At 43.4% G+C, this 488,495-nt stretch overlaps 2 protein-coding genes across 3 annotated transcripts; both read right to left on the reverse strand.

Moving 5' to 3' along the window:
• Positions 1–3,855: 3,855 nt before the first annotated feature.
• On the reverse strand, positions 3,856–159,287 carry LOC138644799 (aldehyde oxidase 1-like). The gene is made up of 34 exons (XM_069733617.1): positions 159,213–159,287; positions 151,861–151,957; positions 144,779–144,887; positions 143,500–143,626; positions 141,609–141,670; positions 137,452–137,511; positions 133,573–133,653; positions 131,742–131,886; positions 128,988–129,080; positions 128,230–128,381; positions 127,376–127,469; positions 123,909–124,021; positions 108,371–108,555; positions 108,125–108,287; positions 105,054–105,158; positions 102,688–102,857; positions 101,608–101,734; positions 99,367–99,489; positions 98,638–98,734; positions 92,566–92,690; positions 88,840–88,973; positions 87,372–87,459; positions 85,492–85,578; positions 82,857–83,048; positions 60,995–61,222; positions 58,999–59,094; positions 58,667–58,795; positions 58,493–58,571; positions 55,516–55,564; positions 53,311–53,425; positions 52,767–52,832; positions 23,598–23,786; positions 16,491–16,658; positions 3,856–5,620 (listed from the first exon to the last, which is right to left on the reverse strand). The coding sequence occupies exons 1-34, from the start codon at positions 159,238–159,240 to the stop codon at positions 5,570–5,572; spliced, it is 3,927 nt and encodes a 1,308-aa protein (XP_069589718.1). The 5' UTR covers positions 159,241–159,287; the 3' UTR covers positions 3,856–5,569.
• Positions 159,288–203,436: 44,149 nt separating this feature from the next.
• On the reverse strand, positions 203,437–455,778 carry LOC138644800 (aldehyde oxidase 1-like). Of its 2 annotated transcripts, XM_069733618.1 has the most exons (35): positions 455,655–455,778; positions 433,708–433,765; positions 427,800–427,896; positions 410,510–410,618; positions 404,792–404,918; positions 403,230–403,291; positions 403,102–403,152; positions 402,662–402,739; positions 399,564–399,705; positions 398,550–398,642; positions 388,993–389,144; positions 378,073–378,166; positions 371,923–372,026; positions 370,247–370,431; positions 320,927–321,089; positions 314,657–314,743; positions 311,135–311,304; positions 299,297–299,414; positions 298,720–298,842; positions 296,387–296,483; positions 295,905–296,029; positions 294,323–294,456; positions 293,867–293,954; positions 274,518–274,604; positions 264,643–264,834; positions 258,749–258,976; positions 247,214–247,309; positions 245,942–246,070; positions 240,226–240,300; positions 230,621–230,673; positions 219,923–220,037; positions 218,604–218,669; positions 212,342–212,530; positions 207,668–207,835; positions 203,437–205,170 (listed from the first exon to the last, which is right to left on the reverse strand). In XM_069733618.1, exons 1-35 carry the CDS (start codon positions 455,706–455,708, stop codon positions 205,114–205,116), a joined length of 3,966 nt encoding a protein of 1,321 aa, XP_069589719.1. In that variant the 5' UTR covers positions 455,709–455,778; the 3' UTR covers positions 203,437–205,113. The 2 variants fall into 2 exon arrangements, with proteins under 2 accessions (XP_069589719.1, XP_069589720.1); XM_069733619.1 differs by lacking the exons at positions 427,800–427,896; positions 433,708–433,765; positions 455,655–455,778 and adding an exon at positions 427,437–427,553 and having other exon boundaries at positions 204,969–205,170.
• Between the last annotated feature and the right edge of the window lie 32,717 nt (positions 455,779–488,495).

Raw genomic sequence — 488,495 nt, forward strand, 5'->3', positions numbered from 1 at the left:
AACAACCATTGGAATACCACCCCGTCGTTACGAACAAGACCAGTTTATTTGGCTGCGGATAATTTGAGAAATGGAGGAGTGTCAACGGTTACTGCAGAAACTATTGCATGTGGAATGGCAAGCCAAAGGAGAGGGGGAGTGTAAGAAGGAGAACCACGCCACGGGTAACTGTCCTATGCCGGGTCCGGAACTGTCGGGACTGTCCTCTGTTGTCTGGGGAAAGACACTTTGTAAATATTTTTCCCAGCAATATGCGCTCCTGAAGGATGATGATGAAAATCAATATTCTGATTCAAGGATGATTTTTATTTAAAACTAAAATACAACCGGTTTCAACTTCTTAGTGTCTTCCTCAGGTATAATGTCATGCATATAAACAGATCTATGTGAACACATTTTATAGTATACTGTATATCCCTGCATGTCAATTTGAGTGGGGGCTGAAAGATCTGTTTTTCAGACACACCCAGATACTCAGATATGCAGGATTTTGCACTCTGGGGAATCTAACAAAATTCATATACCAAATAAATTTTATACACGAGTTTTTTTTTTCTCACAAAAAAAAATTAAAATATTTCACACACAAAAATTTTTTACACAAATTTTTCACTCAAAAGTATTTTTCCTTTCTAAAAACACTATAAATCTAATTATATTATATATACAATTTCTTTTAAAATGTTATTAAATATGCTTAAGTATGATTTTATACTAAAATGTAAAATCCTACAAACATATACATTATGACAAAATTTAAAACTCTTCCTTTTTTCATATTGTGACTATTTCCAAATGCCAAATAGAATTGTTCGATATTTCATTCATGTGAAAACAAAATAGCAAACAAAAAAACACTAATATGCGATTTTATAACTGTCAATTTATTTGTTTTGTACATCATCTACTATCTATAATATCATTTAATCCATCTGGGTATAATGTACCCAGACGGAAGATCCAATATAACTCTTTCCCTATTCCCTATATAACTGTCCCTATATAACTGTTCCCTATTAGTACAATTCTCAGGTGTTTGCTCCAACAGGGTCACGGAAATATTGAATGTTTTATTATGCTTCAAACATAAATGCCGGGATAAGCTCTGTTTTAAAACGCCATTTTCAGTATTGTGTCTGTGGCCATTCATAAGGGATCGTAAGGACTGAATAGTCCAACCCACGTATTGGAGGCCACGGGCACAGATAATAACATATATCACAAAATCACTATCACACGTTAATTTCTGTGTGATCGCTATGGACTCACCCGTATTATACGACGAGATGTAATGAGTCATATGGATGATAATCTTGCAGGTACAACATTTTCGGGAACCACATTGATAGATACCCGGTTTTAAAGCATCCGTTTTGTTTATCCTAATTTTTTCTTTATACTGTACATTCCCTTTCCCCATCTTTGGTCATTCTGAGATTACTAGAGGCAATTATACCCTTCAATGTTTGGCCCCTACGAAAAGTAATATTGGGTTTATCTGGTAAAAGTTTTTCAAAAATGTTTCCTTTTTCAACAAGTACCAATATTTATTTAAAATGTTTCTTGTCTCCGTATTACTACGATTACAAGCGGTGAGAAAATTTGACTGCCACCCATCTTTTTTCTATCCTTATTCTTATTTTTGTTTTTATTATCTGCTCAGGTTTTCCTCTTTCCTTAGTTATCCCCTCTTCCATTTTCTTATTTTTATTCTCTCTAGATGAGCACTCCTGCTGAGTTCTTTCTAGATTGGTTCTATATGTTGCCATAATCGCTTTGGATATTTCTTATCTGTAAACTTATCAATCCAAATTTTCGATTGTTCCATATAATCTTCCTTATTTGTATTATTTCTCCACATTTGACGGAACTGGCTATAAGGAATGTGTAGGGGATGTGACATTTATTTTGTTTTATGTCTTTAAAATTCTTATGTAATGTGGTACTGCTATACTAGCCAGTGTATTATCAAAACCCCTGTATATGAGTACTGCTACACCTAAAGTGTATTACTCTGTATATGTACATGTCTGATTGTCTACATGTTTTGCAGATTTACTGTTTGATAGGGAAAGTAAGTACCCCGGGCCGGTCATTAGGTATAGTGTTAGGGGAGCAGTACCCCAAGTTGGCTACTACTACTAGATGGGGGCATTATAGATATAGCTATTAAGTATAGTTTAGCATAGCAAATAGTTAACTGTAGAAGGGGAACGGTGGGATAAGTCAATGAGTTCTTCCCGGTTTAGTTCAGTTGGGACAGGGGGCGTGTGTAACACAGGGCTGGCTAGCCCAGGGCAACACCGTGCCCCACAATGTTTATCAGAAGAGTGGGCCCAGCAGTTAGTATCCAGGGGGCCAGAGTACAGAACGAAGCACAGCGACATCAGAGATAGCGGTGCAGTATAAGTGGGACTGCAGTGCTACGGGAAGAAGGCTAAGCAGAACAGGAGCAAGTTATCCAAGATGTGGCAGATTTTTGCGTGGGCCGCTATTCTAAGGACCGGGGCGAAACGGCAGAGAATACCCCCACGAGAAGCAGGAATTCTAGGCATTGAGGACACTGAGGGATCGGAGGAAACGAACCGTCCCGTTACAGGCTTAGCGGCAGAGAGAAGAGGCAAGGGAGAAAGCGTTGCCAATTGTTATGATTAACTGTGCCCTGGATAATGCTGTGTTAAGTAAAGAAGTTAAAGTTAAAGTGAAACCGGACTGTGACTCTTTAATTACGGAGCCGTCTGTAGAGAATACACTCTCGTGCCGGGAAATCCCAGACAACACAGAGAAGCAACATCAGGGTACTCAGAGAAGAAAACATGATCTTGTGCTGGGAGGGGGCCAGGGGGTGATATAGGGATTACTGTCGGCCATGACAGCAGCCCTGGCCCCGGCCTCCTATAAATGTTTTGCTTGTTTTGCTTCCATTTTTGATGGTGTGCGCCCTGATAATCGAGGAAACTATTGGTGTCAGTTTTCTTGAAGTACGTTTTAGTGCTAATTTTTTTATTTTTATGGGATATTTCTAGATCAACAAAATTTGTTTTTTCTTTATTAACCTCTGCGGAAAAAGTGATTCCCGCCTACAGAAGGCCTTGATCGTGCTGCGGCCTTGTTTGCTCCGGCTGCCTATGTTCAAGGACTAGGGGATCAGCGGAAGGTACCGGAGACCGACTGCTGCCGCCAGAAGAGGGACCGCCATTACCAGCTGAATCTCCTTGGACCAACACCGCGACAGCTGGTGATGGCGCTACCAACCCCCAAGTGGAACCTGCATTCTGAAGAACTTCTGACACGATAAGTGCACCACCGAACTACTGTCACTTTGTTTATTTACCCTGCATATTTTCCGCAATTGGACTGCTGTTCCCCTGTTTAACCCTTCATCTCCCTGCGAGGAGTTAACCCCGTGTTAAAATTAAAATTGTTAAATCTGTTAACCCTTGCTCTGCCTTCTGTCTGTCACTGCATCCCGCAACATGCTTACATTATCATTCACATTCTCTTAAAAAAGGCCAAGAAAGCAAAAATGCTGCTGGGGTATGTAAACTTTTGAGCACAACTGTAACTTCATTATCTCCTTTCAACCACATTTTCAGTTAAAATGCTGCAAGTTTATAATATATGTCTGAAGATTACCGCTATGGCTGCAGGTAAGAATATTTATTTCAGCATTTTTTTTTGTACTGACAGATTCCCTTTAACTTACCCCCAACTGTCACTATGTCCCCACATAATATATGTACTATATATGATACACATATATATTTTTTTTATATTAGAAGATCACATTTCCTGTACATATATTTTTGGGATTCGTGCAGATGGGGCATGACGACTTCACAAAGAGACCAGGAATAAAGTCCAAACTTATCTTTATTGGGTCCAGTTAGTAGAGTTCAGCAATGTTATACAGAGATATTTGCAGCAAATTAAACATCTTCCCACCTGCGAAATAACGAAACATAAACGCAGGTTTCCTCATTTCTACATAAACATTCAGTGGGTGGGACTTCAGACATTTAGTTTTCTCTTTGATGCATACATTTTAACAAAAATTAACTCCTTAAGGGCTGCAGATACACATTTTTACAGCTGTCATTCAGAGGCTTTAATCATCTGCACTGTTTTTTTGTAGCACACTCCTCTCTATGAATTTGGCGCACAATTCAGCAAGACAGGATTGCAAAGGGTCAATTGATTTATCGGGGTCAATATGTGTAAAGAAATTTCTTATGAACTAGAGAATTTCTTCATAGGTCTAGGTAGGTCAAAATTGCCACTGTTAATATTTTAGAGGGGTTTTCTGATCTAGAATTACAAGTCTGCAGTCACTTTGCGTGACTGCAGATTTGTGTATCCTCCCAGTGCCCTCCCCATCACCTCCATCATTGCCTTCTCCACCACCTCAATCAATGACCTCTTCACCACCTCCATCATTGTCCTCCATCATTGCCCTCTCCATCATTGGCTTCTCCACCACCTCAATCACTGTCCTCTCCATCACCTCCATCATTGCCCTCTCCATCACCTCCATCGTTACCCTCTCCACCACCTCTATCATTGTTCTCGCCACCCTCTCCAATCATTGTCCTCTCCATCACCTCCATCATTGCCTTCTCCCCCACCACCTCCATTATTGCCTTTTCCACCCCCATCATTGCACTTTCCACCACCTCTATCATTGCATTCTCTCCCACCACTCCCATCATTGCCCTCTCCACCCCAATCATTTCCCTCCCAATCAACTCCATCATTACCCATTCCACCACCTCCATCATTGCCTCCTCCCCCACCACTCCATCATTGCCCTTTCCAATACCACAATCATTCTTTTCCACCACCACCATCATTGCCTCCTCCCCACCACCTCCATTATTGCCCTTTCCGCCACCATCATTGCCTTCTCCCCCACCACCCCATAATTGCCCTTTCCACCACCTCCATTATTGCTTTTCCCCCCACCACCCCATCATTGCTCTCTCCATAACCCCCACCATTGTCCGCTCTACATGCTCACACACACACATCTTCACCACCCACACACATATACACACACCTCACGTTCCCCGGAGCCGCAGCATCTTCATTGCCGGCAGCTTTCTATCTCACACAGATGCGCGCTGAATGTTGACATCATCCAGCCACGCTGCTGTGTCAGCCACGAAGCAGGACGGATCTCTGCAGCTTTTTTATTAAGTTTGCAAAAATTTCTACATTTCTGGGTTTTTTCAGTCAAGATGGGGTGCAGAGTGTACATTAATGAGAAAAAAAAGAACTTATTTGAATCTACCAAATGGCTACAATGAAAATTGAAAAATTTAAAGGGGTCTGAATACTTTCCGTACCCACTGTAAACTGCATGTTTTCATGTATACAGTACATATCCGGTTACAGGTATTATCAGCATTTCAAAAAGCAAAGTCATTGACGAACAATTTATAGAATATTGCACGCTGAAAAATTATCAAATTACATTTTGTAAAGATAGGCAAGTAAAGGAAAAGATTTTGGGCTCCTGTGCACTGAAGAGACAATCCCTTTGGGTAAGTACTTCACATCATTATGTATATCACACATCAATGGACCATGGGATGCAAGATGCAAGGTCGTCTTTTGGAATCTAAAAAAAGAAGAACACACTAATTACTTTGACGCTAGTCAATCCAAAATATCCAAAACTTAAATGTGTTGTCCAGGTTTGGCATGAACGTCTGCTGTCTTTGTATGTAACTGTAGACTTGTGAATCCTTACAGCATACAAAACATGTGCTGTCAGGACATACTAGAAGTGGGTGTTTATGTGACCACAAGCATGTGACATGCATCCTTCCAGTCACATTCTGACTAGGCATGTGAGGCCTCTCTCAATACAAATTAATTAAGAGAGGCCGTGCAGGTCTAGTCGGAATGTGACCAGAAGCATGCCCATAGCAATACTCCCAGCATTGGAGAATCCTGACATTGTGCATATTGCAGGTCTCCTTTATCATTACTAGTGTTCACAGATTGTGTATGTGGATGTTAAGGCACTAATTTGATTGTGCTGCGCTATATGATTATATATATATATATACAGTGGGGCAAAAAAGTATTTAGTCAGTCAGCAATAGTGCAAGTTCCACCACTTAAAAAGATGAGAGGCGTCTGTAATTTACATCATAGGTAGACCTCAACTATGGGAGACAAACTGAGAAAAAAAAAATCCAGAAAATCACATTGTCTGTTTTTTTAACATTTTATTTGCATATTATGGTGGAAAATAAGTATTTGGTCAGAAACAAACAATCAAGATTTCTGGCTCTCACAGACCTGTAACTTCTTCTTTAAGAGTCTCCTCTTTCCTCCACTCATTACCTGTAGTAAAGGCACCTGTTTAAACTTGTTATCAGTATAAAAAGACACCTGTGCACACCCTCAAACAGTCTGACTCCAAACTCCATTATGCTGAAGACCAAAGAGCTGTCAAAGGACACCAGAAACAAAATTGTAGCCCTGCACCAGGCTGGGAAGACTGAAACTGCAATAGCCAACCAGCTTGGAGTGAAGAAATCAACAGTGGGAGCAATAATTAGAAAATGGAAGACATACAAGACCACTGATAATCTCCCTCGATCTGAGGCTCCATGCAAAATCCCACCCCGTGGGGTCAGAATGATCACAAGAAAGGTGAGCAAAAATCCCAGAACCACGCGGGGGGACCTAGTGAATGAACTGCAGAGAGCTGGGACCAATGTAACAAGGCCTACCATAAGTAACACACTACGCCACCATGGACTCAGATCCTGCAGTGCCAGACGTATCCCACTGCTTAAGCCAGTACATGTCCGGGCCCGTCTGAAGTTTGCTAGAGAGCATTTGGATGATCCAGAGGAGTTTTGGGAGAATGTTCTATGGTCTGATGAAACCAAACTGGAACTGTTTGGTAGAAACACAACTTGTCGTGTTTGGAGGAAAAAGAATACTGAGTTGCATCCATCAAACACCATACCTACTGTAAAGCATGGTGGTGGAAACATCATGCTTTGGGGCTGTTTCTCTGCAAAGGGGCCAGGACGACTGATCCGGGTACATGAAAGAATGAATGGGGCCATGTATCGTGAGATTTTGAGTGCAAACCTCCTTTCATCAGCAAGGGCATTGAAGATGAAACGTGGCTTGGTCTTTCAACATGACAATGGTCCAAAGCACACCGCCAGGGCAATGAAGGAGTGGCTTCGTAAGAAGCATTTCAAGGTCCTGGAGTGGCCTAGCCAGTCTCCAGATCTCAACCCTATAGAAAACCTTTGGAGGGAGTTGAAAGTCCGTGTTGCCAAGCGAAAAGCCAAAAACATCACTTCTCTAGAGGAGATCTGCATGGAGGAATGGGCCAACATACCAACAACAGTGTGTCGCAACCTTGTGAAGACTTACAGAAAACGTTTGACCTCTGTCATTGCCAACAAAGGATATATTACAAAGTATTGAGATGAAATTTTGTTTCTGACCAAATACTTATTTTCCACCATAATATGCAAATAAATTGTTAAAAAAACAGACAATGTGATTTTCTGGATTTTTTTTTCTCAGTTTGTCTCCCATAGTTGAGGTCTACCTATGATGTAAATTACAGACGCCTCTCATCTTTTTAAGTGGTGGAACTTGCACTATTGCTGACTGACTAAATACTTTTTTGCCCCACTGTATATTTATATATACATACATACATACATACACATATATACACACACACACACACACATCCCACAAAAGTTAAAGGGAACCTGTCACCCCCAAAATCGCGGGTGAGGTAAGCCCACCGGCATCAGGGGCTTACCTACAGCATTCTGTAATGCTGTTGATAAGCCCCCGATGTATCCTAAAAGATGAGAAACACCAAGGTTACTTACCGGTAGCCGGATTTTCCGGGACCCATGACGGCACACCTGAGAGGGGATCCGCCCAATCAGGACAGGAAACCCTACTGAAAATAAAAGGGCGTCGCTTCAGTAGGTTTTCAGAGCATGAGAGCCCCCCTGGTTAGTATACATGGCAATCCATCACCACATCATATTAACTAAAAAAGCACCCAAAGCAATAGTGCACACCGAAAAAGTGATAAAGGGGGGAATATACGGGTGCCATCATGGGTTCCGGAAAAAACGGCTACCGGTAAGTAACCCTGGTGTTTTCCCTTCCTACATGACGGCACACCTGAGAGACTTTTGTAGAATGAAACCTTAGGGAGGGACCACCGCTTGTAGTACCCTTCAACCAAATGTTAGGTCAGCAGAGGAAGAACGATCTAGCCGGTAGTGCTTGAAAAAAGTTGAGGGTGAGGACCAGGTAGCGGCCTTGCAAATTTGATCAATTGATACCTTGGCCTTCTCTGCCCAGGAGGTAGCCACGGCTCTGGTGGAGTGAGCCTTGATGCCTTCAGGAACCGGAGTGCCACCTGAAGAGTAGGATAAACTAATGGCCTCCCTGATCCATCTAGCAATAGTACTTTTAGCTACCCCACACCCTCTTCTGCTATCCTGAAAGGCTACGAATAGGGTTTGGTCTTTCCTCCACTGACTAGTTATAGATATGTATTGTAACATAGATCTTCTTTACATCTAACATGTGGAACTTTTGTTCCCCTGGATTTCTAGGATTGCTACAGAATGATGGTAAAGTAATCCCTTGTCTCCTATGGAACTTTTGAACCACCTTGGGGAGATATGCCGGGTCTGGTCTTAGAACGATCCTGTCATCAAAAACCTGAGTATAAGGAGGGCAAATTGACAGGGCCTGTAAATCACTTACCCTATGTGCCGATATTAAGGCTACTAGTAGAACTGTTTTAAGGGTAAGTAACTTAGGTGATAACTCCTGCAAGGGCTCAAAAGGGTCTTTAGTTAGGGCTTCTAAGACTAAATTTAGATCCCAAGGAGGGATTTTTGGGATAACGACCGGTCGAGATCTATTACAAGATTTTATGAATCGCGAAACCCATCTATTTGAGGCAAGATTACAGTTACCGTATATAGTGCCCCCAAGGCTGAAACCTGAACTTTAAGGGTGCTGGTTGCTAACCCAAGATATAATCCTGCTTGCAGAAATTCTAGGATAGGACCCACTGGAGCCACCTCCCCTAATGGTTCACCCAGGAAGTTAAGAAATTTTTTCCATGTCCTACCATAGATCCTATGGGTTTTCTGCTTTTCAATAAGGTGGAGATTAAACCTGGTGAGAATCCTTGGCGAATTAGTAATGCCCTCTCAAATTCCAGGCTGCCAGATGGAAGCCCTTCACCTGAGAGTAAGTCACTGGGCCCTGGGTTAGTAGGTCCGGAACCTCTGGCAGAATCCATGGGTCCGTTACCGACCTCTGCCTTAGAAGGGAGAACCATAGTCTCCTTGGCCAGAATGGAGCTATGAGGATAATTTTCGCTTGATCCTCTCTGATCTTCCAGATCACAGCTGGAATCATCACTATCGGGGGGAATGCGTAGGCCAGAGAGAACTTCCAGGGTATCAGCAGGGCATCTACTGCGAAAGGATGTTCTGTTGGATTTAAGGAGCCTAGTAGGGTCATCGCCTTTCTCAGAGTCATTGCTGGTTGATGAAATGCTGTACTGGCCAGGTTTATTATCTTGGCTACTTTGTTTTCTGGAAGGAGGCAGAGCTGACGCTCGGAATCCAGCATTAACCCCAGGAAGGACTGTAGTTTTACTGCTAGTAATCTTGACTTGGGGATATTTATTATCCAACCTAGCTCCATTAGAGTTGATGTTACCACTGATACTTGATGAGTGCAATGGGACTCTGACCTCCCTATTACAAGGAAATCGTCCAGATATGGGACAATTACTACATCCCGGGACCGGAGGTATGACATTACTTCCACCATTACTTTGGTGAAAACTCTGGGGGCTGTAGACAGGCCGAATGGAAGGGCTGTATATTGGTAATGCTTTACCTGATTCTGAATATAGAGAGCTACTCTCAAGTATTTTCGATATTCCTGATGTATTGGTATATGGTAGTACGCATCTTTTAAATTACTGCCATGAAGAAGTGTTGGAAGAGAAGTTTTATGTTTGTGTTTATAGGCTCCATCTTGAAGGTGTAGTTCTCTATCGATTGGTTGAGCTTCCTTTGATTTATTATAGTTCTCCAAGAGCTGTCCGGTTTTTGGATTAAAAAGAGGGGGGAGTAAAATCCACCTCTTTCTTCCCGAGTCAGGACTTTCTGAAGAACCTTTTTGTGAATGAGTCCTAAGACCTCGGTTTCCAGGGCAGATTGCTCCTGCTGGGACTTTCTTCGGGGAGTTATTATAAAGTTTTGCCTGGGTGGACGGATGAATTTTATTTTTAGGCAGTCTTTGATAATATTCACGACCCAGGTACTGGGGGAGATATTTATCCAGGCCAGAAAGAGGGAGAGTCTTCCTCCCACTTCTGGCGTAATGTCATTGGGGGGATTTTTTTGCCGATGTAGAGGGCCCTTTAAACATGTTGCTCGATCCTCTCTTATCCTTAAAGTCCCAATTTTTTCTCTCCCCTGGGGGGCAACCTCTGTTATATCTTCTCCTCCGAAAAAAAGGTTTTTTGGAATCTTTAGGGATATTGGGAAAAACTTTCTTTTTATCTCCTGCATGTTCCAGGATTTCTTCTAGTTTTTCCCAAAAAGTAGTTGACCGTCACATGGAATGGAGCACAGCTTATGTTTAGATGGCAAATCCCCCGGACAACCCTTGAGCCAAAGGGCTCTTGTCGCATTGGACAAGCTCGCTGCTCTGGCTGTTAGTCTTGCGGAGTCTGCAGAAGAGTCTGCCAAGAAAGCTGCTGCTCCTTGCACTAAGGATATATTTGCAAGGATGTCGCCTCTGGGTACCTTGTCCCTTAGCTGATCTTCTATCTGCTGTAGCTAGACCATTAGAGCACGGGCCGTACATGTCCCAGCAATTGCTGGCTTCAGGCCCTTCGTTGAGGCTTCCCAGATATGTCTCAGAAACCCATCTGCTTTTTTATCAAGCGGGTCTTTAAGAACACCCGAGTCTTCTAATGGAAGGGACGATCTTTTTAAATATTTGGCTACTGCCCCGTCAATTTTAGGGATCTTCTCCCAGGATTCAGAGTCTTTATCCTCAAAAGGATATCTCCTTTTGGATGAAGAAGGTAAAGAACCCATTTTTTTCCACTCTTTTTCAATTAATGCTTTGATTTTCGCAAATTTCCGGAAACGTGCATTTCCTTTTCTCTTCTAAGCCACCAAACATGACATCTTCTAGTGACCTAGGTGTCTTCTCTTCCTTAAGACCCATACCATATCTAACTGCTTTAACTAATTTGTCTACGTCCTCAGTTGGAAAACATGGACGACCTCCTGAATCACTGTCCGAGGAGGAATCTGAAGACTGGATAGAGGCTGAGGAGGTAGAGGGAGATCGGGATGATTCATGACTCTCCTGTCTCTGAGAGGCATCTGACTCTGTAGACTCCTTACGGCTTTTCCTTCTTGGTTTATTAAGGGTCATTTTTAAGGAGTTTTTTTTATTTCTGCCTGTATTATGGCTTTAAGGCTAGTGGCGAAATTAGGGGTCTCTTCTTGTATGGTTTTATTAATGCAGTCAGCACAGAGATCCTTCTGCCACTGAACTGCAAGCGGGACTTTACCAAGGGCACACTCTCGGTTCCTTGTTTTGCCGCTAGACTTCCTGGACCCCTAGTGATCAAACAGAAAAAATGGACCCTGTTACCATAAGGGTGACATTCACGTAGATCACTCACCACCGCCGACAATCACGGGTACCGGTTTTGGAGGCTGGACAGATGCACGTGAAGTGTCCCTCTTGGACACCGACGAATCTTGCCGGACAAGATGACCGATGCTCCTACCACTTGAGCGGCTGCTCCTGGTATGCTGGTGGCTCGGCAAGGCATCTGGCGAGAGCTCCTGCTGCTGCTCTTGCTGCCCCACTTCCATAATGAAGTTTCTGGGCACGAGTGCGTCTTCTGTGGTTATCACCCCTTTTATGGGGGATCCACTGCACTCCCCACCTCCTCCGGTGCCCAATAGTGGCCCCTCCCCTGCTCTGCCACACCACCGGAGTCTCTATCCACCGGCCGGCGTTTTCTTCATGGGCGCCGCCATCTTGGATCCGGCACCCGCCTATAACGACACACGGGCACGCCCATTCCCAGCATGCCTTGCGCATGACGTCAGACGGGCGACCCGGAAGCGGCCGCCGCACGGCAGAGACAGGAGGGCGGCGTGGCAGCCACGGAAGGAACCCGGCCAGGACTGTGCTGCACCAACGCCTGCTCAGTTGCAGAGCCCTGGAGGACCCGCGGACGGCGCCTCCAGACCCCGAGCTCCAACGCACAGATGCTGCCTGTTCTTCCACGCCGGGACAGGAGCTGGGTAAGTGGAACCGCCGTGTTCAGCGCAAGGGTCCCTGTCAGGACAGGAAACCCAACTGCAGCGACAGAGGTATCGCCCTTTTATTTTCAGTAGGGTTTCCTGTCCTGACTGGGTGGATCCCCTCTCTCAGGTGTGCCGTCATGGGGGAAGGGAAAAACTTGTTGCATCATTCCCAAGAAGACTCATTGCTGTACTAGCTCAATACTGAGCAAAGGGTCTGAATACTTATGACCATGTGATATTTCGGTTTTTTCGTTTTTAATAAATTTGCAAAAATTTCTACATTTCTGGGGGGTTTTTTCAGTCAAGATGGGGTGCAGAGTGTACATTAATGAGAAAACAAATGAACTTTTTTGAATTTACCAAATGGCTGCAATGAAACATAGCGAAAAATTTAAAGGGGTCTGAATATTTTCCGTACCCACTGTATTACACACTGTCAGCATTCCACAGCCTAAGTACACACATATAATGTTAAAAAGCCCAGACAACCCTTTTAAGGCTGGAACTGAATATAACTGTTGCAATTACTTTTTTTAAACTTTTTCTTTATGCAGCGATGAGATATCTCTCACCATATTATGCATGCTAACTCCTCCCCATCGCTTTCATTTTTTCCTACTATTCTACCAAGAGTCAATTTTTTTTCTATTTTTGAAATACATAGCCATATGAGGGTTTGTATTTTTTGCAGGTGGAGTTGTAGTTTTGATTTACATAATTCATTTCACCTAACAAGAAAAAAAATACAAAATGTTGAACTATAATTCTGCCATTATTTTTTGAGTTTCATTTTTATGGCATTAACTGTACTGCAAGAATTACCTGGTGTTAGGGCTAGCGGAACGCACCGAGTAAATATAGAGGTTTTATTATAATAGATGCATTCGCAGCCCGGGGTCCACCGTGCAGGAGAACCTGCTGCTAGTAAACGGTGGAACTATATGGCGGTATGAGCTAACTCTGTTACTTCACAGAGTAGCCGTGAACTCAAAGCACTGCGCCCTGTTTGACTTCACAGTGGCACAGGCTAACTACCCAACTGAGAGCAGTCAGTGGTCATGCATGCACACAAAAACTCCTCGCCAGAGGTGCCAGCATTCTAGGGGCTTAATTCAGCCAGGTCCCTGAATACATTCACACAATATCTCCTCGCCGAAGGTGCCAGCATTCTAGGGGCTTATTTCAGCCGGGTCCCTGAACACAAACTCACATGACCACACTGGCGCAAAGCACATAACATAGAACGATACTAGCGCATGGCCGTGCAGCCATGCGAGCCTTAAATAGTTGCAGCATGTACAGGACCTTCCTAGAAGGATCAATGAGAGGCTGCCACAGCGCGTGAGCACCTACAGGACCTTCCTGAAGGACCAATGGCTTTAGCTGCAGTATCTGATCATGTGACCCTGGATCTCCACTGAGAGATCTTACTCTGGGCTTGCTCAGAACGAGAAAAGCAGGACTTAGTCCCAGAAGCATCTGCTTGCCGCTGCCCAGCACTGACTTCAATGGCAGAAGCAGGAAAAGCAGCAGTAACTCTTTGTACAGAGTCAGACAGATCGAGACGCTGGGACTGACGTCTCCACTGAGCAGGCTCCACTGCGGCAGGAGAAGAATGGGAGACCGCAGCGGAGGTGGCCCGAGATTCCCCCTGTGCAGAGGCGGGAACTCAACCCCTAACACCTGGCAATGTGATCCTTTGGCGAAATACAATAACAGCAATACCATATTTATATTGTTCTTTTATATTGAAATGGTAAACAAGGGGCAAACTTTGTAAAAAAAAGAAAAAAAAAAAAGTGGTTTTAGTTTGTGTTGCACGTAACTTTTTTTTTTATACTTTCAGCAATAATGCTGTGTAGGCACTTGTTTTCTGCAAAGTGTGTTGTTTAAAACTTTTATATTTTTAAAAACATTTTTTTTCTTTGTACTTGTTAGTCCTTAAAGGACTTGAATCGTCAATCATTCGATCGCTTGTACTATATAGTGCAATACTTACATAGTAAGGTTGCCGTCACACTAGCAGTATTTGGTCAGTATTTTACATCAGTATTTGTAAGCCAAAACCAGGAGTGGAACAATTAGGCCGGTGTCACACACAGCGTAAAACAATACGGTCCGTATATTACGGCCGTAATACGCTGAAAAGTCCCGAAAAAAGTGGTCCGTAGCTCCTCCGTAGGCAGGGTGTGTCAGCGTTTTTTGCGCATGGCATCCTCCGTATGTAATCCGTATGGCATCCGTACTGCGTGGTTTTCTCGCAGGCTAGCAAAACCAACATACCGCTATAGAAGTGATCCATGTGTCCCAAAAAGAAAAGAAAATATATATATACTGTCTATATATATATATATATATATATATATATATATATATATATATGTCAGTAGACACATATATTAGAGAGAAAAGCCGGTAATTCAGTGCGGTGTACAGTAAAATCACACTGACAGCTTACAGTAGAATAGGTAGAATAAATGTGTACACACAGAATAGGTATATATATATATATATATATATATGTCAGTGAGACACATATATGTATATATATTAATATTTATTCCAGCGCTATACAGCTTGAAAGCCGGTAATTCAATTACCGGCTTTTTCTTTCTCCTTCCTAAAACCCGACATGATTTGAGACATGGTTTACATACAGTAAACCATGTCTTCTCTCCATTTTTTTTGCAGATTCCACACTACTAATGTCAGTAGTGTGTATCTGCAAAATTTGGCCGTTCTAGCTCTTAAAATAAAGGGTTAAATGGCGGAAAAAATTGGCGTGGGCTCCCGCGCAATTTTCTCCGCCAGAGTAGTAAAGCCAGTGACTGAGGGCAGATATTAATAGCCTGGAGAGGGTCCACGGTTATTGGCCCCCCCTGGCTAAAAATATCTGCCCCCAGCCACCCCAGAAAAGGCACATCTGGAAGATGCGCCTATTCTGGCACTTGGCCACTCTCTTCCCATTCCCGTGTAGCGGTGGGATATGGGGTAATGAAGGGTTAATGCCACCTTGCTATTGTAAGGTGACATTAAGCCTAATTAATAATGGAGAGGCGTCAATTATGACACCTATCCATTATTAATCCAATTGTAGTGAAGGGTTAAATAAAACACAAACACATTATTTAAAATTATTTTAATGAAATAAAAACAATGGTTGTTGCAGTATTTTATTCAACGCCCAACCCAGTCACTGAAGACCCTCGTTCTGTGAGTAAAAAAACATAATAAACCAACAATATACTTACCCTCCGCAGATCTGTAACGTCCAACGATGTAAATCCTTCTGAAGGGGTTAAAACATTTTGCAGCAAGGAGCTGTGCTAATGCAGGCTGCTCCTCAACCCCAGGGAATGAGGCTAAAAATAGATCAATGATCTATATTTAGCTTCATTTGCGGTGAGGCGCCCTCTGCTGGCTGTTCATAGATCGTGGGAAATTATCTAGAAAGCCAGGGAGCTTTCTAGGTAATTTTGTACGGCCGTAGAAAGCCGTATAATACTGATCAGTAAAATACGGCAAATAGGAGCAGGGGCATAGAGAATAATTGTGCCGTACTTTTTGCGAGTTTTACGGACGTAGATTCTGCGCTCTTACGTCCGTAAAACTCGCAAGTGTGACGCCGGCCTTAGAGGAAAAGGAGGATAACAGAAACATATGCACCACTTCTGCATTTATCACGCACTCCTGGTTTTGGCTTACAAATACCGATGTAAAATACTGACCAAATACTGCTAGTGTGACGGCAGCCGAAATGTGACAATCTCCTATTACTCATGAGTACAAACATGGCAGTGAGGGGGTCATCAGTAGCCCGCCACCTGCCATGACAACTGCCAAAACCACCTAAATACCATTGTCAGAGATTGACAATGGCATTCAAGTGGTGAAATAGCAGCGATGGCAGCTCTGCTCTTATCAATGCTTTTAGATGCAGGCACCTTCACTGTATGAAGAAGGCTTAGCTCATTAGCCAGATGAATATATCTGCACAGAGGGGGTTAATAATGTTCTTGTACCTTATTATGTAATAGTCAAACTATAGCAGTTTTTCTGTACATAGCATGTATAAAGAGTAGAATGGTATAAAGAAATTACCATCTCAGTGAATTTGTCTCCACATGCCATACGTATCTTCTCTGGGGATGCCGGGCTGTTCAGTTTAAAAATATTAGGCAAGCCCCTTTCCTTTCGAGCAGATGACACAGCGTCCTTTATTGCAAAGTATACAACTGATCCCAAAAAGAGCGCTGCCTCACCAATACCCTAGGGAAACAAATAAAAGTGAAGTAAAAGCAGTTGAAAATGTTACTATATCTAAAAAAGGTGTAAATCCATTCCAGATAAGTAAACGGGAACATTACACACATAACATATCAAATTATGGCCATTAAAAAGAAAATGAGTGCTCCATACACCATTATTTCAGGGTTATAGGTGCTAAAGAAGGTATTGAATATATGCAATATGTCACGGTTCCACTCCTCAGGGTGTCTGGGATGCAGTTTCTGACAGCTCGGCCGTCCAATCCGGTACAGGGGCGTGCAGAAGCTGTCAGTGTGTTGATTGACAGCTCGACTATCCAGTCTCAGACTGGGAGTCATCGGCTGTCTCCAAGTGTTCATTATCCTGGGTAATTGCCATGCTACTAAACTGAGCTGTTTCTCCCAGACCTCTGCCAGACGTACATTTAGCTAGTGAAGTTTGTGCTTCCTGTGCCTTGAGTTCTGTATGCTTGATCTTTTGTTGCCTGACGTTTGGCTTCGTTCTGACCATCCGTCTGTTTAATCCTTTCTGCTCTGATCGGTTATCCTGCTGGTATTCTGACCTTGGAATGTTACCTGACCACACTTTTGTCTCTTCCCTCTGTTTATGACATAACCTCCTGGCTTCTGACTTTGGATTCCTTGACCATTCTGACTCATGGCTTGGCCATCATGGCCGTGAGAAGTGACTAGCGTCACACAATACATATAACACAGATTGACACACACAATGCATGTTTGAGGAACTACCCATTTGTTTGCTCATTACTCTCTGTTCAATGTATTTTAGTTGTCAGAGATGATCATCTTGGATCTTGGATGGACCAACCTCCGGGGTTTGTCAGACATTTTATAGAGATGAAGATGGAATTTAGAATATTAGAAACCACAAAAAGGTAAATAAAGATTGAAGAGACGGCACTCGGTATCAGTGGCGTATCTAGGGGGGGGCAGCCGGGGCATGTGCCCCGGGCGCAGCTGGCAGGGGGGCGCAGTTGGGCCGCCAAATGTCTCCCCTGGCAGCTGCATTCTGCCGCCCCTGCACTCGGAGTCAGCTGTTCTCTGTGTCGGACTGTCAAGCTGACATCCGGCACAGAGACGCTGCAGCGCGCGGCTCCCAGTGTTCAATTGTACTCGTATCTTACGGACATGAGTACAATTGAACATCTGACTGCAGGGCCTGTCTAGAATGGAGCTGAGGTAAGATGTCACCGGAAGGGGCGGGGCCTCCTTCAGTCCAGTGAAGACAGATAGCAGGAACCAGGAAGCTGCTGGAGTCGTGTGAGGAGGACTGAGGGTCTGCAGCATGCAGCCATGTGAGGAGATTACCGAGGTGTGTGGGGAATGGAGGGATAATGATGAGGGGCTGTGTAGTGGATGATGAGAAGCTGTGGGGAATGGAGGGATAATGATGAGGGGCTGTGTAGTGGATGATGAGAAGCTGTGGGGATTGGAGGGATAATGATGAGGGGCTGTGTAGTGGATGATGAGACGCTGTGGGGAATGGAGGGATAATGATGAGGGGCTGTGTAGTGGATGATGAGAAGCTGTGGGGATTGGAGGGATAATGATGAGGGGCTGTGTAGTGGATGATGAGAAGCTGTGGGGATTGGAGGGATAATGATGAGGGGCTGTGTAGTGGATGATGAGAAGCTGTGGGGATTGGAGGGATAATGATGAGGGGCTGTGTAGTGAATGATGAGAAGCTGTGGGGATTGGAGGGATAATGATGAGGGGCTGTGTAGTGGATGATGAGAAGCTGTGGGGAATGGAGGGATAATGATGAGGGGCTGTGTAGTGGATGATGAGAAGCTGTGGGGAATGGAGGGATAATGATGAGGGGCTGTGTAGTGGATGATGAGACGCTGTGGGGATTGGAGGGATAATGATGAGGGGCTGTGTAGTGGATGATGAGAAGCTGTGGGGATTGGAGGGATAATGATGAGGGGCTGTGTAGTGGATGATGAGAAGCTGTGGGGATTGGAGGGATAATGATGAGGGGCTGTGTAGTGGATGATGAGAAGCTGTGGGGATTGGAGGGATAATGATGAGGGGCTGTGTAGTGGATGATGAGAAGCTGTGGGGATTGGAGGGATAATGATGAGGGGCTGTGTAGTGGATGATGAGACGCTGTGGGGATTGGAGGGATAATGATGAGGGGCTGTGTAGTGGATGATGAGACGCTGTGGGGATTGGAGGGATAATGATGAGGGGCTGTGTAGTGGATGATGAGAAGCTGTGGGGATTGGAGGGATAATGATGAGGGGCTGTGTAGTGGATGATGAGACGCTGTGGGGAATGGAGGGATAATGATGAGGGGCTGTGTAGTGGATGATGAGACGCTGTGGGGATTGGAGGGATAATGATGAGGGGCTGTGTAGTGGATGATGAGACGCTGTGGGGATTGGAGGGATAATGATGAGGGGCTGTGTAGTGGATGATGAGACGCTGTGGGGAATGGAGGGATAATGATGAGGGGCTGTGTAGTGGATGATGAGACGCTGTGGGGAATGGAGGGATAATGATGAGGGGCTGTGTAGTGGATGATGAGACGCTGTGGGGAATGGAGGGATAATGATGAGGGGCTGTGTAGTGGATGATGAGAGGCTGTGGGGAATGGAGGGATAATGATGAGGGGCTGTGTAGTGGATGATGAGAAGCTGTGGGGATTGGAGGGATAATGATGAGGGGCTGTGTAGTGGATGATGAGACGCTGTGGGGAATGGAGGGATAATGATGAGGGGCTGTGTAGTGGATGATGAGAAGCTGTGGGGATTGGAGGGATAATGATGAGGGGCTGTGTAGTGGATGATGAGAAGCTGTGGGGATTGGAGGGATAATGATGAGGGGCTGTGTAGTGGATGATGAGAAGCTGTGGGGATTGGAGGGATAATGATGAGGGGCTGTGTAGTGGATGATGAGAGGCTGTGGGGAATGGAGGGATAATGATGAGGGGCTGTGTAGTGGATGATGAGAAGCTGTGGGGATTGGAGGGATAATGATGAGGGGCTGTGTAGTGGATGATGAGAGGCTGTGGGGAATGGAGGGATAATGATGAGGGGCTGTGTAGTGGATGATGAGACGCTGTGGGGATTGGAGGGATAATGATGAGGGGCTGTGTAGTGGATGATGAGACGCTGTGGGGATTGGAGGGATAATGATGAGGGGCTGTGTAGTGGATGATGAGAAGCTGTGGGGATTGGAGGGATAATGATGAGGGGCTGTGTAGTGGATGATGAGACGCTGTGGGGATTGGAGGGATAATGATGAGGGGCTGTGTAGTGGATGATGAGACGCTGTGGGGAATGGAGGGATAATGATGAGGGGCTGTGTAGTGGATGATGAGACGCTGTGGGGAATGGAGGGATAATGATGAGGGGCTGTGTAGTGGATGATGAGACGCTGTGGGGAATGGAGGGATAATGATGAGGGGCTGTGTAGTGGATGATGAGAAGCTGTGGGGAATGGAGGGATAATGATGAGGGGCTGTGTAGTGGATGATGAGAGGCTGTGGGGAATGGAGGGATAATGATGAGGGGCTGTGTAGTGGATGATGAGAAGCTGTGGGGATTGGAGGGATAATGATGAGGGGCTGTGTAGTGGATGATGAGAAGCTGTGGGGAATGGAGGGATAATGATGAGGGGCTGTGTAGTGGATGATGAGAGGCTGTGGGGAATGGAGGGATAATGATGAGGGGCTGTGTATTGGATGATGAGAAGCTGTGGGGATTGGAGGGATAATGATGAGGGGCTGTGTAGTGGATGATGAGAGGCTGTGGGGAATGGAGGGATAATGATGAGGGGCTGTGTAGTGGATGATGAGAGGCTGTGGGGAATGGAGGGATAATGATGAGGGGCTGTGTAGTGGATGATGAGAAGCTGTGGGGATTGGAGGGATAATGATGAGGGGCTGTGTAGTGGATGATGAGAAGCTGTGGGGATTGGAGGGATAATGATGAGGGGCTGTGTAGTGGCTGATGAGACGCTGTGGGGAATGGAGGGATAATGATGAGGGGCTGTGTAGTGGATGATGAGACGCTGTGGGGATTGGAGGGATAATGATGAGGGGCTGTGTAGTGGATGATGAGAAGCTGTGGGGATTGGAGGGATAATGATGAGGGGCTGTGTAGTGGATGATGAGAAGCTGTGGGGATTGGAGGGATAATGATGAGGGGCTGTGTAGTGGATGATGAGAGGCTGTGGGGAATGGAGGGATAATGATGAGGGGCTGTGTAGTGGATGATGAGAGGCTGTGGGGAATGGAGGGATAATGATGAGGGGCTGTGTAGTGGATGATGAGAGGCTGTGGGGAATGGAGGGATAATGATGAGGGGCTGTGTAGTGGATGATGAGAAGCTGTGGGGATTGGAGGGATAATGATGAGGGGCTGTGTAGTGGATGATGAGACGCTGTGGGGAATGGAGGGATAATGATGAGGGGCTGTGTAGTGGATGATGAGAAGCTGTGGGGATTGGAGGGATAATGATGAGGGGCTGTGTAGTGGATGATGAGAAGCTGTGGGGATTGGAGGGATAATGATGAGGGGCTATGTAGTGGATGATGAGACGCTGTGGGGAATGGAGGGATAATGATGAGGGGCTGTGTAGTGGATGATGAGAAGCTGTGGGGATTGGAGGGATAATGATGAGGGGCTGTGTAGTGGATGATGAGAAGCTGTGGGGATTGGAGGGATAATGATGAGGGGCTGTGTAGTGGATGATGAGAGGCTGTGGGGAATGGAGGGATAATGATGAGGGGCTGTGTAGTGGATGATGAGAAGCTGTGGGGATTGGAGGGATAATGATGAGGGGCTGTGTAGTGGATGATGAGAGGCTGTGGGGAATGGAGGGATAATGATGAGGGGCTGTGTAGTGGATGATGAGACGCTGTGGGGATTGGAGGGATAATGATGAGGGGCTGTGTAGTGGATGATGAGACGCTGTGGGGATTGGAGGGATAATGATGAGGGGCTGTGTAGTGGATGATGAGAAGCTGTGGGGATTGGAGGGATAATGATGAGGGGCTGTGTAGTGGATGATGAGACGCTGTGGGGATTGGAGGGATAATGATGAGGGGCTGTGTAGTGGATGATGAGACGCTGTGGGGAATGGAGGGATAATGATGAGGGGCTGTGTAGTGGATGATGAGACGCTGTGGGGAATGGAGGGATAATGATGAGGGGCTGTGTAGTGGATGATGAGACGCTGTGGGGAATGGAGGGATAATGATGAGGGGCTGTGTAGTGGATGATGAGACGCTGTGGGGAATGGAGGGATAATGATGAGGGGCTGTGTAGTGGATGATGAGAGGCTGTGGGGAATGGAGGGATAATGATGAGGGGCTGTGTAGTGGATGATGAGAAGCTGTGTGGGGAATGATGATGGGCTGTGAAGTGGATGATGAGGGGCTGTGTGGGGAATGGAGCATGATGAGGGGCAGTGTGGAAAAAGAAGGAATGATGAGGGGCTGTGTGGGAGAAGGGGGGTGATGAGGGGCTTTGGGGGAGAAGGGGGGTGATGAGGGGCTGTACGGGGGTGATGGGCTGTGTGGGGAATGGGGGATGAGAGGCTGTGTGGGTGATAATGAGGGCCTGTGGGGAATGGGGGGATGATGAGGGGCTCTGTGGAGAAGCGGGGTGATGAGGGCCTTTTTGGGGAATGATGAGGGCCTGTGGGGAATGGGAGGATGATGAGGGACTGTGTAGGGGTGATGAGGGGGAGATGGGGTTGATGAGGGGCTGTGTGGGGGATCAGGAGATGGGGGTGATGAGGGGCTGTGTGGGTAATTGGGGGATTTATTGTGTGGGGTTGAATTGGAGTGGAGATGGGAGATTTGAGGACACAAAATGAACAGCAAAGGGGGTGATGGGGCACAGAATAGAAACTGAGTAGTGGGTTCGTAGCATGGGGGCAGTGTAAGGGCACAGCCAGGAGAGGACAGTATACCAAGGAGGGGGAGTGTGATGAGAGAGTACAGTATAAATACTGGGCCCTATATGGGGGACACAGTGTGAGAGGACAGTGTGAAGAGGGGACCGGTATGGAAAGGAGAGGTCAGTGTGAAGAGCATGTACCATAAGAGGGACAGTGTGGGGGTCATATTTTGTGAAGACAATATAGTGAGGGGCAATTTTTCATTCAGGAGCATTATAATGACACTTGTATCTTTAAGGGCATCGTGAAGATGAAGAAAAGAAGAACGACTCCAGAGACGACATCATCTATAAGGTACCTGGATGTAAATGTTAATTGTGATACTGACTAACTCTCATGTTTTTATTTATGTTAGGAGCATTAAAGGGGATGTCCAGGTTTGTAATGAGTCTGCAGTCATTCTTCGTGACTGCAGACTTCTGAGTTCTCACAGTGCTCATTGCACGCTGTCAGGATTCTCTCGTGCTGGCAATTTACATACATGTGGTCACGTGCTGACTAGACATGTGTGGCCTCCGTCAATGAAAATGAACTGAGCGAGGCCGGGCACGTCTAGTCGGAATGTGTTCAGAATTATACAAATCACATGCTTGTACTGACATGACCGTCCACCAGCAAGGGAGAATCCTAAAAGTGTCCAGTGCATTCGTTGTGAGAATTCAGAAGTCTGCGATGTCAGGATTCAGGTCAGCAGGTTCCAGTAGTCGTCACATGGACACCTCACTCATATGTGACTTTCACACTTATGGTCTGGTGACAACGAGCTTTTCTTCTGCTTCTCAGTTTTTCACTGAACATTGAGAGCATTAGGGAGAGGAGCTTGTGGGTACATGACTAAGTGCGCAAATCGCATATGTGCTGGGGGGGGGGGGAGGGGGGGGGGGGCGCCAAAATGAATTCTTGCCCCGGGTGCCAGAAACCCTAGATACGCCTCTGCTCGGTATTGTAACGATGCAATATACATTTGTTGTACGTATTTTTGAGTCTTCACTTTAAATGCTTCTTACCTTGGATGAATATATAGCATAAGAGTTTTGTGAAAAAGGAAGCAGTGTTACATTAAACTCCTTTGGAATGTCATAAACTGATGGGATCTTGTAAGATCCTGCCCCATTTGTTAGCAATGCACCCGCTGGAGAGTAGTGTAGCTCTTCTGTTGTATAAAGCCCAATTCCTTGGACAAAAGCACCTTCGATCTAAGGATATACACAGAGAAAAAGCAATTGTCATCCTTATACAATCCATATGGCATGTGTTTTTATACAAATGGAGGATCTCATGTTAAAGTATTGCAATGTATCCATAAAATTTGGATGCTGTACGGTTGATTTGCATGGGACCCAATTTTTTTTACTTGAATATCTGAGTCTGATCTGACATATGGAAAAAAGTAATGCATGCTTCGATTTTTTTTTTTTTTTTTTTTTTTAAGTGCAGATTTGGTCTGTGAAAAAAATCTGCTCATTGAGCAGCATAATTGAATAACATTGGTCCTAATGCTGTCTGAGCAATGTAAGTTTTTTTCACAGACTGCGCTCGGATCAAAGATATGGCCTTGTGAACTTGGCCTCATGACAATGCACCTTACCAGTTCTTAGGCTGGTTTCACATTTGCGGACAAGGGCTTTGCGGAGGACTGCGTAGTTCCTCCGTGAAGCCCCTCCCACTGCCGCACCTCTTCCTTCAGCTCCGCCTACGTTGGCATGCGTCCTGCGTACTCCATCTTTAACATTGGGTACGCAGGCCATGCGGATGCCTCCACATGCATCGTTTTCACGCTGCGCCAAACGCAACATGTTGCATTTTGTTGCGGTCGGGGCAGCGTGAAAACGACGCATGCGGAGGCATCCCCATACATCCGCATGGCCTGCGCACCCAATGTTAAAGATAGGGTATGCAGGACACATGCGGATGTAGACTGAGCTGAAGGAAGAGGCATGGCAGGGGCAGGGCCTAACGGAGGAACTACGCAGTTCTCCGCAAAGCCCTCGTCTGCAGATGTTAAACCAGCCTTATCTATGATATTTTGTCCATAAACCATACTTATGTACAATTATTATATATACGTTATCTAAAAGCCACATTCACTTGTAAATTAATGTAAGTTGCATGAAACTGTGAATATAACTAGAGATGAGCGAATTTGATTGGGTCAGGGCTTATTCGGCAAGCTATAGCGCTTACCGAATAAGCTGCAGAGGGAATCCGGATACCTGGATCAGCTGTTCAGCTCTGCAGCTGCGTGTGTCACGGCTGTGTCACAGTCACAGCACATGCACGGAGAGCCAAACAAACAGGCTCTCCATGCGCGACACTTGCAGCTGCGGAGCTGAACGGCTGATCAGCCGGAGCGATCCAGGAAGCTGGGTTCCCTCTGCAGCTTATTTGGTAAGCGCTATAGCTCGCTGAATAAGAGGGAACCCGAACAAATTTGCCAACTCTAAATATAACATACATAAGGTGTAATTGTTGGATCTCAAAGTGATAGAAATGTCCAAATAGCAACAAAGCCATTTAACCCAGAATAATTAGCAGCACGTGGTATAAAGAAAAACTTTAATCAGAAAATTACTTGTTCTTTAAATCAAGTTTTTAAATTACATGTGTGTTTTTTAGAAAATGGTAATTTTCTTTAGAATTTGTATATAAAAAAAAAATAGTAATCTTGCAATTTTCATATTGGCCACTTGGGCTTTTTTTTTTTTTTTTAGACCTTTAACCCCTTTCTGACATGTGACGTACTATCCCGTCGAGGTGGGGTGGGCCCGTATGACCACCGACGGGATAGTACATCATAGCGATCAGCCACGCTCACGGGGGGAGTGCGGCCGAGTGTCAGCTGACTATCGCAGCTGACATCCGGCACTATGTGCCAGGAGCGGACACGGACCGCCCCCGGCACATTAACCTCCGCCACACTGCGATCAAACATGATCGCAGTGTTCCGGCGGTATAGAGAAGCATCGCGCAGGGAGGGGGCTCCCTGCGGGCTTCCCTGAGACCCCCGGAACAATGCGATGTGATCATGTTGCTCCGAGGGTCTCCTACCTTGTACCTTCCTCCCTGCAGCAGGCCAGGATCCAAAATGGCTGCGGGGCTGCATACAGGTCCTGCAGGGAGGTGGCTTCACAGCGCCTGCTCAGAGCACCCGCCGAGAAGCCTCTATGAGTACACGTCAGATCGCTGATCTGACACAGTGCACAGCAAAGTGTCAGATCAGCGATCTTACACTATAACATGGTGCCCCCCTTGGAGCAATGTTATAGTGTAAGAAAAAAAATATTCACATGTGTAAAAAAAAAAAAAAAAAAAAATTCCGAAAAAAAAAAAAATATATTGTTCCTATAAATACATTTCTTTATCTAAATAAAAAATAAAAAAATAAAAGTACACATATTTAGTATCGCCGCGTCCGTAACGACCCAACCTATAAAACTGTCCTGCTAGTTATACCCTTCAGTGAACACCATAAAAAAAAAATGAGGCAAAAAACAATGCTTTATTATCATACCGCCAAACAAAAGTAACATAGTAACATAGTAACATAGTTAGTAAGGCCGAAAAAAGACATTTGTCCATCCAGTTCAGCCTATATTCCATCATAATAAATACCCAGATCTACGTCCTTCTACAGAACCTAATAATTGTATGATACAATATTGTTCTGCTCCAGGAAGACATCCAGGCCTTTCTTGAACCCCTCGACTGAGTTCGCCATCACCACCTCCTCAGGCAAGCAATTCCAGATTCTCACTGCCCTAACAGTAAAGAATCCTCTTCTATGTTGGTGGAAAAACCTTCTCTCCTCCAGACGCAAAGAATGCCCCCTTGTGCCCGTCACCTTCCTTGGTATAAACAGATCCTCAGCGAGATATTTGTATTGTCCCCTTATATACTTATACATGGTTATTAGATCGCCCCTCAGTCGTCTTTTTTCTAGACTAAATAATCCTAATTTCGCTAATCTATCTGGGTATTGTAGTTCTCCCATCCCCTTTATTAATTTTGTTGCCCTCCTTTGTACTCTCTCTAGTTCCATTATATCCTTCCTGAGCACCGGTGCCCAAAACTGGACACAGTACTCCATGTGCGGTCTAACTAGGGATTTGTACAGAGGCAGTATAATGCTCTCATCATGTGTATCCAGACCTCTTTTAATGCACCCCATGATCCTGTTTGCCTTGGCAGCTGCTGCCTGGCACTGGCTGCTCCAGGTAAGTTTATCATTAACTAGGATCCCCAAGTCCTTCTCCCTGTCAGATTTACCCAGTGGTTTCCCGTTCAGTGTGTAATGGTGATATTGATTCCCTCTTCCCATGTGTATAACCTTACATTTATCATTGTTAAACCTCATCTGCCACCTTTCAGCCCAAGTTTCCAACTTATCCAGATCCATCTGTAGCAGAATACTATCTTCTCTTGTATTAACTGCTTTACATAGTTTTGTATCATCTGCAAATATCGATATTTTACTGTGTAAACCTTCTACCAGATCATTAATGAATATGTTGAAGAGAACAGGTCCCAATACTGACCCCTGCGGTACCCCACTGGTCACAGCGACCCAGTTAGAGACTATACCATTTATAACCACCCTCTGCTTTCTATCACTAAGCCAGTTACTAACCCATTTACACACATTTTCCCCCAGACCAAGCATTCTCATTTTGTGTACCAACCTCTTGTGCGGCACGGTATCAAACGCTTTGGAAAAATCGAGATATACCACGTCCAATGACTCACCGTGGTCCAGCCTATAGCTTACCTCTTCATAAAAACTGATTAGATTGGTTTGACAGGAGCGATTTCTCATAAACCCATGCTGATATGGAGTTAAACAGTTATTCTCATTGAGATAATCCAGAATAACATCCCTCAGAAACCCTTCAAATATTTTACCAACAATAGAGGTTAGACTTACTGGCCTATAATTTCCAGGTTCACTTTTAGAGCCCTTTTTGAATATTGGCACCACATTTGCTATGCGCCAGTCCTGCGGAACAGACCCTGTCGCTATAGAGTCACTAAAAATAAGAAATAATGGTTTGTCTATTACATTACTTAGTTCTCTTAGTACTCGTGGGTGTATGCCATCCGGACCCGGAGATTTATCTATTTTAATCTTATTTAGCCGGTTTCGCACCTCTTCTTGGGTTAGATTGGTGACCCTTAATATAGGGTTTTCATTGTTTCTTGGGATTTCACCTAGCATTTCATTTTCCACCGTGAATACCGTGGAGAAGAAGGTGTTTGATATGTTAGCTTTTTCCTCGTCATCTACAACCATTCTTTCCTCACTATTTTTTAAGGGGCCTACATTTTCAGTTTTTATTCTTTTACTATTGATATAGTTGAAGAACAGTTTGGGATTAGTTTTACTCTCCTTAGCAATGTGCTTCTCTGTTTCCTTTTTGGCAGCTTTAATTAGTTTTTTAGATAAAGTATTTTTCTCCCTATAGTTTTTTAGAGCTTCAATGGTGCCATCCTGCTTTAGTAGTGCAAATGCTTTCTTTTTACTGTTAATTGCCTGTCTTACTTCTTTGTTTAGCCACATTGGGTTTTTCCTATTTCTAGTCCTTTTATTCCCACAAGGTATAAACCGCTTACACTGCCTATTTAGGATGTTCTTAAACATTTCCCATTTATTATCTGTATTCTTATTTCTGAGGATATTGTCCCAGTCTACCAGATTAAGGGCATCTCTAAGCTGGTCAAACTTTGCCTTCCTAAAGTTCAATGTTTTTGTGACTCCCTGACAAGTCCCCCTAGTGAAAGACAGGTGAAACTGCGAAAGTGGAATAACACGCGATCAAAAAGACGGATATAAATAACCATGGTACCGCTGAAAATGTCATCTTGTCCCGCAAAAAACGAGCTGCCGTACAGCATCATCAGCGAAAAAATAAAAAAGTTATAGTCCTCAGAATAAAGCGATGCAAGAATAATTATTTTTTCTATAAAAGAGTTCTTATCGTATAAAAGCGCCAAAACATAAAAAAAATATAAATGAGGTATCGCTGGAATCAAACTGACCCGAAGAATAAAACTGCTTTATCCATTTTACCAAACGCGGAACGGTATAAACACCCCCCCCCTCCCCAAAAGAAATTCATGAATAGCTGTTTTTTGGTCATTCTGCCTCACAAATATCAGAATAAAAAGCGATCAAAAATGTCACGTGCCCGAAAATGTTACCAATAAAAACGTCAACTCGTCCCACAAAAAACAAAATTTGGAAAAATTATAGCTCTCAAAATGTGGTAACGCAAAAAATATTTTTTGCAATAAAAAGCGTCTTTTAGTGTGTGACGGCTGCCAATCATGAAAATCCGCTAAAAAAACCCACTATAAAAGTAAATCAAACCCCCCTTCATCACTCCCTTAGTTAGGGAAAAATTTAAAAAATATATTTATTTCCATTTTCCCATTAGGGTTAGAGCTAGGGTTAGGGCTAAGGCTACAGTTAGGGTTGGGGATAGGGCTAGGGTTGGGGCTAAGGTTAGGGTTAGGATTACATTTACGGTTGGGAATAGGGTTGGGATTAGGGTTAGGGGTGTGTCAGGGTTAGGAGTGTGGTTAGGGTTATCGTTGGGATTTTGGGGTGTGTTTGGATTAGGGTTTCAGTTATAATTGGGGGGTTTACACTGTTTAGGCACATCAGGGGCTCTCCAAACACGACATGGCGTCAGATCTCAATTCCAGCCAATTTTGCTTTGAAAAAGTAAAACAGTGTTCCTTCCCTTCCGAGCTCTCCCGTGCACCCAAACAGGGGTTTACCCCAACATATGGGGTATCAGCGTACTCAGGACAAATTGAACAGCTTTTGGGGGCCAATTTCTCCTGTTACCCTTGGGAAAATACAAAACTGGGGGCTAAAAAATATTTTTTGTGGAAAAAAAAAGATTTTTTATTTTCACGGTTCTGCGTTATAAACTGTAGTGAAACACTTCACTTAGGGGTTCAAAATTGTCACAACACACCTATATAAGTTCCTTGGGGGGTCTAGTTTCCAATATGGGGTCACCTGTGGGGGGGTTTCTACTGTTTAGGTACATTAGGGATTCTGCAAACGCAATGTGACGCCTGCAGACCAATCCATCTAAGTCTGCATTCCAAATGGCGCTCCTTCCCTTCCGAGCTCTGCCATGCGCTCAAACGGTGGTTCCCCCCACATATGGGGTATCAGCGTACCCAGGACAAATTGGACAACAACTTTTGGGGTCCAATTTCAACTGTTACCCTTGGGAAAATACAAAACTGGGGGCTAAAAAATAATTTTTGTGGAAAAAAAAAAGATTTTTTATTTTCACGGTTCTGCGTTATAAACTGTAGTGAAACACTTGGGGGTTCAAAGTTCTCACAACACATCTAGATAAGTTCCTTGGGGGGTCTAGTTTCCAATATGGGGTCACTTGTGGGGGGTTTCAATGTTTAGGCACATCAGTGGCTCTCTAAACGCAACATGGCGTCCCATCTCAACTCAAGTCAATTTTGCATTGAAAAGTCAAATGGCGCTCCTTCCCTTCCGAACTCTGCCATGCGCCCAAACAGTGGTTTACCCCCACATATGGGGTATCAGCATACTCAGGACAAATTGTACAACAACATTTTTTCCTATTTCTTCTCTTACCCTTGGGAAAATAAAAAATTGTGGGCGCAATTATCATTTTTGTGAAAAAATATGATTTTTTATTTTTACGGCTCTGCATTATAAACTTCTGTGAAGCACTTGGTGGGACAAAGTGCTCACCACACATCTAGATAAGTTCCTTAGGGGGTCTACTTTCCAAAATGGTGTCACTTGTGGGGAGTTTCATTTTTTAGGCACATCAGTGGCTCTCCAAACGCAACATTGTTCTCATCTCAATTCCTGTCAATTTTGCATTGAAAAGTCAAACGGCGCTCCTTCCCTTCCGAGCTCTGCCATGCGCCCAAACAGTGGTTTACCCTCACATATGGGGTATCAGCGTACTCAGGACAAATTGTACAACAACTTTTGGGGTCCATTTTCTCCTGTTACCCTTGGTAAAATAAAACAAATTGGAGCTGAAGTAAATTTTTTTGTGAAAAAAATTTAAATGTTCATTTGTATTTAAACATTCCAAAAATTCCTGTGAAACACCTGAAGGGTTAATAAACTTCTTGAATGTGGTTTTGAGAACCTTGAGGGGTGCAGTTTTTAGAATGGTGTCACACTTGGTTATTTTCTATCATATAGACCCCTCAAAATGACTTCAAATAAGATGTGGTCCCTAAAAAAAAAATGGTGTTGTAAAAATGAGAAATTGCTGGTCAACTTTTAACCCTTAACTCCCTAACAACAAAAAAAATTTTGTTCCAAAATTGTGCTGATGTAAAGTAGACATGTGGGAAATGTTACTTATTAAGCATTTTGTGTGACATATCTCTGTGATTTAATTGCATAAAAATTCAAAGTTGAAAAATTGCGAAATTTTCAAAATTTTCGCCAAATTTCCGTTTTTTTTCACAAATAAATGCAGATAATATCAAAGAAATGTTACCAGTGACATGAAGTACAATATGTCACAAGAAAACAATGTCAGAATCACCGGGATCCGTTGAAGCGTTCCAGAGTTATAACCTCATAAAGGGACAGTGGTCAGAATTGTAAAAATTGGCCCGGTCATTAACGTGCAAACCACCCTTGGGGGTAAAGGGGTTAAGGAAGAGTTTTCAGCAGGCAGGAATCGAATAATAGAAACACCTCTATACACAGCTGATATCAAACGATCCACATTTCATATTAGGCGACGTCACAGCTGCCCATGCCCCTCCTTTCTTTACATTGAATGTTGCACACAATCATTCAATGCTTCAATGCAATTGAAAGGGCCAGGGTCTGACCATTGTATACAGGTCTATATACAGGTGTTGTTTCCTGAAACATCAGGAAATAAATTAGAGCCTAAAAAGTCCCCACTGACCAGTGTGAAACTTTTAAGATTTCTAAATGTTACTTTTGATACAAACACTGACAAACATTTAAATCAGATTTCATGTGTAAAATGTTTTTTTTTTTAATACGGAAGTTTATTTTCTAATGACTTTAAATTAGAAGGTCATGTAATTCTTTGTCAAATATACCAATTATTTCAATATAATATGTTTTGACTCCAATAAAGAGAATCTATCATTAGGTTTTTGCCATATAATTTGAGAGCAGCATAATGTAGGGGCAGAGACCCTGATTCCCTTTTTTAGGCTGCAGTACAAAATCATCTCTCCCCATATTAAAAATAATGTGATCATCTGTTACTCACACTCCCCAGGTCCAGCACTGTGTCTCCAAGTCTGCTCAGGTGATACAGACTGCAGCAGTAATTCCATGTCTACCACGCTGCAGCCAATCACTGAGAACCGTGGCTCTGCTGATGTAGACTGCATAAGCTGTTAAGCACAGTGATTGATTGCTTTGGAAAGTTTTTTTAATGTATTTCCCTGACAATATTTTTTCAGTCTGAAAAATTCAAGGAAAAACTCTGTGTATGGGTGTGACCTGGACATGGCACCGAAAGGACACACTCACTGATAGCTGTTTCCTCAGACCTGAGTTCTTAGGGGAAGTAAAAGCACATTGGAGCCTCCCACATGCCATCTGCTATGGGAAAGAAAGGCAGGAGACCAAAGGTTAATTTGAGGTCCTCCACCTCCGTCAGCACATCTGGTTGGTAGCTTTTATTATCAGAGGGCTCCTCTTCCTGCTAGTCAGCAGGCGCCATTACCACTTCACCTCAGCGTGGAACAAGAAGCAGTCTTAACCCTAATGATGATAGACAGCTCAAGTTCTCTTCTCTCTTAATGTCTGCCTCACAAGATAACAGCTCCACATATCTCCAGGTATTCTCACCTGTAGCGCTGCGGTGTCCTCGCTGTGTGGTGAGAAGGCAGTGACCCGACATCAGTTCAAAATAAAGTCTCATTTAATGTACAGCGTACTCACAAGCAGAAAGTAAAACAGATCCTCCGGATCGCAGCCGGGAAAACAAAGACAGTCCATGACCAGTTACCATGGGCAACTGCACCACCGTGTACGCTGGGGAGCCAGGCCTTTGGCTCCGCTTGGCCCTGTGTTGCCTCACACAGGAAGAGCTCTGCAAAAAAAACCTGCTCGGTCTGCTTCCAAGACCAACACTGACACACCCAAACCCTTCCTGCAAGGTTTTTTTCTCTCCCCTTGGAATCTGTAGCCATGGGCCACTCATAAGATCCGGCCTGGAGGAAAAGGAAGATGTCACACAGGTTGTGGCCATCATAGTGCTTACAAACAGACACTGGATCTTCACAGCAAATAAACAGTCTGTTTAACCCCTTCATGATGGAGCCCTTTTTCGTTTTTGCCTTTTCGCTCCCCTCCTTCCCAGATCCATAACATTTTTATTTTTCCGTCAATATGGCCATGTGAGAGCTTGTTTTTTGCGGGATGAGTTGTACTTTTCAACTACATCATTGGTTTTACCATGTCTTGTAATAGAAAACGGGGAAAAAATTCCAAGTGAGGTGAAATTGCAAAAAAAGTGCAATCCCACACTCATTTTTTGTTTAGCTTTTTTGCTAGGTTCACTAAATGCTAAAAGTGACCTGCCATTGTGATTATTCAGGTCATTATGAGTTCATAGACACCAAACATGTCTAGGTTATTTTTTATCTAAGTGGTAAAAAAAATTTCCAAAGTTTGCTAAAAAAAAAAAAAAGAACTGCGCAATTTTTCGATACCTGTAGCATTTCCATTTTTCGTGACCTGGAGATGAGCAAGGGCTTATTTTTTGCGCACCAAGCTGACATTTTTAATGATACCATCTTGGTGCAGATACATTCTTTTGATTGCCCGTTATTGCATTTTAATGCAATGTTGCAGCGACCCAAAAAACGTAATTCTGGCTTTTAAAATTTTTTTTCTCATTACGCCGTTTAGCGATCAGGTTAATTCATTTTTTTTATTGATAGATCAGGCGATTCTGAACACGGCGATACCAAATATGTGTATGTTTGATTTTTTTTTTATTGTTTTATTTTGAATGGGGCGAAAGGGGGGTGATTTAAACTTTTAGATTTTTTTTATTTTTTTCATATTTTTTTTTTTTAATTTTTATTTACTTTTATCATGCTTCAATAACTTCCATGGGAGGCTAGAAGCTGGCACAACTTGATTGGCTCTGCTACATAGAGGCGATGGTCAGATCGCTCCTATGTAGCTGAATTCCTGCATTGCTATGAGCGCAGACCACAGGGTGGCGCTCACAGCAATCCGGCATCAACAACCATAGAGGCTTCTGGTTGTCATGCCGACACAATGCTGATCCCCGATCACGTGACGGGGGTCAGCGATGCGCGCATTTCCGGCCCGATGGCCGGAAGCACTAGTTAAATGCCGCTGCCAGCGTTTGATAGCGGCATTTAACCAGTTAATAGCGGCAGATGGATCGCGATTCCACCCATCGCTATTGCGGGCACATGTCAGCTGTACAAAACAGTTGACATGTCCCGGCTTTGAAGTGGGCTCAGCGCCAGAGCCCACATCAAAGGCGGAGGCACGACATGTGCAGTGGGGTTAATATGGTTGATGTCCAAGAAAATCGCAATCACCGTAATAATGTCTGGGTAAGGGGTATACCCCAAAGCATCAATGCACAAGCGATTATGCGAACACTGCGGACATTATTCACTAATATCCTTTGTGATCCTATTGATAAGGAGCTAGAGATCGACACTAGTGCACTAGGTCCTTGTGGCCCAGATCCTGAGCATCCAAGGGACATTATATGTTGCATACATTTTTTCAATATATAAATGATTATTATGAGGAAAGCAAGGGAGTTGGACCCTGTTGATTTAATACACCGTAAAACGTATATAATTGCTCACAGATATATCTCGAATAACACATGCTCAAAGAAGGGTGATTTAATCACTCCTTGGTGCCATCTGGGAAAATGGCCTGATGTACAGTACTACTGGGGGTACCCATTTCAGTTGAAGGTCTGGAAAAATGGAACATTGTCTATTTTGAAAATTCCAAGAGACATAAGACCATTCTGTGATGACCTGAACATCCCCAGAATCCATATATCTTGAATGTCCACCTGCTCTACCATTGCTACAGAGAGTTCTAGCACTTCGCAGAAGGCGCTCAATAGATCAGGAACTTGATGGTGATGCATTTAGAGGGGAGAGGAACTCTCCAATTATATGAGCTACTGAAATTAATGTGGTCTCTCCTGATGAGAGAGACAGTTTGTAGATAATTACTTTTTTCTTTTAGCATATAATTAGATATAGCTAAATAAAGTTTTAAGTGCCACTCTTCTACTATACAGCATGTCTCAGTTCATATAATATCTTAGAACAGCATTGAAATTGAGTTAACATTATATTATTCTAAAATCAGGCAGTATTACCTTATATATTCCACGATTTCCTCCAGTGGCAGACAGACAGAAAAAGACCCCTGTGCAAGAACAATATATGGGCCCTTTGCAGCCCAACATCTCCTAAAAATGCAAAACTGCACCTGCTTTTGAGGTATAAATGGGCCCCTTACCTCTTGGCCCCCTAATACGAACCCTAGGTCTGAAAGTTTGACTCAAGCCTATAAAGAGATGTCCTCAATTATGGACTTACATTAGGTTCAGCTTTTTTCGCAGTTTCCTAGTGTTCAATTTATTCATTTATAATCTTAGATGAGACGCTGAGAGGTAGATTTTACTATCTAACGTCTAAACTTCCTCCTTGCTTGTAATCTCTTTATCCATTTTTCCTTTCCCCTTCCCCCCCTCCTTTTTTGTTTCTGCATATAACATGGTATAACTCAAAACCTGCACATTAAATCTCAGAGGACTTAAAGTGAACCTGTCAGCAGGATTGTGCACAGTACCCTACAGACAGTGTCAGGTCAGCATTGTTATACTGATTAAAATTATACCTTGGTTGATGAAATCCGTCTTGTGGTTGTTGTTTAATCTTTATTTTCAGTTTTCAGTTAATGATATGGTCGTGCTCCAGGGCGGCCTGTGGGGGTCTTCCCGTGGTGCTCTGATTAGCTATTCTGTTATGATCTGGTGGTTTAGGAGCAACATGGGACGAGCTCTGAAGGAAGTGGTACCTGTACTGACCGCAGTCCCTAAGCTCAACACAACACTAGAAGTAGCCGTGGGATGCTCCTGACACTCCCTAGGTACCTCGTCACAGCCTAAGATCTAACTACCCCTAAAGAAAGAAACAGGAAAACTATCTTGCCTCAGAGAAAATCCCCAAAGGATAGATAGCCCCCCACAAGTAATGACTGTGAGTGAGAGGGAAAAGACATACACAGAATGAAACCAGGATGAGCACAGGAGGCCAGACTAGCTAGATAGATAGGACAGGATGGAATACTGTGCGGTCAGTAAAAAACACTACAAAAAATCCACACAGAGTTTACAAAAATCTCCACACCTGACTAAAGGTGTGGAGGGTAAATCTGCTTCCCAGAGCTTCCAGCTTCACTGAATTAATTCATACTGACAAGCTGGACAAACATAGAAAGCACAGAACGGATAAGTCCACAACCTGTGGACAGAAAAGAGCAAGCAAGGACTTAACTTTGCTGAACTGGTCAGGATAACAGGGAAATCCAAAGAGATGTGAATCCAACCAGGAACCATTGACAAGTGGCCCAAGCTGAAGGAAAGAGCCAGGCTAAATAGCCGAGCAGAATAGACAATCAGTGGAAGCAGCTGCGGACTGCTAAATCCAAGGAGCAGCCATTCCACTTGAAACCACCGGAGGGAGCCCAAGAGCAGAACTCACAAAAGTGCCACTTACAACCACCGGAGGGAGCCCAAGAGCGGAATTCACAACAGTACCCCCCCTTGAGGAGGGGTCACCGAACCCTCCCCAGAGCCCCCAGGCCGATCAGGACGAGCCAAGTGAAAAGCACGAACCAAATCGGCGGCATGGACATCGGAGGCAACAACCCAAGAACTATCCTCCTGGCCATAACCCTTCCACTTGACAAGATACTGAAGCCTCCGCCTCGAAAAACGAGAATCCAAAATTTTCTCAACCTCATATTCCAACTCTCCCTCAACCAACACCGGGGCAGGAGGATCAACCGAGGGAACAACGGGCACCACATATCTCCGCAACAAAGATCTATAGAAAACATTATGAATGGCAAAAGAGGCTGGAAGAGCCAAACGAAAAGACGCCGGATTGATAATTTCAGAAATCTTATAAGGACCAATAAACCGAGGCTTAAACTTAGGGGAAGAAACCTTCATAGGAACATGACGAGAAGACAACCAAACCAAATCCCCCACATGAAGCCGGGGACCAACACACCGACGGCGGTTAGCAAAACGTTGAGCCCTTTCCTGAGACAACGTCAAATTGTCCACCACATGAGTCCAAATCTGCTGCAGCCTGTCCACCACAGAATCCACACCAGGACAATCAGAAGGCTCAACCTGCCTAGAAGAAAAACGAGGATGAAAACCGAAATTACAAAAGAAAGGTGAAACCAAAGTAGCTGAACTAGCCCGATTATTAAGGGCAAACTCGGCCAACGGCAAGAAAGCCACCCAATCATCCTGATCAGCAGACACAAAGCATCTCAAATAGGTCTCCAAGGTCTGATTAGTTCGCTCAGTTTGGCCATTAGTCTGAGGATGAAACGCCGAAGAAAAAGACAAATCAATGCCCATCCTAGCACAAAAGGCCCGCCAAAACCTAGAGACAAACTGAGAACCTCTGTCAGACACAATATTCTCCGGAATGCCATGCAAACGAACCACATGCTGAAAAAAACAATGGAACCAAATATGAGGAGGAAGGCAACTTAGGCAAAGGTACAAGATGGACCATTTTGGAGAACCGGTCACAAACAACCCAGATAACAGACATCTTCTGGGAAACAGGAAGATCCGAAATAAAATCCATGGAAATATGCGTCCAGGGCCTCTCAGGGACCGGCAAAGGCAAAAGCAACCCACTTGCGCGGGAACAGCAAGGCTTGGCCCGGGGGCAGGTCCCACAGGACTGCACAAAAGCACGCACATCGCGCGACAAGGAAGGCCACCAAAAGGACCTAGCAACCAAATCTCTGGTACCAAAAATCCCAGGATGACCAGCCAACACTGAACAATGAACCTCAGAAATCACCTTACTTGTCCAACCATCAGGAACAAATAGCTTCCCCACTGGACAGCGGTCAGGCCTATCAGCCTGAAATTCCCGAAGCACCCGCCGCAAATCAGGGGAGATGGCAGAAAGAATCACCCCTTCCTTAAGAATGCCAACCGGCTCAAGGACTCCAGGAGAATCAGGCGAAAAACTCCTAGAGAGGGCATCAGCCTTAACATTCTTAGATCCCGGAAGATACGAGACCACAAAATCAAAACGGGAGAAAAACAGGGACCATAGAGCCTGTCTAGGATTCAGCCGCTTGGCCGACTCGAGGTAAATCAGATTCTTATGATCAGTCAAGACCACAACGCGGTGCTTAGCTCCCTCAAGCCAATGTCGCCACTCCTCAAACGCCCACTTCATAGCCAACAACTCCCGATTGCCGACATCATAATTGCGTTCCGCAGGCAAAAACTTTCTGGAAAAAAAAGCACACGGTTTCATCAAAGAACCATCAGAATCCCTCTGAGACAAAACGGCCCCTGCCCCAATCTCAGAAGCGTCAACCTCAACCTGAAAAGGAAGAGAAACATCCGGCTGACGCAACACAGGGGCAGAAGTAAATCGGCGTTTAAGCTCCCGAAAGGCCTCAACAGCCGCAGAGGACCAATTCGTCACATCAGCACCTTTCTTCGTCAAATCAGTAAGGGGCTTAACCACACTGGAAAAGTTGGCAATGAAACGGCGATAGAAATTAGCAAAACCCAAAAATTTTTGAAGGCTCTTCACAGATGTGGTTTGAATCCAGTCATGAATAGCTTGGACCTTAACAGGATCCATTTCCATAGACGAGGGAGAAAAAATAAAACCCAAAAAAGAGACCTTCTGATCTCCGAATAGGCACTTAGACGCCTTCACAAATAAAGCATTATCACGAAGGATCTGGAATACCATCCTGACCTGCTTCACATGAGACTCCCAATCATCGGAAAAAATCAAAATATCATCCAAATATACAACCATGAATTTATCAAGATAATTGCGGAAAATATCATGCATGAAGGATTGGAACACAGATGGAGCATTAGAGAGCCCGAATGGCATCACAAGGTATTCAAAATGGCCTTCGGGCGTATTAAATGCAGTTTTCCATTCGTCACCCTGTTTAATACGAACAAGATTATATGCCCCTCGGAGGTCAATCTTAGTAAACCAACTAGCCCCCTTAATCTGAGCAAACAAATCAGAAAGCAAAGGCAAGGGGTATTGGAATTTGACCGTGATCTTATTAAGAAGACGATAATCTATACAGGGTCTCAAGGAGCCATCCTTCTTAGCAACAAAAAAGAAACCCGCTCCCAATGGTGACGAAGACGGCCGAATATGCCCCTTCTCCAAAGATTCCTTAACATAGCTCCGCATGGCGGCATGCTCTGGCACAGACAGATTGAAAAGTCGGCCCTTAGGGTACTTACAACCAGGAATCAAGTTAATAGCACAGTCACAGTCCCTATGTGGAGGAAGGGAACTGGACTTGGGCTCATCAAATACCTCCTGGAAATCCGACAAAAACTCAGGGACCTCAGAAGAGGGGGAAGAGGAAATTGACATCAAAGGAACGTCACTATGTACCCCTTGACAACCCCAATTAGTCACAGACATAGTTTTCCAATCCAGCACCGGATTATGTTCCTGTAACCATGGAAAACCCAGTACAACAACATCATGCAGGTTATGCAACACCAGAAAACGGCAATTTTCCTGATGTGCTGGAGCCATGTACATGGTCATCTGCGTCCAGTACTGAGGTTTATCCTTGGCCAATGGTGTAGCATCAATGCCCCTCAAAGGAATAGGGCTCTGCAAAGGCTGCAAGGAAAAACCACAGCGCCTGGCGAATTCTAAGTCCATTAAGTTCAGGGCAGCGCCTGAATCCACAAATGCCCTGACAGAAAAGGACGACAATGAGCAAATCAGGGTCACAGATAAAAGAAATTTAGGCTGTACAGTACTAATGGTAACAGACCTAGCGACCCTCCTAGTACGTTTAGGGCAATCAGAAATAACATGAGCAGAATCACCACAGTAAAAACACAGCCCATTCTGATGTCTGAATTCCTGCCGTTCTGTTCTAGTCAAAATCCTATCACATTGCATAGGTTCAGGACTCTGCTCAGAGGACACTGCCATATGGTGCATAGCTTTGCGCTCGCGCAGACGCCGATCAATCTGAATGGCTAGAGACATAGATTCGCTCAAACCAGTAGGCGTAGGGAAGCCCACCATAACATCTTTAAGGGCTTCAGAAAGACCTTTTCTGAAAATAGCAGCCAGAGCATCCTCATTCCATTTAGTGAGCACAGACCATTTCCTAAATTTCTGGCAGTATAATTCTGCCGCTTCCTGACCTTGACACAGGGCCAACAGGGTTTTTTCTGCATGATCCACAGAATTAGGTTCGTCATACAATAATCCGAGTGCTTGAAAAAATGTGTCTACATTCAGCAATGCCGGATCACCTGATTCAAGGGAGAATGCCCAGTCCTGAGGGTCACCACACAGCAAGGATATGATGATTTTAACTTGCTGAATGGGATCACCAGAAGAACGGGGTTTGAAAGCAAAAAACAATTTGCAGTTATTTTTAAAGTTCAAAAACTTGGATCTGTCCCCAAAAAACAAATCAGGAGTAGGAATTCTAGGCTCCAAAGCCGGAGTCTGGACAACATAATCTTGGAAACTCTGTACTCTTGTAGCAAGTTGATCCACACGAGAAAACAAACTCTGAACATCCATGCCAGAGCATAAATCCTGAACCACCCAGAGATCAAGAGGAAAAAAAAAAAAGACAGAACAGAGCACAGAAAAAAAAAATGGCTCAGAATTTTTTCCTTCTTTTGAGATGCATTTAATTCATTTTTGGCCACTTGTACTGTTATGATCTGGTGGTTTAGCAGCAACATGGGACGAGCTCTGAAGGAAGTGGTACCTGTACTGACCGCAGTCCCCAAGCTCAACACAACACTAGAAGTAGCCGTGGGATGCTCCTGACACTCCCTAGGCACTTCGTCACAGCCTAAGATCTAACTACCCCTAAAGAAAGAAACAGGAAAACTATCTTGCCTCAGAGAAAATCCCCAAAGGATAGATAGCCCCCCACAAGTAATGACTGTGAGTGGAGAGGGAAAAGACATACACAGAATGAAACCAGGATGAGCACAGGAGGCCAGACTAGCTAGATAGATAGGACAGGATGGAATACTGTGCGGTCAGTAAAAAACACTACAAAAAATCCACACAGAGTTTACAAAAATCTCCACACCTGACTAAAGGTGTGGAGGGTAAATCTGCTTCCCAGAGCTTCCAGCTTCACTGAATTAATTCATACTGACAAGCTGGACAAACATAGAAAGCACAGAACGGATAAGTCCACAACCTGTGGACAGAAAAGAGCAAGCAAGGACTTAACTTTGCTGAACTGGTCAGGATAACAGGGAAATCCAAAGAGATGTGAATCCAACCAGGAACCATTGACAAGTGGCCCAAGCTGAAGGAAAGAGCCAGGCTAAATAGCCGAGCAAAATAGACAATCAGTGGAAGCAGCTGCGGACTGCTAAATCCAAGGAGCAGCCATTCCACTTAAAACCACCGGAGGGAGCCCAAGAGCAGAACTAACAAAAGTGCCACTTACAACCACCGGAGGGAGCCCAAGAGCGGAATTCACAACACTATTCATAATGAAGACAGCTGACTGGTCATCAATCCCTCACTGACCTGCCCCCTAGTTTGCATAATGATGAACGTCTTTTGAAACTTTAATCACTTAAAGTGAACCTGACAGGATTGTGCACAGTAAACTACAGACAGTGTCAGGTCGGTGCTGTTATACTGATTACAATGATGCCTGGGTTGATGAAATCCGTCTTGTGGTTGTTGTGTAATCTTTATTTTTAGTTTTGAGTTATTGATATGCTCGTGCTCCGGGGCGGCCTGTGGGGGTCTGCATGTGAAACTCTGATTAGCTATTCATAATGGAAGACTGCTGACAGGTCACTGATCCCTCACTGACCTGCCCCCTAGTTTACATAATGGATATTATATTTACAGTACATACTGAAAAAAAACCCTGCTTACTCGCGTCTGCGCTGCAGCATAATTGCATGTGTAATGTGCATATAATTATTATGGTTGAGGTTCTCCTGATATTAAAAAAAAATCCATTTGAAAATGGCACCAGCCGCGCCTGTGCAAGTAGCAGCTATCAGTGTATATAGAGGTGATCCAATAGTTGCTACTGTGCATGCGGAGACGGTGCCATCTTGCTAGAGAAAAAAAATTCCTGTTTCAAGATGGCACTGCCCGTGCATGTGCTGCAGAATTTTTTTTAATCTTCTCTAGCAAGATGACACATGACTGCATGCGCAGTAGCAGCTATTGGAGCACCTCTACATACACCGATAGCTGTTACTGCACAGGTGCGAGGAGCACCATTTTCATTTTTTTTTTTATATATCAGGAGAACCTCTACCATAATAATTATATGCACATTACACATGTGACTATGTTTCAGCGCAGGCGCCACGGCATGCAGAAGTGTTTTTTTTTTCAGCATGTATATACAAGGTGGGCCATTTATAAAGTTGCATCCAAAATGACCGACTTCAAAATGGCCGCCATGGTCACCATCCATCTTGAAAAGTTTTCCCCCTCCCATATACTAATGTGCAGGGCTGGACTGACCATTTGGCAATGCTGGCAAATGCCAGAAGGGCCTGCTTGGTTGTGGGCTGCCTTGTCTGTAATGTTGTTAGCAGAATCAGTGTTCTCAACACACCCATACTGCTAAGAATTGTGAAGGAGCACAAAGTCGCTGACTCCGTCACTTACCCCAGCAGCCACGGGGATCATTAGTATATTGGCCTTGTAGTAAATCTTACTTTCCTCCATCCAGGGAAATATTAGTAATATATTCTATCTGGTGCTTGGGGACAGGGACAACATGGGCCTGTGTGATTTCAAATGCCAGGGCTGAATTTCAGCCCCAGTCCGTTCCTGCTAATTTGCCACAAACAGGAAGTTGATATCCCCAACCATTCCCATTTTATTTAGGTATATCCATATACATGGCCCACCCAGATGTATCCATATAAATGGCCCACCCAGTATAATATTCATTATGTAAACTAGGGGGGGCAGGTGTTGTGAATTCTGTGGCAGAGCTCCCTCCTGTGGTCACAAGTGGTACTTCGGCTGATTCTCTCTGTGAGCTTCCGTTGGTGGAGGAAAGTGGTACTGCGGCTTCTGAGTTTCCTTCCTCAGGTGATGTGGTGAAGTCGTTAGGTGCTGCTCTATTTAACTCCACCTAGTGCTTGCTGGTAGCTCTGGGACGCAGAGGGTGTACCTCCGTGCCGTTAGTTCAGTACGGAGGGTCTTTTTGCCCCCTTTGCGTGGTTTTTGTAGGGTTTTGTGTTGACCGCAAAGTTACCTTTTCTATCCTCGCTCTGTTCAGAAAGTCGGGCCTCACTTTGCTAAATCTATTTCATCTCTACGTTTGTCTTTTCATCTTAACTCACAGTCATTATTTGTGGGGGCTGCCTTTTCCTTTGGGGTATTTCTCTGAGGCAAGGTAGGCTTATTTTCTATCTTCAGGCTAGCTAGTTTCTCAGGCTGTGCCGAGTTGCATAGGGAGCGTTAGGCGCAATCCACGGCTGCCTCTAGTGTGGTTGGAGAGGATTAGGGATTGCGGTCAGCAGAGTTCCCACGTCTCAGAGCTCGTTCTATGTTTTTTGGATTATTGTCAGGTCACTGTATGTGCTCTGACCTCTATGTCCATTGTGGTACTGAATTACCTTTCATAACAGTACTGGAGGCCCAAAGTACTAATGATTCTCAATAGAGGGAAAAAAGAAGTTCTGAGACCATTTTTTTTTTTCTCTGCACTGTGTTTTGCCTTTTTTTTCCCCTAGACATTTGGGTGGTTCAGGACACAGGTGTAGCGATGGACATTAAAGGTCTGTCTTCATGTGTGGATCAGCTCTCGGCAAGAGTACAAAATATTCAAGACTTTGTGGTTCAGAATTCTATGTTAGAACCAAGAATTCCTATTCCTGATTTGTTTTTTGGAGATAGAACTAAATTTCTGAGTTTCAAAAATAATTGTAAACTATTTCTGGCTTTGAAACCTCGCTCCTCTGGTGACCCAGTTCAACAAGTTAGGATCATTATTTCTTTTTTACGTGGCGACCCTCAGGACTGGGCATTTTCTCTTGCGTCAGGAGATCTTGCATTAAGTAATATCGATGCGTTTTTCCTGGCGCTCGGATTGCTGTACGATGAACCTAATTCAGTGGATCAGGCAGAGAAAAATTTGCTGGCTCTGTGTCAGGGTCAGGATGAGATAGAGGTATATTGTCAGAAATTTAGAAAGTGGTCCGTACTCACTCAATGGAATGAAGGTGCGCTCGCAGCTATTTTCAGAAAAGGTCTCTCTGAAGCCCTTAAGGATGTCATGGTGGGATTTCCTATGCCTGCTGGTCTGAATGAGTCTATGTCTTTGGCCATTCAGATCGGTCGACGCTTGCGGGAGCGTAAATCTGTGCACCATTTGGCGGTATTACCTGAGCTTAAACCTGAGCCTATGCAGTGCGATAGGACTTTGACCAGAGTTGAACGGCAAGAACACAGACGTCTGAATGGGCTGTGTTTCTACTGTGGTGATTCCACTCATGCTATCTCTGATTGTCCTAAGCGGTTCGCTAGATCTGCCACCATTGGTACAGTACAGTCAAAATTTCTTTTGTCCGTTACCTTGATCTGCTCTTTGTCATCGTATTCTGTCATGGCATTTGTGGATTCAGGCGCTGCCCTGAATTTGATGGACTTGGAGTATGCTAGGCGTTGTGGGTTTTTCTTGGAGCCCTTGCAGTGTCCTATTCCATTAAGAGGAATTGATGCTACGCCTTTGGCCAAGAATAAGCCTCAGTACTGGACCCAGCTGACCATGTGCATGGCTCCTGCACATCAGGAGGTTATTCGCTTTCTGGTGTTGCATAATCTGCATGATGTGGTCGTGTTGGGGTTGCCATGGCTGCAAGTCCATAATCCAGTATTAGATTGGAAATCCATGTCTGTGTCCAGCTGGGGTTGTCAGGGGGTACATGGTGATGTCCCATTTCTGACTATTTCGTCATCCACCCCTTCTGAGGTTCTAGAGTTCTTGTCTGATTACCGGGATGTATTTGATGAGCCCAAGTCCGATACCCTACCTCCGCATAGGGATTGTGATTGTGCTATCGATTTGATTCCTGGTAGTAAATTCCCAAAAGGTCGACTGTTTAATTTATCTGTACCTGAGCACGCCGCTATGCGGAGTTATGTGAAGGAGTCCTTGGAGAAGGGGCATATTCGCCCGTCATCGTCGCCATTAGGAGCAGGGTTCTTTTTTTGTAGCCAAGAAGGATGGTTCACTGAGACCTTGTATAGATTACCGCCTTCTAAATAAGATCACGGTTAAATTTCAGTACCCCTTGCCGTTGTTATCTGATTTGTTTGCTCGGATTAAGGGGGCTAGTTGGTTCACCAAGATAGATCTTCGTGGTGCGTATAATCTTGTGCGTATTAAGCGAGGCGATGAATGGAAAACTGCATTTAATACGCCCGAGGGCCATTTTGAGTATCTAGTAATGCCATTCGGACTTGCCAATGCTCCATCAGTGTTTCAGTCCTTTATGCATGACATCTTCCGAGAGTACCTGGATATATTCCTGATTGTGTACTTGGATGACATTTTGATCTTCTCGGATGATTGGGAGTCTCATGTGAAGCAGGTCAGAACGGTGTTTCAGGTCCTGCGTGCTAATTCTTTGTTTGTGAAGGGATCAAAGTGTCTCTTTGGTGTTCAGAAGGTTTCATTTTTGGGGTTCATCTTTTCCCCTTCTACTATCGAGATGGACCCTGTTAAGGTCCAAGCCATCCATGATTGGACTCAGCCGACATCTCTGAAAAGTCTGCAAAAGTTCTTGGGCTTTGCTAATTTTTATCGTCGCTTCATCTGCAATTTTTCTAGTATTGCTAAACCATTGACCGATTTGACCAAGAAGGGTGCTGATGTGGTCAATTGGTCTTCTGCTGCTGTGGAAGCTTTTCAAGAGTTGAAGCGTCGTTTTTCTTCTGCCCCTGTGTTGTGTCAACCAGATGTTTCGCTTCCGTTCCAGGTCGAGGTTGATGCTTCTGAGATTGGAGCAGGGGCTGTTTTGTCGCAGAGAAGTTCTGATTGCTCGGTGATGAAACCATGCGCCTTCTTTTCCAGGAAGTTTTCGCCTGCTGAGCGAAATTATGATGTGGGCAATCGAGAGCTGCTGGCCATGAAGTGGGCATTCGAGGAGTGGCGTCATTGGCTCGAAGGAGCTAAGCATCGCGTGGTGGTCTTGACTGATCATAAGAACTTGACTTATCTCGAGTCTGCCAAGCGCTTGAATCCTAGACAGGCTCGTTGGTCGCTGTTTTTTGCCCGTTTTGACTTTGTGATTTCGTACCTTCCGGGCTCTAAAAATGTGAAGGCGGATGCTCTGTCTAGGAGTTTTGTGCCCGACTCGCCGGGTTTGTCTGAGCCGGCGGGTATCCTCAAAGAGGGAGTAATTGTGTCTGCCATCTCCCCTGATTTGCGGCGGGTGCTGCAAAAATTTCAGGCTAATAAACCTGATCGTTGCCCAGAGGAGAAACTGTTTGTCCCTGATAGGTGGACGAATAAAGTTATCTCTGAGGTTCATTGTTCGGTGTTGGCTGGTCATCCTGGAATCTTTGGTACCAGAGAGTTAGTGGCTAGATCCTTTTGGTGGCCATCTCTGTCGCGGGATGTGCGTACTTTTGTGCAGTCCTGTGGGATTTGTGCTCGGGCTAAGCCCTGCTGTTCTCGTGCCAGTGGGTTGCTTTTGCCCTTGCCGGTCCCGAAGAGGCCTTGGACACATATCTCTATGGATTTTATTTCGGATCTCCCCGTCTCTCAAAAGATGTCAGTCATTTGGGTGGTCTGTGATCGCTTCTCTAAGATGGTCCATTTGGTACCCTTGTCTAAATTGCCTTCCTCCTCTGATTTGGTGCCATTGTTCTTCCAGCATGTGGTTCGTTTACATGGCATTCCAGAGAATATAGTTTCTGACAGAGGTTCCCAGTTTGTTTCGAGGTTTTGGCGAGCCTTTTGTGGTAGGATGGGCATTGACTTGTCTTTTTCCTCGGCTTTCCATCCTCAGACTAATGGCCAGACCGAACGAACCAATCAGACCTTGGAAACATATCTGAGATGCTTTGTTTCTGCTGATCAGGATGACTGGGTGTCCTTTTTGCCTTTGGCTGAGTTCGCCCTTAATAATCGGGCTAGCTCGGCTACCTTGGTTTCGCCGTTTTTCTGCAACTCTGGGTTCCATCCTCGTTTCTCTTCAGGGCAGGTTGAGTCTTCGGACTGTCCTGGTGTGGATACTGTGGTGGACAGGTTGCAGCAGATTTGGACTCTTGTAGTGGACAATTTGACCTTGTCCCAGGAGAAGGCTCAACGTTTCGCTAATCGCAGACGCTGTGTGGGTCCCCGACTTCGTGTTGGGGATTTGGTTTGGTTATCTTCTCGTCATATTCCTATGAAGGTTTCCTCTCCTAAGTTTAAACCTCGTTTCATTGGTCCGTATAGGATTTCTGAGGTTCTTCTGTGTCTTTTCATCTGACCCTTCCAGATTCCTTTTCCATACATAACGTATTCCATAGGTCATTGTTGCGGAGATACGTGGCACCTATGGTTCCATCTGTTGATCCTCCTGCCCCGGTTTTGGTGGAGGGGGAGTTGGAGTATATTGTGGAGAAGATTTTGGATTCTCGTGTTTCAAGACGGAAACTCCAGTATCTGGTTAAGTGGAAGGGTTATGCTCAGGAAGATAATTCCTGGGTCTTTGCCTCTTATGTCCATGCTCCTGATCTTGTTCGTGCCTTTCATATGGCTCATCCTGGTTGTCCTGGGGGCTCTGGTGAGGGTTCGGTGACCCCTCCTCAAGGGGGGGTACTGTTGTGAATTCTGTGGCAGAGCTCCCTCCTGTGGTCACAAGTGGTACTTCGGCTGATTCTCTCTGTGAGCTTCCGTTGGTGGAGGAAAGTGGTACTGCGGCTTCTGAGTTTCCTTCCTCAGGTGATGTGGTGAAGTCGTTAGGTGCTGCTCTATTTAACTCCACCTAGTGCTTTGATCCTGGCCTCCAGTCAATGTTCTAGTATTGGACCTGTTTCCTCCTGGATCATTCCTGTGGCCTGCTGCTCTGCATAGCTAAGTTTTGCTTTGCTTTTTTGTTTGCTGTATTTTTCTGTCCAGCTTGTCTATTTGTGTTTTTCTGCTTGCTGGTAGCTCTGGGACGCAGAGGGTGTACCTCCGTGCCGTTAGTTCGGTACGGAGGGTCTTTTTGCCCCCTTTGCGTGGTTTTTGTAGGGTTTTGTGTTGACCGCAAAGTTACCTTTTCTATCCTCGCTCTGTTCAGAAAGTCGGGCCTCACTTTGCTAAATCTATTTCATCTCTACGTTTGTCTTTTCATCTTAACTCAGTCATTATATGTGGGGGCTGCCTTTTCCTTTGGGGTATTTCTCTGAGGCAAGGTAGGCTTATTTTCTATCTTCAGGCTAGCTAGTTTCTCAGGCTGTGCCGAGTTGCATAGGGAGCGTTAGGCGCAATCCACGGCTGCCTCTAGTGTGGTTGGAGAGGATTAGGGATTGCGGTCAGCAGAGTTCCCACGTCTCAGAGCTCGTTCTATGTTTTTTGGATTATTGTCAGGTCACTGTATGTGCTCTGACCTCTATGTCCATTGTGGTACTGAATTACCTTTCATAACAGGCAGGTTAGTGAAGGATCAATGACCTGTCAGCAGTCCTCATTATCAATAGCTAATCAGATCACCACATGAAGACCCCCACAGGCCGCCCCGGAGCACAGGCATATCATTAACTCAAAACTGAAAGTAAAGATTAAACAACACAAGATGGATTTCATCACCCAAGGTATCGGAGTCACACTACCATATAATATGGATTAGTGCTATGCGATAAAAAAAACGCATAGCACTCGGACCAGTATTCCTCTATGGGGCAGCTCACATCATCATTTTTCTTCTCGTCCGTTTTCAGTGTGCGAGTGAAATCGCAGCATGCTACGTTGTCACCGACACTCGGCTGGGTCTCGGCTCATTCACACCCATATAAGCCTATGGGTGCGAGTGAGACAACGCACATCACTCGGATATCATCCGAGTGATGTGCGTTATACGCTGACCCCGGCAATGGAGGAGATGGAGAATTTGTGCTCCGATCTGCTCTGTGCGAGAGGCCAGGAGCACAGACGCATGGCACTCGGCTCCTGCTCTCAGCAGAACAGGAGCCGAGGGTCATTAGCATCTCGCATCGGATGCAATACGCTAGTGTGACTCCGGCCTAATCAGTTTAACGGCGCCGACCTGACACTGTAGGTTATTGCGCAAAATCCTACTAACAGGTTCCCTTTAAGTAGATCCTTGTACTAAACTTCCATCTTGTATCTACAAAGAAACACAAAGGGACACCTGCAAATACCCTCTACCCTTTTCTGGGGCTTAGGAAAAAGAAATGGGTAGTCAAATTTCAGAGGAGGATTGGCAAAAAGCATTCATGTTCTCCCACAAATTAAAGGGAACCTGTCACCTGAATTTGGGGGGACCGGTTTTCGGTCATATGGGCGGAGTTTTCGGGTGTTTGATTCACCCTTTCCTTACCCGCTGGCTGCATGCTGGCCGCACTATTGGATTGAAGTTCATTGCAGCTGGGACTATGTTACACATATGGTGGGAATGCCCATTGGTTTGTGGGTTATAGAATTCAATTTTCTCACTGTACAATCAATAGTCTCACTGGTGACAGTCACACTCTCCCCCCAAATAGGTCTACTCTCCATTACTCAAGATTCAGTGTCAAAGGCAAAGAAAGATTTCCTTAGGCACTTTCTAACAGCTATGTCTATTATTCCACATCACTGGAAATCCACAATAACTCCGACTTTGGGTGAATGGCTTTAAGATGTTAACAATATTTTACAATGGATAAATATGATTGCACGTGATAACAATCGCCTCGTGGCTTTTCATCACCAATATATATGTAGATTATTCAGTAAGGGGAATGACCTGGCAATCTAGTTGTCAGAAAGTATTGCTTAAAATAGAATACTGTGGCATATGTGGTCTCCTCTGAAATGCTGGTTTCATTAAGTCGTGGTTTTGTGTTTTTTTCCTTTCATTTTCCCATTCTTTCTTTTTCCACCATCCTTTCTCCTTTACAATTTAGATTGTGAGCCCCATCGGGGACAGCGATGATAATGTGTGCAAACTGTAAAGCGCTGCGGAATATGTTAGCGCTATATAAAAATAAAGATTATTATTATTATAAGATTATTATTACATTTCTCTAGCACACACACAATTATTTGGTTCATGTAAGAGCTTATATTAGTACCTCATCAAAATCCAGGCCAAAGAGGAAAAAAGTAAGTGGCACTCCGTGATGCAGTAAAACAATCCTTTCTTTCAATACATGTAGTATATGGATGCAGGGGAGCAGGTGCAGCGAAGGATGACAGCCGTTTTGTGGACCCGTTGAAGCGTCTGATTGACGCAAAACGTCCATCATCCTCCGCTGCACCTGCTCCCCTGCATCCATATACTACATGTCTTGAATAAAGAAAGGATTGTTTTACTGCATCACGGAGTGCCACCAATTTTTCCCTCTTTGGCCTCGACTTTATATGACGCGGATTGTTTCAGGTGTTGCACCTGGATTTTGTAAGCCGTACACTGCTGGTCCACCGAGTAAGCTTGAAAAGGTATGTCATAAGTTGTTTGGTGCTGGTTTTCCTTATTTTCCACATTAATACCTCATCAAGCTGGTTATACTTTTATTCTGATACTAGATGGTGGCCCGATTCTAACGCATCGCGTATTCTAGAATATGCATGTCCACATAGTATATTGCCCAGTCATGTAGTATATTGCCCAGCCACGTAGTATATTGCCCAGTCACGTAGTATATTGCCCAGCCACGTAGTATATTCCCCAGTCACGTAGTATATTGCCCAGCCCACGTAGTATATTGCCCAGCCCACGTAGTATATTGCCCAACCACGTAGTATATTGCCCAGCCACGTAGTATATTGCCCAGCCACGTAGTATATTGCCCAGTCACGTAGTATATTCCCCAGTCACGTAGTATATTGCCCAGCCCACGTAGTATATTGCCCAGCCCACGTAGTATATTGCCCAGCCCACGTAGTATATTGCCCAACCACGTAGTATATTGCCCAGCCACGTAGTATATTGCCCAGTCACGTAGTATATTGCCCAGCCACTTAGTATATTGCCCAGTCACGTACTATATTGCCCAACAACGTAGTATATTGCCCAGCCACATAGTATATTGCCCAGCCACGTAGTATATAGCACAGACACGTAGTATATTGCCCAGCCACGTAGTATATTGCCCAGCCCTAGCAACCAGGCAACCCCCACATGTACTTATGCTGGCTAACAGATGTAAATCATTCAGCTGCGGCAAGAAAAACTAAATCTCCGAGCACTAAAAAATACTCGGAGCATGCTCGAGAAATCTCGATTAACGAGTATATTCGCTCATCACTAATATTTAACAATAACTTATTAATAACCATGAACTTTCTATTGTTATTACTACACATATTTGGAATGTTTGGGTTTCCTATTAATGTTGTTAAAACCCAACAAAAATATTAAAAATATTTAAAGTAAAAAAAAAAAAGTCTCTGTGTGAATAAACTCTAAAATCACATAAAACCGCAGCACAGACAAGCCCAGAGGGGGTTGTCTTATAACAGCAACATTTTAAAGGCATTTTTTTTTGTCTGAATCGTTTCTAATCCCTTGCTTAATAAATCTGTGTGGTATGAGGAATCCAGCTCTGTTGAGTTAAACTGCTGGATATTATTTGTCCTTTCTTCTGATAGTAATTAAAACCAGAACAAACACCAAGAGATGGACGCAGCACAACCTGTTATCATTCTAGAAGTATGCAAATAGCCTATTTAGGGTGGCTTTTTGTCACATGACTTTGATCCTAACAAGAAACTCCATTTGGAGACATTGGATATTTGCTCCTCATCAGTGCAAAGCTGGGAAACTGATTTGGCTAGGTGAGAGACCTCTGACTAGGAGCCCAAGTGGTAAAGTTTATTTGCGGAGAGCGTCAAGTTGGCGTAAGGAGACTTATTGGCCATGTAATAATCCACTGTGAAATAAGCTACATTTTGGAAGTAGCAATCCTAAAAGTCAATAAATGCCCTTTATACACATGCATGTGTTTTGTAAAAGAATCATTAAAGTTCATGTGTAAAAAATGTATGTGCTCAAGACAGCCTGAAAAGAAAAGTTAAATGGGTATTCTGAAACTTAGAAGTTATTCCATATCCATGGGGGTCCAATCGCAGGTACTTCCACCTATGTGAAAGGTGATGGATCATGCCCACCTCTGCTCCATTAATTCTTAAGGGGTCCATTGGAGATAGCCGAGTGTTGTGTTCTACTGGTCTTTGGCACTACCATAAGAATGAATGAAGTGCCAGTGCGCATGATCAATCACTGCTCCATTCATGCGGGGCTCCCAAGTTTTGGGATCGGTGGGGGTCCCAGCAGTCGGATTCCTAGAGATTGTGAAATTATTCCTCCTCTACTGAATTCTGGATAACTTCCAATTTAAAAATACCTCTTTAAATATGTGCAAAGCTCATAGTTTGCCATTTATGCTTTTGTTTAAAAGCAAACAACTTGAATGTAGTCCTACCTAGAGAAATGTATGGAACATAAAATATATGTATAGAATGCAATAAGAAAAAATGCTTCTGCATAAAATGGAAGATATTAGGACGACTAGTAAAGGGGTAATGCACCGCCATGGCTGTCTCTAAGAAATAAAGCAATAATATACAAGAGCCATTCTAATTAGCAGGAAAATAAATGTTCACTGATAATATACAGTACCTGTCCCACATCCACGGCTGGATTAATGCTACAACCAGTGTCCATGATGATATCTGCCCTAATGTTCTGTCAATACAAGAACAGTTTGGAAAAAAATGAATATAAATTAATTTTTATCAGATGAATTTTTTATCAAATGTAGCAAAACTTTTACAAGTAGTTTTATATGTTGTAGCCCCCGACACATGCTGGAGGTTGGGAGGACTTGAATGTGAGTGTACACACTGGCCGATGGGCACAGTGAGAGGTTCATAGGTCCGTACCCCGCTTTGCACGCTGTCATGCAGGAGCTCAGCATTTCTTCCTGCAGAGCTGCACAATCTTTTGAGCCATCAGTGGGGGTCTCAAGGAGAAGACCTTCACAGATCTAAAGGATGTTTAAAGGACTAACACATATAACATTTTTTTTTAAAAGCTAGCCTTTGGATACCAATGAGGAATTTCTGAAGATAAAGTGAGATGACATATATTGCTGGAACATAGCAGAGGTGAAACTCAAACAGAAGTAACACATTTGCCATTGGAAAAAGTTTTCATCCGTTACCTTATAATCTCCTGTTAGACAATCAACTTCTACCTCTGAACAGGCCGCCCCAAACACACAGTATTGGAATGGATGGCCTTCTCCTTTCTCCCAGTCCATGTGGGTGTCGTAACCTCTGCATGTGAGAAGGATAAAATATCACACAATTCAATAAAGTGCGCAGACAAAAATACAATTGCTTTATTTCACTATTTGCAAAGAAATTTGTGATCGCTCGTTCCCATTGCTGATACCAGTGCTGCCCTGGAAATAACAGCTCCAACCTTTCCGTTCACTATTTTATGATCTTGGGAGGATGCACGCAGGGCCAGCTCGAGGTTTTCATGGGCCCTGGGCGAAAGAGTCCCAGTGGGCCCCTTTAACGCATACCACAATTCATAATGCACCGATACAGAAGAGAAATATAGGTATAGTACAATGCCAAAGATTTAACTTACTTCTTACATTACATGAGTGATATCTATTGTACATTCTAAATTAGCTCAGAAACCGGACAGTATAGTCCTCTATACAGAATAATGAGCCCCATATATTGCTCCAAACAGAATAATGAGCCCCATATATTGCCCCATACAGTATAATGGCCCCATATAGTGCTCCATACAGTATAATTGGCACCACATAGTCCTCTATACAGAAAAATGAGCCCCATATAGTGCTCCAAACAGAATAATGAGCCTCATATAACGCTCCATACAGTATAATGGGCACCACAGAGTGCTCCATACAGAATGAGCCGCATATATTGCTCCATACGGAATTGACCCCATATAATGGTCCATACAGTATAGTAAGCCACATATAATTCTCCATACAGTATATGATGGGCCCCATCTATTGCTCCATATATAATGCTCCATACAGTATATGATCGGCCCCATACAGTATACTGAGTCCCATATATTGCTCCATACAGAATGGGCCCATATAATACTCCTTACAGAATGGGTCCCATATAATGCTCCAATAATAATTGGCCCCATAAGATGCTCCATGTATAATGTGCCCCATATAATGCTCCATATATAATTGGCCATATAAAATGCTCCATATATAATTAGTCCCATAAGATGCTTCATTTATTAGTGGCCCCTTATACTGCTCCATATGTAATTGGCCCCATATACTACTCCATATTGAATTGGCCCCATAAGATGCTCCATATTAAATTGTCCCCATATAATGCTCCCTATAGAATTGGCCCCATAAGATGCTCCCTATATTATTGGCCCCATAAGATACTCCATATAGAATTAGCCCCATATAATGCTCCATATATGGGCCCCTTCTGATGGTCCCCATATATTGCTCCAAATATTAAAAAATGAAATACTCACCTCTTGTTGCTTGACGCTGCTCTGCCCTGGACTCCTCACCGTCGGCGTCTTCCTGCTCTGTGCTGCGACTGCTCAGGCAGAGGGTGCGCACTGGTGATGTCATCGCGCCCTCTGACCTGAACGTCACAGTCAGAGAACGTCACAGTCAGAGGATGGAAGACGCTGCAGTGCTGGAACTGGGTGAGGCAAGTATCGCAAGTGGTGGGGCCCAGAGCAGGCGGGAGGTCCACTTGTGGGGGCCGGCACTATAGCGTGCCAGAGTCCCCGACGGCGAGTGGGCCCCCTGCCTGCTCAGGGCCCCGACACTTGCCTGGGTGTGCCGGGTGCTGACGCCGCCCTGGCTGCACGTAGCAAAGACCAACCCATTATGTAAGAGACATAAGAGGTTATGATCTTTTATGTATCAGCAGAAAGAAATGAAAGGGTTATTCTTGTCTTGTTAAATGTGTAAAATTGAAAAGTGCTTGTAAAAATAAGCAACTTTGCACTTTACCTCTTATTAAAAATCCTCTCCATTCACAAGGGTGATTTCTATAGTGTACAGCTCATTAGCTAGTTTACTGGCTACCTCTGCAGTGTATCAGAGGCGGCAGATATCCTAGGCAACAAGTGTCTACTTGCAAGTTCTTTGCTTTAGATCCTGCAAGCCCTGAAGCTGTCCAGATTACTTCATTGGAAAAGCTTCATTCCCCCTTCTCTCCTCCACAGAGATAAAGCTCCTTTTGTTTAAAGCATGGTAGAGCGCACAGTGCAGAAAAGGGGTGCAATCTCGCCGCCGGCCCAAAATGTCAATCTTCAACAGCCTGGAAGCTGGGAGGCAAGAGTGCGGTTGTCCCCTGAAGAACGATCATGAAACAATGTGTCCTACCTGAAAAATCCTGTGGCTGAAAGGCTTATTCTCTCTTGAAAAGCTTCTTCTACCTGTAAAAAGGAAATCATTACCATGAACAAAAGTTTCAGATGACAGTGAATATTAATGCAGTACGATATAATAGATTTTCTTTAACACTGTTCCCCTTGTGAGATGAGATATATAATAATAATGTATACTGTATGGGAGATATACTGTACAATCGGTCAAACAAGGTAATCAATCGATAAGTCTGTATTCACTACTTGTGGCTGCACATTTATGAACCCCCCACTGTGGCGATTCGTGGGTTTTCAGACCCAGGACCAGTATGTATGAGAGAGGCCGAGATCACCCATGCTAGAAACACTGCCAAGTCTCGCATGTTAATACCCGGCCCTGCCGCCTGCACTCAGGAGCGGAGCATGCGGCTCCATGTATTGCTATGCAGCCGCACGCTCCGCTCCTGAGTGACGGCGGCAGTCCCGGGTATTAACATGCGAGACTTGGCAGTGTTTCTCGCATGTGTGATCCCGGCCTTATACTTACTCCCAGGCACTGGGCGTGGTCTCTCTCCATACCTTCTAGTCTGTCATGCCCTCTGGGCAACCGCGCCACTAGACAGGGCGAGGCCACACCCCCTATAAGTGTATGGAGTGAGGCCACGCCCACTGGCGGTGAGAATGTATAACTCATACATACCCTCCTGTCCTGGGTCAGAAACCCGGTGAGTCCACGCAGAGCACAGTGCGGGCACTGGGGAATTCGTAAGTTTGCAGTCACACAGAGTGACTGCAGACTTATCGATTCAGGCCTGACAACCCCTTTACAGGAGTTTGTCCTCCATTAAGAAAACATGCCTGCTTTCTGCCAGAAACATGTATTATATCTGCTATTGCAGCCCAGCAACATTAAAGTGATTTTTTTTTTTAAATGGATGACCTATTAAAGCAAGTACACCAGAATTGTGACATAAATCGCTTTGGAAAGTCAACATTTTTGTGCAACCCAGAGTTGCTGAGTGACTTATTTTGCATTTATTCCAGCTTCACCCAGTTCCATCAACTCCGACTGGAGTAAGATTCGTGACAAGGCACACAGAGGCATATGCCAATTTTCAGATGTGCCTGACATATTAAGAGTCGTGTGTCTGACTTCAGTAAACCCCTTATTAAGTCTGGCGTGAACAACACTGGTCTTCATGAACCAGGACCCTGTTGTTTTGCTTGCTGACTGACAATCTGCTGCCACCCCAGCCAGTATGACCATGCATCACACTCTCCTAATGTTTGTTCTTGCTTACATCATTTAACGGAATGTAATTCAGATAATATTCCTGGAGAAACTATATATTTACAGTACAGACCAAACGTTTGGACACACCTTCTCATTTAAAGATTTCTCTGTATTTTCAGGACTATGAAAATTGTACATTCACACTGAAGGCATCAAAACTATGAATTAACACATGTGGAATTATATACTTAACAAAAAAGTGTGAAACAACTGAAATTATGTCTTATATTCTAGGTTCTTCAAAGTAGCCACCTTTTGCTTTGATGACTGCTTTGCACACTCTTGGCATTCTCTTAAAAATCTTTAAATGAGAAGGTGTGTCCAAACTTTTGGTCTGTACTGTATATACAGTGTGTCCGTAAAGTCATGGTGCACTTTTATCATATCAGACCTGTTCATGAGGACAGATAACGAGAACCAATCAAACAACACAAACTCATTTAAGCTGTTGCTGAGCCCCCAGTCAGATAGACCCCTGATAAACTGAACTCTGATTATTACACTGCCAGGTCTGTGACATCATGCAACCACAAGCTTATGCTACCGTTTGGATGTGTGTAGGGCAACAAATGGAGCCCACATCAAACTGCACTGAATAGGTATGAAACTGGGAGTGTTTTTCTTTTATTTGGAGTAGATTTCACATTTCTATCGTATTTTGTTGCTTTCCAGTGACTGGGCAAAAGTGCACTATGACTTTATGGACACACTGTATATATATACACATATATATATTATTATTATTATTTATTATTATTATTATTTATTTATATAGCACCATTGATTCCATATATATTATACAGCTCTGGCAAAAATTAAGAGACCACCACATCAAAACCTTGTCATGGGCAGCCCAATCTCCAGACCTGAACCCCATTGAAAACCTCTGGAATGTAATCAAGAAAATGATGAATAGTCACAAGCCATCAAACAAAGAAGAACTGCTTACATTTTTGCGCCAGAAGCAGTGTGAAAGACTGGTGGAAAGCATGCCAAGACGCATGAAAGCTGTGATTAAAAATCATGGTTATTCCACAAAATATTGATTTCTGAACTCTTCCTGAGTTAAAACATTAGTATTGTTGTTTCTAAATGATTATGAACTTGTTTTCTTTGCATTATTTGAGGTCTGAAAGCACTGGCGTTTGTTTTGTTTTTTTATTTTGACCATTTTTCTTTTCAGAAAAAAAATACTAAATTTATTACTTGGAAATTCTGAGACGTTGTCAGAAGTTTATAGACTAAAAAACAATTTACATTTTACTCAAAAATATACCTATGAAGAGAAAAATAAGACAAACTGAAAATTTTGCAGTGGTCTCTTAATTTTTGCCTGAGCTGTATATACGCAAAAGTACATAGGAACATGTACAATAGTAGAGATAGATGGATGGATGGATGGATGGATGGATGGATGGATGGATGGATAGATAGATGGATTGGGCCACTGCAATGATTTGTGAGAAGCAAAAGGAAGTCAGAGGTGCAATCTGGTGGCATCTCAGCCAGCAAAGTATATACCAACAACTCACTTGAGAAATTAAAGAAATATTTCCGGTGAGTCAGACATCTTTAGGTAGACATAAGAACCAAGACAGAGAAACAAAAAGTGGAAGAAAAGCACAGATATAATGTGCTACATAGGATTGCGCATTTGTGTTACATAATCAGCATCATACCAAAGTGACGTGAAATCAACCTACCCAACTTTTCCAATTGCCTTTAGGGTTTTTGCTGACAATCGGTTCAAGCCGTTTGCGAAGTTTCTCACAAGCATCCTGTGTAGAAAGGCAATGAAATAATTTCGGTGATAACAGCAACTACTGGTATATCTGGGAGTGTGCCGATGTATATCATGTGAGATATAGCATACCTTCACTGCCATGCCATTTACATCCGCTCCAACTGTGGCAGCTGTGGCAATTGTATTGGGCACAGAGCCAGTGTTTGTTTCACAAATGTGGATGTAGGACATGGGTATCCCCAACTCTCGGCTGGCAATCTATAGTTTAAATTAAGAGAATATATGAGATTGATGAACCCTTCTTATAGTTTTATAATAATACACTAATGTTCCTTTTTTTAACATTTAGTAAAAGGGTCGTGCCAAATGTCATTCAAGAATATATTACTGCTGACTTCTCTAAAAATGACATGGTAACATAATAGCGACTTGCAAAACAGACAATCCGCAATGTGATTTACCTGAATAATTTTGGTATGAATCCCTTGTCCCATTTCAGTTCCTCCATGTGACACCAGCACTGAGCCATCACAATATATATGAACGAGTGCAGCAGCCTACATGAACATTGGCAGAAAAAGGATCTTATGTTATACTGTTCACTAGTGACCATACACAATGTATTACCTATAAACTAACATTTATAAGCAATAGAATAAGCTTAAAGGGGTTGTCCACTACTCAGACAACCCCATCTCAATCCTCATGTTTCCCCCTTGTAAAATATTAACACCTATACTCACCTTCGTGTCAGCGCAGATCCAGTGGTGTCGACATTGTCTCACCCGGGGATTTCATAACATTGTTGTGTCACGCTATCTCTGGGACCAATCAGCACTGGCTTCACTCTTCCTGCCTTCAGATGTATCACATACATCCGAAGGAAATGAAATACTTCTTCTGGTTGTACAGTATGTGATTTGCTCAAATATGAGGAGAGTGATGTCAGCCCTGATTGGCCACAGAGACATCGTGACATAATGTTATGCAATCCCCGGGAGAGACAGCTCTGATACTGCTGGAATGGTGACGGCCTCGGAGGTGAGTATAGGTGTTATTTTACAAGGAGGAAACATGAGGTTTGAGAATGAAGACTGGGGCAATACGGCGACTCTGGGCACGATACAGTCATGTGGTAAACATTGCTATGTGCTGTGCAATACAAATAAATGGAGTTACATTGCAACCCCCTTAGTAGCGCGGACATGAAAAGCAAGTTGGATTTTTTGAGGCTCGCTTGTCAATGTTCCCATTCATTTGCATTGTGCTGCAAATAAGGATCTTCGGCTGCATGATTGTGTCGCATCCAGAGTCACCATGAAACCCAAGAATACAGTGGTAGTATGACTGCAAAAAATAATCTACCTACATTTAGTTAAACTAATTTGAGTAAACAAAGCTGAACCCCATGAAAAGGATTCTTTATTTTAATAATAATTAAAATTGTTAGGAATAAATAGACGACATGAATAAACATACACAAACAATAACTGAGGTTAAAGGCTAAGAGTTGTGTTCTAAAGTCCATATTGTAACCCTATTTTTTCCCCTACATGTCCGCAGCAGTAAGCACCCTAATATAAGCAATATGGCGCTCCTGCTCAAAATAGACTGACCCTATTGGTCCCTATACAACCCTATTTCCAGATTGAGCACCCACCATATATCAAAAAATACCTTTTGAATGATAAATAAATACCCCAATAATGTTACTAAGCCAGGTGCATATAATCTGTGCAAATCATCCGGAGCAATATCTCAATATATATCCAACAGATACAACAGCTTTAACCATGTTCAATTTAAGAGTGAGAAAAAGGACTGATATTAATACTTGTATCACAATATGGCCATACCGGCTCTTCATCGGGCAAGAACCAAGTCTCTATGTGTCCCCCCCTTCTCCATTCTAGGGGTTCATCAGGGGATAGGGGTAAGGTATAGAGGTGCTTGCAAAGTGCACCATAACCTGCAGTAAGGGAATGGAACGCTGTGAGATGTTGCTCCTGTTTTTCATGATTTGCTCACATTATATTTACTGTACCCTGTGTAGAAACATTATTGGGATATTTATTTATCGTTCAAGGTGTATATTTTTATATATGGTGGGTGCTAAATAAAGAAATAGGGTTGTATAGGGACCGATAGGGTCAGTCCGCAATGATCGGGGGCTCTATGTCTCTTATATTAGGGAGCCACCCTCCACGGACAGGTATTGGTAAAAATAGAGTTGGCTATAGGGACTTTAGAACACATCTTACTCTTTAACCTTAGTCATTGTTTATGTATGATTATTCATGTGGTTTATTTATTCCTATCAATTTTAACAATTATTAAAATAATATTTTTTTCAGCTTTGATTACTTGATAAGGACCCCTTAGCTTATTCTTTTTGATGTTCTTCTTCAACTAATTTGAGCATTAAAATAAATCTGTAGCTACATTTATAATGTTTACTTGATTTTGAAGAGCCACAATGAAGGCAACAGGAAATTTTAGGGGGATCAGTGCTATGCCTCTTTTCTTCCAGGTGTTCTCTTTATTAAACTGTTTCACGGCTTCCATCCTGGCTTGGTATGCAGAGCTCTTCATACAATCGGCCCAACATCTTCTCAGATTAGTTGTATCAAACTCCTGCTTGTAGGGAGTCATAATGATGTTTCTGTACATGTTGATCTCTCTGACCTAGGGCAAGTAACGGCACAAAAAAATATAATAAAACAAATACAATATTGCTCCTATAGAAATTAGAACTGCAAAATTTACGCAACTGAAAGTGGCCTTCCCAGGGTGTAGTTAATCTACACTCTTCAACATTGCAATTGCAACATCATGAAGAAGATGAGGAATTATAGGTATCACAGAATTGATATGTTAATGATATATAAATCATGAACAAAAGGTTGCAAAGATTTCGGCTTATTTAAAATTTCAGTATTGAGTATGAGCGCCATGATTTTAAAAAAAGTGACCAGGTGACAGGTCCCCCTTAATGCAAAACTTTGATGTTGAGGCACATTCATAGTTGTAAATCTGCCAACAATGTAATGGTTTCCAGAGAGATTGTTATACACATGAGTATAGTACATTTTCCGGAATCCAAGTTGGCTGTTGTCTGTAATCTACAAATGGGTCAAATTCATCTTTGGAACAATACAAAGAATTCATGTTAAAAAATAGACCCCAACATTTCTCAAACATCTCTCCAATCCTTCAGAATGATGAAAGAAAAACCAGGAGCACATATGAAACAAAGAGTAGAGAAAGACTTGTGAAACAAGTGAGAATATGTGTTACACCAAGTGTGACGCCCCAGGGTCCTCGTCGTCACAGTGGCATTGCTTTCCTCCAGGGGAGAGTGATGCTACGTTCGGAGGCAAGGAAAGATAACTGCATCCAGGTACCACAAGCAAGCAACACATTCATACTCCAGGCCACCAGGGGGAGCTTTTGATCCTATTTACTAGGTGACTCCCCATATATATATCTGGCAGTCTATAGGGCGAGTTAGTCAGTTCCGGATGCAGTCAGTTCCAGACAGCCGTCTGAGGAGGATAGAGGGTTCACAGAGCTGTGCATGCCATAAGAGCTGCAGCTCCCAGAAAGAGACATTGCAGAAAGCAGAATACGTTGCAGTGAGCGTGCAGGAAAGCAAAGCACAGGAGAGGATACCAGAAGGGGACCAGCCCCGAGCAGGCTGCCTCCTTCTGAGGCGCAGATAACTGGTAGCCGGACCACCGAGGTAGTAAGGACCTCTACGCCTTACTTCAGAGATCAGCAGGACAGCTAATTGCACGTTACCTGTCCGCACCTACACCCAGGAGGCACTGTGACACCCCACAGAGCCGGGTTATCTAAGAGACCCTATAAACAGGCTCAAGTCACCAGTCATATGGGTTTTGTCCTATCCTATACAGGGGACAGAGAGAGAGAGAAACACCACATCTGTGAGGACCTTACGAGAGGCTTATGTTGTGAGTTCTGCTCTTGGGCTCCCTCCGGTGGTTGCTGATGGTAGTGCAGTTGTTCCTGGGCAGCAGTCTTGGACAGGTGTTTCTGCTAATTGCAATTCGGACTGGGGTATTTAGCTGTGCAGGACTCATTAGTCCTTGCCAGTAGTCAATGTTCCTTTGGAAGTGTTGGTCCTCTGCCTGGCCTCTCCTGCTTGCTGCCAATTCTGCAAAGATAAGTGTTTGCTTCTTTTTTTTAGACACACTGCTGTGTGTTTATTTTCTGTGCTGATCTTGTTTCTATTTTGTTCCTGCTAGACTGTGCCTGATGTTTTTCTCAGTCTAGTTGGATTCGCTAGAGTCGCAGATATACTCTCCACATCTTTAGTTAGGTGGTGGAGTTTTTGTATTTTTCTGCTGTGGATATTTTGTAGTGTTTTATGCTGACCGCATAGTATCCTGTACTATCCTTTCCTATCTAGGTAGAAGTGGCCTCCTTTGCTTATCCCTGTTTTCTGTCTGCGTGTGTCTTTTCCTCTCCTACTCACAGTCATTATTTGTGGGGGGCTACCTATCCTTTGGGGGTCTACTCTGAGGCAAGAGAGTTTTCCTATTTCCATCTTTAGGGATATTTAGTTTTCCGGCTGTGTCGAGGTGTTTAGGTCTGGTTAGGCACACCCCACGGCTACTTCTAGTAGCGGTGATAGGATCAGGGTTTGTGGTCAGTAAAGTTACCACTGCTAAAGCGAAGGTCTTTTCATGCTGCTCCAAGGCCACCTGATCATAACAGTACTACTGGCCAACAATTAGTTAAATGCATCTCAGAAGAAGGGAGGAAAGATCTTGAGCCATTTTTTTTTCTCCAGTCTGTTTTGTCTTCTCCTCCCTCTTTATCTCTGGGTGGCTGAAGAGCCTTGTGCTAGCATGAATGTTCAGGAATTAGCTTCTCGTATAGACCAGCTGGCTGCTAGAGTACAGGATATTTCTGATTACATTGTTCAGACTCCTACTTTAGAACCGAAGATACCTACTTCTGATTTGTTTTTTGGTGACAGGTCCAAATTTTTGAGTTTTAAAAACAACTGTAAACTGTTTTTTGCATTGAAACCTCGATCCTCCGGTGATTCCATTCAACAAGTTAAAATCATCATTTCCCTGCTGCGCGGTGATCCACAGGATTGGGCATTTTCCCTGGAATCTGGGGATCCTGCTTTGCTTAATGTAGACTCCTTCTTTCAGGCGTTAGTATTACTGTATGATGAACCTAATTCGGTGGATCAAGCTGAGAAGACCTTGTTGGCCCTGTCTCAGGGTCAAGAGGCGGCAGAATTGTATTGTCAGAAATTCAGAAAATGGTCTGTATTGACTAAATGGAATAATGATGCTTTGGCGGCAATTTTCAGAAAGGGTCTTTCTGAATCCGTTAAAGATGTTATGGTGGGGTTTCCCACACCCTCCAATCTGAGTGATTCTATGTCTCTGGCCATTCAGATTGATCGGCGCTTGCGGGAGCGCAGAACTGTGCGCGCTATGACGTTATCCTCAGAGCAAATTCCTGAGCCTATGCAGTGTGATAGGATTCTGTCTAAAACAGAACGACAAGGTTTCAGACGTCTCAATAGGTTGTGTTATTATTGTGGCGACACTTCCCATGTCATTTCTGTCTGCCCTAAGCAGACCAAAAGGATCGCCAGTTCATTTACCATCAGTACTGTACAAGCTAAATTTCTGTTATCTGTGTCCTTGATCTGTTCATTGTCATCATTTTCTGTCATGGCGTTTGTGGATTCAGGCGCTGCCTTGAACTTAATGGACTTTGACTTTGCCAGGCGTTGTGGTTTTTCCTTGCAGCCTTTGCAGAACCCTATTCCTTTAAGGGGCATTGATGCTAAACCCTTGGCTAAAAATAAGCCCCAGTTTTGGACACAGGTGACCATGCGCATGGCGCCAGCCCATCAGGAAGATTGTCGATTTCTGGTGTTGCATAATTTGCATGATTGGGAGTCTCATGTGCAGCAGGTCAGGATGGTATTTCAGATCCTTCGTGACAATGCCTTGTTTGTGAAGGGGTCTAAGTGTCTTTTTGGGGTGCAGAAGGTTTCCTTTTTGGGCTTTATTTTTTCTCCCTCGTCTATAGAGATGGATCCGGTTAAGGTTCAGGCCATTCATGATTGGATTCAGCCCACATCCGTGAAGAGCCTTCAGAAATTTTTGGGTTTTGCTAATTTTTATCGCCGTTTAATTGCTAATTTTTCCAGCGTGGTTAAACCCTTGACTGATTTGACGAAGAAGGGCGCTGATGTGGCGAATTGGTCCCCTGAGGCTGTCTCTGCCTTTCAGGAACTTAAGCATTGTTTTACTTCTGCTCCTGTGTTGCGTCAACCGGATGTTTCTCTTCCGTTTCAGGTTGAGGTTGACGCTTCTGAGATTGGGGCAGGGGCTGTTTTGTCTCAGAGGGATCCTGTTGGTTCCTTAATGAAACCGTGTGCCTTCTTTTCCCGTAAGTTTTCGCCTGCTGAACGCAATTATGATGTCGGCAATCGGGAGTTGTTGGCTATGAAGTGGGCGTTTGAGGAGTGGCGACATTGGCTTGAGGGAGCTAAGCACCGTATTGTGGTCTTGACCGATCATAAGAATCCGATTTACCTCGAGTCTGCCAAACGGTTGAATCCTAGACAGGCTCAATGGTCCTTGTTTTTTTTCTCGTTTTGATTTCGTGGTCTCGTATCTTCTGGGTTCGAAGAATATTAAGGCTGATGCCCTCTCTAGGAGTTTTTTGCCTGATTCTCCTGAGGTCTTGGAACCAGTCGGTATTTTGAAGGAAGGGGTGGTCCTTTCTGCCGTTTCTCCTGATTTACGACGGCTTCTTCAGAAATTTCAGGCTGACAAACCTGATCGTTGTCCTGTGGGGAAGCTGTTTGTTCCTGACAGATGGACTAGTAGAGTGATTTCTGAGGTTCACTGTTCTGTGTTGGCTGGTCATCCTGGCATTTTTGGTACCAGAGACTTGGTTGGTAGGTCATTTTGGTGGCCTTCTTTATCGGGTGACGTGCGGTCTTTTGTGCAGTCCTGTGGGACTTGTGCGTGGGCCAAGCCTTGTTGCTCCGTTGCTAGTGGGTTGCTTTTGCCATTGCCGGTCCCTGAGAGGCCCTGGACGCATATTTCTATGGATTTTATTTCCGATCTTCCTGTTTCCCAGAGGATGTCGGTTATCTGGGTTGTTTGTGACCAATTCTCTAAGATGGTTCATTTGGTGCCTTTGCCTAAATTGCCTTCTTCTTCTGATTTGGTTCCGTTGTTTTTTCAACATGTGGTCCGTTTGCATGGTATTCCTGAGAATATTGTGTCCGACAGAGGTTCCCAGTTTGTTTCTAGGTTTTGGCGGGCCTTTTGTGCTAGGCTGGGCATTGATTTGTCTTTTTCTTCTGCATTTCATCCTCAGACAAATGGCCAGACTGAGCGTACTAATCAGACTTTGGAGACTTATTTGAGATGCTTTGTGTCTGCTGATCAGGATGATTGGGTGGCTTTTTTGCCATTGGCTGAGTTTGCCCTTAATAATCGGGCTAGTTCGGCTACTTTGGTTTCGCCTTTTTTTTTGTAATTTTGGTTTTCATCCTCGTTTTTCTTCTGGGCAGGTTGAGTCTTCCGACTTTCCTGGTGTGGATTCTGTGGTTGACAGGTTGCAGCAGATTTGGGGTCAGGTGGTGGACAATTTGGTATTGTCTTAGGAGGAGGCTCAACGTTTTGCTAACCGATGTCGCTGTGTTGGTTCCCGACTTCTGGCTGGGGATCTGGTTTGGTTATCTTCCCGTCATGTTCCTATGAAGGTTTCTTCTCCTAAGTTTAAGCCTCGGTTTATTGGTCCTTATAGGATTTCTGAGATTATTAATCCGGTGTCTTTTCGTCTGGCGCTTCCGGCCTCTTTTGCTATCCATAATGTCTTCCATAGTTCTTTGTTGCGGAAATATGTGGAACCCATTGTTCCCTCTGTTGATCCTCTGGCCCCTGTGTTGGTCGATGGGGAGTTGGAATATGTGGTTGAGAAGATTTTGGATTCTCGTTTTTCGAGGCGGAAGCTTCAGTACCTTGTCAAATGGAAGGGTTATGGCCAGGAGGATAATTCTTGGGTTTCGGCCTCTGATGTCCATGCCGCTGATTTGGTTCGTGCCTTTCATCTTGCTCGTCCTGACCGGCCTGGGGGTTCTGGTGAGGGTTCGGTGACCCCTCCTCAAGGGGGGGTACTGTTGTGAGTTCTGCTTTTGGGCTCCCTCGGGTGGTTGTTGATGGTAGTGCAGTTGTTCCTGGGCAGCAGTCTTGGACAGGTGTTTCTGCTAATTGCAATTTGGACTGGGGTATTTAGCTTTGCAGGACTCATTAGTCCTTGCCAGTAGTCAATGTTCCTTTGGAAGTGTTGGTCCTCTGCCTGGCCTCTCCTGCTTGCTGCCAATTCTGCAAAGATAAGTGTTTGCTTCTTTTTTTTAGACACACTGCTGTGTGTTTATTTTCTGTGCTGATCTTGTTTCTATTTTGTTCCTGCTAGACTGTGCCTGATGTTTTTCTCAGTCTAGTTGGATTCGCTGGAGTCGCAGATATACTCTCCACATCTTTAGTTAGGTGGTGGAGTTTTTGTATTTTTCTGCTGTGGATATTTTGTAGTGTTTTATGCTGACCGCATAGTATCCTCTACTATCCTTTCCTATCTAGGTAGAAGTGGCCTCCTTTGCTTATCCCTGTTTTCTGTCTGCGTGTGTCTTTTCCTCTCCTACTCACAGTCATTATTTGTGGGGGGCTACCTATCCTTTGGGGGTCTACTCTGAGGCAAGAGAGTTTTCCTATTTCCATCTTTAGGGATATTTAGTTTTCCGGCTGTGTCGAGGTGTTTAGGTCTGGTTAGGCACACCCCACGGCTACTTCTAGTAGCGGTGATAGGATCAGGGTTTGTGGTCAGTAAAGTTACCACTGCTCCAGCGAAGGTCTTTTCATGCTGCTCCAAGGCCACCTGATCATAACAGTACTACTGGCCAACAATGAGTTAAATGCATCTCAGAAGAAGGGAGGAAAGATCTTGAGCCATTTTTTTTTCTCCAGTCTGTTTTGTCTTCTCCTCCCTCTTTATATCTGGGTGGCTGAAGAGCCTTGTGCTAGCATGAATGTTCAGGAATTAGCTTCTCGTATAGACCAGCTGGCTGCTAGAGTACAGGATATTTCTGATTACATTGTTCAGACTCCTACTTTAGAACCGAAGATACCTACTCCTGATTTGTTTTTTGGTGACAGGTCCAAATTTTTGAGTTTTAAAAACAACTGTAAACTGTTTTTTGCATTGAAACCTCGATCCTCCGGTGATTCCATTCAACAAGTTAAAATCATCATTTCCCTGCTGCGCGGTGATCCACAGGATTGGGCATTTTCCCTGGAATCTGGGGATCCTGCTTTGCTTAATGTAGACTCCTTCTTTCAGGCGTTAGTATTACTGTATGATGAATCTAATTCGGTGGATCAAGATGAGAAGACCTTGTTGGCCCTGTCTCAGGGTCAAGAGGCGGCAGAATTGTACTGCCATCCCGCTCAGGTGACCCCCACTTTCCACACTTATAGAAACATACAGGCCATTAACACCCAGAAACTTATGAAGAACTTGCAGTCCTCATTGGCCCCAATCTTCTCCATCTCATGTCCTGATTCTGCTCTGAAGCATTACAATGAAACCCTGCAAAGTGCTCTGGATGAAGCTGCTCCTCCTATACATAAAACAACTCGGCACAGACGGCAACAACCGTGGCACACGCTGCAAACACGTTTCCTGCAGCGGTGCTCCAGGTGCGCAGAACGTCTGTGGAGAAAATCTAATCTACCCGAAGATTTCATCCATTATAAGTTCATGCTAAAGACATACAATTCTGCCCTTCACCTCTCCAAACAAACCTACTTCAACACCCTCATCACCTCCCTGTCCAATAACCCTAAACGTCTCTTTGACACGTTCCAGTCCCTACTCAACCCAAGAGAGCAGGCCCCAACCACGGATCTCCGTGCTGACGATCTGGCCAATTACTTCAAAGAAAAAATTGACCACATTCGACAGGAAATCATCTCCCAATCTCTTCATACCATGCACTGTCCTCCCTCCCCCACTGCATCTAGTTCACTCTCTGACTTTGAAGCAGTTACAGAAGAAGAAGTAAGCAGGCTCCTTGCATCTTCTCGCCCGACCACTTGCATCAGTGACCCCATTCCGTCACATCTCCTCCAGTCCCTTTCCCCGGCTGTCACCTCTCACCTAACAAAAATATTCAACCTTTCCCTCACTTCCGGTATTTTTCCCTCCTCATTTAAGCATGCAATCATACATCCATTACTTAAAAGCCATCCCTCGATCAAAACTGTGTCGCTAATTATAGACCTGTCTCTAATCTTCCCTTCATCTCTAAACTCCTCGAACGCCTGGTCCACTCCCGTCTTACCCGCTATCTCTCAGATAACTCTCTTCTCGACCCTCTTCAATCTGGCTTCCGCTCTTTACACTCTACTGAAACCGCCTTCACTAAAGTCTCTAATGACCTACTAACAGCTAAATCTAATGGTCACTACTCCATGCTAATTCTCTTGGATCTCTCTGCAGCATTCGATACTGTGGATCATCAGCTCCTCCTCACTATGCTCCGCTCCATCGGCCTCAAGGACACCGTTCTCTCCTGGTTCTCCTCCTATCTCTCTGACCGATCCTTCACTGTATGTTTTGCTGGTTCCTCCTCTCACCTTCCCCTTACTGTTGGGGTTCCTCAAGGATCAGTCCTAGGCCCCCTCCTCTTCTCGTTGTATACTGCCCCTATTGGACAAACAATCAGTAGATTTGGTTTCCAGTACCATCTCTATAATGACGACACCCAATTATACACCTCTTCTCCTGTTGTCACGCCGACCTTTTTAGAAAACACCAGGGATTGTCTTACCGCTGTCTCTAACATCATGTCCTCCCTCTATCTGAAACTAAACCTGTCAAAAACTGAACTCCTCATGTTCTTTCCCTCTACTAACCTACCTTTGCCTGACATTGCCATCTCCGTGTGCGGTTCCACCATTACTCCAAAGCAACATGCCCGCTGCCTTGGGGTCATCCTTGATTCTGACCTTTCATTCACCCCCCACATCCGATCACTGGCTCGCTCTTCTTACCTGCATCTCAAAAACATTTCTAGAATTCGCCCTTTTCTTACTTTTGACTCTGCAAAAACTCTTACTGTTTCACTTATTCATTCTCGTCTGGACTATTGTAACTCTCTACTAATCGGCCTCCCTCTTACCAAACTTTCCCCGCTCCAATCTGTCCTGAATGCTGCTGCCAGGATCATATTCCTCACCAACCGTTACACCGATGCCTCTACCCTGTGCCAGTCATTACACTGGCTACCCATCCACTCCAGAATCCAGTACAAAACTACTACCCTCATCCACAAAGCACTCCATGGCTCGGCACCACCCTACATCTCCTCTCTGGTCTCAGTCTACCACTCTACCCGTGCCCTCCGCTCCGCTAATGACCTCAGGTTAGCATCCTCAATAATCAGAACCTCCCACTCCCGTCTCCAAGACTTTACACGTGCTGCGCCGATTCTTTGGAATGCACTACCTAGGTTAATACGATTAATCCCCAATCCCCACAGTTTTAAGCGTACCCTAAAAACTCATTTGTTCAGACTGGCCTACCGCCTCAATGTATTAACCTAACGATCCCTGTGTGGCCTATTTAAAAAAAAAAAAAAAAAACTACTGTTTTTATTGATTTATTTTTTTAAAATAGGCAATCAGGTTCCTCGCATCATGTTCTCATTCACTTTATGCAGTTAATAGCCCTCTGTGTCTGTACTGTTACATACTTAGGCAGTTAACTGGTTCATGCAGCTTTACATGAACACCCGAGCCTTACACTATGGCCGGTCCGAAAAACTAAAGCAATTGTTACCATCCACCTCTCGTGTCTCCCCTTTTCCTCATAGTTTGTAAGCTTGCGAGCAGGGCCCTCATTCCTCCTGGTATCTGTTTTGAACTGTATTTCTGTTATGCTGTAACGTCTATTGTCTGTACAAGTCCCCTCTATAATTTGTAAAGCGCTGCGGAATATGTTGGCGCTATATAAATAAAAATTATTATTATTATTATTGTCAGAAATTCAGAAAATGGTCTGTATTGACTAAATGGAATAATGATGCTTTGGCGGCAATTTTCAGAAAGGGTCTTTCTGAATCCGTTAAAGATGTTATGGTGGGGTTTCCCACACCCTCCAATCTGAGTGATTCTATGTCTCTGGCCATTCAGATTGATCGGCGCTTGCAGGAGCGCAGAACTGTGCGCGCTATGACGTTATCCTCAGAGCAAATTCCTGAGCCTATGCAGTGTGATAGGATTCTGTCTAAAACAGAACGACAAGGTTTCAGACGTCTCAATAGGTTGTGTTATTATTGTGGCGACACTTCCCATGTCATTTCTGTCTGCCCTAAGCAGACCAAAAGGATCGCCAGTTCATTTACCATCAGTACTGTACAACCTACATTTCTGTTATCTTTGTCCTTGATCTGTTCATTGTCATCATTTTCTGTCATGGCGTTTGTGGATTCAGGCGCTGCCTTGAACTTAATGGACTTTGACTTTGCCAGGCGTTGTGGTTTTCCCTTGCAGCCTTTGCAGAACCCTATTCCTTTAAGGGGCATTGATGCTAAACCCTTGGCTAAAAATAAGCCCCAGTTTTGGACACAGGTGACCATGCGCATGGCGCCAGCCCATCAGGAAGATTGTCGATTTCTGGTGTTGCATAATTTGCATGATTGGGAGTCTCATGTGCAGCAGGTCAGGATGGTATTTCAGATCCTTCGTGACAATGCCTTGTTTGTGAAGGGGTCTAAGTGTCTTTTTGGGGTGCAGAAGGTTTCCTTTTTGGGCTTTATTTTTTCTCCCTCGTCTATAGAGATGGATCCGGTTAAGGTTCAGGCCATTCATGATTGGATTCAGCCCACATCCGTGAAGAGCCTTCAGAAATTTTTGGGTTTTGCTAATTTTTATCGCCGTTTAATTGCTAATTTTTCCAGCGTGGTTAAACCCTTGACTGATTTGACGAAGAAGGGCGCTGATGTGGCGAATTGGTCCCCTGCGGCTGTCTCTGCCTTTCAGGCACTTAAGCATCGTTTTACTTCTGCTCCTGTGTTGCGTCAACCTGATGTTTCTCTTCCGTTTCAGGTTGAGGTTGACGCTTCTGAGATTGGGGCAGGGGCTGTTTTGTCTCAGAGGGATCCTGTTGGTTCCTTAATGAAACCGTGTGCCTTCTTTTCCCGTAAGTTTTCGCCTGCTGAACGCAATTATGATGTCGGCAATCGGGAGTTGTTGGCTATGAAGTGGGCGTTTGAGGAGTGGCGACATTGGCTTGAGGGAGCTAAGCACCGTATTGTGGTCTTGACCGATCATAAGAATCTGATTTACCTCGAGTCTGCCAAACGGTTGAATCCTAGACAGGCTCAATGGTCCTTGTTTTTTTCTCGTTTTGATTTCGTGGTCTCGTATTTTCCGGGTTCTAAGAATATTAAGGCTGATGCCCTCTCTAGGAGTTTTTTGCCTGATTCTCCTGAGGTCTTGGAACCAGTCGGTATTTTGAAGGAAGGGGTGGTCCTTTCTGCCGTTTCTCCTGATTTACGACGGCTTCTTCAGAAATTTCAGGCTGACAAACCTGATCGTTGTCCTGTGGGGAAGCTGTTTGTTCCTGACAGATGGACTAGTAGAGTGATTTCTGAGGTTCACTGTTCTGTGTTGGCTGGTCATCCTGGCATTTTTGGTACCAGAGACTTGGTTGGTAGGTCATTTTGGTGGCCTTCTTTATCGTGTGACATGCGGTCTTTTGTGCAGTCCTGTGGGACTTGTGCGCGGGCCAAGCCTTGTTGCTCCGGTGCTAGTGGGTTGCTTTTGCCATTGCCGGTCCCTGAGAGGCCCTGGACGCATATTTCTATGGATTTTATTTCCGATCTTCCTGTTTCCCAGAGGATGTCGGTTATCTGGGTTGTTTGTGACCGATTCTCTAAGATGGTTCATTTGGTGCCTTTGCCTAAATTGCCTTCTTCTTCTGATTTGGTTCCGTTGTTTTTTCAGCATGTGGTCCGTTTGCATGGTATTCCTGAGAATATTGTGTCCGACAGAGGTTCCCAGTTTGTTTCTAGGTTTTGGCGGGCCTTTTGTGCTAGGCTGGGCATTGATTTGTCTTTTTCTTCTGCATTTCATCCTCAGACAAATGGCCAGACCGAGCGTACTAATCAGACTTTGGAGACTTATTTGAGATGCTTTGTGTCTGCTGATCAGGATGATTGGGTGGCTTTTTTGCCATTGGCCGAGTTTGCCCTTAATAATCGGGCTAGTTCGGCTACTTTGGTTTCGCCTTTTTTTTGTAATTTTGGTTTTCATCCTCGTTTTTCTTCTGGGCAGGTTGAGTCTTCTGACTTTCCTGGTGTGGATTCTGTGGTTGACAGGTTGCAGCAGATTTGGGCTCAGGTGGTGGACAATTTGGTATTGTCTCAGGAGGAGGCTCAACGTTTTGCTAACCGACGTCGCTGTGTTGGTTCCCGACTTCTGGTTGGGGATCTGGTTTGGTTATCTTCCCGTCATGTTCCTATGAAGGTTTCTTCTCCTAAGTTTAAGCCTCGGTTTATTGGTCCTTATAGGATTTCTGAGATTATTAATCCGGTGTCTTTTCGTCTGGCGCTTCTGGCCTCTTTTGCTATCCATAATGTCTTCCATAGATCTTTGTTGCGGAAATATGTGGAGCCCATTGTTCCCTCTGTTGATCCTCCGGCCCCTGTGTTGGTCGATGGGGAGTTGGAATATGTGGTTGAGAAGATTTTGGATTCTCGTTTTTCGAGGCGGAAGCTTCAGTACCTTGTCAAATGGAAGGGTTATGGCCAGGAGGATAATTCTTGGGTTTTGGCCTCTGATGTCCATGCCGCTGATTTGGTTCGTGCCTTTCATCTTGCTCGTCCTGACCGGCCTGGGGGTTCTGGTGAGGGTTCAGTGACCCCTCCTCAAGGGGGGGTACTGTTGTGAGTTCTGCTTTTGGGCTCCCTCGGGTGGTTGTTGATGGTAGTGCAGTTGTTCCTGGGCAGCAGTCTTGGACAGGTGTTTCTGCTAATTGCAATTCGGACTGGGGTATTTAGCTTTGCAGGACTCATTAGTCCTTGCCAGTAGTCAATGTTCCTTTGGAAGTGTTGGTCCTCTGCCTGGCCTCTCCTGCTTGCTGCCAATTCTGCAAAGATAAGTGTTTGCTTCTTTTTTTTAGACACACTGCTGTGTGTTTATTTTCTGTGCTGATCTTGTTTCTATTTTGTTCCTGCTAGACTGTGCCTGATGTTTTTCTCAGTCTAGTTGGATTCGCTAGCGTCGCAGATATACTCTCCACATCTTTAGTTAGGTGGTGGAGTTTTTGTATTTTTCTGCTGTGGATATTTTGTAGTGTTTTATGCTGACCGCATAGTATCCTGTACTATACTTTCCTATCTAGGTAGAAGTGGCCTCCTTTGCTTATCCCTGTTTTCTGTCTGCGTGTGTCTTTTCCTCTCCTACTCACAGTCATTATTTGTGGGGGGCTACCTATCCTTTGGGGGTCTACTCTGAGGCAAGAGAGTTTTCCTATTTCCATCTTTAGGGATATTTAGTTCTCCGGCTGTGTCGAGGTGTCTAGGTCTGGTTAGGCTCACCCCACGGCTACTTCTAGTTGCGGTGATAGGATCAGGGTTTGCGGTCAGTAAAGTTACCACTGCTCCAGCGAAGGTCTTTTCATGCTGCTCCAAGGCCACCTGATCATAACAGGCTTAGCAGTAAGGGACTATACCACTACAGTGCAAGGGAAGGCTATTGATTTCCACCTGGACAAGGGGACTCTGGACTTGCCTCCAAACCGGCCGGACCCTACCTGCCCTGTGATCTGGTGCCCTGGAGTGTGGCTGCTGAAACCAACAGTAAACAAGGTAAAGAGACTGCCATCCTGTGTCCTCGTTCTTCACTGCACCTCTCACCATTCTACTATCTACACACTGGGAGGCCCTGGGGATATACTTCACCTGTGGGAAGATATACCATCTGGCTGCCATAACATCACCCCAGCGGACCCCTTAAAGAAGCGTTGGTCACCCTGACCGAATACCACAGGTGGCGTCACAAACATAAACTTTATTCCTTTTAAAGACCTTTCCCTTTTACATGGGCGCCCAGGGTCACGGATGGGGTCGCAGCCACTGTGACATCCCCCTGTGAACCGCAGGACCCGGTACCGAGTAACCCCTAGCCCATGGGGCAACTCACTTACATTCCTGAAAGTACACCCCTTTTGGTCTGATGACAGCTTTATACACCCTTAGTATTCTTTCAAGCAGTTTCATCAGGTAGTCACCTGGAATTACATTTTGACAAATCTTGATGGAGATCATAGAGGTGCTGAGAACTTGTTTGTTGCTGTGCTTTCACTCTGCAGTCCAATTCATTCCCAACCATCTCAATTGGGTTGAGGATGGGTGATTGTGGAGGCTATGTCTTCTGCTTTTAAGTACTCCATCCACCTCCCTCTTGATAACATAGTCCATAAATAGCCTGTATGTTTTAGTGTGTTGTCTTATTTCAACACAAATTTTGTTCCCACTAAGAGCAAATCAGATGAGATGGCACGTCATTGCAGAATGCTGTGGTGGCCATCCTGGGTAAGTATACCATGAATTTGGAATAAATTATCTACAGTTTCACCAGCAAAGCACCATCACACATGTAGAAACCATCCACTCACCTTTTCTGCATCCTCCAAAAACAATTTTGACTTATGAAATCTCAGGCCAAATGTTCACTGATCTAATGTTCAGTCCCTGTATTGTTTGGTCCAAACAAGTCTTCCCTCTTTGATGTCCTCAGTGGTGGTTTTGTTGCAGTAATTCAACCATAAAATTCAATTTCTCACAGTCTCTTCTGAACATTTGATATTGAGATCTGTATGCTACTTGATATCTGTGTATCATTAATGAGGGATGTTATCTGAGGTGCTGTGAATTTGCAGTTTCTGAGGCTGGTAACTCATATGAACTGATCCTCTGCAGCAGAAGTAATTCTTTGTGTTTCCTTTTTTAGGCATACCTGTTCACTTTAAGACATTCCAGGTCATTTTGAAGCTGCTAAAGAGAATGTCAAGGGGGATGTAAAGCTGTAATTAAGAGTAAAATGGTAACACAATGCCTCAGTGGTTAGAGTCTGCAGCCTTGCAGTGCTCGGTTTCTTGGGTTCAAATCCCACCAAGGACAACATCTGCAAGAAGTTTTCATATTTTCCTCATGTTTTTGTGATTTTCCTCTGGGTGCTCCGTTTTGTCCCACACTCCAAAGACATACTAATAGGGAATTTAGATTGTGATCTAAGTGCTGCGGAGCACTTGGAGCAAAATTCTTATGGCTACAAAATTTCAAAAGTTGAAAATGAAAGTAACACTGGGGTTCCTAGCTCTAAGACCGGGGATAGTGCACATACAGTACCTTGGTCTTTTGGCTGGGTGCCCTGGATCTTTGATATAGCTTCACTTTGGTATAGCACCAGTCTCTACAAAACATCAGTACCAAAGCACAGTTGGTGCACTGCCTCATTGCATTGTGCCATCTGTGCCAGCCTGCTTTGTGTGCAGCGCAGTAGAAAATTGCTCATTTGAATTAAGTGACTATAAATTGTATTTTATTTGGAGGGGGGAGATTGAACAAAGTTGGTATTAGTTTTAGAGAAGGCATTGAGGGGCATTAATACTTTGAAAAGGTGGAACTCTCTAGGCATAATTTGTTTTAAGGGGACATTCAGGGGCATTATTACTGGGTGAGGAGGCATAGTACTTGCCTTGCCCTGGCAACCAACACTACACCACCGCTATAAGGGAAATGACTATTTGAAACTGAATTGTCTATGACAATATTTGCTGCACAAAACACAATGATCCATCCATTACATTATTTATTTTCTCATTCTAATGCTTCCTTCAAATAAACTAGGCGATCTCTAGGGACAGATGGAAATGGCGTGTATTGATTTTACTTTACATTCTCCAACCTTAAAGTGTAGCCATCATTTCAGAAAATATTTTTATATCAGATGACAGAAAGAACAGTATAATGTTACAATAGATCTAGTGGAATTGGCTGGATATAACTAAATCATAGGGCACCAAACATTAAGGTTCTGAGTATTTGGCAGATACAGACATTTGATATCTTTGGTTTGGCTGATAGCGCTGTGATTCCCTTGCCTGATTTTGGAGGAGAGCAGAATTGTTGGCATCTTGAATATCCTATCCAGACTTTCTCCTTTGCGGGTCCGGTGCCATCTGCAGCCCTTCTATCATACTTGCTATATGTAATGCATACTTACAACGTGTTAAGCTTAAGTCACACTAAACGACTTACCAACGATCACGACCAGCGATACGACCTGGCCATGATCGTTGGTAAGTCGTTGTGTGGTCGCTGGGGAGCTGTCACACAGACAGCTCTCTCCAGCGACCAACGATCAGGGGAATGACTTCGGCATCGTCGAAACTGTCTTCAACGATGTCGAAGTCCCCCTGCAGCACCCAGGTAACCAGGGTAAACTTCGGGTTACTAAGTGCAGGGCCGCGCTTAGTAACCCGATATTTACCCTGGTTATCATTGTAAAAGTAAAAAAAAAAACACCACATACTCACATTCTGATGTCTGTCACGTCCCCCGCCGGCAGTAACTGACTGTGTCAGCGCCGGCAGTAACAGCGGTGACGTCACCGCTGTGCTCTGCTTTAGGGCCGGCGCTGACACAGTGCAGGGAAGCTCTCGGCCGGAGCGCGTGCATTAGCATTAGTTTTAACCCTGTGGACGCCGGGGGACGTGACAGACATCAGAATGTGAGTATGTACTGTTTTTTTTTTTTTAACTTTTACAATGGTAACCAGGGTAAATATCGGGTTACTAAGTGCGGCCCTGCGCTTAGTAACCCAATATTTACCCTGGTTACAAGTGAACACATTGCTGGATCGGCGTCACACACGCCGATCCAGCGATGACAGCGGGTGATCAGCAACCAAAAAATGGTCCTGATTATTCCCTAACGACCAACGATCTCCCAGCAGGGGCCTGATCTTTGGTCGCTGTCATACATAACGAGATCGTTAGCGGGATCGTTGCTACACCACCAAAAGCGTGACGTTGCAACGATATCGTTAACGATATCGTTATGTGTGACTCCCCCTTAAAGGTGAGAATTTTACCTTACAGTAAGCTAATTGTTATTTTGGTAACTGCGCTATTGTGCCCCTCTCTTTACCCTTTCTAGAATTCAAAGACAATAAAGGTACCGTCACACATAACGATATCGTTAACGATATCGTTGCTTTTTGTGACGTAGCAACGATATCGTTAAGGAAATCGTTATGTGTGACAGCGACCAACGATCAGGCCGCTGCTGGGAAATCGTTGGTCGCTGAGGAAAGTCCAGCACTTTATTTCGTCGCTGGATCTCCCGCTGACATCGCTGAATCGGCGTGTGTGACGCCGATCCAGCGATGTCTTCACTGGTAACCAGGGTAAACATCGGGTTACTAAGCGCAGGGCCGCGCTTAGTAACCCGATGTTTACTCTGGTTACCAGCGTAAACGTTAAAAAAACAAACACTATATACTTACCTCCAGCTGTCTGTCCCCGGCGCTGTGCTTCTCTGCACTCCTCCTGCATCCTGTGTCAGCGCCGGCCAGCCGGAAAGCACAGCGGTGACGTCACCGCTCTGCTTTCCGGCTGACCGGCGCTGACAGTGCAGAGGAAAGCAGAGCGCCGGAGGACAGACAGCGGAAGGTAAGTATGTAGTGTTTGTTTTTTTAACGTTTACGCTGGTAACCATGGTAAACATCGGGTTACTAAGCGCGGCCCTGCGCTTAGTAAACCGATGTTTACCCTGGTTACCGGGGACCTCGGGATCGTTGGTCGCTGGAGAGCTGTCTGTGTGACAGCTCTCCAGCGACCAAACAGCGACACTGCAGCGATCGGGATCGTTGTCGGTATCGCTGCAGCGTCGCTGAGTGTGAAGGTACCTTAAGATATATTCTTTCCTTAGGGTACCGTTACACTATACGATTTACCAACGATCACGACCAGCGATACGACCTGGCCGTGATCGTTGGTAAGTCGTTGTGTGGTCGCTGGAGAGCTGTCACACAGACAGCTCTCCAGCGACCAACGATGCCGAGGTCCCCGGGTAACCAGGGTAAACATTGGGTTACTAAGCGCAGGGCCGCACTTAGTAACCCGATGTTTACCCTGGTTACCAGCGTAAAAAAAAACAAACACTACATACTTACATTCCGGTGTTTGTCCCTTGCCGTCTGCTTCCCGCACTGACTGACTGCCGGCCGTAAAGTGAAAGCATAGCACAGCAGTGACGTCACCGCTGTGCTCTGCTTTCACTTTACGGCCGGCAGTCAGTCAGTGCGGGAAAGCAGACGGCAAGGGACCTGACGGACACTGGAATGTAAGTATGTAGTGTTTTTTTTTTTTTTACATTTACGATGGTAACCAGGATAAACATCGGGTTACTAAGCGCGGCCCTGCGCTTAGTAACCCGATGTTTACCCTGGTTACAAGCGAACGCATCGCTGGATCGGTGTCACACACAACGATCCAGCGATGACAGTGGGAGATCCAGCGACGAAAGAAAGTTCCAAACGATCTGCTACGACGTACGATTCTCAGCAGGGTCCCTGATCACTGCTGCATGTCAGACACAGCGATATCGTATGGATATCGCTGGAACGTCACGGATCGTACCGTCGTAGCGACAAAAGTGCCACTCTGAGACGGTACCCTTAAAGAAGACCGAGATAAGATAGGAAAGGAGACAACTGATGTCTCCTCTTCTGATATAGATTTATCTGATTCAGAGAGGCGATCTCTAGGATCAACAAGAGCTAGGGCTGCTTCTTTTGGTGGCACACGGATAAAAAATAATGCTAAATAGAACAGACAAGACATGCGAGGATACATGTCCACACAAAACAATACAAAACCAACAAGAGAACTATCACCACCTGGATCCTTTTCCTCATTGCCCTCTTCATTTTTTTTTTTAGCAAGGAAGAGAACAATAGGTCCTTACCATCTGAGAGAAAAAGTGAGGGACTACAAAGGGCAAAAATAAATGACAATAGGATTTTAACCTCTCTTCCCATTCTCTCAGACAGATCAGTACTATGTAGAGGTACAGAACTTAAGTTAAGAAGCACAAAAACGCCCCCAAATATGAATTTACATCTTTACCAGGCTGGTTACAGAAGAACTTAAGACACGAGACACGCTCGGGTGAACTCCGAGTATTTGTAACTGCTCGGAGATTTCGTTTTTGTTGATGCAGCTGCATGATTTACCACATGTAATCAAGCTGTCTAGCAGCCTTAAATCATGCAGCTGTGGTGACTAAAACTAAATCTCCGAACACTAACAAATACTCGGAGACCACCTGAGGGTGCTCGGGAAAACCCGAGCAACGAGTATACTCGCTCAGTCATGACTAGTTATCATCCCTCCAGACTGAGAAGGGGGATCCACAAAGGACAATACCTCTGAATGTGGAGGCATTGTTCCTCTATGTCTAAATTCCATCATGAAGCCTGTGACTTGAGAAATAGGTTTCTAGATAGGGGATAACCTTTGAAGGTGCTAAATGAAGCCTTTAAAACATCAATGTATAGGCATAAATCCTCACTCCAATAAAACGATAAAATGGCAGATGGATCAGAATCTCTAAAAAGAATAATCGGTACATTTGATGACTCAGATATTGGGGACCAGGTCAGTAATGTTGGGGTCTGTTTTGAAAATGCTCCAATATTTTTGGATAATGTCTCTAACTTCTCCTACTGGGTCATCAAATGTACCGATTATAGTTACATAGTACATAACAGACCCCAACATAGGTGACCTGGTCCCCGTATCCCTGATATCACGTACAAGAAAGGAAGATCCATCTGCCCCCAAATGTGAATAGAACCTATTTACCCATAACAAGGTCTCCTACTTGGTTGGATAATAGGGAAGTAGGCACATTGAAATGTGGAAAGTGCAAATTTTGTAGACACATTCTTAAAGCAAAAACATTCCGCAGGTCAGCCACTGGAAAAACCTATCAATGCAGACACTTTGATAATTGTGGAACTAGGGTAGTAATATATTCCAATGTACTTGCCTAAAAAATTACATTGAGAAAGCCAAAAGCAAATTTCAGAGAAAGGTGGGGGGAGCACATAGGTGATATAACCAATGCAAAAGGTGCCATTTGCATTCTGTCTAGGGTGCCAACCTCCGCGACAAGGAAGGAAAAGAGTAGGAATAAAATAGGGTATCAGTAGTCCCTCTATATCGTTTTGACCTATCGGTTTGGGAGATGACCTGTAGGCTTCTATATTTTACTTCTTTTGTATGTAGTTTTTAATGAGTATAATAAAAGTAATATTAAAATTAATCTTCTCTAAAAGTGTTTAGTCAGTGAATACAGGATTGTCAGTCATTACTGGAAAGAGACAGCAATGATCCAGAAGGAGAGCACAATGTGCAGACTGATAGTTCTGCAGCGCCATGTGAGAGGACAGTGAGCCTTGGAGCTGCACTACAACTACAGGCCAATCAGGGTCCCTGAGGTTGCCCACCTCCTCATCTGCCTCGCATCCCTAAGCAACTGAATCCTGAAGAACCAGGCGGGAACCTTGTGTGACTGCAGAATTGTCACATCAAGTCAAGGAGTGAGTAGCTTGCTGGGACTTGTGGTTCCACTGGGGAGAAATATAAGTTATCTATAAGGGAGCGTTGCTGGGACTTGTGGTTGAATGCAGTAGGAGTTATAACAGGACCAGCTGTGGGGGGATCTTTATCCTAAAGCATTAAGTGCACCAATTAACTCTTCAAGCGCGCCATCACCTGCGGCAACCGGGTCCCAACAGTGAACTTTGTTGTTTTCATGCTACAGCCATTTATAGTTTAAGCAGTATTAGTTAGGAGTGTCCTTATTGCGATTTAAAGGGGAAGCCTCATCCCTAACACTCAGGTTAACACAAATTATATTGGTACTTTTAGATTGTGTAATACTATTTGTTTTATTGTTACTTGCTATTCCCATCACTATATTCGCCATTTATCCGCTTTGTAAATAAATCTGTTAATTGTTCCAACCTCATCTCTTGTGAGTCTATGCACACTGTGGGCAGGGGTTTCCTGAGTCGACCCCTGGCAGAAGGGGAAGACTCCTGCATTGCACTACAGCTCCCAGCAAGATTTGAGTGGAGGCACTGCGCCATATTGAGGTGAGAACTACCAGATACCCTGTCCACGGAGGCGGCTTAAAGGGGTGTTACATGTGCAAAAATGTTGAAACGTTTGGTGTTTTAATGCCAGTTTCTTCAAGCGTCACCAACATGGGTAGAGCAGGGATGGGACGAGGGCATGGCAGGGAAGTGACGCCACAGCTCGTCTGATGAACTGTAAGTTCCCTAGGCCAGAAACCTTAGGGAAGGTAACAGCTTGTCACATCAGGGACTGGAGTAAGCTTTCTGGCATGGCACACGGAGGCATACTCCACTCATTAGATACTCCTGATACATTAAAGGGAATTCATCAGCAGGTTCTTGCAATGTGATCTGAGGACAGCATGATGTAAGGGATAAGACATAGATTTCAGTGATGTGGCACTTATTAAGCTGTTTGCTGTTGTTTTCATACAATGAATGTTTTATCACTAACAGATTATCATTGCAGGACTAGCTCCCATGTGCCAACTAGTCCGCCCTCACCATACTCTGATAAGCAGCTCAGTGTCAATATACAATGTGCACAGAAAGCTGTGGTGTGGGCAGGGTCAGCTGTCTGAGCTCTGCTGAATGCTACATCTAAAACATCTGATCATGTCACACCTGCTGCACCCAGTAAACTAAGTAATACATTGTTAGAATAAGGGTCTCTTTCTCTACATTAAAGCAAAAAACCTGGTGACAGATTCCCTTTAAGACGCGTTCATCTCTTAATGATTCAGGCGCCTCCGACAGCAACACACTATGCCATCAAGACCGGCAAGATGTATTGGGGTCATAAATTATACATATATAATGTATTGTTAATACATTATATTAACACATATATAATGCACACAGCTATATACATAAACAATATACAGTATATAGTCAGTGTAAATGTATATAAAACAGCTAGGGACACACAAATTACACAGCCATTTGCTATTTTTACTACTGTTTTGTTGATTCACTGAAAAAAATAGGGAACACGATTGAATCAGATATATAAAAACATTACTTACCCAATGAGGAGGTAAATTGCACTTAGCTGCTACTTCATCCATCCACACTTCTGTAATCAATGCACACTGAGGAAAGCCGAAGCCTCGAAATGATATGTTTGATGGAAGATTGGTTTTACAAACTCGTCCCTGACATCTCAGATCAGGAATGTGGTAAGAAGCATCTATTTGCAGCACAGAAATCTCCATTATCTATGACAAATAGCAGAATATATAAGGCTGTGTTCACACTGGTGCCCTGCTTTTCTGTTGCATTATAGGAATAGAAAAATGAAATTCCCAGAATAAATGTCTCTGTCCTATAGACAGACCCCACTGACTTTAAGGCCTCATTCAAACGTCCATTGTTTTCACGTTCAAGAAAAACAGACCAAGTTCCATTAGTGTTTTTGATCCACGTTTCATCCGAGTTTTATCAAGGTCATCAGTTTTTCTTGGATGAGAAAATAAAATGCTTCTTTAGATATGTGTGTAAAACAGTCCATGAAAAGCAGACTGCATTCGGATGGCATCTGAGTGCTTTCTGATTTCTTCACGGACCCATAGACTTCCATTACTGACTTTGATCTGATACTCAGATCAATATCAGACTTGTCACCTCGATTTTGCATGAATCACTCAGTCCGGCAAAAAAAAAAAAAATCGGATATGTGAACTGCCCCTTTGCCTAACACAGATAAGAGTTCTGTCCTTGAAATACACAAATAGAACCTTGTACATGAAAAATGAACATCTGAATGACGCCTAACAAGGTTCGCTCGGAATCCATTGTCATTTTAACACAGAAAAAAAAAAAAAAGGAAGATGGAAGAATCTGTCAACAGAGCCTCTTGACAGGGTCTCCAACCCAAGTGTGAACCTATTCTTGGATTACATTATTATATAGACACTTTGCATTATAAGATTTAGGATTGAGAATTTTATATAAAGGTTCTGATATAAAAAAAAGAAAAGTATCATAATTGCTGGGTCATTTTCCTTTGGTCTGACGGCAGCATTGTGCTTCCTTCTGCAAGGTTAGATGGAAATGTCCATTGTCTGTCATGGCCAGGCAATCACCAAACTTTCCCCTTACCAGAATGTGTGAAAAATCAGGGTTCTACTTCCCACTGACATGAACATACTAAAATTATAATCATAAAGTAAAGTTTAGATTGTAGTGTAGTCAGATGATGAACGTATTATTTCACCTTTAATGGCTATGGTGACACATTTGTTATAGACTCAGTAGGGATAAGTTTCAAATCACAATGATCTTTAATTGTAACCTGAAGCTATGATTAAAGGTCATTGGGATCTAAAAAGGTGTCAAGTAGGAGCCTAAATACCTCCTATATCTCTGTTACATGTATCCACATTATGGATGTAATTTTGGTATTTACTTAAAAAGTTTTGTACCGGATCATGCTGTGTTTCAGTAACTTGTTGTGCTGATGAACTCTTATAATGAATTGGTGGAGAAGGGTTGATCTTGATGGACCGAGGTCTTTTTCCAACCTATGTAACTATGTAATTATATATGAAGCATAATGCCTTGTCCCTTCTGGAATCATCTTTGGAAATCGGCTTTAATGCTTCCGCTCCCAGACTCCCGGACTTTCCAATCATGTGAGAAGTGTGGGAAGACTGTATATGACTTACATAAAAAGAGTCAAAGGACAGCATCCAAACTTGTGTGAATATGTATATTATTCTGCCAAATTCATGCAACGTTTCAACAATACAAGTCTTTGTCACGAATGATGCTTGACGAAGACTTATAGTGTCGAAACGTTGCATGAATTTGGCAGAATAAAAGAAAATGTATTTACTTCACTCAAGTTTGGATGCTGTCCTTTGACTCTTTTTATGGTTGATGTTTCCAAGTGAGCTCCTTGGATCTTTGAACATGCATCTATCTGGGGGTATGAAGACCCGGTGTCACACCTCTGTTGTCAGATGACCTGGGACCAGAGGCTCCTTCCCTGTCCCTAACATTAGGAGGCGCTCTAGCTCACCTTGTTCCCCAGGTTACTTCTGAAGGTGTAGATGCCGGTGCCACGTACCTTGCTTTAGCTCCTGAATCCACCCTCCATCTGAACCATCCGCCAACCCAGGGAAGAGGGGAGTAGTTGTGCACCGTAGTACACCAACCAGACAACATGGTAACATGAACAGGGGAACAGAAAATACCAGGCATACAAATATTCACTCACATTTAACAGAGGAATGCACTGGGGAGTTGAGGATGGGGAAAAAGCAAAGAGGAGGGAAGGGAATTATCCCATTATTAAACCAAGCAACAGTCACAGATAAACGCACCAACCACCTTCTCAAATAACCACTAACAACTTCCCTCCAAGCCATGCAGCATAAGCTAGCTCTGACTATGTATGCCAGTCAGGACCAAGATTATATAGGGGATGGGAGTGGCTAACAGTGCATAGCTGAGAACCTTAGCTCCCAACATGGTCGATTAACCCCTGCACTGCCAAACGATATTTACATCATTTAAAAAGAAGCGCAGGAGTAGGAACAATCAGACGCTGCGGTCTTCCGGCTCCTCTCTGTCGCAGTAATCCCCTGACACCTGGTCTTCTGGATGTCCCTGATGAGTGCTGGGGGGGGGCAAAATTCTACATTGTATATGACTTACAAACACAGATTCTGTCCCAGAATATCCACCATTACTGTACATATCGATATCCGCTGCTATGATTCTACCATCTTTCATATAGCCGATCTAAAAATACACAAAGTATAGACTTCAGTTATTTCTATATTCCTTTTACCAGTACCAGAAATTATTATTAATCATAAATACTCATTGCACATAGCTGAAAGTTACTTCCACAATTTTCTTTTGCAAATCGGGGGAAAAAAAGCTTTCAAGAAACTGTAGATATTAAATGGATTGCTGATTGGTGGGTGTCTGACTGGTGGGACCTACACAAATCAGCAGATTGGGAAATTTTTAATCTCTAGCAGGAAAATATTTATCCCTGTTACAAAATGGCGTCGTGGGTCGGATGCCAAGCTGCCTCACCAATGTTTCTCTATGAGGCTGCCAGAGAAAGCAAAGCTCAGCGTTCGGAAACCCAATAGGGACCAAATGAAGCAGCTACTGAGCTCAACAGGGATAAAAGTTCCCCTTTCCTCCAATCGGTGTCAGTCCCAGTATTAGGACTCCCACCAATCAACAAGTTATCACCAGAGGACATCCCCTTTAGCGATACTTTTTTTTTAAAGGTGTGACTTTTAAAAATGAAGCAGGCTGATTAAATCTAGTATCTGATTGGTTGCTTTGGGCTACACTGACACTTTTTAGAAGATTTTTTTTTTTTTTTAGAGTAATTGTTTTCATAGTTTTCTTGTTTCAGCTTCCGGATTAACGTGTGCTGAGCAAAAAAGAAATAAAGATAAAGAAATAAACCAAAAAGTATGAGGCAACTGCTTCCTAACAAGGAAAAAAAAATTGAATTGCCAGCTATGGCATTGATATTAAAGAGGTATCCCATTGGAGACGTTCATGGCATATCCACAGGGTATCTCGTACTTCTAATGAAATTCTGAAAATTGCCGAGGCAGTGGACGTTTTTGCATAGCAATACATGAGCTGATTTTGATTGCAGAGATTTATTTTTTATGGACAGTATACATGATGACGCACTACATTTCTGTTGCAAATCAGCTGGAAAACAGACATCTGTTTCCACATGGAAAATCTCTGCAGATGGGGGAGATTGGGTAAAATATAATTCACTTGTTTGTGCTATTTTATGATGCGGAATATCTGTTCTAAAATCTGTAGAAAATCTACCCCTGAAGCATCTAACATAATACACATTTATATGTGACTAACAAAAGGAATAATTATGTAATATGTACCTCTTCATACACACTGTTTTTGTCATCACATTTGAGAGCAGCATAATATAGGGGCAGAGACCCTGATTCCAGCGATGTGTCACTTACAGTACTGCAAGTTGTATTTTTGATAAAAAAACACTGTTTTATCTAAAGACTGACTTCTGTATAACCCCGCCCACACTACTATTTGACAGCACTCTGTGTACACTGTGCATAGGCGCAGAAAGTTGTCAATCAGTGGAGGGGACGGGGTTGTACACAGCTCATGATTATGAAGGACTACACATAAACGGGATTACTAGTTCTCTAGTGATAACCTCTCAAAACTATTGCAAGCAGCCTAGTAAGGGACACATCGTTGGAATCAGGGTCACTGCTCCTACATTAGGCTGCACTCAGATTAGGTGGCAAATACCTTGTGACAGATTCCCTTTAATATTGAAAACTGTATATAGGAAATCCACATTAACCAACATTAGATCCCACCAATCTAATATTGATGACATATCCAATGGATAGTACAAAAAAATCCAATGGATAGGTCTTCAGTGTTGCAATCCTGGAAAACCCCTTTAATTAGGGACTTTTTCATGTGAAAACATTTAATTTCTATGTTTGCACAGTGATGACATAAAATGGAGGCGATATACTTTTATTAAAACTTACTCTGTATCTCCCAAGGTAGGGGTGTCTGCCACCCTTTATCAGCATGTCTTCGTCTCGTTCCAAGACACAGCGAATAGGACGTTTGGTTCTGCGCGACAACAAGAAATCACTGGATTAACACAAGTCGCACCTACAGTAAGGTAAGTATCTCTCTGTACACGTCTATAGCTATGATTATCAAGTTCAGGAAAGTTTCACTTCACCCACAATCTTCCTGCTTGGAACAAATTAAAACAGGCCGAGAAGCTGCACGGACATCACAGAGCCGCCAAATACCCTTAGACATTATTTTCACTTCCATTTCTTTCCTGTGATATCGCCACCCAGCAGCCAGAAGTAGTGTCATTATATTTAACTGGATTTATGGTAAAAATGAAGGTTAGACATTTTCTAATAATGCTCTTCTTGTGATTTCCAGATTTAGTCCAAAATATAGGAAAGCTCGCCATAAATTATATAGGTGATACTGTGCTATATAATGACAGTATCACTTATGTATTGTATATACAACAGCCAGTATACAGTACATTAGGCAGGTCAAACTGCAAACAGTGTATATACAATATATAGGTGATAATGTGATTGCAGTGTATAGTCGCATTATATATATATACAGCAGTATCACCTATATAATGTATATAGACTGCTGTACATACAGTGATTATATACAGCAGTATCACATATATTGTAAATACAGCAGTCTATACACATTATACAGGTCAAACTGCAAATGCTGTACTCCATAAAAAAGCTTCCATCTTGGTTCTCACCTGAGATGGAGGAGGATGAGGAGGGTCCACTGTCCAGCCAGCGTCGGAGGTGCTGAGGAATTGGAGCAGATGCCGGCCGGGGATTGGTGTGGAGAGCGCTGTTCTCTGACGCAGGCTCTGGCCAGCATCTGACAGATTGAGGCTCAGGAGTCTGTGCGCGTGGTGGCGGCCTTTTCAAACTTCTGCACAGGCCCTGGTGCGTGCGCTCTCCTGTTTGCCAGCACTGACTAAGGCCGCAGCCGTGCGTTCGCAAGCACGAACCAGGTCCGTGTTCACATGGGTCGCCGCGGCCTTGATCAGTGTGTGTGCCGAGAGAGCATGCGCACCAGGGCCTGTGCAGGGGATTTAAAGGGCCGGTGGCTCATTTTGTAGCTCAGAGCGCTCAGGGGCCCGCCCAGTCTTTGCCCTCCCCTAAGCACTCCAGACCCTGTCGCAGCTGCGACCCCTGCGACCTCGGTAGTTACGCCCCTGCGCATTACATTAGCTGAAGCTGATAATGAATTAAGGCTTCCAAGAGATGTCAAAAGCAATAGGAAAGGATTTTGATTGTATGTCAAAAGTAAAAGACAAGTCAAAGATGCTATAGGATTTTTACAGGATGACCATGGTGAATTGGTAAAAAATAATGTTGAGATGGGTGAAGTTTTATGGTACGTCCGCTTTTATGCGATAGATAATGTAGTGCTAAAATAACTTACTTTTGAGCTGCCACAGCGCTAATGGCTGCTAAATAAGCCGTCTTTACAATTTTGCCACCGAATGCCCCCCCTATTCTCTTCACATGGCAGTTTACGCGGTTAAAAGGTATTCCAAGGGATCTTGCAACTAGGCCCTTTTTAGGAAAAAGTATTAAAATTAGACAAAAAAACGGTATTACGATTAGAAATAATGTGTTTTACTTTCCTCTTTAACCTATTGTATGGTTATATAGAACTTTGAAATGTATCAAAACATTTATTGGAACATATTTTTAATTGCGAATAATTCCTTATGAATGTTGATCATGTTGCGGTATAAATGCTATGCCTCCATGTCATTAACCCTTTACAATCCTTTTTTCCCCCCGGATTTTTCAAAACACATGAACTGCAGTGATACAGAAAGAGTCCACCCTGCTGGCTCAAGTCGGTACTAATCAGAACGAATGCACCAAAAAGATGTGTCAGACGTCATCCGACACTGGAATTGAACAGGAAAATCCAAACTGGTGTTTTGCATGGAAGTGCGGGAATAAGATGCGTCAAATTCATTAAGAGGCACTCGCCACTTAAGGAATTGGGTTCACCTTATCAGTCGTGTGCATCTTCGTGTGCCTCGCCAGGAATATTACTCCAGTCAGGAACTGAAAAAAACATTTCTGGGATAAGAAACGGTGGCACTTTGGAAGAATATGGCGGGTGGGTATAGCCATGGCTTGATTCCTTCCCAGCTTCCCCCATTTTGGCGGAGAGGCTGGAGACTGGCTTGAAAATGTCAAGATTTGCTACATTTTTGTGCAACTTATGTTCTGCTTAAGTTTTTTGTTATAATAATAATAATAATTTTATTTATATAGCGCCAACATATTCCGCAGCGCTTTACAAATTATAGAGGGGACTTGTACAGACAATAGACATTACAGCATAACAGAAATACAGTTCAAAACAGATATCAGGAGGAGTGAGGGCCCTGCTCGCAAGCTTACAAACTATGGGGAAAAGGGGAGACACGAGAGGTGGATGGTAACAATTGCTTTAGTTATTCGGACCAGCTATAGTGTAAGGCTCAGGTGTTCATGTAAAGCTGCATGAACCAGTTACCTGCCTAAGTATGTAGCAGTACAGACACAGAGGGCTAATACTGCATAAAGTGTATGAGAACATGATGCGAGGAACCTTTTTTTTTTTTTGTTATAAATAGGCCACACAGGGATCGTTAGGTTAATGCATTGAGGCGGTAGGCCAGTCTGAACAAATGAGTTTTTAGGGCACGCTTAAAACTGTGGGGATTGGGGATTAATCGTATTAACCTAGGTAGTGCATTCCAAAGAATCGGCGCAGCACGTGTAAAGTCTTGGAGACGGGAGTGGGAGGTTCTGATTATTGAGGATGCTAACCTGAGGTCATTAGCGGAGCGGAGGGCACGGGTAGGGTGGTAGACTGATACCAGGGAGGAGATGTAGGGTGGTGCTGAGCCATGGAGTGCTTTGTGGATGAGGGTAGTAGTTTTGTACTGGATTCTGGAGTGGATGGGTAGCCAGTGTAATGACTGGCACAGGGTAGAGGCATCGGTGTAACGGTTGGTGAGGAATATGATCCTGGCTGCAGCATTCAGGACAGATTGGAGCGGGGAGAGTTTTGCAAGAGGGAGACCGATTAGTAGAGAGTTACAATAGTCCAGACGAGAATGAATAAGTGAAACAGTAAGAGTTTTTGCAGAGTCGAAATTAAGAAAAGGGCGAATTCTAGAAATGTTTTTGAGATGCAGGTAAGAAGAGCGAGCCAGTGATCGGATGTAGGGGGTGAATGAAAGGTCAGAATCAAGGATGACCCCAAGGCAGCGGGCATGTTGCTTTGGAGTAATGGTGGAACCGCACACGGAGATGGCAATGTCAGGCAAAGGTAGGTTAGTAGAGGGAGAGAACACGAGGAGTTCAGTTTTTGACAGGTTTAGTTTCAGATAGAGGGAGGACATGATGTTAGAGACAGCGGTAAGACAATCACTGGTGTTTTCTAAAAAGGTCGGTGTGATATCGGGAGCAGAAGTGTTACTTTTTAAACTGTTGGGAAACTGGCATAAGCAATTTGTTCAGTTGGGGTTTTTAAGAGATGTGGCACCTTCACCCATCAGCTGCTACACCTGCCAGTAACGGACAAAACCTAAGATAAAAAAATGAGCAAATGCCCTGTAATAAATAAGTAATTAAATAGTAATACTACACGTAAATAACATAGGGTACATAGTTAGCACTGTTTTGATCAAAAAAGTCCATAAGTGCGATGTGTCGGTACATATTCACACTGTGGCCACCTAAAAGGGAAAACCTAAGATGAAAACGAAATGAGCAAATACCCTGTACTAAGTAAACTAATAAATGCATAAATAGTACTGTACATGTAAATATTCATTTTGTTTTTATCTAGAGAGGCCGTACTGGGCCCACGGCACCTAAGGGGAGGCCGACATGACAGGGTTACGTGGGACCTGGTGAGCTGAGCCCGAGTGTCAGTGGAATTGGGTCGGTAAGGGGTTAAGCGGTTGGCGAGGAAGGGGTTAATGGCCAGGGTTTGAACTGGGCAAGAGGTGGGATTAAGGAGCGAAGGGGAGGGGGAGCATAAAAAGGAGCACGCACCTCACGCAGGCATCCATTTTAGGTGCCTGCCAGACGAGAGTGAAATCTCCCACCCACCCTCCCTTTTTTATGCGAGGTTAATGGCGCGAATTTGGTCCGGGAAGGGTTAGGTTATTTTGTTATGGGTACACATAATTACTTGTATATGGTGTTGTTAATATAATACCGATGGTGTAATGTCACGGCAGTTTGGCGGGGGTGGAGGTCCTCGAAGTCGGTGGAAATGGTAAATGGCGGTTCACTGGGGGGGGGGGATCTTGAGAGGTCCTGGACTCCCCATGAGCGAACTTAACGAGGCGTGGTTTGATTATCACGTTGGAGGGGTATTCAAGGGCCCCTGGAGTGGGTTCTGGTTCGGTGGACCAGGTTTGGTTGTTATCTATCCCTGAGCTGGCGCTTCACGGCTGGGGGTAAGACTCAACCTGGGCTGAACATGGTGGAGTTTGGTTACGGAGGTTTATAACTTTGGGGCTTCGAGGACCATCCCTCCTAATTTTGGTTGTTAAAGAATTTTGTGTTATACTTTATGTTAATAAAATGGCTGCTGTGGCCAATTAAGTCCAAACATATGTCTCAGCCTGTTTATAGGGGAGTGGAAGAAGTTAATTTTATAGGCGTTTAAGTGCAAAGGGGGGGGGGGTCCCGTCTTAAGGGGAAGGGGTAGTTTTTATTCAGGTCACGGAACTCACGTATACCATTTTGTCATGGGTTTTGTCTGTTAGGTGGCCGCCAGTGTCAATAAACTCCTACATATTGCACCAACGCCAACATGTTCCAGCTCATTCTTCGGTTTTAGTGTATGGAGTGGAGCAGCACAGCTCTGTCCAAGGTTTTGTGGCTGCTGCCGGATATTTCAGATCAGCTCCTATAGAAGAGAATAGCAGCCGCTAAACAGTGGGTAGAGCTGTGCTAGTCTGGCTCTGTTCACTGCTTACATCTAGCCATTTCGTGATGACAGCTGATCTGTGGGAATGCTGAATGTCAGACCCCCACCGATCTGTATATTAATCACCTATTCTCTGCATAGGTCATCAATATAAAAGTATTGGATTACCCCTATAAATCATGAGAGTGAAGTCCTCTGTTGACTTGCCTGCATGTATGTAGGATCCTGAGATGCTGCGTAGATTTCTATTTCCTGTCCTTCTTTGGTGGGGATAACTCGGATGCTCTGGGTCTCCATGTAAAAATGTTCCTGTCCACCGATATATATCTCTCCTATTCGAAAAGTAAAACAATATGAAATTAGGTTAGTATTTTGTGTTTAAATATTTTTACTCTCTCTATATATACATATGTGTGTGGATTATTGTCATGTTTTTGGTTTCTGTTACTAATGCGTTTGTGCTACGTTTTATTCTGGCAAACATGCACTTGACCTGATCTGCACTTAGAAATGTTGTTTGCTCAAAAGGAGAAAACAAAATGTTACATTTTCATTAGTCTGTGATAAGGGTCACCAATAAATTTGAGGGGGTTTTACCACAAACAAATGTTAATTTGAATCAATAGATCTTGGAATAATAATTTCCACAATTGGATGTGTTTATATAAAATGTTCCTGTGCCGAGATAATCTTATAAATGTGCCACTGCTGTGTACTGTGTAATGGCTGTGTCTGACCGTACAGGAACATGGTCTGATCATTCTAACAGCAGGGCACCTGTGCTCATTGTCTTGGGGGTTCTTGTTGCCCCTCCTGCAACCGTAATCGTTTGGATTGGCTGTTCATTTCTGAACAGTCTATTAAAGTAATTTCAGTGTTTCAGGCACCTAAATTGGCATTTTCAGCCAATGAAATTGCCATAACAGCACTGATCATAGGCAGGGGCCTAGCAAGTAGCAACGCCAGCATCACCAGGCCCAGCAATGATTGGTGCAATTGGACGATGACATTGACCACACCAATCACAGTGCAGAGACGCGGTCTGAACTCACAATGACCACTCTCCACTTCCTCAATCTGGATTCAGTCATTGTGTCATTTTGTAGCGTTGTGTTCGGTTTAGTGCCGCAGACGTTTTCAAGCCTGTGCCATCACTTCTGCTGGTGTTACAGCTGTTCCTAAAAGAAGAAAGAAGATATTCCTGATCCATTTCTGATCCCTGATTTTTCCTAATCTATCCAAATTCCCCTCCACTCTTTTTCCCTCTCCTTAACCCCTACCACACCCCCTTCTGCCAACAAGTGCTAATTAGTACTTGATCGCTCGTTTCTGGCAGTTTTTTCTTGTTCATGCGTCCTGAAGCTGCCGAGTGCTGATCAGTGACGCAAATCACTGATTGGCACCCGTGCTTGCTTTTTTCCTAGAACTTTTTCCCGATATTTTTTCTCCGCTTGTTTGCACCACCTCTGTGCGTGCATATTGTATCCGCCAAGCGCTTCTCCCCTCACTTTGCACCACCCCATGTGTACATCCTGCAGCTGCCGAGCACTGATCAGTGACACAAATCACTGATCGGCACCAGTGCTTGCTTTTTTTAGGACTTTTCTTCCCTTTCTATCTTCTCCCCTCTCTTTGCACCATCCCATGTGTACATCCTGCAGCTGCCGAGCACTGATCAGTGACACAAATCACTGATCGGCACCAGTGCTTGCTTTTTTTAGGACTTTTCTTCCCTTTCTATCTTCTCCCCTCTCTTTGCACCATCCCATGTGTACATCCTGCAGCTGCCGAGCACTGATCAGTGACACAAATCACTGATCGGCACCAGTGCTTGCTTTTTTTAGGACTTTTCTTCCCTTTCTATCTTCTCCCCTCTCTTTGCACCATCCCATGTGTACATCCTGCAGCTGCCGAGCACTGATCAGTGACACAAATCACTGATCGGCACCAGTGCTTGCTTTTTTCTGGGACTTTTTTCCCTGACTATCCCCTCTTTGCGTCACTAAATGCGTGCATCTTACAGCCGCCGAGCCGATGATCAGATGCACATCACTGATAGCTTTTTTTGTGTCTATTTTTTATCCCCTTTTTGCATTACATCCATGCGTGGGTCCTATAGCCATTGAGCGCTGGTTAGTGATGCACATCACCAATCGACATCCTTTTTTGAAAAAAAGAATTGAATAAAAAAGAATTTAGATTTGCTGATATGACTAGAATAGGGACATTAAAAATATACCGTAGTATTCAGCGTCTACTACAGTAATTTTTACTAAATTGAGTCAGGGATAGTGTCAGATAGTAAAGAGTAAAAAAAGAAGCAAAAAAATATATGAGATTAGTTAGTAGGACTAGATTAGAGACAAATAAAAAGATACCATAGTAATCAGAATCTTCTACAGTATCATTTACTGAATATAATCAGGGTTAGTGTCAAATTCCAGAGTGGAAATAAAGCATCACATCCGTGCGTGCGTCCTACAGCTGTCAAGCACTTATCACTGACACACATCACTGATCGGCATCCAATTGTTGTTGTTTTTTGTGTGAAAAAAACAGTAAAAAATAATAATTTAGATTAGTTGATAGGACTAGATTAGGGACAGTGAAAACATATTCTAGTAAACAGTGTATACTACTGTATCTTTTACTGAATATAGTCAGGGTTAGCGTCAGATAGCAATGTAGAAAAAAAGAATCACATCAGTGGGTCCTTGGAACATCTCTGCCGGCATCACTGCATGGCTTTCCATATCCCTTCTTACTCACCACTCCGGGCCATGTTGTGAGTTCTGTCCTCTGCTCCATGCTCTGGGCCTCATGTCCTTGCTTGCTGCATACTTCCTGGCTGTATGCTTAGGGCGGCGACCTCCGCAATTTCTGTTTCTTATTGAGACTGTGTGCACCTTCCTAAGGTGTCCCCAGCCAATTGTCAAGAGGCATCAGGTACTTAAGGCATCTCCACCCCTAGGGGGATGCCTGAGCAATACACTTTCTCAGTTAGTGTCTTGCTGCTGAATTGCCAGGTCGGGTCCTTACTCTGCCACCCTGGGGGTTTCTTACTCAGGCCCGTCTCTGTGTTCTTGTGTCTCGTTTCTGCCTCCCAGGGGGCTGTGTACACTGGTCTGTACCTGTATCCTGTGTCTCTCATTTCTGCCTCCCAGGGAGATGCATACCCTGGTCTGAATCCTTGTTCCTGTACCTTATTTCATACCTGACCCTGTCTGAACTAAGTCCTATACCTGCGTCCGTTTGTATCCCTGTCTGTAGCCTTTCCTATCCTGCTGTGTTTCCTTGCGTTTACTCATTCTGCTCTTTGCTACGCACCCTGTGGCTCTGCTCTTTGCTCCGTATCCTGTGGGTCTGCTCTTTGCTCTGCAACCAGCGGTGCTACTCTTTACTCTGCTCTGCTCCGCATTATGCTATTCTGCTTTGCACCCCATCCTGCAGTTCTGCTCTGTTCCGCATCCCGCAGTTCTGCTCTGCTCCAGCTCCGCTCTCTGCGGTTCCTGCCCCTTTAGTCGGTACTGGCTCCTACCAATTCCTGTCCCTCCAGTCTGAACTGGTTCCTATCTGTTCCCTACTCGTACCTGCCTATGTTTCTGCCCTACCCGTTACAGTCCCGATTCCTCCAGTCTGTGCCGTGCCCACCTGCCTGCCAGAGTGCCAGCTGTTCCCGCCCGCCTGCCAAGAGTGCCAGCCATACCTACCTGCCAAGAGTGCCAGCCGTGCCCGCCTACATGCCAAGAGTGTCAGCCATGTCCGCCTGTCTGCCAAGAGTGTCAGCTGTGCCCGCCAGAGTACCATTCGGGCCCGTCTGTACTTGTCCGCACCTGGTATTAGTGTTCAGTCCCTCAGTGGGATCAGCTGCCACAGCCAGACATCGCCCTGGAGTGGTACCTGGTAGTTACCTGCCGCACAAGCCTTACATCACCATCAGAGGCTCCAGTGAACACCAAGGTAGTTGCTTAGTCACGCTCCTTCCAGGGAAGTCTGGTTTGAGGCACAGTGGGGCCACAATCCCTCGCTCGCGCCACCCAGTCAGGGCACGAGCGTGACAGTCCTACATTCGTCGAGTGCTGATCGGTGATGCACATCACTGTTCATTATACGGTTGTTGGTGTTTTTTTTTCTTTTTTGTTTTTCTTTTAAATAATAAAACAAATAATTTAAATTAATTGATAGGACTAGATTAGGGACAGTAGAATATACTGTAGTAATCAGCATCTACTACAATATTTTTTTACTGATTATAAAATATAACAAATTTGGCACTCGGTACTTGAAAAGCAGAGGTTCCTTTTATTATGCACCCAAATAAATGTTATAAACGTTTTCGGTCCGGCATGGGACCTTCATCAGATCAATTCTAAACATGAGCTGGATTTGAAAGCGCAAGGGGTAGGAATTCCCACGGCTTTGCTCCATCGCTGCTCCACGGACTGCGGTTCTCAGCGCTGTTCCATTGTAACGTCTTTGCCTCTACCCCTTACACTTTATGTGTCACGCGGTACCAAGCAGCTGTTCAGCTTATACCTTCTATAGCAGACTCAGTGCCCTGATGCACCTTTGCATATAAGGTCGTTTCTTCATATCCAGCTCATGTTTAGAATTGATCTGATGAAGGATCCCATGCCGGACCGAAAATGTTTATAACATTTTTACCTGACTTGGGCACCAACAGCACCACAATCCTCGAGTGCCGTGTTTCTCTAAACCTTTTTACTGATTATAGTCAGGGTTGGTGTCAGATAGTTGCGGGTGATCAGTAATTTTTCTTTTACTGATGTCTGTTTAGTAAATTTGTTTGACAAAATTTTTAGATTCTTTTTATTTTTATCTTTTTCTTTCTAGATTTTTTCTTTTTTTCTTCAAAATAAATTTTTTTTACAGCAAACACTCACATACACACAGTTGGTATGCACACACATACCACATACATGAAAAAAATGTCCCGCTCGTCCCAATCACGGAATTCAGCAGAGGAGGCTGTTGTGAATTCTGTTATCGAACTCCCTCCTGTGGTCATGAATGGTACTTCGGCTGGTTCTGTCCATGGACTCCCTCTGGTGGCTGTAAGTGGAGCTGCTGCTTCTGAGGTTCCTTCCACAGGTGACGTAGTTTATTCTTTGGCTGGCTGCTCTATTTAACTCCACTCAGATCGTTACTCCATGCCAGCTGTCAATGTTCTTATACTGGTTCAGTTCGCTCTTGGATCTTTCTGGTGACCTGTCTACTCCAGCAGAAGCTAAGTCCCTGCTAGTTAATTATTTGTTCATTGTTTCCTTGTCCAGCTTGCTTTCATGATTTTGTCTTGCTAGCTGGAAGCTCTGGGATGCAGAGTGGCACCTCCGCACCGTGAGTCGGTGCGGAGGTCTTTTTGCACACTCTGCGTGGTCTTTTTGTAGTTTTTTGTGCTGACCGCAAAGATACCTTTCCTATCCTCAGTCTGTTTAGTAAGTCTGGCCTCCCTTTGCTGAAACCTGTTTCATTTCTGTGTTTGTGACTTCATCTTAACTCACAGTCAATATATGTGGGGGGCTGCCTTTTCCTTTGGGGAATTTCTCTGAGGCAAGGTAGGCTTTATTTTCTATCTCTAGGGCTAGTTAGCTCTTAGGCTGTGAAGAGGCGTCTAGGGAGAGTTAGGTACGCTCCATGGCTATTTCTAGTTGTGTGATAGGATTAGGGGTTGCGGTCAGCAGAGCTCCCACTTCCCAGAGCTTGTCCTGTGTGAGTTTAACCATCAGGTCGTTCCGGGTGCTCCTAACCACCAGGTCCATAACAGGAGGCATATACCTTCTTTGCCTCCGACACTAATAGTGAGGGAGAAGATGCCACCTTCCTTTACTTTTCATCCCCCTCCTCTAGTGATACCAAACTGCCATGCAGATGCCTCAGGACAGAAAATGAACCAGCACCCACCTTTAGTGACCCGTATGGACCTCACTCCCTGAAGATTATGAGCCACAGATTCCTGTGAGACTATGCGGATCTTACTGTGAGGTTTTCATATACTGGTTTCCCCACTCTTTTTATGCATCTTTTATTCATATCCTGTTTTTATATTTGTCTTTTTACAGGTAAAACCTTTTGCAGATATTATATATGGTGAGTGTGATTTTTTTTTAGTTGCCGGTATATTATCACAGACACATGTAGGCAAGATACAGTGAATTTTGTTGGTTTATATATGTTATATAAAAGATAAAATCACAACTCAAAATATGTAACATTGTTACAAATGTGGAGTAATATTATTAACATAATTGATTAACATACCTTCAAGTATGTGGTCTGCGGTTTTGAAAGCCTCGTCAACATCACCATGGTGTAATTTCTTATCCGGTTCAAAAAAGGAGTCATGTTTTATTGCATCCTTTAATAAAAAGCAGAGGCAGACGAGATGAGATAGTGAATACTCTGTCTTAGACCAAACTCAGATATCTGTTTTTTTTCTTACATGTGAAAAAGTAACCATTTTTTTTAGTGTGTTGGATTGATCTTGGTCTGTGTGTCAGTTTTAACAACCCGTGTGTCATTCATTTTACTCATATTAATACAAAAATTATAGAAGGTTTTCAAAATTTCTTCTAACTGCTCAGTGAAGTACAGGCGGCATATTGACGACATCTTTGTAGCACCCAAGTGTTATCTATTTGTATTCACTTAAATGAGCACCGTAAGCTGAATCTCAATCTAGATACTAAATTACATATAATTTTTAAAGGGAATTTGTTACCTTTTTTGTCCTTAAATAAGTTGTCACTCTGTGAAAATGTCTCCAATTCTTATAAAACTTTGCTAAGCAACTAGTTATTTGCCAAAGAGTGGCACTGCCTAGTGGATAATCTACAATGTTTTACCTGATCATTTGATCATGGAGAGTAAACAAAATATTGTAGGACTAAGAACTGTCGGAATAAGGTGAGCAAGTTCTCTATATGCTGCATATTTTAATAGACATTCAGATATTTTCAAACTAAAATATAATATAATAAACATTTTTACCTCAATAGTGAAAATCACTGGTGTAATATCTTCATAGATGATTTTCACCTTTTTGGCGGCTTGTTTTGCATGCTCTGGTTTGTCAGCCACGACAGCACAGATAATGTAGCCGACACACAGCACCTTTACAAATAAAAATAGAACAGAATTTTGCTTTTCTGCTTTACCTGTCTGCTTTTACCTGTTTGCTATATATCAAGCAGACAGGTAAAATATAATTTAATAAAAAAACTTGTAAATCGGACTCTTGCTGTGAATACTGGTTATTTTTCTGCTCCCCTGGATCTACGTCTTGAATTTTCCTTTGTTTAAAATTTTAAAGAAGCCCTCCACCTCCCATCAAAGTTTTTATCTTCATAATATATTGCAATCATCACATTATAAAGCACTGTGTGCTCACAATTGCTCATTTTGCCTTTCTACCCAGCTACTTCTTCTCTTTTCTCTGCTATATGCAGAAACAGGAAGTCTCTTTTCCCTGCATGAATCATTCCCGTCTCCATCTCCTGACCCAGCTGCTCCCTCTTCCCCCTATCAGGGACTTTTGCAGTGACTTATGACTCACGCAGGGAAAATTGACCTCCTGTTTCTACATAGAGCTTAGAAGGATTTAGCTAATCAGTTTTTAATCATGTGATGTAATAGACCTAATGGGAAAGAGAAGAATTAGATATGACCTGTTGAAGCACAATGTAAGCGCGAAACGATCGTCGTCTGTATTTGCTCCATCGTTTTATCCGCTTGCTGTTGGTATTATGATGCTACAATAAAGGATTTTGTTGCACGGGACGGTATGTGCCTGTCCGCTTTCTTTTCAATGGATATACAGATTCTCTTTCTTTGGAAGTGGTACCCGTAATCCCTGGTGTGTGTACAGCTTCATTAACCCGAGGTCATACAGCTGTGCCTTCATCCTGCCTCTCTCCCATGGTAAGTGATGTGTGTGTGCTGGGGGGTTATACACAGCTCAGCATTCAGAAAATGGGTAGATTTGTAGCAGATAAAACAGTGACTATAGCAAAACTTCAGCAAGCAATCCAGTAAGTGACACATTGCTGGAATCAGGATCTCATGCTGCTCCCAGATAACATAGTATTTACCTGGTGACCGATTCTCTTTGAACTACTATTATAACTTCTCTTGTGAATCCCATTTTAATTTGAAAAATAAATTAAATTTATTTGCTTGTTCACACTATGTTCAGGTCCCCTTCTTTAGTGTTAAAGTTGCAAGATAACAACCCTGTACATTTGGTCTATATGACGGAGGAATGCCGAATGTTCAGTACAGAAGACACCAATCTCAGATACTCTTTTTTATTGCTTTTTGTTGACATAGATACTCTTTTAAATGTTATTCTTGGGCCTTCTGGCCCAAGTTTAGCGTCTGTTCCACAATACATTGCTTGAAAGGGTTATCCAGGACTATTACATTTTTTACTATGGGTTGAAGAACTAACAGGCAGGTAAACCGCTCCTGCCAGCAATTCAGCAGCTTCAGCTAATTTTGCAGCGGCTTCTCATCCACTCTGCTCTGTTGATGAGGCATGACTGTCGGCATCATGCTGATTGGTGGGAAACCGGCTGTCATTCAGCATCCCATCGACAGAACATCCTGAAAGTAGAAGAGCTGCTCTGTTGATGTGAAGCAGCTGAATCACCTGCAGGAGCGGTCAGTGACTGCTCTGAGCCGATGCCGGGTTGAACAGACATGTAGCTGCCTCTGTTAGCAACTACCTGCCTCTTAGTTTTTAGGCCCTTGTTAAAAAATAAAATGGTCCTGTATAAGCCCTTTAATAGTGTTTGTTGTATTTTGCACACTGCAAGAGAGTGTGACGAGTGTATTGATTACATGTTATAACTGACAAATGACTATCAACATGACGAAGTTGATCCATTCATTTACAGTGGTTTTCTTGATTTAACTGGGAATGAGATAACATATTTTTGTCTTTTTCGGAATTTTATATAATTATGCCAATTCACTTAAATGGAACAGAGATGCAAAACCCAGTAATAAATGGAGCTGTAGCTATCATGATCGCCCACTCCTCCATTTATGCAAAACTTTTCAGAGCCCTGATTCTCAGGATCACTGGAGACCCTAGCAGTCAGACCCCCAGTGATTGGAACGTTATCGCCCGTCCCAGGAACAGGGGATATCTTCCAGTCTTGAGCCCAGCTCCTTAAGAATATGGTGATATCTGATTCATGTTCTGGCAGATTACACTCCATGACGTACCGTATTGTCTGCCAATAACTGGTCAGGCCAATCATAATAAGAAAAGTTATTTGTTCCAGGAACATCTTTGGCAGTAATAATGTCGCACACTCCTGGCATGCTCAGCGCTTCTGTTACATCTAGGGATCTGTGACAGACAAATAGAAATGTATAGGATGAAACAGTGAAAAATGCATACAATAATGCTGTCCAACAACTCCTCAAAACTTGTCCAGCTAGTTGCATGCACTGTCTCACTAACCTAACTGACCTATACACATTGTGCATGACTAATGTCTTACTGGTGTGGGTAAACCACTGTGATCTCGCTAATTGTGTAAATGAAGTGGCAATGTGTTAAGCGAATGGCCTCTTTGTCAAGTCAAGTTGGGTCTGCGGGATATTTTTTGTCTCATTACGGACACTGCGATTCAATCTTCACTGACCAAACATTAATGACTTATCCTATCAATATGACATCAATAATAGAGGCATTTTAATATTGTGGCTGGGCCAACAGGCGTAAAAATTAGTGAGTTCACACCCTAATTTGCAACTTTTTGGGTTTTTCTTACTCACATGCCATCTTTTTTAAAAGTTGGTGGTACTTACTGATCTATGAGTGACCCAACAAAGTTACAATATTTTCTGCCTATAAATTCTGTAACTTTATGTAGGACAAATCTAGATTGTATTTTATAGCACAAGCACAGTAAGTAATGTGCTTCATTTGCCTCATAATAAATCAGGCACATGTACCATCAGGAAGATCGGTGGAAAGTTATGCCAGCCTTCATATATCTCCTCTAATGTGGATAGTGAGAAAATGCCTTCACAGTGACATATGAGAAATAACTGCCCGTGAGAAAGGCATCTCAATGCTTACAGTCCCAAACTATGCTTCAGTTAGAAAAACAGGGAAAAGTTTCCTAACCACAGCTAGTTAATCTGTATAAGAATTCCGATTTTCTTATCTATAATGCAAGTTTTGTTTTTAATGGACCAGCTGGTCATAATATCAAGACCAATTATATACATTATTAGAAAGAAAAAAATGAAATAGAAGAACAGTCTGACCTTATGACCATTAGGCATACTCACATGATTTTCGCATGAGCTTTTGAGCTTGTGACCAAAGCCAGAAACAGCTCTCCCTCTATGATAGGCATGTCATCACAGTACACTGCTTCCCCAGACACTTGCATCATGGCTGCATGGTGCATCACCGGACGTCCAACGGCATCCTGGGTGGGCTGATGAGTTGTAATGTCCTAGGAATTATATAAGCAAATGTTGTTCAGTCATTCTACTGAAATGAGGAAGAAAAACCTTTTACACCATACTCAAAATAATCCCCAGATTTACAATTACCATGTTCAAAATATCTGCAAATCAAATCAGTACTATACCTGCTAAAATCATTTAGAATGCTAAAGTGATTTAGCAAAAACTCTGTTGTAAGTAAATAAGTAATAATACGTGTAAATTACATAGTGTACTTAGTTTACATTGTTTTGATGAAAAAAGCAGAAAAGCCATCCCACCGCAACAAGGTTTCCCCAATCAGGATGGTCCTATCCATAATGTAAAACCTCTCCTTGCACCATCAGGCCTCACTAGATGGGGGCAGAGCAGGATCCTGGCCTGACTGTTTGGACATCTTCCCGTTGAAAGCTATATACAATAATAGCTATTATAGCTTTCCAAGGGCAGGTGTCTAGACAATCTGGCCTGGGTCCTGCTCTGTAACCGTCTATTGAGGCCTGATGGTGCAAGGAGAGGTTTTACATTCGAGATTAGAGATAGAACCATCCTGATGGGGTACACCTTGTCGCGGTGGGATGGATTTTCTGTTTTTTTTAATCAAAAAATGTAAACTAAGTACCCTATATATTTACGTGTACTATTACTATTTAGTTACCGTATCTACTTCCTGCAGGGTATTTTTTCATTATTTTTTATCTTAGGTTATGTTTGTTAATGGCCACAACATGAAAGGGCATATACACATTGCACTTATATCAGCATGTGTTCCAGTTCATTTGCTTGGTTTTGCAACATTGAAATTGCAACAACAACAAGGAAAAGTCAGGGGATTATTGAAATCACAAGATGAATAGATATGTTAGCGATATGCAAATGAGGAAAAAATGGAAACAAAATTTTTTAACAATCTCGATTTATTCAGCATCAATTATGACCCATAAATACAAGCTACTATAAATGAGTTTATTAATGATTTTCTGAGGAATATTCTGCCACACTGATTGCACTTGGGCACAAAAATCATCAAGATCCACTGCTGCTTTGCAATTGTCGACCAATGATGTCCCAGATGTGCTCAAATGGAGAACTGTCCAGAGACGCTGCCAGCCATAGTAGCACATTTAGGCCATGCAGATTGCTGAATGTAGCGCAAGCCACATGTGGCTTGGCACTGTCATGTTGAAAAATGGCTCCTGGGACATTTTGGAAAAATGGCCATACTACTGGTTTCATGACCAAATCAATATAATTCATAGTTGTTGGTGTACTCGGAATGGAGACTATAGTGCCCTGGCTACCCTATATTATGTCACTCTACACCGTCATCCTGAGAGTAGGACAGGTGTGAAGGCCTCTTGATCATGTTTCACATATGGTCTCCAGACCAATCTTTGGCTGTCATTCCAAGACAAATGTGGGACTCATTGCTGGAGAACATATATCTCTATTCCAGCCTTCATTGCTCCATTTCAGCCTTTGGCCTCTTTGTGAAGACCACATGGGTAATGCCATAAAGAGACTGTCATGAATAAACATCACACCAGTCCTACTCTCGAGATTATGGTGTGATGGGATATGAGTGGTAACTTGACGCCTCTGGTCTTCATTTCAGGTAAATTAACAACTCGGTGTTAAATTACATTCTTGTCTCCCATAGAGAACATCTAGGGCATCATTGCTAGGAATTTGGAAAGGAAGCTGCCAGCAGTGGATCTTGATGATTTGCGTACCCAACTGCATTCAGTGTAACAGAACATTCCTCAACATCCATTAATAACCTCATTGATAGCAGCCAAGGTGTGTAAGTGCGTATATTGTTGCCAAGTGACGCTCACACTCGATACTGAATAATTCGTGTTTTGAAAATGTCTAAAATTTTTCAGCATTTGCATATCATTAATATATCTATCCATCTTGTGATTTCCAGAATTCCACTATTTTTGCTTCTTGGAGTATTGAAGTTTCAATGTTGAGGAGTGTGTATGAAGACTACAGATTGCAGTGGCCTAAAATAGTCATAATGTAAACCTAACAGCATAAAATATATATTTATATAAATATATTACTACAATGCTTAGCTAGAATTTAGGCTAGCGCAGTTGCAAATATATATCATGTTGTCGAGGTTAAGTTAAATAGTGCATTCTTTTGTTCCTAATTAGCATAGCATGCCTTATCAGCTGTTATAGCGAAAAACTCACCTGATATTTCTGCATACTCTTTAGTGTCGTATTCTGCATTACAGGACTTTTTACACTGTTTCTCTGGGCTATGTCTACAGGACAGATGTGCCCATTCACACTGTACTAAAGGTAAATGTACAACAAAAACATTATAATTTGAGGAAAAATGTAAATGATTTACCCCAATAGATAACATATGTTCTTCTACTTTAGATCTGTAGCCAGAAAGGGATCCAGTCTGAGGACTGCTACCTACAAGGTGATAAAGCTTTTAGAGCTTTTTATAATGCAGGTGCAGCTGTGATTAGCAGATTTTCGAGGGTCATGCTTCTGATAGTCCCAGCAAACAGCGGATTTTTGGAAATAAATATACAGAAATCACCGCGCTACACTGAGAAAAATTAAAATGAGACATACGCGAGGAAAAAAATTGTACACAAATCTAACCATCAATTCTCTGTCTTCACACGGACAGAACACCACCATCATTAGTACAAGTGAGTATCCTATAGCCCTGGTTGGTCATATTTGTGTACAATTTTTCCCTCACGTATATCACATTTTCATTTTCCCTCAATTTAGCGCGGTGATTTCTGTATATTTATTTCCAATTATCACTATTTACAGGGACCTACACAGAACCTGTTCTAATCGCCAGCTGCTTCTGAGTTTTTTCCCCCCTTCCTCCCCGCGTGAGAAGTGCCAGCGGATTTTGCTAGAGTTGTCCCTTTAATAGTCCCAGTCCCCAAGTACATGTGCTGCTGACTCTGTGCAGTTCTCCAATCTGGCACATAAGGAAGAATGAGGTGCCCGAGTGTGGGATTCTATGGCGCTTGTGTAACCTAATAGGGCATATGGGTGAGGGTTGTCTTCATGATATTACCCTTTTAATGAGATTGAGACCTGTATAAATACATATGCAGTAAGTGCCCCAAATAATAGATGCTGGCAAACAGAATTGTATTATTCAAAACGTATTACTGTAGAATTGAATGCAAGCAAATTTGGAGCCGTGTCTCACAAGCTACGCTGTAATCACTTGAAAGGCATAAAAATGAGTGCAACAATTATGACTTCTAAATAAATTGGTAAATACAAGGAAGAAGCACTATGAGCTTTATATTATTGGTCCAATTAATTAATGTGGCACATTTATGAGCTTTGGCATACTACAATGGGATATAGGAAATTCTAGTAAATATATATTAACCTCTTTTTGACATTTGGGGATAATAGTACGCCGATGTCGGACTTCCCCTGTTTAGTGCAGGCTCCAGTGCTGAACCTGCACCTTTCCGAGCACATGTCAGCTGATATATACAGCTGACATGTGCCCACAACAGCCGCGGGTGGAATCGTAATACACCCGCGGCTGTTAAGTAGTTAAATGCCACTGTCAATCTCTGACAGAAGCCTTTAACTTGCGCTTACCGGAAGCGCATCACTAAATCCACCCATTGGTGCCCCTGTCACATGATCGCGGGTCACCGATAGGTTGGCATTGCAACCAGAGGTCTCCAGCAGACCTCTTTGGTTGTTATAGCCAGATTGCAATGAGCGTTGCCCGGTGGTCAGTGCTCATAGCAAGTGAGCATTTCTGTTACACACAGGCGATCTGATCATCGCCTGTGTGTAGCAGAGCAGATCAAAGTACTGCAGCTTCTAGTCTCCCATGGAGACTATTGAAACATAGAAAAAGTAAAAAAAAAATATTTTTAAAAATATATAAATAAAAAACAATAAAAAATCAAATATACACATATTTGGTATCGCTATGTTCAGAATTATCAATATAAAGAAAGAATTAACCAAATCGTTAAACAGTTTAACGAAAAAAAAGTCAAAACACCAGTATTATTTTTTTTGGTAGATCAAAAGATCGTTTCAGCACCAAAACGGTATCATTAAAACGTCAGTTCGGCACGCAAAAAATAAGCCTTCACCGAACCGGAGATCATGAAAAATGGAGACGCTATGGGTATCGGAAAATGGTGCAATATTTTTTTGTTAACAAACGTTGAATTTTTTTTTCACCACTTAAATAAAAAAGAACCTAGACATGTTTGGTGTCTATGAACTCGTAATGACCTGGAGAATCATATTGACAGGTCAGTTTTAGCATTTAGTGAACATGGTAAAAAAAAAACCTAAACAGCTGTGGGACTGCACTTTTTTTTGCAATTTCACCGCACTTGGAATTTTTTTTCCCATTTTCCAGTACACAATATGTTAAAACCAATAGTGTCGTTCAAAGGTACAACTTGTTCCACAAAAAACAAGCCCTCACATTGCTATTTTGACAGAAAATAAAAAAGTTATGGCTCTGGGAAACACGGGAGCAAAAAACGAAAATGCAAAAACAAAAATACCTTTGGTCGTTAAGGGGTTAATAGCGTCGATACAATCAATTTGCATGTCCCAGTCCATCAGCAATGACAGTGGTCTGTGGCTGCTGGACATGATTTGGAGAGCCATATCTTACCTGCTGTCCTCCCTCCTGGCTTTTCTTTTGAATAGTCAGTGTGGCGTGACGTCATCCTTGCGGCATGATGCATATGTGACATTGCGACAGGCTGCCTTATAAAAACATGAATGCTGTCAGGTAAGAGGTGGTTCTCCAGCTCCCATCATATAGCTATAAACCACTGTGGTGGTCCATGGAATAGAACATGCAAATTTATTTCCACCAAATAATTTATATGTACCAGTACATATAATTCTGAGCTCCTGCAGCACTGCTCCTTGGTATCAGAAAAGTTCCCGTAAAGTTACTAAATATTTCATGTAGGTTTTACCTGTGGGATTTTCTAAATTATTGATAAAATGAGTACCGTTATTTGTTTAGTTGACCATTCTTCAGATACAGTATATGGTTATGGATCCGGACCCGTCGAAGCACCTGTGTGTGCGAAACGGCCGTCGTCCGAGCTCCTATACCGCACCCTCGTACATACCTGATGTCATGACGGATGTAATTTATATTTTTTCTCCAATAAAGACCACAATCTTCACAGCCAATTTGGGGTGAGTGCCGCATATTTTCTTCTTCTCTACTACGTACAGTATATGGTTAACACAACATAACCCACCTCTGAGTTCAGGGCTTGTAACACTTCTAGGTAGAATTTGAAAAGAAAACTAACAGTCAAAGTTCTTCTGTATTCTACCTTCCCTCCCGGAGCTGAGGGGGTAAGGGAAATCTCATCCACAATAAATCTGCATGCTTCACCCAGTGTCTCCTCATTCCACTGCCTGGTTAGATGAAAGGGTTAAATGAGACTATATGAACATATTAATTATATGACAATGCGCCACGTAATAATATTGCTGCAAACCTTCCAATGACGGCTTCTCTCGCCTTGTTTGCTTGAACCGTGCTGGTGCCAGTACCACCAAAGTAAATATTCATGTCTTCAATGATGTCTGAATGATCTCGGAATAGCACTCTCATTCCTGACACCAGTATAGCCATAGAGTTCACCTTTCTCTGTGCCTGTCTGAAGCCAGAAACAACTTCCCACTGTGGACGGAGGGCAATAATGTTAAAACTAGCTGTTTTCAGCCAGCTAACGCTCGGCACGTTCATTGCTATCTAATTAACACTGCTGGTGATTAAGCCTTGTGTGGTAATGTGTGGGGACGGAGCCTCGTGTGGTAATGTGTGTGGACTGAGCCTTGTGTGGTAATGTGTGGGGACGGAGCCTAGTGTGCTAATGTGGGGGGACGGAGCCTTGTTTGGTAATGTGTGGGGACGGAGCCTCGTGTGGTAATGTGTGTGGACTGAGCCTCGTGTGGTAATGTGTGGGGACGGAGCCTCGTGTGGTAATGTGTGTGGACTGAGCCTCGTGTGGTAATGTGTGGGGACAGAGCCTCGTGTGCTAATGTGGGGGGACGGATGTTATGGCTGGCAATTAGGCAACACAGCGTGCAATAATCAGCGCACATACAGAGATCTGGCAATAACCAAAAACAATAGGACGAGCTCTGAGACGTGGAATCTCTGTAGACTGCAGTACCTGATCTATCCTCACACAACTATAAGCAGCAGTGGATTGCGCCTATCACTACCTATGCAACTCGGCACTGCCTGAGGAGCTGACTAGCCTGAAGATAGAAATACAAGCCTGACTTACCTCAGAGAAATACCCCAAAGGAATAGGCAGCCCCCCACATATAATGACTGTTAGCAAGATGAAAAGACAAACGTAGGAATGAAATAGATTCAGCAAAGTGAGGCCCGATATTCTAGACAGAGCGAGGATAGCAAAGAGAACTATGCAGTCTACAAAAAACCCTAAAACGAAAGCCACGCAAAGGGGCAAAAAGACCCACCGTGCCGAACTAACAGCACGGCGGTGCACCCCTTTGCTTCTCAGAGCTTCCAGCAAAAGTTAATAGCAAGCTGGACAGAAAAAACAGAAAACAAACTAGAAGCACTTATCTAGCAGAGCAGCAGGCCCAAGGAAAGATGCAGTAGCTCAGATCCAACACTGGAACATTGACAAGGAGCAAGGAAGACAGACTCAGGTGGAGCTAAATAGCAAGGCAGCCAACGAGCTCACCAAAACACCTGAGGGAGGAAGCCCAGAGACTGCAATACCACTTGTGACCACAGAAGTGAATTCAGCCACAGAATTCACAACAGTACCCCCCCCTTGAGGAGGGGTCACCGAACCCTCACCAGAACCCCCAGGCCGACCAGGATGAGCCACATGAAAGGCACGAACAAGATCTGGGGCATGGACATCAGAGGCAAAAACCCAGGAATTATCTTCCTGAGCATAACCCTTCCATTTGACCAGATACTGGAGTTTCCGTCTAGAGACACGAGAATCCAAAATCTTCTCCACAATATACTCCAATTCCCCCTCCACCAAAACAGGGGCAGGAGGCTCCACAGATGGAACCATAGGTGCCACGTATCTCCTCAACAACGACCTATGGAATACATTATGTATGGAAAAGGAGTCTGGGAGGGTCAGACGAAAAGACACCGGATTGAGAATCTCAGAAATCCTATACGGACCAATAAAACGAGGTTTAAATTTAGGAGAGGAAACCTTCATAGGAATATGACGAGAAGATAACCAAACCAGATCCCCAACACGAAGTCGGGGTCCCACACGGCGTCTGCGATTAGCGAAAAGCTGAGCCTTCTCCTGGGACAAGGTCAAATTGTCCACTACCTGAGTCCAGATCTGCTGCAACCTGTCCACCACAGAATCCACACCAGGACAGTCCGAAGACTCAACCTGTCCTGAAGAGAAACGAGGATGGAACCCAGAATTGCAGAAAAATGGAGAGACCAAGGTAGCCGAGCTGGCCCGATTATTAAGGGCGAACTCAGCCAACGGCAAAAATGACACCCAATCATCCTGGTCAGCGGAAACAAAACATCTCAGATATGTTTCCAAGGTCTGATTGGTTCGTTCGGTCTGACCATTAGTCTGAGGATGGAAGGCCGAGGAGAAAGATAGGTCAATGCCCATCCTACCACAAAAGGCTCGCCAGAACCTCGAGACAAACTGGGAACCTCTGTCAGAAACAATATTCTCAGGAATGCCATGTAAACGAACCACATGCTGGAAGAACAAAGGCACCAAATCAGAGGAGGAAGGCAATTTAACCAAGGGCACCAGATGGACCATTTTAGAAAAGCGATCACAGACCACCCAAATGACCGACATCTTTTGAGAAACGGGAAGGTCAGAAATGAAATCCATCGAAATATGTGTCCAAGGCCTCTTCGGGACCGGCAAGGGCAAAAGCAACCCACTGGCACGTGAACAGCAGGGCTTAGCCCTAGCACAAATTCCACAGGACTGCACAAAAGCACGCACATCCCGCGACAGAGACGGCCACCAAAAGGATCTAGCAACCAACTCGCTGGTACCAAAGATTCCTGGATGACCGGCCAGCACCGAACAATGAAGTTCAGAGATAACTTTACTAGTCCACCTATCAGGGACGAACAGTTTCTCGGCCGGACAACGATCAGGTTTATTAGCCTGAAATTTCTGCAACACTCTCCGCAAATCAGGAGAGATGGCAGACACAATGACTCCTTCCTTGAGGATACTCGCCGGCTCAGATAACCCCGGAGAGTCGGGCACAAAACTCCTAGACAGAGCATCCGCCTTCACATTTTTAGAGCCCGGAAGGTATGAAATCACAAAATCAAAACGAGCAAAAAATAACGACCAACGGGCCTGTCTAGGATTCAAGCGCTTGGCAGACTCAAGATAAGTAAGGTTCTTATGATCAGTCAAAACCACCACGCGATGCTTAGCACCCTCAAGCCAATGACGCCACTCCTCGAATGCCCACTTCATGGCCAGCAACTCTCGGTTGCCCACATCATAATTACGCTCAGCAGCAGAAAATTTCCTGGAAAAGAAAGCACATGGTTTGAACACTGAGCAACCAGAACCTCTCTGTGACAAAACCGCCCCTGCACCAATCTCAGAAGCATCAACCTCGACCTGGAACGGAAGAGAAACATCAGGTTGACACAACACAGGGGCACAGCAAAAACGACGCTTCAACTCCTGAAAAGCTTCCACGGCAGCAGAAGACCAATTAACCAAATCAGCACCCTTCTTGGTCAAATCGGTCAATGGTCTGGCAATGCTAGAAAAATTACAGATGAAGCGACGATAAAAATTAGCAAAGCCCAGGAATTTCTGCAGACTTTTTAGAGATGTCGGCTGGGTCCAATCCTGGATGGCCTGAACCTTAACCGGATCCATCTCGATAGTAGAAGGGGAAAAGATGAACCCCAAAAATGAAACTTTCTGCACACCGAAGAGACACTTTGATCCCTTCACGAACAAGGAATTAGCACGCAGTACCTGGAAAACCATTCTGACTTGCTTCACATGAGACTCCCAATCATCTGAGAAGATCAAAATGTCATCCAAGTAAACAATCAAGAATTTATCCAGATACTCACGGAAAATGTCATGCATAAAAGACTGAAAAACAGATGGAGCATTGGCAAGTCCGAACGGCATCACCAGATACTCAAAATGACCCTCGGGCGTATTAAATGCCGTTTTCCATTCATCTCCCTGCCTGATTCTCACCAGATTATACGCACCACGAAGATCAATCTTAGTAAACCAACTAGCCCCCTTAATCCGAGCAAACAAGTCAGAAATCAATGGCAAGGGATACTGAAACTTAACAGTGATCTTATTAAGAAGGCGGTAATCAATACACGGTCTTAGCGAACCATCCTTCTTGGCTACAAAAAAGAACCCTGCTCCCAATGGTGACGACGATGGGCGAATATGTCCCTTCTCCAGGGACTCCTTCACATAACTGCGCATAGCGGTGTGTTCAGGTACGGACAAATTAAATAAACGACCCTTAGGGAATTTACTACCAGGAATCAAATCGATAGCACAATCACAATTCCTATGCGGAGGTAGGGCATCAGACTTGGACTCTTCAAATACATCCTGAAAGTCCGACAAGAACTCTGGGATGTCAGAAGGAATGGATGACGAAATAGACAAAAATGGAACATCACCATGTACTCCCTGACAACCCCAGCTGGTTACCGACATAGAGTTCCAATCCAATACTGGATTATGGGTTTGTAGCCATGGCAACCCCAACACGACCACATCATGCAAATTATGCAGTACCAGAAAGCGAATAACTTCCTGATGTGCAGGAGCCATGCACATGGTCAGCTGGGCCCAGTACTGAGGCTTATTCTTGGCCAAAGGTGTAGCATCAATTCCTCTCAACGGAATAGGACACCGCAAAGGCTCCAAGAAAAATCCACAACGTTTAGCATAATCCAAATCCATCAGATTCAGGGCAGCGCCTGAATCCACAAACGCCATGACAGAATACGATGACAAAGAGCACATTAAGGTAATGGACAAAAGGAATTTTGACTGTACAGTACCAATAACGGCAGAGCTATCGAACCGCCTAGTGCGTTTAGGACAATTAGAAATAGCATGAGTAGAATCACCACAATAGAAACACAGTCTGTTCAGACGTCTGTGTTCTTGCCGTTCTACTTTAGTCATAGTCCTGTCGCACTGCATAGGCTCAGGTTTACTCTCAGACAATACCGCCAGATGGTGCACAGATTTACGCTCGCGCAAGCGACGACCGATCTGAATGGCCAAGGACATAGACTCATTCAAACCAGCAGGCATAGGAAATCCCACCATTACATCCTTAAGAGCTTCAGAGAGACCCTTTCTGAACAAAGCCGCTAGTGCAGATTCATTCCACAGAGTGAGTACTGACCACTTCCTAAATTTCTGACAATATACTTCTACATCATCCTGACCCTGGCATAAAGCCAGCAGATTTTTCTCAGCCTGATCCACTGAATTAGGCTCATCGTAAAGCAATCCCAGCGCCTGGAAAAATGCATCAACATTACTCAATGCAGAATCTCCTGGTGCAAGAGAAAACGCCCAGTCCTGTGGGTCGCCGCGCAAAAAAGAAATAATAATCAAAACCTGTTGAATAGGATTACCAGAAGAATGAGGTTTCAAGGCCAAAAATAGCTTACAATTATTTCTGAAGCTCAGGAACTTAGTTCTGTCACCAAAAAACAAATCAGGAATCGGAATTCTTGGTTCTAGCATCGATTTCTGATCAATAGTATCTTGAATCTTTTGTACATTTACAACGAGATTATCCATTGAGGAGCACAGAGCCTGAATATCCATGTCCACAGCTGTGTCCTGAAGCACTCTAATGTCTAGGGGAAAAAAAAGACTGAAGACAGAGCTAAGAAAAAAAAATGATGTCAGGATTTCTTTTTTCCCTCTATTGGGAATCATTGTGCGGCTCCTTGTACTGTTATGGCTGGCAATCAGGCAACACAGCGTGCAATAATCAGCGCACATACAGAGATCTGGCAATAACCAAAAACAATAGGACGAGCTCTGAGACGTGGAATCTCTGTAGACTGCAGTACCTGATCTATCCTCACACAACTATAAGCAGCAGTGGATTGCGCCTATCACTACCTATGCAACTCGGCACTGCCTGAGGAGCTGACTAGCCTGAAGATAGAAATACAAGCCTGACTTACCTCAGAGAAATACCCCAAAGGAATAGGCAGCCCCCCACATATAATGACTGTTAGCAAGATGAAAAGACAAACGTAGGAATGAAATAGATTCAGCAAAGTGAGGCCCGATATTCTAGACAGAGCGAGGATAGCAAAGAGAACTATGCAGTCTACAAAAAACCCTAAAACGAAAGCCACGCAAAGGGGCAAAAAGACCCACCGTGCCGAACTAACAGCACGGCGGTGCACCCCTTTGCTTCTCAGAGCTTCCAGCAAAAGTTAATAGCAAGCTGGACAGAAAAAACAGAAAACAAACTAGAAGCACTTATCTAGCAGAGCAGCAGGCCCAAGGAAAGATGCAGTAGCTCAGATCCAACACTGGAACATTGACAAGGAGCAAGGAAGACAGACTCAGGTGGAGCTAAATAGCAAGGCAGCCAACGAGCTCACCAAAACACCTGAGGGAGGAAGCCCAGAGACTGCAATACCACTTGTGACCACAGAAGTGAATTCAGCCACAGAATTCACAACAGACGGAGCCTCGTGTGGTAATGTGGGGGGACGGAGCCTCGTGTGGTAATGTGTGGGGACGGAGCCTCGCGTGGTAATGTGTGGGGACGGAGCCTCGTGTGATAATGTGTGTGGACGGAGCCTCGTGTGGTAATGGGGGGACGGGATTATGTGTGGTGATGTGGTGGAAGGCGGAGCTACTATGCAGGGGGCGGGATTAGCAAGTAATCACGATGCCTCTTATATATATAGATAAGCCCTTGGAAATTACATGTAGGAGCCAATGTAAAATATCACATCTTTCACAGGTTCCACAATAAAAAACTCCAGCCAATGTCATACCATAGCAAGACTGACATTATGGGATGTTTTGTCATTCACTAGAATATGACACTACAAACCTCAGCAATGCTCATAGATTCTCCAGGACACAAAGTCACAAATGATATATAGTTGTACTTGAAAAGTAGCGAAATTACTTTAAACACCTGGATAACCCCTTGACGTAACTGTACGTAGACACTCTGGTCTGCATGTGCGGAGAGAGCTCAGTAGATGAGCCCACATCACACGCAGCAGAGGGCAGTTGTGTTATCCAGATGGAATCTGGCTGTAACAGCAGCAAGCAGAGCTAGCTCCAGTCACTGCTGTTTAACCGTTTAGATAATGCTATATGTCATTGACAGCAGTATTTAAACAAAGTGATCGCTGGTGTGAACATGCAGGGATATTTTAAAAAAATCTATAAAATAATAATTCTTATCACCCCCTATGGAACGTTCAGTTTATATCTACAAAAGCGCTCCAAAGTTTTACTTCAGATAACCTTTATCCATCAATATTATTAGCTCAACTAACCTACCGCCTTTCTCCAAAAATAAGACAGGGTCTTATAATATTTTTTATACCAAAAGATAGGTTAGGTTTTTTTTAGCTGATCTTATTTTTTTTCCATGAACAACAATCCATATTTATTCTTGAACAAAAAGAATCAACATTTATTCAAATATGTCATCACATTCTCGAACATCAACATAAGGCCGGGGGTCACAATAGCGTATCACATCTGATGCGAGAGCATTGGATGCAATATGGTAATGACACTTGGCTCCTGCTCTGTTCCTCTTGCATGAGAGAATTACAGCACAGCTGCGGAGGACACGGAGAAATTAATTTCTCCATATCCTGTTTCCGGTGTCAGCGGGATCCGAGTGCAGTGCGATGTTTCACACGCACCTATAGACTTGTATGGGTGAGTGCAATCCGAATTTTTCATGGAATCGCAGAATGCTGTGTTTGTGTCCTGTCCAATAGCAATCCGTTCAGAGCAGGAAAAAAAATGTCATTGAGAACAGAAGCATTGGATTAAATTGGTACAAATCCAATCCAATTTTTAATCGGATTACATTTGTCCGATTTAATTGCAAATGGGAGCGAGTCCTAACTCATCAAACCCTGAATTCCATTATGACTTTTTTAACATTTTACACCTGCTGATGAAGAACGATGGAGTTAGAATGATCACTGATAGATCATTCTGTCCCCATCAATATCATGCTATTGACAGCACATCTCCTGTTTACATTGTTTACTCAGCAATGGTCCTGATTCATTAAAACTGGCGTCGTGCAGGCCAGTCTTAATAAATGGGGCCAATAGAGTAAGATGCACTTACCGTAATTCGTTAAAAGGCGTGCACAACTTAATAAATTAGGAATCTTATAAGTGCCATGCACCTCTGGCACAAATCTGCATATATATTGTGACAAAATCACTGGTAAAGTGCTGGAGGGAAGATATGTTTCCCTGTGCTTAATGGCGTCAGTGATGTAAAACCCAGAGATTTTCATTAAGCACATTAAGTGCTGTGAGGTGGAAGGTTGTCCACCTTATTTCCACCCCAGGGTCTGGTCTGGGGCTTAAGTAGCTGGCCTCCAGAGGCAGTATGTGTTCAGTGTCTGGAGAGGAACACTCCACAGAAGAGGTTGTTTTTTGCCAAGAGGACCATGTTTGTATTACTATACCTTGGTTTATGCTGCCTATAATAAACCACAGGAGGTTCTTAAAGAGACAGTGATACTGTGACTACCTCCGTGTACGCTGAATGAGCCACAACATGTATATAAACACACTGACTGCGCATACATACATATGTACACACACAGGTATAAACACACACTTCATATACATACTAGCCTGCCTCCTCTTCCGCTCTAGACTACTGCAGTGAAGAGACCTTTTGTGGCATCATGGTCACATGACGATAATGTCACCAAAGGTCCTTAAGCAGGCTTAACCTTGGAATAAAAACACTGGGGGCCCTGATAAATAGGCTGACTTGCTCTCCCTTCCCTCTAACACTGGTTTTGCATACCGACCTTTCCCCTGTTCAGTTCCTCTAGACTCCTGCCCTTGAGAGATCTTTGGTGACATCATGGTCACATAACTGTGAAGTCACCAGAGATCCTTAAGCAGTCTTAACCTCGGACGTGCGAGGGGTGTGGTGGGTGCCTGGACTGCTAATGCCAGTTAGGAAAGGTATGTGACTCTGTTAAGTATGGGGTTTATGCCAATCACTTTTGTTGAACATTTGGGTCATAAATATATGTTGCACATATGCTATATACCCCTTTTGGGATTATTGTTGTTCAATTTATCTATACTAGGCATGTTTTGCCCCTGCACATACTCTCACATATAGAGTGTTTGTTACCCTCCATTGTAATGCCTGCTCTGGCCTTATGCTAATTGGTTGATTGCTGATTGTGACCATTTGGCTCCTGATGCTAGCAGTCACTCCATTTCATACATATTTAGTCTGGCTGGGATAGCACGCGTGCGGGTTCATGTGTGCAACAGATATTAAGTGCAACAGTTTAAAGTGCTTGGCAGACAATAGCAGTTGAACAGGGCAGGAGACAGGTAAGGCGCATAAGTTTTTCAAACAATCATGCTTCTTGGTCAGTCATACTACATTATGCATTGATCATATCCATCTGCTTCTTATTTGTTTTTACTTCTGCTTTCTCACAACTCGCCCGCCCTTTAACACATTCTGGTCACTCTCTCTATATCCACCCCTCCCTTCTCCCCTCTCCCATGTATAACTCTGAGGCTCTACTGACATTGCTTACCCACTCCAAACCACCCACTACCGCCATGCAGCACTCAAAACATTCATACAAATCATCCCACCACCTGCTCTTTCTGTTTTTTCTCCTTCTACTAGTTGCAGGTGACATCTCCCCAAACCCTGGACCTCCCTCCACCAGCATACATTACTCTCCTCCAGCTACATATAGAAACCCTATTAATCTTATTAACATTCAGTGCATGCCTTCTCAAATCGCTTTCCACTATGCTCTCTGGAATGCACGGTCTGTGTGTAACAAACTAACTTACATTCACGATCTTTTCCTCTCTAATTCCCTTAACCTTCTGGCTATTACAGAAACCTGGATCCAGCATTCAGACACCACCGTAGCTGCCGCACTCTCGTTTGGTGGGCTGAAATTTTCACATACCACCAGACCTGAGAACAGACAGGGTGGAGGTGTTGGTTTCCTCCTTTCATCACAATGTGCTTTCCAGGTCATCCCCCCGATTCCCTCACCCACATTTCCTTCCTTTGAAGTCCACGCCGTCAGACTCTATAAGCCCTTCTCTTTGCAAGTGGCGGTTGTTTATCACCCTCCAGGTTCCTCCCGCCTGTTTTTAGACCACTTTGCCACCTGGCTTACTCACTTTCTATCCTGTGACATCCCCACCCTCATCATGGGAGACTTTAACATCCCCATCAATGATCCCCTCTCCCAATTTGTCTCTCATCTTCTTTCTCTAACTTCTTCATTCGGCCTCTCACAGTTTCCTAATTCTCCTACGCATGAGGACGGGAATACTCTGGACCTGGTTTTCACCCGTCCCGGCTTGCTGCATAACTTTACTAACTCCCCTCTCTCGCTCTCGGACCACAACCTTCTTTCCTTCTCTGTCAAGAATTGTCTCCTCACCCGGGACACCCCCACTTACCACACTTATCGGAATACACGTATGATTAATACCCAGCAGCTTGTGGACAATCTCCACACATCTCTAGCCCCCATCTCCTCCCTCTCCTGTCCAGACTTAGCATTGTCACACTTCAATAATACACTGAAGAATGCCCTAGATGAAGCAGCACCTTCTACACGCTGAAAGACCCGACACAGACAACGGCAGCCCTGGCACACTATGCAAACACGCTTTCTTCAGCATTGCTCAAGGTGTGCAGAGCGGCAGCGGAGAAAATCTCTCTTAGCAGAAGACTTCATCCACTATAAGTTCATGCTCAAAACCTATAACTCTGCCCTTCATCTGGCCAAACAATCCTACTTCACCACCCTCATCACCTCACTATCCAACAACCCAAAACAACTTTTTGAAACCTTAAACTCCCTCCTGAAACCTAAAGTACAGGACCCATCACCAACCTCAGCGGTGAGGATCTGGCCACTTATTTCTTAGAAAAAAATCAACCACATCCATCAGAATATCTCAGCGCCTGGATCAACTTCCCTGCCGCACCTCAAGCTCACTAGACATCTTTGAGCCTGTTTCAGAAGAAGTTTCCAAGCTTCTGCTCGGCCTACAACCTGCAACAGTGACCCCATTCCTTTACATATCCTGCAGTCTCTCTCACCAGTGGTCACCACTCACTTGACTAAAATATTTAACCTCTCTCTTTCTTCAGGTATCTTTCCCTCCTCATTTAAACATGCCGTCATCCCGTCTAATCCGCTATCTCTCGGATAACTCTCTTCTTGACCCCTTACAATCTGGATTCCGCTCTTTACACTCCACTGAAACTGCCCTCACTAAAGTCTCTAATGATCTAATAACAGCTAAATTCAAAGGTTATTGCTCTCTGCTGATTCTCCTGGATCTCTCTGCCGCATTTGACACTGTGGATCACCAGCTCCTCCTCACTATGCTCCTCTCCATAGGCCTCAAGGACACAGCCCTCTCCTGGTTCTCCTACTACCTCTCTGACCGCTCATTCACTGTATCTTTTGGCAGCTCCTCTTCCTCTCCTTGTCCCCTTACTATCGGGGTTCCGCAAGGCTCGGTCCTAGGCCCCCTCCTCTTCTCTCTTTACACGGCCCCTATTGGACAAACAATCAGCAGATTTGGGTTCCAGTACCATCTCTATGCTGATGACACCCAATTATACACTTCTTCCCCCGACATCACCCCTACCCTAATTCAAAATACCAAGAATTGTCTGTCTGCTGTCTCTAACATCATGTCCTCCCTCTACCTGAAACTAAATCTCTCCAAAACAGAACTTCTCGTGTTTCTCCCTTCTACTAACCTCACTGTACCCAACATCGAAATTACCCTGGAGGGTTCAACCATAACTCCCAAGCAGCATGCCCGCTGTCTTGGGGTCATATTCGACACCGAACTTTCCTTTACTCCCTATATCCGATCACTCACTCGCTCTTGTCACCTGCATCTTAAAAACATCTCCAGAATCCGACCTTTTCTCATCGTTGAAACTGCTAAGACTCTTACTGTCGCTCTCATTCATTCCCGTCTGGACTACTGCAACTCTCTTCTGATCGGTCTCCCTCTTACCAAACTTTCTCCTCTCCAATCCATCCTGAATGCTGCAGCCAGAGTCATATTTCTGTCCAGCCGCTTCACCGATGCCTCCATCTTGTGCCAGTCATTACACTGGCTACCCATTCGCTACAGGGTCCAGTATAAACTCATCTTTCTCACCCACAAAGCTCTCCACAGTTCTGCACCACCTTATATCTCATCTCTGTCTATCACCCTACATGTGCCCTCCGTTCTACAAATGACCTAAGACTAACAGCCCCTGTAATCCGAACCTCACACCTCCGTCTCCAAGATTTCTCTCGTGCTGCGCCAGCTCTCTGGAATGCACTTCTCCAGGAGATCAGACTGATACCTAGCCCCGACTTATTCAAGCGCGCTTTGAAAACCCATCTCTTCAAACAAGCCTACCACATCAACTACTCAGTGAACTAACTTTGTCCTGTTCCCTCCTTCCAAATATTATCTGCATGTGAATCTGCACCCTACTATTCTTCCGTCTCCACACCCTCCATGCACACGACAACTGCACTTGATACTTGACTATTGCACTTAAACACACGGGCTGATGACCGGATCATGCAGCTTTGTATGAAAATCCCTATTTATTATAATTGCCAGACCTGAAATAACAATCACTTTTCACCTATTGTGTCCCCCCATTTCCTTGTAGATTGTAAGCTTGCGAGCAGGGACCTCACCCCTAATGTCACTGTTTAAATTGTCTTAACTCGTATCGAATTTATTGTTTGTACATGTCCCCGCTTAATTGTAAAGTGCTGCGGAATATGTTGGCGCTATATAAATAAAAATTATTATTATCACTCTTGTTACTGCCTTGAGTCATATACACATACTGTGTGTTTTGTGTTCAATCCAGGTGTCCCACCTATTGTTGTTTGTGTTTGGTGCTCACTAGTGTTGAGCATTTCGATACCGCAAGTATCGGGTATCGGCCGATACTTGCGGTATCGGAATTCCGATACCGAGTTCCGATACTTTTGTGGTATCGGGAATCGGTATCGGATCCATATTAACGTCATTCTCAGGCCCTAAACTCCTCATTCTAGGAATTTAGGACCTGAGAATGACGTCACGGCTTGTGATTGGTCGCGTGGCGGTCACATGAGTGGCACGCAACCAATCAGAAGCCGTGACGTCATGGAAGGCCCTAAACGCGCTCATTTTAAGCAAAGAAGGCTGCCGGTTACCAGCGGTGATGTCCAGGGGCCTCCGGAGAGGTAAGTATATCAATATTTTTTATTTTAATTCTTTATTTTACACATTAATATGGATCCCAGGGCCTGAAGGAGAGTTTCCTCTCCTTCAGACCCTGGTAACCATCAGGATACCTTCCGATACTTGGTGTCCCATTGACTTGTATTGGTATCAGGTATCAGGTATCGGTATCGGCGATATCCGATACTTTTCGGGTATCGGCCGATACTATCCGATACCGATACTTTCAAGTATCGGACGGTATCGCTCAACACTAGTGCTCACTGGTTTTTATTTATACATGTTTTTAATATGATTAAAATTAAGCATTTATTTTACTTTGTGGCTTTATTATTATTTTTTGGTGTTATATATATATATTGGATTCTTAACATAATAGGTATACCTGATTATGGCTTACAGCCAATAATACCAATAATAAAAATAACCCAAAAGTCATTATCTCAGTAAATTAGAATACTTTATAACACCAGCAGGAAAATGATTTTAAAATCCGAAATGTTGGCCTACTGAAATGTATGTTCAGTAAATGCACTCAGTTCTTGGTCGGGTCTCCTTTGGCATCAATTACTGCATCAATGCGGTATGGCATGGAGGCGATCAGCCTGCAGCACTGCTGAGGTGTTATGGAAGCCCAGGTTGCTTTGATAGCAGCCTTCAGCTCCTCTGCATTTGGATCCCCCCCAAGGGCCGTGGGGTACTCGGTACCGGGTCCTTCGGTTCACAGGGGGATGTCACGGTGGCTGACTCAGACTGTGGCCCTGGGACGTCCGTATAAAAGAGAAAGGTCTTTGAAGGGATAAAGTTTATGTTCGTGATGCCACCTGTGGTATTCGGTCAGGGTGACCGACGCTGCTTTAAGGGGTCCGCTGGGGTGATGTTATGGCAGCTAGATGGTATACCTTCCCACAGGTGAAGTAGGTCCCCAGGGTTTCCCAGTATGTAGATGGTGGTATGGTGAGAGGCGCAGAGAAGAACGAGGACACAAGGTTGCAGTCTCTTTACTGAAGACTTCAACATCCACAGTCCAGGGCACCAGATCACAGGGCAGGCGGAGTCCAGCTGGTTTGGAGGCAAGTCCAGAGTTCCCTTGTTCAGGTAGCCTTCCCTTGCGCTGCGGTGGTGTAGTCCCTTACTGCCTATGGCTTCACATAAGGGTCTCACAGATGCGATGTTTCGCTCTCTCTGTCCACCGTATAGGATAGGACAAAACCCGTATGACTGGTGACTTGAGCCTATTTATAGGGTCTCTTAGATAACCCGGCTCTGTAGGTGTCACCGTGCCTTCTGGGTGTAGGTGCGGACAGGTAACCTGCAATTAGCTGTCCTGCCGGTTTCTGAAATAAGGGGTAGAGGTCCTTACTCCCACGGTGTTCCGGCTACCGGGATTTTGCGCCTCAGAATGAGGCAGCCTGAGCGGGGCTGGTCCCCTTCTCGTATCCTCTCCTTTGCTTCGACTTCCTTCACGCTCGCTGCAATACAATTCTGCCTTTCAATGTCTCTTTCTGGGAGCTGCAGCTCTGAGGGCATGCACAGCTCCTTTAACCTTCTGCCTCCTCAGACTACTGTCTGGAACTGACTCCTACAGAACTCCTGTCAGGAGCTCTGTCAGGAACTAAATCCTGTCTGGAACTGACTAACTTTGCCTACAGACTACCACTCTGGAGAGTGACCTAGTAAATAGGAGCAGGAGCTCCCCCTGGTGGCCTGGATTGTGAAATGTTGCATGTTTGTGATACCTGGATGCAGTTATCCTTTCTTGCCTCCAAACGTAGCATCACTCTCCCCGAGAGGAAAGCAATACCACTGTGACGACCAGGACCCTGGGGCGCCACACTTTGTCAGGTTTGGTGTCTCTCATCTTCCTCTTGACAATACCCCATAGATTCTTTAAGGGGTTAAGGTCAGACGAGTTTGCTGGCCTATCAAGAACAGTGATACTGTTGTTTATAAACCAGGTATTGGTACTTTTGGCAGTGTGGACAGGTGCCAAGTCCTGCTGGAAAATGAAATTTCCATCTCCAAACAGCTTGTCGCAGGGGGGGAGCATTAATTTGAATGGGAACAAAATATTTTCTGCAATCCACCTGGAATCCAATTTTTAGCTGGATCAAAAGATGTAGGGCCCATCAAAGCTTTTAATGCCAATATTCTGGCATTTTAATCTTTGAAAAGTCACATAATTTTGATGCACTGGCGGCTGCGCTAATATTAAATGACTTTTGGCATTTTCATGCCATTTTCATCCCAATTCTGACATAGGGACAGAGCTGGGATGGAACGGGGACATTGTGACTTCTACCTGAAAAATTCACGATGAGCGGCATTTGATAATAAAAACTGATCTGCTACAAATGGGACAAAACAATAATATAAACGGAAACCAAAGTGTACATCTGTTTTTGGTTTGTTTGTTACTGATCCAGTTATTTTAATACTAAACAGAACTATATTAAAAAATCAAAATGTACCTTTTGAGTAAAAGGAATGAACACAGACACCAGGACTTCTTTTGGCAGGAGACAGGATGAGGATCCCTTACATCTGAAGAAGTCATCATTGCAAATGATCTGTCGAGTTTTTCCTATGACCAATCAATGCCATTATTTACAGAATACAAAATATGGGGAAAAAAAGTAAAATTGACTTAATTGGCATCAATCATCTATCGTATCAAGTGGAAACAACATTGGTGGCATGTAATAACAAAAATACTACAAAATTGAATCTCTGATGGTGCCAAAAAAGCTGGCATTCATGACATGCACTAGATGTAGATGTATTTTTTAAAATTTTTGCATCTCACAAATTGGTGCAACATAATGGTGTCAAGTAGGCATAATTGAACTGATGATTTTTAAGTATTTGAATAGAGTTGGGAAGGACACATGTATTCTTTATACTTGTGCAGTGTCTTGCAAAAGTATTCATCCCCTTGGCTTTTTACCTATTTTGTTATATTACATCCTGTGTTTAAATATTTTTGTAATCCTATTTGCGTGTGATGCATCAGCACTAAATAGTCTAAGTTGGTGAAGTGAGAAAAATATACGCAAAAATTTAATTTATGGAATCAAATAACTAAAAATTGGCATGTGCATATGAAATGAACCCTTTTGTTATGAAGCCCCTAAAGATTTCTGGTGCAAGCAATTATCTTCATAAGTCACATGCTTAGTGAAAGGACGTCCACCTGTGTGCAATCTAAGTGTCACATTGTCTGTTAGTATATACACTTTACCTTTTCTGAAGGGCCTCATAAGCTGCAACATCATTAAGAAAGAGGCACCACTAAACAAACACCATAAACACCAAGGAGATCTCCAAACATGTCAGGGACAAAGTCAGGGTTGGGTTATAAAAAAAATCCCAGTCTCTGATGATCTCCCGGAGCACCATCAAATCCATTATCATCAAAATGGAAAGAACATGGTACCACAACAAACCTGTCAAGAGAGGGCTGCCCACCAAAACTCTCACCCCAGGCAAGGAGGGCATTACTCAGAGAGGCAGCACAGAGACCAAAGGTAACCCTGAAGGAGCTACACAGTTCCCAAGCAGAGACGGGAGAATCTGTCCATATGACCACAATAAGCCATACACTCCATAGAGGTGGCCTTTATGGAAGAGAGGGCAGAAAAAAGTCTTTACGCACACACAAAATTTGTAAGGCTCGTTTTGAGTTTGACAAAAGCCACGTGAGAGACTTTTCAAATGTATGGAGGAAGGTGCTGTGGTCAAATGAAACCAAAATTTAACTTTTTGGCCACCAAGGTAAACGCTATGTCTAGCGCCAAACCAACACAGCTCATCACTGTAAGAACACCACCCCCACAGTGAAACATGGTATTGGCAGTATCATGCTGTGGGGATGCTTTTCAACAGCAGGGACAGGTAAAATGATCATAGTTGTGGGGAAGATGGATGGAGCGAAACACAGGGATATTCTTGAGCAAAAGCTGTTTCAGTCTGTCAGTGATTTGTGACTTGGACGGAGGTTCACCTTCCAACAAGACAATGACCCAAAGCTTACTGCTAAAGGAACACTCAAGTGGTTTCAGGGGAATCATCTAAATGTTTTGGAGTGGCCTAGTCAAAGCCCAGACCTTAATCCAGTTGAGAATCTGTGGTTAGATCTGAAGATTGCTGTTCAGCAGAGGAACCATCTAAGGCCTCTTTCACACGTCCGTTTCTCCGGTACGTGTGGTGACAGTTTTCACATGTACCGGAGACACGTACACTCTAATGCTATAGTTATATGGTAAATAAAGACATAGCCAGAATAAAAGTCCTTTAGTTGAAAAAATTACAGACTCCTACTTCCCCGACTCCCTCGATCTCCTGTAATAAATATAAAATAATAAACCAACAATATACCATACCTGTCCGTCGTTGTGTCCCACGCTGTAATCCATGTCTGGGAGCTAAATAGTTTTCAACCTGGACAGTGTCAAGATGCGACCATCCCGGCTGAAAACCACTGGTGAATGAGCTGCTGAGAGCGCAGCATCATTCACCAGCGGTGACATCATCTCCCGCATTTTCCCACGGTCCTGAGGTCACCGCAGTTCAGCCCAGTCTCGATGATGTCACCGCTGGTGACCCCTCTATTCTTTATAACCAACCTTGCAGAAGCTGACAGCTGAGGGTTGCAGCCCCCAGCTGTGAGCTTTGTCTGGTTGGTTCAAGGAAATAGGGGGGAACCCACATCGGGTTTTTCATTAATTTATTTCCTTAGATCGCAGCTGGCGGCTGTGGAATACCCTGATCATCCGCACCTACTGTCACTGTTATTAGCGGCAGCAGGTGCCGGATGATGGGGGTAATAGTCCCAAAAGCCCCCACCTGCTGTCTTAATAAAATGCTCATCATTTTCCCCTGCTCACCGACAGAGCAGGGGAGAATGATGAGAGCTGGCTTCAGCACCTGCCACCGGGGAACAGCGCTTACTGTTGCGCTTCTTCCCCGGTGGCTGTCCGTGTGGTACTGATGCGGCACACGGTTGCCACACGTGTGCCACACATAGTACACACACGGACACGGTTTTCTCCTGTATCGGATATAAACAGATGTGTGAAACCGGCCTAAATTGCAAAAATCCCTGTGGCAAGATGTGGAATGCTCATACAGACTTATCCAAAGTGACTTGCAGCTGTAAGGGTATGTGCACACGCTGCGGATCTTGCTGCGGATTTTGCTGTGGATTTTGCTGCGGGTCCGCAGCGGTTTCCCATGCATTTACAGTATAATGTAAACCTATGGGAAACGAAATCCGCAGTGCACAAGCTGCGGAAAAAAATGCGCGGAAACGCAGCGGTTTACATTCCGCAGCATGTCAATTCTTTTGTGCGGATTCCGCTGCGGGTTTACACCTGCTCCAATAGAAAACTGCAGGTGTAAACCCGCAGTAGAATCCGCAATAGAAACCGTGATAAATCCGCAGGAAAAACCGCAGCGGTTTTGCACTGCGGATTTATCAAATCCGCTGCGGAAAAATCCACAGTCCTCACAGATACGTGTGCACATACCGTTATTGCCACAAAAGGAGGCTCTACAAAGTACTGACTTTACAGGGTGAATAGTTATTCACACTGAAGTTTTCAGTTATTTTGTCTTATGTTTTGTTTGCTTCACAATAAAAAGAAAGCCAAATGTTCACAGTTCTAGGCATGTTCTTTACGTGAAATGATGGAAAACTTTAAAAAAAAAACAGTGAATTTCCATGTTTTTAGGTAGCAAAATATTAAAAATGCCAAGGGGACTAATACTTTCCCAAGCCACTGTATACTTTATAGATGGAATCTGATTGGACAAAGATATAAAATCTTGTAACTTTTTGTTTTTATTTACAGTATATGAAGAATCTACAGATTCTAATTTGTATTGAGTCACCATATTACTTTTTAGAATTCTTCCATAAATATTTTCTAACAGTTACCTTTTGACAGAACACTCAGTGAAGTATTTCCACAGGCTAGTATGGGGTTCAGATCAGAATTCGGGTTCCGGCTAATTATGTGTCCACCTAATGACTGCAAGAAAGTTTTGTAGAATGAGTTAAAGTTAATCCTTGTCTAATGAGTTAAAATTAGTTCTTGTTATTAAATTTTTTATAAAGTGGTAATATTTAAAGATGAAGTGTTCTACTCGTGGAAAAGAAATAATAAATTGAGATACCTGCACTATTTTTCTTACTGGCCTTAAAATTGGAGTCTGTCAGCAGGTTTTTGCCTTGTTATTTGAGAGCACCATAATGTAGGAGCAGAGACCCTGATTCCAGTGATGTGTCACATACTGGACTGTGTTTTGCTGTTTCAATACAATCAATGTTTTATCAGCAGGAGATTATGATTACAGGACAACTGGCCTTGTGAATATCAGTCCAACCACGCCCGCAGCCCTGATTCATAGTTCTCAGTCACTATGCAATGTGCACAGAAAGCTGTGGTATGGGCGAGGTTATATACAGCGCAACAACTGAGCTCTGCTAGATCTACAGCAGAGAAAACTGTGACTCCATCATAACTGCTGAACCCAGTAAAGTACGTGACACATCACTGGAATCAGGGTCTCTGTCCCTGCATCATGCTGCAGTCAGATTATGTAGCAAAAGCCTGCTGACAGAATTTCTTTATGGTTGCTGATATATTGTATTCAGACATTTCATCTGTCTAACTTGATATTTTAGTAACCATATGTATTATGTAGCTTCTTTTGGGTAACATTTCTAGACTTTACCTTTTCATTGCATTATCTGTATAGCAATAGTTTGATAACAACATTTTAACATACCGCCACATTTCTGATCTGTTGTCCTGCCAGGGATTTCAGCTGTTGTAAAAGAACACGAAAAGTCTTAGTCTTCTCATATGGGAGTTGAGACACTGCTTCCTCCAAAGTCTCCTTCAACATGGACAGAGTACACGCAGCACCTATAGATAGTCCTAGGGTACAAAATATTAAGGATTGTTGTTTACGGTACTTGTGTTATAGCAGACATAGGATAATTACATAGGATACAATTCTTATGTTTTAGAGATATGTAATGATCAAGTGGATCCTATGGCTAAAACTAAAAGCATCTGCCGGAGGGCCTAGAAGTCAAGCTGTAAGATGGCTACAAAAATGTCTCATTAAACACTTCTTTCCACTCTTAGCCTCAGAGATGATACAAATGTTTTTTACCATTTTATTATCAGAAAATAAGTATCTGTTACATTTTAGCATTGTTTTATAATGTCATATCTCGCTACTTGCATTAAGATGCCAAGACTAGAACACTTCTGAAAACATCATTGTTATGATTGGAGGCGGCAGATAGGGACAAGTGGTGAAATTTCCTCCGGAGCTTTTTATCTCACGGAACATCGGATTGAATAGACTAAAATCTGACCTGCCCAATGCTTCCTACCCCTAAAGGCAAATGTTGGGGAACATTGGGCAGGCATCATAGACGTCAGTTTATTGGTCAAGCCAGACAAAATAAACAGACCGGTCAACTCATAAATAAAAATATATCGATACCTATTAAATTAACTTCTGGCACATACCGTCCTTTGTGTATTTCACAATATTTAGATCTGGAATTCTTCCTATTGAAATTATAACTGGGTAGAAAACTCCTTTTGACTTTATCTCCGGCCCTGGAGGAAATAATAAGTGGTTTTATGTCAGAGTTTGAGCTTTTTCAAATAAGCATGTGCACCCAAACGTACTAAAAAAAAGAGGCAATGCATAGCGGTTCTTTTTAGGCATAATCAGTTTCCAGTTGGAGCGCCCCCAGACACAGGGCCACGAGTTCTCGGTACCGGTCCCTTCTCCTTCGGTTCTGCAGTTGTCATGGTGGCTGGACCCGGTCGTGACCCTGCTAAGGGGCGTCCAATGAAGGTGGTAGTACAGTCTGTCAGGGGTTCGTGACGCCACCTGTGGTGTTCGGTCAGGGTGACCGACGCTGCTGTGGGGTCCGCTGGGGTGATGGAATGGCAGCTGGATGGTATACCTTCCCACAGGTGAAGTATGTCCCCAGGGCTTCCCAGTAAGGTGGATGGAGATGGTGTGAGGTGCAGTCAATAACGAGGACACAGGGTTGCAGTCTCTTTACCTCTTTACTGAAGACTTCAATATACTCAGTCCAGAGCACGTTCAACCGGGCTATCAGAGACCGGCCGGTCCGATGGGTACATCCAGAGTTTCCCTCGCAGATGGAAATCGTTGCCTACCAATAGCGCCTGTGTGTTGTAGTCCTACCCTGCTGAGCATTCGGAATAGTCCTCACAACTGCTGCTCTCGTTCGTTCGTTCTCTACAGCTTTCTCTCTCTCTCGTTCTTTGGTTCCAGATGTTGCTAGTTTCTAACGTCCCCCAGATATGTTATGGCTAGGACGCCACCCGTATGACGGGAAGGCTTGGAGGTCTTCCGGGACCCTAGAGACGCCCCTCTCTCAATGTTGCCCCCTATGTCTTCATAGGCGTAGAAGGTAGACAGCCAACCTATGATTAACTGTCCAGCGGAGTTTGAAGTAAGGCCTGAAGTCAGTTACTCCTACGGTGATCCGGCCACCGACTACGCGCCTCAGTAAGATGTTGCCTTCCTCTCTCGGCACGACTTTTACTGGCTCTCCTTTGTGCTGATCTCGTTTACACTGTTCCACAATATCCTTCCCTTCGTGTCTCTTTCTTAGGATACCGCCGCAAGGTGTGCAGGCGCGGTTCCGTTACGTTACGTTCTGTTCTGTTCGCTAGGCACCTGCCAGGTTCCCACGCCTGACAGGGACCCCCCTGTGCCTTCTCCCTGCAACACCCCCTGCCACAGGATGTTGCCTGGTTCCAACCCAGTCAGCTTCTGACTAACTTCCTCCCCAGCCCCTAGTTTTACCAGTGTGAGGAGTGGCCCAATAAATAAAGCCTTTTTCTCCCCCTAGTGGCCGGAGTGTGAAGTGTAATGTGTTCTGGTGATACCTTGTCAGGATAACTCTTCAGTGCCATCAGACGTACCGCCACTCCCCTTAGTGGCAGAGTGCTATACTGCAACGACCAGGTCTCTGGAGCGCTGCACATTCATATGGTTTTACACTAAATACATATTTTTAAAACAGTTTTTATTAATTTATTTTTAAGCAACAAGAAATGGTACACAGAGTTAAGGCAATTCGCACCAGCAGCAAAGACGATGATAGAAATAAAAAGTCATCAGTCACTTATCAATCCGCAGCATAGAGCGAAATCTAAAAAGAAACATTTTCTTGTTCTATCGCAAACCTTACAGTATCTGCTCAGGTCAGATCTCTCAGACACCCACAAACATATTAGAGGCTATAGCGGCTTGAGCTTTGAACCATGGATGCCACATTTCAAGAAAGTCATCTAGAGCTCCCCTGGATGGAAATGTTGGCCAATACATAGGAAAGAGCGCATCGATCAACTGATTCCAAAGGCTTATGCTGCATTTACACTGACAACCATCAGCTGTTATATACAACAAGATGTAACACTTGGGATACCAGCGTACAGTGGTCATTCTTGGGTGCAACTGATATATGAGGTACGCAGTTACATTGAAACAAATACTATTATAATATCTCTCCACGCACAACGCGTTTCAGGCCTTTCGGGGCCCCGTAAGTGACAGAGATAGACCAGTGGTGCCCACAATAGCACAACCCCACAAGGTGAACATCTACACTCTATGACTTGTCCCTTATCTCCTTGATGTATTCCCCTGATGTGCGCCCATCTTGTTTTTCTCTTTCACATGCCTCTTCTATGACGGCCATTTAATGATCGCTGGTTGATTACATGTCAGCGGACTGGTGATAATTTAATAGTTTGCTTACACATGCCAACCACGCTTCCATGGGCACAGAAGGAGTGTTAATACAATTGTTCTATGTGTATGGTATGTCATGTTATCGGCAGCACATGTCCTGTTTCATCAGGATGATGTGCTGCCGAGAACGATCAATTTTAAATAAGCCTAAAAATCATTTAGCTTTTGTCGAGTGATTGGTTGCCTGCTTGGACAGGCTGATAATAATCCGGTAAGACAATTATTAGCCAGTGTAAATGCCCCTTATAGAAGAATAGATAAAACACCGAAATAACAGACAATATACAAATAGTGGAGATTGGCTTTCTAAACTTGCTCTGATACCCAGCAGTGCGTCTATTGATGTAGGGATACAGGAGCATATACAGATGGATGAGATAGAGAAGGAGAGAATGGGGTGATGACAATGCTCAGCTCAAGCTCCTCAGATAAAAAAACAACTATTACAATCCATGAGATTTTTAGGTCGTTGTTCTCACCTATGCTGGTGTTTCCGACCATAAGAGGAGCCTCTGGATACTTGACTTTTAAATCTAAAAGTTCTTCCAGGTTAAAAACTGTAATCCATTTCACCTTTTCTCCTTGAAAGACTAATGACCGTGGGCTGTTATTTTGTATCATCAACTAGGTAGAGAAAAAAGATGGTTCAAAACCAAGGTGTGATACATAAAGGCACACGGATGTCGTAGTGAGCACCTCCATACCTGGAACCCCCCGCCATGGGTCAGAGCACTGCTAACAATCAGTGGATCTCACGGTAGTGAACCAGGTCAATGCATTACAGGCAATCATTTGATAACCATGTAGCTGGCTACATCTTCGTCTGGTAAGACGTAGTCAGTGTCTGTGATTGCTCAAGTAATTTAACGAGCTTACAGTATATATTTTTTAACTCCTTCTCAACTTTAGATGCACTGGTATGTCCAATGTTGGGACCACCCCCATTCCTGCCATAAAAGTGCTCCTGTTTACTATATATTGCAATACACTAGTATCACAGTATGTAGTATAAGCCATCAAAAAATCCCACGTTCAAGTTCCCTAAGGGGACTAAAAAAAATCAATTAAAAGTTTTAAAAAATATAAAACAAAATAAATAAAGAAAGCTAAAAATTCAAGGAATCCTCATTTTTCCTCAATTAAAAATAATGAGCTAAAAGAAAAATAAAGCATATTTGGTATAGCTGAGTCAGGAAAATTCAAGTTTATTAAAATATAAAATTAATTAATCCAATCACTAAACAGTGGAAAAAAAAAAGAAAAATGCCCGAATCGCTGCAACAATGCAAGCAAATGCAGCAAGAAGAGAAAATAGTTGTATATATCCCAAAATGGTGTCAGTAAAAATATGAGTTTGCCACACAACAAACACCTATGTGATCTGCGCCCTTCTTGGATTGTGTCTTTTTGCTAACTGGAGTATTATCTGCTGTTTACAGTTGTAGACACCGTTTGTTTCGGCTTCTAAGAGAGAGCTCTTTTTTTCTAAGTGGCTAGTAACATTTACTGACATATTGTCTTTCATGGCACTTTATTTATTTATATCCATGGCTTTATGGACTTCTGAGATCACTACGTACAATATTCCAATGTTGAAACATATTTAATCTTAGTCCTTTATCTTTGGATATTTATTTATTGCATTTTTTCAGCCAAGTTTGATTATTATATGAGCTATTTTGTTAAGTCATTATCAACTCTATTAGGGTCCTTTTTCCGGCAACAATTATTTTCTGCACATTTTTAATCCTTTTTAATCATGTATTTAATAAATATTTGGTTTACTTTCAAAATAGTCTCCTCGTTTCCATAAGTTTATATTGGATTTATTTTGGAACTCTTATACATTTTGACCAGTTTATAGTTTGAAGAAAAAAATATACAAGTTTGGTATGGCTAAAATCCAACTGACCGGAAGGATCTTATTACGCACTTTGTCACTCTTGCCCACTTATGAATGCTGTGAAAAAAAACCCAAACCCAAAAAAACTATTGTGGAACTGTGTTTTTTTTTTTGCACAATTTGACTGAGAACAGAATTTTTTTTTACCCATATTCCAGTACATCAAATTTTAATATAACTGGTGTCATTCAAAACTACAACTTATCTACAAAATAAAGTATTCAGTTGGTAATGTCATGAGAAAATAAAAAAAAAGTTATGGCTTTTGGAATAAGGGGAGGAAAAAACGAAAGAGCAAAAATATAAAATCATCAGGTCTGGAAGGGGTTAAAGAACGCATTTAACAAATTGCAAAAATATCTTCAAATTGTAATAAAAAAAACTGAGAAAGTTTAAGTGTTACTTACAGTAAGTTCAGGAGGAAATATTAATTCCTGTGTTGGGTCCACTGGTAACAAGTCTTCGTTATTTAAAAATAGTGTCGTTATCTACAGAAATACTGTAATCAGACACCTCTCAACAACACATTATTCATAATGTTCAGGCAGAGCCTAAATAATGACAATATTAGGTATAGTTGTACAACCCCGATATCCCCCCCAAAAAAGTTGGAACGCTGCGTAAAATGAAATAAAAAATGCAATGATTTGTAAATCTTTTATAGCCACATTTTATTCACAATGGAACATAGAACACAGATCAGAAGGAGAAAGTTAGAGATTTTTCCATTTCATGTGAAAAAAATTAACTCATTTAGAATTTGATGGTCATGATCAGTATTGGATGCTTGTGACCTCCGGGCTCTCCGGCGACACTGCATTAAAAATAGGCACAATTCAGTTGTCAATATTTCTACATGGGGTCAGGAGTATTTCCATAAATCATTGTCTGTGAATACAGTTTGCCGTATAATCCACAAATGCAAGGTACAGCTCTATTAGGCAAAGAAGATGCCATATGTCAGCACAATCCAGAGATGCTGCTGTTTTCTCTGGGCCAATGCTCATGTAAAATGGACTGAGACCGACTGCAAAACTGTTCTGTAGTTGGATGAATCTAAATTTGAAACTCTTAGTGGAAATAATGAATACCATGTCCTGTGGACTGAATAGATGGACCATCCAGCCTGTTATCAGTGCACAGGTCAAAAGTTGCATCTCTGATGGTATGAGGTTGCATTATTGCCTATGGCAGGAGTCCCCAACCTGGAGCTTGGGAGCATTAGCACCAGGTCTACCAAAAAACCTATAAAGAGTAGATCTACAGATGGTTGTCATTAGCCCTGCACAAAAGATCTGAATGTGCATATTCCAGCCTTGGGGGTTTGGAGATAATTTAAGTATGGTAAGTTGGAGACCAGATGATGATAACTGTCAGAAGAGGTTCTTGAACCTTGATGCAACAGTGTAGTGGGAGTGACTGATGAGAGAAAACTGAATGGAGGTATTGTGGTAACCTCTGGATTTTGGTATACTACCTCAGTATGATTTAGGTGGAAAAGCTTTGGTTGCAATGGGGATCTGTGTGTTGTTACTGTGAGGAAGAAAGAGCTCGATGTGGCTCACAACTTTCTCTTAGACCTACATGTGGCTCACGACTAGAGATGAGCAAATTTTATCGGGACAGGGCTTATTCGGCAAGCTATAGAATAAGCTGCAAAGGGAACCCAGCTTCCTGGATCGCGCAGCTTGATCCGCTGTTCGGCTCCACAGTTGCATGTGTCGCGGCTGTGTGTGACAGGCACAACACACAGGCTCTCCATGCAAGTGTCGTGAATGTCACACAGCCGTGACACATGCAGCTGCGGCGCCAAACAGCGCATCAGCCGGCACGATCCAGGAAGCCGGGTTCCCTCTGCAGCTTATTCGGTAAGCGCTATAGCTTGCCGAATAAGCCCTGACCCAATCAAATTCGCTCATCTCTACTCACGACCCTCTCTCAAAGCCGAATGTGGCTCTTAAGGTCAGAAAGGTTAGGGACCACTGGCCCATGGCCTAGGCAACCTAAAAAAGCACTCTCAATGCTGAACATTATATAAAGGTTTTAGAATATCATATGCTTCCATTCAGACATCTATTTCAGGGATGGCCTTGCATATTTGCAAAACATGGATTTGCAGAAGAAGAGTTAGGTAATGAACTGACCACCTGCAGCCCAGATCTTAACACAAATAGAGGACATTTGGGGCATTAAGAAACTAAAAATCCAGGACTGCTGAGCAGAGAGAATCCTACATCAGACAAGAATGGGGCAACATTCCGCTCCCAAAACTCCAGAAATTTGTCTCACTTCCCTGACATTTACAGAGTGTTGTCAAAAGAACAGGGGAGGCTATACAATGGTAGACAAGGCCATGTCTCAACTTTTTTCGGATGTGTTGACACCATCAATTTGTAAATGAGATGATTTTTTTCAAATGAAATGGAAGTGGAGCGCCCCAGAGATCTGGTCCTTGCAGTATGACACTCTGCCACTAAGGGGAGTGATGGTACATCTGATGGCACTAAAGGAGTTCTCCTGACCAGGTATCATCAGAACACTTTACACTTCACACTCCGGCCACTAGGGGGAGCAAAAGGCTTTATTTATTGGGCCACTCCTCACACTGGTAAAACTAGGGGTTGGGGAGGAAGTTAGTGAGAAGCTGACTGGGTTGGATTCAGGCAACATCCCGTGGCAGGGGGTGTTGCAGGGAGAAGACACAGGGGGGTCCCTGTCAGGCGTGGGAACCTGGCAGGTGCCTAGCGAACAGAACAGAATGTAACGGAACCGCACCTGCACTTCCTTGCGGCGGTATCCTAAGAAAGAGACACGAAGGGAAGGATATTGTGGAACAGTGTAAACGAGATCAGCACAAAGGAGTAACAGTAGGAGTCGTGCCGTGAGACCGAGGCAACTTCCTACTGAGGCGCGTAGCCGGTGGCTGGAACACCGCGGGAGTAACTGACTCTAGGCCTTACTTTGAACTCCGCACGACATTTAATTATAGGTTGGCTGTCTACCTTAAATTTCCTAAGAAGACATAGGGGGCAACATTGAGAGAGGGGCATCTCTAGGGTCCCGGAAGACCTCCAGGCCTTCCCGTCATATGGGTGCGTCCTAGCCAAAACATACTGGGGGACGAGAAACTAGCAACATCTGGAACTAAAGAGAGAGAGAGCTGTAGAGAACGACGAACGAGAGCAGCAGTTGTGAGGACTATTCAGAATGCTCAGCAGGGTAGGACTACAGCACACAGGCGCTAGTGGTAGGCAACGATTTCCATCTGCGAAGGAAACTCTGGATGTGCCCATCGGACCGGCCGGTCTCTGAGAGCCCTGTTAAACGTACTCTGGATTGAGGATCCTGAAGTCTTCAGTAAAGAAGTAAAGAGACTGCAACCTTGTGTCCTCGTTATTGCCTGCACCTCACACCATCACCATCCATCTTACTGGGAAGCCCTGGGGACATACTTCACCTGTGGGAAGTTATACCATCCAGCTGCCATTCCATCACCCCAGCGGACCCCACAGCAGCGTCGGTCACCCTGACCGAACACCACAGGTGGCATCACGAACTCCTGACTGTACTATCACTGTTATTGGACGCCCCTTAGCAGGGTCGCGGACCGGGTCTAGCCACCGTGACAGCCTCAGAACCGAACCAGAGGGGCCCGGTACCGAGAACTCGTGGCCCTGTGTCTGGGGGCGATCCAGAAGCGTAACTTTTCATATCTGATTTGTGTTCTATGTTCTGTTGTGAATAGGCTAGAAGAGATTTCCAAATCATTGCATTCTTGATTTTTTTACATGTTACAGAGCATCCCAACTTCTTTGTTTGTGCATTATCTGAAGATCTTGGTGGTATTTGTTCAACACAAGAAAAAGACAGTAAACTTGTTATCATAGTTAGATTGGTAATATAATAGTTTACTACTATCTGTGGTCATGTTATTGCTATCTCTAGGGGGTCTAACCTGGAATGTTTCTCCTTGTGGACAGTGGCAAGCTGGCATAAGGCTTCTCTCGGAATTGGCAATCTCCATAAGGAGAAACATTATCCTGAACATGCACTGTCAAACGCCTAGTTAAATCAGACATCCTTCTCTGCATTGATGAAGGGAAAACACCCCAAAACTATTAGTCTGGTTTGGCGTCATGTGGCTAGGCTTGTTTAAGGGTTGTCATTGACTTTTACATTTGTTACATCCAATAGGTTGTTCTAGAGTTCATGTCCTTCTCTGAAGAGGCTATCTGCTCTCTATGGTCAGATACTTTCAGTTACTGTGTCGCTGTTGAAGTACTTACATTATCCCTTTGGTCATGGTCTGGTTGACCATTCTGTTCAAGTTTACAACAGTTTGGTTCCTGGATAGACAACAAGAGGTTAAAAATCAAGATGATTGGCTGTGATACATATTGACTCTCTTAGCCACATTATTTCAATTATTTTAAGTCTTGTTTTAGTAAGTGTCCAAGACACCACCAATTCAAAGTAGAAACGTATGCCTTCCTGTACGACACCATCCTGCTTGGGGAAGGATTGCATGCTGAAGTATAGCTTTTTTTTAAATTGTAAAATGTAGAACATTTGGTATCTGAAGCCTCGATATGTCACTGTATGTAGTTCACTGTAGAATTATCAAAGCATTTTAAGTCTAATGTGGTCCAAATTATAAGAAATGTAAGTTTCAGTTAAACAAAATAGGTTCTAAAGCAAGATGAATCAATGCACATATCTAGAAGTACACACAGCCAAAAGAATGGTTAGCCTTCAGGAAAATACTGCTATTTGTCATCTTTAGGAGGGTACCTTTAATCCTCTCCATGTCATTTATAGTACTTTGTTTCCTCACTATTTCTGTTTGGCAATGATAACTATGTGTATGTTGAGAAGTCAACTGAATGTATTTGTACACGCTATTAAGAAAAATCCTGTAATCCAATTTTGTAGCAGACACCAATGAAGCAAAGAAGAGTGCTCATAAATGTCGTTGACCTGTTTCCAACATCTTCTAGTGATAAGGGTTAGCTCTACACCTTGAATATCCGATTAAAGACTCATTGCAAGAAACTGACTTCAGGGTCATCTGTCCATTCCAAATCAGAGAGTAAATCACTTCGGTCACTTGCTATTTGAAACTGCCTTCCACTTTGAAAATTCTCAATGCTTTTAATATTTCCTCACTTTGTCCTTTTTTCTCAATAAATTCTCTTCTATTGAGAAGTCATATACTGTTTCCACCACTGATCCTGACAGCACGAGATTTAACAAATTCTGGGCTCTAAGAAGGTTCAGAGTTTCATAGTTTTTAAGGTTGAAAGTAGGTATAAGTCCATCCAATCCAACCTATACCCTAACATGTCCAGAAGAAGGCAAATCCTATGAAGCTAATTGCCCCATATTAAGTGTAAAACTCTTTCCCGACTCCACATATCAATCAGGCTAGTTCCTTGGATCAACACCCCATCACAGATAATAACCTGTAATCAGCATCGGACTGGAGCACCTTGGGCCCACTAGAGAAAATCATTCTTGGGGCCCACTACCTAGCTACATAGAAATAGATACAAGTCCACCAATTGTGCGGTAAAACACGCTAATATCAGGGCATAACATAAGGTATTACACGTCTTAATGATATAGCAGGGGTTGGTGCTCACATTTTGGTGCAAACTCAATGACAAATGTCCCCTGGTGTTTATTAACCACTAAGCCAATGTGTTACAGCACCAGTGTGGTTGATGAGATTTCATGACATCTCATCTATATGCTTAGAAAATAAGCAGCGGGAATTGACTGATGCAGATTTGACATGAACAATGTGTCAATTCATGCTGCGGATATTCACCACCGATTTCATCCTTTCCAATACAAAGGATTAGGTCAGTGGTAAAAGTGCATTACTGTGAAGTAGTAAGTGCAGCAATATCTGCACAATATCTGTGTGGATATTTCCGCCTTTAATTTGCTGTGGGGTGATAAAGGGGGAGGGGGTGCAGTCAGGTGTGATAAAGGGGGAGGGAGCCCAATCACGGATGATACAGGGAGAGGGGGTGCAGTCAGGGGTTAGGGAGAGAAGTCTCAGTAAGGGGTGATACAGGGAGAAGGGGCTCAGTCAGGGGTGATACAGGGGGAGGGGGTGCAGTCAGTGGTCACACAGGGAGAGGGGGCCCAGTCAGGGGTGATACAGGAGGAGGTGGCACAGTCAGGGCTGAAACAGGGGAGGTGGCTCAGTCAGGGTGATACAAGGGGAGGTGGCGCAGTCAGGAGTTAGGACTGATACAGGGGGAGGAGGCTCAGTCAGGGGTGATACAGGGGGAGGGGATTCAGTCAGTAAGGGGTGATACAGGGAGAGGGGCTCAGTCAGGGGTGATACGGGGGGAGGGGTGCAGCTTGGGGTGATATGGGGGAAAGGGCTCTGTCAGGGGTGATACAGGAGAAGGGGTGCAGTCAGGGGTGATATAGTGGGAGAGGCTCTGTCAGGGGTGATATAGGGAGAGGGGGCTCAGTCAGGCGTGATATAGGGGAAAAGGGTGCAGTCAGTCAGGGGTGAAAGGAGAGATGAGGTAATGGGACCCTCATTCATCCCTAAGTAACTAACCCTCTCCCTCTCGATCACCCCAGACTAAAGGTCCCCCATATGCACTTACACACTTTTAGGCTGGCAGAAGGGCCATCCTTCAACCATTGCAGCTGTAGCAGGGAGTCGTCTATCTCCCTCTACTGCTTAGGAGAGGAGCACGCGATATGGGTGAATGAGCAGTGCTGTACAGCCGGGAGAAGAGGACACAAACAAAGCTAACACTGATTGGCTGCGCTGCTGCCAATCAGTGTTAGCTTTATCAAGAGCTGCACCGCTCTCCCTGCTTGTTCAATGCAGGGAAGAGCGGTGACATAAAAATCCATCTGGGATTAACAGCGCTCTTGTTGCTTATAAATAGTGCGCCACAGACTGCAGAAGGCGAATGTGTCAGCTGCGTTATCAAAGATAAAGCCGTGTGCACTACTACTAGTGGGGCCCAGGTAGGTTCCCACACCATGTGATACTAAAAGAAAGAACCTGGCACTCAACTTAATGCTCGTGAGATTTTAATCGTAGTAGCCAAAAAACGTTTCGGTCCTATATCTGGACCTTCATCAGTTACGTACTATGATGAAAAAAGTGAATGACTGTAGTGTCATATAAGGCACAGCATGGTCTGCGTCTGGTATTTGCGGGGATTCCGTGTCTGGATACAAGCACAGCACCTATCAGCGTGAATAAGTCCAGTCTGTGTGCCTAAACCTATCTGCGCAAATACCAGATCCAGACCATGCTGTGCCTTATATGACACTACAGTCATTCACTGATAACGCAGCTGACACGCTCGCCTGCTGCAGACTGCGGCTCACTATTTGTAAGTAAAAGAGCGCTCTTGTGTTCTGATGAATTATATCACCGCTTCGTCCAATAAGACAACCGGGGAAAGCACATTGCTGAAACACGTGACTTTTGTTCGCCAATCCCACCCCTGTAATATTATATTTTTCAAGAAAGGCATCCAGGTCCTCCTTGAAATTTTCTAGTGAATCAACCATTATATCATGTGGCAGAGAGTTCCATAATCTCACTGCTCTTACAGTAAAGAATCTACGTCAGTGATTATGATTAAACCTTTTTTCCTCTAGATGTAGACGATGTCACCGTCGCAGCTCTAGGTGTAAAATTAGAAAGATCTTTGTACTTTCCCTTCATTTATTTGTACGTTATTCCAAGGCGCTGTCTGCACCCTCAACTCTGCTGCAAAAAGGTGTCTACCAGACTACTTGTTTCTGCTATTCCAGGGTACTGTCCATACACTTGATTCTGTTGCGTTTAGCACTTCCAGCTCCACATGCTCCATGTGCTATCCTGCATATCCAGCTCTAATAGACCTTGTTGTTCCCTGTCTCGTCCTTCCAGTCCCGCTACGCTGCATGAATTCCTTCAATCCATGCTGCACACCCTGACCTATGAATCCACCTCATCAGATGAGCCTGTAACAATTTTGTCTGAGGTCAGAAATTTGTATTTTCTTGCAAATTTTGCTTATAATCACTGTATTTTTTATGTTAGTATCTTTATAAAATTTCTAGAGTAACAACAGATTTTTGGTCCCTCTATTCCCTTCAACAGACTGCACATGGATACCATTTTAACGCCATGTGTGTACTGTCCGTTTTTTGTGTGCGCGTGTATTTTTTTGTGTGGACTCACTTGAACTGTTTTTGTTTGTGAACCATCAGTCTTCAGAAATACAGATGTGAAGGACCATAGACTATAATTTCTCTGTGTGCTATCCATTGAGAAAACTGGATGGCACACATACCTAAATAACAGATGTGTGAATGAGGCTTTAGATGATTGTCCGGGCCCCTAAAATGGTCTCTCAGATTTTGCTAATGTGTCTTTTAGATTTGCTTTGATAGAAACACAGATTACCTTGCACAAGGTCTTGCATCCATCAAGTATTGCTCTGTATCCCGTACAGCGGCAGAGATTTCCTAGATAGAATAACAAGATTGATCTTAAAATGCAAATGAAGAGATTATACTGATAGTAGTGAAAAATGCACATTTAGTTTTCTTTATGTAGAATTTTACTTAATTGTCTTCACATATCTACACTGTCAGAATAGAAGTGTTTTTGTGTCCAGTTGAAAGCGAAGCGCAGTTCTACTGCTGTCATTGATGGAAGACAGTAGCGTAGCTAAAGGGGGGACAGAGGGGTCCATCGCCCCGGGCCCCGTGCTCTGAGGGAGCACACCCGAAGCTACACTACTGTAGCTATATTGGCGTGCTCAGCGCGCCGATACAGTTACAATCTGCGGCAGAGCAGGGAGGATCGATCTCCCCGCACTGCCGCCCAGCCGCTATGGGGCCCCTGAGCAGGCAGGTGGGTAGGCCTGGTGCCAGCAGTGGGCTCCCCACCCATCATCACAGGTTCAGCTGTATCGGCTGGATGCCAATACAGCTGACCGCATTGATGGGAGGAGCGTTTACGCTCCCTCTCCCATCATCCCCCTGTCAACGTCTGACGTCACCGACGCGGACACTGACAGGGGTTATGATGACGTCACTGCTCGACTCAGAGCAGCGGAGGAACGATGAACATGAGAGGTGAGTATTTATTTGTTTTTTTATGGGGGGATTCCTTATACTACAGAGTCTGCCTATGGGGGGCTGACTTATGCTATAGAGTCTGCCTATGGGGGCTGCCTTATGCTATAGAGTTTGCCTATGGGGACTGCCTTATGCTATAGAGTCTGCCTTTGGAGTGCTGTCTTATACTACAGAGTCTGCCTATGGGGGCTGCCTTATACTACAGAGTCTGCCTATGGGGGCTGCCTTATGCTATAGAGTCTGCATATGGGGGAGGATTATACAATATAGAGTAGACCTATGGGGAGTGCAGTATACTATATGGAGGCCTATGGGGAGTGCAGTATACTATATGGAGACCTATGGGGAGTCAGTAATGGGTCAGTATACTGTGTGGGTGGTACTATACAGTGAGGGGGCATTATACTGTGTATAAGAGAGCATCATACTATGTATAGGGGAGCTGTAAGGGGGAGACTCGGGACATTATTAAATGTAAAGTGGGCACTTATTCTTATAGGGGAACTCAGGTTACTGTGACTATCAAAGGAGCTTTACTTTCTAGGGGGGGGGCAAAATGTGGGCATTGCTTTCTAGTGCACTTGCATCCAGCATTACTATATTCTAGAGGGTTGTTTTACACTTTAGAGGGCACAGAGAACCACACAGCAGGTGCAGTAATAGGGACACATACGGCAGCAGCGGCTCAGTATTGGGGTATCAGCAGGAGTTTGTGCAGGTTGGGAATAGATGGTGATAGCTGAAAACATGAGGCGTGAAACGTGTCTTTGTTGTTTTCTCTGCAGCCGAGTCGTGGCTGGAAGAAGTTGTTGTGTCGGTCTGGGCCAGGTGGAAAAGACGTGAAAAGTGCTGACTCCATCAGAAAGATTGTCAGTGGTAAGTCATTATCTGTAGCTGTGCTGTTATCACTTATATGTTCTGTAGGTCTGGTATCTACCACTGACCATATGGCGGTAATATCAATATGGTCTTTATATAGAGATTATTTCCGTAACATCGCTGTCATCTGCTGAGGTTATTATGTTTCGTCACCCAGTTGTAATGAAGGTTACCTGGTTAGGGGCCCACTCAGAAGCTTCGCCCCCCTGAACCAAAACCCTAGCTACGCCTCTGATGGAAGATACAATGTAATTGTTGTTTCATCAGGAGAAAAGAATCAGTTCTGTGATTGAAGGTTTATCTATACGGTCAATAGTGTCTACAGAACTTACCTCCCAGAGCTTCATATATCTGTTCCATAGTTGGTTCTGGATGATTTCTCAGCAGTGAATACACAGACATCACCATTCCAGGACTACAGAAACCGCACTGAGAGCCATGAGCTTTTGCTATTCTTTCCTGTAAATGTGAACATGTTATACGAAAACAAAAATTTCCTGTGGTCACCTGGAAACTGATAATCTGCTGCTTTGAAAGGGTTTTTTACAGTTAAAGCAGTCAAACTGTGGAATGCCCGACCACAAGAGATAGTTAATAATGGCAGATATATAAGCATTTAGAAAAGGGCTGGATGCTTTCCTCACAACAAATGGCATTGTGGATTATGGATAGTGAAAAAGGATGTGTAACTGGTGGAGGAAGGTTGAACTTAACGAATCTATGTCTTTTTTCAACCTATGTAACAATGTACCAATCCAGATTTTTTTATTTCACTATTATTTAGCACGCTGTAATCACTTTTTGACTGACAGCTCGCTCTGCAGCGTATATGCAGTGTACGTGAAGATCAGGGAGTAAGTCAAGGAGCGGGGGAGTGATTACAGGGGGCTCACTATGTAGTGAGCAGTAACTGTTACATCCCCCAGTGCTACCGATGACTGGAAGTGAGCAGCTGCAGAGAGGAGAACATTTTAATTTCTACCTTTAGCCGCTTTTCCAGTAAGCCAGCTGAACATGTTAAAAATTCTATTTACATGTAGATTACCACTATATTCACAAATTAAAAGGAATCTGTCACCTGTTTTTTGCTAACCCTTCTGAGACCAGCATAATGTAGGATCAGAGACCCTGATTCCAGTGTTGTGCCACTTACTGGGCTGCTTACTGAAGTTTTGTTAAGATCACTGTTTGCTCCGTTGCAGATCTTTTGAATGCTGAGCTGTGTGTAACCCTGCCAACACCACTGCTTGGCAGCTTTCTGTGTACACTGTGCATAGGCAGAATGCTGCTAATCAGTAGTGGGGGCCAGATTGAACAGAGCAAAAGGACGAGATGGCAGGAGACAACTAGTACTCTAGTGAATAATCTGCTGTTCATAAAACATCAATTTTTACTGAAACTGCAACAAGTAGCCCAGTAAGTGGCACATCACTGAAATCAGGATCTCTGACCCTATAGCATGCTGCTCATAGAATAATTGGTAAAAATCTCACAGATTCCCTTTCAGAAATTTTTTTTTTCGAGCCAACAGGTTTCATTTAAATAAATGTTGCACTTGATTATAAACTTGAATATTTATACACAGAAATTAATCAAACTAAAAGATGTTACCTGTACTGGGTGCAACCTGCTTGTTGTGCCTCCAATCCCCTCCACTGTGGTAATTGCTGCACCGTATAGAGAGCAGATGGGCAATAAACAGGCATTGGCTGAATAGTGACTAGATGTTGTTAAGGTTGTTAAACGTCTCAACAGGCCCACACTATACACGAAACATCCATAGGCCCACACTATATACGAAACATCTACAGGCCCACACTATATAAGAAACATCTATAGACCCACACTATATACGAAACATCTACAGGCCCACACTATATAAGAAACATCTATAGGCCCACACTATATAAGAAACATCTATAGACCCACACTATATAAGAAACATCTACAGGCCCACACTATATAAGAAACATAAATAGGCCCACAGCATATAAGAAACATCTATAGACCCACACTATATAAGAAACATCTATAGACCCACACTATATAAGAAACATAAATAGGCCCACACTATATAAGAAACATCTATAGGCCCACACTATATAAGAAACATAAATAGGCCCACACTATATAAGAAACATAAATAGGCCCACACTATATAAGAAACATCTATAGGACCACACTATATAAGAAACATCTATAGACCCACACTATATGAGAAACATCTATAGGCCCACACTATATAGGAAACATCTATAGGCCCACAGTATATAAGAAACATCTATAGACCCACACTATATGAGAAACATCTATAGACCCACACTATATAAGAAACATCTATAGGCCCACACTATATAAGAAACATCTATAGGACCACACTATATAAGAAACATCTATAGACCCACACTATATGAGAAACATCTATAGGCCCACACTATATAGGAAACATCTATAGGCCCACAGTATATAAGAAACATCTATAGACCCACACTATATGAGAAACATCTATAGACCCACACTATATAAGAAACATCTATAGGCCCACACTATATAAGAAACATCTATAGACCCACACTATATAAGAAACATCTATATGCCCACACAAACATCTATAGGACCACACTATATAAGAAACATCTATAGGCCCACACTATATAAGAAACATCTATAGACCCACACTATATAAGAAACATCTATAGACCCACACTATATACGAAACATCTACAGACCCACACTATATACGAAACATCTACATGCCCACACTATATAAGAAACATATATAGACCCACACTATATAAGAAACATCTATAGACCCACACTATATAAGAAACATCTATATGCCCACACAAACATCTATAGGACCACACTATATAAGAAACATCTATAGGCCCACACTATATAAGAAACATCTATAGACCCACACTATATAAGAAACATCTATAGGCCCACACTATATACGAAACATCTAACAGACCCACACTATATACGAAACATCTACAGGCCCACACTATATAAGAAACATCTATAGATCCACACTATATAAGAAACATCTACAGGCCCACACTGTATACGAAACATCTATAGGCCCACACTATATAAGAAACATCTATAGACCCACACTATATAAGAAACATCTATAGGCCCACACTATATAGGAAACATCTATAGACCCACACTATATAAGAAACATCTACAGGCCCACACTATATACGAAACATCTATAGGCCCACACTATATAAGAAACATCTATAGACCCACACTATATAAGAAACATCTATAGACCCACACTATATAAGAAACATCTATAGGACCACACTATATAAGAAACATCTATAGGCCCACAGTATATAAGAAACATCTATAGACCCACACTATATAAGAAACATCTATAGGCCCACACTATATAAGAAACATCTATAGACCCACACTACATAAGAAACATCTATAGGACCACACTATATAAGAAACATCTATAGGCCCACACTATGTACGAAACATCTATAGACCCACACTATATAAGAAACATCTATAGGACCACACTATATACGAAACATCTATAGGCCCACACTATGTAAGAAACATCTATAGACCCACACTATATAAGAAACATCCATAGACCCACACTATATAAGAAACATCTATAGACCCACACTATATAAGAAACATCCATAGACCCACACTATATAAGAAACATCTATAGGTCCACACTATATAAGAAACATCTATATGCCCACACTATATAAGAAACATCTATAGGCCCACATTACATAAGAAACATCTATAGGCCCACACTATATATGAAACATCTATAGGCCCACACTATATAACAAACATTTATAGACCCACACTATATAAGAAACATAAACAGGCCCACACTATATAAGAAACATCTATAGGCCCACACTACATAAGAAACATCTATAGACCCACACTATATAAGAAACATCTATAGACCCACACTATATAACAAACATTTATAGACCCACACTATATAAGAAACATCTATAGGCCCACACTATATTATTATTATTATTTTATTATTATTATACATTTTTATAGCGCCATTTATTCCATGGCGCTTTACATTTGAATGCGGGGCAAATATAGACAAATACATTAAACATGAGCAGATAACAAGGCACACGAGTACATAAGGAGGGAGGACCCTGCCCGCAAGGGCTCACAGTCTGCAGGGGGTGGGTGAGGATACACTAGGAGAGGGAAGAGCTGGCTGTGCGGCTGTTCAGTAGGTTGAGAAGAAACATAAGAAACATCTATAGACCCACACTATATAACAAACATCTATAGACCCACACTACATAAGAAACATTTATAGACCCACACTATATAACAAACATCTATAGGACCACACTACATAAGAAACATCTATAGACCCACACTATATAACAAACATCTATAGACCCACACTATATACGAAACATCTATAGGCCCACACTATATAAGAAATATCTATAGACCAACACTATATAAGAAACATCTATAGACCCACACTATATAAGAAACATCTATAGACCCACACTATATAAGAAACATCTATAGGCCCACACTATATAAGAAACATCTACAGGCCCACACTATATAAGAAACATCTATAGACCCACACTATATAAGAAACATCTATAGACCCACACTATATAAGAAACATCTATAGACCAACACTATATAAGAAACATCTATAGGCCCACACTATATAAGAAACATCTATAGACCCACACTGTATAAGAAACATCTATAGACCCACACTATATAAGAAACATCTATAGACCTACACTATATAAGAAACATCTATAGACCCACACTATATAAGAAACATCTATAGACCAACACTATATAAGAAACATCTATAGACCCACACTATATAAGAAACATCTATAGACCAACACTATATAAGAAACATCTATAGGCCCACACTATATAAGAAACATCTATAGACCCACACTATATAAGAAACATCTATAGACCTACACTATATAAGAAACATCTATAGACCCACACTATATAAGAAACATCTATAGACCAACACTATATAAGAAACATCTATAGACCCACACTATATAAGAAACATCTATAGGCCCACACTATATAAGAAACATCTATAGGCCCACACTATATAAGAAACATCTATAGACCTACACTATATAAGAAACATCTATAGATCCACACTATATAAGAAACATCTATAGACCCACACTATATAAGAAACATCTATAGACCCACACTATATAAGAAACATCTATAGACCCACACTATATAAGAAACATCTATAGGCCCACACTATATAAGAAACATCTATAGACCCACACTATATAACAAACATTTATAGACCCACACTATTTAAGAACCATCTATAGGCCCACACTATATTATTATTATTATTTTATTATTATTATACATTTTTATAGCGCCATTTATTCCATGGCGCTTTACATTTGAATGCGGGGCAAATATAGACAAATACATTAAACATGAGCAGATAACAAGGCACACGAGTACATAAGGAGGGAGGACCCTGCCCGCGAGGGCTCACAGTCTGCAGGGGGTGGGTGAGGATACACTAGGAGAGGGAAGAGCTGGCTGTGCGGCTGTTCAGTAGGTTGAGAAGAAACATAAGAAACATCTATAGACCCACACTATATAACAAACATCTATAGACCCACACTACATAAGAAACATTTATAGACCCCCACTATATAAGAAACATCTATAGGACCACACTACATAAGAAACATTTATAGACCCACACTATATAACAAACATCTATAGGCCCACACTATATAAGAAACATCTATAGACCCACACTATATAAGAAACATCTATAGACCAACACTATATAAGAAACATCTATAGGCCCACACTATATAAGAAACATCTATAGACCCACACTGTATAAGAAACATCTATAGACCCACACTATATAAGAAACATCTATAGACCTACACTATATAAGAAACATCTATAGACCCACACTATATAAGAAACATCTATAGACCAACACTATATAAGAAACATCTATAGACCCACACTATATAAGAAACATCTATAGGCCCACACTATATAAGAAACATCTATAGGCCCACACTATATAAGAAACATCTATAGACCTACACTATATAAGAAACATCTATAGATCCACACTATATAAGAAACATCTATAGACCCACACTATATAAGAAACATCTATAGACCCACACTATATAAGAAACATCTATAGACCCACACTATATAAGAAACATCTATAGGCCCACACTATATAAGAAACATCTATAGACCCACACTATATAACAAACATTTATAGACCCACACTATTTAAGAACCATCTATAGGCCCACACTATATTATTATTATTATTTTATTATTATTATACATTTTTATAGCGCCATTTATTCCATGGCGCTTTACATTTGAATGCGGGGCAAATATAGACAAATACATTAAACATGAGCAGATAACAAGGCACACGAGTACATAAGGAGGGAGGACCCTGCCCGCGAGGGCTCACAGTCTGCAGGGGGTGGGTGAGGATACACTAGGAGAGGGAAGAGCTGGCTGTGCGGCTGTTCAGTAGGTTGAGAAGAAACATAAGAAACATCTATAGACCCACACTATATAACAAACATCTATAGACCCACACTATATAACAAACATCTATAGACCCACACTACATAAGAAACATTTATAGACCCACACTATATAAGAAACATCTATAGGACCACACTACATAAGAAACATTTATAGACCCACACTATATAACAAACATCTATAGGCCCACACTATATAAGAAACATCTATAGACCCACACTATATAACAAACATCTATAGGACCACACTACATAAGAAACATCTATAGACCCACACTATGTACGAAACATCTATAGGCCCACACTATATAAGAAACATCTATAGACCCACACTATATAAGAAACATCTATAGACCCACACTATATAAGAAACATCTATAGACCCACACTATATAAGAAACATCTATAGACCCACACTATATAAGAAACATCTATAGACCCACACTATATAAGAAACATCTATAGACCCACACTATATAAGAAACATCTATACGACCACACTATATAAGAAACATCTATAGGCCCACACTATATAACAAACATCTATAGGCCCACACTAAATAAGAAACATCTATAGGCCCACACTATATAAGAAACATCTATAGGCCCACACTATATAAGAAACATCTATAGACCCACACTATATAAGAAACATCTATAGACCCACACTATATAAGAAACATCTATAGACCCACACTATATAAGAAACATCTATAGGACCACACTATATAAGAAACATCTATAGGCCCACACTATATAACAAACATCTATAGGCCCACACTATATAAGAAACATCTATAGGCCCACACTATATAAGAAACATCTATAGGCCCACACTATATAAGAAACATCTATAGACCCACACTATATAAGAAACATCTATAGGCCCACACTATATAAGAAACATCTATAGGCCCACACTATATAAGAAACATCTATAGACCCACACTATATAAGAAACATCTATAGACCCACACTATATAAGAAACATCTATAGGACCACACTATATAAGAAACATCTATAGGCCCACACTATATAACAAACATCTATAGGCCCACACTATATAAGAAACATCTATAGGCCCACACTATATAAGAAACATCTATAGACCCACACTATATAAGAAACATCTATAGGCCCACACTATATAACAAACATCTATAGGCCCACACTATATAAGAAACATCTATAGGCCCACACTATATAACAAACATCTATAGGCCCACACTATATAAGAAACATCTATAGGCCCACACTATATAAGAAACATCTATAGACCCACACTATATAAGAAACATCTATAGGCCCACACTATATAAGAAACATCTATAGACCAACACTATATAAGAAACATCTATAGACCCACACTATATAAGAAACATCTATAGGCCCACACTATATAAGAAACATCTATAGGCCCACACTATATAAGAAACATCTATAGGCCCACACTATATAAGAAACATCTATAGGCCCACACTATATAAGAAACATCTATAGACCCACACTATATAAGAAACATCTATAGGCCCACACTATATAAGAAACATCTATAGACCCACACTATATACGAAACATCTATAGACCCACACTATATAAGAAACATCTATAGACCCACACTATATAAGAAACATCTATAGACCCACACTATATAAGAAACATCTATAGACCCACACTATATAAGAAACATCTATAGACCCACACTATATAAGAAACATCTATAGACCCACACTGTATAAGAAACATCTATAGACCCACACTATATAAGAAACATCTATAGGCCCACACTATATAAGAAACATCTATAGGCCCACACTATATAAGAAACATCTATAGGCCCACACTATTTAGCAAACATGTGGCGCCATGTTTTTCTTATATTACCGTACTTCCTAGATCTCTGTATCTCTTTATCATCATCTGATCCTTGATCTTGCAGCCCCATGTAAGAAGCTGTTTTTCTGTGTAGCATAAGTGTATTGTTTCAGACTACGATCACTATATGTCTCTAACTTACTATAGGTAGGAGAGAGAATATGCCACAGCTGTAGATGGAGCACGGTGTATAATTCATTAATTACTAAATTGGATACTGAATCTTCTTGGAAACAGGATGGATGTGAGATACCATCACAGTGCAGGATCCGCAGCCGCCTTCTCCACACCCATATTTCGTACCTGTCAAGTTCACTGGCAAAAAAATGTCAAGGAATAACTTGCACTTTGTAGTTTTGCACAGAAAATAATTCTTTTATTTTATCCCAGAAGGTAGTCTTCAGTTACAATGTAATAATGCAATTATACAGTGGAGTGTCAAATACAGGCATCTAGAATGCGATAATACTTGGTAGTTTGGGCAGTAAAAGTGATAGTGCAGTTTTTATTTGCAGAATTTCCACAGCTCATTCAAGTCTATGGGGAAAATTTGTTAATAAACTGCATATTTAGTGCCACAGAAATGAACAATTTTCTCTCAGTCTGACTGTGGAAAAATAAATAGAAAACACAGCATGCACGACTTTCGTCTAAGTTTCAGATGAGACTCACCCTTTCAAGTCTACAGGTGCGGAAAATAAATCAGATGCCACACGGAGCATCCGAACGACATCCGATTTTTACGGATACATTTCTATGATAAACCTAGGCAACTGTATTTCATCAGGTATATTTTTTACATTTTAGTCTAGATGTATGAAAACGGATTGCAGACGGACGTCACACAGACATAAAAAACAGACACATGGGTGGTACATTGATGAAAATTAGGAAAAAAATTGTCTGAGTTTTCGGGATGAAATTTGGACAATTTCTCATACGTTTGTCTTCAGACCCCCTTAGGGTGCAACTTGTAACTCTGGGCCTCTTATATGTGAATTTCTGCTACCGGTCCCGCCATGTACTTTATAAATTAACTCCTTAATGTCCGATGACATACGTTTTCACCATACAGTAGGTGGCTAAGGAAAGTATGATGCTGGCTCAGGATCTGAGCTTGCTGCTTACCAGACAGATGCTGTAACTTTAACCTTTTAAATGCTGCTGTCAATCTGTGACAGTACCATTTATATGACATCATTACTAGCGCATGTGCACAAATTGGCTCCCCAAAAATGCAATCACAGGAAACTAACCAGTGTCCATAGCATTGTGCTACTCTCCTCTGAAGCTCAGGCCATAGGCTGAACTTTATCGGAGAGCTGTGATTTCATGATATACTACAGCATTATGATATTGCAATATAAAGTATAAGTAATTGATTAAGTTCCCGGGGATGGGGGGGGGGGGACTAAATAATAAAGTAAAAAGAACAAAAAAGAAAACAGTGAAATTTACACACATGGTCAAAATTATATATATACACACGGTATATATATAAACGTCAAGTCACATAAAAGAAGGTTTTGTACAGCTCAACTGAATAAAAAAGCTATGGGTCTCAGAAAATGGCAACAAATCCCAATTATATTTATTTATACAAATTTCAATTTTTTATTTTCACCACTACAATAATAAAAAAAAACCTGCGCAGCTTTGGCCATAACTGTGAGCTGTAGAATTATGTTACCAGGTTATTTTTATCACACAGTGAACACCATTAAAACTAAGCCTAAAAAAAATGGCTGAATTTAATTTTTATATTTCATTTGTTTTTTTCCAATCATACCGCACTTGGAATTTTGTTCCCGTTTTCCAGTACATTGTATGATAAAATTAAATAGTGTAGTTCAAAACTACAGCTCGTTCCACAAAAACCAATCCCCTCACACGGCTATTTCGCCAGAAAACAAAAAGTTATGGATCAAGGGGAGGAAACAACAAATGCATAGAAAAAAAATTGGTGGGTTAATGACCTGCATAACCAAAGAAAACTAATAACTCTAAAAATATCTTTTATTAATCAAGTCTAAAAAAGGGGATAGAAAAAAACCCCATAGTACACCACGTGAAAAAAAACCCCATAAATTAAATTATGCTGATCCGTGTCACTTATAACAACATGGGCTAATATACAACCTAATTCACCCTAGTAAACCCTCACTGAACCCTTCCTGACAGCGGAGGTTGGCACCCTCTTGAACGCAAATGGCGCCCCCACTCAACGGCGGCTCACCCTAATATCCCTAGAATCCCCTAGAATAATGCACACCAATAAATCTACATGTGGTGTATTCAAATATGCCAATTAGATACACTGATAATTAGAATTAGGGGAAACTTCAAACAATGTTTTTGGGACCAGAACCACCATTGTGAAATCAATTAAAGCATGCCAGGAGAGTCCATAAATAAACACCTAAACAAACCCTATACAATGCCTATTTACCACATCCCTACCTAGTTGCGGAGGTTGGCACCCTACCACAAGACGCAAATGGTGCCCCCGCTCAACGAAGGCTAACCCTCAGTTTCCCTATAATATGCCTCCTAAAAAATAGGTAACAAGCAAAAGGAGACAAAAAACTTGGGAGAAAAAATAGTAGGCCAACCCCAAGAGCCACAAAATGTCCTGTATAACAGTTATGAGCATGAGTTATGATGCCAAAACCACCCTGGACCAGGCGTCATCTTATATCGATGATGTTCTGTCTGAACACTACAATACCATATGCCTCCTGAAAAACTCATATCATGGGAGGGAAACGCGTTGAGGATGATGCAGATTGAGCAGTAACAGGAGTTTTCTGAGCAGGTTTGAGCTAAGTGCATTTTATAGCCATCTGATTGAGCATTTTTTGTGATTATGGTACAATGAGTGTATGGGCTATAAACTGGGGTATCAAGACTTCACTGTTTATTCATAGACTATGCTTTAAAGCCCTGTGAGTCTTCTCACCACTGTCTTTGCTCTATTTAACAAGCAATAATGTTGCTGTGGCTGACGTTATGCCAATCTAGCAATTTTTTACCAAGTGGTGTCTTGAATTTCTTTATTTAATATCTTGGTGCTGATCTGTGTTGGGACAGCACAATAAAGCTATAATCTACCTAGACTGTTTTTTTTTTGTTTTTTTGTTTTATTTTTTTATTAATAATGTTCATTCTAAATGCCTGTTGACATGAGGTTTTGGCATCATAACTCATGCTCATAACTGTTATACAGGACATTTGGTGGCTCTTGGGGTTGGCCTACTATTTTTTCTCCCCAGTTTTTTGTCTCCTTTTGTTTGTTACCTATTTTTTCGGAGGCATATTATAGGGAAACTCAGGGTTAGCCTTCGTTGAGTGGGGGCACCATTTGCATCTTGTGGTAGGGTGCCAACCTCCGCAGCTAGGTAGGGACGTGGTAAATAGGGATTGTATAGGGTTTGTTTAGGTGTTTATTTATGGACCCTCCTGGCATGCTTTAATTGATTTCACAACGGTGGTTCTGGTCCCAAAAACATTGTTTGAAGTTTCCCCTAATTCTAATTATCAGTGTATCTATTTGGCATATTTGAATACACCACATGTAGATTTATTGGTGTGCATTATTCTAGGGGATTATAGTGATATTAGGGTGAGCCGCCGTTGAGTGGGGGCGCCATTTGCGTTCAAGAGGGTGCCAACCTCCGCTGTCAGGAAGGGTTCAGTGAGGGTTTACTGGGGCTAATTAGGTTGTATATTAGCCCATGTTGTTATAAGTGACATGGATCAGCAGCATTTTCTTTATGTTTGTTTTTTTTCACATGGTGTACTATGGGGTTTTTTTCTATCCCCTTTTTTAGACTTGATAAATAAAAGATATTTTTTAGAGGTATTAGTTTTCTTTGTTTATGAGCCATAATTATAACTAATCCTATTTGCATCAATTACATTACAACTTAATGACCTGCATAACCATATGCATCTGGAGGCTTGTGATTAGAGACATGTGTTGTATGTGCCATTCAATTGTAATTGAGTAAAGCAGTAAATTAGCACCACTATGAGAAGTTTTATGAACCATAAATGCATTTTTTTCTCCATATTAGTAATTGCCAGACGGTCATATTTTTGGTCAGTGCGCTGTCCGTGTGCTCAGCAGACCGCAGACAGCGCATTGATCCAGTAATAACCCTCTTGCCAGTGTACAACAATGATAGCTTGTGTGAAAAGAAACCTCTGCATGCGCCACGAGGCCCACGACTAATGCATATCAATACCAGGCGGCTCCTGCCCTCATCGACAATGCAGATGAGCACATGGAGCCAGTTATTTCTCCAATTCTTTATTTACGTGTTCTATCTATGTTCATCACAAATATAACACATACCCATTATACAGAGGGTGAAATAAGTATTTAACATGTTAACAATTTTTTTAAGTAAATATACTGTATATACAAGTATATAAGATGCTATTGACACGACCGACGTTCCCCGTGTCGGGAGGTGAATCATACGTAATCCCAATTACTGCTACGTGCGCGCGCCGGAGACTGAGTCAGATCTTACCGACCCCTTACCTGCTCACACCGCGGAGCAAGTCCACGCTCCAGCAAAACCGCATAGAGAACTGATATTAGAACTGACCCCAGTATCCAGGAACTGCGGGCGGGAGTACCCGACATGTGCAATAAAGACGATCTGCTCTCATCGAGGAACCAGACCTCCATCTACCCAGGACCACTCTGAGACATCACGTGCCGCTGTTGTCGGTGCCATCGTTGGAGACCGAGGAGCTACAATCAAGAAGCCGACAGACTGATAAGTTTATCCTTCTATTCCTTTTGCGAACATTCTCCATATACCTGTTTTCCCTGTTGCCCCTTTTCAGTACCCTATCCTCTTAAAACCATTCCCTCCCTGCGTGGAGTTATATTAATAAATTTTTTCACCCTTGATCTGCCTCCGGTCCGTGACGACACCCCGACTCCTGCATTATTACCTTTGCATAGTCGGCATGATGTCATTCAAAAGCATGGAGGCGGCAGACCAAGCGGCAGGGGGGCCCTAGGTCCAGCATATCCCTGGGGGCAATGATAAATAACCTCCTGAAGTTTACAGGGAGCAATACTATGCTGTGGAGCTGGACTGAACAGGTCAGGGGAATGATGAGAATGCACCCCATGACTCCGGCGTTAAATGCGGAGGTGGCCATGATGTCTCTGGATTGGGGAGCCCGAGACTCTGTGAAGCTTTGACCCCCTCAGGCCTGGGACACCTTTGATAAAGTACTGTAGATTCTGGAGGAGACTGACGGGGACCCCACGGACATAGGAGAGTTACGCATGCATCTGTTTTGTCGGGTTCAAAGAGAGGGGGAGACGGTAACCCAGAAAATAAATGTCCTACAGGAGATCCACAGTCTTGCTGAAGCTGACAGCTGAGAGTTGCAGCCCCCAGCTTGCCTGGTTGGTTATCTAAAATACAGGGGAACCCATGCCGGGTTTTTTTTTAAATTATTTATTTACAGCGCAGGACCTGGTTAATGAATACACCCATCAGCTGCTCCTGCTCTCGTTGTTATTAGTGGCAGCAGGTGTCGGATGATGGGAGCTGTAGTCCCTCCCGCTAACACCAGTGACTGGAGGTAAACTGTATACAGTAGGGAAAACGTAGTCAGCCACCCATTGTGCAAGTTCTCCCACTTAAAAAGATGATAGAGGCCTGTAATTGACATCATAGGTAGACCACAACTATGAGAGTCAAAATGAGAAAACAAATCCAGAAAATCACCTTGTCTGATTTGGTAAGATTTATTTTACAAATTATGGTGGAAAATAAGTATTTGGTCACCTAAAAACATGCAAGATTTCTGGCTCTCACAGACCTGTAACTTCTTCTTTAAGAGGCTCCTCTGTCCTCCACTCATTACCTGTAGTAATGGCACCTGTTTGAACTTGTTATCAGTATAAAAGACACCTTCCACAACCACAGTACTACTACTATTACTACTACTGCTACTATAACTATTTCTATTACTACTGCTATTACTACTACTATTATTATTACTACTACTTCTATTACTACTATTAATACTACTATTACTATTACTACTTCTATTACTACCTCTACTACTACTTCTATTACTACTGCTATTACTACTGTTACTATTAGTACTTCTATTTCAATTGCTACTACTACTTCCATTACTACTGCTATTACTACTACTGCTACTATTACTACCGCTTTTACTACTACTACTTCTATTACTACTGTTGCTACTACTACTACTACTATTAGTACTACTATTACTAGTACTACTACTTCTATTACTACTGCTATTACTATTACCACTACCATTAATACTACTACTATTACTACTACTTTTACTGCTGCTATTACTACTACTACTTCTATTACTACTGCTACTTCTATTACTACTGCTGTTACTACTACTAGTTCTATTACTAATCCTACTACTACTGTTAGTACTACTACTACTTCTATTACTGCCGCTACTATTATTGTTACTATTACTACTTTTATTTCTACGGCTACTACTACTACTTCTATTACTACTACTTCTATTACTATTGTTGTTACAACTACTACTTCTATTACTACTGCTACTACTACTACTATTAGTACTACTGCTACTTCCATTACTACTTCTATTACGACTACTACTATTACTTCCACTTTTACTACTACTACTTCTATTACTACTGCTGCTTCTATTACTACTAGTACTACTACTACTTCTATTACTACTGCCATTACTACTTCTGCTACTACCATTACTGCTACTACTACTATTTCTATTACTACTGCTATTACTACTACTACTACTACTATTACTACTACTTCTATTACTGGTGCTATTGCTACTTCTATTACTACTGCTACTACTACTACTACTTCTATTACTACTCCTTCTATTGCTACTGCTGTTACTACTACTACTATTACTACTACTTCTATTACTACTGCTACTACTACTACTAGTACTACTATTATTTCTATTACTACTGCTACTACTACTACTTCTATTTCTACTACTACTTCTATTACCACTGCTGTTACAACTACTACTATTACTACTACTATTAGTACTATTACTACTTCTATTACTACTGCTATTACTACTACTATTACTATATTACTACTTCTATTGCTAGTGCTACTATTATTATTACTACTACTACTTGGAATAAATTTATAAATCAATGAACATATTTAACTTAAACAACAATAAAACAGAAGAGGATTGTACTGTAACTGTATAGTGGATTGTATTATTACTATGTGCCAGCACCGTGGCTTCTGCCAGGAGGAAGTCAGCTGAAAGTAATATTGTGAAATGTAATAAAATGTAATCACATTATGGAGTCATGTGCTTTGTGAGGTTTTGGTATCTCTGCTTTTAAAGTCTTTGCTTTATATTGCATGTGTAGTCAATGGGGTCCATTGAGATGTCGATGTCATGTGAAGGGATCTGTCCTTGGTTTTGATGATGTTTTTTTGTCTAGAACAGAGGAGCGGAAACCTCAATGCAGATATGGAATCTTCACACACTACATTCCAGCCATATAAAAGGATACATTTTCTTCTCAGGTATGGTAGCAACATTTGCTCTGGATCTGCTTTCTGTTCAATTATCTGTAGAGAAAAAAAAGACTTGAAAAGTTGGTAAATTAGAAAAAGTACGGTAACTCCAAAGGTAACAATAGATATAAATAACTCAATATATGGAGCAACTGAGAAGAAAGCAGCAATCCAGAAATCCCAAAAAGAAAGGGAATTATTTAACTGTTACAATACAGAGACTTTGGGGAAGTGAAGTTTACAGTGCAGCCCTCCTTTCTATTTTATCTAGAATCGCTCTTGGGTAAGAAGTTGTAATAGATTAGTGAAGGAAAACGTGGATTACTTGGAAATGCATAGAAAATAAACTGCATCACTACCACTTATATTTGTCCGAATTCTTGATTGGATCCATAACAGCAGCGCAGGAGACCAGTTTTCTTTCAATAACTTGCTATAACATTGGATTTTCCAACCCGAAGTATTGCAGCAGCTGGGATTTCATTCATCAATGTCCGTTTAGTGTTGTGTCTCACACAACTTAACCAGGTGAGCAAAACTGCACGTGACCAATATTGTTATTCAGATAAAACCTTATTGCGCTATCTTAGTTACCTCTCTAAAAGGGAATAATAAATCCTAATAATTTTATTTATATAGCAGCAACATATTCCGCAACAAAATCCGTAGATAAAAACTTGAAGCTGTATTGCATAGGATTAAAAAAATCCATACGATAAAGGAAAGTAAAACACACCCTGACGTGGTTCTGGCGTTGATATCATCCTTAGTCATGGGAAAACGTATTTAAAAGAAAGACTTCCAATCATATGGAACATACGTCATAATTAGTTCAATAAAGAGTGCATATTAATCATCATTATTATGAAATATATAAACATAGTGTTATGATAGTGTCGCAACTCACTCGGGAAAATAGGTAACACACTAAAAACTGCAATTGACCCTGCCTGTACCTGTACTGACTAGATATCCTAACCCCGCAGTCCCTAGTGGTTCCTGCATGAGCAGAGATAGCCCTAACCACAGATTAGATTATGGCAACTCTGACTGCTGCCTTAGGGCTCATACTCACATGCTAGAAACTCGGATGAGTCTCGCGCGTCAATACCCGGCACTCGGATTGGAGCGTGTGGTCGCATAGCAATACATGCAGCCGCACGCTTCGCTCCTGAGTGCCGGGTGCAGTGTCGGGTATTGCCGTGTGAGACTCATCCGAGTTTCTCGCAAGTGAGTAGGAGCCCTTAAAGACAGTCAAGCTCTCCACCTTCCTCCTAAAAATAGGAGGAAGAGCTGAGTGCAAAGTATCCACAGTAGTTGGGAAAGTGTGCTGAAATAGAAAAAGATTCCAGAGTGAGTAAAACAAAGCACAAAATACAAACTAAAGCATTAAGAACATACTGTTAGAGAATATGCCACCTACATCCTAATAAGAAATAGAAGATAAGTGCAGGGTAAACAACATTAAACAACAGAAAGATAAACCCTATCTGCTTTTTCACTGGCTGGACATTCAAATGAGCCTATCACCAGCAAGTTGAAAGTATATAAAGCCGCATACGAAAGGTGATAGGACACACAAATGAGTAAATAAAAATACCTGCTGCCCTAAAAAGACTTGAGACTATCAGTGTTATCATTATGTATGTCCAAAAGGTGTATAGCTGCACCCAAATACAATCTGTTTTTGTTGTTGACATTCTATAGATGTTCAGCTATCCTTGTCTTTTCTTTTCGACTTGTACAACCTAGGAATTTCATACTATAACTGTTACAATCAGTGCAATAGATATGATGTGTATTGCAGGTAATGAAATAATATATACTCTAATGGTCATCAATTTTTTTAGTTTTTTTATCACATCGACACATATTAAAGGGGTTGCCCACTACTAAGACAAGTACTTCTCAGTCTGAATGTTTGCCCCCATGAAAATAAAAACAGCTATATTCATCTCCCTTGCTGGTAATGTTCCCGTGGTGTCAGCACTTATATTCCCAGGGCTCTTGGGAGGTTATTATCACAAGTGAGCCCAGCACCCAATCAGTGGTGGTATCACTATCCTCATCTTCGGATGTATAAGTAATCAGAGAAAGTGAGCGACCTGCCACAGCTCTGACTTCCTCTTGATTACCGTATTTTTCGGACTATAAGACGCACCAGACCATAAGATGCACCCCAAATTTACAAAAGGAAAATAGGGAAAAAAATTAATGTGTCAAATGGGGGTCTGTCTTACAGTCTGAATTCAGCTTATCGGGGGGATCAGCAGTGCTGGAGGAGCTTGGTCACAGGGAGTGTTCGGTGGTCCGGCAATAAGACTCCCATCCCAGACTGGTGTGGCAGGTTCGATGGTGCTCATGGTGCGGGTATTCCACCGACATTTTCTGAAAACCCGGAGCCCCTGCACATCCATTGCTGTGATGCGGTGGCCTCATGGAAATCCCATCCCAGGGTGGTACGGTAGGTTCGGCAGTTTTCTGTGGTGCGAAGGGCTCCACCAGCATTTTGTGAAAGCCCGGAGCCCCCTGCACCACCATTACTGCGATGCAGTGGCCTCCAGAAAAATGGCTGCCGAGGGCGGCACATGCTTAGATTGAGATCACGGCAACGAGAGCTCGTTCCGAAATCTCATTGCCAAGATCTCAATCTGAGCATGCGCTTCCTCTGAGCATCTGAGCATACGCCGCCCCTGGTGGCCATTTTCCTGGAGGCCAACACATCGCAGTAATGGATGGGCAGGAGGCTCTGGGCTTTCACAAAATGTGGTGGAGCCCCCCACACCACAGAGCACCGCCGAACCTGCCACACCAGCCTGGGAAGGGAGTGTGATCATCGCCCTGCAGCGTCAGACTGCCACAGAATTGCCCGACTCCTGCTCCTGCCATGCTACTTGCAAGTATATTCCAACTATAAGACACACTCCCATTTTCCCCAAAAAATTTTTTGGGAAAAAAGTGTGTCTTATTGTTAAGGACCGGCGGAACGCACCAAGTATAGATGATATGAAACTAGGTGCGTTCGCAGTCCGAGGTCCACCGTGCAGGTAAAAGACCCTGCTGCTAGTAAGACGGACTATATGGCGGTACTAAGTATACACACATGGGTTAACTTCACCCTGCGTGAAGGAAGCGATCCTGTTGCGTCACAGGACCGCAGTACCGCACATAGAGCGCGAGCAAGATGTCAGCGAACTCAACCCCTACACAGGATTGAAGTCCGATTAGACACTTGCTGGCACAACACCGCAACTAGGTGTGTAAGGAAACATATAAAATAGAATCTATAGGCACGAGAGTGCGTGCGGTGCCGCACTGGCGGACGCCACTAACCACCCAGGCTTGGGTAAGGAAAGCGCAGAGGAAGCGCACGGCGCCGTACTGGCGGGCACAGCAACAGGACGCTGTGATGTGTGTTACGTGCAGATGGCTAGTCGGGCGCTAGATAGCTACCATCATCCGCGAGCAGTCAACAACTCTAGGGAGGGATACTTAGGAGCTTTCATCCATCGACATACATCCATCTACACACACACATAATATCAAGACAATACTAGCGCATGGCCGTGCGGTCATGCGCAGTTTATATAGCTGCAGCACAGGAAACAGCTACAGAAGTTTTGCCCTTTCAGGACCTGCCAAAAGGACCAATGGGATGTGCTGCAGTACCTGAGCATGTGACCCTCGATCTCCAACGGGAGATCTTGCCCTCGGCATGCTCAGTGTGTGCAAATAAGGACTTAAGGTACCGTCACACTAAGCGACGCTGCAGCGATACCGACAACGATCCGGATCGCTGCAGCGTCGCTGTTTGGTCGCTGGAGAGCTGTCACACAGACAGCTCTCCAGCGACCAACGATCCCGAGGTCCCCGGTAACCAGGGTAAACATCGGGTTACTAAGCGCAGGGCCGCGCTTAGTAACCCGATGTTTACCCTGGTTACCAGCGTAAAAGTAAAAAAAACAAACGTTACATACTTACCTACCGCTGTCTGTCCCCGGCTCTGTGGTTCTCTGCTCTGGCTGTGAGCGCCGGGCAGCCGGAAAGCAGAGCAGTGACGTCACCGCTCTGCTTTCCGGCCGCTGTGCTTACACAGGGCAGAGAAGCACAGCGCCGGGGACAGACAGCGGTAGGTAAGTATGTAGCGTTTGTTTTTTTTACTTTAACGATGGTAACCAGGGTAAACATCGGGTTACTAAGCGCGGCCCTGCGCTTAGTAACCCGATGTTTACCCTGGTTACCAGCGAAGACATCGCTGAATCGGTGTCACACACACCGATTCAGCGATGTCTGCGGGGAGTCCAGCGACGAAACAAAGTTCTGGACTTTCTTCCCTGACCAGCGACAGCACAGCAGGGGCCTGATCGCTGCTGCCTGTCACACTGGACGATATCGCTAGCCAGGACGCTGCAACGTCACGGATCGCTAGCGATATCGTCTAGTGTGACGGTACCTTTAGTCCCAGAGAAGCCCGCTCGCCGCAGATCAGTGCAGGGTACAACAGGAGAGCCAGAATAGGCAGCAGTAACCCTTTGCACAGAATCAGTCCCAGCAAGACGCTGGGAGCGACGCCTCCGCTGAGCAGAGCCCACTGCGGCCGAAGCAGAATGGGAGACCGCAGCAGACACGGATCGAGATTCCCCCTGTGCAGCAGAGGAAACTCGACTCCTAACACTTATAGTCTGAAAAATATGGTACTTATTCCTCGGAAGGTGTGGACAGTGACGCCAGCACTAAGTATTGACATAAAACTTGTTGCTGTCTTAAATATTCTGGATCCGTATATTGTTATGGCATCAAATGTGTAATACTGACTCATGAGCAATTCAAATTCATAAGATCAGCTGTGGGCATCACAGAGGCTTTCCCATGTCTCAGACAATACATTACATTACATGAGTGGGGAGAGGCAGAGCCGTTTTTTTTAATTACTGAAGCTGGTGGGTTGTGGTGCTCTGTTCTGTGCCATTGTACTTCAGAGTTTCTTAGGTAAAGCCAAGTTTCACACAATGACCTTGTTTTACAGAATGTGGGTGCTGCCGGCTCTATTCTTCTATTATTTAATACATGTGTGTAGTACATGTTAGACAGGCACCTGAAACAGAAAGGACACTTAAAGAGAACCTTTCACCAAATTTTTCATGGTGAACTGGATATACTGTACAATGTAATAGCGGTTACAGAGAAGAATAAAACATTTTTTTATCATTTCACCTCTTCATTGTGGAGATATTAGGAATTAAAGTAATTGGGACCTAAACAGTTATTTTTTAAGTCCAAATGGGCATTACTAGAGAGATTTCACTGGGGGCGTGTACTTCCCCATTTACCAGTATGTTCAGTGATGGCAAGTAGGAGGTACCGTTATGTCCAATGTCGAGAAGAAGTTAATAATGCCCCTTATTGTAGTCCCCTACATTAATAATGTATTAAGCCAAAATTGGGGACACTGCAACTGTAACTGTGCATAAAAGATGGACACTGTGTTAGTGTGTTACATTCTGCAGAGACTAGTCCTGGCTGGAAGAAATCAGAGTGGTCTGAGCTGGATGAAGAAGAAAATTAATTAGTTCAATTGGAGACATCAGCAGTGAGTCACTGTATACACATATACTATTTACATAATGTCAAAGGTGATAACAGTATCGCCTGTACACTGACACTATATACAGAGCTACTGTGTACAATGTCACTGGTGATCACAGTATTACACTTACACTACACTGTATACTATGTACAGAGCTCCTGTGTTAAACTACCACTGGTGAGAATATTAGTGTTAGTACTGTCATTCTTTATGTTAATGATCAGTACCGGTACTATATAGAGGAGGAGATAACATACAGGTATATACTATATACAGGAGGAGATGACATACAGGTATATACTATATAAAAGAGGATATGACACATAGGTATATAGAGGAGGAGATGACATACAGCATGCATATACTATATACAGAGGAGATGACATACAGGTATATACTATATACAGGAGATGACATACAGGTATATACTATATATAGGAGGAGATGACATACAGGTATATACTATATACAGGAGATGACATACAGGTATATACTATATATAGGAGGAGATGACATACAGGTATATACTATATACAGAAGAGATGACATACAGGTACATACTATAAACAGGAGGAGATGAAACATAGGTATATACAATATACAGGAGGTGATGACATACAGCAGGTATATACTATTTGCAGGGGAGATGACATACAGGTATACATATATACAGGGGAGATGACATACAGGTATATACTATATACAGGAGATGACATACAGGTGTATACTATATATAAGGGAGATGACAAACATGTATATACTGAAGGGAAAATGAGAGGTGTGACGTGAAAATGAGAGGTGTGACGTGAAAATGAAAAGGTGTGAGTGCAAAATGACAGAAGTGAGGGAAAATAGTGGAGTGATCGGAAAATTACAGATGTGAGGTCGAAATGACAAATGTTAGGCTGCTGTCACACTAGCAGTATTTGGTCAGTATTTTACATCAGTATTTGTAAACCAAAACCAGGAGTGGAACAAATAGAGGAAAAGTATAATAGAAACATATGCACCACTTCTGCATTTATCACCCACTCCTGGTTTTGGCTTACAAATACTGATGTAAAATACTGACCAAATACTGCTAGTGTGACGGCAGCCTTAAGTGGGAATGAGAGGAGGGAGAGGGGAATGAGAGGAGTGGGGGGGGGAAATAAGAGGAGTGAGGAGAAAATAAGAGATGTGAGGGGGAAAATGATAATAATAATTTTTATTTATATAGCGCCAACAAATTCCGCAGCACTTTACAATTAAGCGGGGACATGTACAGACAATAAATTCAGTACAAGTTAAGACAATTTAAACAGTGACATTAGGAGTGAGGTTCCTGCTCGCAAGCTTACAATCTACAAGGAAATGGGGGGACACAATAGGTGAAAAGTACTTGTTATTTCAGGTCTGGCAATTATAATAAATAGGGATTTTCATATAAAGCTGCATGATCCGGTCATGAGCCCGTGTGTTTAAGTGCAATAGTCAAGTATCAAGTGCAGTTATCGTGTGCATGGAGGGTGTGGAGACAGTAGAATAGTAGGGTGCAGATTCACATGCAGATATTTGGAAGGAGGGAACAGGACAAAGTTAGTTTACTGAGCAGTTGATGTGGTAGGCTTGTTTGAAGAGATGGGTTTTTAAAGTGCGCTTGAATAGGTCGGGGCTAGGTATCAGTCTGATCGTCTGGGAAAGTGCATTCCAGAGAGCTGGCGCAGCACGAGAGAAGTCTTGGAGACGGAGGTGTGAGGTTCGGATTACAGGGGATGTTAGTCTTAGGTCATTTGTAGAACAGAGGGCACGTGTAGGGCGATAGACAGAGATGAGAGAGGAGATATAAGGTGGTGCAGAACTGTGGAGAGCTTTGTGGGTGAGAGAGATGAGTTTCTACTGGACCCTGTAGCGAATGGGTAGCCAGTGTAATGACTGGCACAAGATGGAGGCATCGGTGAAGCGGCTGGACAGAAATATGACTCTGGCTGCTGCATTCAAGATGGATTGGAGAGGAGACAGTTTGGAAAAAGGGAGACCGATCAGAAGAGAGTTGCAGTAGTCCAGACGGGAATGAATAAGAGCGACAGTAAGAGTCTTAGCAGTTTCAACGGTGAGAAAAGGTCGGATTCTGGAAAAAGAAAGATGTGAGGGGGAAAATCAGAGGCGTGATGGGAAAATAAGAGAAGTGAGGTGCTATAACTAACCACAGATATTTACTATGCCAAGGCAACGCTGGGCTCTTCAGCTAGTATATATATATATATATATATATATATATATATATATATATATATAAAAGGAGAAACAGGAGAATTTAGGTATAATAAATAAAAAGTATATTTTATTGAAAGTTCAAATAAGACATATATAAAAACAAATCACCACCAAAAAAGAGACGTCCCCGCGCGGGAGGAAGGCAAAAAGACGCACTGCTGTCCGCCAGAGATCAGGAGTGGCGGCAGGCATGCGCACCGCCACTATATTGCCCACGAGGTATTTTAGTAACACAATTTGATACCATTCAGTGACATATAGATAACATTTACAGGGAAATACATAATCCAAAGATTAATATGGAACTAAACAAATGGTGTCACAATTATAAGCAGATAAGCACAAGAACAACTATACAGTTTAAAGTTGCAACGCATCAATATTGCAATATGCGTCAGTCCCATACATCGTTGCACAAGTGTTCATAACAATGACATAATCCACAAACAGAGTGGATGATCGGACGAAGGATGAGTCTGTCGTTCAAATACTCATTGCGGATGGAAAAAGGACCACAATACATGTCCCGCTGCGAAAAGTAAAAAAAAAGTAAAATAATTAAGAATGAATAAAAACCTAAACAAAAGCTAACACCCAGGCAAAGGGTGTATGGAGGTGACAAAAACACTGTAATAAACACAGAAACGCATTATATATACAAACAGAGGTTCAATATTCAAAGTGGATCATAGGAAGGATGAAAATGACAATGACTCGTTTAAACCCCTAGGGTTTCATAGGGCTTCATATTGTCCAACATCACAATCCATTTTGCTTCCCCTTGGGCCTGAGCTTTTTTGCAATCACCCCCTCTAATCCCTAAATGAATAACATAAATCCCTCTCACTTTAAAAGAGGAGGGTTCACTGTCATGATTTTGTTTAAAATGACTTGGGATTATTATAAGAAGGGAATCAGAATTCTTTAAATATTCATCTCACATATACATATAACCTCAAGAAAGTTAACTTTTTGGACGCTAGTTTTGAGGTTGACCATGCTGGTCACATTCAGACGGATGTATATCGCAAACCGACGTCTGTTAATGCGCTGATTCATGCGTCCTCTGCTCACTATCCATCCACAATTAGGGCCGTCCCGGTCGGACAGTTCCTAATGATGAGGCGGATTTGTTCATCAGATGCTAAATTTGAAACACAGGCCTCTGATTTAAAATCCTGTTTTGCTGCACGCGGTTATTCCAACCGATGCATTAGGCGGGGATATCAGAGAGGTAGCTACTCCACGCGGTGATCTCCTCAAACCATCTAGAGCTCGACCACGTATTGCCAAAGATGGACCCATAAGATTTATTTCCACATTTAACCATGAATGGGAGGATATGAGGCAGATCCTTAAAATACATTGGTCTATTTTGAATGCTGAGCCCTCCCCGGGAATAACCCTTGGTGACTACCCTTCCATGACTGCAAGGAGGTCTAAAAATCTTAAAGATCTCCTGGTCAGCAATCACTATATTCCCACCCTCAATTACCCTTTTGGCTCTAGAGGCCCAACATCTGGTTCTATAGCATGTGGTGGCTGTCTTGCCTGCACAAATGTCCTGTGCTGCACCACGTTTTTCTCCTCCGATGGCAAATAATAATTTGACATTAGACATCGAATATCGTGCAGTAGCATGAATGTTATCTATTATGCCACATGTGGCTGCTCTAAAATCTACATAGGCCTAACATCGAGAGAATTGAGAGTACGCGTGCGGGAGCATGTGCAGGACATTTGTGCAGCCAAGACAGTGACTGACATCTCCCTTCTTAAAACAATCCCACGCCATTTTAAACAATATCATGACAGTGAACCCTCCTCTTTTAAAGTGAGAGGGATTGATGGTATTCATTTAGGGATTAGAGGGGGTGATTACAAAAAAACTTTGGCCCAAGTGGAAGCGAAATGGATTGTGATATTGGACACTATGACCATTAGGGGTTTAAAAGAGTCATTGTCATTTTCATCCTTTCTTTGATCCCTTTTCAATATTGAACCTCTGTTTGTATATATAATGTTTCTGTGTTCATTATAGTGTTTTTGTCACCTCCCTACACCCTTTGCCAGGGTGTTAGCTGTTGTTTATGTTTTTATTCATTTTTATTTCTTTTACTTTTTTAACTTTTCACAGCGGGACATGTATTGTGGTCCTTTTCCATCCGCAATGGGTATTTGAACGACAGACTCATCCATCCTCCGATCATCCACTCTGTTTGTGGATTATGTCATTGTTATGAACACTTGTGCAACGATGTATGGGACTAACGCATATTGCAATATTGATGTATTGCAACTTTAAACTGTATAGTTGTTCTTGTGCTTATCTACTTATAATTGTGACACCATTTGTTTAGTTCCATATTAATCTCTGGATTATGTATTTCCCTGTAAATGTTATCTATATGTCACTCAAATGGTATCAAATTGTGTTACTAAAATACCTAGTTAGCAATATAGTGGCTGTGCGCATGCCTGCCACCACTCCTGATCTCTGGCGGACAGCGGTGCATCTTTTTGCCTTGCTCCCGCACACGGTGACATTTCCCCTCCCTGTGCGCAGTAATGCATGACGCTCTGGTGTACCTGTCAGGACCTGAGATGAGCGGTGCGCACGAGCTGCTTTAACCACTATTATTGGTCCTCTATACACCATGTGCTCTACCACATGACCATAAAAGGTCCTTGCTGCCACATTTTACACTCCCCTTGAGAAAGTGGTGCATTGGACACACAAAACGCACGTCGGGGTCATCTTACACCTGGCCCAGGGTCCTCCAACTTCTGCCCTTGGTAAGTTTTTGTCCCTCTCTGTGTTCCAATTTGGACTAAGATATTTGATATCTTTTTTAAGAGGGGCTTGCTTGCTATCCATATATCCTGTTGCACTGGCACTTTACAAAATATATTTTTCTATGCACAATCGGGCAGTTGCAATTGTTGGTCCCCTGGTCTTTCTGTTTTCTTCCTGTAAATGGTGTCATTATATACATTTTTTGGTGGTGATTTGTGTTTATATATGTATTATTTGAAATTTCAATAAAATATTCATTTCTACTTATTATACCTAAATGTTTCTGTTTCTCCTTTCATATATATATTTTGGAGTGGGCACCTATTTTGCCTTTTCTTGGATGGGCTACTTATAGATCTATTTGATGACATTAATATGTCACTGAGGTTTTTGTGTTTACCATATGTATGTATATATATATATATATATATATATATATATATATGTGTGTGTGTGTGTGTGTCAGTGAGACGTATATATATATATATATATATATATATGTATATATTTCATACAGAGCTAGATAGCAGAAAAGCCGGTAATTCATTTGTCGGCTTTTGCTAAATCATTACTGAGCCCGACAAGATATGAGACATGGCTTACATGTAGTAAACCATTGCAGAACAGTTAGATTTTTATATACCCCTCCCTAATAATGTCAGTAGTGTGTGCGTGTAAAATTTGGGAGCTGTAGGTGTTAAATTAAAGGATTCATTCACGGAAAAAAATGGGTTGGGCTCCTACGCAATTTCCCCCGCAGAGAGGGAAAGCCAGTGACTGAAGGCAGATATTAATAGCCGAGAGAGGGACCATGGTTATTGCCCCCCCTGGCTAAAAACATCTGCCCCGGCCCGGACACCCCAGAAAAGTCGCATCTGTAAGATGTGCCTATTCTGGCACTTAGCCTCTCTCTTCCCACTGCCCTGTAGCATTGGCATATGGGGTAATAAGGGGTTAATGTCACCTTGCTATTGTAAGATGACATTAAGCCTGGTTAATAATAGAGAGGTGTCAATAAGACACCTATCCATTATCAATCCAATAGTATGATTAAGAATAAAGTCTTTTAATTAAATAATTAAGCACACAGGTTTAAACATCTTTATTGTACGCTCAATCCAAAGCAAAGTCCTCGTTCTTCTGAAAAAAAAAGCAAAATAAAAAAACAACAATATCCCATACCTGTCCACTGTACCGTCAAGTCCCACGCTGTAAATCCATCTGAAGGGGTTATACCTGTCTGCTGTACCGTCAAGTCCCACGCTGTAAATCCATCTCAAGGGGTTAAACAGTTTGCAACCTGGAGCGGTGCTAATGTTACCAGCAGGGCTGTAAACCAGGGAGGAATTAATGAAAATCTGCATGTGCAGCCTCCCCACCTGACCGGACATGAACTCTGTAGTGTGGGAATTTCTGAACATTTTCTCACGCTGTCAGTACACCGCGGGTCAGGCGGGGAGTCTGCACATGCTCAGTGACATCAGCAGTAGTTACCGAGGCTGCGGAGTATCCCCGCCTGACGCGCTGAACTTGACGGCGTGAGAAAAGATTCAGAAACTTTCTCATGCTACAGATGCACCTTTCCTGGGGTGGCTGGGGGTAGATTTTTTTTAGCTGGTGGGGAAATAACCATGGTCCCTCTCTAAGCTAATAATATCTGCCCTCAGTCACTGGCTTTCTCTCTCTGGTGGAGAAAATTGTGCGGGAGCCCACGCCAGTTTTTTTCTGTGAATCCTTTAATTTAACACCTACAGCTCCCAAGTTTTACACACACACACTACTAACATCATTAGTGAAGGACATATAAAAATCTAACTGTTCTGCAATGGTTTACTGTATGTAAACCATGTCTCATATCCTGTCGGGTTTTGAAATGATTTTACAGAACTCGACAATTGAATTATCTGCTTTTCTGCTAACTAACTCTCTATGAAATATAAATATAGATATATACTGTATATGGCATACAGTACAGAGCAAAAGTTTGGACACACCTTCTCATTTAAAGATTTTTCTGTATTTTCATGACTATGAAAATTGTAAATTCACACTGAAGGCATCAAAACTATGAATTAACACATGTGGAGTTATATACTTAACAAAAAAGTGTGAAACAACTGAAAATATGTCTTATATTCTAGGTTCTCCAAAGTAGCCACCTTTTGCTTTGATGACTGCTTTGCATACTCTTGGCATTCTCTTGATGAGCTTCAAGAGGTAGTCACCGGAATTGGTCTTCCAACAATCTTGAAGGAGTTCCCAGAGATGCTTAGCACTTGTTGGCCCTTTTGCCTTCACTCTGCGGTCCAGCTCACCCCAAACCATCTCGATTGGGTTCAGGTCTGGTGTCAGTGGAGGCCAGGTCATCTGGCGTAGCACCCCATCACTCTCCTTCTTGGTCAAATAGCCCTTACATAGCCTGGAGGTGTGTTTGCGGTAATTGTCCTGTTAATAATAATAATCTTTATTTTTATATAGCGCTAACATATTCCGCAGCGCTTTACAGTTTGCACACATTATCATCACTGTCCCCGATGGGGCTCACAATCTAAATTCCCTATCAGTATGTCTTTGGAATGTGGGAGGAAACCGGAGTGCCCGGAGGAAACCCACGCAAACACGGAGAGAACATACAAACTCTTTGCAGATGTTGTCCAAGGTGGGATTAGAACCCAGGACCCCAGCGCTGCAAGGCTGCAATGCTAACCACTGAGCCACCGTGCTGCCCTGTTGAAAAATAAATGATGATCCAACTAAACGCAAACTGGATGGAATAGCATGCTGCTGCAAGATGCTTTGGTAGCCATGCTGGTTAAGTATGCCTTCAATTTTGAATAAATCCCCAACAGTGTCACCCCCACACCATCACAACTCCTCCTCCATGCTTCATGGTGGGAACCAGTCATGTAGAGTTAATCCGTTCACCTTTTCTGCGTCGCACAAAGACACTGTGGTTGGAACCAAAGATCTCAAATTTGGACTCATCAGACCAAAGCACAGATTTCCACTGGTCTAATGTCCGTTCCTTGTGTTCTTTAGCCCAAACAAGTCTCTTCTGCTTGTTGCCTGTCCTTAGCAGTGGTTTCCTAGCAGCTATTTTACCATGAAGGCCTGCTGCACAAAGTCTCCTCTTAGGCTGCCGTCACACTAGCAGTATTTGGTCAGTATTTTACATCAGTATTTGTAAGCCAAAACCAGGAGTGGGTGATAAATGCAGAAGTGGTGAATATTTTTCCATTATACTTTTCCTCTATTTGTTCCACTCCTGGTTTTGGCTTACAAATACTGATGTAAAATACTGACCAAATACTGCTAGTGTGACGGCAGCCTTAACAGTTGATGTAGAGATGTGTCTGCTGCTAGACCTCTGTGTGGCATTGACCTAGTCTCTAATCTGAGCTGCTGTTAACCTGCGATTTCTGAGGCTGGTGACTCGGATAAACTTATCCTCAGAAGCAGAGGTGACTTTTGGTCTTCCTTTTCTAGGGCGGTCCTCATGTGAGCCAGTTTCTTTGTAGCACTTGATAGTTTTTTGCAACTGCACTTGGGGACACTTACAAAATATTCCCAGTTTTTCAGACTTATTGACCTTCATTTCTTAAAGTAATGATGGCCACTAGAGTTGAGCGACCTTGACCTTTTTAGAGTCGAGCCGGGTTTTGCGAAACCCGACTATGTCCAAAGTCGGGTCGAGTGAAATCGGCCGATTATGACGTAAAGTCGGGATCGACCGAAACACGAAACCCAATGCAAGTCAATGGGGCAGCATAGTCGGCAGTGAGTGGGGGCCAGGAAAACACCTAGAGTGGCCATTTTAATGTCAAAACCATCCATTCTTCTTAATGAAGCTTGTCAAGCGTAATTTACCTTATAATAATTGGAAGGCATTTGAAATTGGGGGTCATTTGGCTAAAGTTGTGGGGGGTAGGGCTGGTTCAAGTAATTAGTGGGCCCAGGAAATCTGGACCACGTCACGGCAGTGGAGCAGGGAGAGGTAAGTATTTCAACTTTGCAAGTGCTGTGAACCTGAGCAAGCAGGGGGGGCCCACTCGTTGGCATTGGCACTGGCACAGGGCCCCTCAAAGTACAGCGGTGTGTTTGCACGGCGGGGGCGCCTCCCACCGGCAGCAACACTTTTGCGTACTATGAGAGGCCCTGTGCCAGTGACGTCGCCAACTAGTATTCCTCCCCCCACCTGATGAAGGAACCTGCACTTTCATCTGCACCTTCCTCTTTGTCCCCGTGTAAGGTGGTATGGTATGCGGGAAGAGCAACCTGACTTTCAGCAGGGTCACAATGTTGTTGTGTAGCGTGCACGGGGAATGTTGCGTTATGGGTCAATGTACCAGCAGACTCATCTATCACTGGCTGGGCAATGGGCACGATGAAGTGGAAACACAGATATAGGCCCAAAGAAGAAAGTGGGCTAAATGCAGTTCAAAATTGGTAACACAGGAATAACCAGGGGGCATTGCAGTGGAGGACAACTGGAATGAGAGGCTGACACAGAGAGTAGGGCCAAATCAGTAAGTAGTCGAAATGCAGTTCAAAATTGGCAACCGTAGTAAACAGGCGGCACAGCTTTGTTCAGTGGAGGAGAACAGCAAGGAGTGGCAGACACCGATAGTAGGCCCCAAACCAACTAGTACGCCAAATGCAGTTGTTCCATTTAACCACAATTTAATGAGAGCCTGAAGATAGAAGCTCAGGAAAGGCAACCTGGGGAACACCTTGGAGTGTAACACACCATCTCTCTCCACCCCATACCCATTTTGTATGGCCTAATGCAGTGTACTTTTCTACAACTACTAAACGAGAGTCGGAAGACCGAAGCAATGGCAAGGAAACCTGGGGAACACCTTAGAGTGTAACACACCCTCTCTCTACACCCCATACCCAATTTGAAGGCCTAATGCAGTGTAGTTTCCAAGAACTACTAAACGAGAGCCGGAAGATCGAAGCTCAGGAAAGGCAACCTGGGGAACACCTTGGAGTGTAACACACCCTCTCGCTACACCCCATACCCAATTTGAAGGCCTAATGCAGCGTAGTTTCCAACAACTACTAAACGAGAGCCGGAAGATCGAAGCTCAGGAAAGGCAACCTGGGGAACACCTTGGAGTGGAACACACCATCTCTCTACACCCCATACCCAATTTGAAGGCCTAATGCAGAGTAGTTTCCAAGAACTACTAAACGAGAGCCGGAAGATCGAAGCTCAGGAAAGGCAACCTGGGGAACACCTTGGAGTGTAACACAACGTCTCTCTACACGACGGAAGGGCTGATTCTTAGGAAGGAAGGCTGTTGGAAATAAGCATTGCGCGTCCGAGGGTGATTATATTCTTATTAGGTATATACTCACCCTCGGACGCGCCCTGCTTCTTTATTTGGAATGAATGTTTATTTGCAATGTGGTGTTGACTTTCTCTATTATTTTGGTAATTAATGATTTTATTATTTTCATTATTTTGCATCTTCTCGGCAATAATATAAAGAAGACGCGACAGGACAACACTCGGTGGATGCCATATGTGTGTTTTCAATTTAAAAAAACTTTCAGTTAACTACTTGCAGGAGAAAGTAATTGTAGCTGGTGGCCATTTTTAGTACTGTACCAGATTAGAGTTGTGTGTTTGTTTTTAATGTTAAAATGTCTGCATTTGATATCTCACCAGTATTTTCTTTTTTATAAGCAAAATACTTATTTTTATATTTTCTGATGTTGGTTCCAGGGGTACACGGCCAGCAGTGCCCTGGTCAGTGTAGTAGTAGTTGAAAGAATGGACCGCAGACAGGCATCGAAGGCCTAAAATAATAACACATGGCTGTAGGCAATTTTAAATTGGTTCCAGGGGTACACGGACAGCAGTGGTGTGGTCAGTGGAGGCCTAGTGGAAGGAGTGACCGCAGACAGGCATCGAAGGCCTAAAATAATAACACATGGCTGTAGGCAATTTTAAATTGGTTCCAGGGGTACACGGACAGCAGTGGTGTGGTCAGTGGAGGCCTAGTGGAAGGAGTGACCGCAGACAGGCATCGAAGGCCTAAAATAATAACACATGGCTGTAGGCAATTTTAAATTGGTTCCAGGGGTACACGGGCAGCAGTGACCTGGTCAGTGTAGTAGTAGTTGAAAGAATGGACCGCAGACAGGCATCGAAGGCCTAAAATAAAAAAATTGGGCTGGCTGTAGGCAATTTTAAATTGGTTCCAGGGGTACACGGGCAGCAGTGACCTGGTCAGTGTAGTAGTAGTTGAAAGAATGGACCGCAGACAGGCATCGAAGGCCTAAAATAAAAAAATTGGGCTGGCTGTAGGCAATTTTAAATTGGTTCCAGGGGTACACGGGCAGCAGTGACCTGGTCAGTGTAGTAGTAGTTGAAAGAATGGACCGCAGACAGGCATCGAAGGCCTAAAATAAAAAAATTGGGCTGGCTGTAGGCAATTTTAAATTGGTTCCAGGGGTACACGGGCAGCAGTGACCTGGTCAGTGTAGTAGTAGTTGAAAGAATGGACCGCAGACAGGCATCGAAGGCCTAAAATAAAAAAATTGGGCTGGCTGTAGGCAATTTTAAATTGGTTCCAGGGGTACACGGGCAGCAGTGACCTGGTCAGTGTAGTAGTAGTTGAAAGAATGGACCGCAGACAGGCATCGAAGGCCTAAAATAAAAAAATTGGGCTGGCTGTAGGCAATTTTAAATTGGTTCCAGGGGTACACGGGCAGCAGTGGTGTGGTCAGTGGAGGCCTAGTGGAAGGAGTGACCGCAGACAGGCATCGAAGGCCTAAAATAATAACACATGGCTGTAGGCACTTTTAAATTGGTTCCAGGGGTACACGGGCAGCAGTGGTCTGGTCAGTGGAAGTCTAGTGGAAGGAGTGACCGCAGACAGGCTTCGAAGGCCTAACATAACAAAATTGGGCTGGCTGTAGGCACTTTAAATTGGTTCCAGGGGTACATGGGCAGCAGTGTATGGTCAGTGGAAGTCTAGTGGAAGGAGTGACGGCAGACAGTCTTCGAAGGCCTAACATAACAAAATTGGGCTGACTGTAGGCACTTTTAAATTGGTTCCAGGGTAACACGGCCAGCAGTGGCCTGGTCAGTGTAGTAGTTGTAGAAAGAAGGGACCGCAGACAGGCTTCGAAGGCCTAACATAACAAAAATGTCAAAACAATGGTATTGTCAGTGCCAGGCATTGAAGGATGTCAGCGGCTAGACTACACATTGGTGAAGCTGTGAGAGATAATTTTGCTAGTGGTAGAGCACTGTTTGAGCTGGGGGGGGGAACTGTCTTGTGGCCGGCGGTACAGGCACAGGGCCCCTCATATTACAACGGTGTGTCTGACGTTGGGTGCGCACCACCACCGCCAGAGACACTTTATTGTACTATGAGGGACCCAGTGGCAGTGCCGTCGACCAAAAGCGGCCACACCCACCTCTTCAGACAAACAGCACTCTCAAGGGTCCAAGCGCAAAGTGGCGATAGCACGGCCCCGTGTGGGGAGTTTGGCCATTTCGTGAGGTGGAAACATGTCGTATGCTGGACAATCAGGTGAAGAAAATTACGAGATTGGAAAAGTCATTCAGAATAGTCCACAGGCAAGACCTTTTCATAGGAAAGCTAGGTGTCAGCCGGGCAGGGTGGGGCAAAAGATTTTGAAATCCAGTTGTGGTTCATTTTAATGAAGGTTAGATCATCTACATTTTGGGTAGCCAGACGAGTCCTTTTTTCTGTTAGTATTGAACCTGCAGCACTGAATACTCTTTCTGATAGGACACTAGCTGCCGGGCAAGCAAGCTCCTGCAATGCATATTCTGCCAATTCTGGCCAGGTGTCTAATTTGGATGCCCAGTAATCAAATGGGAATGACGGTTGAGGGAGAACGTCGATAAGGGATGAAAAATAGTTTGTAACCATACTGGACAAATGTTGTCTCCTGTCACTTTGAATTGATGCTGCAGTACCTGTCCTGTCTGCGGTCATAGAAAAATCACTCCACAACCTGGTCAGAAAACCCCTCTGTCCAACGCCACTTCTGATTTCTGCCCCTCTAACACCTCTGGTCTGCTGGCCCCTGGAGCTCGTGTGAGAACGATCACGGGCGCTGTGTGCAGGGAATGCCAGAAGCAAACGGTCAACAAGAGTTGATTGTTTTGTTGCTAATATTAGTTCCAAGTTCTCATGTGGCATAATATTTTGCAATTTGCCTTTATAGCGAGGATCAAGGAGGCAGGCCAACCAGTAATCGTCATCGTTCATCATTTTTGTAATGCGTGTGTCCCTTTTGAGGATACGCAAGGCATAATCCGCCATGTGGGCCAAAGTTCCCGTTGTCAAATCTGCGGTTGTGCTTGGTTGAGGGGCAGTTGCAGGCAAATCTACGTCACTTGTGTCCCTCAAAAAACCAGAACCCGGCCTTGCCACGCCACCAATTTCCCGTGCCCCCGGGAAAGCTTCCTCATTAAAAATATACTCATCCCCATCATCCTCCTCATCCTCCACCTCCTCTTCGCCCGGTACCTCGTCATGTACACTGCCCTGACCAGACAATCGCTGACTGTCATCAAGGCTTTCCTCTTCCTCTGGTGCAGACGCCTGATCCTTTATGTGCGTCAAACTTTGCATCAGCAGACGCATTAGGGGGATGCTCATGCTTATTATGGCGTTGTCTGCACTAACCAGCCGTGTGCATTCCTCAAAACACTGAAGGACTTGACACATGTCTTGAATCTTCGACCACTGCACACCTGACAACTCCATGTCTGCCATCCTACTGCCTGCCCGTGTATGTGTATCCTCCCACAAAAACATAACAGCCCGCCTCTGTTCGCACAGTCTCTGAAGCATGTGCAGTGTTGAGTTCCACCTTGTTGCAACGTCTATGATTAGGCGATGCTGGGGAAGGTTCAAAGAACGCTGATAGGTCTGCATACGGCTGGAGTGTACAGGCGAACGGCGGATATGTGCGCAAAGTCCACGCACTTTGAGGAGCAGGTCGGATAACCCCGGATAACTTTTCAGGAAGCACTGCACCACCAGGTTTAAGGTGTGAGCCAGGCAAGGAATGTGTTTCAGTTGGGAAAGGGAGATGGCAGCCATGAAATTCCTTCCGTTATCACTCACTACCTTGCCTGCCTCAAGATCTACAGTGCCCAGCCACGACTGCGTTTCTTGCTGCAAGAACTCGGACAGAACTTCCGCGGTGTGTCTATTGTCGCCCAAACACTTCATAGCCAATACAGCCTGCTGACGTATGCCAGTAGCTGCCCCATAATGGGAGACCTGGTGTGCAACAGTGGCAGGTGCGGATGGAGTGTTTGTGCGACTGCGGTCTGTGGACGAGCTCTTGCTTCTGCAGGAGGACGAGGAGGAGGAGGAGGAGGGGGTGCGAACGGCTACAGACAACTGTTTACTAGACCGTGGGCTAGGCAGAACTGTCCCAAACTTGCTGTCCCCTGTGGACCCTGAATCCACCACATTTACCCAGTGTGCCGTGATGGACACGTAACGTCCCTGGCCATGCCTACTGGTCCATGCATCTGTTGTCAGGTGCACCTTTGTGCTCACAGATTGCCTGAGTGCATGGACGATGCGCTCTTTAACATGCTGGTGGAGGGCTGGGATGGCTTTTCTGGAAAAAAAGTGTCGACTGGGTAGCTCGTAGCGTGGTACAGCGTAGTCCATCAGGTCTTTGAAAGCTTCGCTTTCAACTAACCGGTAGGGCATCATCTCTAACGAGATTAGTCTAGCTATGTGGGCGTTCAAACCCTGTGTACGCGGATGCGAGGCTAAGTATTTCCTTTTTCTAACCATAGTCTCATGTAGGGTGAGCTGGACTGGAGAGCTGGAGATCGTGGAACTAGCGGGGGTGCCGGTGGACATGGCAGACTGAGAGACGGTGGGAGATGGTATTGTTGCCGCCGGTGCCCTAGATGCAGTGTTTCCTACTACGAAACTGGTGATTCCCTGACCCTGACTGCTTTGGCCTGGCAAAGATACCTGCACAGATACAGCAGGTGGTGCGCTAAATGGTGGTCCTACACTGCCGGAAGGGATGTTGCGTTGATGACTAGCTTCATTGGCCGAGGGTGCAACAACCTTAAGGGACGTTTGGTAGTTAGTCCAAGCTTTCAAATGCATGGTGGTTAAATGTCTATGCATGCAACTAGTATTGAGACTTTTCAGATTCTGACCTCTGCTTAAGGAAGTAGAACATTTTTGACAGATGACTTTGCGCTGATCAATTGGATGTTGTTTAAAAAAATGCCAGACTGCACTCTTTCTAGCATCGGATACCTTTTCAGGCATTGCAGACTGAGCTTTAACCGGATGGCCACGCTGTCCTCCACCAGGTTTTGGCTTTGCCACGCGTTTTGGGCAAGATACGGGCCCGGCAGATGGAACCTGTGGCGATGTTGATGCCTGCTGCGGCCCCTCCTCCTCCTCTGCTTCAGAACTGCTGCCGCCTGCACCCTGTTCCCCCAATGGCTGCCAATCGGGGTCAAGAACTGGGTCATCTAATAACTCTTCTTGTACCTCCTGCGCAACTTCGTCTGTGTCACCGTGTCGTTCGGTGGTATAGCGTTCGTGATGGGGCAACATAGTCTCATCAGGGTCTGATTCTTGATCAGCACCCTGCGAGGGCAATGTTGTGGTCTGAGTCAAAGGACCAGCATAGTAGTCTGGCTGTGGCTGTGCGTCAGTGCACTCCATGTCAGATTCAATTTGTAATGGGCATGGACTGTTAACTGCTTCACTTTCTAAGCCAGGGACGGTATGTGTAAAGAGCTCCATGGAGTAACCCGTTGTGTCGCCTGCTGCATTCTTCTCTGTTGTTGTTTTTGCTGAAGAGGACAAGGAAGTGACTTGTCCCTGACCGTGAACATCCACTAACGACGCGCTGCTTTTACTTTTACCAGTTTCACGAGATGAGGCAAAAGAGCTAGAGGCTGAGTCAGCAAGATAAGCCAAAACTTGCTCTTGCTGCTCCGGCTTTAAAAGCGGTTTTCCTAATCCCAGAAAAGGGAGCGTTCGAGGCCTTGTGTAGCCGGACGACGAACCTGGCTCCACAGCTCCAGACTTAGGTGCAATATTTTTTCCCCCACGACCACCTGATGCTCCACCACTACCACTACCCTCATTACCAGCTGACAATGAACGCCCCCGGCCACGACCTCTTCCACTAGACTTCCTCATTGTTTTAAAAACGTAACCAAACTAACGTTATTTGTTGCAGTCACACAACTTACACGGTGAGCTATAACTTCTGTATGATTTAGCTACCCCTTTACAGGTTGGTGAGACCACAGCGAAAATCAGGCCCAATGTTACACACTCTTTTTTTGGTGGCTGCAAATTAGAGAGATGCCCCACACGCAGGACTGTCACTGAAGCACAAATGTTAATATTAATGTCACACTATTATTTTTTTTTTATTTTTATTTTTTTCAGGAACACTTTAGAAACCCCCCAAAAAAAAAAAAATAGATTTTTGCAGGGAGAATTTAGAAAACAAATGTAACAAACTATATGCTTTCTATGGGCCACTGAGTGAGAGATGACGCACACAGGAATCAGGAGTGGCACACAAGCCCAGAGGCCAATATTTTTCTACCAATGATTGATGGAGTTATTTTCTCTGGTAGATTTTGGAACCCAAATCAAGGAAAAAAAATGTAGGCTTTCTATGGACCACAATTGGAGAGAGAGAGAGAGAGAGATGGCACACCCAGGAGTCAAGACTGGCACACAAGCAGAAAGGCCAATATTAATCTCCCACTGTTTTTTTTGGTTGTTTTTTTTTTTTTTTTTTTCAGGGAGACTTTAGAAAAAAAAATAATAAAAAAAATATGATTTTATCAGGAAGAATTTAGAAACCAAATAAAATAAAATGATTTTTTCAGGGAGAATTTAGAAAACAAATAAAACCAAAAATAGGCGTTCTATGGCCCACTGACTGAGAGATGACGCACCCAGGAGTCAAGACTGGCACACAAGCAGAAAGGCCAATATTAATCTCCCACTGTTTTTTTTGGTTGTTTTTTTTTTTTTTTTTTCAGGGAGACTTTAGAAAAAAAAATAATAAAAAAAATATGATTTTATCAGGAAGAATTTAGAAACCAAATAAAATAAAATGATTTTTTCAGGGAGAATTTATAAAACAAATAAAACCAAAAATAGGCGTTCTATGGCCCACTGACTGAGAGATGACGCACCCAGGAGTCAAGACTGGCACACAAGCAGAAAGGCCAATATTAATCTCCCACTGTTTTTTTTTTTTTTTTTCAGGGAGACTTTAGAAAAAAAAATAATAAAAAAAATATGATTTTATCAGGAAGAATTTAGAAACCAAATAAAATAAAATAATTTTTTCAGGGAGAATTTAGAAAACAAATAAAACCAAAAATAGGCGTTCTATGGCCCACTGACTGAGAGATGACGCACACAGGAGTCAGGAGTGGCACACAAACCCAGAGGCCAATATTTTTCTACCAATGATTGATGTAGTTATTTTCTCTGGTAGATTTTAGAACCCAAATCAAGGAAAAAAAATATAGGCTTTCTATGGACCACAATTGGAGAGAGAGAGAGAGAGAGAGAGAGAGAGAGAGAGAGAGAGAGAGATGGCACACCCAGGAGTCAAGACTGGCACACAAGCAGAAAGGCCAATATTAATCTCCCACTGTTTTTTTGGTTGTTTTTTTTTTTTTTTTTTTTCAGGGAGACTTTAGAAATAAAAATAATAAAAAAAATATGATTTTATCAGGAAGAATTTAGAAACCAAATAAAATAAAATGATTTTTTCAGGGAGAATTTAGAAAACAAATAAAACCAAAAATATGCGTTCTATGGCCCACTGACTGAGAGAGAGAGAGAGATGGAACGCTTAGTACTGGCACACAAGCCCAAAGGGCAATATTAATCTCCCTTTTTTTTTCCAGGGAGAATTTCTGAAACCCAAAAAAAAAATAAAATAGGCTTTCTATGGCCCACTATTTGTGAGAGAGATGGGACGCTCAGGACTGGCACAGATGGCACGCTCAGGACTGGCACAGAAGCCCAGAGGCCAATATTAATCTCCCTTTTTTTCTGGGAGAATTTATAAAACCAAAAAAATATTTAAATAGGCTTTCTATGGCCCACTATTTGTGAGAGAGATGGCACGCTCAGGACTGGCACAGATGGCACGCTCACAACTGGCACAGAAGCCCAGAGGCCAATATTAATCTCCCTTTTTTTCTGGGAGAATTTATAAAACCAAAAAAATATTTAAATAGGCTTTCTATGGCCCACTATTTGTGAGAGAGATGGCACGCTCAGGACTGGCACAGATGGCACGCTCACAACTGGCACACAAGCCCAGAGGCCAATATTAATCTCCCTTTTTTCAGGGAAAATTTATAAAACCAAAAAAAAAATTAAATAGGCTTTCTATGGCCCACTATTTGTGAGAGAGATGGCACGCTCAGGACTGGCACAGATGGCACGCTCACAACTGGCACACAAGCCCAGAGGCCAATATTAATCTCCCTTTTTTCAGGGAAAATTTATAAAACCAAAAAAAAAATTAAATAGGCTTTCTATGGCCCACTATTTGTGAGAGAGATGGGACGCTCAGGACTGGCACAGATGGCACGCTCAGGACTGGCACAGAAGCCCAGAGGCCAATATTAATCTCCCTTTTTTTCAGGGAGAATTTATAAAACCCAAAAAAAAATAAAATAGGCTTTCTATGGCCCACTATTTGTGAGAGAGATGGCACACTCAGGACTGGCACACAAGCCCAAAGGCCAATATTAATCTCCCACTGTATTTTTATCAGGGAGAATTTATACACCCCACAAAAAAAAATACAGAAAAATGAAAAGGCTTTCTATGGCCCACTATGTGAGAGAGATGGCACACACAGGGATGGCACTCTAGCAGAAATGCCAAATTGCCAATCTTAATCTCCCACCAAAAAAAAAAAAAAAAAAAAAACAGGGAATGTCCTACAATTACTATCTCCCTGCCTGCAGTAATCTCAGCCAGGTATGGCAGGCAGCTACTATCTCCCTGCCTGCAGTAATCTCAGCCAGGTATGGCAGGCAGCAATAAGGAGTGGACTGATGCACAAATGAAATAAAAAGTGTGGACAAACAAAAAAGATAGCTGTGCAGAAAGGAAGGAACAAGAGGATTTGTGCTTTGAAAAAAGCAGTTGGTTTGCACAGCGGCGTACACACAGCAATGCAGCTATCAGGGAGCCTTCTAGGGCAGCCCAATGAGCTACAGCGCTGAGGGGAAAAAAAAAAAAAAAAAAAATTCCACTGTCCCTGCACACCGAGGGTGGTGTTGGACAGTGCAAATCGCTGCAGCACAAGCGGTTTTGTGGTTAATGGACCCTGCCTAACGCTATCCCTGCTTCTGACAAAGCGGCAGCAACCTCTCCCTAAGCTCAGATCAGCAGCAGTAAGATGGCGGTCGGCGGGAACGCCTCTTTATAGCCCCTGTGACGTCGCAGACAGCAAGCCAATCACTGCAATGCCCTTCTCTAAGATGGTGGGGACCAGGACCTATGTCATCACGCTGCCCACACTCTGCGTTTACCTTCATTGGCTGAGAAATGGCGCTTTTCGCGTCATTGAAACGCGACTTTGGCGCGAAAGTCGCGTACCGCATGGCCGACCCCGCACAGGGGTCGGATCGGGTTTCATGAAACCCCGACTTAGCCAAAAGTCGGCGACTTTTGAAAATGTTCGACCCGTTTCGCTCAACCCTAATGGCCACTTGTTTTTCTTTACTTAGAATTTGTATTATGGCAAGAAAAAGGCGGCTAACAGTCTATTCAGTAGGACTATCAGCTGTGTATTCACTAGACTTTTGCACAACACAACTGATGGTCCCAACCCCATTTATAAGGTAAGAAATCCCACTTATTAAACCTGACAGGGCACACCTGTGAAGTGAAAACCATTTTCGGTGACTACCTCTTGAAACTCATCAAGAGAATGCCAAGAGTTTGCAAAGCAGTCATCAAAGCAAAAGGTGGCTACTTTGAAGAACCTAGAATATAAGGCATACTGTATTTTCAGTTGTTTCACACTTTTTTGTTAAAGGGACTCTGTCACCTGAATTTGGAGGGAACAATTTTCAGCCATAGAAGCGGGGTTTTTGGGTCTTTGATTCACCCTTTCCTTACCCGCTGGCTGCATGCTAGCTGCAATATTGGATTGAAGTTCATTCTCTGTCCTCCGTAGTACATGCCTGCAAAGTGTGTCCAAACTTTTGCTCTGTACTATATATATATATATATATATATATACACACACACACACACCTATACAATGTGTAGACATGTATTTTAACTACTAGATGGTGGCCCGATTGTAACACATCGGGTATTCTAGCGTATGTATGCATGTATGTATGTATATAGCAGCCACATAGTATATAGCACAGGCCACGTAGTATATAGGAGCCATGTAGTATATAGCAGACACGCGGTCTATAACACAGCCACGTAGTATATAGCACAGCCACGTAGTATATAACACAGCCCACGTAATATATAACACAGCCTACGCAGTATATAACACAGCCCATGCAGTATGTAACAGAGCCCACGCAGTATATAACACTGCCCATGTAGTATATAACACATCCTACGTAATATATAACACAGCCCAAGTAATTTACAGTACAGCCCATGCAGTATATAACACAGGCCATAGTATATAACACAGCCCACGCAGTATATAACAAAGCCCACGTAGTATATAATAGCACACGTAGTATATAGCAGCCACGCAGTATATAACACAGCCCATGTAATTTATAGCACAGGCCACGCAGTATATAACACAGCCCATGTAATATATAGCACAGCCCACGCAGTATATAACACAGGCCTCATAGTATATAACACAGCCCATGCAGTATATAACACAGCTCATGTAATATATAGCACAGCCCACACAGTATATAACACTGCCCATGTAGTATATAACAGCCCACGTAGTATATAGCAGCCATGCAGTATATAACACAGTGCACGTAATATATAACACAGGCCTCATGGTATATAACACAGGCCACATAGTATATAACACAGCCCATGCAGTATATAACACAGGCCTCATAGTATATAACACAGGCCACATAGTATATAACACAGCCCATGCAGTATATAACACAGCCCACATAATATATAGCACAACCACGCAGTATATAACACAGGCCACATAGTATTTAACACAGCCCATGTAATATATATTACACAGCCCACACAGTATATAACACATCCTATGTAATATATAGCACAGCCCATGCAGTATATAAAACAGGCCTCATAGTATATAACACAGGCCACATAGTATATAACACAGCCCACGCAGTATATAACACAGCCCATGTAGTTTATAACAGCCCACGTAGTATATAGCAGCCATGCAGTATATAACACAGCGCACGTAATATATAGCACAGCCCACGCAGTATATAACACAGGCCACATAGTATATCAGACAGCCCACGCAGTATATAACACAGCCCACATAATATATAGCACAGCCCACGCAGTATATAACACTGGCCACGTAGTATATAGCAGTGTGGGCACCATATCCCTGTTAAAAAATAATTAAAATAAAAAATAGTTATATACTCACCCGCCGTTGTCCAGCGAAGCTGTCCCTATGCGTGCACTGCTGCCGCCAGCTTCCGTTCCCAGAGATACATTGCGAAATTACCCAGATGACTTAGTGGTCTCTGGGAAAAGAAGCTGGCAACAGCCGCGCGCACATCGGCGGACGACAGAAGGTGAGAATAGCAGGTTTTTTGTTTTTTTATTATTTTTAACATTAGATCTTTCACGCTTCGCTGATTGGTCGCGGCCAGCCGGCGCGAGCAATCAGCGACATTGGCACGGGATTTAAATCACGCATCACTGATTGGTCGAGCCGGCTGGCCGTGACCAATCAGCGAAGCGTAATTTAAATCCTGCGGCAATGTCGCTGATTGGGCGCGCTGGCTGGGCGTGACCAATTAGTGAATCGTGCTTTAAATCCCATGGCAATGTCGCTGATTGGTTGCGCCGCAACCAATCAGCGAAGCGGTGGGACCAGAGCATCGCGAGCTGCAGGAAAAGCTGCTGCGGAGGCGACGGAAGGTGAGAATATCACGATTTTTTATTTCTTTATTATTTTCAACATTATATCTTTTTACTATTGATGCTGCATAGGGAGTCTCAATAGTAAAAAGTTTGTCACATAGGGTTAATAGCAGCGTTAACACACTGCGTTACATCGCGTTATGCCGCGGTGTAACGCAGTCGGTTTAACGGACTGCTACAATGCTATGTGGGCAGCAGGCGCTGACTGGTGGGGAAGTATAGAGGGGGCACTGAGGGCAGGGGAGTAGAGAGCGGCCATTTCGTGGCCAGACTGTACCCGTCGCTACCAAGAATGCATTGCGGTCTCGCGATATGATGACATAACGGTCTCATGAGACCGCACGTCATCATCTCGTGAAACCGCAATGCATGGACCGGACCATCGCGAGGAGCGGGAAAGTCCTGGGCTGTATCTGGGGGCCGACAGAAGGTGAGTATATAATGATTTTTTTTTTTTTTTTTTATTATTTTTAACATTAGATCTTTTTACTATTGATGCTGCATCATCAATTTTTAATTTTCTCAGCAAAAATTACAAAAACAATTTATTTAGGGACCACATTACATTTAAAGTGATTTTGATTGAGCAATGTGATGAAAAATATCTAAAGTGACACCATTTTAAAAACTGCACCCCTCGAAGTGCTCAGAACCACATTCTAGAAAATTAATAACCCTCTATGTGCTTCACAAGAATTAAAGTAATGTGGATGAAAAAAAATTTAAATTTTAATTATTTTCACAAAAATGTTGCTGTAGCCCCAAATTTTTTATTTTCACAAGTATAAAAGGAGAAAATTGACCCCAAAATGTATTGTGCAATTTCTCCTGAGTACCCTGATACTCCAAATGTGGTGGAAAACTACTGTTTGGGTGCAAGGCAGTGCTCGGAAGGGAAGGAGTACTATTTGACTTTTGGAGCCCAAATGTGGCTAGAATAGATAGCAGATGCCATGTTGCGTTTGCAGAGCCCATAATGTGCTGAAAAAGTGGTACCCCATAAGTGACCCCATTTTTTAAACTAAACTACTCAAGGAATTTATCTAGGGGTGTAGTGAGCTCCTTGAACCGACAAGTGCTTCACAGAATTTTAGAACTTTGAATCGTGAAAATGAAAAAAATTTTTTTTTTCCCGCAGAAATATTGCTTTAGACCCAAATTTTTCATTTTTACAAGGAACCCCAAATTTTTTTGTGCAATTTCTCCTGAGTACACCGATGCCCAATTTGTTGTGGAAAACTACTGTTTGAGCACACAGCAGGGCTTGGAAGGGAGGAGCGTTATTTGAACTTTGGAGTGACATTTTTGTTGGAATAGATTGCAGACACTATGTCACATTTGAAAGGCCCCTGACATGCCAAATCAGCATAAAACCCACACATGACCCCACATTGGAAAGTATACCTCTTGAGGAATTCATCTAGGGCAGTGTTTCTCAACTCCAGTCCTCAAGACCCACCAACAGGTCATGTTTTCAGGCTTTCGTTAGTATTGCATAGGTGATAGAATTAATGCTTGAGCAGGTGATGAAATTATCACCTGTGCAATACTAAAGGTACCTTCACACTAAACGACGCTGCAGCGATCCAGACAACGATCCGGATCGCTGCAGCGTCACTGTTTGGTCGCTGGAGAGCTGTCACACAGACCGCTCTCCAGCGACCAACGATGCCGGTAACCAGGGTAAACATCGGGTTACTAAGCGCAGGGCCGCGCTTAGTAACCCGATGTTTACCCTGGATACCATCCTAAAAGTAAAAAAAAACAAACGCTTCATACTTACCTTCGGCTGTCTGTCCCCGGCGCTGTGCTTCTCTGTACTGGCTGTGAGCACAGCGGCCGGAAAGCAGAGCGGTGACGTCACCGCTCTGCTTTCCGGCCGCTGTGCTCACAGTGAGTGCAGGAAAGCACAGCGCCGGGGACAGACAGCCGAAGGTAAGTATGAAGCGTTTGTTTTTTTTACTTTTACAATGGTAACCAGGGTAAACATCGGGTTACTAAGTGCGGCCCTGCGCTTAACCCGATGTTTACCCTGGTTACCAGTGAAGACATCGCTGAATCGGTGTCACACACGCCGATTCAGCGATGTCAGCGGGAGATCCAGCGACCAAATAAAGTTCTGGCCTTCTAGCCCCGACCAACGACATCACAGCAGGATTCTGATCGCTGCTGCGTGTCAAACTGAACGATATCGCTAGCGAGGACGCTGCAACGTCACGGATCGCTAGCGATATCGTTTAGTGTGAAGGTACCTTAAGGAAATGCTGAAAACTTGACCTCTTGGTGGGTCTTGAGGACTGGAGTTGAGAAACACTCATCAAGGGGTGTAGTGATCAATTTTAACCCTTAAGAAATTCACAGAATTGTAAGACAATGGGTTGAGTATATGAAAATTACCATTTTTTCACTAGATGTTGCTTTGGCCCAAGGTTTTTCATTTTCAAAATGGGCTATAGAAGAAAATGATCAGTAAAATGTGTTATGCAATTTTTTGGTAGTATGCCAATACCCTATATGCGGTCAAAAACTACTTGTGAGGCAGAGTGAAAAGCTCAGAAGGGAAGGAGCGCCATATTGGAGTGCAGATGTTGCCGTAATGGTGTGAGGGTGCCATGTTACATTGGAAGAGCCCACTGACATGCCAGAAAAGCAGAATCCCCATAAGTGTGTCTGACCATGCAGGAACATGGTTTGATCATACCACATCTCCTGGGCAGAGGAGAAAGCAAAAGACTATTCAGACAGGACAGTATGGGATCGCAACTCCTGTTTTCTGTAAGGAAAAACATTTCCCTGCCTGTTTAAAAATGTGTTTTATCTCACAAACAGAATTAGCTGTGATCCCATGCTGTAATGTCTGTATATTCTCTTTTCCTCTCCCCCTGCCCAGAAGCTGTGGTATTAATGTTAATGCACGGTGAGACACAGACATTACACAGCAGGGACACATTTACAGTATAAAATTATCTTAGGACAGAAATTAAACATTTTTCTTACACATCCAATAGTGGAACATATTTTTATTCTAAGATCTGTCAATTAAAATGTATTTGTTCTTGGGAAAATCTCTTTAAAAGACGGCTGGAGACCATGCTGCACAGGTAATAGTCCAAATAGCTGATTCCTGGCGGCATCTCCCCACCAGCTTCCCTTGAGGGATAGGTCTCTTCTCACAATTTAACCCCTTAATCCCATATGACGTACTATCCGTTGAGGTGGGGTGGGCCTTAATTCCCACCGACGAGATAGTACGTCATAGCGATCGGCCGCGCTCACGGGGGGAGCGCGGCCGATCGCGGCCGGGTGTCAGCTGACTATCGCAGCTGACATCCGGCACTATGTGCCAGGAGCGGTCACGGACCACTCCCGGCACATTAACCTCCGGCACACCGCGATCAAACATGATCGCGGTGTGCCGGCGGTACAGGGAAGCATCGCGCAGGGAGGGGGCTCCCTGCGTGCTTCCCTGAGACGTTCGGTACAAGGTGATGTGCTCACCTTGTACCGAGCATCTTCTCCCTGCAGTCCCCGGATCCAAAATGGCCACGGGGCTGCATCCGGGTCCTGCAGGGAGTACTTCCGGGTCGACTGCAGGTGCCGGTAAGCCTGCAGCGATGTGAGTGAGATCGCCGATCTTACAGAGTGCTGTGCAAACTGTAAGATCGGCAATCTGTGATGTCCCCCCTGGGACAAAGTAAAAAAGTAAAAAAAAAAAATCCACATGTGTAAAAAAAATAAATAAATAAATTACTAAATAAATAAAAAAATATTATTCCCATAAATACATTTCTTTATCTAAAAAAAACAAAACAAACAATAAAAGTACACATATTTAGTATCGCCGCGTCCGTAACGACCCAACCTATAAAACTGTCCCACTAGTTAACCCCTTCAGTGAACACCGTAAGAGAAAAAAAAAAAAATGAGCCAAAAAACAACGCTTTATTATCATACCGCCGAACAAAAAGTGGAATAACACGCGATCAAAAAGACGGATGTAAATAACCATGGTACTGCTGAAAACGTCATCTTGTCCCGCAAAAAACAAGCCACCACAAAGCATAATAAGCAAAAAAATAAAAAAGTTATAGTCCTGAGAATAAAGCGATGCCAAAATAATTATTTTTTCTATAAAATAGCTTTTATCGTATAAAAGCGCCAAAACTTTAAAAAAATGATATAAATGAGATATCGCTGTAATCGTACTGACCCGACGAATAAAACTGCTTTACCAATTTTACCAAACGCGGAACGGTATAGACGCCTCCCCCAAAAGAAATTCATGAATAGCTGGTTTTTGGTCATTCTACCTCACAAAAATCGGAATAAAAAGTGATCAAAAACTGTCACGTGTCCAAAAATGTTACCAATAAAAACGTCATCTCTTCCCGCAAAAAACAAGACCTCAGATGACTCTGTGGACCAAAATATGGAAAAATTATAGGTCTCAAAATGTGGAGACGCAAAAACTTTTTTGCTATAAAAAAGCGTCTTTTAGTGTGTGACAGCTGCCAATCATAAAAATCCGATATAAAAAAATGCTATAAAAGTAAATCAAACCCCCCTTCATCACCCCATTAGTTAGGGAAAAATAATAAAATTAAAAAAATGTATTTATTTCCATTTTCCCATCAGGGCTAGGGTTAGGGTTAGGGCAAGGGTTAGGGTTAGGGCAAGGGTTAGGGTTAGGGCTAGGGTTAGGGCTAGGGTTAGGGCTAGGGTTAGGGCTAGGGTTGGGGTTAGGGTTGGGGCTAGAGTTGGGGCTGGGGTTAGGGTTAGGGTTGGGGCTAGGGTTGGGGTTAGGGTTGGGGCTAGGGTTAGGGCTAGGGTTAGGGTTGGGGCTAGGGTTGGAGCTAAAGTTAGGGTTTGGGTTGGGGTTAAAGTTAGGGTTAGGGTTGGGGCTAAAGTTAGGGTTAGGGTTGGGGCTAAAGTTAGGGTTAGGGTTTGGATTATATTTATGGTTGGGATTATGGTTGGGATTAGAATTAGGGGTGTGTCAGGGTTAGGGGTGTGGTTAGGGTTACCGTTGGGATTAGGGTTAGGGGTGTTGTTGGATTAGGGTTTCAGGTAGAATTGGGGAGTTTCCACTGTTCAGGCACATCAGGGGCTCTCCAAACGCGACATGGCATCCCATCTCAATTCCAGCCAATTCTGCGTTGAAAAAGTAAAACAGTGCTCCTTCCCTTCCGAGCTCTCCGGTGCGCCCAAACAGGGGTTTACCCCAACATATGGGGTATCAGCATACTCAGGACAAATTGGACAACAACTTTTGGGGTCCAAGTTCTCTTGTTATAAATAAAAATGTGGGGGGCTAAAAATCATTTTTGTGGGAAAAATAAGATTTTTTTATTTTTGCGGCTTTGCTTTGTAAACTGCAGTGAAACACTTGGGGGTTCAAAGTTCTCACAACTCATCTAGATAAGTTCCTTGGGAGGTCTAGTTTCCACTATGGGTTCACTTGTGGGGAGTTTCTACTGTTTGGGTACATCAGGGGCTCTGCAAATGCAATGTGACGCCTGCAGACCAATCCATCTAAGTCTGTATTCCAAATGGCGCTTCTTCCCTTCCGAGCTCTGCCATGCGCCCAAACAGTGGTTCCCCCCCACATATGGGGTATCAGCGTACTCAGGACAAATTGGACAACAACTTTTGGGGTCCAATTTATCCTGTTACCCTCGTGAAAATACTCAACTGGGGGCTAAAATATCATTTTTGTGAAAAAAAAAAAGAATTTTTATTTTCACAGCTCTGCGTTATAAACTGTAGTGAAACACTTGGAGGCTCAAAGCTCTCAAAACACATCTAGATAAGTTCCTTAGGGGGTCTACTTTCCAAAATGGTGTCATTTGTGGGTGGTTTCAATGTTTAGGCACATCAGGGGCTTTTCAAATGCAACATGGCGTCCCATCTCATATTGGGTATCAGCGTACTCAGGACAAATTGCACAACAACTTTTGTGGTCTAATTTCTTCTCTTACCCTTGGAAAAAAAAATTGGGGGCAAAAAGATCATTTTTGTGAAAAAATATGATTTTTTATTTTTACGGCTCTGCATTATAAACTTCCATGAAGCACTTGGTGGGTGAAAGTGCTCACCACACATCTAGATAAGATCCTTAAGGGGTCTAATTTCCAAAATGGTGTCACATGTGGGGGGTTTCAATGTTTAGGCACATCAGGGGCTCTCCAAACGCAACATGGCGTCCCATCTCAATTCCAGTCAATTTTGCATTGAAAAGTCAAATGGCGCTCCTTCCCTTCCGAGCTCTGCCATGCGCCCAAACAATGGTTTACACCCACATATTGGGTATCAGCATACTCAAGACAAATTGCCCAACAACTTTTGTGGTCTAATTTCTTCTCTTACCCTTGGGAAAATAAAAAATTGGGGGCAAAAAGATCATTTTTGTGAAAAAATATGATTTTTTATTTTTACAGCTCTGCATTATAAACTTCCATGAAGCACTTGGTGGGTTAAAGTGCTCACCACACATCTAGATAAGATCCTTAAGGGGTCTACTTTCCAAAATGGTGTCACTTGTGGGGGGTTTCAATGTTTAGGCACATCAGGGGCTCTCCAAACGCAACATGGCGTCCCATCTCAATTCCAGTCAATTTTGCATTGAAAAGTCAAATGGCGCTCCTTTCCTTCCGAGCTCTGCCATGCGCCCAAACAGTGGTTTATCCCCACATATGGGGTATCAACGTACTCAGGACAAATTGTACAACAACTTTTGGGGTCCATTTTCTCCTGTTACCCTTGGTAAAATAAAACAAATTGGAGCTGAAATAAATTTTGTGTGAAAAAAAGTTAAATGTTCATTTTTATTTAAACATTCCAAAAATTCCTGTAAAACACCTGAAGGGTTAATAAACTTCATTGAATGTGGTTTTGAGCACCTTGAGGGGTGCAGTTTTTAGAATGGTGTCAGACTTGGGTATTTTCTATCATATAGACCCCTCAAAATGACTTCAAATGAGATGTGGTCCCTAAATAAAAAATGGTGTTGTAAAAATGAGAAATTGCTGGTCAACTTTTAACTCTTATAACTCCCTAACAAAAAATAATTTTGGTTCCAAAATTGTGCTGATGTAAAGTAGACATGTGGGAAATGTTACTTATTAAGTATTTTGCATGACATATCTCTGTGATTTAAGGGTATAAAAATTCAAATTTGGAAAATTGTGAAATTTTCTAAATTTTTGCCAAATTTCCATTTTTTTCTCAAATAAACGCAAGTTATATCGAATAAATTTTACAACTATCATGAAGTACAATATGTCACGAGAAAACAGTGTCAGAATCGCCAAGATCCGTTGAAGCATTCCAGAGTTATAACCTCATAAAGGAACAGTGGTCAGAATTGTAAACATTGGCCCGGTCATTAACGTGCAAACCACCCTCGGGGCTTAAGGGGTTAAAGGGCAGCGGGAATAGAGAAACCTCCAAGAACCTGATTATTGGACTAGTCACCCATGTGGAGTAATCCCAGGTCAACTTTTGAATGTATGTTTTTCTTAATGTATTTCACAGTAAATCACACTTGGATAAAATCTTACAGCCAGAGTGTAATACATGGTGCACGTGGTTCGGACAACATCTACCAGTTGTCAAGATCCTTTTAAACAGCAATCCAAGTGTAAAGTTGCTAAAATGTATACACCTAGACTACAGAGTAAGCAAAAGACTAGTATTGGATAACAGCAAGCCAGGAAGCAGCTTGAATGCGGGGTACTCTTTTGAGAAACTCCTTATAAACTGGAATTTGTGGAGAGAATGACAGTTGCGAGACTAGCAACTAAATTAATAAAATGGATAGGAGGATTCTTTAACCCCTTCACGACATATGGCATATATTTACATCGGTTATAGGATGTTTCGCCCCCAGCAGTTCACCCCCGGGCACATCCTGTTCGTGATGCCAAGTTGAGTCGCCCACCAGGGCAGTGGGGTACTCGGAAAAGGGTCCCGTACTTGAAGGGGACGTCATGGTGACTGCGACCCGGTCCATGGCCCTGGGCACTCAAATAAAAGGGAAAAGTCTTTTAAGGGTTTGGTGAATAAAGTTTGTGTTCGTGACGCCACCTGTGGTATTTGGCCAGTAGGGATTGACGTTGCTTAACCCCTTAGCGACCGCCGATACGCCTTTTAACGTCGGCCGCTAAGGGTACTTAAACCACAGCGCCGTTAATTAACGGCGCTGTGGAAAAAGTAAATAGCGCCCCCCAGAGTCGGATTTTCTCCGGGGTCTCGGCTGCCGGGGGTAGCCGAGACCCCAGAGAACATGATTCGGGGTTTTTTTAACCCACCCCGCATTTGCGATCGCCGGTAATTAACCGTTTACCGGCGATCGCAAAAAAAAAAAAAAAAACGCGATCTCTTTTTAATTTCTCTATCTTCCGATGTGATCGCACATCGGAGGATAGAGAAAAAGGGTCCCAGGTAGCCCCCCAATACTTACCTATCTCCCTGATGCTCCTCGTGGCTCCCGGTGGGCGCCGCCATCTTGAAAATGGCGGGCGCATGCGCAGTGCGCCCGCCGGCCGGCCCCGCGAGAATCTTTGGGGTCTCGGCTGCCGGGGGTAGCCGAAACCCCAAAGAGCATGATCGGGGGTCGGTTTTAGCGACCCCTGTTTTGCGATCGCCGGTAATTAACTGTTTACCGGCGACCGCAAAAAAAAAAAAAAAAGCTAAGTGTAATTCTTTGTCCACTGATGTGATTGCACATCAGAGGACAGAGAAATAGGGGGATTTGGGGACCCTATCATACTCACCTGGGTCCCTGGATCCTCCTGCTGCTCCTCCTGGCCGCCGGCATCTTCTGGGCAAAAGAAAATGGCGGGCGCATGTGCAGTGCGCCCGCCATCTGTCTCCATCTGCCGGCCGGCAGGAGAAGAGCAGTTGGGGCTAAAATTAGGGTTAGGGTTAGGGGTAGGGTTAGGGGTAGGGTTAGGGTTAGGGCTAGGGTTAGGGGTAGGGTTAGGGGTAGGGTTAGGGCTAGGGGTAGGGTTAGGGTTAGGGCTAGGGTTAGGGCTAGGGTTAGGGGTAGGGCTAGGGGTAGGGTTAGGGGTAGGGCTAGGGTTAGGGGTAGGGCTAGGGTTAGGGCTAAATTTAGGGTTAGGGTTGGGGCTAAATTTAGAGTTAGGGTTGGCGCTAAATTTAGGGTTAGGCTTCTTTCACACTTACGTCAGTACGGGGCCGTCACAATGCATCGGCCCGACATACCGACGCACGTTGTGAAAATTGTGCACAACGTGGGCAGCGGATGTAGTTTTTCAACGCATCCGCTGCCCAATCTATGCCCTGGGGAGGAGGGGGCGGAGTTACGGCCACGCATGCGCGGTCAGAAATGGCGGATGCGACGTACAAAAAAACATTACATTGAACGTTTTTTTGTGCTGACGGTCCGCCAAAACACTGATCCAGTGCACTACGGACGCGACGTGTGGCCATCTATCACGATCCGTCGGCAATACAAGTCTATGGGCAAAAAACGCATCCTGCGGGCACATTTGCAGGATCCGTTTCTTGTCCAAAATGACGGATTGCGACGGATGCCAAATGACGCAAGTGTGAAAGTAGCCTTAGGGCTAGGGTTAGGGTTGGGGCTAAAGTTAGGGTTAGAGTTGGGATTAGGGTTAGGGTTTGGATTAGGGTTGGTATTAGGGTTAGGGTTGGCATTAGGGTTACGCTTGGGATTAGGGTTAGGTTTGGGATTAGGGTTAAGGTTAGGGTTGTGATTAGGGGTGTATTGGGATTAGGGTTAGGTTTGAGGTTAGTGTTGAGATTAGGATTAGGGGTGTGTTGGATTTAGGGTTTTGATTAGGGTTATGGTTAGGGTTGACATTAGGGTTGTTTTGGGGTAAGGGTTGGGATTATCGTTAGGGTTAGTGATTAGGATTATGGATCGGGTTGGGATTAGGGTTAGGGGTGTGTTGGAGTTGGGTTGGAGCTAGAATTGGGGGGTTTCCACTGTTTAGGTACATCAGGGGGTCTCCAAACACGACAGCCAATTTTGCGCTCAAAAAGTCAAATGGTGCTCCCTCCCTTCTGAGCTCTGCCGTGCGCCCAAACAGTGGGTTACCCCCACATATTTGGCATCAGCATACTCGGGATAAATTGGACAACAACTTCTGGGGTCCAATTTCTCTTGTTACCCTTGTGAAAATAAAAACTTGAGGCTACAAAATCCTTTTTGTGGAAAAATATATATATATATTTTTATGACTCTGCATTATAAACTTCTGTGAAGCACTTGGGCATTCAAAGTTCTCACCACACATCTAGATAAGTTCCTTGGGGGGTCTAGTTTCCAAAATGGGGTCACTTGTGGGGGGTTACTACTGTTTAGGTACATCAGGGGCTCTGCAATCGCAACATAATGCCCACAGACCATTCTATCAAAGTCTGCATTCCAAAAAGGCGCTCCTTCCCTTCCGAGCTCTACCGTGCGCCCAAACAGTGGTTTACCCCCACATATGGTGCATCAGCGTACTCGGGATAAATTGTGCAACAACTATTGCAGTCCAATTTCTCCTGTTACCCTTGTGAAAATAAAAACTTGGGGGCTACAATATCTTTTTTGTGAAAAAAAAAAAATTTTTTATTTTCACGACTCTGCATTCTAAACTTCTGTGAAGCACTTGGGCATTCAAAGTTCTCACCACACATCTAGATAAGTTCCTTGGGGGGTCTAGTTTCCAAAATGGGGTCACTTGTGGAGGGTTTCTACTGGTTAGGCACATCAGGGGCTCTCCAAACGCGACATGGCGTCAAATCTCAATTCCAGCCAATTCTACATTGAAAAAGTAAAACGGCACTCCTTCTCTTCCAAGCTCTGCGGTGCGCCCAAACAGTGGTTTACCCCCACATATTGGGTATCAGCGTACTCAGGAGAAATTGCACAACAACTTTTGTGGTCTAATTTCTCCTGTTACCCTTGTGAAAATAAAAATTTGTGGGCAAAAAGATCATTTTTGTAGAAAAAATGCGATTTTTTTTTCACGGCTCTACATTATAAACTTCTGTGAAGCACATGGGGGTTCAAAGTGCTCACCACACATCTAGATAAGTTCCTTAAGGGGTCTAGTTTCCAAAATGGTGTCACTTGTGGGGGGTTTCCACTGTTTAGGCACATCAGGGGCTCTCTAAACGTGACATGGTGTCCGATCTCAATTCCAGCCAATTCTGCATTGAAAAAGTCAAACGGCGCTCCTTCACTTCTAAGTTCTGCGGTGCGCCCAAAAAGTGGTTTACCCCCACATATGGGGTATTGGCGTATTCAGGAGAAATTGCACAACAAAATTTATGGTTACATTTCTGTTTTTACACTTGTGAAAATAAAAAAAATGGTTCTGAATTAAGATGTTTGCAAAAAAAAGTTAAATGTTCATTTTTTCCTTCCACATTGTTTCAGTTCCTGTGAATCACGTAAAGGGTTAATAAACTTCTTGAATGTGGTTTTGAGAACCTTGAGGGGTGTAGTTTTTAGAATGGTGTCACACTTCGTTATTTTCTATCATATAGACCCCTCAAAATAACTTCACATGTGATGTGGTCCCTAAAAAAAAATGGTGTTGTAAAAATGAGAAATTGCTGGTCAACTTTTAACCCTTACAACTCCCTAACAAAAAAAAATGTTGTTTCCAAAATTGTGCTGATGTAAAGTAGACATGTGGGAAATGTTATTTATTAACTATTTTTCGTGACATATCTCTCTGATTTAAGGGCATAAAAATACAAAGTTTGAAAATTGCAAAATTTAAAAAATTTTCGCCATATTTACGTTTTTTTCATAAATAATCACAAGTAATATCAAAGAAATGTTACCACTAACATGAAGTACAATATGTCACGAAAAAACAGTCTCAGAATCAGCGGGATCCATTGAAGCGTTCCAGAGTTATAACCTCATAAAGTGACAGTGGTCAGAATTGCAAAAATTGGCCCGGTCCTTAAGTACCAAATTGGCTCTGTCACTAAGGGGTTAAAGGGGTCCTCTGGGGTGATGGTATGGCAGCTGGATGGTATAACTGCCCACAGGTGAAGTAAATGTACCCCAGGGCGAACTGCTGGAGGCGAAACATCCAAATCCCATTTACATCATATGTTGTGTCCCCAACTTAAGGTACCGTCACACTGGACGATATCGCTAGCGATCCGTGACGTTGCAGCGTCCTCGCTAGCGATATCGTCCAGTGTGAAAGGCAGCAGCGATCAGGCCCCTGCTGTGATGTCGCTGGTCGGGGAAGAAAGTCCAGAACTTTGTTTCGTCGCTGGATCTCCCGCTGACATCGCTGAATCGGCGTGTGTGACGCCGATTCAGCGATGTCTTCGCTGGTAACCAGGGTAAACATCGGGTTACTAAGCGCAAGGCGGCGCTTAGTAACCCGATGTTTACCCTGGTTACCATCTTTAAAGTAAAAAAAACAACCACTACATACTTACCTACCGCTGTCTGTCCCCGGCGCTGTGCTTCTCTGCACTCCTCCTGCACTGGCTGTAAGCACAGCGGCCGTAAAGCAGAGCGGTGACGTCACCGCTCTGCTTTCCGGCTGACCGGCGCTCACAGCCAGAGCAGAGAAGCACAGAGCCGGGGACAGACAGCGGTAGGTAAGTATGTAGTGGTTGGTTTTTTTACTTTAACGATGGTAACCAGGGTAAACATCGGGTTACTAAGCGCCGCCCTGCGCTTAGTAACCCGATGTTTATCCTGGTTACCCGGGGACCTCGGGATCGTTGGTCGCTGGAGAACTGTCTGTGTGACAGGTCTCCAGCGACCAAACAGCGACGCTGCAGCGATCCGGATCGTTGTCGGTATCGCTGCAGCGTCGCTGAGTGTGACGGGGCCTTTAGATGGGAGCTGACATCCTTCCCCACACATAGCAGCTGATTTAAACAGGTGTCATGTGCCTTTAAAAGCGGCTGGTGAATCAGAGCTTCATTTATGGCTGTTAAACAGATAAATCCCACTGCTAATCACTGACAGCGGCACTTAAGATGCACCAGCCGGAAGCACCTCACAAATGCTGCTGACTGGTGCCTCTGTCACATGATCTGGGGCTGCCGATGGGTTGTCATGACAGCTGGGGGTCTTCAGAAGACACCCCCCCCCCCTCGGCTCTGTCATTCTGTATCTCCTGTGTTCATAGGAGTTTGTGACTTCTGCCAAACATAACAGTGCTGAAGCTCTTCGGCCGGCTTCACACTCAGCGTATGAAAATACCGTCCGTATATTACGGCCGTAATACGCTGAAATGTCCCGAAAATAGTGGTCCGTAGCTCCTCCGTAGGCAGGGTGTGTCAGCGTTTTTTGCGCATGGCATCCTCCGTATGTAATCCGTATGGCATCCGTACTGCGTGGTTTTCTCGCAGGCTTGCAAAACCAACATACCGCTATAGAAATGATCCATGTGTCCCAAAAAGAAAAAAAATATATATATATATACTGTCTATATATATATATATATATATATATATATATATATATGTCATTAGACACATATATGTATATATATTAATATTTTTTCCAGCGCTATACAGCTTGAAAGCCGGTAATTCAATTACCGGCTTTTTCTTTCTCCTTCCTAAAACCCGACATGATTTGAGACATGGTTTACATACAGTAAACCATGTTTTCTCTCCATTTTTTTTGCAGATTCCACACTACTAATGTCAGTAGAGTGTATCTGCAAAATTTGGCCGTTCTAGCTCTTAAAATAAAGGGTTAAATGGCGGAAAAAATTGGCGTGGGCTCCCGCGCAATTTTCTCCGCCAGAGTAGTAAAGCCAGTGACTGAGGGCAGATATTAATAGCCTGGAGAGGGTCCATGGTTATTGGCCCCCCCCTGGCTAAAAATATCTGCCCCCAGCCACCCCAGAAAAGGCACATCTGGAAGATGCGCCTATTCTGGCACTTGGCCACTCTCTTCCCATTCCCGTGTAGCGGTGGGATATGGGGTAATGAAGGGTTAATGCCACCTTGCTATTGTAAGGTGACATTAAGCCTAATTAATAATGGAGATGCGTCAATTATGACACCTATCCATTATTAATCCAATTGAATGAAAGGGTTAAATAAAACACAAACACATTATTTAAAATTATTTTAATGAAATAAAAACAATGGTTGTTGGAGTATTTTATTGTACGCCCAATCCAGTCACTGAAGACCCTCGTTCTGTGAAAGAAAAAACATAATAAACCAACAATATACTTACCCTCCGCAGATCTGTAACGTCCAACGATGTAAATCCTTCTGAAGGGGTTAAAACATTTTGCAGCAAGGAGCTTTGCTAATGCAGGCTGCTCCTCGCTGCAAAACCCCAGGGAATGAGTCTAAATATAGAACAATGAGCTATATTTAGCTTCATTTGCGGTGAGGCGCCCTCTGCTGGATGTTCATAGATCGTGGGAAATTTCCTAGAAAGCTCCCAGGCTTTCTAGGCAAGTTCCCACGATCTATAAACAGCCAGCAGAGGGCGCCTCACCGCAAATGAAGCTAAATATAGCTCATTGTTCTATATTTAGACTCATTCCCTGGGGTTTTGCAGCGAGGAGCAGCCTGCATTAGCAAAGCTCCTTGCTGCAAAATGTTTTAACCCCTTCAGAAGGATTTACATCGTTGGACGTTACAGATCTGCGGAGGGTAAGTATATTGTTGGTTTATTATGTTTTTTCTTTCACAGAACGAGGGTCTTCAGTGACTGGATTGGGCGTACAATAAAATACTCCAACAACCATTGTTTTTATTTCATTAAAATAATTTTAAATAATGTGTTTGTGTTTTATTTAACCCTTTCATTCAATTGGATTAATAATGGATAGGTGTCATAATTGACGCCTCTCCATTATTAATTAGGCTTAATGTCACCTTACAATAGCAAGGTGGCATTAACCCTTCATTACCCCATATCCCACCGCTACACGGGAATGGGAAGAGAGTGGCCAAGTGCCAGAATAGGCGCATCTTCCAGATGTGCCTTTTCTGGGGTGGCTGGGGGCAGATATTTTTAGCCAGGGGGGGGCCAATAACCATGGACCCTCTCCAGGCTATTAATATCTGCCCTCAGTCACTGGCTTTACTACTCTGGCGGAGAAAATTGCGCGGGAGCCCACGCCAATTTTTTCCGCCATTTAACCCTTTATTTTAAGAGCTAGAACGGCCAAATTTTGCAGATACACACTACTGACATTAGTAGTGTGGAATCTGCAAAAAAAATGGAAAGAAAACATGGTTTACTGTATGTAAACCATGTCTCAAATCATGTCGGGTTTTAGGAAGGAGAAAGAAAAAGCCGGTAATTGAATTACCGGCTTTCAAGCTGTATAGCGCTGGAATAAATATTAATATATATACATATATGTGTCTCACTGACATATATATATATATATATACCTATTCTATGTGTACACATTTATTCTACCTATTCTACTGTAAGCTGTCAGTGTGATTTTACTGTACACCGCACTGAATTACCGGCTTTTCTCTCTAACAGCGCTGCGTATTTCTCGCAAGTCACACTGCTTGTCCGTGTGAAATCCGTATTTTTCACGCTTCCATAGACTTTCATTGGCGTATTTCTTGCGCAGTACGGTGACAAACGCAGCATGCTGCGATTTTGTACGGCCGTAGAAAGCCGTATAATACTGATCAGTAAAATACGGCAGATAGGAGCAGAGGCATAGAGAATAATTGTGCTGTATTTTTTGCGAGTTTTACGGACGTAGTTTCTGCGCTCTTACGTCCGTAAAACTCGCAAGTGTGAAGCCGGCCTTCTATGTGTAGCACAGGTGATCAGATAATCGCAGCTTCAAGTCTCTTTAAGCTATGTGCACACGTTCAGGTTTTTTCACATTTTTTTTGCGTTTTTTTGTGGTAAAAACGCTATAAAAACTCATTAAAAACGCATACATTATGCATCCTATCATTTAGAATGCATTCTGCATGTTTTGTGCACATGATGCGTTTTTTTGCGCAAAACAAAAACGCATCGCGGGAAAAAAAGCAGCATGTTCATTAATTTTGCGGATTTTCTGCGTTTTTCCCGCTATTCTATGCATTTGGGAAAAAATGCACAAAATACGCATCAAAAACGCATGAAAAAACTAAAAAAAAATGCATGCGGATTTCTAGGAGAAATGTGCGTTTTTTGTCAGGAAAGTTTCTGCAAGAAATCCTGATGTGTGCACATACCCTTAGGGTACTATTAAAGACAGTAAAAACTGAAAAAAGTTTTTAAAAATATTAAAAAAATAAAAAAAACATACAAATATTCAAATCATCCCCTTTTGCCCCATTGAAAAGAAAACAATTAAAAAATATATACATATTTAGCATCGTTGCATTCAGAAATGTACGATTTATCAAAATATAAAGTAAATTAATCAGATCGGTAAATGGTATAAAAAGAAAAAAAATTAGAAACATTATTATTATTATTATTTATTTATTTATTTATATAGCACCATTAATTCCATGGTGCTGTATATGAGAAAGGGGTTACATACAGAGTTATAGATATCGTATACAGTAAACATGTTTACAGTGACAGACTGGTACAGAGGGGAGAGAAACATCAGAATTACGTTTTTCTGGATGCCAAAACTTTGCAATAAAACACAATAAGAGGCGATCAAAACATTTTATCTACCCGAAAATGCTATCAACAAAAACATCAGCTCAGGTTACGCAAAAAATAAGCCCTCACCCAGCCTCAGATCCCGAAAAAATTAAACAGGGCTCAGTAAATTGCAAGAAAAAAAAAAATTTAATACAAAATTGGAAATTTTTTTTCACCACTAAAATAATAAAAAACTATACATGTTTGATATCTGCGTACTTGTACTGACCTGGGGATTCATATTGCCTCTCCAGTTTTATCATATAGTGAACATGGCAAATAAAAAAAACAAAACACAATTGTGGAATTGCATTTTTTAATTTTTTTTTTACCGCACTTGGAATTCTTTTCCCATTTTCCAGTACGCTATATGGTAAAATCAATGGTGTCATTCAAAAGTACAACTGGTCACACAAAAACCATCCATCATGTGGCTATATTTATGGAAAAAAATAAAAAAGTTAAGACTCTTGGAAGAAGAGGAGGAAAAAATGAAAGTGAGAAAATGGAAAATGGTCATGTTGGAAGGGGATAGCTTTGAAATATGCAGAAAATTGTGCTTGTTCAAGCTTGGAAAAAAATCATGTCTTGGAAGCAATCTTGTTAACATGGATGGATACATTCAGAATCAATATTAAGATTGTATAGTTGACTAGGGAGACATAATTTGCATGAAAAATATTATTCCCATAATCAATACCCATGTCTGGGATTCCTCCCGCAAAGGCACCATACATAGATTGCACCCCCCACAAATATATAAATATGTAGGGTGTTTCTATCCACTAACCTTCCTTCCATTTACATAAAAGATAAGCTGATCAGATGCAACCATGGCTTCAGGTCTCATGCTGCTGGAGCTACAGATCCAAGCAGGCGCTTAGCACTAGCACAGGATAAAACTGGTGTTTACTTATTAACTTTTGGAAGGAGGAGTGAAGAGGAGGAGTGAAGAGGAGGAGTGAAGAGGAGGAGCACGTGGGTGGACGAAGATACCTCTCTAAGAAAGATTTGTGGAAACAACTACTATTCATCCTCCCTGTCGTTAGATGTCTAGTATTTAGCTTCTAGTGTGAGTTTTGAAGTGGCTCTGGTTTTAAAATGTCAGGATATGTTTTATAGTTTTATGCATTTAAAGGCTGCTCTTCATGTTTTATACCAAGCTGAGCCATTTTAAAAAGAAATCTTTTTGCTATTGATAACCTTTATACCCATTTACATTTATACCCTAGGAAAACAGCTATGGAAAGAATTTACTGGTGGTGAAAGTGGATCGTCCTGCAGATTGAAAAAAACCCTTTGTTTTAAATACATTTTTACTTTCCGAGAATGAGTGGAACATATTTAGATGTCTTCTTCACCACTCTTACAATTTATGCTTGTGCTTTCTTTATTAAGAGGTTTTAACCATAACGTTAATTAAAATAAATTGGTCTCGTAGAACTTTGTATCCACTATGAGAAAAAGTGCAATGTTTTCTTCTTCATTTAGTGACATCAATGGACCAGGGGATAAAAGTTCCAGCCTTATCTCTTGGGATCTGAAAAACAATAAGGAAAATGAACTCTATTTGTCATAGCATATGACATGTTATATATATACTGTATTATATGTACTAGTAATAAAGTATATACTTGTGGATCTCAGAGATAGATTTTGAACCAAAATATACATCTATAATCAAGGCTTATTATTTAAGATGGATGAATTTCAAGAACACTTTATTAATACAGTGTGCCTCTGAAGTTAGACAATACAAATTCCTTGCACCATTATTTTGCAAAAAAGGCAGTCAATGCAGTATATGTAAATTGGGTTTTATTGCTGGCTTAATTTATTTTCTTTTTTTTCTGGATAACGTATCTTATAATGTAATCATGAACAACCAACATTTCCCCCCCCCTCTGAATTGGAAAGCCAAAATCTTACAGATGATGACTTAAGTAATATACAGATGATTCTCGCAAAATTAGAATATCATCAAAAAGTTAATTTATTTCAGTTCTTCAATACAAAAAGTGAAACTCATATATTATATAGAGTCATTACAAACAGAGTGATCTATTTCAAGTGTTTATTTCTGTTATTGTTGATGATTATGGCTTACAGCCAATGAAAACCCAAAAGTCATTATCTCAGTAAATTAGAATACGTTATAACACCAGCTTGAAGAATGATTTGAAAATCCGAAATGTTGGCTTACTGAAATGTATGCTCAGTAAATGCACTCAATACTTAATCGGGGCTCCTTTTGCATCAATTACTACATCAATGCGGCGTGGCATGGATGTGATCAGCTTGTGGCACTGCTCAGGTGTTATGGAAGCCCAGGTTGCTTTGATAGCAGCATTCAGCTCATCTGCATTGTTGGGTCTGGTGTCTTTCACCTTCCTCTTGACAATACTCTATAGCAGTGTTCCCCAACTCCAGTCCTCAAGGCCCACCAACAGATCATGTTTTCCTTTGTTTTGCACAGGTAATGCAATTATCGCCTGGGCAATACTACGGAAATCCTGAAAACATGACCTGTTGGTGGGCCTTGAGGACTGGAGTTGGGGACCCCTGCTCTATAGAGTCTCTATGGGGCTAAAGTCAGGCGAGTTTGCTGGCCAATGAAGCTCAGTGATACTGTTGTTGTTTGAAACCAGGTCTTGGTGCTTTTGGCAGCGTGGACAGGTGCCAAGTCCTGCTGGAGAATGAAATTTCCATCTCCAAAAAGCTTGGGGCAGAGGAAAGCATGAAGTGCTCTAAAATTTCCTGGTACACGGCTGCACTGACTTTGTTCTTGATAAAACACAGTGGACCTACACCAGCAAATGACGTGGCTCCCCAAACCATCACCGATTGTGGAAACTTCACACTAGACCTTGGAAATCAAGGTCCCAGAGTCTGGAGAAAGCATGGGGAGGCCACAATCCAAGCTGCTTGAGGTCTAGTGTTTTTATTGTCTGTGCAGACAGTTGGCAAAACTGAATAGTGTCCATTCCAGTCTACATTCAGTATATTTGCCCACGTCTATGTGGCATGAGAAAGGCTCATTCAGAGCCGAAACGTCGCCCAGACGTGTGGGTTGAATAAATCCTGCACGTTTTTCACTAAGGATATGGAGTGCTGCACTTTTTTTTGAATTTGTATGAAGTTTGGACAATCATAGGACAGATTGCCAGGGGGCTTTGCACCCAAAGATAAGTAAAACGTTGTGCTGTTCCTGTTTTTTATTACTATGTGGTAGGTGGCTATCAGTTATGTACGTGTTGAATTGTTTTAGCCTAAAAAGCGTGAAAAGTTTTGAAGAGTGGGTTAAACTAGGTTTTTGACCCTACATAAATGGGGTTATCTACCTTCAGGAAAATAACAGTCTCTGGGCACATTTTGTTACAGGAAAACAAAGTGCACTTGACTCCCTTTCCCTGGGTGCTCTCAGGATTTGATATTGACTGCAGCACTAATGTCACGTCGACAGCACCAACATCACAGTAGCCAATCATTGAGCTCAGCGACTTTGTTCATGTAACCGTACACCCTGTTTAAAGTCACTGAGGTCACTGATTGGCTGTTGCACCGTTGACGTTATGTCAGACGCTAGTGCTGCAGTCAGTATCAGATATGGGGAGCAGTGGTGGAGATTCAGAGGTGGAAGTCAGTTTGTTTGTTTTTTAGCAGACTACATCCAGGGATCGGTATTTTCTCTGCTACAAATTTTAGCATTGTATAAGAAAAACAACGTCATATAATGAATCCTTATAATATTTAATTGTAATTATTTATACAAAAAAGCAGTTGGCTGTGAAAAATTCAATTAACGTTTCAAGGGTTAGGTAGGAAATACAATAGTGTCACATTGGTGGGAGCTCTAGGCACTTCCTATTGATCAGGCCGGTATAGCCATGACATCACACTTATGTGCCGGAAAATTAAAAGATGGCTGTTACCTTGCAGTGCAGTTGTAATTGGCTGCAGACATTGGATGGCTCAATACTTTTTATGATGTCATATAGTTGGTATTTAGCTAATCGTCTGTAAACTGCAGAACTTACCATCTTTGTTAGGGAGTCTTCACAGGCCATTCTAATTTTCTCTGGAGTCAGTGGGCTGTTGAGTGTGAAAATCTTAGGTGAACCACGTTCCTTCCGAGCAGAGTCCACGGCATCTTTTATGGCAAAATATACAGAACTCCCCAAAAACAGGGCAGTTTCCCCCACACCCTAGAAAAGAATATTGGATATGGAAAGTGTTACATCAGCTAAAGAAGTCCTGTACCTTCTGCATGAGAAACTGATACAACTTTGTTTCAGTCACATGTACTAGAGATGGGCAAATTTATATGTGTGGAATTGAATTCCACTCGATTTTACAGAAATCCGTATTATGGAGATTATAGATTTTTTTTCATTCAATCCGGGCTAATTCAACAAAATGACAGCCAACTGTGGCCGCAATCTTGTTGAGGGCCGGAAAAAGCTTATAAATAAAGGAAAACATACCTCATCGGCCGTTCCTGCTGCTCCTCGCCCTCTGCACTTCCATCTCGATGCATCTCCGGCTTGGAGTTCACTCTAGGCCAGGGCTTCCAGCTGCAAGCAGTCCCCGGAGTTCAGGATCTGGGGCTTACTCGTAGCTGCAAGTCCTGGAATTGTGTGGACACTGGACCCGAAGGTCACTGTTCATGTGTACTTAACTCCAGGGAAGGCCGGAGTGAACATTGGGACAGTGGCGCGGAGCACAGGACAGTTAGTAGGGAACAGTAGGAGCTGCCAGAGAGGTGAGCAGTGAGGTTAGTATACGTTATTTTTTCCAATTTCTACATGTTTCGTTTATTATGCTTGGGGTCTAGACAGACCCCAGAGAAAAATAAGGAACATTACATTTACAGAGAATAACTTCTTTGCAAATGAAATTTCCCGGTAAAATCCGCGCAAACAGGAGAATTAAAATGTTGTCAAATCTGCTCATTTATTACATGTACAATGTACAGGGAATATGTTTCTCATGAGCCCACTTTAATAGCTGTTATTTCTAACACAACTATGCATTATAGTCATAGGGATCCATCTTATCCTTCATAGGAAGGGTCTAATAATAATCTAATATTATTCTTTCCCCCTTCACTCCACACCTGTTACTCTCCTGTCCCGGCTCCAGCCTTGGGCCTTGCACCCTTCTCTTCTGGCTAGATCTGTACTAGTCTATGCCAGGTTATTCTGGTAACTGGCAAACAGCTGTGATATCACCGATGGCATTTTAAGGGCTCATACTCATGTGCGTTTAAAACTTCGCTCCAATGTTGATCCAGAAAAGGAAGAGGAGTGTCATGCGAGTACAATGCAATTTTTGTCACATAGCATCTGTATGACATCCGTATTCAATGCGTTTTTTTCTCTGCAGCTATCATTCTACAATCATTTACAATATTCTATAACTGATGAAAAAATCAATTAAACTTGCGCTAAGAAATGCATATAAAAGAGGGCCAAAAAATTAAGATAATTGTAATTTACCTGATGAGGAGAAAGAAGATAGAAATAAATGAATGATGACGTTGCTTGTATTAAATGATGGGTACACTATTCGAGGTCTGGAAATGGAGACATATAAATATAAAAAGTATCAAAAATATATGTGTAAAGATTGCGGGAATCCTATAAATTAATATCCACAATCATAACACCCTAAAATGAAACAAAATAATTCCGTCCTAGTGGATGCACATGTCAGAGAACCTTGAAAGAAATCGTACCTGCCGCAGGATGCACATCAGGTGAACGTAGACAATGCCAGTAAGAGGCGATGCAGGTGAATACTGCAGATGAAAATACCTTCACCGTCTTTGCGGAGATTAAGAGCGCTGGCGGTAGTTCATAGCGTGCTGTCCCGGCCGGTGACAGCCGCCGCAAGAGAAGGAGCGTGTGCGAGGAGCGCGGCGCTCAGAAAAGCTGTAGTTGGCAGGACCTGCGTGATGTTCGGGTCACGTGTCCAGTAAGTCATGTGGTGCCCCTGTCGGAGGTACGGAGCACTGGGGGAGCCAAAATTAAACGTAATCCGAAACGCGTTGGTTTAATTTTGGCTCCCCCAGTGCTCCGTACCTCCGACAGGGGCACCACGTGACTTACTGGACACGTGACCCGAACATCACGCAGGTCCTGCCAACTACAGCTTTTTTGAGCGCCGCGCTCCTCGCACACGCTCCTTCTCTTGCGGCGGCTGTCACCGGCCGGGACAGCACGCTATGAACTACCGCCAGCGCTCTTAATCTCCGCAAAGACGGTGAAGGTATTTTCATCTGCAGTATTCACCTGCATCGCCTCTTACTGGCATTGTCTACGTTCACCTGATGTGCATCCTGCGGCAGGTACGATTTCTTTCAAGGTTCTCTGACATGTGCATCCACTAGGACGGAATTATTTTGTTTCATTTTAGGGTGTTATGATTGTGGATATTAATTTATAGGATTCCCGCAATCTTTACACATATATTTTTGATACTTTTTATGTTTATATGTCTCCATTTCCAGACCTCGAATAGTGTACCCATCATTTAATACAAGCAACGTCATCATTCATTTATTTCTATCTTCTTTCTCCTCATCAGGTAAATTACAATTATCTTTATTTTTTGGCCCTCTTTTATATGCATTTCTTAGCGCAAGTTTAATTGATTTTTTCATCAGTTATAGAATATTGTCCCTGCGTCCTCCTATGTGGTAAGGAGATACTTGCTGCTTTTTTATGCTATATCACTAAGCGCCGCTACATTACTTTATATACAATCATTTACAGGAGCATTTACAGTGTCGTATGCTACAGAATGGTAATGTAAAAAATCGCACGACATATGGGGGGTCCGTGTGTCGCCCTTTTTTTTATTACACCCATTGACTTGCATTGGTGAGTCTTATCCGTTATACACGTCCTCTCGAAGTATGATGCGATTTTCTTCTCATTCAGATTCCAGCTGAGATAAAAATCGGAGATGAGGACTAAAATCAGTGAATAGCATTAGTCAGAGTGCAATCCCATTTTTTATTGCAGATGAGTATGAGCCCTGAAGCCGGCTCAGGCAGCTGCCAGCGTATCCAGGAAAGTATAGCATCTTACTACAGAAGCTTTTGCAGGATTTGCAGGATTCCTCCAGACTTTACTCCAGCAAGCTGGTTAATTATCTTCCCTGCAATTCCTGTCTGCTTTCCAACATACTATGGTGCTTTCTTGCACAGTTTGTTTAAAGCAGCTCTGCTTTACACAGTTTTTTTCACTAAATCTGTGTCTATGTACATGTAGTGTAGTGTGAGTGTATTAATATACTCCCCTGCCACCGAATTCTTGGGGATCCAGTGCCAATCTGCTCCTCTTCCCAGGGATGTCACTGGACTTCAGACTATCCGGACCGCTCTACACTGCATGCGTCAGCCGGAAGTCATCAGCTCCATAGACTAACATTGTAAAAGCTACTTCTGGGTCACGCATAGCGCAGTGAGACCGGAGAGTCCGAAGAGCAGTGACATCACTTCAAAAAGAAATGGCATGGCGCTGGATCTCCGAGAAGGCTGCGGTAAGTGAATTTATTAACACGCACTGCACGCACATAGAAACATGTTTAGTGAAAGAAAACCTTATTGGGAGTGCTTCTTTAATCCAGATACTATTGCACTCACAACTGGGCAGCGACACGTACCACGTACTCTACCATATTAGTGGTGTTCATACCTTCAACTCTGCTGTAACGGTGTACCCAAGAACAAATTAATCTCTGCCCTACAGGTGTGGTTACACTTTCATCTCCACTATCAGGTGCTGTTCACACCTTAATATCTGCAGTGGAGGCATCTGATTGTATTGCCCCCTTCTATTCCTAAGCTGCCCACACTAGCACTGTAGTCCTGCTGCATCATCGCCGCCAGTCCGCGCTGCTCACCCTGACCTACAGCTTACACAATCCAACTCACCCATAACAACGGCCTAACATTTATTTTACCTTTTTTGACTCTTCCTTTCCTCGATTCTCCTTTGCCACCTTAACATTCATGAATTAAAGAAAAGGGGGTAATTCTATTTACAGAAACATCACTACCTTTATAATGTGCTGTGAGGATATCCAAACATAAAACTTTCCTTCACGCAATCTTCAAACGACAGGATAAAACTCAAACTGCGTACAGGCGCTACTGGGGGCAAGCTTATTACATGGATACAGGTAATAATTAAAGGGGTTGTGTGGGCAAAACAAAAAAGTTCCCAATGGTCTTGGAGCTGTAAAAAAATAACAGTTATACTCTCGTAACGGCACTCACCCGAATCTACAGACCACAGTGCAGCCTACGCTGACACATGAAGCCTATGATTGGCTGCAGCAGTCAGGTGACTTGAGCAGCGCATCATCAGATTTTTTTCTGATGATGTGTTGTTCAAGGTGGGTGCTGTGGCCAAAAACAGACTGCAGCGGCCCTGCTGCTGGTGGAACGGCGACATCATCGTTATCTATCTCTGTAAAGACAACAGAGGGGCCTTCACTGGATCCAGATAGTTGCCAGTAGCCGAATATCAATTTGTTATGTTTTTTCCAGTTTCAGTTCCCCTTATGAATAACCTGCCCTTCGTGGATCCTGCCTACAAATGGCCTGTAGTAAAGGTTAACAGTTAGATGGAGAGGCTCTTGTATATATACAGTAGCTTATTGGAGTTTCTAAAGGATAATTGAGTAACATGGCAGCTCACCTTGGAGGAGTATATGGTATATGGATTCTTGGATGATGCCAGAAGGGAGATATTAAATTCAGTGGGAACGTCACACACAGCAGGTATCTTATACTTATCAGGTCCTAATGTATGCATGTCTCCTTGTGGAGAATAATAGAGCTCTTCTAATGTGAACAGACCAACTCCCTGAGTAAAGGCACCTTCAAGCTAATAGGAAATATAAGGATAAAACAGAAAAGTACATGAAAAATATTAGATGTACATAATAAACCATATACTTATTTCCTGTGCTATAGCTTTTTTTTCCGCAGTTTTGCCAATTTATTTAGCAATATAAATACTCCCCTTTTTCTGTACATGTTTTGTTTCGTGGATAAAACACTGATCATTCATAGAATAATATGTGGAATTCAGAGTCCTCAATGGTTGATATCTTTTAGTGGCTAACTGAAAAGATGGTAACAAATTGCAAGCTTTCGAGACTACACAGGTCTCTTCATCAGGCAAAGACTAAAACAAATTCTGAAGAATCACATATTTATGCACAACACAGCACATAACTGTCATTATGTGAGAGTGATAAACAGTTGTGTCCATAAATATTGGAACTCTATTGTCTACAGCCAAGCCATCAGATACAATCATATATGTTCCAACCCCATGGATAGGAATGAACACCTTGGTCGCCTCAGAAAGACCTTTTTGAATCAGGGCTACCATCCAAGAACAATTGAAAACCAGATCACAAGAGACACAAAAATATCAAGGAATCACCTGCTACATTACAAAGCTAAAGAAGAAAATAACCGGGTGCCTCTAGTAGTCACCTACAATCCAAATCTGGAGGTGCTAAGGGGAGCTGCACGGAAATTACAACCTTTACTACAAAAAGATGCCCGCTTACAATCCATTTTTCCTGACCCCCCACTACTGTGTTTTAGGCAGCCCCCAAATCTAAGAAGCATCATTGTCAAGAGCTCCTTGTCCACTCCAACAGCTGCAGGATCCTTTCCTTGCAACCAGAAAAAATGTAAAACCTGTCCATTTATAATGACCACGGACAAGATAAATATCTCGAATTCACATCAGGACTACAAGATCCCAGGTACCATCAGCTGCATCACATCTAATGTGGTGTACCTAATTATTTGTACTAAATGTCCAACTCGGGGTCTGTATGTGGGGAGACAGGGCAGAAACTGAGAACAAGGATGAACTCTCACAGAATAAGAGAAAAAACAATGGATCTACCTGTGGCCAAACATTTTTGCATGCCTGATCATAGCACCATGGACCTGAAATTACTTGTATTGAAAGGTAGCTTCAAATCTCAGAGAGACAGGAGAATCTGGGATTATAAACTTATGATGACCTTTGACACACTTAAGGTACCGTCACATTTAGCGACGCTGCAGCGATCCAGACAACGATCCCGATCGCTGCAGCGTCGCTGTTTGGTCGCTGGAGAGCTGTCACACAGACCGCTCTCCAGCAACCAACGATGCCGGTCCCCTGGTAACCAGGGTAAACATCGGGTTACTAAGCGCAGGGCCGCGCTTAGTAACCCGATGTTTACCCTGGTTACCAGCATAAAAGTAAAAAAAATAAATCACTACATACTTACATTCCGGTGTCTGTCCCCCGGCGCTGTGCTTCCTGCACTGACTGTGAGCGCCGGCTGGAAAGCACAGAGGTGACGTCACCGCTGTGCTCTGCTTTCCGGCTGGCCGGCGCTCACAGTGCAGAGAAAACAGCGCCGGAGGACAGACAGCGGAAGGTAAGTATGTAGTGTTTTTTTTTTTTTACTTTTACGCTGGTAACCAGGGTAAACATCGGGTTACTAAGCGCGGCCCTGCGCTTAGTAACCCGATGTTTACCCTGGTTACCAGTGAAGACATCGCTGAATCGGCGTCACACATGCCGATTCAGCGATGTCAGCGGGAGATCCAGCGACGAAATAAAGTGCTGGACTTTCTGCACCGACCAGCGATGTCACAGCAGGATCCTGATCGCTGCTGCATGTCAAACTGAACGATATCGCTAGCCAGGATGCTGCAATGTCACGGATCGCTAGCGATATCGTTTAGTGTGACGGTACCTTTAGTGGAGGAATGAATGTGTCGCACGGATTTATGTCTTTTTACATCAATTAAGGAATTTGCACTTCAGACCTTAAGGGGCATCATTACAAAGAACCATATCCCATTCAGAGGACAATAAAGCATTCACTCCTTATCTAGGAACTGTTCCAATATTTATGGACACAATTGTTTAAAACTCTCCCATAATGACAGTTCTGTGCTGTGTTGTGCCTAAATATGTGATTCTTCATATGTTGTATTAGTCTGTGCCTGATGAAGAGGCCTGAGTAGTCTCGAAAGCTTGCAATTTGTTACCATCTTTTCAGTTAGCCATTAAGACGTATCAATCACTGAGGACTCTCAATTCTAAATATTTTTCTATCTAGTGGCTAACACAGTACCAAGATATATATCTTTCCTGATCATTCGTAGCAAATTTCCCATGTGGTTTGCAGTGGATTTTGTTGTGGGATTGCCGTTGAGTTTACCCTATGTATTAGGCTTCTTTCAGATGTCTGTTTTAATGTACTGTACATGTTCTATCCTTATTTCTAATGGAAAGAACATGCACCCATTATAGCAAAGCTGAAAGAAAAGCACTGGAGTATAAGCCGGTATCCATGCAAAGTATAGGAGCATGTTCACACTGGCCATTAAACAGAAAAAGACCTAAGATAGAAACAAAATGAACATATACCCTGCTGTAAGTAAGTAAAAATTAAATGTGAATATGAATCACATAAGGTACTTAGTATACACTGTTTTTGATCAAAAAAGCATAAAATTCATCCCACCAGTTCCAAGGTGTACCCAGTCGGGATAATACTAATCTCTAGTCATCTCACCAGCGCCAAGGTGTACCCAGTCTGAATGATACTAATCTATAGCATTAAAACATTACCATGTGTCAAAAATGACCTCAATGTGAATAAGGGCCGAGCAGGACCTGGACACAACTATGGACACCCAGCAATGGGAAGCTACAGTGGGGCAAAAAAGTATTTAGTCAGTCAGCAATAGTGCAAGTTCCACCACTTAAAAAGATGAGAGGCGTCAGTAATTTACATCATAGGTAGACCTCAACTATGGGAGACAAACTGAGAAAAAAAAAATCCAGAAAATCACATTGTCTGTTTTTTTAACATTTTATTTGCATATTATGGTGGAAAATAAGTATTTGGTCAGAAACAAACAATCAAGATTTCTGGCTCTCACAGACCTGTAACTTCTTCTTTAAGAGTCTCCTCTTTCCTCCACTCATTACCTGTAGTAATGGCACCTGTTTAAACTTGTTATCAGTATAAAAAGACACCTGTGCACACCCTCAAACAGTCTGACTCCAAACTCCACTATGGTGAAGACCAAAGAGCTGTCAAAGGACACCAGAAACAAAATTGTAGCCCTGCACCAGGCTGGGAAGACTGAATCTGCAATAGCCAATCAGCTTGGAGTGAAGAAATCAACAGTGGGAGCAATAATTAGAAAATGGAAGACATACAAGACCACTGATAATCTCCCTCGATTTGGGGCTCCACGCAAAATCCCACCCCGTGGGGTCAGAATTATAACAAGAACGGTGAGCAAAAATCCCAGAACCACGCGGGGGGACCTAGTGAATGAACTGCAGAGAGCTGGGACCAATGTAACAAGGCCTACCATAAGTAACACACTACGCCACCATGGACTCAGATCCTGCAGTGTCAGACGTGTCCCACTGCTTAAGCCAGTACATGTCCGGGCCCGTCTGAAGTTTGCTAGAGGGCATTTGGATGATCCAGAGGAGTTTTGGGAGAATGTCCTATGGTCTGATGAAACCAAACTGGAACTGTTTGGTAGAAACACAACTTGTCGTGTTTGGAGGAAAAAGAATACTGAGTTGCATCCATCAAACACCATACCTACTGTAAAGCATGGTGGTGGAAACATCATGCTTTGGGGCTGTTTCTCTGCAAAGGGGCCAGGACGACTGATCCGGGTACATGAAAGAATGAATGGGGCCATGTATCGTGAGATTTTGAGTGCAAACCTCCTTCCATCAGCAAGGGCATTGAAGATGAAACGTGGCTGGGTCTTTCAACATGACAATGATCCAAAGCACACCGCCAGGGCAACGAAGGAGTGGCTTCGTAAGAAGCATTTCAAGGTCCTGGAGTGGCCTAGCCAGTCTCCAGATCTCAACCCTATAGAAAACCTTTGGAGGGAGTTGAAAGTCCGTGTTGCCAAGCGAAAAGCCAAAAACATCACTACTCTAGAGGAGATCTGCATGGAGGAATGGGCCAACATACCAACAACAGTGTGTGGCAACCTTGTGAAGACTTACAGAAAACGTTTGACCTCTGTCATTGCCAACAAAGGATATATTACAAAGTATTGAGATGAAATTTTGTTTCTGACCAAATACTTATTTTCCACCATAATATGCAAATAAAATGTTAAAAAAACAGACAATGTGATTTTCTGGATTTTTTTTTCTCAGTTTGTCTCCCATAGTTGAGGTCTACCTATGATGTAAATTACAGACGCCTCTCATCTTTTTAAGTGGTGGAACTTGCACTATTGCTGACTGACTAAATACTTTTTTGCCCCACTGTATATAAACATAATGCCCAACTCAAAGAAACGCTGGCCAAGCCACAACCACTTAATGCATACAAGGGCATAGTCTCCGTTTCTTTGAGTTGGGCATTACATTTATATAGCTTGCCATTTCCGGGTATCTATAGTTGGGTCCAGGTCCTGCTCGGCCACTATTCACACTGAGGTGATTTTGACATATGGTAAGGTTATTTAATACTAGAGGTTAGGACTTTCCCGACTGGGTACACCATGGCACTGGTGGGATGGCTTTCACACTTTTTTTAAATCAAAAACAGTGTCTACTAAGTGCCCTATGTTATTTCTATGTACTATTGCTTTTTATTTACTTACAGCACGGTATATGTTCATTTTGTTTCTAACTTAGGTTATGTACCCATTACAGTCAAAGGGGCTATTCACATGTCCAAGAGACCTGTAAGTTTTTGATCAAAGTCACAGGTCATCGGACAGTACACTGTCATCCTCCTAGTTGCTACTCCAGTTCCTGACAAGCACATGCTACATAGGAGAGTTGCCAAATTCACTTAGTGTGCCCCTCTTAATGAATTTGGCACCTTCTACCCCTGCAAGGCTGGTGTTTTGTCTGCATGAAGCATCTCCATTGAATATAATTGTATAGAAGTGATGTTGTAATCTTGCCTGAAGAAGGAGCCGCTGTGCTCTGAAAGCTTGCAAACATATTATTTTCTGGTTAGCCAATAAAGGTATCACTCCTAGAATACTTCTGTCATCATTGGGCAGAAAAGTATTCACATCAATTGTTTAGAAGCAAATTTTTTAGAACAATACTTGAATTACTGAATTGTGCACTCCCCCCTCCCAACTTTCAGAGGAAAATGGTGATGCATCTTACAGTCTGAATGTAGCTTACCAGGGGGAGGTGATAGAGCGGGGTTACGGGAGGCAGGGTCATGCTGCCTGAAGCTGGCAGTGGCAGGAGTGGAGCGATGCTGTGGGCATTGGACTGGGAGGAGGGAGTGTCCCAGCAGTGCAGGAAAATGTTGGCGGTGCGAGGCAGGAGTGGAGTCCCTGCTCTGCACATTGATCTCCCGGTGATGGACATCAAGAAAATGCCTGCCAGAGTTGATGCATGTGCAAATTTAGATCTCGGCTCAATGGCGAGCTGAGACCTCAATCTGTGAAAGCACCACCTCTGGTGGCCATTTTACTGAAGCCCACCGCCCGCAGATCAATGTACAAAGCGGGAACTCCACTTCTGTTTTGTACTGCTGACATTTTCCTAAAAGCCACTGCCGGGAAATCAATGGCTCCTGCCTCACACTGCTGGGGCACCCCTCCTCCAAGCCCAGGTCCAGCAGCATCTCCCCTCTCTTGTCGCTGCTGGCTTCCTGCATCGGTGACCCTGCCTCCTGTGGCCTTGCTCCAACCATCTCCCTCCTTCGACACAAGATAAATTCGGACTACAAGACGAACACCTGTTTTCACATTAAAATATTTTTTTCCTATTTTCCGCCTCTAAATTTGGGGTGCGTCTTATGGTCCGGTGCGCCTTATAATCTGAAAAACACGATATGTTTCTAATTTTTGTGCATAGAAATAATTTCCTGGTAGGAGGTTTTATAGCTGTAAAGTTCACTTACCTGACCAATGTCTATGCCAGGGTTTATGCTTTCTCCAATATCCACAACAATATCAGTGCGGAGATTCTGTTAGGGAGAATTAGGTTTTAATTAAAGAAAGAAAGATGTATAATTGGTCTTCATCATATACTGCTGTGGACACACATACATCCATTTGTTTTAGAGATTGATCAGGAACAAAGGTTGGACCTACTGCTTAAAATACTGTGGCATATTCTAGTGATATCCATAATGTAATATCATAGCAATTCCTTATTAAAGGGAACCTGTCAACCACAAAATCGACTATGAGCTAAACCCACCAGCATCAGGGGCTTATCTACAGAATTCTGGAATGCTGGAATCTCCTGTTATAACTGCTAGATCCTCTGTGATCTACTGAGGTGTAACCTTTCAATGTAATCTGTCTGTGGTAAGAATGAGATGACTACTGGTAAGTGATCTCTACAGAACAGGAAGCCTTATATTAACGCTAGTGGTCAGAGTGAGTAGTGCAAGGTTTTAGATTTTTTTATATGGACATGGAAAAATGAAATATAAAACTCAAATTTGTTGCACAAAATATATTTTGGGAAAAAAATGTAAGCAATATGTCATTTTCTACTAACATCCTCCCTATTTTTTTTAAACAACATTAATATTAAGACCCTGTTCCTAAGCTCATCACACTTGTATTACTTAGATTTTATATAAAGCAATAGTTATGTAATTTGTATTTCCTTAAAGGGAATCTGTCAGCAGGTTATTGTTACATAATCTGACAGCAGCATGATGTAGGGGCTGAAATCTTGATTCCAACGATGCATAACTTAGTTTACTGAGTGCAGTAGCTGTGATAGAATCACAGTTTTATCTGCGGCAGATTTAGCAGAGCTTGGAATGTTGAGCCCAGTGTAACCCCGCCCACAACACTGATTAGCAGATATCTCTGTACAATGTATATTGACAGAGAACTACTAATCAGTGCTAGGGGCGGGGTCGGACCAGCAAGCACAAAGCCGCTAGTCAAATAGTGATAATCTCCTGCTGATTAAACACTGAATTTATTAAAGCAGAAACATACAGCCCAATAAGTGACACATCTTTGGAATCAGAGTTTCAGACCCTACATCACGCTGCTCTCAGAACAAATAGGAAAAATGTACTGACAGATTCTAGCAATTATGCAAATAATTGCTTTGTGCCAGTATGCATCAGGAGATTCACATACCACATTGAGTTACCTTAGAAGCATGCATCATATAGACCATGTGAGATACAGGCAATCATTTTCATAGATACCTCATGCTATATATAAACATGGAAAGTGCTCCTTTTACCTTATGCCCTCCAGTTAGACAGTCAAGTTCAATCTCAGAACAGGCTGCCCCATAGATAAAATATGGGGCAATGTGACCTTCTCCTTTCTCCCAGTCCATTTCTGTGTCGTATCCCCTGAAAGAAATGAGTATTTTAATAGCATTCTAAAGGGAGACCCCAGGAATGTCTGCTCTAGCGGCATAATTAAAGGGAACCTGTCACCCCGAAAATCGCGGGTGAGGTAAGCCCACCGGCATCAGGGGCTTATCTACAGCATTCTGGAATGCATTCTGGAATGCTGTAGATAAGCCCCCGATGCATCCTAAAAGATGAGAAAAAGACGTTAGATTATACTCACCCAGGGGCGGTCCCGCTGTTGGTCCAGGTCCGGCGCCTCCCATCTTCATCAGATGACGTCCTCTTCTTTGCTTCCTGTTGTGGCTCCTGCACAGGCGTACTTTATCTGCCTTGTTGAGGGCAGAGCAAAGTACTGCAGTGCGCAGGCGCCGGGCCTCTCTGACCCTTCTCGGTGCCTGCGCACTGCAGTACTTTGCTCTGCCCTCAACAGGGCAGATAAAGTACGCCTGCGCCGGAGCATGAAGAACCAGAAGAGGACGTCATCTGATGAAGATGGGAGGCGCCGGACCCGAACCGCAGCGGGACCGCCCCTGGGTGAGTATAATCTAACGTCTTTTTCTCATCTTTTAGGATACATCGGGGGCTTATCTACAGCATTACAGAATGCTATAGATAAGCCCCTGATGCCGGTGGGCTTACCTCACCCGCGATTTTCGGGGTGACAGGTTCCCTTTAAAAAGGTTTTTGTGAGTCAGTGTTAAAACCAGCATTACGTCAATTCAGTCATTTATTTCTATTATAATGATTATTCAAAATAAGTCTCAACATATATTGAGGCAGCCCTGTGAGTCACTAAAAAAACTGGGATTTTGCTACCTCATCTGGGAAACCATTATTCCAGTGATGTGTCACTTGCTGAGCTGCTTGCTGTAGTTTTGGTAAAATCCCTGTTGTATCTGCCACAGATCTAGCAGTTCTCTAAATGCTGAGCTCAGTATAACCCCACCCACATCACTGTGTAGACAGAAAGCTACTAATCAGCGGCGAGGGTGGGGATATACAGAGCCTATGAAATTGGAGGACTACATGGCAGCAGGTTTACCAGTCCTCTAGTGATAATCTCCTGGTGATAAAACTGATTTTATCAAAACTACAGCAATCAGCCCAGTTAAGTGACACATCGCTGGAATGAAGGTCTATGCTCCTACAGAATGCTGCTCTTTGATTAGGTGTCAAAAACCTGGTGACAGATTCTCTTGAAGAAGATTACAAGTGGTCATTTATAGTAAGAAGGGAGAATATCATAAATATTAAACCAATACTTTATTGAAGAGAAATTCATATATAAAGACATACACATAAAAAGTATAAAAAGCATAAGACAAGGACACATTAAAAATAATGATATAAAAATAGCATCAGAGGGGGAAGGGGTATGTCATCCTGTAGTAAAAAAAAAATCCAATAAATTCTCAGTTGATCTACCACTAAACAAGCATGTGTGCAAAATGGCATTTGATGTAGTATAACCTTTTTTAAATACTAACGAAAATTCAAGTATGAAATATTAATGAAGTAGATTTCAAATAAATCACACTCAGGATTGCTCATATATTGGTAGGAAAATCCTACATATACATCTCTAATGCCTCTAAATGTAAGCATGAATGTTAAACAATGATAGTAAGTAAAATAGATAAATGTCATATGCGGCTACATCAGCTCAATATAAGGAGGAATAATACATGATCCTGGACAAGCAATCCGTGCCAAAAGTGCTGCTAGTAAATGCACAATATAAATGCACACATGATAGGAAAAGTGGGATATGTGTTACTGATAACATACTACAACCCCCTCACACCACTCCAATGCCGCTTCGCTCTGCTTCTTTTTTATCATTATTTTTAATGTGTCCTTGTCTTACGTGCTTTATACTGTTTATGTCTTTACTAGATGGCAGCCCGATTCTAAAGAATCGGGAGTCTAGAATCCATATATACTTTATTTATTCAAATGTAAGAATAATACAATTAATAAATAATAGTAAGAAAGAACAAAAATAATAGGCAGTATATGGAGAAAACACCAAACAAAAGTCCAAAATTGGTGTGAAAATGTCTCTGAACCACTTCACAACTAAATATATATAGTTTTGGTAAATGGTATTATCATTTTTTTGACGAAATTCGGCAGGAGCTTGAAGAGCAACGTCACTGGGCCCGCCTCCACGCAGTAGAAACTTGCTGTAAGGTAAAAATTCAAAAATCACACCAAAATGGCGGGCGGAGTATGTCACAGTACGGCACGTTTCTGATTGGTCGCTCGCAGCAGGCGGCAACCAATCAGACACTGGACACTGTTGACGTCACTTATCTCCGGACATTAGCTCCGCACATTAGCTCCGCACATTAGCTCCGGACATTAGCTCCGGACAAAGCCACGGAAGTTGGCACAAATTGCAGGAAGTAGTATTCTAGGCAATTAATCTCCGGACATTAGCTCCGGACATTAGCTCCGGACATTAGCTCCGGACAAAGCCACGGAAGTTGGCACAAATTGCAGGAAGTAGTATTCTAGGCAATTATATATTAGATGTATGACTATCTTTAATAAAGTATTGATTTAATATTTATGATATTGTCCCTTCTTGTAATACTCATTTTTGTTTTTCTATACTATTTTGGTATTCAGTGTCATTGTGTGTGTGTGTGTGTGTGTGTGTGTGTGTGTGTGTGTGTGTGTGTGTGTGTGTATGTATGTATGTATGTATGTATATATATATATATATATATTTATATATATATATATATATATATATATATATATATATATATATATATATATATATATATCCAGGGCAGGATGTGCGCCACAACCCCAGGTCTGGCTGATGTCGCCCACATCCGGAAGGCGGTAAGACGCGCATTGCAGAAAATACAGTGGGCAGAGGTACTGGCGCCATACTTGATGGGGGAACCCCAGAAGGCGTACTATGACTTGACCTTGCAGGATGCCAAGGAATATCACAAACTGAAAGCTGAGATTCTCGCACGTTTAGGGGTGATACTGACTGTCAGGGCAAAGCGAGTTCACTGTTGGGCCTATCACCGGGGCAAACCACCTCGCTCCCAAATGTTCGACCTGTTGCACCTGGTCCAGAAATGGCTGCAGCCAAAGTCCTCTACGCCTGCACAGATGGTAGAAAGATGATGATTGGTCGGTTTGTGCATTCCCTGCCGAGGCCCATACAGACTTGGGTTGCCCAGGGTGATCCCCAGAATGTCAATGAACTGGTCGGACTGGTCGAGAGATACCAGGGGATTGAAGGCTTCTTGGGGAGGCAGCCCATGCTTACTGGGGGTCCCAGATGCGGCTGAGTCCCAAAAAGGGGTGGGGCATCCAAGGTCAAAAGGGGCAGGGGAGGTGGTGCCCAAGGTCCCCACCGGTGATATTATTTGCTGGAGGTGCCAGGGGCCAGGACATATAGCTGCCCCGTGACCACCGAACAGATGGACAGCAGCATGGGACGCCATAGTTCATACTATACATATCCAACCTGCAGTGTGAACTTCCATCCAACGAGGGGCCTCAAATGTGTCCCATGAAGGTGAACGGTCGAGCAGTAACAGCGCTGCTAGACTTTGGGAGCTTAGTGACCCTGGTGAGGATCACTCTCTTAACCTACTCCCAGGGAGGAAGGTCGGCATTCGATGCATACATTGTGACGGGGTGTACGGCAGAGCAAGAAGGGACAACAGGCTGAGGGATGATTCAACAGATTTATTATCAAGAACGCTGGAACAACACATGCAGGTAGATCTACAGAGTCCACAATTAGTCCAATGGAACAGGTTCGGGGGCACCTCCCGATAATCCTTGTGCCAGGTAACAAAGCAATAGTCCACAATTAGTCCAAGGGATCCCAAAACAATCTCACAAACGACGAGGTATGTCCTCAGCTCAAGTCTCGCCCCGTTCGCTTCCACAGTCCTAGATGGGCGTGGGGTCTTGCCTCAGCTAAGAATCCCCACTCCTTCTCCTTCAAGGGTCAACTCACATCTGATCTCACATCTGAATACAGGACAGGGCAAAAGTACATATCATGACAATCCCTTCCCCAATTTGTGTACGTACCAGGGACCTCTACAGGTCGCTGGTTAAGTACACACAGGCAGAGCGTAACTTACATGTGGCTTCATGCAGCCACAAATTGGTATCTTAGCTCTCCCACATCATTGCCCAGGAGAACATCTGCAGGCAGACCACCCATCACCCCAACCACACATCGCCTGACCCCAAAACCAAAGTTCAGATCCACAGTGGCTGTGGGAATAGTCCTCCATTGTCCACCAGCCAGTTCAATGACAATCCCAGGTCCTCGATGGATTGCCTCAGGCCGAACCACTCGGGGATCAGCCAGTGTGAGGAAAGCCCCTGAGTCACAAAATCCAATAAGTCTCTGACCTCCTTCAAGTGCTTACCTCGATGAGCAGAAGTCGTCATAGCTGCGGGTCGCACACCATAAACTCCTAGTGGTGCAACATGGGTGGGTGAGGCACTAGGCCAGTCCTCACGTAGTGGTGACACGTCGTCCTCCATGGCACTTGGGTGTACATAATTAATAATACGACTGGGTACAGGATTAATCCTCATTTGAACAGCTGGGCAGGAGGCTTGCAGATGCCCCGGCTGTCCACATCGATAGCATCTCTGCTGGGTCTCACTCCATCCAAGGCGTCCTCTTGGGCGAGGGGTAAGGGAACCTGGAGGCCGGCTCCCACCTGAAGGTGCTGTAGGGGTTTGAGGACGACTTCTCCATGAGCTGGCTGGGCATGAGGCCTGCAGATGCCCCAGATGCCCACAACCATAACACCTGCGCTCTGCTACTTCCTCTCCTCGTCGTATTCCAGAAAACGCAGTAGAAGCAACTGGGGGCACATTTACACGGGTATCAGCATGAGGTGGTGGCTTAGAGGAACGGGGAACAATGGGGACAGAAGAACAGGGGGCCACCGGTGTTGTGGAGCTGGTAGGCCTCTCTCCATCCTCCAACAGAACCCTCCACTGAGGCTTGATGGTGAGAGCCTCATCAGCTAGAGCTGCAGCTTTCTCCACAGTGGCTGGTCTCCTCTCACGCACCCATTCACGGATCTCAGCAGGGCACTTGAAGTAAAACTGCTCTTTTAGGATAACCTGGAGGAAGGTCTCCCAGGTTAAGGCCTCCTCTGCCTCCAGCCAGCGATGACATATTTGTTTGAGTCTGTGGGCATATATCTTGAAAGACACTTCCTCATCACAGGCTAAAGTACGGAACTGAGTCTTGTAAGTGTCTGGGGTAACAGCATAATGTTCTAGAATAGTCCGTTTAATCTCCGCATACTCACAAGTTCCCCTGAGGGTCCATAGCTCTATAGGCTGCGGCAGCTCCACCCTCTAAGAGCCCCACCAGATGTCGGACTCGGTCCCTTTCCGGGACTTCCATTAATCGACACTGATGCGCAAAGTCCTGGAAGAAGCCCTCAATGTCGCCTGCAGCCTCATTAAAGGGCTTGAAGTCTTTGCGGGACACTCTGGGGAGTTCCCTCATGGTGGGTGCTGGGGTTAGAGTCTGTCTGGAGCTTCTAGCTGCTTCCAAAGCGATCTGCCTCTCCAGCAATGCCATCTCCTGAGCTCTGTGAATGGCCTCCCTCTCCCTCTCCTGAGCTCTGTGAATGGCCTCCCTCTTATCGTCCATGGTGGCCTCTTCTCCCAGCAATGCCAACTCCTCCTCGTACCACACAACCCACTGACTTTTTTGGGTATTTACCTCCGGCTGCCTTCTTTCCTCCATTTGCTGTGAGGATCCTTCCTCAGCGTCATCTTGCAGGCGAACTCCTTCCAAAGCCTCAATAAGCTGCTCCTTGGAGAGTCCCTTAAAACGGACTCCTACTTCACGGGCCTTTGATTGTAGGCTCCCCAAAGTCCAGTTCTTGTACTCTGCGGTGTTGGTTCCTGATGTTGGGCCATTGTCCTCCATTCCTTCTGCTCTGATCCCACTGCTTGCCACCAGTTTGTGACGGGGTGTACGGCAGAGCAAGAAGGGACAACAGGCCGAGGGATGATTCAACAGATTTATTATCAAGAACGCTGGAACAACACATGCAGGTAGATCTACAGAGTCCACAATTAGTCCAATGGAACAGGTTCGGGGGCACCTCCCGATAATCCTTGTGCCAGGTAACAAAGCAATAGTCCACAATTAGTCCAAGGGATCCCAAAACAATCTCACAAACGACGAGATATGTCCTCAGCTCAAGTCTCGCCCCGTTCGCTTCCACAGTCCTAGATGGGCGTGGGGTCTTGCCTCAGCTAAGAATCCCCACTCCTTCTCCTTCAAGGGTCAACTCACATCTGATCTCAAAATAAGAATGGATTGTCTGAGCTCCTGGAATCCGCCCATGAAGGAGTAGGGGTTACACCTTCTATTCAATGGTTGGGTCCACCAGAAGACTCTAGACTGGTGGGCTCCAGGCAGTCTATGTAATATGTACATTTGACTAGCCACCTGCTGTGAGGAAGAATGGCTATTCCTCCACTAGTGATGTTGACAAAGCTTAATTACATTAGAGCTTAGGGCTGCAAGTATTGGGGGAAGGAGACATTGTTACAGGTGAACTCCCAGCCAAGAAAATACATAAATTACAGCTAATAGAAACCAGAGAACAGTTACATACATCAAATGGCGTATTATTCAAATACAGGACAGGGCAAAAGTACATATCATGACAACATGGCAATGCAAAGGACTACCCTATGGCCAGAGTAGACATTGAAATGGCGCATGGCACTGAGTTCCATGAAGTTAGCGTCATTCGGGACTTGTTGCACCCTATAATTAAAGGCCGGGATTTCTGTTTGTTTTGGGATATGTAGGGAAAGGGTTCTGAGGTCGCTAGCAAAAGTAGGTATCGCCACACCCAGAGGAAGACGGGCTTCCTTTTTGTGTCCTTGTAGGGGATGAGGAGGAAGTGCCCCCTGTATCTGACATTCCAGAGTTAGGGGTGACCGGTGAGAATTTTGGGACTGCCCAACATAGGGACCCAACTCTGAGGAAAGTCTTTAACAGGGTCACCGTTATTAATGGGGTTGCACAGAAGCTGGGGACGGACACAAGATTTCCCTATTTTATGATGAGCGGGGAGTTGTACCAGGTCATGAAAATAAGGGAGGAGTTTGTAGAGCAGTTGAAAGTGCTGGGTCCCTATAGACGGAAGGTGTTGGACATGGCCAATTCACACATCTTGGGGGGGACACCTGGGGGTGGAAAAAATGCAAGAACGGGTTGTACAGAGGTTCTATTGGCCTGGGTGCCTCATAATTGAGGTGCCATTCGAGAGAATTGCCATGGACTTGGTTGGTCCCCTAGTTAAATCAGCCTGGGGCCATCAGTATATATTAGTCATCCTGGACTAGGCTACACGCTGTCCTGGGGCAATTCCTCGGAGAAATTCTTCCACGAAGAGTATAGCCCGCGAGTTGGTCCATGTGTTTTCCCGGACAGGTTTGCCGAAGGAGATCCTGACCGACCAGGGGACACCTTTTATGAGCAAGATGATGAGGGAGTTGTGCAAAGTCCTGCAAATCTCCCAGTTGAGGACTTCAGTGTACCATCCTCAGTCAGATGGCCTTGTTGAGAAATTTAACAAGACACTGAAGAGCATGCTAAGAAAAGCCTTAGAGAAAGACAATAGAGATTGGGACTGTCTCTTACCGTATCTGATTGCGAAGGTGATGCTCATCGTGAAAGAACATCTCCGCCAGGCACAAGAAGCTCAGGCCAGGGTCTACAATCGGTCAGCAAGAGTGAGGCAGTTCAATCCGGGAGACTGAGTTCTTGTACTAGTTCCGATGGTGGAGAGCAAGTTCTTGGCCAAATGGCAAGGGCCATATGAGGTGGTGGAGAAGCTTGGTGAGGTAAATTATAAGATTCACCAACCAGGAAGATGGAAACCAATCCAGGTTTACCATGTCAACCTCATTAAGTCATGGCAAGATAGAGAGCCAGTGGTAATTCCGAGCTTACTGGGCAACCCAGAAGGTGAGGTTGGAGGGGTTACTATAGCAGAGACACTATCAAAGGCCCAAAAACAGCAGTGTCAGGAGTTACTCTAGAAGAACAGGGAACTGTTTTCAGCGTTTCCGGGGTGCACGAAGGTCGTAGAGCACGAAGTCCTGACAGAGCCACATGTGCGGGTGAATGTGAAGCCTTATTGAATTCCTGAGGCCCGTCGAGAAGTAATCTCCAAGGAGGTGGAGCGTATGTTGAAGCTTGGAGTCATTGAGGAATGCAAGAGCAGTTGGTCGAGCCCAATTGTCCTGGTCCCAAAACCTGATGGTGAATGGAGGTTCTGTAATGACTATCGGAAGTTGAATGAGGTCTCCAAGTTCAATGCATATCCCATGCCACACGTTGATGAGCTCATCAAAAGACTTGGACCCGCCAGGTACATAACCACCTTGGATTTGATGAAGGGGTATTGGCAGATCCCCAAGACACAGGAAGCCAAGGAGAAAACTGCGTTTCCTACACCAGACGGTTGCTTCCAGTACATCCGGATGCCGTTTGGCCTGCAGGGAGCTCCGGCGACCTTCCAGAGGGCCATGGATAGAATCCTTGCACCTCATAAGCCATACGCTGCTGCATACCTGGATGATATCGTCATCTTTAGCCCGGACTGGGACAGTCATCTGGAAAAGGTCCATGCAGTGTTTGATGCTCTAAGGAAGGTGGGGTTTACAATAAACCCAAAGAAGTATGCCTTGGGTAAAGAAGAAGCTAAGTACCTGGGATATGTGGTGGGTCGTGGCGAAATAAAACCCCAAATCAGTAAAGTGGAGGAAATTCAAACATGGCCAACACCACTCTCCAAAAAGCAAGTTAGAGCCTTCCTGGGGATCGAGGTTCATCCCAAACTTCGCCATGGTGGCTGCGCCTCTGACCGATCTTCTAAAGGGGACAAAATCAGTAATGGTTAGATGGTCTGAAGAGACAGAGTCAGCCTTCCAAGAAATGAAAGGGGCTCTGTGTAAGCAACCCGTTCTGAGGGCCATGGACTTTAAGAAAGAGTTTATTATTCAGACAGATGCCTCAGATGTTGGGGTAGGAGCAGTCCTTATCCAGGAGATAAATGGGGTGGAACATCTTGTTCTCTACCTGAGTAGGAAGCTGTCTTCATGTGAAAGAAATTACTCAGTCGTAGAAAAGGAGTGCGTGGCCATAAAATGGGCGGCAGACACGTTAAGGTACTATCTGCTGTGACGTAAGTTTAGATTGATATCCGACCATGCCCCACTCAGATGGATGAGGGAAACAAGGGGCAGAGATGCTAGGGTCACCCGTTGGTTCATAGCCCTGCAGGACTTCAGCTTCCATGTAGAACATAGGGCAGGGAAGCTACACGGTAGTGCTGATGCCCTCTCAAGAATTCCTTGTCTAGTGGGGAAAGTGTCAAGCCCCACGGCTTTAGGCAGAGGGGGAGGTATGTAACGTGGCTAAAGGTCGTATAGTCGACGGGAGGTATGTGTCGCAGAGATGGCTTGTCTCTGTGATGTAACCCGTAGTGTTTTCTTTAATGCACATAAGCACTAAGGGATCATTTAGTACACTTGGGTCCGGGTTACGGGTAGCTGTGAGAGATGGGAGGGTCTGGCTACCCATATACCTTACCCTTGGGTAGGGGCATCACCATACCTCTATATGTATTTGAGGACCTCTGGTGATGTCACGACCATGTGACTAATCATGTGATGGGTTCCTGGGTGTGGTTAGAGCTATATAATGTAGGCTAATGCTTAACACAGGACCTGTATGTGGGGGAAGTGAAAGCCTCCAATGTGTGCTGAGGCTCCAGGACTGAGCCTGAAGTACTGGACGGACACTTGTATTTTCTTTTGCCTGAGCCAAAGACTATTTGTTTTTCTGTTTTTTTTATGTGGGTTTGTGGAGCAATAACCCCTGTGAACTTTTAAAGGAACGTGCCTCATGTTTGCCACCCGCTGCACCTGAACGAGTACAACCCCTACAATATATATATATATATATTGTAGGGGTTGTACTCGTTCAGGTGCAGCGGGTATATATATTTCTGAAATTGGTCTCAGGCTGTGTGCACGTTGCGTTTATTTCGTTATAAAATCACATAAAAAACCCATACATATGCATCCTATTATTTAGAATGCATTCTTCAATTTTTGTGCACATGATGCTTTTTTCTCCGCAAAAAAACCACATCGCGGTAAAAAATGCAGCATGTTCATTAATTATGCGTTTTTTTCGCCTTTTTCCCGCTATATAATGCATTGGGAAAGCTCCGGAAAAAAACGCGAAAAAACGCATGCGGTTTTCTTGCAGAATATGTCCGGTTTTCTTCAGGAATTTTCTGCAAGAAATTCTTATGTGTGCACATACCCTCACTCTGATTCAGATAAGTAAGGAAATTTGCTAGAAAAAAATGATTTAATCCGGTCATCAAACGTCACTGCCCAATTTAATAAGTGATATCCATCACAATCCAGAACAATGTGATATCTGTTTGTGTCAGCAAATTGGAGAATTAAACATTTCAAAACCTTAAAAGGGAAAAAGATCCAATATTTACCTGTAATGTCCAATAGCTGAAAGGCTTAGTCTCTGACTAAAAGCTGCGACAACCTTGAAAACAAATAATTATCCCAGCAATTTATTTCACATATGATATTTCAACATCAATATTCATGTAGCATAAATTGTTTTACCTTAGTTCAGTTGCATACACACATTAAATATTTCATATTGTCCAGTACTTCCTACCAGATGCAGTTTTAAGGGCTCATACTCATTTACGAGAAAAACGGACGAGTGCAATCCGATAAAAAATCAGATTGCACTCTTACCAATGATATTCAATGGGTGACATCTCATCTTTGATTTTTTTCTCAGCTGAAATCAGACTGAGAAAAAAAATCGCAGCATGCTGCGATTTACTGCGTATCTCGGACGAGACTCGCCAACGCAAGTCAATGGATGCGAGAAAAAAAAAATCGCACAGCACTGGCACCATGCGAGTGCTGTCTGTTTTTTACCCACCAGTGTCCTTTGAAAAGCCGGTAATTCATGTGCGGTGTACAGTAAAATCGAACTGACAGGTTAGAATAGAATAGATAGAATAGAAATATACACATAGAATACATATACGGTACATATACAGCTCTGGCAAAAATTAAGAGACTACCACATCAAAACCCTGTCATGGGCAGCCCAATCTCCAGACCTGAACCCAATTGAAAACCTCTGGAATGTAATCAAGAGGAAGATGGATAGTGACAAGCCATCAAACAAAGAAGATCTGCTTAAATTTTTGTACCAGGAGTGGCATAAGGTCACCCAAAGCAGTGTGAAAGACTGGTGGAAAGCATGCCAAGATGCATGAAAGCTGTGATTAAAAATAATGGTTATTCCACAAAATATTGATTTCTGAACTCTTCCTGAAGTAAAACATTAGTATTGTTTCTAAATGATTGTGAACTTGTTTTCATTGCATTATTTGAGGTCTGAAAGCACTGGGTTATTTTTTTTTTAATTTTGACCATTTCTCCTTTTCAGAAAAAAAAGTAAAATGTATTGCTTGGAAAATCGGACACATGTTGTCAGAAGTTTGTAAACTAAAAGAACAATATACATTTTACTAAAAAATATACCTAAAAAGAGAAAAATCAGACACACTGAACATTTTGCAGTGGTCTCTTAATTTTTGCCAGAGCTGTATATATACATGTCAGTAATACACACATATATAATAATAATAATAATAATAATCTTTATTTATATGGCGCCAACATATTCCACAGGGCTTTACAGTTTAACAGTATCAAACACAACAGTCATAAGTAACAACGTTAACAATACAATAATTAAAGCGAAATAAAACGACCCTGCTCGTGAGAGCTTACAATCTACAATGAGGTGGGGGAGATACAAAGCACAGGTGTGTATTTACAATGATGTATTTACAATGATGGTTCAGCCATCTTCAGGGGGTGGGGGGTAGATGGAGATAGTGAATGGGCTACACACACACAAACATAAAATAAGTTTGATTAGTGAACGTGGTAGGCCGCTCTGAACAAATGTGTTTTGAGCGAGCGCCTAAAACTATGCAAATTGTGGATGGTCCTAATATCTTGGGGTAGAGCATTCCAGAGGATTGGCGCAGCACGGGAGAAGTCTTGGAGTCGGGAGTGGGAGGTACGGATTAGTGCAGAGGTTAGTCGAAAGTCATTTGCAGAGCACAGCGGTCGGTTAGGCTGATAGACAGAAATGAGGGAGGAGATGTAAGGGGGTGCCACACTGTGGAGAGCTTTGTGGGTGAGAACAAGTACTTTAAATTGTATCCTGTAATGAATGGGCAACCAGTGTAATGAAAGGCGAAGAGCGGACGCGTCTGAGTAACGATTAGCCAGATGGACGACCCTGGCTGCTTCATTAAGGATGGACTGGAGAGGGGAAAGTCACGTGAGGTGTTGGCCAATTAATAGAGCGTTACAGTAGTCCAGACGGGAGTGGATCAGGGCGACAGTGAGGGTTTTTGTTGTTTCCATGGTGAGAAAAGGGCGGATTCTAGAGATGTTCTTTAGGTGTAAGCGGCAAGAGCGGGCAAGAGATTGTATGTGGGAGGTGAAGGAGAGATCGGAGTCAAACATAACACCCAGACAGCGCACCTACTGCCAGGGTGTTATTATGGTGCCACCCACGGAAATGTCAGATTTAGGGAGGTTAGAAGATGGCGGGAGCAGAAGAAGTTCAATTTGGAGAGGTTGAGTTTCAGATAGAGAGCGGACATGATGTTGGAGACTGCAGAGAGTCAGTGGCGTTCTGTAGTACAGCGGGGGTAAGGTCAGGGGATGACGTGTATAGTTGTGTGTCATCAGCATAAAGATGGTACTGAAAGCCAAATCTGCTGATGGTCTGTCCAATTGGGGCCGTGTAGAGGGAGAATAGAAGGAGGCCAAGGACTGAGCCCTGAGATATCCCGACAGTGAGGGGAAGAGGAGAGGAAATAGAGCCAGAGAACAGAACACTGAAGGAGCGGTCAGAAAGGTAGGAAGAGAACCAGGAGAGAGCAGTGTCCTTAATGCCAAGTGATTGGAGCCTAGAGAGTATGAGAGGGTGGTCAACAGTGTCGAAAGCTGCAGAAAGGTCGAGAAGAATGAGCAGAGAGTGGTCACCGTTACGTTTTGCTGTCAGAAGGTCGTTGGTAATTTTGATGAGTGCAGTTTCAGTCGAATGTAGGGGCCGAAAACCGGACTGTGAAGGGTCTAGGAGGGAGTGAGTGGAGAGGTAACGGGTAAGGCGGGAGTATATCAAGCGCTCCAAGAGTTTAGAGATGAAGGGGAGATTGGTGACTATATATATATATTTATGTATTTATATTGAACTGAAAGAAAGAATAAAAGCCGATAATTCATCTGCTGGCTTCTGTAAAATCACTGTAGGAGCCGACAGGATAGAAGAGATGGATTACATACAGTAAATACATATAGAATAGGTAGACATATAGATGTCAGTGACAAATACAATTAGTACAGTGTGTGTGCAAATTACTGGACATGTATTTAATTAATAAACAATTATTTATTGGAAAAAAATGGCGTGGGCTCCCACGCAATTTTCAGAACCAGCAGAGGGAAAGCTAGTGACTGGGGGTAGATGTTTTTAGCCTGAGAAGGGGATACTATCCATAGAGCTTCCAAGGCTATTAATATCAGCTCACAGCTGTATACTTAGCCTTTACTGGCTATTAAAATGGGGGACCCCCCAAAAAAATGGCATGGGGTTCCCTGATAATTAATAACCAGCAAAGGCTATGCTGACACCTGCGGGCTGATATTAATAGCCTAGGAAGGGGCCATGGATATTGCCTCCCCAGCTAAAAACAACAGCACTTAGCTGCCCCAGAAAAGGCGCATCTCTAAAATGTGCCAATTCCGGCACTTAGCCTCGCTCTTCCCACTTGGCCTGTAGCGGTGGCAAGTGGGGTAATAGTTGTGGGGTTGATGTAATCTTTGTATATAAAAGTGACATCAAGCCCATGGCTTAGTAATGGAGAGGTGTCTATAAGACACCTATCGATTACTAATACTATAGCTAGGGTATATACAGTTTTCAACAAGGACGGCGCCAAGATGCGACCCAAGATGTTGCACCACCACATTATGGGTGTAAGGTCCAAGCATTCCTATATGAACAGTTTCCTGGAAAGTGGATTGGTCGTCGTGGGACAATGAATGGCCACCAAGGTCTCCCGAGATGTGCAGCATCTGAAACAATGGATACTGGCCGACTTCAAAATGGCTGCCATGGTCACCACCCATCTTGGAAAGTTTTCCCTCCCATATACCAATGTGCCACAAACAGAAAGTTGATATCAACAACCATTCCCATTTTATTTAGGTGTATCCATATAAATGTCCCACCCTGTTTATATATAAATATATATATAGAATATATGTGTGTTTTGACGAATATTTCCTTTGAAAATGTGTAAATGACTGAGAACTGCTGTATGTAAAAGCTCATGTTAAAATCGCATAGCAATCGGATAGCAATCGCACTGCACTCGGATGTAAATTGGATGTTAGGTGCGAAAATCGCATTGTACTCGCATTACACTCGCATAACACTCGTCCGTTTTTTCGGTCCAGATTACGGACCTTTTTTTTCTCACATATGGGTATGAGCCCTTAGCCCATTTCTCCTGCTTTGTAGTTGTTGGTGCTAACAGGGAGAAATCGATCACAAGCAGGAGGCATGGAAACAGGCTGAAACTGCATCATATAGAATACAGAGACTCTTCAATGTTAGGGGACAACAGATTTATGTCACTGACCTAGCTTTAGAAATAATTGCAGTATGAGAAGACTCTACCCCCTTAAAGGCAAATGCATTATGGGGGGATGTAGCCTGCAATCTGCATTGAGGAAATTATATTAGTGGGAAACAAGTAACCCACAAGACAAGCAACCCAGAAAATGACAAAACAACCAAATCAGATTATGTAATGCACACACAAGAGCCTTCACAGTATTTTTCAGTAATAGCTGTGCTGAATTACATAGGCAAACATCACTGGAGCATCACTTTAAGGGGACATTTTTCATTTTAATATGTAAAATTAATTTTCCAGATATAGAATTTGTTTTTTTTCAATATTTTTTTTTTTAATATTAAAACATCTCATAATTGTATACATTTAGTATCTGAATAATAGTACTGATTGTAAGACAGGAATAAAAAACAAAAGTGAAAAATAGACGATGTGAAGGAAAGGGTGAATCGGGCTGTGCAGATGATCAGTAAATGCTGCGGGTTGGACGCTGCGTACTTGTGCAGCATCCAACCCGCAGCATCAAGATGTTACAGCATAGTGTATGGGATTTCTAGAAAACCCATGTCCACTATGTGTCCAGAGATGCCCGCAGAGACGGACATGCGGCGCGCCTTTTCAGACCGCAGCATGTCTATTTATCTTGTATAGACGTGAGTCTCCGCAAGAGAAATTTCACCCATACAATGTATTGGAAGCGGTAGATCCGTACGGTTCAGTGAACACATGCGGATTCACCTGCGTTCAATAGACGGCAGCGCTTTGGACGCAGTGGACATGTGCTCCATCCAAAGTGCTGCAACTTCCGGATTTGTCTGCTCATATCCTCAGAATCATCAAGTATCAAGAATAACTATAAAAGTGTATAAAATAGAAATAAAGTAAACTATTTTCGGATATCCCTCCTTTGAACCTAAATTTTCAAGATTCCACATTATTTTTCCCCACATTATCTTCTCTATTTAACATTGAAATGATTATTTCGCCCTGTTTTAATGTATGCAGCAATAACTGACAAGATCTCCTCTACTTACAGATATCTGACGTAAAACTACAGTCACATAGGGTCATCGTTTCTCAAAAGTCACAATTACTTTCCTAATAAACACCATAAACAATACGCTATTTATTCTACAATAAATGGATAGTCATCTTCTTACACAGGGAGAATATCACGGATGTTTTACTAATGACACCCGTGATTAACAGGCACTAAAATGTTTTCAAAACAACCCTTTGAACTACTTTTACTAGTGAAGCAGTCTGCAGATTAATTGATGGTAAACTCTAAGGTCCCATTAGTCCAGAGTGGCATTTTGTACACTAGTCCTGATAATGGTTGTGCTGGAGTAAAATGTGCAAAGTTCATTAAAAGGTTACTAATTTTATTTATTGTATTTGGCGCATCTTTTAGCTGCTGGGCGCCAAAAGGAATGCACTCCACTACGGGACTTAAATACATTTTTGTCATAATTTATGACATTTTCGTGTCATAAATTAGAATGAATTTGTTAGACCTGCTCAGCCACCTGACCTTCTTTTGGCTAAACTGTGTCCACTTTTCAAGCAGCAACAACGCGAAACGCACGTTAGGGGCCCTCCACTTTGAATTTGTGATATGTCGCTCTAAAGGGTTATATGTATATTTGTTATGAGGTTTTCCTTGCAACAATCTATATATATAATTGTCTAAGAGTCACTTCCGTCTGTCTGTCTGTCTTTCTATCTGTCTTTCACGGATATTCATTGGTCGTGGCCTCTGTCAGTCATGGAAATCCAAGTCGCTGATTGGTCGTGGCAAAATAGCCACGACCAATCAGCGACGGGCACAGTCCAGAAGAAAATGGCCGCTCCTTCCTCCCCGCTCCGTACTCCCCTCCGGTCATAGTGCCTGCTCCGTACTCCCCTCCGGTCACAGTGCCTGCTCCGTACTCCCCTCCGGTCACAGTGTCCGCTCTGTACTCCCTTCCGGTCACAGTGCCCGCTCCGTACTCCCCTCCGGTCACAGTGCCTGCTCTGTACTCCCCTCCAGTCAGCGCTCACACAGGGTTAATGGCAGCGTTGACTGCGGTGTAACGCTCTTGGTTAACGCTGCTATTAACCCTGTGTGACCAACTTTTTACTATTCATGCTGCCTATGCAGCATGAATAGTAAAAATATCTAATGTTAAAAATAATTAAAAAAATAAAAAATAGTTACATACTCGCCCTCCGGTGGCCCCCGGATCGAAGCGCCCGGTTACCGATGCTCCTCGCGACGCCCCGGTGACCGCTGCATGCAGTGCGGTCTCGCGAGTTGATGGCGTGCGGTTTCGCGAGACCGCTATGTCATCATCTCGCGAGACCGCAATCCAATCTTCAGACTGGAGCACGCGAGGAGCATCGGTAACTGGTCGCTTCGATCCGGAGGCTTCAGAAGGTGAGTATGTAAGTATTTTTTATTTTAATTCTTTTTTTTAACAGGGATATGGTGCATACTCCGTGACTGGCCAATATACTACGTGACTGGGCAGTATACTACGTGGCTCTGTGCTATATACTACGTGGCTGTGTGCTGTATACTACGTGACTGGGCAATATACTATGTGGCTGGGCAATATACTATGTGACTGGTCAATATACTATGTGGCTGGGCAATATACTACGTGACTGGGCAATATACTATGTGGCTGGGCAATATACTATGTAACTGGGCAATATACTACGTGACTGGGCAATATACTACGTGGCTAGGCAATATACTATGTGACTGGGCAATATACTATATGGCTGGGCAATATACTATGTAACTGGGCAATATACTATGTGGCTGGGCAATATACTACGTGACTAGGCAATATTGTGACTGGGCAATATACTATGTGGCTGGGGAATATACTACGTGACTGGGCAATATACTATGTCGCTGGGCAATATACTACGTGACTGGGCAATATACTACGCTCTACGTCGCTGGGCAATATACTACATGACTGGGCAATATACTACGTGGCTGGGCAATATACTACGTGACTGGGCAATATACTACATCACTGGGCAATATACTACGTCACTGGGCAATATACTATGTGACTGGGCAATATACTATGTGGCTCTGTGCTGTATACTACGTGGCTGGGCAATATACTACGTGGGCTGCGCAACATACTACGTGGGCTGCGCAATATACTACGTGAGCTGCGCAATGTACACCATGGGCTGCGCAAAATACTACGTGGGCTGCGCAATATACTATGTGGGCTGCGCAATATACTACGTGGGCTGCGCAATATACAACGTGGGCTGCGCAATATACAACATGGGCTGGGCAATATACTACGTGGGCTGCACAATATACAACGTGGGCTGCACAATATACTACATGGGCTGCGCAATATACAACGTGGGCTGCGCAATATACAACGTGGGCTGGGCAATATTCTACATGGGCTGCGCAATATACAACGTGGGCTGCGCAATATACTACGTGGGCTGGGAAATATACTACGTGGGCTGCGCAATATACAACGTGTACTGCGTGGGCTGCACAATGTACTGCGTGGGCTGCGCAATGTACTGCGTGGGCTGTGCTATACACTACGCATACATATTCTAGAATACCCGATGCGTTAGAATCGGGCCACCATCTAGTGTATTATAATGCACTTAGCACTTTAGAAATTATTTGGTTATGTATTATTGCTGCTACTACGATACAGATTTTTAAAGAGAGATATAGCTAACTATTGATTGGTGCTTGGTATGCTCTGCAAAATACATATAAGCAACGATAGGGAAGACTGCCGTGGGATGTATGTATATTTAACATGGGGGCGCATGGACATGCGTTTGCATGCGTTTTGCGATGCATGCGTCTTTTTTGCCGCAAGCGTTAGGGCACAGAGGACGCAGCAAGATGCATTTTTTTTGCGTCCAAAATCCGGGAAAAAAAGGACGCATGCGTCGTAAAACTATGCGTTTTGCATGCGTTCTTGTTTGCGATGTGCGTTGCGTCGCCGACGCAGCAGCGCACAACGCACATGTGAACGTAGCCTAAGATGTAATTCTTTCCATCCCACTAGAGGAAAGTATAACAATAAAATAATATATATAACAATCCTATGCATTCTTTTCCTTGATTTTGCATAAAGTATTTATGGAGATTTGTGACTGTAGTCTTTTTGATAATGAGATTATTATGATCTACGTGGATATATAGTGAATATAGCTCCATAATCCCAGATAAAGAGAACGTTTTTTTTGTCTGAGAACAATCATTTATTTATTTTTTTTAAAGAATTGTTTAATATTACTGTCACTTTGTACTTGAGTGTACCATGTATTGTCCAATCATGTGCTACCCTATAATCTATATGTTTTATTAATTATTGTGTTTAATAAAGATTTATTGATTTTAAGAAGAGTTCTCCAAGCTTTTTTGATAGGATAGTCTAACTGTTTTTCAGGAGACTTAATATTTTGTGCCCAAAAGTATCGGATATTTTTTCAAAATGTTGGCAGATTTGGCTGGGAGTGCTGTGGAAACACTACAAGAGTGCAAAAACTTTACTGGTTCTAAATTGTTTCATGCCTGAATTCTGAGGAAAACTGTTTGATAAATAGGCCTAAGACTATAATCACACGTTGCGTTTTTGCTGCATTTTTTATGCAAAAATTAAAAGCTGCGTTTTACAGTACCAGCAAAAGCTATGAGATTTCAGGAATCTCATACACACATTTGGTTTTTTTCCTGACTGAATTGTAAAACTGCTGCATTTTTGAAAACTGCAGTCTGTCACTTCTTTCCGCATTTTTTCATCCATAGTAGGCAATGAGCAAACAAAAGGCAAAAACGCAGGTATCAGGTTTTGCTGTTTTTGGTGCAGAAAACTCAGGAACAACAGCCACTAAACTGTATCAGTAAAAGAAGCGCCGCAAAAAAACACAGAAAAACCTGTTTTTTAAGCAGCTTCTTTACTGCCAAGAGAGCAGGTTTTGTATGCAGAAAAAAAACGCAGCAGAAAAAAACGCAGCAAAAACCCAATGTGTGAACATAGCCTAATAGTTTATTCTCATATACAGTATTACAAGGTCCAACTGTGGAGCTGAAATGGAAAAATGCAGTCCCTTCATTTTAGCATTTAACGAGTGCAGAGTCCCCCCCGATTACAACTTCTGGTAAGCCTCTATGATTTGTTAGAAGTTGCACAAAAAAACAGCTCAACTACGAAGAATAAAATAAAGGTTTCTTTGTCACATTCAGAATAATACTTTCCTCATAAAAAATCTCAAAATTAATGCCATTAGATGAGCTACATGAGTATTTTTGGATGTAAGTATCGATAAATGTAAATTGATCTCACCCAGTCTTCCCATTTACCATCTGGATTGTTTTTGACAAAAGGTTCCAGTCTTCCCCACAGAGTCTCGCAGGCATACTTAAAAAACAAAAAAACAAAACATAAAGTTGAGAGTTTAGCTTTCTGTTGATAGATTGGACTTTTATAGACGTAGCAATACCAAATATGTTTATTTATTTATTTTTTTTGTTTTTAAAATGTAATAAAGTGGAGTGATTAGAATTTTACATACGGTATATATTTTTTATATAAAAAAACAACTTTTTTACATTATTTTTAGTCTTTTTGGGAGGCTTGAACCTTTGATCATCTCTGATCCCTTGTTTTCTATATTGCAATACCACAATATTGCAGTATGCAGAGAAAATCATTGTCTCTTATGAAGCAGAAGAATTGACATCGCAAGCAGGGGAACCTTCCGCAGGCCCCAGGGGCAATGGCAACACACATGATCGCTTTGCAAGAATTGGGAGGGGGAATGGGGGAAGCCAATGGGTGTATGGGCCACATAAGTTAAATGTTGCTGTCAGCAGCATTTAGAGGTTTAACAGCAACAATTGAAGCTCAGCTTTGATCGTTACTGCTACAGAGTAAGGCCGGCTTCACACTTGCGAGTTTTACGGACGTAAGAGCGCAGAAACTACGTCCGTAAAACTCGCAAAAAATATGGCACAATTATTCTCTATGCCTCTGCTCCTATCTGCCGTATTTTACTGATCAGTATTATACGGCTTTCTACGGCCGTACAAAATCGCAGCATGCTGCGTTTGTCACCGTACTGCGCAAGAAATACGCCAATGAAAGTCTATGGAAGCGTGAAAAATACGGATTACACACGGACAAGCAGTGTGACTTGCGAGAAATACGCAGCGCTGTTAGAGAGAAAAGCCGGCAATTCAGTGCGGTGTACAGTAAAATCACACTGACAGCTTACAGTCCAATAGGTAGAATAAATGTGTACACATAGAATAGGTGTATATATATATATATATGTCAGTGAGACACATATATGTATATATATTAATATTTATTCCAGCGCTATACAGCTTGAAAGCCGGTAATTCAATTACCGGCTTTTTCTTTCTCCTTCCTAAAACCCGACATGATTTGAGACATGGTTTACATACAGTAAACCATGTCTTCTCTCCATTTTTTTTGCAGATTCCACACTACTAATGTCAGTAGAGTGTATCTGCAAAATTTGGCCGTTCTAGCTCTTAAAATAAAGGGTTAAATGGCGGAAAAAATTGGCGTGGGCTCCCGCACAATTTTCTCCGCCAGAGTAGTAAAGCCAGTGACTGAGGGCAGATATTAATAGCCTGGAGAGGGTCCATGGTTATTGCCCCCCCCCCTGGCTAAAAATATCTGCCCCCAGCCACCCCAGAAAAGGCACATCTGGAAGATGCGCCTATTCTGGCACTTGGCCACTCTCTTCCCATTCCCGTGTAGCGGTGGGATATGGGGTAATGAAGGGTTAATGCCACCTTGCTATTGTAAGGTGACATTAAGCCTAATTAATAATGGAGAGGCGTCAATTATGACACCTATCCATTATTAATCCAATTGTAGTAAAGGGTTAAATAAATCACAAACACATTATTTAAAATTATTTTAATGAAATAAAAACAATGGTTGTTGGAGTATTTTATTCTACGCCCAATCCAGTCACTGAAGACCCTCGTTCTGTGAAAGAAAAAACATAATAAACCAACAATATACTTACCCTCCGCAGATCTGTAACGTCCAACGATGTAAATCCTTCTGAAGGGGTTAAAACATTTTGCAGCAAGGAGCTTTGCTAATGCAATGCTACTCCTCGCTGCAAAACCCCGGGGAATGAGTCTAAATATAGATCAATGAGCTATATTTAGCTTCATTTGCGGTGAGGCGCCCTCTGCTGGATGTTCATAGATCGTGGGAACTTTCCTAGAAAGCCTGGGAGCTTTCTAGGTAAGTTCCCACGATCTATGAACATCCAGCAGAGGGCGCCTCACCGCAAATGAAGCTAAATATAGCTCATTGATCTATATTTAGACTCATTCCCCGGGGTTTTGCAGCGAGGAGTAGCATTGCATTAGCAAAGCTCCTTGCTGCAAAATGTTTTAACCCCTTCAGAAGGATTTACATCGTTGGACGTTACAGATCTGCGGAGGGTAAGTATATTGTTGGTTTATTATGTTTTTTTACTTACAGAACGAGGGTCTTCAGTGACTGGATTGGGCGTACAATAAAATACTCCAACAACCATTGTTTTTATTTCATTAAAATAATTTTAAATAATGTGTTTGTGTTTTATTTAACCCTTTACTACAATTGGATTAATAATGGATAGGTGTCATAATTGACGCCTCTCCATTATTAATTAGGCTTAATGTCACCTTACAATAGCAAGGTGGCATTAACCCTTCATTACCCCATATCCCACCGCTACACGGGAATGGGAAGAGAGTGGCCAAGTGCCAGAATAGGCGCATCTTCCAGATGTGCCTTTTCTGGGGTGGCTGGGGGCAGATATTTTTAGCCAGGGGGGGGGCCAATAACCATGGACCCTCTCCAGGCTATTAATATCTGCCCTCAGTCACTGGCTTTACTACTCTGGCGGAGAAAATTGCGCGGGAGCCCACGCCAATTTTTTCCGCCATTTAACCCTTTATTTTAAGAGCTGAGAAAAAATAGTAATATATATACATATATGTGTCTACTGACATATATATATATATATATATATATATATATATATATATATATATATATATATATATAGACAGTATATATATATATATTTTTTTCTTTTTGGGACACATGGATCATTTCTATAGCGGTATGTTGGTTTTGCAAGCCTGCGAGAAAACCACGCAGTACGGATGCCATACGGATTACATACGGAGGATGCCATGCGCAAAAAACGCTGACACACCCTGCCTACGGAGGAGCTACGGACCACTATTTTCGGGACATTTCAGCGTATTACGGCCGTAATATACGGACCGTATTTTCATACGCTGAGTGTGAAGCCGGCCTAAGGGTACCGTCACACTAAGCGACGCTGCAGCGATACCGACAACGATGTCGATCGCTGCAGCGTCGCTGGAGAGCTGTCACACAGACAGCTCTCCAGCGACCAACGATGCCGAAGTCCCCGGGTAACCAGGGTAAACATCGGGTTACTAAGCGCAGGGCCACGCTTAGTAACCCGATGTTTACCCTGGTTACCGTTGTAAATGTAAAAAAACAAACACTACATACTTACATTCTCGGTGTCTGGTCATGTCCCTCGCCTTCAGCTTCCAGCACTGACTGTGAGCGCCGGCTGTAAAGTACAGCGGTGACGTCACCGCTGTGCTGTGCTTTACGGCTGGCCGGCGCTCACCAGTCAGTGCGGGAAGCTGAAGGCGAGGGACATGACCAGACACCGGGAATGTAAGTATGTAGTGTTTGTTTTTTTACATTTACAACGGTAACCAGGGTAAACATCGGGTTACTAAGCGCGGCCCTGCGCTTAGTAACCTGATGTTTACCCTGGTTACCAGTGAAGACATCGCTGAATCGGCGTCACATACGCCGATTCAGCGATGTCAGCGGGAGATCCAGCGACAATATAAAGTGCTGGACTTTCCCCAGCGACCAACGATCTCCCAGCAGGGGCCTGATCGTTGGTCGCTGTCACACATAACGATTTAGTTAACGATATCGTTGCTACGTCACAAAAAGCAACGATATCGTTAACGATATCGTTATGTGTGACGGTACCCTAACACAGACAGGATCTGCCATGTAAGGTGTGGGCTCAGCTCCTGAGCCCGCTCCATAGGCAGGTAGCTAGCATTGGATATACTAGTATGTCCAATGTGGGTAAGTGGAAAAGTTATTTTTAAACATACTGTAAAATGGCCGCCAGACATGTCCTCGAGGGGAGATATGTATCATTGAGGTTGGTAGCCTCAGTGATGTAAACCTAGAAAAACAGGTTCCAGCACTTATAGTGCTGACAGAGTTAATAGGACTTTTCAAGCCGGGGTTACGAGCAGTCAGAGGGATGGGTGGGATTCGCTGCTCACATATTCCCACCCTGGGGTGTGGAACGGCAGATAAAAAGGAGACCAGTTGTCTCATTCAGTGACTGAGAGTGAAGGTGAGATGTTTTCCTATGTCAAGTCTCCTGCCAGAGTCTTTTGTGCTTGACGTTACACTGTACGGGCGAACTGGATCAACAGTTATGTGCCACTGTACTTGTAATATTTTTGCTTTCTTTACACTCAAGGACCATTATGATGTATTTACTGCATGGTTTATGAAGTTTGAATAAACCTGCCTGGACAATGTTTAAGAAATTGCTTCCCATGTATACCTCAAGCGCTGCTGAATGAACAGAAACTGGAAACTGTATGTCATGGCAGCTGTAGCAGTGCAAGTACGGTCTGAAACCATGGAGAAGCTAGTCAAGCAACTGGTTCAAGCTAACATGCAGCAGCAGCAAGCCAAGCAGGAGACAAATAAACTGTTGATAAGCAGTTTCAGCTACAGCCTCAACAGATACAGCAGCAGCAGCAACAACAGCAACAACAGCAGCAGTAGTACATGATATTCCTAGCAGAGGCCGTATGTTTCAGGGAAGTCACTCCGCCCCCTAGCCAAAGTGATGAGACCCAGGCAAGAAAGTCGGTAAGGGGGCGCTACAAAAGATGACCCTGGGTGGTGATGTTGAGGCACTTTTTACCGTTTTCGCAGAACGGGAGAAACTGCTTCCGGAGCAGTGGGTGGAGGTTCTGGCGCCATACCCAACAGGGAAGCAAAGTCCAGCTGATACTTGATGCTATAAGAAAGGCAGGGTTTTCCGTAAACCTGAAGAAATGTGCTATGGGGATGGAGGAAGCCAAACACTTGGGCTATGTCACAGGCAGGGGTTAAATCAAGCCCCCCAAAAATAAAGTTAACGCTATCCAGAGTTGGCCACAACCTCTTTCAAAGAAACAGGTCAGCGCTTTCCTGGGCATCGTGGTTTATCCCTAACCTGGCCATGATAGCCGACCCTCTGACAGACGTCTGTAAAGGTACAAAAATTGACTATGCCTAGGTGGTCTTCAGAAGCGGAGACAGCCTTCCAGGAACTGAAGCTAGCCTTTGTAAACAGCCAGTGTTGCTGGCACCAGAGTTCTCCAAGGAGTTTGTGGTCCAGATGAACACATAAGAGGTTGGCCTGAGTGCTGTCTTGTCTCATGACTTGAACGGGGAAGATCACCCAATAATGTGCCTGAGTCGGAAGCTGTCTTCCTGTGAGAAGAACTACTCCATACTGGAGAAAGAATGTTCGGCCATCAAGTGGGTATTGAACACTCTAATATACTAGGAAGTTCAGGTTAGTGTCAGACCATACACTGCTGAGCTGAATGCAGGAGAAGGGGAACAACGCCTGAGTGACAAGGTGGTTCTTAGCACTTCAGGATTTTAGCTTGCATGTAGAGCATAGGTCCGTGAAACTACATTACAATGCTGACACTCTGTCGAGGGTCCATTGTTTGACTGGCTTTGCGCAGTGGAGTGGAGGTATGTAAAATGTCTGCCAGACGAGTCCTTGGGGGGACATATGTATCAACAAGGTAGGTAGCCTCAGTAATGTGGGACCAGAAAAGAAGACTACAGCATGTATATTGCTGATAGAGTTGCCAAGTGAATAAAAAACTTTACAATACGTATTCATACACATTTTATAATGAATTACCTTAACAGCCAGACCGTAAATATCTGTGCCGATGGTGCCACCAGTTGGAATAGAATTTGGAACAGACACTGTGCTTGTCCCGGAGATGTAGATGTAAGACATCGGTATCTTAAATTCCCTGCTCGCAATCTGGTATAGCAGTAAACATAGTTTTAGATAGTATGGAATGGTGAAGTCATGGCACTAAATATAACGTATTACAAGTGCATTATTTGCCTTTTAGCATATATTACCGTATATTATATTGCATTCCAATTCCTATTTCTAAACCACACATCTACACTCAGGCTTGGAAATCACAATAATAAGATATTAGAAAGAAATAAAAATTGCTTCAAGTGACTTTCATTTATAGCCTGCAGACAACCCTGTCTGAACTTTAGCATTTATTCTTTCATGGTTTGTTACATGGATTCAATTCATTTAGAGCACACAGAGGCTGCCATGTATCATATGATATTCCGATATTACTGTGATAAAAAGGTTGAATCACTTCTACGGTTATTTTACATAATTTATTAAGTGCTAAAAGTTTTCCAAGTAAAATAGTAAATCACTATCATAAGATCTGAAATTCCGATTACAGTATATCATTGACAAAAGTTTCAACTGAGAGTCATGACTTCCCTGCATGCTTTGCGAGTACATAATAAAGTGTACCTAAAATTAAAAAATTACCAAGAATTATTAAAGGGAACCTGTCACTGGGTTTTCTCATAATAAATACACATAAAGTCCCACACCCCCTCTGCATAGCCAAAAAAGCTTTTTATTATCCCCCCATAAAGCGCGGTTCAGTTGCAGGTCTTGCTTCAATGACTTCCTCTCTCCTCGCAATCCCACTACTTTATGTGGATGATGCATTCTATGTCATCCACACAGTATTCCCAATCGCGCTCCTGCACAGTCATACCTGCCGAAAGCAGAGCAAAGTACTGAAATGCGCATGCGCCAGCTTTACGTTCAGGTTATCGGTGCCCCTTGACCTCTCCTGGCACATGCGCATTACATAGAGAGGAGGTGCCGAAGCAAGACTAGTGACTCCCATCGGACCGGACTGCGCCATATAGCTGGAGTAATAAAATGCATTTTTGGGCTATGCAGAGGGGTTGGGAACTTCTATACAGCTTACTAGACTGCTATAAAAGAGGCATTAAAGGCGGTGGCCGTAGTTTATATTGGGAAAACTTGGTGATAGGTTCCATTTAAATACAACAGCTTACAATATTCACTTCATGGTATGTAGTGCTATTTACAAACTTATAGCTATACCTGCATAACCTTTGTGTGGAGGCCTTGCCCTAATTCCACTCCTCCATGACTTACAAGGACTTTTCCATCTCTGTAGATATGAACCAAAGCTGAAGCCTGTGGATAGGAAAACAGTGGGTGAGAAATATGTATTGTGAGCAAGTCAGTAAATGTATATTCAGGAGGCATTAATCTTAATCGCACACATTGTACACCAATATCTGCCCATCACCTGGACCGACTTAGGGCTACAGAGAAAACCAGGACATTAAGGGAAGTATGTGACATACTACTAAGCCTGCTTATCATTCCATAAATATCCAGGCCAGAAAACAGGACCAACCAAAGCCAGAATCAAAATTATGCTTGGCTACACATATTTTACATTTTCTTATGTCTCAACCAGCTTGTCCTTGGCTATACTTCCTGACTAGGCCCAGAATGACGACATTGGCACCATTGGCACAAAAGTCTACACGGAGCTGAATACTAGCTGTTTGCCTATATTAGTGAGGCGGCAGTGAGAGGAGGGCACAGTTGATAAGAAGGATTCTTGGCCCTGCAGGAGGATGGAACAAAATGAAGGAGCAGTCTAGGAGGGAAGCACGGTAATGAAGAAAGCAGGTGAATAAAGTAAATAGAAGAAGAGGCAGTTAAATAGACAGGGAAAGGAAGGTGAATCGGAAATGAGAGCTAGTGCCCCATAGGAGAGGATCTGGAGGTTTAATACAATGTGGCAAGATGAATCCAAAAAGAAATGGGTAAGGAAGAGGCAAAGACGAGCTGGGCCAGGGGGCAGGGGTGAGCTGGGCCAAAGGGTAGGAGTGTAAGTGCACCAAACCAATCCCCTAGTGCACGTTTAAGGATGTGTTATCGAATAATGTAGGCAGTTTGTTCCCAGGTGTCCCACAGGGCCTTTGGCAGGCCAAGCTGACCACCATCTACACGATTTTTACAGCATCCAGTAGCAATCTAAATCTGCCAAAACAGTGCCACATTCCCAGCTTTTATTAGTTTCCTGCACCACCTGCCCAGGCAAAATACACAAGGATCTGACAAAAGTTTGGTATTAACCCTGCTGTTGTCTTCGGTCAAAAACAACCGACCTTGAACTTCAATATTCTTTAAAATATTCAAGATGCGGCTCTGAAACCTGTGGCCGACCGACCCAACCTCATTTAAGTCAATCAACCACAAGTTTCAGAACCGCATCTTGAACACCCCAAAAAATACCAAAGTTCAAAATAGGTCTCCCCAGACCGAAGACAACAGCAGGGTTAACTCCCTATTCAATGGTATCTGTGCTCTCAGGATGCAGATATCTCTGAAGTTGTGATGACAGAGGAAGGAGAGGAGGTCCACTGGATCTCTCGACTCCAGGGCCCCATAGTGGCTGCATGGACTGCCAGTATGGGTGATATGCCCCTGGAGATACCAATGACTTACCTGCAATGAAGGCAGGCACTGGGCGCACAGTGTGCATTGTAATTGTAGTGATAGTGAGTTGTGTAATACAATGTAGGCACCTTGTGTGTAATTTGTGAGGAAGTGTGTATCATATTTACAGTATTTTGCGTTGTGGCTAATGTATGAGTGACATTTGAATCATGTCATGCATGTCTTGCATTAAATAGGAGAGTAATGTATGTGCATCATCGGTCTAATGTGTGAGTTACATAAGTATCATGTATCAAATGTGTGATCTAAGGCAGCATGTTTCTCCTTATTGAGAGTGCTAAACCAGTGTAGGGAGACTTATAGGCCATACATTGCTGTTCTGGGAATTAAAAATGCAAATAGACTCTTGAGAGAGGATGAAAAATAATCATATTTAAGGATGACAGCAGGAAGCCTAATTCCACCTATTGGATGTAGCAATCCTAAAAGTAAATATTGATGCTTTAACAAGCCCCGTATCAAAAGTTCCTCCCTATCTGTATTTTAACTGTTCATGTGAGTTTGGTTTTAACTATTTTTTGTGTTTTTATTATATATTATATAGGTTCCATTTTCCTTAAATGCATTATTTTGACTTCATTTGGACCCTATCATCCCCCCAAAAAAATATATGCAAAGATTGACACCTTGTGAAGAGGAATGACACATCTGACCCGTAGGACGACGAATGGGATTCATTACTGATCACTTCTCATCGTGGATGTTCCTTATGATGACATAATACCTGCATTACATATTCATATGCAGATTGACTATTACTTCAAATATGTGGGGTAGATATAGGCTCTCGCAGTCTCTTGCTGTGGTGCGCGTGTGCGCGCTAGCTCTCTGGGGTTGTCCCCTCTCATCCGGTAGCATCCTGATGTGGGCGCGACTGGGACTAGCTTGTGCCGGCTCGTGCTCAGGGTCGGATATGTCCGGGCGGGGGTGGGTTAACTCGGACAGCGGCGTGCGCATGCGCCATACTTACACAGCATAGGATTTAGCGATATCATGTGATCATCACATGACACGTTTCCATGGATATTTAAGGTCCTACAGGTAATTGAAACCACACTTCCCCTTAAGAAAGCGAGGCTGACAGCGGCGAAACATGCGTTGGGGTGCGTGCAGTGGTCTTCCCAGCACCAGGTGAGACATGGTCTCCTGTTGTTCCTGTCCTTAGGTCCACGGAGTTGGGCACAAATTATGGTTGCATGCCTTATTCAAACTGGTGTACCTAGATATGGAATCCCCTCAGGTTGTCACTAATGAGGGAGTATGGTATAAAAATGAGGGTTACCACTAACGAGAGTTATACGTTTTTGGATACTATATAGGACTTTCTTTTGTCTGCACCTTAAATATTATATTGATATCATGACACACTAATTTTTGTGCTGTAGACCTTTAACATCAGGTGTCTTTTGTTTGTTAGCACTTTCATTACCTGGTATGTGCTTATTTTTAAACTGTTTGTATTGGTATAAATAAAGTTTGTTCACTTTTTATACAAAACTTCCATTTGATCTCTGGAGTTTTATACACTTAGAATACTGTGTACAGTTCTGGTCTCCGGTGCATAAGAAAGACATAGATGAACTAAAGCGGGTGCAGAGAAGAGCGACCAAGGTTATTAGAGGACTGGGGGGTCTGCAATACCAAGATAGGTTATTACACTTGGGGCTATTTAGTTTGGAATAATGAAGGCTAAGGGGTGATCTTATTACAATGTATAAATAAAGGAGGGGACAGTACAAAGACCTTTCTAATGATTTCTTTGCTCTTAGACCTGAGACGGGGACAAGGGGGCATCCTCTACATCTGGAGGAAAGAAGGTTTAATCATAATAATAGACGTGGATTCTTTACTGTAAGAGCAGTGAGACTATGGAACTTTCTGCCGTATGATGTTGTTATGAGTGATTCATTACTAAAATTTAAGAAGGGACTGGATGCCTTTATTAGAAAGTATAATATTACCGGTTATTTACACTAGATTCCTTGATAGGGTGTTGGTCCAGTGAACTAGTCTGATTGCCGCATGTGGAGTCGGGAAGGAATTTTTCTCCCCAATGTGGAGCTTAGTGTTTGCCACATGGGTTTTTTTTGCCTTCCTCTGGATCAACATGTTAGGGCCAGTGGCATAACTACAAAGTTATGGGCCCCGGTGCGAACTTTCAAATGGGCCCCCCTCCTGCCAAAATATTTTCCACCCAAATCCACATCCTGCTGATGATCCTGCCCCATCTACCTCCACATTCTGCCCCACCTGACTCCACATTCTGCCCCATCTGACTCCACATTCTGCCCCATCTGTCTCAACATTCTGCCCCATCTGTCTCCACATTCTGACCCATCTGTCTCCACATTCTGAGCCATCTACCTCCACATTCTGCCCCATCTGTCTCCACATTCTGCCCCATCTGACTCCACATTCTACCCCATCTGACTCCACATTCTGTCCCATCTGACTCCACATTCTGCCCCATCTGACTCCACATTCTGCCTCATCTGTCTCCACATTCTGCCCCATCTGTCTCCACATTCTACCCATCTGTCTCCACATTCTGCCCCATCTGTCTCCACATTCTGACCCATCTGTCTCCACATTCTGCCCCATCTGACTCCACATTCTGCCCCATCTGACTCCACATTCTGCCCCATCTGACTCCACATTCTGCCCTATTTGACTCCACACTCTGCCCATCTGAACACACATTCTGCCCTATCTGAATATACATCTCACCAGAACAGCAGGAACCGGAAATCTGTTGCTGGCTGATACCAGAGAACACGAGCTGCACACAAACAGGACTGAGCTGCTGCTGAGAGCTGGAGGACCTGTGGTGACGTCATCGTCATGTGATCAGGAGGCAGAGCTGATAAATGATGAAGGACCTATGATAATGGTGATGTCACCACAGGTCCTTCAGCCCTTCCTTTCTAACAGTTCAGGTGTCGGCTGCTGAGTTGATGTGTGCGCCCGGCAGGTCAGGTGGAGGGCAGGTCTGTCTTTTGCAGTGCGGGAGGAATCACCTGCACGGCAACAGTTTTTAGCTTTTTGCTGGTGTCGGCATGCATCTGACCTGCCGGGCCCCTGACTCCCCCGGGCCCGGTCGCAGTGGCCACTGCTGCGACCGTGGTAGTTACGCCCCTGGTTAGGGCATGTTAGGTTAGGATATGGGTTGAACTAAATGGACTTAAAAGCTATGTTACTATGTAAGTTCTCTATCTTCCTGCTGGAGTCGCACCCAGTCATCTCGAGGCTGTCCCAGTGCTTGTTCTCCCGACGCCTCTCCGATCTGTCCTTGCATCGCTGCCAAAGACCTGGCAAGGCATCGGGAACCCAGGAATCTCTCCTGTCTCCAGCTATTCATCCCGATTGCGTCCAGGTCGCTCATACGTCACTCTTGACAGAGCATCAGCATGTGTATTCTCGGTTCCTTTCCAGTATTCGATCTTGTATTGATACTTTGCCATGCGGGCCACCTATCTTTGCTCCAACTCCCCCAGTTTTGCATTTTCTAGGTGGGCTAGGGGGTTGTTATCGGTGCGCACTAAGACTTTGGACCCTGACAGGTATTCAGCTAATTTCTCGGTCATCGCACACTAACGCCAGCAATTCCAGTTTGAAAGAGCTATAATTATCCGGGTTACGTTCTGAGTCGTGGAGGGAGCGGCTTGTGTAGGCAATCACTCGCTGCTTCCCATCCTGCATTTGTGACAGCACAACCCCTAAATCACGTAGGCTTCCATCGATGTGAGGGACGAAGTACTGGGAGAAGTCTGCAAAGGCCAATATTGGTGCTTCAGTCAAGGCCATCTTTAAAGGGACTCTGTCACCTGAATTTGGCGGGACTGGTTTTGGGTCATATGGGCGGAGTTTTCGGGTGTTTGATTCACCCTTTCCTTACCCGCTGGCTGCATGCTGGCTGCAATATTGGATTGAAGTTCATTCTCTGTCCTCCATAGTACACGCCTGCGCAAAGCAATCTTGCCTTGTGCAGCCATGTACTATGGAGGACAGAGAATGAACTTCAATCCAATATTGCAGCCAGCATGCAGCCAGCGGGTAAGGAAAGGGTGAATCAAACACCCGAAAACTCCGCCCATATGACCCAAAACCAGTCCCGCCAAATTCAGGTGACAGGTTCCCTTTAAGGCTTGAAAGGCTTCTTCCTGGCTATCTCCCGACTGCATGGTCCGATTCTTTGCACCAGACGGCACTCCTTTAAGTAACTCCAGCAGTGGATTAGCAATTCGAGTGAAGTTTTTCACAAACCTTTGATAGTACCCGGTAAGCCCCAGAATGGCCGAACGTCCTTCACCATCTTCGGGGGTGGGTCAGTCATGAACTGCCGCTATCTTCTGCTGTGCAAGTCTCACACCCTCAGTGTACACGACGTGTCCCAGGTATTCAATTTGCTTGTGGAAAAGGTGACATTTTTGTGGCTTCACTTTCAGGTCGTGCTTCTGTAACCAGCTCAACACTTGCTCCAACCATCGGAGATGTTCTTCAAAGGTGGCTGCATAGACAATAATGTCATCCAGACAGATGAGGGTAGCCTCAAAGTTCGGATCTCCCAAACATCTCTCCATCAGTCGCTGAAACGTCCCAGGAGCATTAGTCAGGCCGAAAGGCATCCGATTGAATTCAAATAATTCCATGGGCAGTATGAATGCTGTCTTCAGCTGGTCATGCTCAGCCATGGGCATCTGCCAATATCCACTGGCCATATCTAGGGACGAGAAGTACCTCGCTTTTCCCAAGGCGGACAACGACTCCTCAATTCTTGGTAGAGGGTGCGATTCCCGCACTGTACAGGCATTCAGTCGCCTATAGTTGACACAAAAACACAGGGTTTCTTCTGTTTTTCGAACTAGAATGATGGGAGCTGCCCACGAGCTCTGACTCTCCCGTATGACTCCACTCTGCAGCATATGTGCCAATATTTCTTTTACTTCCTGGTACATCTGAGGCGGGATCTGCCGATATGTCTCATGGATCGGTGCGGCACTGCCTGTGGGTATCTCGTGGGTTATGGCTGTGGTGCACCCAAAGTCATCGTTATGACGGGCGAAGACGTCTTGGTAGTGCTCCAGCACAGCTTGCACCTGTTGCACCTGTTGTGGTGAGAGTACCATCAGTTCAGCCCACATCTGCTCCAAGATTCAACTCCCTTCCTTCATACTTCCAGATGGATGCTCTGGGAACATGGTAACGGCTACGGTCCAAGGATCTCCTTGTTTCACTGCTAACTGAATGGCCTCTGGTTGTATTAGTTCTTCTGGCAGGTCCAGCACCTGTGCCACTTCACTCTTGGGCGAGAGCGTAAGATTGTCCTCCCCGAGGTTGACACATCGCACCACTACGTTACCGTCATGAACAATAGCTAATGTCCGGGCAATGAGGAGCCTTGTGGGTATTTGGTCTATTAACATTGACTTTTTCTGGACTTCCACTCCTTTGAGGGTCGTACAAGCTCATACGGGGGTGGCAGCATGAGCACAGTCTGACCAGGCGGCAGAACAAGATTAGCACCGGCCAGAACCATCACCTTTCCCAAAACTTTTCCTTCACTTGATGTTTCTTGGGCCAGGGCAACCCGTATCAGTTGTTGAAACACCTTCCGCTGGATGGTGCGGGGGCTTTATCGATCTAGGAAAGTGTCTGGTGACTCGTTAATCAGGAGAGTCCCGAGTTCTTTCAGCACATTATTATTATTTATTATTATAGCGCCATTTATTCCATGGTGCTTTACATGTGAGGAGGGGTATACAAAATAAAAACAAGTACAATAGTCTTAAACAATACAAGTCACGACTGGTATAGGAGGAGAGAGGACCCTTCCCGTAAGGGCTCACAATCTAGAAGGGATGGGTGAGGATACAGTAGGTGAGGGTAGAACTGGTCGTGCAGCGGTTTGGTCGATCGGTAGTTACTGCAGGTTGTAGGCTTGTTGGAAGAGGTAGGTCTTCAACTTCATTTTGAAGGTTTTGATGGTAGGTGAGAGTCTGATATGTTGTGGTAGAGAGTTCCAGAGAAGGGGTGATGCAAAGTCACTGTGGGGCCATTGCCAGGGTATCCGGCAGTTAACACAACTCCTTTCTGGTCCACATCTTTGCTCCATACGGTAATTTGCATCCAGACCACCCCTGCGACCTGGGATGGGCAATTGATTGGCCGCTGTTAACTTAATCACCAGACCCCATTCGGGCCGTGTCGCCTCAGGAATATGACGTCTGAAATAGGTCTCTGGCATGGTGGTCACCTGTGAACCGGTATCAACTGGACATCAGATGGCTCAAACATCCATTTCAGCCCATACGAGGGGGCTGAAGGAAATCAAACTTTCAGGAACGCCTGCTCTTATCCTTAGCTGCTCAGGCATCGGGCGACGTCCTCCAGCCATGGAGCCCACTAGTTTAACAGCTACCGGGTGAGCATCCGCCCCCACTTTGCACACCCTCGGGCATAGTGTCCAATATCTCCACGCTTGAAACAGATCGTCTGTCTCTCTGTTTGGGATTTACCCATGTCTGGGTGAGGCACAGGGGGAAAGTGGAACTCAGGGCCAATGCTGTCTCAGGGTGGATTTGGAGCCACTGGGGGGCTTTTCTGAGGTCAGACCACTCTTCCCACATTTCCTGTATTTCCTTCTGGAACTCTCTGACATATCCTGTTTCAGGTACCTCCCCGCTGCGGACCTTCCCTGCCGAGGACGCCGTCCCCTGCTCCTACTCCCGCGCACGCGCTTCTGCACCAATTTCTAAATAAGACATGCATGGATTAGCACACAAGCGCTCTCGCAAGGCTTGCTTAAGCAGCGCATCCCTGATGCCGGCTATAAGTTGGTCTTTCAAAGTCACATCAGGAGGCACCATGCCTACATCATCCCGTTTCGTGATCGCCGCGTGGACCACTTGCAATGAGTTCATATATTGGGTCATGGACACCCCCTCCCTCTGAACGTGGCTAAGCAAGTACATCCGTAATTCTCTGACATCCGTGGGGTCCCCATGCATCTCCTCCAAGATATGCAACACTTTGGTGAAAGTGTTCCGCTCATGCGGGTGATGAAACATAACATCTAGCTTCCCCGGCCAGGGCCATCACAACAATCTCTGCCTGCATAGAGGGGTTCATGGGGTGCATCCTTAGCATGCCTTTAACCTGCTCAGTCCAGTCCCACAGCAGTGAATTGCTCCCCGTAAACTTTTTGAGATTGCTGAGCATGGCCCCCAGTGGTAAGCTGGCTCTTGGGGCACCCATGACCACCTGGTCTGCTGCCTCTGCGCCTGTGAACTACATCCTGCTAACTACGGCAAGGGAAACACTGGCAATGCAGCAACAGTTCAATTAATAAGCTTATCGTGTCCTTGGTTTCCTCAGCCACGGATGATCCAGTGAGGGTTGTAGTTCCAACAAAGGCTGATGAAATGTCCTCAGAGGAGACTCCACTTCTTACGGTCTGGCTTCTGGCGGAAATGGGCGGTCTCCGATTTTACCCATTGAGCCCCTAGTCCATAAACTCGTGCAGCCAAAGTCAAGGGAGCTGAAAACACTCTGGTATCAAGGAAAGGCTGCTGTGTGATGGTCAGCAGAGAGGACCGCAGCGCCGGATCCTGCAAACGGCCCACGCTTCTATGCCTGAGCACAGTACTAAACTGAACGGAGCTCTCGTCTTTCTCTCTACTCCCGGTCCCAATGGCGTGCTTGTGAGAAGTCGACCGCGGTCGGTCGCGGAGCTGCTGCACACGACCCAGAGCATGCTGCGCACACACCTGCTCCGACCCCGCCAGCGGCCGGAAACTAGCTGTCACTGCGCACGCTTTCTGCTTAAACATGCCCCCTCTTTCTGGGTCATGGGGTCCATTTGGTCCCCTATTCCTTCAACCAGACAACATGGGACACAGCTCGACAGTTCCAGACCCGGCTCAATACAGGTACCCGCAGCCCGATCTTCCTCCTTCAAGAGGACTCTGACAGGGTGTAAAAGGGTAATGTTTCTTGTTATGGAACATGGCAAGCTGATATATGAAGGCCACACAATCCTCCCCTGGGAGATAGAGCTTCTCTATGATATCTGTGATTATGTGTGCAACATGTATTTATCGTGGAAGTGCTGTATGGGCTTCATGAAACTAATTTGTGAGTGACATATGTAGCGCCTCTGGGGTCCATTCGCCACAGAGTTACCGCACCTCATCCAGAGGTGTGGTATCCCACTCTCAGGTATAGAGGGAGCATTACCCAGGACTTTAAGGGTATGTGCACACGTCAGGATTTTTTCCTGACAAAATCCGGAGAATTCTGCCAGAAATCCGCGTGCTTTTTTCGCGCGGATTTCTCGCGGAATTTCCGCATCTTTGACGCGTTTTTTGCGCGAATTTTTGCGGAATGTCCATTTTGATAGGAAATCCGCAGAAAATCCGCAAAAAGATAGAGCATGTCCGGATTTTTTGCGGTATGCGTTTTTTTTTGCGGAAAAAAACGCTAACATATGCACAAAAAATGCGGAATGCATTCTAAATGATAGGATGCATAATGTTAGCATTTTTTCAGCGGATTTATAGCGTTTTTATGGCGAAATTCCACAAAAAAACGCTAAAAATCCGGACGTGTGCACATACCCTAACACTCACATCCAACACACACCAGTTCAGTCGGGGCACATGGGTATACCCTAAGGGAGGATGGCCTCATCCCAGTCTGGAGAGGGTAACTAGGTAGAGGGTATGGGTGGAGCCAGTAGTTAGGGGAGGAGCTAATTAGGAGGGAAAGTAGTCAGTCAGTGGGGAGGTAGAGACGAAGTGAGATGTGGAGAAAAGAGCTCCCTGTCAGAGGGAGCTAGAGAAAGGAGAAGCTACAGAAAGAGGAGAGAAAGGAGGGGTCCTAGGGGCACGGATACTGAACAGTACACCCATGGTGCACACATCCACACTGACCATCGCCAGGTGGAGGGACCAGGTCGCAGTGGGGAACCGGCCCCCAAGACTAGCGGAGGATTACAAGACTCAGCCAGTCGGAGGCTACAGCCTCTACATGTGCTGCAGCCACATCCAACACATTTGCTGAAAAGGCAGCCATATAGGAGCCAGGGGACCAACAGAGAGTGTCACCCGACACGATCTGAGGCTGCTGGATTGGGACACTGTGTGTGAAGGCTCAGGGCAGAAGGGTGAGAGCCAGCGCAGCGAGACGGCCAGGAAAGGAACATAGAAAGGGGGTTCTGGAAGGTGCACCCAATTTACTTGAGACCTGGCTGGACCTCAGACCCGGAAGACACAGCACCCCTGCTGGGGACTACAACTAAGAACTGTGAGTAAACGTGTGGAAACTGTACCCTGCTGTATCCTCTGAATTATTACTGCATCACCTGCCCTGCACTACAACCACCATCCTCACCCTTTAACACCATCACTGCCCTGGGGTGTAGCTCTACCTGTGGAGAGCTGTAACAACACTGCTGCATCACCATCAGGCCCAGCGGTCTCTTCAAGCAGCGTCGGCTAACATCTCCTATTTGCCGAATACCACAGGTGGCATCACGAACAATTCCCCTATAAACTTTATCCCCTTTAAGTTCAATTGACTATTTTATTGGACGCCCAGAACCAGGTCACTGCTGCCGTCCGACCCGGTACCGAGTAACCCACAACCCTGGCGGGCTCTCCACATATATCTGATGTATCTAATAGGGGAAAGAAGTGTATATTATGTCTCTAATGTATTTAATGGGTGAGTGACAAATATATGATATATAGATAATGTATTACTGATGTGTGTAGCAAGTATCTAATCTTTGAGTGACATATGTAATCATGTGTCTAGTATTGTTCTATGACATCACATCCTTATCTACAAAACTAGCATATTTTGCAGGGAGAAATTGTGCATAAATCGACTTTCAGCCATTGGCAGCAGCAGTCACGTATCCAGGTTAAAGACAAACCATGGAGACTGGCAGGAGACCCAGGTAGTGCCATAAGAGGAGAAGCGTGGTTTGGTAAGGCGAGTATGCTTTATATTATTTTATTGCAAGATGCATGCTTTCTAATAAAATTGTATGGAAAACTCATTGAATTCAGGCTACTTTACATTGTATGTACTGACCTGGTGAAACATTTTCTCCACAAATCCAACTGTAAATTTTAGGGGTATAATAGCAATGCCTTTCTTCTTCCAGTAGTTTTCCTTGTTGAATTTTTGGATCTCATTTCTTCTCTTTGCATAAGAAGATTTATGCAAACATTCGTTCCAGCAACGCATCAGATTGGTGGAATCAAACTCCTGCTTATAATGTGTCTGTCCAATGTCTTTATACATGTTCTTCTCACGGACCTGAAAACATCATAAACTGAAATTACTGCAAAATTTCAAAGCTTGTCTTTTAACGTTCCTCGCCTTTGATAACCACTGATGAATCCTAATTAAGACACTCATGATTTTACTCTAGCTTTCTAATTCATTTAATTTTTAATAATTATTTATGTATACTAGATGGTGGCCCGATTCTAACGCATCGGGTATTCTAGAATATGCATGTCCACGTAGTATATTGCCCAGCCACGTAGTATATTGCCCAGCCACGTAGTATATTGCCCAGCCACATAGTATATTGCCCAGTCACGTAGTATATTGCCCAGCCACATAGTATATTGCCCAGCCACGTAGTATATTGCCCAGTCACGTAGTATATTGCCCAGTCAGGTAGTATATTGCCCAGCGCGCGTAATATATTGCCCAGCGTGAATAGTATATTGCCCAGCCCGCGTAGTATATTGCCCAGCCCGTGGAGTATATTGCCCAGCCCGCGTAGTATATTGCCCAGTCACGTAGTATATTGCCCAGTCACGTAGTATATTGCCCAGTCACGTAGTATATTGCCCAGTCACGTACTATATTGCCCAGCCACGTAGTATATTGCCCAGTCAGGTAGTATATTGCCCAGTTAGGTAGTATATTACCCAGTCAGGTAGTATATTACCCAGTCAGGTAGTATATTACCCAGCGCGCGTAGTATATTGCCCAGCGCGCGTAGTATATTGCCCAGCGTGCGTAGTATATTGCCCAGCGCGCGTAGTATATTGCCCAGCGTGCGTAGTATATTGCCCAGCGTGCGTAGTATATTGCCCAGCGCGCGTAGTATATTGCCCAGCGTGCGTAGTATATTGCCCAGCGCGCGTAGTATATTGCCCAGCGTGCGTAGTATATTGCCCAGCGTGCGTAGTATATTGCCCAGCGCGCGTAGTATATTGCCCAGCGTGCGTAGTATATTGCCCAGCGCGCGTAGTATATTGCCCAGCGTGCGTAGTATATTGCCCGGCCCGTGTAGTATATTGCCCAGCCCGCATAGTATATTGCCCAGCGCGCGTAGTATATTGCACATCCCATGTAGTATATTGCCCAGCCCAATACGTCATCATCTCGCGAGATCGCAATGCATGGTCCGGTCACTGGAGCGTCACGAGGAGCGGGAAAGGCGCCGGAAGGTGAGTATATGATGATTTTTTTTTAATTATTATTATTATTTTTAACATTAGATCTTTTTACTATTGATGTTGCATAGGCAGCACCAATAGTAAAAAAGTTGGTCACACAGGGTTAATAGCAGCGTTAATGGAATGCGTTACACAGAGGTGCATTAGCGCTGACATTAACCCTGTGTGAGCGCTGACTGGAGGGGAGTATGGAGCGGGCACTGACTGCAGGGAGGAAGGAGCGGCCATGTTGCCGCCGGACTGCGCCCGTCGCTGATTGGTCATGGCAATGGTTGTGGGCGTTTTGCCACGACCATTCAGCTACTTGGATTCCATGACAGACAGAGGCCGCGACCAATGAATATCCGTGACAGAAAGACAGACAGAAGGAAGAACAGACAGAAAGACGGAAGTGACCCTTAGACAATTATATAGTAGATATGAACACAATGTCGTTTTCAGGCTGATTTCATCTGGAATCTGCCAGAGATAGCGCTAGAAAATGAGGCAAAAAATGAAAACTGTGGATAGCAATGTAAAAAAAACATTGCTGTACACATGTTCTGTCATTTGCAACCTACTGTAATTGCTTCAGCGATCGTAAAGTAGTTATTAGAAGTAGCATGTTCACGCTTGTATGTCTCCTGCTAGAAAGCTGCATGCCACTGTAGTATACAGAAAAGACGCTAGCGGCACAAAAAATGACAGCAATGCCACAAGTAATGCTGCTTCGGAAAAAGATTGCAGGCCTAAAAAAATTTGGCGGCTCTGCCTACAGAAAAAAAGATGTAATGTGCACATACCCTATAAGAGCTCTTTCCACAGCAAGGATAGACTTTCTCATATATGCCTAGGTTGGGTTTGCATGTGAGCTATTTGATAGAACAGGAAGCAGCATCTGTGGTGGATGTGGAGGCTGGATTAGGTGAGTATAAAGGTTTTTTTGTGAGCTGTGTTGCGCACAATACTGTGCTTATACAGTATTGGGGCTGCAAGTGGGTCTATCATACTGTATGGGGGCTGTAAACAGATTCATCATACTTTATTGGGGCTGTGAGGGGACCATCATACTGTTTGGGTTCTGAAAAGTGTTTTATCATGCTTTATTTTGGCTGTAAGGGGGGCCATCATACTGAATTGGGGCTGTGAGGGAGACCCGCATACTGTATGGGTGTTTATATGGGACCACAGTACTATATAAAAGTAAAAGCCTGTTGGGGGACAATCATACAATATTAGGGCTGTGGGGGACCATCATACTATGTTTGGGGACCATCATACTGTGTGGGGGAATAATAATACTGTGAAGGGGCTGTGGAGACCATCATACTTTATATGGGACTGTGGTGGAACCATCATATTTTGTGGAGGACTGTGGAGACCATTATGCTGGGGGGTGGGGGGGATCATCATACTTTGGTGGAACCATAATACTGGGTGAGGGAACCATAATACTGTGTGGGGGATGTGGTGCAACCATTATCCTGTGTGGGGGAAACAACTGTGTGGGGGGGCTGTGATGGAACCATCATACTTTGTGGAGGGCTGTGGAGACCATCATGCTGTGTGGGGGCAGTGGTGATTCTCAATGTGTGTGGGGGACCATCATACTGTACTGGAGCTGTGGGGGACAGTCATACTGTGTAGAGGGCTGTGGGGAGACCATCATACTGTATTGGGGCTGTGGGTGGGCATCATACTGTGTGAGGGACTGTGGGATAACCATTATACTGTGTGGGGGACTGTGTGAGAACCATCATACCGTTTGGGGGGCTGTGGATAACATCATGTTGTGCAGGGACCATCATAGTGTGTGGGGAGCTATAGTAAACATTATTTTATGACGTGGGGGTAATGATAATGTGTAAGGGGTTTTAGTGACCATCTTATTGTGTGAGATTTGTGGGGCCATCATGCTGTGTAGGTGGAAGAATGTGGGAACATCATTCTGTATGTGGGAATTTTTGGGGCATAATACTCTATGGGGCCATGGAAAGGGTATTATAGTGAGCAAGAACACAACGGTGCTTCAGTAGGGGTGAAATAACTGAGTAAGTCCGGCAACACATATTCCTTTTGATGTCTTAAAAGTTTGGAGCTATGACCTGTGACTGCACCTATGTTCCGTGAAAGGACTTTTGCAAAAGGTCCTGCATGTAAACCCCTTTGTAAAAACCCCCATTATTATAAGGAGGCACAGTAGGGGGGATTATTATAAGGAGGTACACTGGGGACTCATTATCATATAGGGAGAACACAGGAGGCATTCTCATTAGTATTATAATAATGAACCTGGCATTTTATATTATCACAAGTTGGTTTGTGGTCATTATTACCAGGAGTCAATGGGGATTATTTTTATAAGGAGGCACAGGGCAAATTATTATTATAAGGAGGCACAGGGGAGCATTATTGCTATGAGGAAGTACAAAGGAAACATTATTAATGTGTAGGGGAACAGAGGGGGAAATTTTATTGTGTTGGGCATAAAAGAAGGACACTATTACAGAGGGAGAATTATTACTGTGTATTGCTCTGGTTATAGTGCTGTATTGTTTTATTGTTTGTGCAGAGGTGGTGGTGGGTCCTGGAAAAGAAGTAAGCCACAGATTTCTCTGTGTGTTACATTTTGCAGGGATGAGTTATGGATGGAAGAAGAGGTCATGGCGATCTGGGCCGAATGAAAAAGAAAAGGGAAAATGAATGACAATATTCAGCAATACCATCAGAGCACTGGTTTAGGACTGATATTACCATTATATGGTCACTATATGGTGGTGATACCAGTTCTAGTAGAGAGGTCTTAGTACAAGAAGCCTCTCATCTATATATTTTTCAATAAAAAATGTGTATGGTGTGTAGGGTGAGTGTATTAATATACTCACCTGCTGCATTTTTCTCCAGGATTCAGCGCCATTCTCTTCTGTTTCTCAGTGATGTTATTGCAATTCCGATAGAAGGCTCCCCGGAAATGGCTTGTACAATGTGACCCAATGGAGCCTTGTTCTGATGCTCCTTAGACATACATTGTAAGGGCCCAGACTCATTTGCGAGAAAAACGGACAAGTGCAATCCGATAAAAAATCAGATTGCACTCTGACCACGTTTTTCAATGAGTTACATCTCATCTGTGATTTTTTTCTCAGCTGAAATTGGACTGAGAAAAAAATCGCAACATGCTGCGAATCTCGGAAGAGACTAGACAATGCAAGTCAATGGGTGCGAGAAAAATAAATAAATCGCACAGCACTTGGAACACGGCTTTGAAAAGCCGGTAATTCATGTGCTGCATACAGTAAAATCACACTGACAAATAGAATAGAATAGATAGAATAGATATATACACATAGAGTACATATATATATATACATATCAGAAACACTCACATATATATAATGTATGTATTTATATTGCACTGAAAGATAGATAGATGAAAAGTCGGTAATTTATCTGCCGGCTTCTGTAAAATCACTGCAGGAGCCGATAGGATAGAAGAGATGGATTACATACAGTAAATACAAAGAGAATAGGTAGATATATAGATGTCAGTGACAAGTACAATTAGTACAGTGTGTGTACAAATTACTGTACATGTATTTAATTAATAGAAGATTATTTTATGGAAAAAAAAGGGCGTGGGCTTCCTCGCAATTTTCAAAGCCAGCAGACGGAAAGCCAGCGACTGGGGGCAGATGTTTATAGCCTGGAAAGGGGGTAATTCCCATGGTAATTCAGAGGCTATTAATATCAGCTTAAAACTGTATACTTAGCCTTTACTGGCTATTAAACTGGGGGACCCGATAAAAATGACGTGGGGCCCCCCCATAATTAATAACCAGCAAAGGCTATGCAGACAGCTGCGGGCTTATCTTAATAGCCTAGGAAGGGGCCATTGATATTGGCCCCCCCTGGCTAAAAACATCAGCAATCAGCTGCCCCAGAAAAGGCGCATCTCCAAGATGCGCCAATTCCGGCATTTAGCCTCGCTCTTCCCACTTGCCCTGTAGCAGAGGCAAGTGGGGTAATAGTTGTGGAGGCCCCTATTACTAACCCCATAGTCAAATTGTTATGAAAACACAGACACCCGGTTAAAAATCCTTTAATTTAAATAAAGACACAGACTCCTTTAATAATCTTAATTAAACAATACTTACAACCACACCTAATTCCTGCGAAGCCCTCGATCTCCTGTAATAAAAGTAAAATAGCAAACCAACAATATATCAATACCTGTCCATTGTTGTGTCCCACGCAGTAATCCATATCTATGGAATATACAGTTTTCAACCTGGACGGTGCCAAGATACAACCGTCCTGGCTGAAAACCACTGGTAAATGAGCTGCTGAGAGCGGAGCTTCAGTGACTACTGGTGATGTCACTGAAGCTGCGCTCCCTCACAGCGTGAACTGAGGTGAACTCTGGACCGTGGGAAAATGCATTTTGAGGTGGCAAAATAAACTATTCTACATATAAATAAAGGGTTATATCAATACGCTGCTCCAGTGAATGTGAATAACCAAGTTTACCTGGTCCGGTGGCAATCCACACTTTGTAGCCACTGCATCCATAATGGTCTCTGTGATAAAACCAGTTTGGGGAAAGCCAAATCCACGGAAGGCTGTATTAGACGGCAGGTTTGTCTTGCAAGCCTTTCCACGGCAGTTAAGATTGGGGAAGCTATATGCATTGTCCATCTTAACCAGCGCCACTATTATCACCTGAAATTACAATTAAGACAGTAACCCAGCAATGTCATTTACAGGTTGTCATATTTCATTAATATACTGTATTAAATTCCCTTGCCCCTATAAGAAAGCATATAGATGTACACAATTCTCTTGAACTGATATTTCATGGATCTTTATTAAAACCCCTTAGGCTACGTTCACATTAGCGTTGCGTTGGGGGCAGCCGCGGCGACGCATGCGTCATGCGCCCCTATATTTAACATAGGGGGCGCATGGACATGCGTTGCTCTTGCGTTTTGTGACGCATGCGTCACTGTGGGGCAACTGTCAGGGCGCAGAGGACGCTGCATGATGCAGTTTTCTCTGCGCCAAAAATCATGCAAAAGTGAACGCATGCGTCACAAAAAGCTGCGTTGTGCATGCGTTTTTGCATGCATTGTGCGTTGCGTCGCCGATGCTGCCCCGCACAATGCTAATGTGAACGTAGCCTTAGTGACCACCAATACGTCTTTTTACTGACCTGAGATATAAGAGACTAGCATCCCCATACAGGTGACAATCTAGCAGATGTCGGCTGTACGCTATAGATGACAACTTGCTGCATCAGCCACGATCAGTGTTGGCACCCGACCATGGCCATTTAACCCCTTAAATAATGTTGCAAATAATGACTACATCATCTAGAGTGTGGGGGGCTTCCACTTTTACTCCATCGGCACCCTAAGATCATGATTGTGTGGTCCTGATGTTCGCAATGAGAATTCACGGCCAAATAACGGCCTTACAGTCTGCAGTGCACAGTGGCGAGTTCAGAAGTTATTAACATTTAGGTGGTAAAAATACACTTTTTTATTCCTGTCATGTCACTTTGCATTAATTCCTGAAAACCAACTGAAGGGTTAATAAACTACCTTCAAAGCAATTTTAAATATGTTGTGGTGTGCGGTTATTAAAAAGGTATCACTTTTGGGGGGTTTTAAATATATAGGATCCCCAAAGTCACTTCAAAACTGAATAGGTCCCTAAAAAAAAAGTTTTGAAAATTTTCTTGAAAAAAATGAAAAATTACTGCTCCATTTTAATTTTTTTTTTTTTCAAATATTAACAAAATAAAAGAACATTTTACAAATGGTGCTGATGTAAAGCCGACATGTGGAAAATGTTATTTATTAATGTTTTTGTGTGGTATGGCCATCTGGTTAAAGGGATAATCATTCAAAGTTTGAAAATTGCTAATTTTTAAACATTTTTGTCAAATTTCTGATATTTTTGTATCTAAACACAAACCATAAAGCATAATGTGTCATGAAAAAACATTCTGCAAATCAATGGGATTTGTTGAAGCATTTCAGAGTTATTGCTATATGAAGTGACAATGGTCAGACTTAAATAATTTGGCCCGGTCATTAAGGGGATAAATTACTATTAGTACTTGGAGTCACATTGATACAATCACTGTTTTATCTGCTGCAGATCTAGCAGTGCTCAAATGCTGAGCTTTGTATGTCTCCGCCCATGTTATTAACCCCTTTACCCCCAAGGGTGGTTTGCACGTTAATGACCGGGCCAATTTTTACAATTCTGACCACTGTCCCTTTATGAGGTTATAACTCTGGAACGCTTCAATGGATCCTGGTGATTCTGACATTGTTTTCTCGTGACATATTGTACTTCATGACAATGGTAAAAATTATTTGATATAACCTGCGTTTATTTGTGAAAAAAACGGAAATTTGGCGAAAATTATGAAAATTTCGCAATTTTCCAACTTTGAATTTTTATGCAATTAAATCACAGAGATATGTCACACAAAATACTTAATAAGTAACATTTCCCACATGTCTACTTTACATCAGCACAATTTTGGAACCAAAATTTTTTTTTGTTAGGGAGTTATAAGGGTTAAAAGTTGACCAGCAATTTCTCATTTCTACAACACCATTTTATTTTAGGGACCACATCTCATTTGAAGTCATTTTGAGGGGTCTATATGATAGAAAATACCCAAGTGTGACACCATTCTAAAAACTACACCCCTCAAGGTGCTCAAAACCATATTCAAGAAGTTTATTAACCCTTCTGGTGCTTCACAGGAATTTTTTGAATGTTTAAATAAAAATGAACATTTAACTTTTTTTCACAAAAAATGTAATTCAGCTCCAATTTGTTTTATTTTACCAAGGGTAACAGGAGAAAATGGACCCCAAACATTGTTGTACAATTTGTCCTGAGTATGCCAATACCCCACATGTGGGGGTAAACCACTGTTTGGGCGCATGGCAGAGCTCGGAAGCGAAGGAGTGCCATTTGACTTTTCAATGCAAAATTGACTGGAATTGAGATGGGACGCCATGTTTCGTTTGGAAAGCCCCTGATGTGGCTAAACATTGAAACCCCCCACAAGTGACACCATTTTGGAAAGTAGACCCCCTAAGGAACTTATCTAGAGGTGTGGTGAGCACTTTGACCCAACAAGTGCTTCACAGAAGTTTATAATGTAGAACCGTAAAAATAAAAAATCATATTTTTTCACAAAAATTATCTTTTCGCCCCCAATTTTTTATTTTCCCAAGGGTAAGAGAAGAAATTGGACCCCAAAAGTTGTTGTACAATTTGTCCTGAGTACGCTGATAGCCCATATGTGGGGGTAAACCACTGTTTGGGCGGATGGGAGAGCTCGGAAGGGAAGGAGCGCCGTTTGACTTTTCAATGCAAAATTGACAGGAATTGAGATGGGACGTCATGTTGCGTTTGAAGAGCCACTGATGTGCCTAAACATTGAAACCCCCCACAAGTGACACCATTTTGGAAAGTAGACCCCCTAAGGAACTTATCTAGAGGTGTGGTGAGCACTTTGACCCACCAAGTGCTTCACAGAAGTTTATAATGTAGAACCGTAAAAATAAAAAATCATATTTTTTCACAAAAATTATCTTTTTGCCCCCAATTTTTTATTTTCCCAAGGGTAAGAGAAGAAATTGGACCCCAAAAGTTGTTGTACAATTTGTCCTGAGTACGTGGATACCCCATATGTGGGGGTAAACCACTGTTTGGGTGGATGGGAGAGCTCGGAAGGGAAGGAGCGCCGTTTGACTTTTCAAAGCAAAATTGACAGGAATTGAGATGGGACGCCATGTTGCGTTTGAAGAGCCACTGATGTGCCTAAACATTGAAACCCCCCACAAATGACACCATTTTGGAAAGTAGACCCCCTAAGGAACTTATCTAGAGGTGTGGTGAGCACTTTGACCCACCAAGTGCTTCACAGAAGTTTATAATGCAGAGCCGTAAAAATAAAACAAAATTTTTTTCCCACAAAAATTATTTTTTTAGCCCCCAGTTTTGTATTTTCCTGAGGGTAACAGGAGAAATTGGACCCCAAAATTTGTTGCCCAATTTGTCCTGAGTGCGATGATACACCATATGTGGGGGGAACCACTGTTTGGGCACATGGGAGGGCTCAGAAGGGAAGGAGTGCCATTTGAATGCAGACTTAGATGGAATGGTCTGCAGGTGTCACATTGCGTTTGCAGAGCCCCTAATGTACCTAAACAGTAGAAACCCCCCACAAGTGACACCATTTTGGAAAGTAGACCCCCTTAGGAACTTATCTAGATGTGTGCTGAGCGCTTTGACCCACCAAGGGCTTCACAGAAGTTTATAATGGAGAGCCGTAAAAATAAAACAAAAATTTTTTCCCACAAAAATTATTTTTTAGCCCCCAGTTTCGTATTTTCCCGAGGGTAAAAGGAGAAATTCGACCCCAAAAGTTGTTGTCCAATTTGTCCTGAGTGCGCTGATACCCCATATGTGGGGGGGAACCACTGTTTGGGCGCATGGGAGGGCTCGGAAGGGAAGGAGCTCCATTTGGAATGAGGACTTAGATGGAATGGTCTGCAGGTGTCACATTGCATTTGCAGAGCCCCTAATGTACCTAAACAGTAGAAACCTCCCACAAGTGACACCATTTTGGAAACTAGACCCCCTAAGGAACTCATCTAGATGTGTTGTGATAGCTTTGAACCCCCAAGTGTTTCACTACAGTTTGTAACGCAGAGCCGTGAAAATTAAAAAAAAAAATCTTTCCCCCCAAAATTATTTTTTAGCCCCCAGTTTTGTATTTTCCCGAGGGTAAGAGGAGAAATTCGACCCCAAAAGTTGTTGTCCAATTTGTCCTGAGTGCGCTGATACCCCATATGTGGGGGGGAACCACTGTTTGGGCGCATGGGAGGGCTCGGAAGGGAAGGAGCTCCATTTGGAATGAGGACTTAGATGGAATGGTCTGCAGGTGTCACATTGCATTTGCAGAGCCCCTAATGTACCTAAACAGTAGAAACCTCCCACAAGTGACACCATTTTGGAAACTAGACCCCCTAAGGAACTCATCTAGATGTGTTGTGATAGCTTTGAACCCCCAAGTGTTTCACTACAGTTTGTAACGCAGAGCCGTGAAAATTAAAAAAAAAAATCTTTCCCCCCAAAATTATTTTTTAGCCCCCAGTTTTGTATTTTCCCGAGGGTAAGAGGAGAAATTCGACCCCAAAAGTTGTTGTCCAATTTGTCCTGAGTACGCTGATACCCCGTATGTTGGGGGAAACCAACGTTTGAGCGCATGGCAGAGCTCGGAAGGGAAGGAGCGCCATTTGGAATGCAGACTTAGATGGAATGGTCTGCAGACGTCACATTGCGTTTGCAGAACCCCTAATGTACCTAAACAGTAGAAACCCCCCACAAGTGACCCCATATTGGAAACTAGACCCCCCAGGGAACTAATCTAGATGTGTTGTGAGAACTTTGAACCCCCAAGTGTTTCACTACAGTTTATAACGCAGAGCCATGAAAATAAAAAATCTTTTTTTTTCCCACAAAAAATATGTTTTAGCCCCGAGTTTTGTATTTTCCCAAGGGTAGCAGGAGAAATTGGACCCCAAAAGTTGTTGTCCTATTTGTCCTGAGTACGCTGATACCCCATATGTTGGGGTAAACCCCTGTTTGGGCACACGGGAGAGCTCGGAAGGGAAGAAGCACTGTTTTACTTTTTCAACGCAGAATTGGCTGGAATTGAGATCAGACGCCATGTCGCGTTTGGAGAGCCCCTGATGTGCCTAAACAGTGGAAACCCCCCAATTATAACTGAAACCCTAATCCAAACACATCCCTAACCCTAATCCCAACAGTAACCCTAACCACACCTCTAACCCTGACACACCCCTAACCCTAATCCCAACCCTATTCCCAACCGTAAATGTAATCTAAACCCTAACTGTAACTTTAGCCCCAACCCAAACTGTAGCCCTAGCCCTAACCCTAGCCCTAACCCTAGCCCTAACCCTAGCCCTAACCCTAGCCCTAACCCTAACCCTAGCCCTAACCCTAGCCCTAACCCTAACCCTAGCCCTAACCCTAGCCCTAACCCTAGCCCTAGCCCTAACCCTAGCCCTAACCCTAGCCCTAACCCTAGCCCTAACCCTAGCCCTAACTCTAACCCTAGCCCTAATGGGAAAATGGAAATAAATACATTTTTTTAATTTTTCCCTAACTAAGGGGGTGATGAAGGGGGGTTTGATTTACTTTTATAGCGGGTTTTTTAGCGGATTTTTATGATTGGCAGCCGTCACACACTGAAAGACGCTTTTTATTGCAAAAAATATTTTTTGCGTTACCACATTTTGAGAGCTATAATTTTTCTATATTCTGGTCCACAGAGTCATGTGAGGTCTTGGTTTTTGCGGGACGAGTTGATGTTTTTATTGGTAACATTTTCGGGCACGTGACATTTTTTGATCGCTTTTTATTCCGATTTTTGTGAGGCAGAATGACCAAAAACCAGCTATTCATGAATTTCTTTTGGGGGAGGCGTTTATACCGTTCCGCGTTTGGTAAAATTGATGAAGCAGTTTTATTCTTCGGGTCAGTACGATTACAGCGACACCTCATTTATATCATTTTTTTATGTTTTGGCGCTTTTATACGATAAAAACTATTTTATAGAAAAAATAATTATTTTTGCATCGCTTTATTCTCAGGACTATAACTTTTTTATTTTTTTGCTGATGATGCTGTATGGCGGCTCGTTTTTTGCGGGACAAGATGACGTTTTCAGCGGTACCATGGTTAGTTATATCTGTCTTTTTGATCGCGTGTTATTCCACTTTTTGTTCGGCGGTATGATAATAAAGCGTTGTTTTTTGCCTCGTTTTTTTTTTTTTTTTCTTACGGTGTTTACTGAAGGGGTTAACTAGTGGGCCAGTTTTATAGGTCGGGCCGTTACGGACGCGGCGATACTAAATATGTGTACTTTTATTGTTTTTTTTTTTTATTTAGATAAAGAAATGTATTTATGGGAATAATTTTTTTTTTTTTTTTTTTTCATTATTTTGGAATATTTTTTTTTATTTTTTTTTACACATTTGAAATTTTTTTTTTTTTACTTTTTTACTTTGTCCCAGGGGGGGACATCACAGATCAGTGATCTGACAGTTTGCACAGCACTCTGTCAGATCACTGATCTGATAGGAGTGCAGGCTGCTTCACAGTGCCTGCTCTGAGCAGGCTCTGTGAAGCCACCTCCCTCCCTGCAGGACCCGGATCCGCGGCCATCTTGGATCCGGGGCTGGAGGGAGCAGGGAGGGAGGTGAGACCCTCGCAGCAACGCGATCACATCGCGTTGCTGCGGGGGGCTCAGGGAAGCCCGCAGGGAGCCCCCTCCCTGCGCGGTGCTTCCCTGTACCGCCGGCACATCGCGATCATCTTTGATCGCGGTGTGCCGGGGGTTAATGTGCCGGGGGCGGTCCGTGACCGCTCCTGGCACATAGTGCCGGATGTCAGCTGCGATAAACAGCTGACACCCGGCCGCGATCGGCGGCGCTCCCCCCGTGAGCGCTGCCGATCGCATATGACGTACTATTGCGTCCTTGGGAAGTAAAGCCCACCCCACATGGACGCAATAGTACGTCTAATGGCAGAAAGGGGTTAATTGGCAGCTTTCTCGGTTTACTTTACGTTGACAAAAAGCAGCTAATCAGTGTTGGGGGAGGGGTTACACAGAGCAGTTTTCTAGGAGGCACAGGGATGCCAGTCCTGTAGTAATAATCTCCTGCTGATAAAACACTGATTTTATTGAAACAGCAACACACAGCCCAGTAAGTGACACTGATGGAATCAGGCTCTGAGCCCAGACATCACTGCTCATCGATCACATGAAAAAACCTGATGACTGGTTTAAAGGTATGGGGACACATTTCGGAGCTTTTTTTTACTTTAGTTTGAGCATTTTTGAAAAAAAATATATATTTTTTTCAATAACGTTTCATTAAAAATGTTGAACCCCTAGGAATCACAGTACCGATACTGCATAATGAGTTATCAGAGAATTTGTCAGTGAGCTCGTGCTGATAGCACGATTTGTAAGCCTTATCTATTTTTACATTTTTTTTCTATGCTGGTCATAAATCAGCCGAGAACGAGCTAGCTGTCCCTGTCAACTCATTCTACACCCAGCTATGTACAGTGATACACAGCGGCAGCAGGAGCTAAACACTATAATGTCTAGAATACAATATTGGTTATACACCGTCATTGCAAATAATTATACAGGTCCTTCTCAAAAAATTAGCATATAGTGTTAAATTTCATTATTTACCATAATGTAATGATTACAATTAAACTTTCATATATTATAGATTCATTATCCACCAACTGAAATTTGTCAGGTCTTTTATTGTTTAAATACTGATGATTTTGGCATACAACTCCTGATAACCCAAAAAACCTGTCTCAATAAATTAGCATATCAAGAAAAGGTTCTCTAAACGACCTATTACCCTAATCTTCTGAATCAACTAATTAACTCTAAACACATGCAAAAGATACCTGAGGCTTTTATAAACTCCCTGCCTGGTTCATTACTCAAAACCCCCATCATGGGTAAGGGTACCGTCACACAGTGCAATTTTCATCGCTACAACGGTACAATCCGTGACGCTCCAGCATCGTAACAATATCGCTCCAGCGTCGTAGACTGCTGTCACACTTTGCAATCTACGACGCTGGAGCGATAATTTCATGACGTATGTGCGATGTAGAAGCAGTTGGTTACTATGCGCACATCGTATACGATATATGTTACACCATGCGATCATGCCGCCACAGCGGGACACTAGACGACGAAAGAAAGTTTCAAACGATCTGCTACGACGTACGATTCTCAGCGGGGTCCCTGATCGCAGGAGCGTGTCAGACACTGCGATATCGTAACTATATCGCTTGAACGTCACAAATCGTGCCGTCGTAGCGATGAAAATTGCACTGTGTGACGGTACCCTAAGACTAGCGACCTGACAGATGTCAAGAAGGCCATCATTGACACCCTCAAGCAAGAGGGTAAGACCCAGAAAGAAATTTCTCAACAAATAGGCTGTTCCCAGAGTGCTGTATCAAGGCACCTCAATGGTAAGTCTGTTGGAAGGAAACAATGTGGCAGAAAACGCTGTACAACGAGAAGAGGAGACCGGACCCTGAGGAAGATTGTGGAGAAGGACCAATTCCAGACCTTGGGGAACCTGAGGAAGCAGTGGACTGAGTCTGGTGTGGAAACATCCAGAGCCACCGTGCACAGGCGTGTGCAGGAAATGGGCTACAGGTGCCGCATTCCCCAGGTAAAGCCACTTTTGAACCATAAACAGCAGCAGAGGCGCCTGACCTGGGCTACAGAGAAGCAGCACTGGACTGTTGCTAAGTGGTCCCAAGTACTTTTTTCTGATGAAAGCAAATTTTGCATGTCATTCGGGAATCAAGGTGCCAGAGTCTGGAGGAAGACTGGGGAGAAGGAAATGCCAAAATGCCTGAAGTCCAGTGTCAAGTACCCACAGTCAGTGATGGTGTGGGGTGCCATGTCAGCTGCTGGTGTTGGTCCACTGTGTTTCATCAAGGGCAGGGTCAATGCAGCTAGCTATCAGGAGATTTTGGAGCACTTCATGCTTCCATCGGCTGAAATGCTTTATGGAGATGAAGATTTCATTTTTCAGCACGACCTGGCACCTGCTCACAGTGCCAAAACCACTGGTAAATGGTTTACTGACCATGGTATTACTGTGCTCAATTGGCCTGCCAACTCTCCTGACCTGAACCCCATAGAGAATCTGTGGGATATTGTGAAGAGAAAGTTGAGAGACGCAAGACCCAACACTCTGGATGAGCTTAAGGCCGCTATTGAAGCATCCTGGGCCTCCATAACATCTCAGCAGTGTCACAGGCTGATTGCCTCCATGCCACGCCGCATTGAAGCAGTCATGTCTGCCAAAGGATTCCCGACCAAGTATTGAGTGCATAACTGAACATTATTATTTGATGGTTTTTTTGTTTGTTATTAAAAAACACTTTTATTTGATTGGATGGGTGAAATATGCTAATTTATTGAGACAGGTTTTTTGGGTTATCAGGAGTTGTATGCCAAAATCATCAGTATTAAAACAATAAAAGACCTGACAAATTTGAGTTGGTGGATAATGAATCTATAATATATGAAAGTTTAATTGTAATCATTACATTATGGTAAATAATGAAATTTAACACTATATGCTAATTTTTTGAGAAGGACCTGTAATGGCAGCCCTAGCTAGATCTGTATGGAGAAGAGTCATTATATTTACTTCTAATAATAGAGACTGCCTTAATTGAAGCATCAGCTTATGCAATAGGTACAGTATGGTTACCAGAATAGATTCATCAGGGCTGCATCCAGCATTGGTGTAGAAAGTGACATCAGCACCTACGATTTTTCCATCATTCATAAACCCAACCTGTAACAAAAAAATAACCATCAAAAGTCTGCTGCATGGCATCAGAAAAATAAACCCAGGAGGACACAGAGACATAAGAAAGATAGACTGCAGTTTGCCAAAATGTGCAGTTGAAACCAGAAGGCTACATCTAATATATAATTGCCTAGAATACTACTTCCTGCAATTTGTGCCAACTTCCTGTCCGGAGCTAATGTCCGGAGCTAATGTCCGGAGCTAATGTCCGGAGCTAATGTGCGGAGCTAATGTGCGGAGCTAATGTGCGGAGCTAATGTCCGGAGATAATGTCCGGAGCTAATGTCCGGAGATAAGTGACGTCAACAGTGTCCAGTGTCTGATTGGTTGCCGCCTGCTGCGAGCGACCAATCAGAAACGTGCCGTACTGTGACACACTCCGCCCGCCATTTTGGTGTGATTTTTGAATTTTTACCTCACAGCAAGTTTCTACTGCGTGGAGGCGGGCCCAGTGACGTTGCTCTTCAAGCTCCTGCCGAATTTCGTCAAAAAAATGATAATACCATTTACCAAAACTATATATATTTAGTTGTGAAGTGGTTCAGTGACATTTTCACACCAATTTTGAACTTTTGTTTGGTGTTTTCTCCATATACTGCCTATTATTCACTGACTGTTATACTGAGAGACTGACGTTTATTAACCTCTTCTTTGCCACATTGGGTATATTGCTCTATTATTTGCCACATAAGGACATTGTCCATTATTGCCCAGCAATTTCTCTGCAATATAAACTGCCTATTTATTAATATCTGCATTCCTGCAAAGAACTATTGCCTATTATTAACTGGGTATTTTCCTACTACCTGACACTGTTCTTAAGCAAAGAACCGTTGTTGTGGCATTTGCCACAACACGCAAAGTTGTCGTCTGATGTCTTTCATCCCTCCCCTCATAAGCATGTTCATGGATCCTGTGTAACTGTACCTTAAATAACAAGAATTGTCAAGAGCTGGTGAGTGCAGCCATTTTTTGTTCTTTCTTACTATTATTTATTAATTGTATTATTTTTACATTTGAATAAATAAAGTATATATGGATTCTAGACTCCCGATTCTTTAGAATCGGGCTGCCATCTAGTCTAATATATAATTGCCTAGAATACTACTTCCTGCAATTTGTGCCAACTTCCGTGGCTTTGTCCGGAGCTAATGTCCGGAGATAAGTGACGTCAACAGTGTCCAGTGTCTGATTGGTTGCCGCCTGCTGCGAGCGACCAATCAGAAACGTGCCGTACTGTGACACACTCCGCCCGCCATTTTGGTGTGATTTTTGAATTTTTACCTCACAGCAAGTTTCTACTGCGTGGAGGCGGGCCCAGTGACGTTGCTCTTCAAGCTCCTGCCGAATTTCGTCAAAAAAATGATAATACCATTTACCAAAACTATATATATTTAGTTGTGAAGTGGTTCAGTGACATTTTCACACCAATTTTGAACTTTTGTTTGGTGTTTTCTCCATATACTGCCTATTATTCACTGACTGTTATACTGAGAGACTGACGTTTATTAACCTCTTCTTTGCCACATTGGGTATATTGCTCTATTATTTGCCACATAAGGACATTGTCCATTATTGCCCAGCAATTTCTCTGCAATATAAACTGCCTATTTATTAATATCTGCATTCCTGCAAAGAACTATTGCCTATTATTAACTGGGTATTTTCCTACTACCTGACACTGTTCTTAAGCAAAGAACCGTTGTTGTGGCATTTGCCACAACACGCAAAGTTGTCGTCTGATGTCTTTCATCCCTCCCCTCATAAGCATGTTCATGGATCCTGTGTAACTGTACCTTAAATAACAAGAATTGTCAAGAGCTGGTGAGTGCAGCCATTTTTTGTTCTTTCTTACTATTATTTATTAATTGTATTATTTTTACATTTGAATAAATAAAGTATATATGGATTCTAGACTCCCGATTCTTTAGAATCGGGCTGCCATCTAGTCTAATATATAATTGCCTAGAATACTACTTCCTGCAATTTGTGCCAACTTCCGTGGCTTTGTCCGGAGCTAATGTCCGGAGATAAGTGACGTCAACAGTGTCCAGTGTCTGATTGGTTGCCGCCTGCTGCGAGCGACCAATCAGAAACGTGCCGTACTGTGACACACTCCGCCCGCCATTTTGGTGTGATTTTTGAATTTTTACCTCACAGCAAGTTTCTACTGCGTGGAGGCGGGCCCAGTGACGTTGCTCTTCAAGCTCCTGCCGAATTTCGTCAAAAAAATGATAATACCATTTACCAAAACTATATATATTTAGTTGTGAAGTGGTTCAGTGACATTTTCACACCAATTTTGAACTTTTGTTTGGTGTTTTCTCCATATACTGCCTATTATTCACTGACTGTTATACTGAGAGACTGACGTTTATTAACCTCTTCTTTGCCACATTGGGTATATTGCTCTATTATTTGCCACATAAGGACATTGTCCATTATTGCCCAGCAATTTCTTAAATAACAAGAATTGTCAAGAGCTGGTGAGTGCAGCCATTTTTTGTTCTTTCTTACTATTATTTATTAATTGTATTATTCTTACATTTGAATAAATAAAGTATATATGGATTCTAGACTCCCGATTCTTTAGAATCGGGCTGCCATCTAGTACACTATATAAACAGACACATCTGCATGTTTTCTCAATAGCTGACATGAAATCAGAATAAATCTTTCCCGATTTAGGTCAATTAGAATTACCATAATCTATGTGTGTGTGTAGCAGCCACGCCCACTCCACTTAGCCCCAACCAATCACTAAGCATCTTTCATTTCACCAGAGCTGTTTAAAAGAAGCTGAGCTGCGATTGGCTGCTATGAGCAACAGTTTTCCTTGTAGACAGTTGTGGTAACTGAGGCCTATTATTTTCATCATTTCTATGTGGTTATCGTCCTTCTGTAAAGCTGGAAATAACACAACTTATTACCGTGCCAACACAGACCACCCTCTGCCACAGACTGCAGGGGGAGCCCAGAATCAGGAACTTCTCCTTGACTGGCATGAAGCCTCCTCATTAACTTCAAATACAGTTTAAGAAACACAAGACGAATTTCTCAAACTCAGGTATCATTTTAATCGGTGTAAGAGCGCCAACCTGACAATGTTGGCTCTGACAGGATGATGTGAGATATTAAGAGTAGTAGTCCGGTGGCTCTGTCTGATGGGATGATATGGGATATTATGGGTAGTTGTTCCGTGGCTCTTGCTGACAGGATGATTGGGATATTAGGGGTAGTAGTCCGGTGGCTCTGATAGGATGATGTGGGATATTAGGGGTAGTAGTCCGATGGCTCTGGCTGACCGGATGATGTTGGATATTAGGGGTAGTAGTCCAGTGGCTCTGGCTGATGGGATGATTGGGATAGGGGTAGTAGTCAAGTGGCTCTGGTTGATGGGATGATTGGGATATTAGGGGTAGTAGTCCAATGGCTCTGGTTGATGGGATGATTGGGATATTAGGGGTAGTAGTCCAATGGCTCTGGCTGACGGAATGATGTGGGATATTAGGGGTAGTAGTCCGGTGGCTCTGGCTGATGGGATAATTGGGATATTAGGGGTAGTAGTCCAGTGGCTCGGACTGACCGGATGATGTGGGACATTAGGGGTAATAGTCCAGTGGCTCTGGCTGATGGGATGATTGGGATGTTAGGGGTAGTAGTCCAGTGGCTCTGGCTGATGGGATGATTACGATATTAGGGGTAGTAGTCCAGTGGCTTTGGCTGATGGTATGATTGGGATATTAGGGGTAGTAATCCGGTGGCTCTGATGGGATGATTGGGATATTAGGGGTAGTAGTCCGCTGGCTCTGGCTGATAGGATGATGTGGAATATTAGGGGTAGTTATCCGGTGGCTCTGATGGGATGATGTGGGATATTAGTGATAGTAGTCCAGTGACTCTGGCTGATGGGATGATTGGGATGTTAGGGGTAGTAGTCCAGTGGCTTTGGCTGATGGGATGATTACGATATTAGGGGTAGTAGTCCAGTGGCTTTGGCTGATGGGATGATTGGGATATTAGGGGTAGTACTCCGGTGGCTCTGGCTGACGAGATGATGTGGGATTTAGAGGTAGTTATCTGGTGGCTCTGAGAGAATGATGTGGGATATTAAGGGTAGTAATCCGGTGGCTCTGGCTGATGGGATGATTGGGATATTAGGGGTAGTAGTCCGCTGGCTCTGGCTGATAGGATGATGTGGAATATTAGGGGTAGTTATCCGGTGGCTCTGATGGGATGATGTGGGATATTAGTGATAGTAGTCCAGTGACTCTGGCTGATGGGATGATTGGGATGTTAGGGGTAGTAGTCCAGTGGCTTTGGCTGATGGGATGATTACGATATTAGGGGTAGTAGTCCAGTGGCTTTGGCTGATGGTATGATTGGGATATTAGGGGTAGTATTCCAGTGGCTCTGGCTGACGGGATGATGTGGGATATTAGGGGTAGTAATCCGGTGGCTCTGATGGGATGATGTGGGATATTAAGGGTAGTACTCCGATGGCACTGGCTGACGGGATGATGTGAGATATTAGGGGTAGTAGTCTGGTGGCTCTAACTGATGGGATGATGTGAGATATTAGGGGTAGTAGTCTGGTGGCTCTAACTGACGGGATGATGTGGGATATTAGGGGTAGTAGTGCAGTGGCTCTGGCTGATGGGATGATTGGGATATTAGGGGTAGTACTCCGGTGGCTCTGGCTGACGGGATGATGTGAGATATTAGGGGTAGTAGTCCGGTGGCTCTAACTGACGGGATGATGTGGGATATTAGGGGTAGTAGTACTGCAGTGGCTCTGGCTGATGGGATGATTGGGATATTAGGGGTAGTATTCCGGTGGCTCTGGCTGATGGGATGATGTGGGAAATCTGTTCATCTTTGCACCGGAAGGAAAAAACTAAATTAAAAGGCTCTTGAATTAGTTGAAATTAAAATACTATCAATATGTTGGTAATCATTTAGTTAATTTGTGTTGCAAATCTTTAGTGTTGAATATATGATGTGAAATGCTTTTATGTGCAATATAATCATTATAATTTGTTTGTAACTAACCACAGTTTGTTACTATGCCCGGACAACGCCGGGCTCTTCAGCTAGTTATTAATATTTGCCAAATGTCAGAATAATGAGAGATAGAGAATGTGTTAAGGTATTTATTATTATTATTATTATTATTATTATTATCAACTGTACGTGAGTAAGCCAAAATTCTTCTGGGAAAGCATTTTCTGGATAGGTGAGACCAAGATAGAGCTTTTTGGTAAAGCACATCATTCTACCGTTTGCAGAAAATGGAATGAGGCCTACAAAGAAAAGAACACAGTACCTACAGTCAAATATGGTGCAGGTTCAAAGATGTTTTGGGGTTGTTTTTCTGCCTGTGGCTTTGGGTATCTTGACTGTATGCAAGCCATCATGAAATCTGAAGATTACCAAATAATTTTGGGTTGCAATGTAGAACCCAGTGTCAGAAAGATGGGTTTGTGTCCTAGGTAATGGGACTTCTTGCAGGACAATTACCCTAAATATACTTCAAGAAGTACCCAAAAATGGATGGGAAAAAGTGAAGGAGAGTTCTAAATTATGAATAGTCAATGGAATACATAGCAAGTCTATAATACCAACGTTCTCATATTGTAAATTATTTAGCAGAAGTAATAAGAAGACTGGACGGGACCATAACGGACAAACTGCATATTCACTAAGAATTCACTACCCTAAAAGAAGCAGTCACAGAGTCCAAATATACAAACGTGCAAGAAACTTGATTTAATAATGGCGGGTATAAAACATAGCAAGTGGGAAATCCCCTGCGCCAAATTCAGCACATACAATAGGACAGGTGGGGGCATATGTGGCAATACTGCTATCAAGTATCCATGCTATCCTACAAAATTGTAAATATAGAGAGATCACACCAGGGCCGGACTGGCCATCGGGCAGTTTTGGCAAATGCCAGAAGGGCCGGTGGCAGTTGTGGGCTTCTTGCCAGCACCGACTCCCCCCCCCGACTCACCCCCCGCCGCCGACGACTCATCCCCCCTGCCAGCGCAGCTGCATTCAACTGTACCGTCGTCTATGACACACAGGGCACGAGGAGAGGTGTTTTTTTTTAAAATATATCACTGAGTGATAACTGGATTGTAGGGCTATTGGGGGGGCTGCATTACATTCTACGGGGGCTGTGCTGCATTACATTCTATGGGGGTTGTGCTGCATTACATTCTATGGGGGCTGGCTGCATTACATTCTATGGGGGCTGTGCTGCATTACATTCTATGGGGGCTGGCTGCATTACATTCTATGGGGGCTGTGCTGTATTACATTCTATGGGGGCTGTGCTGTATTACATTCTGTGGGGGCTGTGCTGCATTACATTCTATGGGGGCTGTGCTGTATTACATTCTATGGGGGCTGGCTGCATTACATTCTATGGGGCTGTGCTGCATTACATTCTATGGGGGCTGGCTGCATTACATTCTATGGGGCTGTGCTGCATTACATTCTATGGAGGCTGGCTGCATTACATTCTATGGGGGCTGTGCTGCATTACATTCTATGGGGGCTGGCTGTATTACATTCTATGGGAGCTGTGCTGCATTAAGCTAAGTTCACATTGTGTTAGCAGCAGCTCGTTAAGCACATACGCTAGCGGGCTGCTGTTAGCGCAAGTGCCGGTGTTTGCATCGCGCTAGCGCAGATAGAGCATCTGCTAGCTCTATCTGCGCTAGCAGCGACGGACCCGGAAACGCTGTAGCCTGCGTCTCCGGGTCTGTCACTCAACAACGGCACATCCCTAGCGCACACCCATTGGGTGCGTGCGCTAGTGATGCGTCCCAAATTGCAGTGAATGGCGGCCGTAACGGACTACGTTCCACCACGTTAATGCCGCGGTGTAACATAGTCTGTCTAACGGACACCATTGACGCAGTGTGAACCCAGCCTTACATTCTATGGGGGCTGTGCTGCATTACATTCTATGGGTGCTGTGCTGCATTACATTCTATGGGGGCTGTGCTGCATTACATTCTATGGGGGCTGTGCTGTATTACATTCTATGGGGGCTGTGCTGCATTGCATTCTATGGGGGCTGGCTGTATTACATTCTATGGGGGCTGTGCATTATATTCTCTGGGGGTTACATTATACTCAGGGGGCTACAATATATTCTGTGGGGTGGCTGCATTATACTCTGGGGTGGCATCATTATACCATATGTGGGCTGCATTATACTGTATCAAGGACTATACTATATGAAGAACTATGGGGTGCATTATACTATGGGAAGTGAATTTTACTACATGGATGACAATGGCAGGGCATTATACTATATAGAGCACTATGAGGAATGTATTATACTATTTGGAGGACTGAGGAATGTATTATACTATTGTCAAGGTAAAAATATATGTCTTTATACTCTTTTGTACTTTTATATATTCTTATGCTGTGAAACAATAAGTTTTTCCCCTTCGCTTGCTAATGCAAATTTAACTGTATTTAAGATGGCTGCCAGTATTCACCTTTGCCCCACTTTCAGGCTGAAGAAACAAGTTTCACATACCAGAAGGACAAGTATCATTTCTCTGGAAATGATACTTAAAGCGATGTGGACAAGATGTGGACAAAGGAAGATTCATCAGATGATGTCAGAGCCAATCAGAAGGACTGAATACTAGATACATTGCTTAACCCCCGCCTAACCCCGCCCTCTGCACACCTTCCCCCAATGGACCATGTAATATTGTGTTTTAGGAAATAAAGTTCAGTAGTTGCTGTGAGGTTACCACTACGTGTGGAAGCATAAGCAGACTCTGAGTTTGAACCAGCTTTTGTCTGACTCATTCTTCACTCCGGTACCACTGCTTTTAATCTGATTTGGAATGACTGGTGGATGAAGGGTATTGTCGTGACGACCCCGACAATTTGGCGCAACCAACGTGGGGCGTGGCCGGCGATCCGAGACCCCCTGGACCCATGCCTGGATGTCCGTGGACGACACCCGTAGTGGCTGACATCGAGGACTGATCACCCTCCAAACACGGTAAGTGGAGATCACATACTATGTATGTGTCACACTTGCTAGTGTTTCAGCCATTATTGGTTAGTCTGTGGTCTCCTTGGGTCTGGGGAGTGACCGGTCGAGTGGTGAGACCGAGCGCGATCTCGTGCCACGCTTCGAACCAGCAACTGAGAGACGTCGCACTCTGCGCGTCCTCGTGTACACCACACCTCCTCCACCGGTCATTGTACTCCATTCAACCACCCTACCCGTGACTGTTGCCTAGTAGTGATAGAGTGAAAGATTGAGAAGTTTGTGGATTGGGGGCGGCTTAGAGGAAGGGATAGGAGACGTAGCCTCTGTGATATTTCACGCACATACATCGGTAATTAAGACGTCCCAAGAGGGGGACCACCAGAAACACTTGCACACACTTGCACATATCGGTAATTAAGACATCCCAAGAGGGGGACCACCAGAAACACTTGCACACACTTGCACATATCGGTAATTATGACGTCCCAAGAGGGGGACCACCAGAAACACTTGCACACACTTGCACATATCGGTAATTAAGACGTCCCAAGAGGGGGACCACCAGAAACACTTGCACACACTTGCACATATCGGTAATTATGACGTCCCAAGAGGGGGACCACCAGAAACACTTGCACACACTTGCACATATCGGTAATTAAGACGTCCCAAGAGGGGGACCACCAGAAACACTTGCACACACTTGCACATATCGGTAATTAAGACGTCCCAAGAGGGGGACCACCAGAAACACAGTGGAGGGGTCTCACTAGGAGACAGCCTCCCAACGTTTAGAATATCGTGACAGGGCAGACTGTAATCACTGGTGTTCAGGTTAGGGAAAAATATTGAGCGCGAGGCTCTTTATTCATAGCACGTCGAGCGCGAGGCTCCGTGTTAGGACACAAGTGTTGCTGTCGCTGTCAGCGGCCTACTGCAGAAGGGCGTAGTATTCTGTGAGTCATGTTACGTCTCTTAAAGAAGAAGTCCGTGCCCCACAGGTTAGATGAGGATGCTGTGGAAGTCAAGACAATAGTAGAGTCACGGGAGGGGAAGAAGGAAGTCAAGAATGTTGAGAGATTGTACAAGCATGTAGGACTGCCCTCGTCAGGGAGATTGCAGCCGTCTACATGGCACAATCTCATAGAGAACAAAAAGGGCATGTTGAAAGAGAAAGGATTGTTAGAACAAGTGCAAGCTCATCTGCGAGTTGTGCGAGGCTTAAAGAACGAGGAATGGAAAGAGGTTGATGGAGAGGGAGGATCATAGGATGCTGAGCCTGTGTTTGGCTATAAAATACCTCAATCATTGGTTTTTCTAAGGTGTTTTGGTATATGAATTGTGTGAAGGTTTTGTAGAAATTAATTGAGTCTGAGAATTGCTGTATTCCGTTACTGTGATTTTCCAAAACACCCGATGGGAGGGGGGAGTCAAATAGCTGCGTTGTTGTTTTTTTTCTTTTGTGTTGAGGAATGCTGTGAATTCTTATCTCTGTGTTTACAGCCGATGGGAGGGGTGAACCCCTGCGCGAATTGTTTTTTTGACTTCTCCTCTTTGTGCTGCGGGCCAGAGAAAGGGGGGCCGGCTGCGCTGAAGAATATGGAGTTGTGTATATTCTGTCCTTGGTTCAGTACGCGCTGAGTCCAGAAGAACTTAACCTATTCTGTATCAGCAGCTGCAGCGATCCTTACTCGCTCTCTAGTCCCCCTCCCCCCCGCCGCAGCTTCAAGGACACGGCACGCAGCTCGGTTCCTTATCAGTGGCCCAAGAAACAGATTTCAACTCCAGCCCCCCTCCCTTACACAAATCCAGTGTCATATTCCAATATCCATTTTAACCCTATGTCTGGAAATCTCCCTCCCAAGCCTCGCTATGTTAATTCTCAGATCAAGAGCTTGTTTTAATTAGAGTAGATGGCAGACCCAATGAATATACTCTCACAAAACCCATCCCTGTGGGACCTTCCCCTGAAGTTGCTGCTCAGTTTGTAATCTCTCCCTTATGTCCGGTAAATTTACTGGGGACAGATTTATTATCACAGTTCCACTCCAGAGTATAATTCCAAGATGATGGTCAGATGGTATTTATGTTATATAACCCCTATGTAGATGAGTATAATGAGATGTGTATCTTACATGTCCTTTCCCAATCAGTTAAAAAAAAAAATAGGGGGGATAGTGTGTCTAACCCTGGCAGTTAGAATATCCTTATGTCATGTTGCTTCAGTATGTGGGTAATTTTTTTTTTGTTTTTTGTTGTGTACACAGACAGAGCAGGAAGCCATTGTTGCCACTGTTAGTTTTCGCAAGTATCTGGCAGATCTGAACTGTCAGGTTTCGGCCTCGAAACTTCGGTTCTGCCTTGGTCAAGTGATATTTTTGGGTCACTGTCTCCTTCAGGGTGCCAGACACCTCACAGAAGAAAGAAAAATAGCCGTCAGCTACAAAAGATGAGACTGAGCTCCAGCGTTTCCTTGGACTATGAACTTATTGTTGTCAGTGGATACCGGACGCATCCCGCATAATGCAATTTCTCTACAAGGCCCTGAAAGACTGTTCAAGATATGCTGATGATTTTGGCAGACTCCACACAGGATACGCTGTTACTATGGAAGACACTGTAGTGCACGGAGCTGCACTCCCTCCCTCCCTGTCAGGACAAGAAGCAGAATTTCGGGATCTGTCTACTGCATGTGTTCTGGCCAAAGACAGGCGGGCTGATATATACACGGACTCACAGTATGCATTTGGTATTGCTCATGATTGCGGAGCCCTATGGACCAATCAAGGGTTTGTTACTACTGCCGGGACTCCAGTGAAGAATGCTGAAGCTGTTAAAGCCCTCATGGACTCAATCGAATTACCTACTCAGGTGGCCATTATCAAAGTTAAGGAGCATGGTACTATGGAACAGGCCACAGACTGTTGGTAACACCTTTGCGGATATGCAGGCAAAAGCTGCTGCTATCCTACCCATTGAACTGACCATACTAGCTATGGTGACCACACGCTCTCAGCGTAAACAGTTACAAGAAACACTGACTCTACAGGAACCTGATGATCTACGCCAGACTGAGTTTTTCTACCGGACCCCGCGAGACCGCTTAATGACGATGCAGAGAATGTCTCCAAAGGAAGAAGTGAAGCAGTGGAAAGCTGATGGAGCACGTATGGACAATGGTCGCTGGAAAAAGGACCAACTTGTGTGTCTCCCTAAGCGGATGTACCCTGCTATTGTCACGTGGGCGCATGGGCCCACACATCGAGGTATCTGTCAGACCTGCAATTCCGGTCAACTTCAACGTGTACCCCCGAAGCACCTTGCTAAGCCCGACTATCTTTTCCAAAAGCTCCAGGTGGACCACATCACGTTGCCTAAGTCTGGAAGGTATGAATATTGTCTGGTGGTTGTCGATATGTTCTCCAATTGGCCAGAAGCATTCCCCGTTACCAACGTGACTGCAGAGACCACAGCAAAGAAACTGGTGATGGAAGTTATATGCAGATATGGTGTTCCAGAAGTTGCTGAAAGTGACCAAGGCCCGGCCTTTTCTTCTCGTGTATCAGGAGGTTCTGACAATGCTTGGATCCACTGTAGCCCTCCATACTCTCCACAATCCAGTGGGAAAGTTAAGAGGCTGAACGGCACACTGAAGGGACAATTGACCAAAATGATGCAGGAGACTACGGCTCAATGGTCAGGGCTCTTATATATTCGTACTACCCCTATTTCAAAATATAGCCTGTCCCCATATGAGATATTGTTTGGTGCTAGGTTCTCAGTTGTAAATTTTCAGTCTCAGTAGTTGTCAGAAGAAACTGACCGTGCTGTTCAATATGTTATTCAGCTTAGTAAAAAATGTTGCTAACACCCATGTTTTAGTTTCTTTTTCCCTTCCAGATTCAGCAGAAACCGATATTGGTCACAATTTGAAGCCTGGTGGTTTTATGGTCGTGAAAAGCTATGTCAGTAAAACTTGAAGGAAAGAGCACCTGGATCTACGCTTCACACTGCAAAAGAGACCGGATCAGCGCCTAGTCACAGTGGTGATCGAAGGAAAATGTTGCTGTTGTTTTTGGTCCTGAGGCTGGGGGCCATCCTCGCCCCTACCTCCCCGGCCCCTATTGTAAATAAGAATTCCGGTGCCACTATTCTCTGGGTAAACCTAACGGCCCCGGTAAATATCTGGTGATTTGATTTCTGCAATGTAGTCAAGTGCCCTGAGACTCAACGGGTGGTAGAGGGAATCATCCAGTATTATATATGTGTTAGAAGTCTTCTCCATAGAAACACAAACAGCCCCAAGGAAAAATTTATGGTTAGAATGGGTAAGATACAATGTAAGAGTCCAGAGTATCTCTGTAGGATGTATTGCTTGTGCTGCAGCGAATACACATCTATACACACATGCATTGTTTTTTCCTGATGACAATATCACTGCCTGTGTTATGAATCTGTTGAAGGATTTAAAGCCCATTGATTGCTCAGATTATGTCCCACTAATTCATGAAGCACCTAAACTAAAGGTCCCAGGAGGGATAACTGTGTTAGCTGATAATTATACCTGCTATAATTCCCACGACACTACAGGTACACCAGTAGGGGTCTTCGAGACAGGTTTCTGCAAAGAGAACAGTTCCCTAGATACTGATTTGCTAGCTAATCATACACAGTACATGTACGACATTTATTGGTTATGTGGAGATGGTAAGCTCCATCCTAGGTTGCCTAATGCCTGGACAGGCCAATGCACCCTTGTTAAACTAGCTATGCAGTTCAAGGTTTTACCTTGGGATCCAGAGACACCTGATGAATATACCAGAAAGAGGAGAAGTCTCGATCAGCTCCACATGAGTTATGAAGAAAATCCATTAGTATATGTCGATGGCATTGGAGTGCCAAGGGGGGTGCCTGACCAATCTAAAGCCCAGAACCAGATCTATGCTGGTTTTGCTTCTATAATCCCACAGGTGCAGATTAATAAAAATGTTGTTTGGATCAAATATATATATATATATTACAGTGAACAAAGGTTTGTCAATTTTATCTGTGATGCCTTCCAGGGTATAGTTGAGCAATTGAGCCCTAACACTAGAATGATCCTCCAAAACTGACTAGCCCTTGATATGATCTTAGCTGAGAAAGGAGGAGTCTGTGGGATGGTGGGAGAGGAATGTTGTACCTATATCCCTCAGAACTCTGGGGTAAATGGAAAGACCATGATAGCCCTTAAGAAGATAAATGGGTTAGCAGCAGAATTAAAAACTAATGCTGGAGTAGACACATCTTTCTTTTCCAGTTGGTTGGGTGGGCTCAAAGGATTTCTTCAACAAGCTTGTCTAGTACTGATTGCGCCCCTTGTAGTTGGATCGATAATCCTCTGTTGTGTTATTCCCCTGTATAAAAAGGTTATCACTGAGGCAACTCCGACTGGCACCTTCCTCAACCAAGAGGTAGACCCACCAGAGTACGATAGTACTGATCCAGGGGAGATCCCTAAGTACGTCCCCCTCAAGAAGATAGACAATACCCTTTACTCTCAGATGATGCTAAGAGATTTAGTTTAGGGACAGCGGGAGAACTCCATGTGAAGCTAGTGAAGGGTTCAGCTGCCTGGAGGCCTCTCACAAGGGGAGAGCTTCTGAGGTGTCTGGATGAAGAAATCCACCTCCCCTTTCCCCATCACATGGACAGTCTCGAAGGAACTTTCTTTTTAGGGAAAAACTTAGTGTTTAGGGGGGATTGTCAAGGTAAAAATATATGTCTTTATACTCTTTTGTACTTTTATATATTCTTATGCTGTGAAACAATAAGTTTTTCCCCTTCGCTTGCTAATGCAAATTTAACTGTATTTAAGATGGCTGCCAGTATTCACCTTTGCCCCACTTTCAGGCTGAAGAAACAAGTTTCACATACCAGAAGGACAAGTATCATTTCTCTGGAAATGATACTTAAAGCGATGTGGACAAGATGTGGACAAAGGAAGATTCATCAGATGATGTCAGAGCCAATCAGAAGGACTGAATACTAGATACATTGCTTAACCCCCGCCTAACCCCGCCCTCTGCACACCTTCCCCCAATGGACCATGTAATATTGTGTTTTAGGAAATAAAGTTCAGTAGTTGCTGTGAGGTTACCACTACGTGTGGAAGCATAAGCAGACTCTGAGTTTGAACCAGCTTTTGTCTGACTCATTCTTCACTCCGGTACCATTGCTTTTAATCTGATTTGGAATGACTGGTGGATGAAGGGTATTGTCGTGACGACCCCGACACTATATGGAGGACTGTGGCAGTACATTATACTATATGGAAGAATTGCAGTGTATTTTAATATATGGAGGTCTATGAGGAGTGTATTATACTATATGGAGAACTATTTGGAGTGTATAATACTATATGGAGGACTGAGGAGTGTATTATACTATATGGAGGACTGAGGAATGTATTATACTATAGGAGGACTGAGAAGTGTATTATACTATATGGAGGACTGAGGTGCACATTATAATATATGGAGGACTATGGAGTATATTATACTAAACAAGCAAAATGCTGCCTATTCATCGAGTGATTGGATTGTTTATGTGGGAACAGAAATCCTTGTTCTCAGCAGCACATCGCCGGTGTAAACTGTAGTTGTGCTGCTGATAACAGGATACTGTATGGGGACAGATTGATCCAATTGTCATTGTTCTGTCCCCATCATTTTTTCTCAGTTGGTGTAAAGAGGTTGGGAAACAAGCGAACGACTTCAGTATTGTCGATCAATTCGTTTAGCGGCCTGAGATCAGCGCATGTAAATACAGCAGAAATGCTTCGCAGGGAGACCAGGCAAGGATGATGACAGTTATAGTTAGCACCCGGCGCCTGGGAATAGTGCTAACTCTATTGCTTTTCCCAGCTGCCAGAGCATTTAATTCTGGTATGTGTAATGATTTTTAGGGTTGATGTCAGCTGCGTAATGTCAGCTGCATAATGTCAGCTGCTATCAATCCCTGGTGTAAGTAATGGAGAGGTGTCTATCAGACACCCCCACTACTAGCCCAGACCTGGCGAGACCCAGTGACGCTAAAGAGCGGTGACGGTAGTAACAGTACCACTCTTCACAGTCGTCGAGCTCAGCGCAAGACCCGGAATATCTGAAGAGCGGTGACGTTACTAATGTCACCGCTCTTCAGAGTCACCGTATCTCGTGCTGTGCAGCGGAACCAAAAGTGGCGGTAGGCAAAGTTTATGGAGAATCAGAATGAGGTTCCATAGCCTTTGGTTGTCTCAATCCCTTCATTATCTACAAGATCCAGTTATGTAGGTAAAGTGGCGGCTTTTCTTGGTACTGCAACTGAAAGAAATAAATAGGACTGAGCTGTAATGCTGGATACAGCTGTGATTATATGTTATACTAGATGGTGGCCCGATTCTAACGCATCGGGTATTCTAGAATATGGATGTCCACGTAGTATATTGCACAGCCCATGTAGTACATTGCCCAGCCACATAGTATATTGCCCAGCCACGTAGTATATTGCCCAGCCACGTAGTATATTGCACAGTCACGTAGTATATTGCCCAGCCACGTAGTATATTGTACAGTTACGTAGTATATTGTCCAGCCATGTAGTATATTGCACAGTCACGTAGTATATTGCCCAGCCACGTAGTATATTGCACAGTCACGTAGTATATTGCCCAGCCACGTAGTATATTGCCCAGATACGTAGTATATTGCCCAGTGATGTAGTATATTGCCCAGACACGTAGTATATTGCCCAGCTACGTAGTATATTGCCTAGTGACGTAGTATATTGCCCAGTGACGTGGTATATTGCCCAACCATGTAGTATATTGCTCAGCCACGTAGTATATTGCCCAACCACGTAGTATATTGCCCAGTGACGTAGTATATTGCCCAGCCACGTAGTATATTGCCCAGTTACGTAGTATTTTGCCTAGTGACTTAGTATATTGCGAAGCCAGGTAGTATATTGCCCAGTGACGAAGTATATTGCCCAGTGACGTAGTATACAGCACAGAGCCGCGTAGTATATTGCCCAGTTACGTAGTATATTGCCCAGTGACGTAGTATATTGCACAGCGACGTAGTATACAGCACAGAGCCACGTAGTATAATGGCCAGTCACGTAGTATATTGCCCAGTTACGTAGTAAATTGCCCAGTGATGTAGTATACAGCACAGAGCCACGTAGTATATTGCACAGCAAAGTAGTATAAAGCACAGAGCCACATAGTATATTGGCCAGTCACGTAGTACATTGCCCAGCTACGTAGTATATTGCCCAGCCAGGTTTGTCACAGGTTAAAAAATAAAAAATAAACATATACTCACCTTTCCGAGGGAGCTCTTGTAGTCCACGGCAGCTTCCGGTCGCAGGTTTGGTATGAGCGCAGGACCTGTGATGACGTCACGGTCACATGACCGTGACATCATGGCAGGTCCTTCTCGCGCATGCGTGCAGGGCCTGTGATGACGTCGCGGTCACATGACCGTGACATCATGGCAGGTCCTTCTCCTATACCATCTTTGCCACCGAAACCTGCAACGGAAGATGGCAGCCGGCGCGAGCTGCTACGGAGGGTGAGTACAGCAGGTTTTTTTTAATTATTATTTTTAACATTACATTTTTTACTATTGATGCCGCATAGGCAGCTTCAATAGTAAAAAGTTGGGGACACACAGGGTTAATAGCGGCGGTAACGGAGTGGGTTACCCACGGCATAACGTGGTCCGTTACCGCTGGCATTAACCCTGTGTTAGCGGTGACCGGAGGGGAGTATGCGGGCGACAGGCACTGACTGCGGGGAGGAAGGAGCGGACATTTTCTTCCGGACTGTGCCCCTCGCTGATTGGTCGCGGCAGTCATGACAGGCAGCTGGCGAGACCAATCAGCGAATGAATAACCGTGACATAAGGACAGACAGACGGAAGTGACCCTTAGACAATTATATAGTAGATAGTCGTCTTACACTCCCCTCACTTCCTGCAACCTACAAGTGTACAAAGATATTATACACTCACAAGTGGGCCTGTGTAACTTCAAATGCCAGGGCTGTATTTTAGTCCCAGTCCGGCCCTGGATCACACAAAGATTCAGTCATAGTTAGACCAACAGCATGGACATTTGTGGCATAGTATTTAAATGCAAGTGCAACAGGTATACATACTAAAAAGTAGGATGTGAAAGCACACACGCACACAGCTCCCGTCCACCCCGATGGCAGTTTCGGCTAATACCTTCCTCAGAGGGAACATACTATCAATATGCTGGTAATCATTTAGTTAATTTGTGTTGCAAATCTTTAGTGTTGAATATATGATGTAATTGATGGGCAGCACGGTGGCTCAGTGGTTAGCACTGCAGCGCTGGAGTCCTGGGTTCTAATCCCACCTTGGACAACATCTGCAAAGAGTTTGTATGTTCTCCCCTTGTTCCCGTGCGTTTCCTCCAGGTTCTCCGGTTTCCTCCCACATTCCAAAGACTTACTGATAGGGAATTTAGATTGTGAGCCCCATTGGGGACAGCGATGATAACGTGTGCAAACTGTAAAGCGCTGCGGAATATGTTAGCGCTATATAAAAATAAAGATTATTATTATTATTATAAAGATTATTATTATTATGATGTGAAATGCTTTTAAGTACAATATAATCATTATAATTTGTTGTAACCAACCACAGTTTGTTACTATGCCCGGGTAACGCCTGGCTCTCTTCAGCTAGTTATTAATATTTGCCAAATGTCAGAATAATGAGAGATAGAGAATGTGTTAAGGTATTATTATTATTAGGCATCATGAAATCTGAAGATCACCAAAGGATTTTGGGTTGCAATGTAGAACCCAGTGTCAGAAAGATGGGTTTGTTTCCTAGGTCATGGGACTTCTAGCCGGACAATGACCCTAAATATACTTCAAGAAGTACCCAAAAATGGATGGGAAAAAAGTGCTGGAGAGTTCTAAATTATAAATAGTCAATGGAATACATAGCCAGTCTATAATACCAACATTCCCATATTGTAAATTATTTAGCATAAGTAATAACACACACACAGAAATTAAGTTCGCCAGCAATGAGTCCGGTTCTAAATCCCATTGAACACATGTGGCGACATCTTATAATTGCTGTTGGGAGATGACCCCCTTGCAATATGACAGACCTGGAGCAGTTTGCAAAAGAACAGTGCTACACAATTCCATTTGAGAGGTGTAAGAAGCTTTATGATGGTTATAGGAAGCGATTGATGGTAGTTGTTTGTTCCAAAGGGTGCGGAACCAAATATTAAGTTGAGGGTGCCAAGAATTTTTTCCGACCCATTTTTGGGGTTGTGAGAAATTATCTCCAATTTGCCTTTTCTCCTCTTGGTTTTTTTGTGCCGTTCCAATACACACAAAGGAAGTAAACTTGTGTAATTGCAATAATTTTCTGGGAGAAATGCTTCATTTTCTGGAACAATTTCAAGGGTTTGAACACTTTCGACCATGAAAAAATAACAAGTAGCAGAAAGGACAAACTACATGTGCTTGAAATGAATCTATTTTCCATGTAAAAAGTATTAATATGTCACAGTCACAGTAGTGACGTGAAATCACAGGTTATAATCGGAATTCTAATTAGAAATCCATACCAAATGAGCACTCTATGGTCCTTGTAATTGCCTCAGCCATGTGAAAGGGGCTGACGCATCACAGAGACCGTTGTGTGCTCACTTGGTATGGATTTCTAATTAGAATCCGGATTATGTCCTGTGATTTCACATCACTACTGTTCTCTTTACATGTTATTACTTTTTATGGAACAAATAGATTTACTTAAAGGCACATGTACTTTGCCCTTTCTGATACTTGTCATATAATACAGCACTGTTGATTTATACATTATTCATTTTTTATTCACATGTATAATACTCAGTTATGGTGCCTTTTTTTCATGCATTCATGTTCCATACCCATTTTTCATACTATTATTTACCAAGTTGTACCTTAACCTTCTGTAAGAAAAGTGTCTTCACGTTACTCCATTGGTCCCTGTTGATGTCATTTTATCATTTACTGTGACTTTGTTTTCATTTACTTTTCTTATGTCATAATAAAATAAAGATGTACACTTTTTTTTAGCATTGGTGCTTATTATGAACTCTATTGATGGGTGATATATTGCAGAAAAATTCCTAGATTTCGGCCATAACTCACTTTGTATATTCCTTTAAAAGGATGGCGACCTGCTGTCATTAACATATCTTCATTCCGCTCCAAAACACACCTAATGGGTCTTTTGTTTCTGAAACAAATAATAAATAAAATATACCAAATAGATACTAGGCTAAGAAAACTGGAACAATAAATCATACTAAACGTCTCGGATTAATGTGTGATATAAAATGCACTTGTTGTGGAGCAAATTGGTGGATGGGGTTTACCTTGCTATGTGAATGCATGCAGTCCTGGGAATAGGGTGCCCGACAAAAGAGTAAAAGAAGGGTTACATGGCTGCTTATGGGTCAGATAATGTGATGTACTTTGATCCCATGTTATTCCATGTGGTTTCAATGCTAGTAAAATCGCTGTTAATAAAGTAGGCTGCATAGAAAGACACACAAAGTTGTAACTATATGAATTTTTGCTCATGTTAGTTTCACCAACACTTACTTTTGAGCAGCCACAGCTGCCGCACATGCAAAGATGCCTGGCTTGGTAATCTTTCCTCCAAATGCTCCACCAACTCTTTTTACATGAGACATGATCCTGTTAGAAGGAACGTCAAGAATGGAGGCCACTGAAAGCTGCAAATGAATTTTGAGACAAGATATTTACTGCAAACGACAATCTCTGTTACTTAAATGGAAATGTAAAAAATTGAATTCGTTTTTATTACAGGACTACTTCATTTATCATTAATAAAAAGTTAGGTATTCTCAAGTCCTCTCTTGAGCTCATAACCCTGCAGTCTCCTTACTTCCTGGTTTCTGGCAGGGTGGATACTCCTCATTGAGTGACAGTTCTGGTGTGTAGCAGAACTGTAGTATTAGTGGAACTATAAAACTCAGCACAAGTTTTGTTATATCACATTTAACTCTTAGTGATATGTCCTGGAGTCTACTTATCACTATATTTAAACATAGAGAAAAAAGAGCATTTGAACAAACACACAACTTTCCTGAGCCACGATTAGGGTACCTGCTCTAAAAGCTGCCAATAGTGAGGATTGGTGATTTTGTAAGATTTATAACAGCATCTTGTCAGGAGCCAAGAATGTGGGGAAGGGAGGTGAGCAACTAACTGATGATTAGAAATAAATGGGCTGGAGAAACCTGACTGGTAGGTTAGGAGTTAACTTCTCTCCTGGAATGTAATTACTGTGCACACTCAGCCTCATGCTGATGGCCCTGTTCCATGGAAAACAGCTGTACATGATGTAAGATAAAAGCTCACACAGCAAGAGAAAGACAGAAAGAAAAAAGAAAGGTCAATTGCAAACTTACTCATTTTTAAACTGTCAAACTAAATAAATTTAATGACATGAGAATTCTCCTTTAAGAAGTCTCTGGGCAGGTTCTCACTTGTTTATACCGAATTAAGTGATGTTGCCAACTAGGGATGGGATATGTATGCCCCCAGTATCAGGATTCAGGATAACTTCTAATTTATAGTAGTTTAGGAAGCCATACATAACATTATCCCTCCAGAACCACACAAAGGGCCTAGTTCATTCAATGTGAGTGGAGAGTGGAAAGGTAACAAAGACTTTTCACTGATTTTGTGTGATTTTGTCTTTTATTTAAATGGAGTAGCTGATTCAATTGCCACCATTCCAAGGATTTTGAAACAGATTTTTTTTCAGTGCTGTTCTGTTCCAAAGTTATGCCTTTCAGCAATAAAGATACAAACTTTCCCTTCAACTAACTGGGCATAAATGACAGAACATCCATGCGGGTAGGGCCAAGATTTTATTGGCCAGCATGAGAGGAGACAAAGAAAATGCCCACAGAAGTTCTGTGGTATAGGCCCAGTTGGCTTAAAGGAAAATGTTCTTTTTCATTTCTGGGGGGGCATAACTTTGTAAAGAAGAGGTACAAAAGAAAAAGAAAAAAATGTTCGAGAATCAGTGGAACCCAAGCAATGAAAAAATCCAGCCAAAAGTCTGTTAGTGTGACAGACAATCTTGAACTTTAGGAAAGAACTGTTTATGTAGGGCATATAAAAAGGGGATGTTTTCGAGGAAATTGCTTACTTGTGCAGTTGTTGGATCCTGGGTGGAGATGTATATATCAAACTCATTATCTTCTCCCTTTGGCACAACCAGGACAGAATTGGTTTCCATATAAAATTGTTCCTGTCCTCCAATATGAACTTCCCCTAAGAATAATTCAAGAACAATGCATTACAATTTATTTCACTGTGTACTATTGATGTAAATAATAACATTTTGACTGCCCACGGCCAACTTCATGTGTACTAAAAACTGGTATATAGTTCAATTCAGTGTATGACATTTGTTCACATCAACATTTTTTATTTCTGCTGAACGAGCGGAGCTGCTAAAAGTACAAAAGTGCTTGTAACTGGGGAAAATAGCGCTGAATGCTGCGAAGGAGCCTCAAAAGCAAATTTGAACAGAACCTAAGCAGTAGACAGTAAGCTCCATCTAGTGTCTGCTGCAGACAGATTTTGTATTTTTATGTTTGGGAACATACCGAAGTCTAGATATCTTACCTTCAAGTATCTGGTCAGCCATTTTAAAAGCTTCTTCTACATTCCCATGCAAAATTTGTTTTGAAGGTTCAAAGAATGAATTGTGCTTGATGGCATCCTATAAATGGACAATTTTACATTGCAACAATTAAAAGTACAACAACTTCTAATGCTCACTTATACTATAAGTATCAAATGATTTAATTTTTAAAGACAACCTGTCAGCACGATTTTGTAGAATAAAGTAAAGACATGGCTGTATTGGTGCTGTGACACAGATTACGTTGATACTTTTGGTGAATAAATCTTTGTTCTTCTTTAATCGCCATTTGAACCTTTCTGCAAATTAGATTTCGGTGCACAGAGGCCGGACTGTGCACTGGGTTCCTCACCCGCCTGTCTGTGGTTCCCCAGCCCTCCGTCAGTGGTTGATCTGCCTCCTCTGTATGAAATCTCAGCAATGACCTGAGGCAGGAGAAGGGGCCTGGGAATCACAGATAGGGAGGAGAAGAACTAATCAAATGTTGATTACAGGAGAACAACAAAGCGAATTTCTTCACCAAAGGTATCAATTTAATCAGTATTACAGCGCCATTACAGCATTGTCTTTACATTACAAAATCACGCTGAAATGTTTTCTTTAAGAGCATGAGCAAAGCCAGAACAGAGTTAGGCCCACCAAGTGAAATAATTATGAGGGCACCTTCCATCAATAAAGAATACTGTAGGCAACCGACCAGGAAGGTACTGGAGGGAGTGTATATCTCTCCCAGAAAGTTAAGCTGGGCAAGATATTAAAAGCCAGGTAGTACTGGTTGGTGCAGCAGCTTAGCTCCTGAGCTATTTTATTTATGATAGTTCCAGGATGGGTTTTATTGGAGAGATGAGGAGGATTTAGTGATGGGACTCATCACTCCCGCTCCAGTACTGGAGGCTTATCCATCTCAGTTTAGAGCAGTCATCTCATTACTGACGCAGGAAAGGCTTAATGGAAAGCTTCATTAGACGCACAGCCTCCAGACTGACATGATGAGTTCCTGAGGAGGAAATATGCACAGTGCTTAAATGTGCTAAATTCTGAGTGGCTGGATAGCCAAGCCCGCATACATCCCTGGTAGCGTGTGTCAGAAGTGTGGTATGTTAGTTAGCGCCTAGCTGTTGTTTTTGGTTTCTTTACTGTTTGATACCTTTTTGGCTGAAAATAATGCCCCACGCTTTCTATACATGGACTGTGTCTGCCTCTGCCACAATGAGCGCATTACCGTACATACACTTATTTTCATTGTAATCTTGCTTTAAACTAGGGGTGGGAAACCTTTTTCTGCCAAGTGCCATATGGACATCTACACCATCTTTCAGGGGCCATACAAATTTGCACTAACTGCTTATGCATGCTCCCAGAGAAAGAAGAAATTATAAAGGCTGGTTGCCGCCAAGACACAGCTGCTGTCCTAAGCATTGCGGAGCCCGGTACTGGGGGGCGGTGAAAAGGTCCCAGGGGCCTGAGGTTCTCCACCCCTGCTTTATATACAGGAACCATCATGGTTGTATGGGATATTAATTATTTATTTTCATTATATTTAATGAGTTTTATTCTCATCATGCTTGATCTTTAGCATTCTTTCATGTTATTATAGCTTTGACTTAATCTCCCAGTGATGATATTCCTTTATTTTGTCACCTGTTCTCTTTGATGTTACATATAGATTACCTTGACAAAGGCCAAAAGGTTGAAGCATTGGTCATTATCTCTTTCTCCACTTGTCACTCAAATGAAGATACTTGGAAAAAAAACTTTTACTCTTGTCCATATATTGTGGCCAAGGTTTTTTATTGACTGTGTACATGATTTTCCTCCTGAGCACAGAATATTCAGGCCGTGCGAGCCCCTAATCTATATTACCGTATATCTATCCCTAGAGTAGGCCATCAATATCTGATCGGTGGGGTTGCATTAGCTCTTATTGGGGGATGACTGGAGGTTCTCGAATGCTGCTGGAATATAGCAGCTCCATCATCTCTATAGATACTACAGCCAGGTACTGCAGATTGACCCCCGACCACTTTAGTTTTGCCGGAGCTGCTGTGTTCTGGAAGCACCCATCAAGTCCCATCCGCCACCGGCAACAGCTGATCAGCGGAGGTGCCGGGTGTCACACAGCCACCAATCAGATATTAATAGTCTATCCCAAGAATAGACAATCAATAAAAAAGTAGTGGCCAAACTCTTTATAAACCACAATGACATTATCTTATTGGACAATTTCCTAAAATAAGTTGTGCTAAATAAAGTTTTGCTTTAAACTTAAATACATATGGAACCAGTGGGTGTGTTCAGAAATACATTTCGGTACCTCAATTGTGAGAATAAGTGGTTCCTGATCTTTATAGCTTATCTTGACTTTTGCTGCTGCTCTTCTTGCATGTTCAGGAGTGTCCGCGACCACAGCACATATTATTTGCCCCACACACACAACCTAAAGGAAAATGTGGCCAATAGTTAGGAGAAATGATTGAAATGGGCCATTATGCCCATGTAAAGTATATGGTCAGCTGAAATTGGATGTGTTATCAGATTTATATTAAATAAATCACTGAGACCTGGTGACCCGGGTGTTATTACTTTGATTGGCAGAGCGGCTAATCCTTATTGAAACTTGTCAAGCCTGATATTCGAATGTACAATTAGCAGGACACTTAATATTCTCAGTTTAATATCAGCCAGGAAAACTTGCAATAGGGATTATACAGCCATCCTGATATGGATTTTCAAAGTAAGCACACCTGCCTTCTCGGCTTTTGGATATAATTAATAATGTGTGGAGTTTCTATTGTGAGATCTGGTGATAGATGAACTCAGCACTCAATGCCTTAATGTTAATATTTATAGAATCGTCTTGCATATGTACAGTCATTGGGACTATTATTTACCTCTTCCTCTGAAAATAATGGACCTTGTCCAGAGATGTCATTGGGCCCGGGGACATCCTTTGCTCTTATAACATCAACAACACCAGGACTTTTGAGAGCATCAGATGCATCTATAGACCTAAAAGTATAATTGCAGTTTCATAGTCAAAGTATTTCAATATAAATTGTATTTTAAATTCAGCATACTAAACGGTCTGTCAAAAACATGGACGTAAAGTGGTTTAACAGCTAAACCTAAGTCTCTAGAGTGGCTCCTATTACAATAGCCAAAATGAAGACTGCGCAATATGCACATTGTCAGGATTCTGCTCTGTTGTCTGCACAAGCAGTCACATGACTGGAGCTGTGATTATAGACATAGCCATAACATAGCTCTAAACTAATACCCAAGTAAACGCATGAATGTTACATAGAGATGCATTTAATTAATTCTTTCATATTCTCGCTCGCATTCTTATTACCAACAGTATCCAAATTGCAATGGTAAAAATCATGGACAACTACAGGTCTATGTGGGCTCTTGCAAAATAAGCACATAACTCCCAATATCCATAAACAGTTTTTTAACCCATACAGCATACCATTCAACAATAATGGCACTAGTAGCTCTCACGCTAAGTTCACACTAGGCGTTTTAGCTGCATTTTTTTATGCTAATTTTCAGCTGCTTTTTACAATACTAGAAAACCCTATGAGATTTCAGAAATCTCATGCACACACATTTTTTTTGTCATCAGTATTTTGTGCTTTTCATGTTTTTTTGGATGTAGAGCATGTCACTTCTTTCAGCGTTTTTTTTTTCAGCATTTTTCACACATTGACTTAAATGGATGGTGAAAATACGCTGAAAAAAAAATGCAGGTATCAGGTTTTGCTGCTTTTTTTTTGTGCCAAAAGCTGATTCTATAGAATAAGACTTTTTTTCAACCCTACACTTTATCAGCATGCACAAAAGACAAATCTAGCATCTTGCAAATCTGCAAAAAAAAAAAGGGTGAAAAAAAAACTCAGAATGTGAACTTATCTTAAGAGAATGGTGACATAGATTTTTTTGCTGCAAAATTTTTCTTATTTTTTTAAGATTATATTATGTTTTTCTGTCCTTATACTATTAAAAGAGGCAAAAACTGCAGAATTGTAATGTGTTACAAAAACTTTGAGTAAGGCCTGGGTCAGACCTAACGTATCAAAATATGGTCCGTTTTTTTACGGCTGAGATACGCAGAAAAGTTCCTGAACAGTGATCCGTATTCAATGCAATGATGTGATTTTTTTTCTCCAAAAATTATCAGTGTGTCATCCGTATGGTGAGATTTTCTCGCAGGCTTGCAAAATGGACATAGAATGGATCCTTGGCTGAAATATTCGTGAAAATATATATACAGACTATATATACAGTCAGTGAGACACAAATATATATATATATATACACACAGTATATAATAACTCAAACATGAAACATATTGATAGAACATGGGAAGTCGAGCACTAAATAGTGCAGAAAAACCCAAAGCCAAAAGAAGAAAAAAACAACTCCATATCGCAACCACAAGAGGAGGACAAAGGAGTATGTAGATTAAAATAGTAATATTTTATTTCATAAACAAGATATCAAAAGATTGTGCATATACATACAAAATTTTAAGGTGCATAAGGACAGTAAAAAGGCGGACACCCCCTCCCCCGGTGTGCGTGGCCACTTATCTCAGTGCAAGTAATGGCAGTGAGCTGCTATTAATCAGTAAACATAACCACAGAACATATTAGGTACAAAGGCAGCGCTTATCAGTGAAAAAAGGGGTAACAGGACACTCGGTTGGATCCAGACAAAGAGACCCCCGACGCGCGTTTCGCTTCTTGTAGTTTGCTTTCTCAAGGGGAAGTGAATAACAAAGTCACAAGGACCTTAAAATATGATTGGTCAATGTGAATGTGACCGATCACATGCCTTGTCTAAGCCAATAGAGGCGGTACTCTCAGCGCATGCACATATAGAACGCCAAGTCCTACGTCGGGAGATAGAGTCATGCATCACCCCCCACGAGTGAGGAGGGAGAATCCCCAGTCATGTGCGGGAGGCCAGATTGATGCCTCCCAGACGTGGAACAAGGAGGACATACATACCGCATGCGCCCTACCGCTAGAGTGTCACAGAAGTGTCACTTAACCCCTTAGTGACCGCCAATACGCCTTTTAACTGACCTGAGATATAAGAGACTTATATCCCCATACAGGTGACAATCCAGCAGCTGTCGGCTGTACACTATAGCTGACAACTTGCTGCATCAGCCATGATCAGTGTTTGCACCATCCAAATCTATTTAACCCCTTAGATGCTGCTGTAAATAGTGACTACATCATTATAAATGGTTAACAGAGTGTGGGGGCTTCCTCTTTATCCCAATTGGTGGTCTCAGATCATGATTGTGTGATCCTGATGTTTGCTATGGCAATTCACGACCAAATAGCGGATTTAGAGTCTGACGGCTGTAGTATTCTGTTAAGAAGTTAGTAACATTTAGGTGGTAAAAATACACATTTTCATTTTTCTCATGCCACTTTACATTAATTCCTGAAAATCACCCGAAGGGTTAACAAACTACCTGACTGCAGTTTTCAATATGTCAAGGGGTGCTGTTTTTAAAATGGTATCACTTGTGGGGATTTCCCTATATATAGGACCCCCAAATTCACTTCAAACATGGATAGGTCCCTAAAAAAATACATTTTACAAATTTCCTTGAAAAAAAATTAAATTGTTGCTACATTTTTAAACCTCCGAAAATGCTAACAAAATAAAATAACATTTTGCAAATGGTGCTGATGTAAAGCAGACATGTGGGAAATATTATTTATTAATGTTTTGCTGTGGTATGACTGTCGGGATTAAAGGGATAATCATTCAAAGTTTGAAAATTGCAAATTTTTTTTACATTTTTTTCAAATTTCTGATATTTTTTATAAATGAACACAAAGCATATCAACCTAAATTTACCATTATCATAAAGTATAACGTGTCACGAAAAAACAATCTTAAAATCACTGGGCTTTGTTGAAGCGTCCCAGAGTTATTACCACATAAAGTGACACTGGTCAGATTTCAAAAATTTGGCTCCGTCACTAAGGGGTTAAATACAGGAACCACCAATATTATAAATAATCAATATACTAAGTGTCATTATTTTGGGAAAAACAAATGTCTACCAAAGAAAATGTGCATTTCCATAAGAAGCATAACATAAATACAGAAAACAATGACACTAGATGGTAAGTCCCATGCATTTTTGCTGGGTTTTTTTTTTTAATGCATTTTAATGCTAATTTTCAGCTGCTTTTTACAATATCAGAAAACTCTATGAGATTTCAGAAACTCTCTTCCCACTCCCCTGTAGCAGCGGGATATGGAGTAATAAGGGGTTAATGTCACCTTGCTAATATAAGGTGACATTAAGCCTGGTTAATAATGGAGAAGTGTCAATAAGACACCTATCCATTATTAATCCAATAGTAATAAATGGTTAAAAATACACACATACATTATGAATAAAGTATTTTAATGAAATAAATAAACACATGGGGTTTTACTATCTTTATTGTACGCTCAATCCACCTGACAACCCTCGTCTTTTGAAAAAAAAAGGAAAATAATAAAGCAACAATATCCCATACCTGTCCGCCGTATGGTATGGTGTCCTCTTGGCATTCTCTTGATGAGCTTCAAGAGGTAGTCACTGGAAATGGTTTTCACTTCACAGGTGTGCCCTGTCAGGTTTAATAAATGGGGTTTCTTGCCTTATAAATGGGGTTGGGACCATCAGTTGTGTTGAGCAGAAGTCTGGTGGATACACAGCTGATAGTCCTACTGAATAGACTGTTAGAATTTGTATTATGGCAAGAAAAAAACAGCTAAGTAAAGAAAAACGAGTGGCCATCATTACTTTAAGAAATGAAGGTCAGTCAGTCTGAAAAATTGGGAACACTTTGAAAGTGTCCCCAAGTGCATTTGCAAAAACCAAATAAGCGCTACAAAGAAACTGGCTCACATGAGGACCGCCCCAGGAAAGGAAGACCAAGAGTCACCTCTGCTTCTGAGGATAATTTTATCTAAGTCACCAGCCTCAGAAATCACAGGTTAACAGCAGCTAAGTTTAAAGACCAGGTCAATGCCCCACAGAGTTCTAGCAGCAGACACATCTCTATAACAACTGCTAAGAGGAGACTTTGCGCAGCAGGCCTTCATGGTAAAATAGCTGCTAGGACCACTGCTAAGGACAGGCAACAAGCAGAAGAGACTAGTTTGGGCTAAAGAACACAAGGCATGGACATTAGACCAGTGGAAATCTGTGCTTTGGTCTGATGAGTCCAAATTTGAGATCTTTGGTTCCAACCACCGTGTCTTTGTGTGACTCAGAAAAGGTGAACGGATGGTCCCTACATGCCTGGTTCCCACCGTGAAGCATGGAGGAGGAGGTGTCATAGTGTGGGGGTGCTTTGCTGGTGATAAGAGAAGAAATGATCCAGCTGAAGGCGGAGGTGGTTCAAACTTTGTGAGACTTTATTAGACAACTGAAGGGATAAATTGTTCTTTAAAAAAGTCTTTGCATAGCAAACACCTGGCACACCAGTAAGGAGGATCAACGCGTTTCAACTATGAAGTCTTATTCATGATCATGAGCCTTCAGCTGGATCATTTCTTCTCTTATCTCCATTTGCTGTGGGCGCACACCCCTATCCGTGCTGGGCGTTGGCAGGTCTGGGGATTCTTTCTAAGACCGGTAAGCTGACTACATTTTTTTTTCCTTTATTATTCACTGGGTGCTTTGCTGGTGACACTGTTGGGGATTTATTCAAAATTGAAGGCATACTGAACCAGCATGGCTACCACAGCATCTTGCAGTGGCATGCTATTCCATCCGGTTTGTGTTTAGTTGGACCATCATTTATTTTTCAACAGGACAATGACCCCAAACACACCTCCAGGCTGTGTAAGGGCTATTTGACCAAGAAGGAGAGTGATGGGGTGCTACGCCAGATGACCTGGCATCCACAGTAACCAGAACTAAACCCAATCGAGATGGTTTGGGGTGAGCTGGACCACAGAGTGAATGCAAAAGGGCCAACAAATGCTAAGCATATCTGGGAACTCCTTCAAGATTGTTGGAAGGCCATTTCTGGTGACTACCTCTTGAAGCTCATCAAGAGAATGCCAAGAGTGTGCAAATCAGTCATCAAAGGAAAAGGTGGCTACTTTGAAGAACATAGAATATAAGACATATTTTCAGTTGTTTCACACTTTTTCGTTAAGTATATAGTTCCACATGTGTTAATTCATAGTTTTGATGCCTCCAGTGTGAATTTACAATTTTCATAGTCATGAAAATACAGCAAAATCTTTAAATGAGAAGGTGTGTCCAAACTTTTGGCCTGTAATGTATGTAGATGGATCCGTTGAATTTCTATTAAAATCTGTATTGAATCATATTTCTAAATAAATCAGAATTATTAATACCTCGATTGATTGTGGGAATCTGCGCTTGTTGCTCCCACTTCTAAAATGGTGCGTAATACCTTTACTCTCTTCTGAGCATGTGTGTCAAGCAACAGAGGATTTTGTCACCGGCGCTTCCTGGCGCCTGCGCAGTTGAATCGTTCTTCTTCACCAAGATGGCGCCAAATACTTCAGTGAACATCCGCGCATGAACGGAAGTATTCGCACCTCCCATCTATCCCCTCAGTACTTCCTGTTATGTGCACTTTGCTAATGAGTATGCCGTTCTTTGGCACTATTGAATGAATGGGGCGAGTTATATTTTGTGTCAACTATACACAGCTGTCATTGATTGCCAATTACCGTATATACTCGAGTATAAGCCGAGAGTTTCAGCCCATTTTTTTGGGCTGAAAGTCCCCCTTTCGGCTTATACTCGAGTCATATACCGGGAGGTCGGCAGGGGAGGGGGAGCGGGGGCTGTGTAATTATACTTACCTGCTCCCGGCGTGGTCCCTGCAGTCCCTGGCTTCCCCAGCGCTGCAGATTCTTCCTGTACTGAGTGGTCACATGGCACCGCTCATTACAGAAATGAATATGCGGCTCCACCTCCCATAGGGGTAGAGCTGCATATTCATTGCTGTAAATGAGCGGTAACTGTGACCGCTCAATGCAGGAAGAAGATGCAGCGCCGGGGAAGCCAGGGACTGCAGGGACCATGCCGGGAGCAGATAAGTATATGGGGAGCACAGCGCTGCGCGATATTTACCTGCTTCTCGCTCCGTCTGCAGCATCCTCTAGCAGTGACGCTTAGGTTAGAGGGCGCGGTGACGTAGTCAGTGCGCGCTCTCTGCTGAGCGTCAGTGCTGGAGACGGAGCCGCACGAGGAGCAGGTAAATATTGAAAGCGCAGGCGTCCTGAGCGAAGAGAGGTGAGTACGTGATTTTTTTTATTGCAGCAGCAGCATTATATATGGTACAGCTTTCTATGGAGCATCTATGGGGCAATAATGAACGGTGCAGAGCATTCTATATGGGGCACAGCTTTCTATGGAGCATCTATGGGGCCATAATGAACGGTGCAGAGCATTATATATGGGGCACAGCTTTATATAGAGCATCTATGGGGCCATAATGAATGGTGCAGAGCATTATATGTGGGCACAGCTTTCTATGGAGCAATAATGAATGGTGCAGAGCATTCTATATGAGGCACAGCTTTCTATGGAGCAATAATGAATGGTGCAGAGCATTCTATATGGGGCACAGCTTTCTATGGAGCATCTATGGGGCCATAATCAACGGTGCAGAGCATTATATATGGCAGAGCTTTATATGGAGCATCTATGGGGCCATAATGAACGGTGCAGAGCATTATATGTGGCACAGCTTTATATGGAGCATCCTATGGGGCAATAATGAACGGTATGGAGCATCTATTTTTATTTTTGAAATTCATTGGTAGCTGCTGCATTTTCCACCCTAGGCTTATACTCGAGTCAATAAGTTTTCCCAGTTTTTTGTGGCAAAATTAGGGGGGTCGGCTTATACTCGGGTCAGCTTATACTCGAGTATATACGGTATATTATTGATTTATATAGATGACTGCATGAATATGTTTTAGCAATTCTCCACTTTAACACATCACATTAACTATAGACTATTATACTATGTCTTAATATCATGTAAATTAATATGGTATATCTTAAGTTGTTGTAATTGCTGCTAAATACCTAGGTAATTTGGTTGCCTTAAATGTCATGCACTTGTGCTTTTGTATTGCTTGAGAAAGGTCAACAGCTCAGGACCGAAACGTCGCCATAAGGGCAATTAAATTGCATGTGATTTTCACTTATTTGGTGTGCTGTATCAATTTTTTATTAATATAAATAGATAATGGATAGATATTATTATTTTTATTATCTAATATATAAAGCTGAATGTGTGTGTGTGTATGCATGTATATATGTATGTATGTATGTGTGTATGTACTGCAGTGCCCTGAAATGGAAAGATGAACCATCAGGTTTATGTTGTGCAAATGGCAAGATAAAACTTCCACCTCTCCCGTCACCACCAGATCCCCTAAAGTCTCTGATGACAGGTGCCAGTACAATATCAAGGCATTTCTTGGACAACATCAGGAAGTACAACTCCTGCTTCCAAATGACATCATTTGGTGCAACAAAATAAATGTTTACAACAGGATTTATGCCGACATTTAAAGTTCAAGGACAGGTTTACCACTCAATTGGCTCACTGCTTCCATTACAAGGAGAAGAACCTCAATTTCTTCCACTCTTCTTCATGGAAAATGCAGAAGCAGAGGCTCAGCGGAGATGCTCTTTAATTCCTAACACTTGCCTTGATATTGTCACTATTTTGTAGCAGTTCCTTCACTCCAACAATCCATATGTTCAACTTTTCAAGACTGCACTTGAATGCATGCCAAATGACGATTACAAGGTTGTCATTCGAGCTGACAAAACGACACAAAGTGAACATCAGCGACGTTTCAACGCTCCCACATTTGATTTTGGTAATGATTTTCAAAGCCGTGACATTGTGCTTCAGAAAAGGAACAATAGTTTGCAACGTGTAGCAGAAACTCACAGGTCCTATGCTGGTCTGCAATATCCGGTCATCTTTTGGCAGGGACAGGATGGCTATCAATTTGGAATACCTCACAGATCCTACAACAGGCAACTCTTCAGGAAAAAAGTGTCTGCCATGGACTTCTATGCATATAGGATCATGACAAGATTTGCAGAGGAAAATCACATCTTGAAATGCAAACACCTCTTCCACCAATTTATTGTTGACAATTGACATGTATGCAAAGATTGAGAGTTGAACGTCTTTTATATATCCGACTAAACCAAAAGAAGCTCAGGGCAGAGGAATATATTCATTCACCTTAGAGATGCTGTTGCAAATGATGCTGATCCAAAAGAGTTGGGGAAAATGGTTATTCTTCCATCAACTGTCACTGGAAGCCCACGACACATGCATGAATACACACAGGATGCAATGGCTTATGTGAGAAAGTATGGCCGTCCAGATCTTTTCATCACCTTTACTTGCAATCCTGTCTGGGAGGAAATTGGAGGGCACCTGTTGCCGGGCCAAAAAACAGTGAATCGCCATGACCTTATTGCTCGGGTTTTCAAACAGAAACTTTCAAAAATGAATAATCTCATCACAAAATCACATATTTATGGTGAGACGCAGTGCTGGATGTATTCAGTTGAATGGCAAAAAAGAGGCCTTCCTCACGCCCACATCTTGATCTGGCTGAAGCAAAAAATACAGCCTACCGAAATTGACAATATCATCAGTGCCGAATTGCCAGACCTTCAGATTGACCCATTGCTGTTTGACACCATCACAAAAAACATGATCCATGGTCCGTGTGGAAGTCTCAACAAAAAAATCTCCCTGTATGATTGATGGCAGGTGTTCAAAGCATTACCCACGATCCCTGGCCCAAGAAACCCAAAGAGGACAAGATAGATATCCAGTCTACCGAAGAAGAAAGCCAGGGGATGGTGGTTTCACAGCAAGAGATAGAAATTGACAACAGGTGGGTAGTGCCTTACAACCCTTTGCTCTCAAAAATCTTCCAGGCCCACATAAATGTCGAATCTTGCCACTTTGTGAAATCAATCAAGTATATCTGCAAATATGTCCACAAAGGAAGTGATCAAGCAGTTTTTGAACTACAGAAAAATGGACCTATTATTGACGAAGTGGAGGCATTCCAGATGGGCAGGTACATAAGCAGCAATGAAGCTGTTTGGAGAATACTAGGATTCTCCATTCATGAGAGCTACCCATCAGTTGTGCATCTGAGTGTGCACTTGGAAAATGGACTGAGAATTTACTTTAACCCAGCAAACTTGCAGCAGTAGCTCCTAACACCACCTAAGACCACCCTCTTGGTATTTTTTGAGCTGTGTCAACAAGACCCTTTTGCAAAAACAATTCTCTACTGTGATTTACCAAAGTACTACACTTGGAATGCCTCCAGAAAAACACTGGAACGGAGGAAACAGGGGCTTGATATTGAAGGCTATCCAGGGGTGAAAGCAACTGATATGCTTGGTCGCGTCTACACTGTTCATCCGTCAAATGCAGAGTGCTTCTACCTGCGCATGTTACTTCATGTTGTCAAAGGCCCTACATCATTTTCTGACCTGAAGATCGTTGGAGGCCATGTGTCTAAAACATTCAAGGAAGCTTGCCCTGACCCTCAGTGGAGAAGCAGCCACACAAACCCCAAAGCAACTAAAACACCTCTTTGCTATTATTCTAACAACCTGTAGCAATTCAAATCCTCTTGAGATTTGGACAAAGTACAAAACTGATCTCAGTGAGGACATCCTCATGCAGATTAGAAGGGAAAATCCTCAGCAACTCATCAACTTCACTGAGGAAATGTTCAATGAAACTTTAATGCTCCTTGAAGATCAGTGCATAGCAATGTCAGGAAAAGCCTTACAGTTGCTTGGCTGGCCTGCTCCAATAAGAAATCCTGAAGGCATCCAAATGTGTAGGGAGATTTTCATAGAAACAAACTACAATATTGATGAACTGACAGCATTTGTGTCTCAGAACGAGCCAATATTGGTACCAGATCAAAGAGATGCCTATGACAACATTTTAAGTTTCAGTGAAACCAACAAAGGTGGGATTGTCTTCCTTGATGCTCCAGGTGGAACAGGAAAGACATTTGTAATCAACTTGCTCCTGGCAAAATTTCGACAACAAAAAAAGATTGCACTTGCAGTGGCATCTTCTGGAATTGCAGCTATGCTTTAAAAAGGTGGCAGGACAGTACATTCGACATTCAAACTACCACTTAACCTGTCTCATAGTGACAGCCCCGTGTGTAATATTGCCAAGGGATCAGGACTGGCCAAATAACTTAAAAAATACAGTGCCATCATTTGGGATGAATGCACCATGTCACAGAAAAGGGCTCTGGAAGCAGTGGGCAAACTGCTGCAAGACCTGCGTGGCAACAAATATATCAGGGGAGGAGTAGTTGTGGTTTTGGCAGGTGACTTCCGCCAAACACTACCTGTTATTCCAAGATCAACCCCTGCAGAGGAACTCAATGCCTGTCTCAAAGCATCGTACCTTTGGAGAAAAGTAAAGAAAAGTCACTGAACACAAACATGAGGGTCTACATGACAGGTGATGTTTCTGCTGGACTGTTTTCGAGCCAGCTGTTGACTATTGGAGATGGCAAGGCACCAGTAAACTCAACCACTGGACAGATCACCTTCCCAAGCAACTTTTGTTGCATTGTGACTTCCATTGAGGAGTTGAAAGTAAAGGTTTTTCCAAACATTCAACTCCACTTCAAAAATTCTGGCTGGCTGTGTGAAAGGGCTATTCTAGCTCCCAAAAATGACAGCGTCAACAAGATCAATCTTCAAATTCTAAATCTCCTTCCAGGTGTGTGCACAACCTATAAGTCAGTGAATACAGTAATAGACCCTGCTCAAGCATTATTTTATCCAACTGAGTTCCTCAATTCCTTGGAGCCACAAGGACTTCCTCCTCACAACCTCTTTCTAAAACCTGGAGCACCTATTCTGCTATTGAGAAATTTGGATCCACCAAAGCTGTGTAATGGAACAAGACTCTTGATTAAGAACCTGTTTCCACATGTAATTGAGGCAACCATTTTGACAGGATGTGCCACAGGAGATGATTTCATTCCAACAATTCCTCTCATTCCATCTGATTTGCCTTTTGATTTTAAACGCCTCCAGTTTCCTGTTCGACTGGCATTTGCTATGTCCATCAACAAGACTCAGGGACAGTCCTTGAAAGTAGTTGGAATCGATTTACATTTTCCATGCTTTTCTCATTGTCAACTTTATGTGGCCTGTTCAAGAGTTGAAACAGCCAAAAATCTGTTCGTCTTTGCACCTGAAGGAAAAACTAAGAATGTCGTTTATCAAAAGGCTCTCGAATAAGTAGTAGAAGATTACTTCACATTACTTGGCCAATTTAGTTAAATCTGTGTGGAATATCTCTGATGTTGAAATTTATGTTGTGAAATGCTTTTATTAGCTTAGTTTTTGCCTTTTAATAATTACATTTCTATCTATTTGTTTTGTGGTTTTTGTGTGCAGAATAAATTTTTGCTAACACATTCTATTTTGCAAACAGCAGTTATTAACCCGGGCGAAGCCGGGTAGTACAGCTAGTTATTACATATTATTATTCCCACGCACACAGCATCTTATTTGAAGCATCATCTGAAATGACAGGTACCCTTTCACTTTAACGCCTCTGTTTGTGGTTAACTTGCTTTAGAATTTGACATCTACTTACACAATCTTTGCATGGGCTTTTGTGCTGGTAGCAAAGGCTATGAAAAGTTCTTCATCCACAGTTGGCATGTCATCCACGTATACTGCTTCTCCAGTTGCCTGCTTAATGCCAGACTGATGTATTATTGGGCGCCCCACGGGGTCGTCACCTGGTTGATTGGATTTGACTTCCTATATAATACACAGAAAAGTATGATAGTGGTAATATAGAAATAATCATTACAGCATTTTGGTCAGGTAATTCACACTTCCTGAACTACAGCGGCATGGATCAGCCGAGACAGGCTCCCTCATTGCAGTCAGTTACCGTGATCCAGAGAAACAGTTTTATAATGAGTCGGGAATCCTGTATGATGTGACAGTGGTCATACTAGTGTAATAATGATGTGGATCTTATGACCATACATACATAATCGAGATTTAAAGGTCCCAATGCCATTCAAGCCTGCTTCTAAATGCCACATGACATGTGAACAGTCCCATGGACAATAATGGGCATGTCTATTTGTAAAAAATAGGGATAGAACACATACATGAAACAAAGATGTCTTCTTCAAGGCCTTAGGCCATGTTCACATTTGTAAGCTACAAATAAGAGGGGATCAAAAATGTATTGACGATCGTCTGTTTTTCATCTTGAAAAAAGAGATGATTTTCCCTTTGCATTGTTATCACCTGTATGACCATTTTTGACATCCACAGTTTTTATACATCAATAATTACAAAATTAAACAAGATCGGCTATAGGTTTCCTATGTTGATAATTGCAATGGATCCGTTAAAATGGAAGCACTATGGATGGTCTTTGTATTGCATCGTTTTCTGTGCACACACTGAAATGCATAAGTGAATCTCATGTGAAACCAGTGCATGGTGGAATCATTCTCACATATTGTAGCTCCTTGTGCAGAACTGCGGTGATTCCGCACACATAGGAATGCATTGATCTGCTATGCCCACCATGCGCAAAGTATGCGAATCATGTGTGGATGGTACCCAGAGCGGAGGAGAGGAGACTCTCCTCCAGGCCCTAAAAAAGAATTAAAATAAAAAATAGTTATATACTCACCTTCTGGCAGCCTCCGGATCCAGCCCAGGCCTTAGCGATGCTCCCAACAGCTCCCGTTCCAAGTAATGCCTTGCGACAATGACCTGTGATTACGTAGTGGTCTCGCGTGATGCTACGTCATCTGGGGTCATTGTCACGAGGCATCACTGGGAATGGGAGTTGCCGGGAGCATCGCGAGGATCGGGAAGGCTGCGGGGGCCGCCGGAAGGTGAGACTATCATGATTTTTTATTTTTTAATTATTTTTTAACACTATGTTTTTAACGCTATGTTTGACAAGTGTGACCAACCTGTCAATCATTTTTCCAAGCGATGCTACAGATCGTTTGGAAAACGCTAGCATTCTGCAAGCTAATTACGCTTGCAAAAGGCTTGTGTTTAGTGGAAATCCGCATGCCAATTCTGCATGAGTTTTACCGGCGGCAGGGAGTTGCGGAATTGCCGCGGAAATTTCCGTGGCAATTCCGCAACGTGTGCACATAGCCTTAATGTCAGCAGAAAACAGGATTATACGAGTAAATGCGATAAGCCTGAATATTTTTCATGTTTTTTCATATGCAGGACTGAGTGAGTGGAGGTAGATCAGCCCCTTGCAGTCTCACCCATGTCATGTGCTGAGAAGTGTGTTTGTGACAATACTTAATGTACTGTCACTTGACAGAGCACTACCGGAGTTATCCTTTAATTGACGGTTACTCTTTAAGCGCATTCCTGTTGTGTGAACAGGTGAAATAATAAGTCAGCTGCTGATTATACAATCAGGTGACTGGAGGAGAATATCGCCAAGTGGATTGGTAAGTGAATGATTATGGGACCTTTTAAGTTAATGTAAAAACATAGCACTATTGTGCCTGCTTCTATGTAAATCTCTGTGTATATGTCTGCCTTGCGGAAAGAAGTGTGAGCAATGGGCCACTGAAGACACAATGTCATCTCCAAAAATCGAATGAGCCGGGAGCATTGTGTAATCTTTCACACAGCTGAAATTGTTCATGTGCACTATGCCACTGCTAATTTCCGCCTTTGCAATTACTTGTGTTCTGCTAAGAGGAGGGCTATGCAAGAATAAAGATATTTATAACATTCATCACCACAACCAATGGCTATTAATTGGGAAATAGGCACGATTCTAGGTATTAGTCTTGGCTAATATTTTTTACTAGATTGTGGCCCGATTCTAACGCATCGGGTATTCTAGAATATGCATGTCCCCGTAGTATATGGACAATGATGATTCCAGAATTCGCAGCAGACTGTGTCCTTCGCTGATTGGTCGAGGCAACCTTTATGACATCATCGTCGCCATGGCAACCATTATGACATTATCGTCGCTGTGCCCGTTGCTGATTGGTCGAGGCCTGGCGGCCTCGACCAATCAGAGACGCGGGATGTCTACTTCCTTTATGACATCATCGTCGCTGTGCCCGTTGCTGATTGGTCGAGGCCTGGCGGCCTCGACCAATCAGAGAGCCGGGATTTCCAGGATAGACAGACAGACAGACAGACAGACAGACAGACGGAAAAACCCTTAGGCAATTATATATATAGATGATCAGTTCTTAGGATAGGTCATCGGTATCAGATGAGTGGGGTCTGACAACCGGCACCTCCTCAGATTGGCATTTGTCAGCTATGGAGTCACCCAGATGTAACAGTGGGTGGGATCGAACAGCACAGCTGTGTACATGGTGTAGTCACCACTGCCGAGAGCTGCAGTTCAGAACCTATTCAAGAGCTGATAACAGCTGATCCGACCTCCCCTGATCTGATAATTATTATTATTATTTATTATTATAGTTGAAGACTTATCTTCATTACACCGTGCAGCCATTTATTACAGATTTGTCTGTCTTGAACATCACAAGAAAAATGGAGAGATCTTCTAGTTAGTTGACATGTTCCAAAAAGATACATTTGTTACAAACTAGAAGCGATAAAGTTAATAAATCTTCCCACCTGATTAGGCTAGATTTACAGGTCTTTCTCATTTGTGCTTAGGGAGACACATTTCAGATAAAGGCCACCATACACTTTAGTTAGCTGCCAATGAACAATGGTTCGGCAGATCGTTTGGCAGGCAACTACCTCACCAACTCCGCCATACGCCGAGTCCTCCTGTGTTCTCTATGAGTGGGCCATGTAGCTGATCCATAGACAACAAACGGATCGGCAGCCTGAAATTGGACATGCTGGATCTTTATACCTCCAACAATCATCTATCCAGTGCCCCCATACACATTAGACTGTTGGCCTAACCCATTGATATTGGGGGGTTCAGATGACTTTAGTCTAAAGTGTATGGGATCCTTAAAACCTAGATGCCTGTAATAATAATAATAAGGGATTTTATACCTGATTCATTCTGCCTGTCAATTTGCAGCATAACTCACCTGATAGGTTCACTTTGTACATTTTATGTTAGAAAGAAACTAAACCTGATTCTCTAAAATGTTACCTGGAAAATCTGTAACGTTTTTGGTACTTTTGTCTCAAAAGATTTGATGGCGCTGAGATGCTCTGGTGCTTTCACAGAAGATGTGATCTACAAATAAAATATCAGGAGTGATTGACAAATAATAAATATCTTACGTGCAAACACAGACTTCAGGTTCAAACTATGTAAAACTGAAAAGAAATACAACAGAATTCTTAGTGACATTTTTTTTTTTTTCACGTACTGATAAGAACTGAAGCCACCATGGTGGAATATGAAGGTTTCCAAAAGTCTGACATGTGCCTGATTGGAGAGAAGTCATAATAACTGTAGGGAAGCAATCTAAAATTAGGATGCAAAAATATATTTACACCTATAAATGCAATAAAATGGCCCTTGCTGGCAAAATGATACAATATATTGTGTTTAGAGCAGGGGTTAAAGGGGTGGCACATGAAAAAGAAGCTCAAAGACACCAAAAAGAAAATTCCGATGTGGAGCACAGTTTCTTCAGGCTTAAAATATGTAAAAAGTGTATCTGCTTACTTTATTTGTGTTGAAATGCAATGGCCTCGATTCATTAAGATGGAGTTTTTTATTCTTGTCTTAATGAATTAGGCGCATCTTATTCCATTGCTCTCTTCATTAAAGGGAACCTGTCACCCCCAAAATCGTATATGAGCTGCGGCCACCGCCAGGGGCTTATCTACAGCATTCTGGAATGCTGTAGATAAGCCCCCGATGCAACCTGAAAGATGAGAAATAAAGGTTAGATTACACTCACCCAAAGGGCGGTCGCGCTGCGGTCCGGTCCAATGGGCGTTGCGGTCCGGGTCCGGCGCCTCCTATCTTCATTCAATGATGTCCTCTTCTTGTCTTCTTGCGCAGGCGTACTTTATCTGCTCTGTTGAGGGCAGAGCAAAGTACTGCAGTGCACAGGCACCTCTCTGACCTTTCCTGGCTTGTATAGGGCGCCAGTCACACAGGTACTGGCAGCGCACAGTGATGGCTCACAGCTTATTAGTGATGCTTATATTACATCAGGCTCGCTGCCCAGCAGTATATAAGGACTATAAACATAAGGATGAATGACCTCGAGGAGATCAAAACATCCAACACCGCGGAGACACCATCACGTGTTTCTCAACGCAGTGATCCAGAACACTGCCCCATCCCTTATGGGAAATATGCAAATGCATGTAGAAAAGCCGCAGAGACACCATCACGTGTTTCTCAACGCAAGCAATAAATAGCCAGGTCTTTCACCGGGAAGGAACAACCACGGGAAGGGCAACATCCAAAAAGGAAAACCACCTATGCCGAAACATGGTATCCATCCACAGACAGCTGTTTCGGGGTATTTGCCCATCATCAGTGTGGAGTAGGAAACTGGCTATTAGGAGCAGTAGGGATTTACTGATAGGGTATTCAGATTGTGAGCGCATAATAAATAAGGATTTAGAGAGTTATGCTGGCGCTAGGTGAGGATGGATATGGAAGAAGTAGCGGACTATGCAGGACTGCAGCACCAAACTCTTCTCGCTTGGTTCTCCAAGCAGGTTACGATAACTGAAGATCTAGTAGGGGCAGTAGTGTGGTATCCACCGAGTAAAGAAGTCACTTACCAATTGTAGGCATGATTCCTTTATTAGAAGATTCTTAAAACACACCAACTGTTTTTTGGCTCGAGACGAGAGCCTTCGTCAGGATTATACAGAACTGGTGTGTTGCGTGGGTTATATAGTAGTAGCAGGCTGAAAATGTCACAATTACACATGTGATCATCATGTATTTTCCTCATATACTGGTACAAAGCACAGTTTTGGTATCATTTTTTTAAAGTAGTTTAAATGGTGAAAAATAAGATATTAAAATAATTCAACTGGTTGATAATATAACACATAAGATAGAAAATGTAAAAATTACATTGCAACAAATAGTAATGTCCTTTGTTTGTTGATTCATCATACAAATTGTAAGAAAAAGGATCAAGTTCATTGTCATTCATCTTTTTCCCAGTAGATGTCACTTGTTTTCCATCTTTCCTTTTGTTCAGCCCATACAGACATGTGGATTCCAGTTTGTACATCCAGAAGATTTCTCTTCATTTTATCAATTCATATCGGTTCAGTTTGTATTCAGGTATTTGTTGTGTTTGCATACAATGTCAGAGTGTTACTAGACCAAATACCTGAATCTGGATCCGAAAACCCATTTGTGTGTTTAAGAATCTTCTAATAAAGGAATCACGCCTCCAATTGGTAACAGACTTATTTACTCGCTGACAGCGCACCACTGCTCCCCCGAAGGCCAGCTCTTCACAAAATAAATAAGTGACCAAGTAGAGAGATATTAGATTGCTTATTGTCTTACCAACACACTATCTTGATGAGGATAAGATGTCATTTAGGCTTGGACTGGCCCACAGGAGAACAGGAGAATCCTCTGGTGGGCCTCCACCCTCTTATAAGAGCAGTATTTGGCACAATATAATTCAATGTACAGATAAAGGCAGCATCTTCTTCATTTAACAATCTACCCCATTTATTGTTATATCAATTTGTGATAATGTCACATTTGCATGTAGCTGAAAAGTGGGGCCCTGGAGTTGGTTACTGATGGGCCCTTGGCACCCCGGTCTGACCCTGAGGCCAGTGCAGAGGGTTTGGCTGTGTAATTGGCTCCTCAGTTGCAGGCACAACTGATACAGATGTGGTCAGCCTGGAGTCAAGTGCAGGCGTGATTGTGAAGCTGAATGCAGGCATCGTCCAGTTCATAGGGGTGAAGTGTCGTAATTTGTATAAGGCGTCCAGATGTATGCCAAGTTACAATATTTAATAATGCTCTGGAGCAATTCAGTGACTTGTATTTATTCATCGTAGGAGGAGAGAAATGGCTATACCAGATTCACTCCCTATGAGATTGAAAGGATAGGAATATAATAAGCTCCCTTTCCAAAAAGAAACTGAATTAACTTACTAAACATGAATGCACATCAGTGTTTCAATCTAGAAATAGATTTCAACTGTGTCATATGCAAGCAGATCATTTTTATTGTGTTATTTTTTCTATCCCTACTAACCACAAATCTATTTAGATCATTTGAACTCCAGAATAGTGACCCATGACAAAGCCAGAAGGCGAAACTAGTGGTGTATTATCCTGACGCCCATATCTCCTGAGGTTGACTGTTTTGATGTTAAAGTTATATGAAAAAGTTTGGGCACCACTATTAATCTTAAGCTTAATGTTTTATAAAAATTGTTTTTTTTTGCAACAGCTATTTCAGTTTCATATATCTAATAACTGTTGGACACAGTAATGTTTCTGCCTTGAAATGAGGTTTATTGTACTAACAGAAAATGTGCAATCTGCATTCAAACAAAATTTGACAGGTGCATAAGTATGGGCACCCCACCAGAAAAGTGACATTAATATTTAGTAGATCTTCCTTTTGCAAAAATAACAGCCTCTAGTCGCTTCCTGTAGCTTTTAAAGAGTTCCTGGATCCTGGATGAAGGTATTTTTGACCATTCCTCTTTACAAAACAATTCCAGTTCAGTTAAGTTTGATGGTCGCTGAGCATGGACAGCCCTTTTCAAATGATCCCACAGATGTTCAATGATATTCAGGTCTGGGGACTGGGATGGCCTTCCAGAACAGTGTAATTGTTCCTCTGCATGAATGCCTGAGTAGATTTGGAGCGGTGTTTTGGATCATTGTCTTGCTGAAAGATCCATTCCCTGCGTAACTTCAACTTTGTCACTGATTCATGAATATTACTGTCAAGAATCTGCTGATATTGAGAGGAATCCATCCATCCCTCAACTTTAACAAGATTCCTGATGCCGGCATTGGCCACAGAGCCCCAAAGCATGATGGAACCTCTACCAAATTTTACTATGGGTAGCAAGTGTTTTTCTTGGAATGCTGTGTTTTTTGGCCGCAATGCATAATGCCTTTTTGTATGACCAAACAACTCAATCTTGGTTTCATCAGTCCACAGGACCTTCTTCCAAAAAGAAATTGGCTTGTCCAAATGTGCTTTTGCATACCTCAGCCGACTCTGTTTGTGGCGTGCTTGCAGAAACGGCTTCTTTCGCATCACTCTCCCATACAGCTTCTCCTTGTGCAAAGTGCGTTGTATAGTTGACCGATGCACAGTGACACCGTCTGCACAGCAAGTTGATGCTGCAGCTCTCTGAAGGTGGTCTGAGGATTGTCCTTGACTGATCTCACCATTCTTCTTCTCTGCCTTTCTGATGTTTTTCTTGGCCTGCCACTTCTGGCCTTAACAAGAACTGTACCTGTGTTCTTCCATTTCCTTACTACGTTCCTCACAGTGGAAATTGACAGGTTAAATCTCTGAGACAGCTTTTTGTATCCTTCCCTTGAACAACTATGTTGAATAATCTTTGTTTTCAGATCATTAGACAGTTGTTTTGAGGAGCCCATGATGCCACTCTTCCGAGGAGATTCAAACAGGAGAACAACTTGCAAGTGGCCACTTTAACCCCTTCATGACCGGGGGATTTTTCGTTTTTCCGTGTTCGTTTTTCGCTCCCCTCCTTCCCAGAGCCATAACTTTTTTATTTTTCTGTCAATTTGGCCATGTGAGGGCTTATTTTTTGCGGGACGAGTTGTACTTTTGAACGACATCATTGGTTTTAGCATGTCGTGTACTAGAAAACGTGAAAAAAATTCCAAGTGCGGTGAAATTGCAAAAAAAGTGCAATCCCACATTGGTTTTTTGTTTGGCTTTTTTGCTAGGTTCACTAACTGCTAAAACTGACCTGCTATTATGATTCTCCAGGTCATTACGAGTTCATAGACACCTAACATGACTAGGTTATTTTTTATCTAAGTGGTGAAAAAAAATTCCAAACTTTGCTAAAAGAAAAAAAAAAAATTGCGCCATTTTCCGATACTCGTAGCGTCTCCATTTTTTATCATCTGGGGTCGGTTGAGGGCTTATTTTTTGCGTGCCTAGATGACGTTTTTAATGATAGCATTTCGGTGCAGATACGTTCTTTTGATCGCCCGTTATTGCATTTTAATGCAATGTCGCGGCGACCAAAAAAACGTAATTCTGGCGTTTCGAATTTTTTTCCCGCTACGCTGTTTAGCGATCAGGTTAATATTTTTTTTTAATTGATAGATCGGGCGATTCTGAGCGCGGCGATACCAAATATGCGTAGATTTGATATTTTTTTTATTGATTTATTTTGATTGGGGCGAAAGGGGGGTGATTTAAACTTTTATGTTTTTTTTATTTTTTACACATTTTTTTAAACTTTTTTTTAAAACTTTTGCCATGCTTCAATAGCCTCCTTGAGAGGCTAGAAGCAGGCATAGCACGATCGGCTCTGCTACATAGCAGCGATCTGCTGATCGCTGCTATGTAGCAGAATTGCACGTGTGCTGTGAGCGCCGACCACAGGGTGGCGCTCACAGCGACGGGCAATCAGTAACCATAGAGGTCTCAAGGACCTCTATGGTTACCATTCACAAGCATCGCCGACCCCCGATCATGTGACGGGGGTCGGCGATGACGTCATTTCCGGCCGCCCGGCCGGAAGCGGTAGTTAAATGCCGCTGTCTGCGTTTGACAGCGGCATTTAACTAGTTAATAGGTGCGGGCAGATCGCGATTCTGCCCGCGCCTATTACGGGCACATGTCAGCTGTTCAAAACAGCTGACATGTCCCGGCTTTGGTGCGGGCTCACCGCGGAGCCCTGCATCAAAGCAGGGGAGCCGGCATCGGACGGTATAGTACGTCCGATGCCGGTAAGGGGTTAAGTAGCTTTTCTCATGATTGCATACACCTGGCTATGAAGTTCAAAGCTCAATGAGGTTAGAAAACCAAAAAAAGTGCTTTAGTAAGTCAGTAAAAAGTAGGTAGGAGTATTTAAAACAAGAAAATGATAAGGGTGCCCATACTTATGCACCTGTCAAATTTTGTTTGAATGCAGATTGCACATTTTCTGTTAGTACAATAAACCTAATTTCAAGACAAAAATATTACTGTGTCCAACAGTTATTAGATATATGAAACTGAAATAGCTGTTGCAAAAAAAAACATTTTTTATAAAACATTAAGCTTAAGATTAATAGGGGTGCCCAAACTTTTTCATATAACTGTATATAGCTCCAAGACTCTTAGTATATGAGGGGAGCAGATATTACAACTTCATGGTTACATACAGATATCCATGTTGTTGTGCATTTAATTATTTTTAAAATACCGGTAGTAGTTTTAAGCTCGAATGCAATAAATACAGCTCAACTTACAGGTTTATCCAGGTTCTGCAGAACTTGAAGGTAGAATTTAAAGAAAAAACTGATGATCAAAGATCTCTTGTATTCTACCTTTCCATCAGGGGCAGATGGTGGAATAGTTATTTCTTTAAGAACCTGCCTGCAGGCTTCAGAGAACATCTCATCATCCCAATGCCTGCCAAGTAGGAAACAGGTGATAAAAACCAGTCATTGAACATTAATTAATAATATATGTATGTTAGATTGCATTATAATATATTTTCCTGCACTAAAACTGACTTATCGTGTGGATATCTTACTGGCAACAGCAAAATCTGCAGCTATGGATATTTTTTTTTGCACAGTCTACTTACCTTAACAACCTTCTGATGCTGCTGCATTGAGGCTTCCGTAGACCCCCCCGAACAATCTGTTTACCACCTATTGACAAATCAACAATGGAGCCACAAGAACAGAGATTGATGGGGGACTAAGGAAGCCTCAGCAAGGAAGAAGCAAAAAGTGGATAGGCTGACTATATATATATTTTTTTTACTTAGAAGTAGCACATTGTACAACATGCGTACTGGCCAGCTGATTTTGGTAGATTTGCTGGAAAAATATTCTGAGTTATATAAAATCCATTTGGACAAGACTATGGAAGCAATGTGTAAACATTTCAAATATTTCAGCTCCATTTTTTGAAATTTTAATACAGGATAGTCTATTTTTTTTTCTTTGAATTAAGCACATTTACAATACATTCATTAAAGATACGCAAAAAAAAAAAGTTAAAGTACACTAGGTCACATAAGGTAATGTTTTGCTTTGTGACAAAAATAAGGATAATATCACACCTATATTTTTATCATATTGGCTTAATTACAAAAAATGTAAACACAACCTCTAAGAGTAACTAAACTTTATATTTTTTCATTATTGTGTCTAACATGGAAAGTTATGAAAATTTGCTATTCACTTTATTAGTCAATTTAGCTTCTTTCCTGATCCAAATTAATTAAAGTAACCCCCAAACCCTTGCATTCTGCAGGCTTTTCTTATTGCAGCAGCCGTACTCTATGTCCTTGTAATTGGATGACGGATTTCGTTATGGAGAAAACAACATGGCTGCAGTAGTGATACAGTATGCAGTAAGCGCTAACTAGTGGTGGCAGCAGGTAGCCGGCATGTCTTGTTGAAGGGCAACCTGTCACTAGATTAAATGGTAGGAAAAAAATGAGGTGGCACTCTAATGCACCTGGATATACAGTACTTACTGAACTTTATTGCTTGGTCACACAATCAACACAAGGAGTCGCGGAGCGAGGTTCCTGCTTCAACTGATCATAACCTTCACTAAGGATATCCACGTACATCAGAGTGCCACCTCTTTTTTTTTTCCTACCGTTTGCATCCAGGACATACTTTGTTCTGGATGAGCACCTGTCTGCCACGAGGTTGGCCAGCTGCTACGAAGTCTCCCCTGATCACAGCAAAAGGTATGCGTTCTGAGAAGTGCCAGTCTTTCCTTTCTCATTGTCACTAGATTAATGCTGCCTCAATCATAGGCAGGCATAATCAGAGCTTGGCTGCACAATTGTAGCCAAGAATGTTTTCCTCTGACACACTCGGGTTTCAGGGAAAATACAGTTAGAAGATCCAGCGCTGCTCCAAGTGACTGGTCTCTAGGTATGGGACCAGTGGCGTAACTACCACGGTCACAGCGGTCGTCACTGCAACCGGGCCCGGCAGGTCAGAGGCACCCAACACCATGTTGCAGTGCAGGAGATCCCTCCCGCATGGAACAGTCCGAGGTGTATCTAGAGGCAGGGGGCGGCCGGCGTATGTGAGAGATAGGTAGGAAGCAGCTCCAGTCAGCACGGTGAGACAGCTTCTCCTGCTCTGCAGCCCCGGGACAGAAGGCGAGAGCAGGGGAGGTGCGGGACAGACTCGAGCTGTGCAAGCACGAGAAGCTGAGGAGCTGCACGTTTATATCAGCCTCTCCTTTATCAGAGAGAAGAATGTGAGATGTGTGTATGAACTGGTGTGTGTTTGTGTGTGATATCTATAGTGTGTGTGATATCTGTAGTGTGGGTGATATCTGTAGTGTGTGTGCGTGTGTGTGTGTGTGATATCTGTAGTGTGTGTGAGGCAGGGGCGTAACTACCACGGTCGCAGCAGTCGCCGCTGCAACCGGGTCTGGCATCAGGGGCCCAACAGGTCAGAGGCACACGACTCCCCCCGTCGCAGCCGCCGCAGTAAACTATACCAGCGTCTATGATGCCGGTACAGTTCAAAGCAATGATGGAGGAGAGAGCGTCAGCTGATGCTCCCTCTCCCATCATTCCCCTCTGCCTCTGACACTGCGGGTGCGTGATTACATCACTTAATCGCGCACCCGCTGTGTGCGGGGCCCAGGCAGTGCAGCATCTGCACAGATGATGGTGGCCGCCATATTGGCAAAGCCTGTGGCGGCTGCTGGGACCTGGAACAGGCAGCTCCGGAGCTAGTGGGGGGCACATGGACTGAGCTGCCCAGGAGGGGGATGCCGCAGCGGCTCAGCCATGTGGAGGATCCGGGGATGAACATGGAGGTGTACGAGACCGGCAGAAGTGAGGAGTGTCTGCTGCCCGTGTGTCGCCGTCTCGGCCCCCAGCGTCCCTGGCCCCCTGTAACCCCAGCCCCATTTCCTCCCTGCTCTCTCGTGCCCCATGTCCTAGTATGTCGCCAGGTTCAGGTCATTGTGCTCCTCCGGGCCCCCCGTACACACCTTGTTCCTCCTCCCCTGGTCCCCCAATGCTCCCCATTTCCCATGCCCTGAGTCCTCCTGCACCCCCATGCGTTCCCTGCCCCTTGTCCCCGTGTGACTCGTCTGCCCTGCTCTCAAGTCTCCCCTGACCCCTTTCTCACCGTGTGTTCTCCATCTACCCTGTCCTTGTAATCCCTGTGCCACCTTCTTCCCTCCTCCCAAGTCTCCCCCCGTCTTCCTCTGTCCCCTTGCAGCCCTTGCGTCCCTATCTACTCTGCCCTCGGAGTCCCCTTGTGTCCTCTTGTGCCTGTCTCACTTGCCCCCTAGTTCCCGTGTGTCCCATTGTGCCCTTCTCCCCTTCCTCCTAGTTCCTATGAATCCCCTTGTGCTTGTATCCCTTGTCCCCATGTGTAGCCTTGTGTCAGTGTCCCTTGCTTACTAGTCCCTGTGTGTCCCCTTGCGCCTGTCTCCCTTGTCCCCTTATGCTTATGTCCCTTGTCCCCATGTGCCAGTCTCCCTTGCCCATTAGTCCCTGTGTGTCCCCTTGTTAGTCTCCCTGGCCAACTAGTCCCTGTGTGTCCCCTTGTGCCAGTCTCCCTTGTTCCCTTGTGTCAGTCTCCCTTGCCCACTAGTCCCCTTGTAACCTTCTCCCCTGCCTCCTAGCCCCCATGTGTCCCCTTGTGTCTGTCTTCCTTGCTCCCTAGCCCCCCTATGTTACCCATGTGCCTGTCTCCCCTAGCCCCCTTGTGTCCTTCTCCCCTGCCCCCTAGTCACCATTTGCTTGTGTCTTTCTCACTGCCCCTGTATGGAGGGGCTGCATTACACTATGATGGGGGCTGCATTATATTCTATTGGGGCTACATTGTATTGTATGGCAGGGCTGCAGTATACTCTGTGGGGTGGCTGTATTATACTATATGTGGGCTGCATTATACTGAATCGAGGACTATGGGGAATATATTATACTATATGAAGAACTAGGGTGCATCATACTATGGGAAGTGAATTGTACAACATGGATGACGATGGCAGTGCATTATACTATATGGAGCACTATGAGGAGTATATTATACTATATGGAGGACTGAGCAGTATATTTTAATATATGGAGGACTATGTGGAGTGTATAATACTAAATGGAGGACTGAGGAGTGTATTATACTATATGGAGGACTATGAGGGGTGTATTATACTATATGGAGGACGGAGCAGTGTATTATACTATATGGAGCACTACGAAGAGTGTATTATGCTATATGGAGCACTTTGAGGAGTGTATTATACTATATGGAGGGCTGAGGAGTGTACAGTAGGGTTGAGCTACCTTGACCTTTTTAGAGTCGAGCCGTGTTTCGCGAAACCCGACTATCTTAAAAGTCGAGTCGAGTGGAATCGGCCGATTATCGCGAAAAGTCGGGTATCGCCCGAAACACGAAACCCAATGCAAGTCAATGGGGGAGCATAGTCGGCAGTGAGTGGAGGCCAGGAAAACACCTACACTGCCCATTTTAATGGCAAAAACATCCATTCTTGTTACAGAAGCTTGTCAATCGTAATTTAGCTTATAATAATTGGAAGGCATTTGAAATTGGGGGTCATTTGGCTAAAGTTGTGGGGGGGTAGGGCTGGTTCAAGTAATTAGTGGGCCCAGTAAATCTGGACCACGTCACGGCAGTGGAGCAGGGAGAGGTAAGAATTTCAACTTTGCAAGTGCTGTGATCCTGAGCAAGCAGGGGGGGCCCACTCGTTGGCATTGGCACTGGCACAGGGCCCCTCAAAGTACAGTGGTGTGTTTGCACGGCGGGGGCGCCTCCCACCGGCAGCAACACTTTTGCGTACTATGAGAGGCCCTGTGCCAGTGACGTCGCCAACTAGTATTCCTCCCCCCACCTGATGAAGGAACCTGCACTTTCATCTGCACCTTCCTCTTTGTCCCCGTGTAAGGTGGTATGGTATGCGGGAAGAGGAACCTGACTTTCAGCAGGGTCACAATCTTGCTGTGTAGCGTGCACGGGGAATGTTGCGTTATGGGTCAATGTACCAGCAGACTCATCTGTCACTGGCTGGGCAATGGGCAGGATGAGGAGGAAACACAGATATAGGCCCAAAGAATAAAGTGGGCTAAATGCAGTTCAAAATTGGTAACACAGGACTAACCAGGGGGCATTGCAGTGGAGGACAACTGGAATGAGAGGCTGACACAGAGAGTAGGCCCAAATAAGTAAGTAGTCGAAATGCAGTTCAAAATTGGCAACAGTAGTAAACAGGCGGCACAGCTTTGTTCAGTGGAGGAGAACAGCAAGGAGTGGCAGACACCGATAGTAGGCCCCAACCCAACTAGTAGGCCAAATGCAGTCTAACATTAACAACTACTTAACGAGAGCCTGAAAATGGAATTTCAGGACAGGAAACCAGGAGAACAGCAAGGAGCGGCAGACACTGTTAGTAGGCCCCAAACCAACTAGTACGCCAAATGCAGTTGTTCCATTTAACAACCATTTAACAAGAGCCTGAAGATAGAAGCTCAGGAAAGGCAACCTGGAGAACACCTTGGAGCGGAAGACACCGTCTCTACAACCCAGACCCAACTTGTAGGCCTAATGCAGTGTTGTTTCAACAACTACTTAACGAGAGCTAGAAGATCGAAGCTATGGAGAGGCAACCTGGAGAACACCTTGGAGCGGAAGACACCGTCTCTATGACCCAGACCCAACTTGTAGGCATAATGTAGTGTTGTTTCAACAACTACTTAACACGAGCATGAAGATTGAAGCAATGGAAAGGCAACCTGGAGAACACCTTAGAGCGGAGGACACCGTCTCTACAACCCAGACCCAACTTGTAGGCCTAATGCAGTGTAGTTTTCAACAACTACTAAACGAGAGTAGGAAGATCGAAGCAATGTGGACGAAACCTGGGGAACACCTTGGAGTGTAACACACCGTCTCTCTACACGCCATACCCAATTTGTAGGCCTAATGCAGTGTAGTTTGCAACAACTACTAAACGAGAGTAGGAAGATCGAAGCAATGTGGATGAAACCTGGGGAACACCTTGGAGTGTAACACACCGTCTCTCTACACCCCATACCCAATTTGTAGGCCTAATGCAGTGTAGTTTGCAACAACTACTAAACGAGAGTAGGAAGATCGAAGCAATGTGGACGAAACCTGGGGAACACCTTGGAGTGGAACACACTGTCTCTACACCCCATACCCAATTTGTAGGACTAATGCAGTTTAGTTTGCAACAACTACTAAACGAGAGTCGAAAGACCGAAGCAATGGCGAGGAAACCTGGGGAACACCTTGGAGTGGGACACACCGTCTCTAAACCCCATACCCAATTTGTAGGCCTAATGCAGTATAGTTTGCAACAACTACTAAACGAGAGTCGGAAGACCGAAGCAATGGCGAGGAAACCTGGGGAACACCTTGGAGTGGGACACACCGTCTCTACACCCCATACCCAATTTGTAGGCCTAATGCAGTGTAGTTTGCAACAACTACTAAACGAGAGTAGGAAGATCGAAGCAATGGAGCGGAAACCTGGGGCACACCTTGGGGCGGCAGACACCGTTAGTAGGCCCTACCAAAATAGTAGCCCCAATGCAGTTTTAAAATTCCTAGAGGCTGAAAACAAGACTATTGACGCTCTGCTTTTTTCAAAGGAGGACAGCTGTATTGAGTGGCGCAGACAGACACAGGTAGTAGGCCTTAAACCAAAAATGTGGCTCACTGCAGTTTAAAAAAGGTTACAGGGGTGCACAGGCAGCATTGCTCTGGGCAGTGGAGGACAATTTCAATAGTGGACCGCAGACAGACTTTGTACGCCTACTATTAAAAAAAGGATGCTCTATGAAATTAAAAATAGGTTCCAGGGGTCCACGGGCAGCAGTGGTGTGGTCAGTGGACGAGTATTGGAAGGAGGGACCGCAGACAGGCGTAGTAGGCCTAACATAACAAAATTAGGTTGTAGGCACTTTAAAATTGGTTCCAGGGGTACACGTGCAGCAGTGGTGTGGTCAGCGGAGGACAATTTGAATTAGGGACTGCAGACAGACTTTGTAGGCTGTCCCCTGTGGACCATGCATCCAACACATTAACCCAGTGCGCCGTAATGGACACGTAACTTTTTGTGGACATGCCTACTGGTCCATGCGTCTCTTGTCAGGTGCACCTTTCTACTGTTTGATTGCCTGAGTGCTATGACAATGCAAGGCTGGGATGGCTTTTCTCGCAAAAGAAATGTCGACTGGGTAGCTTGAACCATGGTACAGCGTAGTTCATCTGGGCTTTCTAAATATAAAACAAAGAAAAAAAGGAGGCTCCATGCACTTTCAGCTGGGTTCCAGGGGTACACGGCCAGCATTGGTCTGGTCAGTGGAGAACTATTGGAAGGAAGGACCGCAGACAGGCTTCGAAGGCCTAACATAATAAAATTGGGCTGTAGGCACTTTATAATTGGTTCCAGGGGTACACGGGCAGCAGTGGTCTGGTCAGTGGAGGAGTATTAGAAAGAACGGACCGCAGACAGGCTTCGAAGGCCTAACATAATAAAATTGGGCTGTAGGCACTTTATAATTGGTTCCAGGGGTACACGGGCAGCAGTGGTCTGGTCAGTGGAGGAGTAGTAGAAAGAACGGACCGCAGACAGGCTTCGAAGGCCTAACATAATAAAATTGGGCTGTAGGCACTTTATAATTGGTTCCAGGGGTACACGGGCAGCAGTGGTCTGGTCAGTGGAGGAGTAGTAGAAAGAACGGACCGCAGACAGGCTTCGAAGGCCTAATATAAAAAAAATTGGGCTGTAGGCACTTTTAAATAGGTTCCAGGGGTACACGGGCAGCAGTGGTCTGGTCAGTGGAGGAGTAGTAGAAAGAAGGGACCGCAGACAGGCTTCGAAGGCCTAACATAAAAAATTGGGCTGTAGGCACTTTTAAATAGGTTCCAGGGGTACACGGGCAGCAGTGATCTGGTCAGTGGAGGAGTAGTAGAAAGAACGGACCGCAGACAGGCTTCGAAGGCCTAACATAATAAAATTGGGCTGTAGGCACTTTATAATTGGTTCCAGGGGTACACGGGCAGCAGTGGTCTGGTCAGTGGAGGAGTAGTAGAAAGAACGGACCGCAGACAGGCTTCGAAGGCCTAACATAATAAAATTGGGCTGTAGGCACTTTATAATTGGTTCCAGGGGTACACGGGCAGCAGTGGTCTGGTCAGTGGAGGAGTAGTAGAAAGAACGGACCACAGACAGGCTTCGAAGGCCTAACATAATAAAATTGGGCTGTAGGCACTTTATAATTGGTTCCAGGGGTACACGGGCAGCAGTGGTCTGGTCAGTGGAGGAGTAGTAGAAAGAACGGACCGCAGACAGGCTTCGAAGGCCTAACATAAAAAAATTGGGCTGTAGGCACTTTTAAATAGGTTCCAGGGGTACACGGGCAGCAGTGGTCTGGTCAGTGGAGGAGTAGTAGAAAGAAGGGACCGCAGACAGGCTTCGAAGGCCTAACATAAAAAAATTGGGCTGTAGGCACTTTATAATTGGTTCCAGGGGTACATGGGCAGCAGTGGTCTGGTCAGTGGAGGAGTAGTAGAAAGAACGGACCGCAGACAGGCTTCGAAGGCCTAACATAAAAAAAATTGGGCTGTAGGCACTTTAAAATAGGTTCCAGGGGTACACGGGCAGCAGTGGTCTGGTCAGTGGAGGAGTAGTAGAAAGAAGGGACCGCAGACAGGCTTTGAAGGCCTAACATAAAAAAATTGGGCTGTAGGCACTTTTAAATAGGTTCCAGGGGTACACGGGCAGCAGTGGTCTGGTCAGTGGAGGAGTAGTAGAAAGAAGGGACCGCAGACAGGCTTCGAAGGCCTAACATAATAAATTAGGGCTGTGGGCACTTTAACATTGGTTCCAGGGGTACACGGGCAGCAGTAGACAGGTCAGTGGAGGCCTAGTGGAAGGAGGGACCTGTCATGATCCCAATGGCAGGGGATCACAAAAGGACAAGCACACAAAAAACAGAACAAGCTCTAGGGTGATGGAAACTGAACTGACCGCGACCCTGAACCTAATTCACAACACTAGCAGTAGCCGGGGAACGTGCCTACGATGATTCTAGACGTCTCGCGCCAGCCGAAGGACTAGCTTCCCCTATTAGAAGAAACAAAGACCTCTCTTGCCTCCAGAGAAACACCCCACAGAAATAGCAGCCCCCCACATGTAATGACGGTGAAATGAGAGGAAAGCACATACGTAGTAATGAAAACAGATTCAGCAAAATGAGGCCCGCTAAAACTAGATAGCAGAGGATACAAAAGTGAACTGCGCGGTCAGCGAAAAACCCTACAAAAAACCATCCTGAAATTACCTGAACTCATGTGCCAACTCATGGAACATGAGGAGTAATATCAGCCCACTAGAGCAACCAGCAACAAGGAATCACATACTGTAACTGCAAGCTGGACAAAAACAAAAATAAAGCAAAACGTGGAACAGGAAAATCAAAAACTTAGCTTGTCCTGAAGATTACTGAAGCGGAAAGCAGAGGTAACAAGACACACTGATTACATTGATCGCTGGCGAGGAAATGACAAGAAAGCCAGGTTAAATAGGAAACTCCCATATCCTGATAGAACAGGTGGACACCAGAGACCACAGAGAACACAAGTCACCCAGTACCATCTGTAACCACCAGAGGGAGCCCAAAAACAGAATCCACAACAGTACCCCCCCCTTGAGGAGGGGTCACCGAACCCTCACGAGAACCACCAGGGCGACCAGGATGAGCCCTATGAAATGCACGGACCAAATCAGCAGCATGAACATCAGAGGCAACCACCCAAGAGTTATCCTCCTGACCATAACCCTTCCACTTGACCAAATACTGAAGTTTCCATCTGGAAACACGAGAATCCAAGATCTTCTCCACAACATACTCCAATTCTCCCTCCACCAGCACCGGAGCAGGAGGCTCAAGCGAAGGAACAACAGGTACCTCATACTTCCGCAACAACGACCGATGGAACACATTATGAATAGCAAACGATGCCGGGAGATCCAAACGAAACGACACAGGGTTAAGAATTTCCAAGATCCTATAGGGACCGATGAACCGAGGCTTGAACTTAGGAGAAGAGACCTTCATAGGAACAAAACGAGAAGACAACCACACCAAGTCCCCAACACGAAGTCGAGGACCCACGCGGCGACGGCGATTAGCAAACTGCTGAGCCCTCTCCTGGGACAACTTCAAATTGTCCACCACATAACTCCAAATCTGATGCAACCTATCCACCACCATGTCCACTCCAGGACAATCAGAAGGCTCCACCTGACCAGAGGAAAAACGAGGATGAAACCCCGAATTACAAAAGAAAGGAGAAACCAAGGTAGCAGAACTAGCCCGATTATTAAGGGCAAATTCGGCAAGCGGCAAAAAGGTAACCCAGTCATCTTGATCAGCAGAAACAAAACACCTTAAATAAGTTTCCAAGGTCTGATTAGTTCGTTCCGTCTGGCCATTCGTCTGAGGATGGAATGCAGACGAAAAGGACAAATCAATGCCCATCTTAGCACAGAACGTCCGCCAAAATCTAGACACAAACTGGGATCCCCTGTCAGAAACAATGTTCTCCGGAATCCCATGCAAACGAACCACGTTCTGAAAAAACAGAGGGACCAACTCAGAGGAGGAAGGTAACTTAGGCAAGGGTACCAGATGAACCATCTTAGAAAAGCGGTCACACACAACCCAGATGACGGACATTTTTTGAGAGACAGGGAGATCCGAAATAAAGTCCATGGAAATGTGCGTCCAAGGCCTCTTCGGGATAGGCAAAGGTTACAACAATCCACTGGCCCGAGAACAGCAAGGCTTAGCCCGAGCGCAAACTTCACAAGACTGCACAAAAGAACGCACATCCCTCGACAAGGAAGGCCACCAAAAAGACCTGGCCACCAAGTCTCTAGTACCAAATATTCCAGGATGACCTGCCAACGCAGAAGAATGGACCTCGGAGATGACTCTACTGGTCCAATTATCCGGAACAAACAGTCTTTCAGGCGGACAACGATCAGGTTTATCCGCCTGAAACTCCTGCAAAGCACGTCGCAAGTCTGGGAAGACAGCCGACAAAATCACCCCATCCCTAAGGATACCAGTGGGCTCAGAATTTCCAGGGGAATCAGGCACAAAACTCCTAGAAAGAGCATCCGCCTTCACATTCTTTGAACCTGGCAGGTATGAAACCACAAAATCGAAACGGGAGAAAAACAGTGACCAACGAGCCTGTCTAGGATTCAGACGCTTGGCAGACTCAAGGTAAATCAGATTTTTGTGATCAGTCAAGACCACCACACGATGTCTAGCACCCTCAAGCCAATGACGCCACTCCTCAAATGCCCACTTCATGGCCAAAAGCTCCCGATTACCAACATCATAATTCCGCTCAGTGGGCGAAAACTTTCTAGAAAAGAACGCACATGGCTTCATCACCGAGCAATCGGAGCTTCTCTGTGACAAAACCACCCCCGCTCCAATCTCAGAAGCATCAACCTCAACCTGAAAAGGAAGCGAAACATCTGGCTGACGCAACACAGGAGCAGAAGAAAACCGGCGCTTAAGTTCCTGAAAGGCCTCCACAGCCGCAGGAGACCAATCAGCAACATCAGCACCCTTCTTAGTCAGATCCGTCAAAGGCTTAACAACACTAGAAAAATTAGTTATGAAACGACGATAAAAATTAGCAAAGCCCAAGAACTTCTGTAGACTCTTAAGAGATGTAGGCTGCGTCCAGTCACAAATAGCTTGAACCTTGACGGGATCCATCTCAATAGTAGAAGGGGAAAAAATATACCCCAAAAAAGAAATCTTCTGGACTCCAAAGAGACACTTTGAACCTTTTACAAACAAAGAATTGGCCCGCAGGACCTGAAACACCTTCCTGACTTGCTGAACATGGGACTCCCAGTCATCAGAAAAAACCAAAACATCATCCAAATACACAATCATAAATTTATCCAGATATTCACGGAAAATATCGTGCATAAAGGACTGGAAGACAGAAGGAGCATTAGAAAGTCCAAAAGGCATCACCAAATACTCAAAATGGCCCTCAGGCGTATTAAATGCGGTTTTCCACTCATCACCCTGCTTAATCCGCACAAGATTATACGCACCCCGAAGATCAATCTTAGTGAACCATTTAGCCCCTTTAATGCGAGCGAACAAATCAGTCAACAATGGCAAAGGATACTGATATTTGACCGTAATCTTATTCAAAAGACGGTAATCTATACAAGGCCTCAAGGAACCATCTTTTTTGGCCACGAAAAAAAAACCTGCTCCCAAAGGAGACGAAGATGGACGGATATGTCCCTTTTCCAAGGACTCCTTAACATAATCCCGCATAGCAGTATGCTCTGGCACTGACAGATTGAACAAACGACCTTTAGGAAATTTACTGCCAGGAATCAAATCTATAGCACAATCGCAATCCCTGTGAGGAGGAAGCGAATTGAGCTTAGGCTCCTCAAAAACATCCCGATAATCAGACAAAAATACAGGAACCTCAGAAGGAGTAGATGAAGCGATAGAAATCGGAGGTGCATCATCATGAACCCCCTGACATCCCCAGCTTAACACAGACATCGTTTTCCAGTCCAAGACTGGGTTATGAGTTTGTAACCATGGCAGACCAAGCACTAAGACATCATGTAAATTATACAGTACCAGGAAGCGAATCACCTCCTGATGAACGGGAGTCATACGCATGGTCACGTGTGTCCAGTACTGAGGTTTATTCATAGCCAAAGGTGTAGAGTCAATTCCTTTCAAAGGAATAAGGACTTCCAGAGGCTCCAGACTAAACCCACAGCGGTTGGCAAATGACCAATCCATAAGACTCAGGGCAGCGCCTGAATCCACATAGGCATCGACGGAAATGGCTGATAATGAACAAATCAGAGTCACAGACAGAATGAACTTAGACTGTAAAGTACTAATGGCAACAGACTTATCAACCTTTTTTGTGCGTTTAGAGCATGCTGATATAACATGAGCTGAATCACCACAATGAAAACACAACCCATTTTTCCGCCTATAGTTTTGCCGTTCACTTCTGGACTGAATTCTATCATATTGCATTGTCTCAGGTGCCTGTTCAGAAGACACCGCCAAATGGTGCACAGGTTCGCGCTCCCGTAAACGCCGATCAATCTGAATAGCCATAGTCATAGACTCATTCAGACCTGTAGGCGCAGGGAACCCCACCATAACATCTTTAATGGCCTCAGAAAGGCCATCTCTGAATCCTGCAGCCAGAGCGCACTCATTCCACTGAGTAAGCACCGACCATTTCCGAAATTTCTGACAATATAATTCTGCTTCATCTTGCCCCTGAGAGAGAGCCAATAAAGCTTTTTCAGCTTGAATCTCTAGGTTAGGTTCCTCATAGAGCAAACCCAATGCCAGAAAAAACGCATCCACATTGAGCAACGCAGGATCCCCTGGTGCCAATGCAAATGCCCAATTCTGAGGGTCACCCCGCAGGAAAGATATTACAATCTTGACTTGCTGAGCAGGGTCTCCAGAGGAACGAGATTTCAAAGAAAGAAACAACTTGCAATTGTTCCTAAAATTCAGAAAACTAGATCTATCTCCAGAAAAAAACTCTGGAATAGGAATTCTAGGTTCAGACATAGGAGCATGTACAACAAAATCTTGTATATTTTGAACCTTAGCAGCAAGATTATTCAGGCTGGAAGCCAAACTCTGGACGTCCATGATAAACAGCTGAGGTCAGAGCCATTCAAGGATTAATAGGAGGTAAGACGCAGCAAACTCTGAGGGAAGGGAAAAAAAAAAAAAAAAAAAACTTCCTCAGACTACTTTTCCTCCTACTTCAGCCAATATGATTACCACTTTTCGGGCCGGCGATACTGTCATGATCCCAATGGCAGGGGATCACAAAAGGACAAGCACACAAAAAACAGAACAAGCTCTAGGGTGATGGAAACTGAGCTGACCGCGATCCTGAACCTAATTCACAACACTAGCAGTAGCCGGGGAACGTGCCTACGATGATTCTAGACGTCTCGCGCCAGCCGAAGGACTAGCTTCCCCTATTAGAAGAAACAAAGACCTCTCTTGCCTCCAGAGAAACACCCCACAGAAATAGCAGCCCCCCACATGTAATGACGGTGAAATGAGAGGAAAGCACATACGTAGTAATGAAAACAGATTCAGCAAAATGAGGCCCGCTAAAACTAGATAGCAGAGGATACAAAAGTGAACTGCGCGGTCAGCGAAAAACCCTACAAAAACCATCCTGAAATTACCTGAACTCATGTGCCAACTCATGGAACATGAGGAGTAATATCAGCCCACTAGAGCAACCAGCAACAAGGAATCACATAACTGCAAGCTGGACAAAAACAAAAATAAAGCAAAACGTGGAACAGGAAAATCAAAAACTTAGCTTGTCCTGAAGATTACTGAAGCGGAAAGCAGAGGTAACAAGACACACTGATTACATTGATCGCCGGCGAGGAAATGACAAGAAAGCCAGGTTAAATAGGAAACTCCCATATCCTGATAGAACAGGTGGACACCAGAGACCGCAGAGAACACAAGTCACCCAGTACCATCTGTAACCACCAGAGGGAGCCCAAAAACAGAATCCACAACAGGGACCGCAGACAGGCTTCGAAGGCCTAACATAAAAAAAATTGGGCTGTAGGCACTTTAACCCCTTTACCCCCAAGGGTGGTTTGCACGTTAATGACCGGGCCAATTTTTACAATTCTGACCACTGTCCCTTTATGAGGTTATAACTCTGGAACGCTTCAATGGATCCTGGTGATTCTGACATTGTTTTCTCGTGACATATTGTACTTCATGACAATGGTAAAAATTATTTGATAGTACCTGCGTTTATTTGTGAAAAAAACGGAAATTTGGCGAAAATTATGAAAATTTCGCAATTTTCCAACTTTGAATTTTTATGCAATTAAATCACAGAGATATGTCACACAAAATACTTAATAAGTAACATTTCCCACATGTCTATTTTACATCAGCACAATTTTGGAACCAAAATTTTTTTTTGTTAGGGAGTTATAAGGGTTAAAAGTTGACCAGCAATTTCTCATTTCTACAACACCATTTTATTTTAGGGACCACATCTCATTTGAAGTCATTTTGAGGGGTCTATATGATAGAAAATACCCAAGTGTGACACCATTCTAAAAACTACACCCCTCAAGGTGCTCAAAACCATATTCAAGAAGTTTATTAACCCTTCTGGTGCTTCACAGGAATTTTTTGAATGTTTAAATAAAAATGAACATTTAACTTTTTTTCACAAAAAATTTAATTCAGCTCCAATTTGTTTTATTTTACCAAGGGTAACAGGAGAAAATGGACCCCAAACATTGTTGTACAATTTGTCCTGAGTATGCCAATACCCCACATGTGGGGGTAAACCACTGTTTGGGCGCATGGCAGAGCTCGGAAGCGAAGGAGTGCCATTTGACTTTTCAATGCAAAATTGACTGGAATTGAGATGGGACGCCATGTTTCGTTTGGAGAGCCCCTGATGTGGCTAAACATTGAAACCCCCCACAAGTGACACCATTTTGGAAAGTAGACCCCCTAAGGAACTTATCTAGAGGTGTGGTGAGCACTTTGACCCACCAAGTGCTTCACAGAAGTTTATAATGTAGAACCGTAAAAATAAAAAATCATATTTTTTCACAAAAATTATCTTTTTGCCCCCAATTTTTTATTTTCCCAAGGGTAAGAGAAGAAATTGGACCCCAAAAGTTGTTGTACAATTTGTCCTGAGTACGCTGATACCCCATATGTGGGGGTAAACCACTGTTTGGGTGGATGGGAGAGCTCGGAAGGGAAGGAGCGCCGTTTGACTTTTCAAAGCAAAATTGACAGGAATTGAGATGGGACGCCATGTTGCGTTTGAAGAGCCACTGATGTGCCTAAACATTGAAACCTCCCACAAATGACACCATTTTGGAAAGTAGACCCCCTAAGGAACTTATCTAGAGGTATGGTGAGCACTTTGACCCACCAAGTGCTTCACAGAAGTTTATAATGCAGAGCCGTAAAAATAAAACAAAATTTTTTTCCCACAAAAATTATTTTTTTAGCCCCCAGTTTTGTATTTTCCTGAGGGTAACAGGAGAAATTGGACCCCAAAATTTGTTGCCCAATTTGTCCTGAGTGCGATGATACACCATATGTGGGGGGAACCACTGTTTGGGCACATGGGAGGGCTCAGAAGGGAAGGAGTGCCATTTGAATGCAGACTTAGATGGAATGGTCTGCAGGTGTCACATTGCGTTTGCAGAGCCCCTAATGTACCTAAACAGTAGAAACCCCCCACAAGTGACACCATTTTGGAAAGTAGACCCCCTTAGGAACTTATCTAGATGTGTGCTGAGCGCTTTGACGCACCAAGGGCTTCACAGAAGTTTATAATGGAGAGCCGTAAAAATAAAACAAAAATTGTTTCCCACAAAAATTATTTTTTAGCCCCCAGTTTTGTATTTTCCCGAGGGTAACAGGAGAAATTCGACCCCACAATTTGTTGTCCAATTTGTCCTGAGTGCGCTGATACCCCATATGTGGGGGGGAACCACTGTTTGGGCGCATGGGAGGGCTCGGAAGGGAAGGAGCTCCATTTGGAATGAGGACTTAGATGGAATGGTCTGCAGGTGTCACATTGCATTTGCAGAGCCCCTAATGTACCTAAACAGTAGAAACCTCCCACAAGTGACACCATTTTGGAAACTAGACCCCCTAAGGAACTCATCTAGATGTGTTGTGATAGCTTTGAACCCCCAAGTGTTTCACTACAGTTTGTAACGCAGAGCCGTGAAAATTTAAAAAAAAAATCTTTCCCCCCAAAATTATTTTTTAGCCCCCAGTTTTGTATTTTCCCGAGGGTAAGAGGAGAAATTCGACCCCAAAAGTTGTTGTCCAATTTGTCCTGAGTACGCTGATACCCCGTATGTTGGGGGAAACCAACGTTTGAGCGCATGGCAGAGCTCGGAAGGGAAGGAGCGCCATTTGGAATGCAGACTTAGATGGAATGGTCTGCAGACGTCACATTGCGTTTGCAGAACCCCTAATGTACCTAAACAGTAGAAACCCCCCACAAGTGACCCCATATTGGAAACTAGACCCCCCAGGGAACTAATCTAGATGTGTTGTGAGAACTTTGAACCCCCAAGTGTTTCACTACAGTTTATAACGCAGAGCCGTGAAAATAAAAAATCTTTTTTTTTCCCACAAAAAATATGTTTTAGCCCCGAGTTTTGTATTTTCCCAAGGGTAGCAGGAGAAATTGGACCCCAAAAGTTGTTGTCCTATTTGTCCTGAGTACGCTGATACCCCATATGTTGGGGTAAACCCCTGTTTGGGCACACGGGAGAGCTCGGAAGGGAAGAAGCACTGTTTTACTTTTTCAACGCAGAATTGGCTGGAATTGAGATCGGACGCCATGTCGCGTTTGGAGAGCCCCTGATGTGCCTAAACAGTGGAAACCCCCCAATTATAACTGAAACCCTAATCCAAACACATCCCTAATCCTAATCCCAACAGTAACCCTAACCACACCTCTAACCCTGACACACCCCTAACCCTAATCCCAACCCTATTCCCAACCGTAAATGTAATCTAAACCCTAACTGTAACTTTAGCCCCAACCCAAACTGTAGCCCTAACCCTAGCCCTAACCCTAGCCCTAACCCTAGCCCTAACCCTAGCCCTAACCCTAGCCCTAACCCTAGCCCTAACCCTAACCCTAGCCCTAACCCTAGCCCTAACCCTAACCCTAGCCCTAACCCTAACCCTAGCCCTAACCCTAGCCCTAACCCTAGCCCTAACTCTAACCCTAGCCCTAATGGGAAAATGGAAATAAATACATTTTTTTAATTTTTCCCTAACTAAGGGGGTGATGAAGGGGGGTTTGATTTACTTTTATAGCGGGTTTTTTAGCGGATTTTTATGATTGGCAGCCGTCACACACTGAAAGACGCTTTTTATTGCAAAAAATATTTTTTGCGTTACCACATTTTGAGAGCTATAATTTTTCTATATTTTGGTCCACAGAGTCATGTGAGGTCTTGTTTTTTGCGGGACGAGTTGATGTTTTTTTTGATAACATTTTCGGGCACGTGACATTTTTTGATCGCTTTTTATTCCGATTTTTGTGAGGCAGAATGACCAAAAACCAGCTATTCATGAATTTCTTTTGGGGGAGACGTTTATACCGTTCCGCGTTTGGTAAAATTGATGAAGCAGTTTTATTCTTTGGGTCAGTACGATTACAGCGACACCTCATTTATATCATTTTTTTATGTTTTGGCGCTTTTATACGATAAAAACTATTTTATAGAAAAAATAATTATTTTTGCATCGCTTTATTCTCAGGACTATAACTTTTTTATTTTTTTGCTGATGATGCTGTGTGGCAGCTCGTTTTTTGCGGGACAAGATGACGTTTTCAGCGGTACCATGGTTAGTTATATCTGTCTTTTTGATCGCGTGTCATTCCACTTTTTGTTCGGCGGTATGATAATAAAGCGTTGTTTTTTGCCTCGTTTTTTTTCTTTTTTTCTTACGGTGTTTACTGAAGGGGTTAACTAGTGGGCCAGTTTTATAGGTCGGGCCGTTACGGACGCGGCGATACTAAATATGTGTACTTTTATTGTTTTTTTTTTTTTATTTAGATAAAGAAATGTATTTATGGGAATAATATTTTTATTTTTTTTTTTCATTATTTTGGAATATTTTTTTTTATTTTTTTTTACACATTTGAAATTTTTTTTTTTTACTTTTTTACTTTGTCCCAGGGGGGGACATCACAGATCAGTGATCTGACAGTTTGCACAGCACTCTGTCAGATCACTGATCTGACATGCAGCGCTGCAGCCTTCACAGTGCCTGCTCTGAGCAGGCTCTGTGAAGCCACCTCCCTCCCTGCAGGACCCGGATCCGCGGCCATCTTGGATCCGGAGCTGGACTGAGCAGGGAGGGAGGTGAGACCCTCGCAGCAACGCGATCACATCGCGTTGCTCCGGGGGTCTCAGGGAAGCCCGCAGGGAGCCCCCTCCCTGCGCGGTGCTTCCCTGCACCGCCGGCACATCGCGATCATCTTTGATCGCGGTGTGCCGGGGGTTAATGTGCCGGGGGCGGTCCGTGACCGCTCCTGGCACATAGTGCCGGATGTCAGCTGCGATAAACAGCTGACACCCGGCCGCGATCGGCGGCGCTCCCCCCGTGAGCGCTGCCGATCGCATATGACGTACTATTGCGTCCTTGGGAAGTAAAGCCCACCCCACATGGACGCAATAGTACGTCTAATGGCAGAAAGGGGTTAAAATAGGTTCCAGGGGTACACAGGCAGCAGTGGTCTGGTCAGTGGAGGCCTAGTGGAAGGAGGGACCGCAGACAGGCTTCGAAGGCCTAACATAATAAATTAGGGCTGTAGGCACTTTAACATTGGTCCCAGGGGAACACGGGCAGCAGTAGACAGGTCAGTGGAGGCCTAGTGGAAGGAGGGACCGCAGACAGGCTTCGAAGGCCTAACATAATAAATTAGGGCTGTGGGCACTTTAACATTGGTTCCAGGGGTACACAGGCAGCAGTAGACTGGTCAGTGGAGGCCTAGTGGAAGGAGGGACCGCAGACAGGCTTCGAAGGCCTAACATAATAAATTAGGGCTGTAGGCACTTTAACATTGGTTCCAGGGGAACACGGGCAGCAGTAGACAGGTCAGTGGAGGCCTAGTGGAAGGAGGGACCGCAGACAGGCTTCGAAGGCCTAACATAATAAATTAGGGCTGTGGGCACTTTAACATTGGTTCCAGGGGTACACGGGCAGCAGTAGACTGGTCAGTGGAGGCCTAGTGGAAGGAGGGACCGCAGACAGGCTTCAAAGGCCTAACATAATAAATTAGGGCTGTAGGCACTTTAACATTGGTTCCAGGGGAACACGGGCAGCAGTAGACAGGTCAGTGGAGGCCTAGTGGAAGGAGGGACCGCAGACAGGCTTCGAAGGCCTAACATAATAAAATTGGGCTGTAGGCACTTTGAATTCTCTTGCAGGGGTACACAGGCAGTGGGCACCATTGGTGTTGTCAGCAGCGGCCGATTGTAATGAGTGTCTGCCAGTTAGTAGTCCCAAAAAATCAATACATGTTAATGTCTCGCATTACAACAAAAAGAAAAACCAAAAGGGTGCAATCATTAGGTACAGGGTTGGGCTCCTCTGCATAGTTTCAGACCTAGTAATTTTGCACAAAGTATTTACTTGGGTAAATATAGGACACTGCCCCTGACTATGTTAAGTACCATGATACATGTCAACACAATGGTATTGTCAGTGGCAGTAATTTACGGATGTCAGCGCATAGACTAAACATAGGTGTAACTGTGAGAGATAATTGTGCAAGTGGTAGAGCAATGTTTGAGCTGGGGGTGGGTGAACTCTCTTGTGGCCGGCGGTACATGCCCAGGGCCCCTCATGTTACAACAGTGTGTCTGACGTTGGGTGCGCACCACCACCGCCAGAGACACTTTATTGTACTATGAGGGACCCAGTGGCAGTGCCGTAGACCAAAAGCGGGCACACCCACCTCTTCAGACAAACAGCACTCTCACGGGTGCTTGCGCCAAGTGGCGATACCACGGCCCCGTGTGGGGAGTTTGGCCATTTAGGGAGGTGTAAACATGTCGTATGCTGGACAATCAGCTGCTGCAAATTACGAGATTGGTAAAGTCATTCAGAGTAGTCCACAGGCAATACCTTGTCATAGGAAAGCTAGGTGTCGGCCGGGCAAGGTGGGGCAAAAGAATTCGAAATCCAGTTGTGGTTCATTTTAATGAAGGTTAGATCATCAACATTTTGGGTGGCCAGACGAGTCCTTTTTTGGTTAATATTGAACCTGCAGCACTGAATACTCTTTCTGATAGGACACTAGCTGCCGGGCAAGCAAGCTCCTGCAATGCATATTCTGCCAATTCTGGCCAGGTGTCTAATTTGGATGCCCAGTAATCAAATGGGAATGACGGTTGAGGTAGAACATTGATAAGTGATGAAAAATAGTTAGTAACCATACTGGACAAATGTTGTCTCCTGTCACTTTGAATTGATGCAGCAGTACCTGTCCTGTCTGCGGTCATAGCAAAATCACTCCATAACCTGGTCAGAAAACCCCTCTGTCCAACGCCACTTCGGATTTCTGCACCTCTAACACTTCTGTTCTGCTGCCCCCTGCTGCTCGTGTGAGAACGATCACGGGCGCTGTGTTCTGGGAATGCCTGAAGCAAACGGTGAACAAGAGTTGATTGTTTGGTTGCTAATATTAGTTCCAAGTTCTCATGTGGCATAATATTTTGCAATTGGCCTTTATAGCGAGGATCAAGGAGGCAGGCCAACCAGTAATCGTCATCGTTCATCATTTTAGTAATGCGTGTGTCACTTTTGAGGATACGTAAGGCATAATCCGCCATGTGGGCCAAACTTCCAGTTGTCAAATCAGCGGTTGTGCTTGGTTGAGGGGCAGTTTCAGGCAAATCTACGTCACTTGTGTCCCTCAAAAAACCAGAACCCAGCCTTGCCACGCCACCAATTTCCAGTGGCCCCGGAAAAGCTTCCTCATTAAAAATATACTCATCCCCATCATCCTCCTCGTCCTCCTCCTCTTCGCCCGCTACCTCATCCTGTACACTGACCTGACCAGACAATGGCTGACTGTCATCAAGGCTTTCCTGTTCCTCTGCTGCAGACGCCTGATTTTTTATGTGCGTCAAACTTTGCATCAGCAGACGCATTAGGGGGATGCTCATGCTTATTATTGCGTTGTCTGCACTAACCAGCCGTGTGCATTCCTCAAAACACTGAAGGACTTGACACATGTCTTGTATCTTCGACCACTGCACACCTGACAACTCCATGTCTGCCATCCTACTGCCTGCCCGTGTATGCGTATCCTCCCACAAAAACATTACAGCCCGCCTCTGTTCGCACAGTCTCTGAAGCATGTGCAGTGTTGAGTTCCACCTTGTTGCAACGTCTATGATTAGGCGATGCTGGGGAAGGTTCAAAGACCGCTGATAGGTCTGCATACGGCTGGAGTGTACGGGCGAACGGCGGATATGTGAGCAAAGTCCGCGCACTTTGAGGAGCAGGTCGGATAACCCCGGATAAGTTTTCAGGAAGCACTGCACCACCAGGTTTAAGGTGTGAGCCAGGCAAGGAATGTGTTTCAGTTGGGAAAGGGAGATGGCAGCCATGAAATTCCTTCCGTTATCACTCACTACCTTGCCTGCCTCAAGATCTACTGTGCCCAGCCACGACTGCGTTTCTTTCTGCAAGAACTCGGACAGAACTTCCGCGGTGTGTCTGTTGTCGCCCAAACACTTCATAGCCAATACAGCCTGCTGACGCTTGCCAGTAGCTGCCCCATAATGGGACAACTGGTGTGCAACAGTGGCAGCTGCGGATGGAGTGATTGGGCGACTGCGATCTGTGGACGAGCTCTCGCTTCTGCAGGAGGACGAGGAGGAGGAGGAGGGGGTGCAAACGCCTACAGCCAACTGTTTCCTAGACCGTGGGCTAGGCAGAACTGTCCCAAAATTGCTGTCCCCTGTGGACCCTGCATCCACCACATTCACCCAGTGTGCCGTGATGGACACGTAACGTCCCTGGCCATGCCTACTGGTCCATGCATCTGTTGTCAGGTGCACCTTTGTACTCACAGATTGCCTGAGTGCATGGACGATGCGCTCTTTAACATGCTGGTGGAGGGCTGGGATGGCTTTTCTCGAAAAGAAGTGTCGACTGGGTAGCTCGTAGCGTGGAACAGCGTAGTCCATCATGGCTTTGAAAGCTTCACTTTCAACTAACCGGTAGGGTATTTCTCTGAGGCAAGGTAGGCTTATTTTCTATCTTCAGGCTAGCTAGTTTCTTAGGCTGTGCCGAGTTGCATAGGGAGCGTTAGGCGCAATCCACGGCTGCTTCTAGTGTGGTTGGAGAGGATTAGGGATTGCGGTCAGCAGAGTTCCCACGTCTCAGAGCTCGTTCTATGTTTTTGGGTTATTGTCAGGTCACTGTATGTGCTCTGACTTCTATGTCCATTGTGGTGCTGAATTGCCTGATCATAACACAGGGCATTCAAACCCGGTGTACGCGGATGCGAGGATAAGTACTTCCTTTTTCTAACCAGAGTCTCATGTAGGGTGAGCTGGACTGGAGAGCTGGAGATCGTGGAACTAGCGGGTGTGCCGGTGGACATGGCAGACTGAGAGACGGTTGGAGACGGTATTGTTTCCGCCTGTGCCCTAGATGCAGTGTTTCCTACTACGAAACTGGTGATTCCCTGACCCTGACTGCTTTGGCCTGGCAAAGAAACCTGCACAGATACTGCAGGTGGTGCGGAAAATGGTGGCCTTACAGTGACGGCAGGGATGTAGCGTTGGTGAGTAGCTTCATTGGCCGAGGGTGCTACAACCTTAAGGGACGTTTGGTAGTTAGTCCCGGCTTGCAAATGCATGGTGGTTAAATGTCTATGCATGCAACTTGTATTCAGACTTTTCAGATTCTGACCTCTGCTTAAGGTAGTTGAACATTTTTGACAGATGACTTTGTGCGGATCAATTGGATGTTGTTTAACAAAATGCCAGACTGCACTCTTTCGAGCCTCGGATCCCTTTTCAGGCATTGCAGACTGAGCTTTAACCGGATGGACACGCTGTCCTCCAACAGTTTTTGGCTTTGCCACGCGTTTTGTTCCATCTACGGGCCCGGCAGATGGAACCTGTTGCGATGTTGATGCCTGCTGCGGCCCCTCCTTCTCCGCTTCAGAACTACTGCCGCCTGCACCCTGTTCCCCCAATGGTTGCCAATCGGCGTCAACAACTGGGTCATCTATAACCTCCTCTTCTAGCTCGTGCGCAACTTCGTCTGTGTCACCGTGTAAGTCGGTGGTAGAGCGTTCGTGATGGGGCAACATAGTCTCATCAGGGTCTGATTCTGGATCAGTACCCTGCGAGGGCAATGTTGTGGTCTGAGTCAAAGGACCAGCATAGTAGTCTGGCTGTGGCTGTGCATCAGTGCACTCCATGTCAGATTCAACTTGTAATGGGCATGGCCTGTTAACTGCTTCACTTTCTAAGCCAGGGACGGTATGTGTAAAGAATTCCATGGAGTAACCCGTTGTGTCGCCTGCTGCATCCTTCTCTGCTGTTGTTTTTGCTGAAGAGGACAAGGAAGCGACTTGTCCCTGACCGTGAACATCCACTAACGACGCGCTGCTTTTACATTTACCAGTTTCAAAAGAGGAGGCAAAAGAGCTAGAGGCTGAGTCAGCAAGGTAAGCCAAAACTTGCTCTTGCTGCTCCGGCTTTAAAAGCGGTTTTCCTACTCCCAGAAAAGGGAGCGTTCGAGGCCTTCTGTAGCCAGACGACGAACCTGGCTCCACAGCTCCAGACTTAGGTGCAATATTTTTTTTCCCACGACCACCTGATGCTCCACTACCACTACCATCATTAACAGCTGACAATGAACGCCCACGGCCACGACCTCTTCCACCAAAATAACGGTATTTGTTGCTGTCAAACAACTTACACGGTGAGCTATAACTTCAGTATGATTTAGATATCCCTTTACAGGTGGGTGAGACCGCAAGGAAAATCAGGCACAATGTTACACATTCTGTTTTCGGTGGCACCAAATGAGAGAGATGCCACACGCGCAGGACTGTCACTCAAGCAGAAATGTCAATATTGATCTCCCACTTTTTTTTTAAATTTTTTTAAGGGAGAATTTAGAAACCAAATAAAAAAAAATAGGCTTTCTATGGCCCACTATTTGAGAGAGAGAGATGGCACACCCAGGAGTCAAGACTGGCACACAAGCAGAAAGGGCAATATTAATCTCCCACTGATTTCTTTTTGATTTTTTCAGGGAGAATTTAGAAACACAATAAAAAAAAAAAAATAGGCTTTCTATGGCCCACTATTTGAGAGAGAGAGATGGCACACCCAGGAGTCAAGACTGGCACACAAGCAGAAAGGGCAATATTAATCTCCCACTGATTTTTTTTTTTCAAGGAGAATTTAGAAACACAATAAAAAAAATAGGCTTTCTATGGCCCACTATTTGAGAGAGAGAGATGGCACACCCAGGAGTCAGGAGTGGCACACAAGCAGAAAGGGCAATATTAATCTCCCACTGATTTCTTTTTGATTTTTTCAGGGAGAATTTAGAAACACAATAAAAAAAAAAATAGGCTTTCTATGGCCCAGTGCCCACTATTTGAAAGACAGAGATGGCACACCCAGGAGTCAGGAGTGGCACACAAGCAGAAAGGGCAATATTAATCTCCCACTGATTTCTTTTTGCTTTTTTCAGGGAGAATTTAGAAACACAATAAAAAAAAAATAGGCTTTCTATGGCCCACTATTTGAGAGAGGTGGCACACTCAGGACTGGCACAAAAGCCCAAAGGCCAATATTAATCTCCCACTGTATTTTTTTTATCAGGGAGAATTTATAAACCCCACAAAAAAAAACAGAAAAATGAAAAGGCTTTCTATGGCCCACTATGTGAGAGAGATGGCACACACAGGGATGGCACTCTAGCAGAAATGCCAATCTTAATCTCCCACAAAAAAAAAAAAAAACAGGGACTGTCCTACAATTACTATCTCCCTGCAGTAATCTCAGCCAGGTATGGCAGGCAGCAATAAGGAGTGGACTGATGCACAAATGAAATAAAAAGTGTGGACAAACAAACAAGATAGCTGTGCAGAAAGGAAGGAACAACAGGATTTGTGCTTTGAAAAAAGCAGTTGGTTTGCACAGTGGCGTACACACAGCAATGCAGCTATCAGGGAGCCTTCTAGGGCAGCCCAATGAGCTACAGCGCTGAGGAAAAAAAATGTAGCTTCCACTGTCCCTGCAAACAAAGGTGGTGTTGGACAGTGGAAATCGCTACAGCACAAGCGGTTTGGGGGTTAATGGACCCTGCCTAATGCTATTCCTGCTTCTGACGAAGCGGCAGCAACCTCTCCCTAGGCTCAGATCAGCAGCAGTAAGATGGCGGTCGGCGGGAACGCCCCTTTATAGCCCCTGTGACGCCACAGACAGCAAGCCAATCACTGCAATGCCCTTCTCTAAGATGGTGGGGACCAGGACCTATGTCATCACGCTGCCCACACTCTGCGTCCACCTTCATTGGCTGAGAAATGGCGCTTTTCGCGTCATTGAAACGCGACTTTGGCGCGAAAGTTGCGTACCGCATGGCCGACCCCACACAAGGGTCGGATCGGGTTTCATGAAACCCGACTTTGCCAAAAGTCGGCGACTTTAACCCCTTTACCCCCAAGGGTGGTTTGCACGTTAATGACCGGGCCAATTTTTACAATTCTGACCACTGTCCCTTTATGAGGTTATAACTCTGGAACGCTTCAATGGATCCTGGTGATTCTGACATTGTTTTCTCGTGACATATTGTACTTCATGACAATGGTAAAAATTATTTGATAGTACCTGCGTTTATTTGTGAAAAAAACGGAAATTTGGCGAAAATTATGAAAATTTCGCAATTTTCCAACTTTGAATTTTTATGCAATTAAATCACAGAGATATGTCACACAAAATACTTAATAAGTAACATTTCCCACATGTCTACTTTACATCAGCACAATTTTGGAACCAAAATTTTTTTTGTTAGGGAGTTATAAGGGTTAAAAGTTGACCAGCAATTTCTCATTTCTACAACACCATTTTATTTTAGGGACCACATCTCATTTGAAGTCATTTTGAGGGGTCTATATGATAGAAAATACCCAAGTGTGACACCATTCTAAAAACTACACCCCTCAAGGTGCTCAAAACCATATTCAAGAAGTTTATTAACCCTTCTGGTGCTTCACAGGAATTTTTTGAATGTTTAAATAAAAATGAACATTTAACTTTTTTTCACAAAAAATTTAATTCAGCTCCAATTTGTTTTATTTTACCAAGGGTAACAGGAGAAAATGGACCCCAAACATTGTTGTACAATTTGTCCTGAGTATGCCAATACCCCACATGTGGGGGTAAACCACTGTTTGGGCGCATGGCAGAGCTCGGAAGCGAAGGAGTGCCATTTGACTTTTCAATGCAAAATTGACTGGAATTGAGATGGGACGCCATGTTTCGTTTGGAGAGCCCCTGATGTGGCTAAACATTGAAACCCCCCACAAGTGACACCATTTTGGAAAGTAGACCCCCTAAGGAACTTATCTAGAGGTGTGGTGAGCACTTTGACCCACCAAGTGCTTCACAGAAGTTTATAATGCAGAGCCGTAAAAATAAAACAAAATTTTTTTCCCACAAAAATTATTTTTTTAGCCCCCAGTTTTGTATTTTCCTGAGGGTAACAGGAGAAATTGGACCCCAAAATTTGTTGCCCAATTTGTCCTGAGTGCGATGATACACCATATGTGGGGGGAACCACTGTTTGGGCACATGGGAGGGCTCAGAAGGGAAGGAGTGCCATTTGAATGCAGACTTAGATGGAATGGTCTGCAGGTGTCACATTGCGTTTGCAGAGCCCCTAATGTACCTAAACAGTAGAAACCCCCCACAAGTGACACCATTTTGGAAAGTAGACCCCCTTAGGAACTTATCTAGATGTGTGCTGAGCGCTTTGACCCACCAAGGGCTTCACAGAAGTTTATAATGGAGAGCCGTAAAAATAAAACAAAAATTTTTTCCCACAAAAATTATTTTTTAGCCCCCAGTTTTGTATTTTCCCGAGGGTAACAGGAGAAATTCGACCCCACAATTTGTTGTCCAATTTGTCCTGAGTGCGCTGATACCCCATATGTGGGGGGGAACCACTGTTTGGGCGCATGGGAGGGCTCGGAAGGGAAGGAGCTCCATTTGGAATGAGGACTTAGATGGAATGGTCTGCAGGTGTCACATTGCATTTGCAGAGCCCCTAATGTACCTAAACAGTAGAAACCTCCCACAAGTGACACCATTTTGTAAACTAGACCCCCTAAGGAACTCATCTAGATGTGTTGTGATAGCTTTGAACCCCCAAGTGTTTCACTACAGTTTGTAACGCAGAGCCGTGAAAATTTAAAAAAAAAATCTTTCCCCCCAAAATTATTTTTTAGCCCCCAGTTTTGTATTTTCCCGAGGGTAAGAGGAGAAATTCGACCCCAAAAGTTGTTGTCCAATTTGTCCTGAGTACGCTGATACCCCGTATGTTGGCGGAAACCAACATTTGAGCGCATGGCAGAGCTCGGAAGGGAAGGAGCGCCATTTGGAATGCAGACTTAGATGGAATGGTCTGCAGACGTCACATTGCGTTTGCAGAACCCCTAATGTACCTAAACAGTAGAAACCCCCCACAAGTGACCCCATATTGGAAACTAGACCCCCCAGGGAACTAATCTAGATGTGTTGTGAGAACTTTGAACCCCCAAGTGTTTCACTACAGTTTATAACGCAGAGCCGTGAAAATAAAAAATCTTTTTTTTTCCCACAAAAAATATGTTTTAGCCCCGAGTTTTGTATTTTCCCAAGGGTAGCAGGAGAAATTGGACCCCAAAAGTTGTTGTCCTATTTGTCCTGAGTACGCTGATACCCCATATGTTGGGGTAAACCCCTGTTTGGGCACACGGGAGAGCTCGGAAGGGAAGAAGCACTGTTTTACTTTTTCAACGCAGAATTGGCTGGAATTGAGATCGGACGCCATGTCGCGTTTGGAGAGCCCCTGATGTGCCTAAACAGTGGAAACCCCCCAATTATAACTGAAACCCTAATCCAAACACATCCCTAACCCTAATCCCAACAGTAACCCTAACCACACCTCTAACCCTGACACACCCCTAACCCTAATCCCAACCCTATTCCCAACCGTAAATGTAATCTAAACCCTAACTGTAACTTTAGCCCCAACCCAAACTGTAGCCCTAGCCCTAACCCTAGCCCTAACCCTAATCCTAACCCTAGCCCTAACCCTAGCCCTAACCCTAGCCCTAACCCTAACCCTAGCCCTAGCCCTAACCCTAGCCCTAACCCTAGCCCTAACCCTAACCCTAGCCCTAACCCTAGCCCTAACCCTAACCCTAACCCTAGCCCTAACCCTAGCCCTAACCCTAGCCCTAATGGGAAAATGGAAATAAATACATTTTTTTAATTTTTCCCTAACTAAGGGGGTGATGAAGGGGGGTTTGATTTACTTTTATAGCGGGTTTTTTAGCGGATTTTTATGATTGGCAGCCGTCACACACTGAAAGACGCTTTTTATTGCAAAAAATATTTTTTGCGTTACCACATTTTGAGAGCTATAATTTTTCTATATTTTGGTCCACAGAGTCATGTGAGGTCTTGTTTTTTGCGGGACGAGTTGATGTTTTTATTGGTAACATTTTTGGGCACGTGACATTTTTTGATCGCTTTTTATTCCGATTTTTGTGAGGCAGAATGACCAAAAACCAGCTATTCATGAATTTCTTTTGGGGGAGGCGTTTATACCGTTCCGCGTTTGGTAAAATTGATGAAGCAGTTTTATTCTTCGGGTCAGTACGATTACAGCGACACCTCATTTATATCATTTTTTTATGTTTTGGCGCTTTTATACGATAAAAACTATTTTATAGAAAAAATAATTATTTTTGCATCGCTTTATTCTCAGGACTATAACTTTTTTATTTTTTTGCTGATGATGCTGTATGGCGGCTCGTTTTTTGCGGGACAAGATGACGTTTTCAGCGGTACCATGGTTAGTTATATCTGTCTTTTTGATCGCGTGTTATTCCACTTTTTGTTCGGCGGTATGATAATAAAGCGTTGTTTTTTGCCTCGTTTTTTTTCTTTTTTTCTTACGGTGTTTACTGAAGGGGTTAACTAGTGGGCCAGTTTTATAGGTCGGGCCGTTACGGACGCGGCAATACTAAATATGTGTACTTTTATTGTTTTTTTTTTTTTTTATTTAGATAAAGAAATGTATTTATGGGAATAATATTTTTATTTATTTTTTCATTATTTTGGAATATTTTTTTTTATTTTTTTTTACACATTTGAAATTTTTTTTTTTTACTTTTTTACTTTGTCCCAGGGGGGGACATCACAGATCAGTGATCTGACAGTTTGCACAGCACTCTGTCAGATCACTGATCTGACATGCAGCGCTGCAGCCTTCACAGTGCCTGCTCTGAGCAGGCTCTGTGAAGCCACCTCCCTCCCTGCAGGACCCGGATCCGCGGCCATCTTGGATCCGGGGCTGGAGGGAGCAGGGAGGGAGGTGAGACCCTCGCAGCAACGCGATCACATCGCGTTGCTGCGGGGGGCTCAGGGAAGCCCGCAGGGAGCCCCCTCCCTGCGCGGTGCTTCCCTGCACCGCCGGCACATCGCGATCATCTTTGATCGCGGTGTGCCGGGGGTTAATGTGCCGGGGGCGGTCCGTGACCGCTCCTGGCACATAGTGCCGGATGTCAGCTGCGATAAACAGCTGACACCCGGCCGCGATCGGCGGCGCTCCCCCCGTGAGCGCTGCCGATCGCATATGACGTACTATTGCGTCCTTGGGAAGTAAAGCCCACCCCACATGGACGCAATAGTACGTCTAATGGCAGAAAGGGGTTAAAAATGAACGATCCGTTTCGCTCAACCCTAGTGTACAATACTATATGGGGGACTATGGGGAGTATAAGGAGGACTATGGGGGTGCATTATACTTCTTATATGGATCCTCATGACTTCTATGTTAGCCCCTGATGAGTATAATGGTTTATTTTCTTTTATACATTACATAACAATGGCAGTACGGGGGACAAATATATGCCAGGATGGGGCACTGGATAGTTATTCAACTGAGGTCACACTATACAACTTTGCAATAAAGCTATGGTGTGCAAAATTAATAGGGAAAATGTGAATTTGGGTGGAAAATATTTTGGCATGGTGGGGGGGCCCCATTTGAAAGTTCGCATCGGGGCACATAACTTTACAGTTACGCCACTGTATGGGAGAGACCTGTCAATCACCTACAGTGGTGTGGGAAGAAGCCGGCTGTACATGGCACCGGATATTCTCTCTGAAACGTTGGAGCGTTTCAGAGGAAAATATACCTGGCAGCAATCACACAGCCAGGCTCTGATTTATGCTTTAAATGGTTTAGGTAGCAAGAATCGGGTGATAGGTTCCCTTTAAATCTAGGTCCATGTGTAGCTGGGGATCTGTATCAGAAAACCAATGCTTGCAATGTTAAAATAACAACTTAGGAAATTAACCAATCCCAAATTTTTAACCGATTTAGATTAAAACTCCCCATAAAATAGCATTCAAGGGCAAATATTACTTTACGTATTCTAGCTCTTAAAGGCACTTTCCTTTGTACTACTGTCTTTCAGGCTAAGGTCCCACAGTGAGTATTTGGTGAGTTTTTAAACTGCACATCTGCACTCAGAGTGTTACAGTTCCAGCAAAGTGAATGGGATTTTTCGAAAATTCATGCCCAATGTGCTTTTTTTTATTTTGTGCAGAATTAACTGACCTCCACAACATGTCAGTTACTCTTGCGGTAAATATGTGGGTTATTTCTAGATCTTCCCCATAGACGTGAATGCAATTAAGAAAATGCACAGGTAATAAACATGTAATAAACGCATATACATTTTTTTTTTGCATTTCCACAGTGAAAAAGCACTAAAAATACATGTGATCTGCACATGACTTTATCAATTAATTTCTACCAAAGCTAAGTAGCATGACTTATCAAAAACAATGCAGCTTTATTCAAAACATGACTTACAAAAAGGAGAAAATCTGCAGCATCATAAACTCACTAAATTGTGTGAACGTAGCCTTATTGTTTGTACCTAAACGGAGTGAATGATTTCTGGTCAGTGTATAGACCAATATGCTGTATATGAGAGGCACAACATTCAGAAATGTCCATGAACGTTCTATGAATATGAAGCATACTTAATGCTCTGTCCCATGTTCATTAACAAATAATTGGAGGCAAGAAAAAAATAAGAAACTTTGTAGTTTCTGTTAATGTTGATGATTATGGCTTACAGCCAATGAAAAACCAAAAGTCATTATCTCAGTAAATTAGAATACTTTATAACATTAGCTTGAAAACTTATTTCAAAATCCGAAATGTTGGCCTACTGAAATGTATGTTCAGTAAATGCACTCCATACTTGGTCGGGGCTCCTGTTGCATCAATTACTGCATCAATGCGGCGTGGCATGAAGGCGATAAGCTTGTGCTGAGGTGTTATGGAGGCCCAGGTTGCTTTGATAGCAGCCTTCAGCTCGTTTACATTGTTGAGTCTGGTGTCTCTCATCTTCCTCTTGACAATACCCCATAGATTCTCTATGGAGTTAAGGTCAGGGAATTTGCTGGCCAATTAAGCACGGTGATACTGTTGTTTATAAACCAGGTATTGGTACTTTTGGCAGTGTGGACAGGTGCCAAGTCCTGCTGGAGAATGAAATTTCCGTCTCCAAAAAGCTTGTCGGCAGAGGGAAGCATGAAGTGCTCTAAAATTTCCTGGTAGATGGCTGCGCTGACTTTGGTCTTGATAAAACACAGTGGACCTACACCAGCAGATGACATGGCTCCCCAAACCATCACCGATTGTGGAAAATTCACACTAAATCTCGAGCAGCTTGGATTGTGTGCCTCTCCACTCTTCCTTCAGACTCTGGGACCTTGACTTCCAAATGAAATGCAAAATTTACTTTTAACTGAAAACAACACCTTGACCACTGAGCAACAGTCCAGTTCTTTTTCTCCTTTGCCCAGGTAAGACGCTTCTGGCATTGTCTATTGGTCATGCGTGGCTTGACACAAGGAATGCAACACTTGTAGCCCATGTCCTGGGATACGTCTGTATGTGGTGGCTCTTGAAACAGTGACTCCAGCAGCAGTCCACTCCTTATGAATCTCCCCCAAATTTTTGAATGGCCTTTTCTTAACAATCCTTTCAAGGCTGCAGTTATCCCGGTTGCTTGTGCACTTTTTCTACCACGCTTTTTCCTTCCACTCAAGTTTCCATTAACCCCTTCATGCATGTTTCCTCCTTTGATGTGGGCTCCAGGGCTGAGCCCACATCTTTCCCGGCACATGTCAGCTGTTTTGAACAGCTGACATGTGCCCGCAACAGCCACTGGTGGAATCGCAATCCACCCTCGGCTTTTAACCCGTTAAAGGCTGCTGTCAAACTGACATCGACATTTAACATGCGCTTCCGGCAAATGCGCTGGAAATCCCACCCATCGGTGACTGTTGTGAATTCTGTGGTCGAGCTCCCTCCTGTGGTCACAAGTGGTACTTTGGCTGATTCTGTCTATGGGCTTCCGTTGGTGGATGTGAGTGGTACTGCGGCTTCTGAGTTTCCTTCCTCAGGTGATGAGGTTAAGTCGTTGGGTGCTGCTCTATTTAACTCCACCTAGTGCTTTGATCCTGGCCTCCAGTCAATGTTCTAGTATTGGTCTTGCTTCCTCCTGGATCGTTCCTGTGGCCTCTCTGCCCAGCATAAGCTAAGTTCTGCTTGTGTTACTTTTGTTTGCTATATTTTCTGTCCAGCTTGCTTTATTGGTATTTCTTGCTTGCTGGAAGCTCTGAGACGCAGAGGGAGCACCTCCGTACCGTTAATCGGTGCGTAGGGTCTTTTTGCCCCTCTGCGTGGTTGTTTGTAGGTTTTTGTGTTGACCGCAAAGCTATCTTTCCTATCCTCGGTCTATTCAGTAAGTCGGGCCTCACTTTGCTAAATCTATTTCATCTCTGTGTTTGTATTTTCATCTTAACTCACAGTCATTATATGTGGGGGGCTGCCTTTTCCTTTGGGGAATTTCTCTGAGGCAAGGTAGGCTTATTTTTCTATCTTCAGGGCTAGCTAGTTTCTCAGGCTGTGCCGAGTTGCATAGGGAGCGTTAGGCGCAATCCACGGCTACCTCTAGTGTGGTGTGATAGGATTAGGGATTGCGGTCAGCAGAGTTCCCACGTCTCAGAGCTCGTCATATGTTTTTTGGTTATTGTCAGGTCACTTGTGTGCTCTGAACTTCAAGGTCCATTGTGGTTCTGAATTACCTATTCATAACAGGTGACCCCGTCATGTGATCGTGGGTCATCAATGGGTTGACACGACAAACAGAGGTCTCCTGCAGACCTCTATAGTTGTCACTGCTGGACTGCTATGAGCAAGTGAACAATTCTGCTACATACAGGCGATCTGATCATCGCCTGTATGTAGCAGAGCTGATCGTACAACTGCAGCTTCTAGTTTCGCATGGAGACTATTGAAGCATGCAAAAAGTTAAAAAAAATTGTTTAAAAAAATATGAATCCCTTTCCGATATCGGGTGTAATAGTACGCCGATTTTGGAACCCCTCCCTTTAATGTGGGCTCCAGCGGTAAGCCTACATCTTTTCCGGCACATATCAGCTGTTTTGAATAGCTGACATATGCCGCTAACTGCCACGGGAGGAATTGCTATCTTCCCGCGGCTGTTAATCCATTAAATGCTGCTTTCAAACTCTGACAGCGGCTTTTAAAACGCTCTTCCGGCAAGCACACCGGTAATACGCTCATCGGGTAATCCGCCCATCGGACTGTGGGTCACCGATGGGTTGACATGACAACCAGAGGTCTCCTGAAGTCCTCTATGGTTGTCACAACTGGATTGCTATGAGCGCCGCCCGGTTGTCGGCACTCATAGCAAGTTAGTAATTCTGCTACATACAGGGAATCTGATCATCGCCTGTATGTAACAGAGCTGATCGGGTTGTGGCAGCTTCAAGTTCAAATCACCCCCCTTTCGCCCCATTAAAATAAAACAATAAAAATCAAACATAGACATTTTTGGCATTGCCGAGTTCAGAATTGCCTGATCTATCAATTAATAAGGGATTAACCTGATCGCGAAACGCATAGTGATAAAAAAGTCAGAACGCCAGAATTACGTTTTTTTGGTTGCCACGACATTGCATTAAAATGCAATAACGGACAATCAAAAGATTGTATCTGCATCAAAATGGTATCATTAAAAACTTCAGCTCAGTGCGCAAAAATAAACCCCCAACTAACCCCAGATCATGAAAAATGGAGACTCTACTGGTATCAGAAAATGGCGCAATTTTTTTTTTTTAAACAAAGTTTGGAATTTTTTTTACCACTTAAATAAAAAACCTATACATGTTTGGTATATATGAACTCGCAATGACCTGGAGAATCATAATGACAGGCCAGTTTTAGCATTTAGTGAGCATAATAAAAAAGCCGAACAAAAAAACACGGAGGGATTGCACTTGTTTTGCAATTTCACTGCACTTTGAATTTTTTTACCGTTTTCCAGTACACGATATGTAAACCAATGGTGTTGTTCAAAAATACAACTCGTCCGGCAAAAAACAAGCCCTCAAATGTCCATATTGACATAACTTTAAAAAGTTATGGCTCTGGGAAGAAGGGAAGCATAAAAAAAAATACCTCCACTCATGAAGAGGATAAAAAAATAAAAAATATATAAAAGTTCAAATCAACCCCTTTCGCCCCATTCAAAATAAAACAATAAAAAAAATCAAACATGCACATATTTGGTATCACCACATTTAGAGTCGCCCAATCTATCAAGCTATACAAAGAATTAATCCGATCGATAAAGCTGCCGTCACACTAGCAGTATTTGGTCAATATTCTACATCAGTATTTGTAAGCCAAAACCAGGAATGGAACAATTAGGGGAAAAGTACAATAGAAACACGTCACCACTTCTGCATTTATCGCCCACTCCTGGTTTTGGCTACAAATACTGATGTAAAATACTGACCAAATGCTGCTATGTGACGGCAGCCTAAATGGTGTAACAAAAAAAAGTCATAACCCCAGAATTACTTTTTTTCGTTGCCGTAACATTGCATTAAAATGCAATAATGAGTGATCAAAAAATTGTATCTACATCAAATTAGTATCATTAACAACGTTAGCTGGGTGCACAAAAACAAACCCTCACCTGGTCCCAAATCCTCAAAAATGGAGACACTATGGGTCTCAGGAAATTATGAATTTATTTTTTTTAACAAACTTTGGATTTTTTTTTCACCATTTACCGTATATACTCGAGTATAAGCTGAGATTTTCAGCCCAAATTTTTGGGCTGAAAGTGCCCCTCTCGGCTTATACTCGAGTCACAGTCGGCAGCAGCGTCAGCGGATGAGGGGGAGAGGGCGCTGAGGCATACTTACCTGCTTCCAGGGCTCCTGGCGCTCCCCCTGCAGTCCCACGGTCTCCAGGTGCCGCAGCTCTTCCCCTGTTCAGCGGTCACGTGGGACTGCTCATTAGAGAAATGAATATGGACTCCACTCCCATAGGGGTGGAGCCGCATATTAATTTCTCTAATGAGCGGTGCCAGTGACCGCTGATAGAGGAAGAGGCTGCGGCACCGAAGACCAGCTGTCCGGGAGAAGGAGCAGGACGCCGGGAGCAGGTAAGTATTTCATATTCACCTGTCCACGTTCCACACGCCGGGCGCCGCTCCATCTTCCCGGCGTCTCTCCGCACTGACTGTTCAGGTCAGAGGGCGCGATGACGCATATATATATATTTTTTTATTATTATTGCAACAGCAGCAGCAATGGCACAGATTTGTATGGTACATATATGGGGCAATAATGAACGGTGCAGAGCACTATATGGCACAGCTATGGGGCAATAATGAATGGTGCAGAGCACTATATAGCACAGCTATGGGGCAATAATGAACGGTGCAGAGCACTATATGGCACAGCTATGGGGCAATAATGAATGGTGCAGAGCACTATACGGCACAGCTTTCTATGGTACATCTATGGGGCAATAATGAACGGTGCAGAGCACTATATGGCACAGCTATGGGGCCATAATGAACGGTATGGAGCATCTATTTTTATTTTTGAAATTTACCGGTAGCTGCTGCATTTTCCACCCTAGGCTTATACTCGAGTCAATAAGTTTTCCCAGTTTTTTGTGGCAAAATTAGGGGGTCGGCTTATACTCGGGTCGGCTTATACTCGAGTATATACGGTAAATGAAAAATAACCTAAACATGTTTGGTGTCTATGAACTCAGAATGACCTGGAGAATCATAATGGCAGGTAAGTTTTAGCATTTGATGAACATGTGTTGTGAATTCTGTGGCAGAGCTCCCTCCTGTGGTCACAAGTGGTACTTCGGCTGATTCTCTCTGTGAGCTTCCGTTGGTGGAGGAAAGTGGTACTGCGGCTTCTGAGTTTCCTTCCTCAGGTGATGTGGTGAAGTCGTTAGGTGCTGCTCTATTTAACTCCACCTAGTGCTTTGATCCTGGCCTCCAGTCAATGTTCTAGTATTGGACCTGTTTCCTCCTGGATCGTTCCTGTGGCCTGCTGCTCTGCATAGCTAAGTTCCGCTTTTGCTTTTTGTTTGCTGTTTTTTTCTGTCCAGCTTGCTTTTTTGTTTTCTCGTGCTTGCTGGAAGCTCTGGGACGCAGAGGGTGTACCTCCGTGCCGTTAGTTCGGTACAGAGGGTCTTTTTGCCCCCTTTGCGTGGTTGTTTGTAGGGTTTTGTGTTGACCGCAAAGTTACCTTTCCTATCCTCGCTCTGTTCAGAAAGTCGGGCCTCACTTTGCTAAATCTATTTCATCTCTACGTTTGTTTTTTCATCTTAACTCACAGTCATTATATGTGGGGGCTGCCTTTTCCTTTGGGGGATTTCTCTGAGGCAAGGTAGGCTTATTTTCTATCTTCAGGCTAGCTAGTTTCTCAGGCTGTGCCGAGTTGCATAGGGAGCGTTAGGCGCAATCCACGGCTGCCTTTAGTGTGGTTGGAGAGGATTAGGGATTGCGGTCAGCAGAGTTTCCACGTCTCAGAGCTCGTTCTATGTTTTTGGGTTATTGTCGGGTCACTGTGTGTGCTCTGACTCCTATGTCCATTGTGGTACTGAATTATCTTATCATGACAGTACTGGAGGCCCAAAGTACTAATGATTCTCAATAGAGGGAAAAAAGAAGTTCTGAGACCATTTTTTTTTCCTCTGACCTGTGTTTTGCCTTTTTTTTCCCCTAGACATTTGGGTGGTTCAGGACACAGGTGTGGACATGGACATTCAGGGTCTGTGCTCTTCAATGGATAATCTCGTTATAAATGTACAAAAGATTCAAGATTTGGTGGTTCAGAAGCCTATGTTAGAACCAAGAATTCCTATTCCTGATTTGTTTTATGGTGATAGAGCCAAGTTTGTGAATTTCAAAAATAATTGCAAACTGTTTCTGGCCTTGAAACCTCGCTCCTCTGGTGACCCAGTTCAACAAGTGAGAATTATTATTTCTTTTTTGCGTGGCGACCCTCAGGAGTGGGCATTTTCCCTTGCGCCAGGAAATCCTGCATTGAGTAATGTTGATGCGTTTTTCCTGGCGCTCGGATTGCTGTACGATGAGCCTAATTCAGTGGATCAGGCAGAGAAAAATTTGCTGGCTCTGTGTCAGGGTCAGGATGAGATAGAGGTATATTGTCAGAAATTTAGAAAGTGGTCCGTACTCACTCAATGGAATGAAGGTGCGCTCGCAGCTATTTTCAGAAAAGGTCTCTCTGAAGCCCTTAAGGATGTCATGGTGGGATTTCCTATGCCTGCTGGTTTGAATGAGTCTATGTCTTTGGCCATTCAGATCGGTCGACGCTTGCGTGAGCGTAAATCTGTGCACCATTTGGCGGTATTACCTGAGCTTAAACCTGAGCCTATGCAGTGCGATAGGACTTTGACCAGAGTTGAACGGCAAGAACACAGACGTCTGAATGGGCTGTGTTTCTACTGTGGTGATTCCACTCATGCTATCTCTGATTGTCCTAAGCGCACTAGCGGTTCGCTAGGTCTGCCACCATTGGTACGGTATAGTCAAAATTTCTTTTGTCCGTTACCTTGATCTGCTCCTTATCATCGTATTCTGTCATGGCATTTGTGGATTCAGGCGCTGCCCTGAATTTGATGGACTTGGAGTATGCTAGGCGTTGTGGGTTTTTCTTGGAGCTCTTGCAGTGTCCTATTCCATTGAGAGGAATTGATGCTACGCCTTTGGCCAAGAATAAGCCTCAGTACTGGACCCAGCTGACCATGTGCATGGCTCCTGCACATCAGGAGGTTATTCGCTTTCTGGTGTTGCATAATCTGCATGATGTGGTCGTGTTGGGGTTGCCATGGCTACAAGTCCATAATCCAGTATTACATTGGAAATCCATGTCTGTGTCCAGCTGGGTTGTCAGGGGGTACATGGTGATGTCCCATTTCTGACTATTTCGTCATCCACCCCTTCTGAGGTTCCAGAGTTCTTGTCTGATTACCGGGATGTATTTGATGAGCCCAAGTCCGATACCCTACCTCCGCTGTTATGATAAGGTAATTCAGTACCACAATGGACATAGAAGTCAGAGCACATACAGTGACCTGACAATAACCCAAAAACATAGAACGAGCTCTGAGACGTGGGAACTCTGTTGACCGCAATCCCTAATCCTATCCAACAACACTAGAGGCAGCCGTGGATTGCGCCTAACGCTACCTATGCAACTCGACACAGCCTGAGAAACTAGCTAGCCTGAAGATAGAAAATAAGCCTACCTTGCCTCAGAGAAATACCCCAAAGGAAAAGGCAGCCCCCCACATATAATGACTGTGAGTAAGATGAAAAGACAAACGTAGAGATGAAATAGATTTAGCAAAGTGAGGCCCGACTTTCTGAACAGAGCGAGGATAGAAAAGGTAAATTTGCGGTCAACACAAAACCCTAAAAACCACGCAAAGGGGGCAAAAAGACCCTCCGTACCGAACTAACGGCACGGAGGTAGACCCTCTGCGTCCCAGAGCTTCCAGCAAACAAATAGATAAGCTGGACAGAAGAAAAGCAAACAAAATAGCAAAGGAAAACTTAGCTATGCAGAGCAGCAGGCCACAGGAACGATCCAGGTGGAAAACAAGTCCAATACTGGAACATTGACAGGAAGCCAGGATCAAAGCACTAGGTGGAGTTAAGTAGAGCAGCACCTAACGACCTCACCACATCACCTGAGGGAGGAAACTCAGAAGCCACAGTACCACTTCCCTCCACCAACGGAAGCTTACAGAGAGAATCAGCCGAAGTACCACTTGTGACCACAGGAGGGAGCTCTGCCACAGAATTCACAACAGTACCCCCCCCTTGAGGAGGGGTCACCGAACCCTCACCAGAGCTCCCAGGCCGACCAGGATGAGCCACATGAAAGGCACGAACAAGATCGGGAGCATGGACATCAGAGGCAAAGACCCAGGAATTATCTTCCTGAGCATAACCCTTCCACTTAACCAGATACTGAAGTTTCCGTCTTGAAACACGAGAATCCAAAATCTTCTCCACAATATACTCCAACTCCCCCTCCACCAATACCGGGGCAGGAGGGTCAACAGAAGGAACCATAGGTGCCACGTATCTCCGCAACAATGACCTATGGAATACGTTATGTATGGAAAAAGAATCTGGAAGGGTCAGATGAAAAGACACAGGATTAAGAACCTCAGAGATCCTATACGGACCAATGAAACGAGGTTTAAACTTAGGAGAGGAAACCTTCATAGGAATATGACGAGAAGATAACCAAACCAGATCCCCAACACGAAGTCGGGGACCCACACAGCGTCTGCGATTAGCAAAACGTTGAGCCTTCTCCTGGGACAAGGTCAAATTGTCCACTACCTGAGTCCAAATCTGCTGCAACCTGTCCACCACAGTATCCACACCAGGACAGTCCGAAGACTCAACCTGTCCTGATGAGAAACGAGGATGGAACCCAGAGTTGCAGAAAAATGGCGAAACCAAGGTAGCCGAGCTAGCCCGATTATTAAGGGCGAACTCAGCCAAAGGCAAAAAGGACACCCAGTCATCCTGATCAGCAGAAACAAAACATCTCAGATATGTTTCCAAGGTCTGATTGGTTCATTCGGTCTGGCCATTAGTCTGAGGATGGAAAGCCGAGGAGAAAGACAAGTCAATGCCCATCCTACCACAAAAGGCTCGCCAAAACCTCGAAACAAACTGGGAACCTCTGTCAGAAACGATATTCTCTGGAATGCCATGTAAACGAACCACATGCTGGAAAAACAATGGCACCAAATCAGAGGAGGAAGGCAATTTAGACAAGGGTACCAAATGGACCATCTTAGAAAAGCGATCACAGACCACCCAAATGACTGACACTTCTTGAGAAACGGGAAGATCTGAAATAAAATCCATAGAGATATGTGTCCAAGGCCTCTTCGGGACTGGCAAGGGCAAAAGCAACCCACTGGCACGAGAACAGCAGGGCTTAGCCCGAGCACAAATCCCACAGAACTGCACAAAAGCACGCACATCCCGCGACAGAGATGGCCACCAAAAGGATCTAGCCACCAACTCTCTGGTACCAAAGATTCCAGGATGACCAGCCAAGACCGAACAATGAACCTCAGAGATAACTTTATTCGTCCACCTATCAGGGACAAACAGTTTCTCCGCTGGACAATGATCAGGTTTATTAGCCTGAAATTTTTGCAGCACTCACCGCAAATCAGGGGAGATGGCAGACACAATTACTCCCTCTTTGAGGATACCCGCCGGCTCAGATACACCCGGAGAGTCGGGCACAAAACTCCTAAACAGAGCATCCGCCTTCACATTTTTAGAGCCCGGAAGGTATGAAATCACAAAGTCAAAACGGGCAAAAAACAACGACTAACGAGCTTGTCTAGGATTCAACCGCTTGGCGTACTCGATATAAGTCAAGTTCTTATGATCAGTCAAGACCACCACGCGATGCTTAGCTCCTTCAAGCCAATGACGCCACTCCTCGAATGCCCACTTCATGGCCAGCAACTCTTGGTTGCCCACATCATAATTTCGCTCAGCAGGCGAAAACTTCCTGGAAAAGAAGGCGCACGGTTTCATCATTGAGCAATCAGAATCTCTCTGCGACAAAACAGCCCCTGCTCCAATCTCAGAAGCATCAACCTCGACCTGGAACGGAAGCGAAACATCTGGTTGACACAACACAGGGGCAGAAGAAAAACGACGCTTCAACTCTTGAAAAGCTTCCACAGCAGCAGAAGACCAATTGACCACATCAGCACCCTTCTTGGTCAAATCGGTCAATGGTTTAGCAATACTAGAAAAATTGCAGATGAAGCGACGATAAAAATTAACAAAGCCCATTCAGACGTCTGTGTTCTTGCCGTTCAACTCTGGTCAAAGTCCTATCGCACTGCATAGGCTCAGGTTTAAGCTCAGGTAATATCGCCAAATGGTGCACAGATTTACGCTCACGCAAGCGTCGACCAATCTGAATGGCCAAAGACATAGACTCATTCAAACCAGCAGGCATAGGAAATCCCACCATGACATCCTTAAGGGCTTCAGAGAGACCCTTTCTGAACATAGCTGCCAGCGCAGATTCATTCCATTGAGTGAGCACGGACCACTTTCTAAATTTCTGACAATATACCTCTATCTCATCCTGACCCTGACAAAGAGCCAGCAAATTTTTTTCTGCCTGATCCACAGAATTAGGCTCATCGTACAGCAATCCAAGCGCCAGGAAAAACACATCGATATTACTTAATGCAGGATCTCCTGGCGCAAGAGAAAATGCCCAGTCCTGAGGGTCGCCACGCAAAAAAGAAATAATGATCAAAACCTGTTGAACTGGATCACCAGAGGAGCGAGGTTTCAAGGCCAGAAATAGTTTACAATTATTTTTGAAACTCAGAAACTTCTATCACCAAAAAACAAATCAGGAATAGGAATTCTTGGTTCTAACATAGATTTCTGATCAATAGTGTCTTGAATCTTTTGTACTCTTGCCGAGAGCTGATCCACACATGAAGACAGACTTCTAATGTCCATTGCTACACCTGTGTCCTGAACCACCCAAATGTCTAGGGGGAAAAAAAGGCAAAACACAGTGCAGAGAAAAAAAAATGGTCTCAGAACTTCTTTTTTCCCTCTATTGAGAATCATTAGTACTTTGGCTTCCTGTACTGTTATGATAAGGTAATTCAGTACCACAATGGACATAGAAGTCAGAGCACATACAGTGACCTGACAATAACCCAAAAACATAGAACATGGGAACTCTGTTGACCGCAATCCCTAATCCTATCCAACAACACTAGAGGCAGCCGTGGATTGCGCCTAACGCTACCTATGCAACTCGGCACAGCCTGAGAAACTAGCTAGCCTGAAGATAGAAAATAAGCCTTCCTTGCCTCAGAGAAATACCCCAAAGGAAAAGGCAGCCCCCCACATATAATGACTGTGAGTAAGATGAAAAGACAAACGTAGAGAAGAAATAGATTTAGCAAAGTGAGGCCCGACTTTCTGAACAGAGCGAGGATAGGAAAGGTAACTTTGCGGTCAACACAAAACCCTAAAAACCACACAAAGGGGGCAAAAAGACCCTCCGTACCGAACTAACAGCACGGAGGTACACCCTCTGCGTCCCAGAGCTTCCAGCAAACAAATAGATAAGCTGGACAGAAGAAAAGCAAACAAAATAGCAAAGGAAAACGTAGCTATGCAGAGCAGCAGGCCACAGGAACGATCCAGGAGGAAAACAAGTCCAATACTGGAACATTGACAGGAAGCCAGGATCAAAGCACTAGGTGGAGTTAAGTAGAGCAGCACCTAACGACCTCACCACATCACCTGAGGGAGGAAACTCAGAAGCCACAGTACCACTTCCCTCCACCAACGGAAGCTTACAGAGAGAATCAGCCGAAGTACCACTTGTGACCACAGGAGGGAGCTCTGCCACAGAATTCACAACACTCCGCATAGGGATTGTGATTGTGCTATCGATTTGATTCCTGGTAGTAAATTCCCAAAAGGTCGACTGTTTAATTTATCTGTGCCTGAGCACGCCGCTATGCGGAGTTACGTGAAGGAGTCCTTGGAGAAGGGGCATATTCGCCCGTCATCGTCGCCATTAGGAGCAGGGTTCTTTTTTGTAGCCAAGAATGATGGTTCACTGAGACCTTGTATAGATTACTGCCTTCTTAATAAGATCACGGTTAAATTTCAGTACCCCTTGCCGTTGTTATCTGATTTGTTTGCTCGGATTAAGGGGGCTAGTTGGTTCACCAAGATAGATCTTCGTGGTGCGTATAATCTTGTGCGTATTAAGCGAGGCGATGAATGGAAAACTGCATTTAATACGCCCGAGGGCCATTTTGAGTATCTAGTAATGCCATTCGGACTTGCCAATGCTCCATCAGTGCTTCAGTCCTTTATGCATGACATCTTCCGAGAGTACCTGGATAAATTCCTGATTGTGTACTTGAATGACATTTTGATCTTCTCGGATGATTGGGAGTCTCATGTGAAGCAGGTCAGAACGGTGTTTCAGGTCCTGCGTGCTAATTCTTTGTTTGTGGAGGGATCAAAGTGTCTCTTTGGTGTTCAGAAGGTTTCATTTTTGGGGTTCATCTTTTCCCCTTCTACTATCGAGATGGTTCCTGTAAAGGTCCAAGCCATCCATGATTGGACTCAGCCGACATCTCTGAAAAGTCTGCAAAAGTTCCTGGGCTTTGGTAATTTTTATCGTCGCTCCATCTGCAATTTTTCTAGTATTGCTAAACCATTGACCGATTTGACCAAGAAGGGTGCTGATGTGGTCAATTGGTCTTCTGCTGCTGTGGAAGCTTTTCAAGAGTTGAAGCGTCGTTTTTCTTCTGCCCCTATGTTGTGTCAACCAGATGTTTCGCTTCCGTTCCAGGTCGAGGTTGATGCTTCTGAGATTGGAGCAGGGGCTGTTTTGTCGCAGAGAAGTTCTGATTGCTCGGTGATGAAACCATGCGCCTTCTTTTCCAGGAAGTTTTCGCCTGCTGAGCGAAATTATGATGTGGGCAATCGAGAGTTGCTGGCCATGAAGTGGGCATTCGAGGAGTGGCGTCATTGGCTTGAAGGAGCTAAGCATCGCGTGGTGGTCTTGACTGATCATAAGAACTTGACTTATCTCGAGTCTGCCAAGCGGTTGAATCCTAGACAGGCTCGTTGGTCGCTGTTTTTTGCCCGTTTTGACTTTGTGATTTCATACCTTCCGGGCTCTAAAAATGTGAAGGCGGATGCTCTGTCTAGGAGTTTTGTGCCCGACTCTCCGGGTTTATCTGAGCCGGCGGGTATCCTCAAAGAGGGAGTAATTGTGTCTGCCATCTCCCCTGATTTGCGGCGGGTGCTGCAAAAATTTCAGGCTAATAAACCTGATCGTTGCCCAGCGGAGAAACTGTTTGTCCCTGATAGGTGGACGAATAAAGTTATCTCTGAGGTTCATTGTTCGGTGTTGGCTGGTCATCCTGGAATCTTTGGTACTAGAGAGTTAGTGGCTAGATCCTTTTGGTGGCCATCTCTGTCGCGGGATGTGCGTACTTCTGTGCAGTCCTGTGGGATTTGTGCTCGGGCTAAGCCCTGCTGTTCTCGTGCCAGTGGGTTGCTTTTGCCCTTGCCGGTCCCGAAGAGGCCTTGGACACATATCTCTATGGATTTTATTTCAGATCTTCCCGTCTCTCAAAAGATGTCAGTCATTTGGGTGGTCTGTGATCGCTTCTCTAAGATGGTCCATTTGGTACCCTTGTCTAAATTACCTTCCTCCTCTGATTTAATGCCATTGTTCTTCCAGCATGTGGTTCATTTACATGGCATTCCAGAGAATATCGTGTCTGACAGAGGTTCCCAGTTTGTTTCGAGGTTTTGGCGAGCCTTTTGTGGTAGGATGGGCATTGACTTGTCTTTTTCCTCGGCTTTCCATCCTCAGACTAATGGCCAGACCGAATGAACCAATCAGACCTTGGAAACATATCTGAGATGCTTTGTTTCCGCTGATCAGGATGACTGGGTGTCCTTTTTGCCTTTGGCTGAGTTCGCCCTTAATAATCGGGCCAGATCGGCTACCTTGGTTTCGCCGTTTTTCTGCAACTCTGGGTTCCATCCTCGTTTCTCTTCAGGGCAGGTTGAGTCTTCGGACTGTCCTGGTGTGGATACTGTGGTGGACAGGTTGCAGCAGATTTGGACTCATGTAGTGGACAATTTGACCTTGTCCCAGGAGAAGGCTCAACGTTTCGCTAATTTCAGATGCTGTGTGGGTCCCCGACTTCGTGTTGGGGATTTGGTTTGGTTATCTTCTCGTCATATTCCTATGAAGGTTTCCTCTCCTAAGTTTAAACCTCGTTTCATTGGTCCGTATAGGATTTCTGAGGTTCTTAATCCTGTGTCTTTTCGTCTGACCCTTCCAGATTCTTTTTCCATACATAACGTATTCCATAGGTCATTGTTGCAGAGATACGTGGCACCTATGGTTCCATCTGTTGATCCTCCTGCCCCGGTTTTGGTGGAGGGGGAGTTGGAGTATATTGTGGAGAAGATTTTGGATTCTCGTGTTTCAAGACGGAAACTCCAGTATCTGGTTAAGTGGAAGGGTTATGCTCAGGAAGATAATTCCTGGGTCTTTGCCTCTGATGTCCATGCTCCCGATCTTGTTCGTGCCTTTCATATGGCTCATCCTGGTCGTCCTGGGGGCTCTGGTGAGGGTTCGGTGACCCCTCCTCAAGGGGGGGGTACTGTTGTGAATTCTGTGGCAGCGCTCCCTCCTGTGGTCACAAGTGGTACTTCGGCTGATTCTCTCTGTGAGCTTCCGTTGGTGGAGGAAAGTGGTACTGCGGCTTCTGAGTTTCCTTCCTCAGGTGATGTGGTGAAGTTGTTAGGTGCTGCTCTATTTAACTCCACCTAGTGCTTTGATCCTGGCCTCCAGTCAATGTTCTAGTATTGGACCTGTTTCCTCCTGGATCGTTCCTGTGGCCTGCTGCTCTGCATAGCTAAGTTCCGCTTTTGCTTTTTGTTTGCTGTTTTTTTCTGTCCAGCTTGCTTTTTTGTTTTCTCGTGCTTGCTGGAAGCTCTGGGACGCAGAGGGTGTACCTCCATGCCGTTAGTTTGGTACGGAGGGTCTTTTTGCCCCCTTTGCGTGGTTGTTTGTAGGGTTTTGTGTTGACCGCAAAGTTACCTTTCCTATCCTCGCTCTGTTCAGAAAGTCGGGCCTCACTTTGCTAAATCTATTTCATCTCTACGTTTGTTTTTTCATCTTAACTCACAGTCATTATATGTGGGGGCTGCCTTTTCCTTTGGGGGATTTCTCTGAGGCAAAGTAGGCTTATTTTCTATCTTCAGGCTAGCTAGTTTCTCAGGCTGTGCCGAGTTGCATAGGGAGCGTTAGGCGCAATCCACGGCTGCCTTTAGTGTGGTTGGAGAGGATTAGGGATTGCGGTCAGCAGAGTTTCCACGTCTCAGAGCTCGTTCTATGTTTTTGGGTTATTGTCGGGTCACTGTGTGTGCTCTGACTCCTATGTCCATTGTGGTACTGAATTATCTTATCATGACAAACATGATAGAAAAAATCCAAAAATCTTCTGTGGGATTGCACTTTTTTGCAATTTCACGGCACTTGGAATTTTGTTGTTTTCTTGTACACGATATGGTAAAACCAATGGTGTTGTTCAAAAGTACAACTTGTCCCACAAAAAACAAGCCCTCACATAGCCATATTGATGGAAAAATAAAAAAGTTATGGCTCTGAGAAGGGGAGCGAAAAACAGAAATGCAAAAACGAAAAAGGGCTCCGTCATGAAGGGGTCAATATGCTAGGACACAGCACTCTGTGAACAGCTAGCTTCTTTAGCAATGACCTTTTGAGGCTTACTCTCCTTGTGGAGTGTGTCAATGACAGTCAGCAGTCTTCCCCATGATTGTGGAGCTACTGAAACAGACTAAGGAACATTTTAAACGGTTAGGAAGCCTTTGCAAGTGTTTTTGTTAATTAATCTAATTTACTGAGATAATGACTTTTGGGTTTTCATTGGATGTAAGCCTTAGACATCAACATTAACAGAAATAAACACTTGAACTAGATCACTCTTTTTGTAATGACTCTATATAATATATGAGTTTCACTTTTTGTATTGAATAAATGAAATAAATTAACTTCTTGATGATATTCTAATTTAGTGAGAAACAGTTGTGTGTGTATATATATATATATATATATATATATATATATATATATATATATATAAATATATATATACACTGTGATGCAGTGACCCCTGTTACACCTAGAGGTGCTGCATTTTGCTCCTCAAGATATGCATGGAGGCTTATCTGTGGTTATAGTGGTTGAACTTGCCACCTCCCACCTATGGGAGTGGTTACAAGTATATAATGTGACCGTGTGGTCACATGGGAAAAGATGGATGGACCTGAGTCGTCTGTGTGCCAGGTCCCGGAGGGCCTCTGTATTGGGAGGTCCTGGGAGTAGGACTAGATCCCTGAAGAGCACATGGGGGAGGCCTTGGACCTGGGGGCCTGTGTGTTGGACGGTCCCAGATGGCGATGGACTAAATAGTGCACAGAGAGGACGCGTGTGCAGAGTCCGTGATGGCACTGCATTTGGGGAAGCTACAGCCCATCTGAGGATCTGGGCTGTCAGGTGGCCTGGTGAGCAAGGCATTGCCCGGGACGGTGATCCCAGTTCGGCAGCTTCCCTGAGAGAGAGTACTGACAGGAGTTAGTGTATGGAGCAGGGGCTCCTGGAAGGTAACCCAGCGTATGGGGAACTGTGCAGTCACCCATGGTAACTGGACGGAGTAAGGTCCAGCATGATTAGAGATTGCAACCGTAATGTCGTATGTTGGTGCCTGCTGTGCTCCATGGACATTAATGAACTGTATGGCGTGCGGTCACCCACGATAACTGGACACAGAGGTTCGGTGTGTTTAGTGACCGTGTTTCAAAGCCGTGTATACTATGATGTGAAGATTGATGTAAGGACTGTTTGCTTGTTGTTCATATTTCTGTGGCTTACGACGCCATAATAAACCACATGGACTGTGAATTCCTGGTGGGCCGCTGTGCAAGAGAAAGTGCTTACCCCTTACATATTAACTGCAGTTGACACAATACACTTGATTTACTGTGTACAGACAAAGACAGCATCACCTCACTCATTTAAGGCTACTTTCACACTAGCGTTGGTACGGGCCCGTCGCTATTCGTCAGGCCGACGTACCGACGCACGTTATGAAATAAATGCACAACGGGGGCAGTGGATGCAGTTTTACAACGCATGCGCTGCCCCATTGTAAGGTCCGGGGAGGAGGGGGCGGAGTCCGGCTGCGCATGCGCAGTCAGAAATGGCGGACACGACGCACAAAAAAAGGTTACATGCAACATTTTTTTTTTTTTTGTGCCGACGGTCTGCCAAAACATGACGCATCCGTCGCACAATGCGTCGGCTAATGCAAGTCTATGTAAAAAAACGCATCCTGCAGGCAACTTTGCAGGATGCGTTTTTTCTCCAAAACGACGCATTGCGATGTACGCTAGTGTGAAAGTAGCCTTACCCTCTACCAAGTTTAATATTATTTTATAGAAGTATAGGAAATTTGTGAGTGAGAGTAATGTAATATTTGCATGTAACTGAACAGAATCAATGTTGTATACGTATTTGGGTCATACCTGCCTGTTAGAGCCTGGCACGTGTTCTTTGCAGGTACAGTGGTAGGACCAATACCACCATAGTAAATGGCAATTTGCTTAATTACATCTGTGCCGTTCTTAAACTGTACTTGCATTCCAGCGTTGACAATAGCAAAGGCATTTTCTTCTCTCTGGGCTTGTCTGAATGCTGAAATAAATTGCTCCTATATAAAAGCACAAAGAACAAGAAGCAGATGTATTGATAAGAAAATAATTATATACACAATGAATAGGTCTAAATACACATCCTAAAAAGGATTAATTGGATAAATGTTTGCATATAAAAGATAACATTAGTACCTACAGTAGCTTTTTGCAACTAAAACTAATTACTGATCTATAAATGCTTGCTATCCAATGCCTGTTGTCAAGTGTAATCAATGTTTGGGGAGGGACACTGAGACAGATTACAAGAAGTAGGATCGGATCTTTGACTTTTTTTGTCTCCACTTTTCATTCAAATTATATACAGGAATGACAGAGAGGCGATACTTCAATTTGGAGCAGGAAACATCGTTCATCAATGGCAGTTGTAATTGATCCGAGGAAGTGAGGGTAGGCAGTTTAAGCACCCATAGTGCTGGCAGAATGCTAATGATGTGGGACAGTCCACTCAAAAATAATATGCAGCATTACAGAGCTTTGCAATAGGGACAGATCCTTGATACATTAGATTGGTATGTGCATCAAAAGAGGTTTTAACTGGTTGTGGTGGGTCAGCAAGAAAATTATTTCACTCTGGTTTAGGGTGAAATAGGTTATCTTTAAAAAGGAGTGTTTTCCAAATGTAAAGTGATTTTACATCTCTTTCCTGCTTTAAAAGACATCTTAAAGGAATGATGTAGTCCATACATCTCAACAAATGTCAATCATTACCAACAACTCTGTGTTACCTGCCTGAGAAAAATGGAGACTGTCTAGCTTAAGGTTAATCCTATGACTAAGGGTGCCAGACAAATGTCAGGTTTTAACATGGTTTCTTTGGATGTTCCCGTTTTTAATGTTTTTTGAATAAATTGAAGTTTTATTGGTTGTACCGAATTTCCACCTCCTTTCTCCTAGCTTAAGGTTAACTTGTCTAAAAATTAACACTTTTAGTCAGTCTTGAAGGGGTGGTGCAATACCTAAAACTTTCTTTATACATCTCTATTTTTACATGCCAAACACTTTTGTAATTTGCTTTACTAAAAAAATCCATACCATTCTTCCTATACAGCTAATCCCTAAATGTTTTTTACTTCACTTCCTGTGGTGTTTTTGAGAGGAGTCTCAAATGAGGAGTCATCAGGAAGCTGGGGCTGCACTCACTTTTCCACAGCATCTATCAATCTGACTTTAAGAGGGCATCATTGGGGGGATAGTGCTGTGGTCTCTTACCACACTTTCTTTCATAGCTGCCCTCTGAAGATGTCCTGAATCCTTAGAGCTGATAGAAGCTGTCGGAGAAGTGACCAAGGCGCTGTCTCCACTGCCGCAGCTTCTTACAGTGAAAGGAGACATCAAAAGGAATCTTTGATAGAAGCAGGGTGAGTGACAACAGCAAAGCCCCACAACTTCTGTCACTGTCCCCAAATGAATCATCATCAGGGATATTTGTTATAATTGGGTTTTCCTTTTTTGTCACTCAGAGATCATCAAACAAAAGAAAAGCAGACCTTTGGAGAATATGGGATAAGAACAGAAATTAAGACTTCTCCAGGCTTTAAAGCAGATGAACCTGTGAAAAATGCTTCATTCAATGGGATTGTCCTGATTCCTCCTGTATTTCAAAGAAAAAAAGAAAGAAAATAAAACATTTTACAAGGTTGAAGATTTGGGAACTGTATCAAAATAGAGAGAGACGTTTTGTCCTTTGAAGTTTGTTTGAAAAATATTACAGAACTGAGAGCAATTGTTATATTCCGAATGGAAGCATCTTATCAATGGAATCTATGATATATCCTGAGACATGATGGGAGTGAACTTCAGGAAGTAAAATACATGTTCAACAAAACTGGCATAAGCTTTTCTTTAGTTTTACTAAGATGTTTCTATTTCATGCTGAATGTTTTTATTAACTTAAAGAATTCTGGCTTTAAAAACATTTAAGACTGAAAATTTTTTGCAATATAAAAATATTGTGACTTTGCTTCTCAAAATGGGCAGAGTTGGGATGGGACGGTGGGGTAACACCATACTTCTTCTAATTCATGACAAACTACGGCCTTCTTTGTGCCATTAATCTTACTCCAGCCTATTAATGAGTCTGGCAGCTCTTTCTCCTGCACGCCCCTTCATCAAGACCGGAGTGAGCAATGTCAATCTTTGTGTTTCTGTTAGGTTTTCAATTACTCATGATTAATAAAAAGAGTATTCAATTATTGACTGAAGAAAACTTCTTGAAAATGCTGAAGAAAGTCTACTATAAATTCTGTTTCTATATTTGAGCCATTAGACAGAACAGAAAAGGGTGTTTTAGGTGAGGATCACTTTTATAGATTTTTTCATTTAAAAAAGAAAAAAATATATATTCAGATGTATGGAACCCAAGATGATTAATTTTGTCATGGTCAATATTATTTTTAGGCTATGTTTCCATACTCTGAATCAATTGAAAGATGTGGAATAAAACTGAACATGTACATCGGGACAAGGCGAGGCAGGGTAGGCCTCCTGTCTCCTGCCGCCATGTTGAGGGTGCACTTTGGGAAAAAAAAGGCATAGCATGATGAGGTGACACAAAATGGATATGGAGAGGAAATGTGGCCACAATATGGAGACAAGTTAGCCTGCTGGGGGACAGTGTGGAGACATAGAGAAAACAGTGGAAAGGGGACAGCCATGGTATAGGCCGTGGTACATAAGAGCGGACTGTGTGGCAGTTGTAGCTGCTAATAGCTGATAGTGTGGTGGTTATAGATTGTAAGTGCAGACAGTGTGGTGGTTATAGCTCATTAAGGCAGACAGTGGGGAGGTCATACAGTAAATCATAAGAGGCTTATTTAGGGCATGCTATGGACAGATATTTTTATGAAGAGGGCATTTTAATAACACTTATTTTTAATTGTACTTTGTTAGGATTTGCTGTAGAAGCGCAGAGAAGAGGGAAGTCTGTAGAAAAGAGATGTAGACGTGAAAAGGCAACATGGCATCTGGACAAGATGGAGATGAAATGAAAGAAAGGAGTCAATCAGAGAAGATGTCATCTACAAGATACATGGATGTAAATGTTTACTTGTTGACACTGACTACATTTCATCAGTACTATGGTTCCTGTATGGTCCACAGTCTGGTAATTGTTAAAGGCATGCTGGGAGTTGTAGGATAATGAGATACAAATGTATATGGGCCTGACTTGACATTATGATTGATTGTTGTACTAAGCTTAGTGATGTAGTTCTGGTGATGTATTCATGTACTGATGATGATACTGCTGTTGTATTTATTTACTGATGGTGGTTGTTGTGATGTAGTCATGTACTGATGATGGCTCTGGTGACACATAAATGTAATGGCAGTGGTTCTGGTGATGTATTTATGTACTGATGGTGGTTCTGTTGATGCATTTACCTACTGATGGTGGTTCTGGTGCCGTATTCACGTACTGTTGGTTACAGTGATCTATTTATTTATTGATAATGGTTCTGGTTCTGTATTTATGCACCATTGATGGCTCTGGTGTTCTATTTAGGAACTGATGATGATTTGGGCTTTGTATTCCTGTACTAATGATGATGCTGGTGATGAAGACATCACCAGAACAGCTATTACTACATGACTACGTCAAAAGAATCACCATTCGTACATGAACACGTCACCAGAACCACTATCTGTACAGGAATATGGCACCAGAACCTCCATCGGTTTTGTTGCAAACTGTACTTGTCGCATGATGGACATAAAAATCATCAGACGTATTCCGTTAACGTATTCCTTTATCTATAATCGGATTTGTTCAGTTTCCATTAGGATATCCACCAAATGTTGGACACCTTAATTGAAACCAAACGGCCACCATTATAATTAATCTATATTAGTTTCCATGACCATCCTTGGGTTTGACAGTTAAAATATAGGACGTCAGGGATGAATATCAATATTTGTCCTTCATATTGTGTAAATGGTTCACAAACAATGAATGATTCTGTATATAACTTTGAAAACACACTCCCTGTTGAGCCTCACCCCTAAATTACACCACTTTTTTTTAATTTGCTGGTATTTTTGGGAGAAAAAGGTATCAATTCTAGTGGAAGTGATCATCGGAGTGGGAGAGTGGGTGTGATAGGGGACCTGTTACCTAAGTGTCTGACCCATTCCTTTACTTGGGGGCTGTGTGTTCATGGGGGGACATCATCAACTTCATCTGCCTAGGGCAACCAAAATACCTTGTTCCAGCCCTGCTGGAGCACAGGGATATCGTTTTGACATTGTTGTGCATACACACGTGGTCAAAATTGTTGGTACCCCTCGTTTAATGACAGAAAAACCCACAATGGTCGCAGAAATAACTTGACTCTGACAAAAGTAATAATAAATAAAAGATCAAAGAAAATCAACTAATGAAAGTCAGACATTGCTCTTCCACCATGCTTCCACAGAATAAAAAAAAAATAAAACTCATGAAATAGGCCTGGACAGAAATGATGGTACCCCTTAAAATAATGTGACAAAAGGGACATGTTAAATCAAGGTGTGTCTACTAACTAGCATCACAGGTGTCTACAATCTTGGAATCAGTGAGTGGGCTTGTATATAGGGCTACAGATACTCACTGTGCTGTTTGGTGACATGGTGTGTACTACACTCAACATGGACCAGAGGAAGCGAAGGAACGAGTTGTCTTGGGAGATTAGAAAGAAAATTATAGACAAACATGTTAAAGGTAAAAGTTATAAGACCATCTTCATGCAGCTTGATGTTCCTGTGGCTATAGTTGCATATATTATTCAGAAATTTAAGATCCATGGGACTGTAGCCAACCTCCCTGGATGTGGCCACAGGAGGAAAATTGATGACAAATCAAAGAGACTGATAATACGAATGGTAACAAAAGAGCCCAGAAAAACTTCTAAATAGAGTAAAGGTGAATTTCAAGCTCAAGGAACATAAGTGTCAGATCGCACCATCCGTCGTTGTATGAGCCAAAGGAGACTTCATGGGATACGTCCAAGGAGGACATCATTGTTGAAAAAAAATCATAAAAAAGCCAGACTGGAATTTGCCAAACTACATGTTGACAAGCCACAAAGCTTCTGGGAGAAGGTCCTATGGACAGATGAGACAAAAATGGAACTTTTTGGCAAGGCACATCAGCTCTAGGTTCACAGACGTAAAAATGAAGCATATCAAGAAAAGAAAACGTTGTCCCTACTGTGAAACATGGAGGAGGCTCTGTTATGTTCTGGGGCTGCTTTGCTGCATCTGGCAGGGTACAATGAAATCTCAAGACTATCAAGGGATTCTAGAGAGAAATGCGCTGCCCAGTGTCAGAAAGCTTGGTCTCAATCACAGGTCATGGTTCTTGCATGATCTAAAACACACAGCTAAAAGCACCCAAGAATGGCTAAGAGGAAAACATTGGACTATTCTGAAGTGGCCTTCTATGAGCCCTGACCTAAATCCTATTGAGCATCTTTGCAAAGAGCTGAAACATGCCGTCTGTTAAAGGCAACCTTCAAACATGAGACAACTGGAGCAGTTTGCTCTTGAAGAATGGGCCAAAATACCTCTCGATAGGTGCAGAAGTCTCATTGACAGTTACAGGAATTGTTTGATTGCAGTGATTGCCTCGAAAGGTTGTGCAACAAAATATTAAGTTAAGGGTGCCATCATTTCTGTCCAGTCCTATTTCATGAGTTTTATTTTTTTTTAAATTTTGTGGAAGCATGGTTGAAAAGCAATGTCTGACTTTCATTTGATTATTTTCATAGATTTATATTTATCATGACTTTTGTCAGATTCAAGTTATTTCTGTGACCATTGTGGGTTTTTCTGTCATTAAACAAGGGGTACCAACAATTTTGTCCATGCTTGTATGTTCATTTTATTGGGCACTTTTGCTTTGCATTTACAGGTTTATTCTAGGTGGAATCCAGATTGTGCTATAAGTTAATTTTGCAGATAAATCTCTGACTGATTACGGTGAATATGCCTCTTCACATGTAATTTTCAAGAGATATGGACAGGTCCTACTTCTATCCATGTTGTAGAGTTAACTAACCAATCCAAGTCAATGGCCTCATGAAAAAGAAGAATTGATAGTACATGCATATCATGTATTTTTACTGTTTAATGAGTAGGAGAAGCTAATAATTTTTTTTTTTCACACGAGAAAGAGGATGTGCAGCGCCCCAGAGACCTGGTCGTTGCAGTATGGCACTCTGCCACTAAGGGGAGCAGCAGTACGTCTGATGGCACTAAGGAGTTCTCCTGACCAGGTATCACTAGAACACCTTACACTTCACACTCCGGCCACTAGGGGGAGAAAAAGGCTTTATTTTCACACTGGTAAAACTAGGGGCTGGGAGGAAGTTAGTCAGAAGCTGACTGGGTTGGAACCAGGCAACATCCCGTGGCAGGGGGTGTTGCAGGGAGAAGGCACAGGGGGGTCCCTGTCAGGCGTGGGAACCTGGCAGGTGCCTAGCAAACAGAACAGAACGTAACAGAAAACGCGCCTGCACACCTTGCGGCGGTATCCTAAGAAAGAGACACAAAGGGAAGGATATTGTGGAAACGAGATCAGCACAAAGGAGAGCCAGTAAGAGTCGTGCTGAGAGAGGAAGGCAACATCTTACTGAGGTGCGTAGTCGGTGGCCGGATCACCGTAGGAGTAACTGACTTCAGGCCTTACTTCAAATTCCGCTGGACAGTTAATCATAGGTTAGCTGTCTACCTTCTACACCTACGAAGACATAGGGGGCAACATTGGGAGAGGGGCATCTCTAGGGTCCCGGAAGACCTCCAAGCCTTCCCGTCAAACGGGTGGCGTCCTAGCCATAACATATCTGGGGGACGATAGAAACTAGTAACATCTGGAACCAAAGAACGAGAGAGAGAGAACAAGCTGTAGAGAACGAAAGAACGAGAGCAGCAGTTGTGAGGACTATTCCGAATGCTCAGCAGGGTAGGACTACAACACACAGGTGCTATTGGTAGGCAACGATTTCCATCTGCGAGGGAAACTCTGGATGTGCCCATCGGACCGGCCGGTCTCTGATAGCCTGGTTGAACGTGCTCTGGATTGAGGATATTGAAGCCTTCAGTAAAGATGTAAAGAGACTGCAACCTTGTGTCCTCGTTATTGCCTGCACCTGACACCATCACCATCTACATATCTGGGAAGCCCTGGGGACACACTTCACCTGTGGGAAGTTATACCATCCAGCTGCCATCCCATCACCCCAGCGGACCCCACAGCAGCATCGGTCACCCTGACCGAACACCACAGGTGGCGTCACGAACCCTTGACAGACTACTCCAAAACCTTTATTGTACGACCCTTAGCAGGGTCACGACCGGGTCCAGCCACCGTGACAACCGCGTAACCGGGCAGAAAGGACCGGTACCGAGTGACCTGTGGCCCTGTGTCTGGGGGCGCTCCAGATGCAATAAGGGTTGAAAAACTGACACAAAGACCAAAAATGGAACCAGCATGCTGAAATAAAAAAACAAACAAACAAAAAATACACAGACTATTTTAACGTATGAAAAAAAAATAAGTCAGAATGCCCCATCCAGGTTATATTTGTAACTCAGTTTGCATTTTGTAGTATTTAGTGGTCCTAAAACAGCAGATGCTTTACGCCAATTGTCATGCCACTTACCTTTAGATACCAAGTTTAGCATTGCACCTCCGGCAGCAAGAACAGGATTTAGGTCGCTTGTTGCACCCTTGCTGATGACATGTCCCCCTAGTGACTAATTGTACACATTAGTTATGTTAGCTACATGCATTGATGTCAAAATCTATGTATATATTTGCAGCTAAAGAAATAAGATATGTAGCCCTTATAGTTTGTATATATTTTTACAACTTTGAAAAATGAAAAAAGTTACATGTTTCACATACATGAATACAACATTCTTGATGCCTACAACTAGAAGTTTAGTGCACGTGGATTTATTATAAATAATGTTCAGTGGGAATTTTATCACTTTGTCTTTAAATAGGAACTGACACTTTCTGAAAGAAAAAAAGTTAAATCCTATGTAAAAATCCCTGATCTCTCCTGAATCTGCCACACTTTTCCATTTTGTGCTGCATTGCTGCAGAGATATGCACATTTCTTTTTTTTAGCAGAATATGTGAAATATGTGGTTGCACTTCAACTGGGCATCTCTTAAAAAATGTATCTGGGGACATGCACTCTCATTGTTCCCTACCAGATGCTATCAATAACAGATCAGAAGTTGCTCCAGCAGTCTCAGACACTGCCAAGCTGTTATTGGCAGCATCTAGGAGGGGTGAAAGTGCACGTCCCCAAAGAAGACTTTGATGAAACACCTAGTTAAACTATGAGCAGAGGTTTCACATACTGCTCTCAAAAAACAACAAATATGAATATCTCAGCAATAGCGCATTGTAACAGAAAATGGAAAAAAGCGGTAGAATCAGGAATGCTCAGTGAATTTTACATGGTATTTACCGTATATACTCGAGTATAAGCCGAGATTTTCAGCCCAAATTTTTGGGCTGAAAGTGCCCCCCTCGGCTTATACTCGAGTCACGGTAGCGGTGGGGTCGGCGGGTGAGGGGGTGAGGGCACTGAGGTATACTTACCTAGTCCCAGCGATCCTCGCGCTGTCCCTGCCGTCCCACGGGCTTCGGCGCTGCAGCTTCTTCCTCTCTTCAGCGGTCACGTGGGACCGCTCATTACAGAAATGAATAAGCGGCTCCACCTCCCATAGGGGCGGAGCCGCCTATTCATTTCTCTAATCAGCGGTGCCGGTGACCGCTGATAGAGAAAGAAGCTGCGGCACCGAAGACAGCTGTGACAGGAGGGGACAGCGCGAGGATCGCCAGGACTAGGTTAGTATGTTATATTCACCTGTCCACGTTCCAGCCGCCGGGCGCCGCTCCATCTTCCCGGCGTCTCTGCGCTCTGACTGTTCAGGTCAGAGGGCGCGATGACGCATATAGTGTGCGCGGCGCCCTCTGCCTGATCAGTCAGTGCAGAGAGACGCCGGGACCGGACGCTGGGAGCTGCAAGTAGCGAGGTGAGTATGTGTGTTTTTTTTTTTTTATTGCAGCAGCAGCAGCGGCCATGGCACAGATTTATGGGGAGCATCTATGGGCCAATATGAACGGTGCAGTGCATGTGGTGGTGGTGGCAGACGCTGCACTTGTAGATCAGTGGCACAGGTGCCTGCATGTGGTGGTGGTGGCAGACGCTGCACTTGTAGATCAGTGGCACTGGTGCCTGCATGTGTTGGTGGCAGACGCTGCACTTGTAGATCAGTGGCACTGGTGCCTGCATGTGGTGGTGGTGGCAGATGCTGCACTTGTAGATCAGTGTGGCACTGGTACCTGCATGTGGTGGTGGCAGACGCTGCACTTGTAGATCAGTGGCACTGGTGCCTGCATGTGGTGGTGGTGGCAGACGCTGCACTTGTAGATCAGTGGCACTGGTGCCTGCATGTGTTGGTGGCAGACGCTGCACTAGTAGCTCAGTGGCACTGGTGCCTGCATGTGTTGGTGGCAGACGCTGCACTCCTAGCTCAGTGGCACTGGTGCCTGCATGTGGTGGGGGTGGCAGACGCTGCACTTGTAGATCAGTGGCACTGGTGCCTGCATGTGTTGGTGGCAGACGCTGCACTAGTAGCTCAGTGGCACTGGTGCCTGCATGTGTTGGTGGCAGACGCTGCACTCCTAGCTCAGTGGCACTGGTGCCTGCATGTGGTGGTGGTGGCAGATGCTGCACTTGTAGATCACTACACAGAGCACTATATGGGGCACAGCTATGGGCCAATATGAACGCTGCAGAGCACTATATGGCACAGCTATGGGGAAATAATGATCTATTTTTATTTTTGAAATTCACCCGTAAATGCTGCATTTCCACCCTAGGCTTATACTCGAGTCAATAAGTTTTCCCAGTTTTTTGTGGCAAAATTAGGGGGGTCGGCTTATACTCGGGTCGGCTTATACTCGCGTATATACGGTAAATCAATTTTTTGTAGCAAGTGACAAGTGGAGCAAGTGTCCTCTTTAAAACTAGCTCCTACCCTGCCCAAGTGGAGGCTGTTATGGTAAATATTTATACTTTGATTTGATTATCATTCAGACAATTTATATATCTTTGATAAATTAATTTTTTTAAAGTGGCTTTATAAGTGTTATTCATAAAAGCAATAACACAGGGCATTGTCTCTGATATAGAGGTGTCTTTGTGTTAAGTTTTTTTGTTACAGAAGCATAGGAAGCTGTACAGAAGTTTCAAAGTCTTCACCAGAATCCATAATTTATTATCTTCTTATTCCCAATTAAAATACTTTCTTTCTCCAATTAAAAGATCTTCTTCTCTAGCTAATGTAAAACCATTGTCACAGGTTTACTGCAACAGAGAGGAGTCAGAAAACAGCAGCATCTGATTTCTCCTACTCCTGCACTGATTAGAAGCCCTTGGAAGTTTTCCTGCATTAATGCTCGACTGTTCACTGTTAGCCACTCTCATCTAATATATAAAGCTGAATGTGTGTGTGTGTGTGTGTGTGTGTGTGTGTGTGTGTATGTGTATGTATGTGTGTATGTCCGGGATCGGCATCTGCACCGTCGCAGCTACAGCCACAACATTTTGCACAGTCACATGTCTGGACCCTGAGAGCATCATAGGCTATGTTGTGAGGCGAAATTTTAACCCCGCGCTTTCCAATTCACCAAACAATTTTGCCCCTATCTACATGATGGGAAAAAAGTGAAAGGAAAAGTGTTGGAGGCAAATTGACAGCTGCCAGATGTGAACAAGGGGGACTTAAAGAATGAGAGTGATGGTGCCAAAGAGTATATACCGTACAGTTGCTAAGGTGGGGCCCCGACATGGGATACTTACTCACCACACATTGGAATATGAACACACACACAAAATGCGCCACACACTACCACGTGCTTGAACACATATACCATCCTCAGCACACATTTCACCACACATACACCAACCTCGCCACATAAAAGTCGCCACTCAAAACTCACCATGCGCAAAATTCGCCACATGCAAAACTCGCCACATGCAAAACTAGGCTCACGCAAAACTAGCCACACATGCAAAACACACCTCATGGAAAACTCGCCATACGCAAAACTTGCACACGCGGAAAAATTGCCACATGCACAAAAGTTGCAACACATGCAAAAGTTGCTTCACAGAAAACTTGCACATACTCAAAAGGCACCACACATAAAATTCACCACACGCAAAACTCGCCATGCGCAAAACTTGCTGCACACAACTTGCTACACTAACCTGTCACATGCAACTCGACACACAAAAAGTTGCTACACGCTTGTCGCCACACAAAACTCATCTCACAAAAGTCGCTACATGCATGTCGCCACCCGCAACTTAACACACACAACTTGACACATGAAACTCGCCCTAAAACACACACAAGTCTGGTATTCTTCAAAAATAAAAATCTGATTAATAAGCAGACAAACTACAAAAGCAACAAATGTACCATATAGGAAATACGGCAGCTGTCAGTCACATGACCTGTCTATTATGTGTATGTGTGAGCTAATATATACTGCCAGGGGGGAGTGCTTCCTGTTGGCTGGGGATTTATCAGGCTGCCAATAGCAACCAATCACAGCTCAGCTTCTGTTTTGCTATAGTTAATTAATCTGAGCTCTGATTGGTTAATATAGGTAACAAAGGACATTCTCAGTATAACAAAGCTAATATATGTTGTGAAATGCTTCTATTAGCTTAGTTTTTGCCTTTTAATATCTACATTTCTATCTATTTGTTTTGTGGTTTTTGTGTGCAGAATAAATTTGTGTTAACACATTCTATTTTGCTAACAGTAGTTACTAACCCGGGTGAAGCCAGGTAGTACAGCTAATTTCCTATATAATCTGGGCCCTGGTAAGCACTCATTGCCAGACATAGCTCAAGCTGCATGGTTAATAGATGGTGGTTGAAGGTTGTTGTTTGAGAAGGTGTTTGGAGGATTTATCTGAGACTGTTGCTAGTTTTTGGGTATGTGCTAATTCCCCTCCTTCTCCTACTTTGGTTTGACCCCATCCTCCAATCCCCAGTGTAAACCTCTGTTGTTTGTGTGAGTATATTTGTATGATTAGTATTTTTCTTTATCCCTGCTCATATTACCTTGTTAGTCGGGTTGGTTTACTACGGTACACTAATTACACTAATACTCCCCTGTTCCTTGGGTGGGGGAAGGGTACAGACTGAGGGTGGATTTAGGAGCTTAGGCAATGTACGTGGCCCCGGCATCTTCACCATCAGGAGTAATCTGGAGAACAGGGCAAGCTAGGACTATCCTAGCATTAGGGACAAGGAAGGAGCCTCTAGTCCTGGGATACCCGACATCAGAGTCTCGACAGTTATACTCCTTTTCATATCTTTGTAGTTGTAATACAAACATTTCACTGGGCAGCTGAGATCAGACAACCCTGTACACTAACAGACATTGGTTGTGTGCACTTGTCTCCAATCGATTCAACTCTCTGATTTGATCAAAACTGGCAAACATGTGAAAATTTTGAGTTTCTCCTAAAGCTTTCCTTACAGGTATCCACATCAAGGCTATGTGAAGACGAGCAGGGGAATTAGACCTCCATTTTTAAGCACAATTTTGAATCTAACATTTTAACACTGAATTAAGCTGAGGCTACATTTTGTACATAAACAGTATACAGCAATTATTATCTGTACCCAGGATAATGTCATTACATTTTCATTAAATAAAGTAAAATAATAATAATGACAACTACTCTGTGTGCACAATTGTTAGGCAAGTGAATACTTTGACTATCTCATCATTTTATGGAGTTTTTTCCACCTCCAATCTGTAGAAGCTTGAATGCTTATTTGATGAAGCAGATCAGGTAATGTGTATTTGTGCAATGAAGGGGGGTGCAGCCTAAGGATGCAACACCCTTTATTGAGGTGTGCTGAATTATTAGGCACCTTGTTTTACTAAAGCAAAATGGTCCAAAAAATAGATTTAATTGACTCTGAAAAGTAAAACAAAAATCAACGTCTTATAGAGGGAAGCAGCACTCTTGAAATTACGAAGCTATAGAGGCGTGATCACCGAACCATCAAAAGTTTTGTTGCAAATATTCAACAGGGTCACAAAAAAAAGTGTTGTGAAAAAACGCACATTAACTGCCAAAGATTTGAGAAGAATCAAACATGAAGCAACCAGGAAGCTATTATCCTCCTGTGCTGTCACATTCCAGAACTGCAACCTCCCTGGAGTGTTCAGAAGAACAAGATACTCAGTGCTCAGAGACATGGCCCAGGTAAGGAAGACTGAAACCCAACAACCACTGAACAAGACAAAGCACAGACACTGAAAAGTCAAGACTGAGTCAAAAGATCTGAAGACAGATTAATCAAAGGATTTATTGACTTATGAGATAAGAGTGACTCTTGACTCTGACAGACCAGATGGATGGGCCCATGGCTGAATCAGTAATAGGCACACACCTCCACTTCAACTCAGACCCCACCAAGATGGAGGTTGGGTAATGCTATGGGCTGGTATTATTAGTTGGCCGTTTTCGGGTTGAAGATGGACTCAACTCTCAAACCTACTGCCAATTTCTGAAGGACATTTTCTTCAAGCAGTGGTAGAGGAAAAAAAGTCTTCATCTTTCAAGAAAACCATGATTGCTATGCAGGACAACCAGGGATTCAAGCTTCAGGAGGCTAATTTGCATATTCCAGGTGCCTTCTGGGAGAAGCGAAGTCTCCCTAAGCTAGAAGATCGTTGGGTACAGCCGGGACCAGCTGCTTCGAAAGCATCACCAAACCAGGGATTCAAGCTTCAGGAGGCTAATTTGCATATTCCAGGTGCCTTCTGGGAGAAGAATTTTTGCCTGTAGGACATTATTGCAAGAGAGCTTGGCTGAGTAGATTACACAAGAAGGAAAACACACAGCAAGTCAGCAGGATCTAGGAGCAACATGGCAGATGTGACAACCTACATGGTGAGCTGCAGCATGTGCTACATGTTCACAGATCGACCAGAAGAAGAATCCAATTTCACCTGTCAGAAGTGTAGACTAGTGGCCCTTTTAGAAGAAAAGGTGCGGGGTCTGGAAGAAAGAATAGCAACTTTGAAACTCATCAAAGAGAATGAAGACTTTCTAGACAGAACAGAAGCATCTCTACTGGTCACAGAAGGTGCAAAAAGTGTCAGAGAACCTCCAAAAGCAGATGAGTGGAAGCATGTGACCAAAAGAAGCAAGAAGACCATGGAGAAATCACCAACCACACAACTGAAGAACCGATATCAAATCTTTGTAGAGGATGAAGATGGCACACCTAAGAATGAAGCAATACCAGCAAGCAAAAAAGAAAATGGCACACAGCAACAAGTGACAGCAAAAAGTACAGCCAAGAAGCAACGAAGAGTGGTGGTGGTGGGAGACTCACTACTGAGAGGCACCGAAGCAGCCATCTGCAGACCGGACATAACTGCAAGAGAAGTATGCTGCCTTCCAGGTGCGATGATCAAGGATGTGACCGATAGGATACCAAAGCTCTTCAGCTCCAAGGACAACCACCCATTTCTTCTGATACATGTTGGCACCAATGACACGGCAAGGAAGGACCTACCGACAATCTGCAAGGACTTTGAAGAGTTGGGGAAGAAAGTAAAGGAACTGGATGCACAGGTAGTTTTTTCTTCTATCCTTCCAGTAGACGGGCATGGCACCAGGAGATGGAACAGGATCCTTGATGCAAACAACTGGCTAAGACGATGGTGCAGACAACAAGGATTTGGATTCCTGGACCACGGTGTGAATTACTGGTATGATGGACTCCTCGCCAGAGACGGACTACACCTCAACAAACCTGGGAAACACACATTCGCCAGAAGACTCGCTACACTCATCAGGAGGGCGTTAAACTAGAAGAAGAGGGGACGGGAAGAAAAACATTAGACTCGAACAAAGACGACCCAGGAAAACATACTCAGAAGGGAGGTAAGAACATTTCTAAAACAATCCACAGTGAGGAGATTGGAACAAAACAAAATCCTCTAAACTGCATGCTCGCAAACGCCAGAAGCCTGACAAACAAGATGGAAGAACTAGAAGCAGAAATATCTACAGGTAACTTTGACATAGTGGGAATAACCGAGACATGGTTAGATGAAAGCTATGACTGGGCAGTTAACTTACAGGGTTACAGTCTGTTTAGAAAGGATCGTAAAAATCGGAGAGGAGGAGGGGTTTGTCTCTATGTAAAGTCTTGTCTAAAGTCCACTTTAAGGGAGGATATTAGCGAAGGGAATGAGGATGTCGAGTCCATATGGGTTGAAATTCATGGAGGGAAAAATGGTAACAAAATTCTCATTGGGGTCTGTTACAAACCCCCAAATATAACAGAAAGCATGGAAAGTCTACTTCTAAAGCAGATAGATGAAGCTGCAACCCATAATGAGGTCCTGGTTATGGGGGACTTTAACTACCCGGATATTAACTGGGAAACAGAAACCTGTGAAACCCATAAAGGCAACAGGTTTCTGCTAATAACCAAGAAAAATTATCTTTCACAATTGGTGCAGAATCCAACCAGAGGAGCAGCACTTTTAGACCTAATACTATCTAATAGACCTGACAGAATAACAAATCTGCAGGTGGTTGGGCATTTAGGAAATAGCGACCACAATATTGCAGTTGCAGGTGCAGTTTCACCTGTCTTTCACTAGGGGGACTTGTCAGGGAGTCACAAAAACATTGAACTTTAGGAAGGCAAAGTTTGAACAGCTTAGAGATGCCCTTAATCTGGTAGACTGGGACAATATCCTCAGAAATGAGAATACAGATAATAAATGGGAAATGTTTAAGAACATCCTAAATAGGCAGTGTAAGCGGTTTATACCTTGTGGGAATAAAAGGACTAGAAATAGGAAAAACCCAATGTGGCTAAACAAAGAAGTAAGACAGGCAATTAACAGTAAAAAGAAAGCATTTGCACTACTAAAGCAGGATGGCACCATTGAAGCTCTAAAAAACTATAGGGAGAAAAATACTTTATCTAAAAAACTAATTAAAGCTGCCAAAAAGGAAACAGAGAAGCACATTGCTAAGGAGAGTAAAACTAATCCCAAACTGTTCTTCAACTATATCAATAGTAAAAGAATAAAAACTGAAAATGTAGGCCCCTTAAAAAATAGTGAGGAAAGAATGGTTGTAGATGACGAGGAAAAAGCTAACATATTAAACACCTTCTTCTCCACGGTATTCACGGTGGAAAATGAAATGCTAGGTGAAATCCCAAGAAACAATGAAAACCCTATATTAAGGGTCACCAATCTAACCCAAGAAGAGGTGCGAAACCGGCTAAATAAGATTAAAATAGATAAATCTCCGGGTCCGGATGGCATACACCCACGAGTACTAAGAGAACTAAGTAATGTAATAGATAAACCATTATTTCTTATTTTTAGTGATTCTATAGCGACAGGGTCTGTTCCGCAGGACTGGCGCATAGCAAATGTGGTGCCAATATTCAAAAAGGGCTCTAAAAGTGAACCTGGAAATTATAGGCCAGTAAGTCTAACCTCTATTGTTGGTAAAATATTTGAAGGGTTTCTGAGGGATGTTATTCTGGATTATCTCAATGAGAATAACTGTTTAACTCCATATCAGCATGGGTTTATGAGAAATCGCTCCTGTCAAACCAATCTAATCAGTTTTTATGAAGAGGTAAGCTATAGGCTGGACCACGGTGAGTCATTGGACGTGGTATATCTCGATTTTTCCAAAGCGTTTGATACCGTGCTGCACAAGAGGTTGGTACACAAAATGAGAATGCTTGGTCTGGGGGAAAATGTGTGTAAATGGGTTAGTAACTGGCTTAGTGATAGAAAGCAGAGGGTGGTTATAAATGGTATAGTCTCTAACTGGGTCGCTGTGACCAGTGGGGTACCGCAGGGGTCAGTATTGGGACCTGTTCTCTTCAACATATTCATTAATGATCTGGTAGAAGGTTTACACAGTAAAATATCGATATTTGCAGATGATACAAAACTATGTAAAGCAGTTAATACAAGAGAAGATAGTATTCTGCTACAGATGGATCTGGATAAGTTGGAAACTTGGGCTGAAAGGTGGCAGATGAGGTTTAACAATGATAAATGTAAGGTTATACACATGGGAAGAGGGAATCAATATCACCATTACACACTGAACGGGAAACCACTGGGTAAATCTGACAGGGAGAAGGACTTGGGGATCCTAGTTAATGATAAACTTACCTGGAGCAGCCAGTGCCAGGCAGCAGCTGCCAAGGCAAACAGGATCATGGGGTGCATTAAAAGAGGTCTGGATACACATGATGAGAGCATTATACTGCCTCTGTACAAATCCCTAGTTAGACCGCACATGGAGTACTGTGTCCAGTTTTGGGCACCGGTGCTCAGGAAGGATATAATGGAACTAGAGAGAGTACAAAGGAGGGCAACAAAATTAATAAAGGGGATGGGAGAACTACAATACCCAGATAGATTAGCGAAATTAGGATTATTTAGTCTAGAAAAAAGACGACTGAGGGGCGATCTAATAACCATGTATAAGTATATAAGGGGACAATACAAATATCTCGCTGAGGATCTGTTTATACCAAGGAAGGTGACGGGCACAAGGGGGCATTCTTTGCGTCTGGAGGAGAGAAGGTTTTTCCACCAACATAGAAGAGGATTCTTTACTGTTAGGGCAGTGAGAATCTGGAATTGCTTGCCTGAGGAGGTGGTGATGGCGAACTCAGTCGAGGGGTTCAAGAGAGGCCTGGATGTCTTCCTGGAGCAGAACAATATTGTATCATACAATTATTAGGTTCTGTAGAAGGACGTAGATCTGGGTATTTATTATGATGGAATATAGGCTGAACTGGATGGACAAATGTCTTTTTTCGGCCTTACTAACTATGTTACTATGTTACTATGTTACTATGACAATGCTCCATCGTAGCATCGAAGTCTCCACTGCTCGGCTGCTAGTAAACGCCTTAAAGATGAAAGAATAATGATGTAGCCCATTCCTCACCTGAATCTTTCTGTTTTGAGAACTTGTGGACTCTTCTTAAATCGAAGATTTACGGTCAAGGGCAACAGTGACTGGTCTGAACAGTGTCTGGGGACTGTTGTTGGTTGTTGATCATCAACAGGTTAAAAAACTGACTGACTCCATGGATGGAGCTTATGACTGTTATTGGTTACTGATATTTTTTTGAAATGTCAGAAATATATTTTTGCATGTTTTGAGTCATTTGGTTATTATTCTCCTTTTAGCAGATGAAAATAAACAATTGAAAATTTACGTCTATCATTTACTTGCATAATAATTCTGCACACATATAGATATTCTTTTAAGAAAGGCATAAGCCTACATTTATTTTCTTAAATATTCACATTTCAGGTTTATTAACCTTTTGAATGAACCTACAGAACTGTAGTTGTTCAATAATAAAATTAATAATCAAAAATACAACTTGCTAATTAATCTGCACACAGTGTATGACTGACAGCGAGGTCACTATACGTACCGCCATGCTTCTGATCTGCTCTCCAGCCAGCGTGCTTAGCTGTTGTAATAATGCTTGAAATATCTTGGTTTTATCTTGTGGTAACTTAGAGACTTTCTTCAGCAAGATCTGTTTAACTTGAGACAAGCTAACTGCAGCTCCAATTACGAGTCCTGTAATGAATGTGTATTGTTACTTTTTAAATGGATCCCATCACACACTATTTTACCTCTTCCTGAATGGATGATTTCTATCCAATAGATGCTACTGTGGAGGCGCAGCCACCGGCGCCATTTTGATTAACCCCTTTCTGACCTCGGACGGGATAGTACGTCCGAGGTCAGATCCCCTGCTTTCATGCGGGCTACAGCGGTGAGCCTGCATCAAAGCCGGGACATGTCAGCTGTTTTGAACAGCGCAATTTACCCGCCATTATTAACTAGTTAAATGCCGCTGTCAAACGCTGACAGCGGCATTTAACTAGAGCTTCTGGCCATTGGGGGTCAGCGATGCGTCAGCAAAACAACCAGAGGTCTCCTTGAGACCTCTATGGTGGTTGATGCCGGTTTGCTATGAGCGCTCATAGCAATGCAACAATTCTACTACATAGGAGCGATCTGAGCTTCGTCCCTATGTAGCAGAGGAGATCGAGTTGTGCCAGCTTCTAGCTTCCCATGGAGGCTATTGAAGCATGGCAAAAGTTAAAAAAAATGTTTTAAAAAATATGAAAAAAATATAAAAGTTAAAATCTTCCCCATTCAAAATAAAACAATAAAAAAAAATCAAACCTACACATATTTGGTATCGCCGCGTTCAGAATCGCCCAATCTATCACTAAAAAAAGGATTAAGCTGATCGCTAAAGGGTGTAACGAGAAAAAAATTTGAAATGCAAGAATTACATTTTTTGGTCGACATGACATTGCATTAAAATGCAATAACGGGTGATCAAAAGAATGTATCTACACCAAATGGTATCATTAAAAACGACAGTTCGGCACGCAAAAAATAAGCCCTCACCCGACCCCAGATCACGAAAAATGGAGACGCTACGGGTATTGGAAAATGGCGCAATTTTTTTTTTTTAGCAAAGTTTGGAATTTTTTTCATCACTTAGATAAAAAATAACCTAGACATGTTTGGTGTCTATGAACTTGTAATGACCTGGAGAATCAAAATGGCTGGTCACTTTTAGTGAACATAGCAAAAAAGCCAAACAAAAAACAAGTGTGGGATTTCACTTTTTTTGAAATTTCACCGCACTTGGAATTTTTTCCCATTTTTTAATACATGACATGCCAAAGATGTCGTTCAAAAGTACAACTCATCCCGCAAATAACAAGCCCTCACATTGCCATATTGATGGAAAAATAAAAAAGTTATGGCTCTGGGAAGGAGGGGAGCCAAAATACTTGTGGTTTCTCCTGAAGAAGTCATATGCACTCCAAAACGCGTAGAATAGACCACTGTTCAATTGTACTTTTTGTCTGTTTCTGGATGAGCTGGCAGTGCGGATCATAACCCACAAATCCTCCTATTCAGCGATTTAGCTACGGTCACGTGTCGACTGGAGGATCTGCGTCGGGCGGCACTATATGCTTATGAATCTTCTACATCAGGTGAGCAGTTACATTACAGGCGAATCTTCCTTTAAATTGTGAGATAAAACACTATCTGCGCTTTTTCTTTCCTACAAGGTATATTACTAGAGATCTGTGAATAACACAGATCCCGTACAGTTTCTGTGTGCGCGCATTGAATTGGCCTCTAGCGCCTGCGCAGTATGCTTTGCCCAATTGTGGTCAAAGCATAAAATCACTATTGCGCATGCGCCCGCATTTTTCATTACGTTCTATGCCCCCTTGCATGGCAAGACTTCTGGGGCACAGAACGTAATGTAAAATGGCGCATGCGCAATAATGATTTTTATGCTTTTTGTTGTGCAAAACATACTGCGCACGCGCGAGAGGACACTTCAATGCGCAGGCACAGGAAAACAACGCCAACGCAGGAAAGAAGAGCGTAGAGCAAGGCAGGAGGTGGGGAGAAACAGCGAATAGGCCCCGTCCATCGGACCGGACCGGGGTAATTTACATACGAAAAGGAGAGATTACAAAGGTATTTTCTCAGCAAAGGTGGGGAATCGTGGGATATGAAAGGTACTGCTGCAATGCAGAGCTCATGCACAATTGAACCATATTTTTTATCTCAAACCTAAAAAAAGTGGTGACAGATTCCCTTTAAATTAGGTTTTTTTGTTACACGTATCTTTAAATTGGCAGGTTTTTTTATATCACAATCTTTACTAAAAAGAAACACTCACATTACAATTTTTATGGGCTAAACTTGTGTGAATGTGTGTGTAGTGTAGTATAGGTTTCAGGAATAAGAAGTTTGACTTCGAAACACATCAACTAGGACCTTGAATCTCTTTTTTTGGACATTTTCCTCTTCTGATATACCATAACTGCTCATTGGATGATGTGAATTTTCTTTTGAATAATGATTTTATTGATGGAATAAACTTTACATTTTATCTTACTGTAAGTTACATAGTTACATAGTTATTAAGGTTGAAGGAAGACTTTAAGTCCATCTAGTTCAACCCATAGCCTAACCTAACATGCCCTAACATGTTGATCCAGAGGAAGGCAAAAAAAGCCCATGTGGCAACGAGTAAGCTCCACATTGGGGGAAAAAATTCCTTCCTGACTCCACATATGGCAATCAGACTAGTTCCCTGGATCAACGCCCTATCAAGGAATCTAGTGTATATACCCTGTAACATTATACTTTTCCAGAAATGTATCCAGTCCCCTCTTAAATTTAAGTAATGAATCACTCATTACAACATCATACGGCAGAGAGTTCCATAGTCTTACAGTAAATAATCCGCGTCTGTTATTATGCTTAAACCTTTTTTCCTCCAAACGTAGAGGATGCCCCCTTGTCCCTGTTTCAGGTCTGTGATTAAAAAGATTATCAGAAAGGTCTTTGTACTGTCCCCTCATATACTTATACATTAAAATAAGATCACCCCTTAGTCTTCGTTTTTCCAAACTAAATAGCCCCAAGTGTAATAACCTATCTTGGTATTGCAGACCCCCCAGTCCTCTAATAACCTTGGTCGCTCTTCTCTGCACCCGCTCTAGTCCAGCTATGTCTGTCTTATACACCGGAGACCAGAACTGTGTACAGTATTCTAAGTGTGGTCGAACTAGTGACTTATAGAGGTAAAATTATGTTCTCCTCATGAGCATCTATGCCTCTTTTAATGCATCCCATTATTTTATTTGCCTTTGTAGCAGCTGCCTGACACTGGCCACTGAATATGAGTTTGTCATCCACCCATACACCCAGGTCTTTTTCATTGACGGTTTTGCCCAGAGTTTTAGAATTAAGCACATAATTATACATCTTATTACTTCTACCCAAGTGCATGACCTTACATTTATCCCCATTAAAGCTCATTTGCCATTTATCAGCCCAAGCTTCTAGTTTACATAAATCATCCTGTAATATAAAATTGTCATCCTCTGTATTGATAACCCTGCAGAGTTTAGTGTCATCTGCAAATATTGAAATTCTACTCTGAATGCCCCCTACAAGGTCATTAATAAATATGTTAAAAAGAAGAGGGCCCAATATTGACCCCTGTGGTACCCCACTGCTAACCGCTTAACCGCTACCCAATCCGAGTGTGCTCCATTAATAACCCCCCTTTGTTTACTATCCCTGAGCCAGCTCTCAACCCACTTACACATATTTTCCCCTATCCCCATTATTCTCATTTTATGTATCAACCTTTTGTGTGGCACCGTATCAAAAGCTTTTGAAAAGTCCATATACACTACATCCACTAGGTTCCCTTTGTCCAGTCCGGAACTTACCTCTTCATAGAAGCAGATCAAATTAGTCTGACATGAACGGTCCCTAGTAAACCTGTGCTGATACTGGGTTATGAGGTTATTCCTCTTCAGATACTCCAGTATAGCATCCCTTAGAATGCCCTCCAGGATTTTACCCACAGTAGAGGTTAAGCTTACTGGCCTATAATTTCCGAGTTCAGTTTTTGTCCCCTTTTTGAATATTGGCACCACATTTGCTATACGCCAGTCCTGTGGTACAGACCCTGTTATTATGGAGTCTTTAAAGATTAAAAATAATGGTCTATCAATGACTGTACTTAATTCCTGCAGTACTCGAGGATGTATCCCATCCGGGCCCGGAGATTTGTAAATTTTAGTCAATTTTAGATGCCGCCGCACTTCCTGCTGGGTTAAGCAGGTGACATTAAATGGGGAATTTTTATCACTAGTCATTTTGCCTGCCATGGGATTTTCTTGTGTAAATACTGATGAAAAAAAGTCATTTAGCATATTGGCTTTTTCCTCATCCTCATCCACCATTTCACCCAGACTATTTTTAAGGGGGCCAACACTATCATTTTTTAGTTTCTTACTATTTATGTAGTTAAAGAATATGTTGGGATTATTTTTACTCTGTCTGGCAATGAGTCTCTCTGTCTCAATCTTTGCTGCCTTGATTTGCTTTTTACATAATTTATTTAATTTTTTGTATTTATTTAATGGCTCCTCACTACCTACTTCCTTTAATTCTCTAAATGATTTATTTTTGTCACTTATTGCGCCCCTTACAGATCTATTTAGCCATATTGGTTTCCTCCTATTCCTAGTATGTTTATTCCCATACGGTATATTCTGTGCACAGGTCCTATCCAGGATGCTAATAAATGTCTCCCATTTTCTTTGTGTATTTTTGTGTCTCAGGATATCGTCCCAGTTAATTGCACCAAGATCCTCTCACATCCGTTGGAAATTTGCCCTCCTGAAGTTTAGTGTCCTTGTAACCCCTCTATTACACATCTTTTAAAGGATACATGAAAACGTATTATTTTGTGATCGCTATTTCCCAAGTAACCCCCAACCCTTATATTTGATATGCGGTCTGGCCTGTTGGTTAATAATAGATCTAGCAGTGCCCCCCTTCTTGTTGGGTCCTGAACCAGTTGTGAAAGGTAATTGTCTCTCATAGTTGTCAAAAACCGATTACCTTTGCTGGAACTGCAGGTTTCTGTTCCCCAATCTATTTCAGGGTAGTTGAAGTCCCCCATAACAATGACTTCTCGTTGAGTCGCAGCTTCATCTATTTGCTTTACGAGGATATTCTCCATTGCTTCCATTATTTTTGGAGATTTATAACAAACCCCTATCAGTAATTTATTATTTTTCCCCCTCCCCCTATCTCCACCCACAGGGATTCTATATTTTCATTAAATTCACCTATATTATCACGCAGGATGGGGTTTAAGGACGATTTTACATATAGACACACCCCACCCCCTCGCTTATCTGTACGGTCATTTCTGAACAGGCTATAGCCCTGCAAGTTAACAGCCCAGTCATGGCTCTCATCCAGCCATGTTTCAGATATCCCCACCATGTCATAATTATGCTCCAACAACATTAGTTCTAATTCGTCCATTTTGTTGGCGAGGCTTCTGGCATTAGTATACATGCACTTGATGTTCCTCTCTGTACCTCTATTCTTTCTTAAATTATTAACTGCTCTAACCCCACCCCCCATGCCACCGCCACCCCCAACTTCCTTATTTGTGCCCAGGTCTCTGTCTGCACTATCTTCCCCTCCTATAAATTGAATACCCTACCCCCCATTCCCTAGTTTAAACACTCCTCCAACCTTCTAGCCATTTTCTCCCCCAACACAGATGCACCCTCCCCATTGAGGTGCAGCCCGTCCCTAGCGTAGAGCCTGTAGCCAACTGAGAAGTCGGCCCAGTTCTGCAGGAACCCAAACCCCTCCTTCCTACACCAATTCTTGAGCCACTTATTAACCTCCCTAATCTCTGGAGGTGCTGGAGAAAATTCTCCCCTTGTTTGAACATATTGCAGTCTTCTCTGGTGTCCTCCTCAGTTAGGCTAGTTTCACACTAGTGTTCAGCCGGGCTGCGGAGGGATGCGGACTTCCTCTGTGAAGCCCCACCCACTGCCACGTCTCTTCATTCAGCTCTGCCTATGGCTGCATGCGGCATGCGCACCCTATCTTTAACATTGGGTATGCAGACCATGCCGCTGTATGTGGATACTGCCGCATGTGTCATTTTGACGGTGCGGCATCTGCACGAAATTGCAACTCGTTGCATTCGGCGTAGGTCGTCACACCATCAAAACAACGCATGTGGCGGCATCCGGATAGAGCGGCATGACCTACGTACCCAATGTTAAAGATAGGGTGCGCATGCCGCATGCAGCCGTAGGCAGAGCAGAATGAAGAGGCGTGGCAGTGGGAGGAGCTTCATGGAGGAAGTCCGCATCCCTCCGCAGCACAGCTAAACGCCAGTGTGAAACTAGCCTTACAAGACTGAAGTTCCGACTCTCCGTCTCACACAGGACTCTATGCATGATACAGCAGTTGCTATTACAAGCCCCGTTCTGACGCTCCGTAGGCTGACAATGTTAAAGGCTCTTCAGGCTCACATATAGAACCCAGTGTGATCCGGATAGTCATAAATTCATTCAGATGACTGAGAGGAGGACCGGAGCAGTGATGACACCAGACAAGACGGTGATCTGTGAGTATATTAGTACACCCAAACTATAGCACATACACATTCACAGGTTTAGCTGATAAAAAACTATTGGGATTGTTTCTTAAAAAGCTAAATTAATAATCCTGCTATTTTCACAATGGCCACTGGGGCTATTATAGACTCTTTCAGGAAGAGTTTTCAGCTCCATATTATCAGAAGCAGGATTATAATGTCAGGTAACACCTCTCTATACAGCTGATGATACAAGATTCACCAATCACCAAAGGGGATGTCACCTCCCTCCCTTCACAATCACCTTTGCACATGCTCATTAGCTGCTCCAATACAAACAATAGGCTTAGAGTCATTGTGGCTATGTAAACTTATTATTTACTGAAACAACAAGAAGAAACAGTCTAAAAAACGAACCATGTCAACATTAAAAAATTTAAATTTTTTATTTTAGTACAGATTGTTTTATGAAAAAAAAGATTACCAACTTAAAAAAAAATAACTTGATTTAAGCAATAGGTCATTTTCTTATGATAGCTTTAATTTGTGTTGATTTATGACTACGTCAAAGTTCAGCTCAACTTTGATGCAGTCTATGGCAATAAATCAGCATGAGTTCAGAAAATGCACAGATAAAATAGTTACAAACACCCTTTCAGTGTGAGTTCCCTGACAGTTTCTCAGTTAACTAACTCTGCAACCAGTAATGTGCAGTGAATCAAAGAGCATGTGAAAGACAAACCGCACATTTTTTAAGGAAACCCAATTGTAATCCTTATTTTTACATGATTTAAGGTGTCCCTAAAGATGTTTATGTCAAAAGTGGTCCGTATTTGCTGTGCCGGTCTGAACTGCGGTGACCTCGGTGAGATCCCCACAAGCACCGTGAGAGTTTTTCTCACGGTGCTAGTGGGGATCTCACCGAGGTCATGGCAGTTCAGCCTGGCTGGGAACGCAGCCTCAGTCACCAGAGGTAACCTCGATGACGTCACCGCTAGTCACTGAGGCTGCACTCCCAGCAGCTCATTCACCAGTGGTTCTCAGCCTGAACAGTCGCATCTTGGCAATGTCCAGGTTGAAGACTGTTTTTCACCCAGACATGGATTACGGCATGGGACAGAATAACGGAGAGGTGAGGGATATTGTTGTTTTTTATTTTTGGTTTATTACAGGAGAACGAGGGCTTCATGGAATAGGTGTTAGGTGAGTATAACTGTGCTTGTTATTTTTAAATAAAAAAGTTAAAGTGTGTTTGGTTTTATTTCTAATAAAAGACTATTTTTGCAGTGTCTTTATTTACAATACAACTATAGGATTAGTAATGGATAGATAGATGTGCCTTTTCTGGTCATCTGCGGGCTGCTATTTTAAGGCTTGGAGGGGGAAATTTCCAATGTCCCCTTACCAGCCTGAGAATACCAGCCCCCAGCTGTCTGCTTTAGCAAGGCTGGTTGTCAATAATGGGGGGACCCATGTCGTTTTTTTAATTATTTATTTATATAATTAAAAAATATGGAATGGGGACCCTTGTATTCTTGATAACTAGCCCTGCTGAAGCTGACAGCTGAGGGTTGCAGCCCCAAGATGTGAGTTTTTCCTGGCTGGTTATCTAAAATGCAGGGGAACACATGCTGGGTTTTTTGTAAATTATTTCTTTACAGCGCAGGTGCCAGCTAATGAATACACTCATCAGCGGCTCCTGCTCTCGCTGTTATTAGTGGCAGCAGGGGTCCCATGATGGGAGTTGTAGCCCCATCCGCTGACATCAGTGAACGGAAGTACAGTAAACTTTATACCTCTGATCACAGCTGAGTGCTCGCTGTCTTTTGACAACATGGGGACTGCAGCTCTCTGACCTGCGAGGATGAATTCACTGCCGATCAGAAACGGTGTGGCAAACACTGGATGTTAGGGCCCCCCATTCAAGTGAATGGTGTCCGAGTACTATTCTGGTACCCGAACCCAAACTTTTTGTAACTGTTTGGCCGAACCCCGAACATCCAGGTGTCCACCCATCTCTAATACTGACTTTAGGGGGGTGCATAGTTATGCACACTGAAGTTTTCAGTTATTTTGACCTATTTGTTGTTTGCTTTACAATAAAAAAGAAACCAAATGTTCACAGCAGCGTCGCTGTTTAGGTCGCTAGGAGACGTCAAACACCGGCAACAGCTGAGCGATGCAGGAGCGATCCAGTGACGTACTTATTGTTCTCACTGGTTGTTCGCTCCATGAAAAACCATTGCTGGCATCATTGCTTTTGCTGTCAAACATGATGAATCAGGCCGACCTGACAACCAAATATGGCACAGCAGGATCCTGATCGCTGCTGCGTGTCAAACACAACAAGATCGCTATCCAGGACGCTGCAACGTCACGGATCGCTGTCGTTCTCGTTGGAAAGTTGCTCAGTGTGAAGGTACCTTTATTTACATGAACTGATGAAAACCCTAAAAAAACAGTGAATTTTCAGGTGGTGAGGTAGAAAAACATAAAAAATGCCAAGGGGGAATCCTTTTGGAAGCCACTGTAGCTCTGCTGGAACAGCACCAGCACTGTCTCTATCGGGGATCGCGTAACATTGTTATGTCACTCGATCTCATGTTGCCAATCAGCGCTAACTTTACTCTCCCCGCCTTCGGGCAAAACGCATACATCCTTAGGAAGTGAGAGCTGCTGTTTTCTCATTTCCTTCAGATGTACGTGATTCGTCCAAAGGCGAGGAGAACGAAGCCATCGATGATTAGTTGGGAATGGATCACGTGACATAATGTTACGCGATCCCAAAGAGCCTGGCACCGGAGTTGAGAATAAGTATCATTGTTTTACAAGGAAGCAATATGGGGGATTGAGACTTGGACAGCCCCTTTAACTTTTCATTCCACTACCTTTGCTCTCAGAATAACAAACACAAACATGATTTTTTTTAATTGCCCGTATCAGAATGTTTTAGAATTATAACTAAGTAACAATAACTAAAATATTCATGTTCTCACCTTGATCATTAGTAGAAACAAGATATAATTCTGTAATTCTCACTGGTGATATGATAACAGGGTAAATGACACCATCAAACTTCATCTGTAAACCTGAAAAACAGAGTATTAGAGTATATGAAGTATTATGGATGAATTCTGTAACAGATTGGACATCATCATCATTTTTTTACAAATGGAAATAGTTTGTTTTGTACTTGTTATGCAGAATATACAAGATGAACAGCATATTCCATCAGCAACAATGTGGATGGGATTTTACCATTTTACCAAACCACATACACATGGTGCAGATAAATTGTGCACAGAATCCACTTGTAAATTGGCCTGCAGACAAGACTGCTGAATGTCAATTTATCAATAATTTTATTTGTGCTGCAAATTTTGCTTTTTAATAAAAGCCATCATTCAGATGTCAGTGATTTTTCTCATAGGCAAAAAATCTTTGCGTTTATCATCACTTTTGATCAGAAAGTCATCAATTTGGTCAGTGTGTGAGTTTTTATAATGCAAAATTGATCAGAGTTAATCATTTTTTCTTGTATGGAAAAAAGAAAAAAGAGGCGACATTTTCTCAACCTTCTGATATCAAACACTCCATGAAAAGTGGTGAGCCCAGAGAGGAAAACTGAGAGTTGTCCAATTTTTTCACAGACCTACTTACTTCGGGTACATTAGTATGAGACTTGGATCAAAATTAGACATGTCTCCATGCTGATCACTCTGTGAAAATACCCATGTGAATGTGAACAGCCCTATAGACTATTATGGGTATGAATTTGATCTGGTAAAAACACAGAACTCGCACATGAAAAACTGAATGCGGTCTTATACAAGCTACGGTAGTTGTGCAACAAACTATTTTAAAATCACATTTGTGGCACATTTTCCTTGGCGCAGTTATGTCCTGTGTGAGTATATTTCATTTACACTGGACTTTGTTTTGCGATTATTAGAAGCTAAGGTTTTTTATGATAGTGGCTACAACTTATTTCTCCTTCATATGCTGCTTACCGACATTTGTGTTACCAACTACAAGAGGAGCTTTTGGAAATTTGCACTTCACTTCTAGAAGTTCTTCAAGTTTAGAAGGAGAATACCAGGTGATCCTTTCTCCATGAAAAGTCATCATTTTCTTTGGGTTGTTGAGCATCAACTAAGTAAAACAGAATTCAATCAATATGAATGTAATTATTTTAAGGCATTGCTGGATTAATTTACAGCTGGTACTAAACGTTGTGGGAACTGTATAAATCCCTGGAGGTCTAAACCTTCCTAGTCCTCCCAAAAGAATACATACTATAACCACCCTAGAACATTATTGATGATGACTATCCATATTTAAAGGTTGTTGTTTTTTCTGGTACTTTATCTGGGACTTACCTATATTGATGGCTTATGGCTAGGGTCACACGGCCATCTTTCAAGAAAATTGGTATGATTATGTTAATCACACTCTGAATAGAGTGTGAACAGTGTGTGAATCGACTTTCTCGGAGGCGGTGAACAAAAAAGAAAAAGTAGCCTGCCTGTGAACATTAGATCACACTTGAATGTCATCCAAGTGTGGTCTGGTGTTTTCCATTGACCCATAGACTTGAATAGCCAAGTGTGATCCAATTATTGGAGGTAAATCGTGAATGCTGTGTTTTTTTTCCTCGGGCCACTCAGTCTGAGGAAAAAAATCGGACAAGTGTACAGCCTCATTGAATAATATGGGTGTGAGTGTTATCCATCAATCAAAAAGATGGTTAGCACTTGACCAAGTTATACTGTCGTCTGCATGATCCCTAAAGAACCATCAAAATCAGCCCTCTCCACACACGTTGGCCCCAGTCGATGAACGTAGGATTAATAATCAGTAAAGAGTTGCATGTATATAATTATTTTGCATGATAATTCAGCAAATCAAAGCTTTAGTTCTTAAATAGGATTTAAATTTAATAAATGTATCTTTTAAAGAAGACCTATCACCCCATCAAAAGAGTCCAATTTTGCTCTTATTAAGTAGTGCCCCATCCAGTTAGTCAAGTCCTTCCAGTAAAAAGAGCACAACAGTCTTCTTATACTGAAAGAAAGCAGCCACCGATGCTACAACAACCCTGTGATGTTAAATTACTGTTTATAGGTATGAATTCTAAACAATTATACATTTTAGATAAGGGCTATTACTGGGATTACCAATTGTCAGTACAATCAGGATTTGCTTTCCTAAGGAAATGAGACTGACCATTATTGACCATATATCTGAGTCCTGTGCAAATAGATACAGGAGACTCATTAATAAGGAGAGTTACTGGATCTTCCAACTTGGTACATTGTCCCCTGAGGGCCTTAATTTGTCATTGGAGAAGGTGATGTAATATACACGTTCTCTTATTGTTATTATTTATCCCTTTTTTAAAATCTTTTTATTTTCATTTTCATTTTCATTATTGTTTTCCCTTTAATGAGGCGATTACTGTTATTTCACTTTTTAATCATGTTTTTGATGGTTAGGCTAAGGAGGGGTTAACGCTTTTCAGATCACTTCCTGTTCATTTTTTATATATAAGCTATTTGCTATGAAAGTTTTACCAATACCTGATGAAGGTGGCATTCAGCCGCCAAAATGCGTTGTGTGTTCAGCATTTTAATAAAGTTCGGTGCATTTTATAACCTTCTGTCCTTATCCATAAGTCCAGCGTTCCACCGGACTGCACATTCTTTCCTATAATTCTGTTGTTGGATGTCTCGGGACCAGGGGCTCCTTCCCTCTCCCTAATGCTAGTGGCACCCTAGCTCACCCTGTTCTCCGATTACTTCTGATGGTGAAGACGCCGGGGCCACGTCTTAGCTCCTGAATCTGCCCTCAGTCTCTACCCTTCCCCCACCCAGGGAAGAGGGGAATAACAGTGTACCATAATACACCAACTAAACTTACAAGGTAATATGGGCAGAGATAAAGGAAAATACCAATCATGCAAATATTCTCACACAAACACAGAGGGTAAACACTGGGGAGTGGAGGATTGGGTTAAACCAAAGTAGGAGAAGGAAAAAAATCAGCACACAACCAAAACCTAGAAACAGTTTCAGATAGATCTAACAAGAATCCAACAAGGAGGTCTGCTGCTATTCAGGTTACTAAGGGAGATCCCAGGGCCCACCTAAGGTTTCTCCAATTCTTCGGTGGGCCAGACTGACCCTGCACTCAGTTCTCCTGCCTTTATAGAAGCACCATGCATGTACAGTCAAGGGAAATACATAAATGTTAAAATGTTAAATTACTGCCTATCTGTTGCAAGTTTTAAGTATTTCTTTCTTTTAATAGATCAAGAATTCTGTGCAAATTGGTGTTGTAATGTATCTTAATAGAGTCTGAAGCTCTGTTTTTCCCTTGCAAAGCAGTGCACTAAATGCCTTTTTTCCCTTCACGCAGTTAAAGGTTCAGCCTAAAGATGAATTTATAGAATTGTGCATTGTACTATTTTTTTTTTAAACGGCATCGGATCTGATTTTTTATTCTTTAGATTTCCCGAGTTAAAAAATGAATACAAACAAAACTATTTTGCTTATGTACCACTAAAAATGGCACCTACTTAAAGTAGACCTATTCCTACAAAAAAAGAAAAATCCTCATGCAGACACGTGAAACAAAAACAAAAATAAATTGCAACAGCCTGAATAAGAGGAGAATAAAAAATAAAGTCATTCTAGTTGTCATGATGGAAAAAGACCTAGTCTTTAAAAGGTGAATGGAGAGGTGGATTTGTTCTTATACAAAGTTGCAAATATCCTGCATAAACCTATGAACTGTTCCCATTTTTACATTATGGTATTACTCCATGATTATGCAGGAAATTTATTTCTCTGTATAACAAAAAAAATGATGCAGCAACCATTATAATGATATATGCCCCTTTGGAGCCATAAAGACCTCCATCAGTCTGCTAGAAGACATGATGCCAAGAGCTGCAGGGTCTTTATTACCTAACTCGTGCCATGGCTTCTTTATATGACTTGTGATGGTTCCTTAGGAGTTACAGGACGTACTCTGTGTGTCTCCTGCAGTTACTACTGCCTTATCAAACAAAGTTGGAAATCTACTGAGTTTCATTGCTTAGACTCACCATCAGCTCAGGGGGGAATATAAATTCTTGTGTTGAGTCCAGAGGTAAAAGATCCTGTTCATTAAAGAGTTTTGGTGACTGTAGAAATAAACGTGAAACATGTGAAATGTGAATTTGTGTTAATTTGTATCTATTGATGACTATGGTACGTATTACCATTTACAACAAACAAGCATCTTTACATGTACTGAGTAACATATCAAAATGTCTATGCTATTTTGTGGAAATCTTCTCAAAGGATGGTGTAAACCAAGCAACAGACACACACCACCCGACTTTCAAAAAATTAAAAATTAAAGCACTGCTAAAAAAACAACTTTCAGCAACAGATACATTCCAATTCAGTCATGGGTAAAAGGGTAATTTCTACATTATTCGTTATTTTCAAAAGGGTAGAATGCAAGGCAAAATAAGAGAAAAGTCAAAGATCAATACTATACCTTCATATCTGGCAGCATATTTTTTCCATCTGTTTTGTTTAAACAGCAACTCTAAAAGTAGTCAAACAGCCAATTAGTCAGAGATAGAGGGAAACAAGAAAGATGCTAATTGTTAGGATTTTACATACCTTCTCAAAAGTCCTAAAACCATCCAAAATTGGTCTGTAACCGGTGCATCTGCAAAGGTTTCCTGTGCATGAAAAATAATGACAGACCATCTTTAGATGTTCACATCGACATCAATGGATGCAAGATGTACAGAATAGGTGGCATAAAGTAATACTTTATAGTAAGAAGATGACAGAATGTAATAACTTCATTCTAAATATATTAGATTCTGAAATATAGCACAAGACATCGTTGGTTAATGTCCAAATGTAACATAGCATCTTTTGTACAAACACAACAACCTCTCTAATAATCACATTGTTACAATCGCTTGTGTTCTGGGGTATGATATTGTATAGGAGCTGAACAACTACTAGCTGTCCATCTCCAGAAATGAAGCTTCAATGCTCTTGGGCCCCAGTACAAAATGTCACAATTTAAACATTAAATGCAATAACTTTTCATCATTTAAAGTTGTCCCTACACATAAAAGTCAAGGGAACCCAATTACAAAGATTGCGCATTGATCGATGTGTATGGGGGCAGCCTGAGAATGTGAAAAAAAAGCCTTTGGTATGTTTATTTGCAATCACTCTAGCTACACTACATGCGCTGCTAGTATTTCATATTATGAGAGTGATTATAAGGACAGAGTCAGATGGCCATATAACACGGACGAAGATCACATCGCAATGCTCGGACTGTCTGGCAGCTCTCCTGACTGGAGTGTGACAGCTGCATAGTAATACATGCTGTAGTGGTCAGGAGAGCTGCTGGACAGTCCGTGCATTACGCTGCTATCATAGCCAATGTTATATCCTAGTCTGACTGCATCCTAAGGCTTCTTAAAGGGAATCTGTTAGCAGAATTTTGCTACCTTATCTCATAGCAGGATGATGTAGGCAAATAAACCCTTAATCCAACGATGCATCAATTAGTTTAATGGGTGCAGCAGTTCTGATATAATCAGATTTCTTAGATGCAGCAGAGCTGAGAAAGCTAACCCCACCCACGCCAGGCTCTGTATGCACATTGTCTATTGACAGTGAGCTGCTGATCAGAGGAGGAGTGGTAGAGTGGGGCCAGAAGGCACAGGCCAGCTATTCACAGCAATGGTAATGTCCTACTAATAAAACTTTCATTGTACATAAATAACAGCACACAGCTTGATAAGTGACACATCGTTGAATTCAGTGTTTCAACCCCTACTTCATAAAGAGAAAGGAATGGATAGATCCAGCACTTCAAATAAAATCCCAAATTTTATTTCCATTGATTAAAACATGATTCCAGTGAAAAAGTTGCATACTACAATGGATGAATGTAACGTCCGAGGAGAATGTCCCAAGAGAAATTCAATGTCCTGGTTAACACGTTTCGAAATGATACTTCTTGTTCATAACCACATAAACCATGTTTTAATCAATGGAAATAAAATTTGGGATTTTATTTGAAGTGCTGGATCCTCCCCTTTCTTTCTCTTTGGATAGGTGAGCTGATCATACTTTTGCTTTCTGTAAACCCTACTTTATGCTGTCTTCAGATTGCTATCAAAAACATGATACAGTGACTGAATACCTACCAGATAAGTATTCCATGATCTCTTGAATGGTGGGCTCTGGGTTATTTCTCAGTAAAGAGTACATGGACATCACCATCCCAGGACTACAGAATCCACACTGTGAACCATGAGCTTTAGCTAATCTCTCCTAATAGAGTGGACATAAAAAACAGAAACTAGTGGCAGTACTGGCAGACAATGTAATGGTTATTAATAATCAAAATGACGCACAGGGTCCAATTAGCATTTCATTAAAACAAATTGTAAACTTGTAGCCTCAGCTTTTCCAGTCAAGATCTCACACATTAGTAAAACGTTTCCTCTTTATCGAAACGCTATCATTCATATTATTCTAGAAGCCAAAAATAAAAATATAGGTATAGTGGTGCAACGAAAGGAGAACACATGGAGGTAATGCTCACATTGAATTTTATTATATACTATAAAAGTATATAAAGTGCCAAATTATATATATATATACAGTATAGACCAAAAGTTTGGACACAACTTCTCATTTAAAGATTTTTCTGTATTTTCATGACTATGAAATTTGTACATTCACACTGAAGACATCAAAACTATGAATTAACACATGTGGAATTATATACTTAACAAAAAAGTGTGAAACAACTGAAATTATGTCTTATATTCTAGGTTCTTCAAAGTAGCCACCTTTTGCTTTGATGACTGCTTTGCACACTCTTGGCATTATCTTGATGAGCTTCAAGAGGTAGTCACCGGGAATGGTTTTCACTTCACAGGTGTGTCCTGTCAGGTTTAATAAGTGGGATTTCTTGCCTTATAAATGGGGTTGGGACCATCAGTTGTGTTGTGCAGAAGTCTGGTGGATACACAGCTGATAGTCCTACTGAATAGACTGTTAGAATTTGTTTTATGGCAAGAAAAAAGTAGCAAAGTAAAGAAAAATGAGTAGCCGTCATTACTTTAAGAAATGAAGGTCAGGCAGTCTGAAAAATTGGGAAAACTTTGAAAGTGTCACCAAGTGCAATGGCAAAAACCATCAAGCGCTACAAAGAAACTGGCTCACATGAGGACCGACCCAGGAAAGGAAGACCAAGAGTCACCTCTGCTTCTGAGGATAAGTTTATCCGAGTCACCAGCCTCAGAAATCACAGGTTAAAAGCAGCTCAGATTAGAGATCAGGTCAATGCCAGACAGAGTTCTAGCAGCAGACACATCTCTACAACAACTGTTAAGAGGAGACTTTGTGCAGCAGGCCTTCATGGTAAAATAGATGCTAGGAAACCACTGCTAAGGACAGGCAACAAGCAGAAGAGACTTGTTTGGGCTAAAGATCAGAAGGAATGGACATTAGACCAGTGGAAATCTGTGCTTTGGTCTGATGAGTCCAAATTTGAGATCTTTGGTTCCAACCACCGTGTCTTTGTGCGACGCAGGAGGGGTGAACGGATGGACTCTACATGCCTGGTTCCCACCATGAAGCATGGAGGAGGAGGTGTGATGGTGTGGGGGTGCTTTGCTGGTGACACTGTTGGGGATTTATTCAAAATTGAAGGCATACTGAACCAGCATGGCTACCAAAGCATCTTGCAGCGGCATGCTATTCCATTCGGTTTGTGTTTAGTTGGACCATCATTTATTTTTCAACAGGACCATGACCCCAAACACACTTCCAGGCTGTGTAAGAGCTATTTGACCAAGAAGGAGAGTGATGGGGTGCTACGCCAGATGACCTGGCAAGATGATGGTTTGGGGCAAGCTGGACCGCACAGAGTGAAGGCAAAGATGCCAACAAGTGCTAAGCATCTCTGGTAACTCCTTCAAGATTATTGGAAGAACATTCCCGGTGACTACCTATTGAAGCTCATCAAGAGAATGCCAAGAGTGTGCAAAGCAGTCATCAAAGCAAAAGGTGGCTACTTTGAAGAACCTAAAATATAAAACATATTTTCAGTTGTTTCACACTTTTTTGTTAAGTATATAATTCCACATTTGTTAATTCATAGTTTTGATGCCTTCAGTGTGAATGTACAATTTTCATAGTCACGAAAATACAGAAAAATCTTTAAATGAAAAGGTGTGTCCAAACTTTTGGTCTGTACTATATATATATATATATATATATATATATATACTCATTATGAAAGGAGAAAACAATGGCACAAGAAGTAGGCCACATCAATTAACACAGCATAAAAGATTAATGGAGATACTGTACACATAGACTTAGCTTGTCCTAGACACAATGATCAAATCTGTGTATAGCATAAGCTATGAATCATAATGTGAGTGCATTGATCAAAAATATCATGCAAGCATGTAAATATGTATCCATATCAGCAAACACATATGTCACATATAAAAGATATCATAGTCATAAGTGTTTAAGCTGCTAAGAGGAGTTGTTTGATATATACAGTGGGGGAAAAAAAGTATTTAGTCAGCCACCAATTGTGCAAGTTCTCCCACTTAAAAAGATGAGAGAGGCCTGTAATTGACATCATAGGTAGACCACAACTATGAGAGTCAAAATGAGAAAACAAATCCAGAAAATCAACTTGTCTGATTTGGCAAGATTTATTTTGCAAATTATGGTGGGAAATAAGTATTTAGTCATTAACAAAGGTTCATCTCAATATTTTATATATATATCCTTTTTGGCAATGACAGTGGTCAAACGTTTTTTGTAAGTCTTCACAAGGTTGCCACACACTGTTGTTGGTATGTTGGCCCATTCCTCCATGCAGATCTCCTCTAGAGCAGTGATGTTTTGGGCCTATCGCTGGTTAACATAGACTTTCAACTCCCTCCAAAGGTTTCCTATGGCGTTGAGATCTGGAGACTGGCTAGGCCACTCTTGGACCTTCATATGCTTCTTCCGAAGCCGCTCCTTCGTTGCCCTGGCAGTGTGCTTGGGATCATTATCATGCTGAAAGACCCATCCACGTTTCATCTTCAATGCCCTTACTGATGGAAGGAGGTTTGTACTCAAAATCTCATGTTACATGGCCCCATTCATTCTTTCATGTACACAGATCAGTCGCCCTGGGCCCTTTGCAAAGAAACAGCCCCATAGCATGATGTTGCCACCCCCATGCTTCACAGTTGGTATGGTGTTCTTTGGATGCAATACAGCATTCTGTCTCCACCAAACATGACGAGTTTTGTTTCTACCAAACAGTTCTACTTTGGTTTCATCAGACCATATGACATTCTCCCAATACTCTTCTGGATAATCCAAATGCTCTCTAGCAAACATCAAATGGGCCCGGACATGTACTGGCTTAAGCAGGGGGGCACGTCTGACACTGCAGGATCTGAGTCCCTGGCAGCATAGTGTGTTACTGATGGTAGCCTTTGTTACTGTGGTCCCAGCTCTATGCAGTTCATTCATTAGGTCCCCCTGTGGTTCTGGGATTTTTGCTCACTGTTCTTGTGATCATTTCGACCCCACGGGGTGAGATCTGGTGTGGAGCCCCAGATCGAGGGAGATTATCAGTGATCTTGTATGTTTCCATTTTCTTACTATTGCTCCCACAGTTGATTTCATCACACCAAGCTGCTTGACTATTGCAGAGTCAGTCTTCCCAGTCCAGCAACAATTTTGTTTTTGTCTTTTGGTGTTCTTCGACAGCTCTTTGGTCTTCACCATAGTGGAGTTTGGAGTGTGACTGTTTGAGGTTGTGGACAGGTGTCTTTTTTACTGATAACAAGTTCAAACAGGTGCCATTACTACAAGTAATGAGTGGAGGACAGAGGAGCCTCTTAAAAAATCTTAAAAAAGAAGTTACAAGTCTGTGAGAGCCAGAAATCTTGCAATGTTTTTAGGTGACCAAATACTTATTTTCCACCATAATTTGCCCAAAAAATCTTGCCAAATCAGATAAGGTGATTTCTGGATTTCTTTTCTCATTTTGACTTTCATAGTTGTGGTCTACCTATGATGTTAATTACAGGCCTCTCTCATCTTAAGTGGGAGAACTTGCACAATTGGTGGCTGACTAAATATTTTTTCCCCACTGTATTCCATGAATTCATATCCATAACTGAGGCAAATATCTGTGCCAATATTGAGGTCTACCCAAACAACAATCCCCGAAATGGTGTGGTAAAGTTTTCAAAAGTGAAATGTTATCCATTGTCCTTGCCGCACCAATGTCCATCACATACTGCCTTACTCTAACTCTTAATTCTCTAGAAGTCAAATCAACATAGATCATGGAGGCCCTGCATGTTGCATAATAGAAATTTGCGGTGCTGTACATTATATGATGGCTGATGCTGTACTTATGTTTATCATCCGCTCATTCAAAGGAAGCACAGTGAATGATATTGGCTCAGGCAAGACAATCTGCATTCATTGATTGTCATCAACTTCAATGTTGATATCCAAAAAGTCAACCATTTTAACACTGTACTTGTGGGTGAACTTGATGTTAAATGGATTTCAGTTAAGTTGGGCCATAAAAAGCTAAAGCTGCTCTGCAAAAAAATAAGATCATCTATATATCTAAGCCAGCACTACAAATGGTCCACACTCCCAACGCCCCATCACCAATGGAATGCATGTTAAACAACTCCTCTGTATAGCTTAAACACTTATAATTTATAGTATATAATAAAATTCAATGTGAGCATTAACACCTTATGTTCTCTTTTTGTTGTTAAATTTATTTGACTTGCTTTGGGCCATACAAGAACTTGATCTTTGTGCTGAATGGCTCCTTTTTTCTTTAGAACTATGTATTTCACGGATTGAATATATCTAATAGTAATGCATAGTGGTCTGAAATATGCCAAACGGACACTTGTTTGGCACATGGTGGGTGATTTCAGCCCTAAGATTAACATTACCACAGAATTTGAGCAATGAGCTTTCCAGGCACACACGCGAAACATACTTACTAATTGTGATGTGAACATAGCATCAAATACAAAGCAATATATAGATGGAGTGGGCAGCTCCTGGACTCAGCTGTTTGTTCTGTTAATTTTCAGCACTGGGGTCCAGGAGTCAACATAGGACTTAAAACAACATCTATATAGAGTTTATAGGTTTTCCCAAGTTTGTTCTGCATACATAAAACATACTGGTAGGTTAATTGGCCTTATTTTTATTGTCGGAAATTAGATTGTGAACTGTACTTGGGACAGATGTTAATAATTTTTTCAATTAAAATTGATTGCGCTTCAATTGTTGATCACATGAGGTGAATGTAATATTTATTTTTTATTTCTTAACCCATTCATAGCTCTAAAAATAAACTAGTAAAATGGAGGGTAGCCACTATTTTAACAGAATTAAGCTAATTGAATCACCAAAATTTGGGGATTTTGTTGAATCAAAATTTTTGCTAAAATTTGCAACAAATTTGGAATCAATTTGTTCATCTCTGATGCTGATATCTATTTAGATACATGACAACAGGTTTCATCCTTGACTATACCAAAATCAGTGTCCTTCTGTTGTTATCACAACAGCTACGTGCCTGTCCCAGGTATCCTGGGTTCCACTTCCTTCCCCTGAGTCCGCTGCCGTCTGATCTCCTTCACATTGGATTTTGCAAGTTGCCCAAAGCGGCTTGTTAACATCATCTCCCAGTCCCTAGGCTTCTTAATGCCTACTTAGACACTCACCTGTGTTTTAGGATTAAGACACCTAGTCCAACCCTAGTCCTACCTGGACCTATGGCTGCAAGGATGCATCTCACCAGCTGAGCGCAACAATAACATTATTCTAACAATTATCACGTTTACCTGGACTGGGTGCAGCCTGATGGATGAATTTCCTATTCCTTCTGTTGTGGTGATTGCCATTCCATGCAGGGAGCAAAGGGGAAGAAGGCATGCTGTAGCTGGGTAATGTCTATAGGTTGGTAAAGGATTATGAAATAAAAACATTTACCCTAAATAAATAATAAAAAAGGAAATAAAAGAGATCCAGATCTCAAATTATATTGAATGTTTTCTTACAAAAAAGCATTGCAAATTATATTTATTACATTTTCCATTGGGAATAAATATCACACTTTTGGTGGCTGCCATCTCTTTTCCTGCAGCAGCTGCCGGAGGAGCCTATCAGCTTACTGCACACTGCTCTGCAAGCAATAGGCATGTTGTTATCATTTAGAGTCCTTCTACACAGATTAGGAATTAGAAAAAAGTTTTTGACAGTTAGGGTACCATCACACAGTGGCATTTTGATCGCTACGATGGCACGATTTGTGACGTTCCAGCGATATATCCGTGACGTTCCAGCGATCTCGCAGTGTCTGACACGCTCCTGCGATCAGGGACCCCGCTGAGAATCGTACGTCGTAGCAGATCGTTTGAAACTTTCCTTCGTCGTCTAGTGTCCCGCTGTGGCGGCATCATCGCATGGTGTAACAAAGGTGTGCACGATATTGTATACGATGTGCGCATAGTAACCAACGGCTTCTACATCGCACATGCGTCATGAAATTATCGCTCCAGCGTTGTGCATTGCAAAGTGTGACAGCAGTCTACGACGCTGGAGCAATATTGTTACGATGCTGGAGCGTCACGGATCGTGCCGTCGTAGCGATCAAAATGCCACTGTGTGACGGTACCCTTAGGGTGATCAATAAGTGGAACAGGCTGACACGAGAGGTGGTGAGTTCTCCTTCCATGGAAGTTTTCAAACAGAGGCTGGACAGACATCTGTCTGGGATGATTTAGTGAATCCTGCTTTGAGCATGGGGTTGGACCAGATGACCCAAGAGGTCCCTTCCAACTCTACCATTCTATGATTCTACCCAGCGCCATAAACGTGAATGCTGGATTTCCTTACTATCACAGTGATGGCATGGGCATGGAAGCTTTCTATGTGTCATCTGTGATATGCAGCGGGAATACCACAACAAAGCTATGGTCACACTAGCAGTATTTGGTCAGTATTTCACATCAGTATTTGTAAGCCAAAACCAGGAGTGGGTGATAAATGCAGAAGTGGTGAAGTGTTTCTATTATACTTTTCCACTGATTGTTCCACTCCTGGTTTTGGCTTACAAATACTGATGTAAAATACTGACCAAATACTGAACATGTGAACATGGCCTAAATAGTGACTGTGGCACTGGTTTGACAGAGAGGGAGCACCTTCCCACCCCACTGGAGTCCATTTTAGTTAATATGGGTCTAACAGAGTAGCAGTGTTGCAGTGACCGGCATCATAAATAACTTATTGTGTAACTACTGTATTGTAATGTGATCCAAAACTATGTAAAATGTGGTTAAATGGAAAAATAAGACTTGATGCACACAAAAAGCCTTATAGTGCAAAGAGAAAACAAAACATGTGAATTGGTGCTTTCTTGAGGGGTTGAACCAAGTTTGGAAGTAATCCCCTATTTATATGATAAAGGATAATTAACCGATCCCTGAGGGTCCGGCCACTGGGGCTCCCGACGATCCTGAGAAAGTTGCTCTGTCATGATCCATTGGAAATGAGCGAACATTGAAAATACACCTTTCCATTCCATTCATTCTTTATAAGGCTGATAAAGATAGCAATCTGGAAGTTATACCCCATCCTATAAATAGGGAATAACTTTCTAAATTGGTACAACCTTCTGTAATGCCCATAGAATAGCATGTCCTTGCAGAATAAATTCTACATAGATATATGGAATCAGGAAAGGGAAAGATTGTGGAAACCACAAAAATGCGACTCTATGATCCAAAATTGAATGCAAAAAGGTCTTTTATTTGGACATAAAATTAACACTACCGGAAAGAATGTGCAAACAGTATGCAAAAAGTGTAATCGTGCAAAAAGCTGACGATTGGGACAGAATCCACCATATACAATAAACAGAGTTATTATTCAGTACAAATCACATATGTAGATAATGGCATATAGTCACTAGGGATATTATAAGCTGTCCACCACATATACTTAGGAGAAGAAAAACATAAGACCATGCAATATTCAGATATCAATTAAATAGGTGTCCACACGTGTCTATCTATAACTTAGTCCAGAAACCATGTTGTGGTAGTCAGTGCTTTGACAGCCATCACAAAAGAAACCAGTCTTAATAGGTAAATACCTAGTGAATGAGACTGTGGCACCTGTTGCCAAAGGGAGAGACTGCTGGTAGAAAGTTACCTTAATGCCAAAAGGATGGGGATCCTGAACCGCTCGTCAGCTGGTTATATTAACCTAGTTTCCTATATTATTTTTATGCACTATTACTCTTTATATTTATTTATTTACTGCAGTATATTTGCTGACTTTGTTTTTATCTTAGGTTTTGTCTGTTTAGTGACCAGTGTGAACATGCATCTACATGCTCCATGCTCACCAAGTTCTAGTCCAGGTCATTTGTATCCTTAGATTTTATGCTGAAGATAATTATTTTATTTTTAGTTTTTAACTAGCTGAAGAGCCCAGGGTTGCCCGGGCATAGTAACTAACTGTGGTTAGTTATAACAAATTATAATGATTATCCTCCATCCCATAGTCCAGTGACCATATACCCATCATACACATCCTACATCCCATAGTCCCGTGCCCAAATACCCATCACACATCATCCATCCCATAGTCCCGTGCCCATATACCCATCACACATTCTCCATCCCATAGTCCCGTGCCCATATACCCATCACACATCCTTCATCCCATGGTCCCGTGCCCATATACCCATCACACATCCTCCATCCCATAGTCCAGTGCCCATATACCCATCATACACATCCTCCATCCCATAGTCCAGTCCAGCGCCCATATACCCATCACACATTCTCCATCCCATAGTCCTGTGCCCATATACCCATCACACATTCTCCATCCCATAGTCCCGTGCCCATATACCCATCACACATCCTTCATCCCATGGTCCCGTGCCCATATACCCATCACACATCCTCCATCCCATAGTCCAGTGCCCATATACCCATCATACACATCCTCCATCCCATAGTCCAGTCCAGTGCCCATATACCCATCACACATCCTCCATCCCATAGTCCCGTGCCCATATACCCATCACACACCCTCCATCCCATAGTCCAGTGCCCATATACCCATCATACACATCCTCCATCCCATAGTTCAGTCCAGTGCCCATATACCCATCACACATTCTCCATCCCATAGTCCTGTGCCCATATACCCATCATACACATCCTCCATCCCATAGTCCCGTGCCCATATACCCATCACACATCCTCCATCCCATAGTCCAGTGGCCATATACCCATCATACACATCCTCCATCCCATAGTCCAGTCCAGTGCCCATATACCCATCACACATCCTCCATCCTATTGTCCTGTGCCCATATACCCATCACACACATCCTCCATCCCATAGTTCTGTGCCCATATACCCATCATACACATCCTCCATCCCATAGTCCCGTGCCCATATACCCATCACACATCCTCCATCCCATAGTCCAGTGCCCATATACCCATCATACACATCCTCCATCCCATAGTCCAGTCCAGTGCCCATATACCCATCACATATCCTCCATCCTATTGTCCTGTGCCCATATACCCATCACACACATCCTCCATCCCATAGTCCAGTGCCCATATACCCATCATACACATCCTCCATCCCATAGTCCAGTCCAGTGCCCATATACCCATCACACATTCTCCATCCCATAGTCCCGTGCCCATATACCCATCACACATCCTCCATCCCATAGTCCAGTGCCCATATACCCATCATACACATCCTCCATCCCATAGTCCAGTCCAGTGCCCATATACCCATCACACATTCTCCATCCCATAGTCCTGTGCCCATATACCCATCATACACATCCTTCATCCCATAGTCCCGTGCCCATATACCCATCACACGTCCTCCATCCCATAGTCCAGTGCCCATATACCCATCATACACATCCTCCATCCCATAGTCCAGTCCAGTGCCCATATACCCATCACACATCCTCCATCCTATTGTCCTGTGCCCATATACCCATCACACACATCCTCCATCCCATAGTTCTGTGCCCATATACCCATCATATACATCCTCCATCCCATAGTCCCGTGCCCATATACCCATCATACACATCCTCCATCCCATAGTCACATGCCCATATACCCATCATACATATCCTCCATCCCATAGTCCGGTGCCCATATACCCATCATACATATCTTCCATCCCATAGTCCAGTGCCCATATACTCATCACACACATCCTCCATCCCATAGTCCCGTGCCCATATACCCATCACACATCCTCTCTCATAATTCCGTGCCCATATATCTATCATACATATCCTCCATCCCATAGTCCCATGCCCATATACCGATTACACATCCTACATCCCATAGTCCCGTGCCCATATACCCATCACACATCCTCCATCCCATGGTCCAGTGCCCATATACCCATCATACATATCCTCAATTTCATAGTCCCATGCCCATATACCAATAATACACATCCTCCATCCCATAGTCCAGTGCCCATATACCCATCATACACATCCTCCATCCCATAGTCCAGTGCCCATATACCCATCATACACATCATCCATCCCATAGTCCAGTGCCCATATACCCATCACACATCCTCCATCCCATAATCCCGTGCCCATATACCAATCATACACATCCTCTATCCCATGGTCCAGTGCCCATATACCCATCATACACATCCTCCATCCCATAGTCCAGTGCCCATATACCTATCATACACATCTTCCATCCCATGGTCCAATGCCCATATACCCATCATATACATCCTCCATCGCATAGTCCAATGCCCATATACCAATCACACATCCTCCATCCCATAGTCCTGTGCCCATATACCCATCATATACATCCTCCATCCAATAGTCCCGTGACCATATATACCCATCACACATCCTCCATCCCATAGTCCTGTGCCCATATACCCATCATATACATCCTCCATCCAATAGTCCTGTGCCCATATACCCATCATATACATCCTCCATCCAATAATCCTGTGCCCATATACCCATCATATGCATCCTCCATCCCATAGTCCCGTGACCATATATACCCATCACACATCCTCCATCCCATAGTCCTGTGCCCATATACCCATCATATACATCCTCCATCCAATAGTCCCGTGACCATATATACCCATCACACATCCTCCATCCCATAGTCCTGTGCTCATATACCCATCATATACATCCTCCATCCAATAGTCCTGTGCCCATATACCCATCATAAACATCCTCCATCCCATAGTCCCAAGCTGGGTGGCGCTGAGCAGGGAGTTCCTGGGGATGTGCTGTTATGTAACCTGGCAGTGTGGCTCTGTGTGTGGCTGCTGATGATGCTATTTTCTATGCCAGTAACAATAGAGCGTGGCAGTAATAGAGGAGGGGGTGATTCATTTCTGTCATGTGCTCTCTGCTCCTTTCTGGATTCTAGATTTCTCCCACCCGGTCAGTGTCTGCTGAGGTGTTGTGGAGTGGGAAAACTGTTGCTAATAGCAACTAGTGATGAGCAAGTGTACTCGTAGCTCGGGTTTTACCGAGCACGCTCGGGTGGTCTCCGAGTTAGTATTTGTTAGTGTTCGGAGATTTAGTTTTCATTGCGGCAGCTGAATGATTTACAGCTACTAGCCAGCCTGAGTACATGCGGGGGTTGACTGATTGCTAGGGAATCCCCACATGTATTCAAGCTGGCTAATAGCTGTAAATTATTCCGCTGAGGTGATGAAAACTAAATCTATGAGCAGTCATAAATACTCGGAGACCACCTGAGCAACGAGTACACTCGCTCATCACTAATAGCAACCAATCACAGCTCAGCTTCTTTTAAACAGCTCTGGTGAAATGAAAGATGCTTAGTGATTGGGTGGGGCTATGTGGAGTGGGCGTGGCCGATGCACACACATACACTCATTTATATATATATATATATATATATATATATATATATATACTGTATATATGCACAATTTTTTGTTTCAGGTCTTTGCACTCTGTGAAAATACGGATGTGGCCTCCCTTTTCTTTGAGCTGGACATTACGTTTATATAGCTCCTCACTGCTAGGTGACAATTAGTCGAGATCTGAGTCGTGCTCAGTTCTTATTCACATTTACATTATTTCACGTATGGTTAACCAAGTATCTAATATTATTTTCATGCACTATTGCTATTTATTTATTTACCGTGGGGTAATTGCTCACTTTGTTTTTACATTAGGTTTTGTCTGTTTAGTGGCCAGTGTGAACATGCAACTACACGTTGCATGCATACCAAACTTATATTCCAGTTCATTTCTTTAGGTTTTTATTAAATTCTTTCCTGCTGTAAAAATGTTCTGTATGCGATGTTAGTGCATGCAACAGTCATGTGAAAGGAATGCTGCATATCAGCATCTTCTGCATAGAAACAATAAACAAAGCTAATTGCTTAGGACACTGATGAAGACGTCTTAAAGCAACTAATCAGTTCTGAGATATAGAATATTCATGCTGAAAACACTGTTTTATGACTTTCAGTTATACACTGATCCAAGCTTGTAACTGTACTACATTTAAAAAGCTTTCAGGACTTTCTTTAATATTTTTATGTATCTGTACAACTAGTGGACCACAGCTTGTGTAGCTCTGAGGGAGTTCCTCCTCCTCTTCCGTGACATGCTGGTGATGGCAAGTACGCAACGACGTCATCTTGTACGCATGGCACTCACCAGGACACCAGATGATGATGAATTTGGGGTGGGTGACAGTAAATGATGAATTGAGGGTGGGGACAGGAGACAGCAAATGATAAATTGAGGGTGGGAGATGAGGAGCATCAAATGATGAATTAAGGGTGGGGGAGGGGACAGCAAATGATGGCTTGAGAGTGGGGGAGCAATTAATGATGAATTATTTGGGGTACAGCAAACAATGAATTGAGGGTGGGGAAGGGAGACAGTGAATGATGATGTATTGAAGTGGGGGAGCACAAATAATGATGAATTGGTGATAGAGGACGGGGGACAGCAAATGATGACTTGAAGGTTGGAGGTGGGGAGAGCAAATAATGAAGAATTGACAGTAGGTTCCAGCAAATGGTAATGAATTGCGGGTGGGGGAGAAAATGATGTATTGAGACTTGGGGTGGGGGACAGTAAATTATGATGAATTGAGGGTGCGGAGAGTAAATGATGAATTGAGTGTGGGGGAGAGCAAATAATGCTGCATTGAGGATGAGGGAGACCAAATGATGATGAATTGAGGGTGGGGGTGGTAGAGAGAGGACATGACATAATTAATTGGGGTGTAGGGGGACATGTAAATATAATGAGTCCAGGGAGCGGGAGGTACAGAGTGCAGAGTTGAGGATGCAGCAGTGTGACTGGTGTTATGACCTGGTGGTCAGGACAATAATGGACCTGGTGGTTAAGAGCACACGGAATGACCTGATAGTAACTGATAATAAAGGACGAGCTCTGGGACGTGGGAACTCTGCTGACCGCAATCCCTAATCCTATCAAACACACTAGAAATAGCCATGGATTGCACCTAACGCTCCCTATGCAACTCGGCACAGCCTAAGGAACTAGCTAGCCCTAAAGAAGAGAAATAAAGCCTACCTTGCCTCAGAGAAATTCCCCAAAGGAAAAGGCAACCCCCCACATATAATGACTGTGAGTAAAGATGAAAATACAAACACAGAGATGAAATAGATTTAACAAAGTGAGGCCCGACTTACTGAACAGACCGAGGATAGGAAAGGTTACTTTGCGGTCAGCACAAAAACCTACAAAAAGAACACGCAGAGGGCGCAAAAAGACCCTCCGCACCGACTCACGGTGCGGAGGCGCTCCCTGTGCGTCCCAGAGCTTCCAGCAAGCAAGACAACAATAAAAATAGCGAGCTGGACAGAAAAATAGCAAACCAAAGAAATACAAGCTGGAACTTAGCTTCTGCTGGGAAGACAGGTCACAAGAACGATCCAGGAGTGAACTAGACCAATACTGGAACATTGACAGGTGGCATGGAGCAAAGATCTAAGTGGAGTTAAATAGAGCAGCCAGCTAACGAATTAACCTCGTCACCTGTGGAAGGAAACTCAGAAACACCCACCAGAGGAAGTCCATGGACAGAACCAGCCGAAGTACCACTCATGACCACAGGAGGGAGCCCGACAACAGAATTCACAACAGTACCCCCCCATTGAGGAGGGGTCACCGAACCCTCACCAGAGCCCCCAGGCCGACCAGGATGAGTCAAATGAAAGGCACGAACCAGATCGGCAGCATGAACATCAGAGGCAAAAACCCAGGAATTATCTTCCTGACCATAACCCTTCCACTTGACCAGGTACTGGAGTTTCCGTCTCGAAACACGAGAATCCAAAATCTTCTCCACCACATACTCCAACTCCCCCTCAACCAACACCGGGGCAGGAGGATCAACGGATGGAACCACAGGCGCCACATATCTCCGCAATAACGACCTATGGAACACATTATGGATGGCAAAAGAAGCAGGAAGGGCCAAACGAAATGACACAGGATTGATAACCTCAGAAATCTTGTACGGACCAATGAAACGAGGCTTAAACTTAGGAGAGGAAACCTTCATAGGAACATAACGAGACGACAACCAAACCAAATCCCCAACACGAAGTCGGGGACCCACACAGCGCCGGCGGTTAGCGAAACGTTGAGCCTTCTCCTGGGACAATGTCAAATTGTCCACCACATGAGTCCAAATCTGCTGCAACCTATCCACCACAGTATCTACACCAGGACAGTCCGAAGACTCAACCTGCCCTGAAGAGAAACGAGGATGGAAAGCAGAATTGCAGAAAAACGGCGAAACCAAAGTAGCCGAGCTGGCCCGATTATTAAGGGCGAACTCAGCCAACGGCAAAAAGGACACCCAATCATCCTGATCAGCAGAAACAAAGCATCTCAGATATGTTTCCAAAGTTTGATTAGTTCGTTCGGTTTGGCCATTTGTCTGAGGATGGAAAGCCGAGGAAAAAGACAAATCAATGCCCATCCTTGCACAAAAGGATCGCCAAAACCTCGAAACAAACTGGGAACCTCTGTCAGAAGCGATGTTCTCCGGGATACCATGTAAACGAACCACATGCTGGAAAAATAATGGCACCAAATCATAGGAGGAAGGCAATTTAGACAAAGGTACCAAATGGACCATCTTAGAAAAGCGATCACAAACCACCCAAATGACCGACATCTTTTGAGAGACGGGGAGATCCGAAATAAAATCCATAGAAATATGCGTCCAGGGCCTCTTCGGGACCGGCAAGGGCAAAAGCAACCCACTGGCACGAGAACAGCAGAGCTTAGCCCGAGCACAAGTCCCACAGGACTGCACAAAAGAACGCACATCCCGTGACAAAGACGGCCACCAAAAGGATCTAGCCACCAAATCTCTGGTACCAAAGATTCCAGGATGCCCAGCCAACACTGAACAATGAATCTCAGAGATAACTCTACTAGTCCATCTATCAGGGACAAACAGTTTCTCCGCTGGGCAACGGTCAGGTCTATCAGCCTGAAATTTTTGCAGCACCCGCCGCAAATCAGGGGAGATGGCAGACAAAATTACCCCCTCTTTGAGAATACCCGCCGGCTCAGGAACACCCGGAGAGTCAGGCACAAAACTCCTTGACAGGGCATCAGCCTTCACATTCTTAGAGCCCGGAAGGTACGAAACCACAAAATCAAAACGGGAGAAAAATAACGACCATCGAGCCTGTCTCGGATTCAACCGTTTGGCAGACTCAAGATAAGTCAAATTCTTGTGATCTGTCAAGACCACCACGCGATGCTTGGCTTCAAGCCAATGACGCCACTCCTCGAATGCCCACTTCATGGCCAACAACTCACGATTACCAACATCATAATTACGCTCAGCAGGCGAAAACTTTCTAGAAAAGAAAGCACATGGCTTCATCACCGAGCCATCAGAACTTCTTTGCGACAAAACAGCCCCTGCTCCAATCTCAGAAGCATCAACCTCAACCTGAAATGGGAGCGAAACATCTGGCTGGCACAACACAGGGGCAGAAGAAAAACGACGCTTCAACTCCTGAAAAGCCTCTACAGCTGCAGAAGACCAATTGACCACATCAGCACCCTTCTTGGTCAAATCAGTCAACGGTTTAGCAACAGTAGAAAAATTAGCGATGAAGCGCCGATAAAAATTAGCAAAGCCCAGGAACTTTTGCAGGCTCTTCACAGATGTCGGCTGAGTCCAATCGTAAATGGCCTGGACTTTAACAGGGTCCATCTCGATAGTAGAAGGGGAAAAAATGAACCCCAAAAATGAAACCTTCTGAACTCCAAAGAGACACTTTGACCCCTTCACAAACAAGGAATTCGCACGAAGGACCTGGAACACCATTCTGACCTGCTTCACATGAGACTCCCAATCATCCGAAAAGACCAAAATATCATCCAAATACACAATCAGGAATTTATCCAGGTACTCTCGGAAGATGTCATGCATAAAGGACTGAAATACTGATGGAGCATTGGAAAGCCCGAATGGCATAACCAGGTACTCAAAATGGCCCTCGGGCGTATTAAATGCTGTTTTCCATTCATCGCCTTGTTTAATACGCACAAGATTATACGCCCCTCGAAGATCTATCTTGGTGAACCAACTAGCCCCTTTAATATGAGCAAACAAATCAGACAGCAACGGCAAAGGATACTGAAATTTGACTGTAATTTTATTAAGAAGGCGGTAATCAATACAAGGTCTCAAAGAACCATCCTTCTTGGCCACAAAAAAGAACCCTGCTCCTAACGGTGATGACGACGGGCGAATATGGCCTTTCTCCAAGGATTCCTTTATATAACTCCGCATAGCCGCGTGTTCTGGCACAGATAAATTGAACAATCGGCCCTTAGGAAACTTACTACCAGGAATCAAATTAATTGCACAATCGCAATCCCTATGAGGAGGTAGGGCACTGGCTTTGGGCTCATCAAATACATCCCGATAATCCGACAAAAACTCTGGAACTTCAGAAGGAGTGGAAGACGAAATAGACAAAAATGGAACATCACCATGTACCCCCTGGCAACCCCAGCTGGACACACACATAGATTTCCAGTCCAATACTGGATTATGAACCTGTAGCCATGGCAACCCCAAAACGACCACATCATGCAGATTATGCAATACCAGAAAGCGGATATCCTCCTGATGTGCAGGAGCCATGCACATGGTCAATTGGGTCCAGTACTGAGGCTTATTCTTGGCCAAAGGCGTAGCATCAATTCCTCTCAAAGGAATAGGATACTGCAAGGGCTCCAAGAAAAAACCACAGTGCCTAGCATACTCCACGTCCATCAAATTCAGGGCAGCGCCTGAATCCACAAATGCCATAACAGAATAGGATGACAAAGAGCAAATCAGAGTAACGGACAATAGAAATTTAGACTGTACCGTACCAATGGTGGCAGACCTAGCGAACCGCTTAGTGCGCTTAGGACAATCGGAGATAGCATGAGTGGAATCACCACAGTAAAAACATAGCCCATTCCGACGTCTGTGTTCTTGCTGTTCAGCTCTGGTCAAAGTCCTATCACATTGCATAGGGTCTGGCCCATGCTCAGATAGTACCGCCAAATGGTGCACAGCTTTACGCTCACGCAAGCGTCGATCGATCTGAATGGCCAAGGACATAGACTCATTCAGACCAGCAGGCATGGGAAATCCCACCATGACATCCTTAAGGGCTTCAGAGAGACCCTTTCTGAAGATTGCTGCCAGGGCACATTCATTCCACTGAGTGAGCACAGACCACTTTCTAAACTTCTGACAATATATCTCCGCTTCATCCTGACCCTGACACAGAGCCAGCAAGATTTTCTCTGCCTGATCCACTGAATCAGGTTCGTCATAAAGCAATCCAAGCGCCAGGAAAAACGCATCAACATCACGCAATGCCGGATCTCCTGGCGCAAGGGAAAATGCCCAGTCCTGAGGGTCACCACGTAACAAAGAAATAATGATCTTTACTTGTTGAACAGGGTCACCTGAGGAGCGAGGTTTCAAGGCAAGAAACAATTTACAATTATTTTTGAAATTCAAGAACTTAGATCTATCACCAAAAAACAAATCAGGAATTGGAATCCTAGGCTCTGACATCGGATTCTGAACCACAAAATCTTGAATGCTCTGTACCCTTGTAGTGAGATTATCCATCCAAAAGGACAGACCTTGAATGTCCATGTTTACACCTGTGTCCTGAACCACCCAGAGGTAAAGGGGAAAAGAGAGACAAAACACACTGCAAAGAAAAAAAAATGGTCTCAGAACTTCTCTTATCCCTCTATTGAGATGCATTAGTACTTTGGGCCACCTGTACTGTTATGACCTGGTGGTCAGGACAATAATGGACCTGGTGGTTAAGAGCACACGGAATGACCTGATAGTAACTGATAATAAAGGACGGGCTCTGGGACGTGGGAACTCTGCTGACCGCAATCCCTAATCCTATCAAACACACTAGAAATAGCCGTGGATTGCGCCTAACGCTCCCTATGCAACTCGGCACAGCCTAAGGAACTAGCTAGCCCTAAAGAAGAGAAATAAAGCCTACCTTGCCTCAGAGAAATTCCCCAAAGGAAAAGGCAGCCCCCCACATATAATGACTGTGAGTAAAGATGAAAATACAAACACAGAGATGAAATAGATTTAGCAAAGTGAGGCCCGACTTACTGAACAAACCAAGGATAGGAAAGGTTACTTTGCGGTCAGCACAAAAACCTACAAAAAGACCACGCAGAGGGCGCAAAAAGACCCTCCGCACCGACTCACGGTGCGGAGGCGCTCCCTCTGCGTCCCAGAGCTTCCAGCAAGCAAGACAACAATAAAAATAGCAAGCTGGACAGAAAAATAGCAAACCAAAGAAATACAAGCTGGAACTTAGCTTCTGCTGGGAAGACAGGTCACAAGAACGATCCAGGAGTGAACTAGACCAATACTGGAACATTGACAGGTGGCATGGAGCAAAGATCTAAGTGGAGTTAAATAGAGCAGCCAGCTAACGAATTAACCTCGTCACCTGTGGAAGGAAACTCAGAAACACCCACCAGAGGAAGTCCATGGACAGAACCAGCCGAAGTACCACTCATGAGAGTCATGACCACAGGAGGGAGCCCGACAACAGAATTCACAACAGACTGGTAATGAATTGGGGGAAAGTACAGGTGCTAATTAATTTATATATTGGATGGGAAAAGTGACTATTTATAGTTAGTGGAGGCACAGTGGTGGAAGCGGTGCTCTAAATAAGCGGTGTGCTACTTTCTGCAGAGACAAGTCTTGGCTGGAAGAAATGATGGCGGTCTGCGCTGAATGAAGAAGAAAAGCAAAGACGAAGTACTTCAACTAGAGGTGTCACCGGTGAGTCAGTGTATTACCTGTACACTTAAACTATACACTATATTGTATATACAGAGCTTCTGTGCTTAACGTTACTGGTGTTCACTGCTTTATCTGTACACTGACACTATATACAGCTCATGTCTATAATGTCACTGGTGATCACTGTATTACCTGTACACTGACACAATATACAGAGCTTCTGTATTACCTGTACATATACCACTGTATTACCTGTAATGATCAGTATTGTATTTATCAGTCACTATGTGGTGGTAATATGTGGTCTGGTCATGGTGTGATAGTATTTCTCCCTTGTACATCATACTATTTAGTCACTGTGGTGGTAATATGTAGTCTTGTCACTATGTTGTGGTATTTGTTTCTTATATGTGGTATTATACAGCCACAATATGGTGGTAATACATGGTCTGGTCACGGTGTGGCAGTATTTGTTAGTTTTATGTGATATTATTTGGTCACTATGTGGTGGTAATATATGGTCTGGCCATGGTGTGATGGTATTTGTCCCTTGTATGTGGTATTATTGGTCATTTTAAAAAATGTATGTGACACATTTGTTTAAACAAAAATAAAAATGTATGCAAAAAGAGTATTGGATATTTTAAGGAATTAGAATAGAGTAGAGTAGAATAGGGTATGGCCAAAAGAGTCTACCTTGCCATGGTGGCAGGCTTAAAAAATTTTTTGGCCAAAACAAAAGCTGATAGCTATGTAAGTGATATGGTGTTCAATAGGAACTGTTAATGTGTGATTGATGAGGATGAGGTGCAGAAGTGGAGTTTTACCAAGAGTGGGCAGTGGGACTGTGGAAGGTTTAAGGGATGGAGGCAGAGCTGGGGTGGAGCCTCGGCAGCATCTCAAGGGGGTCCGAAAATGTTGCCAGTATGGGGCCCTGAAATTCCTGGTGGCAGCCCTGGCCTTCCAATTCCAGCAAAATACAGGTGCTACTCACAAAATTAGAATATCATGAAAAAGTTAATTTATTTGAGTTCTTCAAATAAAATAGGTGCTCTCAAGATGCAACTTTAGGAGTTTATCGCTCCTGGCCCTTCAGCAAAGAGTGACAGTTCAGACCAATGCCATAGCTGCACCGCTGGTCAAACTGTGCTCCCTCCAAGACTTCTAGCAGAAGTTTTTTTCTCTGCAGCATGTGAGGAGCCTAGGGATACTGAGGCTAATTGGATCCAATGACCTTTCATCTTCACAGTTGTGATAGCAGGCTATAAAGCATAGAACCTGCTGATAACACGTGCTCCTCGACCTATAGAGTGGCTGGTGAATCAAGCAATGAGCTCTACACTATGAAGTTAAAAACTCATCTATTCCTGAGAATAGAGAGGATTTTGAAAAGAAGTAAATTGTAAAATTGCTTGTTATTACAAATACTTAGCAAATTTATCTATAAGCCGTATGAAATTGAAACATCCCCTTTAACCCCTTTCCAATGTCAGAATCCCTCCCTTTGATGTGGGCTCTGGTGCTGAGCCCATATCTTTCCCGACACATGTCAGCTGTTTTGAACATCTCACATATTCCACCCGCGACTGTTAACTTGTTAAATGCCGCTGTCAATCTCTGACAACGGCATTTAACTTACACTTATCAGAAGTGTGCCGGAAATCCTGCTCATCGGTGACCCCTTCACATAATTGCGGGTCACCGATGGGTAGGCAAGACAACCAGAAGTCTCCAGCAGACCTCTATGGTTGTCATAGCAAAATTGCTATGAGCGCTGCCAGTTGGTCGGTGCTCATAGCAAGTGAGCATTTCTGCTGCACACAGGTGATCTGATCATCGCCTGTGTGTGGCACAAGCCATCAGACAGCTGCAGCTTCTAGTCTCCCATGAAGACTATTGAAGCATGCAAACAATAAAAAAATAAAAGTTTTTAGAAATATTTCAAAAATGTTAAAAATATGAAAGTTCAAATCTCCGCCCTTTTGCCACATTCAAAATAAAACAATAATAAAATATCAAACATACACATATTTAGTATCGCCACGTTCACAATCGCTCGATCTATCAATATAAAAAAATAATTAACCTGATTGGTAAACGGCGTAATGAGAAAAAAAAAATAAAAACGACAGAATTAAATTTTTGGTCACTGCTATATTGCAATAAAATGCAATAACGGGGGATCAAAAGATTGTATCTGCACCTAATTTGTATCAATAGAAATGTCAGCTCAGCATTCAAAAAATAAGCCCTCACCCAGCCCCAAGTCACAAAAAATGGAGATGCTATAGGTCTCGGAAAATGGCAACATTTTTTTTTTACCAAAGTTTAGATTTTTTTTCATCACTTAAATAAAAGAGAACCTAGATATGTTCGGTGTCTATGAACTTGTAATGACCTGGAGACTCATAATGACAGGTCAGTTTTCGCATTTAGTGAACATGGTAAAAAAAAAAATTTAAAAAACAACGATGGAGTTGCACTTTTTATGCAATTTCACAGCACTTGGAATTTTTTTCCCGTTTTCCAGTACACGATATATTAAAACCAATGGTGTTGTTCAAAAGTACAACTTGTCCCACAAAAAATAAGCCCTCAAATGGCCATATTGATGGAAAAATAAAAAAGTTATGGCTCTGAGAAGAAGTGGAGCAAAAAACGAAAACACAAAAACGAAAATACCTCCGGTTGTTAAGAGGTTCAATAGGTTGCACTGAGAATAAAAAGTAATATGTAAAAAGTGATATGTAAAGATAGTCGTGATCACCTCCACTGATACCGGCTTCAACATTTACCTTCTGCCCACTGGTATCAACTTTCTGGTCATGTTACAATAATTTGGCTTAAAAGGTCACCACTAAGACAAGTAGTTGACTGAGTGGGCATTTCCAGGTTGCTGATGCAGGACCAGGAGATAGAAACCAGTGGGTTTTTCTTTTTCATTTTAGAATGGAGGCTGCTGGGGATCAGTGAGGGTGATTATTTATCATTTTTTACATTTTTTCTTTAAAAATTTGTATCCTGTGGAAAAGCTCTTTAGGTTAATATATAACCTTAGCCCAATGTTAGGACCAATTAACTCTGATAAAATCTCCTGTGTATGAAGCACATTTCAAGTGTAACGTTTTAAATAAAGATGAGCAGAGGATCAAGTTTGAGTCGAATTTCCTGAAATTTGCAATTCTATGCTAATTCAAACACTTTGAGATTGGATTAGCAATAAAAAAAGAAATAACACGTCCTGCACCATTTCCCACACTGGTGACGCATCGGAGAGTAAGCTTCACCATAATACCCAGCAGCTATGGCATCACATCCCAGTTTATCAAGCAGATTATCATACCTTGTACTCTCGTGGTCATTGCTGTCAGTACTGAGTCATCGAAGATCAGTGGCCCCAATGGAGCACAGTCAGGCGCAGGACTTGCAGTGTGTACAACAAGTATCTTATCTCCTTTCCAATATCGAGATCTATGTAAATTAATTTGAATCAAATTCAGCAAAGCCAGTGAATTCAAATTGCAAATGATCAGCTCATCTCTAGTATTAACATATTAACATCTTACATAAAACAAACTGTATTTGCGCTTTGAGTCCATTGCGAGAAAAGTGTGATACAAGCGTTTGTTGTTGTTTCAGAAAACAAAAACCAATAAATAAATCAACTTCATTGATGATCTTCTCTTATGAGGTTGTAAAAGGATACAGGATTTTTCTAGTCACAGGATGAATGGTTGACACCATCACTGTACAGGCACCACAGCCACCTCCTCCACAGCCATATTTTGTGCCAGTAAGACGCACTGATTTGGATACAGTTAAGGCAAATAGTATTGAAATTAAAGAACATAAAAAAGGTCCTCAATTATTATGTATATATCTATCTTAAAGGGAATATATCAGTAGGATCACTCTCCTAAGCATGTATAGCAAAGGAAGCTGAATAAAATAGTACCTTGATATCTGCGATCCAATGTCTTATTCCAGAGAAATCCTTATTTTTCTTATATGTAAATGAGTTGTTCAGGTCTATGGGCCAAACACTGATCTGCATAAGACTCTGCCTCCGGAGATTGCTTTAAATAGAAGGGGATGTTACAACTGTGAGCTCCGCTGAATTGTAACACTATTGCAGCCCTGCCTGCCTGAGACATGGAAGCTGAAGCTGAGAGGAACCTGCAGATTGTGTCAGGTATAATCACACACAGCTCTGCAGTGAGATCAGGAGAGCAGAGAGCGGCCATTACACATCGCACTGGTAACAATGGTAACCATCATACTGGTAACACTACCTTCATGTATAATAATCTCTGGAGGCAGAGTACCCAAAAGTGACACCATTCTAAAACAACCCCTCTAGGTGTTCAAAACCACATTCCGGAAACTTATTAACCCTTCAAGTGCTTCACAGGAATTTTTGGAATGTTTAAAAAAAAAAAGAACATTTAACTTTTTTTCACAAAGAAATTTACTTCAGATCCAATTTGTTTTATTTTACGAAGGGTAACAGGAGAAATTGGACCCCAAAAGTTGTTGTGCAATTTGTCCTGAGTACGCCGATACCCCATATGTGGGGGTAAACCACTGTTTGGGCGCACGGCAGAGCTTGGAAGGGAAGGAGCACTGTTTGACTTTTTCAATGCAGAATTGGCTGGAATTAAGATTGGATGCCATGTCGTGTTTGGAGAGCCACTCATGTGCCTAAACAGTGGAAACCCCCCAATTCTAACTCCAACCCTAACCCCAACACACCCCTAACCCTAATCCCAACCCTAACCATAACCCTAACCACACCCCTAACCCTGACACACCCCTAATCCTAATCCGAACCCTAACCCTAATCCCAACCGTAAACATAATCCCAACCCTAATCCTAATCCAAACTCTAACTTTAGCCCTAATCCTAACCCTATTTGGAAAATGGAAATAAATACATTTTTTTTATTTTATTATTTTTCCCTAACTAAGGTGGTGATAAAGTGGGGTTTGATTTACTCTTTATAGCGGATGTTTATGTTTAACAGCTGTCACACGCTAAAAGACGCTTTCTATTGCAAAAAATAGTTTTTGCATCACCACATTTTGAGAGCTATAATTTTTCCATATTTTGGCCCACAAAGTCATGTGAGATCTTGTTTTTTGCAAGACGAGTTGATGTTTTTATTGGTAACATTTTCAGACACATAACATTTTTTCATCGCTAAATTATTACGATTTTAGGGAGGCAGAGTGAGCAAAAACCAGCAATTCATGAATTTCTTTTGGGGGGCAATAATACCGTTCCGCGTGTGGTAAAATTTATATGGCAGTTTTATTCTTCGGGTCAGTACGATTACAGCGACACCTCATTTATATCATTGTTTGATGTTTTGACGTTTTTATACAATAAAATCTATTTATGTAAAAAATAATTATTTTTGCATCGCTTTATTCTGAGAGCTATAACTTTTTTTTTTTTTTGCTAATGACGCTGTATGGCGGCTCGTTTTTTGCGGGACAAGATGACGTTTTCAGCAGTACCATGTTTATTTATATCTGTCTTTGTGATCGCGTGTTATTCCACTTTTTGTTCGGCGGTATGATGGTAAAGCATTGGTTTTTTGCCTTTTTTTTATGGGGTTCACTAAAGGGGCTAACAATTGGGACAGTTTTATAGGTCGGGTCGTTACGGACGCGGCGATACTAAATATGTGTACTTTTATTGTTTTTTTTATTTACATAAAGAAATGTATTTATTTGAAAAATGTTTTTTTTTGTTACTTTATTTAAGAATTTAAAACAAATATTTTTACACATGCTAAGATATTTTTAAAACTTTTTTGCATTGTCCCAGGATGGGACATCACTATATAAAGTCAGATCGCTGATCTGACACTTTGCACTGCACTGTATCAGATCAGTGATCTGACAGGCAGTGAAGGAGGCTTCTCAGGTCCTGCTCTTAGCAGGCACTGAGAAGACACCTCCCTGCATGACCCAGAAGGACCCCACGGCCATCTTGGTGCTGGGGGTCTCCATGGAGACCCTCAGGATAACGCGATCACATTGCGTTGTTCTGAGGGAAGCACACAGGGAGCGACCTCCTTGCACAATGCTTTTCTATGCCACCGGAATGCTGCGATCTTGTTTGATCGCAGTGTTCCGGGGTTAAAGTGCTGGGAGCGGTCCGTGACTGCTCCTGGCACTTAGTGACGGGTGTCAGCTGTGAGAATCAGCTGACACCCGGCCCTGATTAGCCGCACACCACCCGTGTGCGTGGCCGATCGGCTTCAACGTACTATCCCATCCATGGTCAGACGGGCCCAGCCCACATGGACGGGATAGTACATTGGCTGTCAGAAAGGGGTTAAATGTAAGTAAATATATGATGGGACATGCTAAAGCCAAAATAAGCAATTATGCAAAATATCACGTATGCCCTTGGATCTGACCTAAGTAACCCATGACTTGGAATTATTCTCCAATCACAAATAGGAGTTGCAAAGTCTTATGCAAGTACAGCTCAATCATTGTAGCATGAGAAGTTTCTAATACACCTTGTCTAATTTGGAAGGAATTAGACTTTGGCACTCTCCACACACCTGCTGTCAATTCCTCAGCTGGATTTAAGCAATATCACTGGCACAGCACCATTACACTAAATGAGTGGTGGAGATCTTTTGTGAATTAGCAGCAATTCACATAGTCCATTCATAGGAAGGAAAACTAAAGCACTCGGCAGTTATCGAGCTGACCTGGGCCAACTGTGAGGTTTGGTGTACGAGGGGTTATGCTACAGGGCTATATGTTTGCTCTCCCGGGATTGGTCTTGGCCCATTAGGTTCTGTAATTAGACATATTAATGCTTCAGTATGCAAGACATTTTGCACAATTTTCTGCTTCCAACTTTTTGGTAAGTGTTTGGGAAAAGACCACTCCTGATCCATAATAGCTGTGCCCCAATACACAAAACAAGGTCCATAAAGGCATGGTTGAGGGAGTTTGATGTAGAAAACCTTGCCTAACTTCACACAGCACCAACCCTTTAGGAATGAACCAGAACGGAGATTATGAGCCAGTGCCTTCTCATCCAACATCAGTGTCTGACCTCACAAATGTACCTCTGAATAAATGAGCAAACATTCCCACAGACACTCAAAAAGAGTGGAAGCTATCATAGGTTCAGACAGGGGACCAACTCATGTTAATGTCTATACATTTAGAATGCGATGTCATAAAAGCAATGTTTTATTATGCAATACTGCAATGTTCCACAGAAAAGCGCTATGCCCGCAGTGGCATGGGAAGAGGAGCTCGGTGCATGTAGCTCCTGTAAAGCTAAGACAATCAATAACTTTAGTTTGCTCCCTGACTTCAGGCAAATGAGTTGTCAGTCGCACTGGGCAGGGAGTAGAGACAGAGTATTAGAGACTTGGGTAGAGCTTCCATGCACCAAAAGCACTTCAGCCTCATTTGCATATTGATTCCGACACAGATTTCTCTGTAATAGCGGAACGGGCTATGTAGCTAAAGGTTTTGCTGGACTTGCCTTTGCAAGAGCTACATGCACATATAAATAGTTTGGGGGGAGAAATCCTGATGACAAATTCCCTTTAAGTGCTCTGTAATGAGGGACTCTACCTGGATTTCATGAAGCTGCCGAGACTCTTTGTCCTCATCCAAGCAGATAATTTGCCACACATTGCAACCGTGTGAAAGTTGGACAAGTTAATGAGAGTTTTCATAAATTAGAAAGTTGCATAACTTTTATGATAGAATGATTAGATTACACTTTTTAGTCCCTGTAAGAACCTGTTTTGTAATCCAGATCCAGTAATCCTCTAATGACAGTACGTAAACAAGTTGCCTAACTAGTTCCCATCTTCCCTGCTAAGTATTTTCATAATACTACAGGCAAACATGTGGTGGCGTTTTTTTGCTTCATTTTTTTTGCCTTAAACAGTTTGACAACATGATTGTTTGAAATCTGTAGCAAAATATGAAAATCTACATACAGTGTGCTTTGATATATGGTTTTTCAGTTTTGTTTTTGGCTCAGTGGCGGTTTTATTAACATGTCGTACTATCTGAAGCTATGATGTTAAAATCACTTGGAAAATCTATTTAACAAGGTATCACGTTAAAATTACTACTAAATCATATGTGTCACGCTGTTCAAAGGGAGTCTGTCAGCAAGATTTCACACCCCAAACTATTTACTGTAGATGTGCAAGTAGTTATTTCAAAGACAAGTCCAGAAATACCTTTACATGGCGGGTCTGTTCCTCTGAGAAATCAGCATTTGAGTTGATATGCAAATATGGCTGTAGAAGAGAAGCCTCTGTGACTCCAGCTCTATTGTCGGCTCCTCCTGCTTGACTGACAGCTCTTATGCCTGAAGTCACACATCATAGAGGCTGATAGTGAAGCAGGAAGAAGCGAATAGAGCTGGAGTGACAGAAGCTTCAGATCTTCAGCCTCACTTGCAAATCAGTTCAAATGCTGATTTCCCAGTAATGGAGGAGTGGACTGGCCATGTAAAGGTGTTGCTGGACTTGACTTTGAAAGAGCTACATGTGCATATGAATAGTTTGGGGTGTGAAATCCTGTTGACAGATTGCCTTTAAAGAGGGCTTGTCACTATGTCAGAAGCGTTCAGTATTGGCTCTTATTTTATTCCCTCTGATTCCATGAGAGAGACATGTTTTTTTATTTTGTTTTTAGATCCACCATGCAGTTCCAGAGGTCTCGGCCTTTTTATTTAGTACTGATTTTTATGGCCTTAAATAAGGTGGCATAACTCACAGGATTCTATGGGGCCAGTCTTTCTCTGCTCTTTATTATTAACCTGTCAGCAATACCCCCTTGGTAAAGGCCAGAAAAATTATCCATATGCCGGATAAAAAAAAAAAGACAGCAACGCTCAGGGGAACAACAGGATTAAAATAAGAATAAAAACTTTCCACTGGGTGTTGGATTGTCCTGAAGTGGGCTGGAGTCCTCAAAGCACTGCTGAGGCTATGGACTGAATGCTCAAGGGTGTTGGATTGTCCTGAGATGGGCTGGAGTCCTGCAAGCACCTGGTAAGAGTGTGAGTCCTGGAATGGTCAGAGTGTTGGATTGTCCGGATGGACTGGAGTCCTGTAAGCACTTGGTAAGATCATGGACTGATGGCCTGTGTGTTGGAAGTGCCTGTGATTGGACTTTCTGGAAGCGCATGGAAAGGCTGCATCTACAGAGCCTGAGATGGTTTCTGTGTTTGGGGAAGCTACAGTTCCTACTGTGGGTCTGGACTATCCGAGGGCCCTGGCACAGGGACGGTGATCCCAGTGAGGCAGTTTCCCTGTAAACCAGCACTGGCATGAGTCAGTGTGTGGAGCCGGAGCTCCTGTAAGATAACTCCAGGTAACAAGGGGTTACGGGCAGACACGAATCTGCCATTGGAACAGACTATCGGTGGTTAATGTGTTCCGTTGATATAAATGATGAACTGTTTGTGTTATGGTTTATGACGTTTAATAAACCGGAATAGACTGTTTTTGTGGAAAAATCGTGCCTGTATGTGTTATTCCCGTGCAAAACGCTACAATACTTATATAACTACATCATTAACATTGCACTACACAAAAGGATACAGTTTTTCCTCAAGTAGGGAAGCAATAATGTTTCGGGATCTGCATTTTTCTCAACTATCTAGAAGGAGAAAATACATAAAATTACTTGTTAATACACTGAAGTGACCAAAGCTATACAGAAAACACAATACAGAGAGGCGGCTAAGGGAGTGTTAAGCAATTCTATACATTAGAGATTAGAGTTTTGATGCAAATCAAATTTTGCGTTCAGTTTCATAAAATTTGTAGGTCCTGGCATTTTCAACAATTTGCAATTGCATCAGCCACAGAAGGCTTGCATGAGCCCAGGCATGGTCACAAATACTTCACCTTATTGACATGTAGCTCTCGCATGATATGATATGGAGCCAATCAGGAGGACCGATCAGAGCCACTATAAAAGCTGAGGCAGGGAAAACAGCAGCCTTTTTAGGGTTTTACAGGACCTCAGAGCTCAAAGCTCCAAATTAGAGATAAGAACCTAATAACCCAAAGCTTTGTGCAAATACACAGATCTCCACTTTGCACTGATGAGGGGCAGCACCCCGAAACACAGTGTCTGCAAATTGAGATTCTGGTTTGGCTATTATCCTAAGTCATGTGACAAGGCTCGTTAAAGAGTCGACATTGACTGTTAGGATTGCTACTTCCTATAGGTAGCGCTAGAGTTCTAGTCCTCTTCCTCTCTGAAGAGACAATTTGCATATTTCCCAGAGGAGCATTGCGGCTTTAAGTCTCCTCACCTCAACATGCTTATCATGTCACTCTCCACAAGGAGAAACGATACTTCTTGGATCCCGGTCAGACTCCTCTCAATCAGCCAAACCAGATCTCCACTTTGCACTGACGAGGGGCAGTACCCCGAAACACAGTGTCTGCAAATTGAGATTCTGGTTTGGCTATTATCCTAAGTCATAGTAACATAGTAACATAGTTAGTAAGGCCGAAAAAAGACATTTGTCCATCCAGTTCAGCCTATATTCCATCATAATAAATCCCCAGATCTACGTCCTTCTACAGAACCTAATAATTGTATGATACAATATTGTTCTGCTCCAGGAAGACATCCAGGCCTCTCTTGAACCCCTCAACTGAGTTCGCCATCACCACCTCCTCAGGCAAGCAATTCCAGATTCTCACTGCCCTAACAGTAAAGAATCCTCTTCTATGTTGGTGGAAAAACCTTCTCTCCTCCAGACGCAAAGAATGCCCCCTTGTGCCCGTCACCTTCCTTGGTATAAACAGATCCTCAGCGAGATATTTGTATTGTCCCCTTATATACTTATACATGGTTATTACATCGCCCCTCAGTCGTCTTTTTTCTAGACTAAATAATCCTAATTTCGCTAATTATCTGGGTATTGTAGTTCTCCCATCCCCTTTATTAATTTTGTTGCCCTCCTTTGTACTCTCTCTAGTTCCATTATATCCTTCCTGAGCACCGGTGCCCAAAACTGGACACAGTACTCCATGTGCGGTCTAACTAGGGATTTGTACAGAGGCAGTATAATGCTCTCATCATGTGTATCCAGACCTCTTTTAATGCACCCCATGATCCTGTTTGCCTTGGCAGCTGCTGCCTGGCACTGGCTGCTCCAGGTAAGTTTATCATTAACTAGGATCCCCAAGTCCTTCTCCCTGTCAGATTTACCCAGTGGTTTCCCATTCAGTGTGTAATGGTGACATTGATTCCTTCTTCCCATGTGTATAACCTTACATTTATCATTGTTAAACCTCATCTGCCACCTTTCAGCCCAAGTTTCCAACTTATCCAGATCCATCTGTAGCAGAATACTATCTTCTCTTGTATTAACTGCTTTACATAGTTTTGTATCATCTGCAAATATCGATATTTTACTGTGTAAACCTTCTACCAGATCATTAATGAATATGTTGAAGAGAACAGGTCCCAATACTGACCCCTGCGGTACCCCACTGGTCACAGCGACCCAGTTAGAGACTATACCATTTATAACCACCCTCTGCTTTCTATCACTAAGCCAGTTACTAACCCATTTACACACATTTTCCCCCAGACCAAGCATTCTCATTTTGTGTACCAACCTCTTGTGCGGCACGGTATCAAACGCTTTGGAAAAATCGAGATATACCACGTCCAATGACTCACCGTGGTCCAGCCTATAGCTTACCTCTTCATAAAAACTGATTAGATTGGTTTGACAGGAGCGATTTCTCATAAACCCATGCTGATATGGAGTTAAACAGTTATTCTCATTGAGATAATCCAGAATAACATCCCTCAGAAACCCTTCAAATATTTTACCAACAATAGAGGTTAGACTTACTGGCCTATAATTTCCAGGTTCACTTTTAGAGCCCTTTTTGAATATTGGCACCACATTTGCTATGCGCCAGTCCTGCGGAACAGACCCCGTCACTATAGAGTCCCTAAAAATAAGAAATAATGGTTTATCTATTACATTACTTAGTTCTCTTAGTACTCGTGGGTGTATGCCATCCGGACCCGGAGATTTATCTATTTTGATCTTATTTAGCCGGTTTCGCACCTCTTCTTGGGTTAGATTGGTGACCCTTAATATAGGGTTTTCAGTGTTTCTTGGGATTTCACCTAGCATTTCATTTTCCACCGTGAATACTGTGGAGAAGAAGGTGTTTAATATGTTAGCTTTTTCCTCGTCATCTACAACCATTCTTTCCTCACTATTTTTTAAGGGGCCTACATTTTCAGTTTTTATTCTTTTACTATTGATATAGTTGAAGAACAGTTTGGGATTAGTTTTACTCTCCTTAGCAATGTGCTTCTCTGTTTCCTTTTTGGCAGCTTTAATTAGTTTTTTAGATAAAGTATTTTTCTCCCTATAGTTTTTTAGAGCTTCAATGGTGCCATCCTGCTTTAGTAGTGCAAATGCTTTCTTTTTACTGTTAATTGCCTGTCTTACTTCTTTGTTTAGCCACATTGGGTTTTTCCTATTTCTAGTCCTTTTATTCCCACAAGGTATAAACCGCTTACACTGCCTATTTAGGATGTTCTTAAACATTTCCCATTTATTATCTGTATTCTTATTTCTGAGGATATTGTCCCAGTCTACCAGATTAAGGGCATCTCTAAGCTGGTCAAACTTTGCCTTCCTAAAGTTCAGTGTTTTTGTGACTCCCTGACAAGTCCCCCTAGTGAAAGACAGGTGAAACTGCACAATATTGTGGTCGCTATTTCCTAGATGCCCAACCACCTGCAGATTTGTTATTCTGTCAGGTCTATTAGATAGTATTAGGTCTAAAAGTGCTGCTCCTCTGGTTGGATTCTGCACCAATTGTGAAAGATAATTTTTCTTGGTTATTAGCAGAAACCTGTTGCCTTTATGGGTTTCACAGGTTTCTGTTTCCCAGTTAATATCCGGGTAGTTAAAGTCCCCCATAACCAGGACCTCATTATGGGTTGCAGCTTCATCTATCTGCTTTAGAAGTAGACTTTCCATGGTTTCTGTTATATTTGGGGGTTTGTAACAGACCCCAATGAGAATTTTGTTACCATTTTTCCCTCCATGAATTTCGACCCATATGGACTCGACATCCTCATTTCCTTCGCTAATATCCTCCCTTAAAGTGGACTTTAGACAAGACTTTACATAGAGACAAACCCCTCCTCCTCTCCGATTTTTACGATCCTTTCTAAACAGACTGTAACCCTGTAAGTTAACTGCCCAGTCATAGCTTTCATCTAACCATGTCTCGGTTATTCCCACTATGTCAAAGTTACCTGTAGATATTTCTGCTTCTAGTTCTTCCATCTTGTTTGTCAGGCTTCTGGCGTTTGTGAGCATGCAGTTTAGAGGATTTTGTTTTGTTCCAATCTCCTCGCTGTGGATTGTTTTAGAAATGTTCTTACCTCCCATCTGAGTATGTTTTCCTGGGTCTTCTTTGTTCAAGTCTAATGTTTTTCTTCCCGTCCCCTCTTCTTCTAGTTTAACGCCCTCCTGATGAGTGTAGCGAGTCTTCTGTCATGTGACAAGGCTCGTTAAAGAGTTGACATTGACTGTTAGGATTGCTACTTCCAATAGGTGGCACTAGAGTTCTAGTCCTCTTCCTCTCTGAAGAGACAATTGCAGCGCCCCAGAGTCCTGGTCATTGCAGTAATGTCGTTCTTCCACCAGGGGAAGCGATGTTAAGTCTGATGGCACCAAAGGAGTTCACCCTGCCAGGTATCACAGCCACACACACACTTCACATGCCGGCCACCAGGGGCCCTATAAAATAGCCTCAGGCCACCACCGTCATACGGGTTGGTCCTATCAATCTGGGGGACCGAGAGAAGAGTAACAAGAGTGAGGACTCTATGAGGGCTAATGCACGTAGAGACCTACTACGTTACTGTGCACAAGGGGTAGGCTACTGATTTCCACCTGGTAAGTGGACTCTGGAATTGCCATCAGACCGGCCGGACTCTGCCTACCCTGTGATCCGGCACCCTGGACTGTGGATGCTGAAGCCTTCAGTAAAGGTAAAGAGACTGCACCCATTGTGTCCTCGTTATTCACCGCGCCTCGCACAATCCACCATCAACATCTACACTTCTGGGAAGCCCTGGGGATATACTTCACCTGTGGGAAGGTATACCATCTAGCTGCCATAACATCACCCCAGTGGACCCCTAAGCAGCGTCGGTCACATTGACCGAATACCACAGGTGGCATCACGAACACTTGACAAACTCATATCACCTTTAATTGGGCGCCCCTCATAGGGCCACGGACCGGGTCGGGCCACCGTGACATCCCAGCCGAGGGAACTGAAGGACCCGGTACCTAGTACCCCATTGCCCTCACGTGGGGGCGATCCACAATAACCCTAACCATGGCATACAAAGCCATCCACAACCTGTCTCCTCCATACATCTGTGACCTTGTCTCCCGGTACTTAACTGCACGCTACTACAGATAATAAATGGGAAATGTTTAAGAACATCCTAAATAGGCAGTGTAAGCGGTTTATACCTTGTGGGAATAAAAGGACTAGAAATAGGAAAAACCCAATGTGGCTAAACAAAGAAGTAAGACAGGCAATTAACAGTAAAAAGAAAGCATTTGTACTACTAAAGCAGGATGGCACCATTGAAGCTCTAAAAAACTATAGGGAGAAAAATACTTTATCTAAAAAACTAATTAAAGCTGCCAAAAAGGAAACAGAGAAGCACATTGCTAAGGAGAGTAAAACTAATCCCAAACTGTTCTTCAACTATATCAATAGTAAAAGAATAAAAACTGAAAATGTAGGCCCCTTAAAAAATAGTGAGGAAAGAATGGTTGTAGATGACGAGGAAAAAGCTAACATATTAAACACCTTCTTCTCCACGGTATTCACGGTGGAAAATGAAATGCTAGGTGAAATCCCAAGAAACAATGAAAACCCTATATTAAGGGTCACCAATCTAACCCAAGAAGAGGTGCGAAACCGGCTAAATAAGATTAAAATAGATAAATCTCCGGGTCCGGATGGCATACACCCACGAGTACTAAGAGAACTAAGTAATGTAATAGATAAACCATTATTTCTTATTTTTAGTGACTCTATAGCGACAGGGTCTGTTCCGCAGGACTGGCGCATAGCAAATGTTGTGCCAATATTCAAAAAGGGCTCTAAAAGTGAACCTGGAAATTATAGGCCAGTAAGTCTAACCTCTATTGTTGGTAAAATATTTGAAGGGTTTCTGAGGGATGTTATTCTGGATTATCTCAATGAGAATAACTGTTTAACTCCATATCAGCATGGGTTTATGAGAAATCGCTCCTGTCAAACCAATCTAATCAGTTTTTATGAAGAGGTAAGCTATAGACTGGACCACGGTGAGTCATTGGACGTGGTATATCTCGATTTTTCCAAAGCGTTTGATACCGTGCCGCACAAGAGGTTGGTACACAAAATGAGAATGCTTGGTCTGGGGGAAAATGTGTGTAAATGGGTTAGTAACTGGCTTAGTGATAGAAAGCAGAGGGTGGTTATAAATGGTATAGTCTCTAACTGGGTCACTGTGACCAGTGGGGTACCGCAGGGGTCAGTATTGGGACCTGTTCTCTTCAACATATTCATTAATGATCTGGTAGAAGGTTTACACAGTAAAATATCGATATTTGCAGATGATACAAAACTATGTAAAGCAGTTAATACAAGAGAAGATAGTATTCTGCTACAGATGGATCTGGATAAGTTGGAAACTTGGGCTGAAAGGTGGCAGATGAGGTTTAACAATGATAAATGTAAGGTTATACACATGGGAAGAGGGAATCAATATCACCATTACACACTGAACGGGAAACCACTGGGTAAATCTGACAGGGAGAAGGACTTGGGGATCCTAGTTAATGATAAACTTACCTGGAGCAGCCAGTGCCAGGCAGCAGCTGCCAAGGCAAACAGGATCATGGGGTGCATTAAAAGAGGTCTGGATACACATGATGAGAGCATTATACTGCCTCTGTATAAATCCCTAGTTAGACCGCACATGGAGTACTGTGTCCAGTTTTGGGCACCGGTGCTCAGGAAGGATATAATGGAACTAGAGAGAGTACAAAGGAGGGCAACAAAATTAATAAAGGGGATGGGAGAACTACAATACCCAGATAGATTAGCGAAATTAGGATTATTTAGTCTAGAAAAAAGACGACTGAGGGGCGATCTAATAACCATGTATAAGTATATAAGGGGACAATACAAATATCTCGCTGAGGATCTGTTTATACCAAGGAAGGTGACGGGCACAAGGGGGCATTCTTTGCGTCTGGAGGAGAGAAGGTTTTTCCACCAACATAGAAGAGGATTCTTTACTGTTAGGGCAGTGAGAATCTGGAATTGCTTGCCTGAGGAGGTGGTGATGGCGAACTCAGTCGAGGGGTTCAAGAGAGGCCTGGATGTCTTCCTGGAGCAGAACAATATTGTATCATACAATTATTAGGTTCTGTAGAAGGACGTAGATCTGGGTATTTATTATGATGGAATATAGGCTGAACTGGATGGACAAATGTCTTTTTTCGGCCTTACTAACTATGTTACTATGTTACCTCCGATCCTCTAAAGATCTCCTTCTCTACTCCACTCTTATCTCCTCTTCCCACAATCGCATACAAGCTTTCTCCCGTGCATCTTCCCTATTCTGGGAATCTCTACCCCAACATATCAGACTCTCGCCTACCAAGGAAACCTTCAAAAGGAACCTCAATACTCACCTCTTCCGACAAGCCTACAACCCGCAGCAACCACCGATCCACCAAACCGCTGCACGACCAGCTCTACCCTCACCTACTGTATCCTCACCTATCCCTTGTAGATTGTGAGCCTTCGCGGGCAGGGTCCTCTCTCCTCCTGTACCAGTCATGAATTGCATTAAGATTACTGTACTTGTGTTTTCTTATGTATACCCCTTTTCACATGTAAAGCGCCATGGAATAAATGGCGCTGTTATAATAATAATAATAACAAGTGCAAATAATTATATTATACAAATATACAAAAAGGTCAGTGATAAAAACACTTAAAAAGCCAATAGGCAGCAATAAGTGCCCTCAATAACCTAACAACCAGAGTACTCTTTAAAACTAAATAAAGTATTCACCCCAAAGACCATTACGGTAATTCTAAAAGCACTTTACAGGTATAGGAGAGACCTGTAACATGAGGCAGAGGAGAAAGGAAAAAGTCCCACGAGTATTGCCACTACAGTAGAACTGTGTCTTCATCAGGGGTAAAGACTGTAATTTTGGAAACAAAATTTTGAAAACTGATTCATGTGACACGTGAATAAATCCTTAGGAGTCAAATACAGATGCCTCATATGTATATCATTTTTTTTAATTTATTCCATTTTTCTGTTTCTGTATTGTAATCAGTATTTGTTGTACTTTCTAATTTTTGTTTAATGCTCAATGCTGTTTTTTGTTAAGGATTTTTTTAAATAGTGTCTGATCTGCAGGCTGGAGCTGATAAGACTGATTTACATTTTTGTGGGATACAAATTACTAGTATATGACGTCAGTGGACCGTCCTATTCCATGTTTGACAGTATTACCTGTGCATGCAAAGATAGCTGTAAATCAACAAGTAGGATTGTCCATTGGACTAATGTATGCCAAGAACAGGGATTTCAATTAATAAAATACAAGTGATAATAAATCTTTTCCAATAAACCTATACATCAGTATGCTCAGATTCTCCTTCTAGATACCATGCTGTCCATGTATTTCATGTGGACAGCATGGGATATAGATGCAAAATTCCTGTTTTGTATTTATATTCTCTAAGAAAGCAATTGTAACATCAACTGATCTTTGCGGTGTCATCGAATGAATGAAAGAATCTACACTATCTATAAACAGAGAGACAGTGAGGGAACACTTAGCTAATTTAAATTAATTTAAATTTCTTAGTCCAGATGACTAACATCCTAGGGTACTGAAAGGATTAGCAGGGGAAATTGCAGAACCACTAGCCAGAATCTTTGAAAAATCCTGAAGAACAGGAGAAGTCCCAGAAGATTGGAGAAGACCAAATGTTGTCCCTATCTAAAAAAAGGAAAGACGATGGAGCCAGGAAATTACAGGCCAGTGAGCCTTACTTCTATACTAGGAAAGATCTTTGAACAAATTATTAAACAACATGTATGTAAGTACTTGGATAAGGGTACCGTCACACTATACGATTTACCAACGATCACGACCAGCGATACGACCTGGCCGTGATCGTTGGTAAGTCGTAGTGTGGTCGCTGGAGAGCTGTCAGACAGACAGCTCTCAAGCGACCAACGATGCCGAGGTCCCCGGTAACCAGGGTAAACATCGGGTTACTAAGTGCAGGACCGCGCTTAGTAACCCGATGTTTACCCTGGTTACCAGCGTAAAAAAAAACAGTACATACTTACATTCCGGTGTCTGTCCCTTGCCGTCTGCTTCCCACACTCACTGACTGCCGGCCGTAAAGTGAAAGCACAGCACAGCGGTGATGTCACCGCTGTGCTCTGCTTTCACTTTACGGCCGGCAGTCAGTGAGTGCGGGAAGCAGACGGCAAGGGACCTGACAGACACCGGAATGTAAGTATGTACTTTTTTTTTTTTTTACATTTACGCTGGTAACCAGGGTAAACATCGGGTTACTAAGCGCGGCCCTGCGCTTAGTAACCCGATGTTTACCCTGGTTACAAGCGAATGCATCGCTAGATCGGTGTCACACACACCGATCTAGCGATGACAGCGGGAGATCCAGCGACGAAAGAATGTTCCAAACGATCTGCTACGACGTACGATTCTCAGCAGGATCCCTGATCGCTGCTGCGTGTCAGACACAGCGATATCGTATGGATATCGCTGGAACGTCACGAATCGTACCGTCGTAGCGACAAAAGTGCCACTGTGTGACGGTACTCTAAGAATACAGTAATTAACCAGAGCCAGCATGAGTTTGTAGCAAACAAGTCATGCCAGAATAATCTAATTTCCTTCTATGATGGAATCCCTGACTGGGAGAATGAGAGAAATGCAGTATGTAAATTATATCTCAACTTCATCAAATCATTTGATAAAGTATTTCACACTATTCCTATTGACAAGGCTGCGGTTAGGTGGCTTCATAACTGGGTCAGTGCTCGTACTCAAAGAGTGGTAAAAAATGGTGGCACATATAATTGAAAGAATGTTTCAAGTGGGGTACCACAAGGCTCTTGTCCTGGCCCTAGTGTTGTTCAACATTTTTATAAATGATCTAGATAAGGGAACTGAAGATAAACTGATCAAATCTGCAGACGATGCAAAGCTATGAGGGATAGCTAACACTAGAGAAGACAGAGAAATTATTCAGAAGGATCTAGATAAGCTTGAACAATGAGCAGTGACAAATATAATGGTATTTAACAAGAAGAAATGCAAGATTCTACATCTGGGCAAGAAAAACAAAAATTACATATATACAGTGCTGTGCAAATTAATTGGGACAAAGCATTTTTTAAGTAAATCGTAATTTGGTTACCAGTCAGTGATTCAAACCAGTTTTAATATATAATAAATAAATCTTGGTCAACTAGCCAGTGAAAAAAGGTAATTTTCAGAATTAGTATGTAACAGTGCATTATAACATTTTATTTTTTTGCACAGCACTGTAGAATAGGAGGAATTGAAATAAGCAACAGCACATGTGAAAAAGACTTGTATACTAATAGATCACAGACTGCACATGAGTCCACAGTGTGATGCAGCAGCAAAAAAAGTCAAATACAGGTCTAGGATGTATTAAGAGAAGCATAGAGTCTAGATCACGTGAAGTAATTATCCTTCTCTACTCCTAGTTGGTCAAGCCATATCTAGAACACTGTGTCCAGTTCTGGGCACCACATTTTTAAAAAGTCATTGAAAAACTAGAGCAAGTTAGGAGAAGAGCTACAAGGATGCTGACTGCAAAGTATCTCCTTCGAGAAACTATTAAAGGATCTGGGAATGTTTAGTTTACCAAAAAAAGGTGAGGAGACTTAATAGCTTTGTACAAATATCTGAAGGGGCAGCACAGTGTAGAGGGATCATCATTATTCTCATTTGCACTTGGAAATATGAGAAGCAATGGAATGAAACTGAAAGGGAGAAGATACAGATTAGATATTAGAAAAAACTTTTTGAGAGTGATGATGACCAATGAGTGGAACAGGCTGCCACGAGAGGTAGTGAGTTCTCCTTGAATGGAAGTATTCAAAATGAGGTTGGACAGAAATCTATCTGAGATGGTTATTGAATCCTGCATTGACCATGAATTTGGACACGATGACCCTTGAGGTCCCTTCCAACTCTAACATTCTATGATTCTATGTACAGTGTGTTAGATTCCCTGTAAATTTAACTCATTGACATCTATAAGTTAAAAATGATAACCCTGTGGATCCATTGAAACATTCTATGTATATATAGAAAAGAAAGGAATGTGGATCATAACACTTAGATATGCTGTTGCAGTGCCATGTCTTTTTCAATGTAAAAAAAATTCAGAAACATAACACGTACGTGTGAAAAAGCCCTACAGATGTAATGTATGTAGAAACCATTTAAGTGAGTATTAAATGGTACAATTATGTTGCAATCAAAGAGACCGTAATAACAAGATTATATCAAGTTCCACAACTTAGAGCGCAGTGTGTGATTGAGAAATACAATATCTATTGTATTATAAACGCCCACTACAGCTGCCATAGTGAACCAGTTCATAAAGTGAATGTCCAGATTCAGAATAAGTTCACAGGGGGGTAAATAAAATGTCCGATATTCCTCCAGAAAAAACTAATGACTTTTCATCTCTATGGCATTCATTATTATTACATGAGCAGGTAATAAAATGTACTAGACCAGTACAAATAGAGTTTCCTATGTTAAGATTTGCAGCATATCTTTAAAATTGGATGATATATGGTTAATCCGTATGGGATCTATTTTATTTTTCCACTAATAGACTTGAATAAGTGAATCTCATCCGAAATACAGAAGTGACTAGTGCATTTTGCAATCTGAACAGCATAATTGATTACCTTTAGAGCTCATGCTGTCTGTGAGATGTCAGTTTTTTTCATAGACAGGAAAACACTTCTGGTTAGTTGCTTCTACTGCTACTTTTCACTGATTCACTAATGGTCTGTCAATACTTGTTAGGAAGTGTACACTGTAATCACTAGATTTTCTCATAGAGATAACAGGATTTTTGAACAAGTGATTAGAAGAATTTGTCTTGGAAAATGATGTTGCATGTGATGGGGGCTTTTGATCTTGCATGACTGATAACAGCTCAGGAGCTGAGAGGGAGGGGGAGGGGAGCAGATAACTACTGTATAAAAATGAATGGGCTTGAGAGAAACAACTGGTATTTCAGAGACAACCCCACCGCATGTAATAAACCCAAAGGTATGAACTGGGATATAAATTAGTGTGCATGCAGTATGTATGCGAACATTCACACTACCCACTAGACAGAAAAAACAAAAAGAGAAACATAATGATAAAATACCCTGCAGTAAATAAGTAAATAGCATAGTGCATGAAAATAATATATGGTACTCAAATGCTGGTCAATCTCCTCAGAAACAAACTGCACACTATGTAAGATAAAAGCTCTTACAGCAGGAGAATGACAGTAGATAGAAAAAGTAAGTCAATTGCAAACTAGCTTATATTCATGCTCACTAAATACACCAATTTATTATTATTATTATTTATATAGCACCATTGATTCCATGGTGCTTTACATGACAAGGGGTTACATACAAGTTACAGATATCACTTACAGTAAACAAACGAACAATGACAGTCTGATACAGAGGGGCGAGGACCCTGCCCTTGCAGGCTTACATTCTACAGGATTATGGGGAAGGAGACAGTAGGTTGAGGGTTGCAGGAGCTCCGGTGTTGGTGAGGCGGTAGCTCAGATGATGATGAATAGAGCGCTAGTCAGCAAGCTCCCCGAAACAATGCCCTGGGCATTGTTTCGGGGAGCTTGCTGACTAGCGCTCTATTCATCATCTGAATCCATACAACCGTGCCTCCTGGGTATCAGCTGGTGGATATGCTATAAAGGGATGATTGTGTCCTATATTATGAGTACAGACAGCTAAAGGGTTCCTTTATGTCGATTTAGGAGACGACTTGCACTGCACCATGCACTTTAAACTTTGTGGTATTTATCAATTAAGTCCCATATTTTGGGAACATTGTATGGTTTTGTTTGGATAATATTATATTCATTACATCCTGCTGGGCATTGTTTGGAGGGATTGCTGATTAGCGCTTTATTTATTTTCTGATTCCATACAACTGTGCCTGCCTTCTGGGTGTTAGGATGAAATACCACAATTAACCTAGGAGTACTAACGCTGGTGGATGTCTACTCCCTCTATGCTGAGAGGGATGATTGTGTCCTATACTATAAGTAGAGACATCTAAAGTGCTCCTCTATGTTGATTTAGGAGACGATAAGCATTACACCACGCACCTTAATATTGTGGTATCTATTAAGTAATTTCCATATCCTGGGATCACTGTATGGAGTTATCGGGACGATATTAGATTTATTACATCCTGGCTACCTGGACAATATTAGATTTATTGCATCCTGTTTATCTGTATTTTATCAATAACTTATTGTTTTGGGGTATTTTTTGTCTCATGTATGCCCGGTACATCACTTGTCTATGGTGATAACAACTTTTCCATTACATTACATCTGTGAAATTTGAGACATTTTTCCTTATTATTTTTTTCTTTATTTCATATGGTTTCTGTTTGTGTTTTCTCTGGGAGCCAGGGTGTTTTGGGACATTTGCTTTATTCTCTATCCCCATTGTAGGGAATCTTGAGGGACCCTAGGATCAGTCAACGCTGACTGGGGGCACCTACCGTTTCAAATTAGGGTGCCTACCTCTACTCCCAGGTAGTTTTTTCCGATAGGGACCTCTTAGGTTCTACCAGGACTCCTATATTATGGGGATCCCTAAGGATTCTTAGGGTGAGCCGATGAGGAGTGGGGGCGCCTACCACATTAAATTTGGGTGCCTACCCCCACTGTTAGGCAGATTGGAATATAGCGACTTCCTAGGGCCCAATAGGTACATACCTTGTGGTTTTTGTATTGTTGTATTTTTAATGAAAAGAGATCTTTTTACTTATTTACAATAAAAGTTATATTTTAGGGATCCTTGTTTTCTTAGGTTTTTTCGGGACCTAGTGAATGACCTGCATAGAGCTGGGACCACCGTAACAAAGGCTACCATCAATAACACACTACGCCAGCAGAGATTCAGATCCTGCAGTGCCAGATGTGTTCCACTGCTTAAGCCAGTACATGTCTGGGCCCATCTGAACTTTGTTAGAGAGCAGTTGGATTATCCAGAAGAGTATTGGGAGAATGTCATATGGTCTGATGAAACCAAAGTAAAAATGTTTGGTAGAAACAAAGCTCGTCGTGTTTGGAAGAGACAGAATGCTGAGTTGCATTGAAAGAACATCATACCTACTGTGAAGCATGAGGCAACATCATACTTTGGGGCTGTTTCTCTGTAAAGAAACCAGGATGACTCATCCGTGCACATTAAAGAATGAATAGGGCCATGTAACATGAGATTTTGAGTGAAAACCTCCTTCCATCAGCATTGAAGATGAAATATGGATGGGTCTTTCAGCATGATAATGATCCCAAGCACACCACCAGGGCAATGAAGGAGTGGCTTTGTAAGAAGCATATGAAGGTCCTGGAGTGGCCTAGCCAGTCTACAGATCTCAACCCCATAGAAAACCTTTGGAGGGAGTTGAAAGTCTGTGTTGCCCAGGAACAGGCCCAAAACATCATTGCTCTAGAGGAAATGTGCATGGAGGAATGGGCCAACATACGACCAACAGTGTGTGCCAATCTTGTGAAGACTTACAGAAAACGTTTGACCTCTGTCCTTGCCAACAAAGGATATATAACAAAATATTGAGATGAACTTTTGTTAATGATGACCAAATACTTATTTTCCACCATACAAAAAAAATCTTGCAAAATCAGACAAGGTCATTTTCTGGATTTGTTTTCTCAATTTTGACTCTCATAGTTGTGGTCTACCTATGATATCTACTACTTGCCTCTGTCATTTTTTTTAAGTGGGAGAACTTGCACAATTGGTGGCTGACTAAATACTGTTTTTCCTAACTATACATTTCATTGATGGTATCACAAATCTACTTCTCTATACTGAATGAGATGATGCTACCATCAATATGTGCCCTTCGTAGATTTGTACTTTTCCAACATGACAATGATTCAAAACAAACACCTCTGTTTCATATTTCAAAAAGAACAAGGTGAAAGTGATTCAATGGCTAAGTATGTTTGGATGGATAATTAAGTATGTTTGGATGGATAAGTATGTTTGGATGGATAAGTATCTCCCCATATTTCTCATCATTGAGGACACCATTAATCCTGACCAAATCACAAATTTTATTCCATCCCTGCCCTGAAGACAACCGCTGTGTGGATAAGTGTAATGTGTACAGTGTTGTGCGCTTTATGCATTAATGTGTATATGTATAATTCCTATGTAAGATTTTATAGTAATGTGTAGAATAGCGGGGCAAATGCAGAAACCCCATGATACTGTGCAAAGATAACCGTTTTATAGATAAAAGGAAGCGGGAATTGTTGGTACATACTGTGGAGATAGGAAATAGATAAGTAATACTTAATGTTAGGTACAGGCCCACAGATTGGAGGGGAATAGTGTTAATAAAATGAGAGGTACTTCCTGGTTATGTGTGGTTAGGAGTAGTGGAAGGCTTAAGCAAGTTCATTGTGGAGTTAAAGTGCAGTGGGCTGCTAGGGCCAACATGGGCCTATCACTCAGGGCAGTGGATTGCCACACAAATCCTCCATGCAGAGCCATTCATCGGACCCATGACATCGAGGTTGGCGTCTGGGCCATAGGGTACATCGCACCTGCAGGCCTGCAGGGGAAGATGGACATGGATCCTCAAAGGCAGAGGATGATGGAATCCAGGTGCACTGCCATCGGTGGAGAGGGATCCCTAGAGGTAGTGGAGACAGCAGAAAAAGGGATACTCTATCGGGAACGAGTGCTAAGGCTGAAGTTATGTCCAGTACCTGAGTGAAAGACTGTAACCTGTTGTGCCCTATCTCTCATACTCCACTGTAATGACTGTAAACTGTGCAGTTAAAGTTTGGCTGTTGAAAAGCACTTGGTGTCCCCTGGATTATGTGCGGCGGTTCATGAAGATGGAAGCCTGGAGTCAGCGGAGGCCTATGGCCCACAAGTGTGTGTGATGCACCCCACACCTAACAGCACACTGGAAGTGGGACAGTATTTTCTTGTTAGGTGCCAGAGCATACAGGAGCTACAGCTAGCACACGACTACCCCACTTAGGCACCTTACAGCTACACCAAACTTGCAAGGTGCCTCCACTGTGCTTTACTGTTGCCTGCCTGCTTACACTTAATATTCTATTACTGTCCAGCCCTTTGCAGACAAATGTAAAGCCAAATATTTCATATTTTTACTCATCAATCCAAAGCACCTGCTGCAATCTTTTCAAGTTCCTATGTATTTATGCATAGTTGAGTCACTTGGCCTTGTTTCCATGCAGTATAGGTGTAGCTGTGCCCTACAGGTTACTGCCATTTCTGAGCTTATGACACTGCTGGACATATTCCAATTTCAAAGAGAAGTAAACAGGATGTTTCTTTCATCTGTTCAGGGCCGGCGTCAGCACCCGGCGCACCCGGGCAAGTGCTGGGGCCCTAGCGAGATGGGGGGGGGGGGCATTTTGATAAGTGTGACCAACTTTTTACTATTGATGCTGCCTATGCAGCATCAATAGTAAAAAGATATAATGCTAAAAATAATTGAAAAAATGAAAAATTGTGCTATTCTCACCTTCCGGCGGCCGCCGCAGCCTTCCCGATGCTTGCGATGGTCCCGGCAGCTCTCGTTCCCAGTGATGCTTTGCGAAATGACCCCAGATGATGTAGGATCACGCGAGACCACTATGTCATCACAGGTCATTGTCGCAATCATCACTGGGAACGGGAGCTGGCGGGAGCATCGCTAAGGCCTGAGCTGGATCCGGGGGCCGCCAGAAGGTGAGTATATAACTATTTTTTATTTTAATTCTTTTTTTTTTACAGGGATATGGTGCCCACACTGATATATACTACGTGGCTGTGTTATATACTATGTGGCTGTGCTATTATATTAGGTGGGCTGTGCTATATACTACTTGGCTATGTTATATACTATGTGGATGTGTTATATACTACGTGGCTGTGCTATATACTAGGTGGGCTATGTTATATACTACGTGGCTGCTATATACTACGTGGCTGCTATGTACTACGTGGCTGTGCTATATACTACGTGGGCTGTGTTATATACTATGCAGGCTGTGTTATATACTACGTGGCTGTGTTATATGGTACGCGGCTGTGCTATATGCTATGTGGGCTGTGTTATATACTATGTGAGCTGTGTTATGTGCTTTGCTGTATACTGCGTGGCTGTGCTATATGCTATGTGGGCTGTGTTATATACTACGTGGCTGTGTTATATGGTACGTGGCCGTGCTATATGCTATGTGGGCTGTGTTATATACTATGTGAGCTGTGTTATGTGCTACGTGGCTTTGCTGTATACTGCATGGCTGTGCTATATGCTATGTGGGCTGTGTTATATACTATGTGGGTTGTGTTATATGCTTTGTGGCTGTGCTATATATATTACGTAGCTGTGCTATATGCTAAGTGGGCTGTGTTATATATTACAGGGGCTGTGTTATATGCTATGTGGGCTGTGTTATATGCTACGTGGCTGTTCTATATACTACATGGTTGTGCTATATAATACGTGGCTGTGCTATATGCTACCCATTTTGCACTTTTACAAAGTGAAGGTCACAAAAATTGGCATATAAGGGGTTGACTTATATAAAGCCCCTCTGCGGTATGGTATTGTAGAATTTACAATAGCTATCACTTATGTAAGAAGTAAAATCTGGCATTGTACTATACCTATATTTCTCTGCTGTATCTGTGGATCATGAATCGTGGTATGTGTTAAAGGGGTGGCCCACTGAGACTCTTTCGCCCGGGACCCTCAAAACCCTGGAGCCGGCCCTGTATCTGTTGTACTAAGTTTCCGTGACCGCCCAATGCCTTTATGGTTCTTAACGTTGTCCATTTCTTGGTGTCAATACTGATAAATACAGGCAGATACTTATCCATCTTGCTATACCATTAGGGATGCATCCAACTCCAACTTTATTCTCAATAAGGACAATGAACACAAACGTACACCAATTTCATTTAGAACTATTTTCAGTGTAAAGAAACAATGAGTCCTGGAACTATGATCTTAGCATCATGGAGTCTGTCTCTGATTACGTGAAGAGACAGAAGAATTTGCGCAAGTCTTCATTCACAGAAGATCTGTGGTTAGTTTTCCAAGATTTTTGGAATAAACTTACTGCCAAGTTCCTTCAAAATCTATGCTACTAGAACAATTCATGCTTTGATACTGTTTTGAATACAATATTGAAGGCAATATGCATTTTGTTAATTAATAAAAATAATCTCCTACTATTTTTGAAAGAAAGCATACTTTGCAGGATTTTTTCCCATACATACCTAAAACTTTTGCACATTACTATATATTGCTATGGGAAAACATTGGTAACCATACTTTATTGCTCTGCTGTCAAACACACTGTCTGTACAGTTTCTTTGTATTTTTTTGGCTTTCTCTCCCTTGCTCTGTTGCTGAGCTGTGACATCCTCTCACTATCAAGATTCTCCCCAAAATGGCTGCTCCATTATTTGCCTCTGCTTTTATACTGGCTATGGTAGTCCATTCTTATTGGCTGTGCTATACTATGTGATATAATAGCTGTAAGTCATTATGGAGAGGTCAACCAGATTGCAGTCAACTGCATTGTGTAAAATAGTGATTTGCTCAAAGGTAATTGTCCAGATTCGCCTGGTGCAGCACATTTTCTATATTTTTTACACAAATTCAATTAGCATTGGAACAATTCACACATTTTTGCTGTTTAGTTATGTTATATCACCCTTTATTGTGTTACTGTTTTGCATGTAATTTCATTATGTTTCCTTTCGTAAGCACAGAACTTTTGATATTACTCTTTAACCCCCTTGCCCACCTTAATTTGTCACAATTAGGGTGCAACTGTGTTAAGCGGAAAAGGAGCTGAACCCATACCGGGAAAGTGTCAGCTGTGTTATACAGCAAAAATCTGCTTCTATCAGCAGATTACCAGATTACCACCAGAATAAGCTCTGATCACTGCTGTATGTGTAGTCTGACCGATCAGATGCCACTGATAGTGACATTTAAATAGTCTGATTACTGTTGTGGATGTGCCTGTTCTTCTAGAGTATATCTTTTAACTACAGTCCATTTTGTTATTAGATATAGGCTGTTCAACATTTAGCTCATACATACTTTGAGCTGCTCAGGGGTATTCATGTGCTATGCAAATACTGCTCTGGCAAAAATTAAGAGACCACTGCAAAATGTTCAGTTTGTCTGATTTTTCTCTTTATAGGTATATTTTTGAGTAAAATGTAAATTGTTCTTTTATTCTATAAACTACTGACAACTTCTCCGAATTTCCAAGCAATAAATTTTGTATTTTTTTTCTGAAAAGGAGAAGTTATCAAAATTAAAAAAAACTGTGCTTTCAGACCTCAAATAATGCAAAGAAAACAAGTTCATAATCATTTAGAAACAACAATACTAATGTTTTAACTCAGGAAGATTTCAGAAATCAATATTTTGTGGAATAACCATGATTTTTAATCACAGCTTTCATGCATCTTGGCATGCTTTCCACCAGTCTTTCACACTGCTCCTGGTACAAAAATGTAAGCAGTTCCTCTTTGATGGATTGTGACTATCCATCATCCTCTTGTTTACATTCCAGTGGTTTTCAGTGGGGTTCAAGTCTGGAGATTGGGCCGCCCATAACAGAGTTTTGATGTGGTGGTCTCTTAATTTTTGCCAGAGCAGTATGACCAGTATATGATTAGTGGAACTTCATTTACATACTTTCTTGAAAATCTATTTTGGTATTTTGCATGTTTTACACTGTAGTGTGTACTGTAGCATTTTTTATAAAATCACATACAGTCATGAGCAAAACTGTTGGCACCCTTGAAATAATGAAGTAGAAAATGAAATATTTCTCCAAAAAATTATTGCAATTACGCATGTCTTGTTATAGAAATATTTATTTCCTTTGTGTGCATTGGAATAACACAAACAAAAGAGAGAAAAAAGGCAAATTGGACATAATTTGATAAAAAAATAAATAAAACAAAAATGGACTGGACAAAATTGTTTGCACCCTCAACTTAATATTTTGTTGCGCACCCTTTGGAATTAATGACTGAAATCAGCTAAATCCAATAATCATCAACTAGCTTCTTACTCCTCTCAACTGGAATTTTGGACCACTCTTCTTTCGCAAACTGCTCCAGGTCTCTCATATTTGAAGACGCCTTCTCCCAACAGCAATTTTAACATCTCTCCACAGGTGTTTAAAGGGATTTAGATCCGTACTCCTTTTTGGCCACTTCAGAACTCTCCAGCACTTATGTACTATGGTCTTTTTTTGTAGGCCTCATTCCATTTTCGGTAAACAGTAGTATGATGTGCTTAACCAAAAGCTCTATCTTGGACTCATCTGTCCACTTTGCGCTTTTCCCAGAAGGATTTTGGTTTATGTCCATTTTGGCCAACTGCAGTTTAGCTTTTTGTGTCTCTGTGTCAGCAGTGGGATCCTCCTGGGTCTCCTGCCATAGCGTTTCATTTCATTCAAATGTTAACGGATAGTTCGCTCTGACACTGATGCACCCTGAGCCTGCAGGATAGCTTGAATTTCTTTGGAACTTGATTGGGGCTGCTTATTCACCATCCAGACTATCCTGCATTGCAACCTTTCATCAATTTTTCTCTCCACGTCCAGGGATATTAGCTACAGTGCCATGGGTTTTAAACATCTTGATTATGTTGTGTACTGAGGACAACGGAACATCAAGATCTCTGGAGATGGACTTGTAAACGTGAGATTGTTGATGTTTTTCAACAATTTTGGTTCTCAAATCCTCAGATAGTTCTCTTCTCCTCTTTCTATTCTCCATGCTTAGTGTGGCACACACAGATGCACAATGCAAAGATTAAGTCAAGGACTCCCTTTTTTATCTGGTTGTAGGTGTGAGTTTCCTATTGCCCGATGAGTTTGAATGATCATCACATGCTTGAAACAAAGTTGGTTACCAACAATTTTGGAGATGTGCCAACAATTTTTTCCAGACAATTTTGGGGCTTTTGTGTGAAATTATGTCCAATTTTCCTTTTTTCTCTGTTTTTTTTGTGTTGTTCCAATACACAGAAAGGAAGTAAACATGTGCAAAACAAAACATGTGTAATTGTAATAATTATCTTAGAGAAATACTTAATTTTGTGGAACAATTTCAAGGGTGCCAACACTTTCAACCATGACTGTATCTAAGAATTGTTTTCTTTGCTGTTTCATTTTTTTCATTGCAAACTTTGTCTGCAAAATATAAAATAATTTTCCCTCCAGTACAATTTCTAGATATGATATAATTTATCTCTACAACTGTGCAAAATATAATGTGAAATACAAATAGGAGGTACATTTTTACTGCACTATATGGCTGTATTCATACAAAGTATTGCTTTGGAGCCAAAATATAAACTCTAGGGAAGTGTTCCGCACTGCAGTTCTCAAAAGTCACCAACAGATTATGTTTTCAGGATTCTCAGGATCACCAGGGCAATAAGAATCCTGAAAACGTGATTTGTTGCTGGCTCTTGAGGACTGGAGTTGGGAAACAGTGCAAGATTTTGACACTGTATTTTTACTGAGCAAAAACTGCAGCATCTGTTTAGTTTCATGTGTGGATTTTCCCTCTAGAATTGCATTAGATGTGGAAAATCTGCAGGTAAAAAACATGCGTGTTTTTAATGCATTTCTAAAAAAGAACGTAATCTACACATGACTATATCAATAAAGAATTGTCAAAGCCAAATACCAAGGAGTATCAAAAACAAGACAGATTTATTTAAACATGAAATACCAAAAATATATGAAATCATAAAAAAGCATGTTAAAAAATGCACACAAAAATGCAATAAAACCCCCGCAAGTAACCTATTTTACCTAATAGGTGCAGGAATGCTGCTACATTAAAAACTCACAAGGTAGTCATCATGAGTACTTACCCTTTATAGAGAGAATATAAAACATGCATAAACAACTGGATATGTGAATCTAGCCTAAGACAACTTTATGAAGTATCATTGCAGATAGTCTAAATGACCATTATGTTTAAAATTCCTTAAAAAATAAAACCACACACACATTTAAATATTCACATATAAACGTACCTTCTTCCCATTGACGAAAAAAATCAGATCATCTGAGCCCGGCTGAAGAGACATTTCTACAAATCTGTGGAACTCTACAAAGAAGTCTTCACCAAGCTATTACCCAACTTCTGCAGGGTGTATTATACATGACAAAGGAGCCTGGGGCAGACAGAGGGAATTGTAAACTCCCCAAACATGTCATCATATTTTCTTATTTCAAGAGCCAGCAAGTATCTACTTTGACCTAGCAGACAACTTACCTGACATTTTTCACACTGAAAACTATTTACCATTAAAGGTTAGAGGGTAAAGCTATCCAGTACAATTCTGACCGTGTTTTTTGATTGCATGCTGTTTAGCAGGATCATGCATTACCACTGGTGTTCCACATTGATTAAATTGGCCTATTCAATTTATGTCATGCAGTTGTGGCGTGGCGCAGGGCACTGGTCTCCCATTATGTTCCGGCTGCTACATGAAAGTTTGGGTCCTGGCTGGATGTGTGCACTTGTTCTGTGAGGGCCTAACGCCCATACAGGCTGCAGGTAGCCAGAGGTGTGGGCTGCCCAGGACCATAGGTTCTACAGTTCAATAAAGGAGACCATTGTTCTAACATAGACTCTGTACTGAACGATAATTTGATAACGGTTATATGAAAGGGACAGCGGGGACAAAGTCTTATGGACGTTTCCTCTAAAGCATACAGCATTCTCCTTCACACAGTATCCTTCCTTTGTAGTCTTCTCCAAGGCTAGTGATGAACACTGTATCGCCTTACTTCACCACAATCTGGCTTCAACGCCACAGTCCTGATTGATGGTTCTGCATCTTATTTCTTCCACTACTGGTGCCCTGGATCTTCCGCTCGGGACCCCCACTAGTCTAAAAAAACTCAATCCCGTTGAGGTCCATTAACTTCGGCGTTGTAAGCTCTGGGGTTTTGTGGCTTGGCGTCCTATCCATGGACCCTCCTCCGGAAGGCCACTATAACTAGTCAGTCAGTTCTCCTCAGGAGCTCTCTATCCTCGTCCTTACTGGTCTCCTCATACAGTAGATCTCTCTCCGAAGCAGCACTGATCCCGTTGCACTCTAAACTGAAACTTAAATTACCATATATACTCGAGTATAAGCCGAGATTTTCAGCCCAAATTTTTGGGCTGAAAGTGCCCCTCTCGGCTTATACTCGAGTCACGGTAGCGGTGGGGTCGGCGGGTGAGGGGGAGAGAGCGCTGAGGTATACTTACCTAGTCCCAGCGATCCTGGCGCTCCCCGCCTGTCCCACGGTCTTCTGTGCTGCAGCTTCTTCCCCTCTTCAGCGGTCACGTGGGACCGCTCATTAGAAAAATGAATAGGCGGCTCCACCTCCCATAGGGAGGCTGCAGCACAGAAGACCGTGGGACAGGCGGGGAGCGCCAGGATCGCTGGGACTAGGTAAGTATGTCAAATTTACCTGTCCCCGTTCCAGCCGCCGGGCGCCGCTCCATCTTCCCGGCGTCGCTCCGCACTGACTGTGCAGGTCAGAGGGAGCGATGACGCATATAGTGTGCGCAGCGCCCTCTGCCTGATCAGTCAGAGCAGAGAGACGCCGGGACCGGACGCTGGGAGCTGCAAGCAAGAAAGGGGAGTATGGCTTTTTTTTTTTTTTTATTGCAGCAGCAGCGGCACAGATTTATGTGGAGCATCTATGGGGCAATATGAACGGTGCAGAGCACTATATGGGGCACAGCTATGGGACAAAAATGAATGGTGCAGAGCACTATATGGGGCACAGATATGGGGAAATATGAACAGTGCAGAGCACTATATGGGGCACAGCTATGGGACAATATGAACGGCGCAGAGAACTATATGGGGCACAGATATGGGGAAATATGAACGGTGCAGAGCACTATATGGGGCACAGATATGGGGAAATATGAACGGTGCAGAGCACTATATGGGGCACAGTTATGGGGCAATATGAACGGTGCAGAGCACTATATGGGGCACAAATATGGGGCAATATGAACGGTGCAGAGCACTATATGGGGCACAGATATGTGGAAATATGAACGGTGCAGAGCATTATATGGGGCACAGATATGGGGAAATATGAACGGTGCAGAGCACTATATGGCAGAGCTATGGGGCAATATGAACGGTGCAGAGCATATATGGGGCAATATGAACGGTGCAGAGCACTATATGACACAGATATGGGGCAATATGAACGGTGCAGAGCACTATATGGCACAGATATGGGGCAATATGAACGGTGCAGAGCACTATATGGGGCACAGATATGGGGCAATATGAACGGTGCAGAGCATATATGGGGCACAGATATGGGGCAATATGAACGGTGCAGAGCATATATGGGGCACAGATATGGGGCAATATGAACGGTGCAGAGCATATATGGGGCACAGATATGGGGCAATATGAACGGTGCAGAGCACTATATGGCACAGATATGGGGCAATATGAACGGTGCAGAGCACTATATGGCACAGATATGGGGCAATATGAACGGTGCAGAGCACTATATGGCACAGATATGGGGAAATAATGAACGGTGCAAAGCACTATATGGCACAGCTATGGGGAAATAATGAACGGTGCAGAGCACTATATGGCACAGCTATGGGGAAATAATGAACGGTGCAGAGCACTATATGGCACAGCTATGGGGCAATAATGATCTATTTTTATTTTTGAAATTCACCGGTAAATGCTGCATTTCCACCCTAGGCTTATACTCGAGTCAATAAGTTTTCCCAGTTTTTTGTGGCAAAATTAGGGGGGTCGGCTTATACTCGGGTCGGCTTATACTATATATAGTAAGTCTCTGCCGGACGGAATGTACAGCCACACAGACCTAGAACTGCACCGGTTCTGATCACCGCTACATACTGGCTGGAGTTTGTTTCTTACAACTTTGAGAAGGGCACTATAAATTTTTTTTTGGGCACAATAATTGCGAGAGGTTGAGGGGAAGGCCCACCTAGCGTGGAGGATGGCAGCTAAGCTGTAGTAATTCATAAGACTTCCCAATTTATCTTCAGATGTAGTCGAAGCATCTAGCGATATCACTGACAACTTCACTTAATATTTCAGGCATCTTTCTCATCATGGACACATTTGTGGGTAAAATGCCAAGTCTGGCAGAAGTTCCACACGTAACCAGACAGGCACATCTCCTACATCACACACCGAAAACCCACAGTCTATTGCAAATGCCATCATAGAACGGTTGACAACCGACTAGCAGCTTTTCAAACTTCCTTGGACACAATTGTCTCACAAGTCAATACACAGGTAGCGCGCATAGCAGAAGTGGAACAAAGAATCTCAGATTTAGAGGACTCTGCCAAGGTCCTTAGGGGCAAACTAGATGGCAAAGAAAAGGACATCTCAGACCTTCTGGACAAGGTGGATGACCTTGAAAATAGGTCTCGATGCAACAACTTGAGACTCATAGGCCTCCCAGAATCTATCCTCCCCTCGGAGTTGGTCAAAATAACATCAGAATGGCTACCAAAATCTCTTGGGGTTCTACCAACATCAGGTGCAATGGCCATTGTGAGAGCACACAGGGTGGGACCCCCGAGGGGAGGGGAAGGTGACAGACCAAGACCAGTCATCTTTAAAGTCCTGTACTTTCAAGATAAAGTTCGCATTTTGTCAGCATACAGAAAACAAAGCTCCCTGTTGTATGAGAATCACAAGCTACTCTTGTTCCAGGATTATTCGGCCGCCCTGGCTGCCAGACGCAAAGCTTTCAACCCTGCTTGCAAACTCTTTTTGGATAAAAACATTCGCTTTGGCTTGCAGTATCCTTAAATTTTGCGTTTTGGCATGGCGGGGAAAAATTGGTCCTTTAGTGACCCAGAAAGGGCTTTGAAATTTCTTCGGGAGGAATCCCGGGCACGTACTAACTCTGACAACACCTGAACGAGTAGAGCTGCTCCAACCTGTCATTCTTCAGTGATGTCGTGTTTATGTTGACACTCTTTTGCCCTTAGGCGGCATGTTTACTTTCTATGTAGTGCTCATTCTGTGGTTGAGCACATTTATTACAGTTATAAAGTTTAAATGGGGTGGGGATATGGGAGGGGGGAGGATCTCTGCATGCGCACACATAATACTCTGGTCCTGGGAGATCTCACGCTCACCCGCTGGGATCGGTGGGGGTCTCAGTCACAGCATCTGTACATAGGTCACATGGTCGTTCGAAAGGTGTGGGTTGATGGCTGATCAGACCAGCTTTAAAGATACCACTATCCGCTCCCTACAATGGTGCTCGTGGAATGTTAACGGGTTAAACACTCCAATTAAGAGGAAAAAGGTTCTAATTTTTTTACAAAAACAAAATTTCCATGTCATTTTCCTACAGGAAACACATTGGATTAAAAATAATCACCCCACTTTGCTTAGCAGGAAATATACGCTTTGCGCCGAGGCTTCATACTAAAAAAAACAACGAGGTGTAGCCATATTGATACAGAATGGCCTTAAATATGAGATACTTGATACACTGGAAGACCCGCAGGGTAGATTTCTCTTGGTTAAAATCGTGATTGAGAGAATGAATTTTGGCCTGGTCAATATCTATGCCCCTAATGCGCCTGAGGTACAGTTTCAAGTTAAATTGTTGGAGAGCTTTGCAGGGTGGGATAGATCCCGGGTGGTCATGGGTGGCGACTTTAACGAGGTAGCAGATGTTTCCATGGACAGATCTAGATCTACTGATGTACAACTATACGACTAGTACAGGGAAATGGCATTCAATCACTGTCAGGCCACCTTGACTGGGTTGACATATGGAGAATGCAACACCCCTTGGAAAGGGACTATTCTCACTACTCCCATGTACACGACTCACTGGCTAGGATTGACTGTTGGTTATTGCACTCGTCACTAATACCCCTAATAACACAGACAAATATACAAAATATTCATATATCGGGTCATGCCCCAGTAACGTTTAATTCTAATCTAACAACAATCAGTGTGATTTTACTGTACACCACACATGAATTACCATCTTTTCAAAGGACACCCGTGCGTAAAAAACGGACAGCACTCGCATAGTGCAAACTCTGTGCATTTTTTCTCGCATCCATTGACTTGCATTGGCGAGTCTCATCCAATAAAAGCAGCAAATCCCAGCATGCTGCGATTTTTTTCTCAGTCCGATTTCAGCTGAGAAAGAAATCGCAGATGAGATGTAGCTCATTGAATAACATTGTTCAGAGTCCGATTTTTTAGCAGATTGCACTCATCTGTTTTTCTCGCTTATGAGTATGAGCCCTAATAGTGGATGTAGGAGAACCTCAGCAGATGACTGTGCTGTTGCTGAAAATAATCTCTATACAAACGCCAACATTTATATTAGCATCATATGGTCAGTGGTAAATGCCAGTCCTATAGAACATATATGTTAGGAACTGATCTGAGTTGGAGTAGTGATATTGCAACCACTAGGGGCAGCACCGGCAGGTAGTGTCGTCAGGATATAGTCAGAGGTCAGTACACGGAGCAGCAAGGTAGTTGGACGGATAAACAGGAATCGTAGTCAAGATATAGCCACAGGTCAGCTGTGCTAACATGCTTGCACAAGGGTTTTCAAGGGTATTCTAACCATCCATTAGCCTTCCTACACAGTTAGCAAACACAAAGTACCATAAAAACACTGGAGTGATGGTTGTTGGAAATGGGCCTCTATACACTTATGAAGATATTGCATTACAAACCAGACGTTTGCAGCTAGAATAGTCATTTACCACATTAAGGCCGGCTTCACACTTGCGAGTTTTACGGACGTAAGAGCGCAGAAACTACGTCCGTAAAACTCGCAAAAAATACGGCACAATTATTCTCTATGCCCCTGCTCCTATCTGCCGTATTTTACTGATCAGTATTATACGGCTTTCTACGGCCGTACAAAATCGCAGCATGCTGCGTTTGTCACCGTACTGCGCAAGAAATACGCCAATGAAAGTCTATGGAAGCGTGAAAAATACGGATTTCACACGGACAAGCAGTGTGACTTGCGAGAAATACGCAGCGCTGTTAGAGAGAAAAGCCGGTAATTCAGTGCGGTGTACAGTAAAATCACACTGACAGCTTACAGTCCAATAGGTAGAATAAATGTGTACACATAGAATAGGTATATATATATATATATATACAGTGGGGCAAAAAAGTATTTAGTCAGTCAGCAATAGTGCAAGTTCCACCACTTAAAAAGATGAGAGGCGTCTGTAATTTACATCATAGGTAGACCTCAACTATGGGAGACAAACTGAGAAAAAAAAATCCAGAAAATCACATTGTCTGTTTTTTTAACATTTTATTTGCATATTATGGTGGAAAATAAGTATTTGGTCAGAAACAAAATTTCATCTCAATACTTTGTAATATATCCTTTGTTGGCAATGACAGAGGTCAAACGTTTTCTGTAAGTCTTCACAAGGTTGCCACACACTGTTGTTGGTATGTTGGCCCATTCCTCCATGCAGATCTCCTCTAGAGCAGTGATGTTTTTGGCTCTTCGCTTGGCAACACGGACTTTCAACTCCCTCCAAAGGTTTTCTATAGGGTTGAGATCTGGAGACTGGCTAGGCCACTCCAGGACCTTGAAATGCTTCTTACGAAGCCACTCCTTCGTTGCCCTGGCGGTGTGCTTTGGATCATTGTCATGTTGAAAGACCCAGCCACGTTTCATCTTCAATGCCCTTGCTGATGGAAGGAGGTTTGCACTCAAAATCTCACGATACATGGCCCTATTCATTCTTTCATGTACCCGGATCAGTCGTCCTGGCCCCTTTGCAGAGAAACAGCCCCAAAGCATGATGTTTCCACCACCATGCTTTACAGTAGGTATGGTGTATGATGGATGCAACTCAGTATTCTTTTTCCTCCAAACACGACAAGTTGTGTTTCTACCAAACAGTTCCAGTTTGGTTTCATCAGACCATAGGACATTCTCCCAAAACTCCTCTGGATCATCCAAATGCTCTCTAGCAAACTTCAGACGGGCCCGGACATGTACTGGCTTAAGCAGTGGGACACGTCTGGCACTGCAGGATCTGAGTCCATGGTGGCGTAGTGTGTTACTTATGGTAGGCCTTGTTACATTGATCCCAGCTCTCTGCAGTTCATTCACTAGTTCCCCCCGCGTGGTTCTGGGATTTTTGCTCACCGTTCTTGTGATCATTCTGACCCCACGGGGTGGGATTTTGCGTGGAGCCCCAGATCGAGGGAGATTATCAGTGGTCTTGTATGTCTTCCATTTTCTAATTATTGCTCCCACTGTTGATTTCTTCACTCCAAGCTGGTTGGCTATTGCAGATTCAGTCTTCCCAGCCTGGTGCAGGGCTACAATTTTGTTTCTGGTGTCCTTTGACAGCTCTTTGGTCTTCACCATAGTGGAGTTTGGAGTCAGACTGTGTGAGGGTGTGCACAGGTGTCTTTTTATACTGATAACAAATTTAAACAGGTGCCATTACTACAGGTAATGAGTGGAGGAAAGAGGAGACTCTTAAAGAAGAAGTTACAGGTCTGTGAGAGCCAGATATCTTGATTGTTTGTTTCTGACCAAATACTTATTTTCCACCATAATATGCAAAAAAAATGATAAAAAAACAGACAATGTGATTTTCTGGTTTTGTTTTTCTCAGTTTGTCTTCCATAGTTGAGGTCTATCTATGATGTAAATTACAGACGCCTCTCATCTTTTTAAGTGGTGGAACTTGCACTGTTGCTGACTGACTAAATACTTTTTTGCCCCACTGTATATATGTCAGTGAGACACATATATGTATATATATTAATATTTATTCCAGCGCTATACAGCTTGAAAGCCGGTAATTCAATTACCGGCTTTTTCTTTCTCCTTCCTAAAACCCGACATGATTTGAGACATGGTTTACATACAGTAAAGCATGTCTTCTCTCCATTTTTTTTGCAGATTCCACACTACTAATGTCAGTAGTGTGTATCTGCAAAATTTGGCCATTCTAGCTCTTAAAATAAAGGGTTAAATGGCGGAAAAAATTGGCGTGGGCTCCCGCGCAATTTTCTCCGCCAGAGTAGTAAAGCCAGTGACTGAGGGCAGATATTAATAGCCTGGAGAGGGTCCACGGTTATTGGCCCCCCCCCCCCCTGGCTAAAAATATCTGCCCCCAGCCACCCCAGAAAAGGCACATCTGGAAGATGCGCCTATTCTGGCACTTGGCCACTCTCTTCCCATTCCCGTGTAGCGGTGGGATATGGGGTAATGAAGGGTTAATGCCACCTTGCTATTGTAAGGTGACATTAAGCCTAATTAATAATGGAGAGGCGTCAATTATGACACCTATCCATTATTAATCCAATTGAATGAAAGGGTTAAATAAAACACAAACACATTATTTTAAATTATTTTAATGAAATAATAAAAACTTTTCTGGGGTGGCTGGGGGCAGATATTTTTAGCCAGGGGGGGGCCAATAACCATGGACCCTCTCCAGGCTATTAATATCTGCCCTCAGTCACTGGCTTTACTACTCTGGCGGAGAAAATTGCGCCATTTAACCCTTTATTTTAAGAGCTAGAACGGCCAAATTTTGCAGATACACACTACTGACATTAGTAGTGTGGAATCTGCAAAAAAAATGGAGAGAAGACATGGTTTACTGTATGTAAACCATGTCTCAAATCATGTCGGGTTTTAAGAAGGAGAAAGAAAAAGCCGGTAATTGAATTACCGGCTTTCAAGCTGTATAGCGCTGGAATAAATATTAATATATATACATATATGTGTCTAATGACATATATATATATATATATATATATATATATATATAGACAGTATATATATATATTTTTTTCTTTTTGGGACACATGGATCATTTCTATAGCGGTATGTTGGTTTTGCAAGCCTGCGAGAAAACCACGCAGTACGGATGCCATACGGATTACATACGGAGGATGCCATGCGCAAAAAACGCTGACACACCCTGCCTACGGAGGAGCTACGGCCCACTATTTTCGGGACATTTCAGCGTATTACGGCCGTAATATACGGACCGTATTTTCATACGCTGAGTGTGAAGCCGGCCTAACAATGTATAGAGTGTATTTCTGAATCAGTTAATGTTAGCTTCATTGGAAAAAACTGTGCTTTTCTTTCAAAAATAAGGAAATTTCTAAGTGACCCTAAACTTTTGAACGGTAGAGTATATATGTGTGTGTTACCGACATATATATATATATATATATATATATACATATCTATTTATATATATATATCTATATATATATTTATATATATATATCTATAGATATATATATATATATATATATATATAATAGATGATTTCCGTGACAGAAAGAAAGACAGAAGGACAGGCAGAAAGACGGAAGTGACCCTTAGACAATTATATAGTAGATATATATTCTATATGTATATTTCTAGTCTACTCTATTCTAACCTGTCAGTGTGATTTTTACAGTAGCCGATATTTCAGAGGACACCGGTGTGTAAGAACTGGACAGCACTCACATGGCGCGAGTGCTGTGCATATTTTTCTTCCATCCATTGACTTGCATTGGTGAGTCTCGTCCAAGATATGCAGCAAATCTCAGCATGCTGCAATTTTTTTCTCAGTCTGATTTCAGCTGAGAAAAAAATTGCAGATGAGATGTCACCCATTGAATAACAGTTGTCCAAGTGCAATCCGATTTTTTATCGGATTGCACTCGTCCGTATTTCTCGTAAGTTAGTATGAGCCCTTAGGGACAGATAGGCAGGGTTTCATTCACTACCATAATATACAAAGCAGTAATAATGTTTTTTAGTACCAGCATATACTAAACAACATTTTTTGGAGCAACATAATATTCCTGCGTATCAGCATATAATTTTTGTTTTGTTTTTTACAGCTAAATAATATTCGTCAGTGCCAGCATATAGTAAACATCCTTTTAAAAAGCTAATTGCTAAATAATATTACTTGCCTATTGCTGAAATAGCTAATATTTATCAAGCAGTTGCGCGACTGGCACAAATCCTGCTGATCTATGCAAATGTCATTATTTACCAGTAATTTCCCTGAGTCTGCAGTTGGCGTGTCTCATAAAAGCGATATAAGAAAGAAAATAAAAATCATATTGGTTAAATAAATAGCATATCTTTAGCTAGCACTTGTGTGCCTGGCACAAAGCCTGCTGAGATACGCAAACTTGACTATTTACTTGTAATTTTCCCGAGTCTGCTTTTGCCATATATAATAAAGCTGATATCTGAAAAAAAATACCCACATGCTGCTACATACAGGAACTTTGTACATAACACCTCTGTGAGGGTACTTGTGAAATATAAAGTCAGGATTCTTTTTTTTCATAACGCATTCAATAGGGGATAGGGTAACATTAAGGAACGTGGACGTGGATGTGGTGGTACCCGCCAAGGCCGCATGACAGATCAGAAGGTGACTGTATCTCGTTCGAGTTTCCTGTCAAAATTCGTTCAGCGTGCTACACTACTGTTGAACCCAGACAAGTGCAAGGATGTTGTGGGATGGATGGCAGACAAAGGCTCCAGTGTGTTAACAAGCAGCAGAACCACCAAGTTTTCTACATGGTCCAGTTATAGTAGCCAAGAGGCTGGGCCTCTGAATCCTCAACAGGGTCCTCCTTCCTCCCCCCATCAATAGTCCCAAGAGACACATGACCCCAATGCTGGCCATTCAGAGGAACTGTTTATGTTCCCTTGCAATTATTCCTCTGATTGTGCACCATTAAAGAGAGTCATGAGGAGGTTGAGTGCAGTGATGCCCAAAATTTGAGCACTCGCGGTCAGGAGAAAGCCACATTGGGGAAGGTCTATTAAGGTCTGAAGAGGTGGAGGATAATCATGAAGCACAGTTGTCATCAGGTCAGCCTAAATTTGCAATCAGAAGGAGGATCAGATTGATGACTTGGAAGACAACATAATCAATGATGAGGCCACTGATGTAACCTGGCACGGTGGCGTGCCTAGCGAGCACAGCAGTGCAGAGAGGGATGGATCCGTAGCACGGAAACAGGCAAGAAAAGGTTGTTCCCCTGTATTGTAGTTTTTTACTGAAAGTACTTCAGACAAAGCAACTTTAATTTGCAGCATCTGCCATACCAAGATGAGAATAGGCAAGAACACTGCCAACCTGAGCACCACCAGCATTCAGAAGCACATGGCAACCAAGCACCCCAATAGGTGGGCCGAATGCCTAGGTACTATATCTGTGTCTGAGGGTGAAACCACTGCTCCTTCCCCTGTGTTACGGCCTTCCCAATTTGCTGCTCAGAAAGAAGACGATGCCTGCGGTTGCACGGACACTACAGTGAGCAACCATGTCCAGTTCATTGTCCCAACGCAGCGTTCAGTTGTTCCTGCTCCAGACGTTTAACGGTAAGCAGAAATATCCACCCACCCACAGGCCTAAACGCTAAACAACCACATTGCCAGATTGCTAGCCCTGGAAGTGTTGCCATTTCTGCTTGTGGGAATTGAGTGTTTCCATGTCCTCTTGGCGGTGGGAGCCCCACAGTATTCAATTCCAAGCTGACACTATTTTCTCGGTGTGCCATTCCCATGTTATATACTGCTTACTGAGTAGCTGCATCGGGAACTCGGATACCTGGAGTGCTACTGATAATCAGCTGTTCGGCGCTGCAGCTGCATGTGTCGCAGCTGTTTGATAGTCACAACACATGCATGGATAGCCTGTTTGTTTGGCTATCCATGCATGTGTTGTGACTGTCATATAGCCGGGACACACTCAGCTGCAGCGCCGAATAGCTGATTATCGGGAGTGCTTCAATTATCCAGGTTCCCAATGCAGCTATTCTGTAAGCGCTATAGCTATTCGGATAAGGAGTTATCCGAAGCTATTCGCTCATCCTTAAGAAGCACGTGTTACACAATATCAGCCATGCTCTGGCCAATGCAGTCACAGGTAAGATCCACCTAACCACAGACGTGTGGACAAGTTCTTGTGGACAGGGACGCTACATTTTCCTGATGGCACACTGGGTGAACCTGGTGGGAGTCTGGGACAGAGTCAGAGGCGGGGACATCACACATCTTACCCACACCAGGAATAGCAGGCACATCTTCTATCAGGGTTTCAGTCTCCTCGTATTCCAGTTCCTGTCTCTCCTCCTCATCCTCAGTGGAACTACCTTCTCCATCACTCCAGCTGGTAGGTCTGCAGCACTGCCTGGTGAAGCGGCAGCACGCTCTGCTGAAGCTCATCTGTTTAGGTGATAAAGCTCACAACCCAGCAGAGATGTTGAAAGGGATAAAATACCAGACCAATCAGTGGCTCTCCCCGCTGAACCTCCAACCAGGTCTGGTTGTGTGCGATAATGGGCATAAATTGGTGGCTGCTTTAAAGCTCGGGAATCTGGTACACATTCCATGCATTGCCCACGTGCTGAACTTGATTGTACAGCAGTTTTTAAAACATACATTGACTTGCCGGACCTACTTGCCAAGGTACACCATGTCAGCGCCCATTTCCAAAAGTCATCTCAGACTTTCACCAGTCTGGCTTCACTGCAGCAGCACTTTAATTTGCCTCATCGACAACTGATTTGTGACCTGCCCACATGCTGGAATTCAACCTTCCATATGTTGGCAAGGCTTAATGAGCAGCAGAGGGCAGTGTATGAATTCCAGCTTCTTAATGCCAGAGTAACACTTAACCGCCACACATAACAACTGGCGAGAGGGTGTGTATGGCTGACATATGTGAGGCTCTTCAAAACTTTGAGTACTGCACCAAGATGGTGAGCGCTGATGACGCTATTATCAGTGTAACCATTCCGCTGCTCTGTCTATTAAAACATTCGCTGCAGAATCTAAAAGAGGAAGCTTTGAATGCCGAGCAGGTGGCTATGGAGCAAGATTTTACAATGGCTGATACCACACAGCCCAGACACAGACAATATTCTCAGGCCACATTGGGTGATGATGAGGAACAGGAGGAGGAGGAACAGCAGTCTTTAGTCTACCCTACATAGGGGATTCCCAATCCCATCTTCATGCCAGCATGGATGGCATGAAGAGGAGGAGGAGGCAAAGCGTCGTGAGGAGGAAAGGATGGATAGTGTTCATCCTGGTGGAGTCACTGAAGATTTGATTCTTTGTAGTCTGCCACACATGGCACAGTTCATGTCCAGATGCTTTTTCCAAGACCCTTGCGTGAAATACATTTTGTCCACCATGAAATACTGACTGTGCTCCTTTCTTGACCTATGGTACAAGGAGAAATTTCCTTCTCTCATATCGGAGGCAGGTGTGCCATTTTCAGTGCATGCATGCTGGAGGGCCATTGTGGAAGATTTGCTGAAAAGCTTACCCTCAGACAATGCTGCTGGCAGAGGTACAGACTCTTTTCATCCTCAAGGATTAAACGGGAGGGCCACGCACACCAGGGGATATTCCACTAACTGGGCTATTTTTATGATACCATCACATCAGCAAGAGCTGTGGGTGTAACTATGACGAGGAGGGAGAAGTTGACCAAGATGGTGAAGAAGTACTTAAGTGATCATACCAACCTCCTTCCTGATTCTTCAGTGTCCTTTAACTATTGGTTGTCCAAGCTGCACAATTGGCCCGACCTCTCCTTTTACGCCTTGTAGGTGATGCCATGCCCTGCTGCAAGTGTGTTGACTGAGCGGGTTTTTAGTTTTTTTTGTTAGTACAATCAGAACGGATAGGTGCACATGCCTGTCAATGGAAAATTCAGACAGGCTGACTCTTCTGATTGTTCTGATTGTCTACATGTATTGCACAGTTATTGCATGATAGGAAAAGTGAGTACCCCGGGCCATCCAGTAGGTAGAGTGCTAGGGGAGTAGTACCCCAAATTGGCCATTATATGGGGGCAATATAAGTAGGATAGCAAATAGTTAACTGTAGGAGGGGCATGGTGCAATAAGTAAGTGAGGTCTTCCCAGTTTTAGTTAGTTGAGGCCGGGGCACCCATGTAGCGCATTAGGGCTGGCTAGCCCAGGGCAACTCTGTGTCATGCAATGTTGTTAGAAGAGTGAGCCCAGCTGTTAGCATCCAGGGGGCCAGAGTACAGAAGAGAGTACAGCAGTAGCAGTGCTAGCAGTGCAGTATTAGTGGGACTGCAGTTGCTAGAGGAAGAAGGCTAAGAAAAACGGGAACAAGTTATCCAACATGTGGCAGATTTTTGCGTGGGTAACTATTCTTAGGACCGGAGCAAGACGGCAGAGAATAAACCCACGAGAAGCAGAAGTTCTAGGCATTAAGGACACTGGGGGACCGGAAGATATGGTCCATCCTGGGGACAGGCTTAGTGGCAGAGAGAAGAGGCAAGAGAAAGCGTTACCAATTGCTGTGATTGATTGTGCCCTGGATGATGTCGTGTTTAGTAAAAGAGTTGAAGTTAAAGTGAAGCCGGACTGTGACTCTCTATTTGTGGAACCGTCTGCAGAGGAAATAACCCCGCACTGGGAGAACCCAGATGGCATAGAAGAGCAGCACAGAGGTACTCAGAGGCAAGGGGCCAGCGGGTGATACTGTCAGCCATGACTACAGCGCTGGCCCCGGCTTCATACACTGTCATGGGCTCTGTAAAATCCCGTTACCGGTAAGTAACTAAGTTTTTTCCCTTCTCCTATGACAGCACCACCTGAGAGATTTATATAGATTAAAGCACCCTAGGGAGGGATCACTGCTTGTAAAACCTTCCTCCCAAAGGATAGATCAACAGACGAAGACAGCTTAAGACGATAGTGTTTATATAAGGTCAAAGGGGAAGACCATTTAACCGCCTTACGTATTCTGTCGATCGACATCTCCGCCTTCTCAGCCCAGGAGGTCACTATGGCCATAGTGGAATGGGCCTTCAGGTTCTCAGGAAGTGGCATATTACTAGAGGTATATACTAAGCTAATGGCGTCCCTAATCCATCTAACTATGGTCCCCCTTGTAACATTAAGACCCTTCCTGATTCCCTGAAATGACATAAATAAGGACTCACTCATCCTCCATTGTGTTGACATCTCTAAGTACTGTACCAAGGTCCTCCTAAGATCTAATGTGTGAAGCTTGCGTTCCTCTGCAATTTTCGGGTTTCTACAGAAAGAGGGAAGAACTTTCTCCGGACTTCTATGAAATTTTAAGGCTACCTTTGGAAGATAAGCTGGATCTGGCCTCAGAAATACTCTATCATCCGATATCTGCATGCATGGGTGATTAATGGATAGAGCCTGTAAATCACTGACCTTGCAGGCTGATGTCAGGGCCACTAATATCACCGTCTTTAGCATTAGTATTTTAGCTGGCAATTCATCTAGGTTCTCGAAGGGAGATCTTGTCAATGCTTCAAGAACTAGATTTAAGTCCCAAGGAGGCATCTTTGGGGTTGGCATTGGTCTTGATCTATGGCGTGCTCTAATGAACCTAACTATCCATTTATCTGCCGCAAGGTTATAGATGTATATTGCTGCTAAGGCAGATACCTGCACCTTAAGGGTGCTGGTGGCTAGGCCCATCTCCATACCCCTTTGAAGAAATTCTAATATGGCTCTGATTGGAACCTTAACTCCTACAGACTACCCCGAAAAAGCTAAAAACTTAGCCCATATTCTGCCATATATCCTAGTCGTTACCGGCTTCCTACTCTGCAGTAGGGTAGCGACTAAGGCTGGGGAGAATCCCTTTCGTGTTAATATTGCTTTCTCAAAATCTAGGCCGTCAGATGCAGACCTGACTTCTGATGATGTGACACTGGGCCCTGCCTGAGGAGACCTTGAATGTCTGGGAGAATCCAGGGATTTGATAAGAACATCTTCCTCATGCTTGAGAACCATGGCCTCTTGGGCCAAAAAGGAACAATGAGGATGACCCTTTCTCCCTCCTCCCGAATCTTCCTCAGGATTGCTGGAATCAAGATCAACGGGGGAAATGCGTAAGCCAGCCGGAAATCCCAAGGAATCCTTAGTGTGTCCAATGCATATGGCCCTTTCCTTGGGTTTAAAGAGCAGCAGACCTTCATCTTCCTGTTCTTCCTGTTGGCAAGTCTATTTCTGGCTGTCCCCAATGACCCACAATCTGCTGAAAAAAGTTTCCATTCACCTTGTTTCAGGGTAGTCAGGCTGAGAAAATCTGCTTCTTCATTCTCCTTGCCTTTTATGTGCAGTGCAGATAGCTGCAAATGATGTTCCTCCATGATGTGGAGAATTGATTGTGATAGCCGCATCAGGGTTCTGGATCTTGTGCCCCCTTGGCAATTGATATAGGCAACTGATGTTCGGTTGTCTGACATTACCCAAACGTGGTGTCCTTCTAGATGAGGAAGGAACTCTACTACTGCCTTTTTTATTGCCAGTAATTCCTTCCAGTTTGAGGAATGGCTGACTTCTGCCTCTGACCAGACCCTCTCGACTATGCGATCCCTGAGATGTGCATCTCATCTTTCTGCGCTTGCATCTGTCACAATCATGTCTGATATCTGGTAGGCCCATGGAATTACCTGCAACAGATTCCCTGGATCTAGCCACCAAGTCATGGAGTCTATTGCTTCCTGGGAGAGCATAACCTTCCCCTCCAAGCATCCTCCAAGCTTCCTTTCTCCATCTAGGACATCCTGTTGTAAGGCTCTGGAATGACTCTGGGAACACTGGACATAGCTCTTCTTTTTGTCCAGTAGAAGACAGACCTGTCTCTTCGAGTCCAAAATAAGTCCTAAGAAAAACTGAACCTTCAGTGGCTGTTGCCTCGACTTCTCAATATTTATCATCCAACCTAGCCATGACATAGTGGTCTGGGTGTGCCTCAATTGAGAACTGCAGTCGTCCCCTGTTCTGCTGATTACTAAATCATCCAGATATGGTACTATCAATACGTTCTGTTCTCGCAAATGCAAAGTCACCTCCAAAATTATCTTGGTGAAGACTCTTGGCGCCACAGATAGACCAAAGAGCAGAGCTCTGTATTGGAAGTGTCTGAGTTGTCTGTTTATCTGCTACCATGAGGGACTGCTGATCTGTCTGATGGATGGGGATATGGTAGTAAGCATCCTTCAAGTCTAAGACACTCATGTAGCAGCCTGGGAACAAGATCTTTATTGCCAATTTTATTGACTCCATCTTGAATGGTCCGTAGACCAGGAACTTGTTGAGACGCCTCAGGTTGATATTTGTTCTGAACGACTGGTCCGGCTTCCTTATCAGAAACAGGGGACAATAGAACCCCCTCACCTGCTACTGAACTGGCACCTCCACCAGTACCCTTTTTTGCAGTATGAGTAATACCTCCGCTTTGCTTCTAGGGCCTGCTGCTCATTCCAAAACCTGGGGGACGAGATTTTGAAGTTGTGTCTGGAAGTGGATCTGAATTCCAGTTTCAGTCCTGATTTTATTATATTGAGGATCCAGGTGTTGGCTGAGATTTCCTCCCTGGCAGGATGGAAGTGGGACAGCCTTACTCCTACCCAGGGGAGCCAGTCACCTAGAGAGTTTTCAGCTTCCTGCCGAGGGATCCCAAACATGAAACCTCTCTTTCTTGATTTTTTGTCCTTCTAATCGCCCTGTTCTTTAGAGGGTTTGTTCCTGTTATATTTTCTCCTACGAAAGGAACTCCTGAATTGAGGAAGAGACACATTGGGAAAGCCCTTTTTCTTATCAGCTGCTTTATCTAGGATATCATCCAAAGCCTGACTGAAAAGATATTTCCCTTCACATGGGACTGAATTTAGTCTGGCCTTGGACTGGGCATCTCCTGGCCAGCTTTTGAGCCATAAAACTCTGCGGGCCGCATTGGACAGATTCGCAGACCTGGCTGCTAACCTGACAGAATCTGCCAAAGCGTCAGCCAGGAATGTAGCTGCTCCCTGCAACAGTGGAAGGTCTGCCCAGATTTTCTCCCTAGGGGTGTTGTTCCTGAGCTGTCCTCAAGCTACTGTAGCCACAGCAACAGACCTGGCCGTGCAGGTAGCTGCTATTGCGGGCTTTAATGACCCTGCCTACGTTTCCCAAGTTTGTTTTAGAAAAACCCCTGCCTTCTTATCCAAAGAGTCCTTGAGAGCCCCTAGGTCCTCAAAGGGCAACGCTGATTTTTTAAACACCTTTTTTACATCCACGTCGATTTTAGGAGTCTTCTCCCATATGCCCGCCTCCTCTTTGTCGAATGGATATCTCCTTCTTGGCAAAGATGGTAGTGGACCTTTCCTCTACGGCTTCTTCCACTCTCTAACAATGAACATCTTGATTTTTTCTTTTACTGGAAAAGAGAGCCTTTTCCTCTGCCTACACGGCGTTGCACCAACCTCCTGCCTAGTTTTACCTCACCCTTGGAAGGTATCCCATCCTGGACACCCCCCTGGGTAAGTGAAGTACCGCTTTCTTTACAGGTTCCCACAAGGACAGGAAAAACAAAAGTGATGAGGAGGAGAGGTACTGCCTATTTATTAAGTAGGTTTCCTGTCCTTGATGGGAGGATACGCTTTCTCAGGTGGTGCTGTCATGGGAGAAGGGAAAAACAACACTGTTATTACTGCCATATGGTGCTAGATACCATTACTGCAGAACATATAGGAGATTACAGTACAGTTATAAATAGTGACTTACAGGTGATGTTCTTCTTGATGGAAATGTTAACATTTCCTGTCTTTTCCATCCGGCCCAGACCGACACAACAACTTCTCCAGCCAGGACTCAGCTGTAGATATTACAACAAAGACACATATGATTTCTCACTTTTCCAGCACCATTCTCATCTATTCCCTGCCTGCACAACCTCCTAATCCTACTGATATCAAAATGTATAATGGCCCCACAGTAGTCCCCATACTTTATATTGGCTCCCGCACTGTATGAAGACCTCTCACAGTTGTCCCCATTCTAGCCCCCAAACTGCATAATAACCCTCTCATTAGCTCAAAATGGCATAATGGCCTAACAGTAGTCTCCACAATGTATAATGGTCCCCATATTAGCTCCCATGCTGTATAATGATCCCCACACTATATGAGATATGAAGGCCCCCTGAAATTGTATTCACATTGGACTAATTGAATTGTGAATAAAATGTAATTCTTGTTGCATACCTCTCTCGAGTCACGAGTAGGGTTGAGCGAAACGGGTCGTTCATTTTCAAAAGTCGCCGACTTTTGGCAAAGTCGGGTTTCATGAAACCCGATCCGACCCCTGTGCGGGGTCGGCCATTCGGTACGCGACTTTCGCGCCAAAGTCGCATTTCAATGACGCGAAAAGCGCCATTTCTCAGCCAATGAAGGTAAACGCAGAGTGTGGGCAGCGTGATGACATAGGTCCTGGTCCCCACCATCTTAGAGAAGGGCATTGCAGTGATTGGCTTGCTGTCTGCGGCGTCACAGGGGCTATAAAGGGGAGTTCCCGCCGACCGCCATGTTACTGCTGCTGATCTGAGCTTAGGGAGAGGTTGCTGCCGCTTCGTCAGAAGCAGGGATAGCGTTAGGCAGGGTCCATTAACCACCAAACCGCTTGTGCTGTAGCGATTTCCACTGCCCAACACCACCTTCGGTGTGCAGGGACAGTGGAAGCTACATTTTTTTTTTTTCCCCTCAGCGCTGTAGCTCATTGGGCTGCCCTAGAAGGCTCCCTGATAGCTGCATTGCTGTGTATACGCCGCTGTGCAAACCAACTGCTTTTTTCAAAGCACAAATCCTCTTGTTCCTTCCTTTCTGCACAGCTATCTTTTTGGTTTGTACACACTTTTTATTTAATTTGTGCATCAGTCCACTCCTTATTGCTGCCTGCCATACCTGGCTGAGATTACTGCAGGGAGATAGTAATTGAAGGACACTCCCTGTTTTTTTTTTTTTTTTGTGTGAGATTAAGATTGACATTTCTGCTAGAGTGCCATCCCTGTCTGTGTCATCTCTCACTCAGTGGGCCATAGAAAGCCTATTTATTTTTTTGCTTGATTTGGGTTATAAAATCTACCTGAAAAAATCACTACATCAATCAGTGGGAGAAAAATATTGGCCTCAGGGCTTGTGTGCCACTCCTGACTCCTGTGTGCATCATCACTCACTCAGTGGGCCATAGAAAGCCCATTTTTTTTTTTTTTTTGCTTTATTTGGGTTCTAAATTCTACCTGAAAAAATCAATAAATCAATCAGTGGGAGATTAATATTGGCCTTTGGGCTTGTGTGCCAGTCCTAAGCGTGCCATCTCTCTCTCTCAGATAGTGGGCCATAGAAAGCCTATTTATTTTTTATTTTTTTTATTGGGTTTATAAATTTTCCCTGGAAAAAAAAAAAAAGTGGTAGATTAATATTGGCCTCTGGGCTTGTGTGCCAGTCCTGAGCGTGCCATCTCTCTCACAAATAGTGGGCCATAGAAAGCCTATTTATTTATTTTTTTTTGGTTTTATAAATTCTCCCTTAAAAAAAAAAGGGAGATTAATATTGGCCTTTGGGCTTGTGTGCCAGTCCTAAGCGTGCCATCTCTCTCTGTCTCTCAGCTAGTGGGCCATAGAAAGCCTATTTATTATTTTTTTTATTGGGTTTATAAATTTTCCCTGGAACAAAAAAAAAAAGTGGGAGATAAATATTGGCCTCTGGGCTTGTGTGCCACTCCTGACTCCTGTGTGCGTCATCTCTCACTCAGTGGGCCATAGAAAGCCTTTTTTTGTTTTATTTGTTTTCTAAATTCTCCCTGAAAAAATCATTTTATTTTATTTGGTTTCTAAATTCTTCCTGAAAAAATCATTTTATTCTATTTTTTTTTTTCCTAAAGTCTCCCTGGAAAAAAAAAACAAAAAACAAATCAGTGGGAGATTAATATTGCCCTTTCTGCTTGTGTGCCAGTCTTGACTCCTGGGTGTGCCATCTCTCTCTCTCTCTCCAATTGTGGGCCATAGAAAGCCTATTATTTTTTTAGCTTGATTTGGGTTCCAAAATCTACCTGAAAAAATCACTACATCAATCAGTGGGAGATAAATATTGGCCTCTGGGCTTGTGTGCCACTCCTGACTCCTGTGTGCGTCATCTCTCACTCAGTGGGCCATAGAAAGCCTTTTTTTGTTTTATTTGTTTTCTAAATTCTCCCTGAAAAAATCATTTTATTTTATTTGGTTTCTAAATTCTTCCTGAAAAAATCATTTTATTCTATTTTTTTTTTCCTAAAGTCTCCCTGAAAAAAAAACAAAAAAAAAACAAATCAGTGGGAGATTAATATTGCCCTTTCTGCTTGTGTGCCAGTCTTGACTCCTGGGTGTGCCATCTCTCTCTCTCTCTCCAATTGTGGGCCATAGAAAGCCTATTATTTTTTTTTAGCTTGATTTGGGTTCCAAAATCTACCTGAAAAAATCACTACATCAATCAGTGGGAGATAAATATTGGCCTCTGGGCTTGTGTGCCACTCCTGACTCCTGTGTGCGTCATCTCTCACTCAGTGGGCCATAGAAAGCCTTTTTTTGTTTTATTTGTTTTCTAAATTCTCCCTGAAAAAATCATTTTATTTTCTTTGGTTTCTAAATTCTTCCTGAAAAGATCATTTTATTCTATTTTTTTTTTCCCTAAAGTCTCCCTGAAAAAAAAAAAAAATCAAATCAGTGGGAAATTAATATTTACATTTGTGCTTCAGTGACAGTCCTGCGTGTGTGGCATCTCTCTCATTTGTTGCCACCAACAACAGAGTGTGTAACATTGTGCCTGATTTTCGTTGTGGTCTCACTCACCTGTAAAGGGGTAGCTAAATCATACTGAAGTTATAGCTCACCGTGTAATTTGTGTGACAGCAACAAATACCGTTAGTTTGTTTACGTTTTTAAAACAATGAGGAAGTATGGTGGAAGAGGTCGTGGCCGGGGGCGTTCATTGTCAGCTGGTAATGAGGGTAGTGGTAGTGGTGGAGCATCAGCTGGTCGTGGGAAAAAAAATATTGCACCTAAGTCTGGAGCTGTGGAGCCAGGTTCGTCGTCTGGCTACACAAGGCCTCGAACGCTCCCTTTTCTGGGATTAGGAAAACCGCTTTTAAAGCCGGAGCAGCAAGAGCAAGTTTTGGCTTATCTTGCTGACTCAGCCTCTAGCTCTTTTGCCTCCTCTCGTGAAACTGGTAAATGTCAAAGCAGCGCGTCGTTAGTGGATGTTCACGGTCAGGGACAAGTCGCTTCCTTGTCCTCTTCAGCAAAAACAACAACAGAGAAGAATGCAGCAGGCGACACAACGGGTTACTCCATGGAGCTCTTTACACATACCGTCCCTGGCTTAGAAAGTGAAGCAGTTAACAGTCCATGCCCATTACAAGTTGAATCTGACATGGAGTGCACTGATGCACAGCCACAGCCAGACTACTATGCTGGTCCTTTGACTCAGACCACAACATTGCCCTCGCAGGGTGCTGATCAAGAATCAGACCCTGATGAGACTATGTTGCCCCATCACGAACGCTATACCACCGACCGACACGGTGACACAGACGAAGTTGCACACGAGCTACAAGAAGAGGTAATAGATGACCCAGTTCTTGACCCCGATTGGCAGCCATTGGGGGAACAGGGTGCAGGCGGCAGCAGTTCTGAAGCGGAGGAGGAGGGGCCGCAGCAGGCATCAACATCGCAACAGGTTCCATCTGCCGGGCCCGCATCTTGCCCAAAACGCGTGGCAAAGCTAAAACCTGTTGGAGGACAGCGTGGCCATCCGGTTAAAGCTCAGTCTGCAATGCCTGAAAAGGTATCCGATGCTAGAAAGAGTGCAGTCTGGCATTTTTTTAAACAACATCCAATTGATCAGCGCAAAGTCATCTGTCAAAAATGTTCAACTACCTTAAGCAGAGGACAGAATCTGAAAAGTCTCAATACAAGTTGCATGCATAGACATTTAACCACCATGCATTTGCAAGCCTGGACTAACTACCAAACGTCCCTTAAGGTTGTAGCACCCTCGGCCAATGAAGGTAGTCAGCAACGCAACATCCCTTCCGGCAGTGTAGGGCCACCATTTTCCGCACCACCTGCAGTATCTGTGCAGGTTTCTTTGCCAGGCCAAAGCCGTCAGGGTCAGGGAATCACCAGTTTCGTAGTAGGAAACACTGCATCTAGGGCACCGGTGGCAACAATACCATCTCCCACCGTCTCTCAGTCTGCCATGTCCACCGGCACCCCCGCTAGTTCCACGATCTCCAGCTCTCCAGTCCAGCTCACCCTACATGAGACTATGGTTAGAAAAAGGAAGTACTTAGCCTCGCATCCGCGTACACAGGGTTTGAACGCACACATAGCTAGACTAATCTCGTTAGAGATGATGCCCTACCGGTTAGTTGAAAGCGAAGCTTTCAAAGCCCTGATGGACTACGCTGTACCACGCTACGAGCTACCCAGTCGACACTTTTTTTCCAGAAAAGCCATCCCAGCCCTCCACCAGCATGTTAAAGAGCGCATCGTCCATGCACTCAGGCAATCTGTGAGCACAAAGGTGCACCTGACAACAGATGCATGGACCAGTAGGCATGGCCAGGGACGTTACGTGTCCATCACGGCACACTGGGTAAATGTGGTGGATGCAGGGTCCACAGGGGACAGCAAGTTTGGGACAGTTCTGCCTAGCCCACGGTCTAGGAAACAATTGGCTGTAGCCGTTCGCACCCCCTCCTCCTCCTCTTCGTCCTCCTGCAGAAGCGAGAGCTCGTCCACAGACCGCAGTCGCACAACCACTCCATCCGCAGCTGCCACTGTTGCACACCAGGTCTCCCATTATGGGGCAGCTACTGGCAAACGTCAGCAGGCTGTATTGGCTATGAAGTGTTTGGGCGACAACAGACACACCGCGGAAGTTCTGTCCGAGTTCTTGCAGAAAGAAACGCAGTCGTGGCTGGGCACTGTAGATCTTGAGGCAGGCAAGGTAGTGAGTGATAACGGAAGGAATTTCATGGCTGCCATCTCCCTTTCCCAACTGAAACACATTCCTTGCCTGGCTCACACCTTAAACCTGGTGGTGCAGTGCTTCCTGAAAAGTTATCCGGGGTTATCCGACCTGCTCCTCAAAGTGCGTGGACTTTGCTCACATATCCGCCGTTCGCCCGTACACTCCAGCCGTATGCAGACCTATCAGCGTTCTTTGAACCTTCCCCAGCATCGCCTAATCATAGACGTTGCAACAAGGTGGAACTCAACACTGCACATGCTTCAGAGACTGTGTGAACAGAGGCGGGCTGTTATGTTTTTGTGGGAGGATACACATACACGGGCAGGCAGTAGGATGGCAGACATGGAGTTGTCAGGTGTGCAGTGGTCGAAGATTCAAGACATGTGTCAAGTCCTTCAGTGTTTTGAGGAATGCACACGGCTGGTTAGTGCAGACAACGCCATAATAAGCATGAGCATCCCCCTAATGCGTCTGCTGATGCAAAGTTTGACGCACATAAAGGATCAGGCGTCTGCAGCTGAGGAAGAGGAAAGCCTTGATGACAGTCAGCCATTGTCTGGCCAGGGCAGTGTACAGGACGAGGTAGCGGGCGAAGAGGAGGAGGAGGACGAGGAGGATGATGGGGATGATTATATTTTTAATGAGGAAGCTTTTCCGGGGCCACTGGAAATTGGTGGCGCGGCAAGGCCGGGTTCTGGTTTTTTGAGGGACACAAGTGACGTGGATTTGCCTGAAACTGCCCCTCAACCAAGCACAACCGCAGATTTGAGAACTGAAACTTTGGCCCACATGGCGGATTATGCCTTCCGTATCCTCAAAAGGGACACACGCATAACTAAAATGATGAATGATGACGATTACTGGTTGGCCTGCCTCCTTGATCCTCGCTATAAAGGCAAATTGCAAAATATAATGCCACATGAGAACTTGGAACTAATATTAGCAACCAAACAATCAACTCTTGTTGACCGTTTGCTTCTGGCATTCCCTGCACACAGCGCCCGTGATCGTTCTCACACGAGCTGCAGGGGCCAGCAGACCAGAGGAGTTAGAGGGGCAGAAATCAGAAGTGGCGTTGGCCAGAGGGGTTTTCTGACCAGGTTGTGGAGTGATTTTGCTATGACCGCAGACAGGACAGGTACTGCAGCATCAATTCAAAGTGACAGGAGACAACATTTGTCCAGTATGGTTACAAACTATTTTTCATCCCTTATCGATGTTCTCCCTCAACCGTCATTCCCATTTGATTACTGGGCATCAAAATTAGACACCTGGCCAGAATTGGCAGAATATGCATTGCAGGAGCTTGCTTGCCCGGCAGCTAGTGTCCTATCAGAAAGAGTATTCAGTGCTGCAGGTTCAATACTAACAGAAAAAAGGACTCGTCTGGCTACCCAAAATGAAGATGATCTAACCTTCATTAAAATGAACCACAACTGGATTTCGAAATCTTTTGCCCCACCTTGCCCGGCTGACACCTAGCTTTCCTATGAAAAGGTCTTGCCTGTGGACTATTCTGAATGCCTTTTCCAATCTCGTAATTTTCTGCACCTGATTGTCCAGCATACGACATGTTTACACCTCACTAAATGGCCAAACTCCCCACACGGGGACGTGGTATCGACACTTGGCGACAGCACCCGTGAGAGTGCAGTTTGTCTGAAGAGGTGGGTGAGCCCGCTTTTGGTCGACGGCACTGCCACTGGGTCCCTCCTAGTACAATAAAGTGTCTCTGGCGGTGGTGGTGCGCACCCAACGTCAGACACACCGTTGTAATATGAGGGGCCCTGGGCCTGTACCGCCGGCCACAAGACAGTTTCCCCCCACCCCAGCTCAAACAGTGCTCTACCACTTGCAAAATTATCTCACAGCTCCACCAATGTTTAGTCTATGCGCTGACATCCTTCAATGCCTGCCACTGACAATACCATTGTATTGACATTTTTGTTATGTTAGGCCTTCGATGCCTGTCTGCGGTCACTCCTTCCACTAGGCCTCCACTGACCACACCACTGCTGCCCGTGTACCCCTGTAACCAATTTAAAATTGCCTACAGCCATGTGTTATTATTTTAGGCCTTCGATGCCTGTCTGCGGTGACTCCTTCCACTAGGCCTCCACTGACCACACCACTGCTGCCCGTGTACCCCTGGAACCAATTTAAAATTGCCTACAGCCATGTGTTATTATTTTAGGCCTTCGATGCCTGTCTGCGGTGACTCCTTCCACTAGGCCTCCACTGACCACACCACTGCTGCCCGTGTACCCCTGGAACCAATTTAAAATTGCCTACAGCCATGTGTTATTATTTTAGGCTTTCGATGCCTGTCTGCGGTCACTCCTTCCACTAGGCCTCCACTGACCACACCACTGCTGCCCGTGTACCCCTGTAACCAATTTAAAATTGCCTACAGCCATGTGTTATTATTTTAGGCCTTCGATGCCTGTCTGCGGTGACTCCTTCCACTAGGCCTCCACTGACCACACGACTGCTGCCCGTGTACCCCTGGAACCAATTTAAAATTGCCTACAGTTTGTCTGAAGAGGTGGGTGAGCCCGCTTTTGGTCGACGGCACTGCCACTGGGTCCCTCCTAGTACAATAAAGTGTCTCTGGCGGTGGTGGTGCGCACCCAACGTCAGACACACCGTTGTAATATGAGGGGCCCTGGGCCTGTACAGCCATGTGTTATTATTTTAGGCCTTCGATGCCTGTCTGCGGTCACTCCTTCCACTAGGCCTCCACTGACCACACCACTGCTGCCCGTGTACCCCTGGAACCAATTTAAAATTGCCTACAGCCATGTGTTATTATTTTAGGCCTTCGATGCCTGTCTGCGGTGACTCCTTCCACTAGGCCTCCACTGACCACACCACTGCTGCCCGTGTACCCCTGGAACCAATTTAAAATTGCCTACAGCCATGTGTTATTATTTTAGGCCTTCGATGCCTGTCTGCGGTCACTCCTTCCACTAGGCCTCCACTGACCACACCACTGCTGCCCGTGTACCCCTGTAACCAATTTAAAATTGCCTACAGCCATGTGTTATTATTTTAGGCCTTCGATGCCTGTCTGCGGTCACTCCTTCCACTAGGCCTCCACTGACCACACCACTGCTGCCCGTGTACCCCTGGAACCAACATCAGAAAATATAAAAATAAGTATTTTGCTTATAAAAAAGAAAATACTGGAGAGATATCAAATGCAGACATTTTAACATTAAAAACAAACACATACAACAAAAATCTGGTACAGTACTAAAAATGGCCACCAGCTACAATAACTTTCTCCTGCAAGTAGTTAACTGAAAGGTTTTTTCAATTTTAAACACAGATATGGCATCCACCGAGTGTTGTCCTGTCGCGTCTTCTTTATATTATTGCCAAGAAGATGCAAAACAATGAAAATAATAAATTCATTATTTACCAAAAAAATAGAGTAAGTCAAAACCACATTGCAAATAAACATTCATTACAAATAAAGAAGCAGGGCGCGTCCGAGGGTGAGTATATACCTAATAAGAATATAATCACCCTCGGACGCGCCCTGCTTCTTTCCGACAGCCTTCCTTCCTAAGAATCAGCCCTTCCGTGGTGTAGAGAGAGGGTTTGTTACACTCCAAGGTGTTCCCCAGGTTGCCTTTCCTGAGCTTCGATCTTCCGGCTCTCGTTTAGTAGTTGTTGGAAACTACGCTGCATTGGGCCTACAAATTGGGTATGGGATGTAGAGAGATGGTGTGTTCCACTCCAAGGTGTTCCCCAGGTTGCCTTTCCTGAGCTTCGATCTTCCGGCTCTCGTTTAGTAGTTGTTGGAAACTACGCTGCATTAGGTCTACAAATTGGGTATGGGGTGTAGAGAGATGGTGTGTTCCACTGTAGAGAGATGGTGTGTTCCACTCCAAGGTGTTCCCCAGGTTTCCTCTCCATTGCTTCGATCTTCTGGCTCTCGTTTAGTAGTTGTTGGAAACTACGCTGCATTAGGCCTACAAATTGGGTATGGGGTGTAGAGAGATGGTGTGTTACACTCCAAGGTGTTCCCCAGGTTTCCTCTCCATTGCTTCGATCTTCCGGCTCTCGTTTAGTAGTTGTTGGAAACTACGCTGCATTGGGCCTACAAATTGGGTATGGGGTGTAGAGAGATGGTGTGTTCCACTCCAAGGTGTTCTCCAGGTTGCCTTTCCTGAGCTTCGATCTTCCGGCTCTCGTTTAGTAGTTGTTGGAAACTACGCTGCATTAGGCCTACAAATTGGGTATGGGGTGTAGAGAGATGGTGTGTTCCACTGTAGAGAGATGGTGTGTTCCACTCCAAGGTGTTCCCCAGGTTTCCTCGCCAATGCTTCGATCATCATGCTCTCGTTTAGTAGTTGTTGGAAACTACGCTGCATTAGGCCTACAAATTGGGTATGGGGTGTAGAGAGATGGTGTGTTCCACTCCAAGGTGTTCTCCAGGTTGCCTTTCCTGAACTTCTATCTTCAGGCTCTCATTAAATTGTGGTTAAACGGAACAACTGCATTTGGCGTACTAGTTGGTTTGGGGCCTACTATCGGTGTCTGCCGCTCCTTGCTGTTCTCCTGGTTTCCTGTCCTGAAATTCCGTTTTCAGGCGCTCGTTAAGTAGTTGTTAATGTTAGACTGCATTTGGCCTACTAGTTGGGTTGGGGCCTACTATCGGTGTCTGCCACTCCTTGCTGTTCTCCTCCACTGAACAAAGCTGTGCCGCCTGTTTACTACTGTTGCCAATTTTGAACTGCATTTCGACTACTTACTGATTTGGGCCTACTCTCTGTGTCAGCCTCTCATTCCAGTTGTCCTCCACTGCAATGCCCCCTGATTAGTCCTGTGTTACCAATTTTGAACTGCATTTAGCCCACTTTATTCTTTGGGCCTATATCTGTGTTTCCTCCTCATCCTGCCCATTGCCCAGCCAGTGATAGATGAGTCTGCTGGTACATTGACCCATAACGCAACATTTCCCGTGCACGCTACACTGCAAGATTGTGACCCTGCTGAAAGTCAGGTCCCCCTTCCCGCATACCATACCACCTTACACGGGGACAAACAGGAAGGTGCAGATGAAAGTGCAGGTTCCTTCATCAGGTGGGGGGAGGAATACTAGTTGGCGACGTCACTGGCACAGGGCCTCTCATGGTACGCAAAAGTGTTGCTGCCGGTGGGAGGCGCCCCCGCCGTGCAAACACACCGCTGTACTTTGAGGGGCCCTGTGCCAGTGCCAATGCCAACGAGTGGGCCCCCCCTGCTTGCTCAGGTTCACAGCACTTGCAAAGTTGAAATACTTACCTCTCCCTGCTCCACTGCCGTGACGTGGTCCAGATTTCCTGGGCCCACTAATTACTTGAACCAGCCCTACCCACCACAACTTTAGCCAAATGACCCCCAATTTCAAATGCCTTCCAATTATTATAAGGTAAATTACGCTTGACAAGCTTCATTAAGAAGAATGGATGGTTTTGACATTAAAATGGGCACTCTAGGTGTTTTCCTGGCCCCCACTCACTGCCGACTATGCTGCCCCATTGACTTGCATTGGGTTTCGTGTTTCGGTCGATCCCGACTTTACGTCATAATCGGCCGATTTCACTCGACCCGACTTTTGAGATAGTCGGGTTTCGCGAAACCCGGCTCGACTCTAAAAAGGTCAAGGTCGCTCAACTCTAGTCACGAGTTCTACTTATATTAACATTTTATAATATCCCCTGATTCCCCCCATATACAGTAATAATGGCCCCAGTATCAATGATGTGACCAGGCAGTCATGTGACCGCAGTTATACAACTTGCAGTTGTGGGTCGACCACACTCTTTCGGCTTCTCTCAATTGTTTTTTTTATTGAAAGACGGCAAATGTATCTAGTTGGCACATGCAAATAGCAAAAATGCGCTTGCATGACCGCCTGATTGCACCTGATCAGAGTCATGATAGCAGGCAGAATGCACCTTGTCATAATATGGCAGTCTGCAGTCACATAGATTGACTGCCAACTTTTATCCCAAGCCTGGACTGTCCCTTTAAAGGGAGCCTGACAGGTGATATAAGCTGCTCATGATTTGTGTAGCCTGTATCAGCACTCGCTGTAGTGTCTCACCAAGTATGTTTGCCTCTGTAAAGCTGTGGCGTTTCAGAGAGAAACATACTGTTAATAGCTGCTGGGGACTGAGCGGCGCTGTGCACTAGTCCTACAGACTGGTCCCCGGCAGCTTCTCTCCGCCCGCTGACAGTGACTGACGAGTGTCTTTCTATGTGCGCGTATAGTAGAGAGGTGTCAGTCATTGTCATCGGGTGGGGAGAAGCAGCCGGGGACCTGTCTGTAGGACTAGTGCACAGCGTTTCTCAGTCCTCAGCAAGTATTAACAGTATGTTTCCCTCTGAAACACCACAACTTTACAGAGACAAACATGCCCAGCTGGGACACTACAACCGGTGCTGATAAAGGCTGCACAAACCATGAGCAGCATGTATCACCTGTCAGCAGGGTCTAACTGGCCCACCGGAGGATTCTTCGGTGGGCCCAGGCACTGACACCTGCTGGCATACAGGGACAGCAGTTGTCTAGGGCCCCCGCTGCTCCAGGGGCCCCCAGCCAGTGGTGTGTTGCTAAAAGCAGCACACCACGCAGCTGCAATAGGGGCCCCCGGTGCCAGTGGAGCAGCAGCTGGTGACAGGAGGCAGGAGACGGCTGCTGCTGCTAAAAGCTGTCCCTGCTGCTAAAGAGAAATGAAAATTCACTGCTCCCCGCGCCCCCATGGGCATGGAGAGGGGTGAATATTAATTTCACTTTAGTATCGGGCAGTGTTTGCTGAAGGCTGCGGATAACAGTGCCCACTATCAGGGCTGGTAGACCAGGCCCCCCGCTCCCCCAGGGGCCCCCAGCCCACACCACAGCTATGAGGCCATAAGTCAGGGGAGCACAACACCAGCACCGCCCTGTGCACACCGCATTCAACTGTATCGGCATCGTAGATGCCAATAAAATTGAATGCAATATTTGAGGAGAGCGCGTCAGATGACGCTCCCTCTCCCATTATTCCTCTCTGCCTCTGACAGTGCAGATGCATGATGACATCACTTCATCGCGTACCCGCTGTGGGGTATTGCCCAGTTTCTGTACATTTTAAGCACATCTGAGAGACTGGGGTAATACGGTCCTCAGACCTATTCAGGCCGCAGCCTTACACATATTGGAACATGGTCATTGCCATTCTAAGGCCTTTTGCCTAAGCTCCGAAGCATTGCCTGTCATGTGAGTAATACACTCCACACTCTCTGGGACATATCCTGTAATTACTCCTTTGTTGCTCAAGACCATGTAAAAGATACATTCTGCCTGGTTGGGTAGTTTCCAGAAGAACGGCGAAGGCTTGTGCAGATTGTCAATGGAACTCCTGGCTCTTTCCCTTGAGGAGGCTGCTTCCAAGTAAAATGAGGCTTGTACATGTTCCTGACATGGGTTTCAGGCCTGACAGACTGAGCACAATACAGGCCCTCGCTTGCATACACTGTATTCAGAATTTAATTGTAATGCTTTTGGTGTCTGGTAGAATCCAATTTCCTGACATTGATCACACAGCTCCTCAAACTCTTGTATTATAGACACCGTACAGCTGCTTTTCTCGCTATGACAGTGGCTCCATTGGGATCCGGAGACCAAAATGAACTCACCTGGTGGCCATCTGAAAATGTGAAGTGAGGGCCGCATAATGACATACCAGAAAAAAAACAGCCTTACCAACACCAAGTCAGATCACAAATGCACAAGCAGGATGCTGCAGACCTCCATTATAAAGGCAGGGTCAGCACAGATGCAAACTACCGATGAAGCAACCACTCACAAACCTACCAAATTATGGAGGGGTGGCTGCCCAGTAAAAAATGCACACAAATGAGGCTTGTTTGAGGCTTGAATAGAACGCCAGTCACACAAGTACGTGTAATGCACGGTGTCCGGCTTACAGCTTTATAATGGGGGTCTGCTGCATCCTGCTTGGGCATTTGTGATCTCACTTGGTGTTTGTAAGGCTGTTTTTTTCTGGTTTGCTTTTCGAATTTACCCCCCCCCCCTCCGCATAATGGCATGATGGTGGACGTGGTGGATGAAAGCCAATACTAATATGGCATGTTTTAGCTAGCATTCTAAAGTGATGGGTAATAAGTATTCCACTATCTAGCTAACAATTTGGAAGGAGGGAGGGACCTCCCAAATGTAGGAGTCAGAGCTCTTCTAAGGTCGGTGTCACACTTGCAACTGCAAAACGAGAAGCTCGCGCGAGTCTATCGCCTCAATACCTGGCAATGCCGCTGGCACACGGGACCAGAGTGTACAGCTGCATGTATTTCTATGCAGCTGAACGCTCCAGTCCGAACCGCTGGAGGCAGTGTCGGGTATTGAGGCGAGAGACTCGCATTACAGTTGCAAGTACAGGGCCACTTGAGGGCCCTTACCAGACTCAGGTTTAATGGCACCTGCTGGCCTTCTGAAAATGTGAAGCGAGGGCCGCTTCAATGACATGGTGGTGGACATGGTGGTGTTGGCGGGCAAGGCCAAAATTCAAGTGGGCATTTTTAGCTGGCATTGTAGTGCAGGGAAATATGTATTCCACTATCTAGCTAATAATTTTGAATGAAGGAGGGACCTCCCAAATACATGAGTGAGAGCCCTCACAAATGTTAAAGGAAAAACTAAAGCCAAAAAGCTCCGTGTGAACATATGCTAAAGGAGAGGTGTCTTTTTTTATTAGTTTTTTTTATTTTTATTTTGCATTATATACATGCAGTTATGAAGGAAAACATTTTTCTTAGCATTTTTTCCTTTAAAAAAAAAAAAAAGGTTTGTTAGGTCTGCTTCTAAATCCATAAAACCGGAGCAATAGTCTGACAACATTATTCCCAGATACCATATATTATTATTATTTATTATTATAGCGCCATTTATTCCATGGCGCTTTACATG

This window comes from Ranitomeya imitator, chromosome 7 (assembly GCF_032444005.1).
Source record: "Ranitomeya imitator isolate aRanImi1 chromosome 7, aRanImi1.pri, whole genome shotgun sequence".
Lineage (NCBI taxonomy): Eukaryota > Metazoa > Chordata > Amphibia > Anura > Dendrobatidae > Ranitomeya > Ranitomeya imitator.

Bases quoted from the DNA above. Each gene is read 5' to 3' on its own strand.
- LOC138644799 (XM_069733617.1), bottom strand. From the start codon at position 159,240: ATGTTGCTACCATACCTGAGAAGAAAAT. The intron at 143,627-144,778 runs GTAACATCTTTT...TCACATTTACAG, and splicing joins GCAGGTTGCACCCAGTACAG to GAAAGAATAGCAAAAGCTCA. The intron at 102,858-105,053 runs GTGAGTTTTTCG...TATAATTCCTAG, and splicing joins AGAGTATGCAGAAATATCAG to GACATTACAACTCATCAGCC.
- LOC138644800 (XM_069733618.1), bottom strand. From the start codon at position 455,708: ATGTCTCTTCAGCCGGGCTCAGATGATCTGATTTTTTTCGTCAATGGG. The intron at 378,167-388,992 runs GTACGTATAGTG...GTGTACAATTAG, and splicing joins AGCAGATCAGAAGCATGGCG to TCACTAGGGGGACATGTCAT. The intron at 207,836-212,341 runs GTGAGCTGCCAT...ATTCTTTTCTAG, and splicing joins ATACCATATACTCCTCCAAG to GGTGTGGGGGAAACTGCCCT.